The sequence below is a fragment of the Schistocerca americana genome, chromosome 4 (assembly GCF_021461395.2).
Source record: "Schistocerca americana isolate TAMUIC-IGC-003095 chromosome 4, iqSchAmer2.1, whole genome shotgun sequence".
Lineage (NCBI taxonomy): Eukaryota > Metazoa > Arthropoda > Insecta > Orthoptera > Acrididae > Schistocerca > Schistocerca americana.
In genome coordinates this window covers 416146345-416723060 of record NC_060122.1, presented here as the reverse complement: position 1 = coordinate 416723060, position 576716 = coordinate 416146345, and the positions used below count along the sequence as shown (strand labels likewise).

The window sequence follows — 576716 nt, the reverse complement described above, 5'->3', positions numbered from 1 at the left end:
GCATGAATAATAGTTTTTTTTATGTTTCTGCTAAATAATTTGTAGGAGCCAACTCCATACAGACAAGGAATCGGGCAACACTCGGCTTAGTACAAAACAGGAGAAAAACCAAGTTACTAGAATGGCTATCAGAGCTAGTGATGGATATTGCGGAATTGCGGAAGCAAAACAGGCCAAAAATTTTACCAATGTTCTCTGGAGTTGACAATGAAATGTTGTTGATGCTGAACACGAATTCTGAAACCGAATGCTGGTGATAATGCCATAGAACAGTGAAATAAAGGTGATAAGTAATTGCTTGCCAGGTTTCAAGTGCATACGCATACACTATTTCACTGGGCACGTGCACTAAAAAACAAAACACTTAATTTCGCCCGATCAGGCAAGGAAGGCCCTACCGTACCGACCGGCAGCCGTGTCATCCTCATCTCACTGGCGTCACTGGATGCCGATGTGGAGGTGCATGTGGTCAGCATACCATTCCCTCGGCCTTATGTCAGTTTAGGAGACCGGAGCCGCTACTTTTCAATCAAGTAGCTCCTCAGTTTTCTCAGAATGTCTGAATACATCCCGCTTGCCAACAATAGTCGCCAGACCCGACGGTCACCTATCCAAGTTCTAGCCCAGACCCACAGCGCTTAACTTCGGATAACTGACGGGAACCAGTGTTACCACTGCGGCAAGGCCGTTGGCTTGGGTAATCAGACTAATATGGAGGAAATAAATGTTAGAACACGGCCAGGGGGATTACAAGAACACGCGGGTCTGATCAGAGTCACAAGATTTTCCCAGAAACAGTTGCTCACTAGTTTTCAATTACGACGGCTCACATTCAGCACGTAGTAGTCGAAAGCACCGTCCTGGGAGCGACATTGGACGAGCACTCACGTAACGTACAGCGCACCGAGGGCCGAGAACTTCCGTTTAATCGGTCAAGCAACAGTTCTTCCCACAACAAGGAAGTGGCGCTGCCAGGCTCGTGTTGCCGTCCAGCTGTGTTTCCTTCCACCAGATGCCGGCCGGTGTCCTAAACGGGAAGCGGCGGACCCTCCAACCACTGAAGCGCGGCCGGCTATAGGTACACACTCACTGCCAGGCCACCAGTGTGCACACGGCGGCCGGGACAAACATACGTGCAGCAATGGTGTCAATTATCTCTGACAGCCGACAGATTCCAATCGAGTCGCATTACTGATCAATTTTATTCCATCGCCAACGATTTTCATAACGCCAACGCTGGTAAAGGGAACACATTTGATAAAGTCGTACAATTACTGAATTTTAAGGGCACCGAACATATTTCACTTGTTTCAATAAGCAATTGGAGACACAATAATTTAAATGCGCCAGCCAATAAACACTGAAATAAAACAGAAAAAATCACGTACATGAAAGGCGCCGATGAGCATTAACATCAGATATTATTTTAAGCTCCACCAAGTAAATTCACTGTTATCAGTATGAAAATAGTTTAAAAGCATCAGTGGCATTAACATCAAAAAATTATTAAAAGCACCAATAACAAGGTGGTTTAGCATCTAAAACCATTTAAAACTCCAAAGACCAGATTAAACATTATAAGATCAAAAATGTATTTGAAAGATACGAATAAGTAGAACAAATACTGTGCAGTTTCATGAATTTAAAGTTAGTAGAACCAGGCTGCCAATGATGCCGGTCAAATTCATACCAAAGAATAACGTCAAAACCTCACTCACACTGAAGATTTTGGCTACAAGCTGGTATATGCGGTACCAGTCGTTATCCTGTCGACCACGCTTTCAAATACGCGCTCCGCGTTTCATACAGCCGCCACCACGGCACGAGGGCGCTGCCACGAACGGCTATGCCACTGCCAAGGATATGCAAACATCCCCTACCGGAGCTCTTCTGGCCATAACATTCATTCACGGACCCCAGTTTCTGTGTTTGTTAGTTGACGAACCTTTACAGACTTTCATAGTGGCCAGGGCTCGACATCTGAATAGACATTATTTCGAAGACCGACAGTTCCATATACACTCCTGGAAATTGAAATAAGAACACCGTGAATTCATTGTCCCAGGAAGGGGAAACTTTATTGACACATTCCTGGGGTCAGATACATCACATGATCACACTGACAGAACCACAGGCACATAGACACAGGCAACAGAGCATGCACAATGTCGGCACTAGTACAGTGTATATCCACCTTTCGCAGCAATGCAGGCTGCTATTCTCCCATGGAGACGATCGTAGAGATGCTGGATGTAGTCCTGTGGAACGGCTTGCCGTGCCATTTCCACCTGGCGCCTCAGTTGGACCAGCGTTCGTGCTGGACGTGCAGACCGCGTGAGACGACGCTTCATCCAGTCCCAAACATGCTCAATGGGGGACAGATCCGGAGATCATGCTGGCCAGGGTAGTTGACTTACACCTTCTAGAGCACGTTGGGTGGCACGGGATACATGCGGACGTGCATTGTCCTGTTGGAACAGCAAGTTCTCTTGCCGGTCTAGGAATGGTAGAACGATGGGTTCGATGATGGTTTGGATGTACCGTGCACTATTCAGTGTCCCCTCGACGATCACCAGTGGTGTACGGATAGTGTAGGAGATCGCTCCCCACACCATGATGCCGGGTGTTGGCCCTGTGTGCCTCAGTCGTATGCAGTCCTGATTGTGGCGCTCACCTGCACGGCGCCAAACACGCATACGACCATCATTGGCACCAAGGCAGAAGCGACTCTCATCGCTGAAGTCGACACGTCTCCATTCGTCCCTCCATTCACGCCTGTCGCGACACCACTGGAGGCGGGCTGCACGATGTTGGGGCGTGCGCGGAAGACGGCCTAACGGTGTGCGGGACCGTAGCCCAGCTTCATGGAGACGGTTGCGAATGGTCCTCACCGATACCCCAGGAGCAACAGTGTCCCTAATTTGCTGGGAAGTGGCGGTGGGGTCCCCTACGGCACTGCGTAGGATCCTACGGTCTTGGCGTGCATGCGTGTGTCGCTGCGGTCCGGTCCCAGGTCGACGAGCACGTGCACCTTCCGCCGACCACTGGCGACAACATCGATGTACTGTGGAGACCTCACGCCCCACGTGTTGAGCAATTCGGCGGTACGTCCACCCGGCCTCCCGCATGCCCACTATACGCCCTCGCTCAAAGTCCGTCAACTGCACATACGGTTCACGTCCACGCTGTCGCGGCATGCTACCAGTGTTAAAGACTGCGATGGAGCCCCGTATGCCACGGCAAACTGGCTGACACTGGCGGCGGCGGTGCACAAATGCTGCGCAGCTAGCGCCATTCGACGGCCAACACCGCGGTTCCTGGTGTGTCCGCTGTGCCGTGCGTGTGATCATTGCTTGTACAGCCCTCTCGCAGTGTCCGGACAAGTATGGTGGATCTGACACACCGGTGTCAATGTGTTCTTTTTTCCATTTCCAGGAGTGTATTTGTTGTTGTACTGTCTGCCGTCGGGTTCCCCTAAGTGGCAGGCATCACCGCATAACAGCCACGCTATGAGGGAAACAAACCAACAGCCAAACAGGCGAAGACATCAGATAAACACACCGAAGATCCCAGTCGATTAATAGGAACCTTTCCTTGCAGAGGTCGCCGCGACATATCCGGCCACGGATTCCTACACCGGGTTTCTATTGGCCCCAGCTCACTATATAGGCCCGGCCGGTCGAAGGCAGACCAGTCCTCGTCCGCTGCTAATGGCAGCCGCTATAGCAGAGACTCCGAGAAGATATCACCGAAGCCGCTGTATTGCACCGCCGATCGAAGTACCAGCCGACCGAGAGGAACTACATCTCCGGGTAGATCGACGGACGTCTACATCGATTGTACAGGCAGCTATTGTATTCTAGAAGAAGTTACGTTCAACAAACTGTTGGAGAATACAACAATTGTGTCTCTATACGTTTCAACATTCAAACCTAGTGTTAGCGACTGACGCTGTAACTACAGCCACAAAGTTATGTATAATTTTTACTGGATAGATATTAGATGTAGAACAAATTAATATCAGAATTCTCTGTTCATGATCAGCATTTGTACCTCGCTCCTGTACCTACTAAAGAACACAAAGCATGCAGAAGACTTCACAATAGTATTTACATTCGACATCGGTTGCAATATGTCGTCACACTAATTTGATACAGGCAGAGTAAAAACAGTTAAGACTTAGAGTTATAAAGCAGAAAAAAGCCATGTTGCCACCAACTGAAACATTGAAATTGATGCTTCTATGCACGTTCCGCATCTCCTAAACTACCTCACTAATTTGAACCAAAGTTCGTACACATATCACTTTCCATCTGGAAATACTCGCTGTAGGGTTAAAATCCACCTGCCTAACGAAAGGGTGGGGGGGGGGGTGGATGAAAAAGAAGACTTTATTCACCCAATATTTGGGAATAATGAACTTATTGACTTGCAACAAACCTTACATATAATTCAAACTTTAAACTTTCAACGTAACTTTTTCTCGTGTGCAGTACCAAAAATTGGTTAAATGGAAATGGTTTACCGCTTATTGCGTTTTTCGCTGTTCGCGCAGTAAAACTGGGACATCAGGCATGACGTTTTAACTGATTACTTCTTTGTTATTAACTGTATTCGTGATACACTTTCGATTTTGTATTTTGTTGAGGGAGACCGAGAGATGAATACAGTAAGCAGTATGAGAAGGATGTAGGTTGCAGCAGCTGTTCCTCGGAGATGAAGTTGTTCGTACAGGACAAAGTAGCGTGGAGACCTGCATCAAACCAGTCTTCTAGCTGAAGATTGCAACAACAACAATTAATTAGTTTGACCTGCATCTCAATTCTTTGATGAAGCTCTAAGACAATTATTTAGTTAATCCAGTTCTGTTGCCTGAAGTCTATGTACGTACATCAGCCCCTCGTGTCGAGTTACATTAAGAGAAGTTTATGAAAATGATTGGCCTTATTACACGATTTATCTTCGTTCTCGGTAGTGTCTTCCTCTCTATGAGTCCGTCTGACCACATAGTTGTGAATAATGCAGAAAGTTAACCGTCATATTTCCAAGAACGTGGCTTAAAAGCATCTTGCAATGTGTCCCCAAAATACTCTACAATTGGGAAACAAATTCCATGTGGGGGTTAAGTATTATTACTATACGTCGTCGTCGTCGGCTGATACTCGTATCCGAATTTTCATTTCTCTCCTGAGATTACCTTTGTCACGGTTCAGGCGTGGAAGTGTCGTTGATGGCTTAGCAATCCAATCCTAGCGTGGAACAGGCGGCCACAGACATTACAGCTGATGGAAGGTGGAGGACGTGGCTGAGCCTGGAGGAGTTTACGTCTCTGGCGTTTGTCATTCTCCATTCTTCGACGTTCCAGCTCAAAGTTTTGAAGAGCATTTGAGGTAACTGAGCGCCAGCGACTTCGGTCTTCTGCTATTGTGGACCAGTTACTCGGATCGATGTTCAAGTTTTTCAGATTTTTCTTGTACTGATCCTTATAACGTTTGAGAGGGGCACCTCGTGGCCTTTTACCTGTGCTCACTTCGCTGTACAGCATTTGGCGTGGAAGTCTGTCATTTTTCATCCGCTGGACATGTCCGACCCATCTGAGTTGATGCCCAATCATAAGAGCTTCCATGCTATGCATTTTTGCTTTCTCTAGAACAGCCGTGTTGGATATGAAGTCATCCCATTTCAGGTTCATGATATATCTTAGCTTCTGTTGGTTGAAGCGTTCTAGTTTCTTCAGATCGCAGCGACAGAACGTCCAGGTTTCGCAACCATATAGCAGGGTGTAAATGACTACAGCTTTGTACACCATCAGTTTGGTGTACAGTGTTAGGTCTTTATTCAGGAAGACACGCTTTGTAAGACGACCAAATGCTACATGTGCAGCACGTAATCTATTCTCCACATCTTTTCCAGATGAGCAGTTGGATGACAGTATGCTTCCCAGGTAGAGGAAATGGTCCACTTGTTCCAAGAGTGTATCATAGATGGATATACTGAAGTCAGGAACGGAGGAGCCAGGAGTTGGCTGCGCCATCACCTTTGTCTTTGGAATATTGATGGAGAGACCAAATCGTTCGTACGCCCTGCTGAAGGAATCAACTGACAGCTGCAACTCTGGAGGTGAATGAGCTGTAGAGGCATTGTCATCAGCATACTGCAGCTCTGTCACACGAGTGGTACTGGTGAACCTTTTTGAATGGAGTCTGGACTGGTTGAATAATCCTCCATCAAACCTGTACTTTAGTTCTATTCCTGCATTGTTTACGGTTGTCTCGTAAAGCATAGCTGCCAGATACAATGCAAATAATGTAGGTGCAAGAACGCATCCTTGTTTAAGCCCACTTATTATTGGGAATTCACCAGTCATTTCATTCTGGCAGAGGACCTGTCCAGTCATATCAACGTGGAGAGCTTCAATCAGGTCAACAAAATGTTCAGGGCAGCCGAAGCGTTTTAAGACCATCTACATGGCTTCTCTGGGAACTGTATCAAAGGCCTTTTCTAGATCGTAGAAAACAAGTAGTAAAGGCTTTTGCTGTTCTCTGCACTTCTCCTGTAGTTGTCGTGCACAGAAGATCATGTCAATTGTCCCTCTTGAAGGTCGAAACCCATATTGAGATACAGGTAGCATAGTCTCTGAAAGTGTCTGGAGTCGATTTAAAAGGATTCTTGCAAAATTTTTTCCAGTGACAGAGAGTAGAGATATTCCCCGGTAGTTACCACAGACGCTTCTGTCGCCCTTTTTGAAGATGGTGACAATTGTGGAGTTCTTCAAGTCAGCTGGTACCTTACGGGTTTCCCACATTAATATAATAAGTGAGAAGAGTCTAGTTTTTAGAGGCAAGCCGCCACCCTCAATAAGCTCCATCGGGATGCTGTCAGGTCCAGGAGCCTTCCAAGGTTTCACACTCTTGAGTGCCTTGCAAAATTCTTGAAAAGTTGGAGGATCAGCCAGCCAGGGTTTTGGAGGGTGCTGTGGGACATTTTTGAGAAAATCTCCAGCGGCAGTAGAAGGGCTTTTTAACAGTGAGCTGAAGTGCTCTTTGCAACGATTTAAGATGTCCTGACTTTCAGTAAGAATGGTGGAGTTGTCAGCAGCTTTCAGTGCTCCTGATGAGGAGCGGATAGGTCCATACAGCTCTTTAATACCAGCGTAAAAGCCACGCAGGTTCCTTGCATCAGAAAGATTTTGGAGTTCTGTGGCTTTCTGTTGCCACCATTTGTTCTTGATTACTCGTATTTCACTTTGACATTTCTGCTTGAGTTCTTGAAAGTGTGCTTTCTTTTCTGCGCAGGATGGATCTTGAGCAAGGGATAGGTAAGCATCCCGCTTTGCATTGATGATGGCTTGGATTTCTCCGTGGTTGTCATCAAACCAGTCACTTCTTTTCCGTGCACTACAACCAACAACATTCTCAGCAGTTTCTTTGATGATGTTCTTTAATGTGGTCCATCCTTGTTCGACGTCATCTGTGATTGCTGGAGCTTTGTTAAGTTGTTCAGACAGTATGTCTTGGAAATGTGAGCGAACGTTTTTGTTGTTCGGGTTGCTTATGTTGAATTTTCTGCGTGGTGGGTTTGAAAAGTGGGATCGTGGCTTGCGATACTTTGGTACTCTCAAACGGCTGACTAAAAGTCTATGGTCCGTCCAGCACTCATCGATGTTTAGTGCTGCTTTTGTGATGAGAATGTCTTTCTTGTCACGCTGTCGCGTAATAGCGTAGTCTGTAAGATGCCAATGTTTGGAGCGTGGGTGCATCCATGTGGTCTTATAGCGGTTACGCAAACGGAATTGGGTATTGGAGATGAAAAGCTCGTGCTCAGCACATAGACCAAGAAGTAGCAACCCATTTGCATTGCAGTTTCCCACCCCTTGTTTACCCATGACATCTCTCCAAAAACGGTTGTCCCTTCCCACTCTGGCATTGAAATCACCAAGTAAAATTAATTTATCTTGAATGGGTATTTTAGAGAGAGTACTGTTCAGTTGGTGGTAGAACTGATTCTTTGTGTCTTCATCACTGTCTAAAGTAGGAGCATATGCAGAGACGAAGGTGATGAATCTGTCTGAACCAATGGGTACTCTAAGAGTCATCAGTCTTTCATTAATTGAGACAGGGGTAAGTCGAAGATCTTTCACTATTTTCGTTTTTACGGCAAATCCTGCACCATGGATGCGTGGTTCTCCTGCATCCTTTCCCTTCCAGAAGATGGTGTACCCTGAACGTACCTCACTAATGTGTCCCTCACCTGAGAGTCTTGTCTCACTCAAGGCAGCTATGTCTATATCTAGACGGGCTAGTTCTTGGGTGATAAGAGCGGTTCTTCTCTCTGGTCTGTAATTGTTCACGTCAAGGAGGGTCCTGACATTCCATGTCCCTATTGTCATAATCATTTCATTCTTCTTTTGTTTACGTCCGCAGTATAAGGAGTGACCTACTGGGTGCGGATTCCCAGCCCGGTTCAAGTGTGACTTCCGATGTTTAGCCCACATTTTCTAGGGCCTTCCCCATTCAGGGTGGGCAGCGGTCATCCTAAATAGGCCTCCCCAGTCGCAGATGCAGGACCGGATTCCCGAGTAGTCACACGGGTTCTCAGGAAGGCGACCATCACACACCTGCCGCCAGTGTGCAGGTCCAGACTAGTAGCTTCCAGCCTCACTCGGAGCCTGCTACCATCGTCCTTATCCCATCGCCATTGGTCTTTAGAGAAAATGACAGGAGAAATTGCCATTTGCGTGAATTTCTTTAAGGTGGATTACAGCTTGCGAGGAAGTGACCCACACACTATAATTCTGGAACAATTCATCACGGCACATATGTATGTGACATGTGACTTCAGGTACCAGAACTGCAACGAACTGCCGCGAGCTCAATGATGGCTGAGCGGCGCCTTTACAGCCAGTTCGTCTGGCATGACCTCTTCCGTCTCCACGATCTTTGAGAACCTGGGATATAAGATTCTTCTTCCGCTCGCTTCGCCGTTGGGTCGAAGGGTAGATAATAGATAGGAAAGTGAAAGACACCCTTGGGCCTCGGAAACCTAATACCGTTGGGGTCGAAGAAACCAAGAGTTGGCCGAGGGGGGCCGGATAGGAAAGGAAACAGGAGAAGCCTGACACAAGTAAGTGGAAGTAATGCCAGGCTTAGCTAAGGGCCCGTGTGGTTGCCACCCACATACTCCCAAGACGGAAGCCCCCTGCGGTGTATTACTATACATACTTCACAATATTAGTCCAAAATAAGCCCCAAACCGCTATATATCTGCTCGCTAAATATCTTTGGTTGGTTTGCTGATTTGGGGGAGCGGACCAAACAGCGACGTCATCGGTCCCCTAGAAGTAGGGAAAGGAATCGGCCGTGCCCTTACAAAGGGACCATCCCGTGGATTGCCTGAAGCGATGCGGGGAAATCGCGGAAAACCTATATCACGATGGCCGGAAGCGGTTTTGAACCGTCGTCCTCGCGAAGGCGAGTCCAGAGCGCAACCACTGCGTCATCTCAATCGGTGTCTAAATATGATAATTGTGGCAGAGTTGTTCATGGTTCTTAACAACTTACCTTCTTGACAAACATCGAGGTACCGTTTACACACGAAGTAATGTTTTCACAGTATCTGTTGTCTTTATTCATGGGAACGTCAAACGTACGTATAACGATGTTTGCATCATACAATATTAGGAATGCATTTAGCGCCACACCGCTCTACCGGTAGTTAACGTCTAGTTTCGGATTTTAAACTGCTGCCTCTCCTTCAAAGAGTTTGTCAAAGTTCACTTCGAGTCTATATGGCCACTGTCGTGACACTACAAAAAATCGTAACACTAGAGGGGAATTAATATCCCATATGGCAAGAAATTCGCATTCTCTTGAGATACGGAGACGGATATTTTGCTCTTATGGAGTGGATAAATTATCCTTATACACAATGCATATACGTAAGGCTACATATTATTTTTATTATCATCTCTAAGGTCCACACATTTATTTTGAAGCTGCACTTTTTCATAGCCAGGTAATTGCTTCCTATTGCGTAAAAGAAGTTTGAAATGTGTCTGTAAAGCGTCCAAACTTCCTCTGTAACGACACAAAAGGGTGACGCTCTGCAACGTCGCCCTGGGGCTCGCCAACGCATCAAACTGTAAGGTGTTAACACATGAGAAAAAAAGGAACTCAGAAAGACATATTCGAAGTACGGTCGATTAATAATGTCACGTTGGCACCACATTCTACCATGTTTCAGCCCAATGCCGCCGTGGACGTGTCACTCGTCACATCTCCTCTTACTGGCATGTCACCCGCTTCTTTTGACCTCTCTGAGATGAACGTCAGAACAATGGTGACTTGCCTACGGATCACTCACTTCTCTTGTGGGTGGCCGACGTAAGCCGTAAACCTTTCACACACACCGCCGTTCACATTTCGCAGTATAAAACGACAGTTTGCGGTGTGATGAGCAAAATACCGATCTCTTGGGATCATGTTCAAAATTGATCCAGTTGTTTTTAATTGTCCCTTGTAGTTCCACCCTGAACACGAGAGCGAAATCCGTGGCCGCGCTACACTCCCATCGATAACGTTCATAGTGGTCGGAGTTCGGCTATGTACTTAGAGAAGGGTTGAATCATCTAGAGAGAGAAACTTCCTGGCAGATTAAAACTGTGTGCCGGATCGAGACTCGAACTCGAGACCTTTGCAGAGTGAAAATCTCATTCTGGAAACATCTAGAGGTTGTCAGCAGCGTCAAAGTTCGTCAATAACATCGTCTTGTTCATCGTACTGTGGTCATTTTCAACCACGAAATGTGTTGGACTGAACTCCCCGGTGGAAGGAGAAGTTCCATCGACGCCATTTATGCCACCCTCTGTCGATTCTCAGCGGCTGTGTGTCTGAAATGTTTTCCTCGCTGCCGCACAAGAAATTCGCGTGATATTAACGCGGGGCGTCGCGTTTCTGATGGCCATGGCGTAGGCGTAGCGTGATAGTGTAAAATATGGGGTAAGAGGGGTAGTGAGGCCCTTCCCATCGTGTGACACGTCCAAGGTGGCTTTGGGCAGAACTGTGGCGAAATTTGGTGTCAATGTAACATCATTAACTCAACTCCCACCTCACATAATTTACTGAGCTCCGGCCTTTTCTTCGCAAATGACTACACGCTGCTGTTCGAAGCGTCCTCAAGCCCAAGTGCGACGTCACACGGCGCCATGCTTTTGCACTGTCACTGAGGAAGGTTGTAGGCACCTTTGAGCTGCATTTCCAACATCTTTGTCGCAGTGGCAGACAATTAAGTGCTTTCGCAAAAGTGACCCTTCAGTAGCGCTCCGTACATACACGATTTTGTACTGATTAAGCCGGCCGAAGTGGCCGAGCGGTTCTAGGCGCTACAGGGTTCTAGGCGCTACAGTCTGGTACCGCACGAGCACTACGGTCGCAGGTTCGAATCCTGCCTCGGGCATGGATGTGTGTGATGTCCTTAGGTTAGTTAGGCTTCAGTAGTTCTAAGTTCTAGGGGACTGATGACCTCAGCAGTTGGGTCCCATACTGCTCAGAGCCATTTGAACCATTTTTTTGTACTGATTAAAATTACAGCTAACACAGTTACCTTAAAAGTCCGTGCGGTATAATGCTAAGTACTGAGTTACACCATACAGACATGGACAATGTACACTGTGTCCATCTTGAGAAGCAAAGCAGGTGCTTCGAGGCTTCAACATAACCGGTTAAGTTGCCATGTCTAACGGATGCACAGCTATTTTGGGCACGAACATCCTACTTTCCACAATGAAAAGCCCAGTGAAATTCTTATGTATCCGGGCCGGTCAGTTCACGCAAAAAGAAGTGTCCAAAATCCTACCTATACTTAAGTGTGCTGGAGGCCCATGACATATCAACTACGCGAAATTGAAATTCATTGAACCCCACGGGCATGGGGTTGCGATGCTAGGATTGATTTTTCCTTAATACGTCAAGTAAAAATAGTTACCTGTCATGTACCCAGATGTGTAGATACATCAAAGTACTTTAAAGTACTTTTAAAAGACATGGTGAACTACGCCGATAAATTGACTCATCGTAGTACCTACAGGAAAACTTATTGCTCATGGACGATGCTATGCCCTACACAATGAGTTTGAATTTATTTATATGTATCTATATTGCTATTATATGTCTGGTTTGAAACCTCGAAACAAAGGCAAATATACAACTACTACAGTCGTAATTGAAACCTACAAGCAAAGGCAAATATACAACTGCTATTACAGTCGTATAAATGAGAACAAGGGAACATAAAATTACTTAATTACATAACAAAATAAATCCAATTAATGAAATCTGATTATCTCAATCAGTTTATCTTAATGAGTCCGATTAAATATCCATATTTAGTGTCAATTATTCCACTTGAATTAGCACCAGACGGTAAGTGAGGATTAAGTATGTTCACGGTGCAACTCGCTCACTACAAAAACGGGTGCGATAAAAGATTTTCTTCTACCTTACTACCAAATAATTGTAGGAAAACAATTCAAAGGAACATTTTGTACTCTATTGATTCAGCGAATCATCTCCTGGCTTTGATTGCAACTGTTACGAAAGGTTTTCGGGAACTTTGTCGTATGCTACCACCGCATCCCACAAAGTGGTGCGTTTACAAAAGACGATAGGGCCAGAGTTAAATCCGAGTTTGTCATTTTAAGCTACAGCTAAGGCCCCCACTGTTTTTGTGTTGACTCTTGAGTGTCTAAGGCAGAATCCATGATGTACTACTACTTTTTGAGTCTTCCAGCCGAAGTTCTGCAGGTTTCGTCAACTTGCGACAGACTGCAGCAGAATGTCAGCGTTCCAAAATTACGATTAATCTGGAGATGACTGCGGCAGAAGATTCATCGGGGCTTACCAGAAGTGCACTGAGGCAGTTCAGTACCCTTAAGTAATGCGAGGCGCTGGGTACTGCGTTTCAGTAAGGGTGATTGCTTTCCACGTCAATCCACGTTCCAGTCCTTACCTGCCATTCCTCACGACGACATGGTACCTCAGTTGTTACTACATATTACCCAACGTTGGTTGTTGCGAAGTGTCTGCATGACGGGTACTGCGGATTTAAAAAAAAAATTCCTAACTAGGATATATTCGATAGTTGTTGGATCAATACTAGGCTGAAGGTGACAATTTTCATCACTGCCGATGAGAAGTGCTGTTACCAATTCAAAAAACAGTCTATGGCAGCGGTTTCCCAGTTTCGTGAGACCATTATCGCTCTGTGCAATCAGGTGGTAGTTACTACCCCGTGCCCCATCATCAACATTAGTGCGTAACTAAACTGTAGAATGTAAAAGAATTTTCTTTGAACACCTTTGTTTTTAAAATTACGAGATATAAATGGTTTGTAGTTCTTGCAAATGTCTTATTGAGCTTCAAACTAATGAGTCATTGAGACATTTGGTACTACTTATTTCTAACTCCATTATGTGAAAAAGATTATAATTTCTAAGAACTTTTTTTATAGAGTGATGAAGCAATTCCCAGCGCTGCGCGACTCTCACCAACAACACCTTCTCACAAAAGAAAGCTAATTATCCAAATTGAAAGTAGACTCCTGTTCCCGGCGCAGCAGATGCTTCCTCTGTCCCACTTCTCTTCCTAGGGACACTTGCTTTATCCACACTCTGCACTCCTGTTAGAAATCAACCAAGCTGAAGTCGATGCACCATTCATAATTTGTAAAGATGTTGACTGCTGTTCTACTTACGTCCAGCCGTTTCATTCACGTATGGAGTTCGAGAAGAATGTTTGTTTCAATGTCTCTGTGCGTGCTGTAATGAACCTCATTTTGTCCTCATGATAGCTATGTCAGCGATACGTAGGGGGTTGTTGTATATTCGTAGAATTATCATATAAAGTTGGTTCTTGAAACTTCGTTAGTAGACTTTCTCGGGACAGTTTACGTCTCTCTTCAAGAGTCCACCACTTCAGTTTCTTCAGCATCTCTGTAACACTTTCCCACTGGTCAAACAAATCTACGACCATTCGTGCTGTCTTTTCCTGTATATGTTCAGTTTTTCCTGTTAGTTCTATTTTTTATGGGTCCCACACTCCTGAGCAATATTGGTAATAATAACAATAATAACAATGTTTTGGCCCTACAGCAATATCCTAACTCTTATACATTTATTGTTGTGATGTGCTGTCCATTAGTTCGATAGTCCGCAGCAGAGTATGATTTATGGTCCAATCCTGAATTTACCTACAACTAGTACAAAAAATTTTCATGGTATTTTTAAGCTAATGTGATGTTTATGACTGAGTGGTCCTGCCATGTATACCTAGAGCAGAATACAAAGCATATGTATAGTGGGCAGCGGGTAAGGTCTGTACATTCGTTTCAAAATGTAGCCTTCCCATCATTCTGTCACGTGTTAATGTCAGTACCTTCAAAAATGTAATTACTGGTAACTTTTATAATAAGCAATATGGTCTTACTAAATACTTATAGTAATAACGATCTAATAAGTTTAGTTTCGTGACCATACCATAGTTGAATCCTTGTGTTTTTACCCTCATAAAATTTAGTTTTACCCTTCCCGGGGCCACATGTGAATTCTCCAACAAAGAAGAACTTCCAGACACAGCCATTTGCAGGCAAAGTGATGTGCACGGTCCACTCGGCTAGGCAGGCTGTAGATGTTTAGGGTGCTTCGGAGCCTAAAGAAACTGTCACATTCAGAACCTTACAAAGCGACATTGAGTATGCTAAGTGCTCGAGATTCTCTACTCACTTCAGGCAAGAATACAAACTTAAGTTCAGCACACGATACAGCTAGCGCACACAACAACGTTGTGACTATTGAATTGAACGTTAAATTTAGCTGCACTGCCCTACCGCAGCAAGCCCAGATCTAACACATTCAGACTTTCACCACATTTTCAACATATGAAAGCTGGACTACGTGGCCAACATTTTTCATGCTCAGATGCTGTCAACTATACTATAGCCTCAGCTTGTTTAGGTTTTAGTGATTGCGGCGTGCAGGCTCTTCTTCGTCGTTGGAGAAGCGTTATTTGTTTTGAGAGTTCCCTTAGCAGTTTCACCGGGAGCGGCCGACAAATGGACACTTCTGCCATCACCGCCTCTCCGGCTCCCTACATCTCTCTTCTTCGCTGTCTCGCCTAACACCCGCGCCCTCGAGCTGCGGCTGGCGGTACAGGCTACAAGGGGCGGCACAAATCCGGCGAGCTGCTCGCGATGAGCGTACGTCAGGTAATTCCCGGCGAGCCGCGGCGGTGTAACTCTGCCCGCGCCGCCGCCGCCTCGGCGCGAGTTAAGTCGGGGCGCTCGGCCCCAATCGTAAAGCCTGCGCCGGCGGTCCGTGGCCCGTGCCTGCGGAAGACGAGTTGCCGCGCCCGCCGCGCTGGCAGTAAGTCGGCAGGTGATGCCCTGACCTCGTAGCCCGGCTCAGTGCTGGCATCCCAGTAAAACACGGGCGCAAGCTGTAGCCACACAGCCGGCTTATCCGGGAAACCTCACGCTGCTACCGTGTAACGCACAGCTCTCATCTCCACATACTCGAGGTGGGTACTTTGTAGCGCTCCTTTGCTAAATATCAGGCCATTTACACATTACGTAACAGGTGCGAGAGATAGGAACTTCACCACATGACCACTTTGCAGTTCACGCTTAAATGCCTGACACAGGCCATCGAAACATCTTCAGGCACCACGTCCACTGCTCCATTAGTGAAGAGCGCGTGGAACGAATGAATACTTCATTTTTTCTGTGCGAGCTCCGGTTCCCCTTACTTTACTACAATGATCGTTAATTTCCCTTATGTACCTGCTCATCAACAAAACATTTCCGCATTCAGAGGAGAATATTGCAACAGCTTTGCCGCAGTGGATGCACCGGTCCCCGTCACATCATCGAAGTTAAGCGCTGTTGCGGGTGGCCGGCACTTGGATGGGTAACCACCCGGGCCGCCACACGCTGTTGACATTTTTCGGTGTGCACTCAGCCTCGTGATGCCAATTGAGGAGCTACTCGACCGAATAGTAGCGGCTCCGATCAAAGAAAATCAGCGTCATGGCAGGAAGAGCGGTGTGCTGACCAGACGCCCCTCCAACCCGCATCCTCAGCTCAGGATGACACAGGTGTCGGAAGGTCCCCATAGGCCACTTGTGGCCTGAAGACGAAGTGCTAGTAGGAGGAGAATATTGGTGGTTGAAATTTCGTGAAAAGATCTCGCTACATCGAAAATCGCCTTTGTTTTCGTGATCCGTCTCTCATATTTCGCGATAATACAAAACGAGCTGCCGATCTTTCAACCATGCCGAGGTCCTCCCTCAATTCTGTCTCGTAAGGATAAGCACCAATGTCGCGCGCCGAGCCTCGAGAAGAGGACGGACAAGTGTAATAAAGGCAGTCCCTTCTATTTGCCCGTTACGTGTTCTAAGTGTTCTCCAAATAAAACACAGTCTTGGTTCACCTTACCCACAACATTACCTGTGGGACTGGTCCATTTAAGTTGTTCGTAAGAGTAAGCTCTAGATATTTTGCAGGATTGACAGGCATTAGATTAGTGTCATTTTTCATTTAACCGTAATTTAATGGATTCCTTTCAGTACTTATGTGGATGACCTCAGAATTTTTCATTACTTAGAATGAATTGCCACTTTCCGGGCCATACAGATATGGAGAACCTTCTATTGCATAATGAAATGACGAAAACAAAAACAATAATAAGTCCAGTCCATTACTATCGCAGTGGGAATGGTACAGCAATCGTAATAGATCCTTATAACAGAAAAAAAACAGTCTTGGTGGGCACAAGATAGGCTTATTTAATCTTCACATATAATGCGTTTCGTCTGTTCTAGGAATAATGTGACAAGCTGGTGAAACTACAAAGTGGCATAACCCTCAATTGCTATAAAAGCAATAATAAATGAATTAATTAAGAATTACAAGAGAAAATATACATAAGCTGGACTACGGAGCAGGAGGCCCAATTTGTGTTTCAGGGGGTGGTGGGTGGTATAAATTTCAACTCACCTTAACTGAGCTTACCGATAAAAATTCTTGCTAATCGTAACCGAGCCGTTGAGTGTAATTAGTAGTCCTACAGAATTTGGAGCTAACGGCTAGATAGCCGCTGCCAATGCTTCATTTCATCATCTAGAAACAACACCGAAAAAGGTAATGGCAGTAGGAAAAAGAAACCTACTAAAGCGTAAAACGGATACCTAACCAAGGCATATTCAGTAAGTAAAAAAACTCACTAGTGCAAAATACACCCATGTAATAGCTAGCCTAAATGAATGGGCAATTTCGCAAATGTATGGTCACTAATAAGAATAAAGAATCAGCTAAAACGTTTAGTAAAAATATGAAACGACACAGCTAGAAACAAAGCTAGAACGGAAAACTGGCAGTAGCGACGATAACTTATAATGACTATAACTTACCCATGTGGAAACCGGCCCATGAACACAAAAATGGTCTGTTTACAATACTGCGAGCACACGCTGTCATGCCGGCAACTATGATTGACTAAATACTCTTGCATATAGACCTATTTTAAAGCTGTCAAGGTTTCTGTGTTCGTGCTTGTGACAATTTGATGAAATATGTTAATTTACGCACATGGGAAGAAGCCCAGCACTAAAGTCATAGTAAGAAGCCTAGGAAACTTAGACACATATACAGTAGACCTTCTATCACCCCATTCGATGAGCATCAGCACAGTTTCCCGGTGGCTGAACCTGTCATTCATCTCACAAACTTGGCATTCAGTCTATCACAGTTGACGTTGATAAACAATGACTAAAAATATCAATGAACGCCATAATTAGATAATCAAGTTGCTACCTCATTCTTCACTGATATAAAATTGGCATTAGGCAAAGTCGAAATTGAAAAAGACGGAGCTACCCATATAATGGTCATAGCGAGTGAGATTATCCATTGAGCATGAAACAAAACCTCTACTCGACAAAAACACCGAATCTTGATGGATAACAAACAAGAAGTGGCAGTGGATGATGCCATTATAGTTAGCGCTGGTAAAGATAACTCGGGTGTAATTATTTATAGAAATTATTACATTAGTAAAGTCAAAAAGTTTTTTGCGGTAAATTGTATTTACCGTATTTATTCGAATCCTGCAGCAGCCTTTGACAATGGTACAAGAAATTGACACTTGCTTGTACATAATTCCGCCGCATCACGTTTACAGCTTGAAAGCCATTAACCCTCACGTCGCTGAGCTAAATGCGCAAATAAAACTCACAAAGTTGACCACCTGGCGAGGTTAATCGTCGATAGTATAGACAGCCCTGCCTACAAGACCGCTGAATTTGCTCTTAAGATTTTAAAACACAATGTCATCTTTGACGTGGATTATTCGATGCGTAATAGGAAACAGTAAGTTACTTGCCCAGTACCTCAATTCATCTGGCCATCGTCCACCAGATCTAGGAAACCTTAAAATCCTTCACGTGGCCATCAAAGGCAAGAAACTGAATTTATTGGAAAAATTTGAAATGTCTAAACTGAATTTATTGGAAAAGTTTGAAATGTCTAAGCGTATCTTCTTCAGATCTCCGAATCTAACAAAAGAACACGTACTTTCGAAGCACCAAATATTTTTGGATTTAACGATGCATATCATTAAATGATGGTCGCCACCTGTGTTACTTATGTAACACTTAGCCATCAGTTAGTTAAATTCTAGCGCGCCACCTTGTGGGCCGTTTCTCACGACGCTTCCAAGGGGCCTTGACACTTGCTTGGCAGTCTAGTTGGCAGCATGACTGCGAGTGCTCACAGTATTGTAGACAGACCATATTTGTGTTCATGGTACTGTATCATCATGGGTAAGTCATCATCGTTACAATCAGTTTTCCGGTTCAGCGTTGCTTCTGGCTTCGTTCATATTCTTACTATACATTTTAGCTGTTTCCCCATTCTTATTAGTACCCTTTCATTTGCCAAAGGTGTATTAGCCTAGCCATTATATGGGCGTATTTTACACTCGTGAGTTTCTTCTGCTCACTGAATATGCCTTTGTTTTGTACCCCTTGAACACTTTAGTAACTATCTTTTTCCTACTGTCATTACCTTTTTGGTGTTGCCTCTAGGTGATGTAATGAAGTACTGACAATGGCTACCTGGCTGCAACCTCCCAGTTCTTTGGGACTCTTCATCACTTTTCGAGCAGGAAGAATTTTTTCGGTGATGTAATGAAGCATTGGCAGTAGCTTGTTTGGTTAGCGTGACAGCGTTACGGAGATGTTTAGCAGACTCCAGTGGCAGACTGTGCAAGAGAGGCGCTCTGCATCGCGGTGTAGCTTTCTGTCCAGGTTTCGAGAGAGTGCGTTTCAGGATGAGGTATCGAATATATTGCTTCCCCCTGCTTATATCTCCCGAGGAGATCACGAGTGTAAAATTAGAGAGATTCGAGCGCGCACGGAGGCTTTCCGGCAGTCGTTCTTCCGGCGAACCATACGCGACTGGAACAGGGAAGGGAGGTAATAACAGTGGCACGTTATGTGCCGCCCGCCACACACCGTTGGGTGGCTTGCGGAGTATAAATGTAGATGTAGATATAAATGACAGGATGGTTCCTTTGAAATCAACCAACCAACAAATACCACCCTGTGCATTATGGTGTAATCGCCTTAAGTTTTCCTCTTACTATTCTTAATTTATTCATTTACTATTGCCTTTAATAGCAATTTATACTTATACCAGTTTCTATTTCCCTAGACTGTCTGATGATGCCTAGACCAGGCGGAACGCGTTACATGTGAAGATTACAAAGACAGCTATCCTGTGCAACCAAGCTTGTTTTTTCTGTTCTAAAAATTGAAATTTGTGCAGGAGCGACACCGAACACGGATTTCCTGTTTATTGCGAATGGTAGCCTTATACATTTTTTCAACCTCAGCTCCAAATTTTTTAACGTTTTTGTTTTTGTTTCCTCTTTCTCACATTTTCCTGATTATAATGGAAATTACACAAGGGCTAACTTTAAATTGTTTTCTGTATCTTTGTTTCTTGCAAAAAGTCTTGTTAAGTTCGCGAAGCTGCCCGTATCGTGGAAAAATCCATGCACATCATCGCCGGCCGGGGTGGCCGAGCGGTTCTAGGTGCCTCTGTCCGGAACCACGTGACCGCTACGGTCGCAGGTTTGAATCCTTCCTCGGGAATGGATGTATGTGATGTTCTTAGGTTAGTTAGGTTTAAGTAGTTCTAAGTTCTAGGGGACTGATGACCTCAGATGTTAAGTCCCATAGTGCTCAGAGCCATTTGAACCATTTTGCACATCATCTCCAAAGTAAAGGGGAATACCGTTGGGGATCGTAGTATCAAAAATTTTAAAATAGTGTAATAGATTAGCTGCTCAATGCAGAGACATATCAACTACGTTGCGGGTGATGGAAGACACTGAGAAGGAAGTTGAAAAGTATTGCCTCTGTTTCGCATTACGGAAAATGGCGCAGTGCCGTTCGTTCGAGTAAGTCCAAACACCGAAATCATTCTTCCCGCCAGTTGCCTAGAAATATCTAACTGCAAGACCACGGAACAAATTCACGGAGTTATACTTCGTCTGTCTGTAGTACACGTCATGCGGTATCAACATAATGTGCTGTGTAATTCGGTCGGGAATGGCAAGTGTGAGCAAGGCGAGAATTCTCTGGGCCAAGGACCAGAAATTATTCTTCTGCTCCACAAAAGAAGATATGATCGTCCGTATCCAACATCCCGCCCGCGACGCAGAGCGCAGTCAGAGAGGTGAACTTGCGGGAGATGGTGAGTTAACACGTGGAGCGTGCAGTAGTGTCAAGAAAAGAAGAGTTCACAGCAGGCCATACATGACGCCACGTGTAGTTCGGGTACTTCTGGTCTGTCGCAATGGGGATGCAGGCCAGTTGCTTCTCAGTGTAGACCGCCTTTGTCAACAACAAGCGCAGAAGAGGCAAAGATGCAGCAAGTGAGCTGCACTCCAGAGAAAATAGTTCGATGAGAGAGAATGGCGCTGGGATGACCGACAACGTCATCAGAGGAGCCAACAAAGACCGAAGCATATGCATCAAGCTCTAAGCTGATAAGGTATGTCGGGCAACGCCTGACAAATAGGGCACGAGCTCTATCCGGAACGTGGTAAAGGCCCACACCCTCTCAAGCCCGGGGGTGAGGGGCTCATAGTGGACTTTGAAGATCGTACTCTGACTAACAAACCCATCGCAGCTAATATACTGCTAGCCAGGGCGTTTGCTCCATGTGAAAGACCGGTGACGCAATATGGGTGTTGACACACCGCCTATGTTCCAGGAGGTCATTGGAGCGGAGGTGATGTTCAACGAGTCCAAAAAGGATCTGTTGCAGCAGTCGTCTTCAGTTGAAGGCCACAGCGCGCCTTGGTTCAGCCGTAAAATTCGTTCCAAAGCAACTTAAAGTACTGGTCATGTTGAACGGATGAAAACTCCACTTAAGCAGACCTGAACCGATAGACATTACTTGCGATGTACGTGCATTAAGGGAGCTGCGCAGACGCATCGCCGTAAAACGTCACCCACGTAAGTGCTACCTGGGTATCGTCGGCACCTCGGAGGCAGAGGACCAAATCATCCGCATAGGCGGTACAGAAAAACCGATGTGCACCAAGAAACATCCCCGTCAGTCGATGACGTAGGCCACATAGTAATGGTTCTTAGGTGAAGATGTGCAGCATCGAAGATGTACTGGGGCACCCGTGTCGCACCGAGCGCCTCATCAGAATCAGTTGAGTGAGCTCACCACTATACAGCACCTGCGATGTCGCTCCACGCAGGAGACGTATGACCATGTCGACAATAGTTTCTGGGTATCTCTTATGACGGAGGACATTCGTAATATAAGAATAATCGATCAGATCAGATGCCTAGCTGAAGTTCAAGGATACCAACGTTGCGGGCAAATGCTGAGCTCGGGCGAGGGTTATCAGTTTCCTGCACCAGCAAAGCGCTGCCGAATGTTGTACGCTCCACTTAGCGATGCCTGACCAGAGGAAACAATATCAAGGGCCGTCCTCATAAGTCACACTGTCAAGAGACAACATTCATAACATTCATGTCGCTACTGATAGATACGTCATGTTGTTATTCATCAGGATCAACCCCCCGTGCAGTTTGTGAATAGGGGCAATGAGGCCCTCTAGAAAGACATCGCGGACCCTCACCGTGTGGAGACATCAGTTATAGGCAAATAGCAGTCCACGTGGGAAAAGTACAATAAAATTCTAGGGGGACGCCGTCAGTGCCATGTGAGTTCCTTCTTGGTCAGCACCGAAAACTTCACCTCCAATTCCACTACTACGTTCTCCAGTATCGTCCCGAGCGTGAGCTGGGAAACTTTTCAATAATAGCGAGTGAATTAGGATGGTGAGCGTACAGCCTAATATAATGTGCATGGAAAGCTCGTCCAATGGCGCATTGGTCGTCATGTTGCCTGCCTTCGTCACCAGTGACGGTGCGAATCGGGATCCGGCACTGTCTTCACCTGTCGCCTCGAAGACCCTATGTCCGCAGCTCGTGGTCTTGCGGTAGCGTTCTCGCCTCCCACGCCCGGGTTCCCGGGTTCGATTCCCGGCGGGGTCAGGGATTTTCTCTGCCTCGTGATGACTGGGTGTTGTGTGATGTCCTTAGGTTAGTTAGGTTTAAGTAGTTCTAAGTTCTAGGGGACTGATGACCATAGATGTTAATTCCCATAGTGCTCAGAGCCATTTGAACCATTTCATGACCGCATATCGACGGTGCTACCAAAGCCATACGTATGGTTACAAGTGGGGCTTGCCACCATCGTCCCTACAAGGTGGCGGTGCGTGAGGGCTGTGATGCGATGTTCACTGTTGTACATCGTTCATGATTTTAATCAACATGGTTGGGAGTGTCAGCGATCTTATTTGTGTTAATTACTCGTGCAGAAACAATCATGAGCGCAAAATATCATTTATTTAAAACGACCTGTATCAGCATATGCACAGGGCCATCTTCAGATCGACGGCGCGACTTGCTGGAGATGACGAAATGCTGAGAAGCTGCGTATTGTCAAGGCGAAAACTGGTAGATGGTAACTAGCCTGGCGAAGGGCATGTTTTTTTGTAGCACAGCCACTGCTGCAACGAAGACAGGTAAGCAGCACGGTGGCTGTGACATGAATCCCATGTCATCTCGATAAGCTGGCGACAGTTTAGCGGCTACAGTAGGGCTAACATCTCTTCCATGACACGCCCTCTGGCGATCGAGAATGACGATGCAAACGGACGCTGCATAATGTGAAAAAGCGGCAGACCAAATCTCCGCCAGCCAGGCTCCTCCCACCAGCGAGGGCGAAATACAAAAGCGATTAAGGCGGCTGGAAGAGTATGCGTTGTAGAGTCTGAAAGCGGGGGTCACCATGAACGTGCTCCCACGCATCCACAAGATGGTGGCAATAGATGATTTAGACAAGCTCTGCACAAGGCGAATGACGCGGCAGCTGATCTTGGGGTGGCAGGTGAAATTAAAATCTTAACTGTCACCAAAGACCGGCCGCGGTGGCCGTGCGGTTCTGGCGCTGCAGTCCGGAACCGCGGGACTGCTACGGTCGCAGGTTCGAATCCTGCCTCGGGCATGGGTGTGTGTGATGTCCTTAGGTTAGTTAGCTTTACGTAGTTCTAAGTTCTAGGGGACTTATGACCTAAGATGTTGAGTCCCATAGAGCTCAGAGCCATTTGGACCATTTGTCACCAAAGTGTCATGCCGCCCAACGAGATAAAACCGCCTTCGCAATGAAGGCAAAGTATTCCCTTCGTGTCCCTGGGGCTGAAAGAACATTAGTGTTAACAATGCGGACCCCAAAGAGTGCGAAAGCCATGTCGCTCGCATCCGGAAGATATTGGACGTCGGCAACAGGGAACTCTTCACGGATGGGGAGCGCCACACTGCTACCGGATAAGACGCGTTGGAGACGAAAGCGATATAACTAAATGGATTAAGAAAACAATCAATATGCACTTCTAAGAAGGTCATGACTAAATCCTGCAAGGGAAGTGTATCGTGGAGCATCGCCAGTTCATGCGGTGAACGGATAATGTTGGCACTAATCGAAGCTAGGTGACACTGAAAGGAGTCTTCATGCGTACATTTGTGTGTGGCACCCGAATATTGTAATGATACTACCTGAAACAAAAATGAAACTATTATATCGTAAACAATGTATGTCTCTGATGGGCTCCATAAAGAATATCGCTGACTTTGCACAACCGTGGAGCCAAAAATACTGCTTCTGGTCTGAGATTGTAATGTTTGAGGCACAGCAGCGAGTGTGTGTCAGTCTGAGGGCGAAAGAGGAGGCAGCAGGCAGTTTTTGCAATGTGGCGTGTAAAGTCACCAAGTGTTAGATTATAATGTAGGATTATTCTGAAACCAATATTTGGTGTTACACAGCACGTAAAATAGCTAGTTGAAAATGATGTGTGGAATGGAATGTAAAGTGAAATGATGGAACGTAAATTTAATTGTGACAAGAAAGGATTACTGGATAGATATTACAAAGAAGCTTCATATTACTGGAAATAAAAATGTGGAAGCAGAGGTCTCCTCGCAATTAAGGTAAAGAAGTTAATTTTTTTTATTACTTTCCTTTTGGCAGCGCGTTAGGGTAAATGAGTTGGCTGACAATTGGTAACAGTGAGTTCTATGTTGAGGAACCACAGAATGTACGTAAACAGATTTTATGTATAGGCTAGTTAGATGTTTCCGTTTTGTAATGTTTGTAAGAGTTGTTAAAACAGGTATATGTTATTTAATGATTTGTCTTTATGCTTTATGGCGATGTTAGGTAATACTTGTTGTACAAATCTCACTGGTTATGACTACGTCAGCTAAGAAAGGTTTCCATTTAGTAAAAAGGATGTAATTTTTCTAAGGAAAGTAATGTCATTGGTCAGATGTTTTGAAAAGCCGAACTTAACTTCGCATACAACTTCACTATTGAAGAAGACAATGTTAGTAATTCACCGAAATCACTACCGCCTCCCTATGTTTTAGACTCCGAATTTTTCTTATATATTTACATTTACCAAACAGAAGAATTTCACGTATTTTTCAAAGTATTACGGGCAGCATTGCACACTGCTGAGTCGGTAGCTAGCATATTTTAATCTTCTTCATGGGGGAGCAAAATATAACGCAATCCACCGTTGCTGCTTTAGAGGCAAGACAATTTTATTAGTTTGTTATCTGCACAGGTACCAAAGTTATCAGTTGTGAGCAGGGCCAGAGGGTTCAGTACCTAAGGGGCTGAATGTATTTTTCAGTGACTGTATTTGCTTATTGGTACTGGGAATCGCATTGCCCAATAAGTTCGTATAAAGTTTTGCTAACAATAACACAGAGTAAGCGCACCACTTGCAGTTACAACCTGCTGCACAATAACTCCACTTTTGCGGAGTTCAAGCATTCATTTAAGCATGTCAGTAAATTCTGATGGGCGCTACAATACGTCTGTCCTGGTACTCCTGGTGTCGAGACAAGTGGTCCACCAATGGCACCCGGATGGGGCAGACCGCTCATGAGGTCGACGCTGCGGCGTTCACTGTGATGCACCTGGGCCAACAACCGTTGGAACGATCCCCCCCCCCCCCCCCACGGTATTCATAGGCTCTTTCGATTTTTCTTACCTGTCGCCCGGCCAAGTAGCAGAAGCAGCATCATTACTTCGTCCAGGAGTACGAACATCGGGTGACTGCTGGGTTTCGGCGCCTCGACGTTGCTTACCGGCGTCTTCCTGAGACGGCGCAGGCGCCGGAGAGGAAGGCGTCACAGGCTGCGGAGGATCATCAGGCTATCCGAGCTCACCTCACTGCCAGACCCAAACTTCCATGCGTCGTCAACCATGCTTCTGCAACACATATACTGTCCACATCATTTTGCAATTGATTTTGATCTTGATGATTTAGTTGACAGTAAATGATCACATCATCGGCAATCAACACAAGAGGATTGCACAAATGTTTTTCTCAACTGTTTATATACATTAAGAACAACAGAGGGATTACACAACTTCCTTGTGGAATTCACTTTTTATGCATCTGGAGGATTATTCTTGTTCAGAGTCGGAATTCGACGTCCTGAATGCTCTGTCATCGTAGTTACTTTTCAACTATTTAAACTCAACTAAAAGTGAAATGAGTGGTAGCAATGTATGGTCAGGATACCAAGATAATTCTAGCTGTCGTTTTATTGAATGAGTCAGATCTTAGATGCAAAATCTGTAGCACTGTAATAAGGATGTTTGCTACGTCAGAGTTACATGAATTAAGAAAATAAAGCACCTTTTTTTTTTCTCTGAGTACTATGTGTCTTAACATCTGAGGTCATCAGTCCCCTAGAACTTAGAACTAATTAAACCTAACTAACCTAAGGGCATCACACACATCCATGCCCGAGGCAGGATTCGAACCTGCGACCGTAGCAGTCGCGCGGTTCCGGACTGCAGCGCCTAAAGCACCTTTAGGCACATGGGTCCATAAGAGACATTCCGGAATGGATTAGCTCCGACTTCATTAAGAGAGAAGCAGATGGTTGCCCATAAGAAAGTAACGATGTGCATTCATCTACAGTCTTACTTTTAAGTAACTGTAAATGTACATTAACAAAATATTCATTATTACTGTAAAGGATTATGGCAATACACACTGGTTAAATATTTAGTAACGGGAGGTGCAATAGAAGTTTCAAAGTCTCTGACGACCTTTTGTAGCTAGTAATCTGCTCCCTGTCCTAACGGGAAGACCGTGAGTTAGTAAATTTTGAAATTGTATGAACAGTGAGCAATGTGATTCAGTAATTAACAACGCAAAGAGCTAATGACAGATGTATAGTTAACAGATGTAGGTCCCACGAAAAAAAGTTAATTTCGTATTATGTGCAGCATACGGAAAGGAATGCTGATATGTCGAAGCAGACAAGGTAGTCGTCTGTTGGCCGATTTCAGAGCTGAACACCTATGACGATGGACATGTCAGTCTGCTGAAAAAATGGGAGTGGGTAGCCCACTCTTAGAGGAGCTGAGAGACTTAACGGACGTTCCTTAGGCCGCCCAGTACTTCTACTGAGATTAGGTTCCGTAGAAGTATGGTGGTACCCACGGAGACATAGTGAAGCTTCACTTTATGTACAGAATGTCCGAGAAGGAATGGTCAATATTCAAGGATATGACGTAAAGGACCACCCGAAGAAAAAATGTGTAGTAAATACGGGTTCTAAATTGCTCACCTTGAATGCTATGGGCACTTCCCATCTTCGATACTGTGAAACAAATTTCTTCTACAGCAAGCTCTCTGTTTTCCATATGCTGAGTTGTGATAGTGGGAACCAAAACAAGAAAGAAAGGTCTTAAACATGTACTCTAGAGTGCATACCTTAAGAGTTATGAACAACTCCCCATCTTTCTTATTGTGAAACCCATGTCGTCTACTGAATAAATGCTGGTAGTTCTTAAGGTATGAGTCTTAGACCCCGTGTTTGCTGACAATTCTTTATTGTTTTGATCCATATAACCTCCGAAACTATGGAACGCAAAGAGTAAGCCGTTGAAGCGATTTTTTCACAGTATCGAAAATAAATAAAGGCTCTTAGCTCATAAGGTATGCATTTTGGAGCCAATGTTTACTAGACTGTTTTGCCTTGAATGATCGTTTCCGTCATATCCCAGAATATTGACCATTCTCCTGGTACACTCACATTTATTAAGATTTAGAGTATTTACTGTATAACTCTACCTTTTTGCTATTTGAGCTGTGTTTAAATGCACCTTGATCTTATGAGACTAAGTATAAAGTTTTTCTTAGTAAATGATCTTTTGATGCACCCAAGAGCACGCAAAACTTAGGCATGAAACTGATTCAAGTTTTCCGTCAATATTTTCCAGATGATAGAGGCTACTAGCGACCCTTGCGTGCTGTAGTTAATTTGTTTGTATTATTTAAGTCACACCAATTGTCTAGTAACAGAACACAAGAAACTCGCACTCTAGACGATGTGCAGCAGTGTAATGATGGAGGAAACGAGAATAACTGCACAACTGCCAGTGCTTACACGAATCTAACAGATAAGCTGACATCCACAGTGTTTAGTAAAACCCGAGCGTCAGAAGTGCGTAGAGCCTGCACAAACACCTGGAACGTCGATATTAAGAATCCTTTTCCCAGACGCTAACTGGTTCACTACTTGGTCTTCCTCATAGAATCGTGCAATGCAGTTGAGACTTCAGGATTAACTATTAACGCCTACGTCGATGAGAGAACGGACCGATACGTTTTGGAAAAATAGTTTTATCCTATGTCCGAAGTCTCTGGATGCACCTAACACAGAGGGACTATATTGTCTAACCGAAAGAGTTACTATCATTGCAGGGATATGATGTCTGATACTTTGCGATCATACGAGGAGGTGGACGTAATTAGTGTTTAATGTGTCGTAGACAACAAGGTCGTAAGAGAATGAGCACAAGGTCGGCTTAGGCGAAGATGGAGAAGGAAAGCGGGAGTTTCCTTTCGAAGGAACCATCACGGCATTTGCCTTCAGCGTTTTAGGCAAATCACGGAAAACCTGATTTGAACCGTGGTCCTCCCGGATGCGAAACCAGTGTGCTAACCACTGCGCTGACCCGCTCGGTACGACACTAAGTGACTAACGAAGGACTCGTGAATGAACAAGAAAACCTTCCATATCACAAACGTAGCTTCACGAAATACAGCATGTCGTCCAGTCGGTACCCAACAGCAACTACAGCACGAAGAATATTGATTCTGATAAGTTCACGTCCTAAAATCTAATAGACAGTCTAGTCTAATAGAAAGGAGTCAGAAACTGAAAAACGCATTAACACTAGAAATATGACAGACTCATAGAAATAGAATGAAAAAAAAATAGGTTGCACAAGTGCAAGAAAGAGACTAAAGGTACTTATGGTTCGACGTCCACTTCGAAATAATAAAAGAGTGTTTGTGCAGTAGTGAATAGACAGTTAAGACGTGTGAAAACGCGGTAATTGTACTACATTAAGTAAACGTAATACTATGCGCAGATTGCAATATAAGAAAGCAAACAGCTAAAAAAGCTGGCTTTAAGTGTTGGAGGTAAGTCACCGCATCGGACAGCTGCCTGCAAAGCTTCATCATGGCAGCTTTACATGACTTAAATCAAAAAGCTTCGGTGGTATGATGCTCTGACGGTAACAAAAAACCAGGCTTTTCTGCCGTTCGTTAATTCATATTCTTCTCAATGCTTTCCTGAATTTCTTTTTGCTTAAAGAAACCCCTACCACACTGTAATAATGAGGAGGCTAGAGAAGTAAATTATGCAAGTCAACCTTGGCCCACCACTTCCACAGCCACCGTTATACTGTGGTAGCACAGCGAGAGGTTATTTTTGGTGCGTTGTGAGTGATAGGTAAATTATATTTTAGAGCAATTTTTTATGTAACTGTTTAGTTGCCTTATTATTATTATTTACTGAGCTACCAGGATTCTGGTTGATGCAGCGCGGCCTGTCATGGATTCCTCTCCTGCACTAACTTCTTCATTTCAGAGTACCATTTGTACCACATGGACTCAACTATTTTCTGGATGTATTCCACTCTCTGTCTTACCCAAAAGTTTTTGCCTTTTGCAGTTCCCATTGGTACCATCGAAATAATTCCGTAAAATCTTAACGGATGTTCTGTCATCTCGTCCCTTCATCTTGAGAGTGTCTTCGATAAGATCCTTTCTCCTCCGATTCTCCGGACAACCGAGCATACATGGTCTTATCAGCTCATCTAATTTTCGACATTTTTCTGTACCTCAACATCTCAAACGTCTTGATTCTCATCTACTCCGGTTTTCCCACTGTTCATGGTTCACTACATACAATGCTGTGCTCCAATCTTACTTTCTTAGACGTTTCCTCCTCAAATTAAGACCAAATTTGTTACCAGTAAACTCCCCTCTGATAGGAATGCCCTCTTTTCCTGTGCTAGTCTGCTTTTAATGTCCTCCTTGTTTCTTCCGTCATGGATTATTTCTCTTCAAACGGAGTGGATTTCCGTACCTTCTGATGCGTAGTGCCTTATATCGCTCCTGTCTGTGTATCGGGAGAATGACTCATGCGTGCACAGTGACAGATGGTCTGAAGCGGGTTCAGTCGAGTACGTATTTCTAGTTTTCATCTGCTAGAAGTCAGTAGCGGACAGGACTAAATAGAAAGAACTACAATGTAGTTAAGAATTTTGACCACCAGAGTCCAGTAGTGGACCGAGACATTCATAAAACAGGTCAAAAGAAAGTTTTTGTGAATTGTTCTGTTTATTTATTGAAGGCCTTTTTGTTTATTTATTTTAGTAAAAGGCATCTGAGCACTATGGGACCTCACATCTAAGGTCATCAGTCCCCTAGAACTTAAAACTACTTAAACCTAACTAACCTAAGGACATCACACACATCCATGCCCGAGGCAGGATTCGAACCAGCGACCGTAGCGATCGCGCGGTTCCAGACTGAGGCGCCTAGAATCTCTCAGCCTTATATCTGTACATTTTTGTACAAGATTTTAGTAGTGCGAATGATGCGTGAATGTGGTCTAAAGTTAATATGTAGATCATTGTTCCACCTATGAACGCTGTACCAGCTAGTGTGAGAATGTTTTAAGACAGTGTGATTGCAGAAGATGGGGAACTTTGTATCATAATATGTCAAGTAAGTTTATGGTAAAAGGAAAAGTAATTCGAGTGCAAATGAAAATAGTTAATAACGTGAAGTATTAACAGAATATCAGAATGTTAAATATTTGTTTCTGGAAAAAGTACAGTTAGAAAGTGTGTTATTTGTTGTTAGGCTAGTCATGAAAAACCGCCGGGGTAGCCGTGTGTGTGTGTGTGTGTGTGTGTGTGTGTGTGTGTGTGTGTGTGTGTGTGTTTGTAACTCTTTAGCTTGAAGCTCTCTTCTGGCTCCGACGTATTTTGTGAGCCCGCCTGTTGCACAAACGTGTCGTATTTGCAAGAAGTAGAAGGGAGAGCTGTATGTCGGGTCTACACAGTGGCACAGTTGACCGTGTTAATCTGTACTGCTGTTAAATGTTTATGGGACTGATTCTGAGCAGAATATCTAAGCTCAACTATAAATTCACGTACGGTTCTCGGTGAATGAATTTGGTTCTGCCTTTCCTTTGCTTACGTACTTGAGTAACCGCCAGTTCGACATACGTCATGTATAGTAATATTTCTGATTAATTCGCAGTGCATAATTCATTAAGGCTGCGGGCCATTTTAACTGATGCTGAACTTCCTGGGATTTCTGTAGGCTAACTTTATTTGGTTCTCTGCTTTCATTTGGGTTCACTGCAACAGTAGAAATTAGTTTTTTGTCCTTAATATTTTAATTGTTGCCGAGTACAGCATACGTTTCGCAAGCAGATTGTTTTTAGTTTCTATTTTCATTATAAATATTGTAAATCCATTAATCAATTATCGGATTTTTATATTTTCCTTACAACAGCTTTTTCTTGGGGGGGGGGGGGGGGGTTGCTTTATCACCACAATTTAAACTATTTGCTACTGTCTGTTGCAGTTGCCTTCTATTGAGGATAGTGTTTCTTGTCAATAAATTCTTATTGTTGTCTAGGCTGTCCAGGTGACTGATTCAAAATTAGAACCTAAACTGAAACTTTATATTGTTAGTAAGTAAATTAAAAAAAATCTGCTCACTCACACGCACAACTGAATCCTGTCCCACCACTGCCGCTAATACCATTACAAAGTTTGTCAGCGTCACGGGATTAAAAATTTGATGGTAGAAACTTCACTCTTTCCTCCTAAACCACGAAATATGAACACGAGTTGATGAATTAAACACCACAGAGCTACTACGTTTGACTGCACAATCATCACGTGCAGCAGTATCTGATATCTTCATTGAAGATAATAGCGGCCTAACATATACAGCATATCCCTGATATGTGCAGTTGCTAGCAATGCCTACTTTGTAACCCAGTATAAATAGATGTAAAAGTGAAGTTTAAACTTGTGTCCTTTACTGTAACCAGTGCTGTTACCTCCTGTAACAGTCAATGTGTCCCCTGGATTATGTAAAATTTCACGGCTGATTTGTTCTTGTGTTTCATTTCCATCGGGAGGTTCATATTAAAAAAGACATTAAGCTCTGAATTTGAGCTGTAATCACCTCTTCTGTTCATAACTTAGGTTTATTCTTGCTTATTTCTTTTCATTGACTCACAACATACGTCTACGAACTGATGCAGTGGTAACTCATCCGTAGGTGAGCTTCAATATTTGCCCCAATCGATATGGAGCTTTGTGGCCCATTGCTGTCCAATGGATGACTTATCCATCACGTCGTGCCGTCAAATTTCGTGGTCCGCCGCAGCATTTACTATACGCCAGGCTCCCTTTGGCCTGTAAGCGCATCACTGTAAGAGCATTATGCCTCAGGCGAGTTACGGTTTCACGTAACGACTAACCACCAACACGAAGGCCGCACATTTGCCCCCGTACAAACTAGCTAACTAACTCTTACGGCAGACTTTGACGTTGACGAGGCGCAGTAATATGATACGGAGCATCAGCCACTAGCGCCGAACAGTCCACAAAGACCAGTGGTCCTCGGCAGCCGTGTATCCGTTCGTTTACAGTCCTCTCCGTTTGGCTTACGCTTGTCCTGTCGTCCCGTAACGCTGATCAATTACAGGTCACTTCATACCTTAAATGTCCTGTATGTTTCATGTCATTTCTCCGCTTACGGCAGTGGCTTCCTGTTTACGAGAGAGTATTGTGTATACTCAACTAGGGTGTTAGTCTGAATGCGAACGCTGTAAAGCAAGTGTTCCTAACGACAATTACAGAGCATCAGTGAGAATAATGAGCTGCATGTAGAGCGGTAATAAAAATTCGAGTTCTGGTGAGACAAAAAGTGGGAAAAGAAACATGATATCAGTGTCGCTTCTTACGACACATAAAACATTTAGAATTTTTTTTCTACAAATTGTTTTCATTTAATTCTTTACCCGTTTCTCTGTGTCGCTTCTTATGACACATAAAACATTTAGAATTTTTTTTCTACAAATTGTTTTCATTTAATTCTTTACCCGTTTCTCTGTGTTTCTACGCAATATATATATATTGCGTAGAAATATATATATATATATATATATATATATATATATATATATATATATGTATTGTGATTACATACCAACACCGACAACGATAGTTCAGGTATACATGCCGACGTCGCAAGCTGAAGATGAACAGATAGAGAAAGTGTATGAGGATAGTGAAAGAGTAATGCAGTCTGTAAAGGGGGACGAAAATCTAATAGTCATAGGCGACTGCAATGCAATTGTAGGGGAAGGAGTAGAAGAAAAGGTTACAGGAGAATATGAGCTTGGGACAAAGAATGAAAGAGGAGAAAGACTAATTGAGTTCTGTAACAAGTTTCAGCTGGTAATAGCGGATACCCTGTTCAAGAATCACAAGAGGAGGACGTATACTTGGAAAAGGCCGGGAGATACGGGAAGATTTCAATTAGATTACATCATGGTCAGACAGACATTCCAAAATCAGATACTGGATTGTAAGGCGTACCCAGGAGCAGATATAGACTCAGATCACTATATAGTAGTGATGAAGAGTAGGCTGAAGTTCAAGACATTAGTCAGGAAGAATCAATACGCAAAGAAGTGGGATGCGGAAGTACTAAGGTATGACGAGATACGTTTGAAGTTCTCTAACGCTATAGATACAGCAATAAGGAATAGCGCAGTAGGCAGTACAGTTGAAGAGGAATGGACATCTCTCAAAAGGGCCATCACAGAATTTGGGAAGGAAAACATAGGCACAAAGAAGGTAGCTGCGAAGAAACCATGGGTAATAGAAGAAATACTTCGGTTGATTGATGAAAGGAGGAAGTACAAACATGTTCCGGGAATATCAGGAATACAGAAATACAAGTCGCTGAGGAATGAAATAAATAGGAAGTGCAGGGAAGCTAAGACGAAATGGCTGCAGGAAAAATGTGAAGACATCGAAAAAGATATGATTGTCGGAAGGACAGACTCAGCATACGAGGTGTGGCTAGAAAAAAACCGGACTAGTACTGGTGAAACAATAAAACGAATGCAATAAGGCTGAAAGTCGCGTGGCCCGTCACGTGACTCTCGCTCCGCCTACTGCTCGAGTTTCATCTGCCTCCTGCACTCAGTCTGCCCGTGGCGTCTGTTTTAAGTAGTTGACGTTTTGTCTGTGCGTCGGAAAATGTTGAGTGTACAGAAAGAACAGCGTGTTAACATCAAATTTTGTTTCAAACTAGGAAAATCTGCAAGTGAAACGTTTGTAATGTTACAACAAGTGTACGGCGATGATTGTTTATCGCGAACACAAGTGTTTGACTGGTTTAAACGATTTAAGGATGGCCGCGAAGACACCAGTGATGACACTCGCACTGGCAGACCATTGTCAGCAAAAACTGATGCAAACATTGAAGAAATCGGTAAACTTGTTCGACAAGATCGCCGTTTAACAATCAGAGCAGTGTCTGAGTTAACAGGAGTTGACAAGGAAAGTGTTAGGCAGATTCTTCATGAAAGTTTCAACATGAACAAAGTGTGTTCAAAAATTGTTCCAAAGTGTCTCACAATTGAACAGAAGGAACGCCGAAGAATGATTTGTTCTGACATCCTGGAAAACATTGAAAGTGATCCCACCTTCTTACAAAATGTTATTACTAGCGATGAATCGTGGTTTTTTACTTACGATCCCGAAACTAAACGCCAATCGATGCATTGGAAAACTCCTCGTTCTCCACGACAGAAAAAAAGCACGAATGTCAAAATCGAAATTCACGGCAATGATGATTGTTTTTTTTGACATCAAAGGGATTGTGCACATTGATTGGGTACCAGAGGGACAAACAGTGAATCAGCATTACTACATTAGCGTCCTGGCTACCCTACGTGAGCGAGTACGGAGAAAACGGAACGATTTGTGGAGAAAAAAGTCGTGGATCCTTCACCAAGACAATGCCCCAGCTCACAGTGTGTTGTCAGTGAAGACGTTTTTGGCAAAACACAACATTCCCATCTTAGATCATCGACCCTACTCACCTGATTTGGCCCCCTGTGACTTTTTTCTTTTCCCTAAAGTCAAGTCAGCTTTGAAAGGAACTAGATTTGAGACTGTTGAAGCGGTAAAGGAATAAGCGACGGGAGTAATGTATGGACTTACCGAAAATGATCTGCAGCATTGCTATGAACAGTGGAAAATTCGTATGGAGCGGTGTAGAGACCGAGGAGGAGAGTACATTGAAGGAGATAACATGAAATTGTAAATAATTGTAAATAAATGTTTTTTCCAGCATCAGTCCGGTTTTTTTCTTGCCGCACCTCGTACACGAAAGTCAAAACAACCTTTGGATACATTAAAAGCAAAGGTGGTAACATTAAGAGTGCAACGGGAAATCCACTGTTAAACACAGAGGAGAGAGCAGACAGGTGGAAAGAATACAATGAAAGCCTCTATGAGGGTGAAGATTTGTCTGATGTGATAGAACAAGAAACAGGAGTCGATTTAGAAGAGATATGGGATCCAATATTAGAATCGGAATTTAAAAGAGCTTTGGAGGACTTACGGTCAAATAAGGCAGAAGGGATAGATAACATTCCATCAGAATTTCTAAAATCATTGGGGGAAGTGGCAACAAAACGACTATTCACGTTGGAGTGTAGAATTAATGAGTCTGGCGACATACCATCTGACTTCCGGAAAAGCATCATCCACACAATTCCGAAGACGGCAAGAACTGACATGTGCGAGAATTATCGCACAATCAGCTTAACAGTTCATGCATCGAAGCAGCTTACAAGAATGATATACAGAAGAATGGAAAAGAAAATTGAGAATGCCCTAGGTGACGATCAGTTTGGCTTTAGGAAAAGTAAAGGGACGAAAGAGGCAATTCTGACGTTACGGCTAGTAATGGAAGCAAGGCTAAAGAAAAATCAAGACACTTTCATAGGATTTGTCGACCTGGAAAAAGCGTTCGACAATATAAAATGGTGCAAGCTTTTCGAGATTCGGAAAAATGTAAGGGTAAGCTATAGGGAGAGACGGGTCATATTCAATATGTACAACAACCAAGAGGGAATAATAAGAGTGGACGATTAAGAACGAAGTGCCCGTATTAAGAAGGGTGTAAGACAAGGCTGTAGCCTTTCGCCCCCACTCTTCAATCTGTTCATCGAGGAAGCAATGATGGAAATAAAAGAAAGATTCAGGAGTGGAATTAAAATACAAGGTGAAAGGATATCAATGATGACATTACTATCCTGAGTGAAAGTAAAGAAGAATTAAATGGTCTGCTGAACGGAATGAACAGTCTAATGAGTACACAGTATGGTTTGAGAGTAAATCGGAGAAAGACGAAGGGAATGAGAAGTAGTAGAAATGAGAACAGCGAGAAACTTAACATCAGGATTTATGGTCACGAAGTCAATGAAGTTAAGGAATGCTGATACCTAGTCAGTAAAACAACCAATGACGGACGGAGCAAGGAGGACATCAAAAGCAGACTCGCTTTGGCAAAAAAGGAATTTCTGGCCAAGAGAAGTCTACTAATATCAAATACCGGCCTTAATTTGAGGAAGAAATTTCTGAGGATGTACGTCTGGAGTACAGCATTGTATGGTAATGAAACATGGACTGTGGGAAAACCGGAACAGAAGAGAATCGAAGCATTTGAGATGTGGTGCTGTAGACGAACGTTGAAGATCAGGTGGACTGATAAGGTAAGGAATGACCAGGTTCTACGCAGAATCGGAGAGGAAAGGAGTATGTGGAAAACACTGATAAGGAGGAGGGACAGGATGATAGGACATCTGCTAAGATATGACTTCCATGATACTAGAGGGAGCTGTAGAGGGCAAAACCTGTAGAGGAAGACAGAGATTGGAATACGTCAAGCAAATAATTGAGGACTTAGGTTGCAAGTGCTACTCTGAGATGAAGAGGTTAGCACAGGAAGGGAATTCGTGGCGGGCCGCATCAAACCAGTCAGTAGACTGATGACCAAAAAAAAAAAAAAAAAGTTTTGATTTGAAATGTTAAAATAAATGTAAACTAATAAAGACGATAATAATAAACTTTCGTTTCGATTCTAGTTGCTTTGCACTGAAATACAAATGTTGTTAGAAACTATTGTAATACTTTTTCGCTTTGTTAATTCTGGTTACACACTTACTACTTCTTGATTCCTCCTTGATCAGTCACATTTATTCTTTTTCTAAACTTCGTCGACTGTAAATACAATATAAAGCACCCATGGAACAAAATTTGGAAATTTGTGGTAAGTTCCTATGGGACCAAACTGCTAGGGTCATCGGTCCCTAGGCTTACGCACTACTTAATCTAACTTTAACTTACGCTAAGAACAACACACACAACCATGCCCGAGGGAGGATTCGAACCCCCGATGGGGGGAGTCGAGCGAACAGTGGCAAGGCACGCCCTAGACCGCCTGGCTACCCCGCGCGGCTCGGCTCCATGGAACAAACTTTTTTCTTGATTGTTCATCTGATGTTGGCTCAAACAAGAATCCCACATTTGATGCTGCAGTATCCAACCTTCCCCACATTCACACAGTACTATGTTGACGTTTTGCAAATTATAGATTGCAGCGATCAGTCGTCCTTTTTAGATTTTATTGTGCAGATCTAGATTTCGGCTAGAAGCTAGCCATTCTCAATGCACTATTATTTTCGCTCAATGCACGTAATTTCCTGCTGGTCGGGCTTCATCAACAGTTCATTGAATACTGGGCGAATATAATAGTGCATTGAGAATGGCTAGCTTCTAACCGAAATCTAGATCTGCACAATAAAATTTAAAGAGGACGACTGATCGCTGCAATCTATAGTTTACAATATAGCAGTCGCTGAGGGCAACAGCTTTCTGAATGGAAGGTAACCTTAATATGTTAACGGTCTTAATTCTGTCGAACTAGGACTGCGGATGGACCGTCACCGGCCTGGAAGTGTATCATGTCTCTCATTATGTTCACACATGTCTTTCGCTATGTTTTCCCCCTCATAATGGTTGAACGTTTAGCTTGGGCCAAATATAACCTTCCTCTAACTCATTGTTCATCTGTAAGTTACGTATGTAGTTTCATGTTAAAGGGTATCCAGAAGGATCTACGAGAAGAGAGTATTTGCAAACGAGCAGCTGTCATAATTGCTCGCAATCGGATGATTTTCAGAAGACACTTCTTTGTAGTGTGCAAATTATTCTGATAAGTGTCATCTCATTGAGAAATTGTATATGACGCGAAAGTGAAATCAGTGGTTGCCGTTAGTCGTTACAGTATAAAACGAAAGTGAATCTCGGTGTTCAAGAGTTTGATGAGGGAAGGTTTTAACACGTGGCGTTAATGCCATATGCTTGGAGTGTATCTTCCAAATACATTCGGGAGGACAGCTGTTCAAACCCGTGTCGGGCCCTCCTGATTTAAGTATTCTGTGATTTCCCTAAATCGCCAAAGGCAAATGTCGGGATGGTTCTTTTGAAACGGCATGGCTGATTTCCTTCCTTATCCTTCCCTAATCTGAGCTTGTGCTCCGTCTCTAATGGCCTCGTAGTCGACGGGACGCTAAACACTAATCTCCTCTTCCTTATCTTCCAAAATCGGTCGGATATTAAGCAAAAATAAATTGAAATTGGTCTTTCACCCACTACAAAGATGATCGCTCTCCTCCGTTTTGTGGAAGATGTTCTAGTGCTTCAGAAGCAGACGTGCAAAATGCCCAGACGAAAGTACTATGGATGGAACGTAGTCGGTACAAATGCCTGAAAGAGTACAAACAAATCGTCGATAGACAAATACTGCATTAAGACATGCGACTCTGCAGATTCAGCTCTTCACGTAATCTTTGTAGGATCCGATTATCAAAGAAGTTACTTTGGTGCAGTCCATGAAGGACTACTCCTCTGCGACAGCTGCTTCAGTTCGGAAAGAGAATAGTTCGAGCAGCTCCAGTAGTTATTTGTCGATGTAGCCTAATGCTTAGGACCAAAGCTCACCGTCACTGACGTACGACAGCATTTAGGTGGAATATACACTCCTGGAAATTGAAATAAGAACACCGTGAATTCATTGTCCCAGGAAGGGGAAACTATATTGACACATTCCTGGGGTCAGATACATCACATGATCACACTGACAGAACCACAGGCACATAGACACAGGCAACAGAGCATGCACAATGTCGGCACTAGTACAGTGTACATCCACCATTCGCAGCAATGCAGGCTGCTATTCTCCCATCGAGACGATCGTAGAGATGCTGGATGTAGTCCTGTGGAACGGCTTGCCATGCCATTTCCACCTGGCGCCTCAGTTGGACCAGCGTTCGTGCTGGACGTGCAGACCGCGTGAGACGACGCTTCATCCAGTCCCAAACATGCTCAATGGGGGACAGATCCGGAGATCTTGCTGGCCAGGGTAGTTGACTTACACCTTCTAGAGCACGTTGGATGGCACGGGATACATGCGGACGTGCATTGTCCTGTTGGAACAGCAAGTTCCCTTGCCGGTCTAGGAATGGTAGAACGATGGGTTCGATGACGGTTTGGATGTACCGTGCACTATTCAGTGTCCCCTCGACGATCACCAGTGGTGTACGGCCAGTGTAGGAGATCGCTCCCCACACCATGATGCCGGGTGTTGGCCCTGTGTGCCTCGGTCGTATGCAGTCCTGATTGTGGCGCTCACCTGCACGGCGCCAAACACGCATACGACCATCATTGGCACCAAGGCAGAAGCGACTCTCATCGCTGAAGGCGACACGTCTCCATTCGTCCCTCCATTCACGCCTGTCGCGACACCACTGGAGGCGGGCTGCACGATGTTGGGACGTGAGCGGAAGACGGCCTAACGGTGTGCGGGACCGTAGCCCAGCTTCATGGAGACGGTTGCGAATGGTCCTCGCCGATACCCCAGGAGCAACAGTGTCCGTAATTTGCTGGGAAGTGGCGGTGCGGACCCCTACGGCACTGCGTAGGATCCTACGGTCTTGGCGTGCATCCGTGCGTCGCTGCGGGTCGGTCCCAGGTCGACGGGCACGTGCACCTTCCGCCGACCACTGGCGACAACATCGATGTACTGTGGAAACCTCACGCCCCACGTGTTGAGCAATTCGGCGGTACGTCCACCCGGCCTCCCGCATGCCCACTATACGCCCTCGCTCAAAGTCCGTCAACTGCACATACGGTTCACGTCCACGCTGTCGCGGCATGCTACCAGTGTTAAAGACTGCGATGGAGCTCCGAATCCCACGGCAAACTGGCTGACACTGACGGCGGCGGTGCACAAATGCTGCGCAGCTAGCGCCATTCGACGGCCAACACCGCGGTTCCTGGTGTGTCCGCTGTGCCGTGCGTGTGATCATTGCTTGTACAGCCCTCTCGCAGTGTCCGGAGCAAGTATGGTCTGACACACCGGTGTCAATGTGTTCTTTTTTCCATTTCCAGGAGTGTATCAGAGTAACATTGTTTCAGCTGCTACTGCCAACCGCCGTAAGCCCGTTGGAGTGTCAGGAACTGCGCCGTGGAGTGCAGCTGTTCTTGAAAGAGAGTGGAGCGATGGTTGATTAGGGATGAGTTAGGGAAATACTTACACCAAGATTTTGGTGCTGTCCAGATAGTGTGCAGTTCAAAGCTCCCCCGAAACGCACTTACCTTAGTAGTGCACTTCGCTCCGCTGATTGCAGGTTCGGAGTCCTGGAACACCTACCTGCTTGTTGATCGTCTAAAAACGCACACATGACACGCCCTCTCCATGACGTATGTGATTAGGCTATATCACATATATCAAATATGGAAAACATATATTGCATTAGCACAATTGTAGCAGCGTTGGCTCTTGAAAATGAAGTGATTACCCATTACAAAGGACCAAAACGAATCCTACCTTTGTTAGAAAGTATTATAATCAATGGTTCGTTCAATCTCAGAAAGAATCTGAGCACTGAGAAGGATAACATATTTTGTACCATAGCGAAGTAGGGGAGATAATGCCACAGACATGATACGTGAATTGGAGTGGCAATCATTAAAACAAAGGCGTTTTTCGTTGCGACGGGATCTTCTCATGAAATTTCCATCACCAATTTTCTCCTCCGACTGCGAAAACATTCTGTTGGCACGCACCTACATAGGGAGAAATGATCGCACAAAAAAATTTAAGTGCTAATTTTTCCCGCTCACCTTTGGAGAGTGGAAAGTGATTTCTTGAAAGTGGATCATTGAACCCTCTTCCAGGCACTTTATTGTGAATAACAGAGTAATCACGTAGATTTAGATGTAGAGTTTCATAAGTAGTGGTTTGCAGGCTGAGCTGGAAATTCAAAACCACTTACCAGTGATGCAAATGTCAGTATCAGGAAAACTGGATACCGAAGTCACAAAACGTGGAATATAGAGCAGTCGAGGAAATTAATTTGATCGGATAAGTCTTTGTAATCACGGTTTCCGACTTCTTTAAGTCAGGGAAGTGAAATTTGGTGGAGTTCCGTTTATGATGTGGGCAGCCGTACGGTGGTATTCCGTGGGCCCCACGGGTACTGTGCAAGGTCGCATTACTGCCAACGATTCTGTGAACATTTTGGCTCATCAGGTCTGTCCTGTGGTACTATGTTTGTCTGAAACGAAAATGCCGTGTTCAGAGGCAAAAGGTCTTCGTTTCAACGGCTCGCTTCGTCTGAGGCTGGTGTTGTGAACACAAGGAATAACTGTCACATCTCCTCTGGCCACTACAGTCACGTCTCAGTATCCTTTGCAGTGAAAGGTGCGTGATCCTCAGCTGTCTGAACTTGTTACTAATTTACAGGAAGACTGGTATCAGATTCCTGTGAAAATCCGCAGAGTTGATATTTATTCTTTTCGAGGCGACGAGAAACTGTTTTGAACGCCGACAGCTTTCCCATACAGTACTAGACATGACAATGTGTAGTGTTTATGGTGTTTCTAAATTATTTCTACACCCTGAACTTGACAGGAGAGGCCTGCTGATATACTGCGCTGCCGTCTGTAACGCCAATCGATAGCGCTACATCAGTAGCTGGAATATTACGACGGGGGTTTGGCTGCCCTCGGGGTAATACACAATAACAAAAGAAGACGATTGTAGTATAGATTTTCTGGTGCTCTTATTTCCACCAGCCCCAGACTGTGTATTATCGTCCATGTCGTATTCTACCGAGCACTCCGACTCACACACCTCAGTCAGGTGCTCCGGTACAACGCTTCATCCTCGACATAAGAGACGGAATGTCAGTCAAGTGCTCATCACCCATGATTTCTAGTAAATCTTTGGCCAGAAAATACACTTAAAACGTAATGAATTTCTTGTAGGCACGTTGTCTGTCTCCTGGTTTTTCATCTCCTAGCACAGCGTGCCTCGTGATGACTGGGTGTTGTGTGGTGTCCTTAGGTTAGTTAGGTTTAAGTAGTTCTAAGTTCTAGGGGACTGATGACCATAGCTGTTAAGTCCCATAGTGCTCAGAGCCATTTGAACCATTTTGAACCTAGCACAGAGCTCAAAAATAATTAAAAGCACGTTATTTTCCCTGATTATCTAAACGGACGGTGTCCTCGCAAAGAAACTGTTCGATATCAGAAGCATTCGCCAGAAGTATTAATTCACCAAAGTTATTAAACGTTGAGACTAGGAACCAGGTTGCGTAAGTCAGAGATATCTGTATGCAAGTCTCTGTAGCCATAAACTCCGAAAAATGAGCTATATTGACTTCCAATGCTTTAGCTGCTTCTGTACTCTTCTGTGTATAGCTCGAGCTCACAGCAGATCGTAAAAGCAATTAACTACCCCGAATTGACCAATAAATACTCATTACTACGCCACACAACATTCTCGCACTTGGTAATTAGAGTATTAGACATCAAGTAGCCTAAAGGAAAAATGAGATGGAATGGAACTTGGGCTACAGTGCTGTTGAGTGCCATGCTACTTGATGACGTGACTTTCATAGCCGAATATCGGGACAAATATTCGTCATGGACACATTCCCAGCACTTCAAAGCTCATTATAGGTAGAGAGGTCTAACAGTCCTCATAGCAGAAAACGGCAAAAGCATTTCTTGAATTGTCGAATGTGAATGAAGTAAGAGTCCAACGTTTAGAATATGACAGCTGTATATTGCAGATATTCCAGAATTCCATTTGATGACTAAAATCGCTTCACTAGAAAAATGTTGGACGTAGTGCATTTGGTAAATCTCAGACTAAGAAACTCAGTCATTCACTGCAAGATCAAGAATGTTCTCACTCAGTTATTGTAAAGCTTTTTAAATACTCTTACCTGTTTTAGTTCTTAACACGCGTTGCAAATATTTTTCTTTTTATATATAAACTTCAGTCCTGTGATAACAGCGCCCATACTTCCCATGGTTGATCTGAACTCTTATTAGAGGTTTTGTGGGAGGATGTCATGCGAAAAAATTATTGATGCTCCTCCAATTCTGTGTCTTTTATTTTCAAGCGTAAGGATCCTGCTTCATATGCAGTGGTTAGGTAAAAGCAAAATACAAGATAATCCAGTATTTTCATGCATAATACTTCAACTTTGCACTTTCCAGATGTTTAGTTAGCATCATTATTGTAGGGACTATGAACTGATTCTGAGGCCGATAGAGAAATCTCAAATGTCAGGAACTTAAATTAGACATCAAGAAAAGTCAGAATAATCTAACTTTCAACTATATAGGGGAACAGCTATATTCCTTTTGTGATATAAAATGTGACATTAATCTCGTATTCGTTCACAAGGTTGAGGATTTGATGTACTGTATGTATCTCATGACTCCCAAGGTACAGTCACCCTATTTTCTCTATAGAGCACTGTTACAGATTTGTAAACTGACTGACCAGCATCTTTATGTGTATAGTTCTAGATTTTTAAAAATTCTGGTGTCCTTCGGAAGACTTATTGACGTAAAGAGTACTTACCTGGTTAAAACTGCTTTGACAAGTTTTTAAAGAAAACGTGATACGCCCTCAGTTCAGAAGATGGAGCATCTGCATTATGCACGGTCACGAAGTCTTCCGATGCCCTCTGTCATAAGGAGAATTTAACATTTCTCAAGGTGTTCCAGAGGCTCACACTAATAAGGAGTACGGTACTGTGCTAGCAGATGCGTCAATAGCGGAGTCATACTGACGTGTTATTTAATGAGATTCGGAAATCTTTACGAAACAAAAAAAAATTTCCAATGAGGTACTGCGTAATATATGTAACAACTAGCAGGCCGGTACAGGTCCGTGGTATTCGGAGAAAACTGCGTCGAGTTTCTAAACTGTCCAAGTAAATAACATGAGAGTAATACAAATGTTGTCGTCCATGTGTGGTGTTAGAATGTATCTAAAGAAATTGATGGGAGACGTTAGCTTTGAGTTGATCCGCAAGACGTGCTCGAGTGCTGCACCTGGTGGTGAATTGCAGACTAAAGACAGGATCGTATCTGGCACGAAACACAGTTTTTGACTGTGAAAAATGCTAGTCTCATGGTATTATTTATTGTAGATGGTATATATTGAAGAACCGAGACTTTATCACCACCACTCAATTGCGTGCTGATCCAGTTTTGAATGCAATATAGCTGCGAATCAGCGTGGTATAGAGTCGATGGTCCTTGGTACGTTTCCGGAAAAATGACACATGTTTACACACAGATCACACAATTTACGTAAATTACAAGTCGGTAGTTTGCGGGTGTAGAACTGGCGCCAGCTATCGCCCCAAGTGTGTCCCATCGCGTTCATATCAGGTGGATTTGGTGCTCAAGAAATCCTCGTAACACGCAATTGCACTCCTCGAATCACGGTAGTATGATTCTAGCCTTGCCGCTAGGATAATAACCATTCTGGAAGATGCCATTGACATCGTGGAAGGCAACATGAATGACGGAATACAGGTGATTCGCAACAGTGTTCATGTAGACCATGGATGCCATTGTGTCTTCGATTCTATTGTTAAATGATATACACCCAAACCAAAAATTAGTTCGGGACAAAAATAAACTGAAAACCCAATGAACAAATAGAAAATAAATACACTTGACAGATCCCACGGCAGACCAGGTGAAAGTGACCAACAACAAAGCTTCCTCATCCAGCTGTGGCAAGCAGCTGCTCGCCATGGAGACAGAGTGCCTGATTCATCCGCGATTTATCTACCTAATGACACGTATCCTCTGATCCACATACTTGTTTCGACAATTCCACGCACACTGCACCTGAGGAGCCTCATGATCAATAATTCGCACCGAGGGATATTTTCCGACACACTGGTGCCAACACCACCGTTGTACTCTGTCCTCATGTCTGCCATTCTGCTTTTCAGTGTGAGTAAAACTCCACGTTCTGTGTAGGGATCTGGAGGTGTAACACAGTGTAGCGTGCTCATTGTTTCAACGACCTTCATCCACATTCATAAAGGCTCACGAGGGTAGCACTATGCCGTTTCTGGGATGCCCGTTCCGTAACTATTTGTCAGTTACGTCACTGAATTTCCCCATTTGTAGCCCGTGATCCACAATAGTCTCTGGTCCAGTTATAGCACCTGTTCTAGGACTGATAGGAGGGGAGTGAGTACATAATATTTTTAATAGAAAGCCATGTCCGGAAAGGTACCTCTTTCGTGCTACAGTCTCTTGACAACATGTTTGTTAGACAGATTTTCAACAGGGTAGTCATGGTGGGGATTCCTTACGTCGGATTACCTGATGTTGTTTGACGTCTGTCCCAGCTCTCTCACCTTGTTCGAGGCCCATTCAGGTAATACATGTTTGTGTCAGAGATAATACGGTGTGTTACAGGTGGTATGGATGTATTTGTTGGTTATCCACAACACGGCAGACGGTGCTGGGAGCAACACTCATTGCACGCGCAATTGCTGATGTATTTTTTGGATGGTTCTTTTCAACGTGATGCACCAAGGCGTCTTCCAGTTCGCGTGCGTGACGTCTCATTGGAGCACCACAGTCATGTCTGCTGATGATGAAGGTACTCCTTACTTGAAGCCGTCACGCAATCTTGGTGAAAAGGGTAATCGATGGAGTCAGACGTTGTGGGTAATTATGTTATTAAAGGCGATGATCTGCTCTTTCATTATCGTGAGCTTCACCGCACGGAAGAATCATGTCGGCCCACTCTGCAAACTTATACTCACCCACGTTGTTCTAACACTAACTAACACGCGAATGAGGCTCAAACCAGTGTAGAGAGGTAGGACAGACGTCAAATGAGAGTAACCAGTCCGACATAAGTAGACCGTACAATGACTACCTTGTTACAAACAAACCTAATAGACATGTTTTCAAACGGATAAAGTACGGAAACTTTACGTTTCTAGTGAATATGTTATATACTTTCTCCTCTTTACAAGTCCTATGAATTGTAAGAGGAATTTACGAACCCTGTATAATCACGTGCCCGTAACGTCACTTGTGGCTATCCAGTCTGGCCGACAGCGGCAGTCATAACATTATGGCTCATCAGTCTACATCAGGTCACTTCAGAAAGGAACTTTAAGAAAGCAAGAAGACCGAGTTGGATCATTTTGTGTCTTCTGATTGTTTATGGTCTAAGGTAAATGATGGAGTCCCTGCGTGAGACGTCATTGTTGTCTCATTTCACATTTAGTGGTCAATATGTCCTGAATCTGATACGTTGTTTCAAGAACACAAATTTGCGCTAAAGGGCAATAACGTCCGTCTTTTTCGATCGTTATTACACGCTACTGCCATCGTACTATATCAACTGAATGAATTTTCATAACAGTCTGATGAACGTCAGTTGTGAGTGGTGTGGTAACAGAGTTTTTGAAGTAAACCATCTACTTTGTAGTGTTCTGCGCTACAGGCAGAACCTCGCGTCATCGTCACCTCTAACGAGCATTTGTGGGAATGTTAATTTTAAACGGGCCGTGACGATGAGCTTTGTGATCCCCTTCGTTTTTCCGGAAAATTTTGCTGGATGATGGAACCGGTTTTGAATATTTCTCTCTCTAGGCATCAGTAACACAGCCTGTACAATATGCGCATTTATCACCGTCATTCAAGCGGTTCAGTTACACACAAGACACTTATAAGGAAGTGTGAGGGTAGCGATGTAAATATCTTCAGTACAACCTTACCCTCACCTGTGTTACAATGCTGATGCAGTTAGGCCGGCCGTGCGGCTCTAGGCGCTGCAGTCTGGAACCGCGGGACTGCTACGGTCGCAGGTTCGAATCCTGCCTCGGGCATGGATGTCTGTGATGTCCTTAGGTTAGTTAGGTTTAATTAGTTCTAAGTTCTAGGGGACTGATGACCTAAGATGTTAAGTCCCATAGTGCTCAGAGCCATTTGAACCATTTCTTTGATGCAGCTAGGATATGACCACGTTTTGACACAAAAGCATGAGATTCAACAGACATCTCTATCGTGGCACGAGCTGCACACTATAATAGCTTTCATTTGCGGGTATACCTCTAAACTCAATATCTCTGACTCAGACATATAGTAGTAAAACCCTTAGGATGTTGAGCACCTGGCTCAAGACTACTAGAGAAATTACCTGTCAGGAGTGTCTTTACAATTTATTCTATGAAGCGTTGTTTTGTTAGTAACTTAATAGCTTAGCATTTTTTATGGAGGGAAAAAGTATCAGTTGTTTATGCATGGCGTAACATGTACAAGTGAGATATTTCTGTTGCTGACTGACGACGGTATAACGAACAACACTGCATCAATATTTACAACGGGTGCAGAGTAATAATCATAGTCGTGCGCAGAATAATAATCATAGCCATTACTAGACGGATGTTTTTAGGTTGGTGGTGCTTCCAGTAAATGTGGCAAGAACAAGCCTTTAATGCTCATTTTTCTCTGGTGTTGAAAAATGAATACGAGGATGCAAAACAGCTACCTGACGTCGACAGGCGTAGTTCACCTATTAGTGCAGTACGACCGTGCCGGAAACGTAAGATCGTGAAGTTCGTGACATGTTATTGAGAAGATTGTTCGACGCAGGAAAAAAAAGGACCAACACGTTGATGTGTGTGCGTATTACGGTATCACATGTACAAATGACCGCAATTAAAGCCCTTACACCCCGTATGTCAGTTGGATTACTGGAATTCCATAAAACCCGCCACTGGAACTGTTTGTTCTATTCATAACATACTTGCAAGCGATACCAAGAGACTACCAGAGATATATGAGCACATTTCGTTACCTCTGCCTGCCCAAGATCCTACTCATAGTTCATTCAACTGCTTTTGAGTCAAATTCAAGTGAAGCTAGTACCGTAACAGGGTAGACGACCTCTACTGGGAATATTTGGTACTTGTCACCAAGTGAAGTTTCCCAAAATCTTTGCTTGAAAATTGTAAAAAACGACAAATTTTTAATCTATTTGTGGGAGAAATTATTCCAGAAAACATTTGAAGACTACCTGAGTGCTTGAGACTGCGTTTACGTACTTGAAAGATTAAAGTTCGCTTGAGATTTGAAGTATGCTTTAGAACTGAAGAATCAGAATAACGTAATAGAAGGCTACATTAGGCTCCTAGAATGACTTTGTGTAGTCAGACATATAACTGAATGACCGAAGAATTTCACAACTTGCTTAACGTGTTTCGTAAATACTAACAGTGTTGTCAGAATACAGAAATCCAAACTGTGAACGGTTTGTTGTGAGGTATGTAACATTTATACCTTGTTATACAACATAATTAGTGGTCGTAGGGAGGTTAACAACTTGGAAAACACCTTTCGTTCACAAAAGAGGACTATTATCTCCTAAGGACTCCAACGAACGATTCACAGAATCTGTAATTAACAGTGACCTGAAAGGAAATTTCTTATTCAGCAACTGTTCGTTGTACATTAAGGAAAGCTATGAATTTTAATATGGGAAAATTAGCAAGTTATTACTTCTACTGCACAATGCTTTCGATATCGACGTCTAACATTCATGAAGAGTTACGTAATGTTAGTAGCAGTTAACCATTTTGCCAACATTCCGGATTATTTTCTTGGCTGAATGCACAGATAAAAAGGAGTGAACCACCTCGAAAAGTGATCGTTAAACTGTAACAAGCACAGAATAAAAGGGTATTGTAATACTGCCTACAGGGAACAGCTTCAGTGCGTTACGTAAGATTTCTTGCTACGATAGTTCATTGTAGTAGAGTGAAATACTGCTGCTGCAGGTGTAGGAGCGTAGTGTTCCATTAATTACATAAATGCGTTCAACAACAGCTGTAATTAGACATCTGCGCGGGTGCAGATATCCGCAGTATTATTGACTTTGAGAATAAATAGCAGCGCAGATACGGAAATCCGCTTGTTTATCTACAGATATTCACAATAATACTTACGTCCTGTTATAAAGTTTTCCGTCCAATTTTTCATTAAAAGAGAACGGTAAGTGTCATTACAAAAATTATTATTATTATTTAATTCAGTAACGCAACCTATTCAGTACTGCTTGGTGGCCCGTTAGGATAAATTCGAAGTATTGTGGAGAGCGTAGATGTGTTGTTAACACCTGATATGGCTGAAGATGGCTGCTTGCATCACTGCTGGGTATGCCTTGTATCTGCCTAATTCCTGTTTCTTGCACATTATCAGATGTAATTTGCGTAACTACCGAAAACTGACACAATGTGATATGGTTCAAATGGCTCTGAGCACTATGGGACTTAACTTCTGACGTCATTAGTCCCGTAGAACTTAAAACTACTTAAACCTAACTAACCTAAGGACATCACACACATCCATGCCCGAGGCAGGATTCGAACCTCCGACCGTAGCGGTCGCGCGGTTCCAGACCGTAGCGCCTAGAACCGCTCGGCCACCCCGGCCGGACAATGTGATATGAAGGACGTCGTAAAACACTCGATTCATTGGAACTTTCGTTTCATTATCTGAAGCCTGTTTGCGTGTCACATAGGGAATAGACTAACTTCTGTATAAAATAAGAGAAGCAATCAATATTTCGCTTAAAAATAATGCTGTGCTTATACCTCTCAGAAGTATAGCACATTAGCACAACTATACACAATAGCGAATTACCACATAACATAATAACCACCTGCTTAATAGCTTTTTTTGTCCGTCTTTCGAACGAAATGCATCACTGAGCTTGCGTATCAGGGATCTGACAGTTTGGTTCGTTGGTTTGTGGGATTGAAGGGAACAGACTGCTACGGCCATCGGTCCCTCTTTTCCAAAAACTCCAAACAACCACAAAGAATAAGAACGAACAGTGGAGATGACAAGAGACGACACAGGACAAGAAACAATCAGACAGAGACCAGACAAAAGGAATTAAAATCACACAGAATGTGACAGTGGTTAGCCGACCACAGAGACAAAAATGGAAAAGCCAACCACCTAGAAACACACTAAAAAACCCAGTCTAAAATCGTAGGGCAAAGGCCAGACTCAACACAAAAAAACGACAAACACTTAGATCAAGTGATAAAAGCCCCCTGCCCGAATAAAACGCGAAACTAAGCCTGCCATGGCAGTGTCATCTGTTAAAAGGGCAGGGAGCATCTGTCTGAGCACAGTTAAAAGGGGACAGGCCAACAAAATGTGGACCACCGTCAAAGCCGATCCGCAGCGGCGTCTTCTAGGTGTTGCCAATGCGGAGCAGACAAAGGACGCCACACATTCGTCGTCTCCTTGATAGCACGGAGTTTGTTTGATGTAGTCAGGTTGCGCCATTCAGTGTCCCAAATAGCGAAAACTTTGCGGCAGAGGACTGCTCGCAAATTGGTCACCGGGAGGCCAATGTCCAGAGATGGTTTACTGGTGGCCTGTTTGGCCAGGCGGTCAATATGTTCATTGCCCGGCATCCCAACATAGCCTGGGATCGAAATGGAGGTCACTGAGCGTCCACTCCTGTAGAGGGCATATAGAGACCCCTGTATTAACAATGTCAAAGGATGCCTAGGGAAGCACTGGTCGAGGCTTGTAAGCTGATAAGGAGTCACTACAAATGACGTAGGACTCACCGGAGCAGGAGCGGATATGTTCAAGAGCGCGATAGATGGCAACCAGCTCTGCAGTGAATACGCTGCAGTCAACCAGCAAGGAGCGTTGTTTGGTATGGTCAACGTGAGCGTAAGCAAAGCCAACAAGACCGTCGAACAGTGAGCCATCAATGTGTATGATGTCTGAGCCCCCAAACTCGCCCAGAATAGAGAGAAAATTCCGCCGGAGGAACTCTGGAGGGACTGAGCCATCTGACAGTTTGTTGGTGGGTACGTGGAGGTATGTGGCATTAGATGTTTACACACAGGTCATGTCATTGGTGTAAATAACGAGCCGCTGACTTGCGTGCGCTGTGATGGCACCCAACGGTAAACCCATAGGGGTCTATAGGATTTGCGTCAGGCGACTTAGGTCGCCGAGACATCAACGTGAGTTCAGTACGCTCCTCAGGCCACTGTAGCACGGTTCTGGCTACGAGAAAAGGACAATTATACTACCCAAAGATTACACTGACGTCAGGGAAGACATCTGGCACGAAGAGATGCAGGTGGTTCGCAGCTACCAGCAGGGCTCCAGTTACTTCCATAGGTCCCATGTGAACTCACGGGAATGTCTCCCACACCATAATACTGTGCGTATCAGCCTGCTTCAGCATTACGATGTCCATTTACCGTGACTATCAGACTCGGCAGTCATTTTTTCTAGGTGAGTTTCATCCTGTTCTTTACTCTAATCAGTCATTGAAAACTAACTTTTTTGTTTAACACATCATATTTACAGTCATATTCAATGCACAGTTACTCACCTTCCAGTGCACGGAAAGAAATAATGGTAAAGCACACCCAGTCGGTCCTTGTCGAGAAAGCATATCGCCACCTTAGCGTACCCTGAAATTGCTTTATGAATGCGAAGGTTAGTAGGACATCAATCGTTACGACGGGTCAGCGTAGCGATTGCGCTATTAAAACTGTTCTTATGGGACTCGAGTAATAAAGGCTAATAACACGGTGTTCGAGTATTTCTGTACCTCATGGATACAATACCTGCAAAATCCTGACACTTATCATGGGAGGCCCTCAGCCGAGGACGCAAAGCCCATAGCCCCTTATAATACCAGGTAATCAAAGGGAGAATCGACTACAGATGGGGCCAGTAAAGTAGATTCATTTCAACATCACTTTCGTGCCGGAGTACATGATGTGATGAACGCGTGCAGACAATTGTGCGCCGAAGGAGTGAAAACAGTATCCTTACTGATGGCTTTGTGGTAGCTTCGACGGATGTGTCGACAATTACATCCACTAAAAAGAAGAGTTTGCTAATTAAAATAGTGAGGGCAAATTGGGGAAGGTTATCCTTATTTCTCATATGAGGCTCTATGACACATGTCTAAGGATTTTATAAATAAAACCTGTGACAAATCAGGGCATTTAATGCAAAACTGCACCTTGAGAAAAAAAATTTGTACAGTAGAAACAGCTCATGTGTGTTGAGAATCAGTGGCTCTAAAGCCAGTGAGGTGCGGAAGTAGCAAATTATTAGGACGTAGAGGTCCTTGTAAGAAAGTGAAGCCAGTTGTCTGTTTCACGTGTCATAGGCCAGGCCACATGGGTAGAAGAGTAATCAGGACGCAGGGTATTCTTTGAAAAATAAGAAGCAGGGAAAGGAAAGGAAAGCATAAGATTAAACTCGTGTGATGCCGGACTGGGAAAGATATTTAAAATCGACTGTGAAAGTAAAAATGAGTTAGCGGAACTCAACTGCACAGAGAGTACAGAACGTGAGTTATAATTGCTTATAGATAATAGAGCACAGATCAGCTTGTTCAACATGATGTATCTGAGAAGCCAATGCGGGAATGGACCAGAAGAAAGTGTAAAGGTTAACGGTATTAGGAGACTGGTCATATACGGGGTGGTCCATTGATAGTGACCGGGCCGAATAACTCACGAAATAAGTACCAAACGAAAAAACTACAAAGAACGAAACTCGTCTAGCTTGATGGGGGAAACTAGAAGGCGCTATGGTAGGCCCGCTAGATGCCGCTGCCATAGGTCAAACGGATATCAATTGCGTTTCTTTAAATAGGAACCCCCATTTTTTATTACATATTCGTGCAGTACGTAAAGAAATATGAATGTTTTAGTTGGACCACTTTTCTCGCTTTGTGATAGATGGCGCTGTAATAGTCACAAACGTGTAATTGCGTGGTATCACGTAACATTCCTCCAGTGCGGACGGTATTTGCTTCGTGATACATTACCTGTGTTAAAATTGACCGTTTACCAATTGCGGAAAAGGTCGACATCGTGTTGATGTATGGCTATTGTGATCAAAATGCCCAACGGGCGTGTGCTATGTATGTTGCTCGGTATCCTGGACGACATCATCCAACTGTCTGGGCCGTTCTCCGGATAGTTACGTTATTTGAGGAAACAGGAAGTGTTCAGCCACATGTGAAACGTCAACCACGACCTGCAACAAATGATGATGCCCAAGAAGGTGGCCGTGCGGTTAAAGGCGCTGCAGTCTGGAACCGCAAGACCGCTACGGTCGCAGGTTCGAATCCTGCCTCGGGCATAGGTGTTTGTGATGTCCTTAGGCTAGTTAGGTTTAATTAGTTCTAAGTTCTAGGGGACTAATGACCTCAGCAGTTGAGTCCCATAGTGCTCAGAGCCATTTTGAACCAAGTAGGTATTTCAGCTGCTGTCGCGGCTAAACCGCACGTCAGTAGCAGACAAATGTTGAGAATGCTACATCAACATCGATTGCACCCGTACCATATTTACATGCACCTGGAATTGCATAGCGACGACTTTGAACGTCGTGTACAGTTCTGCCACTGGGCACCAGAGAAATTACGGGACGATGGTAGGTTTTTTGCACGCGTTCTATTTAGCGACGAAGCGACATTCACCAACAGCGGTAACGTAAACCGGCATAATATGCACTATTGGGCAACGGGAAATCCACGACGGCTGCGACTAGTGGAACATTAGCGACCTTGGCGGGTTAATGTATGGTGCAGCATTATGGGAGGAAGGATAATTGGACCCCATTTTATCGATGGCAATCAAAATGGTGCAATGTATGCTGATTTCCTTCGTAATGTTCTACCGATATTACTAGAAGATGTTTCACTGCGTGACAGAATGGCGATGTACTTCCAACATGATGGATGTCCGCCACATAGTTCGCGTGTGGTTGAAGCGGTATTGAATACCATATTTCATGACAGGTGGATTGGTCGACGAAGCATGGCCCGCACGTTCACCGGATCTGACATCCCTAGATATCTTTCTGTGGGGGAAGTTGAATGATATTTGTTATCGTGATCCACCGACAACGCCTGACAACATGCGTCAGCCCATTGTCAATGCATGTGCGAACATTACGGAAGGCGAACTACTCGCTGTTGGGAGGAATGTCGTTACACGTATTGCCAAATGCATTGAGGTTGACGGACACCATTTTGAGCATTTCTTGCGTTAATGTGGTATTTATAGGTAATCACACTGTAACAGCATGCGTTCTCAGAAATGATAAGTTCACAAAGGTACATGTATCACATTGGAACAACCGAAATTAAATATTCAAACATACCTACGTTCTGAATTTTTATTTAAGAAACCTACTTGTTGCCAATTATTCGTCTAAAATTGAGAGACATATGTTTGTGACTATTACAGCGTCATCTATCACAAAGCGAAAAATGTGATCGAACTAAAACATTCATATTTCTTTGCGTACTACACAAATATGTAACAAAAAAATTGTGGTTCCTATTTAAAGAAACGCAGTTGATATCCGTTTGACCTATGGCAGCGCTATCTAGCGGGTCAACCATAGCGTCATCTGGTTTCCCCATTCAAGCTAGATAACTTTTTTGTCTTTGCAGTTTTTTTGTTTGACCATTATTTCATGAGATATTTGTTCCGGTCACTATCAATGGACCGCCCTGTATGTGACGGTTATTTCAGATATGTAATAGGTCGGGAATTAAGAATAAAACATAAGTTTCATCGGGTAGAAGCTGAACTGGATATTACCTAGGCAGGTTAAATTTGTAGAAACTTCTGTACGAAGCATGGCATTGTAATTGGAGCCCGGGGGTAGGACAATTAAATTGTGTACGGGGATACAAGCACAAGGTGCAAGCACACGAGGCAGGGGCTTTGGCAGCCACAAGCAAATTTTGAGACTGCAAAAGGTGCCCAAGTAGAAGTCACAGTTCTCTTGAGTTGCTCAGAACAGCCAATAACCACAGTAAGCCGAAGAAATGGCGAAGTAAAAAAGTTATCATTGTTACAGACCTGTCACCAATGGGAAACAAGCTACAGAGCCTAAGACGGACCGGGTGGCAAAAGAAAGTTACGTCCTTGTGATGAGACGATTCTGAGGATAAAAGTTGAAGATATTAGCCTAAGAAAACGCATTGTCAAGAAACAAGAGTTGTAGTAAGACGTGTACCTACCAGAGGCGTTGGTGATTGTACGAAAATGCCCTCGTTTGACTAGAGAGCTAAACACATGAGAGGAAGCAGTTTCTATTGAGATGCCTCGCATTCGGGTGGAAGTAGTTCTGCCACTCACCGCAAATACAAAGTAGACTGTCCGCTAGGGAGACCAGGTATCTGTTTTAATTTCCTTTGCCCACTTTGTGGTTCTTTAGTGGATGCAGGAGCAAAGAAAAGATGCAGTTTGTGGACAGAGGATTCAGATACTATTTTATCTACATCTACATCTACATTTATACTCCGCAAGCCACCCAACGGTGTGTGCGGAGGGCACTTTACGTGCCACTGTTGTTACCTCCCTTTCCTGCTCAAGTCGCGTATGGTTCGCGGGAAGAACGACTATCTGAAAGCCTCCGTGCGCGCTCTAATATCTCTAATTTTACCTTCGTGATCTCCTCGGGAGGTATAAGTAGGGGGAAACAATATATTCGATACCTCATCCAGAAACGCACCCTATCGAAACCTGGACAGCAAGCTACACAGCGCTGCAGAGCGCCTCTCTTGCAGAGCCTGCCACTTGAGTTTGTTAAACATCTCCGTAACGCTATCACGGTTTAAAATAACCCTGTGACGAAACGCGCCGCTCTTCTTTGGATCTTCTCTATCTTCTCCGTCAACCCGATCTGGTACGGATCCCACACTGATGAGCAATACTCAAGTATAGGTCGAACGAGTGTTTTGTAAGCCACCTCCTTTGTTGATGGACTACATTTTCTAAGCACTCTCCCAATGAATCTCAACCTGGTAACCGCCTTACCAACAATTAAATTTATATGATCATTCCACTTCAAATCGTTTCGCACGCATACTCCCAGATATTTTACAGAAGTAACTGCTACCAGTGTTTGTTCCGCTATCATATAATCATACAATAAAGGGTCCTTCTTTCTATGCATTCGCAATACATTACATTTGTCAATGTTAACGGTCAGTTGCCACTCCCTGCACCAAGCGCCTATCCGCTGCAGATCTTCCTGCATTTCGCTACAATTTTCTAATGCTGCAACTTCTCTGTATACTACAGCATCATCCGCGAAAAGCCGCATGGAACTTCCGACACTATCTACTAGGTCATTTATATATGTTATGAAAAGCAGTGGTCCCATAACACTCCCCTGTGGCACGCCAGAGGTTACTTTAAGGTCTGTAGACGTCTCTCCATTGATAACAACATGCTGTGTTCTGTTTGCTAAAAACTCTTCAATCCAGCCACACAGCTGGTCTGATATTCCGTAGGCTCTTACTTTGTTTATCAGGCGACAGTGCGGAACTGTATCGAACGCCTTCCGGAAGTCAAGAAAAATAGCATCTACCTGGGAGCCTGTATCTAATATTTTCTGGGTCTCATGAACAAATAAAGCGAGTTGGGTCTCACACGATCGCTGTTTCCGGAATCCATGTTGATTCCTACATAGTTGATTCTGGGTTTCCAAAAAGGACATGATACTCGAGCAATAAACATGTTCTAAAATTCTACAGCAGATCGACGTCAGAGATATAGGTCTATAGTTTTTCGCATCTGATCGACGACCATTCTTGTAGACTGGGACTACCTGTGCTCTTTTCCAATCATTTGGAACCTTCCGTTCCTCTAGAGACTTGCGGTACACGGCTGTTAGAAGGGGGGCAAGTTCTTTCGCGTACTCTGTGTAGAATCGAATTGGTATCCCGTCAGGTCCAGTGGACTTTCCTCTGTTGAGTGATTCCAGTTGCTTTTCTATTCCTTGGACACTTATTTCGATGTCAGCCATTCTTTCGTTTTTGCCAGGATTTAGAGAAGGAACTGCAGTGCGGTCATCCTCTGTGAAACAGCTGTGGAAAAAGGCGTTTAGTACTTCAGCTTTACGCGTGTCATCCTCTGTTTCAATGCCATCATCATCCCGGAGTGTCTGGATATGCTGTATCGAGCCACTTACTGATTTAACGTAAGACCAGAACTTGCGAGGATTTTCTGTCAAGTCGGTACATAGAATTTTACTTTCGAATTCACCGAACGCTTCACGCATAGCCCTCCTTACGCTAGCTTTGACATCGTTTAGCTTCTGTTTGTCTGAGAGGTTGTGGCTGAGTTTAAACTTGGAGTGAAGCTCTCTTTGCTTTCGCAGTAGTTTCCTAACTCTGCTGTTGTACCACGGTGGGTTTTTCCCGTCCCTCACAGTTTTACTCGGCACGTACCTGTCTAAAACGCATTTTACGATTGCCTTGAACTTTTTCCATAAACACTCAACATTGTCAGTGTCGGAAAAGAAATTTTCGTTTTGATCTGTCAGGTAGTCTGAAATCTGCCTTCTATTACTCTTGCTAAACACATAAACCTTCCTCCCTTTTTTTATATTCCTATTAACTTCCGCATTCAGGGATGCTGCAACGGCTTTATAATCACTGATTCCCTGTTCTGCACATACAGAGTCGAAACGTTCGGGTCTGTTTGTTATCAGTAGGTCCAGGATGTTATCTCCACGAGTCGGTTCTCTGTTTAATTGCTCGAGGTAATTTTCGGATAGTGCACTCAGTATAATGTCACTCGATGCTCTGTCCCTACCACCCGTGCTAAACATCTGAGTGTCCCAGTGTATATCTGGTAAATTGAAATCTCCACCTAAGACTATAACATGCTGAGAAAATTTATGTCAAATGTATTCCAGATTTTCTTTCAGTTGTTCTGCCACTAATGCTGCTGAGTCGGGAGGTCGGTAAAAGGAGCCAATTATTAACCTAGTTCGGTTGTTGAGTGTAACCTCCACCCATAATAATTCACAGGAACTATCCACTTCTACTTCACTACAGGATAAACTACTAACAGCGACGAACACTCCACCACCGGTTGCATGCAATCTATCCTTTCTGAACACCGTCTGTACCTTTGTAAAAATTTCGGCAGCATTTATCTCTGGCTTCAGCCAGCTTTCTGTACCTATAACGATTTCAGCTTCGGTGCTTTCTATCAGCGCTTGAAGTTCCGGTACTTTACCAACGCAGCTTCGACAGGTTACAATTACAATACCGTTTGCTGCTTGGTCCCCGCATGTCCAGACTTTGCCCCGCGCCCGTTGAGGCTGTTGCCCTTTCTGTTCTTTCCCAGGGCCATCTAACCTAAAAAACCGCCCAGCCCACGCCACACAACCCCTGCTACCCGTGTAGCCGCTTGCTACGTGTAGTGGACTCCTGACCTATCCAGCGGAACCCGAAACCCCACCACCCTATGGCGCAAGTCGAGGAATCTGCAGTCCACACGGTCGCAGAACCGTCTCAGCCTCTGATTCAGACCCTCCACTCGGCTCTATACCAAAGGTCCGCAGTCAGTCCTGTCGACGATGCTGCAGATGGTGAGCTCTGCTTTCATCCCGCTAGCTGTGTCTAATACCAAATAGTTAAATTAATTCATAATTTTGCTAGCAGTAGTTGCAGCATCAGTTGCTAACAGTAGATATGAATGTTGATATATGTATACATAGATAGAAAGGTTTACAATACAGTCAGCCTTCAATACAAAGATTATTCCACAGATGACAAGCCCTGACGGCTATGACAGGCTGTAAATGTTGCTAAATGGCAAATACACAAAATGGGCTCGATGCATCGGTGTTTGAGCTGAATTAGTCGTGTCGCTGGAGTTCTAGAGAGGGAATGCTTGCATGCCATTGGCAGCGGCGTAAACGTTCGTGGCAATCGCAGTGACGGCTGTAGGAAACGCGACGGCATCACTAAAGGCGGGCGTATTTTAATGTATGGGCGACAGGACGACCGTCGATGCGGCAGTACCAATGGAAAAAGAAGAATCAGTTTATTAATGAAAAAAAAAAACGTAATAGGGATGTGTTCTGCATGTAATGATATCTTGCATTTGACACAGATAAGTTAACGACCAGTACACAGCTACAATTCGGCATCAAATAAAATTGATATGCGAAACAGAGGTATGAGTAATTTGCTCTCGCCTTTACATAATGCCAGAAGCACATAAAGAAATGTTACAACAGGAAATAAATGAGATGCTGAAGGACAATATACAAACACCGTCTGTTAGTCATGATTCTCAAACACGAAGATGCATCTGGTAAAAAAATGGTGGTATATTATTACAGAAAACTAAATGACATTATTGTTAACACTGTCTTCGCACTCCCGCGTATCGATGAAATTTTTAACGGATTGCTTGAATAAAAATATTTTTCAACGCTTAATTTGGATAAGTATAATTCGTAGTTGTTGTTGGATAAGAAGGACTGGGACTGCCAATGGGACTTCATTTTGCACACCCTACATTCCTGAAATTGAAGAATTCAGTTCTAATGGGCTTACAGGGTAAAAAATGTTGTGTACTAATCCGAACGACTCAGAAATTTTTCGTCCATCCACGGAAGAACACAGTGACCGCTCGGGCGATTGTGCTATAATTAGCAACGCAATTTCCTGTTTAAGATTGATGAACGTGAATTTTTCAGGAAAGAGATCACATACCTGTAGCACACCTTAACCGACCAGACCAAAACAAGCCAAAGGAAGTGGCGGAATAGCCAAAGCTCAGTACAAGAAAAAAGCATTAAAAAGATTTGTCTAGTTAATCGGGTATTATAGACCCTTCGTAAATGAGTCTAGTAAAGTGGAAAAACAACTACATGAGTCTCCAAAACAATTTGTATGAATGGGTTGCTAAGAAGAAGTACTTCCAGTGCTAAGAGAGAAGCTACCAATACACGTTCTAAGTAGGCTGTTTAGGTTTTTATGTTGGTAACGTCACGTAGCGCTCCGTATGAAAATCACTGACTGTGCTGTGTGAAGTCTGTGGCTGGTTGGCATTGTTGGAATAGTCGCTATTGTAGTGTTGGGCAGTTGGATGTGAACAGCGCGTAGCGTTGCGCGCTTGGGAGGTGAGCCGCCAGCATTGGTGGATGTGGGGAGTGAGATGGCGGAGTTTTAAGAGCGAATGATGTGGACGTGCTCCCTGCCGCCATTGGATAAGCAGCTGAGCAGCAAGTCGTATACTCCTAGCTCACTCATTTGTTACATAGTAATTCTTAATTTCTTTGCGTGTTTTTGGTACTTGCATTGTTTAATTCATAAATTTCGGGCGTATTATAGTATTTGAGAGTTGTAGCATCGCGTTTTAGTACCTGAATAGTGTAAATTCGCGTAGTCGTTTGTCTTCTGTTTTTGTTTTGAACGGCCAGTGTCGGTTGGTCAGTCAGTCAGTGTGCTCCCTGCCGCCGTTGGATAAGCAGCTGAGCAGCAAGTCGTATACTCCTAGCTCACTCATTTTTTACATAGTTTAATTCTTAATTTCTTTGCGTGTTTTTGGTACTTGAATTGTTTAATTCATAAATTTCGGGCGTATTATAGTATTTGAGAGTTGTAGCATCGCGTTTTAGTACCTGAATGGTGTAAATTCGCGTAGTCGTTTGTCTTCTGTTTTTGTTTTGAACGGCCAGTGTCGGTTGGTCACAGTCAGTGTGCTCCCTGCCGCCGTTGGATAAGCAGCTGCAGCAGCAAGTCGTATACTCCTAGCTCACTCATTTGTTACATAGTTTAATTCTTAATTTCTTTGCGTGTTTTTGGTACTTGCATTGTTTAATTCATAAATTTCGGGCGTATTATAGTATTTGAGAGTTGTAGCATCGCGTTTTAGTACCTGAATAGTGTAAATTCGCGTAGTCGTTTGTCTTCTGTTTTTGTTTTGAACGGCCAGTGTCGGCTGGTCACAGTCAGTGTGCTCCCTGCCACCGTTGGATAAGCAGCTGAGCAGCAAGTCGTATACTCCTAGCTCACTCATTTGTTACATAGTTTAATTCTTAAGTTCTTTGCGTGTTTTTGGTGCTTGCATTGTTTAATTCATAAATTTCGGGCGTATTATAGTATTTGAGAGTGTAGCATCGCGTTTTAGTACCTGAATAGTGTAAATTCGCGTAGTCTTCTTCCGCCTCCGAGCAGTGTCAGCAGTGCGCAAGTAGCAGCATTGCTGCATTTACTAGGCAATCTTGTATTTTAATAACCGTTTAAATTTTGTCGATTTGTTTGCGCTCTCTGTAGATTAGTTCAGACGTTCTTTGCAAAACAGTTTTTAGCATGGATAGGGACTGCAACTGCTGTGTTCGGATGCAGGCTGAGTTGGCATCCTTTCGCTCCCAGCTTCAGGCAGTGTTGGCTTCGGTCACACAGCTTGAGGCTGTTGCCAGTGGGCATCACTGTGGGGGTTCGTATGGGGGTTTGTCGGGGACGGCCAGCTCGTCCCACGCTACCCCTGATCGGACTACGACTGTGGTTGCCCGGGATACTGCCCGCATTGAGGCTGATCCCTCACCTGTGGTAGAGTGGGAGGTCGTCTCAAGGTGTGGCAGGGGGCGAAAGACATTCCGGAGGGCTGAACGGAAAGCCTCTCCAGTTTGTCTGACAAACCGGTTTCAGGCTCTGTCTCAGGCTGATACTGATTTTCGGCCTGACATGGCTGCTTGTCCTGTTCCAGAGGTTGCCCCTCAGTCTGCAAGATCCGGGCAGTCACAGAGGGTGGGCTTACTGGTAGTTGGGAGCTCCAACGTCAGGCGCGTAATGGGGCCCCTTAGGGAAATGGCAGCATGAGAGGGGAAAAAAACCAATGTGCACTCCATGTGCATACCGGGGGGAGTCATTCCAGATGTGGAAAGGGTCCTTCCGGATGCAGGTGGTCGCTCATGTCGGCACCAATGATGTTTGTCGCTATGGATCGGAGGAAATCCTCTCTGGCTTCCGGCGGCTATCTGATTTGGTGAAGACTGCCAGTCTCGCTAGCGGGATGAAAGCAGAGCTCACCATCTGCAGCATCGTCGACAGGACTGACTGCGGACCTTTGGTACAGAGCCGAGTGGAGGGTCTGAATCAGAGGCTGAGACGGTTCTGCGACCGTGTCGGCTGCAGATTCCTCGACTTGCGCCATAGGGTGGTGGGGTTTCGGGTTTCGCTGGATAGGTCAGGAGTCCACTACACGCAGCAAGCGGCTACACGGGTTGCAGGGGTTGTGTGGCGTGGGCTGGGCGGTTTTTTAGGTTAGATGGCCTTGGGCAAGTACAGAAAGGGCAACAGCCTCAACGGGTGCGGGGCAAAGTCAGGACATGGGGGGACCAAGCAGGAATCGGTATTGTAATTGTCAACTGTCGAAGCTGTGTTGGTAAGGTACCAGAACTTCAAGCGCTGATAGAAAGCACCGAAGCTGAAATCGTTATAGGTACAGAAAGCTGGCTGAAGCCAGAGATAAATGCTGCCGAAATTTTTACAAAGGTACAGACGGTGTTCAGAAAGGATAGATTGCATGCAACCGGTGGTGGAGTGTTCGTCGCTGTTAGTAGTTTATCCTGTAGTGAAGTAGAAGTGGATAGTTCTTGTGAATTATTATGGGTGGAGGTTACACTCAACAACCGAACTAGGTTAATAATTGGCTCCTTTTACCGACCTCCCGACTCAGCAGCATTAGTGGCAGAACAACTGAGAGAAAATTTAGAATACATTTCACATAAATTTTCTCAGCATGTTATAGTCTTAGGTGGAGATTTCAATTTACCAGATATAGACTGGGACACTCAGATGTTTAGGACGGGTGGTAGGGACAGAGCATCGAGTGACATTATACTGAGTGCACTATCCGAAACTTACCTCGAGCAATTAAACAGAGACCTGACTCATGGAGATAACATCTTGGACCTACTGATAACAAACAGACCCGAACTTTTCGACTCTGTATGTACAGAACAGGGAATCAGTGACAATAAGGCCGTTGCAGCATCCCTGAATATTGAAGTTAATAGGAATATAAAAAAAGGGAGGAAGTTTTATCTGTTTAGCAAGAGTAATAGAAGGCAGATTTCAGAGTACCTAACAGATCAAAACGAAAATTTCTGTTCCGACACTGACAATGTTGAGTGTTAATGGAAAAAGTTCAAGGCAATCGTAAAATGCGTTTTAGACAGGTACGTGCCGAGTAAAACTGTGAGGGACGGGAAAAACCCACCGTGGTACAACAACAAAGTTGGGAAACTACTGCGAAAGCAAAGAGAGCTCCACACCAAGTTTAAACGCAGCCAAAACCTCTCAGACAAACAGAAGCTAAACGATGTCAAAGCTAGCGTAAGGAGGGCTATGCGTGAAACGATCAGTGAATTTGAAAGTAAAATTCTATGTACCGACTTGACAGAAAATCCTAGGATGTTCTGGTCTTACGTTAAATCAGTAAGTGGCTCGAAACAGCATATCCAGACACTACGGGATGATGATGGCATTGAAACAGAGGATGACACGCGTAAAGCTGAAATACTAAACACCTTATTCCAAAGCTGTTTCACAGAGGAAGACCACACTGCAGTTCCTTCTCTAAATCCTCGCACAAACGAAAAAATGGCTGACATCGAAATAAGTGTCCAAGGAATAGAAAAGCAACTGGAATCACTCAATAGAGGAAAGTCCACTGGACCTGACGGGATACCAATTCGATTCTACACAGAGTACGCGAAAGAACTTGCCCCCCTTCTAACAGCCGTGTACCGCAAGTCTCTAGAGGAACGGAGGGTTCCAAATGATTGGAAAAGAGCACAGATAGTCACAGTCTTCAAGAAGGGTCGTCGGGCAGATGCGCAAAACTATAGACCTATATCTCTGACGTCGATCTGTTGTAGAATTTTAGAACATGTTTTTTGCTCTAGTATCATGTCGTTTTTGGAAACCCAGAATTTACTATGTAGGAATCAACATGGATTCCGGAAACAGCGATCGTGTGAGACCCAACTCGCTTTATTTGTTCATGAGACCCAGAAAATATTAGATACAGGCTCCCAGGTAGATGCTATTTTTCTTGACTTCCGGAAGGCGTTCAATACAGTTCCGCACTGTCGCCTGATAAACAAAGTAAGAGCTTACGGAATATCAGACCAGCTGTGTGGCTGGATTGAAGAGTTTTTAGCAAACAGAACACAGCATGTTGTTATCAATGGAGAGACGTCTACAGACCTTAAAGTAACCTCTGGCGTGCCACAGGGGAGTGTTATGGGACCACTGCTTTTCATAACATATATAAATGACCTAGTAGATAGTGTCGGAAGTTCCATGCGGCTTTTCGCGGATGATGCTGTAGTATACAGAGAAGTTGCAGCATTAGAAAATTGTAGCGAAATGCAGGAAGATCTGCAGCGGATAGGCGCTTGGTGCAGGGAGTGGCAACTGACCGTTAACATTGACAAATGTAATGTATTGCGAATGCATAGAAAGAAGGATCCTTTATTGTATGATTATATGATAGCGGAACAAACACTGGTAGCAGTTACTTCTGTAAAATATCTGGGAGTATGCATGCGGAACGATTTGAAGTGGAATGATCATATAAAATTAATTGTTGGTAAGGCGGGTACCAGGTTGAGATTCATTGGGAGAGTGCTTAGAAAATGTAGTCCATCAACAAAGGAGGTGGCTTACAAAACACTCGTTCGACCTATACTTGAGTATTGCTCATCAGTGTGGGATCCGTACCAGATCGGTTTGACGGAGAAGATAGAGAAGATCCAAAGAAGAGCGGCGCGTTTCGTCACCGGGTTATTTGGTAACCGTGATAGCGTTATGGAGATGTTTAATAAACTCAAGTGGCAGACTCTGTAAGAGAGGCGCTCTGCATCGCGGTGTAGCTTGCTTGCCAGTTTTCGAGAGGGTGCGTTTCTGGATGAGGTATCGAATATATTGCTTCCCCCTACTTACACCTCCCGAGGAGATCACGAATGTAAAATTAGAGACATTAGAGCGCGCACGGAGGCTTTCAGACAGTCGTTCTTCCCGCGAACCATACGCGACTGGAACAGGAAAGGGAGGTAATGACAGTGGCACGTAAAGTGCCCTCCGCCACACACCGTTGGGTGACTTGCGGAGTATAAATGTAAATGTAGACGTATCCATCAGAGACAGTAAATTTGTAAGACTGGATGTCATGAACTGATATATATATATATATATATATATATATATATATATATATATATATATATATATATATATAATGACTTTTGAACACTATTGAGGTAAATACATTGTTTGTTCTCTATCAAAATCTTTGATTTGCTAAGTATGCCTATCAGCAGTTAGTGCCTTCAGTAGTTAGAATATTTTATTTAGCTGGCAGTAATGGCCCTCGCTATATTGCATAGTTCGAGTAACGAAGTTTTTTGTGAGGTAAGTGGTTCATGAAAGTTATAGGTTATTGTTAGTCAGGGCCATTCTTTTGTAGGGATTTTTGAAAGTCAGATTGTGTTGCGCTAAGAATATTGTGTGTCAGTTTAGTGTTGATCAGAGTAAGTAAAGAGAGTAATGTCTGCCCGCATCTCGTGGTCGTGCGGTAGCGTTCTCGCTTCCCACGCCCGGGTTCCCGGGTTCGATTCCCGGCGGGGTCAGGGATTTTTCCTGCCTCGTGATGGCTGGGTGTTGTGTGCTGTCCTTAGGTTAGTTAGGTTTAAGTAGTTCTAAGTTCTAGGGGACTGATGACCATAGATGTTAAGTCCCATAGTGCTCAGAGCCATTTGAACCAGCCAGAGTAATGTCTGAGTACGTTCAGTTTTTCTCAGCTGTTTGAAAATCAAGTAAAGTAGAGGTTTATCAGCGCAGTAATTCATTAATTTTTCTAAGGGGACGTTTCAACGAATACTACAGCACCCAAATTTTTCTAAAACGTTTGTAAATAAGACAGACGCTAGCCATAACGCAATCGACTCTGGGAGGTAGGATACGACCACCCAATTTCATTTGCATCCAAAACTATGAAGAATGCAGAGCAAAATTATAGCACAATTTGGTGAGAGCTATTGGGCGTAGTGTGGGCAGTCAAACATTTCTGACATTATTTGCTTAGTCGTAAGTTTAACATTTGTGCAGATCATAAAACATTACAGTGGATAGGAAGTACGAGTAATAGCGATCCGTCCTCACATTCAATGATATTCAGATTGATATTAGAGTAGTATAATTATGAAATTGTATATAAAAGTGGCAAGAACAACTGCTTAATGGATTCCTTGTCGAGAATAAGGGAAGTATAGTCAGGTGACACCGAATGTGGGGCAAACGAAAGTGAGGAAAAGCCGGTAGTCAATGAAGACGAACAGCCGGACGCTACTGCTGAAGAAAAAATAGAAATTTCGTGGGAATTCCGTGACATCCATACGTGGTAATCCAGGAATTTTGAGAACATACGATTGAACAATGGCAACCCTGAACGTTAAAAAAAAAAAAGCAACAGCGGCGCAAATAGTGTTCGATAGGTGTGACACTGATATCGTTGGTTGTCTGACAGTAACAGGCAGTAATAGTAAATACATAATAACTTTCCAGGAAGCTCTAATCAATTTAATTATAGCACAATCGATAGGAAAGCAGGACGAGAGCACAGTGTCGGGTTTCCTAGTGGAAAGAAAAGTTCTCAGATCTGGTATATACTCGGAAATACTCAGTGACAATGCTAGTAATTTTTTAAGTGACACAGTAAAGAGAGTGTGCAGACTGTTAAGGACTGATAGGTTTCAAACCTCCTATTACCATACCCAGTCCATTGGAGCATTGGAAAGGTCACACCGAACTATAAGAGAAATCACAAGCTACGACACAGTCGCGGATTAAAACAGTGATCCCGTAAATGTAGAATAAATTTCTTATCTTTCCGCTAATCAAGCCATGAGGATATCGTCACACCCCAAACAAAAATTCAGCTTAGCATCGTCGCACTAATTTAAAATGAAGCGTCAAATGAGCCACATTGCCGTGAGTAGTATGATTCTGCCAACACTGTGGCCTAGTTTACACTACATTTGTAATTTGTGAGACGATACTAAACTAATTATTTGTATGCAGTGTGACGATGTCCTCACGGCTTAATTCAATTATGACTTAGGTTAAAACTGATTTCCATATGGTCTTTGCTCGCAGAAACCGGATTCCTAAGGACCAAAAGTTTCATAATCATTGACGGAAACAAAAGAATTTCACATATTGTAACATCAATAGGGCTCAGTCAAATTGGGACGCATAGTTTCTTTTCGTGGTACCTGTGTGCAATACCGCACTCCACAGCAGCACGAATTATACACCGCCGGCCGAAGTGGCCGAGCGGTTAAAGGCACTACAGTCTGGAACCGCACGACCGCTGCGGTCGCAGGTTCGAATCCTGCCTCGGGCGTGGATGTGTGTGATGTCCTTAGGTTAGTTAGGTTTAAGTAGTTTTAAATTCTAGGGGACTTATGACCACAGCAGTTGAGTCCCATAGTGCTCAGAGCCATTTGAACCAATTATACACCACATGAGTTGCTTTTCGATAGAGCTTTTAACATACCGGATCTATTGCATGGAGTACGTGTAGGTGTTGCCAATACTTACGAGGACCATGTATTCAAGAGAAAAGAGGAAATGAGACAAATGTACCAGTGTGCCAGGTATTATAATAAACAGTGTAAGGAGAAGAACAAAGAGTGCTATAACGTAGAACAGAATCCTAAATATGATGAACAAGTTCTCTTCTACGATAAAAGCGCTAGAATGGGCACAAGCCATGAGCTAGACACGCAGTGGTGTGGTCCATTCACTATATAAGCGACAAAGCACAAATGTAGCCATTCGTTTAAGGAGAAACAGATCAGTGGGTGGAAGGAGTTCTACTAGAACAGAACACTTTATTGAATTTAAGGTGAGGAAACTGACTGGAATGTTGCACATAATAAGCTGTACTCCAGCAGTGTACACCCTTGGACCAATATAAGTTTATCCGTGTCGTATGCATGTTGTTTGAGGTCTGCGACTGTATTATAAGATTATACTGCTGCAGTCACTTTTTACTAACGTTTTATTAGCACAACGCATTTCGGCAGCGTGCTGCCATCATCAGGTGCATTATGCAGTTACTTACACGTCAGCTGATACGTTGTGTACATTAGGTGAGCGTACCAGTCGGTTTAAGAATCGAAAATGTTTATTCTTTGATTCTTAACCCAACTGGCACACCCAGCTAATGTACATAACCTATGCCGGCCGCTGTGGGCGAACGGTTCTAGGCGCTTCAGTCCGGAAGTGCGCTGCTGCTACGGTCGCAGGTTCGAATCCTGCCTCGGGAATGGCTGTGTGTGATGTCCTTAGGTTAGTTACTTTTAATTTGTTCCAAGTCTAGGGGATTGATGACCTCAGATGTTAAGTCTCACAGCGCTCAGAGACATTTCAACCATTTTTGCATAACGTATCAGCTGATGTACAAGTAAATGTATAATGCGCCTGATGATGGAAGCACGCTGCCGAAATGCATTGTGCTAATAAAACATTAGTAAAAAGTGAGTGCAACAGTATAAAATTATTCCACATAACCCTTGGACAGTTTCGAGATTTTAGCATACTGAAGTTACCTCCGTCAACTGGTGTATACACCGCTAGTGTGGCCGAGCGGTTCTAGGCGCTTCAGTCTGGAACCGCGTGACTGCTGCGTTCGCAGTTTCGAATCCTGCCTCGGGCATGGATGTGTGTGATGTCCTTAGGTTAGTTAGGTTTAAGTAGTTCTAAGTTCTAGGGGACTGATGACCTCAGATGTTAAGTCCCACAGCGCTCAGAGACATTTCAACCATTTTTGCATAACCTAGTCCCATAGTGCTCAGAGGCTTAGAGGCATTTGAACCACTTGAACGGGCGTATATTGTGATAGTATTGGCAAAGTACAAATATACAGTGTCAGACACATTAATCTAGGAGAACTTCAGGGAAAAGCTGATGTAGGAGACAGACGGACACGTTTATCGGTAGGACAATGTAAACAAAAATTACGAGTTTGGGAATGAGCGATCAAGAATGTACAGCTGTAGAGCAAGCATTAGAAACGCACGTGAAGAAGTTTAGAAATTCCCAAAGTCTATTTCGGACAATTAATCAGGAATGAGAGACGTAAGAAATGAGGTGTCTTAAATTTTGTGGAAGGAGTTTGTAAAACATTCTTTGGGACATTAGATGAACAGGATGCCTTCCAATTCAAGTCAAAGACTAATGTAACTGAAAATGAAAAGAGGAAATTGATTCACTTTACAACAGGGCAAGTAACAGTAGCAAAAGCAACTCTGACGAGTTTAGACCATGCAATATTTACCCTTGCATTAACGAGAAAATGAATGTCAAAACATGGAAAAGCTCCGTAGGAACATTAACGAATAAATGCTAACAGCGCTTAGCTGTAATAACCACTGTTGATGAACAGTTAATATTGTTGGTATAGATACATACTGAGTTAGATGGCGAATATGAGACGGCCACACTAAACGTACCGAAAGTAGTACTTTTACCTCTTATAATTAATCCAGTGCAAATAGTTATATCCTTGTTTTTAACTCAAGTAGATATGACAAGGAGTTCCCACTCGCTGTCACGAACACAGCGGGTGCCAGTTATCAGGCATAATTAAAGCTGAGGCACTTACGCCTAGCCACATATTAAGCTATGTATGTAACGCCCCGTTCGTAAGAAATGATTTGTGTAATTTGCGTAGAATATTACCTCTCCCTTCCGAAGGAAGTCAATATTTATTCATGTACGTGCAGCCAGAGAAAGGTCATTTGTAAACTGATGAATGCAGGCGGCAATATTCAATACCGAGTAACGAACAACTTTTGTTTACGAGCAGGATCGCGTTAGCAAAATTTTTGCGGATAAGTCTGTTTTAATGTCAACGTGGGACCACGAAACTTGTTAAGCTAGGAGGTAGCAACTGGTGAGGGAAATTCCCTGGGATTGTATTAAGAAGTTTGCGAAACTAGCTGATGGATTTTCGACCCCATTACGTCAGGACCAATGGTTATTCGTTTCTCCTAAAGAGGAAGGCCTGACAATTTTGTGTAACGACAACAACCCAACAGCTATTCTGATCAAACGTACAGGGAAACTAAAATTTTTACGGAACTGTAGAAGATGTGGAAAACAGGTGTTCATACAGTCCGCACGAGTAATAAGAGTTATGTGACCAGTAAACACATGGTGCCAGCTTTAAAAATGGAGACTGATTACTGTATTGCAAATAAGGGAAAAAGGAAAATTTTTAAGTTAAGGTTACACATGCCGTTGGAAAATGTAACACAACATCTACATGATCTTCTATTAATAGTTCATAAAATAGCGAAAATATAAGAGGAAAAGCTTTCCCAGAGCAGAAAAGTTTTGTTAAATGCCATCTCGCCAGTATTCATTTTAGTCTTACACATGAGTTGTAATATTTACCATCATGTTTGTATGCTGTTTCTGCAGGTACTAAAAGTGTTTTAGAGATTGTTTTGTTTGTATGAGGAAAGGCATGGGCGATTACGCATAGCGTGTGTGAGGACCATCATACAAACCACAATTAAAGGGACGGACATGACACGTATTCGTAGTAGACGGCATCTTCTCTCAAGAAGAAAAAATATCGAAGAGCAACAAAATGAGGTAAGAGCTCGTTAGCTATGCCTGCTCAGGGCAGAGATCAAAGATAATGCAAGAGAGCTTCGGAATTCCGTTAATATATGTGTTGTTTTTATTGTCTTCAGTTCTGAGACTGGTTTGATGCAGCTCTCCATGCTACTCTATCCTGTGCAGGCTTCTTCATCTCCCAGTACTTACTGCAACCTACATCCTTCTGAATCTGCTAAGTGCATTCAACTCTAGGGCTCCCTCTACGATTTTTACCCTCCACGCTGCCCTCCAGGACTGAATTGGTGATCCCTTGATGCCTCAGAACATATCCTACCAACCGGTCCCTTCTTCTTGTCAAGTTCTGCCACAAACTCCTCTTCTCCCCAATTCTAATCAATACCTCCTCATTAGTTATGTGATCTACCCATCTAATCTTCACCATTCTTCTGTACAACCACATTTCGAAAGCTTCTATTCTCTTCTTGTCCAAACTATTTACCGTCCATGTTTCACTTCCATACATGGCTACACTCCATGCAAGTACTTTCAGAAACGACTTTCTGACACTTAAATCTATACTCGATGTTAACAAATTTCTCTTCTTCAGAAACGCTTTCCTTGCCATAGCCAGTCTACATTTTATATCTTCTCTACTTCGACCATCATCAGTTATTTTGCTCCCCAAATAGCGATACTCCTTTACTACTTCAAGTGTCTCTTTACCTAATCTAATTCCCTCAGCATCACCCGACTAAATTCTTCTACATTCCATTATTCTCGTTTTGCTTTTGTTGATGTTCATCTTATATCCTCCTTTCAAGACACTGTCCATTCCGTTCAACTGCTCTTCCAAATCCTTTGCTGTCTCTGACAGAATTAGAATGTCATCAACGAACCTCAACGTTTTTATTTCTTCTCCATGGACTTTAATACCTACTCCGAATTTTTCTTTTGTTTCCTTTACTGCTTGCTCAATATACAGATTGAATAACATTGGGGACAGGCTACAACCCTGTCTCACTTCCTTCCCAACCGCTGCTTCCCTTTCGTGCCCCTCGACCCTTATAACTGTCATCTGGTTTCTGTACAAATTGTAAGTAGCCTGTCGCTCCCTGTAGTTTACCCCTGCAACCACTAGAATTTTAAAGAGAGTATTCCAGTCAACATTGTCAAAAGCTTTCTCTATGTCTACAAATGATAGAAATGTACGTTTGTCTTTCCTTAATCTATTTTCTAAGATAAGTCTTAGGGTCAGTATTGCCTCACGTGTTGCAACATTTCTGCGGAATCCAAACTGATCTTCGCCGAGGTCGGCTTCTACCACTTTTTCCATTCGCCTGTAAAGAATTCGCGTTAGTATTTTGCAGCCGTGACTTACTAAACTGATAGTTCGGTAATTTTCACATCTGTCAACATCTGCTTTCTTTGGGATTGGAATTATTATATTCTTCTTGAAGTCTCAGGATATTTCACCTGTCTCATACATCTTGCGCACCAGGTGGTAGAGTTTCGTCAGGACTGGCTCTCCCGAGGCCGTCAGTAGTTCCAATGGAATGTTGTCTACTCCGGGGGCCTTGTTTCGACTCAGGTCTTTCAGTGCTCTGTCAAACTCTTCACGCAGTATCATATCTCCCATTTCATCTTCATCTAAATCCTCTTCCATTTCCATAATATTGTCCTCAAGTACATCGCCCTTGATTAGACCCTCTATATACTCCTTCCACCTTTCTGCTTTCCCTTCTTTGCTTAGAACTGGTTTTCCATCTGAGCTCTTGATATTCATACAAGTGGCTCTCTTATTCTCCAACGGTCTCTTTAATTTTCCTGTAGGCAGTATCTATCTTACCCCTAGCGAGATAAGCCTCCACATCCTTACATTAGTCCTCTAGCCATTTCTGCTTAGCCATTTTGCACTTCCTGTCGATCTCATTTTTCAGACGTTTGTATTCCTTTTTGCCTGCTACATTTACTGCGTTTTTATATTTTCTCCTTTCATCAATTAAATTCAATATTTTTTCTGTTACCCACGGATTTCTACTAGCCCTCGTCTTTTTACCTGGTTGATCCTCTGCTGCCTTCACTACTTCATCCCTCAGAGCTACCCATACTTCTTCTACTGTATTTCTTTCCCCCATTCCTGTCAATTGTTCCCTTATGCTCTCCCTGAAACTCTGTACAACCTCTGGTTTAGTCAGTTTATCCAGGTCCCATCTCCTTAAATTCCCACTTTTTTGCAGTTTCTTCAGTTTTAATCTACAGTTCATAACCAATAGATTATGGTCAGACTCCACATCTGCCCCTGGAAATGTCTTACAATTTAAAATCTGGTTCCTAAATCTCTATCATACCATTATATAATCTATCTGATACCTTCTAGTTTCTCCAGGATTCTTCCATGTTAATATATAACAAAATAGTATTGTGAATCACATAAGGAAAATGCAAACCAAAATCTTGCAAGGATGTGCTTACAGTAATAATAACAGTAATAATAACATCCGTTGTTCTGTAATGATGTAATTATCTACATGTAACGTGAAGAAAAATAAACAAATAACTATTGATGCCTGTATGTACATGTGCCGTGAAAAAAAGAGACGTAGCACATAATAGATAAATGTTAAGTTATATCAGAGCAACCAACAGAAAAACAGTACAGACCAAAATGGTCGGATGAGCGTAAACAAACCATTTGGGTAAGAATGAAAGCCTACTGGAAGAACAAGAAGCAGTCAAGGAAAAATTGATCCAGTTATTTCCTTCACGTCTTCCATTGCTGGGTAGATTTCGCCAGTACTATTAATATAATATCACTTTTATGAATAAGATGAGTTAACCACAACAGAAGCCAGAGTACAATTTTGTTACCTAGTGATTGTCAACAAATTTTTCTCGTGGGGGGGGGGGGGGGGGTTTGTGGGATGGGAGATGACGTAACTGATCACGTTTTGACTTTTGTACTGTTAAGCCTAAGGCTGTTGGAAAACGGCGAGAGAACTCCATGGTACGAAATTAGGAAATCTGAGACACAATGCGGAGAGCGGGCAATTATGTTAGTATTTAGGTTACCGGAGATAAACAGTAACACTAGAGCCCGGCTAATTGCAGTATCTATAAGCAGCTGTCCCAGGGGAGAAGTTTCACTTAGTAGGATTAGCTTGTAACTACTTCCACCGTCTACACGCTGTTGTAAGTCGTTACGGTAGAAGCTGGTCACAAAAAGGCACGTCTTAGCAGAAGCAGCATGCTTGATACTTGCTCCTGAGAACCACAACCTTAGTGGGTTTACAAAGGTGTCGTAGTAACTGTCGTCCGCTTCACGTCTGCTGTGCAGCGAGCTACCTTAATTTAAGTATTAACTGTATTTTTCTTGCTTGTTACTTCTTCTTCCGTGTGTTTTTGCTTTTAGGTAGCTTTAATTGTCGAGTGCTACTAATAGTATTCCATAGATTTCGTGTTTGTTTTGAATACATTCAGAGAGATTCCCTTTAGTCAACCATAGTGCCAGTAGTGCTAGTGTTTGTTTTCAATACAGTCCAGAGACAGGTAGTGCTATTTTCATTGTTTTCTACAAGAAGTGGCTAGCAACCACAGTTAAGTCAGTTTAGTCAGCCGCCTTTAGTGGATTAGCTGTCTAGTTAAAAGTTGATTAACTCTCTACAGTTAATTGATTTCTTAGGATGCATAGGATGTGTGACGGCTGTGTACGGACGCAGGAAGAGCTGGCCACTGTTCGCGAACAGCTGAACTTGTTGACGGCCGCGGTCAGCCGTCTTCAGGCTGCTGCCTCGGAGTGTAGCGGCAGTAGGGAGTCTGGTGCGTCGCATGGTACACCCCAGGTGTTACATGCTTCACCCACTGTCCCTGCTGTCGAGACATCTTCGCGGGCACCGGGCGCGGTTGGGCCACCCTCTCCCCGAGGGGAGTGGGGGGTTAAGCGGCGTTCACGGCGCACGAGGCGGAGGGTCAATGTGGAGGCTGGCCGTGTGGCATCGCCTGCTCTGCCTGTGAGTGGACATGTGGCCGCTCCTTCAGCAAGGTCCGAGCAGGCACACGGGGGGAGGGGTTTATTAGTTATTGGGAGCTCCAACGTTAGGCGGGTGATGGAGCCCCTTAGGGAAATAGCGGAAAAGTCGGGGAAGAAGGCCAGTCGTTACGTTAGAACTCTGACTGCTTGCCGGAGGGTCTCATCCGAGATGTGGAGGAGGCCCTGCCGGCGGCGATAGAGAGCACTGGGTGCACCCGACTGCAAATTGTTCCTCATGTCGGCACCAATGACTCCTGCCGTCTGGGTTCAGAGGTCATCCTCAGTTCGCAGAGGCGGTTGGCGGAATTGGTGAAGGTGGATAGCCTCGCTCGCGCGGTGGAATCAGAGCTAACTATTTGTAGTATCGTTCCCAGAACCGATCGCGGTCCACTGGTTTGGAGCCGAGTGGAAGGCTTAAATCAGAGGCTCAGACGATTCTGCGGAGATCTGGGGTGCAAATTTCTCGACCTCCGCTATCGGGTGGAGAAATGTAGGGTCCCCCTGAATAGGCCAGGCGTGCACTACACGCGGGAAGCGGCTACAAGGGTAGCGGAGTACGTGTGCAGTGCACATGTGGGTTTTTTAGGTTAGAGAATTCCCTCCCTAGGCCCGACAAGACGCCTCCTGAGACGCGGCGAGGTAGGAGTAGGCAAAATGCAACAGGGAATAACAATATTAATGTGCTAATAGTAAACTGCAGGAGCGTCTATAGAAAGGTCCCAGAGCTGCTCTCATTAATAAACGGTCACAACGCCCATATAGTACTAGGGACAGAAAGTTGGCTGAAACCAGACGTAAACAGTAATGAAATCCTAAACTCGGATTGGAATGTATACCGCAGAGACAGGCTGGACAGTGAAGGGGGAGGCGTGTTTATAGCGATAAGAAGTGCAATAGTATCGAAGAAAATTGACGGAGATCCGAAATGTGAAATAATTTGGATGAAGGTCACGGTTAAAGCAGGCCCAGACATGGTAATTGGATGTCTCTATAGGCCCACTGGCTCAGCAGCTGTTGTGGCTGAGCACCTGAAAGATAATTTGGATAATATTTCGAGTAGATTTCCCCACCATGTTATAGTTCTGGGTGGAGACTTTAATTTTCCGGATATAGACTGGGAGACTCAAACGTTCATAACGGGTGGCAGGGACAAAGAATCTAGTGAAATTTTTTTAAGTGCTTTATCTGAAAACTACCTTGAGCAGTTAAACAGAGAACCGACTCGTGGCGAAAACATATTAGACCTTCTGGTGACAAACAGACCCGAACTATTTGAAACAGTTAACGCAGAACAGGGAATCAGCGATCATAAATCGGTTACTGCATCGATGATTTCAGTCGTAAACAGAAATATTAAAAAAGGTAGGAAGATTTTTCTGTTTAGCAAAAGTGACACAAGGCAGATTACAGAGTACCTGACGGCTCAACACAAAAGTTTTGTCTCAAGTACAGATAGTGTTGAGGATCAGTGGACAAAGTTTAAAACCATCGTACAATATGCGTACGATGTGCCAAGCAAGATCGTAAGAGATGGAAACGAGCCACCGTGGTACAACAACCGAGTTAGGAAACTGCTGCGGAAGCAAAGGGAACTTCACAGCAAACATAAACATAGCCAAAGCCATGCAGACAAACAAAAATTACGCGAAGCGAAATGTAGTGTGAGGAGGGCTATGCGAGAGGCGCTCAGTGAATTCGAAAGTAAAGTTCTATGTACTGACTTGGCAGAAAATCCTAAGAAATTTTGGTCTGATGTCAAAGCGGTAGGTGGCTCAAAACAAAATGATTAGACACTCTGTGACCAAAATGGTACTGAAACAGAGGATGATAGAATAAAGGCCGAAATACTAAATGTCTTTTTCCAAAGCTGTTTCACAGAGGAAGACTGCACTGTAGTTCCTTCTCTAGATTGTTGCACAGACGACAAAATGGTAGATATCGAAATAGACGACAGAGGGATAGAGAAACAATTAAAATCGCTCAAAAGAGGAAAGGCCGCTGGACCTGATGGGATACCAGTTCGATTTTACACAGAGTACGCGAAGGAACTTGCCCCTCTTCTTGCAGCGGTGTACCGTAGGTCTCTAGAAGAGCGTAGCGTTCCAAAGGATTGGAAAAGGGCACAGGTCATCCCCGTTTTCAAGAAGGGACGTCGAACAGACGTGCAGAGCTATAGATCTATATCTCTAACGTCGATCAGTTGTAGAATTTTGGAACACGTATTATGATCGAGTATAATGACTTTTCTGGAGACTAGAAATCTACTCTGTAGGAATCAACATGGGTTTCGAAAAAGATGGTCGTGTGAAACCCAGCTCGCGCTATTCGTCCATGAGACTTAGAGAGCCATAGACACGGGTTCATAGGTAGATGCCGTGTTTCTTCACTTCCGCAAGGCGTTCGATACAGTTCCCCACAGTCGTTTAATGAACAAAGTAAGAGCATATGGACTATCAGACCAATTGTGTGATTGGATTGAAGAGTTCCTAGATAACAGAACGCAGCATGTCATTCTCAATGGAGAGAAGTCTTCCGAAGTAAGAGTGATTTCAGGTGTGCCGCAGGGGAGTGTCATACGACCGTTGCTATTCACAATATACATAAATGACCTTGTGGATGACATCGGAAGTTCACTGAGGCTTTTTGCAGATGATGCTGTGGTGTATCGAGAGGTTGCAACAAATGGAACATTGTCCTGAAATGCAGGAGGGTCTCCAGCGAATAGACGCATGGTGCAGGGAATGGCTATTGAATCTCAATGTAGCAAGTGTATTGTTCTGCGAATACATAGAAAGATAGTTCCCTTATCATTTAACTACAAAGTTGCAGGTCAGCAACTGGAGGCAGTTAATTCCATAAATTATCTGGGAGTACGCATTAGGAGTGATTTAAAATTGAATGATCATATAAAGTTGATCGTCGGTAAAGCAGATGCCAGACTGAGATTCATTGGAAGAATCCTAAGGAAATGCAATCCGAAAACAAAGGAAGTTGGTTACAGTACGCTTGTTCGCCCACTGCTTGAATACTGCTCAACAGTGTGGGACCCGTACCAGATAGGGTTGATAGAAGAGATAGAGAAGATCCAACGGAGGGCAGCGCGCTTCGTTACAGGATCATTTAGTAATCGCGAAAGCGTTGCGGAGATGATAGATAAACTCCAGTGGAGGACTCTGCAGGAGAGACGCTCAGTAGCTCGGTACGGGCTTTTGTTGAAGTTTCGAGAACATACCTTCACCGAAGAGTCAAGCAGTATATTGCTCTTTCCTACGTATATCTCGCGAAGAGACCATGAGGATAAAATCAGAGAGATTAGAGCCCACACAGAAGCATACCGACAATCCTTCTTTCTACGAACAATACGAGACTGAAATAGAATGGAGAACCAATAGAGGTACTCAGGGTACCCTCCGCCACTCACCGTCACGTGTAGATGTAGATGTAGGTTGGAGTAGTACAACAGCGGTCCCTCTCACCAGACGCTTCAGGGTGGGGACAAGCGACGTGGTGTTAGCCATAAAAGGGAGAGAGGGGACGTTTGCTTTTCAGTTGAACGCTGTTGAACCGGAAACATTCCTACCTGTAAGTTGTAGAAGGAGAAGAATCTGTGGTTGGCCAGACGCACCCTGGAACTGCTGAGCTGCTCGTCACTTTGACTGAAGCTTGCCAAGTCCCAGTTGCTGGGCCGACTACAGGAAGGCAGAAATAGTGCGCCACCACAATCCATTAAAAACCTATGTTTTTGTGATAATTGATCGAAACCCTTAGCTGCCAACTGGTGTTTTTGATATACTTCAATAGGGACAACTGAAAATGTGTGCCCTGACCGGGACTGGAAGCCGGGATCTCCTGCTTACATGGCAGACGCTCTATCCATGTGAGCCACGGAGGTCACAGAGGACAGCGCAACTGCAGTGACATCCCTTGCACGCTTCCTGTGACACCCACATTCCCAACTGTCCACAACCTACATTCGTAATGTTCCTAAAGGATATTTCCCCAATCAATCATTACTCGCGCCAACTAAGGTGGCGATTCTCTCAAGAGTTCTGGCAAAGTCTGCACATTCCCACAGAAGGAGGTCAATGGCCGGGTAGGCTTTAACTATATGAAGATACTAACTGCTCCGAAAGAACAGATACCAATGATGGCCAAGCAGCCTCTCTAGAAATAAATGTTAATTAATCGAAACCCTCAGCTGCTAACTGGTGTTGTTGATATACCTCAATGGGGACAGCTGAAAATGTCTGCCCCATTACGAATGTAGGTTGTGGACAGTTGTTTATGTGGGTCTCACGGGAAGCGCGCAAGGAATAAGTCCCTGAAGTTGCGCTATCCGCTGTGCACTCGGTGGCTCAGATGGATAGAGCGTCTGCCATGCAAGCAGGAGATCCCGGTTCGAGTCGCAGTCGGGGCACACATTTTCAGCTGTCCCCGTTGAGGTATATCAACAACACATGTTGCCAGCTGAGGGTTTCGATTATTCATCATTTCTTTCTAGTTCATTCGGAATAGTTACCATCTTCACCATATTTTTGTATTCAGACGGAATTCTCAGACCGTTGGAGTGCCAACTCCGCGCCGCTAATAGCCAGCCTCGAGTAAGCTCCGACAAGTCTGTTTTTCTCACTCGGTGTGCAGCTCTCGAAGTTCATACTTTACAAAGCTGGTAGTGGTTCCAATACCCCTTAGCTCTCACCTTACGTGCTCATACATTGATTTCTTCTGTGCAACCTGCTGCGTCCTTTGCTTTTTCTAATGCTAAGAATTAGCCTTCAGTTTAGTAGTAAGTCTGGCTTCAAATAAATTTTGTTAATAAGATCCTTCATTAGGCTTGAGTCACCTACAGCGAGCATCCTAAGGAGTCCCAAAATTCTTAGTTCTTGTATGTCCCCCGTGGTAAGGTTTAGCGTTGATGAATGCAGTCAATTTTCCCTCAGCGGAAGTTTGTCTTTCTGCATTTCCTCCTCACCGCTTGGATATTGCAGACAGACCTGTAGCCTCCTGTCGTCGCTCTGTCCTTCGTTAGAGCACGACAACCCATGTTCCGATATGGAGTGCAGTGCTCTGCCCGCCCGGGCGTTTTCTGTCTGCCAGCCGACGATGCCCGGCCGACCACCTGCGGGTCGCTTATTCGAGAATAGCGGCACCGGCGGCACTAACGCTGACTACGCCGGCGAACTGTTTAACTCGCTGGACGATGTCGTACCGTCCTGTCAGGCCTTAAAACACTACCGTCAGAAACTGAATTAATGTAAATATGTACAGTAAAAGAAGCTTCACCAGCACAAGCCTGTTTTTTCTGCATCACAATTATTCATATTTGGTGGAAAACCATTCGCCAACACCGAGTTGACTCAGAGCACATTACACCCTCTGTCCGAAGTAATTAATGAAGACGAAGATAGACAGCCATTGAAAGACACCGCTGACTTCAGAAACCTCTTAGGTCTCTTCTATTCTGTCTTCATCCTTGTTGCTTTGGAAATAACGTGTACTGTAAGTGTTTGTAAGTGAGTAAAACATCTAAAGAGGTTCCAGATGAGAATGCGATTTTCCAAGTACTACATCAGATAGTTTAGTTATAGACAAATCATTTAGAAATGCATAAGGAAACGGAGAAACCCATTACACTTCAAACTATGATTATGTTGTGGTTCTTGTGAGATATGCTTGTTGTAATTTGTATTAACTTGCGCGACTTTGTAAAACATTCTCCTGACGATAGCAGTAGCTTTGGAATTATTCTTTCATTCGTAACAGAATATAGTTACTTTACACTTACGCTATCACAAAACTTTTAAAAATCAGGCAGAACAATATGGGCGCCCTTGTTAAATTTGACCCAGCATTATACAAAATCGTTCATTTTATATAAAGTCTTGCATCACCCCGGTTCCCCGAACTCTTGGAGATAGACGTTGACTGTGGATATTGTATCACAGACACAGTCCCTTTTACTATTCAGAGAGCCGGCCCGGGTGGCCGAGCGGTTCTAGGAGCTACAGTCGGGAACCGCGTGACCGCTACGGTCGCAGGTTCGAATCCTGCCTCGGGCATGGATGTGTGTGATGTCCTTAGGTTAGTTAGGTTTAAGTAGTTCTAAGTTCAAGGGGACTGATGACCTCAGAAGTTAAGTCCCATAGTGCTCAGAGCCATTTGAACCATTTGAACTGTTCAGGGATGTCACTAAACCCGCACAAAGATGTAAAAAACCATGCATGAGCAGCGCCTATTAGACGGAGGGAGTCCAACAGCCGATCAGTTCCGGTCATTCCACCAGGAAGGAGGTACACGGCTCGTGTTGTCTGTGGTTCAGCCATGCTTAGACGGTCAATACCGTGGTTCGATCGCGTCCGCATTGTTACTTTATGCCTGGAAGGGCTCTCAACAAGTAAAGTGTCCAGGCGTCTCTGAATGAACCAAAGCGATGTTGTTCGGACATGGAGAAGGTACAGAGAGACAGTAACTGTCGATGACATGCTTCACTCAGGCCGCACAAGGGATACTACTGCAGTGGATGACTGCTACCTACGGATTATGGCTCGGAGGAACCCTGACTGCAACGCCACCATGTTGAATAATGCTTTTCGTGCAGCCACAGGAAGTTGTGTTACGACTGAAACTGTGCGTAATAGGTTGCATGATGCACAACCTCACTCCCGATGTCCATGGCGAGGTAAATGTTTTGCAACCATTACACCATGCAGCGCGGTATAGATGGGGCCAACAACATGCCGATTGGACCACTCAGGATCGGCATCACGTTCTCTTCAACGATGAGTGTCTCATATGCCTTCAACCAGACAATAGTCGGAGACATGTTTGGACGAAACCCTGTCAGTCTGAAAGCCTTAGACACACTGTCCAGCGAGTGCAGCAAGGTGGAGGTTCCCTGCTGTTTTGGGGAATCATTATGTTGGGTCGACATACGCTGCTGGAGGTTATGGAAGGCGCCGTAACGGCTGTACTATACGTGAACGCCATACTCCGAGCTATAGTGCAACCATATCTGCAGCATACTGGCGAGACATTCGTCTTCATGGACGACAATTAGCGTCCCCCTCGCGCACATCTTGTGAACGACTTGCTTTGGGATAACGACATCGCTCGACTAGAGTGGCCAGCATGTTCTCCAGACATAAATTCTATCGAACATGCCTTGGATAGTGTGAAAAGGGCTGTTTATAGACGACGGGACCCACCAAACACTCTGAGGGATCTACGCCGAATCACCACTGAGGAGTGGGACAATCTGGACCAACAGTGCCTTGATGAACTCGTGGATAGTATGCCACGACGAATACAGGCATGCATCAAGGAAAGAGAACGTGCTACTGGATATTAGAGGTATCGGTGTGTGCAGCAGTCTTTGGCACCACCTCTGAAGGCCTCACTCTATGGTGGTACAACATGCAATGTGTGGTTTTCACGAGCAGTAAAAAGGGCGGAAATGTGGTTTATTTGGGCTCTGTTCAAATTTTCTGTACAGATTCCGGAACACACGGAACCAATTTGATGCAAAACTTTTTTGATGTTTGTATACATAAAAAAATCCTCAGTGGAAAAAAATTATTTCAGGATATGGTGAAGTGACATAAAATGTTACACTACATCTCTTTAAAATAATTGTAGCATAAAGTTTTAAATGTGGCTTCAGTAGGCTGTTCCTTTTCCAGTTATCACAGTCGTTGAGACGGTAAACTTTTATGTCATAAGTCGTTTATCATTATTGAAGAATTATCAATTACAAAACAATGTGCTTTGCTATAATTTCTACATTTTCATTATTTATTTTTCGGGTGGCGCTTATGAGATCAACAATCTTAATACGTAGAACTATATCGATTGTCATGGGAAACCAATACAAGAGAAGGAACATGGGAAACATTAATAAAAACATAATGTGGTTTCGTTATTTCCTTTGAAGTTTCCTCTGTTCTGGAGATAAATAGTTTTTTTCCTGTTAAAACATGTGTATGAGTCGTCTGTGAAAACTTCTCATTCTTTTCCTGGAAACATGTACTTTAAAAATTTTTATTCAGTTCAGTAACATCTCGATAGGAACAGATACAGTTTACAATAAACTATAGACATCCATTAACGAATACCGAAACAATTAATTTGCATTTCCATTAACACTTAGTTTAGAACATACAAATAGGTAAAAGACAGGGTTATCCGTAAGAAACATTTCAGTACGTTACAAAAAAATACATACATTATCCGTTGTAAGTTTTACCTACACAAAATCGTTCACACACTGTCTATAAGAAGCCAGATTTTATCTCGTTCTCTAAATACCTTAATAGAGAGTCTGTAGATTTACGGGATCCGTTACACATAGCGATATGCTTAGCAGCTTACGGGCTGGATTCAAATTCGGAAGTAATATAGACTTTCACGCCTGTTTCTCTTTGATCTGGTCACGCATTGCTCCAAATAATTATAGTATAATCCATCCACATTTTTGTGTAAAAGCTTACTCAAGCTGAATGGAATATTTAAATAATGTGTATAAGTTAGTCATGCCCAGTTTTTTTTTCTTATCCCATTTTGAATAATTGTAATCATTCAAACATTATAAAATTTTATGAGTAGTTAAGTTACACACAAATCTCCCACAGCTGCACAACGATGAAGCGTCCTAGTCGCTAAACAGAATAACATCAATGAGTTATTGATTTACGTATCTCCAGGAATATGATTGCTCCCGGTAGTAACAAAAATCCGCCTGCTGCTTCAATCCTCCGAACATTTTTAGGTTGTACTCAGTTTCGTTTACCATGCCAAGGCTCGCAAAGTTGAAATGAAAAGTAGTAGCCGTCATATTAGATAATTTCGTGTCACCTGTCTTAAAAGTCAGTAAAAAATAATTGCCCCAGAGTCATAAAACTGAAGAGTATACCAATATAAGTAGGGATTATTCTTAACTTTTACGTAGATTAAAATTTAACTGCAGTATACCCTTACGGCTGAAAGGAAAATACCTGATTCTCATATAATTTAAAAGAACATATGACATTAACTGCAATGCTGGCCATAATAAAGCCTGGAGACATATGAAGTTTAATAATCCAATCAGGTTAGAAGAAGAAAGCATGATAACGTGTTTAAGAAGATAATGAGTACAGTTCTCTGTTCATAAGATTTCCAACACACAGTGCTCGTTTCGAAGACCTATTCGATGGCAGGAAGTCCTCGCAGAGATATTTTCATCTTTGTTTCATGAGATGTAATCAATGCAACACGAAGAAATAATTTAAGTCTATCACAATAATATTGTGGCTGTGAAGAATAAGGGAAGCAGAAGCAACAGACTGAAATATTGCGGTAACAGCTTTGAACTTATTACCTTATCTGTACCCGTATACTTACTCATTCGTCCATTTCTGTCATTGATGCAGAATATATGCAAACATTTTGATAGTTTGCGAAAATGAGTTTTTCCAACACAGTGCTGGATAACTGTAGCAAAAACTGGCGAATTCGTGCCAAGCTGTACGACCGTAGGGAAATCGAAAGGGCCCTTAGCCGGTAATCATAGATTCCTTACGTACTGAGCCACCTTTGCTCTCTTCAGTGCGTAAGTAGCACCTAACTGCATTCTTGATGCTGCGATTTGCACGTACCTTCGATAGGCATCCCTGCTGATTGTCTTCCTTTGCACTAAGAGTTTAAGTTGTAAAATTAGAGCGTCATGTGTGGAATTTCCATGCTACTCGTAACTTTACTGATGAGAAGCAACCACGACCGCATTAATTGTTGGAGTTATGGCTCCAGTGGACTTTGCAGTAAATATGTTTTCTTTGTTGCGTGCTGTGGGTAACCTAGACGCAGCTCTCCTGTTGCGTGTCCTCCGGAAGCACTTCGGTAGCCACCGTGGAGCCCCGCCTGAGAGCCACCAGGTCTCTGGGCTTCTGTGGCTGCTGCATGCCCAGCTGGATCGGTGCGCTGCGTCCCCGGTCCAGTACTTGCTGCTCCGAGAGCACTGGCTCCAGCACCTTCATCCCAGCGATGTGGGACTGGTCCTGCAACATAACGCGTGTCACTTGAGAAACCAGTGTTATATTTCTCGAAACATGTGCACTGAAACATCTACATCTACATATACCGGGTAATCAAAATGTCAGTATAAATTCGAAAACTGAATAAATCACGGAATAATGTAGATAGAGACGTACAAATTGACACACATGCTTGGAATGACATGGGGTTTTATTAGAACCGAAAAAGTACAAACTTTCAAAAAATGTCCGACAGATGGCGCTTCATTTGATTAGAACAGCAATAATCAGCATAACAAAGTAAGACAAAGCAAAGATGAAGTTCTTTACAGGAAATGCTCAATATGTCCACCATCAATCCTCAACAATAGCTGTAGTCGAGGAATAATGTTGTGAACAACACTGTAAAGCATGTCCGGAGTTATGGTGAGGCAATGGCGTTGGATATTGTCTTTCAGCATCTCTAGAGATATCGGTCGATCACGATACACTTGCGACTTCAGGTAACCCCAAAATCAATAATCGCACGGACTGAGGTCAGAGGACCTGGGAGGCCAAGCATGACGAAAGTGGCGGCTGAGCACACGAACATCATGACAAGGTCCTGCTGCAGGTAATTAAAAAACTGGGGCAACCACAGCTAAAATTGTTGTATATAATATGTTGGCAGTTCATACAGTACAACAGGTGTTTAAATACAGGTGTTAAATCTACTAAGATGTAAAACTGAGTGAAAAGACCAATACCCCGCTGTAGCTCTATTTATCTTAGTCGATTGGAGTCCCACTCAACCGGTTTCGCAACTTTTAAGTTGCATCTTCTGGTGCATATAAATACTATATCATTTGGTGTAGGGAGTACAGAATGCCGAGGGTAACGGTTAACTTGGCTAGGCAAAGTTCTCAGGCCTCTTCAGCAGGTAAAAATCAGCATAAATCATGAATGTCCAGCCTGTATTAAAATCACGGCTTTCATAAGTTTACCGACTAAAATATGTTTCCGTCGATCTACGTCAAGCAAGAGACAATGCCCCTAGCAAATGTCTGTTGCGTAACATAGGCTGACGGGAACATATTTCAATCGGTGCCCTGATGACAGTTCGTGATATGAATACAAACTGGACATTCATAGTTTATGTTGGCTTTTGTCGATTGAGAAGGCCTAAGAACTTTGCCTAGCCACCCCAACTGTTACTCTGCGGCAACTTCCTGTACCTCCAGGAGATGGCGGACAAGCATAGTGTAAGCAACGTCTTTAGTAGACCTGTTACATTTTCTAAGTGTTTTGCCAATAAATCACAGTATCTGCTTCGCCTTTAGCACAGAATTATCTACGTAATCGTTCCAATTTCATTTATTCGTGATTGTAATCGCTATATATGTAGTTGAGTTTACAGTCTTTATATTTGTGTGATTTGTCGTGTAACTGTAATTTAGCGTGTTCCTTGTAGTGCTGATGGAGATGACTTCATACTTCTTACGATTTAGTCAATTGCCACTGTTTGCTCCACTCGGATGTCTTGTACAGATATCTTGTTTAAATGTTTTTGCACTTCCTTTAGATCATGTGATGACTACGCATGACGGTAAATGACAGTCTTTTTCTTCTGACTGGTTTGATGCGGCCGGCCAGGAATTTCTCCCCTGAGCCAACCTCTTCATCTCAGAGTAGCACTTGCAACACACATCCTCAATTATCTGCTAGATGTGTTCCAATCTCTGTTTCCCTCTAGTACCATGGAAGTCAGTCCCTGAAGTCTTAACAGATGACTTATCATCCTGTCTATTTTGCTTGTCACTATTTTCCTTATATTCCGTTTCTCTCCGATTCTGCGCAGAACCTTCTCTTTCCGTACCGTATCAGTCCACCTAATTTTCTACATTCGGCTATAGTAGGACATCTCAAATGCTTCGATTCTCTTCTGTTCTGGTTTTCCCACAGTCCATGTTTCACTACCATACAATCCTGTACTCCAATCGTTGTTGTTGCTGTGGTCTTCAGTTCTGAGACTGGTTTGATGCAGCTCTCCATGCTACTCTATCCTGTGCAAGCTTCTTCATCTCCCAGTACCTACTGCAACCTACATCCTTCTGAATCTGCTCAGTGTATTCATCTCTTGGTCTCCCCCTATGATTTTTACCCTCCACGCTGCCCTCCAATACTAAATTGGTGATCCCTTGATGCCTCAGAAAATGTCCTACCAACCGATCCCTTCTTCTGGTCAAGTTGTGCCACAAACTTCTCTTCTCCCCAATCCTATTCAATACTTCATCATTAGTTATGTGATCTACCCATCTAATCTTCAGCATTCTTCTGTAGCACCACATTTCGAAAGCTTCTATTCTCTTCTTGTCCAAACTATTTACCGTCCATGTTTCACTTCCATACATGGCTACACTCCATACAAATACTTTCAGAAATAACTTCCTGACACTTAAATCTATACTCTATGTTAACAAATTTCTCTTCTTTAGAAACGCATTCCTTGCCATTGCCAGTCTACATTTTGTATCCTCTCTACTTCGTCCATCATCAGTTATTTTGCTCCCCAAATAGCAAAACTCCTTTACTACTTTAAGTGTCTCATATCCTAATCTAAAACCCTCAGCATCACCCGACTTAACTCGACTACATTCCATTATCCTCGTTTTGCTTTTGTTGATGTTCATCTTATATCCTCCCTTCAAGACACCATCCATTCCGTTCAACTGCTCTTCCAAGTCCTTTGCTGTCTCTGACAGAATTACAACGTCATCAGCGAACCTCAAGGTTTTTATTTCTTCTCCATGGATTTTAATACCTACTCCAAATTTATCTTTTGTTTCCATTACTGCTTGCTCAATATAGAGATTGAATAACATCGGGGAGAGGCTACAACCCTGTCTTACTCCCTTACGAACCACTGCTTCCCTTTCATGTCCCTCAACTCTTATAACTGCCATCTGGTTTCTGTACAAGTTGTAAATAGCCTTTCGCTCCTTGTATTTTACCCCTGCCACGTTTAGAATTTGAAAGAGAGTATTCCAGTCAACAATGTCAAAAGCTTTCTCTAAGTCTACAAGTGCTAGAAACGTAGGTTTGCCTTTCCTTAATCTTTCTTCTAAGATAAGTCGTAAGGTCAGTATTACCTCACGTGTTCCAGTATTTCTACGGAATCCAAACTGATCTTCCCCGAGGTCCGCTTCTACTAGTTTTTCCATTCGTCTGTAAAGAATTCGTGTTAGTACTTTGCAGCTGTGGCTTATTAAACTGATGGTTCGGAAATTTTCACATCTGTCAACACCTGCGTTCTTTGGGATTGGAATTATTATATTCTTCTTGAAGTCTGGGGGTATTTCTCCTGTTTCGTACATCTTGCTCACCAGACGGTAGAGTTTTGCCATGACTGGCTCTATTCGTATATTCTCAGAAACCACTTCCTGAAATTAAGGCCTATGTTTGATCATATTCCCATTTCTGCAACTTCTCATTACATTCTTCTTCCTTCGATTTACTCTCATTCCATATTCTGCACTCATTAGACTGTTATTCCATTCATCAGATCATGTAATTTTTCTTCACCTTCACTCAGGATAGCAATGTCATCAGTGAATTGCATCACTGATACTGTCTCACATTGAATCTTAATTCCAGTCCTGAACCTTTATTTTATTTCCATCATTGCTTCTTCGACGTAAAGACTGAACAGTTGGGGCGAAAGACTAAATCCCTGTCCACCCTTTTTAATCCGAGCATTTTGTTCTTGGTCATTCACTCTTATTATTCCCCCTTGGTTCTTGTAAATATTGTACGAGGATTGGAACTGTAATAGTGGCCAATTTTTATTTACAGCTCGTACAAAATATATACGTGTTTCAAAGTCTTACTCACTTCCAAAGTAGTCACCAGCATTGTGTATAACCCGTTGCCAGCTATGTGGAAATCGTAGGATACTCTTAGCAGTGCCAGTTGTGTTGACAGTTCGAGCGGCGCGGTCTATTGCCCGACGGATTTACGTCAGTTCTCAAGTGAATGCCGTAAAGTGTTTCCTTCAGTTTAAAAATCGAGTTGAACTTACGAGGGTTTAAGTCATGGGAGTGCAGTATCTGGTATGGCACTTCGCAGCCCCATCAGTCAAACAAATCAGTAACAGCTTGCACTGTACGTGCTTGAGCATTGTCCTGCAAAATGATGGTCAGGTCCTGCAGAAAGTGTCATCAGTTCTGTCTCTAAGCTGGCCGTAGGTTCTGCTCCAAAACTGAACAGCTCCTGGGTAGGCCTTACAATCTAGAATCTGATTTCGGAACCTCTGCCTGACCATGGTGTAATCTAATTGAAATCACCCTGCCATTTCCAAGTGTACCTCCCCTTCTTGTGCTTCTTGTGACAGTATCACCAGCAAAAAAGATTAAGAGGACTGCTTAAATGGTCTCCAGAATCGTTTATGTAGGTCATGAACAAGACCACATTTTACTTCCCGATGATTTTCCGTCAATTGTTACAAGCTGTGATCTTTCTGAGAGAAATCCAGTCGGACAGCTTAGACGACACTTCATAGGCACGCAACTTAATTTGAAGTCACTTCTGAGGAACGGTGTCAAAAAGACGACTGAAATCTAGAAATATGGAATCAATACGACGTCCCCTATCGTTAGCACTGATTACTTCGTGAGATCGCAGTTAGTGTGATGGGTCTGTAATTCATCGGATTACTCCTATTTCCATCATAATGTATGTATCAAAGAACACCTTCCACAAAATGATTTTAGATATTCGACAATTTTGTAACACCGGAGATGCATCAAAGCGCAGTGCACAGTACATGATACATGAAAGTTTAGGGGAACTTGTGAGGTGCCAAAAGACTTTGTGCTCAGTGTAACAGTAAAGTTTACACCCTAACTTATTTCCGAATCAGTTGTACAGCAAGATTCACTAAACCTGGTTTTTGGTATGTACATCTGCAATTACTTAGTGTAAATTATTCTAGAAATTGTTACAGATGAAAAGAAAGTAGAGGGATTATGCTGGTCGTGGATATGGGATGTTTTCAGCCATGTGGAAAACCAAGCGGCTAAGAGTTAATACAGTGCCAAAGTTGGTCGCTGCAAAATTCGAATACGGCCGCATACATACAATGCTGAATTATTAAAAACTGGTGGTAACATTGTTCTTTTTTTTCAAATTTGATGCTTCCTGAAAATTTAATGTGCACTTAATGGCTGTTTTGATTTTGGTCTGGGCATCAGGGAGTTGTCTGACAGTGAATGTCAGTTCGATCGGGGCTCAGTCAGGTTGACTTTACGAGGCTGAACAAGTCTGCGTGGGTTCTTGACTATTTAGGAGTACAGTAGTTCTTTTAGCTAAATTCAAAAGCAATTAGAACTGGTCCCGTAGAGGTTTTAGAATACGGTACAATGACTTTTCAGTGTTGAACTGGATTTGAGTTTTTGGTCAGTCCGAGAATATATAAGAGGCCGAAATACGTTTCCGTATCCGTAAAGGATATTATCGAGATACCTGAAGCTGACAGATCGCTTACATTTTAATAGATTATGCTGAAGCATGTTTTTGAATTGGCATACGTTCCTATTACGTTTCGATCTATAGCAGTGGTCCCGAAAGAAACATCTCGCAGAAGAATCGTTACTGGTGACGTGTTGGGTATTGGAGATTGAATTCCTTCGAGTCGTGGACATGACCTAGGTGCTGAGTATTGTGTTTCACTATGTGTGTTCTACCAGAGCTAGGGATTCATTAAAAAGCTCTGTCCTGAACGTGACAGAATTAATTACCTCTGATCCTAGGTTTCACAATTTACCACAAGGAACCATTAATCTGAACGACGCTCCGTACTACTCTTCAGTACTAGAAATGTTGTGTCGAGTACAAACCAGGCACTGTAATTCGCAGTAGAAGATAGTGACAGTGAGCTGCCGACGCTTGAATGATTAAAGTTTAGCTGTCTCTGTTGTACGTGAGACTCAAGTGGCACTATTTACACGGGACTCGATTACATGTACCTGACATTATTGATGAATAAAACAGACTAGAGTTAGAGCGAAAATAAAACAAAATGCAATTTCTTGTTATGTACGTGTTGATTAATCACGAAGTTGTTACGAACTGAGAAGGTGAAAGACAGAATCAATCGAGAAAAGAAAGAAATATTAGCGGAGAGTGCTTCCCCCTATAATTATTATTGAGAACATCTTTCAAATTATGAAACGGTCATACAAAGAAATTTGCATCATATTCAGGTGTGTAATTGCAGTATCCTGCCGGCCGGTGGGCCGAGCTTCAGTGTGGAACCGCACGACCGTTACGGTTGCAGGTTCGAGTCCTGCCTCGGGCATGGATGTTTGTGCTGTCCTTAGGTTAGTTAGGTTTAAGTAGTTCTAAGTTCTAGGGGACTGATGTCCTCAGATGTTAAGTCCCATAGTGCTCAGAGCCATTTGAACCATTTTGCAGTATCCTAGTAAAGAAACATGATCCCGGATAGTTCCTGTACGCTGAGCGTAGCTGCTTCCCGTGTGTACAACGCGATTTTTTAAACGTCTGTATGGCGACGCCTCTTGATAGCTCCACACTGAAAGCAAATTCATGGGATACATAAGAACGTTGTGTGTATGTCGCACACTGAAACGATAAAATTGGCACAGGACGCCATATCATGCCATGTCGAATCAGCTCAGTCAGAAGAGTGATAGCCTTCCCAGATAAACACCAGCGGTACTTAATTCTGCAAGTGTGCTGCTCTATGCAAAATGTTATTTGACAATGAATTTTGCTTCCAAGTACACCTGCGTGTTCAGAGATAAAGCACACAAGAGAACATAATTCGCTATCAGTGTAAATCGAAATGTCGAAGCAGTGGGTTCAGTCGGGCATCCAGTCATGAAGTGTAATTGTCATCAGACTCCGGAAGCTTGCATCAACGAGCATAGTTCAGCAACTATGGGGACGCTGTTCATCGGTTTACAGATCCATTCTGCGGCATCTGTTTCCATTGTTAATGCGTTCCGCGGTCATGCACACGAATACATCTGCCACTCATCACTCATACGAGCTCGGTGGAAGTGAAGTCAGAAATCATAGACGTTATTAGGTACCCAGTATGAGTATGATAGCGCACATAAGACCATAAAACCATAAAACAACGCCATATGAAGCAGCTATCTTATCTTCCAGACAGGTTACACTAGATCTTCCTCCCATTGTTAAGGTAACAACAGGAAACTGGTGGACAAATAAAATCGTCAGCAATTACTTGAAATGGACGGTTTACGTGGAAGTCTAACGTGATCCTCTACCTGTATAGGAAAAATATTTCTCCATCTTTATTATAACGGCAATCAAAAAGTTTCCGTTTGAGGCTGTTGCTGCAACGTACATGCAACGTAGCGTGATTCCGATGCTAGACACCCATCGGAGAATGAAGAATGTGTATGGAGGTGGAAGTCTGTCAAAAAGCAATGTTGTGCGGTAAATAGCACGCTGGCCGCAATTCGACACAAGAGGCGGATCGATCTCGGAGGCCAACCGCAACTGGGAGACTCAAGTGGGAGACACTCCAGGACCCGACCTATAGTTCTGATCTCTTCCCATGCGAATATTACGCCTTCGGTCCCTTAAGAAACGCCTTGAAATGCTTGCGATTCCTGTCTGCTGGAGGATACGGAGTTTTTCCAAACGAGGCAACTAGTGTTCACAATACAAAATGTAAGACTCCAGGGATATGAAATACTTATCCTTTTTCATTTCAAAGATTCTAATTGAATGTGTATCTTAGATTCAAGAGTTCTTTCCTGACTCTTCATATTCTCGACTGTTCTGACGTTGTAACAAATCTCCTACTATGTCGCCCTTATCCTTTCTTCTGTTTGAAACTAATACAGCTAATATCTCCTATATTATGGATTCACCCCATTTTCTTCTGTTTATACATTCTTCTTCCTTAAATTCCTGGCCGCGCGGGGTAGCCGCGCGGTCTAAGAGCACCTTGTCACGGTCCACGCCGCTGGCCCCGTAGGCGGTTCGAGTCCTCCCTCGGGCATGGGTGTGTGTGTCGTCCTTGCTGTAAGTTAGTTCAAGTTAGATTAAGGATAGTATAAGCCTAGGGACCGATGACCCCAGCAGTTTGGTCCCATAAGATCTCACCACAAATTTCCAAAAAATAAATCTCTGGAGGCCGTACCAGGTGTACCACAAATTTTCCATTTCTTTCACACAATATACCTCTTTCAAAGACTTTTCAATACGTCTTCATTTTCCACTATAATTGACTAGTTTACTTCCAATATTTTTTTGATAACGCTGCAGTTGGAATGCTTGAAATTATCCTAATTTCTCATTGCCGACGTTCCATGAACAGTTAAATAAGACATCTTATTTAGAGAAAGAGAGTTTTTGGCTTTACGCCAAGTTCATCGTGGGTACGTCATCATTGAAACTTCCGTTGACAGCTGGCGTGTTATAGCGGATCATTTGACTGCGTCCATGGTGTGTACGTCCAACTCATAGGAAACCCCACCTACAAAGTCGATCGGGTGCATCGATATCGTACCATGTGTACGAATACCTACATTCCATACCAAACACTCGTAACAAACTGCAGTGGAAAAAGGAAAGAAGGAACATTAGGGTGTAGCGTTTCGTCGACATCGAGGTCACTAGAAATGGAGGAGAAGCTGCTATTGTGGAAGGGAATCGGCCGGATCATTCATACGAACCATTGTGGTATTCAGGTTCAACTTTTCAGGGAAATCAGGGTATACTTAAATCTGTACGACCAGATTGCGATTATAATGGCTATCTTCTCGCATGTACGAGGACGTGCAGAAAAAGTTCCTCCGAATGTATTATTCTGTTCTCAACATCGGTTGTGGTGTTACATGTCACGCCTATTACTCGGTCGACTTTTCCGTCTCGCTGACGCAGCGTACAATCTTCTGCCGCTAGAGGACTCCGAATTGCCGCTTGTAACATGACGTGTGTAGCGTGACTATGTCGGTGTAATGCGAGATCCCCCCCCCCCCCCATGAACCATGGACCTTGCCGTTGGAAGGGAGGCTTGCGTGCCTCAGCGATACAGATAGCCGTACCGTAGGTGCAACCACAACGGAGGGGTATCTGTTGAGAGGCCAGACAAACGTGTGGTTCCTGAAGAGGGGCAGCAGCCTTTTCAGTAGTTGCAAGGGCAACAGTCTGGATGATTGACTGATCTGGCCTTGTAACAATAACCAAAACGGCCTTGCTGTTCTGGTAGTGCGAACGGCTGAAAGCAAAGGGAAACTACAGCCGTAATTTTTCCCGAGGGCATGCAGCTTTACTGTATGATTACATGATGATGGCGTCCTCTTGGGTAAAATATTCCGGAGGTAAAATAGTCCCCCATTCGGATCTCCGGGCGGGGACTACTCAAGAGGATGTCGTTATCAGGAGAAAGAAAACTGGCGTTCTACGGAACGGAGCGTGGAATGTCAGATCCCTTAATCGGGCAGGTAGGTTAGAAAATTTAAAAAGGGAAATGGATAGGTTAAAGTTAGATATAGTGGGAATTAGTGAAGTTCGGTGGCAGGAGGAACAAGACTTCTGGTCAGGTGACTACAGGGTTATAAACACAAAATCAAATAGGGGTAATGCAGGAGTAGGTTTAATAATGAATAGGAAAATAGGAATACGGGTAAGCTACTACAAACAGCATAGTGAACGCATTATTGTGGCCAAGATAGATACGAAGCCCACACCTACTACAGTAGTACAAGTTTATATGCCAACTAGCTCCGCAGATGACGAAGAAATTGAAGAAATGTATGATGAAATAAAAGAAATTATTCAGGCAGTGAAGGGAGACGAAGATTTAATAGTCATGGGTGACTGGAATTCGAGTGTAGGAAAAGGGAGAGAAGGAAACATAGTGGGTGAATATGGATTGGGGCTAAGAAATGAAAGAGGAAGCCGCCTGGTAGAATTTTGCACAGAGCACAACATAATCATAACTAACACTTGGTTTAAGAATCATGAAAGAAGGTTGTATACATGGAAGAACCCTGGAGATACTAAATGGTATCAAATAGATTATATAATGGTAAGACAGAGATTTAGGAACCAGGTTTTAAATTGTAAGACATTTCCAGGGGCAGATGTGGACTCTGACCACAATCTATTGGTTATGACCCGTAGATTAAAACTGAAGAAACTGCAAAAAGGTGGGAATTTAAGGAGATGGGATCTGGATAAACTAAAAGAACCAGAGGTTGTACTGAGATTCAGGGAGAGCATAAGGGAGCAATTGACAGGAATGGGGGAAATAAATACAGTAGAAGAAGAATGGGTTGCTTTGAGAGATGAAGTAGTGAAGGCAGCAGAGGATCAAGTAGGTAAAAATACGAGGGCTAGTAGAAATCCTTGGGCAACAGAAGAAATATTGAATTTAATTGATGAAAAGAGAAAATATAAAAATGCAGTAAGTGAAGCAGGCAAAAAGGAATACAAACGTCTCAAAAATGAGATCGACAGGAAATGCAAAATGGCTATGCAGGGATGGCTAGAGGACTAATGTAAGGATGTGGAGGCTTATCTCGCTAGATAGATACTGCCTACAGGAAAATTAAAGAGACCTTTGGAGATAAGAGAACGACTTGTATGAATATCAAGAGCTCAGATGGAAACCAAGTTCTAAGCAAAGAAGGGAAAGCAGAAAGGTGGAAGGAGTATATAGAGGGTCTATACAAGGGCGATGTACTTGAGGACAATATAATGGAAATGGAAGAGGATGTAGATGAAGATGAAATGGGAGATATGATACTGCGTGAAGAGTTTGACAGAGCACTGAAATACCTGAGTCGAAACAAGGCCCCCGGAGTAGACAATATTCCATTGGAACTACTGACGGCCGTGGGAGAGCCAGTCCTGATAAAACTCTACCATCTGGTGAGCAAGATGTATGAAAGAGGCGAAATACCCTCAGACTTCAAGAAGAATATAATAATTCCAATCCCAAAGAAAGCAGATGTTGACAGATGTGAAAATTACCGAACTATCAGTTTAATAAGTCACAGCTGCAAAATACTAACACGAATTCTTTACAGACGAATGGAAAAACTAGTAGAAGCCAACCTCGGGGAAGATCAGTTTGGTTTCCGCAGAAACACTGGAACATGTGAGGCAATACTGACCTTACGACTTATCTTAGAAGAAAGATTAAGGAAAGGCAAACCTACGTTTCTAGCATTTGTAGACTTAGAGAAAGCTTTTGACAATTTTGACTGGAATACTCTCTTTCAAATTCTAAAGGTGGCAGGGGTAAAATACAGGGAGCGAATGGCTATTTACAATTTGTACAGAAACCAGATGGCAGTTATAAGAGTCGAGGGACATGAAAGGGAAGCAGTGGTTCGGAAGGGAGTAAGACAGGGTTGTAGCCTCTCCCCGATGTTGTTCAATCTGTATATTGAGCAAGCAGTAAAGGAAACAAAAGAAACATTCGGAGTAGGTATTAAAATTCATGGAGAAGAAATAAAAACTTTGAGGTTCGCCGATGACATTGTCATTCTGTCAGAGACAGCAAAGGACTTGGAAGAGCAGTTGAATGGAATGGACAGTGTCCTGAAAGGAGGATATAAGATGAACATCAACAAAAGCAAAACAAGGATAATGGAATGTAGTCTAATTAAGTCGGGTGATGCTGAGGGAATTAGATTAGGAAATGAAGCACTTAAAGTAGTAAAGGAGTTTTGCTATTTGGGGAGCAAAATAACTGACGATGGTCGAAGTAGAGAGGATATAAAATGAAGGATGGCAATGGCAAGGAAAGCGTTTCTGAAGAAGAGAAATTTGTTAACATCCAGTATTGATTTAAGTGTCAGGAAGTCATTTCTGAAATTATTCGTATGGAGTGTAGCCATGTATGGAAGTGAAACATGGACGGTAAATAGTTTGGACAAGAAGAGAATAGAAGCTTTCGAAATGTGGTGCTACAGAAGAATGCTGAAGATTAGATGGGTAGATCACATAACTAATGATGAAGTATTGAATAGGATTGGGGAGAAGAGAAGTTTGTGGCACAACTTGACCAGAAGAAGGGATCGGTTGGTAGGACATGTTCTGAAGCATCAAGGGATCACCAATTTAGTATTGGAGGGCAGCGTGGAGGGTAAAAATCGTAGAGGGAGACCAAGAGATGAATACACTAAGCAGATTCAGAAGGATGTAGGTTGCAGTAGGTACTGGGAGATGAGAAAGCTTGCACAGGATAGAGTAGCATGGAGAGCTGCATCAAACCAGTCTCAGGACTGAAGACCACAACAACAACAACAACAATGCGAGATCGTCAAAGAACTGAAAGCACGAGTTCGAACAGTTCGTCCACACATGGGACACCCTCTTCTTCGGCATGACTGCCAGACCACACACGAGAGCTGCGACATCAGCCACAATCCGACGCCTTGGTTTCACGGTCATCGATCATCTTCCACACAGGCCCGACTTGGCCCCAAAATATTTTCATTTGTTTCCAAAGTTTATAGAATGTCTTCGGGAACCAACTTTTATACCGATGAAGTACAACAAACGGAGGTGAGGTTGTGTCTCCGTCAACAGTGACAGACATTCCACAGTGACGGTATCAACAATCGGACTCCCATTTGCAGAACTTTGTTCGTCGCCAGGATAGCTATATTGAGAAGTAAACGTGTATACACAATGCATAAAGATATAAAATATCAGTAAAGTCTGTTTTATTTAAGAATCTTTAAAGGTTTTGACGTAAAAAATTCGGCAGCATTAGTTTTAAGCACGCCCTCGTAAGTCCAGTGCGTTGCCATTCAGCCGCCTCGCTCGGTAACTGCACTGGACATACACTTATTAATAAACACTGAAAATCGAAGATAGTAGAGTCTGATAGAAGCGCGTAACTGCGGCAAACCATACATCGTTTCACTATCGGACAGCAACAATGGATGAGCATCTATTACATCCGAAATCACCTCTGCTCTGTATCGTATAGGAGTTCCACATGTGTACTTTTGTTAACGGGAAGTAGTACAGTCCGCTTGGCTCTATGACACCACTGTCATCGTCTTTCAAGAGCAGGAGCTGCACAGAATCCTCTTTCAGATGCTATTTCCCCTCCTCCCTTTACAGGCTGAGTGGCTTCATAATTTCTGCTACGGGACGTGAGCGTTAGATTTAAGGCTGTCCTATCTCTGTGAGTTTTCTGTAGCGCATGAGCGGTCGTTTACGGGGTAGCAAACCCAGTACTTATGGTGTCTCGTTGCACAATGCCACGAGACGTTGCTGCTGGTAACATCTCACGCGAATGCTCTTATGCTCTTATGCTCTTCAAAGGCACCCTTCAAATGTCCTCAATATGTTACCAGTGTCACTTGTCATGTGAACAATGTTCTGCGTAAGTTTGACTGCATTATGTCGGAGACATGTGAATTCGTTGGTGGGAAAACTGCCGGTTTCTGTATGGTGAGAGCTTCCGTAACCAAGGTAGCATAAGGATTTGATATTTGAAAAGGCACGCTATCGAAGATTTGTACCGCATACATTGGAAGCGAAGAAACATCATTCCAAAAGTCACGACGCAGAAGAAATTGATCGTTGAAAGATCGTTACAGAGGATCATTGAAGAAGACTGTGATAAGAAATAAGAAGACGACAATTGCAAGACTGAAGGTCGCACTCGCGATTCCTGCCAGCACCAAAACCTGCTCCATAGACAGGGAATTGAAGATCGAATTGGAACTGGGAAACCACTCATCTATGGTACATAAGATCGTATGAGTAAATATTGTGCTGTAGCAATAAAAACTGGACTATGCAGGAAATGGAAGAATATCATTTGGTCTAATGAGTCTTGTTTCACATTGTTTCCAATTTCTGTCCGAGTTTACATCTCAGGAGTGAAACATGGTGGAGGTTCGGTGATGATTTCGGTACCCATAATGTGGTGTTCAATGGGTGCCATGGTTACTCTGCCTGGTCGCATTACTCCTAACGATTACGTGACCATTTTAACTGATCAGGTCCATACCACGGCAAGTCGTATGTTCTATAATGGTGCGGATGTATTCCAAGAAGATAGCACCACTGTTCACACAACTCGCATGCTCGAAAGGACGTTTTGTGAGCACGAGGACAAAGTGTCGCATCTTCCTTAGCTATGAAACTTACCAAATCTAAATACTGCTGAGCCTTTGTGGTCTACTTTGTAGAGAAGGGTGCCCGATCGCTGACTGCCTCCAGCACAATTCCCTGAACTTGCCACAAATTTTCAGATCGAATAGTATAAGTTTCCCTTGAAAAACGTACATGACCGACATGCACGTATCCATTACGAAGTTCATTTCCATGTCAACGGTTTTCCTACACCTTATTCGGCATGGTAATGTGCGTATGTTTTGTATTTCCACGTTTTTGCCTACCTTTGTTACATAATGATCTATAAACATTACTCGAAGCTATAGTGTGGACAATCGTATATGAAAACTCTGTTTCCGACGTACATAAATTACTGTGAATCTATTCACTGTAATAACACACAAGAATTGTGTAAAAATCACGAACACTACACTCAGTTAACATAACAGATAACTGAAGTTCATTAAAATGCCTGTTAGCACAACATAAATAAACAGTTCCTAAGTTACTTTGTTTCGTCGGTATTGTAGGTATTGGAGGCAATGTCTTCTGTGTGACAATGCAAACCGTGTCCTCGTTAAAAAATTGTTACTTTTCTAGCAGTTTACTAAATGATTTCAGTACGGCGACTGATACAAGAGAAAAACGAAACCGTCTGTTCAGAGAGAAAAAAATCTAAACGACGGCAGACGAAGTACACATGAAATTCTAGAGACGCTTATGAAACATGAATTTCTCGTTTTTTCGTTGCTAATGGTGGTGAAAATGTAAACCGTAGTGCATTTCTCGGCAAGTATGTAAATTTACCTCACTGAAATTATTTGTTTTGTAGAACTTTTTGCGTTTGATATTTGCATTTCGGGAACTGTAACAAACTGCGCACACGCTGGCACACAACACCAAAAGCCCTAAATCACGCACCCGTGGACGGTGAAATTCCTGGTCCAAGTTTATAGAATCGAAGTTTAGTTTTAGTGTTGCGTGATTCGCGGCAGCTGCACGTACGTACGCGCTGCCATTTTCGCGCTGCCATGAATCAAGTTTAACTGCGTAGCAGCGGATAAAAACGCTCGGCGGCAGGTCGATTTGACTAGTGCCAATATATCACGTATATCCCGACTAAAAAGCCACCTCTGCGGCACAATTCACGTGTACACGTTTGCGTCAGTAATTTACTGAATCTCAGCGATTTTCGTTTGACAGCGGTTACGTGCACAATTTGACGGTATTGTCAATTCTTCTTTTGTAGTTTGCTCTCTGTTCGATTGACACGTTCAGCGAAAGTTTTCCAAGGGAACGGGAGGATGCCATAGCCATTCGAGCTCATCATCAAGGGTCATGTACAATGTAAACTGTTTTTCATTTGCTGCATATAAACATTTCTTCATATACAATTTTATAAATGTATATCTCGATATTAACATTTTGGGACATGTCTTTCCTTCAGGACGTCAACTTAAACGCCTTTCAGTCGTCTAGTTTCTGACGTTATTCTATTTGGCTACCAGTTTCGGCGAATTACTACGCCATCTTCAGGCCCCTGACCGACGAGTACGAAGATTTCACTTCGGTTCTGATCAAAACACTGGCCAGCGATACTGCTATTAGTAGATTTTTGCTTGCTATAGCGATAGCTTCAAGGTAACACCCGTATTTCTATTTCTTTCCTTCGTCTCCATATGAACTTCAGTGTGTCTGAATTTCTAAGGGACCACTCCGCGCGGATATGAGTTTTTTTACTTTTGTCATTTTTCTGTATTTATCTATTAAATTGCATCTCATCTTCCCTATAATTTATATCGTTGTTTAGTACCGCTCCCATTATATCTTCAACACCTGTAGCTGCTACTTGCACATTTTATGTCCCAACATTTCAGTATGGGTATTCTTGGAGGGCACATATTGCTGTCGTTTCTATGATACCAGTAATGTTGTTATCTTAAACCTTGGTTGTTTTGTCACATCGTTAATCAGCCTAATAGAGACGATTGTAAGCAGCGCTGGCAATTTTTGTGGTCGTAGAATGTCATTTTGCCCTAGATTTTCCTAACATTTACTGTGTCGTGCACGTCGTTCATCTATACATTTCACAACAGCTAGCCGTTTATCGTCCCGAAAATTCCAAAGAAGTCATGACAGCAAATTCTAAATCAGGCTTGCTCGTGGACGCCTCTTGCTTTTATGGCCACCTCTTCAAAATCGTCGTAAACATCCATGTGCCAGTAATCTTCATTTTGGGGTTCTCCATCCGTTTCACCTCTTTTTGTCTTATGAAGGTTAGTTTTCATTAACATTGTTCCCTTCCGTTCCCGTTCAGCAAGATAGGACTTTCGGATGCATACAGAGATACAAGCTCTACGGCAATGTTACGATGGCTGATTATATTGAAACGAGACGACTATTCCGTAAGTCTCAGATTGCCTTGGCTGCTCTTTGAATTTTCCTGCCTATTTCTATTAAGGTCTTTGTATCTATTCTGTTTCCTGCAACCTATATGACAGATAAATAAATTCATTGTTCCATATTCCGTGGCGTTTGTGGTGGCTCGTTCATGATTTCTGAGATTACTTCTGTCTCGTGAAACGAATATCAGCAAGCCCGATTGTTTCCATACATCTGTAAGCATATTCGATTTCTATGTTCCTATTTTGAAATTTTTGTGTCGTCAGGGGCGTAACATCACATTTCTACTCCGTTCTTCACTATTCTTATTCTTACGACTCTAAGACGCCGTCATTAATATCTTACTCCACTCGTGTAAGAATTTCTCTGAAGCATAACTGAGCAAGTGTAGAGTGACGCCATAGTATCAAAAATCCTGTTTGATTACGAAGCTCTCAAAAACTGTGTTTTTGGAATTTCTCACCGGTTTTTATATTAGGCACGTTGTGTGACTTGTGGCGTTTAATTGCTATTATTTATGTCTCACCAATTTTCATACGAATAGCAAACAATACATCGCAATCAAGCAAGGATATGTCTTCCGGATTCTACCTCAGTTAGCGTTAGACATCAGTTTCTAGTTTCAACCCAGGTGTTCGCTCTGCTTCGTGTTCAACAAGTCAGTTTAGATTAGAGGGGCAAGCTTGTGTGTTACTGCTAGTAATGATATGACACTGCATTTTTTACATCTGTTTATATTTCTCATGGGAAAAATTGATGACTGCTAGTTTACTCTCCGCATGTGGCTATTATTTATCCATTATGTTCAACATTTCACGAGTGTGTTTCGTCAGTTTTAATTCTGTTCATTTGATCAATTTTGTAATTGATCTCGACGATATTACATGGTGAGGCTGATAATTATTTCGTTGGAGAATCAGAAGCATTATTATTACACAAAAATACGCTTAGTATGTAAAACTTCTGCCTCTTGACATTCATAATCAGTCTGTGATCAATATTACTACACCTCTGTGCATTCATTTGCTCATGTTACTGACAGTATGTTAACAGTTAAATACGAAATTTGAAATCCGAGGGTTAAGATAATATAGGTTAATTGCAAATATTTCCTATTTAGATGTTGACACTTCAGAAACTGTCTGAACTTTAATAATAACCTAAGTCAGCGAGCTCAGACTTCATGTGCCTGTGTTAAGATGCGAATAAAAGTAAAGATACATCATTGTGCACCTAAGTCGCATTTCGCTAGCGGATTGAAGTAGAATGAGTGAAAGAAAATCGTCGCCTCTGGAAGACGATCTGATGTTGCAGAATATACGCAAGACCAGAGTAAAATTACAGAGCCACTTAGATTTCCGCCGGATTCACCATTTGGTGGGCTATGCATATTTAAAAGCGCCAATATTCCCACCTAACTTAAGCATCGAACGACAAAGACAACTTATTGCGGCAAGAACACAAGCGTTCGATTTTTAAATCGAATCGTTTCCATAGTTTTATGGGATATGTGACTGTTTCCTTTAGATACATAGTTAGTCTGTTTGTGTTGTGGCACCTCTATGGCACTGTGGGCTCAGACTGGGTTGTCTGAAATAGTTGAGAAAAGCTTTAAATACAGTGCCTGAATTTGCCTAGTAGTAAAACGTTACAGAAGAAGTGAACTAATTCGCTTGAAAAATTAAAAGGTATAAAGTTCACATAGATACGGAAGATCTGGGTTTGTTTCTTATCTTTCTGATAAATCCATATTAAGCAATACCTCGGGCCATTATCAGTCAATGAATCTGAGAAACTGAGTTTGCAAGGTGAACTTGAGTTGACTTTTTCTTATTGTGGGTGTGCAATATGGTAATATGAATAAATCATTGAATTAAATGAGATTTGGGGATATCCTCTGTGTGAAATTCGTTACACAGAGCTACCGCCTCTAGCGGCAACAATATCAAAAACTCGGCTGAAGGTCTCTCAGAAATAAGACTTAATGACAAAACGCGGGTGCTTCATTGAATACTCTACACCTTTATGCCACAGTTCATCAATGGGAGCGCTTGGATGGTGCTGATTTGGTAGTCTCTCAGCGAAATGTCTGCAATAGGCGAGAGGACTGGAAAACGTGTTGGCCAAGTCAACACTCACAGATGTTCTGCATCGAGGTGGCCCAGGACACCTCGGGCATTATCCGGTCTTGATTTACCTTCTTTAAAGATTACACACGCGGTCCTCGAAACCAGGAGCACAGCCACAGAAATTTGAAGGATGATTTCCAAATTACCTGCTGTGTGAACCAGTCACGATAGTGTTTTATACCCAATGGCACATAATGTAAGGAGCCATAAAAAGATTTCCGTTTGAGGTCGTTGCTGCAGCGTTTATACAACTTAGCGCGATTCTGACGCAGGTACAGAAGAACCGACTTGCAGGGAAGGGGCTAGTATGCATTTGAACAGTTCAGCCGTTCACGCGGTAAATGCGGAAACGTGAACTGTGGCGACGTTATTATCAAATGAGGCCAAACAGGACCAAAGTGCTGTCATTCTTTTCATGTCTGCCGAAGGACAATCACCGGTAGACATCCATCGGAGAGTGAAGAATCTATATGAGGCAGCATATCTGTCGAAAACCACCGTCGAGGAATTGTGCATCAAGTTCCGTGCTAATCGCCATTTGACACAAGACGGCGGTGGTCGATCTGATACTCCAGACTGATACAGTACAGGAGTACTCGAGCCCCCCCCCCCCCCCCCCCCGTCCTTATTGCCATGCGATTATCCTACTTTAGGTCTCTTATATAAAGCCTTGAACTGTCGACGATTTATATCGAACGAGGATGTACAGCAGGCAGTTATGGACTTTTTCACACAGCAGGACACGGTATGTCGGTGGGATTATTGCATCAATGCTCACGATTATTTAGTCTGACTGACGTTCGCTGATAAGACGAAACGTTTAGACCATTGCTCACCGCGATGTTGGTTGTCGCCTGGTGGCGTTGCGGGCCCGTGATTCGTTGGCAAAAGTACGTAAGCGGAGCAGACACTTACGGGGGTTCACAATAGCGAATATGAGGGATGAAAATGGGGAAATCCATTAGATAAGCGACACTGACAAAGGGCTGATGATTATTACGTAGAGTCTGTGAATGAGTAACTCGAAAAAGGCGAAGCTAGTCGAATGTTGACGTACTACTGTCGTGAGCATCTACAGGAAAAGTTAGGTCAGTGACACTACCACTACGCGCTAAGTGGTTGGAGGTCAACTACTATTCACAGGAAGTGGTGTTAGGAGGCATGTTTGCTGTGTAAAGTAGGATAGATGGTGACCAGTCACATCTCTGTCGCAAGAGCACCTTGATGGTGCACGCACATAAGTGTTTAGGAGGACACAGTTCATTGTACAATGTTGAGCGTGGAGGTCCGCAGCAGACAGTCGCCACGTGTAAATATGTTGACACAACGACATCGTCAGTTACGACGGCAGGGGGCGCGGAACCACCGGGCTTCAACCATTGATCGATGGAAACGTCTCTGCCCTTCGAGAGAACCACATTTTTACTACGCCAGGTCGATGGTCATCTCCACAAACGCCGTCGTCAAGGTGAACGGCGGCTCGAAATAACCAACACGTCATGGACGCTGGCTGGTGGAATTATGCTGTGCATGCAAGCTGTGGTAGTAATCGAAGACACGCTGACAGCTGCGAGCAACGTACATTATTCTGTGTCCAACACCTCTCCGACGGCGATGCCATTATTCAGTAGTAGAAATCTCCGTGTCTCGGAGCTATAACCGTGCTATAGTGGTTTGAGGAACAATGTAGTGAACTCACGTAGATGTCTCGGCGACCAAATTTGCCTCACGTAAATCCTGTGAAACCCATCTGGGTTACGATCGGTTGCCATTACGGCATAGGAAAAACAGTCGCTCGCTGTTAAGTGAACTATATGACCTGGTCGTAAACAGCAACTGCTACATACCTCCACAAAACTACCAGGAAACTGTCGGATACCTGTGACGCAGAACCTGTGACGTACGAGGTGCGGCTAGAAAAAAACCGGACAGATGCTGGAAAAAACATTTATTTGCAATTATTTACAATTTCATGTTATCTCCTTCAATGTGCTCTCCTCCTCGGTCTCTACACCGCTCCATACGAATTTTCCACTGTTCATAGCAATGCTGCAGATCATTTTCGGTAAGTCCATACATTACTTCCGTCGCTTTTTCTTTTACTGCTTCAACAGTCTCAAAACTAGTTCCTTTCAAAGCTGACTTGACTTTAGGGAAAAGAAAAAAGTCACAGGGGGCCAAATCAGGTGAGTAGGGTGGATGATCTAAGATGGGAATGTTGTGTTTTGCCAAAAACGTCTTCACTGACAACGCACTGTGAGCTGGGGCATTGTCTTGGTGAAGGATCCATGACTTTTTTCTCCACAAATCGTTCCGTTTTCTCCGTACTCGCTCACGTAGGGTAGTCAGGACGCTAATGTAGTAATGCTGATTCACTGTTCGTCCCTCTGGTACCCAATCAATGTGCACAATCCCTTTGATGTAAAAAAAAAAACGATCATCATTGCCTTGAATTTCGATTTTGACATTCGTGCTTTTTTTTGTCGTGGAGAACCAGGAGTTTTCCAATGCATCAATTTTGTAAGAAGGTGGGATCACTTTCAATGTTTTCCAGGATGTCAGAACAAATCATTCTTTGGCGTTCCTTCTGTTCAATTGTGAGACACTTTGGAACCATTTTTGAACACACTTTGTTCATGTTGAAACTTTCATGAAGAATCTGCCTAACACTTTCCTTGTCAACTCCTGTTAACTTAGACACTGCTCTGATTGTTAAACGGCGATCTTGTCGAACAAGTTTACCGATTTTTTCAATGTTTGCATCAGTTTTTGCTGACAATGGTCTGCCAGTGCGAGTGTCATCACTGGTGTCTTCGCGGCCATCTTCAAATCGTTTAAACCACTCAAACACTTGTGTTCGCGATAAACAATCATCGCCGTACACTTGTTGTAACATTACAAACGTTTCACTTGCAGATTTTCCTAGTTTGAAACAAAATTTGGTGTTAACACGCTGTTCTTTCTGTACACTCAACATTTTCCGACGCACAGACAAAACGTCAACTACTTAAAACAGACGCCACGGGCAGACTGAGTGCAGGAGGCAGATGAAACTCGAGCAGTAGACGGAGCGAGAGTCACGTGACAGGCCACGCGACTTTCAGCTTTATTGCATTCGTTTTATTGTTTCACCATTACTAGTCCGGTTTTTTTCTAGCCACACCTCGTATTTCTTTCCAAAGAGGAGAAACGTACTATTAAGAATGTGGTCACAATGTTTCGGCTAATCAATGTCTTTTCGGGGTGTACCTAAGTTAACACGTACGTTCTTTGTCTTGCCGTTAGCACAGAATATTGGTGTATTGTTACTAGCCTGGAGTTTACTCTGCTTCGCATTCAATAAGTATGTGTTGGATTTCATCTTAGAGTCATTTCAGAATGAAAGGGCTAAGTTGCTTTTTAATGGAAGTCCTGGTATGACAATGCATTTTAGCATTTGTTTATCTTTCTCGTGGGAAGGATAGACGGATATTAGCCTAGTGTCCGCATGTTGCTATTATTTCAGCATTATACGCCACATTTCAGGAGTGTGTTTCCGTAGTCGTTCAATTTCGTGTTTGATCTCGACGCTATAAAGTGGAGAGTTTGATAACCTCAGTGTGAGAGAATCACAATTACGCAAAATACCGGTTGGTATGTAAAAGTTATTTACATTTTATCACACACACACACACACACACACACACACACACACACACACACACACACATACATACATACATAAACAAAGATAAAATGTGAGCAAAATTCAATGTTGGCGCCAAACTCACTGGTGAACAAATGAACACGGACTGGGCCGGGACACACAACAACCACGATTACAGTGTGTTTTGGTGAAGTCTAAAGTGCTTCTACGACCAAGTTTATGAAAATATGTGTTATATTTCCGTGTACTTCACAACACATCACCGTGCTGAGAAAAAACAGCTTGCCACACAGAAACGTAAGTAAAAACGAATACATCCTCGACATATCACGAAAAACTACATTTCGTTTAAAGTGTAAAATGATAGTTTCATCCCGAACAAAATTTCTTATCAACTGTTTGGTTGCAGATGGCAATCTACCAGTAAGAAATAATACGCAAGTGTTCCTGCAAGACCATGCAAACCGAATGTATTAACTAACACAAACCGAAAGCCACTGATGATGGCACAGAGGTACTGATACATGTTTGGGAACTTGGAAAAAGCTATGTTTTGCGTAACTGGTGGACCTTACATCCAACTTAAGCTGCAGTTCATCAATGGTATTAATTAGGCGGTGTTGACCTGCCAGTCTCTCGGGAACCCACGGCCAGATGTTTCCAATAGAGGACAGCAGTCGTACACCTTCTGTATCGAGGTAGTTCAGGACTTTACGGACGGTACCTGGTTAGGCGTTATCTTGTCAAAAGATGACACACAGAGGTCTCTAAGGTGCGTGCGTGGACCCGGAAATGTAACGGATGCTGTGCGTATTAGTTGCCGTGTGAACCACTGATGATCGCGCTTCATAGCGAATTTCCATGCTTTTAGTGACCGGACACATGACACCGATCGATCTAAGAGTCCAGGTTCATACACTTTATCCTGATCCCCCCCCACGTTCTTATCACGCCTTCGTTCCCGTAAACACTAGACTATTCCTGCTGGACTAGGATGAGCTGCAGGCGGTTGTAGACAGCAACGCACGATGTTTCACCAAACAGTTATCTTCACCCTGGTATGTCGGTGGGATGATTACATCAATGCCCATGACGATTTTTGCCTCATTGGCATATTAATTCTAGGCTGTACTACCTTGTAACGGAAATTTTTTGAACGCTCCTTACAGTTGATACCTGACGTTGGACCTCTGTGACGAACACAGTAATTTACCGTTCACTCACCTCAGATACGTCAACTACGATCTGTACTTTCAGAAGACAACGTATTGCCAATCAGTCCTGTGTCCAGTGGTGGCGTTGGGTGCACTAATATTGGCACGCCTCTCTCTGTCTCTCTCTCTCTCTCTTTCTCTCTCTCTCTCTTTCTCTCTCTCTCTCTGTTCCCGCTTAAAGGGAAACCGCAGTTGTGGCCACCGTGCTAATAGTCTGTGGTGCTGTAGACATCGTCACATCGTCGTTGTGAAAAGTTGTGTTACTGCAAACAAGCCTCCTATCCTCACCCACTGTAGGTGAGGTGGATGTACGATTCTACACGGTCCAGCAAAAATGAGGCTGTCATCTGCAGCTTTACTCACGTAGTGCCGTTAAAATCTTTCATGGCGTTGAGTGCAGTTGCCCTCAACTCAGCGATCTCGTATTAGCACAAACTCGTGGAATACCATCAAATAACACTGAAACACAATCCGTAGACCCCACAGGAGTAGTAAATTCCCTGTTGAATTCCAGTCGGGGTTGCAAACATTTCTTCTTTTCACATGACACGCAACAGAACAGCATTAAAATGAGATACATGAAAGAATAGCGCACAGCGTAATCTTTCCTTACATGAAGAATCCAGATGACGTTACTTCTGCCTGCGTAGTATGAATGCAATGAAATTCTAATGTTCTATATATCCGTTTCTTCCATGCTGTGTTTATGAAATTCTTGTTTTTTTTTTTTTTTTTTTTGCTTGTGAGCTATGTACATTGGGAACACTAGATATTATTGACATATTATCTAGCGACCGTATATCATATTACTGATATATTATCTAGCTACTGTCCGCAGCTCGTGGTCTTGCGGTAGCAATATCGCTTCCCACGCACGTGGTCCCAGGCTCGATTCCCGGCGTGGTCAGGGATTTATCCTGCCTCGAGATGACTGGGTGTTCTTGTGTTGTCTTCATCATCATCGTTCATCCCAATTACGGTCGGAGGAAGGTAATGGCAAACCACCTCCGCTAAGACCTTGCTTAGTCGGCTCACCCGCATCGTCCCCTACGCGCCTCGGAGTATGGGACTCATCATAATCATCATCTAGCGACCACGGTAATATATAGTAAAGACATTTGAAATTAGGTAAACTGCGACATTATGTTCCTAAATAATTCGGCATACAAACATGCAGTGATGTCAGCTGTTTGCGACTCGTTAAAATTTGTGCCAGACCGGGACTCCAACGCAGATTTTCCGCTTATTGTGAGCATTTGTTTTAACCACTTCGGCTGTCCGAGCACGCTTCCAGGACATTTCCACAATCCGTAGGCTTGCACATTTCGTGATCACCGCACAGGGAGATACATATTTTGTCATCATGTCTAGCAAGGCATGGATACATCACAGTCTTCATATCTTTACAGTATAATGTCCATCAGACACGCATACATGTGTGAAGGAATATATACAGCTGTGTTAACCATTACGAATGCATTGTACTGTGAATCTAAAGACACTGTATAAACAGAAACATTGTAATCATCGATATGTAACATTAGTCACCATTGCTATTGGTTACCTTTCACCACAATATTCTTCTACTTGTGCTTGTGCCTTTGTCACGCATTAGCGAACAGACGTCATGATTAGTAACGGACCTGGCATGGTTAATCTAAGGAGTGCAAGGATGCCCTTTCTGTTGTCCTTCTGTAAACTGGGGACGTAATACGTGTACCCCAACTTGTTGCGTGTAACGTTAATCATATGAAAATGAGCGGAGTTATCTAAATGTTGGTGAATTATGTGACTGACGTGGAAGTGGGGTGCCAACCCAGTATTCACCTAGTGGGATGTGGAAAACCACGCAAAACCCTCATCGAAAGTGGGCAGCACATCGACTACCTTCCTTAATTCGCCCGACGGGTTAGATCCGGGGCCGATGAAACACATCGCCTCGCAAACGGCGCTTTAACACGCACAAACTATCCCGGGCCGCGCGGTTTTTCACCGCAATATGATTTAGTAAAGTAATCAGTTTTAACGTTTTAACTAGAGTTAATCTCTGTAGAAAATTGCTCTGGTCCACTGGCGAGCCGAAATGTTAATTTGCGATGAGTTTTACACAATCATCTAAGAAAGTAGGAGCCTGTGTCATTTCTCTGTCAAATTTAGGACAATACACAATCAATTGAAGTATGAATTCACACAGAATACCAAATTAAAACATGTGGCACACAATTATACCTTAATTAGCGCAGCTGACAGTTTCGGCGACATGAACTGTTGAAATAAAATTGATAAAATCGTGGGTTGACGGAAGCGCATCATTATAATACACTGTTATAGACAGAATGAGGCTGAAAAACAGAAGAAGAATGTCTTGAAGATTGACCACGATAGTGAATTCATAAATAAATAATCAAGATATATTGTAAAAGTAAATGTACAACCTGAGTACCGCTAAAACAGAGAAACGAGTCCCGGTACGATCAAGAGAATTGTGTGGTGTGGTAGCCCTTTATCCCCCAGCCATGGAGAAGGTTCCCGGATTTTCCTGAGGAGCGTGCTTTTGAAGATTTAAGGGGTGGGAAGTTCCGCCCTTTAGAAATTTCTAGAATAATCCAGAGTATTCGAGAGGATTCGAAAACATTCCAGAACATTCGAGAGTATTCGAGAGCATTCCACTACATTCCTGAATGTCCCACAATGATCCGCGATGTTCTGGAATGTTAAGAAATAGTCTGAAATTTTCGGGAAGATTCCAGAATGTTCGGGAACGTTACGGAACATCCCACATCATTGTGGAACATTCCAGAACACTGTCAAATGTTATGAAATGATTTGGAACACTGTGGACCGTTCGAAGCCTTTTTGGTTTGTTTTGGAGTTCACAGCTGTTGGGGCTACCCATTGGTAGAGGTATAGAAAGTAAGAGCCGTCTTAGGTTAGAAGGTAAGTTTCTTATCAGTGACAAAGAGAGGACATGAGAACTTATTGCAGTGAGTGAATAAAAACAAACAGTGAAGTGTGAGTAGCCAAAGTAATTCAGTGAATGAATGTAAATCGAAAATAAAATATGAAAAGTGTGTAAAGTGTACTTAGTGTATTTCTTAATAAAAAATTTGATTTGATTTATATATCAGGCAATACCTAAACATAAGAGAGGAGGAGATCTTACCAGTCCTGAACCCAAACGGCGAAAACAAAAACAACAGTAACGGACGAGCTAGAAGCACGTTTAATTTCCAATGAACGACACTGAGCACCGTAGGAAGCAGAGAAACCGAGGAACAACAAATGAACGTACTGAAGAAACAAGAACTGCGATACAATCATACTAGACTGAAGATTCAAGCCAGCCGTAAAAATACCACCCTACGAGAAGTGTGGTCGAGGACAAGTAGACAGTGCAGCCTAAAAAAATTAAGCATTCCACTGCGAAACGACAGAAGACTGGAACGAACACAAAAACGTCGTAATCGGAAAAATAGATAACATGTGCCGATTTCGCAACGCGAAAAAATTCAATAGAGAAACACCAGGATTCTGCTGCATGAATGGAAAAATTCGATTACCGCCACTGCTAGCACCTCCGCAGAAATTTTTACATTACTTGACCAGGGAGCCTATAGATCCAAAACACTTTCTTTAAAATACAGAAGCGTACAACCTCTGCTTCCAAATGACTTCTTTCGATGTCCCTTCCATCAACGCTAACAGATATGAAGTCGATCATGTTTGTTTGTTTTTTTCGCTTTTTCCTTTTTTTTTTAACCAAGAAAAATGTATGACATGGGATCAGTACTACCACTACCCAACGGAGGGTTCGTAGTCTTTTATTATAGTATTGTGACGCTATGACATCTACAACTTTTGTAGTCCTGTCTTCCTCAGTTGCGTGTAATATTACGGTATATTGATAATACTTACATATGGACCGTCTGACAGCAACTGAATAAAACACAACTGAAATTGTGTTTTATTCAGTTGCTGTCAGACGGTCCATATGTAAAAATTATCAATATACCTTCATATTGCGACGCAATTTTGATACTTAAATCCGTACATTTCATTGTTCTTCGGTTTCTCTGCTTCTCACACCGCTCATTCTTGTTCCTTGGGAACTAAAAGGCGCTTCGCGCTCTTCGTCTGTTTAGTTTTTCGCTCTTCTTTTTGATTGCGCCGTTTTGCTTCAGAGCTGCGAAGATCTCCTCCTCTTTTAACTTTAGGCATTGTCTAAAGTATAAATCAAGTATGCTTTTCATTAACAACTTCATTTTCGGTTTATATTCAGTCACTGTATCACTTTGACTACAGAGCGTCATATCAACTCCCCGAGAAAAGCCGGGTACCCGGGCTAGTAAATACATAAAGGAAGACTGAGAAAGGCGCGAATGTTCCTATTAATCTCGAAGTGAATCATGATTTTCCGTACTGCGTGACACATGATTCTGTTGAAAGAAGCTCCAGGTGAAACTGATTCGTGTTCAGCTGCAGTTTATTACACACCAAAGGATTTAACATCAGTTTACTCTCTGGACAGTTGCACGACATCAGATTGGCATTTACTTTACAGGAAGCTGACAATTTGCGTCCAGTAGCAGGACACGTTCAGCTTTTGTGGCGTTGCGAAACCAATTTGTGAATTAGCGCCTTTTTGCAGTATATCACAGTGAATAAAGCGTGTGCGTGACACTGTGCAGTATCTGTTGGTAATTTAGCTATACGCGCATACTGTACCATTGCAAACTCGCGAGAAAATCTTATAACCTTTCACTTTCAAGTCCAGTAACTATATATTTCAGTATTATAACAACACGTTTCTATATTACGTTCCTACCGAAATTTCGGATTAAATGTAAACAAGTGATTGCCTACGGAAATAAAAGCTTCCCAACAACGTTCTTTAAGCTGCAGTTTGATTAATGAATAACCACAGAAGGTCACGCTCCTAAATTTGTTGCCTCACATAACCAAACTTCGTACGAAATGTATGTAAGATATTTGTTGGCTCCGAAAAATTTCAGAGCAAATAAATGCAGTTTTAAATAATTTTCTGCGCACAGCAGGATTTCTTTTTAGCATTGTTCCGAAAATAGCTATTAGTCACTCGTTACCTGGAACCCTGTAAAATGAAAGTGTAACGAGTAATTGCTGTTTCCCAATATTTGACATTTAACTGTCATTGGTTGTCATTCTTTCACAATACTGAGAGGAATTTCACGAATCTAAAAGTGGCAAACAATATTCAGCTGAAAACAGTTTCATTTTGCTGCAATTATATTATTTCCAGATAATATAAGGCTGCTATAATTAATGGCCCAGTCGTTTTTAAAACTCTATACATTCCAAATATTACACCTAAAACTATGAATGACACATGAATGGAATCGTAAAACCACTAAGTTTGCATTTTTTATTCATCTAACGTTCTATGAGCGTGCCTCCAGTTACACGTTACACACACATGTGGTTGTCAAGTCCATTCCATAGCTCATATGACAACATCCTGTCGACTTGTCATCACAGAAGCATTCTCTAAGTATTTTCAGTGTTCGTGACAGTGGGGGTACGTAAACACAGTGTTTAATTTATCCAAAAAGGAAAAACTCACAACGCATTGCGTCAGTCGATCTATGGTGCTGTAAGGTGTTGGGAGGGAAGATGGGGGGGTGCTCACGGAAAAGCGTCACATTATCATCACCAATAAGCCAGTGATGCTGAACTTCGAAGATCGACACTCCAATGAGGTGATGCCTTGCTTTGTTAGAACTTCAAATTCTCAAAATCAGAAGTCAGTTGTGGAAACATCAGAACTACACATATCAGGGTAAGAGGTGTCCGTCATACAAAGACAATCGTGGCATATATAGCTTCGTCTGCAACATTGAACGGAGAGCATTAAGCTTCGGCGATTCTCGTTCAAGCGCCACAGTGTGAGTAGGATGTTCTGTGCCCTACACTCTATCATTCCGGCAATTAACCTCCCCAGATCAATTGTAATATTAATAATGTGTGTCGCTCGGTCGGGAACCATACCTGGTGGGTGCCCAGTGACCGGATACATTTTACTTGTTGCCACTTCGGTGACTTGCTTGTCGATCTATATAAATGGAAAATTGCTTTATTGCCGAATATCAGCTAGAAGGCAAAGTGCTCGTCCTTAGTTACTTTCTCCATTGTGATGCAAAATTGAAAGCGCCGTACTTAATCCTCTGGTTTTGTGGGTCGAGGGGGAGGGGGATGCGAAAAAACTTTTCCTCATCCTCTCAACCTGGCTGCACCTGACACACTTGGTGAATCATATGTAGTTGTCATTTCGCATTTTACAGTCGTGCCTTTTTAGGTCCGATGTGCACCTGACGAAGCCATTCATCTCTTCGACTGAAATAATGTAGGATACTTACAGATATCACAAATAGGGAAACCAATCATTTTCGAGTACGACCATTTCCTGAAAAGACTTTTAAAAATTAACACCTTCCAAGACATGACATGGATGGTACAACAACAAGTAATATACGATCTAGTATGATGACGTGGTGACAGACCATGTATGCCTGATCCTGTTGAGCATTCATTGAACTGCGTCGCATGCCTCAGCAAAGACACTGCGCAATGTTTCCAGACAATTGAGGAGGACAGTTATTTGCTGGGACGTTCTGTATGCTCGGTACCCCATGGGCCTAACATCATCTAATATATAACCAATCTGAATTTTTGTGAATCAGGTGAAACGCGTCATTGGTAAATTCCTGTACGTTCCTGTAACCAAGATCGACTGTTTTTTCGTTTAACTATCAGTAATTAACTCATTTCCACTCTTACTCTGTCGAAGATAGAGGTCGTTAATTCTTCAGAAGTTTCTGTGTGGTCCGAACAAGACACAGGCAGGGCAAATGCACCACAGGCGCAGAGACATGAGCTGGTGCCAGTGCCCTAGGGACTCGCCACTTGCGCGAGTTCCACGAGCGCCAATAGCGGAGCTGAGGATGAAGACACTGACTTCGATTCGGTCGATTGCCGGCCAAATCACCGAAGACCGGACGACAACTGACAGAACCCTACTCGAAAGAGAGAAGAGCAACTCTCGCCCACTTGGTTACAGATCAACGTCCAGGGCTGATTTAGACAGTGAACGTCGGTTAGTGGATTCACAGAAGTGATCAGACAGTCGTAAGTTGCATTTGCGATGTGCCGTGAATTTACCTACGATTATTTGCATTTAGCCAGTGAGGGTCTTTTTCGGGTTATATTACGAGCAGTGTTTGCAAACTTCATAACTCAAACAGTCACAAAGGCAAGTAAACCTTTTCAACTTATATGTGTGACTTGGGTACTAATTTTATGGAGTGTTGTACAGAAACTTCGGTTTCCTGTCCTGTTACCTGACCCTGGGGCATAGATGTGTAGTAGTTCAAAAGTGGTTCAAATGGCTCTGAGCACTATGGGACTTAACATATGAGCTCATCAGTCGATTTTATGGAGTGTTGTACAGAAACTTCGGTTTCCTGTCCTGTTACCTGACCCTAGGGCATAGATGTGTAGTAATTCAAAAATGGTTCAAATGGCTCTGAGCACTATAGGACTTAACATCTGAGGTCATCAGTCCCCTAGAACTTAGAATTACTTATACCTAACTAACCTAATGACATCACAAACATCCATGCCCGAGGCAGGATTCGAACCTGTGACCGTAGCAGCAACGCGATTCCGGACTGAAGCGCCTAGAACCGCTCGGCCACAACAGCAGGCTCTGTAGTAGCGGCAGGGAGAATTTGTCTTAGCGGTGTACTGCACCAGAAGCCGTTTCATAATCTCACAATCTCGGCCTTCCATAACAACGGTGGCTACTCGACCTCCACAGAAGTAGCGACGAGGCCTTTACAAAACTGGGGCCAAGAGTTTACAAATTAAGTAATTTTCAGAGTCCAGAAATACTACGTTCAATCGACATTCAAAAGCTCACACTGGTGCATTCGTAGCGCTGTATAAGTGTAGAACTGGTAGAAGGTGGTCATGTGGTTCTGCTGTGACAGTGCAGAAATGTCTATGTTGCAGTTGGTTGCTCGGGAATCAATGCAGTATGCGTAGACACATGACACAATAGCAGAAAGGAGTTATCGATTTAGACTTGCCGATTACCACAGCGCATATGACGCTGACCGATTTCTTGGCTCATCAGTGCAGAGCATTCATCTTGCCTACAAGGAGTAGTATAAAATTCACGAGCCATCCGTGTAAGACGGCGTATGAACAGTAAGAGGATTCGAATCACGCTTCATTAATCATCATTGTGTGAAATCCAGTGGGAATTGCTGCTATTAGTACACAGAGTTCCCCTTAAGCCAGTTCGTAACGCATGTTTCGAACAGAACTGGACGCGGTGGACATTTCGTGTTGGGCAATTCACCAGAGGCCATTTCTCTCAGCACTACACACAAAACAGACAGTAGCCGACTGGAGGCAAGTTTGTGTACGACTAGTAGTGATTTTGATACTTTTCTAATGAAACAAGGCTTTGAGTTCACCGGCAGTGAAATAAGATTTTTATCTATTAGAATATGATGTATGGAATTCAAGCCGGTGATGATAGCACTGCTCGCACCATTACCAATGTCCACTTACTCACGTTACTTTGAACGTGAACCAGGATGTTAAAGGCGGAAGTTGGTCAAGAATTTTTGTGGTTTTGTAGTTTTACCAGGATTGTTCACAGCGTCATTTCCCTACCTATGTTCTGTCACGATAGGACGGAGGAACACACAGGAACCGGAAGTAAATATTTGATTTTCTCTTCATTTTTGTTATAATTTATGTTCTGCGTCCCATGTTCCTATAGCAATGTTTCCTAACTACAGACGATTGCTGGATTATATGAAAATGAATGTGATTCCAAACGCATGCACGTTGGTAAACACCGGTGAAATTTTTTGGTTCAACTTTCTAACAGGAACTGAGATTGGCCGTTGAGTTAAATTTTTTTAAGAGGGATTGAGACTAGAGTGCGGCGTCAAGTTTTATACGTTGAACCCAAGGAAAATGTTGACCAGCGGAACCAGGCCTTGTATCTCCTGTCTTCTTATTGGAGTAGACGCCTGACACCACCGAAAAATTCGTATAGTCGATTGATCAGTTCGATCGCTCGACTTTTATGTCTGTCTCTGCCGCGGAGTCGAGGCAGGTTGGATATGATGCTAAGCTACTGGGTCTTGATGAGTATGACGTGCCGCTTCTGTAAATACTTGGAAGATGACTTCACATTTACGTTTTAGGAATTTGCTATAATGTTTAATGTAATTTGACGGAAGTATTATAGGGTTCTACCGAATGATAACTTTACTGTAGTTTAACAAGCTTCAAACAGGTATGAAATTGTTCTTTATCTGATCACGATTGACCTCATTTTGTGCTTCATTTCGATGCGACCCATAAGCCAGTTTTGACGACTCAAGCTTTGCTAGAAAATGGTGAATTTTTTCTTCGGTTATTCTATGTATGCTTCAATATTTCTGCGGGAGCTCATGAGCATCCATGTCGTGTTCCACACTTAACCTGCTCCTCGATGAAAAACGAAGATTAATACAATGACCAACAGTTAGCCCTAACGGAACCATAGAGTTCGGTTTCATACTTGTTCTATGTCCACTGAAGTTGAGGAGTACGCTGCATTTTATGAGTCATTTGCATACCACCATTCTGTTTCACCTCCTTTGCTCATTAACTATGTTTACAGTGTAGAAGAAAGATACTAGGTACGTCACGTGCTTTTTCTTCTAAATGTTTTACGATAGTATTGGGATACTACCTTCATTTACGCATTTCAGCGGTTGACATTTGTGGTTAACATGCAGTTTGTAGTAGACGAGAGAATTTTGCTTCCCTTTTTGGTAATATGTATGCTCTACTAAAAATGTTCGTAATTTTTGTATATCGAATATGCTTCCTTCTCTGGTTGACATTTGTGACTATTTTGTAATAATTTGTTGAATGGGTTCATTTTCCTTCTGAAGGGAACAAATTTATATCTGTCGAAACCATGTAAAAGAGTTACCCAGCCTTTAATTCTGACGCTGGAGTTGCCGTCCGCTGCTGTCCCAAATGAACTAGACTGGAGACAGATCTGGTGATCGCACAGGCCAAGGCCCCATGTCGACACTGTATAGAGCATGTTGAGTTCCAACAGCGGTATGTGGGCGAGCGTTACCTTCTTGGAAAATATCTCCAGGAATGATGTTCACGAATGACAGCATAACAGGTTTAATCAACAGATAGATGTACAAACTTACAGTCAGGGTTGGGTTGGGTTGTTTGGGGGAGAAGACCAGACAGCGAGCTGATCGGTCTCATCGGATTAGGGAAGGATGGGTAAGAACGTCGGCCGTGCCCTATCAAAGGAACCATCCCTAAATTTGCCTGGAGCGATTTAGTGAAATCACGGACCACCTAAATCAGAATGGCCGGACACGGGATCTACAGTAAGGTTGCTTCGGATAATCACGAGAGTGCTTCTATTGTCATACAAAATCGCACCCGAGACCTTTACTCCAGGAGTCTAGCAAGCAAACAGGTTGGTTGCATGGCCTCAACTGGCCTTCTTTTAATCAACACAAACCTTGAGTGGCACCGAGGCAGAACCAATTTCCATCAGAAAACACAACAGACCTCCACCCTGCCTCCCAATGAGCACTCGCTTGACACCACCGCAGTCGCAAACGGCGGTGGTTTGGGCTCAGTGGAATGCACGCTACAGGGCGTCTGGCTCGGAGATATCCTTGAAATAAGCGATAAGTTACAGTTCGCTGTGTAACTGTGGTGCCAAATGTTGCGCACATTGCTGCTGCAGGTGCGCGATGATCCAGGGCCATATGCCGGACATGATGGTCTTTCCTCTCGGAGGTGCCACGTGATCGCTCGGAGCCCGGTCTTCTTGCGACCTTACGTTCTCGTGACCACTGCTGCCAGCAATCATGTAGAATGACTAGCAAGTTTACCTGCAGTATCGTAGAAGGATCATCCATCTTCTCGTAGGGGTATTACACGCCCTCGTCCTAACTCACTGAATTGTAGCTGCTGTTGTCTTTGTCATGTTAAAGGCATTCTTGACGAGTATCAACTTAACACGTCCGCTCTCAAAGGTAAATAACGCTCACGACCGTTACAACGTATGGCTCTGAGCACTATGGGACTCAACTACTGTGGCCATCAGTCCCCTAGAACTTAGAACTAATTAAACCTAACTAACCTAAGGACATCACACACACCCATGCCCGAGGCAGGATTCGAACCTGCGACCGTAGCAGCAGCGCGGCTCCGGACTGGAGCGCCTAGAACCGCACGGCCACCGCGGCCGGCTGTTACAGCGTATATTTAAAGCAAACATAATAGCGGCACTCTGATGTGACTCGCACGAAATATAGGTAGACATCAATTTTCAGACGTAGAAACACGCGTACCAACTTTCGATAATGTCGCACAAGTCCTTCTTGGTGCTGCAATTTCTTTCCGACAGGGTATTTTATAAACAATGGGCGGCATTTACAAGTGTTGTTCTTTTATATTTCCGTGTTGCGTATACTGTGGACATTCCCACGACAACAGGCATGTCCAGAGAGCTTCAGTCGTACGTTCCTAGCATGACCAATAGTAGAGCATCATATTGCTCCTCGACAGGCCGGTAAATCACACGAACTTAGTCTCATAGAAAAATTCTGGAACTATCTGAAACAGCATCTGAAATGTAGCAACCAACATCGGTACCATATGATAGCTCTTCAGGCATGCTTGAAGAAACTTGTTGACTCTCTTCCTCTGCGTGTTGAGGTGATAAACATGGTTAGAGGCGATGATAAATCGCGTTAGAGTGATGTCGCTTGTGAGTGACCAGTTTTCTGTCCCTGTGCTAATGCAAATGAGCTTAGGTTAAGAGAGCTATTTACGCTCTAGATCACTACGTACGTCCCTTAAAAATTTAAGTTAATGTGATTATTGTTTTAGAAGAAGGGTAGTACTAACGTAAGCAATGTGCGTCTGGCCAATATGAAAAAAGTATCACAGAAGAAAATTAAAAAGAATGTAGTTTCATCCATAAAATTATGTGATGCGGACTGACAAGCAAACCGAATTAAACACAAATAAATGTATTTTTAACGTGAATCTAACTTTATATCCTGCATGTTTTTCACTTGTTCTACAATTTCAGAAATGTCGATAATGTAAAAAACTCCTTGATACCTCACAGAAATGTAGACCCGTGTCAAACGAGTCTGATGTTGTTGCTGCGTGCTGTGTGAAGAGGTAGACTGCCCCGTTTACACGGCAAATATTATGGTACAGCGTGTCACCTAACTCGGTGTTGGCCGTAGACATTCTGGCCGTCAGTGTGGTATCACGCGCCGCTGTCGACCAATCCGGAGTTTAATAGCGGAAAGGGAAGCAATACAGGGAAGTTACATCGTAAGGGCTGTGAGAAGGATGCGAAGGATTAGAAACAAAGTGGTCGTTGGAAATAAAATGTACAACCGGCAGAAAATTCGAAATAATTTTCGCTGAAATTAAATGTAAGGACGTCATCATTAAGAATGCAACAAGTATTCCACTATTATGGACGAATAATGGATGGAACTGCCACCTGACGTGATGTACAGCGGGATGCCAAATTGATAAGATAAGCAAACTTCACGAATTTGGTTAGGTGTCTATGCAACGTACTCCATGTTTTAACTCTTAACAAATTACTTAATCCCGATTATGATATCATTTTGATCGTTTTCAGATATGAGGAAAGGTATCGACCTCACGACACTTAAAAAGGCCAGAATATCGAATTTGATTTCACACACTCAACACAGTCAGTGAAATATCGCTCATGCGGAAGGAATTTCGCAGTTCACAATTCGAAATATAACCAAGAAACTGAAAAAAATTATGTCAGTCTCGAAACGCTGTGGGAAGATGAATGCGGTCGAAATTGCTTTACGTCCCCTAGAACAAATGCAGAAGTAAGACGGATGGTAGAGAAAAACCGAGGAAAACCTATACGGCTTATTAAGAACGTTTGGGAATGGTGGAGTACCTGTATCCATCCGTACTCTGCAGCGAAGTTTTAATGAAATGGGGCTGCCATGCAGCCGTCCAGCCAAGACACAGAAACTTAGCCCTGTGATGTGAATAAAAACGACGTGAAAAGGCCAAACGTACCAAAATTGGTCCATTGATTACTCGAATAAGATAAATGAACTATTAAGTGATTCTTCTCCTTCTTTTATAATAGAGACATCCAAATACTACTTATGATTTAATTTCAGGTTTGCTTCTCTCATGAACCATGTGTCGGGATTCAGCAGAATAAAACGGAATTTGTGAGACGCAAAGGCCATAAGGAATTCCACGACCATTGCGTGAATTAACGAGTCAAGAATCCTATGTCAGTAATGGTTTGGTCTTTAATAGGGAGCAGAGGAAATGGACGATGCGTCAAGATTACTATAAATCACTGCTGTAAGCTCGACTTCTTTCCCTGGTGAAGTAATGGTTTCTGGAGAGCAATTATATCAATAAGCACGATTCTGAACCATAGACAACGCAAAATCTGTGACTAAATATATGAATCAGAATGGAATTCAAGTCTTGGACAGGCCAAGAAACACCTCAGACTTCAAGCCAAGTGAAAGGGAAATTGCAAAGGAAGGTATAGCAACAAAAGAAGATCAGGCTACTGGAAAAGTTTGTCATAGCGTGGTATAGGAGACATGAACTGGAGAATATATCGAAGAAATGCTTTAAGAGTTGCCGACAAAAATTAAAGATATGATCAGCACTAAAGGAAGACATACCAAATACTAAACACTGCTAATCGTCGTGTTTTTCAGTAAAATTTTGGGTCATAAACGTTTTTACTTTAAACTAATTTGGTATGTTTACAGCAATATAATAATGGTGATACATAAAATTTAGTTCATAAAAAAAGGCAGAATAAAGTTTTATATTAAAACAGCAGTGTCCATTCAGTGAGTATATTAACTTGGCACCCCACTGTAAGATGTATCAGAGTGTGAAAAGCTTTGGAATACTTGCAGTCAAACTGGTTGCAAGACTTATTATTATTTCTTTGTAGCTTCTAAAATCGTCAGAGGAATAAGCAGATTACAATTCTTCAAGTTAATGTGTAGAGTCAGTGGATTCGTAACAATATCATTCACACAATACCGAAGAAAACGAAAGTAGATAAATGCAAGGACTGTGGGACAATCAACAAAACACGTTATGCATCCAAGCTGATGGCAAAAATAATATACAGACGAGTAGGAAAGAAATGTGTTGAATTGTGTGATGACGGTATCTTCGCTTTGGGAAATGAAAAGGCATCAGACAAGCATTTCTGATTTTGCGCTTAGCAATACTTAAGAAACATCAAGACAGTTTCATAGGCTTTGTCGTCCTAGAAAAACCGCTTGATAGTGGAAAATGGTGCAATCGTTTCGAATCACTCATGAAAATAATGAAACGTGTAACCACAAGATGTGCAATAAAAATAGAGAAATATCACAGTGGAATATACAGAAGCAAGTTATCGGACTAGGAAAGTTACGAGACAGGGACGAACTCTCCCGCATTGTGTAAACTAAATATCGCAGAAGGACTGACGGAAATACGAGAAAGGTTCAGGAGTGGATTACAATTCAGGGTGGAAGGACCCGAACGATAAAATTTACTGATGATGCTTCTGTACTCAAAAAGTGAGGCCACGACATTTGGAACGCGGATTTACTGCAAACTTCGTACGCTCGTAGTACTCCACGAGGACAACAAAAAGTGTAAGCAGTAACGCGTACTTCTCAAGCGTTATTGAGAAAATCGCAAGATAATTTCGGTCTTCAAATACGTATACCTGTGCGTGGCCCTTTCTACAACCGCCGCCAGCCGAGTGGTTGGTGTTCAAGCCCCGTAATCGCTGGGTCGCTGAATTGAGTCCCGCACGTCAGCTTTTCTTTTTTCTTCTTTTTAATTTCTAACACAGTCATTTTCTTTACTATTTACATTACAGTTGATGTAATGGGAAAAATACATGTAATCTGATGAATTTTTATTAAGTTTACAATGTCATTTGGCAGTCTACAAATTTTTATCATCACAATTAATATACTATTCATTACTACCGACTATTAAACGGCCAAACGCATAAACTGATTGTAAAAATGTATGCTTGTCCGTGATTAGAGAAATCCCTGATACCTGGAAGGAGTCCGAAACGACTTGTTACCTCCAAGTTTTGATCGGCACAGACGGCTTTCGAAAGATGTACAATTAATTGTCGCTTTCGACATTACGAATATAAGTTGCGGAATGGTATTTTTTGTAAAAATATGGAAAACACAAAGTTAAACGGCACCACCTGCATTTAATAAATGCTATATTTCCGCACACGCAAGGTCTTTGGAGGTTTTACGTGGAAAAACAAAACTCGTTAACATTTTCAAAAACCCCTCTTTCAGCCGATAATTTGGAAGCAAATCATGCATAACGCAGCATTTCCTTAAATATCGGCGCTGACCAGTGGTCACGCAGTGTCGAGTGTATTTCACCAGCGTCATCACGAGAAGGAATTTCTCGTTCTCTTTCAATTAAATACGAGCAATTTTGAAGATACGGACCAGCATACATTTTCAGTATCACTTTATGCGTTTGGTCGTTTACTAGTCGGTAGTTATGAATATTATATTATTTGTGGTAACAAAAATTTGTAGACTGCCTAATAACGTTGTAAATTTAATAAAAGTTGATTCTATTACACGTATTGTTCCAATACATCGATTGTAATATAAATAGTAAAGAAAATGACTCCGTGAGATATAAAAAAACTGAAGAGCGGGACTCGATCCAGCGACCCAGCGATTACGGGGCTTGAACGCCAACGACTCGGCTGCCGGTGGTTGTAAAAAGGGCCACGCACAGGTGTATGTATTTGACGACCGAAATTATCTTGCGATTTTCTCAATAACTCTTGAGAAGTACGCGCTAGTGCTTACACATTTTGATGTTCTCGTGGAGTACTAGGGGTGTACGAAGTTTGCAGTAAATCCGCGTTCCAAACGTTGTGGCCTCTCCTTGTCAGTGCTATTGAGGAATAATTGCTACATCTGTTGAATGGAATCAACAGTCTTATGAGAACATGCTATGCCATGGGATTGAACCGAAGAATGACGAAACTGATGAGGTGTAATAGAAACGAGGTGGCGATTAACTTAACAACAAATTTGGGTACCACGAAATGGACGGAGTGAAGAAATTCTGCTACCTTGGATGCTAGATAACTCATTACAGATAAAGGAAGATGGGCATGGAAAGCTGATCAGAACAGCAAAGAGGTCATTCCTTGCAAAAAGGAATTTCTGAGAATGGATACTTGGAGCACAGCATTCGGTGGAAGTGGAATGTGCGTTGTGAGAAAATCAGAAAAAATGTCCATGTGCGCATTAGAGATGTGGTGCTGTAGAAGACTGTTGATCGTTAGATGCACACAAGAAGTGAGCTCCACATAACTTGCAAGGGAAGGCATATATGGAAAACATTGCCCAAAAGAAGGGACGGTATAATAAGACATGTGTTAGGCATCCAGGGAATAACTTCCGTAATATTAGAGGGGGATGTAGAGGGCTAAACCTGTGGGAGCAGCACTAACATTGCTACAAATAATAGAGGTCAATCGATGTATTTGCTACATCGAGACGAAGATTTTGGCACGACAGAGGAAGTTGTGGCGCGCTTATCAATTAGAAGACTGAAAGTAAAAGAAAAAGAGATACTGTGACACGTCGGGCCGACAAATGAGAAGAATATTGATGGGCGTGAACGATTTCCAACGTATAAAGTGACTTTGTCATTTGAGTGTCTGCGAACAAGAAATATTTAACACTGCACCCTTTAGACGGACAGCCGGCCGGTGTGGCCGAGCTCATCTACGCGCTTCAGTCTGGAACCGCGCGACCGCTGCGGTCGCAGGTTTGAATCCTGCCTCGGGCATGGATGTGTGGGATGTCCTTAGGTTAGTTAGGTTTAAGTAGTTCTAAGTTCTAGGGGACTGATGACCTCAGATGTTAAGTCCCATAGTGCACAGAGCCATTTGAACTTTTAGACGGACAGAGGTGTTTCGCAATACTTGATTTCAGATTGAAGTCACATATTAGAACACTATAATTCCTGGCTGTGGCTGAGAACAACTAAACCTTCACTCAATTAGTATATTACTAGTACTGTTACTTACTATGGAGGCACAGGATATTTTCTGCAAGAGAATAGCGACCCTTTCCCAACTCGTCTGTGGCGAGAATCATAGAGCGTCGATGACAGGAATGAAAACAGAGACCATATCGTTACATTTAATATACTAATGGTATGCATAGGGAAACGTTAAGAACTGGATGTAAAATATAGGATTTCACAGTTCATGTAATAGAGTTCTAGAGGTTGCAGGGAGGACTTAGTAAATCAAGTCTTACAGAGGAACCCCTTCATCGTTTGGTTTTGCCGCTCCTTGTGTGTCCCGTGTTTGCAGTTAAAATTGTAGGATGTGAGGTACGCAAAACACCGTTTTTTCGAGTACCCAAACTTGTTTCAGCACCACTGTCCCATCATCAGTGGGTCGGTTCTATTTAATCTGTAATGTGAATTTTTTTACTAAATGATTACAAAATTACGTGGATATTTAGTTCAAACAATAGTTCGTTTCTTTTTGTTAATACCTTTACACTTGGTGTGCATGATTTTTTTCAGGACCACTTGAGAGTTATTTGTTACAGGTACTTTGTCATCTGCAACCAAACGATGAGAAAGTTTGTTAGCAGTTAACCTATCATCTAAATGTAATTTAGTTTGTCGCGATATTTCACGTGTGGATTTGTTTTTACTTACGCTTTCGTGTGGTAAGCCCTTTTATTCTCAGCATCATGGTGAGGTGTCGTGATGCACACGTAAATATAATACGTATTTTCACAAATGAGGTCGTAAAATCACTTTTCACTTCATCAAAACACAGTATCATTGTGGTTGTTGTGTGTCCCAGCCCAGTCACTGTTCATTTGTTCACCAGAGAGTTCGGCGCCAAATTAGAGTTTTGTAACGGACCGTCAGACACCGGGTAAAAATGCATGTTCGGGGATGTTCCTCTAAACGCAGTTTTAGCTATTTGCACTTATTTTAAGCAAATTTAAACGCTGAAAAATATCAAAAATTATCAAAAATGTGCGTTTTAGAAGCTATTGGGTTCGAACGAGGCAAACTGGGTGCTTCAAGAGGATAATGATTAACATTGCAACCGTTTCTGTATAGTGTGGAATCTAGACAATGTGGAGTCCAGTGTGTTGGCCTACAATGTCTCCAGATGCAAATCCTGTCGTATATGTTCGGTCGTACATTAAGACGAATCTTAATGGAAAGCCAGTATGCACTTTGAAGCAGCTGTCATATAAAATTAGGGCATCACGCAGATCGTTACTGAGAGAATATCCAGAAAGTCTCATGAAAAGCATGCCATAAATGTACCAAGCCATAACCGATAATGGTGCCGATAGGATTACGTATCAGGTAACTGTGCAATCAGTAATAACATGTGTTTCCATGTAAACATATATTTATAATACTGTCTTTTTTTCTTGCGGAACTTATTGTACATTGAAACTTAGAGTAAGGTACTGTAATGGTGTAAATAAAGTTTTGTGTTGATATCATCTGTTTTTGTTTAGTTACGCAAAAACTTTGGTTTCTTTCTGGACGACCCTCGTGTATCTAACAATTCTTGCAATTTTACAAAGCTAACAATATTTGTTTGTAATATTCACTTCTTTGTTTCCTGTTTGGTAGGTCACATTCTCGCGTAGACCGCAGCAATTTGTCGTTTCGTCTTGTGTAGTTTGTTGTCCGCTCATTCCGAATCTTCAAAAGAACCTGCTGCCAGACAAAGTTTAAAATGGTATCAAAAGAATGTGAACCAGTCAACATATTCTGGTCGGCGAAATTGATCTGGCACATTAGCCAGCGTAATTTTCAGCGTTCACGTTGAAACGGTTTGGATGCCGAATCATTATTTCGGGATGCTGTTTCTGGCAAGCTTACGTCATTAAAGATCAGGCTAGCGCTCTCCTAGGTCAAGCCAGGTTCTTCACGCGTAGGATTACTAATAAGCACGTCCGAGGTTTCGAAAGACATACAGTAAATGTACATGTCAGAGGAAAAGCATCTTTCCAAGTTTCGAGTAATGAATCGGGATTTGTTATAGTTTCACTAGGGGCAGACGTATCATAACGTAAAGACAAGTTATTCGCCCTTACCCTCGCATGGTTCAAATGGCTGAAATGGCTCTGAGCACTATGGGACTTAACTTCTGAGGTCATCAGTCCTATAGAACTTAGAACTTCCTAAAACTAACTAACCTAAGGACATCACACACATCCATGCCCGAGGCGGGATACGGATCTGCGACCGTAGCGGTCACGCGGTTCCAGACTGTAGCACCTAGAACCGCTCGGCCACCCCGGCCGGCTATCCTCGCATGCAATTAGATCGCGCGCGTGTGTAGGAAATCCAATGAGATATGCAAAGCGAGTTGCTATCGAACTTTCTCGACAAATTTGAGTAAGCTATTTCAAAAAATAGAAAGCAAATCTTCAATGAACAACCAGCCCAAACTGACGTTTACCGCGTCAGGAATAGTGAATATACTGAAATGTGAGTTTGAACTTGGTGAAGATGTTCTATCCACTGAAACGTCTGTTTTCTTTCCATCGTGTGATTTTCGTGCAGTCACCTTCTGAATACCTGGAGGGACTTATGAATTACCCAGAATTTCATTTACCAGATATGGCATTAGAGTTGCAGCACTATACGAATTTGACTTTCGAGCTGTACCATGTGTATTCAGTGTTGGTCTACGTGTGCTAAAATTTCACTGTAGACAGGTAGTTCTCCATAGTCACCTGACCAAAAGACAACGTCATCAACTACAGTTTACGTGGTTCCCCAGTGAAATTAGTCAGTAAGTCGATTAGGAACGTAGACATTCCTACTGTAAAGAGAGTTTCTGTAGTGCCAGCCGGTCTATAATGCTGCCTGTTTTGCTTGTCACAACCGCGTTCAAGTGGCCACCCTCTGATCTTTTACAACATATTTTTATATGTTATGTCGTTGATACTAGGTGAGAGAAGCCGCTCACTTGCAGAAAAGTAGCGGTATACTCTCATTGTAAATAATTACGTCGACATGATAGATGAAAACACCTTTTTTTTAGGGTTGTTTTCGTCGTGCGTTTTAAAAATACTTTAATCATTACTGGTTTCAAAACATTCTGCGCCGCTAAAAGATTTGGGTACTTCGCTAAACGACACAGAAACAAGTCCTATATTCCCATTTTATGATTTTTTTGTCAGAGAAACCCAGCAACAAAGGATTCTCTAGATACAAAATTCACAGATGACTAAATGATCGAACTTCACCCTCAAAAATAACCAAATAAATTCCACTAAACCGATAATAATAACAAATATAATAAGCGTGGCAATGTGCAGAGCAGCATCTGGTCGGTGACAATACGTGACAGAAAAACTTAACTCAATCTAATGAATGATGCTAAATTGGTGATGAACAATGTCGATACAGGAGTTTCTCTACGCCTCATTAGAAACATGTTTGAATGGCACCTTAACTGTTTTTGAAGGAGCTACGTGGGCCCTTCGAAAAGAATGGTCCGATTTGTCAAGAAATTAAAGACCACAGTCAAAATAACGTTTTTTTTTGTTTTCAGCTTGTTTTGTAATAGTTATCTGCACGTTCCAGCTTCTTTTCTACATAGTCGCTGCTCCGACTGAGACATTTGTCGCACCATTGTACCAACCCTGGACACAGAAGGCAGCCGCCTGTGCTTCCTACCAATTCTCTACGCCGTCCTGCACAGCTCGATGCCTTCATAGCCAGCCATTCATTATGAAAGTCAGAGGGAGCTGCATCACGGTTGTATGGTGAGTGATCAAACAGTTCCCTTCGATAACGCTGCAGGAGCGTCCTCATTGCCCTTGCAGTATGCGCTGGCAAAATTGTCGTGAAGAAGGAATGCATGACAGTTACGTTGTGCGGGCTGCATGAAATCAGGTAGAATCCCTCACAGGCGCTCGTACTTGGCCGGTGTCACTATTGTGTAGCACTGAAGAGAGCGACGTGACGCGATCGACAGGCTTACTAGAGACACTGCCAACACTAAGTGCAAAGCTTCATCGGATGTTCATTGTGGCTTCCATTTCGCGATCGATCAGACATTCCGAATAACCCTCTTATACGTCTGCGGCTACGATCGGTAAATAACTTATTACTTTAAAAGGCAAGTAGCAGTCAACGTTGCCCGCCAACATGTGTATACATAAATTACATTCTTCTGTAGCCCTTATCGGCAACAAATAAGAGTTTTCAGTCCTAAGTGTGATTTTACTCTCCTCCTCATGCTAGTCTGTCCTATGAAGGCCAGTTCGTCCTCTGATACATATTGCAATACAATCCGATTAAACCTGTTAGTTATGCGTACGATTTTTAGTTTCTTTCCATACTTCCTCCATAAGAAAATTCGACCTTTCCTTAATGTCTGTGATTTCCCTAAATCGTTTCAGGCAAATGCCGGGATGGTACCTTTGAAAGGGCACGGCCGATTTCCTTCCCCATCCTTCCCTAACCCGAGCTTGTGCTCCGTCTCTAATGACCTCGTTGTCGACGGGACGTTAAAAAACACTAACCTAACCTAACCTTAATGTCTCACGATTTATCGCATCAACAGGTACCTGATTTCAGTCATGTTACGGTATAACGCCTGTTTTTATAGTACTGTAGCTTACTTGATAAGAATGTAACAGTTATAAGATCGGTTTTTTGTCTGTCTAAGTGTCAGTCAGATAGTCCGACTGCTAAGACCCATTTTTCTCGGGAATCCCGATAGATAAAGTTGAAATTTACGAAAGTCTATCGGCCCTTGTAGGAGTGCTTCTAAGCCAATGCAATCAAAACGTACGGCTATTTATGAAACATACATTGATGCTTGACCTAGAATCATGAAATTTGGCAAGACGGGTTTCACGATTCCAGTGAGACGAAAAAACTCCGAAAATTTTTAATCTGTAATTGTATGACATGAAAAAATATTTTTTCATTCCTCATCTAAATATTAGTCAGTCTGTCGGTTAAAACCTCTATTTTTCTCAGGAATTACAACAGGAAGCACAAAACCAGACAAAAATTTTAATTCAAAATTTAAAAGCAAAACATTCTCGAAAGTCTTGGAATTCCCAAGACTTAGATCTTGATAGTATCAATATTGATAACAGCCAAAATTCGTCGAGACTCTCGAATCCCAGGATGAATGAACTATCTACGAGTATCCATAATGAAGCTGGTACGAAACACACGGAGAGCGCGTCCAACTAGTACTTAGCCATTTTTTTTCTCAATTCGACTACGACTACTTTGACAGTCTGTCGACCTTCCCATACACTCTTCAGCATTCTTCTGTAGCACCACATTACAGAGTGCTATATTAAATCTTGTCCATATCTCTAATGCTCCACTTAGCTCTGAAATATATCTTAAAAGTTAAGTATATGTTAGACATTTACAAGCTACTTTTTCTCAGGCACACATTTCTTCGTGTTGGAATCCGAAATTTTTACCCCCTCTGCCTAAGGCAACGTCGATTATTATAAATCCTATTGTTGTGTACATAGTTCCGCGTAGTCAGCGCGTACACAACTTTCCCAATACAGCGCGCCCCGCTAAGCACAACGGCGCAGGCGCACTACGAGATGGCGCTGCCATAAAGACGGACCAAATTCTGCTTCCGCCGATCCGTGTATTAATATGTAATGCAGCTAATGAGATTGCTGCTAACGTAGAACCTTTTCTCCTCGCGGATCACACTTGCGCAGTGATACCTGAACTCGCGAGGTATTATAACGAGTGTACAGACCTCCGATTACTCAGTCTGCGTTAGTCAGCATTAGTCTGTAGTCATGTTTCAGTTTGCGCCTAATAAGATTATCATATTCCTGTACATAGCCATGAAGATAAATTGTATAGACACTTTTGTCAAGTATCAGAGATATGTGAGAATAAAATTAACGTACCAAGGCCAAAGGAACTTCAGATTGTCAATTTTAAACAGCATCCAGAACCAAGTTAAGTAATTTTTAGGCTTTTTATTATTTTAATAAATATGTGTGAAAATTAATCAAGTTCTGTTTAAAGTTGGTCACCGTCACTCTGCTACTCTAAGCGTGCAAGTGGCATTTCTATCGTCTGACCTAACGGCAGAAAATAAACACGCCACGATAAGACCACGACACATATTGCTGACACTCGCCTACTTCGTTATAGCGACAAGTCAAATAATCTGATGGTGCGTGTACCGGAGGTCCTACAGTAAGCACACCACACCTATTGTCCTTATAGTCGGAACAAGGCCCCGGGAGAGACAACATTCCATTAGAACTACTGATAGCCTTGGGAAATCCAGCCCTGACAAAACTCTACCATCTGGTGAGCAAGATGCATGAGACAGGCGAAATACCCTCAGACTTCAAGAATGTAATAATCCCCATCCCAAAGAACGCAGGTGTTGACAGATGTGAAAATTACCGAACTGTCAGTTCAATAAGTCACAGCTGCAAAATACTAACGCGAGTTCATTACAGACGAATGGAAAAACTGGTAGAAGCCGATTTCGGGGAAGAACAGTTTGGATTCCGTAGAAATATTGGAACACGTGAGGCAATACTGACCCTGCGACTTATCTTAGAAGACAGATTAAGGAAAGGCAAACCTACGTTTCTAGCATTTGTGGACTTAGAGAAAGCTTTTGATAATGTTGACTGGAATACTCTCTTTCAAATTCTAAAGGTGGCAGAGATAAAATACAGGGAGCGTAAGGCTATTTACAAATTGTACAGAAAACAGATGGCAGTTACAGGAGTTGAGGGATATGATAGGGAAGCAGTGGTTGGGAATGGAGTGAGACAGGGTTGTAGCCCGCCCCCAATGTTATTCAATTTGTATATTGAGCAAGCAGTAAAGGAACCAAAAAAAAATAGTGAGTAGGTATTAAAATCCATGGAGAAGAAATAAAAACTTTGAGGCTCGCCGATGACACTGTAATTCTGTTAGAGACAGCGAAGGACTTGGAACAGCAGTTGAACGGAATGGACAGTGTCTTGAAAGGAAGATATAAGATGAAAATCAACATAACCAAAACGAGGATAATGGAATGTAATCGAATTAAATCGGATGATGCTGAGGGAATTATATTAGGAAATGAGACACTTAAGGTAGTAAAGGAGTTTTGCTATTTTTGGAGTAAAATAACTGATGATGGTCGATGTAGAGGGGATATAAAATGTAGACTGACAATGGCAAGGAAAGCGTTTCTGAAGAAGAGAAATTCGTTAACATCGAGTATAGATTTAAGTGTCAGGAAGTCGTTTCTAAAAAGCATTTGTATGTGGTGTAGCCATGTATGGAAGTGAAATATGGAAGATAATAGTTAATAGAAGAATAGAATAGAAGCTTTCGAAATGTGGTGCTTCAGAAGAATGCTCAAGATTAGATGGGTAGATCACATAACTAATGTGGAAATATTGAATAGAATTGGGAGAAGAGGGGTTTGTCGCACAACTTGACTAGAAGAAGGGATCGGTTGGTAGGACATATTCTGAGGCATCAAGTGACCACCAAATTGGTAGGGCAGCGTGGAGGGTAACAATCGTAGAAGGAGACCAAGAGATGAATACACTAAAAAGATTCAGAAGGATGTAGGCTGCAGTAGGTACTGCGAGATGAAGAAGCTTGCACAGGATAGAGTAGCATGGAGAGCTGCATCAAACCAGTCTCAGGACTGTCAAACGCAACCACAACAACATTGTACTTATTCCTTTAAAATGTAATTACAACTTGATATTTGCTAAGTTCGGTTTACTAGCAACCATCCTCCGGTCTTTGGAAACAAACAGAATATTTTCTTTCAGTTAACGTGAAAACCTAACATAATTTTAAAAACATGCGTTTTTGTAAATGTATTAACGCATCAGAACAGAAGGAAATTTATAATTGGTACCTAAGTGCAATGTTAACCGGAAAACTGTTACAGAGTGTATCTTGTCAGCATTGAAATTGTGGTCAAAAACCAGTTTATCCACGTCGACTCTTGTTTGCTAGTTATAACTGAAAGGTGTAAGACAAAGATGCACAGTTACAGTTTTTAGAGAAAAATAGAAATAGTTATTCACTTTATGATACCACTCCTAAAATAATTGAGACAAGTACTACGATAAAGACTATTAAAACGTATGATAACTAATGCAGACTGCCATATACATCTCGCCTAAAGATGTTTGGTCTTACATTCCGTCAGCTACATTACGGTCCAAAGAGATAACCACTTCTATAACTTCTATTGCGTCATTTCCTAACATAATATGTTCAGCATCACGTGAGCACATTACCCTTGTTATATTTTTGTTCAAACTCTTCACAAAATTTCTTTAAATCTATTCTCCGTTCGCTTTCTCCCGCTTGAAGTTTCTAGTGTATTACGAAGTTGCCAGGGAACCCGCATACTACAGAACAGGAAATACGACGACATTAGAGTATGTTTCACCACTGATCAAGGAAAATTACTGCCAAGAGATCACTGTGACAAAAACAGTAAGAACCTGGCCGACTGATATTCTTTCCTCTCTGGTGTTTTCTAATCTTACAGTTATTAAACTGATCAGTGAGAAGAACATTAGTTAATACAGGGTGTCTTTAGAAAATGTCAGGTGTTCCTAACGGGGAAAGAATTGGTCAAAACTAGACGTAAATAAATTGTAATCATACGATGGCTTGCTGATAATTAATGCCTCTGAATATTTGATGAGAAAACACTTAAAGATTTTAAAATACAATAAACGTTGCTAACGTTGTACGTCTCTATTCGTCACGTCTACATGGTTATTTCTCAAGGTAGTCACCTTGACGACGAACACATTTCTCCCAAAGAGAGACCAGTTTTTTGTCACCGTCATTGTAGAATATTTTACTTTGCTGGCAGAGCCACAGTCGTATCTCTGCTTGCTCTGCTTCAGCACTATCAAAGTAATGTCCTCCAACGTGTTCTTTATGTTCTGGAAACGGAAAAAATCGGGTGGGAACAAGTCAGGACCTTACGGAGGATGGTCGATGACAGTGAACCCAAGGCGTCTGATTGTTGCAGATATTGCAGCGCTCGTGTGTGGTTTGCCATTACTACGCCTAAGAAGGGTGTTTGGAAGAACTCTTTTAATCACTGATATCAGTGAATCCCCGCAGTACCTTGAAGATTATGGTGATACATTTATATAGCCGGCCGGTGTGGCCGAGCGTTTCTAGGCGCTTCAGTCTGGAACCGCGCGACCGCTACGGACGCAGGTTCGAATCCTGCCTCGGGCATGGGTGTGGGTGATGTCCTTAGGTTAGTTAGGTTTAAGTAGTTTTAAGTTCTAGGGGACTCAGGACCAGAGATGCTAAGTCCCGTAGTCCTCAGAGCCGTTTGATACATTTATGAACTGATTCCAAGTGAACCACACCAATATTCAAGAACGTTACAAGCATATCTTTGCCTGCTGATGGCATTGTCTTAAACTTTTCCGGCATCGGAAATCCAATGACGCTCTCATGTTTCTGGATCAAAATTATGAACTCAGCTTTTATCACTTGCCACAATGATGTTAAAGAACCCGTTACGCTCACGCTCAAAACGCGTAAGAAATTGTTGACAGATATCCAATCTCCTCTGTTCCTTGCCAAAAGACAGCATTGAGGCATCATCCATGGAGCACACAGTTCTCTGTGCCGGCGTTGCGCAATGATGGACTGCACACGCTCTCATCATAAGCCACACGTACCTGAGAGCTATGTCTATGTTATTGTACGATTTTCTCTGATGAGTTGATCAACCCGAAATAAGTTGCCGTACTCGTCAGATGCTGAGAAAAATTTTGTTCTCACTTTCGGGTTAGGGTCCTTATTTCAACTGTTATTTTTTCTGCTCTTTCAATGAGTTTAGGTTTAAAAGAGAAAAAGTTTATTTGGTTTAATAAAGTTAAAGTGGCTGAAAATATAATGAATAGAGAGTCGTCTACTACGAGCTGTCTCTCACGTTGAGATTAACACCACCATTTTCTTCATTAGGAGCAGAAACAGCCCAACGTCGATCATTGCTGATCACCATACAATCATCACGTACGCAGCTTTAGTTGTTTTGTGGATTTCAATTGGAGGCACGTTATCTGCAGCTAGATATATAGCCTGCAGTTTCTCATACACCGACATAGTTACGTTATACACCGCCATGTTGCACGGTGCAATCCGAGCCCTTTAGCGGCAGACGGTTGCCAGTTGCGTCAGCAAAGCTGGACAGTAGTCCGAGTAATATGCGTGACAATGAGTACCTCAGCGTATATGCAGAACAGAACTAAAAATATGAGGCATTGCTTTCAGCATGCCGTCGTATGTCCAGAAATCAATACTTGTTACATATGGACAAAACTGCTTTCTCATTCCCATCTGTCTGTTACATGCAAGTAGACACTGTAAATACGGAGCGATGTGGTGCAGTGGTTAGAAGACTGAACTTGCATTCAGGAGGGCGAAGGTTCAAACCTGCGTCGAGTAATCTTGATTTATTTTTCCGTGATTTCCCTACGTCGTTTTAGACAAATACCGGGACGATTTCTCTGAAGAGGCACGGTCCCTAATCCGATGGGACTGATGACCTCGCTGTTTGGCTCCCTCCCCAAAACTACCAACACTGTAGGCAATAGTCCATGAGGCTACCATTTGTCCCAACGCATCCTTCAGCCCTTCTTCGCAGTGAACCACGCATATTTTCAAATACACCAATCTGCATTCGGAATGCGTCAGATTCGTTGGTCACAGGATACTGCAAAGTACGAACATTGTCTATGGGTTGACCATGCGTCTACGCCTTTGAACCTACCCATTGCTGGAAATCATACGGACTGGGCTGCGATCCTACCAGACCTCGTCGAGAAGCCTACTGCTCCTGAAACGTTGCCGTGTGATACTGTATCACGGTCCACAGGAAATTAGGTGATAACCCATGGTGCTTAAAAAACAGCTGTTATCATTTTCCAAGGGTAAATTTCTCCAGTAGCCCTGCCAATTCGTACAAAGAAATGCAAACACTAACAAGGCCTACACAATTGTATACATTAATTTACTACTCGCATGTTAAACAGCACATACCTCGGCAAGTATTTGTTTCCGTACACATAATTATATCCCCTTCTCATAAAATTTTGACCAAAATTACCTCCTGTAAGAGTATGTACACTTGTTTCAAATGCGCTGTTTGCACTAAGGCAACACAGAATCAGTCAATTAGTTAGTTTCATGTCCCATGGTTCATTTTCCTACTCACCACCTTTTATACGTTATACCAATAGAAATTGTTCTGCGGAAAAGAAGGAGTTGTCAAGGAGGAACTTCTTTGGTTTGTTTTCTGATTCTGCTTTGCTGATGGTAAGACATCTTATGTCACTGGGTAAGTGATACATTTTTCCTAAATACAACGTTGACTTGGAGTACTGAATGTTATTTTCGCATCCGGTATTGTAGCTATGTACATCATTGTTCCCTTAATTGTAGTGTATTCCTTACAACAAATTTCTTGAGGGAATAAATATACTGCGAAGCAATAGGCAGAATGTCCAGCTCCTTAACGACATGTCTACAAGATGATTATGGGTAAGCGCCACCTATTATTTTTACAGCACGTTTTTAAACAACGAAGACTTTCTTTCTTACAGATCAGCTCTCCCAGAACATTGTTCCTTACAACGTATTCAGTTAATATACGCTAAATAATTCACTTTACTGATTTACCTCTCCCCAAAACTTTCAATGATTGCAAATGCAAATGTAGCTGAACTAACATGTTTTAGGAGTTCCAAAATATGCTTTTTCCAAATTGAAATCGTCATTAATATGAAAAACTCCGAATTTTGAAGTTTCCGACCTATTTGTCAGTACCTTGTCATGCGTTACATTTATCGCTGGTACAGTACCCCTAGATGCGCAGGATTGAATATGTTGTGGCTATTTAAAATTGATAGTGAGACCATTCGTGGGAAACCAGGCAATATTACTGTTAAGAACGTTATTTATCATTCTTCGGTTTCTGTATGTATGCTTGGATTGATCAACTTACTAGTGTCTTCTGAAAAAAGAATTAATCACGCTTGTTGCCTCTCAGATGGAAGATCATTTACATATATGAGGAAGAATGGTGGACCTATGACTGATCCCTGGAGAACCCCATATGTGATTTCTCCCCAGTCACAATTACGGTGCCAGACTATTGGTATTGAATTGGTAAATAGAACATCGTACATCCTTATGGTTAGATATGACATTATCAATCAGTTGGCTATAAAATCAAACCCATAATACTTCAATTTATGTAGGAGAATAATGAGATTCATACCATCAAATGCATTACACATGTCGCAGTATATAACAACCGGCGCTGTTTTATTATTCAGTAGTTGTAAACTTTAGTGAATGAAGATGTAAATGGCATTCTCAGCAGAGCAAAACTTTTGTGAATCTCAAACTGCGATTTTCTGAAGATTTTATTGTTCCTAAGTTGAGGTGTTATTCTAGAATATACCACATTCTCAAAAAATTTGGAAAATGATGTCAGCAGTGAAGCAGGTCGGCAGTCATTGACATCTCTCTTATCACTTTTCTTTAAGAATGTTTTAAGGAAAAATACGACTGTTTTGACAATAAAAGTTCAAATAAAAAATTAACTGGGCTAATCACTTTTTATTTTCTCTCACGACGCGCTTCATGAGTTTATACTTCCACCTTCACGTGGAAAACAGCAATATATTGTTACATGTGTACCAGCCGGATGTAGTTATTCGTATGTAGTCGTATGTTTTGGTTTCATTTTGCTACAGAAAGTATACAGGCACTGCTTATCGTCATATGGTACTAAGAAATAATTTTATAGTTGCTATAAGCATTTCTGGTCGACAATGTAAACTACCTAGAAATGATCTCTGAGGCAAATTACCATATCTTTACATTGCTACAATCCCTGGTGTGTTTATATCAGTGGTTCGTGTTTCTGTGTGAAAAATCAACTAAAAATGTTTATTTATGATGAACTGCAGGATTCTGTACACTGGAATGGAGTATAAGTAACTCCATCACCATATCACTTGTATAATCTTAGTGCCATATGACGATAACAAGTGCCTGTTATACTTTTCGTAGGGAACTAAAACTAAAACAAAGAACCAGCTGCAGCCAGATGGTACACACGTAACAAGATGTCGCTGTGTTTCACCATTTCACATTTATAATCTAAGTGCCATATGACGATAACAAGTGCCTATTACACTTTTTGTAGCAAACTGAAACCAAAACAGACAACCAGGTGTAGCCACATGGAACTCACGTAACAAGATATCGCCGTTTTTCACCTGAAGATCAGAGTATAAACTCTCGAAACGCACCGTGGGAGAAAATAAAAAGTTACTAACGCAGATAATTTTTTTTAACTTTTAAGAGGGGCTCAGGAACGCCATATTTAAGTAATTTCTGGCAGTTACAATTAAGATAAATGATAACAGTCAGCATTGTGGTCTGTCAACTACAGTTTAGCAACCCCTGCGTTGTACGGCACTCACTGCCAAGAATTTAATTACTTGTGTATTTAATTTGAGAGAGTATTACTTACATCTTTCAAGAATTACATTTATTTGCAAGAAAAACTTCCTTGTGTTAGTGATGCATTACACATTTCTAATAAGAGAGGACTCATTATACGGGAATAAATATTTACTAATCCATAGGAAATACAATCAAAACAAGATGGCGTTTTATTTTTGAGAGGAGGCATAATTTTCCTAATTTCAATGGATGGTATGTCCATGTAATTGAATTTTACGAGTTTAGCTTTTGCAGCATACTGCTCTGATTTTTCTCTTGAAATGTTTCTCTCTGGGCGTTCTGCTGTATCTAAGAAATGATTATTAAATATTTTTGTTGCTCTTAACTCATGATTTATAGCCTTAACATTCAGTTCAATAGTTATTTTATCCTGTTGTATGGCCGGTTTTACTGCCTCTCGTTTCACTACACGCCATATAGCCTTAGGCCTGGTGCAAGAATTTCTGATTTCCGACATTATTTGCTTGTTCCTTGAGTTTTTTGATAATCTTTATTAGTAATTCTGTGTAATTTTTGTAGTGTGCGCCTACTGAAGAATCTCTGCTTGTTCTTGCCAAAGATACATTTCCCTTTTTCCTTTCATGATATACTTTAATTCCTCTATTGATCCATGGATTTTTACATGGCTCTTTAGTGTCCTTTCTGATTCGTTTATGCGGGAAGTTGTTTTCTAATAATGATATGAATTTACCATGTAATACATTAAAGTCTATTTTAATATTTGGTTCCTTGCAAATTTCATCTCGTGTCATCTCTTGTAAGCTATTTATAATAACATGAAAAGTTAATTTGATAGCTAAAGGTAGAGGGACAACTACTGTGGTACAAAAACAGTGTTGCTGGTGGTGCTGCTGGATTGAAGGACAATATGTAACCGTCGCGTGAGTTGTGTGACGAGAAACGCAAAAAATGAAAGAAGAACTGCGTCTCGCCGGTATGGAAATAGAAAGCAGCTCCGCCGAAAACGACGAGCGTGAGTGCGTTGGCACAAGTTGGATTGGTCCCGTGCGGATGGCGCGGGCCCGTATACCGCGCCATCGCATCGCATAGCCGTGCCGCGCGGCCGCAATCGATACCGCCAACGGCGCGAACGACCTGCCAGCTGCTTTACGCGGCGCTACGCTGCGACGCGGCGAGATACGCGCGTCCGGCGCGTTGCGCGGAGCGGGGTGGGCGAGGCAGCCGGGCACGCACGGCGCGGGCTGCGGCTGCGGCTGCTGCGTGTGTGCTGCGACGGCAGGTGGGCGGCGACACCTGTTCCCACCAGCTCTGACACGCTCTCACCGGCAACTGACCGCGCCGCAACGCTGACGCCGGCACAGTCGACAGGGCATTGCACTGGTTGGATACAACGGTACAACGATAGTCTTTTTTCAGTTTTTACAGAAAACAATGAAAGTATGGTATTTTTAACTGTATAAATTGCGGATGGCGAAGGCCAACTGTGATTTGAACTGGTCGTTCGCGCACACTCCCTAACAAAAAATTGGAAAACCCCGAAGGGGAAGCAGAAACGAAACAAATCTTAGCAGAGACCAAGTTAAAAAGAACTTGGCGGTATGAGCTCACTTCTTTCTGTCCGCGGGAGAGCATCAGTATGTCAGGATAGATCACAGAAAAGCATGGTCCTGTTGAAAAATGGCACCACAATACCGTCGCTTGGGATGTAACACAAGACGACGCCGGATATCCATGACGTTTCGTTGTGCCGTCAGAGTTCTCTCGATCACCACTGACTGTGACCCGAAGTCATACCAGATGGCTCACCACGAAGTGACGCCTGGAATAATACAGCAGAGCCTCTCCTAAACGTTGGAAGAACGCGACTTTTTCTCAGGTTGCCGCCGCGTTACCCTAACTATGGGCATCTGGGGTAGACCGCAACGTGTATCATGGCCGAATACAATGCGACGTAATTCATCGCAGTCAAGGAACTGCAGCAATTGCACTCGTTTGTCTTATGGTGTTCACAGTAGCCTCCGCACGGTGACGATGATGTTCGGTTTGCGGGGTTCTCAACTGCGCTGTCATCAGCGCCCGTAAAAGTCCCTATTCTAACACAGTCCAATTTTTTACCCAGTCCAATCTAGTCACTGTCATAAATGATGATGATGATGACAATGAAATGATGAGGACAACACAAACACCAACTTCTACGGTAGCGAAAATACCCAACCAGGCCGAGAATCGAGCCCGAGACCCCCTGATCCTGAGACAGCAATGCTAGTCACTAGACCACGACCTGCAGACTCCTCACGGTGTTATAAACATTCGAAATCATAATCCTCTGGCCACAACTGTGGGTTTCTTGAGTGCTCTGGGAAACGGTTCATTTTCAACGTCAAAAGACGATATATTCCTTCACTTTATTACGTAAGTGAATAAAGTACAGGGTGATTCAAAAAGAATACCACAACTTTAGGAATTTAAAACTCTGCAACGACAAAAGGCAGAGCTAAGCACTATCTGTCAGCGAATTAAGGGAGCTATAAAGTTTCATTTAGTTGTACATTTGTTCGCTTGAGGCGCTGTTGACTAGGTGTCAGCGTCAGTTGATGCTAAGATGGCGACCGCTCAATAGAAAGCTTTTTGTGTTATTGAGTACGGCAGAAGTGAATCGACGACAGTTGTTCAGCGTGCATTTCGAACGAAGTATGGTGTTAAACCTCCTGTTAGGTGGTGTATTAAACGTTGGTATGAGAAGTTTACAGAGAATGGGTGTTTGTGCAAAGGGAAAAGTTCTAGAAGGCCGAGAACGAGTGATGAAAATGTAGCACGCATCCAGCAAGCATTTGTTCGCAGCCCAGGAAAATCGACTCGCAGAGCTAGCAGAGAGCTGCAAATTCCACAATCAACTGTATGGAGAGTCCTACGAAAAAGGTTAGTTATGAAACCTTATCGTCTGAAATTGGTTCAAGCACTGTCTGCAGCTGATAAGATTAAAAGAATCGATTTCTGTGATTTTATCCTTGCTCAAATGGAAACAGATGAATCTTTCGTTTCAAAGATGAAGCAACTTTCCACACTAACGGGAAAGTCGACCGTCACAATGTCTGTATATGGGGCACTGAGAATCCGCGGGAAACAACTCAGTATGAACGTGACTCGCCTAAGGTGAACGTTTTCTGTGCCATTTCAGCCAATCAAGTTTTTGGTCCCTTTTTCTTCGAAGGTGCTACTGTAACTGGACTACAGTATCTGGAGATGTTAGAGAATTGACTGTTCCCTCAGCTCGAACAAGAAGCACAACAATTCATATTTCAGCAGGATGGAGCGCCACCACATTGGCACTTACCTGTCCGTAACTACCTGAACGTCAACTACCTGAGGCGATGGATCGTCCGCCAGGCAGCCCGTGACAGAGCACTTCATCACTGGCCTCCAAGAAGCCCTGATCTTACCCCCTGCGATTTTTTCTTATGGGGGTATGTTAAGGATATGGTGTTTCAGCCACCTCTCCCAGCCACCATTGATGATTTGAAACGAGAAATAACAGCAGCTATCCAAACTGTTACGCCTGATATGCTACAGAGAGTGTGGAACGAGTTGGAGTATCGGGTTGATATTGCTCGAGTGTCTGGAGGGGGCCATATTGAACATCTCTGAACTTGTTTTTGAGTGAAAAAAAACCTTTTTAAATACTCTTTGTAATAATGTATAACAGAAGGTTATATTATGTTTCTTTCTTTAAATACACATTTTTAAAGTTGTGGTATTCTTTATAATTCACCCTGTATTTACTAAACCTTGACACGGTCGTTCGCCACAGAAGAGCACAGAATATTTACAGCAGACATTAACTGTGAAAGCTTTATTCGATACATGTGTTGTTGTGGTCTTCATTCCAGATACTGGTGTGATGTAGCTCTCCATGCTACTCTGTTCTGTGCAAGCTTCTTCATCTCCCAGTACCTACTGCAACACGCATCCTTCTGAATCTCTTTAGTGCATTCATATCGTGGTCTCCCTCTACGAATTTTACCCTCCACGCTGCCCTCCAATTCTAAATTGGTGATCCCTTGATGCCTCAGAATATGTCCTACCACCGGATCGCTTCTTCTGATCAAGTTGCGCCACAAATTTCTCTTCTTCCCACCTCTGTTCAATACCTCCTCATTAGTTATGTGATCTACCTATCTAATCTTCAGCATTCTTCTGTAACAAAAAATGGCTCTGAGCACTATGTGACTCAACTGCTGAGGTCATTAGTCCCCTAGAACTTAGAACTAGTTAAACCTAACTAACCTAAGGACATCACAAACATCCATGCCCGAGGCAGAAGTCGAACCTGCGACCGTAGCGGTCTTGCGGTTCCAGACTGCAGCGCCTTTAACCGCACGGCCACTTCGGCCGGCTCTCTTCTGTAACACCAAATTTTGAAAGCTTCTATTCTCTTCTAGTCCAAACAATTTATCGTGAATGTTTCACTTCCATAGATGGCTAAAGTCCATTCAAATACTTTCAGAAACGACTTCCTGACACTTAAATCTATACTCGATGATAACAAATATCTCTTCTTCAGAAACGCTTTCCTTGCCATTGCCAGTCTACATTTTATATCCTCTCTACTTCGACCATCCTCAGTTATTTTGCTCCCCAAATAGCAACATCCTTTTACTACTTTAAGCGTCTCATTTCCTGATCTAGTTACCTCAGCATCACCCGATTTAATTCGATTACATTCCATTATCCTCGTTTTGCTTTTGTTGATGTTCATCTTATATCGTCCTTTCAAGACAATGTCCATTCCGTTCAGCTGCTCTTTCAGGTCCTTTACTGTCTCTGACAGAATTACAATGTCTTCGGCGAACCTCAAAGTTTTTATTTCTTCTACATGGTTTTTAGTTCCTACTCGAGACTTGTCTACGAGCATGCTTGACCTCACGTTCCTATATCGTCCAACTGAGGGCACTGTCATATGTGAATGCCCCACAAATCTAGATACTGCACAATTTGCCCAGCCGACTAAATGGAGACCCACAATGAGGCCGCTTTCCGAATCTGTCACATGCCGTTAACACTGTTTCACACGATTACGCGATATCTCCGTGTTCTTCACAGTGATCACTCCATCTTACGCTTTTCACTCCCATTATACAGGGTGAATATTAATTAAATATAAACACAAATATAAATATAAAATATTAATAAAAAATAAATATTAATGAAACCGATAAATTGCAGGGACGGATATCTGAATGGAAATGGAAGAAAAAAGATCCTATGAACAAATGTCCAGAAATGTATCGCTGCCACAATAGATGACGTTGACGAATGAAAGTTCCTTTGATCACATGCCGTGTGTTTCATACGTGCTGCAGGCTGTGTGATTGACACAGCTTACTGTAGGCAACAGAATGGTCCATTATTCATTTCGGGAAGTAGCCGAGATGGCGTTTGTGTACCGCCAAGCAGATGGAAACAGTCAAGAGGCTGTACTAAAACAAGTACCTTCACAGACACCAACCACATCACACGACGTTTCAAACTCTTTTTAGGCGGTTGTGTGATAATTGGTCCTTTCAGACACAGGTGCAGGGAGGCTGAGGACAGATTAGGAGTGCCTGCCTGATTTCTACAAGATATTGAGACGAACCCTAATAAAACTTTGGACAAGTGATCCGCCAACATGGTGTAATTCGAAGTACTATCATGTTTGTCAAGCAGTACAACCGCTACAATCCTCTGAAGGCCACTTTGGACATCTGTTGTGACGCAGAAGTGATGCAGCTCTGTACAGCGTTCTGGGACGACTTGTTGTCGTTGCACGCACACCGTCAAATGCCACACATATGTTCACAGCACCTTTCTTTCCTCAATTTCCTGGAATCCGTCAATGCAATTGGTCGATTTAAATAACGTGCACCATGTATCCTCCCATGCCTTGTAACAAAACTGAAGCCGGCCGGTGTCGCCGTTCGGTTCTAGGCGCTTCAGTCTGGAACCGCGTGACCGCTAGGGCCGCTGGTTCGAATCATGCCTCGGGCATGGATGTTTGTGATGTCTTTAGGTTAGTTAGGTTTAAGTAGTACTAAGTTCTAGGGGACTGATGACCACAGATGTAGTGCTCAGAGCCATTTGAACCATTTTTTTTTAAACAAAACTGAACATGTGCACTGCTAACACCCTTTGATGACCGTTCTGGTTCAAATTCAAATGGCTCTATTCGCTATGGGACTTAACATCTGAGGTCATCAGTCCCCTAGAACTTAGAACTTCTTAAATCTAACCAACCTAAGTACGCCACACACATCCATGCCCGACGCAGGATTAGAACCTGCGACGGAAGCAAAAGCGCGGCTCCAGACTGAAATGCCTAGAACCGCTCGGACACACAGGCCGGCTCAACGGGATGCTTCACTTTTTTGCCACACAGTGTATTGGCGGTATAGTCCGTCGTACCAAATTCTAAAAGCTACTGTTTGCATGCCATAATTACATATAAAACATTCCTAGATAAAACTATTTTATTGTTTCTGAAAATATTCCCTTTAAAATTTATACTTCCCGTAAGTGTCCGAACCACTTGTGAATTTTCTTTTTTTTTTTTGTTCTGATGTTACAACTTGAAAAACATGGTTTTGGAAGGATTCTGGAGTACGTCAGGCTTTTCTGTATTTAATACTCATATTTACCTCGGCCTTCCTTGACTTTTTCTTGCTTTACGTTTATATCATTTTTAAAGGGAATCTTTAGCTGATCGTCCTATTAATGTGTTTTACAATTTTTGATCTATCTTCATGGCTGTTTTTCTAGTAATTTACATATGTTAATATCGTTCCTAATGTCATAATTCTTCATTCTGTCTGATCTATGTGGTATATCATTTCTTTGTTCCGAAAATGATTCTTTCTCCTGGCTGAATTCTGCTCTCTTTGTTCTTAACTACAGTAAGAGTCGCTTCCACACAATAAAGTAGTATCAGGCACTATGTTATTTAATCCTATCTGTTTTCGTATTTGATTTTCATGCACTTATTGATTGTTCCATGCATACTTAAGAATTTTGTTGATTTCTTCCCTGTGTCTCACACACATATATACGTTTTGTCACATCACGAGAGAAAGAAAACACTTAACTGTTCTATAAGTTCATTATCCACTACAAATTGTGGTCTTTTTGGGTCTTTTATCGCATTTCTACTTCCTGTTTCTATCTTTAGGTCATATTCGCTACATAATCTTTGGAACAAAGAAATAAATTTTTCTATATCGGTTTCTTTTTCGGTCAGAAGTGTGGTATCGTCTGCATAAAGGAGGGAGTATATATATTAGTGCTTCTACCTATCAGAATTTTCTCGTACTACATATTCCCGATATACGTAAAAAAATGTGTGCGGTGAATTACACGACGTCCTGAAGTCTTTTTTTCTAAATATATTTTACGTTAATTTACCATTAATTTCTACGATGATTATGGCGTCTCTGTAAAGGTTTCACATATCGTCGGTTAATTTACTTGAAAACTTCTTCTTAACATGGAGGTGTGCAAAACTTAATGATGAAAGTAACTTCTGCATGATGTGTCACTGTTAAGTAAAATAACTCGATGAGACTTGGACCCTACGTGAAACTTAACCGTATAAAATACTGCAAACAGCCGTAAGTTGTGGGTGGTTGCAGTATTTTCTACAGTGTGATTTACGGAAACATCTTCGGCATTCTCCAAACAAAATGGTTAGTATAATACATAAAATAAATTTTGCAGTAAAGAAAGAAAGCAGCAGAGGGAAATACGAAGTGAGACGAGCAGAAATGAGGTTTTTATACAAAGGCAATAACTACACTGAAGTCACCGTCATTCATAATGGTACGCTGTACATACAAAAGGCGGGACGTGGTTCTTAATAGGATGAGCGATCACCTCGGACGGCAATATATGCTGTGCTTCTTGCTCCCCTACTGAGCATGATGTTGGTAAGGAGTTCTTGCGGTAAGATGGTCCACCTCTCCACTTGCGTAGTCGATAACTGCTGGATACTCGTTCGTGCTTGTGGGAATGGTCCAGTTCGACTACCCAACGTATCTCACAATTGACCGATGATATTTGAGTCGGGGGAACAGGCAGGCCGGATCATGAACCAATAGCTCGTGCTTCTACGCTGTCAATGCTATCGCACATCTCAGCCATAAAAATGAAGACCTCTGAAGCCATGCACATTGGGGAGAACTGCAGTGTCATAATTACACTGACCGTTGAGATAATCATCTTACAAGATTTAGAGGTTAGAATATCACAGTAGGAATGTGACGATAGGCGCAGTAGGCAGTCGGCATTACAGTTGAAGATACAGTTCACACACGGCCTAATGAACAAAATAGAAGAGTACGAAATTGGAATTGTGATTGGATCAAAAAGTTTCTAACAAACAGAACACTGAATGTCATTCTCAAAGATGAGAAACCTTCTGACGTAAAAGCAGCTTCGGTCGTATCGCAAAGGAGGGTTATAGGTCGATAATTTTTCACAATCAACATAAATGAAATAGTAGACAATATCGGAAGTTCCGTGTGGCTTTCCGCGGATGATACTGTTGGACAGAAAGGAGTGGGAACTCCAGAAAATTGAAGACCTTGTGTGTGTATGCGTGTGTGTGTGTGTGTGTGTGTGTGTGTGTGTGTGTGTGTGTGTGTGTCTGAGAGAGAGAGAGAGAGAGAGAGAGTATGTGTGCATGTATGTGTGGAGGGGGGAGGGTGTTTGTTGGTGCTTACGGGTGCTCAACGGTGAGGTCATCAGCACCCTTACACAGGAAAAGAAACGAATGTGGATAAAAGTATTAAAATGTGATCATACACGTTAACACAACGGGATATTTTAAAAGATGCTGTACAGGAGACCAAAACACAAGTAAAAACGACAAAGGAGCTAAAAGGAATGCACAAGAAAATGTCTCTGGCTGACCACTGACAGAAAGTATGGGCGAGCCAGTCACCCTGTTAACATATTAAAACCATCTTCCTAAAATCTTGGTAAAAACAGTGAACAATTCACAAAATTTTAAATCTCTAATCACATCTGTTCGATTACTACCTAAAATAGACTGCAGAACCATCTGCAAACGTGCCGCGACCCGCTGACAGGGAAATAAAAAGCCGTTTAACAAAATATGTCGCACAGTGATCTGAACACATAGGAGAGTCCTCTCGCCGAAGCAAGAAGTGATGCGCCATACGGCTGTGGCTTATGTGAAGGCGAGTGAGGAGGATCTCGTCCCATGAACGTGGCTGGAGAGAGGTACACCACGACCTAGTTAAGGGCTCAATAACACGGAGCTTATTGTCGGTCCCTTCCAGCCACTCACCTGCCCGTCGACGCAGGACTCAGGAGCTCAACAGCGAAGTCATAGCACGCAGGCGGATGGCACATTGAAATACCTGAGGATCAAGGCAAGACAACTTGGCTGCTAGATCCTCCCACAGTTCGCAGGTGCCCTGATACCCAATAGAAAGAAGAAGACCCGCAGACGATCTACCCTTGCTGAAGGGTGTCGAAATTGGTCGTTCACATTAAAAAATGTAACGTATTACGTTTACAGACACAGAGAGGCACATTACTGTAAGATTATGCGACTTCAGAACAATCATTGGAAACAGGCCATAAAATATTGAGAAGTATGTGTAGTGAGAGATTTCAAGTGGAATGACTAATGCAACTGATTGCAGCAAGGCAGATGCTGACTGAGATTGACTGTACGAAACATCAGGAAATGTAGTCCGTCAACAAAGCAGGTAACAAACAAAACTTTGGTTTCATTAGTACTTGAATACTGATCGTCAGGACGACATCTATATGAGACGGGTTTGAAGGACGAAATTAACTCCGAACAGGAGCATTCATTACGGGTACATTTAGTAAGAACGAAACCGTCACGGAGATGATGAACAAATCCAGTTGCCCACACTGCAATAGAGGCTCTATGCATGGCGATGTGGTTTACTGTTAACGTTCTGACAGCGTACGGTCGTAGAAAAGTCAACAAATAATTTGTTTCCTTTTACGTATACCTCGCGAAAAGACCATGAAGACAAAATTAGAGAGATTCCGCCCCACACGGAGGCTTACCGGCAATCGTTCATCCAGCGAACCATTCGGAACAGAAAGAGAAAAGGGGTGAAGTGACAATGGTACACAAAGTACTTTCCTTTACACATCACAGGGAGGTTTGCGGAATGTATCTGTAGTTTGTAGATATGCGAAACGACCGATTCGAGGAATAATATTGCAAATATGTGATAATTACTTGCTGAATACACACACCGGAAATTCACCTTGATTTTTTTATTTAGTATGTTTATTCGTAATAACTTTGTGTTACCATCTTAAGCAAGAGACACTGAAATAAATTGAAAAATAATTTTGCATTTGTTTAGAAAAGAACTATTCTGGATATCTTGCGGTCACCGACTGAATTAATCCTACTTTTAGGTTATAGTTCCGTTCTTCAGACAGTGTTAATGTAAATGACACATTGTTTACAACAAGAAGAATGTAAACAGTATTTAAATACCTTTGAAAGAAAAGATTTGGCTGACTCTAATGTCTGGAACAAAACAGACGAGTAGAATTTGCAGGCACGAGGAAGTTACATGGACGAATGCTAGATTTCTCCATCCAGGTAGCATGAAGTACAGTGAAGACTACAGATTTCGGATTGGGCAAACAGATGACGCTTGCTCCGTTGGTGCGGTCGTCGTGAGAGTAATAAATATGTTAGGTCTACCTAGACATACTTTAAAATTATGCAGAATCATGACAGCATGTTGTAATCTTGAGAAATTTTCATTTCGTTTACAATGTCGACGTTAACAGTACACCGGGATGAATGTAAGCTGAAACATATACATTTTTACCGGCAAAATTATTAATTGTTGATCTCAGAACACAAGTGTAGTATGTTAAAGTCAGGTACACACACCTCTTTCATTGTTGCTGAAGATATTTTTTTAATATGTATGCCAATTGTAGTGACAATGGTTTACACAAGTAAATAATTTAGGTCTATGATGACCATCTTCAACAACCACAAAATAATAAGTTTCCGGCACAGTCAGAGGACTTTTCTATTCGGGCTAAGTTTGGGCTCCGATAATTTTGCAACGTGCTACAGCAGTTAGTGAAAACGTTATTTGAATTTCATATCTAATCGACCTGTCGGTTTGAGTGTGGATTTTTTATCGTAATTTGTAGCAGCGAATACAGTCTGGTGTTATTTCTGCTGGTTTATTTCTTTATTACATTTACGGCGTGTTTTATCCGCCACTGGGGGCACGAATGACATTATTTATTGCTGCACAACAGCTTTTGTTGATCTCCAGAGACAATAAAGAGTGCTGACTGGACAATAAATTCTATTTGCGAAAACTTAAATCACATTGTGATTTCAAACCTACCCAGAAATTTTTGGAATTCTGACCAGTTTTCGGTAGCCATTGTACACTCCAACTTTATTAATATATTTTAATTTAAGCCCCATAGCATCGCACAACGCAGGCTGTAGCTATTTGCGAACTGCGGCCAGTTACCCCTGCTTTTATACTGAACAATTGCAGCTGGTTGTCTACCGCGACAACGTGGCACTACGTCTCGTTAACTATGCTTCCATTTAGAAAAGTTAATAATCACTCTTCCAGGCCAACTAAGTCGTAATAGTGCAGACTACTACACCACTTTTGCCATGAGTGCTAAGTGAATTACTGGTTATTGCTTGGTCATTTTGTGCATTCAACTTCCATAAGCTCATGTAATGTATCCGAACTGTGTGCAAAGGATAAAATTAATTTGGAAATAATAGCCGTAATGAAACGTGAGCCATGGACTGACCATCTAGTAATTAATGTCTAGCAGGTCATGTGATTACTAAGTTAAACAGGACGCCAAATTAATTTATTATGATTTGAAGTTATAAAACATTGACAAGCATTTAATCATGAGATATAATTCAGGATCAGAAACGAAAAGCACAAAGAGTGAATTGTTGTTTCACATTAATGGTACTAGCGTCTGAGCCAGGACAGGAATGTAAGAGAGTAGAAGATGTTGTCGTCTCACGAATCTGTGAAAATATGAACTCGCGGTGCCTGTTCAGTGATTCCGTGATTACAACTAATGAATGATAAACTAAAGCAAACATACTACATCAAAGAAAGAAATGAATGTACCCTCAAACTGTATAAGAAATAAATAATCCAAACAATTATGCACCCCTACACATAACTTCTGAGTCTTTTCAACAGTTCGCCTAAGCTCGCTTATACACGCCAAACTACAACGCAGTGGCCAGGAACCTAGCATTATGTGCTACTAAGTGCTGCTGGCGGAAGTCTGCTCCTTTCGACTCCCGTGGAAGAGATCTTTCCTCTACGTCTCCCAGGGAAGAAGTCTGTATCGATTCCAACAGCGGAGAATTGAATTCCGATTGCCCTCCGAGGTAATTCTCTCTTCTGCGTCAGCACGACTGTCTGTGCGCCAATGTGATGATTTTACAATATTCTGCCCAATGGCGTGCTCTTGAAAAAAATCAACAACTTCCGTATTTGCAATCCTGATGTATTGAACGTCTCACTTCTTAAGAATTCGATATGACGTCATCACTCTTCTCTCGAGTTATCTCTCTAGACAATCCATAGGTTCTTCGTTTAGGATTTTCTGGAAATCAGTGATCAGTGCTCAGCTCGTGTTTTTTTTTTTTTTTTGTCATCAGTCTACTGACTGGTTTGATGCGGCCCGCCACGAATTCCTTTCCTGTGCTAACCTCTTCATCTCAGACTAGCACTTGCAACCTACATCCTCAATTATTTGCTTGACGTATTCCAATCTCTGTCTTCCTCTACAGCTTTTGCCCTCTACAGCTCCCTCTAGTACCATGGAAGTCATTCCCTCAAGTCTTAGCAGATGTCCTGTCATCCTGTCCCTTCTCCTTATCAGTGTTTTCCACATATTCCTTTCCTCTCCGATTCAGCGTAGAACCTCCTCATTCCTTACCTTATCAGTCCACCTAATTTTCAACATTCGTCTACAGCACCACAACTCGTGTATCGTTCCAGAATTAGCGGTAAGTGTCTAGGCCGAATCACGTAAAGACTGGGGTCGCTGTATTTCTCTCGGATCGGCAAGGTGGCTGCCGTCTTTTCTGGGAAGAGATTTCCGTCTCAAAAACAAGCAGTTTAGCTCGCCTGCGCCACCTTGCCAAGCTCTCCCTTACATAGAAACAACTAAAGATCTCTGCTGTTTTTTATTGATCTATCGGCAGGTAGTGATGCCGTGTGAAGGCTAGGTGTTGCCTATCAGATGCTCTGTGCAACACCCAGTAGGAGGATAGCGCTACGTATTAACAACATGTTCACTGACAGACCATTTCATGTAACTATAGGTAATTCCAATAGTGACCAAAAGCTCCCCTTAACTATGGCCTTCAACAAGGCATAGTCCTAATTTCGTTACTATACTCCGATGAACCAAAACATTATGACCAACGTCCACAGCGAGGTTGAATGTCCCCTGGTGGTGTTGCGCGCACGTGACGCAGTAAGGGAAGAATGAAAGCGAAAGAGAGATGAATGGCAAGATATTATTGCAAAGATACGGACCGCAAATGCGGAAATCCACTGATACCATTGGTTTCACAAATGTTACATTGTTTTGGCGCTGCGGCTGGAAAGGAAAATCTCTGAAATGGCGACGTTGGTCGCCTGCTGATTCACTACTGTCTTGAGAGGCGATGAAAGTGGTTGAATGATGGTGAAATAACGAGTAGGCCGTAAGGTATTGGAGGACCACATCTCATTACTGCACATAGATGTCGTAGGATCCCCCACTGCGTAATCTAGGATAAGCAGCTATCTGCGGCGTATCTGACGTCAGAGAAGAATGCTGGTGCAGGCACAATTGTTTCGGAGCATGACGTTCAAAGACAGTTATTGAACATGGAGCTCCACGTCACACGACCACTATGTGTTACTCTGTTGACCCAACGACATCGACAGTTATAAATTCAATGGGTACAGCATCACTGAACTTGCACCGTGAGTCGAAAGAAAACTTGTCACCTCTTGAATGAATCACATTCCAGGTCGATGGCAGGATCCTTACACGCCGTGATCCAGGTGAAAGGCTGCGAGAAACATGCACTGTGCCACAGATGCAGGCTGATGAGGACAGAATTGTGCTATGGGGTACGTTGGATTGGGGTTCCATGGGCTCTGTGATGCTAATGGAAGGCATCATCACAGCAGTGAACTACGTGAACATTACTGCGGACCACATGCATCGCTAAGTCCTTCACGTCTCCCCCTACGGCGATGAGATCTTCTAGTAGGATAGCTGTCCATGTTGCGAGATCGGAATCCTGGTATACTGTTCTGAGGGCATTATGTTGAACTCACACTGATGCCTTGGCTAGCAAATGTGCCTTATCTGTACCCACTGGAACACATATCGGACGTTAACTGCCAAGCCTATAAGCCACTATACTATAATTTGCGAGAAGTGTTTAACTTCTGCACAGACATCCGGTGTCACATTCTTCGGTCCAGGGCTTTGGAGAATCCATGCCAAACAAAATCTCTGAGCAGTGGAACAACGCACTACTAACAAGGGAACCTCCCCATCGCACCCCCCTCAGATTTAGTTATAAGTTGGCACAGTGGATAGGTCTTGAAAAACTGAACACAGATCAGTTGAGAAAACAGGAAGAAGTTGTGTGGAACTGTGAAAAAATAAGCAAAATATACAAACTGAGTAGTTCATGGAAGATAGGCAACATCAAGGACACTAGAAGCGCAGTAGCGTCGTGGTTTCGTGGTAACGTGAGTAGCTGCGGAACGGAAGGACCTTGGTTCAAATCTTCCATCAAGTGAGAAGTTTAATTTTTTATTTTCAGTATATGTGACATACTCTTATGTTTCCATCACTTTTTTTGCTAGTGATTATCACATTCACAAGAAAACGTAAATCGGGCAAGGTAGAAGAATCTTTTTACCCATTCGCCAAGTGTACAAGTTAGGTTGGTCGACAACATATTCCTGTCATGTGACGCACATGCCGTCACCAGTGTCGTATAGAATATATCAATCGTGGCTTCCCGTGGTGGAATCGGTTGACCTATGACCTTGCGATCAAATGTTTTCGGTTCCCATTGGAGAGGCACGTCCTTTCGTCTACTAATCGCATGGTTTTGCGATGCAATCGCAAAACACAGACACTAAACTTATTACAGTGAACAGAGATGTCAATGAACGAAAGGACAGATAATAACTATGCAAAAATAAAGAAAGTAGAATTTTCACTCGAGGGAAGACTTGAACCAAGGACCTCTCCTACTGCAGCTGCTCACGCTACCACGGGACCACGGCGCTCCTGAGCTGCCGGTCTCCATGATGTTGCCTATGTGGCCCATGGACTACTCGGTTTGTATATTTTGCTTATTTTTTCACAGTTCCACACAACTTCTTCCTGTTTTCTCAATTGATCTGTGTTCAGTTTGTCAAGGCCTATCCACTGTGCCAACTTATAACTAAATCTGAGGGGGGTGCGATGGGGAGGTTCCCTTGTAAGGAGGTGGCCTTAATGTTTTGGGTCGTAGGTGTACAGCTTGTATATTGCAGATAAGCCAGCCACTCAGTCCAGGAAGTTTCTACATGCTGATGACTGTGTGGAGATATATAAATAAGATACCTAAATGTAATGAGACATTTTCCTAAACGGTGACTGCAACCGAACCTTAAAAAAAACTCAATCTACTTTCTTTCATCTGAATAACATCCTAAATAAAGGGGAATAAGACATATTTTTTGGGGTGATCACATGACGCAGCATAAAATAAAGAGTACACCCGAAATAATATTCTGCAAAATATATGTGGTACAACATCGGGTTCTGATGTTTGACTATACAATCATTTGCGCTTGGCCTACCCAGCAGTAGAAGAGATTATTGCAGTCCTGTCTGGATAAACAGCAGTCACAGGAAGCTGGTAGATATGCATCTAAATCGGACAATTAGAGTTTGTTACAGGTACAGTTATGTCCATTCCTGTTTTGTAGCTATCTGCTCTGAGCCGCATTCCAACACCCCATTTGATAGAATATCATTCTGAAGGAAAATAAAGACAACGTGCAACTACCAATTCATGAGGGCATACCTGCTATCCGAATCAATGAAGTCCACTCCACTCAGAACAGCTAGTAAGCTGGTGACCATAACTTCAATCTCCACGAAGCTTGGACGCAAGAATGACATGCAACATTCCGGCAGACCTCCACAGCTTTCTCCAAGCGAATACCAAACCATGGGAAAATGACCTGCACCGGAGGACATGCAGGAAACTCATGAGGATCCTGATAAAGTTTAGGAGATACAGCTAGCTACTATACAGAAAGAGGGATAACTATCACTGTGGAGTACACCTGTTGGTTTTCGAGACAGACGTATTGTTGAGGAGTGCCCTGAGATTAGGTATCCTGGGATCTCCTCGGACTGTGCGGTAACTGCCGGCCGCTGTGACAGAGGGGTTCTCGGCGCTTCAGTCTGGAACCGCGTTACCGCTACGGTCGGACGTTCGAATCTTGCCTCGGCCATGGATGTGTGTGATGCCCTTAGGTTAGTTAGGTTTAAGTAGTTCTAAGTTCTAGGCGACTGATGACCTCAGATGTTAAGTCTCATAGTGCTCAGAGCCATTTTTCTGGTAATTGCAGCAGTTGTGGTCAGCTACACAAACAATAAGTCTGAAGTTATAAATTACGTACATATTTTATTGTTACTTCTAGAGTGATGCGTAACTGCAATATGACGAATAAAGACAGTTTGTGCGAGTTCTTGTGGCTGCTGTTGGTGGACCATCGACCTTGGACAGAAGGGCAGTTTTCCCTCACTTATGCTGATGAACAGTTATTGATTGAATTCTTCCGGCTTGGTGGGCCATCGTCATTGGATTGAAGCCGAAACAGGCAGAGCAAGAGAGGGAGAATCACTTATCAAAGTATTATTGTCGTCCCGTAGGTGCAGCTCTGTTGTCATTCCGTGTATTCCTTTCGCACTGTGGCTGCTATTACGGCTTTCTTGGCCGGCCCACTGGCGTTATAGAAATCAGTTCTCTTCATCTTCCGCTAGCACGGATTTCACACTTTGTTTTGACCATGTGTGGCTTTCGAGTTTCTTCATACGTTCTTTCACAGTCCTTCCCGGTTTACCCATGTGCACTTTGCACAGCCTAACGTCCGCCTCCGGTAGCTGAGTGGTCAGCGTGACAGACTGTCAATCGTAACGGCCCCGGGTTCGATTCCCGGCTGGGTCAGAGATTTTCTCCGCTCAGGGAATCGGTGTTGTGTTGTCCTAATCATCATCATGTCATCACCATGTACGCGCAAGTCGCCGAAGTGGCGTCAAATCGAAAAACTTGCACCAGGCGAGCGGTCTACCCGACGGGAGGCCCTCGTCACACGACATACATACTACTACTGCACAGCCTAACGTCACTTCATAGTCTCCCGCAATGTGGAGGTAATCAAGTGCGTCAGTTCTGCTTCGGAAAAAGTCACGGATTTGGTTTTGACCGGAAAATGTATTATGTGAACTAGTTTCCATATTATTCTGCTGACACGGTCAATAATTCCAGAAACGATCTGTAGCCTGAGAAGACAGTTCTTGTCCTTCTTGTTAGTATAATTAATAAGAGACGGAGAAGAAATGGAAGAAACAAACGACGAGTTCTGATACGTAAGAGAGTTTCACCTTCAAGATCGTCAAATTTCGACATGCCACGGCAGTGAATCTTCGTTCGGGTGACGCCGTTGCAGTCAATACTTGATCGGTGGGCAACATTCGGTGATGATAATCGCTCCTGTTGTAAAATGGCAATGGGCGCGCGTTCTAATTTGATCTTTCGTGTCATGGTTGCAGAGAGGGAGTATACTCAAGCTATGATGTATTGTTCACGATTGGTAGCACAACAAACACCACTGTGAATGCAGGTTTGTTATAATGCTTGTAACGTAGGTACATGTGCTTAGAAGACTATAGCTGGAATAGATTTCTGATAAAGAAATAAATACAGAACAAAATGCGAAACCAAGTTCGCAATTAAAGTGATCCAAAACAGTTCTGAGCAGTTTACGATCGCTTATAAGCATGAGTATGCGTGTAGATCACGTGGATGTCCCTGTCGTACAGTGCCGTAAGGTAAGCAAGCGTTCTGAATTGTTGTATTACTTTCATAAAAATTTCATAATGTAGGGTGATCCTCTCAACTTGTGAACATGATGCAAATTCTGGCCGACAGTACGGTACATCATAATGTGCGGCTTGAACAACTAAGTGGCGCATTTCCTGGAGCTTATAGCAGGAAGCTATCACAGGCAGGGTAAGTGGCAGTAATTCTGATTCACCGGGAAACCAGTTTGCGAGTCGCGGCCCCGCTCCCGGGAGATTCCTGCAGGCGAGCGATGAGCTGCCGAGTCTACACGAGGCTCCCGAGTTATCGAACGACGTCCCGAGGTATTAGTTTCTCCGGAGGAAATTAGTTTTATTACGAAACGAACTGAGCTCTTCCTCTACCATCAGTCGGGGAATAAAGTTTCAGTGAAGTGAGCGAGGCGGATTGGCAGGCCGCCGCCGTCGCCTTTGGTCGGCGAAGGGACGGCGGAGGCGGAGGCGGCGGCGGCGGCGGGGGCTGTATCGGCAAGTGGGGGCGCACCGATCGACCAAAGCCGCCGTCGTCATCATTCACCGCCGTCTGCGGCACAGGCGCTGGCAGTAAAGGCGGCGCTGGCTCCGTCGGGCGTCATGCCAGCAGCGGATTCTGCAGGAAACGAAATGCCGCGGGCTCCAGGCCCTAGAGAGTGATTGCTATCAGCATTGGGTGCTTTGAATTAACTGACCTTCCCTACTGACCTTTCTTAATGGCCAACTCCAGTATTATCCACTATCCTATATCCAATGAATATCCAATCAGAATTAAGTGTTTTTGTCGTCTTCTGTGGAATAGTCCAGTACAGACACGCGATTGTACTGGATATTTGTTTTAAATTGAGAGAACTTAATACAGAGGGGTCCAGAAAAATGTATCCACTGTTTAAAAGTCCATAACTGGCAAACTTATTGACAGAGTTGTCACATTTTTGGTGAAAGTTCTGCTTATGTATTCACTGTTTAAAAGTCCATAACTGGGAAAACTTATTGACAGAGTTGTCACATTTTTGGTGAAAGTTCAGCTTAAAGTCCAACTTAAAGATGTCACTGTAGGTGTTGGAAATGGTCACCATTAACATCCACACACAAACGATGCCGCCAAACTGTAGCACGAACTACTGACTGCAACGTGTTCAGTTGGATATTTGCACATGAATGTAGATGGATTCTCGAAGGTCATCCAATGTGCGTGGCTTTTGTCGTTAAACGGCGTCGTTTAGTGTTCCTTACAGGTAAAAGTCCAGAGGTGTTAGGTCTGGGGAACGTGGTGGATGCTTCACAGTACCTCTACGGCCTATCCATGTTACACCAGCACAGTTACCGGTGAGATGTACCTTCAGAAGCTTCAGAGATTCATTTTAACTGCCATCCGAGACTTGTATGGAGATGGAAGAGTTTACTTTAAACAAGATGGTGCCCCAGCCCACTGCCAAAATCGTGTTATGGCGTGTCTCGACGAAAATCAACGGAATTTTAGAACATGTTTTTTGCTCGCGTATCATGTCATTTCTGGAAACCCAGAATCTACTACGTAGGAATCAACATGGATTCCGGAAACAGCGATCATGTGAGACCCAACTCGCCTTATTTGTTCATGAGACCCAGAAAATATTAGATACAGGCTCCCAGGTAGATGCTATTTTTCTTGACTTCCGGAAGGCATTCGATACAGTTCCGCACTGTCGCCTGATAAGCAAAGTAAGAGCCTACGGAATATCAGACCAGCTGTGTGGCTGGATTGAGGAGTTTTTGGCAAACAGAACACAGCATGTTGTTATCAATGGAGAGACGTCTACAGACGTTAAAGTAACCTCTGGCGTGCCACAGGGGAGTGTTATGGGACCATTGCTTTTCACAATATATATAAATGACTTAGTAGATAGTGTCGGAAGTTCCATGCGGCTTTTCGCGGATGATGCTGTAGTATACAGAGAAGTTGCTGCATTAGAAAATTGTAGCGAAATACAGGAAGATCTGCAGCGGATAGGCACTTGGTGCAGGGAGTGGCAACTGACCCTTAACATAGACAAATGTAATGTATTGCGAATACATAGAAAGAAGGATCCTTTATTGTTTGATTATATGATAGCGGAACAAACACTGGTAGCAGTTACTTCTGTAAAATATCTAGGAGTATGCGTACGGAACGATTTGAAGTGGAATGATCATATAAAACTAATTGTTGGTAAGGCGGGTACCAGGTTGAGATTCATTGGGAGAGTGCTTAGAAAATGTAGTCCATCAACAAAGGAGGTGGCTTACAAAACACTCGTTCGACCTATACTTGAGTATTGCTCATCAGTGTGGGATCCGTACCAGGTCGGGTTGACGGAGGAGATAGAGAAGATCCAAAGAAGAGCGGCGCGTTTCGTCACTGGGTTATTTGGTAACCGTGATAGCGTTACGGAGATGTTTAATAAACTCAAGTGGCAGACTCTGCAAGAGAGGCGCTCTGCATCGCGGTGTAGCTTGCTCGCCAGGTTTCGAGAGGGTGCGTTTCTGGATGAGGTATCGAATATATTGCTTCCCCCTACTTATACTTCCCGAGGAGATCACGAATGTAAAATTAGAGAGATTAGAGCGCGCACGGAGGCTTTCAGACAGTCGTTCTTCCCGCGAACCATACGCGACTGGAACAGGAAAGGGAGGTAATGACAGTGGCACGTAAAGTGCCCTCCGCCACACACCGTTGGGTGGCTTGCGGAGTATCAATGTAGATGTAGATGTAGATGTAGAAGTAAAAAGCTAATAGGAGTACTGGAAATGGGACATCTGTCTGTGCTTCAGCTGACCACCTTCGAACCACTAGTACTGTGTGGGTCAACTTCGTATTTTCTAACTTTTATGGCATGTTCAGGTCCAACCTCCCTCCCTCTCTTCCCCCCCCCCCCCCCCCAAAATGCGTACAGGTTAGCAAAGAATTGTTTTTCATTCGTGATAAATGGAGCTGTAATCGACAAATACCAAGTCTGCCTGATTTTGAAATTAAAAGCCGACGCATCTGATTCTACATTTTAATTACGACACAAATACAAACCTTTTTGTTCTAAGGATTGATATTTTTGGTCGAAATTTAGTACCGTGCGGCAGATTTTATTGTATGATAAAATATGATTAGCCGTTTTAATATTTGGTTAGAAATCGCATTTAGCGTGATCCAGGAACAAAGACCTGTGTGTAACATTTTTCTGTTCCCTTCGGGATGCCTTATATGGCTGATTTCCCCTACCTCTCGCCAACGGGGTCGGATTGCTCTCTTGGAAAGAAGAGCTTCTTAGTCCTACCGTAACTTAAAACTCACCCAACGTTCCTGTTGCATTCACGTACAGGATTTAGCCTTTTGAAATCAGATGAGCCTATTTGAAACACACTGTAACATGATTCAATAAACTGTTTTGAGGGAAACGCTTTGAATGGTATGAAACCTTTTGCTTCATTCGCCGTCCCGTATGTACGTCTAGCCCCCTGTTATTAAGTGAGACTTGTAGGATGTAGTTGCCATTAACGACGTCACCTTAGGCGCACTATTCCATGCATTATTTGTTCCATACACTTCTCCGTTGATTATGTACTTTATAATTTAGTAGTAGTAGCAGCTTTATTCGTCCGTAGATCTCTTATTACAAGAATATAGGACATGTCAAAGTATTTACAAGTTTAGAAAATTGTAAATTTGCGGTAAGTTCTAATGGGACCAGACTGCTGAGGTCATCGGTCCCTAAGCCTACTCATTACTCAATCAAACTTAAACTAACTTACGCTAAGCCCGTGGGAGGACTCGAACTTCCGACGGCGAAAGCCGCGCGGACCGTGACAAAACGCTTCAGAACGTTCGGCTACTTCGCGCGGCACAAGTTTAGAGCAATTTAAAATAAGCTAATTCCTATATATATATATACCTTTACAGACTTCTAGTTAGAGACAATCATTAGGTTTACTCCTGGTATACAATGTTTTTTTTTTTAAAAATACCTTATTAAATAATGTAATGCCACATTGTTCACTCGCGTCTCACTATCAGTCACTGCACACACTAGACACACATTGTTTCATAACATTTCACTCACTACACACACAAACACACACACACTGGTGATCTCTGGGCCATTTTCTGTAGAAGAACTTCCCATTTGCTATCCTGAAAAACTGAATCAGCATCCCTCTATAATATGTGAGATGTTGAGCTCAGAAAGAGGAAGAGGTGTTAGCAATGTGTAATGCATAGCTTGGGTGTAAGATTTTCTAGAAAATGAAATACGAAAGAAAAAAGAAACATACTCTGAAGGTGTTATGTGGAATGTTGAATGTTTCATAATCATTATTATTATTTATTTGCATAACTTTTTTTTACCAAACCCCTACTCTGTTTTAACTAAGTAATCCTTCAATGTATAAAATGTATTGCATAATAGCTGCCTTTTTTAAAATTTTGTATTGATGAGCGTGCTGAATCAAGAGCGTATTCATAACAAATACGTCACGAAGGCAAAACATATAGGTCACAATTTTCCTGGGATACGTTGATACGGAGAACACATTATATCTTGATCATTGTAGTGCCTAGATTGGTTTTAAAGACTGACTTTATTTATTTTTTGTCTATGGAAACTGGAAAGGAAGTTTCTCCAAGTGTATTCGCATTTCTTTTGTTAGGTAACCTATGGCCACTGACAAAATTTTCTGTGTTGTGCTGAACCGGTTTGCATCTATAATGTCAAAAATGAAAATATCAGCTGCTTAAGAACCTTTCATGCCACGAAGAATTGTTCTAATGTAATCCTTCACAAACAAATATATCTTTCCAAAAGTGAGTTTTGTGTTTCGTAAAACATCAAGCACCTTACTATCTAGATTTAGCATGCTTATCTGTAAGATTAGCATGCTAAATTACTACGCATTCACTCTCCTCTGAGAAAACTGGGCGCACCCTCAAGAGGAGAAAGTACTTGACAACTGAATTACTTTCGTGTCTTCTGATGTACTTTATTGTCGTATTCAAGTGGGACAGTAGACTGAATTAGAGGAAATAATTCTCTATTTCTCGGCTAAAATACATCATTTCTCTAGTCATCTGGATTCTCATAATAGCTTTGTGCAACATGAAAATCGCAGATGTTATAAACAACCAAAATACACATCACAAAATGTTAATAACCGCTTTTATATATTTTCCAGATCATTTCTTCAACTTTCGACAGAGGTCCAGCTTCGTTGCTTTCTACGATAACATCACATAGCACTGCCGTGCCGAGCCAACACACTACGCCGACAGGAAGGAATTATTCTCCTTATGCAGGACAAACACTGGCAGGAACATTTCGCTCATAACTAATGTAAGTTAGCGAAATGGTTATAGAGATGGATAGGATAAGTACAGAGAATTGTATTTTGTAGACTGTCACATTACACCTTTGGCACACAATAATTTCATATGATATATGGCGTTGCTTGCGAAGGAGGTGGAAGAAAACCTTCGAAAGATGGAACGCCAATTAATCGCTGAGGCATCCATCATGACGGCAGGACCAACTGACATGCCATCGGCACCAGAATATAAGTCAACAAACATTGTACGTTTGACCGTGATTCTATCTCATTCGTAAGCAGTGTTGCAGATACCACAGGTCCGTAGCAGACAACACCAGTATAAACCGCAAGTGTTCCACATAATGCAGCAGGTGGGAGTTCTACAGCAAAAGAAGGTGGAAATAGAGTATTTTTGCGTAAAAGGCCACTTCAGTTTTCTGTGCAGCGAACTGGAAGACATGTTTTCAGAGGACGGGATCATTGCAGGCAGTCATGAGAACGGCAAGGTCTTGAACACAGATTTTGCTGCATCAGTGGAGCCATCACCAAGATAGCAGTGAAACAGAGAACGGAAAACCTGAACTTTTAGCGCCTTTGTGGAATCGAACTATAGTGCGCTATTTCCCGGCATTCCATCTCCTCAGTGACAGGCATATGCCTATAATTTAACCACCGACGCTTGAAAAAATCGTCACTGACTCGGAAGTACAGACAATACCTAGTGTGAATATGGAGAAGAGGAAGGTTTTAACCACATTGCAACCCACTGTGAACGATGGAAACAAGCGTTTTTCGCCCTGCTCTTGCACTTAAGCAGTGTTTGACATTCCAGACCATCCAGTGTGAAATCGGTATTACCAACAGCAGGAATAAGGATATTTAAGTATTTCCACATTTTCCTTGAGTTGGTGGCAGTTTAAATCTCTCCGTGCGCACCTATTTCTCATCACAGAGACAAATTAAATAAACTTTAGGATCTGTGGTGGTAGACTTTCCACAATCGATTATAAGAATTTTGCTAACACTTATTATCGCTATTGTGTCACTGTCAAGTGGTAGTTGACATGTCTGCTAGCAGAGTAAGGACGGGAAATGTATTATTAATGGCCCGTAATCAAGTGTATGTGATAAATCGTAAATTTTAGAGGAGATCTAATAAACAATGTACGAGCTCTCTTTGCAAATAACTTTTTTGTATCAGTAAAACTGAAAAGGTGTTCTCATACCACATAATTATTTTTCTTACCTCACCACTGTAAAAAATAAGGTGACGAATTGGAGAATAAATAATGGATTAAGAACGTTGTTGATATGATAACTAGGAACTGGATGTTTCTGGGACGCGCACGAGCTCATATCGATTCTTGCTGTTGGTTCAATGAATCTGATTTCCTTCCTAGCGATGGTCTTCGTGGCTTCTCGCTAGAGAACAGACTTGATGTGTGTCGATGGGATTTTAAACGGCACGAAGGGCTGTATGGGTGTCTTGTCTTGTTGGCTGTTCTGCACGCTGAGAGATATTGTTCGTCAAGGACGGAGGTGTGGTCACCATGTTATGGTTAATTCCCTATTTGCTGGGGAGAATGTGCCGACTATATTTGAAGTTCCATTGCTTCCCCCTGCCTTCGCGGACTTTGGTAGCGTTTCCTGAGTCGGCCACTGCCGTTTCTGGTGCGTTGGTGAGTGGATATGGTCCTGCCAGCACTCCCTGTACCCCCAGAGTCCAGCGTAGAAAGTACTGATCAGAGCCTAATTGCATTTGATTAAGTGTTGGATACGATTTACGGAAACTTCTTTTTCTTCTGATCCCTGATAAATGAGACTTGTTTTGGATTCACGTTTACAGCGTTATGCGGCTTCTGCTAGCGGCATTTACTTGGTCACGGGTTTAAAATCAGATTGGCATCCTTGGTAACCGGAGTTATGTTGAAGACAATGGAAAGTAGGTCACATTTTGACTGGTTCTAGTTTCGTAATTAGTTAATGAGCTAGAGCCATTATTTTCTTTGAAAGTCAGCCGGTGTGGCCGTGCGGTTCTAGGCGCTTAGGTCCGGAACTGCGTGACCGCTACGGTCGCAGGTTCGAATCCTGCCTCGAGCATGGATGTGTGTGATGTCCTTAGGTTAGTTAGGTTTAAGTAGTTCTAAGTTCTAGGGGATTGATGACCACAGATGTTAAGTCCCATAGTACTCAGAGCCATTTGAACCATTTTCTTTCTTTGAAACCTGCACATTTTCCTTATTTATAACCAGTCAGCAGCTTATATATTTCTAATGTCTTTCGTATGTAAGGCACTCATGTGCTTAATTTTTCCAATTTTATTGCAAACTATCATATGTTCAGATCATTTTAGAATATTTTGTGCTAAAATTGTCTGTTGTGTTTGTGGGCTAACGAGTAAGATTCCTTTGTATTGAGCACATGCACCAGTTTTGATTTAAAATCTGTATCTGTTATATAATTTTGTTGTGTATCTTGTGCGTATTTTGGAGTCTGAGATCAACCAAGGGATTGTTTGATTTGTGCCCTGAGATCAAGCCAGCAACTTTGTACTTGTTGCTTGAATTTATGCTCCCCTTTTAAATACGTGTAAATCTGTAAATTATAGTATTTTCTTTTTGCTTTGTGGTGATTTGCTTTCTATACCCTTTTGCAGTTTGATTATTTGTTTTCTTAGTGAATTTATTTTAGGAAATTCAAGCGTTTTCTTATTTCAGTGGTGATTTTATGCGTCCGTGTTAAATGTACCTTGTAACTGCCTTTTAATAACTCTAATCTGATACTGCTAATTTTGGCAATTTTTCCTTTTTCTTTTTTTTGAATTGACACTTCTTAAATGTTACCAAATTCTTTAACATTTGCTGTCAAAGAAAATTTTTTAATTATTGCTGTGAATGCCGAGAGCGTCTGAAAACCCATATTTCTTACAGTTTAAACATAAGAAAGAAATAGCAACAAAAGTACGAAATGTTGAAATGTTCAATTCACAGCACCTCCCAGATCCAGGATCCCTACAACTTCAGTTTCTAAGGGATACTAAGAAATTTTTAGCTTCATTTGCCTTTAATACTGCAGCTCTATGGTTTATTTGTGATAATCCAAAGGTAGCGTACTGGACTCGCATTCGGAAGGACGACAGTTCTTCCCCGTGTCCGGCCATCCTGATTTAGATTTTCCGGGATTTCCCTAAATCGTTCCAGGCAAATGCTTGGATGGTTCCTTTGAAAGGGCACGGCCGACCTCCTTCCCCGTCCTTTCCTACTCCGATGAGACCGATGACGTCGCTGTCTGGTCTCCTCCCCTACAACAACCCGACCCAACTGATAATCCGAGGATAGATATACAGCATAATGTTTTAACTAGTAGAACCATAGTCATTAAAAATCATTGCTCATATCTTTTAAATTTAGGAGATCTACAAGGGGGCACTGCTTGGCACAAACAACATGCACCACCGAGTAATCAGTGCTTGGAACGAATCCAGGGACTTGCACATAGTACCGAGAACACAACAATACTGAAAACGTGTTTCGTGAAAAACAGTACTTGGAACGTTCGACATTTGCACTCTTCAGTTACAGTCGAAGCGGAGATGTTGTCTTTGCAGACATTTAGTACGACTGTGGTACTTACCCGAAGGAAAATAGACCTCAGTTTATTAAGCTGTCACATGTGTTTATGTTCTTATACATTCCATGCACGACGGATGCTTTTACGAGACGTCATGAAGCTGACAGTGTCCTTAAAGTACGTCATGGCCAACTCGGCGTACGGATTTGTGAACGGACAGATGGGTGTGATCTTGCATTAGTAACATCGTAAGCCGGTCGAAGTGGCCGTGCGGTTAAAGGCGCTGCAGTCTGGAACCGCAAGACCGCTACGGTCGCAGGTTCGAATCCTGCCTCGGGCATGGATGTTTGTGACGTCATAGGTTAGTTAGGTTTAACTAGTTCTAAGTTCTAGGGGACTAATGACCTCAGCAGTTGAGTCCCATAGTGCTCAGAGCCATTTGAACCATTAACATCGTAAATGTGTGAGCACTGACAATACACTGGAGTTTACCATTAAGAAATGCTGTTAACGAAGATATTCATATCATATATCTTCCTGCATTTGAAATGAACCAATTTTTGGAAAATTATACCTGTCGAAAATTATCACCTTCACTCATCATTCGAAATGGCAACAGACAGGTTCACAATCCCCAGCTACTCGCAAAAGTAGTTTAGTATTTCAGAATTCAGCTAGCCTGTAAGTTGAAATCAGTCTCCCATTGTTTCTAACTCTATGTCACCAACTACATTTATCTATTCGGTAACGCTTCGTGAAATAATTTATCGTCATTACCACTTAATACCTCTGTTGTGTGAATTCCTAGGGGACCAAACTGCTGAGATCATCGGTTCTTAGACTTACACACTACTTAAACTAACTTATACTAGCAACAACACACACACCCATGCCCGAGGGAGGACTCGAACCTCCGGCGGTACCAGCCGCACGATCAATGGCATGACGCCTGTAACAGCGCGGCCACTCCGCGCGGCTCTTAATAACTCTGAAACAACTTAAGCATTACAAGACAGATTACGAGGGAACTGTTAGAAACTGGAGGAGACACACTTGAAGAATCATTATCAATTCTCTTAAGTAAATGTCTAACGAAGGGAAGACTCCAGAGTTATGAAAAAATCAAGAAATCATTCTTCTTATCAAAAAACATGACAACATGAACATCGAGAATTTCAGGCATATTAGTCTCTCATGTATCTGTTACAAGCTGCTTGCAGAAATAATTACGAACCGTCCGAATCAGAAATCTGACTTTTACCAGCTCGTCGAACACGCGGGGCTCAGAAACAGCTTCAGTGCAACTGACCTTACCCAGGCACCATACATTGTTGAAGATATATGTGGTGTATTGTATCCAACTTCATATGGCATTCCCAGACTTAAATAAGACGTTAGACACGATCGAAAATGGGGCACTAATGAGGTCAAGGAACAGAGCCTGAATTGATTACAGATATACGAAATTACGGGCTACATTTACGAGAATGTCGCTATACATATAAAAACAAAAATAGACTGAATCACAAGTAGGATAACTGTGAGAAGAGGCTTCAGACATGGAGACACAATCTCATGTAAGTTATTCACCATCGCTCAGGAGGTTGTGTTCAAGTGCCTATTCTGGGGACAGAATGTTAACAAAATGAAAGGAGAACATCTCAGGCACATTCGCTTTGCAGATGGTATCATCCTCTTTAGAAGTGACACAATATCTCAACACTGATTCTAGAACTCAAAGATGCAGTCCAAGCTGCACGTCCGAAAATCAAGCTTCAAAAACCTAATGTTAAAATCATATTGAGCAAGGTGTAAATTATTACATATATCTAGGCCATAAAAAACAACCAGGAGATGATAAGCAGGCAGCAGATATCACCCAGAGAATCGGCCCCATCTGGATGGCATTTGAGAAACTTGTTACATTCCCCGCCAACAGATTGTCCCCATCAATTTGAACAGGGACCTTTATGACACATGCATTCTCCAGTAACAACACAGGCGCTCGAACTAACGACACTTGAAGAAAACAGCACAAATCATCCCACGGTCTGTCGAAGTGCAACAGAGAGAGTAAAGTTACGATTGAGTCTCAGAGACATACACTGGTAGAATGAAGAGACAAGGAAGGAAATGGGTATATATAACCTTGTCGAGCGGAGAGTAGGCCTGAAATACAGTCGAGCAGAACACGCGGCCAAGAAAAACTACAAATGGACCAAAATACTGATATAGTGCGGTCCAAGGGAGTCATAGAGATGTGTCGGACGTCCTCCGGCAACATGGACAAACGACATCCAAAGACATGAGGGAAGAAACAGGACCAAGACTTTACGTCGAAGATCGACACTGAAATCTCTGGAAGAAGCATAGGTGCACAAGTGGATTTCTAGAGCTGAAGTTTCTGATATTGGGAAAATGGGAGGAGCAGTCTATATTTTGTAAGTAGGCTGTTTAGGTTTTTATATTGGGAACGCCACGTAGCGCTCTGTACGAAAATAACTGGCTGTGCTGTGTGCAGTCTGTGGCTAGTTTGCATTGTTATCTGCCATTGTAGTGTTGGGCAGCTGGATGTTAACAGCGCGTAGCGTTGCGCAGTTGGAGGTGAGCCGCCAGCAGTGGTGGATGTGGGGAGAGATATGGCGGAGTTTTGAAATTTGTAAGACTGGATGTCATGAGCTGCTATATATATTATGACTTTTGAACACTAGTAAGGTAAATACATTGTCTGTTCTCTATTAAAAGCTTTCATTTGCTAACTATGATTATCAGTAGTTAGTGCCTTCAGTAGTTTGAATCTTTTATTTAGCTGGCAGTAGTGGCGCTCACTGTATCGCAGTAGTTCGAGTAACGAAGATTTTTGTGAGGTAAGTGATTTGTGAAATGTATAGGGTAATGTTATTCAGGGCCATTCTTTGGTAGGGATTTTTGAAAGTCAGATTGCATTGCGCTAAAAATATTGTTTGTCAGTTTAAGCACAGTCATGTACAATTGTTCAAAGGGGACGTTTCAGATTCACTTCAAAAAAGTGTGAGATTTCCACGCTGCAGTGGAGTGTGCGCTGATATGAAACTTCCTGGCAGATTAAAACTGTGTACCAGACCGAGACTCGAACTCGAGATCTTTGCCTTTCGCGGGCAAGGGCTCCACCAACTGAGCTACCCAAGCACGACTCACGCCCCCTCCTCACAGCTTCACTTCTGCCAGTATCTCGTCTCCTACATTTCAAACTTTACAGAAGCTCTCCTGCGAACCTTGCAGAACTAGCACTCCCGAAAGAAAGGATATTATGAAGACATGGCTTAGTCACAGCCTGGGGGATGTTTGCAGAATGAGATTTTAACTCTGTGATCAGACACACCATTCTTAACAGGAAAAGGTTTTATTTGATTGAATTTATCTTGGACTATGAAAAAGTTATGAAGTGTGCTGCTTTCCTGTACCACCTGAGTAGGAAGATCAATAACTGATGTCAAATTGAAAGAAGCAAGTAATACTTCAAGGTCAAGCTTTCTATCTGACTCTTTCAGAAAATCTACATTGAAATCCCCACAAACAGTAATTTGCTTTCCTTTGACAGGTAGCACAACAAAGAATCAAAGACTTTCAAAAATAGTTGAAAATATTCCAATGGGGACCTATACATGGCTACAATTATAAAAGTGGCTTTATTTAGTTTAACCTTATATGCACATGCTTCTATGTGTTGCTCCATGGAAATTTTTTTAGTTTCCTAATTTTTCACACTATGACTAATTTTAACATTCATGGCAACTATTCCTCTCTCCATAGTGTCTCTACTTACATGTGCTGAAAGCTAATATCCACCTATATTCACCATACCTGTGACTATATGATGTTCAGACAGGCATAGTACACTTATTCCACCCTCAGTTTCTAAATCTTCTAAAGAAACAAGAAGCTCGTCTACTTTGTTATTTAATCCCCTGCTATTCTTATACAATATATTAATATTATTGTTATTGTGCTTTTATGTGAATCTTGTTACATACTAACATTATTTTTCACTGTACTGTTTCAGAATCTTGTGATATTTTCACATCACTAGTACGTGCCTGTCTCAACTTTTCATTATGCTTAATTTCAAGCAATGTAGGATGATTAGATACTGATCTTAGCCTAACTAGGTACTCCCATGAGATTCAGTGCCTCCCCTTAAAGATTTTTCTATCATACCAGCCCATTTACCCTTCCCTTTCCTATTCACATGCGGGCCATGTCTTGTGAAGTCCCACCTACCAATACCATCTAAAGGAACCAAACCTATGTTGACAAAGTAGCCACCTGAAGCAGCTGATCTAGCAACATATTGACCCTCCTGACATAACTGTTCAACTGGGGCCGGTCATACTGGATGGAAGCAGGAACCAAGCCAACATTTATATGGTTCATTGCAATGCTATTTTTACCAGGTCACACCCAGTATTGTAGCCCTGATCCTTATCAATACTGTTTCCCGCTCAATCCACTACTACAACATGATCCAGCTTTGTAAAACCTTTGCACAATGATCCTACAACCTCTATCACTTGCGCTTGAAAATACTTGTGACCTGGTACCTGTCACCTAATTTTTTCTGCAAAATCTGGCCCACACCTCTCCCACAGCTACTATCTAGCAACATACCTTTCCGCCCAGTTTCAACTTTTTTTTTTGCAGCTGCACAGAACCCCAGAACTGACTTTCCTACAGCAGCTCAAACACTTCTCTCTCATGGTCGTTCCATTATAAGTTTATCACTCATACTATGTCTCCATTATGGTGGAGAACATGCAGCACGTTATATAAAGGTTTGTAAAAGGAAAAACATAGAGATAAAAAGTGTCTTGTGCAAATGGGCATATTCATAGACATACCTTATTAGTGCTTTGCTGGGTAAGAACTAACAAGCCTCAGAGGAGTGCCATATGTATGGAAATGTTCATTTCAACAAGGTTTTTTATGTATGTAGTTTTTCTTTTGACATACCTGTGTATAACATGGCTATATTTACTTCACCATAATCAAGACTTGGCATGAGTGATCAATTCATAGTGGAACACTATTTATAACCAAAAAATCTTTGAAAATAAGATAATGACAGTCTCAGCTGTGGAAACTGTCTGTCAGTAGTAAACATAAATTAATACGGCCTTGATTGTAAAAGGTTTTCCAAAGATTTCTAGATCCTGAAGAAGAAGAAGACTTTTTGAAAATTAATTGAGGACAAACTGCTCACATGTCTTGGAAAACCGTCTGATACTCAAGCCAGTGTTGAAAATTGGTCTTAACAGACTCAGTTGTTGAAAACTCCACAAAATTTAGTAATAGCAGGCATTGCCTGCAGGAGAGACAACTGTTAAACCAAAGTTTTTGAAAACGGCCGTAAGCCGCACTTAGTATTTTCTTATTTCATTTTCCGGTTTCGCTCATTGAATGTACAAAAGACATCATCGGAATGTACATCTTACAGCTGACTGACAGCACTAAAGTTTGTGTTTGAAGTCGGTTGACAGCACTAAAGATTAAAATGGTTGTACTAAATACCTAAACTTATAATTAAAGTACTTTTATTGCATTTTAAAAGTAGGTTTAAGTCTATAGTATTTACAGTTTAATCTCTAGTGGTGCCAGACAACTTCAAACGTGCTGTCATACAGCTTTAAACTGTATCCTCTGATGATGTTCTTGTTCATTTGAGGAGTGAAACCGCTAAATATAAAAATAATAAGAGCGACTTGGGAATGTTTTCAAAGACTTAATTCGACAGAACACTTGCTACGGTGAAACGGAAAGTTAATTAATCTTAAAGTGGTCTCTTCACTACCACTGATTCTCAGAAAACACTCCCCAGGTTAAGGTCCCGTGTGCGCCAGGAGCATGAAGTAACCGTTGAAACAGAACACAGGAGGAAAAGGGTTTAAATATCTCATTTGCCTTCCCAAAAAGTTACTCAAATTTTCTCTCAGTGAAAGGAACAGAGTAAGTGTCACAGTTAAGGCTACCAGCAACTTCAATCCTCATTCCCTACCTGTTCCAGTAACCTTAACGTTGATTTAGTCTTCTAACAGTAGCTTTGTTCCTCGTGCCACAACAGCAGGTAATTCCTCCTTCAACTTTCTCGTAAGCACTGGATCAGCAGTATGAAATGCCAAGTACACATATTCTGCTTGATTCATAGATATTACACTGCTAAGGGAAGCCCTACACAGGTTGAACAATGGAAACGAGATTAACGCTCCGATAAGCGCTGCCGTATGTACACGAGATACTGTCTATGCGGGACGTTGTCGATTTCTCACCATTGTAGTCACACAGGCAATAATCCCTCAGTGTTGGGTCGACATTTACACGTTCTTATTTGCCGACAGCGCGAAATAATAGATTAATGCTAATGCGTTACACGCTGAATAATCCTCGATGCGCCGTACGTGCGTGATGAATTTGCAGAAAGGCAAAGCTGTTCACAAGCTGCGAGCCGGCCGCTGCGTGTTTGTGTCGGCGCCTTGCCTTTGTTTGTCAGATCGATATGGGTATTAATTAGTGGCACAAGGGGCCGGGCTGCCGTGCCGCGGACACACCGACCGCGAAACTTTGCTCTCACCTCTGTCCGACGGGCACGTGGCCACCTTTAAAGAAAACCGCAGTTTCATAAAAGCTGCGCTCAAGAAAGAATTGTTGTCTGCATTTTCAAGTGCACAATAACCTACAGAATTGTAAGCAAATACGCACACTAGGGTCTGATAATCGGTACGGTAATCACACATCTCACAGTAACTGACTATCTTTTGTGATTACGTTCTTGAGTGACGCGAGTTGTGATACTCAACCGTTTGGAAAAAAAAAAAACAAAAAAAAAACATAATGGCTCTGCTCAGTACGTACTACACCGATTAGTGATGCTGATAATACGATGAAGGCAGCAATCAGCACAGAAGCTACGTAGCTGTTCTCCCGTTTGCTTAACCATGCTCCGAAGAATGTGTAACGTGTCAAATGATATCAAAAACAGTGAAATATGATGTAAATACGAACCCCTCTGTCGCCAGTCTCAGTGTCGGTGTACTTCCGCGTCATCTTATGAGATGCTTACGTATGGAGGTATCCGACGTTTCAAACGTGTTGCACCGGCGACCTTAGAGCGTTAATTTGTTTAGTCGGGGCATGGTTGCGTCAATATGCAACATTTCCAGCACAGACGTCACATCTCTTAGATATTATTAGTTCTAATGTACCACTGGACAGTGTTACAAGATACGGAGGGAATGTGTGGCAGACTATTCGAGAGTTACTCAGTTTGCTGGTAACTGGTATCCCAGCACCAATTGCTAACAGGTTTGTATTGGTTGTGCTTTACTGAACTCATTGGCAGAAATTGTTGTAAGGCAGCTTAAAAGTAAGATACTACAGTATTTAATGTTTTTGAATTTTTTAAGCTGACATGGCATTACATCCACAAAGATGTTAATGAAAATGAAATTTGTTCTAACTGGATTCAGGATTTGGATTTATTTTGGTGTTAATCTGTAGTTAAATTGCGGAACTCTCTCTCCCTCTCTCTCTTCTCTCTCTCTCTCTCTCTCTGTCTCTCTCTCTCTGTCTCTCTCTCTCTCTCTCACACACACACACACACAAACACACACACACACACACACACACACACACACACACACACACACACACACTTACATATGTAATGTGTTTGGGAAGCGGAAAGGTTTGACAAATAAAAACAATTTACTAACAAAAAAAGAAATATATATATCTTTTGGACATAAAAATGAAGAGTGGATCAAAAGTATACATGTTCTGTGTTGCAAAACTAAAATTGTAGTACGAATACTTTAATGTGTCCTTGTTCAACCGTATGTGAATCATCTGTTTTTTGAATATTGCTTTTACAGACCACTACATTTTGTAAATCCCACATACCTAGGTAAGTCTAGCACATAATTACACCATGTTAATTGTGACGTCGTGTATTGAATCAGCTGAACGAGACAAAAAACATCCATAACTGCTACGTCCCACAAGTAAGGGAACTATTACGTTGCTGGGTCCAAGTCACACACAGTAAGATGCTAGATGACCGCCACAATATGATGAATAGAGTTCAAGTCTTGTGGAATGCGGAGTCACACGCCACCTAATGTCGTCTGATGATTCAGAGACGACTTGTCAGGAATGGTGCGGTACAATAAGTTCCCGACAGCGTGGGCAACTTGGAGTGTACTTCACACGAACGAACGGATATGTATTATTTGACATAAGATTCCAGGATCTTTGTCCGGTGAGAGACGATACCAGATCTACTTGAAACCCCATTTCGTTTCTGGTTCATATTTCTCACATCAGCCTCCTTAGCTTCCTACAAGAAAGAAGCGCCCGTGGTGATGTGTCTCTCGTGGCAGTCTTTATTTGCTACCGAAAAGAGCCAACCTGTACCTTCTCTCACTGGTCCTGGTGATTTACTCCATGCTTCATGTTTCCAATGGTTATGTTCCTTCATCCTTAATAACCCCATGCAACTTGTGACGTGCGGGAGGTAGAGTAGCCGTCGCCTACTGTGTCGGACAACGAGGAAGTGGTTCGGGATTCTATGGATACTCGCCGTTTGTTATTAACTAATAATAACTGGCTAAAACATTTTATGCACTGTGAGACTTCTGTTCGCAGTTACAGTCCTCAAAATACTTGACGATCACCTGTGTCATCAAACACTGTTACCCATGACAGTTGGTGACGAGAGGTACTCGTTGTATACCACTGGGTCGATGGCACCTGCGACCCAGATGCTGAGACGGCTACGGAGGAGAGCTACAAGCTCTGGGTAACCACGATCTGACCCGCACCTGCCCCATTCTGCATTCGACTGATGTCAGATATAATGCTCGTAACAACTATGTGTAATATATTGGTCATCCCAATACTCTTCAATTATGACAGGAATTACACCCTCTCTTGAGTAGGCTTGTACAGACTGCTAATTTCCAAATATTCGAATTCACAGGAACACCATTTACAGAAAATTTAATCCAAACTAAATTTCTTCCGAAGAGACCTCGGAAGGCTCACCATCATCGACCGACCACCGTGTCATCCTTGGACCAAAGGCTTCATTCGATGTGGACATGGAGGGACTTGGGGTGAGCACACAGCTTTCCGTTCGCTGTCAGTCTTGTGACCTGCCGATGCCACTTCTCAATCAAGTAGCTCCTCAATAAGCCTTGCTTACTAATTGAAAACATGTAAAATAGGAATTTTAACAACAGCAACAGGACTGGAAAACACACACACACACACACACACACACACACACACACACACATACACACACACACACACACACCTACACAAAAATTCATATACATATTTTGTACAATATGGTATCATTTACTTTTTCCTTCAGTGTACTTTTCATACAGTATTCTAAATAAGAACAGAATTAATATACACATTGAACATTTGTACTATGATATTTTCGTTAGTAAAATGTGTGAGGTAATCTTCAGCTACATGTACCGCACCTTCACTTATACACGGTGGAATTTCTTGGCGGTAAGAGTTGTGATTTCCAGCCACAGAGACCTACACACATTACACTCTTTATCTTACGATTGATGGAAATGGTAAAATTACCTTAAAAAACGTCCTTAGCCAACACTCAAAAAGTTTGGAAAAGTTCAGTTCCTTTCAGGAGACTCAGTTTTCCCGAAATATATTTTTAGGACCGCCACTCCAATGGTATGGAACAGCAATAAAATCCCTAGATGATGATGTTGAAGGTCACACTACTAGATCTGCATCTCGCTACATCTACGCTGGTTCTCCGTCAGCCAGAGTATTCCAGTAGCAACCCCAGAATACACCGCGATCCACGATTACTTTGTCCTTACCCAGTTTCGATTGACGAACTGTACGATGGAAGTAAGGCACTGTATCAGCTATTGTTTTAATTCCATAGTCGTTTCGAAAACTATATGCAGAAATAATAGAGAGATTAATTGACTCTTGTTGGAACGTACGCTCTGGGAATTTCAACAGCTTTCCGTGATTCACAATAGCCCTTTATCAGTGTCTCTCATTAGAGTTGGACAAGGTTTCCCATGTAATCCTCATGCTTACTGATTGAACGCGATAAAACATATATCTCTTGTTTACATCTCATCTATTGTTTGCCCTGGTAAGTACATCTCAGCGTACTACAGAATCGAACAGACGGTTTTGTAATTTATCAATCAAATACGAGTAATTTGTGCATTTCGTGGGACATAAACAGTAAGTAACATCTCTTCGGGAACGGAGAAAACTTCTTCCACATTAATCATTTTCAGTACGATAACCTTTAACTCAAGCAATAAGCTGACTCGTCTTTCGTGTTCTCGAAGGCAGTGAGAAAACATATTGTTCCGCGGACAGTGATGTCGAAGTTATGAAACGCTCCAAGTACTTAGCAGCCAATATTTATTGTATTATGGGTTTGTTTGAGAAGCAGCGTTTCACATGAATTTTCCTTGTGTTACCTTTTTACAGGGAAGCTTTCCTCTTTCGGGAACAGTACGTGAGAAAAAATATATTCCGTTCTTCGAAAACAATTGACTCCGTAGACAACGTATGTAGGAATGTACATCAGTACAACGATTTCTTTTGCGGGCGGAAATGTTGCACGGCTCTCTTCAGTCTCTGGTGCGACAAATGATAAGCTGACTTCATAACGGGATATAAGCTGCTCTGCGTAGTTTACACAGACCACTAACTCGAGTAGGATTAGCATGTGGAAGGAAATCGACCGCAATCTTTTCAGAGGAATTATGTCGGCACTTTATTTACCTTTATAGAGAATCTTAGAGAAACCTAGAATCTGATGTACCGAGGCGGATTTTAGTCTAGCACCCGTCCGGTGTATATCTTGTGGCTTAAAGACAGTGCCAAGTCAGTCTGTTCGATCACTAGATGCTTGGAAGGATATTGTTTATTTACTCACGTATGCATTTACTACACTTGGCAAGATAAGATACTGATGAAACTCCATCCAATAAGGCATGCTTAGTAAGATAAAATTAATACATTTGTCGTAAATGAGTAATACATATCATCAATAACAAATTCATAAGACCATCCGTTGTGATCGACCTTTGATAAGAGCAGGTAGGTTGGCTGGTTGGTATGGCGGATGGTCAGGTCATCGATCCCATCGGATGAGGGGAGGATGGTAAGAGAAGTCGGGTGTGCTCTTTCAAATGAACCATTTTGGCATTTGCCTGGAGAGATTTAGGAAAATTATGGGAAACCTACATCAGGATGGCCTGACGCGGGTTTGAGCTGTCGGCCTCCCGAATGAGACTCCACAGTTCTAACAACTGCTCCACCTCACTCGGTAGATAACACTGATCAGCAAAGCCGAACTACTCATGTTAGTCACAGGCAACGCTGTAACCAATATAAGCAGTCCCAAACCACTTGCAACGAGGAGTTGGCAAATACAGGATCCTAGCAGGTAAGATAAAACCCATGAGGAAACAGAAGTCAGCGGCAATACAGGACACCGCCGTTTTCCCAAAACAGACCGTGATGAACCTGTAGGACATAACCCTGCATTCTGCGCTCTGCTGTAAACCGTAGACGGCATTTCTGCTGGACATGTGCAGAACGTAGGGTTTTTTGGAGGGCATTATTGCGAGTAATCTAGTGCTGTTTGCTTATGCAAACCTTTATCGTTATATCGGTCTTTTATCTGGTCTCCATTGTGCCCTAGTTTTTGAAATTGTATTGTTGTTTCACATTGTCGCCAGGTGCCCATCCTGTCACCACAGCCTTCAATTACCTGAGGAAGGGAAGTTGTGTACGCAACCTGTCTGTGAATTGCGTGTACTTTGTTGTGTATGTGGTGTGTTGTCATTGTTGTCTATCATAATTTATATGCTTAAAGTTGGGGACTAGCCAAGCATTTGCCTAAATGAGCGTCGTAGCCTGCATCAGAATCACACTACGGCTGCCCAGCGTCAGACAAGGTCGTTAGTACGCGGCGAGAATTTTCTCCAGGTCTGACTCATTTTCCTGTTCCACGAGCTAGGGCGTAGGACGTTAAGCTATGCTAGCAGGTCTCTGTTACTGTATTAATGCGACAGATAAATAAGTATGAAGGAAGCTGAATAAATGAATTAAATTATGTGCCTGGACTTGAACGCAGGTCTCCCTCCTTACTAGACAAAAAAGCTGACTACTACACCAGCACAGCTCTTTGGTTAACAGCGCTGCACGGACTAACCAAACCGAACGACCTCCCAAACAAAAACTTTAATTCATGTCTTCAGCTTATTTTCCCCCTACATCGTCACGACTGCCAGGGTTTCTGTCATTTAAATGGAACCCCTACGTTGGATGTAATGGGGAAATCCTGTACCTCAGGTCATCGTATAGATCTTATAATTAAATTTTCTTCGAGACATTTAGGTCTCATCTTTATCTACGATAATGATGGAATCTAAATAAATAAATTATCTTAAATAAAGATGAGACTTAAATGTCTCGAGAAAAATTAAATCATATGAAAAATAAATGTGTGATTTTTAAAATAAAAAACAATAATCACGACATATTTAGTAATTATAACAATGCATGAAATACATGGTAGGTATATAATAAAAATAATAACAGTAATATTAATAATAAAAGTCATATCAGTTACAATAAAGAATCTGTCTTCTGATGATATTTTTATTATTGTGAGCAGTGTTACTTGTTTATGAATAAATAAATACATTTGTATGGGCCTGTGAGTCATAAGTATAACAACAAACATTTTTGATTGCCTTTATTCGTACTATAATGCCATATGTTCGTTTACAAGGCAATTTTGGTACTCTTAAAGTGTGTTCCTACTGAATATATCTCTACATGTAATTACATATGTGAGGTGGAGTGAGATGTAATTTGTAAAGAACATTGACTGTAATAAACACAACTATGTATCACTTTCATTAATCTCATAACCCTTATCTAAAGAAATGCAATATCAAACCATTTAATAATGTACAGATTTATAGCTTAGATTGCTTTCCGTACCTTAGTTGGTTTTTACAGATCACGGACCATACTTTCTGTCACCACATTTTCAATATATATTTCCCTTTCTTAGACGTAAGGACTGGTATACTCCCTTTACAGTGGCGATATCTACTGAATTTTCTTTATTTTGCTCTATTAGAAGTAAATATATTTACTCTCTTTAAAATACACTTCATGCATAACTACTATTGTTCAGCTATCCCAAGCATAAAACACGAGAGAACAGTATGTAAAACTACAAACCGTAGCACCGAGCTGTATTTAGAAACAGGTATAAATAAAATCAGTAGCGAAAAATATCCAGGTATACACAAAACTAGTTGCAAAAAAGTCTAAAAATTAAAGACACAGCATTCAGCTTTAATGACTTCATGTAGGCTCTTCACAGAATACATCATCAGACACTTAAGGCAACGTCTTACTCATGTAACCATTTTTCTTTCTGATAACTGTTATTAAAATGGATTTTTTGGGCCTGGCTATTGATTTTCTCCCAAAATATTTCCTTGTAAGAAGTATTTTTATCTCGTTCGTACGTTGGATTAGGTGCCAAATTAAATTGGTATTTCTGCTCTGTATCATGATAATCGATATCCTTTTCTTTTTTATCTTTTTTAATACTAGCTCATTAGATCTTGTTTCGGGTTATGACGTTTCTGTAGCTTTGGAATTTCTGCTCTGTGTCATGATAATCAATATCCTTTTCTCTTTAATCTCTTTTGGTACTATAGTTCAATTCTTTTACCATGGCGGTTCGCGCATGCCCGCCCAGACGGGGGAGATTGCTGCGTTGCCAGTTGTACGCGCCAAGAGAAGCAGCGCCATAGTATAGTTCTCAAACTTACGTTTGGGGGGGGGGGGGGGGAGCGCGCAGTTTATGACGTAAAGCCACCACGACCGCATTAACAATTTCGCTGCTACAGAGACGTGCTCCCCGCATTCCACGATGTGCGCGATTTTGTCATCATTGCACTGCTCGCCTGTGCAGACACATGGTGTTTCGACTGCTTTGACACGCTTTATCATTCGATTTCACAAAAGCTATTTGGCCCAAAAATTTGATTTTTACACATCTTCTTGACTGATACCTTCCCCCATAAATGACTTAATTCTGTTTCGATGTTCAACGTAGTTATTGTGCAGCATTAGATGTAGTAAACCATTGCACGAAATTTTGAAGAGTTAGCAAAGGTAAAAGTCCATAGCGTATACTTTCTGTATGGTCGATTTTAGTTGCCACTAGAAATTTCAAAAAATTACATTCGAACGAATAAAATTCAAGAAGTAAGACACTCCGATATTGTTTTTAAATAAAGAAAATATTAAGCACCGATCAAGGTTTGAACTCATAACCATTCGCTTAGCAGCCATACACTGTAATCATTACGCTAAAGCAGTTCGACGTTCAATGAATATGTCCCAGAGGACTTTACATTATCACGCAAAATACCAACAAACACTGTTGATATGATTATGAATTACTCACGTTTCGTAGAAGTACAATAGGAAATAAACAATTACCACTGTTCTTTATTGCGATAAAGCGGTTAGTGAGAACGATACAAAAACCTTTCCTTGCTATCACCCGAATTAGGAGGCTTATTGCTTGTTTGGTTTATTTAATTAATAGAATATGAAGCTATTGGTATAAAGAATGCTTTTCCAAACTTTCTATAAAAGAAAGTCTGCTATCAAGACATTGCTTTTGTTCAGTTACTTTACTTATGACTGAACGTTTCTAAAACTGAAGACACTTGTCCGTGCTCTGCTCTGAAGTCGACCTCTAGCAACGTCGTTCTCTGTTCTTTGGCTGACTGTGTTTTGTGACGTCAGACGCGCAGAACGAACCTAAACTCGGCCGCCGTCATAAATGACGCGCACTTTAGTTCATAAGGTCTTCTTTCGGTTTATGATGGTTCTGTGGCTCTAGTCACGCTTCACAAAATATGTAGAGGTAAATTAGTGTACGTATTAGAAAAGGCGTCCGGCCACAAAGTTAAACAAAAGTAACAAGTTGAGTACAACGGAGCACGTAACTACACGGGGTAAGTGCTAACAAGAAGATGAAGTGTACGAACTGCAAGAAGTGGAAACTTACGATCATCTTAGGGGCCAATGTGATAAAATTTTAAATGAACAGAAAGAGTGAGGAAATGTAAAATTACTCGACAAATTTGAAACAGCTCTGCGGTGAATTCCAGCAGCAGCTCACAGCTCGCCGGTATTTCACGCTAAGCCAAGACATAATGCACGCGTTCTTCAGACAATTAGCAAGCTATATCAACCCTAAGAAAGTATGAGGTTAACATGTTGATGCTTAATATTAACATATCTCATTTTACTGTAACCGGTTGGCTACAGCTCAAATGTTGTTATACTTACTTACTTGCTTTTAGCCGTAAATGTACCCTGTTAGCCACATATGGAAAACCTACGACACATGTGTGCATCATCTTTATAAATATGCAATGTACCGTTAGCACAAATTCTTTATAGCTACACTTTCCTCTAAGTTAGCAGTATATACCGTCACAAAAAATGTACGCTCAAAGAGCTAACACACACACCTAGCATGTTACTCCATCCAGTGGAACTTTACTATGTTAAGTCACTAAGTTTAATTTCAACAAATTATTGTTCTGCAGAGATTCTAATGTTGTTTCATTAGAAAATTTTGAACAGGTACCAGAAAATGCCCTAAGACCGAAATTACAAAATAATAAAGGAAAATTAATACTTCCAGGCATCAGCGGTTTATTAGATAAATTCAGCTGTGACCGAGGATCAAAGTATCATTAATGTGCTACAAACCACATATTTCTAAATATATGATTCAGACAAACTAATTGATATTATGGTGGATGATACTGATACATTTAACGTTTTATGCACAGTCGTTGTCCTAATTAAGACGACAACAATAGATAAACAGAAATACGTAAATGGACGCCACTGGTTACGGTGATAGCTAACGTTCACCCTAGAGAGAGGAGGACCGTAGGATGCTAAGCTGGGCACGTGGACACGACGTAATGTTGTTCACGTGGAGTAATCGGGACACACGATCGATGCCCAGCCTTTCGTGGGCGAGTCGAGAGCGTGAATGTAGGTTACCGTCGCGTACGTATCACCTCCGTTATCTGTATACAAAACAAGGTGACGTTTCACCGATGTGTGTATTCTCATTTGTTAGCATACGTGCCTTCTGCGGGCCTGCTGCTTCAGATTATAGCTTTCTGCTTGTATTTGTTTACTTTGTTTATGTACGTGTTTTACTCATCAAACAGTTACAGCAGAATAAGACTTTAAATCCAATAGAAATTAATAGACATGTGTCATTAACACATTAGTGTTGCTATCAATTGTAGCACGATGAATGAAAGTAAACTCAATACTTGAGCAGCAACACTTCTAAGAAAAATCCCAAAAATACGTTCAGAGGTGTCTGTTCGTTAATAACCTGACGTTACGAGATAACGACATAAAAGTGCAAAGCACCCGGTCTTACAAAGTTAAAGAACACTTTTTACATTTAAAAATTGTTTAATATTAATAAGGACCTCGTTTGACAGCAGAGTAGCTTGGAACGGCAGTGCAGCTTTGTGACTGGGGCAGCACAGCTGTCCAAGCGGCGTCATCGTCAGCCAGAGGATGTTTCGTCTGAAGATGGCCAACTACTAGAGGTCGAAACCGGTCATATTTTTAATAGATGATTATGCGATCGAGACAGTTTCTTACTATCTTTAGTTACATATTTGAACAGTAAAGTATATCCAGTGATGTACGTTTCCAGTGCCAGTGATACTGGCGATTTCTATGTCTGTAGCCCACTGGCCAGTATGGTAGCAGGGTCCAATGTCAGCTAAAACGAAACGTACTAAACTTACATTTAGAATTGCACTCATAGTAGACAATCCCTGACGCTAATAAATCGTAGTTTAGCACTGGATACTTTCATGCATCTGTTACATGGGTTCAAATAAACTAATTAAGAGAATCTCAGTAAATTGCCAAGGCTCCTTCAGCCGCGGAAACGTGGGAGAAGTGAATACATTGCAAGCTCTTATTCGTTCCAACGCCCCTTCATATGGACGGAGTTTCTGTATATAAATTTTGTCGTCTCTGTTACATCTGGAAGCGGTGTCTGAAATACAATGCCTAAGAAAAAAAAAAAAAAAAAAAAAAAAAACCTGAAGCACCCTAAATCACATGATCGGATGACAATGTAATGTCTTACGGATACATACCATCGTCCGGTACATAAACAATGAGTGGCAATTTCCTGGCTAGGCGGAATTTTGCCACCAGAGATCTATAGTGTTATTCGTAAAAAGAAACTTCAGAAAAAGTATAGCTGCGGCAGAGCATCGTGTGGCAGTGAGATCGGGATCACAGAAAACTTGGAGAAGAAGAAACTAAAGGAATGTGAATGTCAGTGCTACCAAAAATTGTAAAATATTATTTGTCCACTTAAGGTAAGATATTAAGAAGTACAGTACTACAAAGAACGATTACAGGAGATTCTTACTAGAGCAAGACACAGGATAGAGAGACATTTGTTGCAGCATACAGGAATAATCAACTTGTCATTGGAGCGAGAAGTAGAGAGGGGACTATGCTAAACGCCTGATCCATATCAAAGGATATTGTTGAGCCGATCTCATTTTGGGCCTACGAGACTTCCTTTTTCCTCTCACTCTGTATCTCAACAGTTATTTAGTAGTCCTTCTGGAATGCTCATATGCTCTTCCACCTGTTTCTGTATTTCTCTGTTATTTTGATTATCCCTTCAGATTGGGTTCTCCTCTGATTTACTTATTCCTAATTACGTTTTGGCGTGCACAGCGTATCACTGGTAAGAACAGATATCTACTAGAACATCTTAAGCGTATTATAAAGAACGTAGACTGTAAAATTTGGCTCTGGGAGAAACGATTAGCAAAAGAAAGAGAGTGTCAAACGAATCGAGATCGGCAAGCTCCGTAACAAATGTTAATGAAAGTTGTTGTATTTTGTCTTATGTTCAAATGTGTGGATAAATTATCGAAAATATGTGTTTGTCACTGTCAAAAAAGAAGGAAGACGTAGATTTTGTAGAAGTTTGATTATTACTCACGCTGCTAGCTTTCAGTGAAACTTGAAGACGAGGAAATTATTCCAGAATTCGAATCAAGCACAGCTGCCAACATGAGTAACGTAGAAGAATACATCCTCGAAGTAGTGAAGCAACTTAAATCACTTAATACAAGCAAGTCTTCTGGCTCATACTGTATACCAATTAGGTTCCTTTCAGAGTATGCTGATGCATTAGCTCCATACTTAACAATCATATACAACCGTCCGCTCGATGAAAGATCCGTACCCAAATACTGGAAACTGGCACAAGTCACACCTATATTCAAGAAAGGAGTAGGAGTAGTCCACTTAATTACAGGCCCATATCATTAACGTCGATATTCAGCAGGATTTTGGAACATATATGGTGTTCGAACATTATGAATTAACTAAAAGAAAACGGTCTATCGACACACAACCAACATGGCTTTAGAAAACATCGTTCTTGTGGAACACAACTAGCTCTTTATTCGCATGAAGTGTTGAGTGCTATTGACAAGGGATTTCAGATCGATTCCGTATTTCTGCATTTGCGGAAGGCTTTTGATACTGTACCACACCAGCGGTTTGTAGTGAAATTGCGTGCTTATGGAATATCGTCTCAGTTATACGACTGGATTTGTGATTTCCTCTCAGAGAGGTAACACAGTTCGTAGTAATTAACGGAAAGTCATCGAGTGAAACGGAAGTGATTTCTGGCGTTCCCCAAAGTAGTGTTATAGGCCCTTTTCTGTTCCTTATCTATATAAACTATTTGGGAGACAATCCGAGCAGCCGTCTTAGGTTGTTTGCAGATGAGGCTGTCGTTTATCGACTAATAAAGTCATCAGAAAATCAAAAGAAACTGCGTAACAATTTGGAAACCATATCTGAATTTTGCGAAAATTCGCAGTAGACCCTAAATAACGAAAATGTGAGGGCATCCATAAGAGTGCTAAAAGGAATCCGTTAAACTTCGGTTACACGATAAATCAGTCAAATCTAAGGGCCATAAATTCAACTAAATGCCTAGAAATTACAATTACAAATTACCTAATTTGTAAGGAACAAACAGAAAATGTTGTGGTAAAGGGTAAGCCAAGGCTGCGTTTTATTGGCAGGACACTTATAAAATGTAACAGATCAACTAAGGAGACACTACGCTTGTCCGTCCTCTTTTAGAATACTGCTACGCGGCGTGGGGTACTTACCAGATAGGACTGACGGAGTACATCGGAAAAATTGAAAGAAGGAGAGCACGTTTTGTATTGTCGGGAAATATGGGAGAGAGTGTCACTGAAATGATACAGGATTTGTGCTGGACATTATTAAAGCAAAAGCGTCTTTCGTTGTTACGGAATCTTCTCACGGAATTCCAATCACCAATCTTTTTCCAACGAATGCGGAAATATTTTGTTGACACTGACCTACATAGGGAGGAACGATCACCACGATAAAATAAGGGAAATCAGAGCTCGTACGGAAACATATAGGTGTTCGTTCTTCCCGCGCGCTATGCGATGTGGAATAATAGAGTACTGTGAAGGTGGTACGACGAACCCTCTGTGCAGACACTTATATGTTATTTGCAGAGTGTCAATGTAGATGTACATGTATACATGCACTGACAGTATTCCTAGTGTTGCCGTGTGGTTTGTGTTGGCTGAAACATCGGAGGTATGTTCATTAAACGGAGCGCTAACGGAATATGCTGAAAAAAATAATAGGTACACTTCCTTGTACCATATGAATATATGGCGTTACAGTCAGTCAGAATATGAAAGGTTTCCAGTTTTGACTTCAGTACGCTGTTTGTCGCTTGGCGATATGCATTGATTTCTTTTGTGAAGTGACCGTTCGTGTAAAGCGTTTAGAAAGTTGAAGTTCTCCCTACGAAACGCAATGGCTGTTGAGAAGAAAGACCGTCCACTGCTGGAAAAGATGTTTTATTAGGACGGCAGGAATAGCGACACTGCACGCGGAAATATGGTCGACAGAAACAGATGAGAAGAGGCCCCATGCCAATAAATTGGCAAAGGAATATGATCAACAGGTTTGAAGGAACAGCTGAGTTACGTCGTGCATTAGAGAGAGGGAGGCTGCTCATTCCCATGGCAGTAGTTTATGAAGTTAGCTGACCGTGTTGTATCTGCCTCATATTCTGTAGCAAGTGCTCGAGCTGTGTCACGGGAACTGTCTCTAACCTGGTCAACATTTCAAAACGTTTCGTCGTCCATTTTACACTGGTATCCTTAATGGATTCAGAATTGGCACCAAATGAAGTCCCAAGATAAGCTACAACGTAGCGACTTTGCCCTTAGGTTTTTGGGACACACTTCGCTGTGGGGGAGGGGGGGGGGGGCGCGAATGAATGTAAATGTCCCATAAGGAGTTCTACTCCGCCACATGTTGTGCAGAAACGGCCACTCTGCACACAGCTCATGTGACTGGATTGTGTGGTGTCACGAAGTCCTTCGTTTTCGGTCTTTTTTTTCTTCACAGAGATGACATTTCACGTGCCTTTTAGTCGTACCATCACATCTGCACGTTATAAGAACCTCCGTATATAATACATGATATCAGATTTATAAGAACGCCAGTGTGTAAACATCACTCCTTTCATGCAGGGTGGCGTGACGTCACATGTCACTTGCCACGTGGAAGATTTCCTTTGAGGAACCTTCGTTAACGGCAGCATCATCTCTAGGCAATTTCAAGATGTGTCGCTTTCCAGCTCCTCGACCTAAATCCATGTGACCTCTGGTTGTCGGGATATCTCGAAAATCGTGTCTAGCAAGGATACATCCGGTTGTCGGAATATCTCGAAGATCGTGTCTAGCAGGGATACATCCGGATACTTCCTGATCTGAAGGAAAACATATGACGATATACTGCTCTGACTACACCGAATATATTGCGAGCAACTGTCGACCATGCCGCAGGCCGGGGAGGCCGAACGGTTCTGGGCGCTGCAGTCTGGAAACGCGCGACCACTACGGTCACAGGTTCGAGCCCTGCCTCGGGCATGGATGTGTGTGATGTCCTTGGGTTGGTCAGGTTTAAGAAGTTCTAAGTTATAGGGGACTGATGACCTCAGAAGTTAAGTCCCATAGTGCTCAGAGCCATTTGTCGACCATGCCGTGTTACGAATCCACGTTGCTTAGTCAGGAGACCATATGCTTCACACATTGTGACTTCTGGTCTTATCCTAATAACGTGCCAAAACTTTCTTTATCATGTGTTTGATCGTTCCTCCCATTTTCTTGTACCCAGATTACATTCAGACTGCTTACAGCGTCATATTTATCCTTGGTGACACAGAATGGAACTATTATCTTTTTCAGCATACTCTGCAGGCGCGCTAATTTATGAAAATATCTACGATGTTTCAGCATCCTGCAATGCATGCAGCCGGCACGGCAGCAGTCACAAAACCATTAGTTTATTTACTACCACCTGGTACTTGCTGAATGAATCGTCTCCAGTATCCTTTCCTCGACCTTTCGGAACTTTTTTGTGTTTATAGTTGGCGAAAAGGTTTCACCAGCGGAAAAGATGGGAAACTGAAACACCATTAACGTAGCCTACACCATTAACGTAGCATACACCAAGGCTTCATACTTTAGTTGGCAACCAATAGCTGTACCTCAGTCTGTGATAGCTGCGATATACTTAACACCTATAATATTACAATAATTGCTGTTGTGATCTCCAGTCCAAAGATTGGTCTGATGCAGCTCTCCATGCTACTCTATCCTGTGCAAGCCTCTTCATCTCCGAGTAACTACTGCACCCAATATCCTTCTGAATCTCCTTACTGTATTCATCGCTTGGTTTCCCTTTAATATTTTACCACTCCCGCCCCCCTCCCGCCACTGCGCTTCTCTCCAGCACAAAACTGGTAATCCCTTCATGACTCAGAATGTGTCCTATCAACTTACCATATCAAGAATTACTATGATACGAAAATTAGTACAGTAAGATTTAAGACTTGAACAGGTAGCTATGATTCATTTTAAATTCTTCAGAGTGTATATGTTAGTACGCAAACAATGTTCAAGCCAAATCATATTGTTTTAGAACCAGTACTACATTTTTTCAATTTACATCAGAGTATTCGAGGATAATTTTCTGATAAGGAATGTGTTTGTCGTGTCGACTTCAGTCAAGAGCGACACTTGACTTCGGTTGGACAACAGAACAGATGATGGTAAATTGAAAAAACCGTGTTCTTAAGTGATTTTTCATGTCCTTGAAGCGAATGTCCTAAATGAACCCATTCACAGAGTCCATCACCTGAAAGGTTGTGTGAAGGAAATCCGAAAAATTTACAACAATAACAAAAAAAACTATGTCGGTAGATTTCGAATACACATTCTGAAGCTTTTGTTATCCATTGGGAAAAATTCTTAGAGGCTAATCAATATTTACAAATTCAGTGGGGCTTTTCTGCACAATTTAATCTATCATGGAGGACGTTAACGAGCTAGGCAAGTGTCTTGGTCAAGATTTGTGATTATTTCACGATCGCTACTCGTAGACCAACCTGAAGGTGGGATACCAAGAGTTTCACATTATAGTACATCATTTCATGTTTATCAATATACCACATGAAGACAGGCTACTGTTAACGCCATGGGGAGGAAGAGGAGTATCAACTGTTCAAAAAACCTTGGTTCACCTGGCCGAGGGGGTAGTATCTCGCGAGGGCCACTTGCCAGGGAGACAATATTAGATTTTCTTAAACTACTATATTACAGAAATCCAACAACCATTTAACTTCATCAACAATTTTTACGACGAATTACATAATTTTCACGAAAGTAGAGTAGACGGGATGCAGATTCAATGATTTTAGAATCACTGGTCATCTTCGTATGCAACGAGGCATCACACGTCTACGAGGATAGAAAACGCAAGCAATAGAAGTAAACTAAAACTGAACTGAGTCAGATGCTCGTATAAAGTATAATAAAAATTTATACTCTGAACCAATAGACAGGTTGAAGACTTCCCCCTACATATAGTGAGACACATGATTTTAGAACCATTCAGCTGGGCAGAATTACTTGGAAAACTGTTATTTTTACCCAGTGGTACTGTAGAGAATTCTGTTAAATCCCCTACAGAAGACTGCTAAAATGTTTGTAGCTGTCTGTGCGTTAACGATAGATTCAGTTCAAACGAATTGCAAAGCAACTCTACCGTCAACAGTTGTTTGAATACTACGAAAATTGTGCAGGAGTCGTTGTGAGTTTTCGTTATTTTAACATGTGCATTTTGAAAGCATTTCGCCACACAAATGAAGTCTACTGGAGATGAAACGTTAGTAAGGAAAAAAGTAAAAAGTATAAGTAATACTGGTACACTCACAAGGCAACGTTTTTAGCACTATTATGAGGATACGTCGTTGGAAAAAATGTTACGAGATGTCTTCAATGTAAATCAGTGTAGTGAAATTCGCGTTAAGTTAACAGTCAACCTGACTGTTTGAATGGATACTCGGAAAACAATCCCTCACGCCCCGCTTGCTTCTAGCATGGCAACCAGTCACTTCTTCCTCTTTCGTCGGATGAGAAAATAATTGCATGGCATGCCTGTCGAGAGCGCTGGAGAGGAGTATTTGTGGTAGAACTTTTCCCGAACGGCCGAAATACGGATTTCTATAGCCAAGATCTACGCCAAATACGGAAACGGTATCTTTGATTTAAGGACGTGAAGAAAATCCGTAAGGCGTCAGGTCCAGTGAATGTGGTGGCCAGTCAAGTATGGCCACGTCGTGGAAGCTACACGTCCTACACAGTTACGTGGCAACGTCTCATTCGTGTAATCTCGTGCATAATTATTGTAGAAATGTGGAGCCGAACAGTCTTGTAGGAGGACGAAACCACGGCTACCAGTTTCGTTTTGTGAGATTTGTCTCAACTGAGCTATGTGGAGACAGATGGTAACACTGACAGTTCTGTCTTGTTAGCAGAGAAAACGTTAATAGTATCGGAATCCCAGACGTGTGTGTATTGTGACGGTTGACATATTGCGAAAAATGAAAAACTGATCTCTCATTGAAGATTTATTAGCCTGAAACTTGTCATTTTCAGGATGGTTCTGCACATCAACGCAGAATTGCAGACAGCGCCGTTTGTCGTCATGGTTTATGGCTTGCAGGAGCTGCAGTTTGCACGGCTTCACTCTCAAGCGCTTAGTAAGGTTTTTCCACATTTGTGGCAGAGGTTATACTCGATGGTACACTTTGTGGGACATCACATCGCGTCCCTCAAACGCTCCATTCCCTGTTCTGGTGCGCGCTGTAGGTCCAGACGTTCTGCAGCAAAGAAAGAACAATCCTCCTTCAATTTATTCTACCACTTTACTACACAGCTGAAGTCTGCTCCCTTCTTGTGAAATTTTCCATGGAATGTCTTCACAGTCTCATTATCCATTGCGATTGGCCACGGGATAATTGTAGGACACAAAATGCTTTCGCTGTCTGATTCGCTGCCATTTTCAGCAACTAGGTTCGGTGCGTCCCTGTCAGTGGTGATCCAGACTTGGTTGCCGGCACGAATTAAAAAAAAAAGAAAAAAAGGAAAAAGTTGCTGCGAGAGATTTTCTTTCACATACATTATCATTTACTGTGTCATATTTAGCCTTTCACTCATACAGGTTTTAAAATGTTTAGTGTATTTTACAATTACGCTGTAAATTCGATTACCGTACTTCTCTTTTGTATACTACGTATCGTATATATGATTCTTCCGACATGTGTAAAGAAGAAAATAAATTCTGATTCTGCAATTATGCTTGTTAGTATTTAATCGAGTAAAACAGAGGTGATATCTGGCACTTCCCAAGGAATTATTACAGCTCCTCTGCTGTTAATAATCAGTGTTAGCCGCACTGGGTAGCCGCGCGGTCTATGGGGCGCCTTGCCAGGTTTCACGAGGCTCCACCATCGGAGGTACGACTGCTCCCTCGGGCATTGGTGAGTGTGTTGTCCTCAGCGTAAGTTAGTTGAAGTTAGATTAAATAGTGTGTAACCCTAGGGACCGATAACCTCAGCAGTTCGGTCCCATAGGAACGTACCACAAATTTCCAATTAAAAAAAATGTTAATCATGTTAAAAATTTAGCAGACAGTCTGAGCAGCCCTCTTATATTGTTTGCAGATGATGCTGTCACTTACTGTCTAGTAAATTCATCAGAAGATCAAAACAGCTACGAAATGATTTAGACACGATAACTATAACATGCGAAAAATGGTAATTGTGTCTCTGAATAAGAAAAAGTGTGAGGTCATCCACTTGAGTACGAAAACAAATCCGTTACATGTCAATTTTACGATATATCAGACAAATTTAAAGGCCGTCAGTTCAACTAAATATGCGGGAATTACAGTTACGAATAGCTTAAACTAGAATGATCAAAGAGATAAATTTTGTGGGAAGACAAAGCAAAGACAGCCTTTTTTGCACAACCACTGGAAGATGCAACATGTGTGCTAAAGAGAGTGACGCGGGTAAGATACCAAATTTGGGATGGCACTGATCAGAAAAGAGGCATTTTTAGTTGCGGTGGTATTAATTCACTTTCTCCTCTGAAGGACAAAATACGAGGGATTTCCGAAAAGTAAGCTCTGCGAAATTTTTTGTTAGAACTCTCTTAACTTTTTACATAAAACAAACGTTATTATGAATCTACATCTTCGTTCCTCATGTCTATATACTCATATTGGCAGCCATCTGTCTCTAGAACAGTGGATCCCAACATTCCTTATTCCACCTGAGTACAATCAGACATTAGCCAGTACAGCCGCCCTCCCCCCAACCTGACCTCTACTGCTCCCTTCCCTTGCATTGTGACCAATTTTAGAATCTAACTAAACAGTAGAACAAAAGAATTTTCTTCGAAAACTTCTATTTTTAAAATGATGAAAGATGTTAAAGACAAATTGTATTTAGTGTGTGTGAGTCAACGAGTGTGTGTGTGTGTGTGTGTGTGTGTGTGTGTGTGTGTGCGTGTGTGTGTGTACATTTACAGTACATCGCAAGTGCTAGCCACAACTCCTTCTCAGATAAGAAGGGCTAACTACCCATAGTGAGGGTAGACACTTGGCACAAATCATTCTTCCCCTGCATTACTCCTCTCCATTACCGTACTTGCTTGACCTGCACACTACAACCCCATTTAAAATCAAACAAGGTCAGATTGTGTACCATACTTACTAGTTTTGAGTCATTTGATTGTTGCGACCTCTTACTTCTGAACTGGCAAACACTGGACGAGTTCCGGCGATTAATGCTTTGTGTCTAACCAGTCTAATAATAATAATACTGTGTATAGCATTAATTTAGTTACTTCTGTGTCGTGCTGTCATTTTAATTCATTTATCTGTTTCCAAGCGAGTAACCAAGTACATTCTGGACGACTGCTGATAGTATATACAAAGTGGAGAGCACATTTTCTTGAGATATTTAGCATTAGTTACGTATATGTTTTACTTTTATCATTCAGCAATGTAGAGGACAAAGGCATAACGGATGTGTGTAGTGGGTGCACCATGTGAGAAACCTGTAAACGACACCGGATTAATGCTTGTAACTAAGAAAAAGTAATTGTTGATAACTTTATGCAAACAATACTAGAGTATTACAAAAGTGTGATAATAGCAGTCATCTTCAGATAATAATTTAGTTTAGTGACTGAAAGAGAACCGAATCGTTGAGGTCTTATGCCTCAGAAAATTTCATTTTACTCCTCATTGGGTAATAAAAAACGAGGTTGGGAACCTGTGCGCTCGAGCAGTGTTTAAAGTAGCCATGTCGTTACGTGAGAAACAGTGTGCTGTAATCAAGTTTCGTATTCGAAGAGTCGGTTAATACATGGAGCACCATCTCCTTCGGCATGACAATGCCACACCGCACCAGAGTGCTCCAACATCTGCATGAATCCAACGCTGTGAGTTCAACTGCCATCGATTATTCTTCAGATGGTCCCCACGTAGCTCCATCCGATTTTTCATGTGTTTGCAGATCCTAAAGATCACCTCTCTAGACTTTACTTGTATAGTGATAGAGCGGTGCAAGCAGAAGTGAGGTTCTGATTCAGTCAGCGACGTCAAACATTCTAAATCAAGACTGACGGAATCAACAAACTGGTTTCTCGTTGGAAGAAATGTGGTCGTCAGCAGGGTGACCATGTTGAGAAATGAATGAATAAAGATTTAGACTTTCAATAACTTTTACTTTACTTAAAAAGTTTTAATAGTTTTTACGTAAAAACTATGGAGAGACAACATGTCAGCATGCCCTCGTAGTTAATGATGTTAAGAAAGTAAGAGACACTAATACGTTTCCTTGAGGCACATTCGTTTACTTGTTCTACGTTAACCGTGCAGTGTATGTATTGTGTAGTGTTGTTGTTGTGGTCTTCAGTCCTGAGACTGGTTTGATGCAGTTCTCCATGCTACCCTATCCTGTGCGAGCTTCTTCATCTCCCAGTACTTACTGGAACTCACATCCTTCTGAATCTGCTTAGTGTATTCATCTCTTGGTCTCCCTCCACGATTTTTACTCTCCACGTAGCCCTACAATGCTAAATTTGTGATCCCTTGATGCCTCAAAACATGTCCTACCAACCGATCCCTTCTCTTAGTCAAGTTGTGCCACAAACTTCTCTTCTCCCCAATCCTATTCAGTACCTCCTCATTAGTTACGTGATCTACCCACCTTATCTTCAGCATTCTTCTGTAGCACCACATTTCGAAAGCTTCTATTCTCTTCTTTCCAAACTAGTTATCGTCCATGTTTCACTTCCATACATGGCTACACTCCGTACAAATACTTTCAGAAACGACTTCCTGACACTTAAATCTATGCTCGATGTTAACAAATTTCTCTTCTTCAGAAACGCTTTCCTTGCCATTGCTAGTCTACATTTTATATCTTCTATACTTCGACCATCATCAGTTATTTCGCCCCCCAAATAGCAAAACTCCTTTACTACTTTAAGTGTCTCATTTCCTAATCTAAGTCCCTCAGCATCACCCGACTTAATTCGACTACATTCCATTATCCTCGTTTTGCTTTCGTTGATGTTCATCTTATATTCTCCTTTCAAGACACTGTACATTCCGTTCAATGGTCAAATCGTAGTTCTTAGTCGACGATGTCATATAGTGTCGAAAACCTATCGGAACACTAGAAAGGCAAAAGCCAGCTATTCATCTGCATAAACTGCTTGAAAGATACCGCATATGTTTAGGACAACTTTTGTTTTACACAAATGGTTTCCCGTTAATCCGTGTTTATTCAATGAGAGGATCTGCGTTTCCCACAGGAACGTCATAATGTTTGAATTTATAATATTTACTTGGATATTGCAAGAAACGAATTTCAGTGATATAATTACGCAAATGTGTGAATCTGTCCTTTACGTAAACAGGTTTAAACAGCGTGCATTTCGTTTCGTTCCACCGAAAACTCTTTGCTACTAACGGTGGAATAATGCTTGTGACTTCAGGAATTATGTTGATCATACCACCAATTTCTTCAAGTGCTGCATGCCTGCAAATATTGCACAAAATGTTTTTTGAAGTGCAGAACAACAAATCATGTCAGTGTATCGTAAATTTTTGCTCTTTCAATGTCAACTAAATATTCAAATTTTCGTTGCGTGGGATTGTTATACCTTTTCATAGAATATCTGCAGTACCCGTCGCTCATGCGACTGCATAATACAATAAGGTGACAAAAGTCATGGGATGGAAATATCCACATACACAGAAGGCGTTAGTATCATATACACATAGTATAAAAGGGCAGTGCATTGGCGGAGCTGTCATTTGTACTCAACAAATTCATGTGAAAAGGTGTCCGACATGATTATGGTCGGACGATGTTGAGTATCTGACTCCGAAAGCAGGCATATGGGACATTACATTTAGGAAAACGTTACGAAATTCAATATTTCGAGATACACAATGTCAAGGCTGTGCCGATAAAACAAAATTTCAGGCAATACTTCTCACCGCGGACAGTGCAGAAGCCGACGACTTTCGATTAACGACCGGCGACAGCGGCATTTGCACAGCATTGTCAGTCTTGACAGAAAAGCAACACTGCCCGAAATAACTGTAGAAATCAATATGGGACTTAACGACTAACGTATCCCTTAGCACAGTGTGGCAACATTTGGCGTTAATGGGCTATGGCAGTAGAAGACAGATGCGAGTGCCTTTTCTAACGTCGTGACCTCGCCCTCAGCGCCTTTCTTGGGGTCGTGACCATATGAGTTGGAACGTAGACGACTGGATAACCATCCCAGTTTCAGATGTTAAGAGCTGATGGCAGTGTTCGAGTGTGGCGCAGATCCCACGAAGTCATGGAAACGAGGCACTGTGCAAGCTAAGTTGGCTCCGTAATGGCACGACCTGCATTTACATAGAATGGACTGGGTCCTCCTGTACGAGTCAGACAAACAATCACGGGAAATAGTTATGTTCGGCTAGTTACAGACCATTTGCAGCCAGTCACGAAAATCGCGTTCCCAAATAAGGTTGGGATTTTTATGGATGACAGTGCACCATTTCAACGTGCCACTATTGTTCGCGATAGGTTTGAAGCACATACTGAACAATTCGAGCGAATGATTTGGTCACCCGAGTTGCCCAAATGAATCCCATCGAACATTTGTGGGACTTAATCGAGTGGTCACTTCGTGCATAAACTCCTGCACCCGCAAGACATTTGCACTTATGTACAGCTATTTAGGAGGCGTGGCTCAGTATTTCTGAGGGGCCTTACGACGAATTGTTGAGTCCATGTCACGTCGATTTGCTGGACAACGCCGGGGAAACGAGGCCTGACACGATATTAGGAAGTATCCCATGAACTTTTTCTCCTCATCGTGTACTGTTGTATATGAGGCGGAACTATGGGCCTCATGGAAAAAGGGTGATCCGGCTGAGCCACGCAATTTGACTCTTAGTCTAAACACAAGGGGTGGCCATTAATGGCATACGTCGATCATGTAGGCTGACGTGAGGATCAATGAACTATACTTGACGGGATGAATATGGAACACCTTGGGTGATTAGAAAGTTAGTAGACAGAAATACCATTAAATACTTAGCTTTAATTCAGCAGAAGCGGTGAACGTCGATCTTGACTTTGTCCAATAATATTTACAAGTGCAGTTATACACTGAACTGCGAATACTTCTTTACCATTCTGATTGTTTAACACATATATATGAATTGTCAATGCATAAACTGTATGTGGCGCCTGGCTAGGTCGTAGCTACTGACTTGGCTATGCTAACTAGCGTCTCTGCAAATGAGATCTCTGAAGCTATAACAAGTGAACCACTCCTATTAATGTCGGAAGTAGAACTGGCAGTGCGCCAGCTTGCCTCGTAAGACCAGCCGAGTGGCGGAGCTCGGTCTGCTAGCGTCGACAGTGGCGACTCGCGGGTCCGATGTGTACTGACGGACCGCGGCTGATTTGAAGCCTACAACCTAGCAAGTGTGGTGCCTTGCAGTGACACCACATAAATATTGTAAATTCTCATCCCTCTATTCTCTCATTATGTCCTATGGGCTTGCGATGACTGGTCAATAAACTTGTGAAAGTCCATCATTGTGACACAGACAGAGCTGACACCACGATTCTGTCGAACTGAAAATAGCTGGAACGACCGAAAAGTGCCACACAGCAATACTCAACGAAATGTCGCTCTGTACCATGCACCTCTGGGGAGGTGCGAGCAGAGCCGAGAGAGCCCGAGACCTGTTCCCGCAAGCATCCCACATAAGTGGCCCGCGTGAAGTCTGGCACGCCGTGGTTGGCCCTGGTTTAAGATGTTTCACATGAAAAATCCGGAGGTAGTACTTTCCAGCACTCCATCGAAGTTCACAGTCACCGTGGTACAAAGGACGAAATGATCCACATAATAATACAAGAAAAAATCAACGGTCAGACAGAAAGATTAAAGTGTTCATTTTTTTTCCACACGTTGTTAGAGAATGGGACGGTAGAGAAAGAGTAAAGGTGGTTTTCAGAACCCTCTGCAAGTACTGTAAGAAATAATGTGGATGTAAGGGCTACGTACCGTCTGGCGCAGCGTCCAGAGCCTGGGCGCCTGGTAGAAGGGCCCGGTGGTGTTGCGGTCAGCAGCGGCGGCGACGCCCGGCACCAGTTGCGGGTGTCTCGGCGCCGCGTCGTTCCCAGGGGAGTCCTGCGGGGTGGCGCCGGATGCGACCACACCTGCCGGGCACGCCAGTCGTTAACACCCACTACTGGCACCCAAGAGGAGTCCCCAAACGTACTACCCAAACGATACGTTGATGAAATAGGTTTTTCAATGCTTATGCATGACTGGTATCACCGTCACAAATTCATTGAAGGACAATTCCATTCCCCTCCATAAAGCAGCATATTTCGGCTGTTAGCCACTGGCGACAGCAATGCTCTATACTGGTCCCTTTAAAATACACTCTCAGTCACATTAATCTGTCCACTGCCTACTTTAGACGTCAACGTGCGATGACCAATCAGCTCTATATAAAGATCAGAGAACAAGCGACATGGTACTGGGTCAAAAAGGGAAACAGGGATAAGATAATCGAACTAATGGGCATTCACGTGGGAAGCAAAATAGAAATCAAACTCAGGGGGAAGAGCTCTGGCAAGAACAGTGGGGCAATGAAGAAACCGGTCGCAGAACACACGAATTACTGCCCAATATCATGGTGCGACTGCAATTAAAATATTTCAAACCTTCAATAGGACTGCTGCACTTTCTTACGGGTCATGCACCCTGCCCGGCATACGCATGCCGGTTAGGGTAACGGGCTACACCAGCGTGTGACTGTGGGGCCACACCAGGCACTCCAGAACGTATGGTGTATGAGTGCCACCTCTCCGACGACGTACCGGCACAGCTACGTCATCAGTTACCCAACGATGACACGTACCACCTGCTCAGGCATGAGGACCACTTCTCAGTCTTGATCAAATTGGCAAACGAGATCTCACACAAAGTCATAAAAGAATTCCTAAGGAACGACAATTAAGATTTCACATTGCTACTGACTTGACTCAGTGCACTTATCACGTTCCGCCGAGGCGTGGACTTGTCCAGCCGCTTCACGGCTGGAATCCGCCACGTCTGCGATTAGGGGTCGGGTGCGCCTTTCTTACCGATTCAGACACTCACCGAATCCGACATTAGGTTAAATATTGGGTTAGATGTAGGATAAGCTAGGATAGCAACACTAGTATAGTACTGCAGCGATCAAAAACTCCGGGCCAGCCCGGTGCCAGGGGCATGTTCACCGAGATAGGCTCGGTGAACACGGCCAACAACGCAGGTTTATACAACGCTGGCACACCTGTAATGCTGCAGGTAAAAGTAGAATATCATAAGTAGAAATAGGTTAACAGAATCTAGACACAGTAGTAGGGCCCATAGTGTGAGCAGAAGAACTAACCATAGAATAAGCTGTAGTAGTAACATTTGAATTGTATCAATTAGGACCCACTAATTGTTTAAGGTGGTGGGTTGTTTATGTATCATATATATTGAAGAATAAATATTATTTAATTACCACTGAAAGACGGCAGGTGGCAGCACTATCATAGGAGGGAACACAGAAAACAGCTCTGATCTTACAGCCGAATCACTTCACCCGCCGTCCTAGTTAGGCGCGATCCTAAGACCACAAAAGTGTCCTTCTGCTTAGCAGTCTTTTTTATTCTGCTATTTATTAATACTCGTGAAATAATGAAATGATGGTACCCTATTGAGAGTTGCTTTAATCTGAAACGCAAATAAATAAGCTGTTTATTTTGTACAAGTTTTTAATAACAGACCATTGCCATTTTGGCGCGCAACTTCGGAACGCAGCAGCCAATAGCGGAGCACCACAATTTAGCCGGTCTTTCTCACAAAACCCGTACCAAACCAACCATCTGTCACCTGTACCTCACACCACATTACGCCATCTTACAAGAGCTGCCTTCTCAACCGTTCTAAATAGACCTTCTAGCATCCGATATGATAGATGCAAAGACAGAGATATTAAAAGGGATGCACGATAACGCTAAATGAGGGGCGTGAGCTTATTGAAAGAAAATTATAAATTCAAAAACTGAGTAATTCTGAGAAGGGAGACCAAAACAAAATACATTCTGACTTAATAAAGGAAACTGAAAACGAACATTTATACTGGTATAATGCACTTACAGAAAGCCCTCAGCAGTACTGCACAACGCATTTAATATCTAAATTTTAACTACTAATTAAAAATAATTTTAGTGATTATTATTGACTACACTGAGTCTGGTTTGTAGAGCAAAGTGCGTCAACTTACCGCGTGTTACCTCTAAGAAAAAATGGCTCTGAGCACTATGGGACTCAACTGCTGAGGTCATTAGTCCCCTAGAACTTAGAACTAGTTAAACCTAACTAACCTAAGGACATCACAAACATCCATGCCCGCGGCAGGATTCGAACCTGCGACCGTAGCGGTCTTGCGGTTCCAGACTGCAGCGCCTTTAACCGCACGGCCACTTCGGCCGGCTTACCTCTAAGACAGAGTGCAACATATGCCCACTGAATCTGATTTCATCAACGTAGTGTAACAGTATTTCGAAATAGCATAGACAGATACATAAACAACGAAGTGAAAACCAACTTGGTAAATGCATGCGTAGTCAAATACAAAAATTTGTAAACAGGCAGAATGCGGCGCTGCGAGCAGCAAGGCCTATACAGGGTGGTCCATTGTTCACAAAGGTACATGCATCACATTGGAACAACCGAAATAAAATGTTCAAAAGTACCTACGTTCTGTATTTTAATTAAAAAAAAAAACCTACCTGTTACCAACTGTTCGTCTAAAATGGTGAGCCATATGTTTGTGACTATTACAGCGCCATCTGTCACAAAGCGAAAAAAGTGGTCCAACTAAAACATTCATATTTCTTTACGTACTACACGAATATGTAATAAGAAATGGGGCTTCCTATTTTAAAAAAAAACGCAGTTGATATCCGTTTGACCTATTGCAGCGCCATCTAGCGGGCCAACGATAGCGCCATCTGGTTTCCCCCTTCAAGCTAGACAAGTTTCGTTCTTTGTAGTTTTTTCGTTTGATGCTTATTTCGCGAGATATTTGGCCCGGTCACGATCAATGGACCATCCTGTATAGAACAACAAGTGACTGGCGTAGTTGTTAGATCGCTTACTGCTTCTACAATGATAGATTATCCACATTTAAGTTTGTTTGTATTTGGCGTTATAGTCGGCGCACAAGCGATCGGACACAGTATCTCCGAAGTAGCTCTGAAGGGGAATTTTTCCGTACCACCATTTCACGAAGGTAAGGTGAATATAAGGAATCCGGTGAAACGTCAAACGTCCGAGCTCACTGCTGCCGGAAAGAGATTCTGCAAGAACGGGACCAACGACGACGTATGAGAATCGTTCTACTTGACAGAATTGCAACCCTTCCACAAATTGCTGCAGGTTTCAATGCTAGGCCATCAACAAGTGTCAGCATCAGAACCGTTCAACGAACATCATCGATATGGGCTTTCGGAGTCGAAGGCCCTTTCGTGTACGCTTGATGATTGCATGGCACAAAGCATTACTCGTCGCCTGGGCCCGTCAACACCGACATCGTACTGTTGGTGACTGGAAATATGTTGCCTGGTCGGACGAGTCTCGTTTCAAGATGTATCGAGTAAATCGACGTGTACAGGTATGGAGACAACCTGTTGAATCCATGTACCCTGTACGTCAGCGGAACATTGTTCAAGCTGGCGGAGGCTTTGTAATGGTGTGTGGCGTGTGCACCTGGAGCGATATGGGACCCTGATATGTCTATATATCCCTCCGGCAGGTGACAGGTACGTAAGCATCCTGTCTGATCACCTGCATCCATGCAAGTTCATTGTGCATTCCGACTAACTTTGGCAATTCCAGGAGGACAATGCGACACCCACACGTCCAGAACTGCTACAGAGTGGACCCGAATTATTCTTCTTAGTTTAAACACTTCCGCTGGGCACCAATCTCCCCAGAAATGAACATCTGGGATGCCTTGCAACGTCTTTTTCAGAAGAGATCTACACCCCCTCATACTCTTAGGGATTTATGGACAGACCTGCAGGATTCATGGTGTCAGTTCTCTCTAGCACTAGTCCAGACATTAGTCGAGTCCTTGCCACGTCATCTTGCGTAATTTCTGCGTTCTGGCGGGTCTCTACAAGATATTAGGAAGGCGTACGAGTTTCCTTGGCTCTTCAGTATATATAAATTATTGAGAAACATTGGACTACGAGACCCTATTTCACGAAAATGTCAATCAGCTCTTGGAACTGTCAAATTATTTGATAACCTTTTTCCCTAAAATCGTTCACCTTGCCGTTAGATTGTTGCATCATGCCTACCCAACAAATAAAATTCGTATCAGCTAAATCGTTTACAGTGTAATCAGTGACAATAAACCTGTAAGTCTCAGTAGAAGGTTTCATGTAAACACAAAATAAACTATAATAAAGTATTGTTTTGTTACAGTCCAATGTCCATTGATACTGTTAAATTCCAGTATACGATTAAGGATGGTGAGTAGGGCGTCCGTTGCGAAGCGCCAGTTTCTCGGTGGTTGTGAAATCATAAATGCATTGGTATGAAAATCGTACTCTATGTAGTAAGATCTTCTAGAGTAGTCGCTGGAGGCGCGTCGATGGCGAGCGACGAGCCCAGGCGGTAGAGACCGCTTCAGCCTAACACAAGGCAGCATATTTCGCTGTAGTCGGCGAGAGAATTGTGGGCAGGTACTCAGCCGTGTTTTGGCGCATGCATGCAGCTGCCTTTCCTCCGGCAACCAGGCGCATATGCATTGGACAGCCTCCTGCTCAGGCAGGAGGTAAGGTGTGAGACGCAACTGGCGGGAATAGTGAATCGAGGGCACATTGGAGACGACAAGGAGTCGATTGAAGACAAGGTGACTGAATAATGTCAGACACTGGCAGTAGCACATCTAGGAGCAGCCCATAGGGCAGCAGCTAGCGGAGACACAGCTAGAGGCTGGCTGACCCACATGACACCAGTGCCATAGTGTCGTTTCCAGTGTAGGCAGTAGGCAAAGACATTTACCGCTAGGTCTACGCAGAGGGTATTACTGGCAAATCTGCCCTATTTTGTAAAGATCAGGCCACAATTCTGGTCATGTGGAGGCCTAGGCGACCCACAACTTGGGCGTGGCATGAAATAATTTCAGTCACTTCTGGGAAGGGTCAGTGCTTTGCACCATGCCTGACAGCGGAATTTCGTAGCCAATATGCTGGACACCCAGGAAATGAGTTGTGGAGTCCATTGGGTTGTAGTTATTGGTTTTAGTTAAGAAAAATTACCCTTCATAGCAGCAATATGTTGTTATGTCGCATGTCAGTTTCCAGTGTTAATGTGTTGCATATGAAGCAATCGAAAAAACTGTGAAAGTTGGCAGTCTAGCGTCTAACATGTCAAGTACCCTTAGTGAGGAAACGGTGGACTTGTGACATTTGTGTCTCGTAGAAGAAGAGAACGTTTTTACCTCCATTAACAGCTCCACACATTTTTATATGTAGTTTTTTACATTCTGCGATTACACAATTCCGGAAAAAAATCTCAGTACCTAGAAGAAGTTGTAAGTTCACAAGCGTGTTCGTACATCTGAAAGATTGTGTCTTTTTAAATCTCGTGCCAGTTGCCTAAGATTGGCCCTAGTAGTGCCACCATGAGGATGGATATCGGGTTTGCTTTAAATACACGCTGTAACGCTGGTGAATATCATTTTTTTTTTTTTTTTAGATTGGATGTGTCGAGTTTATATTAACCAAGGATACCCGTAAGACGAAAAAGACGCTACTATTAATACCTCACTGAGTTCTGCAATTCTGGAGAAAGATTTGGCAGGAACGTTGCCACTGTACATGATTACTAGCAGTGGTGGTCGTGAGAGTGTGTAGTCGCAAGAAAACCGGTCTCTGGACGGCCAACTTGCACTACCGAAACGGAAGACCACTGTGTTCAGCGTAGGCTCTGGCGCATCGTATTATAATTGCAGCAGCAATATGAGCAGCAGTTGGTCTCACAGTGACACAACGAACTGTTACGCTTCGGTTACTTTAAGAATAGCTCCGAGCGAGGCAGCGTGTAGCGTGCGTTGTGCTGACCCTTGCATCTTCGGTGGCGTCAAACGGGGGCTCATCTGGGCGCAGGGTGGAGGTCTGTTGTGTTTTCTCATGAAAGCTGGATATGTCTTGGTGTCAGTGCTGCCCGTATCTTGGTTATAAGGAAGCCAGTTGAGGACTGATATCCAATCTGTCTGCGTGCTAGACAAAGTGGAGCTACTATTGGGAGTAATGGTGTGGGACGCGATATTGCATGACAGCAGGACCACTCTCGTGGTTAGCCCGTGCCGCTTGACTTCAAAACTGTTGTACTGCCGTTCATGAACAGCAATCGAGGGGGTGTTTTTCAACAGGATAACACTCGCTCACATATCACTGTAACCCAGGACGCTCTACAGCAGGGCTTCCCAACGTGTGGTCCGCGGACCCCTTAGGGGTCCGCCGACTCTTTCTAGGGGGTCTGCTGACACCTTTCACCAAGTCGTGTAAAATAATGAGTAAAAGTATTGACTAAAAATGTGAAAAACAAATTCATCACTATTTTTTTCGTGTGAAAAACGTGTACTTTTACTTCAGGTCGTATTCCGAAGTAGCCTTTGCGGTTCCTGCAAGCTACCGGCTATGGACTGACAGCTGCCATTCAGTAGATACGGAAAGACGTAAAAATAACTGGACTTTCCGAGCTGTTTACATGGGCATGAAAATCAATTGTGGAACTGGGAAAAGGCTTTATAAAAAGAAATTTCCAGAATCGATTTTGAAGTGTTTAACTGACCAGCCAAAAGCGGAACTGGGACATCGGCTTACGAAATCTGGTTTTGGAAACGCATGTAAACTGGGTGAATGTATTCCCACACATTGCACAACAGATGTCACAATAGTCCTTTAAAGGCAATTCCTTGGCCTCTTTTTTTTCGTGATGTGTTTATATCCCGAATCATAGGTCTGATTCTTTTCTTCACAGCCGCGCAGAATAGCCGCACAGTCTAAGGCGCCATATCGTCGTGGATTGCGCAGCCGTTCCCGCCGGAGGTTCGAGTCCTCCCTCGGGCATGTGTGTGCGTGTTTGTGTGTGTGTGTGTGTGTGTGTGTGAGTGTGTGTGTGTGTGTGCGTGTGTGTGTGTTGTCCTTAATGGAAGTAAAACTTAGGTTAATAGTGTGTAAGAATAGGGACTGATGACCTCAGCAGCTAAGTCCCATTGACTTTACATACATTTGAACATTTTTCCACGCACATGACTGTTACGAAATATGCATGCTCCTTACACAACAGTATCCAAACAGTGGAAGTGAACAGACCACAAGCGGCAGCTTGTCAACAGCGAACAGTTTGGACATGACGTTGATTGATCTTGTAGGAGGGCAGCTCCAACGTGTGAAATGTCAATTCCATGTAATTTTAATCAGGCTATAGTGTGATGAACAAAGGGAGTAAATCCACTAGTAAGTGTCTAGATACAGTGGGAACTCACATTGGATCGTTAGTTTCAAGTTGTTTTCATTCATCTCTAAATGAAAGACTATTAATACTTCGTTGGGCGGGGGGGGGGGGGGGGGGGGGTCATTGGGAACTTGGCACTTGCGTTAAGAAGCTATCATTGGCATGGAGTTCGCTCTGAGATTTAAAGTTACTGTGCTCTTGACTTACTAGGGGTCCCCCACGGATTTTCGCATGAAGAAGGGGTCCGCCAGCTGAAAAGGTTGGGACGCCCTGCTCTACAGGGTGTCGACGTGATACCTTGCCTCGCTCGATCGCCAAATGTCTCCAGTAGAGCATATATGGGACATCATCGGATGGCGATTCAAGCGGCATCGTAACCCGCATTAACTATCCCTGTATTGATCGACCAAATGCAACAGGCGTGGGACACCCTACAAACTGACGCCTGGACTTGTACAACACAATGGATGTCCACTTGAATGCTTGCGTTCAACATTTTGGCGGTTACACTGCTTATCAACATACCAGCATCTAGCATTTGCAATGGTTTACCTCGCGCTTACACTAACCTGTGATCTTGCAATGTTATTCAATTAAATATGTTATCTTGACAAAAGTATTGCTCAAAATTTCGTTGCTCTACATTGATTAATGTTTATGGTATTGCGTGATTGTTTCCGTCAGTTTAGGGAGCGACTGTTACCGAAGCTGTGCAGCACTGTGCGGCGGACTTGCAGTTTACCTCTGGTCGGCGGGATGAGGTCGGGGTTGGGGTCCTCGACGTCGGGGCCGGCCTTGATGGCGCCCTGGGCGGCGTCGAGCGCCTGGCGGGCGGCGGCGGCGGCCGCGTCCTGCTGCCGCTGCTTGCTGGAGCGGACGCGCTGCGAGCCCACGATGCCCGCCACCGCCAGCAGCAGCACCGTCGCCACGCTCAGCAGCACGCTCAGGATGGGCGTCAGCTCGAACGGCACCGGCACGCCTGCGGGAAGACCAGCAGCAAAGCCGTCACTCTCTGTCCTTGAACGGTGGAACAACCACAGCGTGTACCACTGTAGTGGCACGTACAGTGTGATAACTGTAAGACGGACGAGTTGTGAGGGGAGTGGGGGCAGAGGAGGAAGTAATCATTGGCTGGCGAGGGGAGAGGAGCCGTAGGGAGGGGGGACAAGGCACGCCTACCAGTTGCAGTGCTGGCACTACAAATTGCGCGTCATGCATACACGAAACCAGACGAAAGACTTGGAAGCAAAACTCGCTTTAAATGTTGTTCGTAAACGAAGCTGAAATCGTCATGTACATTGATATATATATATATATATATATATTTGTCTACTGTGCGCTTACAAACCATTCATCCGATTGCAATGAAACTTTGGTGAGTTGTTCTCCGAACGCCCGAAAAGAGTAATAGACAATGTTTCAACAGTTAGGTTACTATTGCATGCGTAGCGCAGTTGATTAGGTAAAGGCTTGTCATGCAGCGGACCCGGGTTTGATCACCACTGCTCGCAATTTTTTATTTCATTCCCCGCAATGTTAAACTATTGGTTATGAAATTTAAATGTACTTAAACAGGTCATATAGTATAACGTAACTGTCAGTCTCTGTATATACAAATGAATGTATGTAGCCGGCCGCGGTGGTCTCGCAGTTAAGGCGCTCAGTCCGGAACCGCGCGACTGCTACGGTCGCAGGTTCGAATCCTGCCTCGGGCATGGATGTGTGTGATGTCCTTAGGTTGGTTAGGTTTAAGTAGTTCTAAGTTCTAGGGGACTGATGACCACAGAATTTAAGTCTCATAGTGCTCAGCGGCATTTGAACCATTTTTTTGAATGTATGTATGTCTGCCCTCTGTGCGTTATGAATTTGGGAATATACTGTAATATGAATGTATTTCGAAATAATACAGTAACCAGTGGTGTTTCCATACAAAGCAATACGGTAGCAAGGAAAACGAAATATAAGGTAATTCGGAAGAATAGAGGGCTCCTTCAAAGTGATCGCAAACAAGATATCTGAAATGGAAACTCACCGTTTCTTGCTAGGCGTTTGTGGTAATACGCCGGGATGATTCTTGGAAAACTGTTTGAATCTTCCAATGCTACGCATGCTCTGTCCTGTGTATGTAGCAGCTCTCAGTGAAGATTTGTAAATGGGGTGAAGCAATTTTTTCTGCTCCCTTTGTCTTTCGCAGCATTCAATCACACGCAATATAATTTAGCGAGCATCGCTACGTAATACCGGTTTCCTTCTAACCGTAGGCCTACCGGTAGGGGCTGTTGGCGACTCTCGAGATGGGCCAGCAACTACCTTTACACTCATTTTGATAATGTTTAGCACAACTGCACAATAAAAACACGCAGAACAGTACAGCGCAAAACAATAACGAAGCAGACGACAATGGCTACCTTGTACAACGCAGTCAGCTACGTAATGTTGGTAGCAGTCGAAACTGCGTGCGTACCGAAGCCTCCCGACGTTTACCGACTTCTACCGATTGAGGACTATGGAGAGGTCTGACATCTAAAAGTTTACACACTGTACTGACATTACTTTGTACCGTCATACACAACATCTGGTGCACCGGCCGACCTCTGACACCAACGACTATGTACACCATGTTTTTGTAAATCCACCGTTACGACTGATGGTCTGCAGGACGTCAACCGTTAACTTACTATTTTTCACCTTTTTTCACTTTTGGTATTACTGACAACTTATTATATGATCTGCATATATTATATGTTATATCAATGTATACTATTATTTGCATTTACACGGATTAGATAGCAGTTTTCGTTTGATACTTGTTCTATGACAGTAAATGGTACATGGATCCATTCACGAATAAATGTTGTTCACCTCGAACAGTACCTTGGGGGCTCCTTCATTTACAGGCTGGTTACAATTAAACTTTCCCTATTCAACACATTATAATGTGAAAAATAATTACCGTACGAGGACCAAAATTGTTAGCGTTACTGTCAAGAACATGGGAGAAGAGAAATAATGCAGAATCAAATCAACTGAAACACTTTTAAAGTGCTGCCATGGTACATCATTCCATTACGCATCAGTACCATTAATGTCACAAAAGAGGCGCAATATGGCACCCATGACTGTCCAGAAGAGTCTGAAAGGGCACGTTTACAGTCTGCAGACCAGAACGTAGCATGCCATAGGTATGCTGGCTGCCTCGCTTGATACGCTGCCCTTCAAATCAGCACATGTGTGAATGTTCCCCTGGTAAACCCTGTCCTTCAGGTAGCCCCACAACAAGAAATCACAGGGTTTGAGATCAGGTGATCGTGCCGGCCAAGCATTTGGAAACGACCGATGGATAATTCGATAGTTTCCAAATGTGTTTCGGCGAAGCAGGTGATCTTCACGATCGATGTGTCGTGGGGTCCCATATTGCATGAAAACTATTCAGTTCAATGTCTCTCTCTCCTGGACTGCGGGTGTGACATTCTGCCAAGGCGGCCGCAGTGATCTAGTGGTTCTAAGCGCGCATTCCGGAACCGCTGGACTGCTACGGTCGCTGGTTCGAGTCCTGCCTCGGGCATGGATGTTTGTGGTCTCCTTGAGTTAGTTAGGTTTAATTAGTTCTAAGTTCTAGGCGACTAATGACCTCAGAAGTTAAGTCGCATAGTGCTCAGAGCCATTCTGCCAAATCATACCCCAGCAACGCTGGCCATTCACACTGCACCTCTTTGGTCCTTGAGTGCCAACCCGGTCAAAAACGAATGGACTAATTATGAACGTAGCCTAAAGCCACACCTTACGGTGACACGTTCGTCATACACAGGTTCTTCCTGCACAGTGACGGGAGGTGAAGATCCCCACACTCGGCAGTTCTGTGTGTTCGTCTCCTGTGGTGTAAGCTGTTGTACGATATGGATCTTGTACGGAACGAGTTCGAGAACTGTTAGAAGCACCTTCCGTAGAGTGGACCACGGCGTGTTCAACTGTCATGACACGGCACGCGCACTGCCTGATAATCGAGAATTGGCGCAGTGTTGTCTGCCATAGCAACAGCGATTTCATCAACACGTGTGGTGCAACCGGTCGTCGGCCTCTTCACAGGGCGACAACAAGTTCTCCAGCTGATTAGAACTTCTTCATCATGCTCCGCAAAGCAGGTAGAGAAAGAGAATCCTTCCACAATCCTTTCAGCCGGCGATATTCTCGAAGTGCGGTTGCATCATTATCGTTGTTTTGATGACAGAGCTTCACCAATTATGCCCTGCTCCTTTTGTCAGGCTGATGTTGGCACGTCAACAAGTGCACTGCTACTGGTCAAGTGTGTGAGTCTATGAATCACGATGCCTGATCCCCGCCCTGGTGGCCATAGTAGGAACTGGAAGGTGGCACTGTGACGCATGCAAATCATGCAACCCATATTCCTAACATTAATGCTACCGTGTTTAGTATTCGTACGGTAATTAGTTTCCGTGCTATAACGTATTCAATAGGGGAAGTTTAATTATAACCACCCGGTATTCTGTAGATGTTATGAGATACGTGACTTTCTACATTTGGTCTTATCAAACATTTGGGACACTCATTTTATTCATATGACATAAGTCTCTCCACTACAGTTTGCCCCTCAGCGTAACATTGCCGTGCCATATAGGTATACTGCAGCGTCATTCTGATAGCTTTACGTACACCGATCAGCCAGAACGTTATGACGACCTAACAAATAGCCGGTTTGCCCACCTTTGGCATGGGTAACAGTGGCATTGTGCCATGGACGCCTTGGAATGTAGCTGAGGGAATTCGCCCCACATCTGCACACACACAATTCTGACGACACGTTCAGTCAAACCCCAGATGTGTTCGGTCAATTTCAGATATGGTGAGTTGAGTGGCCAGCACACCAATTACTAATCGCCACTGTGTTCTTCGAACCGCTTGCCTTGTGACACGCCACATAATCTTGTTCAAAGGAGCCCATGCTGTCGGGAAACATGATCGTCATGAAGGAGTGTGCGTGGTCTGCAACCAGTACAAAAAAATTCCTTGGCAGACATGGTGTCTTGTTCGAGCTCCATTGGACCCATGGATGCGAACGTCAATCTTTAACACAGCACAATGGAGCCGACACCAGCTTGTCTCCGTCCCATTGCACGTGTCAACGAGCTGTAGATCACGGATTCACGCGCTTTCAAAGTTATGGTGAAGATGGCATCGAGATTTATCAAACCATGAAACGCTCTGCCATGCGCCAACGTCTAGTGCCAATAGTTATGTTCCCATTTTGGTGTTAGTTGCCGATATCGTGGCGTTAACACTGGCACATGTGTAGGTCGCCGGCTGCGAAGGGAACATCGTTAGAAGTGTTGGGTACACTGTGTGTTCAGACACACTTGTACGCTGCACAGCACCACAGTTCTCCGCCTCTCTTGTTTTACCAGGCTGCCCAGCCTACAACGTCCGCCATCTGTAATGAGGTGTGGCCGCCCAACCACACGGAGAATACAAGTGGTTACACCATGCTTTCATCACGTGTTGAAGACACCCATCACAGCACTCCTCGAACCCCCGAAAAGTCGTGGAATTTCTTAAATGCTCGTGCGAAGCCTCGCGGTCCTCACAATCTGTCTTTGGCCTAATTCAGATAGGTCCCACACCTTTCCAATTCTACACAGTGACAGCTCGCTCACTGATATACATGCTGGATGTGTGCGTGTGACTAGCAGCCGTTCCTCGCCTGGTGACGTTGCTATCGCCTGGACGGATTTATATCGATGGTAAGTTGCTGGTCGTAATGTCCCGGCTGATCAGCAGCGTCATTCGCACGCTGCTGTCCCGAGTGAAAGTGAAGAAGAACTGCAGCATGTGCAGAGTGGAAGTAATACTCCAGCCAGTACAGAAAATGGATGAAGGGTAAATGGAACAAAAACGGAAATAATGAGAAGTAGCAGAAATGTGAGCTGAACTTAACATTAGAATGGTGATTATGAAGTAGACCAACTTAAGGAATTCTGCTAGCTAGGCAGAAGAATAACCCACGGTGGATGCAGCTAGGAGGACATAAAAAGCAGCCTAGCATCAAAAATGGCATTCTTTGCCAAGAGACTGTGCTAGCATCATGCATGCTTACTTCTGAGAATCTGGGATTCATAATTGTAGTGAAGCATGGACTGTGGGAAAACCTCAACAGAAAAGAATCGAAGCATCCGAAATGTGCTGATAGAGAAGAGATTTGAAAATTTGATGCACTGGTAAGGTAAGAAATGAGGAGATCCTCCTCAAAATCGGTGAGGGAAGGAATGTATGGAAAGCACTGACAAGAAGAATGAACAAGATGATAGAGATCTATTAAGTGAGCAGGGATTAACGTCTATACTACTAGAGGCAGATGCTGAGAGTAAAACTCTAGAAGAAGACAGAGATTGGAATACATCCAATAAATAATAAATTGAGGACATAGATGTATGTGCTTGGAGATGAACTGGTTGTCACAGGAGACATATTCGTAACAGGCCGTGTCAAACAAGTCAGGAGACTGATAACTGAAAATAAAATCAAATCAAATAAATGTGAAGGGGAGCTTTCAACTGTCACGGCAGACCGTCTCGAAAACGGCTAGAAAACAGGTTTAAGATTGGCGTCGTCCTCAAGACTTCTAGGACACTACTTCCGCGATTATTTAAACGTTACAGTGAATTCGTCTAATTCTAGGTTGCCTTAAAGCCAGTGAGCTCAGGCAAATTGACGTTTTATTGAAGTCGCTTCTTCCAAAAAATCGTTTCCTTTTTAAAAGTGTCCCAACCAAAGCAGAGGTAAGCTTTTTTTCACCATGCAACGCTCTAATGTACGTAGTGTGCTATAAAGTACACTTAAAAAGCGGGTTTGCAATCCATTCCAGATGTTCTAACTTTCGTTCCACTTTTCGTTTTACCTTCGGAAATTCAGCAACTGTGGGTCTCTAATTTAAAATTTGTTCAAAATATGTCCCCTGTTGTAGGAAACTTTCTTCGCAGTAATATATAACGTCTTCGTACTTTTCATTCAATTCTATGAAAAGCTGAGCAGACTGACGATGTAATAATGCGACCAATTTACGAAAATTAACTGTTCGTACAACTAATTTCATCACGTGCTCCTTCCCTGCTAATTTAGAACCAAATGCTTCTTGATGTATAAAATAATGAATACCGTACAAATCGTCTGTCGATAGTTGTAATTTTTGCTCTTTCATCATCAACTGAAGCTTTTAATTTTTTCTGCATGTTGACATAATGGCGTTCGCAGCAAATTTGTGGTAGCTGTCAATTGTGTGACTGCGTAACAGACACTGAAAACTCTCATCCTTCTCATCTACGATTCACATTCAGTTGCAAAGTTTGCGACGATAGACTGCTCACTGCCTCTTTTTGTGCAAATAACCGCTGGACTTACGAATTTTCTTTATAGCGCGATTAAACAGCGAAGAGCAAACGTCGCTGAAATATAATTCTGTGAAACGGAAGTAAGACGTGCCGACTGCAAAATGCCATACAAATAGCCGGAGGAAACAATGTCTCATCGCACTGCTAAATGAAATGTTGCTCTTAATGACTAATTCAGAGAAGAAGCGAACAAAGCTAATAACTTATCGAAGCAGGCTAATGCTCGGAACACACGCATGTTGCACGTCGAACACGTGCTGCTGTGACTGTTGTTGGGTTTGTGCTTGACTTCATTTCTGTGCGCGCTATGCTGTGTACTTTCAAATCTTCATGTGGACCAACTGTACGAAAATGGTTCAAATGGCTTTGAGCACTATGCGAGTTAACTTCTGTGGTCATCAGTCGCCTAGAACTCAGAACTAATTAAACCTAACTAACCTAAGGACATCACACACATCCATGCCCGAGGCAGGATTCGAACCTGCGGCCGGAGCGGTCGCTGGGCTCCAGACTGCAGCGCCGAGAACTGCACGGCCACTCCGGCCGGCACCAACTGTACGACTCTTTTTTCAACTGAGATCCACCATACACTCTATGTACATACTGATGTGTCGACAGAAGTGCCGACACAGTGTGATTTGAGGGGACCGCAATGCACGCTATAAACACACGAAGGATGGCGTTAGGTCTGAAACAGGATACGTAACAAATGCTATAAAGAAAAGTACGTAGCTTTTGGAATACTTAACTCTAATCCATCTTTGTTGTATACATCGTTCTTGATGAGACATGCTTTATACGATAAGTATCAATTGCTATGTAAGGCTAATGGCGCCTTGCTAGGTCGTAGCCATGGACTTAGCTGAAGGCTATTCTATCTGCTCAGCAAATGAGCGAGGCTTCGTCAGTGTGCATCGCTAGCTACGTCGTCCGTACAACTGGGGCGAGTGCTACTCCGTCTCTCGAGGCCTGCCGTGTGGTGGCGCTCGGTCTGCGATCACTGACAGTGGCGACACGCGGGTCCGACATGTACTAATGGACCGCGGCCGATTTAAAGCTACCACCTAGCAAGTGTGGTGTCTGTCGGTGACACCACACATACTACCCATGATTCTGACATCGATGTTTCTCGCATCGACTTCCTTGTATAAGACATTCATGATTTATTAACTGCTGGGTAAAGTTACCAGCTTCCGACAAATTCGTTTATCGCTAGGGACAACTTACGGTCGTGGCTGCTATTCTTCCCCTTGAAAGGACGAGAATACAACACAAGGTTTTACGTGCTGAAAACAGTTTTTAAAATGCATTAAGACAGATGACAATATATGTTTTCATAATACAGTTTGGTATAAAATTTTTATGAGTTTTGAAGATTTTAGGTGATTATATTTACAGTTAAAATATAGTCACTGATGATAATGCTGCTGTGGTGTAGTGGTGATGCTTGCTGTGCATAAAAACGAACATGTTCGTGACATATCTTCCGGTAAACCTTCCGGGATGTAAGGTCGTGGTCCATGAAACTCTTCAGCTCAGTACGTTAGGAGCTGAAGAGTTTCATGGACCACGACCTTACATCCCGGAAGGTTTACCAGAAGATATGTCATCCGGTCGTGAAAGCCTTCATACTATGTTCGTGACAGATGTGGAATGGTGCTTATGACAGTGTGGCCTTGTCAAAACGTAGGTAGCGACTATACGTCATAGAAAGGGAGGAAGGAGGACGGAGCACAATGGAGTAAGGATGTGAGATGCAGGGTTGTGGCTTCACAATGAAAGGGGGGTGTATCTCGGGACAAATTTGATCTTTGGGTAGTGGGAGTTGGCTGAAAACTCGGTAGGAGAGAGTCGATAACGCATGGAAGTGCATGGATATTAGTGGCTCACTAGTGTAGTGGATAAAAGTTTCATGTTGGGTCTGAGTTTTGAGGTTAATTTATTGGATCTGAAGGTTATGAAGAAGAGGAAAATATGTAGAAATTAGATGAGCACGTGATGCGAGTAGGGAGGGTAGACGGATGTGGAAGGCGAGGTGAAAAGTAAAATTTCGAGGATGTGGAGTTTAGAGGTCGCGGCTGACGTTGTGGTGACCATTTATAGCCCAGAGACGGTTTCTCATAGGTCGTCGTACGTCATTATTACCTGATGTTGTCACTGCCTGTGTCCATGCCTGCACTGGTGGCGCAATGGTTCTTGCAGGCATTTCACAAGAATTCGCCATATATATATACGTCTCTTCACTGTCTTCATTGAAGTTGTTCTCGTACGTAGTAATTCCTATTGTATCTTCAAGCGTGGGTACATATTTATCTTTCATCAAACAACGTCTTTTGTTTAATTGCAATCAACGTTTTTTGTTTAGTTGCGAGACTGTTCTCAGGAACTGAGATTCTGGATTTTTTAAGTAACTTTAGGTGTTTTGCGCCACGAGCGCAGACACAGACACCATGTCTGGTAGCATGACGTAATAATGACGTACGCCCACCTGTCGCAGGATGCCTTAGGGCTATAAACGATCACAACCACAGCATCCACAGAGTCAGTTATTCCCGACGAAGACGATAGAGGGTTATTTTAAAATTCAAGATTTTATCCAGATTTGACGCGTTTCAAATAACCGAAAATATTTCATACCCACGAGTAATTTTTGTGTTAGTCAACTGAAGTGTGTATCTCCTGTTAGCCTAGTACACGACTTTAGCAACATTTCTAAATGAATCTTCATCAGCCGTTTCGATAAAAACTTTTGAGGATGCCCATTTCTTCACAAGATCCATTGTCCTGTATATTTGTCCGAGTTTCACCTTCTCCAACTCTATTCTCACCAACTTTAGAAATGCCCCTTCGTCAATTTGCTAACACTACACAGAAAAATCCATCGACTCTATGTGGTCTCATATTCAAACAATTACCCACAGACGCTGAAGATGAACTCTGGGCACTTGAAACTGATGAAGGTTAGTGACAAGTATATTATAACCACTGAAAAAGTGTATAGCTCCAAACCTCCTCACATTAGAAGGTGAAACACAAAACATAGTGCCAGAAAGAGAAGGCATATATGCAACATTTTCAGGTCCACAGCCCTCCGCATATTACTTTAAAACTATACACAATGCAAGATTCTCCGTTCATATGTACGAGTGCTTCGAGCCTCCTTGCAATAGCCATTAATGTCCTTTCCTTGTAAACCTGTCTACGTCATTCATCACTTTAAAACTATACAAAATGCGAGATTCTCTATTCATATGTACGAGTGCTCTGAGCCTTCTTGCAATAACCATTACTGTCCTTTCCTTGTAAACCTGTCTACGTCATTTCCTTCTTTTTTTCTGCTCCATTTTACCGACTATATAAATTTCATTGTCATCGACACAATGCATGATTCGGCCAAAATGCCCGATCAACTGCAACTTAACTATGTCACGGCACGATTTATCGTTGATACCTAAAAATCCCCCTCCCCCCTCCCTCCCAGCCACTCCACGACTCTGGGCTTTTGCACCTTTCCAGTGTACATCTCATAGAATACAAACATAGCTTCCAACACTGGGCACTTGAAACTGATGAAGGTTAGTGACAAGTATATTACAAACACTCAACTTTATAACAAAGCATACCAATGAAGAGGCAGTGAGGCAGGAAATACCCATGACAGACAGACTGGAATTCATGGTATATTTAGGGCTACTTATTATTATGGGGAAGGAAAACAACAGTGTCATCTGTTACAGATTTATGGTCCTACATTTCAGGAAGGTTTGTTTATGCTTCTATCATGAGCCGAACCAGATCCCAGAAGCTTACTAAAATAGTAAGATCTGATGACAGAGAGTCGCTAAGCGATCGCATAAACATGTTAAATTTGCTGCAATACACGAAGATTTTGATAAAACGAATGAATCCCTGCCAAAAAATTACTCTGTTGGGATGCACACTGTTATTGTTGAAATATTGTCGTTGTTCTGTGGCAGGTGACCCTTCAAGGTTTTCATGAAGGAAAAACCTGGTAAATACAGTATACTTATACGCATGCTCACAGACGCTAAAATCAGATGTCGTACTAGCATGGAACTTTATGCTGGGGAAAACAATGATGGTACACAACAATCAAATTCCCCTGCAGCTGTGATCAAACGCCTGGTGGTTCCTATACACAATTCATTGTGAAATGTTACCACAGACAGATATTACATTTCAATTGATTTGGCCGAATATCTATGGAGGAATCACAAACAAACTCTTGTGGGAACAGCACTAGCTAACAGGAAACATAAACCTCAAGAACTGAAACATATCTCAAGATGAGATTTATATTCTAGTAAATTTGCTTTCAATTATACGCAAATGAAATCTCATCATTTCGACGCTGAAATTGGTTCACATACAGACACTAAGAAGAAAACAGTTATAAATTTATATTGTAATGAGACTAAAGGTGAATTTGACACGATAGATGAAATGGTGAGGAAATACTCAACTAAGAGGGCTACAAGAAGGCGGCCTCTCTCTGTTTTCTGTACTCTTCTGGACATATCAGCGGTAAATATTTGTACATTACTTTTGTTGAACTTCCCAGCCTGTAACAAGAAAAAAACCTAATAAGCGACGTATTTTTCTTCAAAAACTGTGACTACAGTTCACATAACCATACATTGAGGAAAGGGCTACAAATATTGCAGGGCTGGCAAAGCCTGTACTTTCCAGTATGAAGGGTAATCTCAGACAGATAATCAAGCAGAACTTCGGTACAAAGGAAACTCATGGAGGTAAAGGTAGATGTCATTTGTGTTAGTGAAAGCCGTTCAAAAGCTCAGTCTATAACAAAGTGAACAAAGCAACAACAATCTGCAACAATTATAAGAGATAAACATGTGGTAAACAAAGCGAAAAGACTGTTCTATGCTCCAAGTTTGAAGCAGATTCCGAAGAAAATGGTGAATAATTCTTCTCACAAAACTATGTTACGTACGTAAGCTATTGTATATCACCTGAAGTTTTTGCAATATTTTCTAATTATAGTAAAGTGTACATTGATGCTACTAGAACTAATTTTTCTCAAGATAATTAGACTTTGTAAACTTGAATGACGAAGAAAGTGAAAGATATAAAATGTATTTTTGAAAACAGTTTTTAAAGGAATTGTTAAGGTTTTCGATCCTGACTATGGATCAATAGATCTTTCAGAAGTATTTTATTAATGCGATTCAAGAACAATTATTGAATTTTATACATTTTTAATTTTTTTGTGATGGGCACAAAGTAACATCCCCCCCTCCCCTTGGTAACACGCATTACGAAAAAGGGCTTGGTATTTCGAGGGTTAATATGCATAGTGTTCTGCGTGATTGTTCTAACGGATCCTATCCCGATATTATATTATTTTTCTTACCATTTCGATGTTTTTGGAGAGTGTTTAGCCTTTTTTCCCTGTCGCTACGCGTGTTAGCAGTGCTCGTAGCTTGAGTGTTTTCACCGAAACTTTGAGCTAAGTTATAGCAGAACACTGCGTTACGGTTTCTTGTAACCACCACTTCACAACCACTCTTACCACAACAAATGCGAGACATTTTCATTAACTAAGAGATTGTAAGCAATGTTAATGTTACCATAGGCTGAATTTGTGTACTTTAGTATTTATTTTATGGTTTCTTAGTTTCGGTCTGCACTATTCGCTGTGTGGTAGCGACGTACGGTTGCTTCTTCAAGTATGAAATCAAAGTTCTCGAATTTTTTCGAATTTTCATCTCTACTACTAATGCTATTGTTAGAAGTTATTTAGGACGTAGGCCTCGAGCTAAAGCAAACAGCCTTAACCCAGGAGTAATACCGCTTCCCGTCAGATCACCGTAGTTAAGCATTGTTTGGCTTGACTAACACAACAATGGATGACCATTCAGATCTGCCGACACTGTTGGCAAGCGGGGTGCACTCAGCCGTCGTCAGGCCATTTGATGAGATATGTGACTGAATTGTGGCTGCTCTGGTCACGAAAACTGACGATGACCGTGAGAGCGGTGAGCCGACCACATGTCTGCATATCCCCGACCAGTGACGCCTGTCGGCTGAGGATGACACGGCAGTCGGTCGGTACCATAGGGGCTTTCGAGGCCTGGTTCCACGAGCTAAAAAACGTCACTAATATTTTGTCAGATTGTTAGCATGCCTCAGGATATTACTCTAAAGCGGCTGCACGTTGTGTCTTGTCAATAATAAAAAACTTTGACTTTGCAAACATCGCAGGTCTTGTGAGAATAGTAGTAACACAGAACTTCTAATAAATGGTACTGGTATACTCGTAACTCATAAACCCAGTAGCACATGACAGATACAGTCATGATTACTTAATAAATAAATTATATTTCTCTGTTCATGCCAGCTTATTTACAATGTTAAATCAAAATATCTCTGCATTTGTATATTTGTATGAAATATTCGTTGGATGTGACCGTTGGTAAATCACACAGCTAGCCACACTGCTTAATTTCAGAAATGGACTCTAGTGGTAGTAACTAACTACATTTTTACTCATAGATTGACAATACATAGATGTAAAGTTACATATTTAATAAATAAAATCTTGTTTTATATGTATCGTTAGATGATGCATGTTTCTAAAAAAACTTTCATACATGAAATCTGATTTACATTGTTCTCCAACACTGCGTTTCCTATTATACGATTTCTAAATCGGTCATCCTTCGCTTGCAGCGAAAGCTAGCAATAATTTCAAATGCTATTCTGTTTCTCTATAAATGTCGACTGTGTAATTTTCCTCTGTTATATATATACCGCATGCCATAATCTACTAATACCGCATGTACAATGTTGATGATAAATTACCTTTGTTAATTCTAATACTATACAAACGTTGACTCTGTTGCATTATTTTCAATTGATGTCTCCATTAGCAACGCCATCTGGTGCTACCACTCAGCACTTATCATCTCTATTGCACTCTAGGTCTAGTCGTCACTTGTCACTTACACTGTTGCAGCCAACATTGTACTAAACAAACAAACGATATTATGCTGCATGTATTTACCTACTGTAACATTATATTGCCTCAAGCCTGTAACCTCAGCATATTTTCTTTTACGGATTTGTAGGTGGCAGTTTACATTGCCGAAACTAGTAATCCAGTAATGTGTTAACTCAGCGATCTTGACAGATAAATAAAAACTTTTCATAAGAAGACTCCTGTACAAATTTGTAAATTTCCTCCTGTACTGACTGATCATGTTAGGCAACCATGACTATATAACGTCAAGAGAGAGTTTTTGGAACCAGATTTTAAACTGTAGGAGATTACCGGGCACAAACGTATATTCTAATCACATTTTCTTGGTTATGAATTTGAGACTGGAGCTTCCGAAACTGCAAAAACGTAGGACACAAAGGAGATGTGGCCTGGATAAGTTGAAAGAAACAGAGGTTGTTAACGACGTTCAGAGGGAGCATTAGCCAATGATTGAATGAAACAGGGGAAGAGAGTACTGTATAAGATGAGTGGGTAGCTTTTGAGAAATGAAACAGTGAAAGGAGCGAAGGATGAAATAGGAAGAAAGACAATGCCTAGTGGAGTATACAGAGGGTCTGTATAAGGAAAATGATCTTGAAGCCAATATTATAGAAAGGGAAGTGGACGTAGATGAAAATGAGATGGAAGATATGCAACTGCGAGAAGAATTTGACAGTGCATTGAAATATATAAGTCGAAACAAGATCCTAGGAGTAGACGACATTGCGTCAGAACTATCGAAATGTTTTTGAGAGCCAGCCCTGACATGACTATTCCACCCGGTGTGCAAGATGCATGACGTAGGCGAAACAACACCCTCAGACTTCAAGAAGAATGTAAGAATTCCAATTCCAATGAGAGAAGATGCTGACATATGGGAATATTACCAACCGGTATAGTCAGTCATGGTCGCAAAGTACTTGGACGACATATTTTCATTAGAATGGAAAAAATGGTCAAAACCGACGTAGGAGACAATCAGTTTGGATTCCGGAGGAAAGTAATGCCACACGAGGCAACACTGACCCTATTAATTCTATCTGAGGAAAGGTTCAGGAAAGGCAAATCTATGTTTATAAGATTTGTACACTTTGATAAACGTTTTGACGGAGGCGACAGGAATACACTCTTTGAAATTCTGAGGGTAGCAGGAGAGCGAAAGGATATTTACACCTTGTACAGGAAGCAGATGACAGTTACAAAAGCCTATGGGCATGACAAGGAAACAATGACTGAGAAGGGACTGAGACAGGTTTGTAACCTGTCCCCGATGTTGTTCATTCTGCACATTGAGTAAGCTGTAGAGGAAACCAAGGGAAAAGTTAGAGAAGGAATTAGCGTTCAGGGAGAACAAATAAATACTTCAAGGTTTGCCAATGACAATGTAATTTTGTCAGAGACAGTAATAGGCTTGGACGATTAATTGTACGGACTGGACTGTTCCTTGAAAGGAGGATGTAAGACGAACACGAAAAAAGCAATAAGTGTATTTAATGGTTGTCGAATTAAATCAAGCGATGCTGAGAGAACCAGATTAAGAAATGAGACACTATAACTAGTGGATATATGTAGATACCTTGGAAGTACAATGAATGTGACAGCTGAAGCACGGAGGATAAACGTAGACTGGCAATGGCATGAAAAGCATTTCTGAAGAACAGAAATTTATTAATACTGAATACAGTTTTAAGTGTTAGGAAGCCTTTTTTGAAGGTGTTTATGTGGAGTGTAGCCTTGTATGGAAGTGATACGTGGATGACAAACAGTCCATACACGAAGAGACTAGACGATATTGAAATCTGGTGCTACAGAAGAGCGTCGAAGACTAGTTGCGTAGATCATGTAACTAACAGGGGAGTAGGGTACAGAATTGAGATGAAAAGAAATTTGTGGTACAGCTTGACTTAAAGAAGGGATCGGATGACAGTGCACGTTCTGAGACATCAAGGGATCATAATATTAGTACTGGAGGGAAATTTGGGATTTAAAAATTATAGAGGGAGAGCGAGACATGAATAAAAACAGCAGATTACAATGAGTGTAGCTTGCAGTAGTTATTCAGAGACGAAGAGGCTAGCACAGGATAGATTTACGTGGAGACTGCATGGATTCAAGCTTCGGACTGAAGATCGCAACAGAACAAAGTACCTCCATTTCGTATCCCTTCATCAATGAAGACTGCGTCATCCACTTCTTAACACCTTACCCCAAATATAAACTGTTCTCCCAAAGCTCCCACAGAGCTCACACCACACTTAATCGCACATCCAGTTATCCACATCTGCCATAAGGAGCTGATAATTCACAACGAGTGAACAGTCAAGTATTTCGTGAACTGTACTGGTTGTTCTCAACTATACTTTAGTAGAAATCTCCACCATTGCTTATTTTGGGAAATTCTGTTCACCTTTGCCATCAGTTCTGCAACCTTCACCCATTTGAACCCACTTACCGTTTAAAACATTGGTCTTCTTCTAGAATTTTATCCGTTCACATTCCCACAGCCATATTTGGTACCTATTTCATGTTTCCTCAGGATTTGTCCTATGCCCTAATTCCTTCTTGTAGTTTCAATTTGCGATAAATACATCTCTTCCACATACTGTTCAGTACTATTTCATTGATTATTCTATCCAACCACGCAATATTTTGGACCCTTTCGTAACATTACAATACAACACATCTTTTTGGCCTGGTGGTCTAGCGGTAATGGGGAACCAGAAAACCAGGGCGTGGCTAGATCGAACCTTGATCGTATCACGGATATTTCAGATTGCATTATAATCTACTTTTACCCTCAACGGCGTGAGGAGTCAATAGAAATGACACGGAGTTCGGATTTTACATTGAAATATAGGCGCCCTTTCCCTGAATGGATAACTAGAATAGGTTAGGGACACGCAAGTCGCCCGAGCGACGTCCAAATGAAAAACTTGCAACAGGCTATTGGGAACACAATACATCTCTTCGTCTCTGTGCAGCCTTATCTTAGACGTTACTACCATGTAAGGCTGTACTAAAGACCAGTACTTCGCAAAACACTACTTAATTACTGTATAATTTCAAGGTTAGCTTAATTCTCTTTTTCTGAAGGATGTTTGTTACTATTGCCAATCTACATTTCATATTCTATTCAATACGGCCATCCTCAGTTATTTTACCGTTGAAGCACCAAAACTAGTCGACTGCTTCTCATGTAATACCTCCAGCAACACTTGACTTAATTCGTCTTCTCCCTTTCACCCTTCTTCCACTTTTGTTGAAGTTCTTATAACCTCTTTTCTAGACACTATAATGGCGTCAAGTGATCTAGATCCTTTAGTAGAATGACATCAGAATTTTTTTTAGTATTTCTTCTTTGTCTCTGAATTTTAATTTCTTTTCGAAATATCTTCTTGTTTGCCCTTAGCATTGTCTACTCATACAAAAAAAAAAAAAAAAAAAAACTTGGAGATAATCTATAATCTTACGTCATCCATTCTCAACTAATGCTACGTTAACACGTATTTTAACTCGTAAGACTGAAGTCTAATTCCTGAACGTTCCTTCAATACCTGTTCTGTTATCTATACCGCGTAACTTCAAAATTTCAACTACTGTATTTTACTTAATATTATCAACAGCTTCTTGTAAATCTAGAAACGGTAGACACGTAAGTCTGTCGTTATATATAAAAAAATTTAGTTCAAACTAGTTAACATATTTTACTACCGTAAATATTTCCGTAAATTGTAACAATTCGTGTAGGCTAAAGAGCACCGTAATTGCAGCTGACTGATCCGCCACTTCATAGCGAATGCAAATATCAGTAATGGAAATAAAATGTAGCCCTCTCATTTCCCTTTTAATCAACTTGTTAATGAACAGTGTCCATTTGAAACACACACATAATTACAACCAATTTCATTAGAGAATTTATATTATCCGCGTGAATCCAGAAGGTCTCTCCCTTATTAGAAGACAGTGGATGCGAATCACGTTTTACTGTTGTGCTGTTGCTGTGCACATGGTAATTTTTTAAAATACACTGCCTGGTAAAATAAGTGAAGAACACAGCAGCTGTGGTCGATGTCAATGTAATTCCATACATGCACACACCATCGGCATCTATGAGTATTATTTGAGTGGCAGTCCCCTGTGGCAGGTACAGTGGCCAACAGAGAGCTTTACAACTGTTCTTGTTTAGTGTTGTTACCAGCCTTGGTAGGGTATATATGGGATGTTGATGATGTAGAAATGTAGAAAGTAACTATTCGATTTACATTTGAAGATAGAGTGAACGTTGATAAAAATACATTTATTGCTTTTGTAGAATTAGAAAAAAACTTTCGACAAAAATGATTAGAAGACACTCTTGGAGTCAGTTGGTTAGTTACATGTTCCATAGTTCATTTGAACGATTCCTTTATAGAAATGATATGGAAGGAGTCAGTTTACAAGTATACAAGATTGGTGTTAACACTAATGAACACATAGGCAAGTGATCATAATGTTTTGCCGCTATGTATTGCACTTCTCTCTGAGATACTAACAGCTTTAATAATGGGGAATATACGTCCATACTTACAACGTTTCTCAAAGTTGTAGATACAGATATCCCTATTCCTCTGTAATTGTGATGAATTATATCTGATGGATTTCATTACTGAAACAATTTATTGTGACAGTGTGGTTAAAAACTCCAAATCCTTGAAGAGGTGCCTACATGACACCACACACAGTTCTTACAGTTGGTCTTTGTCTCATCAATACTTTCTATTTAGGTGATGAGTTACCCAATAAAATTATTCCATGAGACATTACTGGATTGAATTACAGAAAGTAGATCAGGAGATCGATTCGTTTGTTTCTTAGACTAGCAGTTGCACAAAGAGCAAAGGTAGCTGTTCATCACTGTCTAGAAGCACTAATTTGTACTCCCAAAGATCTGGAGCATTATACACAGTATTTTTGCTCCTGTTCTTGTGCTGTATCATTTACTTGTACGACTGAATCTGTTGTACAGAACTGAATATAGTATGCTTTTTCAAAATGTAGGGGCTGTCAAGTGTCTGAGAACCACTTCATAGTTATTTGTAAAACATCATTAACAGTCTCTTCTTTCACTTTCTCTCTAATGGCATTTATTACAACACTAGTATCATCCACAAAAATTACCAATTCTGCTTGTTGAACGTTAAGTGGATGGTCATTTATATATAGAAGGAATAGGAGCAGACTCAGTATTGAACCCTGTAGGATTGTATTTGTGATTGCTCACCACTCATTATAATTTTCTATCTTCACAACATCACAGCTGACTTGTTCAGCACAGCTTTCTTCTATTTTGTTGGCTAAGTGTGTTTCAAACCAATTGTGTCTAACGACAACAGTTCCATGAAACTTAAGTTATTCTAAGACTGTGGCATGATTACACAATCAATCACCTTGGAAAGAACGGAAAAATTACTCACTGGTGACATTTTGTTATTTAAGGCTTGTAATATTTAGTGGATGATTGTGGCAGTATCATTCTCAGCTGAGTTGTTCTTCTGCAATCAGATCTGTGATATGCAACGTAAGTTGTTTTTACTTAAATGTGAGACTTCATTTGAGTACATTACTTAACTGAATATTTTGAAAAGAAGATAGCAGTAAGAATATTGGACACTATTTGCTTAAGTCTTTATTGTCATCTGTCCAATATAGAATAGGCTTAACATTTTGCATATTTTAACATGCCTGGAAAAATTCCACATACCTGTGAAACATTACATGTATTTCGAACCATTACATATATTATTAAGATCATTACCTATTAAGTAAGAACAGATTTTCAGAACTATATTTGAAATTCTATCAAAAACATGTGAGTCATTGTTTTTTTAGAATATATATATATATATATATATATATATATATATATATATATATAAAATTATGTAGAGCCTATGTTTGTTAGAGCATCGTGTTAAGTTTTGAAATGAATCATTCAAGAGCTTCTCAACATGTTCCCTTATAATGGTTTCGCTTTATATACCGTACATACATTTATTTACCAATACATCAAAAATCTATGTACTATGTCCATCTGAATGTGCATTAGAGCGTCCAGTAAAAAGATAGGATAAATCTGTCAAGAATTTTTAATGTTTTGGTAACAAAGTTGTACAATGACTTGTCTTTATGTAACAGCATAGATACAGTTTTTAGTGGCGGGACACCTCTTACGTATACTATTTCCTGTCTCCTGTGTCCCACCCAGAAGAATAACCTATGCTTTGTTAGACAACAATCAAGTAAAAATAAACTCACTTTATAACAGCTAAATCACCAAAATTAAGAGACCTGTAGTCACCCACAGTTGGGAAGCAGAAGATAAGAATACAAAGTTACATAGTACCCTTCACATTATTCTCTCTGTTCAGAGATCAACAGCAACGGAAAATAAGCGTTTGTAAAATGAATTAAATATTGGAAGAGAGATAAAAGACTTCTATATTTCTCTGTCATACTGTACCATCCAGAGACGACAAGAAATTTCGAAGGTCATTTCAACAGAAAGATTAGTATCCTGAAAAGGGATTATAAAATGAATGTCAACAAAAGGAAAACAAGAATAGCGTGGTGCAGTCGAATTTAATCAACTCATCTCAATGGAACTAGAAAATTAAAAACAACAACTATGAGATGAATTTTACCATTTGGGAGGAGTGATAAATAAAATACCAACGTTGTTCACAAAGAGAATGTAAATTGCTCATTCAAAGGTAACTAAAATTTCTCTGATAATAGGAAATGCCTTCGTTACAAATTTTCTTGTTAGGAATTCTTATCTGAAGGATTTTTTGTAGTATAGTCTTACCTCGAAGTGAAATATGGACAGTGAAACTTTTGAAATTCGAATACACAGAAAAAAGGCTGTATATTGATAGGTAAAACGAGCACATAAAGAGGGTGTACTGAATCGGAGGTATAAGAGCATTACGGCAGTACTTGATTAACAGAAGGACTATGTTGATACAACACACCTTGACGCTGCTAGGAATTGTTAATTTTGAAGTAGAGGGAAGGATGAAGAATACAGATCAAAGAGGGAGGCCAAGAATTTATTACATTATCATGTACAAAACGATATTGGTTGCACCAGCTGTGTTAAGAAGAAAATAATTACACAAAAAAGCTAAGTTGGAGTGTTGTATGAAGCTGATTTTGGGACTAGACTAAAACATTATATGTATTTGTTGTCAATGCTAGTGTAAACATGGTCTTCTGAACTTTCTTAGAATTATTTTTCATGTCATGGATACAACCTTGTGTAAATTCTCGAAGAGTTAGTGAAAATTATGTATGTTGTGCTCTATAGAACATTTACATGATAAAATGCCAGTACAGTCACACGTGGATTGCTAAAGGATAGGAAAGGCAATTGAAATATATTCAGGTCCTTGTGATTGCGCAAATACTAATAAATTGTATTTCTCTGTTTTCAAAATGAACATTTAACGTTTATTTGTATCAGAAGTTGTGTTACAGAACATCATCGAAACACTGCTTCCAAACAGGAAAACAATAACGACGCAGTAAAGGTGGCCTAAACGCTTTCTCGACAGTCAGGTTATTCGAGCAAGCACTTTAAATGCATATTCGTCGATCAGAGTAATTTCATCTATGATTGAAAACTCCTCAGTCCTACCATCGCTTCAGATATTGCAAAAGATGCCTTGCGAGGAGGTGAAGGGTTTTACAAGTGATAAAGGCGCTCGCACGGAACGTTTGTTTTCATAAAGCCTCATGAATAGAGATAGGTATTCGTTTCTTTTCCACAAAAGTTATGAACTGTGTGAAATTGCTTTTTTGTGTTTCTCAGTAAGAGGTATTTCTATTAAGAGTGAGCCCGCGCCTGACCTTCTATGAATGGAGTAACTTAGTGATCCATGAGGCAATTCCTTCGCAGTATCTCTTACCAGGTTTGAACAAACTACACATGTGTTGTTAATTCTGATGCACTGATAGATTCTTGTTCAGTGTATGACTGTATTACGTACATTCTCCATTACAGGTATTCAGTTATTGTTATTTATCGTTACGTCCGTCGTCCCGAAATAAAACCGATGAAAAGAGGTTGTTTCTTTCATGAATGGTTATAGCTACTATTCTCCACACTCTAGTTGAAAGGTTTGTTTGCTCTGTGAGAGAGGTTACACTGCATCTCTCTGTCGTAAATATACTTGTGAGACTACTTTCCTAACAACTTTAGCTACCAGTAGTAATCTGAAACTCTGTCCTACCCAACTGTCATAGCAGAAAACAATGGACATGCCACATTAACTGTACTATTAATCGTTCAGACAGAGTGAATGTCAGTTTATGTGCCATCAATGGCCTCGACATTATAAATGGATTGCAGCTACTGACTGGTGCCCTGTCAAAATAAAAGAGAAAGATGATGAAGATCACCAATGTCGAATTGTGTAATTTTGAGTAACGGTAAATTTGGAGTGTAAAGTGTCAGAAGTTTCTTGACAGGGAAGTGTGTTGTGTAGGAAAATCGAGAATTCAGATTCACCGCAAACTGAACTTAGTAGTTTCACGCTTGCATTGGCACTACATAAAACATTACTATGGTGTGATTGCAGCACTGAAGTCAGGTTTTGAACGCTTTCCCCGCGTAAGCTATCAGGTGCTTATGACGATTTCTGTTTGTAAATAACAGGAAGATAAAGCACTGTAGACTTGAACAACAAAGAGACACGACGTTAAGTTTTATAATTTGGACTCGAATAAATCATAATCACACTTTCTGACTCAATAGATGCTATGACAAGCTGAATGAGAGTTTGTAATGGGAGTTAGCAATTTTGTTGTCTACATTACTGTCCAAAGTGCATAGGACGGCGTATCTGAAACTGTTCAAACTGAACATCTAAGGTGTTAAACTACAAAAATGAATCGAAATATATTTAAGTCACAAAGTTCTGTATCAGTGGTACACAGAAGTCTGAAAGCCACTATTCACAGAGAAATTTTAAGATACATAGTACACACTTCAGAGAATCTTCATCACGGAGACAACGTCAGCTTAATAGAAAGCAATTTCATGGAGAGATTTTTTGGAGAGTGTTACAGATCATAAAAGTATGGTGCCAGTCATTTAAATGATATTAATGTTGTGTAGACATACATAAAAAACTTCTCATTGATATTATATCTCGCAATGCGATTCACAGCTAAGAGCTTCATTAAGGAATCATTTTATATGGTTTAGGTGAGCTAGAAAGGAAAACATGTCGCATGTATATTTAATCAGGTGTAAATTGCCAGTTAGACTATATCCAGCACTAAGTTATAATATTTTGTTAAATATGATTTACACCTAAGAGAAAATATAATGAAGATATCCTCCTTTAAGCATTATTTGATAAGAAAGTTTTCTAATTACAGGAAGACCATTTACAAGCAACAGTGATTCCAAAACTGTTGTGTGTTGGACAGTGTCCACATGATATAGCATGAGCGCTGCCGGTCAATACTGATAAATTATAAGTTCAATTTTCCATCAGTATGTGCTTTACTAACTAGGTTCAGAATCAATAGTGAACGTGCAGTCGTATTGAACGAGTGGAGTGAAACAAAACATGCGTTTCCTGTGGGTGCTGTAACAAATAAGGACTGAGAGTGTATTTCGGTAACACCGAAGAAACGATGCTACAGTGACGTAGATAGGAGGAGGATGTTTCTTTATTTATGTTATTACACACCATTATTACACACCACAAAGAATCGATGCCGTTGGCGGTTGCCTCGTCATTAATTTACACCGATGCCTGACAACGTCGACTAGGATGTAGCATCACGCGCTTTACTCTTTAACGCGGGCCATATGTTTTAATCCTAATACGAAATTTTTCTTTCCTTTCATCAGAATGGATTGACATTGGTGACTCTTGCTTGCCTGAGGAGACTGATATTCGAAGATTCCATAATAAATGAACTCGTAATTGGCTTTCTCTCTGACAGGAGAGCAATATGTACAATGAATGGAATTAAGTAGGCGTATTCTGTAGATCAGTCATTTGTGTACACATAAATAGCTCATGGAAATTCGATTTCAAATGGAGACCTACAGACAAACTCATTGATACATGAAATATCTCGTGTTACCGTATACATAATATATATGCCTTTTGTGGAGGTTTTATGGACATAAATAAATCGATAATCACTAACGAAAGTGTAGGAGTAATTAATATTGTCCCATATCTTTTGTGGAAAATGAAAAGAAGGAAAATTATCACTAAGATGTCATCGTCGACGAGATATTAACTAAATTAGATTAAGTTCTGATTTGATAAGGATGTCAAAGGGAGAACAAGAAGAACAGAAATCTTTATGAGTGGAAGGAACTTTGATAACACTACTCCCGAATGCGACAAAACGCTCGACAACCACTTCCTTGCTACGGCCTGGTCTTGTAGGTTTTTCTTTAGAGTAACCAAATATGTGAAGTCAAAAATCTTAGCTATAATAAGTGGATCGCTGAGAACGTGAGGATACAAAGAATATAATTACATCACAGTTATGTCGCAAGGAAACACTTTCAGCGTTTTACGCATCTACCGTAGTAGCCGTCTCTGAAAAGAGTTCTTCGCTGCGATGTAACGCATTTCAGTGACGATACGAAGTATCCAAAACCATGCATTATAAACTCATTATTGATTGATATTCAGTGCCATTATTAATGAGATGAAATGATTGGAAAGTAAATGTTATCTTGCAATCTACTCCCACCGTATTTAAGATTTAATAACGTAGGAGATATTGGGCAACATGTGTAAGATAGTAAATAGTTTCTTCATTCATCTGCGAGAGTGGCAGCTGTAATAGTGACGTATCTGCTCCCTCATTTCATGTCACTAATGTCTTTTGAAACATTTTAGTACTGAACCATAAAAACATTGAATGAAGAAAACGGTTCATTGGGAAATAAGTTAGAAGTAGGGTTACTAGTGTGGTGTCACCGCACCTGCTAGGTGGTAGCCTTTAAATCGGCCGCGGTCCGTTAGTATACGTCGGACCCGCGTGTCGCCACTATCAGTGATTGCAGACCGAGCGCCGCCACACGGCAGGTCTAGTCTAGAGAGACTCCCTAGCACTCGCCCTGTTGTATAGCCGACTTTGCTAGCGATGGTTCACTGTCTACATACACTCTCATTTGCAGAGACGACAGTTTAGCATAGCCTTCAGCTACGTCATTTGCTACGGCATAGCAAGGCGCCGTATTCAGTTACTATGAATGTATTCTGAACAAATAATATTGCGAATCGTGTACCGTCAAGAGCGACGTTCATCATTAATGGATTAAAGTTAAGTATTAAACTAATTACGTCCGCTTTCTGAATTCTAATTCCTTGTCATGTTCCAGACCTCACGTCAGTATAGTTCTTCCCTCCTCACGCCAGCCTGCGTGAGCTAAAACGCGTGCATTTCGGCCTCCTCTAGTAACACGGTGTTGGCTCTTCTCCCAACACAACAACTAGAATACGATATTATTAACTAAAAACTGTGAAAGTAAAATCGAATCAAAAAAATGGGAAAATCAATAGTGGGATCGCATTAAAATACTTTGACACTAGAATGTTTTAGGAAAGTGATATACTGTCGGCAATAAAATTCGGTTAAAACTTAAAGCGCCAAAATTCAGAAGAATACTGTTTCAACATTTGGCATTGTTAGTTTACTTTTACTTCATCCTTAATCAAAGACGGATAGGAAATGTTATCGTGGAAACGAGGCAGCCCGAAAGTATTGCGTGTATGTGGAGCTCCACAAGTCATAAATATGTAAAGACATTCATATTTATCTAGCAACAAAAGCTGCTGGTAACTGCTGATAAAATAGACTTTTGCATGCTACCAGGTTAGATCGAAACGATTATTCACTGTCCAGTCATATTAATGGCACCACTTATTAAAAGCTTCAGTAACCACCTTTTGCAGAGCACACGAACAGGAAGATAGGCAATGACATACCGGTATGTATCGACAGAGGTGTGGAGCCATGCCAATTCCAGTGCTATGGCCAGCTGCGCTAGGTTTCTCGGTTGAACATCCAAAGCGCTGTCAGCCCGATCGAGGTCGTCCCGCAGACTGTCACTTGGTTTTAAATCCGGGAGGTTTGACGGCCTGGAGATACGGTAAACTCATTCAGGTGCTCTTCGGATCACGCACTTACATTGCGGTTAGTGTGACACATGACACTGTCGTGCTTGCAGATGGCATCGTGCCGAGGGAAAAACAAACTGTGTATAGGGGTGGAGGTGCTTCTCGAGAACAGACGCATACTTGTGCCTTCAGGAATAATGAGATCACTCAGGAAATGCCTCGACAACATTCCTCATATCATAAAACTTCCTCCTCCGGCCTGGACCCATCCAACAATTGTTGTAGGGCCTTTGTTTCCAGACGTTTCATACCATACACGAACACGGCCACAGTTCCGATGGAGCATAAAATATGACTCAATTGAAAAGGTCACTTTTCGCCAGGCTCAGTAGGCGACCAGTTGCGATGTTGATGTGCAAATTACAGCAGTCAGCATGGGTGCAAAAGGCACCCGCCGGTGAGGCTCATATGTAGCAACGATCGTTGAACCGTCGCTGATGAGACACTGTCGGTAGTCTCTCGGTTCATCTGGGCAGTCAACCGCTCAACTGGTTCACGAAAATTCGTCTGTATATATGTCAACAGCCGTTGTTTACCCCGGTAGTCTACGACCCGTTGTGCTCGTTGGTGGTTTTGGATAGCGCCATTTTGCCATGCACGGTATACTTTTAGCACGGTGGCAGGTTAACAGTTTACAAACTTTTCCGTTTGGGAAATGGCTCCACCCTTGATGCGAAAGCCAATGATTATGTCTTTTTAGAGGCCAAATATATCGCTTCGTTTTCTTTTATGACAACGGCTGCAATGTTGTCCGCATCACCCCTCTCCTACACACGACTCGCCTTATGTACCCTCCACAGCGATGACGCTTTCACTGGCTGTTGTATTTTGATGTCGACCACAGACAGTGCTCACATTAATGTGACTGGAACGTGCAATTGGGATATAGAAGCACTACAGCAGCCTAAATTATAAATAGTATCATTCTTTCTGTGGCCCCAACAAAAATAAAAGGAAAAATGTTCTTAAATACTCTGTGTCACAGCGGTCAAAGGTAAAATGTATTAGTATTGCTATATATTCCTATTAGGCGATCCGTAATCATGTACCCTGCTGAAGAGTAAACACAAATCATGTGGCTAATTCTTCAGCACGTAAAGTGCACTCACCTTAGCAGCAAGCAACATGAATACAGTGTACTAAGAATTTTTCATTGTATTAATGCGTTTTACTTTTTATTGTGACAGAGATTCGACCGAACTTCGGGATCAACCCGATAGAAACCTGATGAGGTTGCACCAGCATGTCTGGAACGCCGAGTGAGAGACGAGAATACAAGCAACTAGGAAACAGGTAACAGCAGACGGCACCAGAGATAAATACAGCTCAACGAGTATTCTGGAGAGAGACAACCTGATACATAGCGAAAACTGAGACCAAGAACCAACGGTGAGTAGCTACATCACGACGATGGTGAAGCGAATACAATACTGAGTCCCGTGTCACTGCAGGGTGAAACTTATAGGGCGGCTGGAACTCTGATTAACCGACAGATTCGTTGCTAGCGCTCGTGGATATAACAGCTCCACCTGATTCCCAACGTCCAGTTACATGCTCTCCACTGGGCTTTAAAGGTCGCCGAAGTGGCAACGACGCTTTCAACGGCGATGCAAGACTTTTTATGTATTTTAATTGGTGCCGACGCTGCTATGAATGCGACTCCCTACACGATGCTTTAATAACTCATCGGGTAAAATATTATTCTCTCCCATGAAAGGGCACACCAGTTTCTTTGGAGGGCTGGAATTAGTGTAGCACTGGTAGCTTTTGCTCGTGTGCCCCTCCATCGGGTAAAATATTATTCTCTCCCATGAAAGGGCACACCAGTTTCTTTGGAGGGCTGGAATTAGTGTAGCACTGGTAGCTTTTGCTCGTGTGCCCCTCCAGCGGCGTTATGTGCCAGTGGGTTTTTATCGGATCAGTGCACAAACATGGATCGACGTGGAGATATAACTGAATTCCAGAAATAATATTTCGTGTTTTGGTGTCACCATGGCCAAATTTTTAGGGAATCAGTGCGGACTCTCCCATGTCCCAGTAACTAATGGCGTAGTCCTCGGTGTCATCTACATCTTCATCTGAATCTTGATAATTACCCTGCGATTCACACTTAAGTGCCTCGCAGAGTGTTCATCGAACCATGTTCAAGTTATTTCTCTACAAGTCCGCCCTCGAACGGCGCAAGTAAATCTTTCTATGCGAACTTTAATTTCTCTTGTTTTATCATGACGATTATTTCTCCTTACGTAGGTGGGCGCCAACACAATATTTTCGCAAACGTGACTTTGCCACGACGGAAAACGCCTTTTTCTTAATGCCGCTCCAATTCACGTATCATGTCTGTAGCAATCTCTCCCCTATTTTGCGATACTACAAAACGAGCTACGCTTCTTTGAACTTTTTCGATTTCCTCCGTCCGTCTTATCTGATGCGGATCCCACGCTGTACAGCAATACTCCAGAAGAGGACGAACAGGTGCAAGCAGTTTCTCCAGTAAACCTTCCGCACTTTCTAAGTGATCTGCCAATAAATTGCATTTAGTTGAGTTTACAGCCCTTAGATTTTTGTGATTTATCGTGTAACCAAAATTTAACGGATTGTAGATGACCTCACACTTTACAGTATTTAGAGTCAACTGCCCCTTTCAGCGCCATACAGATATCTAGTCTAAATCATTTTGCAGTTGTTTTTAATCACCTGATGGCTTCACAAGATGGAATGGCAGCCTCATCCACAAACAATCTATGAGGGCTGCTCAAATTTTATCTTACCTCGTTTACGTTGATCAGGAACTGCAGGGGGCCTGTAGCGCACCCTGGGCGAATGCCAGATAATATTTCTGTTTCACTCGATGGTTTTCCGTCAGTTACTACGAAGTGTGTCCTTTCTGACAGGAATTCATGAATTCCATAAGCAAGCAATCTGATTAGAAGTCGCTTGTGAGGAACGGTGTCAAAAGTCGTCTGGAAATCTAAAAATATGGAATTCATTTGATACCCTCTGTCGTTCACTAGCCCGTGAAGACAAAGAAATAGTTGTGTTTCACAAGATCGATAGTTTCTGAATCCATGCAGACTGTTTGTCAATAAATCGTTTTCTTCGAAGTAATTCACAATTTTCGAACACAAAATATGTTACAAAATCCTGCTACAAATCGACGTTAGCGATATGGGTCTGTACTTCAGTGAATTACTCATATTTCCTTCCTTGGGTGTTGGTGTAAAAAATGCAACTTTCCCGTCTTCAGGTTCGGTTAGTTGGACGAGCGAACGTTTGTACGTGGTAGCTGTACATGGAGATCTTGTATTACCATTTATTACGCCATAAGATCAGTGCGTCCAAAAAGGTACTAACCAACAGAAGTTAGAGGGGACGATCATTTTTTATCAGTGACAATCGATTTCAAACTCTACAGAGGTTTCAACTGTCAGTAATGGTGATCCATATCAGACAGTGTCTAAATGAACACTGCGAAGGAAACGACAGGTTGCGGACATTCGTAGCCTGTTATCTCGCAGAAGTCATTTCCTCAAAGCGGCACTTATAGCTGCGTGTCTATATCGGACAGTATCTAACTAAAAACTGTACAGTAGCTTAATGAACGTGTATAATGTGGTCCGACGAATTATGATTGCGGTGTTCGACTACCAAAAATATTCAAACGGAGTTCGAGCCCTGGTGACAAGGCGGGGCAGCAGGTAAGCGTTATTCCGCATGGGTGCGCTGCTTACGACCGCCACAGCGACACCACCCGCTTCAGGGCCATATAAATATTTCACCCACCCCATTCAAACTAATGCCATTGCCTATTTCTCCGATTCTCCCACGTTCAACAAATCCCTTTAACTCCTGGAAAGACGTGCATTCCACTTGCATATCGACGTTTGAGACTGGAAAAAGTCCTTGGAACCGTACAGTTTCATTTGATGAAAGCTCCTACGCCTCGGCTCAGGCACGATCCCCTGTGTCGTTCTATGCTGTGGCTCTATTCCAATACAGTTGGAGAGCCTCTGCAACGCTGTTGCAGTTTGGGGGAAATATTTAACTGGGCTGAGGCGTGAATGGTTATTTGGACAGAGAAGGCAGGCGTGGTAAGGTAGTCCATGAAGTTATGCAAAGCCAGTGTGCCAGGGTAGGATAGTGATTAACGCATCTGTCTAGTGAGCAGGAGGCACGGGTTCGTATCCCGATCTTGATATAAATTTTCATTCGTCCCTTCGGTCTGCATATAAGAATCGTACTTTAATGAGTGGTGTACTGTTGCACGGTGATAACAGCCGGAAATGCACGTGCATTTTTCATTCTAAGCAAATAGAAATTCATATCTGTGATACTTGTGACCGTACCTTAAATTGACTATTCGCGATACAGTGTTTATTTCAATGGATGTACAGCTACATGCAGAAATACGACTTTTTTTTTTAATTTTTTGATAAATTCCTATGGGACCAAACTGCTAAGGTTTACACATTACTTAACCTAATTCAAACTAACTTGCGCTAAGGAGGACAAACACACCCATGCCCGAGGGAGGACTGAAACTTCAGAATGGGGGAGCCGTGCGAACCGTGGCAAGGAGCCTCAGAACGCGCGGCTACCCCCCGCGGGGAATACGTCTTCAATTAAGATATTCTTTACCTCTACGGAGTTCGCACCATTAGAAACAAATCTGGCCATGAATGACTATATACGGAAGTGGACAGAAATAGGGAAACAACAAACACTGTCATACGGTGTAGGAAACACGCTGGCATTCGATACAGCTTTCAATCACCTCGAAATGCATAAATATAAGTACTGCATGGTTTTCATGGGAATGTTACGCAATTATTTCTCCTAAATAGTGTCAAGTTCGGATAAAGGATGGTGGAGGTGGTTTGTGATCATGCACATTTCTCTCCAAAGGAGAACCACATAGGTTCAATGATACTGAGATTTGGTGACTGCGGTGGTTTGTGGAGATTCAACTATCTGTCTTCACGTTCACTTAACCAGTCTGAGATCATTCGAGCTGTATGAATAGGCACAATATCTTGTTGGAACGCAGCAACGCCACTGGGGAACAAACACTGTACCATCGGATCGACCTGATCAGCCAAAGTGGTCACATAACCCTTGGCAGCATGGGGAGTTTGCAGAGTAACGATGGGGACCATGGAATATCACGATTTGCCTGCGTACTTCATCACCGAAACTCCGCGATTTTTCAGTCTTGGGACGTAAGCTAGGCCGGAAGTTGAAACATTGTACAACAAAACTCATCTTAGCACATGACTTTTCTTCTTTGTTCGATATTCGCGATTTCATGGCGTTGGCACCACATTTTCCTGTTACAGCATTTACGTAATTGATGAGTGGTCTTCCAGTTCCACCTTGCCCTGCAGTTCCTCGCTTATGGAGCTCCCTTCGTGTTGTTTTGGCGCTGATAGAGTTCGCAAACGTGACATTGAGTTCTCGAGTGATTTTTGCACCTGTCGTCCGCTTATTTTTCATCACATTCCTGTTCAATGAGCGTCTAGCACGATCACTCAGCACATACCGTCATCCACGTTGTGACTTAGTAGATGATGTTTTTCCGCTTTTTCTGCATGCGATGTAAGTCTTCAGTATGGTGTCTGGCTAAACACCAAAATTTTCGGCTATCTCCGTTACGAAAGCAGTCACCAAACGTGCGCCAATAATTTGCTCACGTTTGAATTCACTTAGCTCGGACACAATTCACTCATAAGACCATAAAACACTGTTCTGCTGCTACTGACATTTACAACGTACTGCGGACACTGCGCTGGTGCCATTCATGGTCATGTACAACAAAGCAACCCGCACGCTAGCTAGAATCTATATTTATGTTCAAGCACGCATTTCTCGCAGTTATGGCATATTTCTGTCAAACCCCTGTACAAACAGTACTGAAGTCCTTAAGAATCCCATTTGATTTTCTATTAATCTTCGCCATTCGTTTTATTTTATACAGGGTGCTACAAAAAGGTACGGCCAAACCTTCAGGAAACATTCCTCACACACAAAGAAAGAAAATATGTTATGTGGACATGTTAGAGCTCATTTTATTACTTCTCTTCAAATCACATTAATCATGGAATGGAAACACACAGCAACAGAACGTACCAGCGTGACTTCAAACACTTTGTTACAGGAAATGTTCAAAATGTCCTCCGTTAGCGAGGATACATGCATCCACCCTCCGTCGCATGGAATCCCTGATGCGCTGATGCTGCCCTGGAGAATGGCGTACTGTATCACAGCCGTCCACAATACGAGCACCAAGAGTCTCTACATTTGGTACCGGGGTTGCGTAGACAAGAGCTTTCAAATGCCCCCTTAAATGAAAGTCAAGAGGGTTGAGGTCAGGAGAGCGTGGAGGCCATGGAATTGGTCCGCCTCTACCAATCAATCGGTCACCGATTCTGTTGTTGAGAAGCGTACGAACACTTCGACTGAAATGTGCAGGAGCTCCATCGTGCATGAACCACATGTTGTGTCGTACTTGTAAAGGCACATGTTCCAGCAGCACAGGTTGGGTATCCCGAAAGAAATCATGGCGGTGAATCGAGGACGAAACTAAAATGAGCTCTACATGGAAATTAAGCGTTTCCAGACACATGTCCACATAACATATTTTCTTTCCTTGTGTGTGAGGAATGTTTCCTGATAGTTTGGCCGTACCTTTTTGTAACACCCTGTATAAATGTTTCGAATACCATGGAATTAGACTAAAAACAATTTTGTTCATGTTGTGTCCAGCGGCGGAGTCTGAGAATTTATTAATCTACTGACTTCATTTTTCAAAACAAAAACAAAAAAGTGGTTGAAATGGCTCTGAGCACTATAGGACTAAACTTATGGGGTCATCAGTACCCTAGACCTTAGAACTACTTAAACCTAACTAACCTAAGGACATCACACACTTCCATGCCCGACGCAGGATTCGAATCTGCGACCGTAGCGGTCGCACGGTTCCAGACTGTAGCACCTATAACCGCTCGGCCACTCTGGCCGGCTTCACTTCAGAGTCAATTTCACTGCCTATCATACTGCAACGTAGTCCGAGACATCAACCTCTTACACTGTACAGTGTTTTAATAGACTGCTGCCGGCCGAAGTGGCCGTGCAGTTAAAGGCGCTGCAGTCTGGAACCACAAGACCGCTACGGTCGCAGGTTCGAATCCTGCCTCGGGCATGGACGTTTGTGATGTCCTTAGGTTAGTTAGGTTTAACTAGTTCTAAGTTCTAGGGGATTAATGACCTCAGCAGTTGAGTCCCATAGTGCTCAGAGCCATTTGAACCATTTTGAATAGACTGCCTCAGTACAAAACTCTTCTGTTAGGGGCACTTTCTGTAGTTCAAAAGATACAAATATTCTGAGGTAGTCGCTAGTTTGAACCTTTGTGCAGCTACATGGAATTTAATTTAATGAATTGGGACAAAAGGATTACAGAGGAAATGTGATAGGAAAGAGACAAATGGTTCAAATGGCTCTGAGCACTATGCGACTTAAATTCTGAGGTCATCAGTCGCCTAGAACTTAGAACTAATTAAACCTAACTAACCTAAGGACATCACACACATCTATGCCCGAGGCAGGATTCGAACCTGCGACCGTAGCGGTCACGCGGTTCCAGACTGAAGCGCCTAGAACCGCACGGGCACAATGGCCGGCGGAAAGAGACAGGAAGGATATAATTACTTCCTGCCGGAGTTCTTTGTGCGGCTGCACGTCATTATTTCCTTGCAGTCTCTTTCGTCTAGAAACAGGTCTATTGGGAGTTTGTTATTTGCGTTACTGGAATTTTTACCTACTTTGAATGTCTGAGACGCTAAGCGAAAATTTTGAATAGCTTATTATTTGCACGCAGTATTGGGTGAGAGTACCTGTGTCACTGGAAGATGTGCCTGTTTTGCCATCGCTGCTTGGCAGCGAGGAGCGAAAGAGTTCAATTGTTAGAGCAATAGTGGCAATGTAGGGGTAAATTTAAGTGAACCTGTTTTTAAATAAAATGATTTGTGTCTGAATATTGCGAAACAGAGAAGAAAGAATCGATTAATGTTTTAAAATGAAATGACATGTAATGATTTAGGAAAGCATATGAAGTTGAAAGAAGGTAATATTTTTTATATGCTTGTATTTCAGTCGCGCATGGCTTGGAACCATTGTTGACTGAGACATCCATATTACGGAGATTTAGATTTTTCATTAAGGAATGAGTAAATTTGACTGTATTGTTTTTTACATGTTTATTGATTATTCGTCTAACATTTGTGAGAGTAGGAGTTTGGTATCAATGTTGCCTTTTACCAGTATCAATGAGTGTTGTAAGACGAATTTCGTACAAGTAAAATTATGTCAGATAACTTAAAAACTGTTTGTTAAAGAAGTATTACACCTAAGAGCATTGTCCACATCCTCAATCCAAATCGATTTTATTTGAAGAGTGTCTCACTGAGTGATGCGTATAAAATAGTTTACTTGTTGCCTGGAGCATTGCACTAAGCTCTTAGCAACTGTAGTTAGAGATATGTAGCTGGCGCACAGAGAGCAGCAAGCAAGTGTTTCCGAGCCATTACATAACGAGGTAAGATATTTCCATTTCAGGATCAATTTGCTACGAAAATCAGGAACGCATAGGGACCATTTCATGAACAACATTATGTAATATCTCTTCATATTCGATGAATTATTCTGATACAATTCTACCCTTGAATGACGTTTACTAATTTTCTATCTTCATACTCGCAGAATCCATGCGCAAAGTAGTTTCATACAATAGCTATGCCATGAGCGCATAATTATTCTTTGTAGTACACACTCTCGTGGTTGTGAGATTGTCTTCGTGCCGATTAGCCTGAGCTTGGTTTGAAGAATTGTAATCTGATTATTGAGATTTATGACAGAAGATAATTGAGACGAAACTGTAGGATTAAAAGGGAAATATATATATATATATACACTCCTGGAAATTGAAATAAGAACACCGTGAATTCATTGTCCCAGGAAGGGGAAACTTTATTGACACATTCCTGGGGTCAGATACATCACATGATCACACTGACAGAACCACAGGCACATAGACACAGGCAACAGAGCATGCACAATGTAGGCACTAGTACAGTGCATATCCACCTTTCGCAGCAATGCAGGCTGCTATTCTCCCATGGAGACGATCGTAGAGATGCTGGATGTAGTCCTGTGGAACGGCTTGCCATGCCATTTCCACCTGGCGCCTCAGTTCGACCAGCGTTCGTGCTGGACGTGCAGACCGCGTGAGACGACGCTTCATCCAGTCCCAAACATGCTCAATGGGGGACAGATCCGGAGATCTTGCTGGCCAGGGTAGTTGACTTACACCTTCTAGAGCACGTTGGGTGGCACGGGATACATGCGGACGTGCATTGTCCTGTTGGAACAGCAAGTTCCCTTGCCGGTCTAGGAATGGTAGAACGATGGGTTCGATGACGGTTTGGATGTAGCGTGCACTATTCAGTGTCCCCTCGACGATCACCAGTGGTGTACGGCCAGTGTAGGAGATCGCTCCCCACACCATGATGCCGGGTGTTGGCCCTGTGTGCCTCGGTCGTATGCAGTCCTGATTGTGGCGCTCACCTGCACGGCGCCAAACACGCATACGACCATCATTGGCACCAAGGCAGAAGCGACTCTCATCGCTGAAGACGACACGTCTCCATTCGTCCTTCCATTCATGCCTGTCGCGACACCACTGGAGGCGGGCTGCACGATGTTGGGGCGTGAGCGGAAGACGGCCTAACGGTGTGCGGGACCGTAGCCCAGCTTCATGGAGACGGTTGCGAATGGTCCTCGCCGATACCCCAGGAGCAACAGTGTCCCTAATTTGCTGGGAAGTGGCGGTGCGGTCCCCTACGGCACTGCGTAGGATCCTACGGTCTTGGCGTGCATCCGTGCGTCGCTGCGGTCCGGTCCCAGGTCGACGGGCACGTGCACCTTCCGCCGACCACTGGCGACAACATCGATATACTGTGGAGACCTCACGCCCCACGTGTTGAGCAATTCGGCGGTACGTCCACCCGGCCTCCCGCATGCCCACTATACGCCCTCGCTCAAAGTCCGTCAACTGCAAATACGGTTCACGTCCACGCTGTCGCGGCATGCTACCAGTGTTAAAGACTGCGATGGAGCTCCGTATGCCACGGCAAACTGGCAGACACTGACGGCGGCGGTGCACAAATGCTGCGCAGCTAGCGCCATTCGACGGCTAACACCGCGGTTCCTGGTGTGTCCGCTGTGCCGTGCGTGTGATCATTGCTTGTATAGCCCTCTCGCAGTGTCCGGAGCAAGTATGGTGGGTCTGACACACCGGTGTCAATGTGTTCTTTTTTCCATTTCCAGGAGTGTATATACAGCTCCTTTATACAAAAGGTGTGTATTTGACAATTGAGAATTAATGATATTTATCGATATATTGCATAGTTGTTAATCAGAAGGGAACTTCCCAAAGACTGGATACGAACCCGCATTTAATAATCCAAGAGCTCCATCACTTCTTCGGAAGGTTAAACTTCATCAAAGCCAAATATCCGCTTGATCTGAGGTTTCCCGACTGATTATACAACGCTCCCAAAAATTACGAGGCATTTTATTTGTACAGATTAGCAGACTGCCGTAAAGCACGAGCCTCCAGAGAAGAAGAATCATCGCCTGATTTCATTCTAACAAGTAAAATTTCTGAATCATTTTGAGTGAATGAGCTATGACTGTGTTTCATATTGTGAATGACTGATTGCTCGAACGAATTAAGAACTACATACATAGGAGGAAAATTACAATTATTAGGCAGATCATTAACGCACAGGGAAACTTCGTATAATTCAACAGATTAACAATAAAGTTACGGATTTAATAAGTTTGCAAATTTTTAGAAAGATTATAAAACAGAGCCAAATTCATTTTGTATTCTCGCAGGCAAATGTATTTGTTTTCTCTCGGAGACGAACAAAGTCACCCAAAGCTAATCAACAGCAAAATTAAAACCAGCCAACGAAGCCAGTATGTGTTCAAAATCAAATATTCATTTCTATTCCCTTCGCGCCAAAATATTCATGTATATGCCTCAGCTGCTTCAACAGACACCCCTCATACCTGTAGTGAGTGGGACGGCCGCGGTGGCCAGCGGTTCTAGGGGCTTCAGTCCGGAACCGCGAGACTGCTACTGTCGCAGGTTCGAATCCTGCCTCGGGCATGGGTGTGTGTGATGTCCTTAGGTTAGTTAGGTTTAAGCAGTTCTAAGTTCTAGGGGACTGATGACCTCAGATGTTAAGTCCCATAGTACTCAGAGCCATTGGAACCATTTTCTAGTGCGTGAAATTTGAAACAAACACCAACTCTTTGGACACATGCAAGGAATAAACAGCATGAGCTGCCGGGCACTGTCGCCAGGTCGCACCTGTTCGGAGCTCCGCAGCCTTGAGCGTGTAGGCGTCCAGCGCGACGGACATGGAGCGGCCGCGGCTGTTGAAGGCGGTGACGGTGAGGCGCAGCGCCTGGCCAGCCCGCAGGCCCGCCACGCCAAAGGATGGCCAGCGGGAGGTGACATTGGACAGCAGCCGGCCGGTGGACACCTCCTCCACCAGCAGCTCGAACCGCTGCGGCCGGCCGCCGTCGAAGCCCTCCAGGCACTCCAGCTGCAGCGACGTCGACGTCTGGTTCACCAGCGTGCAGTTGCTCGCTGGGTCCGGCTTACCTGTCACAAGTGACTCAGCATTAGATGCGGAATAACACAGCACCACTCCATTGCCGCAATCACTGCCATGTGAGACTTAGGTTGTTGCTGTGATTGTTCCTTTTTACTTGTTTATAGCTCTTTGGCTCAATGCGCCTACTACTGTGATTCTCAGAAACAAATCGATTTGTTAACTGGACCTATTCGGAGGAAGAAGGGAGCATACTGACGGTGATTTCAATTTGACAACAAGTCCATTGGACTGACTTGCAAACAGTCACTGCAACTGATTCATGTACACTGACCACTCATTAGTTAATGTGCTACAGACTTCTACAGGAATGCATGTTTCCTAAAAGAAGCTAGAAACTGAAAGACATCAACTAGTTGCCACATACGTTCTATTAGAGAACAATTAAAATCAAACCCGAGGAAAAGTAGTCATGCTCTCTTTAATTTGTAAGAACAACTAAGAAAATACTGTATGTGTGGTGTGTGTGTCCAAGACAGAGAGAGAGTTTACACCTGATTTGTCATACGATAAACGAAAAAAATGCACTATGAAACAACAAAAATAAGGAACACACATTTACAGCAATATATCACTTATGAAGGAACGAAAATAAGTACCACCGAAACTCCAAAATATAACTCCGACAACGATTACTTTACATACATAATCCTCAATATTCATTTCATATCCATTACTTTAAAAAAATGATTTCGTAATATCTCTTAAATAAGCTGTCAAAAGTCTATTTCATATGGCAACGAAAAAGTACTAAATATATTTTCCCGTAAAGGAAATTTCTCATAGTCACAGGTTTTCAGGCACTCAGTTGTTGCTTTTGACGACTGATTGGAATGTGGCATGCGTTGGCCTGAGAGGATAAAACAGAAAGAATGCATAATGCATTGTACGATGTGAGGTGTTAATAGTAACGTTCCTTAAAATGTTGACGACAATATTCTAACACTACGAACATGTCTAGAATTTGTTTTTACATTCAACACATGACTGAGTATCAGAGTATTTTAAATAAACGATACTATAACGTAAACAAGCAGGCCAATTTGGACAGCATGTAGTCTCATACGAGTCGATTAAACATGAGAAGAATATAGAAATGGGGTTCGCAGAAGCTGCATGCAACACAAGACCTTTCTGAATACATAATGCTGATTAACGAAAGAGGGTACTTCGACACCAGCGGTGGTTATTTATTTTGATGAAGATTATCTAGAGCAGGAGACGTTAAATGAAAAAGTCCTTGCCCTTGAAGAATCTGTTAACAAAATGTGCATGGGCATCACAAGAGGTAATTTCAGAGACCAAGGCCCTCTCTTTGTTGTTCCTTTCTAGTGGAGTAAGAGCGAACATACCAAGAAATCTGCATTAAGCACTCGGCTGCAAAGAGCACGTAAGTGCAGATTTTTTAAAATAAAGTAATTAATTAATAAAAAGACATATGAGGGTCTGTTGTTTCTAGGGATCATAATGAAATCTTTTTTAAAACATAATGTATTTTATACCGATAATATCATGTATGTAATATATTTAAAACTTAATTATGTGAAATGTGACATTTGTCGTCAAGCTGTAATATATACTCTGTTTCCTCTACGAAAAGCTGATACCTGCCAGTCGAAGTATGCAGTTCCTCAATTAAGGAAGCTGGAAAAGCGTAGTGGCACTAAGAACGTAATTCAACAGACTGCACATCGAAACGCATTGTGGGGACTATGAATACAGATTTCCAACAAAGGGATACGCACTTTACACAGCATTATTCGTCTACGTCACCGTCTACGTCTATGTCTACGTCACTACTGTGCTATCCAAAACAAAGTGCCTGGCAGACGGTTCAATGTACCACCTTCAAGTTGTCTCTCTACCGTTCCACTACCGACCGGCGCGCGGGAAAAACGAGAACTTCAATTTTTCTGTGCGAGCCCTGATCTCTCACATTTTATCGTTATGATCATTTCTCCCTATTTATGTGGGTGCCAAGATATTGTTTTCACAATCGGAGGAGAAAACTGGTGATTGAAATTTCATGAGAAGATCCCGTCGGAACGAGAAATGCCTTTGTTTTAATGACTGCCACTCCAATTCACGTATCATGTCTGTGGCACTATCTACCCTACTTCAAGATAATACAAAACGAGTTGCCCTTCTCTACACTTTTTCGATGTCATCCGTCTGTCCCGTCTGATGCAGATCCCACACCGCACAGCAATACTCCAGAATAGGTCGGACAAGCGTGGTGTAAGCAGTCTCTTTAATAGACCTGTAGCACCTTCTAAGTGTTCTGCCAATGAATCGCAGTCTTTGGTTTGCTCTCCCAGCGACATTATCTATGTGATCCTTGCAATTTAGGTTATTTCTAATTGTAATTCCTTAGTATTTAGTTGAATTTACAGTCTTTAAAAAAATGGTTCAAATGGCTCTGAGCACTATGGGACTTAACATCTGTGGTCATCAGTCCCCTAGAACTTAGAACTACTTAAACCTAACTAACCTAAGAACATCACACACATCCATGCCCGAGGCAGGATTCGAACCTGCGACCGTAGCAGTCCCGCGGTTCTGGACAGAGCGCCTAGAACCGCTAGACCACCGCGCCCGGCTACAGTCTTTAAATTTGTGTGACTTATCGCGTAATCAAATTTTAGCGGATTTCTTTTAGTACTCATGTGAATAATTTCACAGTTATCTTTATTCAGGGTCAATTGCCACTTTTCGTACCATACAGATATCATATCTAAATCATTTTGCATTTCGTTTGGGTCATCTGTTGACTTTAAAAGACGGTAAATGACAGCATCATCGTCAAACAATCTAAGACGGCTACTGAGATTGTCTCCTATGTCGCTAATATAGATGAGGAACAATATAGGTCTTATAACACTTCCCTTGGGAACGCCGGATATTATTTCTGTTTTACTCGATGACTTTCCGTCTGTCACTACGAACTGTGACTTTGGGACAGGAAATCACGAATCCAGTCGCACAACTGAGGCCATATTCCACAGGCACGCAGTTTGGTTGGAAGACGCTTGTGAGGAACAGTGACGAAAGCCTGTTGAAAGTTCGTGAAACGTTTCGAGAAATAGATATCGGTAAATGCCAAGAACAACGTAACGAATAATGCAGTATGTTACAGACAGACTCTGAAAGCATTCTGATTATTTTTGTATAAATGATCTAAGTGGCCGTTGTTCGTCACATATCACACATCTAATCGAAGTTCCGTTCTGATCATATCCGTCCCAGTACATCAGGAGTGACGGTCAGCAACAGCTGCTGCGATGCTGCGATGCGGTGTCGCTGATCTTCGAGGGTCTGTGGCAGAGGAGTAAAATAAACGCTATCCTTGATGTAACTCACAAAAAAGAGGACGACAACTTAACGTCGCTGACATGGTCCATTGGCTGCCTGTTGTGACACACCCGGTCGGTGTGAACTTTCAGTATATAGCAAGTAATCAACCTCGTGGAACCTTTCCCCACAGAAAATAATCCGTGGACGTCAGATCCGGTGAGCGTGCTTCGACGACCTATCCATCTGTCATGAAATATGCTATTCAAACCGCTTCGCAGCGCGGCAGCGCGGGATTAGCCGTGCGGTCTGAGGCGCTGCAGTCATGGACTCTGTGGCTGGTCCCGGCGGAGGTTCGAGTCCTCCCTCGGGCATGTGTGTGTGTGTTTGTACTTAGGATAATTTAGGTTAAGTGGTGTGTAAGCTTAGGGACTGATGACCTTAGCAGTTAAGTCCCATAAGATTTCACACACATTTGAACATAACGCTTCAACCGCACGCGAGCTATGTCCCGGACATCCATCATGTTGGAAGTACATCGCCATTCTGTCATGCAGTGAAACATCTTGTAGTAACATTGATAGAACGTTAGCTAGGAAATCAGCATACATTGCACCATTTACATTACCATCGATTAAATGGGGGAAAGTTGAAGGATATTTGCTATTGTGATCCACCGACAACGCCTGACAACATGCTTCAGCGCATTGTCAATGCATGTGCGAACATTACAAAGGCGAACTACTCGCTGTTGACAGGGATGTCTTTACACGTATTGCCGAATGCATTTATTGCATTTATAGCATTAATGTGGTATTTACAGGTAATCATGTTGTAACAGCATGCGTTCTCAGAAATGATAAGTTCACAAAGGTAAATGTATCACATTGGAACAACCGAAATAAAATGTTCAAACGTACCTACGTTCTGTATTTTAATTTAAAAAACTTACCTGTTACCAACTGTTCGTCTAAAATTGTGAGCCATATGTTTGTGATTATTACAGCGCCATCTATCACAAAGTAAAAAAAGTGATCCATTTAAAACATTCATATTTCTTTACGTACTACACGAATATATCATAGAAATGGGGGTTCCGGGTTCCTATTTAAAAAAACGCAGCTGATATCAGTTTGACCTTTGGCAGCGCCATCTAGCGGGCCAACCATAGCGCCATCTGGTTTCCCCCTTCAAGCAAGACAAGTTTCGTTCTTTGTAGTTTTTTTGTTTGACGCTTATTTCGTGGGATATTTGGCCCGTTCACTACAGTGGACCACAATGTATATGATATTGTAATGGCTGTATTGTTCAGAAATACGGTGCGAAGCTCCTTCGGACATGCATTAAGACGGATGTCTGGACTGCCATTATTAACATGTAGAAAAGCCACGTCCTTAATAACTATGCTTAAAGTCTTCCTTTTAATTTCAATCTGTATTCGTTGTACGAAAGTAGTCCTCAAACGTACCACGATAGTCATACGCTAAGAAATATGCAATAGGAGCATCATATTGAGAGTAATTGCATATTGGAATAAATGGCTTGCAAAAGAAGTCAGAAAATGTAATACATCTTCGAGCGAAAAAAAAGCCACTCATAAAGCTAGTAACTGTGGAGAGAACATGTCACATACATTCCTCGTAGAATATTTTTTACCGGAGGAATGCAGCTATTGAACTGTCATTCTCTGACGTCATCGCGGGGCTTCCCTGTGCTGCGCAGCATTCCCTCCTAATAATATTTGCCGATATCGCTGAAGTTCCGTCCCTCGAGCTAGATTAAACTGCCTGGCACGAGCCCCCGGCTCTGGCTGACAGTTCCATTACAGGTGGCTGGTTAATGCATACTACTGCTCCCCACGGCCACCGACGACCCCTACTGTTCCAAGTCGTGTCGCCCTCTTTGGCTCACTTTTCATGCGGTGATCAGCGCTGGCATTATGATTAGCTCTCTGTCGATAGGCTGAGCGCGTTTGGGTTACGTAAGATGACTCGTGAAGCGATGCGTAACAGGTATTGCTTATGCGTACGAACAAACTCCACCTGTGTAGACCTGAGTAATGATTGAAATACAGTGATTTTAGCAACAGGCGGACTGCCGTATGAACAACATAGTAATAAGCATACCTGGCGAAGAGAAAGACCTGAAAGATTTGACAGCAAGTAAATCACCAGGTCCGGATGGAATCCCAGTTCGATTTTAAAAGAGTACTCTACAGCATTGGTCCCTTACGTAGTTGCATTTATCGTGAATCTTTCGCGCAGCACAAAGTCCCAGGCGACTCGAAAAAGTACAGGTGACTATGATATTGAAGAAAGATAAAAAGACGGACCCGAAAATTACAGACCAATATCCCTAACTTCTATCTGCTGCAGAATCTTTGAACATATTCTCAGTTCGAATATAATAAACTTCCTTGACATTGAGAATCTGATGTCCACGAATCATCATGGTTTTAGAAAGCATAGCTCGTGCGAAACTCAGCTTGCATTTTTGTCACACGGTATACTGCAAACTATAGATGAAGGGCAACAGGCAGATTAAATGTTTCTAGATTTCCGGAAAAAATTTGACACGGTGCCCCATGCAGGCTCTTAACGAAAGTTCGAGCACAACGAATAAGATCACAGATCTGCGAGTGGCTCGAAGACTTCTTAACTAACAGAACCCAGTATGTTGTCCTACAAAGGCGAGCGTTCATCAAAGACAAGGGCATCGTAAGGAATGACCCAGGGAAGTTGGACAGGGCGGCTGTTGTTCTCTATATACATAAATGATTTGGCGGACAGGGTAAGCAGTATTCTACTCTTGATTGCTGATGACGCCGTGGTTTACCGTAAGGTGTCGAATTTGAGTAACTGTTGGAAGATACAACACGACGTAGACAATTTTTCAAGTTGGTGTGACGAATCGCAGGTAGCCCTAAATGTGTAAAAATGTGAGTTAATGCGGATTAGTAGGAAGATGAAACCTGTAATGTTCGGATACAATATTCCTAGTGTCCTGTTTGACACATTCAAATCGTTTGAATATCTGGGCATAGCTTTGCAAAGAGATATGAGGTGGAACAAGCTTTTGAGAACTGTGGTAAGGATTGCAAATGGTCTACTTCTGTTCATTGGGAGAAATTTAGGCATGAGTGGTTCATCTGTAAGCAGAACGCATACAGGACGCTGGTGTGCCCTATTCTTGAGTACTGGTCGGGTGTTTGGGATACGTAGCACATTGGATTGATGGAAAGCATCGAAGCGATTCAGAGGTGGGCTAGATTTGTTAGCGGTAGGTTCGAACAACACTTAAGTGTTATGAAGTTGCTTCGGTATCTCAAATGAGAATCCCAGGAGGGAAGGCGACGTTCTTTTCGGGAAACACCGATGAGAAAATTTAGAGAAGTGGCATTTCTAGGTGACTGCCAAACGATTCTACTGCCGCCAACATACACTGCCCGGAGGGTCTACGAAGATAAGATACGAGAGATGAGAGCTCATACGGAGGCATAAAGACAGTAGTTTTCCCCTCGCTCTCTTTGAGAGTGGAGCGGGACATGTATTGACAAGTAGTGGTACAGGGTACCCTCCGCCCTGCACCGTATGATGGCTTGCGGAGTGCCTATGTAGATGTACATCTAGATGTAGATGTAAATGATTTTGCTTACAATGCGGACTGTAAACGCATAAAACCTTAGTGAATACTGTTCTTTCCACAGGCAGTGAACGATTTGTGATTAAACCACATTGGTGTGCAAAAATTAATGACGAAAGTAACTCTTGCATGCTGTGTCGTTGCGAAGAAGCGTAGCTCTATGAAACTTGGACCGTACATAGGAAGAGCAGCTACAGCATAGTACAGAAGATACTTGATTAAACACAGTAATTATACTGAAATGACGGCGATTTATGATTTTTCCCAAGACATTACAAAAGGCAAGTCATTATTTTTCGTAGGGGACGTGTTCGCGACATACGGTTATGTATGCTCTGCAACGTCCTCCCGTGCTAATCCGGAAATTGGTAAGGAGTTCCTATGGAAGGAAATTCCACTCCTCCACCAGCGCGGTTGACAACTGCTGTATAGCTGTTGGCGCATGTGGACGTACTGCAGCAGGTCTGTCAAACCGATTCTACATGTGCTAGATGAGATTTAAATTGGATCAATGGACAGGCCAGTACACTTCCTGACTGTCTTCTCTTCCCAAGAGCTGATCCACCTGCACTGTTCGATGTGGTCGCACATAAACAACCTTAAAACTGATGTCCGGGCCCAACGTACCAAATAAATGTGGAAGGACTACAGAATCTGATTAATATTGACTAGTGAGTTTACCGTGTTTAGGGAGTAGTATTAGATTAATACCTTCAGCTGCTGACGGGCGTTGATATACACTACTGGCCATTAAAACTGCTACACCAAGAAGAATGCAGATGATAAACGGGTATTAATTGGACAAAAATATTATACTAGAACTGACATGTGATTACATTTTCACGCAATTTGGGTGCATAGATCCTGAGAAATCAGTACCCAGAACAACCACCTCTGGCCGTAATAACGGCCTTGATACGCCTAGGCATGAGTAAAACAGAGCTTGGATGGCGTGTACAGGTACAGCTGCCCATGCAGCTTCAACACGATACCGTAGTTCATCAAGAGTAGTGATTGGCGTATTGTGATGAGCCAGTTGCTCGGCCACCATTGACCAGACGTTTTCAATTGGTGAGAGATCTGTAGAATGTTCTGGGCAGGGCAGCAGTCGAACATTTTCTATATCCAGAAAGGCCGGTACACGACCTTCAACATGCGGTCGTGCATTATCCTGCTGAAAAGTAGGGTTTCGCAGGGATCGAAAGAAGGGTAGAGTCACGGGTCGTAACACATCTGATACGTAACGTCCACTGTTCAAAGTGCCGTCAATGCGAACAAGAGTTGACCGAGACGTGAAACCAATGGCACCCCATACCATCAAGCCGGGTCATACGCCGGTATGGCGATGACGAATGCACGCTTCCAATGTGCGTTCACCGTGATGTCGCCAAAAACGGTTGCGACGTGGATTCGTCCGAAAGAATGACGTTTTGCCATTCGTGCACCCAGATTTGTCGTTGAGTACACCATCGCTGGCGCTCCTGTCTGAGATGCAGCGTCAAGGATAACCGCAGCCATGGTCTCCGAGCTGGTAGTACATGCTACTGCAAACGTCGTCGAACTGTTCGTGCAAATGGTTGTTGTCTTGCAAACGTCCCCATCTGTTGACTCAGGGATCGAGACGTGGCTGCACGATCCGTTATAGCCATGCGAATAAGATGCCTGTCATCTCGACTGCTAGTGATACGAGGTCGCTGGGACCCAGCACGGCGTTCCGAATTACCCTCCTGAACCCAACTATTCCATGTTCTGCTAACAGTCATTGGATCTCGACCTACGTGAGGAGCAATGTCGCGATACGATAAAGCGCAATCGCGATAGGCTACAATCCTACCTTTATCAAAGTCGGAAACGTGATGGTACGCATTTCTCCTCCTTACACGAGGCATCACAACAACGTTTCACCAGGCAACGGCGGTCAACTGCTGTTTGTGTATGAGAAATCGGTTGGAAACTTTCCTCATGTCAGCACGTTGTAGGTGTCGCCGCCGGCACTAACCTTGTGTGAATGCTCGGAAAAGCTAATCATTTGCATATCACATCTTCTTCTTCCTGTCGGTTAAATTTCGCGACTGTAGCACGTCATCTTCGTGGCGTAGCAATTTTAATGGCCAGTAGTGTATATCAACATGGACAGGTGAAAATGTGTGCCCGGACCGGGACTCTAAACCGGGATCTTCTGCATACATGGCAAAAGCTCTATCCAGCTGAGCCACCGAGGGCATAGAGGATATGGCGACTGCAGGGACTATCTCGCGTGCGAACATGTCCGAAGGAACAGACACCATATCCATATAAGTATATAGTGTTAAGAGACAGTTCCAAGAGCATGGGAACTGGACCGACGAGAAGTGGGGTCGCGTACACTCCTCATATGAGTTAAGATTGAGTGTGCGTAGTTATTCTGGGCGTAATCTCATAAGACGAGAGTTGGTAACACGTAACGCACCCAGTAACATTGCCATATTCGATCGTCTGGTGGCCCAGGTGTTGTTATGGTGGGAAGGCATAACTCTGCATGGGTGTACTAACTTCTGAATCCTTGAACACGCCACAATCTCTGCGCAACATTATCCTGAAACTGTATTCCCCATGTGCATTCGGCAGTAACTTCATTTTTATGGATGGTCGCACTATCGTGTAGTACGGTCCAGTGGAGCAGCTATAGAAACGGTATGATATTCGGAATACGGACTGGCCTTCCCGTTCACTCAACTTGAATAACATTTAGCACGTGTGGGATACTTTGGAGACTCCCACTGCAGCACATCCAAATGCACCAACCTCTATCCAGCAATTGGCAACAGCGGTGGTGCAGAAATGGAACTCCTAAACCAACCTTGTGGTCAGCATAGTAGCAAGTTGCAGAGCTTGCTCTGCCGTTCCGATTTTTGTAACGTCGACGAAACCGCCATACATCGCGGTGACTTCAGTGTAATTGTTTCTTTGAATAACGTGTCATTCCTCATAGCATATTTCTTTTAGTTACTTGTATGCTATACTGTATCAATTCTTTGCATGTATAATCGAAGTTTCAGTGACCTATCTTACTTGAAAGCGACACAGTATGAGAAAGTTACTTTCGTCCTGAAGTTTTGAGCTCCAGTATGTTAGTAAACGGCACGTCTCATCGAAGACTACGGTCGTTAAGAGATTACACTCCCGGTAACGTGAAGCACGCTGCTTACTCTGTGGACAACTGAGAGAGTCCTCAACATGTTTTTCCAGCTACGTCAGAATAAGCACATTTAGGCTGTTTCAAAAAATTATACATATCCTTCCGGAGTTTTTCACCAAACGGGTTAATACTAAACAGAGTACGTAAATTAGTATCTGTTACACATACGAACAGAATCTACATAAACTACCGCACGTTGCACTGCACTGCTACGCTGGAAATTGACTACTATTCATTTTCTATGGAGGTTGTAGCGTTCTTCGGGAAAGGACACATCAAGCGCTGCTCGCTCTCCACTCTACAGACAAACGGCACAAAAGTTTTGAATCCAAAAATGTACTGTGGATGATCATCAGCTACAAGTGGACAGGATGCCACAGTGAGTTTGCCATAGGGAAAGGGAAACAAATTCTCAAATCATATAAACTTACGTTTCCTGTTACGTGTTGTTAATGTTCGTGTTGGATGCGCCGTCTTCCACTACAACGTCTATTCGACAGAAGCAGTGTTAGATGAGGACAGATCCGTAATGGAACTATTAGACTGACAGAGAATTTTCTTCTGCCTTACAGGTATCGTGCAAATTACACATTGTTGCCGAATAATTGCATCCTTTCACGCCTCATACTTTTCTCATTGGACATGGGTATTACAGTGCCACAAAACTTAGTGGGCATTGATGATTTAATTCCAGATGGAGTCCCTGTTTTGATATTTGTTGCATTTCGAAGCAACAGATCTTATTCAAATGATAGCTTACAGCCCACAAACCACTTACTAGCATACATGAAACGTAATCGCATTTGCAAATACAAACAACCATTAACTTTGTAATGGAATGACGATAGTGAAAATTTTTGTCGGGCCGCTACTCAAACCGGGATTTCTCGCTTTAAGCGAGCGGTCGCCTAAGCCACCTTGGCTATCACGTGCGACAACTCACGGCCACACCCAGACTTTATTATGTCATTGTTCCTGCGTAACAACATGAACTCGTACACGTTATATAAATATTCCTGTACATGAAAGGGAAGTCGGTGCCTGATATCGGTGGATATATAAGATATTGTAGTGCCTGTGTTGTTAAAGACAACGATAGAAACTTCCTCTGAACATGTATACATGTCCCAAGGAACAGGTACTGCAGCGACTACTACCGTTACGATTTACATGAAATGTAGTCACAGCTGCGAATACGGACAACTATGAGTTGTATAAGGAAATATAGGCAAAGAAAATTTGTGCCGGACCGGGATCGAACACGAATTTTCCGCTTTACGTAAGCAATCACCTTAACCGGGTTCATTATCCACGCAGGACAAACGGCATGTCGTCGTTCCCACATTACAGAGAGCGTGTACAAGTACAGGTCGTATTTCACAACGGTTGTAGTCGCCGCAATGCATGCATGTCCTAACGAACATTGAATCGTCCTTCTTAACATCACAGGCAGAAAGATAGCTCATTTAATAACAATCTTTTAGTGTTTTGGGAACTGTACAGGGACTCGTGGTGTCATCTGCCTCAGGAAATACACAAGCAACTCAGAATATATGCTAAGAGGAAGTGTCGTAGAGCTTCCAGCAGAGGGTGTAATAATGCACTAAATATCTAAGTCTGTACGTATCTGGAGATCACCGCATTCATTCCTGTGGAAGTCATCTGTTGGATTTTTTCGATTAATTTGTCCACGGATACGTTAACTCTATTCACCTTAGTCCTGTTTCCGCATACTCGTCATAACGTTACTGAACATGAACTGGGACAAAAAGAAGTCTTTTTATTAGGCTGGATAAATTTACTACGTTAGATGAGTTTTCACCAATCACCTAGGAAAAGGTGTTCAAAAAATGGTTCAAATGGCTCTCAGCACTATGGGACTTAACTTCTGAGGTCATCAATCCCCTAGAACTTAGAACTACTTAAACCTAACTAGCCTAAGGACATCACACACATCCATGCCCGAGGCAGGATTCGAACCTGCGACCGTAGGGGTCGCTCGGTTAAAGACTGTAGCGCCTAGAACCGCTCGGCCATCCCGGACGGCGAAAAGGTGTTCTAAAACTGTTTACTAGGCGTTCGATAGTAACACAGTAGCTAATTCTACCAGAATCTAGTAAACTGTGGATATTTATAAAACTTCATGGACATTAATGTAGTCCAGAAAAATAGCAAATATAATAGGAAATGGAATTTTCTCCTTTTATAATTAAATTTACATGTAAGAATATTTTTTGTAGATATCCAGCCTCTAAATATTGAAACCCCATTATTTTTTGCCAAATAACTTGAAGTACCTAAATAGATTCTAACTAACTTTTAGTAACTACAAATATAGCTCCGTATTCTGGGGGTGAAATGAAGAAGACGTGACATCTACCAGCTACTCTGAAGGGCATAATAATTTAAGAATTACTGGATTGCCATTTACTTGCACACGAAGTTTCGACGTAAATAACGTTGTCCTTTCAGTATTTTACAAACTGCTTTCCTCCTCTGTCTTCCACATTACCTGAGTCAGACAAAAGCAAAACTACGAAAAGACTATCGGTTGTTTATACCCGATCGTCAGTAATAATACAGAAAACCTCCAGTTTCTATCATACAACGTAAAGGAGAAAGAAACCTAATATTTTTAGAAATTAATATTAACGTTCACTAAACTGTATGGACCACTAATTGTGTGTTCGTTATTTTGCGAGTTCATATGAATGCCTACTATTCCTTTGTTTAAAAAATTATGTGACAGAAGAGATTAATGTAACAGAGGGCAACAGCACATAGGTAAAAGAACTGTTTGTATGAGAGAGAAACAGTTGGGTGAAGACAGATAATGCATTTGACGAAAGGCTGTTGTACTTCGATTATTAGCGTTATGTGTACCCAGGCTATTTACGGTGCGAGTCGTAAGTGAATGTAAAACACATGGGGAGATCTGATTTGTCGGTATGAGATCAGAGATACGGGAATTTCAGTGTTCTGGCGAAGGTACTAGTAGAAATAAAATTAGTGCAAGTTTAAAGTATGTGCCGCACTTACGGCAGTTGACAGGCATATTTGACAGACATAGTTCGGAGATGCAGATCTTGCATTTGTTATCAACTGCTCCTCCGCTGAACCGCAGATGTTATTCGTACGTTAATTTCGGTTTATAAAATTATTTATACGCGCCTAACAGTGTCAGCAACGATATGAGGTCGAGAATATCTTGCTGTATGTGGACAGTTGGCTAATACGAGAAACGATGTTCGTGTCTCATCTTCTGTATATGAAAAGAAAAGCCGGCCGCGGTGGTCTAGCGGTTCTCGACGCGCAGTCCGGAACCGCGCGACTGCTGCGGTCGCAGGTTAGAATCCTGCCTCGGGCATGGATGTGTGTGATGTCCTTAGGTTAGTTAGGTTTAAGTAGTTCTAAGTTCTAGGGGACTGATGACCACAGTAGTTAAGTCCCATAGTGCTTAGAGCCATTTTTTTGAAAAGAAAATTTAACTGATGAACAAATAAAATTCCAGACCGTAACAGATCAAGCTACGATTTTTTACATACTACAAAAACAGACCACGTAAAATACTGAAAAATTACAGATGAATACTTTGAGTATACGTTATTATACATCCTTGGTGACCCACAGCGTCGGTCTGCCTTCACACCTCTAAAACGCCATATTCCTCGCCATCGATGCTGCCCATTGATAAGTTCCAAGCTACCGCCCCCACAGCAACGATTCGCGTCACCACGCCTATCTTCCCTTCCATATTTGAATTTGAACTGCTAGGCAACGTACGCAGATAGCTATTTTGTGTTCTTACTTCCATTTCTCTTAGTTGTTTACAAATGTTCGTAATTATTTTTGCCGATGTCAAGTAATTACTACTGCGTCCTACTTACTTTATATATCCATTGCCGGCCGCGGTGGTCTAGCGGTTCTGGCGCTGCAGTCCGGAACCGCGGGACTGCTACGGTCGCAGGTTCGAATCCTGCCTCGGGCATGGGTGTGTGTGATGTCCTTAGGTTAGTTAGGTTTAAGTAGTTCTAAGTTCTAGGGGACTTATGACCTAAGATGTTGAGTCCCATAGTGCTCAGAGCCATATATCCATTAATACTGTGTTTTATTTATATCTAGATAGACGTTTCATGTTTTATATTTGTTACCATCGAATGTTAAGCCGTATTGGCTCTCAATGGTGTCATGCAGCAGGCAAGGGGTGGAGCTTCCTCACTATAGCGCGTAGCTTTTTGATGCTATTTAGCAGTGACCAGTGAAGTCCTGTGACACTAACCAATGCTATAGCAGTCGCTTCTGTTCGCCATCTCATGGTACAAAATCTTTTTATTTTATTAAGCTTGTCTATCCATATTTGTTATGTAGACGAAGTGCGTAATTTTGACCCCTGTTGTCCTCTAAAGAACAGTAGTGTTTAACGTTTCACAGATGTGGCGTTAAGGTGATTTTCGACGAAATCGAAACCGGTTACCGTTTTAATGTTTAATTATTACTTTCTAATAAATCCTTGGGACCAAGACTGGTATATACAAATGTTGCAACAAGCGTAAGCCTTGTCGTCATCATACCTGCTGGCACAATATGGAAGACACAAGGGGCGACCTGGATGCCGACAGCGTTCGAGGCCCAGCAGAGCAGGGTGCCGTAGTCGCTCTGCGACAGGGGGATGAGTTGCAGCGACTGTCCGGCGCCGGAGTCGGGCGGCGGCGGCGCTGCGATCGCGGGGTCGAGCCCGGGCAGGTACGAGCTGTTGCCTAGCGACCAGCGGAACGAGTCGGCCGTTGGCAGCGCGTCCACGCTGCAATTGACGGTGGCGCGCTCGCCCAGACCCACCGCTATCGTCACCGGCCGCTGCTCGCCCTCGTGACACACCGGCTTATCTGCGAACATAGGAGAACGTGCTGACCTGTTGCTGTTAGCAAATTCTTTCAGCCCGCCGCTAGCAAATAATCCTCGAGTGGCCGGTCGCAGAAGGCCAATGATGTTTATGGCATTCGGTGCCCAACATGTTGTCTACCATGTTACCACAATACTGGCTGCGAATGGCAATAGGAGGACGTGAGGTATCCAATGAGGAGCTCAGCGCAAGGCTACAGAACGTAGTTGAATTGCTTAGTCGACCAGTAACTCACAACAGTGCTACAGTGCTAGTGGTGTTGAAACAAAGCAGAACAATTACAACGATAAACAAAGCGAGCATTGCATTGTATCTGAAACAACAGTTGCCGCAGTCGACATTTCGTCAGGAAGAAATTCAAGGAATTTCGCAGAGTGAGAAACAAGCGGCAGATGAACTGTTAGGGACTTTCTACTGTGAGAGAAGTGAACATGAGGAGTACAATGTTAACGCTACGTGCTTAACAAGTGAAAGTAACACAGAAACAGATATCCAGCCATGTAGTTCATCATCCTTGTACGACAGAGAGTCATAAATCTCGTCTCCAGTGGAAATGGAAATGAGCGTTTGGCGTCATTGGCCGGGAGGCCCCTTACGGCGCAGGTCCGATCGCCTTGGTGCAGGTCTTATTACATTCGACGCCACATTGGGCGACCTGCTCGTCGGATGGGGATGAAAAGATGATGATGACAATACCAGGTCCCTGAGCGGAGAAAATCCCCAACCTAGGCGGGAATCGAACCCGGGCCCCTTAGGACGGGAGTCCGTCACGCTGACCATTTAGCTACCTGGGCGGACCCGTCTACACTGAAACGTAGTAAGTGAGAACGGTGGTCCAAGAAGCGGGCACAAAGCATAACTACGTACGTGGAAGAACATCCGCAACATAGGGATAATGCTGTTATGAACAGATTTCGAATACGACCGCAGCAATATGATCGTGTAGTGTATACGAGAAGCTACGGATATACAAGGTAGGTCAAAGGGCACATGCACAAGGATTGGTGTTTGAACGTTTCAAGGATACTCGGTACAGTTTACAGCATGTTCATAATAGTGACCTGCTACGTTTTACACATCAAATTTCGTGAAACGTGGATTACAATGATTTCGAGGGAACAGTGGACTCTCGCATAACTTCAAGTAGTCTACAGAGCTGATAGATCTAAGATAACGAAATACCAAACAAAGCGTCAACTTGACGATGCACAGCAAACTGCGGAATCGGCCCAAAAATTTGTATATGAGGTAAACAAACATCCCGTCCTTTGGTAGGAAACTTTTTTTCAGTCCGACCATTCGGGATTTGATGAGTGAAAGGAAACCTGCAAATTAGAGATACCAAGAGGGTTTTATCAAGATCAACTAACATCGATGTGTTAAAGCATTCGGATACAATAATGGGACTGTTAATCTGTATGGTAAATTGAACGGGAAAGTTGTGCTGTGAGATTTTTAGGTGCTCCGCCCCTTGCGAATTTTTCTCGTGAGCAAGAGTGTGAAAATCAGCGTAAGAAAACTACAGCTATGCTATGAGCCTTGCTTTTGGCCAATAGCTTGTCAAAAAAACTAGTTTAAATATCATCCCTTGTCTTCGTATAAAATTCATACTCTTTTAGAGCAAACTAACTCTCGTGAATAGAGTGCGACACTGCATTCATAATGCTTGGAACCACTGGACAAATTCAGCCTCTGGGAGTTGGTTGTTCGTCGGCCGCAGTGGCCGAGCAGTTCTAGGCGCTTCATTCCGGACCCGCGCTGCTGTTACGGTCGCAGGTTCGAATCCTGCCTCGGGCATGGATGTGTGTGAAGTCCTTAGGTTATTTAAAATCAAGTAGTTCTGACTCTAGGGGATTGATGACATCAGATGTTAAGTCCCATAGTGCTTAGAGCCATTTGAACCATTTTTGTTTGTTTTTCGCTGCTTATAAAACATATAATCGCACTATCTAGAGGTCTCGCATTTGGTTGCATGCCCTCACATTCCCTCACTTCCCATCAGCGCGTTACGCCAGTATGATTCTGTATGCATTCTTTAAGAGTCGATAAACAGTTCAACGTCTAGCGCGGTTTGTACCTCCCAAGGAGTGCTCCTTTGGTCTTGATGGTGCGAACCTTTACGATCACTGTGGCGTGCCATTTTTCATTCGATGTGCATGGCGCACTTTCGTTACATGTTTTAAACAATTCTTAAATAACGTTGATGTCCAATTTTTTGAAGTGTAGTACATGTCATGGAAGGTTGATCTCTGCACTTTCTGGACACGTCATTAGTAGCTAAGACTTTTCCTGTCATAATTGTTAACACAGTACTTTCAAATGAGCCTTACTGGAGACTGAACTTGCGACCTCATGCTCAAGGTTTTTTACGTAGGTACTCGTATTATTAATCTTTTCGTTTTGCAATATAAGAGGTGATTGAAAAGTTTTCTTCTGAAGGCCGTACAGTCCAGAATCGGTATGCCAACCAGGCAAAATCATCGTGAGCACTGAGGCAATTATCCCACCGATGCCCTAGTTTGAAGATACCCGTTGGGTAAAATACCAAATCTTGCTGCGTGGAGAAATTCGTAACTGCCTCCTGTACATCCTCGTCCGTGAGGAATCATCGACTCTACAAGGTAGTTTTTAAGAGACCGAAGAGTGATAATCTCATTGGGAGAGACAGAGACTATGGCGCGTGTGCTTGAGTGACTCCCAATTGAGTTGGTGCAATTTCTCCGTTATCGTATTTGCGATATGGAGACGTGCAGTATCATGAAGGAGCAGCACCCCTTGTTGCAGTTTTCCCGAACATTTCGTCTTAATTGCATGCCGTAATTTCTTCAGCGTTGCGGAGTACTGTTATCTAGTGACTGAGGGACCAGGGAGCATGATATTAATAACTAGTGGGCCTCGGTAATCAAAGAACAGTTCGTTCATCAGGTTTCCAGCAGATGGTTGGCTCTTGACCTTCTTGGGATAAGGGAACGATGGATGAAGCCTCTTCATCGTCGACGCTTTCGACGTCTTTTCGTAGTGCTGGAAACGCCTATCGTCCTGTTTGAATGCAGCTGGTAATAACATCTCCGTAGCTCAGGTTACGGCATTTACCGCACTTATGCCGGAAAGACACAAATCCCACACTAATCCATTGCCTATAGGTCGGTGCTTATATACTCGCATTATAGTCGCGCTACGTTGAATATATGCAGGAATAATGCCCTGCAATGAAAAGTTTCTAATCGTCCACCATATTTACGATCTCTCAAATGCTACTCTCATCGACTACTGGCTGACGCAAAAGAATACATTTCAGAGTATTGCCTGGATAAGTTGTTGCGTACTGTCCGATCCGTCTACTATGACCAACAGCATCACACCGAAGATGCAACACACACGAAATACCAAAATTGACATCAATACTCGTAGACATTCACTGGAAATTTTAATAATAAGTATAGAAACCAATGGGACAACGCAGGAAAATGTCGTTGTGGGTGGAGTGAAACTGAAATCTAACTAAGGACCTCAGAATCACTCTAATTGTAAATCATGGGAAACGCAAGAGAGATATGAGCTGGATACGGGGGAAAATAACGAAAATATTGAAACGTGGAATCGACAAATTGAGATGACAAACTACGAGGGTGATTCAAAACAAAACAGTAAACTATTTTTTGCAAAACATATTTTCACGTACAGATACAAACAAGATGTCATTTTTCAGCATAACTACCCTCCTTCTCTGTACACTACTCATACTCCTGCGCCAGCTTTCCAATTCCATCCTAATAAAATGTTTTCCGTTGTGCTCGCAACAAAAGTGCACCACCTTTTTAACCTCATCATCACTTTCAAATAATTGTCCTCTGAGAGCGTCCTTAAGGATACCAAATACATGGTTATCCGAAGGAATCAGATCAGCGGTGTATGGGGGATGCAATACGACCCGAAGCCTCAATCTCCGAATGACGGCAAGTGTAGCAGCGGCCTTTATCTGGGCTCCCATTGTCGTGAAGGAAAAGAACGCCTCTAGACAGAAGACTTCTGTGACGGCTCCGTATTGCTGGCTTTAGCTCATTCTCCAACAGGTTACAGTACTACGCACTGTTCACTATTTCAGTCCCTCGATAATACTGCACCAAAATTGGCCCATTCGTATCCCAGAAGAAGATGAAAAGGACCTTTCGAGCACAGGGCTGAAACCTGAATTACTTCTTGTCTAGCGAACACGCGTGCCGCCATTCTGAAGTTTCCCTTTCGCTGGTCTATCGTGATGCACCTAGATCTCGCCTTCTGTGGCGATACGTGTCAAAGTCGTGTCGTTCAGCGTTATATCACGCCAGAAATGATGCCCGAAAACTCATCATCTGGTGTTCACCAGGGAGTATGCTAGAGACACATCATGCACACAAGAAACGGTACTTCAGAATCTCACTAATAATAGTATGAACGGGTCAAATATTTATGCTCAGTTCCGTATCTAAAGCCCTACAGAAATAAACCGATTCTCACGAATCATGGAGTCAGGGCATTCCACATCCTCGTCACTAACGGCCTTGCTGGGACGACCAGAGCGTTGCTGATCTGTGACTGACGTACAGTCATGCTCAAAAGTATCCGAACGACCTGATTTGTATTTCGCCTGATTCGCATGCAACCCACATAAAGCAGCTGCGTAGCAGGTCCTCTAATCGCTCCTCGGTACAGTCGTTTGACTATTCAAAACGGTTCCAACAAGTCACTACTAGAAAACACTGCTCTGTATCGCAATAACTCAAGGTGTGAAGTTATACCACGATACTACAAATATCAGGGAACAACTTATCACAGATAAGGTGTTCCCTGATATTACCTGAAATGTTACCACCCTCATTATTACGTCAGATAGTGTAATGCACGTACTAAGTTCGTCGTATTCATGGTTTCCTCTTCAAAGTAACATACCGTACTTGATTTTAGACAGTAACAGTTAGCAATTATCAACTTTAAATTACATAACGTAACATTTTTAACGGACAGGAATTCGTACCCAGCATCTATTGTCCCTGGTAACGAACTAGGAGAGATGTTAAATAATGCTTCTTCACAAGTAACTTACTTGAAATGCCTTGAGGTGAAACTTTAGGTTAGACAGGGATTCGAACCCAGAACCTAATCAGATCGTTATTGAAGCACAATCAACTGAGCATATTGGATTTTCTCGGCAGTAGCTAGATGTTTTAACTGAAATGACAAGAGGAAACATTAATTTTTTCCTTGCCAGGACTCCAACCCTACACCTTTGCTGTTATATTCTAGAGAAAATGAACGTTAAATATGGGTTTATAACACCAGCAGCGACATGTGAGCATGTTTGAACTAGAAATAATACGACGAAGAGTTCAGTGCTGACTGGGAATCGAACCCCACACATATTGTTGTTGACTACACACAAAGAGACGTCAGCTACCGAATTTTTCTCCACCAGCATCCTTGAACTTACAGTGATCTAGCAAATAGTTCTGTGTCACACTGGGAGTCAAAAACGTCAGATATCGTTAGTGTTGACAATGAATGAAAATACATTAAAATTCAAAATTATTCTCCACCAGCATATAGGTTTTCTCATGCTAGAGTTTGATAATTAGTGCTGGGCCATGATTCCAACCCATTCACGAGCAATATGTGGAGATGTTGAAGAATCTGCAGTTTTGAACAAACAACAAATTGTAGTCGAGCTGTATTGTCTCGAAGGGATCAAATTCTGCATTAAGGGAGGTCTGAGTTGCATTCCCAGTTCAGAACCAATTTTATCGACATACAGAAGCTCAAATAAAATATAGAATAAGTGTCCTGTGACGCTACATAGAGTTTGTTTCGTCACTGGAAATAAATAACTAGAATAATAAAGGTTACTGGTGATAGAGTGTCTACATGTCGCCACACCTGACGTTATTGTGGTTCATCCTAATGTCTGCTTGGTAGAGAAGGAATATCTTGATTTATGTGAATTACATACAAAAATGTCATTATACATTCTTCACTTCTCGTAGCCAGAAGAGTATAGAATCTGTCTTTCCCTATCAAAAACCATCAGCAGAAGCTGGAATCGAACCCAGACCATAAGCATACGAACCTATTATCAATCCAACAGTTCACCGAATCCTTTGCTCTGAACACCGTTGCACCGCACTGGATCAGAATTCTGACACACAGGCTCCCTGTAGTGGTTTGCAGCATGTTCAGTACATTCATTTACTTGGTTGACCGAACCGCCATGAACTAGCTGCCTCAGTTACCCAGTGCAAACATTCGACTCTATTCTGTAATCACTGAAATTAAATTACGTAACTGCCACCAACACAGAACTGCCATCAGTGTAGGATGCAGAAATTTAAATAGGAAATGTTCCTTCCCACTTGGGCTACTCTACTGCGCTATCTGTTTGTTGAAAACGTCATGCAGTGCAAAAGGAAAGCTCTAACTGTCTGTCTCTCAGAAGTCTATATCCGGTCATATGCATTATCTTTCAGCACTTCGGAATGCGGAAGTTGTGGAGAAATTGTTATTGACTTCTGTAGGTGCCGTAAGTATTTGCCAGCTTGTAGCTTAATGGGAAGTGTTGCACACCATAGGTAAAGTGGGGCGAGTTCGAGTACGTTCATTGCTACAGTTTTTTAAAACGCAGTTTTGATTTCTGCTGAAGTTATCAACCTAATGGAACTTTGAACATAATTCCCTTCACTTCTCAATCCAAAATAGTCGCATGTGGAAAGAGGGCTAACTTTTGCGACATTTTGTTCTTTTCAGGTTTAATAGACGGCCAGGCAGCAGATGCATCTTGAAACTTTTGTATTATGTATGGGGAGAGCGCATCGTGCCAAATTACGTCAGAAAAGTATTTTCTACATTAGCTGTCGTGTGGTAGGTGCATTTTATTCTTCTTCAAACAGTGTTTGACAGCTTTAACGCAGAACAAGTTTCTACATGCATAAACTGCATGTGCATTGTCGGACTGTTCTAGATAATACCAGAGAATTCGCATATATTGTTGATGATTAATTTCTCTCTGATGTTTACTATTGTTTTAACAGCACTAAAAGAAACCTTACGAAATAGTGCACTGAACTATAAAAAATGAAATAAAACTACCCATGATTACTTTACAACGAAAGTTTGTTTTAATAATTATAATAAAAGTGACTATCTGTACACAAGCGTGTCTCTATTGGCACGAATTACTCACTTAGCTTTGTATTGAGTCTGTGTATTGGTATGCTGTATCATACCCAAGAGATATGCAAATGTGGCATTTCATAAATAAAGTTATTTATTCCTAGTAACCAAAATTGTTTGTCAGCAGCGGAAAGAGGCGTTACCTGTAGTGCAGCGTTGTAAGTTTTTCACCATAGCACTCTGAGCCGCTATTATTTTCTTGCGATTTCCTTATCGATGTTTGATCTGACTGCTTGCAGCTCTTTCACAGAAGGGATAAAAATGTTACTTCCAGCGAGACTGGAACCGCGAACCGTAACACACGCATAGTACGTAATCACAGAGCTAGGAAAGTAGAAGAAGTATTTTGTCTTCATCTTACGAGGCCAATAGAGGCTAGAACTCGTAAACAGTAATTTAAAGGACAAGATTAGTTGCGATTTCCACGTGCGACGACTTTCCTGTGCTGAAAACCGTTAATTTACAATAATTTATTAGACTTAAAGCGATAATAACTCAAATTATTCAATGGAAATGACAGGGAAAATCAAGTGAACTTTGAGGCTTAATTCCTTGCACACGAGGAAGTAACTCATCGATCACAGAGTTGCGTTGGTCAGACATCCCTGGGTAGTGACAACGATATTCATACGCTACTTTGGCGTTTCAGGAACATGATCGTACTCGTCAGTTCGCGATATCTGCGTGATGCATTGGCATCGCTTGGCTTCAGTCAGGCATTCGACCATGTCCATCACACTTTTTTGAAGACGGTCCTCCAATACATGATTTTTCCGTCTCATATAGTAACTGTGGTAACTCGCCTCTTGAGCGGCGCGACTCCAAGAATAGTTTTCAACGGACGCCTCGCCGCGCCTCTAAAGCTCGATCGCTCTGTCGGATAGGAGCGCCCACTTTCCACAATACTCTCAGGGGTTTATAGTCACACTGACGTATGTCTTAAATGCTTGAGTTGGGATGAAGGCACAAGAAATTTTGCAACAGAAGAAACACTACCACTACAACCACTAAATTCACATTGTTAATAGTTGTGAGCCGGCCGGAGTGGCGAAGCGGTTCTGGGCGCTTCAGTCTGGAATCGAGCGACCGCTATGGTCGCGGGTTCGAATCCTGCCTCAGGCATGGGTGCCTAGATGTTTCGAACAAAACCATCAGCAGGGAAGGTTACGCTGACTCTCTTTTGGGACGAATTACATGCATTACATGCCTAGAGGGACCACTGTCACCACTGTATTATACAAAGATCTCCTAAAAATTCATCTGCGGCCTGCAATCAAATCAAAGCGACGTGGATTGCTGCGAGCAGGTGTCCTTTTGCAACATGGCAATGCAAGGCCCCACACTGCCAGTATAACAGTTGCAACAATCACAGACCTGCATTTTGAGTGTCTTCCTCATCCACCATACTCACCACACCTTGGCGCAAGTGATTTCCATATGTTGGACCACTCAAAGACGCAATGGGTGGAAAGAAGTTCCGTTCTCTTGAAGAGGTACACCACACGGTGCATGAGTGGTTGCGCGGACTACCAAAAGAATTTTTTTCTACAGGAATTTATGCACTTTGAAAGAGCTGGAGGTCTTGCATTGAGCGTGGGGGAGATTATGTTGAAAAGTGATACAGCTTTGTACCACTTCTGCACAATAAATAATATTTTAAAAAAATATTTAAGGTTTTCATTTGACTCACCCTCGTAGTACGGGCCGCGGTCGGTAACTGCAACCCCTGGCAAGTGTGGTATCGAAATAACACAGGAATTGGACAGAAGTTGACTGGAAGTGTGTAGTGCGGCCGACGGGTTACGACTTTTTCCCTTTTACATATGTGGTGTTCACTGAGTGGTTTTCAATGCTCTTCTCTTCTCCTACGTTGGACTGAGCAACTGACACAGTTATCAGAGAGAATTCACGTAATCATGAAATATAGTCGCAAACTGTGAGTACATTACCACAAAAGTTGCGTGATTTACTGCTAAGAAATAATAATTTCTGTTCGACCGTGTCTCGAACACTGATTTCCCTCTCTTCACAATCGGTCGTTTTAACAGCTTCGGCTATCGGAGCACCCTTCCAGGACCGACCCAAAACTCGGCATGTCCAAGTATCAGCTTCTCATAGTGACCGCACAGCTATATGGTTCCTGCACAGGGAGATAAATGTTTATTTTTCTCGTCAGCCTGCCTTGGCTGTGCGTCAGTGAAAAATACTAATAAAAAGGTGTTAGCATGTGGACGTAATGTGCTGTTCCAGTCTCTCCTGTACCTAAGGTCCATCACCGTTCCCTTTGGATCCCTACGTAATTCGGTGCTCTCCGATACACACAATCGAACAGCGGAGGAGTGGTACTCAAGCGTCAACTTTAGGTTACAATATCGCCGTATATAATTAATATTTTACAATGCAACAAACGGCACTGATTACGTATTTGTCTATATGTTCGGATGTGCTAACAAAACTAACGGGGTTTCATTTAAAAAACGTAGGTTTGTGTGCATTTTTTTATGGTTTGTATTAACCAATTACAGTAGCCCCTCTCCTCACGTTCGGTCTGCGGAATCGATTCGTCAGTATTTGATGTGGTTTACGAAATATATCCAGCGGTAATGTTAGGTGACTCACCCTGTATACTTATTAAATAGTAGTGATATGTATGCAGGCTCAAGAGCTTGAAAATACCTTTTAGCACGCTCTGAGCAACATTAACGCAATATCAACGCACGTGTTCAACCGACGTCATGAGCATCACACAAAAAAATCGTGAAGTACAACCTTTGTTCATTGACCTTTCCTTCAACTTACTTTACCAAAATATAATGATGTGTAATAAGGTCCTGAATCTAAAATACTGAATACGACATTCATTGGGGTAAGTGACATCTGCAACTGAGACTAAAATTTTTGGGTTAAGTTTAAGTGAGAAATTTAAAACATATATGGAATCAGGTACGAGAACTCATTAAAAACAATAAATACTTTTTTCGAATTTTAGAATGTAAGATAACTGACTAGATTACAACCTTTTCAATTGGTAGGCATTAAGTTCCCCCGCAACTAGTATTGCGGGGGTTAAGGGATGCTCACGCCAACTATTATGGAAAACTCGTTTAACTGGTTTGGAAGATGATGGGTTGCTTTGATGTCGTTCTTTCAGCAAGTCATAAATTAATTATGTAGTTGCATAACAGATTTTATGATCCTAGAAAAACATGTCAGGCCTGTTTGGATACTGCAGAGTAGAATCCTCTGAAGAGTATTTTCTTCTCATCTTATGAAAACAAAAATATTTTGACTCGCAGGGCATGCTTTCTTACGATAAATTGCTTTAAACTAGGAGGATGCCTTCTACGGAAGACTTCTTTCCCCTACTTTCTTGGATGTGTGCTTTTACTGTCCAAAGGACCAGGCACAGGTTTTTTTTTTAAAACTGGTGGATGCCATCATGTCCCCACGAGTAGGTACGGATAAAAATTCAGTTTAAACAGATACCCGGTTTTCTGTGTAAATCTTGAATGACTGTAGTGTCAGGTTCGCTAGTGATTGCTATGGATGTCTGTTCCGCCTCCAAAGTGATCCCTCCACCAATCCCCCCCCCCTCACCGCCCCCCACCCTCCCATACCGTCGCCCCCCCTCCCCTCCTCCCCCCATCGTCTCAAGTCGCCACGTAGCGTACTTCGAGGTGGAAGTTTACCTTTTCTATTATGCTGGACGAACTGTGCGGTTCCGACGGTTAAGTCAAGATCCACACTCCTTGCAACACACAACTTTCCAACCTCGGAACGCATGGTGGTCTCTGAAACAGGCACTAAGCGTACTGTTACAAAAGGCTGGTGACGCGTACTAGTTCACAGCTCAGGACCTGAGCTATTCCCCTTTCGGTACAGCGCAGGAGGCCTACGTGGCTTACGCAAAACTACGGACATAGTGAACGCTGGGAACCTCTCCTCCCAGCACCACTCTAAAACGTATGCGTCTCCGCTGCGAGTGCTTTTAATTTACAGGATATCCATCACTGAGTAGTATTATTGGGTTAATAGTCTACTCCACGTAGATTTGACAACTTCAAGCCTTGGGGCTATACCTTGAATGTACTTCTCCTTCATCTACATTTACGTGACTACTCTACAATTCACAATTAAGTGCCTGGCAGAGGGTTCATCGAAACGCTTTCCCTGTGCAGTTCCGCTCTTGAAGAGCCACTTAAAACTTTCCCCGCGAGCTCTGAATTCTCTTATTTTATTACTATGATTAATTCTCCCTATTTATGTGGCCTTCAGATGAATATTTTCACATTCGATGCAGAAAGACGGCGATGGAAAATATCTCGCTGCAACGCAATCGGTCTTTGTCTTAACTCCCTTAACACGATATGGACTGTTTGTTTCCCCGTCTGAAGAACTGATTTCTTTTTCTGTGTTTAATGCAATATCTCAACCCGACGTACGTCTCAAGATCCAACTTTTTTACATTAGGAAAAAAAAGTCCTACTGCAGTGAGCTGAATCAATAAAGACGAAGTTGTGTTTAGTAGTGAACTGTGGTGTTTATTAATAGCTATTCTAGTAAGAGAGTACACCCGAATTAATTATTAAAACTTGCACTTGCAGAATGCTTCACCACAAGCAATGATAGGCTGTCTCGATTGAAAACAAGCGAATGGTAGGCAGTTTGTCGGCATGTAATGGTTGTGAGAGAGAAGGTACGTACAGGGCTGGACATAAAAATAGAAACACAGCGATAAATGCATGCTTGGACATAAATGCAGGTGCTAGCCAAACCTGCAGTTTGAGCTGTTGTACTGGACCATGAACGGCCCCTGTACAATGTCCTTAGTTTGTTTCAAGTGTCCAGTAGCTGTCGCAACAGTATTCTGTATAGTGATGCGTGTACTATGTCGCAGCTAACTGAATTCGAAAGTGAGCAGGTTGTTGGCGCTCATATGGCGGGGTCTTCCATGACTAAGGTACCCGAAGTCCTTGATATTTTAAGAACCACCTGCTAGGAAACAAGCACTGTGGCTGCATGGCAAGAGTGGCCACCGAATGACGTTCGTACTTGCCCGTCATCTGGCCAAGTGAAATGAAAGATTTATATAACATCACAATACTTTGTCACGTTATGTAAAATCATATAAATTTGCATATTTACAGTTTCAGCATGACCCACTGATTAGTTTCCACAAAAAAAAAAAGCCTTCTGCGAACTGAAAAGCGCAAATTATTATAGAAAGAATGTTGTTATTTTGAATTTAATTTTTATTTTATTTTAGAACATACTGCAGATGATGAAACTACCTCTTTTATTTTTTAAGTTATTAAGTAAAAACTGACTTTCGTATCAAAATTCTAAAATCATGATTGATGAACTAGCTTTTAGAAGTAAGGCAGAATGATATAATTACAGTACTACGCACTTTAGAAGTAAAATGTGGTTGTACCAGTTTACAAGGTAACTATAAAACCTTACAGGGATACAGATGGTAAAATAGAGTATCTGATATTTACTATTGTACATACATATATTATAGTATAGCTCACATAAACACTGGGAGAGTTGGTAGTCGTGAACTAACAACGTTATGTGAAATCTTGTATTCAGAAATGGTTCATTTGAGCACTGCTGCAAAAGTTTAAGGCGTTCTAAGTACACGTGTCCTATTTGCTGACAGGAGAAAAGGTCCACCAAGTGGTATATGGCAATGATTACATCGTCGTCATTCACTCGTGATGTAATTATCCACCATACGAGATGTGGCTTACTTCGGCCTGCCACCGCGTACGCTGAGCCTCGGGCAGCATTGAGGACGACTGACTTGGGTGTTTATCGATCGCATCCATATTTCGCATTTTTATGCAAAGGTAAAGAGGTGAACTTTCGTGGATTGATATTTTAGTGGAAATCCTGTGTTTTAATTTTCTAGTCTCGCATGTAGTATTTTAGAAAACGACGTAGTAAGTGACGTAGCTTAGTCACCATCTTTAAGGTGAGCAATTAGGCAATACTTGAAACTTGGAGGAGAGGTCGTCCAAGAACTGTATCGATTGCTGATTATAGTAGCAAAACTTTAGCTTATTTCAAACATATCACTTTGTGCTTGTGAACGTTTCTGAATATGACGATTCGTTAAGACAATAGACCTTCATTTATCGCCTTCTCGAGACCTTCTGGTTACAAATAGTGAATCTGAACATTTTGTTGCGGTTCCGCAAGCTGGATTGTGGATTTGTTGAGTGGAGAGATAATGGGCGGCAGGCTTCACGCCACCCGCACGAACTACTTTCAGGCTCTTGTAAATGGCCGTGGCATTTAAAATCGTACAAAAGCTTACTAAGTACAGCAAAAACAAACGTTACCTCACGAAACATTTTTTAACCTTCTACCGCACACGTCGTATCGACAATTTAAACCACATATGGGAAAATGGGAAAACACCATCCGCCAACTCACAAAGCGGCCGTACGTGTGTGTTCCGTAATCGTGATACAAGGCCACTCTGAAGGATTGTGACGAAAAATACGGGGACGACAGCCGCAAAAGACACCGCAGAACTGAATGTCGCACTTGCAAACCCTCTCACCGCAACAGTAACACGAAGGACACTCCGCAAGGAGTGAATTGCACGGAGAGCTCGAATTCCAAAACTTCTCATCAGTGACGCAAATGCCCGTAAAAGGAAGTCGTGGTACCAAAGCCATCAAACCTGGAGTACGGAGCAATAGAATTTGGTCGGAAGAGACTTGTTTCAAACTGTTTCTAGGCGAGTTTACCTCCAAAGAGTAAAACGTGAGCGGGTGGGGGGGGGGGGGGGGGGGGGAGGAGGAGGAGACGTGTTAGGTGGTAATGATTTGATCATATTTACATATTAAATGAAGTTCCTGTATGATTTCACAATTACTGCGAATATGTTGTCAATAAAGCTGCTTACATCGCTTATGAACATTTCTTTCTCTATTATGACGTTTCACCTACAGCCATCATGAGATATCAGAAAGCTTAGAACGCCTAAAACAAGGCTTTGTGTCAGTGGATTACACCTAGCTCTTAGTACTGACACAGAACCGTGTAAGTTCTAAGTTTTTTTAATATTTGATGAAGGCAACAGCACAGATAATCTCTCCTTATTCTCGGGACGTATGACGAGCGACCGGCAGGTTGGTATCTCACCAATGTCCAGAGCCTTCATGTGGTTAAAATGGCTCTAGGCACTATGGGACTTAATATCTTAGGTCATAGTTCCCCTAGACTTAGAACTACTTAAACCTAACTAACCTAAGGACATCACACCCATCCATGCCCGAGGCAGGATTGGATCCTACGACCGTAGCAGCAGCGCGGTTCTGGACGGAAGCGCCTAGAATCTCTCGGCCACAGCGGCCGGCTGTCCAGAGCGTCTCCACACACTTCTATGTGAGTTGTTCTCATAGTGTAGATGATATCGCATGGGACGGCTCAGCATTCAGCTCGGGTTGGATCCTTATTACCATCCAATATTCAGTTTTTGTATCGCTTTCTTGTTTGGTTTTAAAAACCAAACGAAGCACACATTTGCCGACATAGTCTCCGGCATTCAACTTTACATTGCGCTCGCAACAGCCTGACTGGCTAACTTCAATGCCAGTTAACTCATAATTGGGGCGCCGTAATGATTTTTTTTGGTAACAAGTATCTCTCAGCACAGCCTACCCTGCTATACCTTTACAAGATTTTGAGACTGTTTCTGACCACACGCTATTTAGCAGTGTCACGACAGTGTTGGTTGAAATACCCGTCCTACATCCATATTTGCACCAGTAGTCTTCGCATTTCTTAAAAGGAAAGTGCATTCTTTCGTTTTCGCTCAGGAATGTAACTCCACCTGTTTCACGCCGTGGTCATTGACGCAGTACAGACGTGTCATTTACTCCAACTGAACTCACGTGGCAACTCCCTGTCTGTCGGCGTTTCTGAATATCCTGACGCTATTCGTGCATTTTCTGGAAAGTGGAGCTGGTAGAGCACTTACTTCGGCATGCGATAAAATATCTGAAGCCAATGAATGTTCGTAAAACAACTCAGAAATTCTGTTATCTGATAAATTATACGGTTAGCATTACGTAACGACGTCCCGTCACGAGAGGAACAGAGAAAAGAAAGTAGGGAAGTGACTCACCGTTCCCGGAAACGCACGATGGCTTTTGCGAACTCCGTCGCTACTCTTTGCGCTTCTTGTAGGTCAGAAAAATTCATGGATAGAACTAACGTAACGTTCAGATACAGGTAGTGTGACTTAACTACTTACAATCAGCACTGTAAACCAAATAGATGAGATACTCAATATGCAGAATGCTAACAGATCTGTTATAAGCCATTTACATAACTTGCAGCAACAAGAAACAACTAGGAACTGAATCATTTATTAAATGGTAAATACAAACTTACTGATAAATGTAGTGAATCAACAGGTAGAATCGTACCACAGAGACAAAATGGTTCAAATGGCTCTGAGCACTGTGGGACTTAACATCTGAGGTCATCAGTCCCCTAGAACTCAGAACAACTTAAACCTAACTAACCTAAGGACATCGCACACATCCATGCCCGAGGCAGGATTCGAAGACGAAACTCACGGTCGAAAGTAAGGAAAATATTACAGGAGTAAACTTAGTCATAGATCAAAGAACTATAGAGAGGGTAAATTAATATGGATACCTTGAAATAATAATAAATGAAAATTGGGATACCTCGCTTTCTCATCGAGAAAGCAAAAAGTGTGTTTCGGAAAATGCTCTCTTCAAAACTCGTAACCTAACTCTAAGAAAAAAAGTCAGACTTTTGTACATCGTGTCCTGCTATATGGGGTAGTGACATGTACCTCAAATAAAAATATGGACAAGAAGATCGAGGCCTTTGAATTGTGGCTCTATACGTGGATCCAGAGAATACCTAGGACCCAAAGAGTGTCAAACGAAATTTTTTTGAAAAGAATGAACATATCACCTAAATTAATCAAGATAGTAAAATGGCGAAAGTTGCGATATCTAGGACATAATATGCGTAACAAAAATACATATGATTTGCTACAAAAAGTACTTAAAGGGAAAATTTACAGCAGAAGACGTTCTGGAAGGAAACGAATTTCTAGGTTTGACAGCCTTAGATGCTGGTTAAACGTGTCTGCAACAGAACTATTACCCAAAGACTGGAAAGATGCACAGATCACACCAATATTCAAGAAAGGTAGTAGGAGTAATCCACTTAATTACAAGCCCACATCATTAACGTCGATATGTAACAGGATTTTGGAACATATATAGTGTTCGGGCGTTGTGAACTACCTCGAAGAAAACGGTCTATTGACACACAGTCAAATGGGGTTAGAAAACATCGTTCTTGTGAAACACAGCTAGCTCTTTATTCGCATGAAATGTTAAGTGCTATTGACAAGGGATTTTACGAGGGTCGGTCAAAAAGTAATGCCTCCCATTTTTTTTCTACTTAAAGAAATTAAGTTAAGTGAAAAATTTGAATTTGGCGCCATTCCTCAAACCTTCTTCTGCAATCCACTGCAGGTGGCAGCACAGCAGAAGTTTGTAAGATGGCCGACATCGATGTTCGTTTGAGACAGCGTTGTGTGATTGAATTCTTGAATGCAGAAGGTGAAACGCCCATACGCATTCATGAAAGACTGAAGAAGGTGTATGGTGTTGTGACAGTGGATGTCAGCACTGTTAGACGATGGGTTCGTCGTTGTAAGGAAGCTGAAGGGCAAACACCGTTGACTGACGAAAAGCGGAGCGGCAGGCCGGTGAGTGCAGTGACTCCACACAACATTCAGCAAGTTGATGACATCATTCGTGGTGACCGTCGGGTGACTGCAGATGAAGTGTGTCGCATTATTTCTCTTAGTAAAGGCAGTGTGATCACGATTATTAAACAATTGGGGTACTCAAAAGTTTGTGCACGGTGGGTTCCAAGAATGTTAACCGATCAGAATAAAGAGGCAAGGAAAACAATAGCCTCCCAACACTTGCAGCGCTTCCGTTTGGAGGGAGATGAGTTTCTGAAAAACATTGTGACCGGGGACGAAACATGGGTGCATTTTTTTGAACCCGAATCAAAGAGGCAGTCAATGGAGTGGCGTCACACAAGCTCGCCGAGGAAGAAAAAATTCAAAACTGTGCGATCGGCAGGGAAAGTTATGGCAACAGTTTTCTGGGATACAGAGGGTGTGATTCTGGTTGATTTTTTGGAGCAGGGATGCACAATAAATTCTGTTCAATACGTCACAACCCTCAACAAACTTAAAGCACGTCTTCAGCGAGTTCGCCCAACAAAATCAATGGCAGATGTTCTTCTTTTGCATGACAATGCAAGACCACACACCAGTCGTCACACCTCTGACGAGATTGTCAAAATTGGATGGGAAGTTTTGCCTCATCCCCCATACAGCCCTGACCTGGCACCATCAGACTTCCATCTGTTCGGGCCACTAAAAGAAGCTCATCGTGGGATTCATTTTGAAGATGAGGAGGCCGTCAAAACATCCGTGCGTCAATGGCTTAGGAAGCAGAGCTGTGATTTTTGCCGTGCTGGGATACATGCCCTTGTTCAAAGATGGACCAAAACTGTAGAGATGGGCGGAGATTACATTGAAAAATGACAAAATGATCCTCAATGTTGTGGTTTTCAACCTATGTAATTGCATTTAAATTTCCTGACAATTAAACGTAGAAAAAAAATAGGAGGCATTACTTTTTGACTGACCCTCGTATATCGGTTCCGTATTTCGTAGGGCTTTTGACACTGTACCACACAAGCGGCTTTTAGTGAAATTGCGTGCTTATGGAATATCGTCTAAGTTACTTGACTCGGTTTCTGATTTCCTGTCACAGAGGTCACAGTTCGTAGTAATTGACGGAAAGTCATTGAGTAAAACAGAAGTGATTTCTGTCGTTCCCCAAGATTGTGTTATAGGCCCTGTGCTGTTCCTTATCTATATAAACGATTTGGGAGACTATCTGAGCAGAGTTCTTAGGATATTTGCAGATTATTCTGTCGTTTATCGATTAGTAAGGTCATCAGAATATCAAAACATCTTGCAAAGCGATTTAGAGAAGATATCTAAATGTTTCAAAAATTGGCAGTTGAACCTAAATAACGAAAAGTATTAGATCATCCACATGAACGCCAAAAGGAATTAGTTAAAGTTTGGTTACGCGATAAATCAGTCAAACCTAAAGGCCGTAAATTCAACTAAATACTTAAACCTGAATTGGAAGGAACACATACAAAATGTTGTGGGGAAGGCTAACCAAAGGCTACATTTTATTGGCAGGACTCTTACAAAATTTAATACATCTACTAAGAAGACTGCCTACACTACGCTTGTCCGTCCTCTTTTAGAAAATTGCTGCGCGGTGTGGGATCCTTACGAGATAGGACTGACGGATTACATCGAAAAAGTTCAAAGAAGGGCAGCACCTTTTGTATTATCGCGAAATTTGGGGAGAGTGTCACTGAAATGATACAGCATTTGGGTTGGACATCATTAAAAGAAAGACGTTTTTCGTTGCGACGGAATCTTCTCACGAAATTCTGATCACAAACTTTCTGCTCCGAATGCTAAAATATTTCGTTGACACCGACCTACACAGGGAGAAACGATCACCACGATAAAATAAGGGAAATCAGAAATCGCGCGGAAAGATACAGATGTTCGTTCTTTCCGCGCGCTGTACGATATTGGAATAATAGAGAACTGTGAAGATGTTTCGTCGATGAACCCTCTGCCAGACACTTAAGTGTCATTTGCAGAGAATCCATGTTGATTTAGATGTATATTCCGTATTGCAACCAACGAGAGAAGAATAGCCATCGTGAACGCCATCGTCTGAACCGGATATGCACCGAAAGAAGAATAACTAGGTCTCATCAGTAATTTCAAAGATTTCGTCTTCCTTTTCAATTTTTCTTTGGCTTTTCACAGTGTGAATTTTGTAAATACAATGTACCCAATATTTTTACAAACAATGGAATTCTTCCATCTTGTCACTGCCTGTTTCCTTATGTTCTTCATTTTCTTATGTTTATTTACCTGTTCAACATAGGCTGTTGAGCTCTTATTCTCAAAAATTATTTAAAAGCATTCTCGGTTTAGCCTGTTGTTAGCCATTCAGCAAAACTGCAAAGAGAAAATCAACCATCTTCTCACGCCACTTCATTTTCTTATGTGTTTCGGTGTACAATGACACAGCATCCGAAATTATGAATTTCTACTGTCAGAGGACATAATATCTGCCGTACAGTTATCCTTTTCAGTATAAAATTATTCAAAACACAATTTATTACAAGTCATTTACTCATGCTTACGCACCATAATTTCATTAGTGTACTACAATATTTTAAGAGAAGAGGGAAAAGAAAATTCTCGTTTAAAGTCACAATAGTAAAGACGGCATTGGAGAGAGAGAGCACAAAGCCAGACTGTACAGATACGAGGCAAGAAAATCTGAGGTCATTCCATTTCCAATAGAACTATCTCGGCATATCCCTATATGATTCTACATCTACATCTGCATCTACATGTATACTCCGCAAGCCACCCAACGGTGTGTGGCGGAGGTCACTTTACGTGCCACTGTCATTACCTCCCTTTTCTGTTCCAGTCGCGTATTGTTCGCGGGAAGAACGACTGTCGGAAAGCCTCCGTGCGCGCTCGAATCTCTCTAATTTAATTTATGGACAATATAAATCTGTATGCCAGGATGTGGGCAAACGTCGCCGAACTGTTCGTGCAGATGGTTGTTGTCTTGCAAACGTCCCCATCTCTTGAATCAGGGATCGAGACGTGGCTGCACGATCTTTTACAGCCATGCGGATAAGATGCCTGTCATATCGACTGCTAGTGATACGAGGCCGGTGGGATCCAGCACGGCGTTCGGTATTACCCTCCTGAACCCACCGATTCCATATTCTGCTAACAGTCATTGCATCTCGATCAACGCGAGCAGTAATGTCGCGATACGATATACAGCAATCGCGTTAGGCTACAATCCGACCTTTATCAAAGTCGGAAACGTGATGTACGCTTTTCTCCTCCTTACACGAGGCATCACAACAGCGTTTCACAGGGCAACGGCGGTCAACTGATATTTGTGTATGAAAAATCGGTTGGAACCTTTCCTCATGTCAGCACGTTGTAGGTGTCGCTACCGGTGCCAACCTTGTGTGAATTCTCTGAAAAGCTAATCATTTGCATATCACAGCATCTTCTTCCTGTTGGTTAAATTTCGCGTCTGTAGCACGTCACCTTCGTGGCGTAGCAATTTTAATGGCCAGGAGTGTATATATAAATTTAATTAGACCCTATAAAGCGGATTGCAGGACATATTTTAGCTGTAATTGTGAAGAATGAAAGGTGAATGAATAATTATAGTACCTGTACCTACTGTTTCCATTGACGCAATAGAACACTTTATTTTATCCTTCCCGTCTGGTGCTTCTTCTCATTATCATCTACTTGATGCAGACTTTTTCGTTTCTTATCTGGGTCATATAGTTCTTTAAAATCAACTTCATATATTGGGAAAACTTCCCCTCGAAATTTGTGCACAGTACTCAGAAATTGTGAGTGTGGAGTGTAGCCATGTATGGAAGTGATACGTGGACGATAAATAGTTTAGACAAGAAGAGAATAGAAGCTTTCGAAATGTGGTGCTACAGAAGAATGCTGAAGATTAGATGGGTAGATCACATAACTAATGAGGAGGTATTGAATAGAATTGGGGAGAAGAGGAGTTTGTGGCACAACTTGACGAGAAGAAGGGACCGGTTGGTAGGACATGTTCTGAGGCATCAAGGGATCACCAATTTAGCATTGGAGGGCAGCGTGGAGGGTAAAAATCGTAGAGGTAGTCCAAGAGATGAATACACTAAGCAGATTCAGAAGGATGTAGGTTGCAGTACGTATTGGGAGATGAGGAAACTTGCACAGGATAGGGTAGCATGGAGAGCTGCATCAAATCAGTCTCAGGACTGAAGACCACAACAACAACATCTCAGAAATTACCCCAGTTACTCTGTTGGTAAGAGGCAGTATTATTCAAAAAGTTTGTTTTGCTTCCTTACCGTAGTGTGTGATCTGGTTTCACAGTTCTCGCTTAATATCCGCACTAGTTTGCAGGAGGCGAAGTACAAAATAAGACAAGCCAGATCGCTTGACATACACGTATAATAAGATGCCAGGGGCAATAAACTGTCACAAGCATGTCAGCAGACAGAAGACCGGTGTGGAAGGGGACCGTATTCGCAGGAGACGTCTGCTGCCCCAGGGGAGGCACGGCAAGACACGCACGGCGCAGTCCTCACGCCTCTCAGGGAACGCAGCAGTACCACGGACGTGGCGGCACAGACAAGTAATCTCGTGGCAGGTAATCCGCAGGAAGCTATTGTTTAATATCAGCCGTGTGGACGTGTCGTGGGGCGGGGGGAGGTGATGGCGCCTGTCAGCCTCCTCCCCTACCTGAGTAACGACGCCTTCAGCTGGCGCCGTCGTAAAGAAGAAAAGTTTTGATTGGATGGGAAATTACAGGCAGCGCCTCTGTGGCTTTGCGGGAGGGCTCTGCTCGGAGATTTCTTTCCACTTTACGCGTTCGGGTTCTACGATTGTGGTGCTTAATCCTATCTACGTCTCGTGATTTCAACCGCTGTTACTAACAGGTAATCAAATATAAGGGAATGAACCATTAATTTGTACAGAATGTTATTATTTAAAAAAAATTAAAATCGTGGATGTGTTGTGCAGAGTGAAACCTGACTTCAGATTGAAACATTCTCCTCGTATGTACAAACATACCGGATGATCAAAAAGTCAGTATAAATTTGAAAACTGAATAAATCACGAAATAATGTAGATAGAGAGGTACAAATTGACACACATGCTTGGAATGACATGGGGTTTCACTAGAACAAAAAAAAATACAAAAGTACAAAAACGTCCGACAGATGGCGCTTCATCTGATCAGAATAGCAATAATTAGCATAACAAAGTAAGAGAAAGCAAAGATGATGTTCTTTACAGGAAATGCTAAATATGTCCACCATCATTCCTCAGCAATAGCTGTAGTCGAGGAATAATGTTGTGAACAGCATGTCCGGAGTTATGGTGGCATTGGCGTCGGATGTTGTCTTCCAGCATTCCTAGAGATGTCGGTCGATCACGATACACTTGCGACTTCAAGTAACCCCAAAGCCAATAATCGAACGGACTGACGTCTGGGGACCTGTAAGGACAAGCATGACGAAAGTGGCGACTGACCACACGATCTTCACCAATCGACGCGCGCAAGAGATCTTTCACGCGTCTGGCAATACTTTTTTTTGTTCTAATAAAACCCCATGTCATTCTAAGCACGTGTGCCAATTTTTACCTCTCCGTCTACAATATTCCGTGGTTTATTAAGTTTTCAAATTTATACTGACTTTTTGTACACTCGGTATTTCAAACACAATCTTTTCAATTAAATTCCTAATTACTGACATTAAATTTCAACCACGACCCATGGTTGGGTATTTGAAACATGCGTGACAGGGAACCGGAAAATTTTCCTGGTAATGATGGGCGTGTAACACGTTAGTATGAGCCCAGATGGAAACGTTGGATAGGCCTCACAGATCACCTGACCTCAATGTTCCGGTTTTTTCTGTCGGGGTTCAACCCATATGTGATGTGATTAGAACTCATGTCGGTACTGTTTCTGAACTGCAGCGGTGAATTGTACAGTCTTTTCAAGATCCACAAAATGATCTATAAAGTGGTTCAAATGGCTCTGAGCACCATGGGACTTAACTTCCGAGGTGATCAGTCACCTAGAACTTAGAACTACTTAAACCTAACTAACCTAAGGACATCACACACATCCATAACCGAGGGAGGATTCGAACCTGCGACCGTAGTGGTTGCGTGGTTCCAGACTGAAGCACAAAATGATCTCTGGATGTTTCCAGTAACTCGTAACTAAATAGAGTAACGAGTGCATTGGTCCATCCAGATGCAAGGACGACGCCGGTAACACGTCTTTCAGCTCGTAGGAGTTCACAGTTCATTAAAACATGTGCCATGCTGAAGTAGTATTGTATTGCTCGCTAATGTAGGCTAAGAGTCATATTTGAGCCCAGTAAACGAAATGTTTACATTTCACTTTGATTTGTACTGTCTAGAAAAAAGTTTCAAATTGAAGTAGGAGCAGCTCGTAAGTATATATTCGCAATTGTCTCCCAAATGGCACTTCCGGTGACCAATGTATAATGGAACGTTTATTCTTCTGTCATCTTATTATTTCACTGGTATTAATACTACGGTATCACTTACCATACATCCTGCGTAAGTAGCAATCAAATGTTGCGGTAAATGACTTCAGTATGGAATTGATCGCTTTGAGATCCAATACAGATTTTCACTAATTCTACTTCTTTGCACATTTACGAAATAAACAGAAAAACGAAGTTTTACCTGCCACACAGATTCCACAGAAAGGAAAATAGTGACTGCAGAAAACTAATAGCTTCAGTTTGATTGGAGGAATAGCGTGGTTTCCATTCTCGTCTAAATAATAATAATGGCATCTTGGATATTCGGGAATCCAGCCGGATGTTCGCGTCTTTCTCGCACGATATTTCAACACGCTGTCTTCTTCAGGTGCTGGGCGTCGACGGCAGTCGGAACATCCGCGACTCGAGGGGTCCGTTGAAGCCGAGTCTGGCGGGCGCAGACCACAGATGAAACACTCGACTCGGCGCGGACCGATTAGGGAACGCCCAGCTCCTCCCCGGCATAAATACTGGACTCGATCGACCCAGGACCAGTCTCAGGTAGCACCTGAAGAAGACAGCGAGGCACGCTGTTGAAATATCGTGCGAGAACGACGCGAACATCCGGCTGGATTCACGAATATCCAAGATGTCAACAGATCGTGGGGAAAGCATGAAGAATTACAATAATAATGGCGTTTGGCCTAGGACCTACTGAAAGACTTTCAATTGGACGCCGCTTCAGTGCCTTCTGTGTCTCTGAGCCAACAGAACTCAGTGCAGCCAGACAGCCTCCCGTCCAAGTGCTAAGAATTTCAGCTTCAATAAATGGGTGGGAACTGTCGTTTCCAACTTCACAAGATCCTTAGCTTCATCCAAGTTACAGCTTGCGATTGAATCAAAAGAGCAGAAACAATTATTTACGAATTGCAAAAAAAAAAAAGTGTATGGCTGCGAGCCGTGTGGCTCGATCAGCGATATTCCAGCCGCCGGTATGGGTCATCTTTCCGGTGGTGTGAGCAGAGCGCGCGGTGGCGCCACCTACCGGGCCGATCGGGGAGCGTGGAGTAAGCTCTAGCAAGTAGCGAGGATTTTGTTTTGAACGCCTACCAGTAACGTCGTTTGCCAAGTCTGGCAGGCAGTACAGGTGTCGTGCGAGGCAGCAGGAACAGCACATCTAAAAGGGGGTGTTTACCCGGGTGTCGGCGCCGTAGGAAACTTGGCCGGCGTGGAAGCAGTCACGTTACTGCGAAGTCGTTGGTGTATTTCGCTTGCTACATGTCTCCTGGCACGGGGATCTGCGGCGGCTGGCTTCGTCGAACGAGCAAGAGGGTAAGGGCCTTGCTTGTTCTGTAAATTGTGTCCAGAATTGACTACTGGGTTCTGTGCTGTTTACTTAATTTTCTTGTCAGACCGTTGCTACTCCTATTGAGTCTGTATTTGTTGTGTTTAATTTCAACTTGCTTAGTTATGCAATATTCTAGTGGGTGCTGTAGGAGATGTGGTGATCAACGTTTACTAGGGCCTGGAGTGCTGATACATTCTGTTTGTAGATCGCTACTGACCGTGTTTAACCGTCATTGAAAACAGTTTGTCTGGTCCTTGTCTAACTACCGCCTGGTTATTGTACACTCCTGGAAATTGAAATAAGAACACCGTGAATTCATTGTCCCAGGAAGGGGAAACTTTATTGACACATTCCTGGGGTCAGATACATCACATGATCACACTGACAGAACCACAGGCACATAGACACAGGCAACAGAGCATGCACAATGTCTGCACTAGTACAGTGTATATCTACCTTTCGCAGCAATGCAGGCTGCTATTCTCCCATGGAGACGATCGTAGAGATGCTGGATGTAGTCCTGTGGAACGGCTTGCCATGCCATTTCCACCTGGCGCCTCAGTTGGACCAGCGTTCGTGCTGGACGTGCAGACCGCGTGAGACGACGCTTCATCCAGTCCCAAACATGCTCAATGGGGGACAGATCCGGAGATCTTGCTGGCCAGGGTAGTTGACTTACACCTTCTAGAGCACGTTGGGTGGCACGGGATACATGCGGACGTGCATTGTCCTGTTGGAACAGCAAGTTCCCTTGCCGGTCTAGGAATGGTAGAACGATGGGTTCGACGACGGTTTGGATGTACCGTGCACTATTCAGTGTCCCCTCGACGATCACCTGTGGTGTACGGCCAGTGTAGGAGATCGCTCCCCACACCATGATGCCGGGTGTTGGCCCTGTGTGCCTCGGTCGTATGCAGTCCTGATTGTGGCGCTCACCTGCACGGCGCCAAACACGCATACGACCATCATTGGCACCAAGGCAGAAGCGACTCTCATCGCTGAAGACGACACGTCTCCATTCGTCCCTCCATTCACGCCTGTCGCGACACCACTGGAGGCGGGCTGCGCGATGTTGGGGCGTGAGCGGAAGACGGCCTAACGGTGTGCGGGACCGTAGCCCAGCTTCATGGAGACGGTTTCGAATGGTCCTCGCCGATACCCCAGGAGCAACAGTGTCCCTAATTTGCTGGGAAGTGGTGGTGCGGTCCCCTACGGCACTGCGTAGGATCCTACGGTCTTGGCGTGCATCCGTGCGTCGCTGCGGTCCGGTCCCAGATCGACGGGCACGTCGATGTACAGTGGAGACCTCACGCCCCACGTGTTGAGCAATTCGGCGGTACGTCCATCCGGCCTCCCGCATGCCCACTATACGCCCTCGCTCAAAGTCCGTCAACTGCACATACGGTTCACGTCCACGCTGTCGCGGCATGCTACCAGTGTTAAAGACTGCGATGGAGCTCCGTATGCCACGGCAAACTGGCTGACACTGACGGCGGCGGTGCACAAATGCTGCGCAGCTAGCGCCATTCGACGGCCAACACCGCGGCTCCTGGTGTGTCCGCTGTGCCGTGCGTGTGATCATTGCTTGTACAGCCCTCTCGCAGTGTCCGGAGCAAGTATGGTGGGTCTGACACACCGGTGTCAATGTGTTCTTTTTTCCATTTCCAGGAGTGTATTTACAAGTATATCACACAACGGAGTTAAGCTGGCCTATTGCTATATATATATACACATGGATAAAATTTGTCCTGTATATATTTTGCTGCGAATTGCAATAACATTACTGTTACGTTTCTATCTGAAGTGATAGTCTGCCTGAGACACACGTGTCTAATTATAAATGAGTAGTTTAATAAATTCTTACAAGTTACTGAGAGGCCAGTTGTCACTAGGTGTTTAAATAGTTTGAAACTGATTGTACTAATGAAAGAACAAGAATTTCTGCAACGACAGTATGTGGATATGCTAATTCTGATTTAATCACAAATTTAAGTGAGGCTATTTGCTGTAAGTCGCCTTGTGTTTTGCGCCGGGAGGAGGGGGGTGAGGGGGTGGAGGGTGGAGGGCGGTGTCGGTATACCGTTAGCCTGCACGCAGTTACTTGTATTTGATTTCGTTTTATTGGGGCTTTTGCTTCGGCTGGGCGTATCTCTAGTTCGCTCGAGGCTTAATGTATAATTGGCTTTACGCACATAAGATAATGAACATCAGCTAAGCAGTACAAATCTACTAATAGGTTCATTAATTCTACAGAAAATTTGCTGTAAACAATTTTTGTTTTTTTGGTTGCTTAAGGCCGATGTCAGTCTGTTGTAGACACCCACTAGTTCTGGGATTTTTCGTGCCTAGTCGTGAGCATTGCTGCTCCCGTTTGGGGGTCCCTGCCGAGCCTGTACTGGAAACAGCTGAATGGACGGGCGTCCGCTTCTGGGCGTAGTTTAGTGAATCCCACGAGGTTTCTTGGTCACATGAAAGTTTATATTTTATATCCTAAAATGTAGGGTGCCTGCCATTTAAGCAACGTGGTTGTGTGTCATGGCATCTGATTGTTGTTTCCTATACTCTGAATTACTTTGGTAATTGCAATCACTGCAGTAACGAAAGACTATAATTCCTCGTTAACTTTTAGCAAATTGTTCTTCTGGGTGATCATAGCTTTTGAGTAAAGAATTTTTAACTTATTTCACTAAATGTATAGTAGGTCATAAGTGCTGTGGTTTATGAATGTTTAAATTTTGAAGTAACTTGCTCTCACCTATATGGTAATTTTAAAAATTTGTTGATGGTTTTATTGTTATTTGTCTTGTTTAAATGTGCCAAATAAATGTTCAGTGTAACTGTCGATGATGACTGCCTGATGTGTCACTTGGACCAGTCTTACGACCCCACAGCCTATTGTGCTGAGATTGTGTCGTTGTGTAAAAGTTTAATTTCATGCCGTGCTGACACAATAGCTGTTTTAATATAATAAATCACGTTACTTTAGCAATTATTGTTCGGACTTCAGTCAGAACATAGATTCGATTTAACTGTCAAAAGTTAATCTATCCTGTTCAAGTCTCTTTTCTGTGCATAGCCGCTGCAGCATACATTCAAGCTGTGGTCTTATTTACAAATTTTACTCTCTGCACCGCCCTCCCTTACCAAATTAACGATACCTGGATAACTCAGATGTGTCCTACCAATTGGCAGTACTGGAAAAAAGGGGATATGAGCACCAAGTGGTTTTTCTAACGCAGGGCCAACACTGCACTCCCTTCTAGGCCAGTTGGGTGGGGCGAAAATGATCGGAGAGTAAAAAATGGGCCATGATGTGTTGTTCTGTTGGCTGGAGCTACGAAGAGTGTCTGCATCGCTGCCAAATTTTTCCAAGCTGGCAGATCCAGTTTGGCTGACACTATGACAACATAATCAAAGAAGGCTGACCCAGTCCGCCAGAAAAGTAAAAATGACGCTATATAGGATACAGTTCAATGTGAGTATAAAACAGTGGGAAGTTGAAAAATATCCAAACTTAGGAACGTTTCTGACATGTATGTAACAGTATGATGTCAAAAACCAGGCTGCAGACATCTTCAGCACAGTGCATATGTAATTTTTCCTCCTATCTATGTAATTATGTAGTTATGTAGTTCTCAATTCGTTAGCGCAATCAGTCATTCATAACAGGAAACAGTCATAAGTCGGTCACTCCAAATGATTCAGAAACTTTACTTGTTAGAATGAAATCAGGCGATGATTCTTCTTCTCTGCAGGCTCGTGCTTTGGGACAGTCTGATAATCTGTACAAATAAAATGCCTCGTAATTTTGGGAGCGTTGTATGTTCAGTCGGGAAACATCAGATCAAGCGGATATTTGGCTTTTGTAATATCTCTTTATAATCGATGAATTATTCAGATACAATTCTACCCTTGAATGACGTTTACTAACTTTCTATCTTCATACTCGCAGAATCCATGCGAAAAGTAGTTCATACAATAGCTATGCCATGAGCGCATAAGTATTCTTTGTAGTACTCTCTCTGGTGGTTGTTAGAAAAAAAGAAAGAGAGCTTCGGAGATTGTCTTCGTGCCGATTAGCCTGTGCTTGGTTTGGAAGAACTGTAATCTGATTATTGAGATTTATTACAGAAGATAACTGATATGAACTGTACGATTAAATGGAAATATATATAGATGGCTCCTTCAAGTAAATGGTGTGTATTTTAAATTTGAGAATTAATGATATTTATCGATATATTGCGTAGTTGTTAATCAGAAGGGACTTCCGAAAGACTGGATACGAACCTGCACTTAATAATCCAAGAGCTCCATTGCTTCTTCGGAAGGTTAAACTTCATCAAAGCCAAATATCCGCTTGATCTGAGGTTTCCCGACTGATTATACAACGCTCCCAAAATTACGAGGCATTTTATTTGTGCAGATTAGCAGTCTGCCGCAAAGCACGAGCCTGCAGAGAAGAAGAATCATCGCCTGATTTCATTCTAACAAGTAAAATTTCAGAAACATTTTGAGTGACTGAGCTATGACTGTATTTCCTATCATGAATGATTGATTGCTCGAACGAATTGAGAGCTACATAATCACGTAGATAGGAGGAAAAATTACAGTGGCGACCGTGACAGGACTCTCTTGGATTGTTATATAATATATGTATTTTTTTGTTTCATGAAAACCAACGAGAACGAGAGGTAACTAATCTGAAGAGAGATTCGGTGCCCATAGTAAAAGATTGCTGATACCAAGAAACGATGTCAACTATTGGACAACACCGAGACTACAGAACAAGGCCAGAGAAATCTATTTTTTTTTCCTGTAGTTAAAATAGTTTGAAATCAATTTAGAAAGAACTTTTTCCAGATAGTAGTTAGATTGTAGAACTGTATATTGTGTGATTTTCGTATCTGAGCAGTGAACTTTATACCATCTGTGAAGTAATTAGAAAGTTAAGTGTGTCTACGACAGTAAATTTGAAACTGTATTTAGTGACTGGAACCTGATATTGACAGTTATTTAATGGTATTGACGAGAGTGGAATTTAAAATGTCATTGAATCAGCAACGAGACGTGCAACAGCCTTCAGCTGTTTGCACAGAAGCAGAGGCCACGGATAGTAATTCTGAGACTGTTGTGGCTAGCGGTAGCAATATAAATAATCCCGCTGGTTCAGAAAACATTCATACAACAGCTGATCAGACTGTTGTTGACACATTAATTGTTATTATGCAACAGTTGTCTCTATTAGCCGAAGGCCAAGCAGAGGTAAAACGAGACTTATCCGTTATACAAAATGAATTCAAAAATCAACTAGCCGAAAATCAAACAGAATTACAAAATCAGTTAAGAGCAACCTTTACCGAATTAGATCAGAGATTAAATACCCAGACACAGGAAATAAAAGAACAGGCAGAAAAGACCGAACAGAATCTTATTGCTCGAATTGAGCAGGTCCGCCGACAATGCCAAGAAAACAATAGTAAATTAAAAGCGGAACTAACCGAATATGTATCCGTCAAAATTGACACGATACAAAAACAAGTAGAACTGTTTCCTCAAGTAATACAAGCTCAAGAGGACATACAGTGTTCCGTATCTATGATACCAGAAATAACAGAATCCCTAGATAATTTAAAGAAGCAATTTGACGAAGTGAAGGAAAAACAGGAGACAGTGGAACATAGAATGAATGTACTTGCGGGAAAGTTTTCAGAAATGACATTAGAGCGGCAAAATTCTCCTTCGGAAACGATAGAAGAAACTGTGAAAGTAGCTTTACTGTCAATTTCAGAGAGTTCCGAGGATAATTTTTTTAACAAAGGGTTAAAGGAAGTTCGAGAACAACTTGGCGAAGAATTCTCGCGTTGGAAAGAAAATATCGAAAGATCACTAAATCTCTCGCAGCAGGATTTAGAAACAGCGAGAAGTAGGAAACAAAACTCTCAATCTGCGCGTGACATTCCGTCCACGTCAAGATCCGATGTAGATAGAACTGGAACATCACAAGTTAGATTGGATATAACGGAGAGCCACAGGGAAAAGTACGAACAGGATGATTTTTGGAATCGTAGTACCGTTGAGGAGAAGATGATTAAACAGAGACAATTTCAAATCTTTAACCCTGACAAAAAGAATGTTCATCCTGTAGTCTTTATTCGAAGTTTCAGAGGTCTATTTCCACGATCTTGGACAGAATGGCAAAAGATTAGTTTTGTATCTGGATATATACAAGGAACAGGAGCATTGTGGGCATCCGAACAAACATTTTCTTGTAAATGTTACAAAGAATTTGAGCAGGCTTTTCTAGCAAAATATTGGTCTGCTGGAATACAAGAAAGACTTAAGCAGGAAGTATTATATCCTGAGCCTTTCTCATTTTCTAGAGGATCTCTAAAGAGATATTTTGAGAAATACATTAATAAATCTTTGTATTGGGATGTACCGATTCCTTTGCCTGATATACTTAGAATACTCAAGTCCAGACTACCCACCAGTATAAGGAATCAGCTGTTATATATAAATGATAAGGATATAGACTCATTTATGACTACGCTTGATCATATTGATATAATTGAGGAGGACAATAAAAGGGCCAGAGAAATGTCATATCAAAGAGGAGTAACAGAAGCGAATCCGAGCTGCAACTCGAATGGGAATGGCAGTAATGGTAGCAGTAACAATAATCATAACCAACTACACTCTCCGAGGAGACTTAGAAATGGACAAAATGCAAACAATAATTATTACCATAATGAAAACTTTAGTAATGGTGCAGCGAGGGGCTATTTTAGGAACAGTAGGAATTTTAAGCGATATGATCCAATGTATGGCAACACAGGACAGTTCTACCAACACCAGCAGAACAACAACAATAATTACACAAATCAAGCAAGACAATGTAGACCGAATGCACCACAACAACCAATAATCACTGAAGTAGCTGAAGAGATAAATACCAATCGGACCAATAATCAGTCAAACTAAACATGACCGCATCGTGCCCCGGAGGAGCGGTCAGGGGATCTGTTAGGGGCGAAACAGTAAAATTACAAATGTTAAGATATAATGATGGTGAGCTGTTGACTGAAGAGTTAACAAAGGATTTAATAACGTGTCATAATGACAGATCGAGTGTTCCGGTATCGGAAGTATGTGTTGAAATAGAGGAAGTTCCAACGAATGTGATATTGGACACCGCCGCTTCCGCCAATGTCATCTCAGGCGCTCTTTTTCTGAGAATTATTAGGAAGAAGAAGGTACCAATTTTGCCAGTACAGAACTGCAAAATCATCGGAGCTGTTGGAGCACGCTCTCCCAATGTCAAAATACAAACACAATTAGAGATGAAAATGGGAAATGTAGCAATAAAATGCACGTTCCTTGTAGTGGAGAAGTTATTAGTGGACTGTATTCTTGGTATTGGGAGTATGCAGGAATACGATTGTCAGATAGATTTTTTGGAAGGAATAGTTAAATTTAGATTAAATGGAGAAGAGATAGCACTGGATTTAAATAGAAAGGAAACGATGCACGAGAAATATTGTCGCGGTGCCATAATTCAATTAATTGACACTACAAACGGTCGTTGGACGGAGCTTTCAAAGGATTTGATACAACAGGAGGACTTTAACCAAACAACAATGATAAAAGCTAGTGAATCAAATCAGCTTACCGGAGAACAAAGGCAGCAGCTTCATCATTTGTTAGAGGCATATGAAGAGATTTTTGATGAGAAACCAGGAATTATTAAAGGGTATATTTGTCACCTACAAGTGAAGCCACATCAGACTTACTGTTACACGCACTATCCGATCCCCTGGCGTTTAAAACAATCTGTTCAAATGGAGATAAATAGAATGTTAGAATGGAACTTGATTGAGCCATCAACTAGTCCATATTGTTCTCTGCTCTTAGTCGTTCCAAAACCTGGAGGCAACGTAAGATTAGTTCTGGATGCGAGAGAGATTAATAAACTAATAGTACCTGTAATATGAAGACCAGAATTTAAAATTGGAGGAAAAGATTCGACTCGCACTTGTCAATTTAACTAAAAAGGCAATACAACGGAAATTGACATATGATAAACGGATTCACCGGATTCAGACGTTTCATCTTGGAGAAAAGGTTTTATTGAGGCGACACATCCATTCCTCGAAACTGATGAAGAACATAAAGAAATGGAATCTTATTTATACCGGACCATATGTTACTGTAAATATACCAAATCCTGGATCATACTTGTTGGCATATCCCGAATCGAAAAGGATAAAGGGATTATTCCCACATAATGATATTAAGAAATTTAGTGAAGGATCGTAGATCTGTGATACCAAATATGGAGAAGAATTTAGTGTGGAATTTGACTATGAGTCGAATGTGTATATAAATATCAAGAAGTTTATGCTGTCTAGAGGTTAAGAGACAGTGAGACTAATCCTGTGCTAGGTTAAGAGACAGTGAGATTACTCCTGTGATAGGTTAAGGGACAGTGAGATTACTCCTGTGATAGTTTAGCAAAAATTTTTAAGATAGGTGGAAGAAATCGTTAATTACTAGTGTTTGTAAGTGTGGACTATGAGCAGAAGCCACAGTGATATACAATGAAAGTGCATCTACATTTCCTCAAGACACGGCACTTATGTGAGAATTGCGTGTGAAACTTGAACAGTGCGGGATATGTAGGTAAATACGCTGTGTGTATGATGTGCGCTGTTCGCGCAAGAAAACAAATGAACTGTGAAATGAAGCAACAGTCGATAATGTCACTGTTGCAAACAATTGAAGAAACTCTCTGGTTGCGCGAGAGAAAATTATTATAATTTTTAGATTTTTCATTATGCCTTCTTTACCAGGAGAATTAATTTAAGAATTTTAACTAACATTTTAAGAATAGCAGTTTGTGTGTTTCATATTATGGACATAATTGTTGAAATATATTTCCATAAATGTTCATGAGAGGATGAAGAAGATTCTACGAGTGGATGATTTGTTAAATGAACATACGTCATCATTAATGATATTTATTTGCAAGTGGATCTATAAATCAATTAATTATAAGAATAATGAAAATTTTTCAAATTATTCCTTTTGTGGAGTCAGTGTCATATGCCAATGTTTAAAATTTTTCATCAGGTGTAAACTTAATTTTATCCATAATTTCTTAATTGAAAGCAAACCTCGGACAGATTCAATGCTCTACTTCCACCTGCACTATAACAAAATGAAGATTTGATTAAAATTTTTTTTGAGAGGAATACATTCGATATGAGCTACAACAAAATTTAAATGCCCACAGTCTATTTGGCAATGTTTTGGACAATCAGCAGTTGTAATACAAAACAACTTTGGTATTGAGGACTAAAAAAAAAAAAAAAAAAAAATATATTCGCGATTGTCAGGACTGATGGATATTCCAGTCTAGTACAGATGGAAGAATATAAGAATCCACTCCGATTTTGAGTTCAACGATGAAATATGGACTTCGTTGCCTTATTCACTCTCTTCCAGGGATTTATTCAGTCAGAACCTTTTCTTATTCCATTTTAAACCTGTTTCATGTTCACGTCCCTGACCATCTGTTCCTGAGATCATCTTCCTGTTTCTACGGCACATTACCAGCTTCTATCCTGTACCATAAGCCATCGCCTGTCCTCCGTGCAGCGTCCACCAAACGCTGTACGTCGCCTACCCGGTGTCTGTACCCAGTGTTCCTGTTCCATCGACTTCACAACGAGATCGCCGGCTACATCGTCGAAAGAAGAATTTTGAAAATTTTTTTTGAGCAATACTGTAAAATTTTTTTTTTGGCTATGAGGCACTTTTCCTTCGATCTAATCTATAGAGCTTCTATATATTTCAAAATTACTGGATTTAGGCTTTCCTATCTTCTTTAATACCTGAGCTGGGGTCTAATCTTCCGGGTTTTCCAGGGTTTCCCTGTGAAGGCCAGTTCCCAAATGGGTAGACCTTTTTTTGTAATTACACCAATCTACATCTTCCCTGGCTATGTACTCGGGATGCGGGTATACCCCGGTACATGTAAAAGCTACAGCTCAGGTATTCTCGTAACTTATTGTCTTAACATGTTACCCATACTCTCTATAGTAAAATTCGACTAATACAAAATATTCCTCTTTTGAATAAACAACACAACAAATTTTTTCTGTTAGCTCGCAAAGTGTATTATCATTAACTTTGCTCGCTGCGAGGGGCAATTGTAATATCTCTTTATAATCGATGAATTATTCAGATACAATTCTACCCTTGAATGACGTTTACTAACTTTCTATCTTCATACTCGCAGAATCCATGCGAAAAGTAGTTCATACAATAGCTATGCCATGAGCGCATAAGTATTCTTTGTAGTACTCTCTCTGGTGGTTGTTAGAAAAAAAGAAAGAGAGCTTCGGAGATTGTCTTCGTGCCGATTAGCCTGTGCTTGGTTTGGAAGAACTGTAATCTGATTATTGAGATTTATTACAGAAGATAACTGATATGAACTGTACGATTAAATGGAAATATATATAGATGGCTCCTTCAAGTAAATGGTGTGTATTTTAAATTTGAGAATTAATGATATTTATCGATATATTGCGTAGTTGTTAATCAGAAGGGACTTCCGAAAGACTGGATACGAACCTGCACTTAATAATCCAAGAGCTCCATTGCTTCTTCGGAAGGTTAAACTTCATCAAAGCCAAATATCCGCTTGATCTGAGGTTTCCCGACTGATTATACAACGCTCCCAAAATTACGAGGCATTTTATTTGTGCAGATTAGCAGTCTGCCGCAAAGCACGAGCCTGCAGAGAAGAAGAATCATCGCCTGATTTCATTCCAACAAGTAAATTTTCAGAAACATTTTGAGTGACTGAGCTATGACTGTATTTCCTATCATGAATGATTGATTGCTCGAACGAATTGAGAGCTACATAATCACGTAGATAGGAGGAAAAATTACAGTCTGATAATCTGTACAAATAAAATGCCTCGTAATTTTGGGAGCGTTGTATGTTCAGTCGGGAAACATCAGATCAAGCGGATATTTGGCTTTGATGAAGTTTAACCTTCCGAAGAAGTAATGGAGCTCTTGGATTATTAAATGCAGGTTCGTATCCAGTCTTTCGGAAGTTCCCTTCTGATTAACAACTACGCAATATATTGATGAATGTCATTAATTCTCCAATGTCAAATAATGTAAATTGTTACACACCTTTTGTATGAAGGAGAAATATATATATCCCTTTTAATCGTACAATTTTGTATCAGTTATCTTTTGTCATAAATCTCAATATTCAGATTACAATTCTTCAAACAATGCTCAGGCTAATCGGCACGAAGACAATCCCGGAAGCTTTTTTCTGACAGCCACCAGAGAGAGTACTACAAAGAATAATTACGCGCTCATGGCATAGCTATTGTATGAAACTACTTTGCGCATGGATTCTGCGAGTATGAAGATAGAAAATTAGTAAACGTCATTCAAACGTAGAATTGCATCAGAATAATTCATGGAATATAAAGAGATATTACACATAAAACGCAGAATAGTTTGCCTGTTGAAACCGTTACTGATGTATTTTTTTGCACGGTATGTTTATTTAAAATATGGAGGAACATTTTGGTGCCATCTCTTTAAACAAAGAGCTCCCTTATAGCATAACATTTACACTGTGGAGGTGATGGGGCTAATATGTCTGCTAGATCAAATATGGCTAGCACTATTTTTATGCCGCCATTATCTTTATCGCTATTACTTACGATGCAGTATGGCTGCCAGAAATTTACACTGTGGAGGTGTTTGGCCTAATATGTCTGCCAGATCAAATATGGCTAGCTCTACATTTATGCCAGCATTATCTTTATCGCTATTACTTACGATGCAGCATGGCTGCCAGAAATTTATCCGAAGTAGCTCTATCTTAATTAGTACACTTTATGACCCGCCATAACACTGTCAACCATAGCTGACCAAGGTAAGTCCAACACTATGACATTAAAGTGGAAATGTAAAAATGGAGGGCCGTGAAGTCTGCTACCAGAACACGCGCAGTGTCACCACGAGCGATGCCACATCTGCCGTGTGCTGACAGCCTTGCAGACAACACTCAGTCCCTTCCGCATCACACTGCCATGGAGGCCGGCCACACTCCACACCTAAGATGCTGTATTTGCTACCATGCGTGAAGGCTACACGTCAGAGGTCTTGATTCACAGCAGCCTGCACGCACCCAATAATATTGCATGCGTTTCTAAATGTTTCAAATGGCTCTAAGCACTATGGGACTTAACATCTGAGGTCATCAGTCCCCTAGACTTAGAACTACTTAAACCTAACTAACCTAAGGACACCACACACATCCATGCCCGAGGCAGGACTCGAACCTGCGGCCCTATCAGCAGCGCGGTTCCGGACTGAAGTGCCTAGAACTCTCGGCCACAGCGGACGGTGCATGCATTTCTCTCGACATTTATTCTCAGAGTTGAATTCGCATGTTATAATGAGTTTCAATGATCACACAGTATCAACAGCATCAATGTTGTCTCGTATTTTGATGCTCAGATGCACACTGAGGGTTTTCCGCTGTAATAATTTTATAGTTTTTACTGTACCTACTGGCTGACTCTGGTGGTGAGTTGACAAATCGAATCACATGCGTAACACAGATTTTTGCTGCTCCATTAATAGAATATCCTGTCATCAGTCGTGCACCGTATAGTAACTTCTGTTTCCTTTTCCAGGCGATGCGGCTAAATGGCTGAGACTTGCGTGCCGCATTAGGGTTTTTTGTAGTGTGTAATAGCATCAGTTGACCCCTATCACTGTTCCATTCCCGATTTGCATGTGGAAAGAACGATTATCGATAAACTTCCAATTCAGATATAATTTCTCACAGCGCTCATCTCACGAGACGTATGTAGGAGGAAGTAATATGTTGTCTAGAACGTAATCTCTTGGAATTTTTCCATCAGCAATTCTCTCCGTGACACTGCCTCATTAGAGGCGTATTTGTTTAACATCTCCTTAAAGATCGAGTGCATAGCACTGCACCTTGAATCCTCTAAGCCCTTTCCATCACTGTAATCTGAAAAGGACTTTCGCTTGTGACGAGAAACACTCAAAAATCGGTCTTATAACCGTTTTATGGGCCATTTCTATTGTAGATGGACTACATTCCCTTAACATTCCCCTGAGCATGGCATAGGCTTTTACAAAAAGATGAATTACATAATAATTTTACTTTAGATCAGTCTGAGTGATCACTTGTAGTTATTTTAAAGTTGTTACCGTTGTATTCGCTTTTACCAATAGTGTAATCGATCATTCATGGATCGTTCCACTTATTTATTTCCAAGCGTTAAACTTGTTTATGTTCTGAGGTAAAATGCAAGTCCATACCCGAATTGTTGATCCCTGCATTTTGCAAGTAATTTAGTTAGTCTGACCTTCATAATGGACGAACCTAGCAACTGTACACCACTGGTGATGGCCATCCCCCAGATGGAACATTGTTCTCATAGTTCTGCTGTATGTCGACAAACGTCAATTTTAGCTAGACGATGAAACAGAAAATCCAGCCTTCCGATTTGTCCACTGAAGCGCCAAAGAAACTGCTAAGGCACGCGTAGTCGAATACAGAGATATGTAAACAGGCCGAATACGGCGTTGCGGTTCGCAACGCCTGTGTAAGACAAGCGTCTGGCGCAGCTGTCGGTTCGTTTACTGTTGCTAAAATGGCAGGTTATCAAGATTTAAGTGCGTTTGAATCTGGTGTTATATTCGGCGCACGAGCGATGGGACACGGCATCTCCGAGGTAGCGATGAAGTGAGGATTTTCCCGTAAGTGCATTTCACGAGTGTACCGTGAATATCAGGAATCTGGTAAAACATCAAATCCAACACATCACTGCGACTGGAAAAAGATCTTGTAAGAACGGGACAAACGATGACTGCTCAGAATCGTTCAACGCGACAGAAGTGCTACCCTTCCTTAAATTGCTGCTTATTTCCGTGCTTGGGCATCAACGAAACATCGTCGATATGGGCTTCCAGATACGAAAGCCCACTCGTGTACCTTTGCTGACTGCATGACACAAAACATAAAGCGTCGCCTCAGCCCGTCACAATCGACATTGGACCATTGATGAATGGAAACATGTTGCGCGGTCGGACGAGCCTCGTTCAAAATTGTATCGATCGTATGGACATGTACGAGCACACAGACATTCTCATGTGTCCATGGAGCCTGCATGTCCGCAGGGACCTGTTCAAGGTGATGGAGGGTCTGTAATGGTGTGGGGCACGTGCAGTTAGTGATAAGTGGCCCATGATACGTGTATATACGTCTCTGACAGGTGACACATACGTAATCATACGTTGGGCCATAGACACGGGTTCACAGGTAGATGCCGTGTTTCTTGACTTCCTCCAGGCGTCCGATACAGATCCCCACAGTCGTTTGATGAACAAAGTAAGAGCATATGGACTATCAGACCCATTGTGTGATTGGATTGAAGAGTTCCTAGATAACAGAACGCAGCATTTCATTCTCAATGGAGAGAAGTCTTCCGAAGTAAGAGTGATTTCAGGTGTGCCGCAGGGGAGTGCCATAGGACCGTTGCTATTCACAATGTACATAAATGATCTTGTGGATAACATCGGAAGTTCACTGAGGGTTTTTGCTGATGATTCTGTGGTACATCGAGAGGTTGTGACAATGTACTGAAATGAAGGAGGATCTGCAACGAATTGACGCATGGTGCAGGGAATGGCAATTGAATCTCAATGTAGACATGTGTAATGTGCTGCGAATACATTGAACGAAAGATCCTTTCTCATTTAGCTACAGTATAGCAGGTCAGCAAGTGGAAGCAATTAATTCCATAAATTATCTGGGAGTGTGCAGTAGGAGTGATTTAAAATGGTCGTCGGTAAAGCAGATGCCAGACAGATTCACTGGAAGAATCCTAGGGAAGTGCAATCCGGAAACAAAGGAAGTGGGTTACAATACACTTTTTCGCCCACTGCTTGAATACTGCTCACCAGTGTGAGATCCATGCCAGATAGGGTTGTTGGAAGAGATAGAGAAGAATCAACGGAGAGCAGCGCGCTTCATTAAAGGATCATTTAGTAATCGGGAAAGCGTTACGGAGATTATGAACTCCAGTGGAAGACTCTGCAGGAGAGACGCTCAGTAGCTCGGTACGGGCTTTTGTCAAAGTTTCGAGAACATACCTTCACCGAGGAGTCAAGCAGTACATTGCTCCCTCCTACGTATATCTCGCGAAATGACCATGAGGATAAAATCAGAGAGATTAGAGCCCACACAGAAGCATACCGACAATCCTTCTTTCCACGAACAATACGAGACTGGAATAAAAGGGAGAACCGATAGAGGTACTCAAGGTACCCTCCGGCACACACCGTCAGGTGGCTTGCGAAGTATGCATGTAGATGTAGATGTAGATCATCCTGTCTGATCACGTGCATCCATTCACGTCCATTATGATTTCCGATGGACTTGGGTAATTCAAGCAGGACAATGTGACACCCTGCTGGATTCATTGTGTCAATTCCCTCCATCACTACCTCAGACATTATTCGAGTCTATGCCACGTCGTGTCAAGCACTTGTACATGATCGCAGGGACGCTACACGATATTAGGCAGATGTACCAGCTTCTTTGGATCTTCAGTGTTGCACCGTTTCACGATATGCTAAACCAATTCCACGTTTCCCGAAAGCTAATATCAGCTGCAGTTTTCTACTGATGAATCGTAACTGAACGACGTAGTCCAACTATTTGGCAAAGTCGTAAATATCATTCTGCGAAGAGCATCATATACACGACATACAACGTTACAGATCAACCATACAGCGTACATTCCTGTTAGTATACGTTTCCTTGGACACCTAAATGACATTAACAAGTTACACCTAACACAGATTACGTGGTACACTAAATGTGAATCTTTCAACGAGAAAATTGTTAAATTATAACCTAGCCTAGACCTCAAGATACGCTACAGATCAGTCTGTGACCATAGAAAGCATTTCTGCTCTCAGATTCGTTGGCAATTCACAACCAACCTCACGTAGACCTCGAGCTACGCTACAGATCAGTGTGTCACCACAGCAGTCTTTTCCGCTGTCAGATTCGTTGGTTTCGATAACTCGCAAACTAACTGTTGCATTCCAACCTAACCTAGACCTCAGGTTATGTTATAGATCAGTGCGTCACCACAGACACCTTTTCCACTGTACGATTCGTTGCGTTTGCCAATGTACGTCTAAATCCTCACATTCTATCCTAACATTGGCCTCCGCCTAGACCTATTATCCTGACATTAAACTGTTGTACTGACCCGCGATGTAATCACTCACTCGGAAATTCGGAACTTTTTCAGTATTTCCTAAAAATAAATCTCTCTTTCACTTCGCTGCCTTTTCGACATTAATCCAATTGCAATCTACATATTCGGTACCACCACCGTCAAACATTTGCCAACGTAAGCGCACAATGCAAGAACCACCACACACAGCAAGTCACTGTTAGACAAAACTAGAGTAGAAATGAAAATTACGCTAATACGATTCAGACCAATACTTACCAAAGCAGAGTAGTATCTCCAATAGTTTGGCGTTCAGGAAATCAAAGCTATCTATGAAGTATTTAAAAAACCGTTCGTAATAACTTAAAAACCAAACATGAAAGAAAATTATCGAAAAATGCGCATCAACTCCAAAACAAAAATTTAACACTCTTTCTCTGGCACATTCACCCATCTCACCCCTTCCAAAAGAACCTCAAACAAGCACCGATTTTGTGGAACATTCTTCCCCAGACATACTCATATAAATGCTTCTGCAGTATTGAAATTTCCATTTTCCCTCCCTCGATAATACTTTTTATTGCGCTCCAGTACCCTTCAAATGTGTTTGCGCATGCCCCTATATTTTCTCACTAAATTCAACGGAATGATTTACACCCAAATTCATGTATCCTATTTCATCTAATCCCTTATATTATAATGTCAGATGGGACCGCTGTAGCTGACATTATAACTGACACATCTGCTAAATAACTTTTTACTAGAACACAGTACAAGCTGTCCTATCTTCAATTACCTAAAAAATCATGTCTGGAGAAGAGTGATTCCCTAAAAGAACTGCCCTCCCCCCCCCCCACACCATAGCCAAAGTCCAACATCATCATACGCTCAAATTTTTTTTTTTTCAAATTGCGATCATCAGTTTCTATAATAACCCCCAGCCCACCAATTTTGCCTCTTCTCATAATAAAATCCGAACAAACTTCCCTGCAAAACAAAAGTAAGTCTGCAATAGTTTAATGACCTGTTTCTGTCCCATTAGCAGACAGTCAAATAGACCTAAAAAAAAAAAAAACTTATTTAAAGGGTGACTTAATTTCTCAAACCACGTCCCTCTACGAATATACCGCCACACACGGTCTTTTGCAATGTGCCACATATACATATCGCTCGTGAGTTTCTTCTAAATCTTGCACAATGTTATTTCGTTGCCACAGACACTACACTTAAATAGCAAGCAATTAAATTACACTGTCTAGGAAAATTAATGACGTTAATTCAAGTCATTAGCTAATTTCGCAATAGTAAAACGAACCTGAGGAATATTTTCTTCCCCATTGACACCATTTTCCACATCGAAATCGGGAACAGACCTTGGCCCCACATTTGGCTCCACGTTTCGCGATGCTACAAATACTTGAAAAGCAGTTTCAAATCCCACTCAAAAATTAACAAATTACTTCCTCTATAAACAAACGAGATTACTCTCGATTACTTGTACGGGTACACTGAAATTCAATTCATAATACGCACCAAAACGTAGCGTCACAGCAGCCATTACGTCTCAAGTCAATCCGACGGCTAGTATTGAACATTCCTCTAGAACCATTTAGTTGTGCACTCACAGCACACATAGTAAGCTTCGATATAGATTTCTGTTACTGATGAAGTAAATATATCATTCCTACTCCCTCTAAACTCCCGCATTTAGTATTTTTCTGGTGACTGATTCTAGCTTTGGTTGTAGTTTGCTTCGAACGTAGTGAACTATGATAGTCAGATGCGTTGCTGTAATTAATATACAGATGGGTACCACTGACCCCATTATACCACAAAAAATTTTATTGTGTCCGTCCTTTTTTACATAGTGATGTCGTAGCGAGCTGTAGCGTAATTTACAGCGTGAGAAGCTGAATGTCAAATCTTACGTGAAGTCATTCCTTTAGTACAGTTTTCACGTCACGCAGATTACGTCATTGAGTGTATGGAAGGTCTGGTCAGGACAACTTATTGTAGTATTACGAAAGTGAACTACATTGTTCGAAGTTGTTTTTCGCCTACGTATTGCAGTTCTATTAGAGGCTGTTCATACAGCGTATCTCCTACGAGTCAGTGGTATATAATCTGTGGTGCAGTACACAGAACGTCAACACCTGCAATAAAATGGTTCAAATGGCTATGAGCACTATGGGACTTAACATCTGTGGTCATCAGTCCCCTAGGACTTAGAACTACTTAAACCTAACTAACCTAAAGACATCACACACATCCATGCCCGAGGCAGGATTCGAACCTGCGACCGTAGCGGTCACGCGGTTCCAGACTGAAGCGTCTAAAAAACACCTACAATACCTTAAGTCAGTAGAGAACATACTTCTTTTACCCAGTACTTCCGTTACTATGTCTACTGCTTCCCTTTCACGCACTTACACCCTTATTAATATAGACTGATTTCTGTACAAGCAGTAAATAACATTTCATTCCCTGCATTTTATCCCTGTTTCCTTCAACATTGCAAAGAATGTTTTCCAGTCAATATAGTCAAAAGGTTACTCTAACTCTCCAAATATAAACGTAGCTGTTTGTCTGTACTGTTGTCGGCTGTCCAGTCGGGTGCTATAGTTCCTATAGTGTCACGAAAACAACTGCACCGGCTGGACGTCTGACAACAGTTCAGTTATTCTCTGGGAAAGCCGAAGGTCACACAATGTAGGGTTTTCTTTTTCTGCCGGTCGGAGTGGCCGAGCGTTACTAGGCGCTTCAGGCTGGAACCGCGCGACCGCTACGGTCGCAGGTTAGAATCCTGCCTGGGGCATGGATGTGTGTGACGTCCTTAGGTTATTTAGGTTTAAGTAGTTCTAATTTCTAGGGAACTGATGACCTCAGATGTTAAGTTCCATAGTGCTCAGAGTCATGTTTTTCTCAGTCTAATCTCTAAGTTGACTCTTCCGATCAGTAACGTCTGAAGAGTACCTACATTTCCCCCAGAACGGAAACCGATTGTGGAGAGTTCCGCGAGTAAACGTGTTTTGTATTAGTCTCTAAATAATTCATGCCATTATCTTGAAACGGAAACTTATCATAACTTTTACAACTGTCACCGCATGCCTTCTTTGGAATTGGAAATCTTACTTTCTCCTTGCAGTGTGAGGATATTTCTTGTCTGTCTCGTATACTTTCCATAACAAGTGGAATCATTTAACAATGTCTGGCTCTCCTAATGATATTAACAATTCTGAGGCCGGCCGGTGAGGCCGAGCGGCTCTAGGCGCTTCAGTCTGGAACCGCGCGACCGCTACGGTCGCAGGTTCGAGTCCTGTCTCGGGCATGGATGTGTGTCATGTCCTTAGGTTAGTTATGTTTAAGTAGTTCTAAGTTCTAGGGGACAGATGACCGCAGATGTTAAGTCCCATTTGAACAATTCTGAGGAAATGTTCTATACTCCACTTCCTTGTTTAGTTTTAGATCTTCCGATACTCTATCAAATTCTTCTCACAGTATCATATTTCTCATCAGATATTCATCAGCTTTCTCTTTCCTACCTGTATTAATGCTTTCAGATTCGTTTCCGTTATTCAGCCATTTCATACATTCCTTCCGCCACCCTACATTCCACTCTTTGCTTAGTTCTGTATTGCCACCTGACCTCTTACCGTTAATATCTGTGCTTCTTTTTTCTCTAAGTGATGGACGAAAATGTGCTCTCTGAGGTTGTTAAACATTATAGTTTGATATCTTTGAATAGTGAAGCTACGGTTTGTGTCACTACAAACAGGAACTGTCCATCTAATTTTAGACTGTAGGGAAGAGTTACGCTCTGAGAGCCCAAAACGGATACAATGCTGGTGCTTAGTAGTTAGATATTAATTTTTATTTGTTTGCTGCCTACTTTAGATATACAAAGCAGGAAAAATCACTATACCTGGAAAGACGACGTCGATTTACATATGATGAAGGTTTATGCCATTTGGGGGATAGCAAATGTATTGATAATTGTTTCAGTGTTGTCCAGCAACAGTGCAGTGGGGTACCTACCAGAGCGCCATCAGTGTCTCTCCTCTAACAGGGAATGCTCACAGTCCGGACGCTCACTGTGGTGCTAAAGTGTGAAGTATGCAGGCAACCATGCCACGTAGATGCACTCGTGCTTCCTACAGCCACCTGAGCGAATTTGAAAGGGTTCAAACTATGGCCCTCCGAGAGACGGGATGGTCCTTTCGGAGGATTCCCACGTAATTTTGACGTGCTGCGTCAACTGTGCAATGATTTTGATATCAGTGGTAATGTTAGGATTCTCACACCTGTAGATGTGGTTGTCGACGTCCAAGCAGCACAGACGTTCACGAGGATCGTCGTATTTTAAAGGCAGCAGTGGCAGAAAGTCAGCTACCTCAGCCAGATAAGAGGGAGTGTGAACCCAGATGTGTCAACATTAACTATCGAGAACCGGTTATTAGCAGTGGGACTACGGACGCCGACACCTCTAGCCCGTCTTCCATTCACGCCACAGCATCGATGTGCACGGCTCGAGTTGTCCCGGCAGACGACCACTTGGAAGATAGAACGGCACGCCGTAGTCTTCAGCAAAGAAATGAGACTCTGCCTGCACGCAAGTGATGGTTGCTTGGGCGTACGACGCAGCTCTTGTCAGCGCTGACTCGCAGAGTTCATTCATCCAAAACACATGGCCAAGCTTAGGCCTCATCATCTGGGGTGCGATAGGCTACTAGTGTCGTTCACCTTTGAAGCTCCTGGATGGGACGCAACCAGCGCTCGGTAGGTGCAGAATGTTGTTTGACCCGTTCTTTTGGAATCCTTGCAGCAGGGTGGTGATGTTTTGTCCAAAGGGGATAATGCTCGCCGCCGGCCGCGGTGGTCTAGTGGTTCTAGGCGCGCAGTCCGGAACCGCGGGACTGCTACGGTCGCAGGTTCGAATCCTGCCTCGGGCATGGATGTGTGTGATGTCCTTAGGTTGGTTAGGTTTAAGTAGTTCTAAGTTCTAGGGGACTGATGACCGCAGAAGTTAAGTCCCATAGTGCTCAGAGCCGTTTTTTTTATAATGCTCGCCCACACTCTCAACTCAGCCTGCTCTGCCAGATGAGCACCAACTTCTCCGGTCGGCAGATCTCTGAACGTTTCTTCAATCGAGCACGTGTGGGATATGAGGAGACGAGAAATAACTAGTGCGAATCGTAAACTAACAAGTCTCTCAGACTACGTGGACAAATCGAGCAGGCATGGCATAACTTATCCCAAGACAGTATTTGTATTCTGCACGATCTACAGGATGCCAGAGTCAGCGCCTGCATTTCCGCCTGTGGACGTTACACCAAGTACGAATAGAGGTGTTACAGCCTGAGTCGATACCTGGTACCTCAGAACTGCTTGTGCTATTGATCTGCAATTGTAATCGCATCATGTACACAATAAGCACTGCTGCAACAATAAATCTTCAATCAACTGGATTCCTCTAAACCCCATCAGAACCGGCCTTGGAAGGCCCAACGGTAACGACCGGCCGCCGTGTTATCCTCAGCCCACAGGCGTCACTCGATGCGGATATGGTGGGGCATGTGGTCATCACACCGCTCTCCCAGATGTGTGTCGGTTTACGAGACCGGAGCCGCTACTTCCCAATGAGATAATTCCTCAGTTTGCCTCACAGGGGCTGAGTGCACCCCGCTTACGAACAGCGCTCGGTAGATCGGATGGTCACCTATCCAAGTGCTATCACGGCCCGACACCAATTAACTTCGGTCATCTGACGGGAACCGGTGTTACCACTGCGGCAAGGCCATTGGAATTCCTCTAAACGAGTGTACTAATATTTTCCGACAGTATATTTTCACTGAGTTTATAACAGTAACGTTTTAAACATTTTTGAGGACCGCATCTACATCTACATCCATACTCCGCAAGAGACCTGACGGTGTGTGGCGGAGGGTACTTTGAGTACCTCTATCGGTTCTCCCTTCTATTCCAGTCTCGTATTGTTTGTGGAAAGGATTGTCGGTATGCTTCTGTGTGGGCTCTAATCTCTCTGATTTTATCCCAATGGTCTCTTCGCGAGATATACGTAGGAGGGAGCAATATACTGCTTGACTCTTCGGTGAAGGTATGTTCTCGAAACTTTAACAAAAGCCCGTACCGAGCTACTGAGCGTCTCTAGTTCAGAGTCTTCCAATGGAGTTTATCTATCATCTCCGTAACGCTTTCGCGATTAGTAAATGATCCTGTAACGAAGCGCGCTCCTCTCCGTTGGATCTTCTCTATCTCTTCTATCAACCCTAACTGGTACGGATCCCACACTGTTGAGCAGTATTCAGTGGGCGAACAAGTGTACTGTAACCTACTTCCTTGGTTTTCGGATTGCATTTCCTTAGGATTCTTCCAATGAATCTCAGTCTGGCATCTGCTTTACCGACGATCAACTTTATATGATCATTCCATTTTAAATCACTCCTAATATGTAGTCCCAGATAATTTATGGAATTTACTGCTTCCATTTGCTGACCTGCTATTTTGTAGCTAAATGATAAGGGAATCTTTCTATGTATTCACAGCACATTACACTTGTCTACATTGAGATTCAATTGCCATTCCCTGCACCATGCGTCAATTCGCTGCAGATCCTCCTGCATTTCAGTACAATTTTCCATTGTTACAACCTCTAGATACACCACAGCATCATCTGCAAAAAGCCTCAGTGAACTTTCGATGTCATCCACAAGGTCATTTATGTATATTGTGAATAGCAACGGTCCTATGTCACTCCCCTGCGGCACACCTGAAATCACTCTTACTTCGGAAGACTGCTCTCCATCGAGAATGACATGCTGCGTACTGTTATCTAGGAACTCTTCAATCCAAACACACAATTGGTCTGATAGTCCACATGCTCTTACTTTGTTCATTAAACGACTGTGGGGAACTGTATCGAACGCCTTGCGGAAGTCAAGATACACGGCATCTACCTGTGAACCCGTCTCTATGGCTCTCTGAGTCTCGTGGACGAATAGCGCGAGCTGGGTTTCAGACGACCGTCTTTTTCGAAACCGATGCTGATTCCTACAGGGTAGATTTCTAGTCTCCAGAAAAGTCATTATACTCTAACATAATACTTGTTCCAAAATTCTACAACTGATAGACGTTAGAGATATTGGTCTATAGTTCTGCACATCTGTTCGACGTCCCTTCTTGAAAACGGTGATGACCTGTGCCCTTTTCGAATCCTTTGGAATGCTACGCTCTTCTAAAGACCTACGGTACACCGCTGCAAGAAGGGGGGCAAGTTCCTTCGCGTTCTCTGTGTAAAATCGAACTGGTATCCCATCAGGTCCAGCGGCCTTTCCTCTTTTGAGCGATTTTAATTGTTTCTCTATCCCTCTGTCGTCTATTTCGATATCTACCATTTTGTCATCTGTGCGACAATCTAGAGAAGGAACTACAGTGCAGTCTTCCTCTGTGAAACAGCTTTGGAAAAAGACATTTAGTATTTCGGCCTTTAGTCTGCCATTCTCTGTTTCAGTACCATTTTGGTCATAGAGTGTCTGGACATTTTGTTTTGATCCACCTACCGCTTTGTCATAAGACTAAAATTTCTTGGGATTTTCACCAAGTCAGTACATACAACTTTACTTTCGAATTCATTGAACGCCTCTCGCATAGCCCTCCTCACACTACATTTCGCTTCGCGTAATTTTTGTTTGTCTGCAAGGCTTTGGCTATGGCTGTGTTTGCTGTGAAGATCCCTTTGCTTCCGCAGCAGTTTCCTAACTCGGTTGTTGTAAACGATTACAATGAAGTATTTCAGTATAGTAATAGAAACAGCAACAACAATAATAATATTGATTAAGTAATTATGATAAATTTGTCGTATGTGTCAGTATCATTATAAGTTGAAAAGAAATGCGTATACGTATGGGCTAAAATTAGGGAAAATGAAAGATTATTGTGCACTGGGCTAGGAGTTCGAGGTTAGAGAAGTGGAAATTGCATACAGTTGTGATGATGGCAAAGTTTCCTGGAGCAGCGTAAGTGTGCAAATCTCAGAGGAGGTTTCAACCCAACAAATAGATGTAAGACATAAAATCACACAGTAGGCTAGCGTCCCTTGTAATAAACACACGTAGAATTGTAGTGCGGCTGGAAAGGTGGCACAGAAATGCATACAACAGGTGAAGAATAACTTTATTGATCAATAAGTATACATGACACATTTCACAATTATTTTTATCTTCAGAAATCTGTAGCTTCAGGACATGCTTCGATGTATACGCGTGACTTGTTTCGGTTTTGATGAAAAGACGTTAATATTTAGATCTATCCTCATTTAAATTTAATGACAATGATTTAAACTAGCACTTGCTATAGTTAGGAATGACACAATCACATAACATTTCTTCTTGAGCGGTCCTAAGGTCAAACATTTTTGGAACATTGTTATTGGAATAACAATGATCTTCATAATAATATAACTCATATCATTAAACAAAGTCGTGATTGCTTTTAAGTTGTTAATGTTATTTTCAGATGACCGGTTTCTATTTTCTGAGAGCTCATCTTCAGATCCTACATTCCGTGATGACCACAGGAACAGTTGGCGTGGAGCAGGTCCATTTGTACACGCATAGAGAACACACATGGACCTGCTCCACGCCAGAGTTTCTTAAGCTCGTCAACGGATATAAGATCTGAAGATAATATCTCAGAAGACAGAAACTGGTCATCTGGAAATAAAAATAAACAACTTAAACGAGATCAGGAATGTGTGTATTTGTGTAAGTTGTAATAGGCCTATCATAAATATAGTTGTTTTTCCTGTAACAATGTTCCAAAAACTTTTGAACTTACCGTTGTGTTCAACAAGAAATGTTTAAGTGCTGGTATTATTGGTAATGTTATTTCTGATTAAGTCAAGTGCCATTACAAATCATTGTCGTTACATTCAATAAGGCTAGATCTAAATTTAAATTTCTGTTCATCAAAATCAAACTACAACTTGTTTATAAACCTAAGCATGTCGTCGAGGCCACAGATTTCTGAAGATGGAAGTAATTCCGGAATGCGTCATGCATATTCTGTGATCAATAAATCATTGAAAGGAGGACTACTGTCTCAATCATATCATTCATTTCCATGCGATGTAATAGAGCCACAGAAAACCTAGATGTATGATTCTATTCTTCTCGATGCGATATTCAGGGTATCCCAAAAATAAAAACCCGATTATAAATTGAATTATTTACACTACTGGAAATTGAAATAAGGACACCGTGAATTCATTGTCCCAGGAAGGGGAAACTTTATTCACACATTCCTGGGGTCAGATACATCACATGAATACACTGACAGAACCACAGGCACATAGACACAGGCAACAGAGCATGCACAATGTCGGCACTAGTACAGTGTATATCCACCTTTCGCAGCAATGCAGGCTGCTATTCTCCCATGGAGACGATCGTAGAGATGCTGGATGTAGTCCTGTGGAACGGCTTGCCATGCCATTTCCACCTGGCGCCTCAGTTGGACCAGCGTTCGTGCTGGACGTGCAGACCGCGTGAGACGACGCTTCATCCACTCCCAAACATGCTCAATGGGGGACAGATCCGGAGATCTTGCTGGCCAGGGTAGTTGACTTACACCTTCTAGAGCACGTTGGGTGGCACGGGATACATGCGAACGTGTATTGTCCTGTTGGAACAGCAAGTTCCCTTGCCGGTCTAGGAATGGTAGAACGATGGGTTCGATGACGGTTTGGATGTACCGTGCACTATTCAGTGTCCCCTCGACGATCACCAGTGGTGTACGGCCAGTGTAGGAAATCGCTCCCCACACCATGATGCCGGGTGTTGGCCCTGTGTGCCTCGGTCGTATGCAGTCCTGATTGTGGCGCTCACCTGCACGGCGCCAAACACGCATACGACCATCATTGGCACCAAGGCAGAAGCGACTCTCATCGCTGAAGACGACACGTCTCCATTCGTCCCTCCATTCACGCCTGTCGCGACACCACTGGAGGCGGGCTGCAAGATGTAGGGGCGTGAGCGGAAGACGGCCTAACGGTGTGCGGGACCGTAGCCCAGCTTCATGGAGACGGTTGCGAATGGTCCTCGCCGATACCCCAGGAGCAACAGTGTCCCTAATTTGCTGAGAAGTGGCGGTGCGGTCCCCTACGGCACTGCGTAGGATCCTACGGTCTTGGCGTGCATCCGTGCGTCGCTGCGGTCCGGTCCCAGGTCGACGGGCACGTGCACCTTCCGCCGACCACTGGCGACAACATCGATGTACTGTGGAGACCTCACGCCCCACGAGTTGAGCAATTCGGCGGTACGTCCACCCGGCCTCCCGCATGCCCACTATACGCCCTCGCTCAAAGTCCGTCAACTGCACATACGGTTCACGTCCACGCTGTCGCGGCATGCTACCAGTGTTAAAGACTGCGATGGAGCTCCGTATGCCACGGCAAACTGGCTGACACTGACGGCGGCGGTGCACAAATGCTGCGCAGCTAGCGCCATTCGACGGCCAACACCGCGGTTCCTGGTGTGTCCGCTGTGCCGTGCGTGTGATCATTGCTTGTACAGCCCTCTCGCAGTGTCCGGAGCAAGTATGGTGGGTCTGACACACCGGTGTCAATGTGTTCTTTTTTCCATTTCCAGGAGTGTATTATTGGACACAGCCTCTGGCGCTCATCAAATGCAACAGGTACAGAGCCACTAAGTGCAGCAACATTTTCCTGTTGATGCGTCAGCATGAAATCCGCTTCTCTGTTTGCTCACGGAAAACAGCCCCTACCGGAGATACACTGGACGCGTGAGAGAGCTTGTTACATACCCTACAATTTACGGGCTTTCCAAACAGAATTATCGCCCCCGCGACCAGACGTAGCACGGACAATGCTAAGCAATAAAGAGTGAATGTTCTGTACCGGTACCAACCTAATGAATCGCTGTATGCATTTTTGTATGGCTTCAGTGATAAAGTTTTGCTGTGTTCTCCAGTTTTTATGTGGGTAAAAGGCACATTCTTGTTCGCCATATTGGTAGCAGCATTCAGGTTCTGCAAGAGAGGCGCTCTTAATCGCGGTGTAGCTGGTTCGCCAGGTTTCGAGAGGGTGCGTTTCTGGATGAGGTATCGAATACATTGCTTCCTCCTACTTATACCTCCCGAGGAGATCACGAATGTAAAATTTGAGAGATTCGAACGCGCACGGAGGCTTTCCGACAGTCGTTCTTCCCGCGAAACATACGCGACTGGAACAGAAAAGGGAGGTAATGAAAGTGGCATGTAAAGTGCCCTCCGAACACACCATTGGGTGGCTTGCGGAGTATAAATGTAGATGTAGGTGTAGCCTTTGTCTTGTCCGGACTGACATCCAATCGCTGTGCTTGGTTCTAGGCGCTGTGTTATTCAGACTATAGAGCAACCCATTTAATGAGCAGCTCTCTACTAACTACTTTCTGTTATGTATTTTGTGTGCTCATTTTTTTTTTGTATTTAACATTAGTCTCGTCATTTTGAATTCGCTAGCTTCCTAGATGTGGAAGTCTTACTTCTGTTTCTTACTGCAGTATTGCAGTAAACCGCAAGTATCACAGTGTTTAGCGTGATTTGTACTTTACTCAGTATAAAAAAAAATGCTCTGTGGTATTTTGTTGTCAATTATTCACTTGACTAGGTCAGATAAACATTTTGCACTCAGAATCTTGGCAAATTTTTTAAAATCTCAACTCATACAATTTACCTACGGTTAGGCGAGCCTTAAGTGATGAATACAACCAGCTGTATACTTTGGATGTTACTGCTGTGTGATAAGTTACCGGTTTGCGCAGACGTCAGGCATTAGACACAATATGAGAATTGGAGACCTGATAACAAGTGAGTTGTACTCTCATGTTTTATAGCAGGATGCATTTGTGTGCAAGCCGATTGGCCCTTATTCCGGTTCATTTCAGTGTCTGCTATTTTGCAAGTTTTTAATTCATAGTGTCACGCGATCTACACTCCTGGAAATGGAAAAAAGAACACATTGACACCGGTGTGTCAGACCCACCATACTTGCTCCGGACACTGCGAGAGGGCTGTACAAGCAATGATCACACGCACGGCACAGCGGACACACCAGGAACCGCGGTGTTGGCCGTCGAATGGCGATAGCTGCGCAGCATTTGTGCACCGCCGCCGTCAGTGTCAGCCAGTTTGCCGTGGCATACAGAGCTCCATCGCAGTCTTTAACACTGGTAGCATGCCGCGACAGCGTGGACGTGAACCGTATGTGCAGTTGACGGACTTTGAGCGAGGGCGTATAGTGGGCATGCGGGAGGCCGGGTGGACGTACCGCCGAATTGCTCAACACGTGGGGCGTGAGGTCTCCACAGTACATCGATGTTGTCGCCAGTGGTCGGCGGAAGGTGCACGTGCCCGTCGACCTGGGACCGGACCGCAGCGACGCACGGATGCACGCCAAGACCGTAGGATCCTACGCAGTGCCGTAGGGGACCGCACCGCCACTTCCCAGCAAATTAGGGACACTGTTGCTCCTGGGGTATCGGCGAGGACCATTCGCAACCGTCTCCATGAAGCTGGGCTACGGTCCCGCACACCGTTAGGCCGTCTTCCGCTCACGCCCCAACATCGTGCAGCCCGCCTCCAGTGGTGTCGCGACAGGCGTGAATGGAGGGACGAATGGAGACGTGTCGTCTTCAGCGATGAGAGTCGCTTCTGCCTTGGTGCCAATGATGGTCGTATGCGTGTTTGGCGCCGTGCAGGTGAGCGCCACAATCAGGACTGCATACGACCGAGGCACACAGGGCCAACACCCGGCATCATGGTGTGGGGAGCGATCTCCTACACTGGCCGTACACCACTGGTGATCGTCGAGGGGACACTGAATAGTGCACGGTACATCCAAACCGTCATCGAACCCATCGTTCTACCATTCCTAGACCGGCAAAGGAACTTGCTGTTCCAACAGGACAATGCACGTCCGCATGTATCCCGTGCCACCCAACGTGCTCTAGAAGGTGTAAGTCAACTACCCTGGCCAGCAAGATCTCCGGATCTGTCCCCCATTGAGCATGTTTGGGACTGGATGAAGCGTCGTCTCGCGCGGTCTGCACGTCCAGCACGAACGCTGGTCCAACTGAGGCGCCAGGTGGAAATGGCATGGCAAGCCGTTCCACAGGACTACATCCAGCATCTCTACGATCGTCTCCACGGGAGAATAGCAGCCTGCTTTGCTGCGAAAGGTGGATATACACTGTACTAGTGCCGACATTGTGCATGCTCTGTTGCCTGTGTCTATGTGCCTGTGGTTCTGTCATTGTGATCATGTGATGTATCTGACCCCAGGAATGTGTCAATAAAGTTTCCCCTTCCTGGGACAATGAATACACGGTGTTCTTATTTCAATTTCCAGGAGTGTATAATAATACATTTCCATACGTTCCGTTTGATTTCCGTATGCACTTATTCACAGCTAATTATATGTGTCCTTTCATTAGCGATATATTCGCATAAATTGCTTTAGTTAGTGTCAATTGTTTGTTTTTTTTCATAACAAAACTCTTCCCGGGAACTAACCAGTGAAATTTCATAGCAGGCTTTTTATCAAGGTAAATTTAGAAATAAATAGATAATTTTCAGTATGTTGAATTCGCAAATGTGACCAGAAAGCTCATTATGTTACATTTTCATCATACGTATAACGAAACCACAGATCTAATCATTTCATACTTGCAGAACAGTTAGTGGTAACGTATATGTAGTAAAGAATTGCAAATTTATTAACACGGCGTCAGTAAAAACGAAGTAAAACTTAATGCTGGTGCCCATAGCGTCATTGGTGTGTATACTGTGGCACAGACCTACTGATAACGCTACATGGATATATGTTTACGACATGCGATGTGTATCTGACGTTAATGAGCGCTAAAAAAGAACGTAAACATGCGGGACGTGTATGGAAGAATGAGTATAAATGCTTACAGCTTATATGTATATATATTGAAGAGCCAAAGAAACTGGTACACCTGCTGGTCCCCCCAGCACTCAGAAGGGCCGCAACACGACGTGGCATTGACTCGACTGACTCTGAGCAGTATGGGACTTAACATCTGTGGTCATCAGTCCCCTAGAACTTAGAACTAGTTAAACCTAACTAACCTGAGGACATCACATACAACCATGCCCGAGGCAGGATTCGAACCTGCGACCGTAGCGGTCACGCGGTTGCAGACTGAAGCGCCTAGAAGCGCACGGCCACACATTGACTCGACTAATGTCTGAATTTGTTCTGGAGGGAATTGACACCATTAATCCTGCATGGTTGTCAATAAATCCGTGAAATTTCGACGGCGTCGTTATCTCTTCCGTACGGCACGTTGCAGAGAATCCCAGATATACTCAATAGTGTTCATGTCTGGGGAGTTTGGTGTCAAGTGGGAATGTTTAAAATCAGTGTGTTCCTAGAGCCATTCAGTAGCAATTCAGGACTTGTGGGGTGTCGCATTGTCCTGCCGGAATTGCTGAAGTCCGTCGGAACGCACAATGGACATGAATCGATGCAGGTGTCCAGAAAGGTGCAGAAGTACGTGTCACTTATCAGAGTGGTATCTAGATGTATCTGGCGCCCATATCACTCCAAATGCGCATCCCTCCGCCGGCTCGAACCATCGTCCACTGGCATGCAACGTCCATGGGTTCATGAAGTTGTCTTCTTAACCGTACATGTCCATCCGCTCGATAGAATTTGAAACGGGATTCGTCCGACAAGCAACAAGTTACCAGTCACGAACAGTCCAATGTCGGAGCTGACGGGCTTAGGCGAGACGTAAGGTTTTCTGGCGTGCAGTCATCACGGGTACACGAGTGGGCCTGCTCCTCCGAAAGTCCATATCGATGATGTTTCGTTGAATGCTTGCCACATTGATACTTGTTAATGGCCCCAACACTGAATTCTGCAGTATTTTGTGGAAGGGTTGCACTTCTGTCACGTAGAACGATTCTCTTTAATCGTCGTTGGTTTGGTCCTTGGAGAATCTTTTCTCGGCCGCAGCAATGTCGGAGATCTGATGTTTTTCCAGAGTCCTGATATTCACGGTATACTCGTGTACGGGAAAATCCCCGCTTCATCGCTAACTCGGAGATGCTACGTCCAGTCGCTCATGCGCCGACTATAACACCACGTTCAAACTCACTTAAATCTTGATAAGCTGCCATTGTAGCAACAGTAACCAGTCTAACAACAGCGCCAGACACTTCTTGTCTTACATGGGCGTTGCCGACCACAGCACCGTATTCTGCCTGTTTGTATACACATGCCTATATGCCTATACAAGTTTCTTTGGCGCTTTAATATTATATAGTTGTATTAACTACGCACTTACGTCAAAAGATGTACCAATTACATCTAATTTTACTGAGACGCTTGAGTGAAATCAGGGTTGGAGATAACGCACGGAAGCACTTTTGTCTTATTGGTGTTACTGGTCATACCATTCAGGCCATTCAAGCGTGTGTGTGTGTGTGTGTGTGTGTGTGTGTGTGTGTGTGTGTTGAGGCGGGGGGGGGGGGGGGGGCGGGGGGGCGGCTGGAGATGCACGATGCCCTGGGAACTCTTGTTTTAAACGGTGTGGTCTCATCGTGATTCACAGTTCTAATTAGAAAATATCACGAGACTCGATGTCAAATCGCGAAAGTGACATCGCGAGACTTAAGCCATGATGTGTTTAGCCTTCTCAGTTAGCAAAAAAAAAATATTTATTATAGATCGCTACTTGCTATTTTGCGTAAGCAATATAATATTACTATATGTTTCGATATATAACCTCATCATTAGGCGACCCTTGGTAAGAAGGAAAATTCACAATAATACAAATTATGTGAAGTAATGGTTTTCTGTTTTAGCATTTGCTTTGGCCTTCTGTATTTACCATAAATGTCTGCTTCATGGTACGTATTTACAGGGTCTCTCTACTCCAAAGAGGAACTGATTATAATGTCCAACCTTATGTAATCGTTCTTCGCAAGTCAGGGAACACTGGAAAAAACTAATTCGGATCTCCAAAAATGGATACAAGTTGAGAAATTTAAATTTCTGATAAACAGAACATTTCACTGCAACTTGCATCGACAGTAGCGCTTGTTAGCACGATACTTCTGGGACTGGGGAAGACACGCCAGCCGCGGATCGAAATTGTCCAGATCTCTGTGACGCCGAGCGTGGGTGTGGTTTCCAAGTAGTTTCCCACATCCGACTAAGTTAATGATCCGCCTCAGTTACGATTCGCAAACCAAAATTTAGAGAATCTTGGCGCACTGTCACATGGATAACACTGGACGCAGAGAGTTGTTGTTCACAAATTTCGGTCCAGTTGGGGTAAAAGGGAGGCGGCAGGAGAGTTATCCGGCCCCATTAACAGTACAAAATCTTTCAGTTAACATCCCTGCCTCGTACAGATGCGGGATAAGGGCAGGGAAAAAAAATAGCTCTGCAGCACAGTATATGCCAGATAATGACATTATTATAAAGATGATCCAGGAAAGCTGCAATGAAATTATCAGTCTTTATTTCACAATCTCATATTCACCTAGACCTGGATACTAATATGTAGTCAATCAAATAGACAAGGCGTGTTACATGCTTAAATTATGCCATCAAAATTGGATTCGTAGGTTATTCGAAAATGTCAGTCAAAGCCGAGACATATCGGTCCTGAAATGAAGATTCGTATCTACATTTCCGCTATTCTGCACATTCTTTACAATGATGTTTGAACATGTAACATCCACGAATGTACTATTATTGAATAAAACGTTTTCTATGATTACTTCAAGGGAAATTTTAAGTGAAAAAAAAATGGTTCAAATGGCTCTGAGCACTATGGGACTTAACATCTATGGTCATCAGTCCCCTAGAACTTAGAACTACTCAAACCTAACTAACCTAAGGACATCACACAACACCCAATATTAAGTGAACTGTAATTTTTCTGTTGCTGGTGTCTTTAAAAGTAAACAATTACCTTGCCCAAAACTTTGCTCGGATCAAACTGGAGACAGGTGCTACATAACAATCCAGTGATGTGTGAGAGATAGATGTACCGTAGTTTTCAAGCCAAAAATCACCGTTTGAGCAATACTGTTGACCACAGTGAAGCATTTCACCAGCTAGACAAATCATACCGATACTGTGAGAAGAGCTGAAATTCATTCAAGGGCACTAAAAATAGGCAGCAAAATTTACCAATAATAAATGACACCTGACTCTTTACAAGAGACTGTCAGCCGGCTTGGGTGGCCGAGCGGTTCTAGGCGGTACAGTCTGGAACCGCGCGACCGCTCCGGTCGCAGGTTCGAATCCTGCCTCGGGCATGGATGTGTGCGATGTCCTTAGGTTAGTTAGGTTTAATTAGTTCTAAGTTCTAGGGTACTGATGTCCTTAGAAGTTAAGTCCCATAGTGCTCAGGACCATTTCAACCATTTTTTGAAGAGACTGTCACGTAGGCCGTATAACAAAATGTAAGAAACTACATACGTCAGAGAACATACAAAGTCGTCGGTGGCTTGAAAATCTAGTTATAAGTTACATCACATACTCATATTATTAAGAGTGGTAATATAATTGGTGTAGTCTCTTCAGAAACAATTTTACGCCTAAGAAGAAGAATGTTATCCACACTAAACAATGTGTAACCATACATGAACTAAAAGCTGTTTGTGACAGTACATTCCACAAACAAATTCTTTACCAGTATGAACCTCTGTTCTGAAGGACTAGGTGAACGGAAATCTGCAGCAGTTTGCCGATGACACTGCGATGTTAGGGAAGGTATCGACGTTGAGCGACTGGAGGAGGATACAAGATGACTTAGACAGTATTTCTCATTAATGTGATGGATGGCAGCTCATTCAAAATATGTAAATACGGAAGTTAATGCAGATATGTAGGAATAAGAATCCAGTAATTTTCGATCACGGCCTTAATAGTGTCCTGCTTGACGCATTCACGTCGATTAAATATACAGCCTTAACGTTCCAAAGCGATGTCAAATGGAACGAGCACTTAAGGACAGTGGAGGGGAAGGTGAATGGTGGACTTCGCTTTCTTTTAGGAAGGTTAGGTCCTCCACAAAGGAAACCGCTGACACTAGTGTGCTCCTTTCTTGAGTACTGATCGAGTGTTCGGGATCCCTGCCAGGTCAGATCAAAGAAAGACATTGAGGCAATTGAGAGGAGTGCAGCTACAATTATTACAATTAGGTTCGATCAACATGTGAGTATTACGGAGATAGTATGTGGACTCTAATGGATACCCCTAGGATAAAGACAACATTGTTTTAGCAAAACACAAATGAGAAAATTTAGAGAACAGACATTTGAAGCTCATTACAGAATAATTACACTGCCGCCAACGTGAATTTGTCGTAAGGAGAACGAAGATAAGATACGAGAAAGTAGGGCTGGTATGCACACATATAGACATTCGTTTTTCCCTCGCTCTATTTGCGAGTGTAACAGAAATGGAAATCACTGGTAGTGGTAGAACATATATCCGTCATGTACCATACCGTCTCTAGTGGAAGAGGAATGTAAATGTGGATGTAGAACTAAGAACCGGGGTATTCAAATGTATCTCTGATTCTGTGGTGTTCAGGTGTTGTGTAAATAGTTCCGCGTAGCTAGCGCATACACAACTATCCCATTAAAACGCGCCCCGCTAAGCACAACAGAGAAAAGAGCACAGGTAGTCCCAGTCTTCAAGAAGGGTCGTCGAGCAGATGCGCAAAACTATCGACCTATATCTCGGACGTCGATCAGTTGTAGAATTTTAGAACATGTTTTTTGCTCGAGTATCATGTCGTTTTTGGAAACCCAGAATCTACTATGTAGGAATTAACATGGATTCCGGAAACAGCGATCGTGTGAGACCCAACTCGCTTTATTTGTTCATGAGACCAAAAAAATATTAGATACAGGCTCCCAGGTCGATGCTATTTTTCTTGACATCCGGAAGGCGTTCGATACAGTTCCGCACTGTCGCCTGATAAACAAAGTAAGAGCCTACGGAATATCAGACCAGCTGTGTGGCTGGATTGAAGAGTTTTTAGCAAACAGAACACAGCATGTTGTTATCAATGGAGAGACGTCTAAAGACGTTAAAGTAACCTCTGGAGTGCCACAGGGGAGTGTTATGGGACCATTGCTTTTCACAATATATATAAATGACCTAATAGATCGTGTCGGAGGTTCCATGCGGCTTTTCGCGGATGATGCTGTAGTATACAGAGAAGTTGCAGCATTAGAAAATTGTAGCGAAATGCAGGAAGATCTGCAGCGGATAGGCACTTGGTGCTGGGAGTGGCAACTGTCCCTTAACATAGACAAATGTAATGTATTGCGAATACATAGAAAGATGGATCCTTTATTGTATGATTATATGATAGCGGAACAAACACTGGTAGCAGTTACTTCTGTAAAATATCTGGGAGTATGCGTGCGGAACGATTTGAAGTGGAATGATCATATAAAATTAATTGTTGGTAAGGCGGGTACCAGGTTGAGATTCATTGGGAGAGTGCTTAGAAAATGTAGTCCATCAACAAAGGAGGTGGCTTACAAAACACTCGTTCGGCCTATACTTGAGTATTGCTCATCAGTGTGGGATCCGTACCAGATCGGTTTGACGGAGGAGATAGAGAAGATCCATAGAAGAGCGGCGCGTTTCGTCACAGGGTTATTTGATAACCGTGATAGCGTTATGGAGATGTTTAATAAACTCAACTGGCAGACTCTGCAAGAGAGGCGCTCTGCATCGCGCTGTAGATTGCTCACCAGGTTTCGGGAGGGTGCGTTTGTGGATGAAGTATCGAATATATTGCTTGCCCCTACTTATATCTCCCGAGGAGATCACGAATGTAAAATTAGAGAGATTAGGGCGCGCACGGAGGCTTTCAGACAGTCGTTCTTCCCGCGAACCACACGCGACTGGAACAGGAAAGGGAGGTAATGACAGTGGCAGGTAAAGTGCCCTCCGCCACACACTGTTGGGTGGCTTGTGGAGTATAAATGTAGATGTAGATGTAGGCGCAGCGCTCGTCCGTCTCCGCACTACGAGATGGCGCTGGCATAGAGTCGGACCAAATTCTGCTTCCGCCGATCCGCGTATTAATACACTCCTGGAAATTGAAATAAGAACACCGTGAATTCATTGTCCCAGGAAAGGGAAACTTTATTGACACATTCCTGGGGTCAGATACATCACATGATCACACTGACAGAACCACAGGCACATAGACACAGGCAACAGAGCATGCACAATGTCGGCACTAGTACAGTGTATATCCACTTTTCGCAGCAATGCAGGCTGCTATTCTCCCGTGGAGACGATCGTAGAGATGCTGGATGTAGTCCTGTGGAACGGCTTGCCATGCCATTTCCACCTGGCGCCTCAGTTGGACCAGCGTTCGTGCTGGACGTGCAGACCGCGTGAGACGACGCTTCATCCACTCCCAAACATGCTCAATGGGGGACAGATCCGGAGACCTTGCTGGCCAGGGTAGTTGACTTACACCTTCTAGAGCACATTGGGTGGCACGGGATACATGCGGACGTGCATTGTCCTGTTGGAACAGCAGGTTCCCTTGCCGGTCTAGGAATGGCAGAACGATGGGTTCGATGACGGTTTGGATGTACCGTGCACTATTCAGTGTCCCCTCGACGATCACCAGTGGTGTACGGCCAGTGTAGGAGATCGCTCCCCACACCATGATGCCCCGTGTTGGCCCTGTGTGCCTCGGTCGTATGCAGTCCTGATTGTGGCGCTCACCTGCACGGCGCCATCACGCATACGACCATCATTGGCACCAAGGCAGAAGCGACTCTCATCGCTGAAGACGACACGTCTCCATTCGTCCCTCCATTCACGCCTGTCGCGACACCACTGGAGGCGGGCTGCAAGATGTTGGGGCGTGAGCGGAAGATGGCCTAACGGTGTGCGGGACCGTAGCCCAGCTTCATGGAGACGGTTGCGAATGGTCCTCGCCGATACCCCAGGAGCAACAGTGTCCCTAATTTGCTGGGAAGTGGCGGTGCGGTCCCCTACGGCACTGCGTAGGATCCTACGGTCTTGGCGTGCATCCGTGCGTCGCTGCGATCCGGTCCCAGGTCGACGGGCACGTGCACCTTCCGCCGACCACTGGCGACAACATCGATGTACTGTGGAGACCTCACGCCCCACGTGTTGAGCAATTCGGTGGTACGTCCACCCGACCTCCCGCATGCCCACTATACGCCCTCGCTCAAAGTCCGTCAACTGCACATACGGTTCACGTCCACACTGTCGCGGCAAGCTACCAGTGTTAAAGACTGCGATGGAGCTCCGTATGCCACGGCAAACTGGCTGACACTGACGGCGGCGGTGCACAAATGCTGCGCAGCTAGCGCCATTCGACGGCCAACACCGCGGTTCCTGGTGTGTCCGCTGTGCCGTGCATGTGATCATTGCTAGTACAGCCCTCTCGCAGTGTCCGGGGCAAGTATGGTGGGTCTGACACACCGGTGTCAATGTGTTCTCTTTTCCATTTCCAGGAGTGTATGTAACGCAGCCAATGAAATTGCTGCTAATGTAAAACCTTTTCTCTTCACGGATCACACTCGCGCAGTGATACCTGAATGCGCAAGGTATGATAACGAGTGTACAGACCTCCGATTAGTCAGAATGCATTTGTCTGCACCAGTCTGTACCAGTCTATAGTCAAATTTCAGTCTGCACTTAATAAGATTACCATATTCCTGTACATAGCCATGAAGATAAATGTATAGACACTTTTGTCAAGTATCAGAGATATATGTGAGGATAAGATTAACGTACCAATACCACAGGAATTTCTGATTGTCAGTTGTAAATAGCATCCAGAACCAAGTTAAGTAATTTTTATGCTTGTTATTATTTTAATAAATGCATGTGAAAATTAATCAAGTTCTGTTTAAAGTGGGACTCCATCAATCTACTACTCTAAGCATGCAAGTGGTATTTCTATCGTCTGACCTAGCGGCAGAAGGCAAACACGCCACGATTAGTCCACGAGACATATTGCTAACACTCGCCTACATTGTTAGAGCAACAAGTCAAATAATCTGATGGTGTGTGTACTGAGGGTCTTACAGTACGCACACCACATCAGAAAAATATATTCTGGGTTGTTTTCTAAACGGATCCAAGTCTTATTGCTGTACCTAACATAAACATCTATTTGATGCAAACAGTCATAATCATTTTTAAAAACGTAAAACACCGCAGAAATTCCTTAGAGTTAACATCGTCCATACTGTTCACCTGGAGACAAATAAGTGTAATATTTGTAATGCTTCTTGGAACAAACATGTAAAACCAATGTCTGAAACTAACGTATTTTATTTGCCACAGCAGTATGTGTGTTCATCCATCCTCGGCACCTAGTGTGATAATAATGCAACAAAACAATAAAAGACAGGAGCCCCACATGTATTCTAGCAAGCACAAAAGCACACCCAGACTTCATTTTTTTGACTGGAAACGCTGGGAGTTTAAACAAAGTAGATCCAAACATCAGTACCAATGAAGATTTATGTACCAATTAAGATTTATGAGAGATTTCCATTGATTACCAGGGAACTGTAAAATACTAAGATGAATTCTTTACATATGAATGGAAAAACTGTTAGAAATCGACCTTGGGGAAGATCAGTTTGGATTCCGTAGAAATGTTGGAACACGTCAGGCAATACTAATCCTACGACTTACGTTAGAAAATACGAAGGGTGTCCAGAAAGTAACTTCCGATCGGTCGCTAAATGGAAACGACTATGAAAATCCGATAAAGTTTTGCACAGATTTTTTGGGAAGTGTCTCTAGTATGACTGTAGATAGCATCACGTCGCTCTTTTCATTTCCGAGGTCACAGTGGGCGCGTAAAGATGTCTAGAAATTAATATCTCCCGCTGAGTACGAGTGCCTGGTGAGGAATTTCGCCTGAAGCTATGCAGCCAACATTACATAACTGTTGTGCGGTTTCTTCTTCAAGACAATTCTCAGCCGCATTCTGAAGGGGCAATGAAGATGCTCCTGCATCGTTTTCAATTGGAAATGTTTGATTACCCACAATACAGCCCGTAATTGACTCCCTCTGGGTTTCTTCTCTGTTCACATGAACTGCTGGCTATGAAGACGACATTTTGGCACAGAAAACGAGCTGTAGGCCAGCGTAGAGAATTGGCGGGAAGCACTGGCGGCTGTCTTCTATGATGAGGGTATTGGAAAGTTCGTACAACGCTACGACACATGTCTGAGTCAGAATGGCGACTACGTAGAGAAGCAGCTGGAAGGTGTAGCTAACTGTTACAAATAAAACATTTCTGATTTTCACTATGGCTTCGGTTTCACAATAAATCGGAACTTACTTTCTGGACAGGCCTCGTACATTAAGGAAAGGCGAACCTAAGTTTCTAGCATTTGTAGACGTAGAGAAAGGTTTTGACAATGTTGACTGGAATACTCTCTTTCAAATTCTGAAAGTGGCAGGGGTAAAATGTAGGGAGCGAAAGGCTATTTACAGTTTGTGCAGTAACGAGACGGTAGTTCAAGAGTCGAGGGGCATGAAAGGGAAGCAGTGGTTGGGAAGGGAATGAGACGGGGTTGTAGCCTCTCCCCAATGTTATTCAATCTGTATATTGAGCAAGCAGTAAAGTAAACAAAAGAAAAATTAGTAGTAGGAATTAAAATGCATGGAGAAGAAATAAAAACTTTGAGGTTCGCCGACGACATTGTAAATCTGTCAGACAGCAAAGGACCTGGAAGAGCAGCTGAACGGAATGGACAGAGTCATGAAAGGAGAATATAAGATGAACATCAACAAGAGCAAAACGAGAATAATGTAATGTAGTCGAATTAAATCGGGTGATGCTGCGGGCATTAGATTAGGAAACGAGACGCTTAAAGTAGTAAATGAGTTTTGGTATTTGGGGAGCAAAGTAACTGATGATGGTCGAAGTAGAGAGGATATAAAACGTAGACGAGCAATGGCAAAGAAAGCATTTCTGAAGAAGAGAAATTTCTTAACATTGAGTATAGATTTAAGTGTCAAGAAGTCGTTTCTGAAAGTATTGGTATGGAGTGTAGCGATGTATGGAAATTTGGACGATAAATAGTGTGGACAAGAGGAGCATAGAAGCTTTCGAAATGTGGTGCTACAGAAGAATGCTGAAGATTAGATGGGTAGATCACATAACTAATGAGGAGGTACTGAACAGAAGGGAACTTTGTGGCACAACTTGACTAGAAGAAGGGCAAATTCTGAGGCATCAAGGAATCACCAATTTAGTATTGGAGAGTAGCGTGGAGGGTAAAAATCGTAGAGGTAGACCAAGAGATGAATACAATAAACAGAATCAGATGGATGTAGGTTGCAATAGGTAGTGAGAGATGAAGAAGCTTGCACAGGATAGAGTAGCATGGAGAGCTCATCGAACCTGTGTCTGGACTGAAGACCACAACAACAGCAACATCATCAGGGCAGTGCCATTACTAGAAGTTCTCTCACAAATATTCCCGAGCAAGAACGCTTGTGCTCTAATATTCCCAGTCTACAGATATATTTGGCCGAAAGGAACGAAGTTCTATAACAGTCAGTGTCACTCATGTGAGTACCAATTGTAAGATGAAAAATTAAGAAACCCGGCCTCTGGGTGTAGCTGAGGGTTTCCTGAGTGGTAGTATGAAGCAAGCTTGAATGTTTCACTCACACTTGACGGCGAGGTTGACGACGTTGCTGCGGCCGTCGCCCTCGACGTTGGACGCGATGCAGGAGTAGCTGCCAGCCTGCTTGCGGGTCACCGACTGCAGCGCCAGGTGGCTGCTGCTGACAATCACGCCCGCTGACGTGTTGTGCAGTATCACCTCGCCCTGTTGGAGAAAAGGTGACCGCTTACTTGCTGTCTGCCATTGTGTCTCGCTTTCACTGACGTAATGCGTGCACAAGTAGAATGCCACGATGGATATTGTATCGCTTTATTAATGCTTGGATGCTTGGCTGGACTCACAAAAGTGGGGTCTACAGGACCCTCATCTCACAACAGACAAAAATATTATTTATTGAAGAGTTTGGTGACAAAACGAGTAAGGAAGGATTTATTATAATGCTGTGACTTTTATTCTAACGCACGAACTATAATCTTATGAAATGTGTTGTAATTTTTGTTAGATTAAGCAACAAACCTACAATTTTACAGGGGCTTTTGCAGAAGTTCTGTTTAGGAAAATTACCCGGTTCATTATAATTAATTTTTTAGGATAAATTTCAGTGATCAGTTGCAAACACGTTTTATTATGCCTTACCGGTTCCGACAATTAAATTTGTCGTCTTCAGAAGGCTACTAAATTGGGGATATTATAAAACTTTAGACCTTGCCTATACATTTACGTGAAGTATAATAAGTATATTTTAGTTTAGAATGATAAAAATGTCTTTGGCAGTATGCTTTGTGCATTTTCTGATTATTTGGTAACTTTTTCTCTCTGATCTATCTCAGCACACATAACTACTTCTTTTGGTGATGCTCTAGTACTCGCTTTTTTGTGAGTAACGTCACATCTATGCCTTGTGAAACATTCCTCTGGAGGCATGGGTTGCTGAGTCATTTCTCCATATGAGTACATAATATTTGTTGTAAAAATGTCCTGGACGAAAGATATCATTTTATCAGATCTACCTTTGTGATATTTGGGATGTTGCTGTGAAAATGGGTCCTATATCTATTACGTTTGTCCGTAACTCTAAGGGCTAACATCTTGGCTGTTTCTTGCATTTGTATGATATTGGATTCTGAACAAGAGAATAAACTCCCGATTTAAATTTGTTATTGAACTATGGTTCCTTTTTAGGCCCTTTCTCTTTTGTGGCACCGTGGTGCAGAGAACTTACCAGTACGACACTTTGGCTCTTTTTAACCACGCAATCTATATTTGCCTAACTGTGTTTGAAAGCATGTGATAAGGACCTGACATCTGTTTATAGGGAAGGACTCATTTCTGATGGAATTTCCATGTTGTTCTCTTTCAAAGTTACCATATCTGTAAACTTTCCCTGCAAAAGTTCTTCAAATAATGTTATTCCTGTAAAAATCCTATTTATAACAGTAACTGTTGAGGGTTCTCCCAAATTTGCTTTTTTTTACAGCAGAAGCCAAACTGATTTATTTTGTCCGATCAGGGTCCAAAAAAAGCATTCACCTCCTCAGCTGTAATATATTGCCTTTGTGTTCTTCATACTACGAATGTGTCTGCGTTTATAATTTATACAACGCACGAACTTCTCGAATATAAAATTGTCCCATGAAATTCTTGAAGCAACATCTATAATACCTGTTAATCGTTCACTTTGAATGTTTATGTTATTTTGTACTAGACATCTAGATCGTGGAGACGGTATGTGGCGCCACTCACTTCCATAACGACCAAAACTGAAATCAACGTTGTAATTAGTCTTCGCTTCGAATGCTGCAAGTTGCAGATTTATTATCCTAGGCTCCATGAGTGTCTAAATCACAGTCTAAGAGAATTTTATCTTCAAGCCTTTCACGAACCGTTAACTAAAATTGAGGCCACCTGTGATGACTTCAGATGTTCTTTTTGTTTGAAACAGATGTAATGTAATATGTGCTGTAAGCAAAGGGTAAAAGTATCGTTCATAGTCATTCAGTTCATGAAATTAAACTTATGCTCACCTGAAACTGTTGTGGGCTGAAAGAATTCGCTTATGTCAAAAAAGAATCTTCTGCTGCAGCCTCTTCAGCACTTCTGAGTTTCCAACAATGAGTAAATACTTGCCGAACCATTGATTGTTATCAGTAATCTTGCCAAGATAATGTTGTGTTCAGGCCAAAGATAAATAAATCATTTGAAAGATGGCTTGTTCGCTAATGGGTCTTAAGGAGTGCTCCCACGCATTAGATGTGTGCATTAAAAAATTACTAAAGAAAAATAGATGATTTGATTTGCACCAAATAATGTTTTCTTTAAAAAAAGCCATTGTTTCCAAGGATTACACAGATTTTAAACCAAAATGAACAATTTTTAAGCGATTTTATTGATAAAGTGGAAGGTTGCCGGGTCCAAAAGACCTCTTTGATGCATCCTGGGGTTAACGTATTAATGAAGACTCTGTAGACGTACTGAATGCTTCAAATCTTTGTTTCTATAGGATCGAAAAAGTTTTTCTTACGAATGCGATGTACATGTTGTAACACGAGATGTTGTTTCAAGGAATTAGTTGTAAAGGTAAAGCGCCAAACTTGAACTGCGCATGCAGCTATTATGGGATGGATTCACGGCTCTCGCCTCACGGAACCTACGTTTTCCGCCGTTCAACGTCTCGCTTTCGCAAAGCGGAGTGCGGAACACGTGTGCGATTTTTAGCAAGTCCCTGAAGTCAGTGGCACTGGCCGGTGGAAAGCCTAAATTGCCTGTAATCACTTGCGCACGTCCAGCCCAAACCATAGTGTGTAGAGAAAGACACGAGTTATCATATGAAAGAGCGATTTATTACTCATCACATGATATAAAGATATCATCTGAGTGTTTTGTATAAAAGTAGTTAAAGAGTAAAATATATGTACTTATAACTTAAGCACTTTATAACTTTTAATGTAATCATGTCACAAAGGAAGTGGAGAGTTCAAACTGTTGCTTCCGAAGAGGCGTGTCGACTGCGATTATCCTACGATCGATAACTCTGAGAAGATGAAAGATTTGATTTAACTGGAAATCGATTAATTTCAGCATTTTATATATGAAGACAAATACACTGATAGCATGGTAGTATGTATTGGCAGTAACAACACTCGTGGTTGTCTGGTTCTCGCAGCCTGGTGGTCGGTCTGTCTGGTCTGAGGTCTGTAGGTCGATATGAGCGGTGGTTCAGCTGCGACTTCCGTGTCTGAAAATATTTCTCGTTCCATGTGGACTCTGACAAATTTTGTGCAGTTTTCGACTTAGTATCTGGGAGAGTCGCAAGACTTACAATTACTCAGGATCAGTTACGACTCTGACAATTTTGCGGTGTGGCGGAGCAGTTAGCGGAAAACGTTATTTGAATTTAATATCTAATTGACAACTTGTCGTAATTCGTAGCTTCGAACATAGTCTGTTATTCTTCCGGCTAGGTTATTAATTTATTAAATTTATGGTCTGTTGTTATCCACCGTTTGGTGCACGAATCACATTATTTGTTGCCGTGGTACTGGTAGGTTGATCACCAGAGACAATAATATTTATTGACTGGGCAATAAATGTGATTTGTGAAAACTTAAATCACGTGTAGTTACCTTAGAGATTTAAAACCTGCATATATGTTTCTACGTATCAATTCGAATTCCTACCAATTGCCAGTAACCATCCCACAGTTTTATTGTAAATCAGACTGATGCATTTCACGTAATAAGATCTTCCCCTAGACGAGCAAAAGCGGAGACGTCAGGCCCTCAGTGTGTTCTATCTGCCTAACAATTATCTCCTCCGCGTCGAATTTCTTTTGCATTCTTAATGCATTTATTTACACGAACTTTGTTTTAATTATATTATATGCTTAATTTGTCTTTCCAAAAGCCATTTCCATTTCTCCACTTTTGTTCTGCATCCGTTTCCCTTTATCTTTGTCATTTCTTCTTTTGGTTTACTTATTATCTTCTTGAATAGTTTTGTATCGCCTTCATTCGAAGATGAATTGAATTACTTCTCCCATTATCCAAAATTTCATCCCAGTTACCTTTGTTCTTCCAATATTTATCTGCCAGTTCTGAATTATTACCTTTCATAGAGAGTTCCATTCCTTTCTGCTGAGATAAATGCTGTGGTATTCATTGTCACAATAATAACAGCTTCATATCACTTCAAATAAACAGTAGTAACAGGCCTACTCCGCATTTCTGTGTCACATCCACAGACATTGATTTTTCTGACGATTTACTTAGACAGTATTCAAGTTCTACTACGACGCTACAAATTATACTGCCTCAACTGTAACGAAACCAACTACTCTGGAATACTTTCATTATTTACGGGTCACTCAAGTGGTAACATCTTCACAGGATTAGAAATCCGATTAGTATGTTGTGAAATGAGATATAATTCTGTAATAAGTACGATACCTGTCAATACCAAGACATTTATGTAACTGAATACAACAAATATGTGGTAGTTATGCTGCCTACCTCAGCCTCTTCTACAAATCTCCGGTTCAAATAAAAATTAGAATAACCGTTTCCGATCAGTATCAACGTATTACTAAGTGCGTAATGCTTTGTCACTACTCACCTAACAAGAGGTGTTATTTGTCGAAAGTGGGCTTGTAAAAGAACAAATCTTTTCAGCGGATGGAGAAGCGTTGTGAGATACGCTGGCGTATTAAAACCGTATGCTGGACTGGAACTTGAACTCAGAAACTAATCTTTCACGAACACTGCGCTTACCGACTACGTTATCCATGGAGATTCACGACCCACACTCAGAGTCTTGTATCTACCTTTATTTTGTACCAACATTGATACTATTTTACCAATAACGTCTACTGAGATGTGTGAGAGTACACAGTCAAGTTCAATAGATAACATTTTCTTCAGCGTGGCAGGAAAGAAATTGTGAAGTGAATATAACACTGTAAAAACCAATACATTGCCAAATAATACTACATGAAAATATAATACCGTAGTGCTAGACACGATTACTTAATTTACGCGCCTTGTATCATCACAACAGTATTCAGTATTTCAGTAATATAGGAGGCGTTTGAAAAAAGGGTCTTCACACTTTGTGTCTTAATATTTTTCTAACGCTGGAGCAAGTATTTAAAAAGGGAAATGGATAGGTTAGAGATAGATATAGTGTGAATTAGTGAAGTACGGTGGCAGGAGGAACAAGACTTTTGGTCAGGTGAATACGGGGTTATAAATACAAAATCAAATAGGCGTCATGCGGGTTTAATAATAAATAAAAAAATGCGGGTAAGCTACTACTAACAGCATAGTGAAAGGATTGTTGTGGCCTTATAGACACGAAGCCTACGCCTACTACAGTAGTAAAAGTTTGAATGCCAAATAGCTCTGCAGAACGCGAAGAAGTTGATGAAATGTATGATGAGATAAAAAAATTATTCAGATAGTGAAGGGACACGAAAATTTAATAGTCATGGGTGACTGGAATACGATAAAAGGAAAAGGAAGAGATGGAAACATAGTAGGTGAATATGGATTGGCGGTAAGAAATGAAAGAGGAAGCCGACTGGTAGAATTTTACACAGAGCTTAACTTAATCACAGCTAACACTTGGTTCAAGAATCATGAGAGAAAGTTGTACACATGGAAGAAGCCTGGAGATACTAGAAGGTATCAGATAGATTACATAATGATAAAACAGAGATTTAGGAACCAGGTTTTAAACTGTCAGACGTTTCCAGGGGCAGATGTGGACTCAGACCACAATCTATTGGTTATGAACTGTAGATTAAAACTGAAGAAACTGCAACAAGGTGGGAATTTAATGAGATGGGACCTGGATAAACTGACTAAACCAGAAGTTGTACAGAGTTTCAGGGAGAGCATAAGGAAACGATTGACAGGAATTGGGGAAAGAAATACAGTAGAAGAACAATGGGCAGCTTTGAGGGTTGCTGTAGTGAAGGCAGCAGAGGATAAAGTAAGTAAGAAGAAGAGGGCCAGTAGAAATCCTTAGGTGACAGAAGAAATATAGAATTTAATTGATGAATGGAGAAAAAATAAAAATTCAGTATATGAAGCAGGCGAAAAGGAATACAAACGTCTCAAAAATGAGATCGACAGGAAGTGCAAAATGGCTTAGCAGGGATGGCTAGAGGACAAACGTAAGGATTTAGTGGCTTATCTCACTAGGGATAAGATAGATACTGCCGACAGGAAAATTAAAGAGACCTTTGGAGAAAAGAGTACCACTTGTATGAATATCAAGAGCTCAGATGAAAACCCAGTTCTAAGCAAAGAAGGGACGGACGAAAGTTGGAAGGAGTATATAGTCTATACAAGGGCGATGTACTTGAGGACAGTATTATGGAAATGGAAGAGGATGTAGATGATGAAATGGGAAATGTGAAACTGCGTGAAGAATTTGACAGGGCACTGAAAGACCTAATTCGAAACTAGGGCCCGGGAGTAGATTATTTTCCATTAGAACTACTGACAGCCTTGGGAGAGCCAGTCCTGGCAAAACTCTACTACCTGGAGAGAAAGATGTATGAGACAGGTGAAATACCCTCAGACTTCAAGAAGAATATACTATTTCCAATCCCAGAGAAAGCATGTGATGACAGATGTGAAAATTACCCAACTATCAGCTTAATAACTCATGGCTGCAAAATACTAACGCGAAATCCTTACAGACGAATGGAAAAACTAGTAGAAGCCGACCTCGGAGAAGATCAGTTTCGATTCCATAGAAATAACGGAACACGTGGGGCAGTACTGACCCTACGACTTATCCTAGAAGATAGATTAAGGAAAGGCAAACCTACGTTTCTAGCATTTTTAGACTTAGAGAAAGCCTTTGACAATGCTGACTCGAATACTCTCTCTCAAATTCTGAAGGTGACAGGGGTAAAACGCAGGGAGCGAAAGGCTATTTACAATTTGCACAGAAACCAGATGGCAGTTTTTTAAGAGTCGAGGGACATGAAAGCGAAGAAGTCGTTGGGAAGGGAGTGAGTCAAGGTTATAGCCTCTCCCCGATGTTATTCAATGTGTATATTGAGCAAGCATTAAAGGAAACAAAAGAAATATTCAGAGTAGTTATTAAATTCCATGGAGAAGAAATAAAAACTTTGATGTTAGCCAATGAGATTGTAATTCTGTCAGAGACAGCAAAGGACTTGGAAGACCAGTTGAACGGAATGGAGAGAGTCTTGAGAGGAGGATATAAGATGAACATCAACAAAAGCCAAACGAGGATAATGCAATGTTGTCGAATTAAGTCGGGTCGATAGTGAGGGAGTTAGATTAGGAAATGAGACACTTGAAGTAGTAAAGGAGTTTTGCTATTTGGTGAGCAAGATAACTGATGATGGTCGAAGTAGAGAGGATATATGTAGACTGGAAATGGCAAGGAAAGTGTTTTTAAAGGAGAGACATTTGCTAACATCGAGTATAGATTTAAGTGTAAGAAATTCGTTTATGAAAGTATTTGTATGGATTGTAGCCATGTGTGGAAGTGAAAAATGGACGAAAAATAGTTTGGACAAGAAGAGAATAGAAGCTTTCGAAAAGTGGTGCTACAGAAGAATGCTGAGGATTAGATGGGTAGATCACATAACTAATGAGGTATTGAACAGAATTGGGGAGAAGAGAAATTTGTGGCACAACTTGACTAGAAGAAGGGACCGGTAGGTAGGACATGTTCTCAGACATCAAGGGATCACCAATTTAATTTTGGAGGGCAGCGTAGAGGGGAACAAAGAGATGAATACACTAAACAGATTCTGAAGGATGTAGGTTGCAGCAGGTACTGGGAGATGAAAAAGCTGGCACAGGATAGAGTAGCATGGAGAGCTGCATGAAATCAGTCTCAGGACTGAAGACCACAACAACAACAACAACAACATACACCAATAGGTGTACGTCAAAATGTATAAAGGAAGCTGCAAAGGTGGGTATAGCTATATAGGGAAAGAAGCGTAACAAGAATGAGAAAGCTCGGTAAAAAATAAAAAAGTAATCAGTGCCACATCGCACCAGGTATCAATTTTCAAGTTAGTTTTAAAGGAACAAAACAATGAGAAACTTCATCCATTATCATCAGTTCATGCTGTTATCTGGCTCAGTAGCGGACTCAGTGGTTCAGGTAGTACATCTGCACCATGTATTTGTCATCCTTATGGAGCTACTGGTGGAAGATGTTAAAACTGACTGTAAAGTGATAGAAAATTCAGTGGTAGAAGGCTACAAAAGTGTAGTAACTCACTAGCTAGCGATATGATGGTACACGTACGGTTATGTGTTGATGTGGAAAACATTTGTTAATCAGATTCTTCGAACAAGGGTGGATACCGTATCAGTGTGTAGATTTTTATATTTCGGATGAATATTTGAGCATTTCCGGTCCATATTTCCTCTCTATAGGCCTAATATACAGTACGGAAATTCATTCTGTTGAATATGATTTTTATTTTATAGAAGATATTCATCTGCGTCTCTCTGGCCCTTTTGATAACAATGATTTACACGTTATAATTGGATTTCGTAATTTTTCCTCATTTTGATGGTAAAGAGTAAACATCAGTATTGAACATATTATTCGCAGTCATATCGATTAGGAAAGTGTATTTTACAAAGAAATCAGGCTCATCATAGCCATCAAAAGTCCTTCTGTTAACGCCGTATTTCAGAAAAATGGTTAGTATCCTCAGAGAAACGGAGACTTTCTCTAGAAAGAGAGTACTAGGTATCGAAAAGTTTGTAATGCGAATTTTCTAGCGATATTCTCATTTTGTATGGAATATTCTCATAAGCATATTGGTAGTTTGACATCTCCGCATTGTGGAGGTAATGAATTTCCATTTATTAATAAACAATGCCAACTGAAAGTTTGTATGGAATTTTCTATATGGATATTACAGCTAATTGTTTGTTGCATGTAAAAACAAACATTCATTGAAATGATTTTGGCGAGCATCAACCTTTTGCATTAAAAGATCTTAGAACGTTGATTTGAGCTAGACATATGCTCTGCTGCAATTTCAAAATAATAGCAACGTGTGTGATTAGGCTGAAAGCGGAATTGAGATGAAGCTCCTAGTTTTCCTTAGTGGTCTGCAAATGAGGTCTAAGCCAACTTATCACCCTCACGATTCCTTGTTGATTGTGAGACTGATCAGTGGTGCGAGGACAAAATACGCCAACTTTAGCATCAACGTAGCATCGATGGTGGCAACTGGTTGTAATTGTTGTTGCTCTTGGTAGGACCACCTTCATTATTGTAAGCCTGGGCCACTCACGTCAGTTCAATTTTAGGTGAAAAATATATGCATATTTCATTTTTAAATTCTTATCAGTTAGTTATATTTTCCCCAATATCACAGTATCATTCCTTCATGCTTCGTTATTAATCCCTTATTTGGCACATACAGAAATATTGTGAACAAAAGATACTGCGTTATTTAAACTAGACGTATATTGTCATGTCGACACACTGATATACCGTTTTTTCAAAATACGGTATGTTGCCTTTTTGTATCGTTGCTCACAAATGATACACCGGTGCTACGATCTAAATATTACAATGTTGTTCCTGTAGCAGAATAAATTTTCACGTTTTGCACTACTTCATGTAAAAGTCTCAAAAAGTTCATTTTTCATGTAAAATACCGAACAGTTCCATATTTTCCAACACTTATAGTCGAATACCCCTGAAGGCCAAGCTCAAATTTTCCCTGCGGCCCTAGTCTGGTCAGTGCGCCAACCTGTAGTATCGTACGTAATTCACTGGCACTGGAGCTGAAGTTTCCTTCAAAGTCAGGCTTCCTCTTCTCAAAAACGATCAGACCATTTGGAAAGTTGCAAGTAAGTATTTGTCAACACGTTTCTCCAATAACCTATTTGCAAGACTTCCTCTTACCGTTTATAAGTAGCTTAGTCTACACAGGAAAAACGGCAGTAATATTCGAAAGAAGCAACCGCACAGGCACCTGATACTCACGTAACCTCACACGATGTCTGCTAAAGATGCACATTATTTAGAAACTTCAGCAGAGTTCAAAAAACTATGTCAGAGCTTAAATGTTGCTCGCAAAAATTAAGGTCCATCCAAGGATGAAACTGGATACATGTTGCACAAAACAGCATGCAATTTGATGTTGCTTGGTTGGAACATGGCACAAGTAAAGGGATAATAAACCGTTGACACTGTCAAATTATCTCTACGTTCCATATCTATCACTTTATCAGGCCTTTCGCTAGTAAAAATTTCATTTTAAACTATTTCCTATGGTGAATCGCACTAAAGCTTTTTGTTTAATTGGTTTTCATTCACCACAGTTAGTAGATTTGTCTGTATATGAATGAATAAATACGTTGCTTAATTTTGTGCTTCCAAAGCGACTGTATTAAACTGCGTTCTTAACATAATGGGTGGGGGGGGGGGGAGTCTAAGATCTCTGTGTGTTCCTACTTGCTGTCATTTCATCTCTTTGACTCTTAAATATGTGTCTAGGGGTTTTGTCAGACTTTTTCACGAAAATTATTTTTATTTTCTTGTACTGAATTTGATACCGTCGTTGACAGTTAATCACGGTTGCGTTTGCTCCCGTTGCCTTCATTAAATAGTGGCTTCTACATCGTGGCGCCAGCGGCGCGGGGGGGGGGGAGGAGATGGATGGAGGGACAGCGTTTAATTTATCACCAACTGCAGTTATTTACCTAAACATCTTTTGAGCAAAGATTTTCAGTTCAGGCCCAAGAATGTAGGTTATCGGAACCGGATGACTTCGATATACCGAGCGAGGTGGCGCAGTGGTTAGACACTGGACTCGCATTCGGAAGGACGACGGTTCAATCCCGCGTCTGGCCATCCTGATTTAGGTTTTCCGTGATGTCCCTAAATCACTCCAGGCAAATGCCGGGATGGTTCCTCTGAAAGGGCACGGCCGACTTCCTTCCCCATCCTTCCCTAATCCGATGAGACCGATGACCACGCTGTCTGGTCTCCTTCCCCAAACCAACCAACCAACCAACTTCGATATATTTTTCAAATTTAATAATGTGATGAACAGTTCCAGACATTTTGGCGTTATATTAGTGTCATTCCACATTTATAAAGGCGTGATGTAAATTTGATAGAATTGTTTGTATTCAACAGTTTTCTGTAGGTTACAGCGTTTAATATCATACCACGTTATCTTACCAGTAACCATATGTTTCGTTCCCGGAAGCTGTAGCGTATTTTTTACACTTATCATATTGCTTTTGACAGTGTTATTTTGTCACTGTTAAGAGTGATTGTCGTTGTGCATATCGAACATCTCTCCGGCGTAGGTATATCTGAACAAATATTTAAGTGTTTCACGTTCAAATTGGTCTGATGCGTTAGAATCAGCCTTTAAGGCACATTTTTCTTCTTAGGAAGGATCACTTTAAGGCCGGCTTATATTTTACTTTCGACAACGATACATCCATACATTCAGCGCAGGTCCAAGTAATGACAGAACAGGTGATTTCGCTCCACTCGCTTTCTGTGTCTATCTACGCTACAAAAGTTCAGTGTTCGTACTAATTTAACATAAAGTACTCTGCCTGGTAACCATTTTTATGGTGACCTTATGTTACTCCCTACCATAGGGGCATTTTTAATAATATCTGTAAGACATTTATAACGCCACCGTCAAGCATGAATAAATTAAGTCAGCCCCGTAAACACACACACACACACACACACACACACACACACACACATACACATACTAGTACCGTTCCGCTGCGTGGACGTTGTTACTTTAACTGCACACTATTTCAAGTTATCTTCCATGAGTAACATGACTAGCGTCTGATTCCACCGTGCGGTATCGTCGTTGATTACTGGTAATCATCTCCACAATTACGACCACGAACGAAGTCCTTGATTTCGATACAACACATAGAAGCAGCGATCGACTGTAATTTAGCATCCCTACGAGCTAGTTGTCCACCATTTTCCTTATAAGGTAAATGACTAGCACATATTGTTTGCTGTAGAACTGCATTCCATTAAATATTATTCTCTATGAAGTTATTGGTTTTTTTGTCAGCCAGATACAGAATAAGCTGCGCAGAATTTAAGAGTTACTCGAGAATCTTAGCTCTGAGGTAAATACTTGTTACTTATCGTATTATTTTGTGTGCTATGTTGTTTTAAATGAAGCAGCTTCCCTGAAAGAATATAAAAACATATTAGCACATATCTTTTACATCCTTCCTTACTGGAGGATATATGGACATGTGATTTCCAATCGACACTCACGAGCAATGCGTTTGAAGTAAATCGTGTGAGAAAGACAGATGCTCCAAATGGAGTTCAGCCAATTGAGGAATGTCACTGCAACGACAAATTTTACAGGAAACTGAGGACTCTGGTTAGGAATTTGCTTCTGTACTGAGAGCTAGCCGTGAAAGTGCAAAAGTCATAGAAAACTTCCGATTACAATATCCACATAAGGAATGCTGCTCTCAAATAGCGCTTTTTCAAATTCATGTTGACTATCATGCACACGAAGAAAGTGGAAAACTTTGTTGTAGTGAATTAAATGTGAAATAAGAACTTCCGAAAGATCTGCCTCTGAACCGTTGACAACTTTTTTACGGGTATTTATGGAAAATACTGATTTCCTACAATCTAATTACCTCGAACTAAGTTCTAAATAGTACGTAATTAATGTGTAAGTCCTTAAGAATGTTCTAAAATTTTGCTACCCACTTAGCCTCTAAAACACTTTAAAACAATGAGAGTTTGTTAAATTTTGTTTCTACGAGACGGACATTATAAGTGCCATTAAGCTGAAAAAAAGAAAATGAAGATAGTGGTAGGTCCACGTATGGACAGACGTATAAACTTTAAAAGATATCATTTCATTCGGAGCAGTGTTTAAAACTTCATCTGACACAATATCTCCGTGTTCCAAGTGGACACCACACTAAAATGTGAATCAGAACCGGGTGCCATCCTCATATGCTGACGGTTAAAAACATCACGAACTTCTACGCCTGGGAGACCCACGCAGGTTTTAAGCCCCCTACTTGTCTAATAGCAAAATTTTACTCTTGCTTTAGTTGTTACGTCAGTATTCTGTGTCCTGTGTTTCTCTGTTTACACGTTAAACACGTACTTCATCCACAAATCAAATGTGCTCCTTCAGACGAGGTCGTTTCTGTACATAGTACTACGATCCTAGATATTTTGCTGTACTTCATAATTCAAAGGATATATTTGTTAAAATTTAGGAGTTTAATCGAATGGAGCGATTAATACCATGTCTCATTCATCTGTCACGTTTGGCGTTTATGCGATTTGTGTGTGGGCAATCTTGGTGCATTTACTTAGTGTTTCAAGATTTATCTGAGAAAAGTAACGGCATCTAATGTAACACTGTAACAAGTCGCAATTTAGCTGCAATATTTCCTCCAGCGTAATTTACAAAAACAGCTACTTTTAGCTCCAACCAAAACGGATAAACTAATGCCACCTAATGTGTTTCAGGGTATCTATTTTTTTCTACAGCAGAGACTTCTGCACCCTCCTAGAGATAATTTTAGATTAGTTGTTGTGGTGCTTTGTGTATTCTTCCAAATAACGAATAAATTCCATCCCACTGAATATAAAATTTATTCTATGCCACTTCCTATGAAAAAAGTAACAGACATGCTTTGCTGTTAAAGGTTTCCGGCACGGTTCTGTTGTGCAATGATGCAACTAAATAAATGCATTCGGTGAAAGCACAATATGGATCCTGTTCTATGGCACTCAAGTCCAAAAGTATTCTTTTCATGTGAGAACGTAGGAGGGAGGGGACCACATACTGCGACATTAACGTAACCAGGGCAGTAAAAAATGCGACGCTGTAAAATCTGTCGTGATTGTAGTGACAGTTTCAGCACATTTATAAATATGTCAACGCCAATCAATGACAGCATAGATACTCTGATGGATGTGTGCTGTATGACCTAGTTCCACACATTGGTGTGTTTACCCGTTCCTACATCAATCGGTCGCAGTCTGAGACGTCAACCCGTAACATTTCACTAGAGAACATGGCTTTCTTGCATCAAGACACTCTTTTATCATCTATATATAGCTTTTAAGAGTTGATTATTCCATTTCAGTTCTTTCCAACGTGGAAGTAAGTATTTCCTGAGGGATAAAATGAAATATTATGAGGGGTAAAAACAAAAGCGTCGACGTTGTTCCGGTCACAAAACAAAATTATTTTTAATGGTAATTACTGATATCACTATTTAAAGCGATTAACAGCGATTACATTAGTTACAATAATTGCATTTCTTTCCAAGTACATGCACTTGCATTAGTGCGTGACTCAATTTGACAGAGGTTACAGCTTGTAAAAAGAAAGTCTCAACAACGCCCACGACACACGTACTATTTACTTTGTACCATGCATCTATGACGGCAAAACTGATATGTACACGTCATATATGTTTGTATATCTCAGGTAAATGCGTACTACGAGTTGTAGGTGCTCCCCGCAATGGAATCGGCTTCATTACTCTCTGCCACTGAGAAAAAAACTAGCTGATAGCACATCACAACAGTAACTATGTAATGGCTACTACATATTATTATTTCTTTCCTTTCTCAGACGTTATGTCTGGTTAAAACTGGAAAGGGACGCGGACCTCTTAACTGTGTATGTTACATTGCATTTAGGAACTTTCGGGTAATTGAACACGTATCAATAATTACAGATTCCTGTAGTTGTATATATACGTTGGGATGTAGCTGTATTGCGTTGATATACTGGTGGATATTGTGTGGTATGACTCCTGTAGTTGATAGTATAATTGGTAAATGTCTACATTATCCTGATGCCACATGTCCTTGAATTCCTCAGCCAGTTGGATGTATTTTTCAATTTTTTCTCCTGTGCTCTTCTGTATATTTGTTGTTTTGGGTATGGATATGTCGATTAGTTGTGTTAATTTCTTCTCTTTATTGGTGAGTATGATGTCAGGTTTGTTATGTGGTGTTGTTTAATCTGTTATAATGGTTCTGTTCCAGTATATTTTATATTCATCATTCTCCAGTACATTTTGTGGTGCATACTTGTATGTGGGAACGTGTTGTTTTATTAGCTTATGTTGTATGACAATTTGTTGATGTATTATTTTTACTACATTGTCATGTCTTCTGGGTTATTTTGTATTTGCTAGTATTGTACATCTGCTTCTAATGTGATCTACTGTTTCTATTTGTTGTTTGCAAAGTCTGCATTTATCTGTTGTGGTATTGGGATCTTTAATAATAAGCTTGCTATAATATCTAGTGTTTATTGTTTGATCCTGTATTGCAATCATGAATCCTTACGTCTCACTGTATATATTGCCTTTTCTTAGCAATGTGCTGGATGCATCTTGATCGATGTGTGGCTGTGTTAGTTGATACGGGTGCTTGCCATGTAGTGTTTTCTTTTTCCAGTTTACTTTCTTTGTATCTGTTGATGTTATGTGATCTAAAGGGTTGTAGAAGTGCATATGAAATTCCAATGGTGTAGCCGATGTATTTATATGAGTGATTGCCTTGTGTATTTTGCTACTTTCTCCTCGTTCTATAAAGAATTTTCTTAGATTGTCTACCTGTACATAATGCAGGTTTTTTATGTCGATAAATCCCCTTCCTCCTTCCTTTCTGCTTAATGTGAATCTTTCTGTTGCTGAATGTATGTGATGTATTCTATATTTGTGGCATTGTGATTGTGTAAGTGTATTGAGTGCTTCTAGTTCTGTGTTACTCCATTTCACTACTCCAAATGAATAGGTCAATATTGGTATAGCGTAAGTATTTATAGATTTTGTCTTGTTTCTATCTGTAAATTCTGTTTTTCCAGGGGCTTTCCAATTGTGCGTAGAATTAATTGCTCGGGTGACTTCATGTTGCAAAATTATTACCTCAGGCCTTTGTGGTATCATTTTTTATGTCTCTCTTTCTGCTTGCATCCACCGTGCATGCTTGTTATGTTGTACTTGGTTTGACCATATGTCGCTCCAGAAGTGTTCCTCGTCTGTTATGTTTGGTGAATTGTCTATTTTAATGTGTGTGTAGTCTATTGTCAGGTAAAATTTATTTTGGTTTGTATTGAATGTTTGGTTTTGTTTTCTTCTATTTTTTCTTTTTTTGTATCTTCTAAGTCGTTTGGCCAATGCTTGTAATTTCTGCTTCTTTTCATCTACTCGCTCTGTCGCTTCTTGTTGTGAGATTTTACCTAACATTTTTAGTTTTTTGTCTGCTATTTCATTTCTTATAAATTGTGTTAGCTGTCTGATGTCTTTTCTAAGTTTTTCTATTCTGATCTGTAGCCTACGTTGCCATGCTGGTTTGGCGGGTTTCTTCTGTGTGTTGGTTGGTTACGATCTCTGCCTACTGTGTATATTTAGTGTAGTGAGTGCTCCTACATAAATCAGTAGTTGTAACTCTCCCATAGTTGTATTTTCATTTATTTTGTTGTGTATGATTGTGTTGATAGTTGTTACTGTGGTTTCGACTTGTGAATTATTTGGTGGTCTAAGCAAGAATGGTCTAATGTCTGTATTTGTGTCTTTGTATTCTATATATGCCAGCTGAAATTTTTCTTCTATATCTAACATGTGTGTCACTCCATGTTCTGTTTGCTCTTGTTCTGGTGGCTGTCTTAAGATTTTGTTTTCCTCTGATTGTTTAATTGATGCGTGTTGTTCTTTGTTATTATTATTATCATTATTATTATTATTGTTATCATTATTATTATTGTTATAGGTGGTAGTGTTCAGACACAGAGAATTCGCAACGTGGAGGTCTCCAATTTCAGTCAGTTCAGAAGAAATGAGCCCGGCAGCCAAGTGACTTGCAAACAGTAAGTATAGGGCACACATTTCAATTCTGTTGATTTTAAACAGAGATGCTGGGAATGAGTGCTACTAGTGCCGCTATAGAGGAGTGTGGTCTAGAGGAAGCATGATCTGCAACACGTAATATGGTATAGTAATAGAAGAAAGATAAATACCTCATCAGCGTTACAAGTAGCACTCACAACACCCCAAGAACTGCCTTATCTACATCTACAACTATATATAAACTCCGCTTGCCACCAAGCGGTGTGTGGCGGAGGGTGCAATTCGCGTCAATGTCATAAACCTCCCCCCCCCCCCCCCTCTCTTCCACTCGCGGATCGCGCAAGCGAAAAACGACTCTCTGAATGCCTCAGTAAGAGCTCTAATTGCCCTTATCTTTGAGTGGTGATCATTGCGCGATTTAAAAGTTGGTGGTAAATATATGATCTACATCCTCGGCGAAGATCTGATTTTGGAATTTAGTGAGCAGCCCCTTCCGTCAGCGTGTCGTCTACCTGCTAGTGTATCCCACTTCAAAGTGCCTCAGTTTTTTAACGCTCTCGCGGTGGCTAAAGGTACCAGTCACGAATCTTGACGCTTTTATTTGGACCTTCACAATCTCTTGAATTAGACGCAACTGGTAAGGGTCCCATTCTGATGGACAATAAGACAGGACGAACTAACGCATTGTAAGCAATTTCCTTTGTTGAAGGACTGTATGGTTTCAGCATTCTACCAATAAACCGCAATCTAGAGTTAGCCTTGCCCGTTAGATTGTATAATCTGATCATGCCATTTGACATTTCGAATACTCACACTCAGATACTTGACGGATGGTACCGCTTCCAAAGACTGGGCATTTATCTTGTACTCGTACATTAATGGGGATTTTCGCCTTGTTACACGCAGTAGGTTACACTTACTAATATTGAGAGATAGCTGCCAGTCATTACACCACCCATCTATTTTCTGCAAATCCGCATTGATTTGTTCACAACTTTCGTGTGATACTACTTTCCTGTGGACTACAGCATCATCGGCAAATAGTCTGTTGTGTTGGCAGAAGAGCCAACATCGTGTTACTAGGGGAGGCCGAAACGCACGCGTTGTAGCTCACGCAGGCTGGCGTGAGGAGGGAAGAACTATACTGACCTGAGGTCAGGAACATGACAGGGAATTAGAATTCAGAAAGCGGACGTAATTAGTTTGATACGTAACTTTAATCCATTAATGATGAACGTCGCTCTTGACGGTACATGGTTCACAATATTATCTGTTCAGAAGACATATAGTAACTGAATATGGCACCTTGCTAGGTCGTAGCAAATGACGTAGCTGAAGGCTATGCTAAACTGTCGTCTCTGCAAATGAGAGCGTATGCAGACAGTGAACCATCGCTAGCAAAGTCGGCTGTACAACTGGGCGAGTGCTATGGAGTCTCTCTAGACTAGACCTGCCGTGTCGCGGCGCTCGGCCTGCAATCACTGATGGTGGCGACACGCCGGTCCGACGTATACTAACGGACCGCGGTCGATTTAAAGGCTACCACCTAGCAAGTGTGGTGTCTGGTGGTGATACCACACAGTCTAATGCTACTTATCAGTCTATAAGAAAAGGCTGTTAGAAATAAGACGTACCAGTGGTCCATTACTCATTAGTTCGTAGTTTAATAAACCAATACAAAAAATAAATTTCTTTTATTTTTCGTCATTTTGGAAATAAGTGTTGAACGAAAATACTCCTGAATTCTGATGTTTAGTCAGGCACTAATGTCGATGACGGTGGTGAGAGAGGTTAGGGATCCTAGCTAATACCTAATTACTCTCAGACTTATTTGTCGCAGAAAGGTTGGTAACCACTGCGCTGTTTTCTGAAGATAAAAATTCTCTGCTTCTTAGATATTTGATTACTATCAGTAAAAATGAAAGTGCTCACAAAATTTTTTACGGAAACATGTCCTTCTGGTTACTACCCTTTTGGAATTTTGCAGCTTCTGGTGCAGTTTAGTCTTGTGAACAGTGAGCACCGAACACAGTATTTAGTTATCCCAGATATGGTGCCCTGATTTGTAGCAGTACTGAGCTGTGCTATGTGGTTGTACAGCACATGAGTTTACCAATTAGGATAAAATGCAGGTAGCAGACTGTTCGGTAAGTAATCTCAGTCGGACTATGAATAAAATTTAGAGAAAATATTAAAAACAGCTCTGCACTACTCTCTCCCTAGTCATCACTCAGATTTAACCATTTATCATATTCCTTACCGGTTTGAAATACTCCCTCTTCAGAGAAGTTGGATAGCTAATGGTTTCGAAAAACAGCTAAAGCACAGAACAGCCGGTGTTCTGATTGTTCGGTTACTATTCATGTTAAATACTCAGATAGTTGAGATACGGTGAAACGACAGTTTCCCCCAAATTTTTTCTTACATATCTTCCTTACATACTTCTTTGACAACTGCACGTAGATGGCTACTTTTCTCATTGTCAGTAACATTAACATTCGCCTTTCTTCTCTTAAACAAATGACACCAGTGACGGACCTAACTTCACTGCGAAGCGAGGGCACTGCCAGCCGTGTAAAGCGGTCTGTCTCTCACCATGATCCTGATGCATGAGTGGAATTCTCAATGCGCGCCAATAAACTGTGCAACGGCGCACGTCTTCGTTAGTCGTCTATTGTTCATGTGAGGATGACTAGCCGGCGCCAGTTCGAAATGCCCTGGAGTGTAGTTAACATTTACCGGCTGCAAGCCCAAAATTTCTTTTAAGACCTTCACTCAGCACATCCTGTCCGTTGGCCGTATAAATTTCCCGTCAAATGTTAACTGCTTTCAGATTTTTTGGTACTTAATATAGCATTAAAACATACTTCTAATTTGATTAGATTTCCAATTGAAATGCGTAGTTTGAGTGGTCACTGTAGGTGAGACCGAAGCGATATAACTATCCAACTACCTCAGTTCTAAACAGCTACTGCGATTTGCCATCTAAAATAACAACGAGAGTTACTTTCCGGACAGCCTTCATGAAACTTCTCGTATAAAAAAACCTCTGTCGTTATTTAATCCATAATAAGAGGAAACTGTCAATAACTGCACCACAATTTCTTATCTTTAAAAAAATAACAAAAAACTGTTTACAAAGCATGTAATAGTTACCGTACAAGGCTATGTACTATTTACATTTTATTCTTACGACGTATAATTGAAAATCATCACGAAACACGTTATTTTGAAAAACCTTACAGTTAACGACTTTGTAAATATACTTGCGAAAATCGGATCCCTGGCGAAAATAATCAAAATAACATCTAACAAAAATGGTAGCACATCAGAGAAAACGTAATATAATTTGAAACTACAGATGATCTAGCATCGTCCAGAAGGTTATAAACTCTCTTCGTGTTTTCTTACCTAAATACAAAAGGCATGTTATAGGATGTTCCTGCTGGCTTACGTTCTGACAGTTCGCTATTGCCGTATTTAAAGAAAAGATTAACCTATTTTTTACCAGCAGTCTCTTTCTAAAAGGAAGTTCGGTGTTACTTATCTCTGCCAGTTGCTGCTTCCTAACGTTTACTACTTTTTGGACGACGTCATAACTGTTGATTTTGGAATATTAAATCGCTTACTGATCGTTTTCCAAACTCGTTCTGATTCTGAGCTGTATCAATAGCTTTAGTCATTTTAGACGTAGGCTACTTTATCTTGTCAGCCTTTACCATTATCATCCTGAAACCTGCAAGAGAAAAGGAGTGAGAACTAATACAAGAAAACTATAAAGATAAAAATTTAAGGGGTCCGTTTGAAGCAACTAAGAGGGGACCAGTTTACGCCAGTATAGCCTACTTTATGTTAGCTCAATTATTTTTAAGTAAAAAGTTAGACGAAACGGTTTCAACATTGAAAATTAACTGTAAACCTTACTTTACAAGAACATATACAGGTTGAAAAGCCTACGTGCCACCACCAAGAGCAAATATTGAGAATTGCAGCAAAATGTTAAAACTTTCTCTAGTATAAAAAATATTTGATGGTGAACTAATAAGTGGCAAGTGCTGTTGATGACTTACTTACTCTGACGGAAGTAGTAGGAGTCTAACCTACCTTGGCCCCACCAGATTACAAGATGATTAAGAGACAGGAAAACAAGGGATCAAGTTTAGGGCACTTTCCTCCATTATTTATTTACATTCATTATCATTCACTCCATACTGTGTGTGTTCTACATAATATATAGTACTGCGGTTTTTATTTAAAGTAAATTTTTATACTAAGAAGTGACGGTAGAATCAGTTCAATTTTTCGTCCCTAGCTTCAGCCTTGCTCCATGATCAGAAGGCAGTGAGGTGTCTTTCATTAATTTCTTCATTTTTATCTTCTAGTGTAGAAAAATGTAAGTGATTTTGCGCTTTACAAAGTATTTTACACTATTATCAAAGACTGATCTTCCTAATTTCTTGAGGAAAAGATGTTCCTTATGTACAAATATTAACACGTTTCGCATACAGAATATTAGCTAACTCAATTGGGTTCAAAACTAACTGTAGAACATGTGCTTTAAGAGGAAACAGAAAAATTGTCACTGGTGCAAGTGACAACAGCACAATATCATATAGGCTGTAAGTATTATTCAATACTTGACTACACTGATTTCAGCTGAGATCAATCAAACCAGTTAATTGGCGTAATTTCAGATGTGAAAACATGCATCTGCCACGCATTCTTCCTTCTGGTATGTATTTCATCATGTCACACGTCTAAGAAACTGACATCCATATTGCAATATATAACAACTTCTCTTTCAGTAAGCAGTGTTTATAGACATCTAAGGTAATAGCTTTTGCAAACCACCAGTGCTGAAAGATAAACGCCTGAACATTTGGACGAGAAATCTTCGCTACCGTCTAACAATAGGCTTTGGCCTGAAATTAAAGAATTTATTCCAGGGTAGTTTGCCTGGTTGCGATCTTCTTCACAGTTGATGTTCCCCGGATATGTTTAACGACTGAAAATCATAATAAAAACCTGCATCAGTCTAATAAATTACTTCGTTTCCCTAGTGCGACGAAAATACAACATGTACACACTTTCTGTTTAGTATTGTTGATGCGCTAGCCGTAAGAATTCTCTATGAGAATCTGAGCTTTAAGTGATTTCCGCCATTATCATCGCCAGAAAAGCAACTAACCACCGATGAAGTAAATTACACGGCTGTAAGTTATTTTAATTATTTTTTTTCAGTTCTATTCTCATTCCCTTTTCACAATCTTCGCCATACAACCATCCCTCATGTACATATTTTCAGAAAATACATGCTGAAAATCAAAAAATTGATTAAGGTACCCAACAGGTCATATAACAGCAATGGATACGTACATTCGAGCTTTACGATATTAAAACAATAATTATTGCTAACGTATGACATGTCATCGTAACTACAACCATCAAAACTTCTATTTCATTGATATTACGTTATTTTCTGTCAGTGCATGAAAGCTGAGCTCTGTTGTTGATTGGTTATACATGGCGCACTGCGTCAGTGTTCTCACTGTATCGCTGTGTATCTGCCTCCATAAGATTTCCAGTACTCAGCATAGGTATTGTCACGCAAGCACCGATTACAAACACTGAACCACGCATCTCAATAAATAATGAATATTACAATCAGCCATGTCAATGTATGAATATTTACTGGAAACAGAATAACAGGTAATGTTTTGGTTAGAAAACTAAACCACAATATGAGAAAAGTCAACTTTGTTAACCAGAACATCGAAAAAACACAACGCTGATAAGTTCACAAACATTTTATTTCAAATGGGTTCCCTCTCCAAATATCTACTTCAAGAAGATAAAAGGAAAAACGACACTTGACCGCCGAGAAAACTGCGGAGAACATTGCTAACATATTTATGAAGTTCTAAATTTCTCGGTGCTAATTGAAAGTTGTTCACCATAATTTCCCCTAAAAATCAATCTAGAGTCAAGAGTCCGAAACACAGAGGAAACAGAGAGAGAAATTAAGAAACATTAAGAGAAGATGAAAGCGGTGAAGAATTCTTAAAATCAGATGGCCTATAGGCCATAAAAAGTGGCACTGATAGTACTAAATAGATTGTGACTGGAGAAATGTGATGTTAGACTTACTATATAATACGATGACATCAAGTAAGTTAATAATTACATTTGGATTTTCCTTCTTCCTGTTCCATACAAAATTATATCGAAGTGTCTCCTCGACGGAGGACAACGACAACTTGAACGTAAAATGGAACGAATGTGAATCACATTTCAGATAAAATAATTGCTGTACTCCGCTTAAGCTTTAGCTCTGAATCTAATTCTCAAGCATAAAAAAATTGCAGTACGAATGAAGTTCATATCTACGTGAGTTTTAAAGAAATATTATGATTAGTGGACTGTAAATCTCTCTTTCCAATTCTGAAAAACCGCTGCAATTATTAGTGAAACAAGAAATGGTACAACATTTAAGAAAAGAATCGGAGAAAAAATTTCGGATCGTTAAAACTGAAGTGAAGCAAGGGGATGGACTCTCTCAGTTACTTTTCAACCGTGTTCTCACAAAAAGCAATCGAAGAGTGATGAAAATTAAAAGCGAAGACCAATATTGGCGACATAATCCAATCGTAATGAACAAGAATTATGACAGACTGCTTAGCATTTGCAGACGACCTTATGATTCTATTGCAGGACATTCAAAGGACACAATTTCTAACAAAAAAACAAGAAGTACAAACAGTAAGTCTCCAAATATAGCTCGGGAGGTAAAATATAAGTCTAGGAACATCATGGCAATCAAATTTCTAAAAACTTTACACGCAAAAACGAGAGTTTATGAGTACAAATATTGAATCGAAACAACTCAGGAATATGACACGCAAAAATTGAATTACGAAATGCGTCGTCACGAAATTAAAAATGCTTTCAGGTTTATAAAAGACATCTGTAACAAAGAAATATTTCAAAATATAATGAACTGAGTCACTACAACACAGCTGCCAAACAAGAATGTCTTTCTGACTCTGAAACACTCATTTGAAGACGATTTAGAGATATTGGAAAAATACTCAAGGAAGAACGAATAACAATGAGCGTAATGTTGGGTCTTAATTATACAGGAGGTGTAATGTACAGACTGAGCGCACAAAGAAAAACTGAAAATATATTAACATTTATTAGGATATGAAACAGCGCAAGTGGAAGATCTATGATCATACTAAAAGAATGGAGCCAACGAGATTATCTAGACTGACGATCGGATTATATGAAAGTCTAACCAAAGCTGAAAGTGAAATAAAAGCCAATCCACGACAAAGTAGGTAGAACATAACTTGAGATATCAGACAGAAGAAATTTTAGGCACAATATTCACGACTGATCAGTTGCCCTGGCAGAAACACGAAGGATGGCCGGTACGACTTGAGCAGAAAGAACCGATTATGGGAAAATTAAAATAATACCGTACAAAAAAGGCTGTATCAAGTCTTTGAAAATGCCTTCTGTTTTACATGTTATCTAGTAGTGTCGAAAATATTTCACTCGTTACAGTAACAAAGAATGTAATCAATACGGGGGCAAATTTAAGTGGGATACTGTATATTTTACTTAAATGTACACAAAATTAAACATGATCACCTTACACCTATTTCTTAAAGGCTTGTAAGCTTACACATTAAATTAAAGAATTAATATCGTAGCTAATAATAAGTGTAGTTAAGATAGCCTGAATGACGAACAAGATTTGCCAGATTCCCCAGTTAAATTAGCTATCTAGAAAGCGAAAGCAACACCTTAACACCTGACTATGCGTTAAGTTTACACTCCTGCCAAGTAGAAGTCATCCGATTGCGAAAGCATATATACTCCAAAGCAGTGTGAAAATGTCCTGAAAAGTGAAGAAAATTATGTATGTTTAAAAATAAGTGTTGTACCCGTGCGGCTGCAATACCACTTAGAAACAAAGTTCAACGTCTGTCAAAAGCTACAAAAAGCTACGTTGGCTCACAAGCACTGTCCACACGCAACGACTGACTGACCTCCCAAGAACGACAGACGGCAAAAGGCCACGAAGCGTAAATGTACTGGGTTGGGCTACTCTTCACTCAGGCCACTTTCTGACGTATTATAGGAGGTTACAGAGCTATTTCAAAGGGTATTGCTGGGTGCTGGCTCTGGGACTAGGTGAAACATACTGTAATTCATAGCCTTGAGTATTATTTGCCGATTTTGATCCAAAATCTAATTTTGTACTTACTGCGACAGTATGCGCGAGTTTTGTGTAACAGGTAACCACACTGATGTCAACGTAAATATTCAACCACAGAACAACTCTCGTTCTATGTGTCTTAGTGTCCAAATCCACTACTGTTAAAATAAATGAATACTTACATATACATTACTTTTAGCTGAAATAAACATAGTATGCAGTTGCTAACATTCCTGATCATGTTAATGTAAGAACGTAAACAATTCAGCAGTTCATATGAAATTTTGTTATTATTGCTTTTTAAATATAAAGTTCATGGTTATACAAACAGCTGCAGTTCATTGCAAATATTATAACTATTTAATTCCTGGGAATTCATGTTAATGAGTCTCTATTGATGTATTTGCTCATAAACTGTTTGTAATATATGGTAATACAAGAACAGGTATTACATATCAGCTCAATTGAAGTTTGTTCTTGTGGCAATCTATTTACTTATTTTATTTTGGAGTTTCATGTTAACTCCGGTTTTGATTAAAGTATTTGCCCATACATCAACTTTAACACCCACAATGAAAAAGAAATAACATCTCTGAGCAACGCATGTGTACGTCATTTCTTTCTGTGAAGAGTTTTGTAACAAGTACCCGTTGAACAACACTTGTTGGATCCTGGCAAAATTTCGTTATTACGTTGTATGTCCATACACATTCTATAAAATGAGTCATTAGGTACTAGCGCTCCATGACAATGGAGGTAGGTTGATGGACGTTAACAACAAAAGCCGCCCATACTGTCGTAGTGAGTACAAAATTATATATTGGATCGAAATCGCCGCATAAAGAACACTCATGGCGATAATTTAAAGCATGTTACATCTTCTCTCCACAGTCCCAGCACCCAGCAAATTGCTATGTATCCTCTTGTACACCGACTGAAGATGAGCGTGAAAAGGTTTGGGTACTGCTTCATGGCGTTAATAACTATTTCAAAAAAGTGACGTTGCAGTTTTTAGTATTTCCATTAACTAAACAGTCACGGATTCTTAAACATCCGTAATGAACTAGCTAAATTCTATAGGACATATATTAAATACTAATGAAACTGTAGACGGATGAAGTGGATGACCTCTGCGGTGTCAGAATTGATTTGCTGTTGTGGGTTGTTTTCAGGATGGTGACCAAGGGTAGCTCAACAAAATGTCACCATTACTGATACGTTTTATTGATGAACGAACCATAAAACTCTTTGCGACACTCTGTGATGGCAATGCTCCCAGGGCGCGTGCTGAAGACAACGAGTGTGGAAGCGCTAAGAATTTCGAATAGTCTGCTCTACTTTACGTTGTCAGTTTCTTAGATGGCCGTAAACGATTTCAATCTCAAGTCCGATTTAAGAGATGTACTTATTCTCCTCAATGTTTCTGACCCTGACATCTACATCTACATGCATACTCCGCAAACCACCTAACGGTGTGTAGCGGAGGGTACTTTGAGTACCTCTATCGGTTCTCCCTTCTATTCCAGTCTCGTATCGTTCGTGGAAAGAAAGATTGCCATTATGCCTCTGTGTGTGCTCTAATCCCTCTGATTTTATCCTCATGGTCTCTTCAGCAATATACTGCTTGACTCCTCGGTGAATGTATGTTCTCGATACTTCAACAAAAGCCCGTACCGAGCTACTGAGCGTCTCTCCTGCTGAGTCTTCCACTGGAGTTTGTCTATCTTCTCCGTAACGCTTTCGCGATTACTAAATGAACCTGTAACGAAGCGCGCCGCTCTACGTTGGATCTTCTCTATCTCTTCTATCAATCCTATCTGGTACGAATCTCACACTGGTGAGCAATATTCAGCAGCGGGCGAACAAATAAACTGTAACCTACTTCCTTTTTTTTCGGATTGCATTTCCTTATGGTTCATCCAATGAATCTGTCTGGCATCTGCTTTACCGACGATCAACTTTATATGATCATTCCATTTTAAATCACTCCTAATGCCAACTCCCAGATAATTTATGGAATTAACTGCTTCCAGTTGCTTACCTGCTATTTTGTAGCTAAATGATAAGGGATCTTTCTTTCTATGTATTCGCAGCACATTACACTTGTCTACACTGAGATTCAATTGCCATTCCCTGCACCATGCGTCAATTCGCTGCAGATCCTCCTGCATTTCAGTACAATTTTCCATTGTAACAACCTCTCGATATGCCACAGCATCATCCGAAAAGTGCCTCAGTGAACTTCCGACGTTATCCACAACGTCATTTATGTGTACTGTGAACAGAAACGGTCCTACGACACTCCCCTGCGGCACACCTGAAGTCACTCTTACTTCGGAAGACTTCTCTCCATTGAGAATGACATGCTGCGTTCTGTTATCTAGGAACTCTTCAGTCTAATTATACAATTCGTATGATAGTCCATATGCTCTTACTTTGTTCATTACACGACGGTGAGGAACTGTACCGAACACCTTGCGGAAGTCAAGAAACACGGCATCTACCAGGGAGCTCTCTTAGTCTCGTGGACGAATAGCGCGAGCTGCGTTTCACACGATCGTCTTTTTCGAAACCCTTACTGATTCCTACAGAGTAGATTTCTAGTCTCCAGAAAAGTCATTATACTCGAACATAATACGTGTTCCAAAATTCTACAACTGATCGACGTTAGAGATATAGGTCTACAGTTCTGCACATCTGTTCGACGTCCCTTATTGAAAACGGGGATGACCTGTGCCCTTTTCCAATCCTTTGGAACGCTACGCTCTTCTAGAGACCTACGGTACACCGCTGCAAGAAGGGGGGCTAGTTCCTTCGCGTTCTCTGTGTAAAATCGAACTGGTATCCCATCAGGTCCAGCGGCCTTTCCTCTTTTGAGCGATTTTAATTGTTTCTCTATCCCTCTGTCGTCTATTTCGATATCTACCATTTCGTCATCTGTGCGACAATCTAGAGAAGGAACTACAGTGCAGTCTTCCTCTGGAAAAAGACATTTAGTATTTCGGCCTTTAGTCTGTCATCCTCTGTTTAAGTACCATTTTGGTCACAGAGTGTCTGGACATTTTGTTTTGATCCACCTACTTCTTTGACATAAGACCAAAATTTCTTAGGATTTTCTGCCTAGTCAGTACATAGAACTTTACTTTCGAATTCATTGAACGCCTCTCGCATGGCCCTCCTCACATTACATTTCGCTTCGCGTAATTTTTGTTTGTCTGCAAGGATTTGGCTATGTTTATGTTTGCTGTGAAGTTCCCTTTGCTTCCGCAGCAGTTTCCTGACTCGGTTGTTGTACCACGGTAACACTTATCCATTTCTTACGATCTTGCTTGGCATCTAATGCATATTGTACGATGGTTTTGAACTTTGTCCCTGATATTCAACACTATTTGTTCTTGAGACAAAACTTTTGTGTTGAGCCGTCAAGAACTCTGAAATCTGCTTTTCGTCACTTTTGTTAAACATAAAAATCTTCCGACCTTTTTTAATATTTCTGTTTACGGCTGAAATCATCATGCAGTAACCGCTGTACGATCGCTGATTGCCTGTTGTACATTAACTGTTTCAAATAGTTCGGGCCTGTTTGTCACCAGAGGGTCTAATATGTTATCGCCACGAGTCGGTTCTCTGTTTAACTGCTCAAGGTAGTTTTCAGATAACGCACTTAAAAAATTTGACTGAATTCATTGTCACTGCCTCCCGTTATATACGTTTGAGTCTCCCAGTCTATATCAGGAGAATTAAAATCCCCACCCAGAACATGGTCCGGAAGCCTACCCCAAACATTTTCCAAATTTTCCTTCAGGTGCTCTGCCACAACAGCTGCTGAGCCAGGAGGCCTATAGAGACATCCAAATACCATCTTCAATAAAATTCTTCAGGGTATCAGACCGCATCGTCATAATTTAAAATGCGCCAACGTTTCGGCCAGCGTTGCAGCTAGCCTTCATCAGGGCCTTACGTTAACTGCTAAATGAACACACTTGGTTCCTTAAATAGCTGCACGAGAAAACCGTGTCGTTACTTGATTGGCTGTAAAAGGAGGAGGAGGAGGGGTGAAAGGTATGCTTTATTGGTTTGTCCTTTATTTTCTGTCATTGGCTGAAATAGCTGTTTTCTATTGGTCTTTATATTAATCCACCCCATTGGAGGAGACGGACGAATAGCGAACAGGTGATGGCTGTGACGTCACACTGTTTCCATGCTGTCCAGAAGCCGGCTGCGGCGTGCCATTGCTTTGTGTGCTCGCGACCACTACTGGGGCTCTCCGCGTGTCTGCATGGGCCGCCACGGCTCTGCCGCCGCTCCGTAACCCTGCTATTGCAGGCAGCCAAGACCTCGGAAGCTTGTACCCGTCCTCTCTATTCATGTTGGCGGGTCTTTTGGCTATTTCTATCGCCTCTCTAATCTGTCTTTTGGAAGTGAGAGGCTGTTTCGCCAGGACGCGGGCTTCTTGAAAAAATATTGGTTTCCCGCACTCGTCTCGGTGTTCCGCCACTGCTGACTTGGTGTGTTGTTTCAGGCGGATATATCTTTCATGTTCCGAGAGCCTTGTGCTAATCAGATGTCCCGTCTCACCTATGTAGACTAATCCACACGCACAACCAATTTCATACACGCCAGCTGTGTGTAATTTGTCAACTGCATCCTTGGTAGAACCGAGCATGTCTGATATTTTGTTTCTGCTTCGGAAAATTGGTTTGATGTCGGCTTTTCGTAGAATTTTGCCAATACGTTCGGTGACCCCTTGTACATATGGTAACACAGCAATGCTCTGTGCCTCCTTCTCCTCTTCCCTATTAGTCTTCTCCCTTGTCGACATGGTGCTATCTATCATCTGCTTCCCATAGCCATTAGTTCCGAAGATGGACCTGAGGCGTTCAAGTTCTGTCTTCAGATGTTCTTCGTCGCTTATCCTGTACGCTCTCTTCGTTAGCGTGTGCAGGGCGGACTACTTATGCGTGGGGTGATGGTGGGAGGAGGCGTGAAGGTACCTGTCCGTATTAGTTGGTTTCCTGTACACTTTGTGGCCAAGTTTACCATCAGGTTTTCGATAAACTTCCACGTCGAGAAAAGGCAGGACCCCATTCTTCTCTTTTTCCATTGTAAACTGAATTTTCCTATGCTGTTGGTTAAGGTGCTTGTGGAAGTTCTGTGACTCCTCTTCTCCGTGGGGCCAGATGACGAAAGTATCATCGACATAGCGAAGCCAACAATTTGGACGTAATGGTGCGGACTGGAGAGCTGTTTCCTCAAATGCCTCCATGAAAATTTCTGCTGCGATAGGCGATAGGGGTGAGCCCATAGCTACACCGTCAGTTTGTTCATAAAATTGACCTCTCCACTTGAAATAGGTGGTCGTCAGACAGTGGCGCACAAGCTCACATACATCAGGTGCCACCCGTTCTTCTAGGATGTTCACAGTATCTGACACTGGGACATTCGTGAATAGGGATTTGACGTCGAAACTAACCATCAGATCTTGGTCCGTAACACGCATTTCCTTTAGGAGAGACACGAAGTGAGTGGAATCCTTAACGTAGGACTCGGTTTGATGCACTAGGTGTCGGAGCCTGGGTGCCAGTTCTTTCGCTAGGTAGTAGGTCGGCGAATTTATACTGTTTACTATGGGCCTTAAGAGGAAGTCGGTTTTGTGTACCTTCGGTACACCATATATCCTTGGTGCCTGTGTCACTTGCGGGATGAATCTTCTGACCTTGTCGAAGTTGATTCTAGAGTGCTTGAGCAGTGCCTGCGTCGTTTTGGTTACCTTGGCCGTCGGATCTCCCTGAAGTTTCTTGTAGATAGGTTCTGCGAGAATATCTTCCATTCGTTTGTTGTAATGAGTTGTGTCCAAGACTACAGTGGCGTTGCCCTTATCTGCCTGTACCACTACTAAGTAGGGGTTGTCCCTGAGTTCCTTGATGGCATGGTATTCCTCTGCGTTGATGTTTTGCTTCGGTGGCTTTGCTTTATTCAGAACTCTGACCGTCTCCTGCCGGATCTTCTCCGCCTCGGCCTGTGGCAGAAATAGCCAAAAGACCCGCCAACATGAATAGAGAGGACGGGTACAAGCTTCCGAGGTCTTGGCTGCCTGCAATAGCAGGGTTACGGAGCGGCGGCAGAGCCGTGGCGGCCCATGCCGACACGCGGAGAGCCGCAGTAGTGGTCGCGAGCACACAGAGCAATAGCACGTCGCAGTCGGCTTCTGGACAGCATGGAAACAGTGTGACGTCACAGCCATCACCTGTTCGCTATTCGTCCGTCTCCTCCAATGGGGTGGATTAATATAAAGACCAATAGAAAACAGCTATTTCAGCCAATGACAGATAATAACGGAAACACCAATAAAGCGTACCTTTCACCCCTCCTCCTCCTCCTTTTACAGCCAATCAAGTAACGACACGGTTTTCTCGTGCAGCTATTTAAGGAACCAAGTGTGTTCATTTAGCAGTTAACGTAAGGCCCTGATGAAGGCTAGCTGCAACGCTGGCCGAAACGTTGGCGCATTTTAAATTATGACGATGCGGTCTGATACCCTGAAGATTTTTATTGAAGAAGACAACGGCCGCGGAAGCCTACGCTTACATTTATCCAAATACCATGTTTGAGCCTGCTTTAGCCGCGATCTTCACTCAAATTATTTCGCATTTCTGATCTCCGTCAATTTCCTTCGATACTATTGCACTTTTTATAGCTATAAAGACGCCTCCCCCTTCACTGTCCAGCTTGTCTCTGCGGTACACATTCCAATCCGGGTTTTTGCATTTTCCGGAGGAATCTGACTTTATTCTGCGTTTCCGATAGTCATTTTGTGCGAGCACGGCCATGTATTATTTTTGTTGATTTAACTTGTTTAGTCAGACGGTGATTTTCTAAGAATTTCCAGCGGCCATCAGGCTGCGTAGCCGTTTCACAACACACAGCAGCACGCCGGTAGCGGCGAGTACCCCGCGGAGCTGACGCGCCCGGTGTGTGGCCTAGCCGTGAGGCTGTGTGGCAGGCAGCCGGCAATTACCAGCGGCAGGGACAGGGAGGGGCGCGGCGGCCAGCGAACCGTGGCGAGGGAGCCGGGCGCCGGCTGCTAATGGCGCGAAAAACACTTGGCAGCCGCTGCCGGCGCTCCCAGGGGGAAGGGCGGCGGGAGGGACAGAGGTGCGGAATGCAATGCACTAAGCTCCGGCCAGTCTACTCTTTCTGCAAGCGAGTCAACGTATTACTGTTCACGGTAATAACTCTAAGAAAGGACGTAACACTGTACACTATAACGGCGGAAAGGGTGAAATAAACCCCGTCATACGGTTTTCTTCAATATCAGATCCAATTTTTTTGCTATGTTCGTAAAGTATTGTGACTCTCGTAGTTTTTGCTCCTCCTCACTACACTACTGGCCATTAAAATTGCTACACCAAGAAGAAATTCCGATAAGCGGGTATTCATTGGAAACATATGTTACTCTAGAACTGACATGTGATTACATTTTCACGCAGTTTCGGTGCATAGATCCTGAGAAATCAGTACCCAGAACAAACACCTCTGGCCGCAATAACGGTCTTGATACGCCTAGGCAATGAGTCAAACACAGCTTGGATGGCGTGTACAGGTACAGCTACCCATGCAGCTTCAACATGATACCACAGTTCATCAAGAGTAGTGACTGCCGTATTGTGACGAGCCGGTTGCTCGCCCTCCATTGACCAGACGTTTTCAGTTGGTGCGAGATCTGGAGAATGTGCTGGCCATGGCAGCAGTCGAACATTTTCTGTATCCAGAAAGGCCCGTACAGGACCTGCAATATGCGGTCGTGCATTATCCTGTTGAAACGTAGAGCTTCGAATGGATCGAATAAATGGTAGAGCCACGGATCGTAGCACATCTGAAATGTAACGTCCACTGTTCAAAGTGGCGTCAATGCGAACAAGAGGTGAGAGAGACGTGTAACCAATGGCACCCCATACTATCACGTCGATTGACAAATACACGCTTCCAATGTGCGTTCGCTGCGATGTCGCCTAACACGGATGCAACCATCATGATGCTGTAAACAGAACCTGGATTCATCCGAAAAAATGACGTTTTGCCATTCGTGCACCCAGGTTCGTCGTTGAGTACACCATCGCAGGCGCTTCTGTCTGTGATACACCTTTAAGGGTAGCAGCAACCATGGTCTCCGAGCTGATAGTCCATGCTGCTGCAAACGTCGTCGAACTGTTCGTGCAGGTGGTTGTTGTCTTGCAAACGTCCCCATCTGATGACTCAGGGATAGAGACGTGGCTTCGCGATCCATTACAGCCATGCAGATAAGATGCCTGTCATCTCGACTGCTAGTGATACGAGGACGTTGGTATCCAGCACGGCGTTCCGTATTACCCTCCTGAACCCACCGATACCATATTCTGCTAACAGTCATTAGATCTCGAACAACGTGAGGAGCAATGTCGCGGTACGATAAACCGCAAACGCGATAGGCTACAATCCGACCTTTATCAAAGTCGGAAACGTGATGGTACGCATTTCTCCACCTTACACGAGGCATCACAACAACGTTACACCAGGCAACGCCGGTCAACTGCGGTTTGTGTATGAGAAATCGGTTGGAAACTTTCCGCACGTCAGCACGTTGTAGCGCCAACCTTGAGTGAATGATCTGAAAAGCTAATCATTTGCGTATCACAGTATCTTCTTCCTGTCGGTTACATTTTGCGTCATTAGCATGTCATCTTCGTGGTGCAGCAATTTTGATGGCCAGTAGTGTACAATGTGTTAGGTTTTAGAAATATTTATATTTTCTCACAGATTTTTTCGGCTTAGCTAGTATGACAGAAGGGGTCAATTTGGCGCAGCTGTAATAATTCTTCTGAGTATTAGTAATTACTCTAGCAGTGAGGCCACAGCTATCAGCTATCATTCCGGTACTATTCTTTGCCCGTGAAAGACGCTTTCGAACATACTAACATGGACTTTTTGATGAACCAGAAACTGACTTCACTGATGAAGCTGAGGATTTTTACCAGAGACAAATGAAGACACCGTGAAAGAACAGGGATTAGCGGAAGAGGATTTAGAAGCAGGTCTAAGTGAACTCTCTACCACTGTAGGTCCAGTAGAATGCCTCTAAAAAGATGGTCGCTACTAATGGAACCAAGAGGGAGATTGCTAGTTTTTTTATCTTCTGGAAGATTGTCGGCTGTGAATTTCCTAAAAGAGGTCTCACTACTCACGCTTGCCAATCAGTAACCGACTTTGTCGTAAGTGCTTTCCGACTTATGCTTGACGAGACACTGCAACATCTCATGAAGAGATACACAGAATCAAATACTCAAAAACTATTAAAAATGAAGACTGGACCGTGTCACTTGAGAAACAGGAAAAAATGACCAGGTACCAGTTTCTCCTATTATGTATGCTCAGGGTATCAGCTGTACGATAGGCATGTGTGAGTGGTCTTTGCTCGCATTTTTGGAGGCCTCCTTCGATCGGAAACTTTATGCCAAGGGACGGTTTGAACGAGCTTGAGATTTCTCCTTTTTAATGAGAAATCAACCCTTGTTGAACGGCTGCCAACCCACACATTCGCTCTTGTATCTTATCTTGTAGCAAACTTCATGGTAGGCAATATTCGCCCTCTTTGCTCTGGAGATAATATAATCACAGACCAGCAGCTATTACCAATCAAAATAAAATGCAGATTTACTTAAGTCATGTGTATCAAAGTCGTAAAATATGGTCTCAAATTCCGTATTGTCGCGATGTAATTAGAAAGTGTGTTTATACTGCTGTCTCATACCTCTGAAAAAAGGTCACAAGTAGAGAGAAGAAACCACTCGGAAAATATATTGTTCTACGTCTAAAGGAGCCATTTTCGAAACAAGATAGAAGCGTGATGGCGGACTACTTCTTCAAATCTCTTCAACTTGCTAAGAAGTTCAAAGAAAAGAAAACTTCGTTAGTCGGAACAGTGAACAACATCGGTCGTTAAAAGTCTGTTGAGATGAAGAAGCCAAATGCTGAAATACACTCCACCGTGATTCTGCTCCAGGCTGACAATGCAGACTACACGATTACCATACACTAAGAAAAGAAGAATGAAGATGTCATTCTTCTCTGTACACTGCGTGCTGAAGCAACAGTAAGCAAATAAGAAAAGAATAAACCTGAAAGTACAACATTCTACATGCAATAAAGTAGGCATGAGTTATAAACATACTGAAAATGTTGAATGTAGAAGGTGGCCCATGCACGTCTTCTGCTACATTTTGGACATGGCGGTAATAAATACATGGGTTATCAACAAAATGGTAACAAATAAGGAAATTGGAAGGAAGTTATTCATAATTCAGGTGGCTCATTAACTCAAGTGAACGAAACAGCAGAACGAACAACAAACGAAAGAAAAGGTTACGGAACCAAAGTGATCTAGAAGGAGGAAGAAGTGCCACATCAGTCTCATCAAAGGGAACAAGCCCAGTGCAACAGAGCTTGTACAGAAAAGGTGTACATACAACAGAAATCACCTGTGCTAAGTGTATCTAGGAGATTCAAATACCTTGAGAAATAGTATGTGAAAGCAATGTAGAATAAATGCGAGTATAATATAGATAATGTTTCTAGAAAGTTTTACGAATACTTCATATGTGAAGCCTACAGTCTAGGAAACCTGTTAGCATGTGCAACATTAAATCAGTTATATATTTTTGTTGAAGTGAGTGCTTAATGTATTAATTATCACGTTAAGCATTTATTGTAATAATTTACTAAAATTTAGAGATTTACACACCCAAAATGAAGTATTTGTATAATTTATATCTCAAATGATTGTGTGTGGGGTCAAAACGACCTCTTTCCGCCGTGTTAGGATATCTGGAAATCCTCCTTTCTTGTGTTAAGAGAGCGATACCCGTTCACGAAATTGTACTGACTACTTAAATTTTGTAATGATGCAACAATTTTTGAGGTGTAAATTGAAATAGTGTAGTGAGCGAGGAGCCTAAAATGCTAACATACCAGACCAGAAAAGCGTTCGAAATCGTGTGGAAAAGACTTTACATAAAAGATTGTACTTCGCTTTCTGTTTTTCCAACTGCAGCTGCATGTAAGGAAAGAGGTGAAACTTTAACAACTGGAAACTGATAAAGTTTCAGCTGACATTTGATAGTTGTTGACAATTCGAACTGAATGAAGGGAAACAAGGAAAAAATTAATGTTTGAGAACTGGCAAACTTTCCTTTGAAGTTTCGAACCACTAGATAGCGTCGACCTTCTTTCAATATAATTTATAATGACACAGCATGAAATCCCAATCTTACTAGAACTTATGAACATGGTTTCAATTAACACATGTTTCAAAGAAAACAAAAGTACGTCAGTAGTCAACAAATGTTTTGAGACGTGGAAGCCCAGGAAATGAAAGGAGTTAATGCGTAGTCTTATTACACAAGCTTAGCAAAATCAAGGAAAGCGGATATGACACAGGCTAGTTGCATAAAAGAATGACAAACTAAATTCAAAAAACAACACCCTCAATGATTTCACGAAAACAAAAATCAATTAAATGAATCTAGAGTACAAATTGAATCGCACAAATGCAGTAAGACTACTTATAAATCAAAAACTCGGCTCAAACCTGCTACACAAAAATGGCTGTGCCACGGATAGACAAAAACTTTGAGGCAGGTAATTCACTGGTAAATCCTTCGGATAAAATCGGATTAACCCCTCCCTAAAACACAAAATATAATGGTCTCTATAACATAGAGGTTAGCTTCAAGTATTTGTATAGTCCGCACAATACTAAGCTCAAAAACAAGTCCAACGGTCGTCGATGCCTACGATTCAGTAAATTAGTTTTGCTTGTAAATTATGTAGCCTTGAATAGCTAAATACACTCCTGGAAATGGAAAAAAGAACATTGACACCGGTGTGTCAGACCCACCATACTTGCTCCGGACACTGCGAGAGGGCTGTACAAGCAATGATCACACGCACGGCACAGCGAACACACCAGGAACCGCGGTGTTGGCCGTCAAATGGCGCTAGCTGCGCAGCATTTGTGCACCGCCGCCGTCAGTGTCAGCCAGTTTGCCGTGGCATACGGAGCTCCATCGCAGTCTTTAACACTGGTAGCATGCCGCGACAGCGTGGACGTGAACCGTATGTGCAGTTGACGGACTTTGAGCGAGGGCGTATAGTGGGCATGCGGGAAACCGGGTGGGCGTACCGCCGAATTGCTCAACACGTGGGGCGTGAGGTCTCCACAGTACATCGATGTTGTCGCCAGTGGTCGGCGGAAGGTGCACGTGCCCGTCCACCTGGGACCGGACCGCAGCGACGCACGGATGCACGCCAAGACCGTAGGATCCTACGCAGTGCCGTAGGGGACCGCACCGCCACTTCCCAGCAAATTAGGGACACTGTTGCTCCTGGGGTATCGGCGAGGACCATTCGCAACCGTCTCCATGTAGCTGGGCTACGGTCCCGCACACCGTTAGGCCGTCTTCCGCTCACGCCCCAACATCGTGCAGCCCACCTCCAGTGGTGTCGCGACAGGCGTGAATGGAGGGACGAATGGAGACGTGTCGTCTTCAGCGATGAGAGTCGCTTCTGCCTTGGTGCCAATGATGGTCGTATGCGTGTTTGGCGCCGTGCAGGTGAGCGCCACAATCAGGACTGTATACGACCGAGGCACACAGGGCCAACACCCGGCATCATGGTGTGGGGAGCGATCTCCTGCACTGGCCGTACACCACTGGTGATCGTCGAGGGGACAATGAATAGTGCACGGTACATCCAAACCGTCATCGAACCCATCGTTCTACCATTCCTAGACCGGTAAGGGAACTTGCTGTTCCAACAGGACAATGCACGTCCGCATGTATCCCGTGACACCCAACGTGCTCTAGAAGGTGTAAGTCAACTACCCTGGCCAGCAAGATCTCCGGATCTGTCCCCCATTGAGCATGTTTGGGACTGGATGAAGCGTCGTCTCACGCGGTCTGCACGTCCAGCACGAACGCTGGTCCAATTGAGGCGCCAGGTGGAAATGGCATGGCAAGCCGTTCCACAGGACTACATCCAGCATCTCTACGATCGTCTCCATGGGAGAATAGCAGCCTGCATTGCTGCGAAAGGTGGATATACACTGTACTAGTGCCGACATTGTGCATGCTCTGTTGCCTGTGTCTATGTGCCTGGGGTTCTGTCAGTGTGATCATGTGATGTATCTGACCCCAGGAATGTGTCAATAAAGTTTCCCCTTCCCGGGGACAATGAATTCACGGTGTTCTTATTTCAATTTCCAGGAGTGTATGTTCCATGGCCTCCATCTACCAAATCCGACAGGTTGGCTTCTTTGTTCTATAAAGGGAAAGAATAGCTCAAACCACCCCGAAATACCATTCAATTACAGCTGTTGTTCACAGCGTCCATGTCCACTCGACTGACAACATTTATCCTTTGGCGGCAAACCTACAGCTATGTTGTTCAAAGGACTGTAGACGAGATGATGCTAAACACTAGGTCGGCGCGGCAATTTGTGCGCAAGCCCCGGCGAGACGCGGAGCAGGTCATTTCTTAGCTGGAGGCAAAAATGTTACACCGCACTTTCGATGATTACGTATCGAAATAGCTCACGTGCCACAAACCTAATGTTCACACTACAATGCCAACAAAAAACATTTAACAAATGCGGATGTGGATAATAGAGTTGTTCTTTACACTCTTGGCATGTGTTGTGATCATCCTGTAGAGAAAAAGAAAGATAACATATTCTTATGAAATATTCCCTTCGTAAGTTGGTCTGTAATTTACACTCAAAAATTTTAAATAATGGCTCACTTTGCTCATATGACACGGCTGTTTTCTTGTGGTGTGACGAGTTACCTTCACTGCTATTGTTTGTTGTACCTTTACCTAATAAACTTATAAAGGTTGCTTAGAACTCGGCATCACGATCAGCTTTACTGTGCGGCAGGAACAAGATGGTATCAAAAAAAAAGAAAAGTGTTGCTCTCGATTTAACTACCGATATGCCAGGCCTTGTGTTGTCAGCCCCTTACAATATCCTCTGCACATCCGTCGAATCTCTGATGTTTAACGACGAGATAAATATCACAATGAGAAAGACGGTGACAATACGATGTTAAAAACGGCGGTATAAATGCCAATTTAAATAATTACAAAGATATTGCTGGAACACCGATTCATAAATATTCTTAATTTTTATATATTTTCTATTTAACAACATTGTCATGACATTAGTGGAAAAATGTGAGTTCGCTCGCTTTTCGACTGTTGGCCATGGAAGAATATTTTCGTTTCTACGAAACCATTTTCCATTTTTTCTCTAAGTATGCTGTACTTTCAGATCACTGTTTGATATAACATAGTGGCCCGTTTCGTCTGTATGTTGTGATATACATGACTTGTTAAATTTATCTGACCTGTAATAGGCAATGTGTTGTTGAAAATTGATTTTATAGTTTCTGCCATTTGACCAGTGTAGTGTTTGTTGCAAAAACTGCATGCTACTTTATAAACTACTGATTTGATGCGCTCCTCAGCTAGTTGTGCGATGCCATAGACCAGTTTCTTCATCAAGATGTTTGTGGTGCCACTAGTAACACTGATATCTTGCAACGTAGCAACCACTTTACGTAATACTGTGCCACCCATAAGGTGACGTAAATTGTTTTATTTGCTTCATTGAGCAGACAAGCGTGAACGAGAGCATTCCGATGGCACTGACCAGGCAAACGTCAGAACGAACTGTGTCTAAGGCTGTCAGCCACATATAGCGGGAAGGACGAAGTAGTAGGGAGTACCTAGTGCACGGGAAAGTGAAATGCTTCTAGTAGCTTCTACAACATATCCAGCTTAGAAATACCTATCCAGCAGCAATAAAGTGCGCGGGATTGATGTTTCTGCGGGGCATCCCAGGACGACATTTGTGTGAGATTTTGCGAGTTATTGTCATCGAGATAAAATATTCTCGATCATTCTTAGTCACTCTCGTTAAGAAAAATACAATTTAATAAGTATGTAAAGAAAGTCCTCAGAGTGTTTGGGACAGCAGTTTAGTAGCGATAAGTTATTCCGCTGTTGATACACACCAGTAAGCGTGTACGCGAAGAAGTGACGTTGATTGTGTGGTAGAAACTTTCGTTAAAGTGTGAAAAACTTCAGAATAACGATAGAACCGCATACCGCAGTCTAGATCCTGTCTTAGCGTCATGGGTAAGTGATCTCATGAATGATTCGCCTCTGGTGTGAATTTCCGATATGTCTTCAAAGGTACAGCATGTAAGATGGCCGACTGGTCGAGTGCGAGTAACATAGTGGCAATTCATTCTTTCACGTCTGTATGTGCAAGACAGCGAATGAAAGTGTACTTTCATTACTAAAAAAACCACGTGGCAGTGCAAAATTAACTGTTTTAGATTACTATGAGTGAAACCGGTATGTAAATTCTATGTGCTCACAGTATAGACGTAATGTTCTAAAGGTGGCTTACGTATATCAAATTTATTTAAGTAGTAGAACCTGATTCCTAGTGAAGAATATTTGCCGACCTCTGTGACCAAGGGGTTCTAGGCGCCTTAGTCAGGAACCGCGCGACCGCTACGGTCGCAGGTTCGAATCCTGCCTCAAGCATTGATGTGTGTTATGTCCTTAGGTTAGTTGGGTATAAGTATTTCTACGTTCTAGGCGACTGATGACCTCAGATGTGAAGTCCCATAGTGCTCAGAGCCATTTGAACCATTTGAAGAATAATATGATCATTAATGGTGGACGTGTCATCATACGGCGCCGAAGCAAAAATGTTAGTCTGGTACTCTGACATTCGTGTGCTCTCAGATTCAACAATAGGTGCTAAGTACTACTGTAATAGCAATCCCTTGCAGCTATGGTAAATGTGCTTTGTAAAAGGACAATGGACTTCTTAATTACGTTTCAGTTATCAGGGTAGATCCTTTTTCTCATTTACAACGATTGTTTTCAGTTCCCAACTTACTTTATTTATTTGTTTCTTCCCACAAGAGATCGCAGTGAGTACGTGGAGAATCGAAGGCCAGGACTGTCTTTGAGGGAAACATGCCTTTGTGAAGTATAAAGGTCTTGGTCATTGGTGCTCGAGACACTTAAACATTAGGTGGCCGTTTGCCCGCTGTTCGCCCTAATCGATGTAATTTGCTTGGCAGCCCCGCTCTTAAGTGACTGACCACTGGCATCGATACATATGAACAACAACCTAATTTACTTTCAGTCATTTTACGGCGTTTGGGTTAGTCAAATTGGTAGTCAAAATGGGAGAAAACCAATAACAGAATTACCACACTTGGGACCACTATTGACGAGCCTAGCGATTTGAAGATATACTTCTCTTTACCGTATGTAGGGCCAATAACCTACAGATTGCAACGTCTCCTTAAAAATAAATATGGCTGCAACGTAGTTTTCTCTACCAACAACTCTCTCAAAAATAATCTTATCCATAATATAAAACCAAGACGGTCACCTCTGCAAACCTCAGACGTTTATAAAATCACCTGTGACACTTGCACAGCTTATTATATAGGACAGACTGGACGAGCATTTTCGATTAGATATAAAGAGCATCTATTAGGGAAAAAAGGTATGAACGTACACAATTTGTCATTCGCTGACCACCTTCTTATCACAGGACACAAACCTAAAGATGTTCATGATATTAGTATCTTACATACGGAAAAGAAAGGCTTCAGACTTGATATTCTTGAACAGTTGGAAATTTCCAAACATTTTTTCCGTAACGACCATTAAATCCTCAATGAGCAATTACAATTACGTGATAAAAATTTCTTTGATGGTGTAAAGCCCTTGCTTAAAATCACTTAACGCGGAATATTGCTATTATGCTTCCCGTTTCCCGTACTGTAGCCTTAAATATTGTTCTCTCTCTCTCTCTCTCTCTCTCTCTCTCTCTCTCTGTTCTACAGTATAATATTTTGTTCAACTTTCGATCTGTTACATACTATCTGACATAATGTAATCAGCACATTACGTGCACTCCTGTTCCAATGCTTCTGACAGCTGTTGTCACTGTAAATTACAAGCATTCAATACTAGATGGCGCGATACAAGGTGCCGACTTGCTAACATCGACGGCGCGCGCGCCTATCAGTCTGATGCTGCTTACAGTGCCGGCCGCATACGCGACCTTAGCGGCGGGTCTTAATCAAGTTGTGCATTCCTAGGAATATTTAATAACGTATAAATATATTTTTATCTTTAACGTGAGCACTGTTACTCTAAACCATTTCATAACTATTTACTCTATGTAAGTACGCTTTCTTTGTCTACTGTACCGTAGCAGTTAGCTATGATGTAATTTTGTTACATATGTTTAATTTAATAATTTTTATATTATTCCAAAACTCTGTTATAGGTAATGCAAAATTTTTTTACTTCTGATGAAGGCTGCCTTAGAGCAGTTGAAACCTAGGTAAAGTTGAAAATTTTTGCCTGTGCAACCGAAGAGCTGTATATTCAAGTAATATTATAAATTTCGTCTACGGTTGCTGCATTATCGGCCATGTTCAAAATTGTGATATGCATATGTTACTAATAATGGCACATAATGCGAGTGTTGGTACAATCTGATTTCTGTACACATTTAGTGCAGTGATCTGACAGTTGTAAATAAGTTTTGTAAAATCATTGTTCCATGATGCATAGCTACATATGGTCTAGAATTATCTCTACACCGCAGTGCCTTGAACGTTTACATGTTTTGTGACGGACTTTGTTTTACCGCTTAAATGTAATTATGCTTAAAATGTTTTTGATTCCTTACACGTCCATGAAGATGTTTTTACTCGGGATCTGTTTATGGTACATTAGCATATCTCTTTTACTTTGTAAAGATTCACTCTGTACTCTTGTTTTCTGACATACTCTATATCCTGGACGAGCTCCTTACTATGTGGGAAATGTACATCAAATCTAACCTAATGTGAGAGGAAGCAGGGCGTAGGCACCCTGTGGGGTGAATGTGTGTTACCTATAATCAAGTGATCTCCTCCGTGCGAGAGGTGTAGACCCAGAAAAATCGAAGTCCCTGATTCGCTTATGAAGTTTCCATCTCCACTTTCTTGTTGAAGACCACTCTATCAGTTTGTCGGGGGCGGCAGTTAACAGCACAGCTGATTATTAGGCATTGCTAATTTGGCGATACCTCGTCGTCCAAGCGCCGGCGAATACGAAAGGACGCCTCGCGTCCCCGGGAACCGTCAGCGAACGTTTGCTCTCCGACAAAAATTGTTCCCCGTGACGTGATCTATGACCAATAGCCCTTTGACCCAAAGACTTTGAAATATCATGTATTTTACTGTATGACGCTCACACTTTACTGAAAATTTTGTGATTCACAGTGTTTTACTGTTTTTGCATCTGTTTACAATAAAAATTAGTAGCACGCCAGATATGAAAATAGGAATTTTCACCAAGTAGAATCAAAGCTGATGTTACCACTGTTACATTAAACCAAGGTTCAACATTTTCTCTAACACGGCTGAAATAAATTTAGCATCATACTCTCGCTATTCACGAAACACAGCCTCCTGTGAAATACAAGTAAGAGTAAACATTAAAGTTTTTGAGCAGTTCAGTAAAGGCGCAATGTGTCTCCAGTCGTGTACTGCGTTTAAGTCTGTCAACAATAAGTTTAATTGAAACCTTATTGTGCTGATTATGGCTTTATTTCAGGAAACTTTGACAGTAAGGGATGTTGCATGCCATATGGCGTACAGCGCGACCTCATTCGAGCACTTAATCGCTAACATGATACACGAAATGTTGAAAATCTGCCTTGTATTGCAAGCTTGCAGTCAGTCGCAGCAACAGCTGCCGATGGACGCTGCTGATCACGGCTTGCATGAGAATATGACAGTAATGAGAGATGCCTTTTTAAAGGCAAATGGGAGAGCTCTGTTGACTAAGACAGTACGCAACCTTTTCCACATGATAAATCTGGCTTCTAGGTGTCCATTACAACTAACATTATAAAATACCCACCATATCGCGGTGAGCGAAGATGCTTGGAAATGAAACATTTGCAATGGTTCCTGGATTACTGCCAAAGTGTTCATTAAGCCGGCGTGATCATCTTCGGCGAAGTGAGTGGACTCCGCCAGCCACCATTATACATGTCAAGCATGGAGTCCCACGACGTCATCAAAAAGGTGGTTCACAAATACCTTACACGAGGATCGAGTATTGATGACGGAAACCTCTCACTCCCATATGTGGACGGTAATTCCTGGACTGCACCATACGGGGTGCAGTATGGGAACACGGTGCTCTAACATAGTGCCCAGAACTGCAATCATCCTTAAAGCGATTGGCTCAACTGCTGGAGTGACGGTTCCCAATCGACTGCCTGCCCACAGGTGAAGACTCCAGGAGCTAAGACTAAAGACAACAGCATGGCCTATGGTATCAGCTGACATCAGTCACACTGGCGATACTAGTGCCAGTGGAAATATGTAGTGTGCCATCACTGCAACCCTCCTCACAGACAGGCTGACCTCAGGAGAGGGCTGTGACAGGTCTAGAAAACAACTTCACTGCCAAGTTGTGGACATAATGTCAAGGAGGACCCAAGCAGGACACAATGTGATTTGTTGAGCAACGGGGAAGTTCCGACAGGTGTCGGAGGTCTACGTAGTGTAAGTAGGCTGTTTAGGTTTTTTTATTGGTAACGCCGCCTCTGTATGAAAGTCACTGGCTGTGCTGTGTGCAGTCTGTGGCTGCTTTGCATTGTTGTAATACTCGCCATTGTAGTGCTGGGCAGCTGGGCTGTTAACAGCGCGTAGCGTTGCGCAGTTGGAGGTGAGCCGCCAGCAGTGGTGGATGTGGGGAGAGAGATGGCGGAGTTTTGTAATTTGTCATGAACCGCTATATTTATTATGACTATTAAGGTAAATACATTGTAAGTAATTATATCCATTGCTATGTTATTTTATTTTGCTCTTCAAATTGTGCTTTTCTGTGTTATCGTGTGAAATATTGTGACAATTATGGCGTGTGAAAAACGTAATACTAGGCTCCAAAGTAAACTGAGAAATGACAGTGAAGACGAAAGCAGTGTGTTAGCGCCACCGAGTAATGAATTAACTGATGTTCAAAGTAATAATTTCGTAATTGTGCATAGGGAAATGGAGAGGGCTGCAAACAATGGTGTAGACAGTGAAACAGCTAGTGAACAGGGAAGCATTATCGATCGAACGGTCGGCAACAGCTTGCCTCAGGAATCCGAAATGGCAGGACACAATTTCGCAAATACTGTAGATTCAGGTTTTGGGTCATCACCGTTTTCTCAAATAAGTCAAGACACATTTTCTGCTTGTCAAAATGTGAATGTTGCCGGTGCAAATGCACTGCCGAAAAGCGTAGAGAAACAGATTCCAGACACTAATACATTATTATTGCAATTAATGCAACAAATGGAACAAAATCAGAGACAAATGGGACAAAATCTTAAAAAGGTAGACACAATGGAACAAAATCTTCAAAAGTTAGACACAATGGAACAACACCGGAGACAAACACAGCAACAGTTATATACAATGGAACAAAATCTTCAAAAGTTAGACATCACACTTGAACAAACACGTGAAGATTTAACTACTGAGTTACATAACATCGAATCGAAATGTCAAAAAGTCTGTAATGACGTAAAAACACAAATTTGTGAGCATTTCCAACCTATTTTTTCGCGTCATGAAAATGCATTACAGAATCACGAAGCAGCCATAAAAGAACTGCAAACTATTGTTCATGAAAATCACAACACCTTGCAAGCTAAAATTGACTCAGTTGCATCTACCGATTCGGTTACGCAACTTGCAAAAACTCAGGAAAACTTAAAGGACACAGTAGATTCGATTTCAACACAAATGGACACTCTGAAACTTGGTTCAGAAAAACACACTGGGGAAATGTGTTCACTATCGGAGAAAGTAGCCGAACTTTCGGATCAGGTCACTAACTTATCTACAAAGGTAGAAGATGATCTGAATGACACAAGACCTGTAGCCTTCACTGACACAGAAGAGTATGAACAAATTAGAAAATTCAAACAGAATCAAAATCAAATCAATACACAGTACAAAAGAGAAATCCGGGAAGTACAAGATCAGCTGACACAGGTACAACAAGAATTACGTATTTCAGAGGACACTCGCGCCCCAATACGGGAAGAGGGACATAGAAATACGAAACAGCCACAAAATAATAACACAGGGCATTCCGGAAGTTATGAAAGAAATTGGCAATGTGCACCGAATTTTGAAATGGAACCGCCGAAACGACGTAACAATGACCGATATGCGACTCGCCGACATGATGACTTTGACAATAAGCTGTTCATTACTACACGTAAATTCAAAACATTTAAGAATTCTGCCAACGACATTCATCCACAAGCGTGGCTCCATCAATTCTCTCATTGTTTTCCTCCCAACTGGTCATTAGAGCACAGATTAGAATTTATGTCTGGCTACTTAGAGAATGAACCAGCTGTAAGAATGCGATCGGTCATTCACGATTGCCACAGTGAAGGAGAGTTTTACCATGCCTTCCTCTCAGCATATTGGTCTCAAGCCACACAAGACCGAGTAAAACATGGCATCATAATGATGAAACATTTCGAACAATCTGAATTTTCCAGTCTTGTGAAATATTTTGAAGACATGTTGCACAAGAATCAGTACCTGTCAAACCCATACAGCCCCTCAGAACTCATCCGCATTTGCTTAACCAAATTGCCTGAACATTTACGACATATTATTTTGGCAGGACGTTGCAAAGACGAGATTGAAGCTTTTCAGGGACTCTTACAAGAATTAGAAATTGACACAGACAGTCGCATGATGCGAAAACAGGAAAACAATCACTACAGGTCACATCCGTCACAATTCCGTGACGACAGAAACAGTAACTGGACACGACAAGGCTATTCTTACAACGCAAATCGTGACCAAAACTGACACCACCCATATGACAACCACTGGCAGAGTAATAATAGTTACAGAGAAAGATCGCATTTCCGTAGTAATGAATATGACAGAGATTACCTTAGAAACAGACAATATGGCAACCAGAACTATTATTATCACGGGAGACAGAATAACTTCAGACGCAGCAGTTCAGCGCGCAGTTACGATTCAGGGAGAAATTTTCCACCACATGACCGAAAAGAAAGAAATTATGAAATCTACCGACATGACGACAGACGAGATATTCATAACGACAGACCTGAACTGCATCAGAACTGGCGGGATTCAAACAGAGCAGGGCACTTTCGACAACGTGAATTTGTAGAAGCTAGGTCTCCTAATCCCAATATCGGCGCGCGCCAACAAAGAGACAGACAATGACTCGCACAGCAGGCAGCCGCGTGCGCCAGCTGGCTCAGAGAAAAATTACATAGACGCTAACCTTGAGAAAAATTCCAATTTTCTTTACCGACGTATATCACATGATAATTGCGTTAAAGTTGAAACTCTGTGTACTAGGAAGAGCAAAGGGTTACACGACATTTCACATGTAAAACCATTTATTGAGAGATAATCTGCTTTTTAACTTTGTCCTTGCCATAAAACTTTTCCCTTTACATTACTAATATGCTTTGTCAGACTTAGAATGTGTTACCATGCAACAATGTTTGAAGTTAAATTTCCAGTCAAGAACCAAGAGAACTTACTTAAGCAGAATTTACGAATGCATTGTTATAGTGAACAGACGACACAGTGTTGTATTTGTACATTCTTGCTTGTTAGTTGCACGTTTACGTAACGACTATAAGGCTCACATACTTAGAACATTTACCAGTACTGCTAATGAGATTTTAATGCAACATTTTGGTTTACTTGCAAATACATTATGGATTCAAGGTGCTTTCTGAGAGATACTAGGTGACACAGTGGTTAGTTTATTTGACAGCTACACGACTATATCACGACGCTACTAATGTGTGACACAATTTACCTTGTTGCTTTTGCGGTGTATCTGCTTTATATCTGCACAGTTTTTCTGAATTCTTCTGGAAAGTAAATCATGTTTTAGTAGTAACTTTTGTGGTATAGCTACAATGAGACTGCCTTTTCTGTAGCACAACAATACGTTACAGCATAGTACTTTCTTCATCATGGCAATAAGCGTAATAACTAAGATATCTATACGCAAAGCATTTCTCTTTTGTTTATCATAAGGTAAGTACATTGACTTCTGCAGAACTTAGCTTTCGGAGGACGACAACTACGACACTTCCACAGAGATTATCTTACAACAAGACGCACAGTTTAGCGCTACGGTACACGTATTTGAGTGATTAATTTTGTACTTAAAACATTTATTTTTAAAGGTTTTTGAATTACAAAGAAAGTTTTCCGTGATACATTTTATTCCATTGCAATAATCTGTAACACCTAAGGGTATAATTACAGTAATCCTCAGGGGGGTACACGCCTACTTTGTGTACCATGTGTTTGGCAAGCACAAGGAGCCCTAGCTAATATGGTATTTGCTTATACAACTTTACACATCGGTACCATATTTCTCTAACACATAAATTACACAGCTATCTGATTATTTAACAGAGAAACAAACATTATTTTATTACATCAGTGACAGATGTTTACGCAATTTCACAGTTGGATAACTTCACACTTATGAAACTGTATTTTGTCTATACTTTGTAAACCGTTCATATTTTTTCGGAACCATTGTGATACTATGAGAGCTTTGAATGATGTATTTGGTATGGGATCATGATTTTTGAAGTGCGTTTGAGGCAGATGACACTTTTGACATGAGCAGAGAAATTTTTTATAGGTTTTGAAATTATTTGAGGAAGCTACGACGATTTTGAGAGTTGACTGAGGTGTTATGATATTATTACGATGACTATGTGTATTATGGTGTTGCGGTATGTTTATGATCAATATGCTGATGCCATATGAGTTATTTGAGTGTGCTACATATCTGTTATGTATGAAATATTGAAGTGTCAACGAATAAGGTAAGGAATAATGAGTAGTGGTTAGGGACTGTGGTTTGTGAAAAAGGTCGTTGGAAACCAAGAATCGTACTTTAAGAGTTATGAAATGTGTGTAAATGCGTGAATGTATCACAATGCCGACGAAAACTTTTTGAACACTGTTTTATTCGTAGGATTTTGTTTCTACACATTTGCAACACAAACTCTCGACCTGTGAAATATTTTTATATGAGACTGTCACTGTAGCGAAAACTGCTGTCGTAAACATTTCGGTAAGAAAGGTAAGTGACCGTGACGTAATTCGTTGTGAGCGGCCAGGTGTTCCAGCCGCCTTGAGAAAAAACCATTAGGTGGTAGGAAAAAAAAAGGGAGGCCATTATCCTCGCTATTGACGTTCCCTTGTAGAAAGCATTGGAAAAACGACACGGTCGAACTTGATAACATATGATTACACTGTGGAGCTCTTAATTTATGATTTACTGAAATGCCTAATGAAATGATGAGAAATATTTTTATGTCTATACACCTGATTATGACTACTGTCTCTCTAGTTGAGAGATTTTTCTACTAACTTATGAAATGCCTAATGACTACTGAATGATGTTCTTATGCTTTACTTTGTACATAGTAGCTTATTTCATTTGATATCTAGTTTCTAGCTGCACTGCAGCGTTGGTTAAAATAAGATTTTATAGATGTACTAATACAAATATTTTCTGTCTACAGATCGAGTAAATAATAACTTTTTTAAAAAAAAAAGAGGGAGCACAAAAAGACATTCACCTTCACAGGAACTGCATTCATAATTTTCTTTTCAAGTACTTGGTAACTTTTTGGTAGAATAACTTCTTGTGGTGCACCACTTTAATTAGATAGACATTAAGATGTGAATATACGCTCCTGGAAATTGAAATAAGAACACCGTGAATTCATTGTCCCAGGAAGGGGAAACTTTATTGACACATTCCTGGGGTCAGATACATCACATGATCACACTGACAGAACCACAGGCACATAGACACAGGCAACAGAGCATGCACAATGTCGGCACTAGTGCAGTGTATATCCACCTTTCACAGCAATGCAGGCTGCTATTCTCCCATGGAGACGATCGTAGAGATGCTGGATGTAGTCCTGTGGAACGGCTTGCCGTGCCATTTCCACCTGGCGCCTCAGTTGGACCAGCGTTCGTGCTGGACGTGCAGACCGCGTGAGACGACGCTTCATCCAGTCCCAAACATGCTCAATGGGGGACAGATCCGGAGATCTTGATGGCCAGGGTAGTTGACGTACACCTTCTAGAGCACGTTGGGTGGCACGGGATACATGCGGACGTGCATTGTCCTGTTGGAACAGCAAGTTCCCTTGCCGGTCTAGGAATGGTAGAACGATGGGTTCGATGACGGTTTGGATGTACCGTGCACTATTCATTGTCCCCTCGACGATCACCAGTGGTGTACGGCCAGTGTAGGAGATCGCTCCCCACACCATGATGCTGGGTGTTGGCCCTGTGTGCCTTGGTTGTATGCAGTCCTGATTGTGGCGCTCACCTGCACGGCGCCAAACTCGCACACGACCATCATTGGCGCCAAGGCAGAAGCGACTCTCATCGCTGAAGACGACACGTCTCCATTCGTCCCTCCATTCACGCCTGTCGCGACACCACTGGAGGCGGGTTGCACGATGTTGGGGCGTGAGCGGAAGACGGCCTAACGGTGTGCGGGACCGTAGCCCAGCTTCATGGAGACGGTTGCGAATGGTCCTCGCCGATACCCCAGGAGCAACAGTGTCCCTAATTTGCTGGGAAGTGGCGGTGCGGTCCCCTACGGCACTGCGTAGGATCCTACGGTCTTGGCGTGCATCCGTGCGTCGCTGCGGTCCGGTCCCAGGTCGACGGGCACGTGCACCTTCCGCCGACCCCTGGCGACAACATCGATGTACTGTGGAGACCTCACGCCCCACGTGTTGAGCAATTCGGCGGTACGTCCACCCGGCCTCCCGCATGCCCACTATACGCCCTCGCTCAAAGTCCGTCAACTGCACATACGGTTCACGTCCACGCTGTCGCGGCATGCTACCAGTGTTAAAGACTGCGATGGAGCTCCGTATGCCACGGCAAACTGGCTGACACTGACGGCGGCGGTGCACAAATGCTGCGCAGCTAGCGCCATTTGACGGCCAACACCGCGGTTCCTGGTGTGTCCGCTGTGCCGTGCATGTGATCATTGCTTGTACAGCCCTCTCGCAGTGTCAGGAGCAAGTATGGTGGGTCTGACACACTGGTGTCAATGTGTTTTTTTTTCTATTTCCAAGAGTGTACATTTCCCTTGTCTGCATTGTTGTCTTTAGTGTACTATTTTTTCTGCTTGAGCTATGTCATATTGAGGTATTTCATTTTCTGCTGCTGTTTGCCAGGCATAGTGCTACTGAATTTTAATTTGTGTTACTCTGCTAAGCCAGTTTACTACCGATTTATTTTTCTTGTTTGTTGCTCATTGGCTCATATTAGTTGTAATATTGCAATTGCTCTGCTAATTTATGCTCCTTGCTTTGGCATTTGTATTTTTGTCATTGCTGTTTGTGGTAATTGTTTTGTGCTGTTGCATTGCCTTGTCCTTTAGTTCAGCATCTGAGCTCATTAGATTTAAGTTAGCTTAAGAGGGGGTAGACTATATAAGAGAACGAGTTGCGATGAATTGGAAGAAACGCATTGAGAAGATATAAGAAACAGATTTGGCAAAAATGAGAATTGTGCACTGAGAAATAATTATTTTGAAAGAAATATGAATAGAATACAGGAAGCAGGTATAGATAGGACATTTTGGGAATAATGATGAATGAAGGGAGATCTCCAAGAAGTAAAGAAAGTTTTGTTTGCAAAATACTGCAGTAAAACAAACCCTGTTCTTTCCTTTTGTATTATTATGCTATGTGTTTGTGTACAATGTGTATTTGTGTACTTCCTGTTTTTATGTGTTTATCTGATAAGACTTATGTTGTAGAATTTTTCTGGTACTAAGCTACATTCACTATGATGAGGAATACTGTTATCCTCAAATATAATTTGCGTTTATAATACGTTATTTACTTTGTAAAGATGTTTAGACATTATTTATTCTGTTCTGTTTTAATGCTCATGTGTAAAGTTGATGTTTCGAAAGTTATTCGATCTTTTATGTATGTACTTATGTCATAATTCCTGTAACACTGATGTATATGGTATTTCAGTACAAATGTTATCTGTACTGTTACGTTCTTTAATGATGTATTTTGTACCTTTGTAATTGTATTTTCATGTTGTAAATTTATAATTGTATAGACACCAGTTCTTCAAATTAAGTTACATTTCACTGCACACGTTTCTGTTGGTCGTAGTATATGGACAATATGTGAGAAGTAGGGACTGTTAGTGTTTGCATGTGTGTTAATAATTCAGCAAGGGACTGGATAACAGCATTGCTGGTTCTAAGGACAATTCCAAACACTTTGTGAGTGCACAAGTGGTGGCTTATGGACTTGCTATATTCTCTGCAAGACTCTTCTACAAGGACTACAGTGGGTCTACACCTTTGCTGACTCACCAGTACCATTATTTCTACAAGGACTGCAGTGGGTCTGCACCTCTGGTGGCCCACCAATACCGTAATCTCTACCAGGACTACAGTTGGTCTGCTCTGTGATGACCTACCTACCAATATTCTTCAAAACGTCGAATGACTCTGCTGTGGGTTTGCTATGTTGTGGCCCATTACCTGTCAGCATGTCGAGAGTCAGCACTGTCTTTCCGATGGAAGGACACTACTTCTTCAAGACTGCATGGAAATCCACTACTTCTGTGTGCATTCTCTTTTACTGTTCAGACTTTGAAAAAAAAAAGAAAAACACTGTAATTTGACTGTGATGAATCAGGACTGTCTTTATAGACTGTGAGAAAATTTTAGCTTTTGACCAACATTGTATCAATAAGTGTGTGCATTTGATACCTTTGTTATTGTAATTATGAAAAATTTTATCAAATCATTATCGGCCACTGCCCAAAACAATTTGTAAAATTTTTTGTGGGGAGCATGGGGGCTATGTAAGTAGGCTGTTTAGGTTTTTTTATTGGTAACGCCACCTCTGTATGAAAATCACTGGCTGTGCTGTGTGCAGTCTGTGGCTGCTTTGAATTGTTGTAATACTCGCCATTGTAGTGTTGGGCAGCTGGGCTGTTAACAGCGCGTAGCGTTGCGCAGTTGGAGGTGAGCCGCCAACAGTGGTGGATGTGGGGAGAGAGATGGCGGAGTTTTGTAATTTGTCATGAACCGCTATATATATTATGACTATTAAGGTAAATACATTGTTTGTTCTCTATTTATATCTTTCATTTGCTAACTATCTCTATCAGTAGTTAGTGCCTTCTGTAGTTTGAATCTTTTATTTAGCTGGCAGTAGTGGTGCCTGCTATATTGCAGTAGTTCGATTAACCAAGATTTTTGCGAGGTAAGTGATTTGTGAAACGTATAGGATAATGTTAGTCAGGGCCATTCTTTTGTAGGGATTATTGAAAGTCAGATTGCGTTGCGCTAACAAAATATTGTGTGTCAGTTTAAGCAGAGTCCTGTATAAATTGTTCAAAGGGGACGTTTCAGTAGCTTTCAAAACAGCGCCTGTAACAGAGGTGAGTCCCACACAGAGAGCTGTCTGAGTTTCTTCTTGAGGAAAAACAGTACATCAAAGGCATTCATAGGCGGTTGTAGAATGTCTATGGAGTCCTGGTAATGAGCAAAAGCACGTTGAGTCGTTGGGCCAAACATCTGTCATGGTCGCGACAAGGTCACGCAGACCAGTCAGACCTGCCACGTGCTGGTGTGATGCACACAGTAGCGATCTCTGCGATGTTGGTAAGTGCAGATACTCTCATCCGAAGTGATGGACCGATCACAATCAAACTTCTCGCCGCTCAGCTGTACGTCACTGTTAGTAGTGCTGACACACTCGTGCGTCGGTAGGCTACTCAAAGGTATGCGACAGCTGGTTCCTCGCCGCCTAACAGAAGACCATAAAGGGCAACAAAGAGTCATATGTGCAGAATTGCTTGCGCGTTATGAGGCTGAATGTGATAATTTTTTGTCGAACATCGTTACAGGAGATGAAATATCGGTTTTCACTCCGAAGAAGAAACAAAACGGCAATCCATGAAGTGGCTCCGCACCACTTCTGAAGCAGAGTCACAACCACAGCCGGTACAGTAATGGAGACGGTCTTCGGGACCCTGAAAGGATTATTGTATTTGAAGCCCTCCCTCACGGTGTAACGATCAACTCTAAAGTGTATTGTGCTACCGTCAGGAAACTGAAGAAACGACTTCAGCATGTTCTTTGGCAAAAAAAAATTTAATTTTAACGAACTTCACCTTGTCAGTTACGATGCAAGGTATCGCGCAAGTCTGCACAGCCAACAGATAATCACAGATCTTCGTTGGACTGTTCTTTCTCAACCACCCTACAACCCGGATCTCGCATTTTCCGACCTCTACCCGTTTGACCCAATGAAGGATGCACTCCTGGAAAGCAGCACATGGAAGACTTGGAACTTACTGCCTCCGGCATAGTATGGTAGACTACTACAATGAGACCTCGCTGGTGTTGCTATTAAAGTGGTGTAAGGCCGTCGCATTGATCGCAGATTATGTTGAAAAATAGTGATTTGTAGCCAAAAGAGTGGCGAATAATACAGTGTATTACAATCCTGAATAACACCAACCTGCTTTCAGAAGAAAACCGTCTTGCGTTACTTATTTAACGCCCTCGTACTGTATATTACTTACTAGAGGAAGTCATCAGACACGGACAAGTTACTTGGCTCTTGTTTGGAAAGTCGCCGTGAATGTATGTGTCGAGTAAGCTGTCCGACCGGTTTAGGAGGGAGGTGTTTCATCATCATATGAGGGACTTCAAACGCTTATTTTCCCAAAAAAGCAAGAAATACACTCTTACGACTGCTCTTTAGATATCTATAAACACAGGTCAACTAAAGCAGCTCTGTAATAGCGGCTTAAAGCAGAGAACTAGTGTTCATCACTCTAGCGCATTCTGCAGTTTCTTCCTTTGTATATTTACCAAATCGAAAATGGTAGAGCCCGCATCTCGTGGTCGTGCGGTAGCGTTCTCGCTTCCCACGCCCGGGTTCCCGGGTTCGATTCCTGGCGGGGTCAGGGATTTTCTCTGCCTCGTGATGGCTGGGTGTTGTGTGCTGTCCTTCGGTTAGTTAGGTTTAAGTAGTTCTAAGTTCTAGGGGACTTATGACCACAGCAGTTGAGTCCCATAGTGCTCAGAGCCATTTGAACCATTTTGAAATTGGTAGAAAAAATGGGAGGGTTTATAAGGTAACCCAAAAGGAATAGTAAGAAGGTAGAGGAATTTCTCAAACGACTTGCAGTAGTAAAGAATAAAAATTTTAAGCCTCCTTGAATGAAAACAATTCCGAGTAAGACTGCTGCAAATTCGTCACAAGGTACTACGGAGAGCCTACCTTGCATTGCTTGCTTATAGCGAGGCACGTTAAAAACTTTATTTGGAGGTTTCAGGATTGCTGTGTGCTTATGGAAAAATCAGTATGCATGGCTAAACCCCGGGGAAACAATACCGATTCATTACATAATTCATGATCTACGTTCAGCAATGACTCATAACATAATTTACAGCTCATGGTCAACTTTAGGCACCGACTTTTCAGCGGATTTATCATAAGTGTGGTACACATTAAAATTTGTTCTCGGAAAAAAATATATTTTTTATGTTAACCAGGTCTGTTTACCGCCAAATCTTCGGAAGGAACGATGTAGTTTCGCGAAGATTGCATCATCAGATGTTCTTGATGAAGCGAGTGTATTTGCGCTATATGTTTATATAATTATCTTCCATGTTTTTGTTAGAAGCAAATGGAGCACATGTAACACAGCAAATAAAGGAGCCTCGGTAGGGTAACAAGGATTAAAATTTTAGATATTTACTATTTCTACTTGTCTGAGAAATTTATTAGTCCATCTTGTTATTATTCCCTACTGATTTCGTTACTAACCCCTGCAAATTTCGGTACAGATAGAAATAAAAAATAAAAAGAAAGAACATAGTCTGTTAGGGAATCGAGCACATCCTCTCCAGCCACATGCCTTGGCCGTTACGCCAGCGGAGCTTTCTTTGAACAGCGTTTACTTTAATGGTACATATGTGGCTGAACCTTGAATTTACTTTCAAAACTTTTCTTAAGAATTTACTTTATTTACTAGCGATTCATCAAGAACATTAACAGATTTAATCACACTATGTGAGCGTGGAAGTAGTTGCCAATGGTTAACTGATGAAAGAAATTAATTTTTTTTTTTTACAAACTGAAATTTTACTCCTAAAAGACGTTTTTTAAACAGATTTAAAATCATAATCAGAAAGTACCCTGTAAATATCACGTTACAATTTATTCAGAGGCAGAAATAACAATTTTTTTCGATAGTATCGGCTTTTGGGCTGAGAACCTTGTTGTTCCCTTTTAACACGGCCATAGTCACGACCGCTCACAACAACCTCTGACAGTCTACACTGGTGCAAATCTTCAACACACCAGATTACTTTCAACTACAAATTTTATCAACTCACACAAACACATAAACAATGCACCCCATAAGAGGGATGGAGATGGTACAACAACTTGTTTTTAAAAGAACTGTTATGGTGGAAGGGTGGCAACTTTACATACAAAAATGACCATTTAAATAAAATCCATGAAATGCAGTTTTACATAAAATGTACCAACATGCTCTACATTACACGTATACCACCTCGCCAGATGATTGGCAAGATAAAAACATATTTCAGGAATTCGTTCTTTACACCTTAAGCAATAAATTCATTAACACCGAATCCGACAAACATCACGAGGCAGGTATTAACATATGGCAGATTGATGGGGGGATTACTGAACAACCCGAACCGCAGATTGCTCTAACCCACCCTAACTCCACAAGGGAAAACGTGTAGGGAAGCAGCATACTCACACCTTATAAAATTCACATCAGTCGTTCCATTGTGAGCCAGCCTAGTCCGCTGTAACTAGCTCTGACGTAAATAACCTGAAACGTTTCTTGCGTGTCAGGAGTAATACTAAATCAATATGTGTTGAATATCAGTTCAATAACTTTAACCATTTTCGAAATTTGGATGTTTTCTGTAAAAATCATTGGCGCAACAGAAAAGAGCTAGAAACTTAAAAACTTATATTTAGATTTCTTCTGTATAATAATTTAGTAGAAACAGTATTCTGCATCTCACAAATTAAAATTTTAGTAGAAATTCGTGATTTTCTGGATTTTGTCTTAAAAATTAAGGAAGCAAGATAGATTAAGTGGGAGAATAAATAAGGCTAGGATGTTTAAATTTAAGTAGAAAGGAGATCCGCTATAATCATAAAGATGTGAGAAGTTTCAACTCAATAACTATAAAACAATAGCGATAGCGTATCTCCAAATGGCAAGTTCAGAGCCCGTCTACTGTGTGTAGTGTAATTAAATTAATTCTCTCGCCCAAAATATTTTACTTAGACACGTCAGACTTTTATTGTGATCACTTACCTGTGTGCTGATTGCACAGTTGAATTGAAAGCTTCATCGGCCATCAGCAAAGGAAGCAAGGATTTATTCCATAACTTGAAGTGGTGCATTACTAGCCCAGCGGCTAGACGGGAGATACGATTTGATCAGGCGTTCCCTTAGACGTTCGCACCGCGGCTTTATATATAAGAACGCTGCGCGAGAGAGAAAGGGCCCAGTTCTCTCCAGACTCTGATTAGCGCACCACCTATGCCGGGAGTCGCGTCGCGTCGGTATCATTGCTATAAACAGCCTCGGATGCTGTAATAAGTACTCGGGATATGCGTAACCATGAAATTGTTTTAGAGTGAAGTGTTAATTCTGGGATGACTTTAATGATCTATCTTCAGTTTGCGTATGTCGTATTTTCACGTGCCGCCGCGGAACAGACATTCTACCATTATTTAGCGTGGCGTTTGATGAACATTATCATCAAATTATGGCGAGCATTCACTTAAACATTTAATTTGGACAGTTACAGTTGCATCAGCGCATTAAACTCTGAACTGCTCTGGTAGTTGGATGGTGTGGATTCTTTTAGATCTGTGACTTTCAGAATATAGTGAACGTTTTAGAGAGAATGGTTTTTGAATATGAATCCCAGACAATCTCCTAATTCCTCAGATGAAGTGGGCACCAGGAATTCTAATTACAGGCTTCACGTTTTGATAATCACTTTCTTGTTGCTAATATTGTAGTTAGAGAGCCAGTGTTGAGAACATCAAACAACAGCATTAAATAAATAGTGGGAACAATATATGTACAATTATTCCACCCACCGCCCCCACAAACGGACCACCCAATCCATAATTAACCGCCTTCCCGTGGGTGGGCAAACGGAGAAGAATGGTGGGACAACCCCAAAACAAAGCTGCTGGTGACCTCACCAAGAAAACAAGTAGAATTTAACAAGTAAATGAAACAATATACCTCCAGTCACTTAACTTCCAATAAACTGCGATTTCTGGCGAAGACCTGGCGCAGCACCCCCAACGCTCTCCCAAACCGTCCGCTGCCAGCCACTTCAACGGACGCAGGAAGGAGCACCGATCTCCCGTCTCACGGCGTCGCAGCTCGCCCCGGCCAGCCTGATGTCGTGGTTTGACTCCTGTTGCTCTCTTGTCGACCAAGAAGCCACTACCCCTTTCTCTACGGCGCAGCCCACTGGACTCACGTGGTGACTTCACATGCGCTGACGCTCAAGACGGACCAGTCATCTCATGTCTCAGTGCGCGACCGACCAACCGACCGATCCAACCACCAATGACCGTTGCCCAAGCAACTCGATCAGACTAGCGGCCTAACGCGCAGACTGAGATGCAGGAACACAGTCCCGACCGGGCGACCACTAGCTGAGGTCTGTTACTGGCGGAGTGGCAAGACTCTCATTTTCTGTCTTTAAAGTTTGATCCAAACGACAGCCATACTAGCACTCCGACGACAGATAGACATTCACTGCCGCACAAATGAGAACGAGAGACAGACCAGCAACTGGTGACACGAGACAGACCCAGCCTCACTCGGACTGACCAAGTGCCAACGTGAGAGCGCCCCTTAAATGCACGTGAACAGCAACCTTTCCCCTTTCCCACGAGAGGGGGACACCAAAGCAGCGATAGCCACAGCGGCGCCACCGCTAGAAACCAAGGGCGACTGCTTCACAGAACGCGCTGCGGCGCGCTTTTCAAAACAGCCATTTTTACCACGGTTCAGTGACAGTCCGTCAGTTTCTTTCCTTGACATTTAGGAAACCGCGTGTTTGGGGACCGCACAATGAGGATAAAACGCTCAGTTTTCAATTACTCATCGATCCCGTCAGTTTTGAGCAGGTTAAAGGTCACGAACTTCGGGGGTAGTTTAATCAGAATTGCGGAAGTCTTGAGCCAAAACACACTAGAGCCTCTCATTTTAAGTTGTGCGCAAGCGACCTGCCAAAAATGAGCCGAATCGCTTGACCGTGTCTCAGGCCTTGTCCTTGTCAACGCCAGGTTCGATTTTACACACGCAGAATTTTGAACAGACTGCAATTACATTAGTTCTTATGGAACAATGTTCACATTTCAGTTCCATATGGATTGCTCTGTCATTCATTGCTCCCCTTAAGTCGAAGCCCATTCACGTTCACAGATATGCAGTTGGTACAAATTTTTTCAACACTACATATTTAGAAGGATTCAGTACTGCCTTGTCCGACAGACCATGCATCCTTTTCTTGAATGGTCCAACAATACTTAATTTTTCTTTAATGAAACAACTGACTGTAAGGAGTTTGTTGTGAGCATATGTGCACTCGGGCTGCATGCTTTCCGCTTTTTTAATTCTTCACTTTAAAAAAAACAAGTTCATATGTGTGTGAAATCTTATGGGACTTCACTGCTAAGGTCATCAGTCCCTAAGCTTACACACTATTTAACCTAAATTATCGTAAGGACAAAGGCACACACACACACACACACACACACACACACACACGCCCGAGGAAGGACTCAAACTTCCGCCGGGACCAGCCTCACAGTCCGTGACTCCTCGGCTAATCCCGCGCGGCTCTTCTTTTTCATGTGAACTTAAATTTTTTTGTCAGTTGTTGACTGTGAGAGTATCTGCCTACGAATACATACTGTAAGTGAACAAGTATTCTGTATTTAGTACAAATTCTCTAAACTCTGATTCCAATAAAGCACTATGATGGTTCTGTCTTTCAGCGGATACGGAATTTGCGTAGTCCTTCACAGTGTTTTAGAATTTAGACAAATCTGTTCCTTAGCCTAAATTACCGAATAATAGCACAGCGCTCTCAATCAGGACATCCAGCTTCACTAAAGGAGTGCATTCGTACTGTTCAACAGCAAAAAAAGGATCTCTCTACAAACTCTTTCTCCGTTAACATTTTGGACTATACTTCCATTAAACATACAGTGTTCTTCCAAGAAATTACTACGCATTAAGGTGCTTCAGGCTTATAATTTTCGCTCGTCACCAAGATGAGAAAAGCACACTTGGGTTGCTGTTTTCAGTAACATTTGCACCATCTTTGGCACAGAGTACATACGTAAGTCAGAAATGTTGCTAATGTTTATGCCTTATCCCTCTGGAAGCAGAAATCTGCTCTAGTAAATGTGATCCTCAAGGAATAACAATTAAGTTATTTCTGTTTATGTACCATCATACTTCAGAAACACCGATTGTTTAGCTATGTGGCGTATTTCCTCATGTACGTAAACATGCTTCTCATGCGACTCCATCTCCGTTACACATGGCTATTACCGTGGTCTTGCTAATAAAGTAATCTGATTGATGGTATGCGTGAAGGTGCTACCAAGTCAGGATTGGCTTCAGTGACTGGAACTGGACGATTCAGACGTCTACACATCGCATGAAGAGCTTCTAGCAAGAGAATCTCGCTCCCTATACAGAGGCGATACGAAATTCAGTTCGTCGTACTTTAATGTTGTTGATTAAACATCATACCTTTTTCAAAAAGTTGTATCCCTTAAATTCCATTTATGAACTATTGATATAGTGTAGTATAGTCCCCTTATTTATTTTCTAAACTGTTTGCATCTTTTTATGGAGTATGGTTTTATTTATGTATGAGGCAGCTCATCAACAGCTTATGAATTCACACATAAAATTTCGTTACTCATTCTTAACGTAAAGCGTCCTGCTAATGCTGCTAATGTACAAGACATGTGTACTAATACCCTTTGTGAATCTACTTCAAAGAGTGAACTGATAAACTGGCAAACCAGTATTATCATATTTAATAACCCCTTCGCCAAATTTCATTGCCTATTGAACGGAGGTTCCATCGCAGACTGTTTCGTGCATCCCTCCTTCGTCATTTATTCTGGAATGGACTTGAAACAACAGGAAACGAAACAGATAGCGATCTGAGGGATAAGTAATATAGAAATGCCCAACCAGCCATAAACTGTTTCTGCGGCACCAGATAGAATAAAAATTTACCTTTAGCGTGTAAGTAGGCTGTTTAAGTTTTTATATTAGTAACGCCACGTAAAGCTCTGTATGAAAATCACTGGCTGTGCTGTGTGCAGTCTGTGGCTGCTTTGCATTGTTGTTCGCCATTGTAGTGTTGGGCAGCTGCATGTTACAGCGCGTAGCGTCGCGCAGTTGGAGGTGAGCCGCCAGCAGTGGTGGATGTGGGGAGAGAAATGGCGGAGTTTTGAAATTTGTAAGACTGGATGTCATGAACTGCTATGTATATTATGATTTTTCAACACTATTAAGGTAAATACATTGTTTGTTTTCTATTAAAATCTTTCATTTGCTAACTATGCCTTTCAGTAGTTAGTGCCTTCCGTAGTTTGAATCTTTTATTTAGCTGGCAGTAGTGGCGCTCGCTGTATTGCAGTAATTCGAGTAACGAAGATTTTTTTGAGGTAAGTGATTTGTGAAACGTATAGGTTAATGTTAGTCAGGGCCATTCTTTTGTAGGGATTTTTGGAAGTCAGATTGCGTTGCGCCTAAAAAATATTGTGTCAGTAATTTTTCTTAGGGGACGTTTCGTATGTCGACCCTTAGCCGAGGTTACCTCACTGGAATCTTCAGATTTTTTCCTTGTAGTTTGTGTAATTAGTGTAGCTTTTGTTTATTGGTAGTGCGTAATTGTAGAGAGAATTTCCTTTGTAGTTTTAGTTTTTCATTCTTGTACAGTAAAACATTTCTGGCATGCATGTAGATTTGCACCAAGTATTTCGCAGCTGCGCTTGCAATTAACGAGATATCATTTTTAATGCTATGTTAATGTGTTTTCTTATTGTGCTCTTCAAATTGTGCTTTTCTGTGTTGTCGTGTGAAATATTGTGACGATGATGGCGTGTGAAAAACGTAATACTAGGCTCCAAAGTAAACTGAGAAATGACAGTGAAGACGAAGCAGTGTGTTAGCGCCACCGTGTAATGAATTAACTAATGTTCAAAGTAGTAATTTGATAACTGTGCATAGGGAAATGGAGCGGGCGGCAACCAATGGTGTAGACAGTGAAACAGTTAGTGAACAGGGAAGAATTATCGATCGATCGGTCGCAACAGCCCGCCTCAGAAATCGGGAATGACAGGACACAATTTTGCAACTACCGCAGATTCAGGTTTTGGGTCCTCACCGTTGTCTCAAATAAGTCAAGACACATTTTCTGCTTGTAAAAATGTGAAAGTTGCCGGTGCAACTTCACTGCCGAAAAGCACTGAGGAACATGTTTCAGACACCAGTGCATTGTTATTACAGTTAATGCAACAAATGGGACAAAGCTACAAAAGTTAGACACAATGGAACATAATCTTTGGAAGTTAGACACCACACTTGAACAAACACGTGAAGATTTAACTACTGAGTTACTTAAAATCGAATCGAAATGTCAAAAAGTCTGTAATGACGTAAAAACACAAATTTGTGAGCATTTCCAACCTATTTTTTCGCGTCATGAAAATGCATTACAGAATCACAAAGCAGCCATAAAGGAACTGCAAACTATAGTTCATGAAAATCACGACACCTTGCAAGCTAAAATTGACTCAGTTGCATCTACCGATTCGGTTACACAACTTGCAAAAACTCAGGAAAACTTAAAGGACACAGTAGATACTCTGAAAATTGGTTCACAAAGACACATGGAGGAAATTAATTCATAATCAGAGAAAGTAGTTGAACTTTCGGATCAGCTAAATAATTTATCTACAAAGGTAGATAATAATGTGAATGACACAAAACCGGTACTCTTTAATGACACAGAGTGTGAACAAATTAGGAAATTCAAACAAAAACAGAATCAAATTAATACGCAACACCAAAGAGAAATCCGGGAAGTACAAGATCTGTTGACACAGGTAATACAGGAATTACATAATTTAGAGGCCACTTGCGCTCGAATACTAGAAGAGGGACCTAGAAATACGGAACAGCCACAAAATAATAACTCAGGGCACTTCGGAAATTATGAAAGAAATTGGCAAGGTACACCGAATTTTGAGATGGAACCGCCGAAACGACGTAACAATGACCGACATGCGACTCGCCGACATGATGATTTTGACTATAAGCTGTTCGTTACTACACGTAAATTCAAAACATTTAAGAATTCTGGCAACGACATTCATCCACAACCATGGCTCCATCAATTCTCTCATTGTTTTCCTCCCAACTGGTCATTAGAGCACAGATTAGAGTTTATGTGTGGCTATTTAGAGAATGAACCAGCTGTAAGAATGCGATCGGTCATTCACGATTGCCACCGTGAAGGAGAATTTTATCATGCCTTCCTCTCAGTATACTGATCTCAAGCTACACAAGACCGAGTAAAACATAGCATCATAATGATGAAACATTTCGAACAATCTGAATTTTCCAGTCTTGTGAAATGTTTTGAAGACATGTTGCACGAGAATCAGCACCTGTCAAACTCATACAGTCCCTCAGAACTCATCCGCATTTGCTTAATCAAATTGCCTGAACATTTACAACATATTATTTTGGCAGGACGTTGCAAAGACGAGATTGAAGCTTTTCAGGGACTCTTACAAGAATTAGAAATTGACACTGACAACCGCGGGACGCGAAAACAGGGACACAACAATCACAGGTCACATCTGTCGCAATTCCGCGATGAAAGAAATAATAACTGGACACGGCAAGGCTATTCTCACAACACAAATCGTGACCACAAGAGACACCACCCGTATGACAACTGTTGGCAGAGTTGTAATAGTCACAGGGAAAGATCACCTCTCCGTGGTAGTGACTATCACAGAGACAATCAGAGAAACAGGCAATATGGGAACCAAAATAATTATCATCAAGGGAGACAGAATAATGTTAGACGCAACGGTCCAGTGCGTAGTTACGATTCAGGGAGAAATTCTCCAGTACTTAAACGACAAGAAAGAAACTACAGGAACTACAGGAACTACCGACATGACGACAGACGATATAATCGTAACGACAGACTTGAATTGCATCATAACTGGCGAGATTCAAACAGAGCAGGGCACTCTCGACAAGGTGAATTTGTAGAAGTTAGGTCTCCTAATCCCAATAACGATGCGCGCCAACAAAGACACAGACAATGACTCGCACCGCAGGCAGCCACGTGTGCCGGCTGGCTCAGAGAAAAATAGCATAGACGCTAACCTTAAGAAAAATTCCAGTACTCTTTACCGACGTATACCACATGATAATTGCGATGAAGTTGAAACTCTGCATACTATAAAGGGTAAGGGATTGCACCACATTCCACATATAAAACAGTTTGTTGAAAGATAATCCGCTTTTTAACTTTGTCTTTGCCATAAAACTTTTCACTTCACATTTCTAGTATGCTTTGTCAGACTTAAGAAACTGTTACCATGCAACAATGTTTGAAGTTAAATATCCAGTCAAGAACCTGGGCAACTTATTTAGACAAATTACGAATGCATTGTTATAGTGAACAGACGACACAGTGTTATACATTCTTGCAACAAGTTGCACGATTACGTAACGACTATCAGGCTTACATACTTAGACATAATACTGCTAATGAGATTTTATTGCAACATTTTGGTTTACTTGAAAAGATACTCTTTATTTGAAGTACATTCGGTGAGATTAAAGATGACTTAGCATTTGGTTTCTTTGATAGCTTCACGATTATATCACGACGCTATTAATATGTGAGTCAATTTACGTTTTTGCTTTTGCGGTGTATCTGTTTTATATCTGCACAGTTTTTCTGTATTATTCGTGAAAGTAATACATGTTTTAGTAGTAACTTTCGTGGTATAGCTACAATGAGACAGCCTTTTCCTTAGCACAACAATACGTCTCATTATAGTACTTTCTTGATTACAGTAAGGTACGTAATAACTACGATACATATACGCAAAGCATTTCACTTTCGTTTATGATGAGGTAAGTACATTGAATTCAGCAGAACTTTGCTTACAGAGGACGATAACTACGACACTTCCACAGAATTATCTTACAGCAAGACGCACATTTAGCACTACAGGACACGCATTTGAGTGATTAATTTTGTATTTAAACCATTTATTTTTCAAGATTTTTGAATTACAAAGAAAGTTTTCTGTGATACATTTCATTCCATTGCTGCAATCTGTAACACCTGAGAGTATAATTCCATTAATCCTCAGGGGGGTACACGCTTACTTTGTGTACCATGTGTTTGGCAAGCACAAGGAGCCGTAGCTAATATGGTATTTGCTTATCCAACTTTACACATCGGTACAATATTTCTCTAACACAGAATTACACAGCTATCTGATTATTTAACTGAGAAACAAACTTTTTTTTTACTACGTCAGTGACAGCTATTTACCCAATTGCACTGTTGGATAACTTCACACTCATGAAATTGTATTTTGTCTGTACTGTGTGAACCCTTCATATTTTTCGGAACCATTGTGATACTATGAGAGCTCTAAATGATGTATTTGGTATGGCATCATGATTTTAAAGTACGTTTGAGGTAGATGACACTACTGAAATGAGCAGAGAATTTTTTTTTAGGTTTTGAAATTATTGGAGGAAGCTACAACGATTTTGAGAATTCACTGAGATATTATGATATAATTATGATGACGACGTGTATTATGCTGTTAGGTATGTTTACGATCAATAAGATGATGATACAGTATATGAGGAGTTTGATTATGCTATGTATTTGATATGATGAAATATTGAGGAAGTGTCGACAAATATCTATATGTATAATAAGGTAAGGAATAATGAGTAGTGGTTAGGGACTCTGCTTTGTGGAATAGGATGTTGGAAACCAAGAATCGTATTTTAGAATTATGAAATGTATGTAAATGCGTGAATGTATCACAATGCCGACGAAAACATTTTGAACACTGTCATATTCATAGGATTTTGTTTCTACACATTTGTAACGCAAATTCTCAACCTGTGGAATTTGTTTAATATGAGACTGCCACTGTAGCGGAAACTGCTGTCGTAAATATTTCGGTAAGAAAGGTAAGTGACCTTGACGTAATGCGTTTTGGGCACCCAGCTGACAAAAGAAAGCCATTAGGTGGAGAAAACAAGAGGCCATTATCCTCACTATTGACATTCCTTTGTAGAAAAACTGGCAAATACGACACGCTCATTACTTGGAAAGATACTTACATCTGCACACCTGATTATGGCAAGCATCTTTCTACGAGAGTTGAGAGAATTTCTACTAACTGATGAAATGTCACATGACTATTGAATGATATTTTTATGCTTTACTTTTCATAGTTGCTTATTTCATTTGATATCTAGTTTCCAGCTGTGTTGCAGCATTGGTTTTATAGAATAAAATAAAATACATTTGCTAATGTGAACACTTTCTGTCAACAGATCTATTAAATAATAATTTTGTGATCCACATTCTTCAAAAAAGGAGCACTTGGATAGGAAAGAACAATAAGAAGGGACTAGTAACAGTAACTGCATACATAATTTTCTTTTCAAGTACATGGTAATATTTTTTTTACAATAAGTTGTTCGGGTGTACTACTTTAATTACATAGACACTAAGATGTGACATAGGTATTAGACATGGCCATCTTTAGTGTACTATTTTTTCTGCTTAAGCTATGTCATGTTTAGATATAAATTATTACATTTACTGCTGCTTGCTTTTCCAATTTGCATTTTTTTGTCATTGCTGTTTGTGTTAATTGTTTTGTGCTGCTGCATTGTCTCGTTCCTTAGTTTAGCATCTGAGCTCCGTAGATTTAAGTTAGCTTAAGAAAGGGTAGGATATATGAGTGAACGAGTTGTGATGAATTGGAAGAAATACATTGAGAAGCTGTAAGAAAATGGTTTGGCCAAAAAAATATTTTGTAAGAGGATATGAAGAAAAAAGTAGGGTTTAGGGACAACAGGTTTAGGTAGGATTTTCTTGGAAATAAATGATGAGGTAAGATAATGGATAATAAATAATGAGGTAAGAAATATGTGAACATATAAATACAGAAAGCATGCTTGGATAGGATTTTTTTGGTGGAAACAAATGTTGAAGTAAGACGAAAGATCTATGGCATGAAGTTTTGGGTTGGACTACAGTACCAAATGTTACACTGATAACCGACCCTATCCCTTCCTTTTGTGTTATACCTCTATGTGTTTGTGTACCCTTGTGTATTTGTGTTCTTCCTGTCTTTATGTGTTTAGTTAATAAGATTTATGTAGTAGAATTTTTCTAGTACTAAGCTACATTCACTATGATGAAGAATAATGTTATCCTAAAATATAATTAGCATTTATAATATGTTATTTTTTTATAAAGATGTTAAGACATTATTGATTCGGTTTTGTTTTAATGCTCATGTGTGAAGTTGATGTCTGGAAAGCTATTCTGACCTTTTATGTATGTACTTATGTCATAATTCCTGTAACACTGATGAGCATGTTTATTTCTATTCTTTTGTAAAGCCTGTTTTACTAGAAATTATCTGTATTGTTATGTTCTTTAATGATGTATTCTGTATCTTTGTGATTGTATTCTTATGTTACAAAATTGTAATGGACACCAGTTCATCAGATTAAGTAATTTGTAAGTTACATTTCACTGCACACGTTTCTGTTGGTTGTAGTATATGGACAATATGTGAGAAGTAGGGACTGATAGTGTCTGCACGTGTGTTAATAATTCACCAAGGGACTGGTTAACAGCATTGTAGGTTCGAAGGACAATTCCAAAAACTTTGTGAGTGCACAAGTGGTGGCTTATGGTCTTGCTATATTCTCTGCAAGACTCTTCGATGGTGATTGTGCACCTGCACAGTCGCAACAGATGGCTGCTGGCCGTCTCTACATGGACTACAGTGGGTCTGCATCTTTCATGGCCCACCAATACCATTATTTCTACAAGGACTGCAGTGGGTCTGCGCCTCTGGTGGCCCACCAATACTGTAATCACTACCAGGAGTACAGTGGTTCTACTCTGTGATGACCTGCCTACCAATATTCTTCAAAACTTCGAATGACTCTGCAGTGGGTTCGCTCTGTTGTGGCCCATTACCTGTCTGCATGTCAAGAGTGAGCACTGTCTTTCCTGTGGAAGGACAACACTACTTCTTCAAGACTGCATGGAAATCCACTACTTCCGTGTGCATTTTCTTTTACTGCTCAGACATTGAGAATAACACTGCTATTTTACTGTGATGAATGATCAGGTCTGTCTTTATGGACTGTGAGAAAATTTTAGCTTTTGACCAACATTGTATCAATAAGTGTGTGCATTTGATTTCTTTGTAATTGTAAATAAGAAAAAATTTTTCAAATCTGTATTGGCCACTGCCCAAAACTATTTGTAAAATTTTGTGTGGGGAGCATGGGGGCTATGTAAGTAGGCTGTTTCAGTTTTTATATTGGTAACGCCACGTAACGCTCTGTATGAAAATCACTGGCTGTGTTGTGTGCAGTCTGTGGCTGCTTTGCATTGTTGTTCGCCATTGTAGAGTTGGGCAACTGCATGCTAACAGCGCGTAGTGTTGCGCAGTTGGAGGTGAGCCGCCAGCAGTGGTAGATGTGGGGAGAGAAATGGCGGAGTTTTGAAATTTGTAAGACTGGATGTCATGAACTGCTATGTATATTATGACTTTTCAACACTATTAAGGTAAATACATTGTTTGTTTTCTATTAAAATCTTTCATTTGCTAACTATGCCTATCAGTAGTTAGTGCCTTCCGTAGTTTGAATCTTTTATTTAGCTGGCAGTAGTGGCGCTCGCTGTATTGCAGTAATTCGAGTAACGAAGATTTTTTTGAGGTAAGTGATTTGTGAAACGTATAGGTTAATGTTAGTCAGGGCCATTCTTTTGTAGGGATTTTTGGAAGTCAGATTGCGTTGCGCCTAAAAAATATTGTGTGTCAGTAATTTTTCTAAGGGGACGTTTCATAAGCGACAAACCGCAACAAGGTTGGTTTAAGAACTGAATTAAATACAAGAGCGTTCTACATAACTACGTAATGCAACGGAATAACGTTTTTCTTAATGTACAAATAGGGATCGATGAATTTTCATGTAGAAGGAACAATACAATAAAAACCGTCATAGGAAAGCGTTATAATTATTACAGCTGCAATATGTTGTTAGGATTCCGGAAATCAGTGCGACATATTATTAGTTAAACAGCGTGGAGTGCTGTTAAAATCACAACCATCTTCCGTAACATAATCGATGCCTATCATTGGTTCCAGAATGTTGTCATTGGTTAAATAAAAACGCTTACACCGCAAACGGCGTGCAGTGAGCACTGATTAGTGATCACTCGTGCTTGATCGTAAGGGTTACTCTTATATTCAGAACGAATGATGCCCCTACCGCGTCCGGCGCGGGCCTAGAGTCTACGGGTTTTGGTGATGGGTACCTAAATTATACCCAAGGTACTTTATTTTTGGTATCTCGTGGACAATTCGCAGCCATTCAATAATAATGAGAAAATGTGACATCCTGAAATTTTGTATTATATGCAGGGTGATTTCCTGATGATTATACACACTTACGGCGATGATGGAAAATGGCAAATCTATCAATTGGAAGAAGGGACCCTCGTCTGGAAAACAACGAGTCGAAAGTTAGAAGATAAATTTGTTCTGATACTTGTGACAGTGGATTACTGGTACCGGTACTGTTACTGCTAAGTTTGTAGGGAAATTAGCTTTCAGAAGTGGTACTGTGGACCAAAACTAGAAAACATGTCTGGCTCACATAAGCTCTACAATGTATATCTTAAGAGCTATGAGCACATTTTCATCTTAGAAATTATGAAACACATCTCTTCTACTGCAGACTCTTTGATTTACATATTTTGGAGAAGGTATTATGGATCAAAACGGGAAAAAACATGACCAGTATATATAAGCTCTAATACGCTTACTGTTGGAGCTATTGACACTGATGGTGAAGGAGAGACTTGTCTGACAGTAGCGAAGAGGAACAAATGTTCATAGTTCTGAACGCATGAATTTTAGAGCCTACGTTTACTAGACATTTATTTCTTTTCTTTTGGTCCATACTGTCCCCTCCAAAAATACGGAAATGGAAGGGCAAAGAGGAGAGAAAATGTGTGTTACAATATAGAATATGAAAAGTGCTTATAGCTCTTGAGACATGCATTTTACTGGCCATGTGAACCGTGTGCCCTTTCGGTACCTAATCGAATGCGCACTGTAGCTTCTCTGCTGGTCGTCAAGCAACGTTCTACTTGGCGCCCCTTCTGTAGACACGTGCGCGGTCGTGAGCGTTAGTTTATCTCCTCTCTGGATCACCTTGACTGGGCGTAGCTGCAGGAAGGCCATCGAGCAGTGCGCGTCTGGCAGTTGTGGGCCCTGACGGCTGCAAGCACCTGCCGGAATTGGGTCGTATTCTGAGCGGAACTATGGGGCGCCAAATTTACTTGGCTAGGAAACACGGCGCCCAAATTGTAGGACTGCCTTGGTTACACCCTACTGTTTGTTATTCGCCGATTTCCAGGCAGAGCGTAGCGGCGGAAGCATCTGGCCTTGTGCGGTGAACATATTATTCTGCGCTGTAGGGTGCTTGTACTCTGTGCTCCAGTCAACCAAATAGCTCAGACGTGTTTGGCTATATAGCTATCGATAAACACGTCTCAGCAATTTCGTAAACTGGAGCACAGAGTGCAGGCATAGAGGAAGCACGAGGTGCAAGTGATTTCGATTTGACATTACGGTTATTTGCGCCTGTGGCCTTTGCGCCTTGTGCACTGTGGATAATTCACGGAGATCGTGAACTGTGCCAATAACAGGTATTAGGTGTGTAGAGAAGTCCATTATTCTTTTATGTATTGAGCCCGCTGTGGTATACTGATTCTAATTGTACTTATACATGGTCCACTCATAATAATGCGACTTCCGCCTGCATTGGGCGTCAACGTGCTATAGCCACCCACAGACGGCAGGTGGCAGCACTAGCAGTGGAGGGTATATTAAGTATGTCGGGACAGTGGGAAGGCGAGTGAGGGGGCAACGAGGCTTACAGTGCATTTGCTGTTTTAATGTGTAAACGGAGCGATTTATCTGAAGTCCAAAAGGGCATGGTCGTTGGCTTTCGCGGCAAGTGTGGAAGTGTTTCCGAAGAAGCTAAGTATCTAAACAGTTCGCGTACACCGTCGTTACAGTATACAATGCATGGCAAAATGGTGCTACCCAAAACTAGCGCCGATGCAACTGTGTTGCACCATGGGCCATATATGACATGTAACAACAACAGTTGCGAAGATGTTAACATCTGGACAGACTTGCAGCTGTAGAGCAACTAACCACGCAGATAAAGCAATGACCAACTGACAGTGTCTCCTCAGCGATCTCCTCAAAGACTGGTCAGCGAACGTTGCTGCGAAAGAGCATCCTCAACAGGCGCCTGGTACATGCACCAAAGCATATTGCTTTTCAACAGCGACGAATCGTGGAATTTGCAAACCTGTACCGCAGAAGGGCGTCAGCCAAGTGGCTACAGGTCCTTGCAGATGAATCGTGTTTTATGCTACATCAGTCTGTTGGCAGTTTTCGTGTATGGAGTGAAACATCTGGAAGCAAATATAAAAGAAGTGTAGTGGTCGTGGGAATTTTTGTGTGGAATTTCTTGGGTGGCCTCGTCATCCTGGAAAGCACAGTAGACCAACATAAGTATGGATCTATCCTTGGGGACCATTTAAATCCCCATATGTGGTTGGGTTTCACCCTACACAGTGACATCTACCATCCAGACAGTGTAGCGTGAGTCGACCCATGTGACCGAGCGGTTCTAGGGAGTCCGGAACCGCGATGCTGCTGCGGCCGCAGGTTGGAATCATGCCTCGGGCGTGGACGTGTGTGATGTCCTTCGGTTAGTTGGGTTCAAGTAGTTCTAAGTCTAGGTGACTGATAACCTCAGATGTTAAGTCCCATAGTGCTTAGAGCCATTTTTTGGGTGCAGCGTGTCATACTGCTTGCAATGTAGGTGTATGGTTGGAAGTATTCGACAACGAGCTTACCGTACTCCTCTGGCCACCAAACTCCCCCGATTTAAACCCAAACGAGAATTTGTGGGACCATTTGGATTGGGCTATTTGTGCCATGGAACCTCAACCGAGAAAATTACGCCGCTGTCTACGGCACTGGAGTCGAATCGGTTGCACACCTCTGTTGGTATCTTCCAGAACTTATGGACTCTCTGGCTGCACGTAGCACGCGGAAAAATTGGTTATTCAAGCTTTTAACATTTAATGTGACTGTACAGTGTGTATCCTTTCGTTGAATTTCCAAGAGCAAAAGTGGTTTACTGTAGTAATAGCCTTATCTTTTCTGTCACAAGTATTCTGTTAGTGAGGTGCAGCTGGGTGTTTTTTTGGAATTACTGACGTATCAGTTGTTGTTGCCCATTTGCTCAGCACTGGTCTCACTAATTGGTACCGTGTGCAGTTCGGGTTCAGATTAGCTGTACTTGCTTACCTCTTGTCATTGAGATTATTTGGGCGTTTGTGTGGCCGTTCTGGCTCAAGTTAATGATTGGTGTCCACCTATACATATTTTCATCATTGATCACTTCCCTTACTGTGTGACTTTCCTGTTTCCAGTTATTCATTAGTACCCCTTGTCTTCTTATTGAAATCAGTTTGACAATGTGTCATGGATTTACTTACACACCTTCTGATATTTTCCCAATGTTCCTACAACGTTTTGTAACTCTGCCTCACTATATGGTCTGAGCCAGTGGCTAAACGACCATTTGTGTTAACTTTATTCATAGCAAATATAAAGATGTTTTGATACCGAGCTGCTGGAGAGAAATACATTATTCTTGTCTATATTGAGCCCGCTGTGGTGTACCAATTGTAATTGTATTTATACACGGTCCATTCATAATAACCAACTGATGTCAAGGTGCACAATTTAAAAAAAAATTTGTATTTTCTGCCTGTTTGTATGTCCGAAATATCTCCTACTTGCTAGTTGTGTGCTAAAACAATAAAATATGCATCTGATATTTATGAATGCCTCCTGTGGTACTGATATCTGACCATTTACAGAGCATCATGGTGCTCAGAGCTCCTCGATAACTATCATGTTTGACCAAGTTTACCTGACTTTTCTCTTGATTTGGTCCATACTACCACCTCTGAAAGTTGCCTGCTCTACAGTATTCCACTGCCAAATATATCAGAACGATTTTAACTTGTAACTTTCAATTCCCTCCACCATACCCACTGCCACTTCCCCAGCTTCCACCACCTCCTCTGGGCTGGTCCCACATACACAACCTACACACACTTTGTAAACTACATAGCTAAATGAAAATGGACCACACTCCCTCACCTGAAAGTGATACATTTACTCTTTTCCATTATCCCCGAAAATTTGTAACGTCAAGGAATCACCCTGTGTTATGATCGATTTCGTTAATTGACAAGTGTACCTATATAAACACAATGGAGCAAAGGCTTATTACTTCTAGTCCCACCTTACAATGTACCGCTGTCAAATATGTAGGTATATAATACCGACGAAAGGCGTGACTAGCTGTGTTGGTGCCGTATTCGCAGTTTGCGAGTACTTTCACGATGGCTGATGGAAGTCCATTTAGGTTTCGTAGCCTCGACTCTCTGTAGACGTGGAATAAATATATCAGTTGCAGTACCATCAGAGATGATGACTATCTAGAACCATTTTCCTTAAGTGATACATTAATACATTTGTTATGCATCAGCAAGGGAGCACCAAGTGAACTAGCGCCTGGTTTTTTTTTTCCATTAATCTGCTGACTGGTTTGATGCGTACCGCCACGAATTCCTTTCCTGTGCTAACCTCTTCATCTCACAGTAGCACTTCCAACCTACGTCCTCAATTATTTGCTTAACGTATTCCAATCTCTGTCTTCCTCTACAGTTTTTGCCCTCTACAGCTTCCTCTAGTACCATGGAAGTCATTCCCTTATGTCTTAGCGCCTCGTATGTAGGAGAAATCCTTGTCTGGGTATTTAGATTTAGGTTCGCCTTCAATCATCTAATGCAAATTCTGGCATGGATCCCTTGGAAGCGATACAGTCGGGTTTGTTTCATAGCTTTGCCTCAACTCAACTCAGTTACTTCACTGTTGACGAGAAAATAATCCGTGATCCCCTGTACTTTTACCAAGCAGGTACAATATAGCCAGTTGCTGTAACAGAGCGTAGGCATTTTGATTTCTACGTGTATCAATTAGGAATGCTATCAAGGCAAAGAAGGTATATCGTTTTTTTACTATCAAGAAAGAAATTTAAAATATTTTTGGCCAGTATTTCAGTACAAACGCGCTCTGAGGCGAGTATGTAAGATATAGGTCGGAAAGATTGTTCGCGAGAGATTATGTGCAGACATAAGAAACTCGCACGAAAGCACGCCAAGCGTATCACTAAAGGATAAGAACCGTTGGACACAGTTTTTCGTTTAGTAAAATTGTGTTCACCTTATTTCTCCTTTGAAATTATTTAACGCTTATGAGGAAAACTTCTTTTTCTGAGATATAAAGTAATAGATACTGTTACGCGGCGGTCTCTTAAATCTTTGAGGCAGGGTGATTCAGCTGCCCCTATCGCTATCGTTTTATGAAACCTGCAATATTATACCTTGCCTTCATAAACCACGCGCCACATTTTCATATTCTCTCCCTCGCTGCGCTCAAACTATTAGTCCTACAGAAATAAAGGAGCAGGAGTATTTGATGTACCTTAATTTTTTATTGGTATTTGTTTTCGTTGGAGGACACGCGTTTAGAGTTACTCAAGAAAAACGTACAGGAAAAGTGAGCTTCAAACGGACATCCACCTCACACTCATCTCTCAAGTCAGGATTTCTAGTAGGTTGCTTGCAGCACTCCCTCCTAACACTACACAAAAATTTCCGACTACACTAACTATTTCCTATATTCGATCTATTTTTGGTCTTTATTGATGGGCTATTACGCCACCAGCGTAGTTGGCTACTTAGTTAACAATATTAATTTAAACGTGACCTTGAGGGTAACGAACGAGAAACAGTTTTGCTAAACGTGAAACTTCGTTATAGAAGACTATCAGCTGTTTATTTTTATTCTCAGTGCTACCGTCTCCGATTAGTAAATCAATATCAAGGCAAAGCAAAGCGTAGCTAGACTTTCAGTACAATATACTGTTACGGTTTCCTGCGGCTTGATAGCGATCTATCAATCGAAACCGGTGGCATAGAGAGTATAACTAAACAGCTGATGATCCTCCACAAAAAAGTTTCAAAATTACACGAAAGCTGCAAAGCCCTGCCTCATCACAAATCTAGAGAGTTTTCTAAACGTCAGACTAAAACTATTTACGTTGAAAATTCGATCCAAACGTAACCCTAACAAGCACGATAGTTTCGTAATCAGACGGCCTAAGGAATACCACGGTGAAATTGTTTATTTTACGTTGTTAAACATCACAAATTTGTTGGGCAAAATTTACACAAACGCCAATTTTATAATTTTCAACTGTTCGAATGCGTCGGTGGCGTATTAACACCAGTGAGTGAAGAGTAAAAATTGCCTTCTTTGGAAAGCTATTCGTGCAGTCCCAACTAGTTGTACAGTGGAAGGAGTGAGTAGCATGGAAAATCACTAGAAATCCAGACTGCTGGGGGTTTAGTGTGTCAGTAGGGGTGAGTTTGAAGGTTACTTTTGAACGTTTTTCTCGGATAGCTAGAAAACAATAGTCTCTACCGTAAACGTATCCTGGTATAAAACTCATTGCATTAAATTTCTTACAAAAAGGTCCTGTTTGATTTTCCTGTTGGGCTAACAGTATGCGCATGACGGTAAAGAGAATATGACAATCTCACGCTTCTTTTATGAAGGCCAGTCATAACAGTGTGGGTTGCATTAGTCCACGGCAGTCCTGCATATTGACAGGAAGGGGAACTATAAATTGAAATCACGAGGGTTGCCAAGAAAGTAATCCACCACATTTTTTTCTCTGCCGAAAACAATGCTACGAATCCAAACGTTACGTATGTATTATTTGAAGTCTCCTGTGTGTGCACGCCAAGTTTTCGTCACTTGCGACAGATAGAGTAGTTGCATGACGGTTTCAAATGGCGTCTGTAGGTAATGTACGTTACAAGCAACGTGCCTTCATTGAATTTCTCACTGCAAAGAAGGAAACTGTTGGGAATATTCACAAACGCCTGTGCAAAGTCTAAGGAGTATCTGCTGTCGACAGAAGTCCCTGGGCACGGAGGGTGAGATCATCAGAAGGCGCTACGGCGGAGCTCCACGATTTGCAGAGGTAGGGGTGACCGTCCGCGGCTGTCACACCTGAGCTGACGCTTACAACTCTGCAGTTGACACTGCAACTGTCACTCAACAAAGGAAGAGTGGATATTCAAAAGTGTGTGCAAGATGGGTCCTTCAATTAGTTCACTGTCGACGAGAAAATAATCCGTGATCCCCTGCACTTTTACCAAACACGTAACGTTCTGAACCTGAGGGGGAGGGCTTTTTGTCCAGGATTGTGACAGGTTTTGAAACCTGCGTTCACCACTTTGAACCAGAAATAAAACGACAGTGGAAGAAATGGCGCCATTCCCATTCCTCATAGAAGAAAAAATTCGAAACAACTGCTTCCGCCGGTAAGGTCATGATGACCATGTTCTGGGACTGTGAAGCTATGATTCTCATTGATGTGATGCCACGATACGGTACTATTAATGCAGAAGCATATGTCAAGACATTATCAAAACTGAAGAATCGCTTCCGCTGACATCGGCGCCACAGCAACCCAGGAGATGTGTTGCTGCAAGACAATAACACTCGGCCCCACACAAGTGTGAAGGCTGCTGAAAACATTCAAAACAGGGATGGACTCCTCCCTGGAGCCCTGATCTAGCCCCCTCTGGCTTCCACTTGTTTGGGCCATTAAAGGATGGCATTCGTGGAAGACATTTTGGGGACGATGAGGAGGTGAAGCACTGGATCAGAACATTCAAATGCCTGTGAATTCCTAAGGCACCAAACTGCTGAGGCCACCGATCCCTAGTGTTACACAATACTTAAACTAGTAACTTACACATATACATCTACGCCCGAGGGAGGACTGGAACCTCTGGCGGGGGTGGGGGGGTGGGGTGGTGGGGGTGGGGGGGGGGTGGGGGTCTCAGTACGTGACACGGTGCCCCAGACTACGCTGCCAAATCGCGCGGCAGCAGTGGCTCGGCACCAAGATAACGATAGGTACCGACTGAGTATACACGCTCTTGTTTAGCGCTGGAGGAAGGGCATAGAACGGAATGGAGATTACGTGGAAGAACATAGTGTGTAGATAATATACCATTCTTTCGTGTGTATGTTTCTCACTGTGTTCAGAAAATAATTGTTGAAGGAAAAAAATACGGTGCATTACTTTCTCAGAAACCCTCGAATTAGCCGAATGTTTTTATCGAAAACTGGGTACATCAACTGCTTTATGAAGAGATATCTGAATCAGATGTGAATTAACATTCTTTCGTCGTTATCTTTCCGAATGGCTCCTTCGTGGAACCTCAGATGGAAATAATTGCCCTAAAAGTTGTAGTACGGCTTTATAGACACGAGTACTAGACGAAAAATAATATCTGATCGGTCACAAAATGGGCACAACAGTGAAAATCAAATGTTTGATTTGCAACGTTCAGTTACAAGTTTCCGTTCTATTCTACATAGTCGCCGCCCCAAGATTGGCATTTGTTGTAATCTGGTACCAACTTCGAAAGCTTCATCGAATTTCCAATGTGATTTCTATTTTGCGACTGATCGGACATTAATTTCCGAATAAACCTCGCACAATTAATCACACTGAGTCAGTCCACTAAGAAATAAAGCTAACATAAGGTCAATACATAAACGACGATCAGAGAGTTTCCTTTCGAAAATCGCGCAGTCCATAATCTATATGCCAGTTAGACTAAATTGCAGTGAGCTACGAGACAATCATCCCACCGACGGACCTAGCTGAAGATAACGCTTTTGGTGAAACACCATATTTTGCTGTTTGAAGAAATCCGTTAAATACCTGCTGACACATCCTCGTCCGACAGGAATCGTCGACTCCCCAAGTATTTTTTAAAGGACCGAGGGCATGACAGATACATGGGGCGAGATTAGGACTACAGGGTGGTACTCGAGTGTCTCCCGCCTGAGTTCGCGTAACTTCCGCGTTACATCTGTATGTGGGGACGCAGCGCGGAACTTGGCGCACCACTGCACAACGGTGGTTTTCGACAGATGTGCTGCCCCACACACGTCCTCCATCCTCCGATGGATCTGGCTACCGACGTATTTCCTTTGGCAATCACGGAAACAATAACAGCATGATGGTCCTGTTTCGATGCAGGTGGTAATTACGACGAAATAGTTTACGTTTCCGTATGTACTGCATAAACGTTTGAGACGCGAATGACACAGCAGCTGTCTCAGACAGAAACTTTTTGATCGCCCTAAATATAATCTAGGAAGCAACTGAATTTACTAGCCGAAATTAAGAAATCGGCAGCATCACAAGAGTGCGGGCTTAAAAGTTATCCCCCAACAGAAAGTAGTTTCGGATTATCATTGAAATAAAACAAAATTTTGAAATTCGGGGTAAGGTCTTACGCACTATTTAAAGTACCTTACGCTTAGGTCGACACAGACACCCACGCCCGTGGGAGGACTCGAACCTCCAACGGCGGGAGCCGCACGGACCGTGACAAGACGCCTTAGAGCGGGCTTATACCCCGCGCAGCAAGTAAAACATAGAAAAAATGTATGAATTTACATTTTCTGTCCAACAAGGACGTGAAAAAGGAAGGTCAAAGTTTATTCATTTCTCATAGTTCTTGGGAACCAGAGTTATAATGTACTAACAGAGAAACACAATAATAATACCTGGAATCAAGTTCATATTAAATCGCTATGCGACGTTACTTCTAGAAATTTAAACGAAGTGACTGTGTCAAGCAAGACACTCATAATGCTGTACGCGAGCATTACGGGTTTGTGTTCGTTACTTCATCCGCAAACCTAGAAATATGGAATCACCAGTTGCCCTTCATGCTTAACTAGCAGTACAGGGTGTACATAAAGTCCAAAACACTTTCAGTTATTTATTGCACAAAAACTTAACGTAGTACAGATGTCATACATATTGCATTTCGAAGAGAAACTCTAAATTTTTTTTTTTTTGCAAACATTCGATATGCGAACCATGAGTGACCTGGAAGACGTCAATGCGGCAATCGAATTCTTGCCATACCCGTCCCAGCATGGCATCGTCGACTGTGGCAGTCGTTTCCCGTATTCTCTCCCGAAGCTCTGCTACATAACGTGGTAGAGGCGGTAAATACATCAGATCTTTAATGTGTCCCCACAGAAAAAAAGTCACACGGAGTGATATCTGGTGATCAGGAAGGTCATTTCATGAAACATCTGTCCCCTTCTGTAGTACAGCTGATCCAACGATGCTGCAGATCCGTGTTCAGGTACCCACGAACTTCACGATGTAAATGGGGCTGAGCCCCATCTTGCTGAAAGATGAACGGAGGGTCCGATTGCATTTGAGGCATCAACCATTGCTGCAACATGTCCAAGTAGGAATAACCAGTGACAGTGCTTTCGGCGAAAAAGAATGGCCCGTACAGTTTTCGACGTGACTAGGCACAAAAAACATTTACCTTTGAGGAACCACGCTAAAATTCAAAGCATTCGTGAGGATGTATTGTACCCGAGATTCGACAACTATGCCTCTTCACATTCCCATTACTGTGAAAAGTAGCTTAATTGATAAAAATTAAGCGATCAACAATGCCATCCCCATCCTCATTCAATTGTTACAACTGCGAATAAAACTCAAAACCCTTGTGTTTGTCGTCTTCATTGAGTTTCACCATTAACTGCAATTCGAATGGTTTCGTAGACAGCTTCTGTCACAAGACTTTCCACACAGTCGTTGGAGCCATTTCGAGTTCGCGGGATGCACGATGCACTCACACTGGGATGTGAGCTAGTGGTAAATGAGCTTCCTTGTTGGCGGCTTCTTACTGTACTTCGTTCTAAACATCCGTTGAACAGCTGTAGCACGAACAGCTGCAGCACACTTGTTTTTGTCGAACTCCAACACACAGAAAGCTCCCTCCGCAGCTGAACACGCCATGTTTGCGACTAGCGCTGACTATCGGCAAATTACCAAACGACGCTCAGGCGGTATAGTTGGAAGAAAACTTTCAGGGTTTCTCTTCAAAATGACAAATGTATCATATCTGTACAATGTTTGATTCTAATGAAATAAATAATAGAAAGTGTTCTCGGACTTTATGTACATCCTGTGTGTCAGCTGAGCTTCGCACGAGTGATGCTTTCTAAAACCATGCTGATTCGTGGAGATAATTCTCAGTCGAATTGAGAATATGTTCAGTGATTCTCTAGCAAGCCGTTGTTAGGGATGTTGGTCTGTAATTTTTAGCGTCCATTCTTTTGCCCTTCTTACTCACAGGTGTCACCAGCTCTTTCCACCAGTCGCTTGTGACTTTGCGCTGGGCGATAGATGAGCGATAAATGCAGGGTAAATAAGGGGCCAATGCTTTAGTGTACTCTCTGGGAAACCGTACTGTTATCCCATCCGGACGTGGTGACTTACTTGTTTCTAACTCTTTGAGTTCCTTCTCAGCATGAGGAATGCATATTACTATGTTGTGCATTGGGAGTCCGTTAGATGGTGTCCCGACGGTATGTTTGTATGATTCTCCTGCGCGAACGATTTCTTGAAATTTAAAACTTAGGCTTTCGTTTTGCTATCTTCAGCAGCCATACCTTACTGGATGGAGGCCTTAGACCCACTTAGCGATTCTGCAAAGGACCAGAATTTTCTCGATTCTCTGTCGAATCTTTGGCTAAGGTACGACGGTGGTAGTAGTCGTATGCTTCCCGCATAGATCTTTCCATGAACGCACGAATCTCTGGTAAACTTTACTTGTTTTCATTTGGTCGGCTTGTTACTATGCAAGTACATTTTTGAAGTGCTCAACGAAGTTGCACTAGTGGTACCGAGTGTGTTCCACAACTGAAGAGGCGGGATGGGGTGGGGTCTTAGAGGGACGCTTTGCCGCCGTTTTCTTTTCGCACGTGTCACATCCCTTCTCGTTCCCCACCCTCTCCTACGACTGATCACGCCACAGGAGGGTAGGAAATAGGACTGACAAAGGGCGTGTACGCTTTGCTGCTTCTGATCACGTCCGCATTTTCTCGATACTTTTGAACGGTAACTAGGGGATCCACTCGGCATGCCACAGGATAAATTGTCGCCACACTCCAAACGTGTCAGATAACGTTCAGTAATGGTGGAACCACATGATCTCCTTATAGAAGGTTTGAATCATACGGGTGGTGTCAGCAATACCAAAGGTGGTCATGAACGTCTTTCTGTTACACATCGCACTGTGAACTATCGTTTTTTGCTACAAACGTTCATTAATAAATGCTCTTAAGGAAGAAGTGGTTCCATTGACGCCATTTGTGCCACCCCCTAAAGCTAATTCGTGTAATTTTCAGAGGCGGAGTGTCTGAAATGTTTTCCTCAGAAGACCTCTTGATTTCAATGCAGGGCGTAGCCGGTCTGCCATCCATTGCAGAGGCTTCAAGGGAATGAGTGAGATGTGGATAAGAAAGGGTGTGGCCACCTTCCAATTGCGTCATACGGTCACGCTGATGTTGGACAGAATTCTGGTAAAATCCGGTACAAATGTGACAGTATTAACTCACTCTACACCTCACATGATTTGAGTTCTGGCCATTTTCTCGTATGTGTGGGTACTTTGCAGTTAGAAGCGTTCTCGAGCCAGGTGGTGACGTCTCCAAGTGACCTTGCTTTAGAAACATTACAAACGAAGTTTGGAAGCACCTTGGAGCCAAATTTCACACTTTAAGTCGCAATGGGAGAAAGTTATGGGGTTGGGACGCTTTAATTCTTTTATGTAGTGTAGATCGGAGCACATAAAAACTCGCAGTGAAATTCATTTCTCGCCTCTCAGGACGCCAATTAAATAGTAAAGGAAATCGTTAATATTAAAACAATGTATCCTATACACTGGCTTGCGGAATGTGGCCTATATGTGGAAGTGTATATTACTCCGATAAATGAAGCAAATTGTAAAACACTTGCTTGAGAAGAGCTAGACAGGGCGCACGGGGTGTTCAAGAAACATGCCTTTGATTTTCAGTAAGAATGAGTAAGAATCTCAATAACCAGTGTCAGATCTTAAAATGAAAACTAAATTTTCCTGTGCATATATCGTTCTTGTGCTATTTGTGATACTGTGATCGTAGTAGTTGTTTTTATGCCATTTCTCTTTAGTTTGTAGGTTTCTTTGCCATCAAGCATGTTGATGGCGATTATTATGTGTAAGAAGAGAAATTTTCATCAAAGCTATCCGGCAGGGGAAATCACTGAAATCCAACAGGTACTTTTATGGGCTTCCGGACGTGTGGTGGCGGAAGATCATCTCAGGAATCGGTATGACAACACTATTAATTTCTGGTATTTGATCGTTAATTTATCCAAATTCCAGGTACCTGATTCGAGTAAACTATGAAAAGGTTAAGTATCTACGGTGCTCAACCCAAAGTTACTTATTAGTTAGAATAATTGGCGTGTAGACAACAGGCGTAATTTACATTAATGTGTGAGTCAGATGTTGCAATAAATAACGTGGGTGGTCCAGTACGATGTGACAGATACATTTATTTTATTCTGATGAATTTAGAATAGACACAAAGGGCGGAAAATTACAAGATTGTCCCATTATAAATTCAATTATGCCCGGTGGAATTTATTTTGCTTGTGATACCAAACAGCTTCGTTTGTTTCGTGAAGTTTGTTTCACTAACGAGTCGTTGGATTTTCATTGAATGCCTCCAGTTTAGAAGGCAAATATCCGCTGTTTAAATAGCGCTGTTTATTTCGCGCCGTTAAACAGCGTTTGCTATTACCATCGCCTCATGAATAATTTTCGCTGTATAAATTTTCTCTCACTTATTTACATTAGTCATTTCGGTTCGCTTCGTTAGTAACACGGTCTTAATGGATGGGCGGCCTGATTCTAATATCTTCTATAGACAATTTAGAATGCAACTACAATATCGTCTAGTGGATTAAGAGCTAATTAACTGAATCCAATTTATGAAACTGTATGATCAGTATGTTTCAAATGGCACATGAATCGGAACTTTGTGGAGGCTAATTTACTTTTAAAGGTGCAAGCGGGCCCACGTTCGATTCCCGGCCGGGTTGGAGATTTTCTCCGCTCGTGGGCTGTGTGTTGTGTTGTCCTCATCATTTGATGCTCATCACCGGCGAGCAAGTCACCCAATGTGGCGTCGAATGAAATAATTCTTGCACTTGGCGGTCGAAATTCCCCGAGTAGGGGCCTCCCGGCCAACGATTCCATACGCACATTTAAGTTTTTACTTTTAAAGAAAAGTATCCTGGTGCTATAGGGAATCCATTTTGTGTAAAACGTCACATTATTTCAACGAAAGAGTTAGTAGTTATTTTCTTCTGATACTTATGTATTTCGAGATATATTTTCAGAACTAAAGAAAGAAACTGACGTATTTTTCACATTTCATTAAATCAATAGCCCATTCACTTATATATTTACGTCCTGGGAACATAACTTAACTCCGTCCGAACAGATCTCGGAAGACCGTTATGGCATGGATCGACCGCTGTGTCATCCTCAGCCTATAGGCGTCACTGAATGAGGATATGGAGAGGCGTGAGGTTAGCTCGGCCCTCTACTAGCTATTGTCCGTTTCAGTGACTACGTCTGAATCAAGTAGCTCTTCAATTTGCATCACGAGGGCTAAGTGCATTCCGCTTGCCAACAGAGCTTGGCAGACCGGACAGTCACCCATCCAAGTGCTAACCAAGGCTGAAAGCGCTTAACTTCGGTTATCTGAAGCGAACCTGTGTTACCATTGTCGTCAGGCCGTTTGCCCTTCCTGGGAATCCCTCTGTTGAATTTAGAAGGTACTGATAAAGTACCGCACTCTAAGAAGCTTTTAAAGGTAAATTCCAAATTAAACTAAAGTTTACTTACCACGTTAAAGAGGTCTATTGCGAACAGCATGAGGCAGGAATAAGTTAATTGTGTACATGTGTTTTAATGGATTTAAGACATTCAACGGAGATGATGTTAACCCTTTCGATAAAGTAGTTCGGGATAAATATCATAAAGAGAAATTAAATTCTGCTTTTTAAAAATTTAATAGCAGTTAAAATAGAAATGCTTCCTCCGATTCTCTCTCACATTCACCTACATATACTTACCCAACCAGTAAAAATTTTATCTAGTAGCTTTGTCAATGTTTAAATGTGTTATGCATGTCCTAAACGAAGTACTCCACAAAATGAAAGGCAAAACCCAAGATCACGTGGATGGCTGAAGACTTACACAAAAACCACGATGAGAGAGCAGCCCTAGTAACACATTAAGACTTTCTCCCTGACAGAATAGGAAGCAAGCAAGACTATTCACACAATCTTACAAGTCGTACACTATTCGCCACATTGTCCGCTAAATTAGAGGACTGATACGTTGGTAGGTTAGTCTCTACCCATTTGTCGATGGACTAACCTCTACCCCCTTGTCTGAATATAAAATACATTAATTTTCAAATATGGTGTAAAGCAATCTATTTGACATAAGTATCAAACATCGGAGCCCGCCCTGCCATAAGAAGAAACCGAGCCTCATCGAACTCTGCTCTGTTGGAAGGGTAATGAGTAGAGGTGTATGGTTAAATTAAACTTTCACTGCTTGAGACGGTCCCCATTAAAAAGCGAGTAATCATAGGGCACTAAAACTTCATGCAAACGTTTTTAAGCACACGCTGAAGAGAAGTAACGAATAAACCATTGGAAGGAACACATTTTAATCCCCACATGAGAGGGTTCATATCTGGTGATTTTGGTGGTTACACAGTTTGGAACAGTGAGGCTGTGATTTGGTTTCCTCTAGATCTGTTACGGAGTATCTGAGTCACTTTATGGATAATGTGAGGCGGAGCTCCACTGCGTATCAGAACTGTTGAGTCCAAAGCGCCTCTATCCCACAGAGCAGGGATCTGCTCATGTCGGCGAAGCAGATCACAGTAACCTGTGGCCTTCACACTGCGTCTCCTTGGCCCTTGGTCGAGTTCCTCAAAGAAATATTAACAAATTATGAACTGTGCCGTGAGGCCACACACTCAATGACGCGTTCACTATGCATGGAAACTACTTGAATATATGTTGGCGATGACGATTCCCAAATGCTAAAATTGTGAGCGTTTCCTGTCCAAGTGCGCGGAATGTGTGGTTCATCACGCCACAAAACTTTGCTAGGCCACAAGTCTTCAGCTTCAACTCTTGCGAGAAACGTAACTGTAAAGTCTTCTTGAGTGTCAGTGTGACGTGGGAAAAGTCAGTGAGCAATGTGAAGTTTGTATTACAGTATTTCAAAATTGGTTGCATTAATTTTCGAATGGTGGAGCAGGCGTGATTTCAACGCTGGGTGTCCCAGTTCTGACACCCACCGCAGAGGCGTCGAGAGAAGGAATGAAGTGTGTTTAAGGGGCGGAGGATGTGACGACCTTCCGATCGTGTGATATGTCTGCAATGACGCTGAGCGGAATTGTGGTGATATTTGGGGCCGGTATTAACCCACCTTACACTTAACATGAACGTCTTGCCATTTTTCCCATGTACGACATTCTGTAGAGTGAAGCAAGCCCGACGATGGCGTTATTATAAGCCATGCTTTTGCACTGCACCTTGAGCCAGATTCCGGTGTTCTAAAAATATGACAGTTTAGTTCTCCTGCCTCGTGGATTTTGCCTAACTTTTACAATTCCTACTCTACATAAATGATTCTGACAGTGTAGTACTCGCACTTCGAGTTCAGGATCTCTTAATCTCGCCAGTAGAATGTCGCTGAGTTGCCAATTATTCATAGGATTCTAAGTTATCCGAGAACTTGTATTATGCTTCCGTATGGATCTGTCAGGATCCTAGAACCTCATCTCTGATATCATGGATGTCTGATGTCATGCTTACTCGATAAGAACGACACAAACCAGAACAGTATTCTAGAAACGACCGTAATAGCAATTTTTACTTATTTATTTATTCATCTATTTATTTAGCCCGTGTCGGGATTTGCCAATTACCTCCATTGTAATTGGAGAAAGCTCGCTGGCTCTGCGGCCAGAGGAGTCGGAGGGTAGTAAGGAAATAAAATATTTACCGTGAAAAAATAATTGGACTGGTCCTCCAGGATGGGGGTTAAGCACTGGGATAACAACCCGTCTCGGAAAAGTAACTTGCGATACGTCAAGAAAATGTCTGGGAGAAAAATAGAAACAAGGTATATGGAAAACGGCTTAGGAACAAGGACTTACGATTTGGAACATTAGACATTAGTACTTTGACAACACTTGGGGCTCTCAATATTCTGTCAGAAGAACTCGAAAGATATGAAAAGGATCTTGTAGCACTGCAAGAAGTTACATATCCAGGAACAGGAAAAGCGGAAACGGACAGGCACATTCTATATTACAGTGGATCAGAAGATGGAAAGTTCCAGAAGGGTGTAGGTTTTATAGTCAGCAAAACCTTAGCAGATGCAATAATTGATTTTCAACCGATTGATAGTAGAATAGCTGCCATGAGACTAAAAGGTAGATTCACAAATATATCAATAGTTACGCTATATGCTCCGACCGAGGAAGCGTAGGACGAAAAGGAAGACTTTTTTATTAAATTCTCGTTGGGGTAATTTGTAAGACACCAATGTATCTAGAGTTGGAAGGGAAATCATATGGAAAGGAACAGCTGGGATGGTAGACTACAAGAAGAAAGTAATGAAAAGGGACTCAGGCTGCTAAGCTGTGCAAGTGCAGCCAACCTAAGGGTTATGAGTACATACTCTCCTCGGAAGGACATTCACAAGGTAACTTGGGTATCACCAGATGGAAGAACAAAAAAACAAATAGAACATGTCCTGTTAGATCAAAGACCCAAGTCAGCATAATGAATGTGAAAACCATAAGGGGAGCCGAGGCAGGCACGGATCATTAGTCATAGAAGAGATACGCCTAAAAGTAACCATAGAGAAGTCAAGGGGGGAAGCATAAAAGACCATAACATTGACATTCACAGATTGAAGGATAACGGCAAAGCATAGGAGTTTGTCATTAAGCTGCAAAACAAATTTGATGTTCTAGCAATGGAAGAAAACCTTGACATCGAAGACCAGGCTCCCTCCGACGGAGGTTCGAGTCCTCCTTTGTGTGTTTCCTTAGTGTAAATTAATTCAAGTTAGATTAGGTAGTGCGTAAGTCTAGGGACCGATGACCTCAGCAGTTTGGTCCCATAGTCCTTACCACAAGTTTCCAACTGAAGACCACTGGGGAAGGATAAAAACAAACGTGAAAAAAGCGGCACTAGAAGTACGCGGATAAAGAAATTAAAGAATAATCAGTGGTTTTCAGAAGAATGTGAGCAAAAAGTGAAAGAAAAGGAGGAGTGAAGGAGAAACACCTACGAGAGGATTCCAACAAATGTAAAGAAGCAGATGAAAATGTTAATAGAGAAGCTAAAAATCTTCTCAGAAGGAAAAAGAGAGAACATGAGGATAGTTTATTCAATATAACAGTGGAGGATGAAAGTGCAGGGACTGCAAGAGACTTTTACAGATCAGTAAGATTTTTCAGAGAAAGGTATATACCACAGGTGTATGGCATTAAAGATAAAGGTGGCAATACAAATCTGCAAATACCTAAATGTGTAGAAATTTCAAAAGAATATCTTGATCAGCTTCTAAGCGTAGAAGATAGAACTGCAGAAATGTAGGAACAAGATGATTGTCAGAGTGTAGATCCCTTCGTGGAACCTCCGATAGTGAAAGAGACAATAGACACAATCAAGATATTAAAAGGCAACAAAGCTCCTAGGAGAGATGGAATAACAGCTGAATTGTGTAAGTAAGGAGCAATAAAAATTCCCAAACAAAGACCTAAACATCGAGAATGAATAAAGAATGCACACGAGTGGACAGAAGCGATAACAGTAACAGTTCATATAAAGTGCGACAAACAACAATTCAGGAAATATAGAGGCATTTTATTAACTACCACCGCCTATGAAATGTTCTCCAAGATCCTCGAGAAAAAATTAGAACCATATTAAAAAGAGGTAATAAATGATAAACAAGCAGATTTATGAAGAATCTTTCAGCTATTGACCAGGTATTCACACTGAAAGAAGCCATATCCAAATATTGGGAGTGTAACAGAATAATGGCTATACCATTTGTTGGTTTTAAGAAAGCCTATGACAGTATATCCAGCCGGCCGCGGTGGTCTAGCGGTTCTAGGCGTTCAGTCCGGAGCCGCGGGACTGCTACGGTCGCAGGTTCCAATCCTGCCTCGAGCATGGGTGTGTGTGATGTTCTTAGGTTAGTTAGGTTTAAGTAGTTCTAAGTTCTATGGGACTGATGACCACAGATGTTAAGTCCCATAGTGCTCAGAGCCATTTGAACCATTTTGACAGTATATCCAGAGAGAAGTTGTAAGAGAAAATACGGAGTTATGGAATATCGAAGAAGATCATAAATCTTGTGAAAGTCACTGAGAGGCTCGAAAGGGATAGTGAAAATGGATGGAGAATAATCGAAGGAGTTCGGCTTACAAACAGGAGTCAGGCAAGGACATGTAATCTCGCCCCTCGTGTTCAACATTGTGATACAGGGAGCGCTGGACGCAGCAAGTGAAGAAGGAGAGGGAATTAAAATAAGAACAAAAATAAATGTAGTAATGAGAAAGCAAAATTCATGACGTCAGAAAGAAATTACAGAACAAAAAGATGGGGAATTCTATAGGTCGATAACCACATGTTAGAATACGAGGGTAGGAACTTTAATAGTGGCAACTACTTATTTACAGCGCGTACAAAATATATACGTGTTTCAAAGTTTTACTGATCTTTAAAGCAGTCAACAGCACTGTGTATAACCCGTTGCCAGCTATGTGGAGGTCGTAGGATATTCTTATCAGTGCCAGTTGTGTTGACAGTTCGAGCAGCGTGGTCTATTGCCCGACGAATTGGTAGCAGCTCTGAAGCGAATACCCTGAAGCGTTTCCTTCAGTTTAGAAATCGAGTTGAATTCACGAGGGCTTAAGTCAGGGGAGTGCGGTAGGTGGTATAGCACTTAGCTGCCCCATGAGTCAAATAAATCAGTATAGCTTGCACTGTACGTGCTTGAGCGTTGTGCTGCAAAATGATGGTCAGGTTCTTCAGAAAGTGTCTGCACTTCTGTCTCTATGCTGTTCATTTTTAGAGCACAACCTACGACGAAATGATTCATTTGGCTTATGGGCGTGCATTACGAGCAACAATAAATATCCCCCAGGATTCACGGTGTGTAATGAAGATAGGTAATATATAGTATTGAACAGAACCTGTATCAGTTGTTCGGACTATCGACTAGTGATGGTTTTGTCTGATGACAGTCGCGCTTATGTGAAGTTGGCAAGGCAGAATTTGAGATGTTGTGATCCATACGATGTTTTAGAGTATGATGGACTGATATGGTAAGGAATGAAGAGATTCTCCGCGGAACTGCCGAGGTGGCGGGCCGCTTAAAACCTGTCCTGTAATGTCTTGTGGACTGTCAAGTCCACGGTAAAGTACACCAGAACAGCCAACTGGGCTCAATGGTGACGACCTAGTTATGTACTTGGGTTTGTACTAGAGTAATAGTTGTGGACTCTAACCCCATCACCGGATGCAGGACTCACGTTCCGTTGACGAGACTAATTCAACGCGTGTAATGGAGACTGGCTGTTTGTGTCTTGCCAGAGACAAAATAATGTTACCCACGAGAATAATTTATTTTTCACAGTTGTGCAAAGAATTTTCGAAGAGTCTGTATCTGTTTTCGTTATTGTTTTGTTTCTCTTTTACAGTAGCGGTTCTTTCTTTTTTAATTTCATAACGTTTATTCCATCCTTCCCTGCTCGGACACGTTCGCAGATGTGGAGATGATAAAAACCAATTTATTTATGCAGATTGCTGATTTTCGTTTCCGGACATTTCTCCGACAAAAATAAGAGGGACATTACGACCTGGAAACCTTCACGGAAGGATTTCGTCGTAAATGTTGGGTGAATATAGGGACGACATTTCCTTCAATTTCGAAGGCTATGCGTCATATAGAACAAAGACAAAAAGAAGGTGGAGATAGTAATAAATTTTTCGTGGCAGACTTGCATTTGACAACACGTAACTCCTGTAGTTTTCATCGGTTATAAAATTGTTTCTGTCATCTGTAACTCTAGACACGCTATTTTAGCACACTCACTTAATGGCAGATATCTTACATTCCATTTTTCTACGGTGGCGGCCTTATACATGTTTGGACTGTAGTACCTTCAGGGGTTACTTGTGCTTTCTTTTCCGAGACCTATGTGTCACGAATTTTCCGAATTTCGGCAGTTCTGAAGAAGGGTTCACTGTGAAGAATTTTCAGTAGAGTAGGACGGGTTTACTCTCCACCGTATTTTCTACCTTTGTCAGAGGTAGAAAGTGTATGTTCTTTGAAAAATTTGTTACGAAGTGTTAACCTATATTGTGCCGTGTTACGTGAACTTCGTTCCAATCTTGTCAAATCAGATCATTCATTACACATTTGTTCAAAATTTAAGGAATTTTCATCAGTCATAGAAACTTTGTCGAAAAGCGATATTAGATCGTTGTGCAACACTGTAATAGGTGGCACATGAATAGGTATACACGGCAGATTAGATAATTTGTCATAGGCTGTGTGGCAATGCAAAAGCGGACGTGATCGTAACACTTTGCCGTTCAAGACGTATTTCCACAACGGCGGTATGATAAAATATTGACAGTATTATTATATGTCCTAGTACTCCGTCAGCTAAACAGACAATGAAATTCGGTTTCCACGAAAAACCGCATTCCATTAATGAACAAGTTATATCTCATAGCCTTCAACGACATGTCTAACGGAGAGAATGCCAATGGTTGTACTTAATAATTCAGCCTCCATAGCCATGGCTAATCTTGTGACTGGAGGGAAATTATGGGTTTCCCCAAGTCTAAAAATTATTGTTTCTCGTATACGTAAACTACCTGCCGTCAAATATACAACAAGTAGAATTAATTATTTCTTCGAATGACACTAGTACTGCAATTAATCCAAACGTACATATAGCAACAGAAGAATAGGTAAATGATATTCTTAAAAGTATTATATAGTGGCTTTTTGCAAATGGTCTTACTCTCAATTTAAAAAGTCACCAGGGAATTCAGTTCTGCACACAAAGTTGTTCTACACCATTGATACGTACAACACACGTTGAAGACAGTCAGAGGCTGCTGCACTATAGGTTTAAAGGAGAACGAGCAAATGACGCCAGGCGGAAGTCGGTAACTATCCGTGCATCAAGCATACAACTACCACCGTCATACCTTAGCAAAAGATCCGGCAGAGATCCTCAGAAAAATCTGGTTCTATGTACTGTCGCTAAGACGATCTCAGGATTCCATCCAGTCACTTACTGGCCAGTCTGGTAAGGTAGTTGAAGATATCAAAACGAAAGCCGATGTTTAAAGCTTGACTTTTAAGAAATATTTCACGCAGGAGAATGATTCAGACATATCGTCATCTGACCATCCAGTACACTCTGGTAAGGACGCCATAATAACAACCATCCCTACTGTAGAGTTGAAACCAAATGAGTCACTCATTCTAGGTGGAATCCAAATTCGATGTTTCAAAGAGTACTCTACAGCATAGGACCTTTACCTAATTTCCGTATATCGCGAATCTCTCGCTCAGTACCAAGTCCGAAACAAGTGGACAAAAACACAGGTGACTACTGTACATAATAAGGGCAATTGAACGGACCCACAAAATTACAGAGCAATACCCGTAACATTGCTTTGCTGCAGAATTCTTGAACACATGGTCATTTCGAGCATACAAAAAATTTTCTTGAGACCGACAAGCTTATGCCCACGAATCAACATGGCTTTAGAAATCATCGCTCTGGCGAAACTCAGCTTGCCCTTTTCAAACTTGATATGCTGCGAACTATGGATGAAAGATAACAGGTAGCTTCCGTTTTTCTAGATTTTAAGAAAGCATTTGACACGTTGAACCATTGCTGGCTATTAAAGAAGGTACTATCATGTGGAATAGATTCACAGGTATGTGAGTGGCTCGAAGACTTCCTAAGTTATTGGACACAGTACGGTGACCTCTGCGGCAAGTATTCATCAGAGACAAGTTTGTTAGGAATGCATCAGGAAAGTGTGGCTGGACCGCTGTTGTCGTCTATATGCATAAATGATTTGGCGGACAGGGTGGCAGCAACCTATAGTTGTTCGCTGATAGTGATGTAGCGTACGGTAAGGTGTCTAAGTTTAGTGACTGTAGGAGGATACAAGATGACTTACACAAAATTTCTATTTTGTGTAATAAATGACAGCTAGCACTAAATGTACGAAAATTTAAATTAATGCGGATGAGTAGCATAAACAAACCTGTAATATTCGGATATAGCAAGAGTGGTACGTCCTGCTTGATACAGTCACGTCGTTTTAATATCTGGGAGTAACGTTACAAAGCGACATAGAATGGAACGACCAAGTAAGGATTGTGGTAGGGAAAGCAATTGGTCGACTTCTGTTTATTGGCAGAAATCTAGAAAAGTATGGTCCCCTGTAGAGGGGACTGAACATAGGACGCCACTGCAATCTATTCTTAAGTTCTGCACGAGTGTTCCGAATCCGTTCCAGCCCGATTTAAGGAAGATATCCAAGCAATTCAGAGGTGGACTTCTAGATTTGTTACAGGTACGTTCAAACAACGCCCAAATATTGCGGAAATACTTCGGGAACTCAAACGGGAATCCACTGAAGCAAGGCGACCTTCCTTTCACAGAACGCTATTGAGAAAATTTAGAGAATCGGCATTTGAAACTCAGTGTAGAACAATTCTACTGCCTGCAACAGACTTGACTGTAAGGACCACGAAATTCGGATACGAGAAACTAGAGCTCATGCAGAGGTACATAGACAGCCGTTTTTCCCTCGCTCTATTAGCGAGTGGAACTGTAAAGGAAATGACTACTAGTAGTGGTACGGGATACCCTTCGCCACGTACCGCATGGTGGGTTGCAAAGCATCTATATAAAAGTATATGAAGACATAACAAGTAGAGGGGAATCATCCAAATGTTCGGATTTTCAAACTGATGAGATATTAAACAGGAGAAAACGCATAGAGGTACTCCTAAGGAACAGTTCTGCCAAATTAGCGCTCTGAATCACTGAAAAACCTGGGGGTAGACAAATGTGTAGGTTGTTCATTCAGTAATGTCAAATGGAACAATGTTCTGGAGCAACTCATCTTTAACACAAATATCCTTTATTGCTCAAAACTGGGCTGTAGCAATAGTATTTCATCGTGCTCATCTATGATCATCTAGTAGGTATCTGGTTAGTTGTTCGGAATTTTGACTACTGAGTCTGACTTTATTGAGTTCCTCCTGCCGTTCCGTTTATATAATCCACTGCAGTTCATACGGAACAATAATGTATGTAATTACAACATCAGAAGAATAATATAAAATAAATGACACTGAGCGGTACCCGAGCGGTTCTAGTCATTTCAGTCCGGAACCGTGTGACTGCTACGGTCGCAGGTTCGAATCCTGCCTCGGGCATGGATATGTGTGATGTCCTTAGGTTAGTTAGGTTTATGTAGTTCTAAGTTCTAGGTTACTGAGTGCCTCCGATGTTAAGTCCCATAGTGTTCAGAGCCATTTGAACCATTTTAAATGACACTAGCAAAGTTAAGTTTGAAAACAAACTGAAAAATTTCCTCCTTGACGATTCATTCCGATACACAGAAGAATTTCTATTTTTGTGAGTTCAAAAATATGGTGACTAGGAGTTACATAGCGAAATTTGAATTTCAAAAAGTAAAAGGTCAGAGTGTAGGCATTTTTACATATGAATGTGGAATCTGAATGTAAAAATTCTTGTTCCACACCATTACTTTTAATCATATAAAGGTCCATTGAACATGAAACTAACTGAAAAATTCGACACGTCAGGCTAAACACATTCACCGAGCCACAAGGTGTCTCTTTGTGATGGAATATGTGTGGTGAGTCGTTCAGCACACAGAAAGACACAAGTCTGTCGAGAGATATTTCAGGCGTCAAGGTGATTCCTTTCCGCGGAAGTTGATGGTCTTGTGGATCGTTTACGGGTTTTCAGCGCACGTTCCTGGCACTGTGTTGTATCAGCTGGTCGGTCATGCAAGAGCGCTCACTTGGATGTTTCCTTCCTTCCGGGATCTTCTCCTCTACCTTGAAGTGACGCTACGGCCGACACTCAAATACCAGCCCACTTCTCACGAGTTTGGATGACATCTAATGCGCCAGTATTGCATTCACGCCTATTTCACCAAAATGTATTTGATATGCCACCTTGCATCTTTGTTTCCTAATCACTGGTGTACTGATTGCCAAACATAGAAATATTACGCTCAGATCAACAACACCCGAGACGTCAGTACACATTGACTGCTGTAGGCTGTGTAACAGATCGATTTCTTGATTTATCTTCACGTACTAGTCTCCTTAAACATTTCATTTGATAAATATTTTTGATAACCGGTCAGGCTTTGTTTTGTGGCTGCACATGAAAATATATTAAAACGTGTAATAAGTGTTGTCTACTGTCACAGTGACTTGCAGTATACTTGTATCTCTGTTTCACAGTTACAGTTCAGTTCTGAGTGTGTCCTCATGAAATATTATATTTTGATGAAGTCGAAGATCTCTTAACTTAAGGAGGTCACCGCAGGACGGTCTATACAACACAAAAAGGGTACATGCTTTTGTTATTATCTTGTAAATGGTTTCAGTGTTGCTGAACAAGATAGCGTGTTAATGCTATTACAAGTAAGACGGCGAGATCTCTGGACGCTGAGTACTGCACACGAAAGAAAATATATTTTGGGGCGTAGTTTGTAGCAATTTAGGTGGAAGTAAAGTATCTGTAGTTTTTTCTTAAGGGAGGTAGGACGTCAAACGGGCCGACTTGGAGCAGGAGAGGCACCACAGGACATTATAATTTCCACTGTCTATACTTTTACAAGTAAATTCGAAAAACTTTGTCAGCATGACCAGGAAGGATTCAGGATTCACACTCGTAGCAGCGGAAGTTCAGAAACATAACAAAATAATTTTTTTTTACACGTGAAATTTCATCAATTTGTCACTTACTATTGGCTGTATTTGTTGCCATAGGTACACTTTTCTTCATAAGTAAGAGACACTTTTCGATGAATTTTGCACAGCATACAAACCATACTTACAGGTGTCTGAAACTCTAGAATATATTTAATTTATGAAAAAATGAATGAGCTGTTACGTTTTAAACTTTATGTTTAGGAAAAAATCAAATTTTGTAGTTAATTATCTCAATTTTTACCACAGTTTTTAATAGATTTGGAAAATTCTAGAGTTTCATAACCCTGTAAGTATGGTTTGTATGCTGAGCAAAGTTAATCAAAGAATCTCCCTTACTTGTGAAGAAAAATGCACCTATAGCAACAAGTGCAGCCAACACGAAGTGAAAAAAATGATGAAATTTCATATCTAGAAAAAATAATTTTGTTATGTTTTTGCACTTCCACTGTTATGAGTGTGAATCATGAATTCTTCCTGGTCATGTTGACGAAGTTTTATGAATTTATTTGTAAAAGTATAGACAGTAGAAAATAAAATGTCCTGTGGTGCCTCTCGTGCTCAAAGTCGGCCTGTTTGACGTCCTACCCCCCTTAAGGGGCAGGTTAGTGAGCAAAGGGGGAATGTTTTAAATATTGTCAGTTGCATAAATAGCGTAGCTCAAGATGTGAGAGTTGTAAACGCTCAGCCATCTTTTAACAGGTCTTATCGTTTTGGTTTATGAGCCACAGCTTTTGGTCTCATACTGTTTCCTGAATTGAATTTTCTGTTGCAAATTAAATAAGGCGTGTTAATTATTTATAAACAGTATAGGTACACATATCTCAAAATAAAAAACAAAGCAAAAGTTTGATTTTTTCTGGACGGTCTTTACGCTATTATTTTTAAAGCAGGTCTTTAAAAAGATGTTGCTGTCATAAATTATTGCGCAAAAAACTGTTTAATAATATTTGTGAACCGGTTCAGTAATTACATCATAGCTTTTCTTTAAAAATCTTTATCTCTCAAATGTAAATTATAAAAGTAGTCTTCCTTTTTAGTGAAGTATGTTTTATATCTAACATGCATAACACAAACGCATCTAGCCCCGTATTCATCTCGTTCCCGGTGTTGTCCAACCACTCGTTTCATTTGGAGACTTCTTGTTCTTACTCCAGTTTATATGGTGGCTTTCAACACTGATTTCTTTGCTTCCGTCTCCTGCTGTCAATGGCCATTAAACCTCTTAGCGTATTAAATACACCTAATATTCCTATCAATTCCATAACCTTACATCTTGACACTACACCATCACTGAATCATAGCAAAGCATCAAGCACATCTGTTTTCGAAGTATTTAATACTACCAGAACTATTTTTGGTATGTTTTCCCATATATAGCTGTTTAGTGGTTAAGACTCTGATTTGGGTTTAGAGTCCTAGCACGTAAATACTTTTCTAATAATCTTGTGTCACTAAGTTCCCTACATTTAAGTTTTAGAAACTCCGTTATACCAAACGGCAAGGAATTCTTATGGAGAGAAAAAAATTGTGTTTTTAACAGGGCTTTCTGCGTTACATAGGGGCGTCGCCATGTGTGCAGCCACTTTCAAATTCTCCATTTTTTGGAGCTATCTTCGGTGCAATTTCCTCGAAGTAAATATTCTGTAGTTTTGAATTTTGTATGACAAAAAGTAAAAAAAAATGGAAGTTTTGATACTTCTTCATGTACCAGTCCTCTTACACATCTCATTAGATAAACATTTTTAACGCCTAGTAAGGATTTGTTTTATAACTGCACATGAAAATATAATAAAACACGTAATACGCTGCACGTTATCAGTATCAGAAAACATTTTCTGAAATTTCTGTTACTCTCGAATAGCTATCCTTTACAAATTCTTTCTTTACTTCCGAGTCGCGTCCTTATGACGTTGTAGGATTCAAGCTGTTCAGGATGTATTTATTTTATTGAAACAGTCGATGATAAAATATATAAATCAAGTCATTCGGCTTGGGTGGATGCCATATACCGAACATATCGAATCGTTACGAAAGTGCACCTTATGGCACAGAAACAGGTATTAGCGACAAAAGCTTTATCTCAGTTACAAAATTTGAACACTATAAGCACTACTGGCACATAGAACTTGATTCTTTCAGGAACCCCAGTCTCTAAAGAAAAACTCACTCGTGATATTTGATCTGTCTGTAATATTCATTCAGAGAAATTTAAAAAATATTGAAATCCCTTTTCTTTTTTTCAGTAGTTTTCACCACTAGTTAAAAGACGAATGTCTCGCTCTTCGTTTCTGGAATAAAAGTTGGAAGTAACTCTCACCTGGAGAGGGAGTCATTGACCCAGAAAAAGGAGGGTCAGTTTGACACCTATTAACCATTTACCGATGTTAAACGCTGAAAATTTAAAAAAAGGAAAAAGAAAAGAGCGCCGACAGGCACTTCATTATAAGGTGGGAGCTGCGTGTATGACGGATTACGGCGCACGTTGGTGCGACGTTTTCGGTCAGAGGCTAGCCCGGTGGGTTATCAATCTTCTCCTTGCAGACGTGCAGACGGAGCGTAAGGAAGCAAAAAGGATCCCTGACGGCCCTTTTATATAGAAGTTCGATGAGTCTCCATTTGTCTTGTTTCTGATGTTCTTGTACAGAAGTCCATAGCTGCCTGTAATAATCAGTGCCTTTTATACATTAATTACTGCGATACCGTTCCTTGTTTGACGTCTACGCAGCGGTGGCGTGATATGATTTACATTCGTTCGTGATACCACAAAGACTTGTGAAAAGGCTATTGGGTTCACGATTAAATGTGATTAACATTGTCAGTTATTTCCGCGAAGCTGCTTTTATAGCAAAAAACTGATCATAAGCGGAAGTATGACAGAAACTACTCACATTACAAGCGCCCCACAACCTCTATGGTTCTCTCATGTCTTGTGTGTGCAGACATTTATTTATTTATTTATTTATTTTGCTCGTTTTCAGTTGCCAGTAACTATAGGTAGATAATAAGATGGCTAGGAAGTTGTCCTTGGAGCTAAAAGGGCGGATTTTAAATCGTAATTTCGAAAGTCAAAACTCGAAAGAAGTACATAGAGGATGTCGGGAGGAGATTGATACTGAACCACTTTCACTTGTAAAATAACGAAATTGAACGACAAATTTGAGAGGGAAGTAAGACTGTGTGGCCTGGAGGAGGGCGATGTGGCCGAAGGGCACAAGTAGCTGACGACGACAGAGAGGTGGATGCAGTGGTACAAGCTTACACAAGGTTTCCTGAAAAGTCTGTATAACAAGCTGCGTGCAAATCAGCTCCAAGCAAATCAAGTGTTCACCGCATTTTAAAGCAAGAAGAACGTGTGTGTGAAATCTTATGGGACTTAACCGCTAAGGTCATTAGTCCGTAAGCCTACACACTACTTAACCTAAATTATCCTAAGGACAAACACACACACCCATGCCCGAGGGAGGACTCGAACCTCCTCCGGGACCAGCCGCACAGTCAATGACTGCAGCGCCTTAGGCCGTTCGGCTATTCCCGCGCGGCTTTAAAGCAAGAAATTTGGATATCTTATATTCACACGTTGCTTCGCTCGATGAATGAGAACGATCTGTATAGGCCCCTCGAATTTTGCGAATTGATTTGCGACACTGAACAATTGACTGGTCTCGTTTGGTCTGATGATATAAGGTTTAAATGGATTGGAACTGCAAGGAATAATCCACATGTAATGCAAGAACGAACTCTTAACATTCCTGGGTTATCAATATGGTGTTCTACGTCTGGTACAGGACTTGTAGTGCCATTCTTTGAACGAACAGTAAGTACCGTACCAACGATTTCTACCAGCTGTTACCAACTGCACCGAGATCGAGATTGTTTTTTGTCAAAAAGACAGTGCGTTGTCACATTATCATCATGATGTGCGGCAATTCCTGGATGAATGATATGTTGAAGGGTTGTTAGGCTGACACGAGGGTGTTCAATTCCAGTCAGATCTCCCAGTTTAACGGAGTTTGACTTTTTCTGTTGGGAACTCTGAAGGGATCTTCTACCCAACAAAGCCACGTATGCTTGACGACTGCCTGTGAATCCATTCCAAACTACCTATACGTAACACATATGCGCCGATCTGTTCCGCAATGTTGCAGACACTATATTCTTCCCAATGGAGGACATGTGAATATCTTTAATAGTAAAACATCATCTGTAGTACTGTGACCATCTAAGTGACTTTAAAATTTTGTGAAGTTTGTTCGTGATAGTAAAGTTCAAACAGTGTAAACCCCTTTATGGGAAACTTTGAATTGTCAGTGCTTTACTTACAAGCAGATAAAAATGATGGAAACGTTTGCATATCCAGTGAATCTAAATGTTCTCAGCTGATACTAAGTGCTTACGTATAAACAAGTCACTGTCTTAAGTTGATTGTTACATTTTGCATCTGTACATGATATACAGCTGTCGTCGTAAAACTAAATATATTAGCTCCTCATTAAGATACGTCTGTCACCTTATGATGCGTACCTGAGTAGGTTATAAAAAGTAGGAGAAAAGTTTAACGGGCGGAAGGTGGACTTAAATACTACAGAAAGGTTACAGAAGGCTGTTAAGACGAAGCAATTGATGCAAGGTAAGGCCAAGAATGGTGTGTTTTACTTTAGTTAGACCTTTATAAAGCTATATACTTACATTATTTGTCCAAACAACCTTGTAGGCTGCTGGATTAGCCCTCATCTTGCATTCAAAGTAGACGTCGCTGCCTTCCTTGATGTTCTCAGCTGCCAGGTTCGGTCCCAGATGGAGCTGCACCATTGGCATGACTGGAAAAGGAAAGAAGAGTCACTTCACGAAGCTAGGGAAAAATCTATTTATCGATGAGAAACTACACCGTAAAAGTAAGCTCGCTTTTGTTAACTGCACAAAGATATTTGAGAAAATTTTGTAGCGATATTTTTCCTGTTTATTGAACTGCCACATATAAATTAATGCCGTGTGGGTAATACAAGGATATGTCTCTTTGCCAGGAATATCCCGTTATAAGAGGTCTACATCTACATGACTCCTCAGCAAATCATATTTAAGTGCCACGCAGAGGGTTCATCGAACCATCTTCACCATTCTCTAGATTTTGCTATTGACTTTCGTTCGAACAGTTAACGGATTACCATTAAACAATAAACAGTGACAGAGTCGCTAGCCAGTCATGGGGAAAAATGTATTATATATATAAATATTAACATTTTAAGGATCCATATAAGTCTGGATGTCAAAGATACAAGGTTCGATCATATCCCCCTAGACGCTTCAGAGGAAACAGACTATGCAGCACACTGAAAAACGTACAAAACAAGTCGATGATATCCGAGGTTGAACAAATTTGAAAATTTATTGTAAGCACAGCTGAGAGCAATGTTAGTATAGAAACGACGTTTGTGCTGCAAAATTAAGCAAAATAATGACACTGCCCGTCATAAGGATTAAACATCGAAAGTGGAGGAACAAACGAAATGAAACCACAAACTTTGAGAGGGTGTGTTTTGTTATTTTATCTCAGAGATCACATAATCACGTCACGTTTACAAAAATCTCGGCGATATGAGCCACTGAGCATAATTACCATAACGACGTTGTACACCCTCTGGCTTAGATGAATGTACTGATTTGGTTGGGAAGCCGTTGTTTCATCTCCTGGGGAAAGCTAACCCACAACTGTTGTAATTTCTTGGTAAAATACTAGACGCTGGCATTGGGACAGACTTGACATCAGAGCCGGTCTCACAAATTATCTGCGGAGGCGATATCTTGGGATATGGCCGGCCACAGAAGTACCCCAGCACTACCCAGACAGTTCATAGAATCGGGTGTAACTAACAGACGAGCAGTACCCTGTTGAATAGTGACACTACGTTACTGCCACGTGAGTGGAAACGCATTAGGAGCTTGGTGCCATCAGATTACCCTCAGTCACTATCAGCAGTGACCAGAAATCATAAGTGATTGTTCCATACACCACGATGCGAGGAGTAAGACCGATGAGCCTCTCCTATGGATGATCTGCCCGTCTCCACAGGGTGCCTCCATACTCTCCGATGACGATCACCTGCGGTAGGTCAGAGCTGTGATTCATCACAGAACACCATGAGATGCCATTCATAAGCAGTCCATGTTTCGTGGTCATGGCACCAACCCAAACGGCGTTTTTTGTGGTGCAGTGTCAACGGCAGTCTACGCTTGGTGTGGTAACTGACTAATTTGGTTGCTGATAATCTGTGACCAACGGTGTGAAATGGCACAGAATAACGAGGTGTCCATGCGTCGTCGACTGGAACCTTGACGGCGAGGATGCCTACTCTCACAATCCCGTGCAGTCCAACATCGGGCTCCTGTCACGTCATTCTGGATATTGCAGGGTTCGACCAGCCCACCAAATAGAGACCCATAAAGATGCCACTTTCACCTTGTTGATGTACTGTTTCACACAAATATGTGGCATCCCCGTGTCCCCCATAGTCATCAGTAGTCATCTGATGCTGTTCACATACCTTAGATACCGTAACAGGCCGATCTCAGCAGAATCGGCAATTAAAGGGATACATGGAAACATTGAGAGGACGACAGGAATTGTGTTACGAGATCAGGGAATTACCTCCGTGGTACTAGAGTGAGGTCGACGACGCATGGACACCTCATTATTCTGTGCCATTTCACACCGTTGGTCACAGATTATCAGCAGCCAAATTAGTCAGTTACCACACCAAGCGTAGGCTAAAGGAGAACAACACTAGTGCAAACTTCCTGGCAGATTAAAATTGTGTGGCGGACCGGGAATCGAACCTGGGTCGTGGGTCGTGCTCGGGCAGCTCAGCTGTTGAGTGCTTGTCGGCAATTAGCAAAAGTCTTAGATTTCAGTCTCGGTCCTCAACATAATTCCACTCTACCAGGATGTTTCATAACAGCGGATATCCCGCTGCAGAGTGAACATTTCATCCCAGAAACACTAGTCCACTGTGGAGGCATTCTACCTGTCACAGAAAATTGCAGGTCTAATCACTTGGCTACCTGCCGATGATGTATACGTTTACAAAGTTACATTGACATCCGACGACGACTTGTGGGATCTTTACTTGTTTGTCAGCAGTATGCCTTAATTACGTTAAAATATTTCAGATTAAAACCGCAGTTTACGTTAGCGATGACTAAACAGACAATAATTTTAGGGGCTATCTACAAACAAATATAATGGACTTCAACATCAATTGGAAAAATGTATCCTGTCATAGCCGGCCGGAGTGGCGGAGCGGTTCTAGGCACTCCAGTATGGAACCGTGCGACCGCTATGGTCGCGGGTTCGAATCCTGCCTCGGAAATGGATGTGTGTGACGTCCTTAGGTTAGTTATGTTTAAGTAGTTCTATGTTATAGAGGACTGATGACCTCAGCAGTTAAGTCCCACAGTGCTCAGAGCCATTTGAACCATTTTTATCCTGTTATATTCAACATTTTTTGCGAGTCACGCACTCGACTATTTAAGCATTCCAGAACACCTCAACGCAATCTGTCAGGTAACTCAAATAGTCATAACATTTTCCTCGTCGTTCCAGGAATTGACCCATTCATGAAATCGAACAGCCACGCAGTACAGGAGTCAGAATCTGAATCGATGGAGATAGGTAGCGTTTCTCTGTTACAATGCTCATTAATTATACAAGGAGGGAAGTGTTTGAGAACAGAAGGGTACAAATGATTGTCTGGTCATCCATAATTAGGTTTCTGTGATTTCTCTAAACAGATTAGGTGGAGGAAATGATAACTGCTTTGAAAAGGACACGACTGATATCATCTCTCTCCTACATGAGATTTACTTCATCTCAACACAACAGCAACGTATATTCCACAAACGCAGAAGGAGTTGTGCATGTATAAGATTTAGCATAACGAACAGTGTTGCTGCTGTGTCCGGTAACGTCTGTGATTGGGAAAACTATACACTGGTTTTATAATACGTTGTAGTTCTTGATAAAACGTGTTGTAGTTTTGGTCTTCAGTTTGATGATTTGATTTCGCTCTCCAAACTACTCTACCCCGTGCTAACGTCTTCGTCTCGGAATAACTACTACTGCGTACATCTATTTCAACCTGCTCACTGTATTTGTCCCTTCCTCTATAAGTTTTAGCTTCTACACATCCTTCCAGTACGTTGGTGTCTCATGGTGTGTCATATCAACTCACCCCTTCTTTTAGTGAAGTTGATATACAATTTTTATTCTCCCTAATTCAATTTACCACCTAGTTATTACTTACGTAATCTACCCATCTAAGTTCGGCATTTTTCCTAGCACCACATTTAAGAAGCTTCAATTCCCTTCTTCAGTTGTCGTCCATGTGTACAACGGGTTTGCATTCTCTGCTTCAACGATCATCAGTTAGTCTGCTACTCAGATAGCAAACCTCGGCAACTACTTACAGAATCTAATTTTTATCAAATTCTCTTAGAATCGGATGATTAAATTTGACTCTATTTCATAACCCTTGTTTCGATTTTGTTGATTTTCCTCTTACACTCTACTCTCAAAACACTATGCACTCCGTTCAACAGATCTTCAATGCCCTTTACCGCCTCTACCTATTACGATGTAATCGATAGGTATGAAAATTTTATGGCTTCTCGCAGAACCTCAATCCCTTCCACAAATTGTGCTTTAGTTTCCTTTGCTGCTTGCTCATTGAAGGGATAGAACAACGCTGTAACTGCCGTCCGGTTTCTGTGCAAGTTGTATACTATCTTACGCACCTGTATACTACACTTCCACCTCCAGAATTTCAAAGAGTGTAGCCTAATCAATACCGTCAAAATTATTCTTCACATCTACAAATTCTATAAAAGTAGGTTTTTCTTTCTTCTATCTGAGGTTAGGCAGTACAGAGAGACTGCCTTGAGAGTTCGTACAATTGTCCAGAATGCAAACTGATCTCCCATGAGGCCAGTTTCTATCAATGTTTCCAGTCTTCCGAAAATAATTCGTGTCAATATTTTGTAACCGTGACTAACGAAACTGATAGTTCGGGAATATTTCACAGCTGTCAACACATCTGTTTGTATAGTCATCAGTCTTCTCACTGTTCTGATGCAGCCAGCCACGAGTTCCTCCCCTTTGTCAAACTCTACATTTCACAGTAGCAATTGTAGCCTACATCTTCAACTCTTTGCTGTATGCATTCCAATCTCTGTTTTTCTATGCAGTCTTTACCCTCTAAAACTGCCTCTAATACTATGGAAGTATCCCCTGACGTTTTAACAGATGTCCTATCATACTGTCCCTTCTTATTTTCAGTGTTTTCTATATATGGCTTTCCTCGCTGATTTTGCGCAGAACCTCCTCATTCCTTACCTATTAGTCAACCTAATTTTCAATATCTGTCTGAAATACCACATTTCAAATATATCGATTCTCTTCTATTCCGATTTTCCCACAATCTATGTTTCACTAGCATACATGTTGTGCTCCAAACATACATACTCATTAATATCTTCCTCAAATTAATGTTACTTTCATGCTTAGTTAGTGGAATTTCTTAACTTCTTTTACTTAGTGGTACATCGTCTTGATCTTAAGTTTCTCGTTGTTCTCATTTAAGCTGCTTCTCCTTCAATATTTCTTTGATTTCCCCTCAATCCATATTCTACACTCATTAGGCTATTGATTCCATTCAGTGGATCCAGTATTTCTTCTTCACTTTCACACAGTATAGCAATGTCATCAGCGAATTATGTCATCGATATCCTGTCATCCCGAATTTTAATTCCACTCTTGAATCTTCCTTTTCTTTCCGTCATTGCTTCTTAGATGTGTAGAATGAGCAGTAGGGGCGAAAGGCTGCTTCTGTATTTTCACACCAATTATAATGCGAGTGCTTCCTTCTTGGTCTTCCAGTCTTAGTGTTCCCTCTCGGTTCTTGTACATACTGTACGTTACCCGTCTTTTTTCATAGCTTAACGTTCTTTTTCTTTAAACATAGAACGTCTTGCACTACATTACATTGTTGAATGCTATTTCCATATAGACAAACCTATGAATGAGTTTTGATTTTCCATTTGTCTTGCTTCCATTGTCCACACCAACGTCAGAACTGCATCTCTGATGTCTTTATCTTTCCTAAAGATAATAATCTTCAACTAACATTTCCTGAGTTTTTATTTTCCATTCTCCTATGTATTATTCTTGTCAGCGACTAGAATGCATGAGCTGTTAATCTGGTTGTGTATTAATTCTCGCACTTGTCGGCTCTTGTCATCCTCTGAATTTTGCCGGCTGCTGTGGCAGATCGGTTCTAGGAGCTTCAGTCCGGAACCGCGCTGCTGCTACGATCGCAGGTTCGAATCCTGCCTCGGGCATGGATGTGTGTGATGTCATTAGGTTAGTTAGGTTCAAGTGGTTCTAAGTCTAGGGCACTGATGACTTCATATGATAAGCCCCATAGTGTTTAGAGCCCGTTGAACCATTTTATCCTCCGAATTTTGTGATTGATGTTTCTTCCGAAAGTCTAATGGTATCTCGCCAATCCCTTACATTCTGCACACCAAATTGAATAGTCATTTTGTTGCGACTTCCCCCCCCCCCTCCCCCCCAGTGATTTTACAAATTTTGGTGGAATGTTACCTACGTCTTCTACCCTAGATGATCCTAGTTCGTCCAAAGCTCTTCTACACTCTTATTATAATACTGGATTTCCTACTCCTTTTGTGTCGACTCCTTTTTCTCCTTCTATCTCCTTCAGTATAGTCTTTCTACCTATCCCTCTCTATTCCTCACTAAACAGTGAATTTCTATTACACTATTAACGTTCCCGTCCTCTCCTCTAATTTCACCGAAAACTGCTTCTACTTCCTTGTATACAGAGTCAGTCCTCCCGACGAATTTTTTTTTTTTTTTTTTTTTTTTTTTTTACTGTAGATTTTTCCACATTTCTCATGCACCCATTTCGTCTTTGCTTTCCTGCACTTCCCGTTTATTGCTTTCCTAAGTAACATGTATTTCTCTGAACATTATTGTACTTTCTTCTTTCACTGATCAGCTGAAGTCTTTCTTCTGTTACCCAACTTCCTACAGTGAAATTACGTTTACTCCTTACAGGTAAATTGTTGTCTTCCATAACTGAATGAATAATTTATTTCATCTCATCCTACATTCTTTCAATCTCTTCATCATCTACGGAGCTAGTTACCTTACAAACTTGTTCTACTCTGGCATATGCTGTTTTCGCGTCTATTTTGGCTGTTCATAACGGGTTATTTGCATCACTGTTTTTTATCTCATTATTAGACCCACTCATGCTTTAACCCTGGTAGAACCTGTATTTGTAAACCTGTAACTTGGCCGTATGTTCTGTTCGTCCTTCCACCGAACTTCACTATCTCCAGTAATATCTGATTTCAATCTGTGCATTTCCCTTTAGGTACCCAAATCTAAAAACCTTCCCATCTAGAAACACTGTTTGAATTTGCAACTCCACTGTAGATACAGAAGCCAAAATATACTTTAAAATACACTTTCATAGTTGTCTTCCGTAGCACATTACCTGCAAGTAATCTGAAGTGAATATTTACCATTGTCACTCTATAAATACTTATCTCGCTAACGCACCACACTGCATGACCATTTGTTCCTGATGATCTAGAGAGTTGCCTTAAGGGAACGGATTACACGAGAAGCCTAGGTATATCCTGTCATAATAAAATCTTACTCATCCATTGCAGTGCAGAGAGATTAAACCAGAGCTAGTGTCACACCGGAATTTGATGTATATTAATAAAGATATTAAGGGAGGTATAAAACATTCCACGGCAATGTAATGCAAGAAAACATTCCAATTCAGTCAGGAAACTTCCGGCACCCAAGTCCCACCGCATGATTTGATTGTCTGATTAGAAAATGTACCTTTGCCGAATGACGACAATTGACATATATTAAATTTGGGGGATGCCACACACCAAACATTGAGGCGTATATCCTTTCGTGATAATCCATAATCAAGAAAGCATTTTTGCATTGTAAGTCCAAAAAGCCATTCAATTCAAAGTAATCTGGTTTGTTTGGCCTTCTATACGTTAAAGGCCAGTAATAATAACAGTAATGGTGGTGGTAGTAGTAGTAGTAGTAGTAGTAGTAGTAGTAGTGGTCGCAGCACTACTAGGAGGAGGATGAGGAGCCGCATCCTTCCCTTTCAAGTATCTCCAATGATGTTAGATCCACTTTTTCGTAGACAATTAAGTAGCGCTGAAAAACAAACGCAGAAGCTTCCATTGGTATTGAAATTTGCCTGTACTCCCAGCCGTGTTCAACCAACGTGTAATTCAATTTACGATTTCTTTCGCAAAGGTAAGCGAAAACACGTCCGTTAAGTTTATTAAAAGTATTCTCTCCATAAATATGATAAAACTATCGTTAGTTAATTTAGACCAAATAAGCCACTTATTCTTAAACCACTACCACAGAAGTCGATACAGTCATCCCTATTGTAAAGGAAAAGTACAGCATTCCCGGAAGACGTGCGTACTGTTATTAACCTTCTAGCGTTCGGGAATAAAATTTCCGCCACAGTTAGGTACAGCGTTGCGGTGAGTACTTGATAACATACAACTTCATTACTTACCTGAACAGTCACAGACGAATGAAATAGTTTTTATTGGAAAAAGAAGCGTTGATGAAGGCTTCTAATAGTCTCAGCCAGATGATTATTCAATTAATTTCTTTGTGTGTGTGTGTGTGTGTGTGTGTGTGTGTGTGTGTGTGTATTTGTATTTCAGACAAGTTTGTAGCTGCCCAACAACAATTATTCTATAGCGCCAAACGTTTCACGCCACAAAAACACTTGCATTATACTCCGTCAGTTATCTTTTCGCTATATATTCTAAACTCAGTCTTCGCCTACAATTTTTACATTTTTCACTTGCCTTTAGTGTCTCGGAAGTTATTAGTCGATGCCTTTATTTATGCCTGCGATATTGTCCCTTTTTGTTGCGAACGTTTTTCATATGTCCTTTGTTCGCTGATTCTGCGGTAACCTCCTCACTCCCTATCAGCCCATCAAATTTTTGGCATCCTTCTGTAGCACCACACATCCCACGCTGAAGTTCTCGGCTTTGTCAATTTTCCCTTAGTCCACGATTTACCACTATACAATGCTGTGCTCCTAATGCAAATTCTCTAAACTTCTTCTTCAAACTAAGGTCGATGTTTATTACTAGTAGACTTCCGTTATCCAGGAATACTTCCCCAGTTCTAGTCTGCTATCTGTGTCTTCCTTGCCTCGTCTGTCATTTATCATTTCACTTCTTTCACATGATCAGAAGGCGACAAGTATAGAGTGTCTACACATATCTCAGTTTATGCTAAGGAGATTCACTTTTATGTTACGTACATTGTCCTACCGGAAGAAGCATGTTACCTTGGTAACTCTCACGTCCTCTAAAGCAGTTTTTATGCATTTGGTCGAGAACACTTTCGTTTCTCTTTTACGATATGCAACGTATAAAATGAGATTTGTCATTTCGACATCGAAACCAATATCCGGTGGCATTCCTGGTGGATGAATAAAATTTTTCTTTTGCCAGGAGGAACAAATATCGATTATTGCCATTAAGACAATAATGGCTTTTACATGCTGAACCACCCGTTTCTTCTAAATCAAGGACTTTGATGAACTTTCATTAAATTTGGATAACTTCATGTTGGTGGTAAATCACTCAATACAAATAGTTTTATGACTCGCTGGTATCCAGTTGACCAAAATTATCGAAAGAGAAGGAAAGCCTAAAAGCAAACGTATTTCGCAGATCAAGATCACATTTTCCTTGTGTTAATGTTCAACTTTTGCAATCATAACAAAAATGTCATGGATTATCAACGGATTCACTGTTCCGGGTTCAGACATTGTAATCCTTCCCTCCTAGAAAATCATGGTGTTGTCGTTCACTAAGATGATTCTAGTCACTTTGAAACCGATATTACATCCTGTATACCACTACTGGCACTGTTAACGCACCGAGGAGTCCGTTTGCTTAAGCTGTGTACCAGCTAACCGCAATTACTTTGGTGAAAACGGAATTCGACTCAGCTGAAGGCAATGGTGCAACACCACGTAAGTACCGAGGTAAACTCCTCTACAAGCATAAATATATAATAAAATCAAAGTGTTAGAGATTAAGAGTTTTGTGGGAAGTCAAGTAGATGGTACGAGAAATGAAGACGATCTCAGCAGAATCGGCAATTAAAGGGATACATGGAAACATTGAGAGGACGACAGGAATTGTGTTACGAGATCAGGGAATTACCTCCGTGGTACTAGAGTGAGGTGGAGGTGGGAAAAAATGTAGGGGAAGACAGATATTGGAATATATCTAAGAAATAGCTGTGGACGTCGGATATAAATATTTTTAATAATAACGATAATAACAACAATAATAATTGTTTCTTGTAGCTCAGTGCCCCCCCCCCCCCCTACATCACTTCAGCGACTTGCGCGTCTTAAACGACCCAAGTAATCCTACCGGGGAATGGGGACCTGCAGTTAAAAATGGTATATTCAGATCACTGAAATGTGAAAGCTAGATTAAAGACGAAAAATGTCCGTGGTTCAACCGGGATTTGATTATCCGACCTGTCGGTTTCCATTCACGCGCTTTACCGCCTTCTTTCTACTCTCCTTCTATCTGTTCCTTTTTCCTTTCTCTTCACTAATCACCGAGCGAGGTGGCGCAGGAACAAATGGTCATGCAGTGGACTCGCAATCGGGAGGACGACCGTTGAATTCGGCGCCGGGCCATCCTGATTTAGGTTTTCCGTGATTTCCCTAAATCTCTCCAGGTAAATCCCGTGATGGTTCCTTTGAAAGGGCACGGCCAACTTCCTTTCCCATCCTTTCCTAATTCGATGAGACCGATGACCTCGCAGTCTAGTCTCCTTCCCCAAGCAACCCAACCCTCTTCACTAATTGAGTGTGCCGGCCGGTGTGGCCGTGCGGTTAAAGGCGCTTCAGTCTGGAACCGCGTGACCGCTACGGTCGCAGGTTCGAATCCTGCCTCGGGCATGGATGTGTGTGATGTCCTTAGGTTTAATTAGTTCTAAGTTCTGGGCGACTGATGACCTCAGAAGTTAAGTCGCATAGTGCTCAGAGCCACTAATTGAGTGCGGATGTCGCACAATATCTCTCAAATTCCAGTTAAGAAAACTTCAGCCACTTTTTCAATTGCAGAGGATGGGCAATCTCCCGAAAGAAGAAGCTCAGCTACGGTGCCGGTACTAGTAGAACACCAGGATTAGTGTGATACGAACAAGTTAGCACAGGGAAGTAAAGTGCTGGTAGCATCAAACCAGCCAGGAGACTGATTCCACCTCCAGGTAAAAGCACTGCAGTGGCCAGCAGCTGCACCAGTGCGGGTACTCACAGTAGACGTCGAGTCGCCACGAGTCCTCCTCGACGCCGCCCCGGACGTGGCTGTTCTCCGCGCGGCACGTGACCACTCGGTCGTGGTCACTGGCGCCCGCCGTCAGGCGTAGCGTAGACACTGTCTCGTTCAAGTCCGGAGACACCTGAGGGCACACAAACACAGCGTATCTGTCAACAAGTTTCAGTAGTTAGCTTCATCATACACGCAGCCTAGCAGACGAAGAAAATGAAATTTGGTACGACTGGTGGGAGCGGCTTAATCCTTTACTCACGCGGAGTGGTCCCTCAGACAGCGCAAAAGTTTTCGAACTCGCTCTCCAGAGTCGGTTCTGGCAAGTGCTACTATACTCTCTCTACCTTTCTTAATTTCCCAACCCTACAATGTTCAGTTGTTAGTTGCATTACCAGCTTGTTTGTTTGTCGACACATATTGTTGACACTTATTGGGATCTCCTCGTAAACTACGTAATTTCTTCAGCATAATACGCAGTGTGTCCGCAGGTACGTGTCAGTTTCAACGATCCCAAGTTTGACGTAATTGGGGGAAGAAGTGTGTAATATAGATCAAGGCACAGAAGAAGTGGGCGACGGTTTTTCAATAGCCAGCGATCACTGTTAGGCTAACAGAGGATCATTTAGAAGAACTACTTCAGGACAGCTATAATAAAGACCTTTCTGTTTCTCCAAAAAATTAAGTGTTAGTGAAAATCAAAGCGTTATGAGTGGTGATAAAGAGAAATGTAGGTCCCAGCATTGAATTTCAACCTTGCGGGCTTTCTTTTTGTCTCTGTCGAGGGCGATTGCTATGTGCGCCGGCCGTTGTGGCCGAGTGGTTCTAGGCGCTTCAGTCTAAAACCGCGCGGCCGCTACGGTCGCAGGTTCGAATCCTGCCTCGGGCATGGATGTGTATGATGTCCTTAAGTTAGGTTTAAGTAGTTCTAAGGGACTGATGACCTTTGATGTTATTATGTCCCATAGTACTCTGAGCCATTTGAAGCATTTGAATTGATATGTGCAAGTTTAAGTCTTACAATCTATTTTTTTGTGATAATTTATGTGCTACTAGAATATATAAATTTTTGAGGATGTACAATTCAGTTCTATCATTTGCTTATGTGCACTGATTAAAAAACTCAGTTGTGATTTTGCGTGATAAAAAGTAGAGTACGGCAGGCTTTACTTATTACAGTAACATAAACAAGGAGTATTAAAGGAACACAAGTAAATAGAACAAAAATGTTACACAACTTAAATTAAAAGTTTCAAATCATTTGAATCATAAACTTGGTTTAAATATAGTGTCCTATAGACTCTACCTTGTAGTACATATTGCAGAAAAGTCACCTCGTAAGTTAAAGTTTAAGTAAGATTCTGGCCCCTTTTGGACCCAATATTACACCCAGTGTACCACTGCCGACAGTGTTAAGACGCTTAGGAATGCGTCTAGTTAACCAACAAGCAGCAAATAAGGAAGTGCAGTGTCTGCGTTATTAAGAAGTACCATACAATTTTCCTTTGGAAATGCATCATGTCTTAAGGAACATTTCATAGTACTTCATTAACAACACAGGCACATATATATCCTATTTATCCGACGGTCCCAGGCAGCGACTTTAAAATAAATTATCTTCCCGCGGGGTGACCGCTCACATAAGAAGGAAAATACACGTTCGAGTCACGGTCCGGTACAATGTCGTCATTCCATTATACAGCTGACATTTGTCTGTAGTCGCAACGGCCATTGCATTTCATCTAAACCGTAGTTACTTTGCTAAAATCAGAGTCCGACTCAGCTGAATGCATTGGTGTAATAAAGAGGTAAACAACTATTACGTAATTCCGAGTATAACACCTAAATTTGCGCACAAATTAAGGAAAAAGTGTACTCATTCCCCAGCCTTCACAATGACCAACGGAAACCCGTTTGATCTTCACGAAACGAAGATTTATTACATTTATTTAATTTCTTAAAAATTGCACTTGTCTCTTTTATCCACCAAACGGTCTAGCTTTATGAATATGATGGCAAACGAATAACTTAGAACTAGCAGCACTTTACAGGCTACTGAATATAATGAGAAGCCTGAAAACCGAACAAAGGATTTGGTAGAACAATTTCAATAACTGACGTCGTATAAGGTCGTCTTTATATATGACAAATGGTTTCGAGAGATATAACCGTCGTCTTCTGGGCTTCAAAGAACTTTTGTTGCAAAATTTGTTCATTGTGAGTAAGAAACTCTTGACATGTTGCCATTAATAGGATCAAATGTAGCATATTTTATCCAGTATAATGATAACATGGCATGAAGTTCTGACTCACAATGAACTGTTTTGTAACAAAAATTACAGTTATATCAGTCGAAAGTGCCTGTAAAAAATAGACAAATTTATGTGATCTTGGCTATTGATAACTTTTTAACAAATAATACGTAGATCGCTCCTCCTAATTTCATTACACGAGAAAATTCAATAAAAAATAGATTTCTAATAAAAGTCTTAGCTCTGGAAGATAAATGAGAAGTTAATTCTTCTTCTGTTCATGATTTACTGGATTTAGCATCCATAAGAGTTCTAATACAGACTAACTAGGTATAAAATTCCATGTTGAGGTTGGCACATACTTCTTAGCAAGCTTCATGATGTCTTTATATACATGACAGAGGTACTTTATAACGATTTTCCTCATGAAATATCAATGTAGATGAGACTTTGTGAAATACGAAATTATGGTAGATAAGTTGTGATAATGCGAACTACATGCTTGTGGTTAGTGGAATATTTAAAGTATCTGTACTTTGAAACAGTAAACATATAATCGTCGGCACTCTTAATGTTAAAGTTTTTCTTTTAGGAGAGTCGATAATTCTGTACATTACATACACGGAGATGAGCCTCCAAAAATACCTGCGTTATGTTCTACTTCTCCCTTATGCCAGAATCTGACTACAGATTTTTGCAATGACAAAGCAAATCACAGACATATCTGGTTCTTGTCCCAAAAAGCTGATGTTAACAACTCCATTCCATAGGTTATTCTGATTGGGTCCCATTGGTAAGTGTCATTATTTCACCATACGCAATGATTGAAAACCTGATTTTCGGGAGAAAGCGGGCATACTTGGTCATAGAACCAATACCTCCAGTATACGTCCTTTCGGCGCCAGCATCAGGTACAACAAAGCCAATGTTAAGAAATGCAATTGTGTTGCCCGGAACAGAAGAGGATTAAACTGGAGCGATTCTGGTCACTATGTCTCGCAAGATTGCGCAGCTGCGCGTAGGACTCCAGTTGGTATCACTTTAACTATTACTAACTTATTCATTTCCAGTTAGGATTAGTTTTGACGTGACGTTAAACCCGAATATTACATCCTTCGATTCTTCCTTAGGAATGTGGCATACCTACTGAGTAGTGGGAAGAAACTTATCAAAGAAACTCCAAGCCCAAATGAATAAAGAGGGCCTGCAGATCTACTTGGAGGAAACTACATAAAAAGCCAGGTCAGAAATGACTAGCTGTAGACAAGGGGAAAATCGAGGTAGCCAGAAAAGTTCAGGTATCTAAGAGGGAACCAGACACTGCTAAGGTCGGTGATTTCGCACTTTATATCAACAAGAAGAGAATGGTGGACCAGCTGACAAAGTTGTTTCCAACAAATGATGTCTGTCACAGACAGGGTTGTGCAGTTGTTTCATTGGAGACTTAGTACTTGTATAGAGCTTTGTCATCAGTTGAAATTGGCTGAGCGAGATGGTAATACTCAAAGAAAACAAGATCACAAGCATGATCTTACCTCTAACAAGAATGGAAAGTTTAAAAGCTAAAAGTTTGCCAAATTGTACTTTTCTGTGAAAAAGCAACTGACAGAAGGTTTCTTGCCTTGGTAAAAAATTACTTATGAGCCTGCATAGAGCAACGAACCCCATTTGGACTTAATCTATATCTAAATATAAACGTCTTGTATATGCGCGTACTGACAGACTTTTCACCATAACCACCCACTCCCACACACTTGTGGTTGTGGTGCTCCATAGCGCTTGGCCTCAAGCCGCTAGTAACGGAGTTTGGTCCCGGTGCATGGCAATGGGCGACTGTGGCGAGCAAAAATCCGCGAATTATGGAGAAATAAATACTCTTAGGAAGAGCTACATAATGTGACTTACGAAATTTACCGTATATGTGAAAAGGCGTCTGTTGTCTCCGTCATCCGTTATAATAAAATGCTTGCGGGGCTTCATCGTCCAGACTCTAATAACTACCATGTAATATCAAAATAGATCAGATTTAGTATGTCTGCACGTTTTCGTGAATCATGCTTTACCGACGATCAATAGAGAAACAAAGAGAAAAATGTAAATGCATTCAAAAATTAAAATATTCGTAACGAACAAATGAAGAATCGAACGGTACACTGCAGTGATTTGGACAAACATTTCGCTTGTTCTTCGGGAGTATAATTTAGCGCGTTTTCGTCAATCACTTCGTTTACTTTTCCTTTGCATTATTTTTCGTGAGTAAAATCCTTGGCACTGCGGAGTTACCCACGATTAAATAACACTGTGTAATGTAATGTTAGAGCAACCAGGGATGGAACAGGCTGATGATTGGAAAGTTTATTCTGTAATATGGTAAAGGTTTAAATTCATAGAGAATAGAGCTTTTTATAAGAGCACTAAGTGTTCCACATCGCCATTTATATTGAGATATCTGCGAACCACAATAATCCACTTCCACGCTCCACAGTACCTATGAAACACGTTGAGAACTATCACCATTACGTTTCACAATGAATGAAACAATAAAAACATTTTCAAATATACGCTAAAGGTCGTAGTACATACATTATTTAACTTTCTCTAAGAGTATTTATTGCACCATATTCCGCAAGTGTTTGCCCTCGAAACTCAGCCACTCTCAAGCACTGTGACCAAACTATCTTACCAACAGGAAAACTGTGTTCATAATATCCTTAATGAGATACGAATCTGTATGGATCTCATATCTAGAATAGTACTCATACGTTCTACCGTGCCATATATTCTGAGTCGGGCAACGTCGGGTTTCTCAGTTGGTTTCTACATAAAACCCCCTGTGTCCCTGCATAACTGTGCAACAATAGTTCATTATAAATGAAGACAACCAGAAAAGTGATATTTTACAAGAAAGGCGAAAACTGAAAGACATAGAGTGGAGAGGTAAAGGAAGCTCGCGCAAGACGAATGCGTGCGTACTGAGTGAGAGTTATAGATGAAAGAAAGTAACGATTGTAGTAAAGCAGTCCACGGCTGGCAAAAGCGAAAGAAAAAGAGTGAGAAAATATTCTGATTAACTTACTGCAGGAGATAACTAAAGAAAATCAACCATAAATATTGAATGAAATGTAATCTAAGACATTAAATATTATTAAGAAATTATGCACACTTAAGCATCAACAGTCAAACGTATGGAAGTTCTTTGAATCATAAGGAAAGAAGACATTACGCTGGCATGATTGTAGTGATAAAAACAAGTCTACATGGATGTTTATGAGACCAAAAATGCGTTTTTGAGATACGAAGCGCAACAGGAAGGGGTCTCAAAATGAAAGTGCCCTCAGTATGATGTTATTGAGTCAGTAACAAGATACCGCCATTCAGAGTTACAACTATGAGAGGTACACAGAGCTTAAGACCTAAGAAAACCGAATCATGTTAGACATTTAATAATATAATTGACAGACAGAGAGGCACTTTGTTGGATAATAAAGAAACAAAGCTATTAGTGGAGAAGAAACTTTAGAACCATTTGAAGGGAATGACTTCGTCAGAGAGAAAATTGTTGCCACAAGAGAGTAAAGGAGTAATAATTATTTGTCGCACTCATATTCACGATCACATAATGGACCCCTTACAACATAGTCCTAAGGTACAATAGAAGCTGCTCCATTTGGTACAGATCATCAGACATATGTAGTAGAGTCTTTCTTGGATTAAGACCTGAAGGCCTACGCTTGCTGAGTTTACGTTGTATTTGTCACTTGCTCATGTTTTATTTCCTAGATTGAAGAAAAATTTGGTGTCATTTAGTCTATAATTCCTGTTTCGTTGTTTCGCAGAACGGTAACCAGCTTTCGAAAATTCACCACCTCCTTCACTTTTTTGGTCTGACATCGATTAAAATTTGAACCGACTAACATCTCCATTATATGGAACATTCTCAACAGATGTTGACAGCACTGCAGTTAGTTAATTTTTCCTTATCTTTAGTCGCATGGTACAAATCGTCGGAACGGTAACATGTTCCCCATGCAGCTTTCCCCTTGCGTTGATATTTTACCACGCAAATATCACTTCTTCGAAAAACTAATTAAATATCTATGACTGCAACCTTTTCCACGACTATAATACGTTCTTTAATGGGCTGCTCACTGTGCTAGATTATACTTTGTAGTACTACTATTTGCCTCGTGTTCCCTCCCACTGATCTCAGACTTTCGAACACTTCATTACTAAACATTGCAGCAATAACGTCAATATCTAAGCTATATCTAAAAAAAGAAAATATTTTTAATTTCAATTCATGTGCAGTCCTCATTGTATCTTCATTTTCTGTACTTTTGTTGGCGGTACTTACTGTACTCGAAAGACGCGTATGATGACTGTTGACAAAATTACAGTTTTGAAACTGACTGTGTATGAAGTGAGATTGAAAATAAATTTAGAAATTTTTTTTAATACAGACAATATTACTGCAAAGTATCAAACAGATGGAATACTATATACGGATGTTGTAAATTCGTATAGGCCACATTAATTAAATGAGTATAATGACTACTGAAAATACATCTTCTGTTTCCGAATTTCATTTAATTCTTTTCCAGGGTATTTAATACTGGAACTTCTTAATTCTTTCGTTTGTCACTCTTTTGCTTTATTGCCTAGAGTGCTGAATATCTATGACCTTTTATGAAGTAAGGTAATTAGCGATTACTTAATTTTGCATTTTGTGGGGAAATCTTAACAGAGAAATATGAAGATTCACCTAAAAACTAGGACGGATTAGTTCTGACTGCTCTGCCACAGCCGCTATAACAAACGAATTTTTCGCGCAGCTTCATGCTTGTCGTTGGATTGTGTTTGGTCAACAATCACAAAACTCTCTTTCATCTCACTGCCTGATGATTTTGCAGGTTTCCACCCGGGGAGGAGATGGAGAGCAGGTTGAATCGTGTCTGACCGTGTGTGCAACTACTGCGCAGCCAGTTCTTTGTTTCATGAAATACGGTTTTAGTAGTGCATTCTAACTTTGTGAATAGTGCTTGCAATATAGAAATTTATTATGGTCAAACGTCTACGAAGATATTATAAACGCGTTAAATGAGATTTTGCATCATGAATCTGAGGGCGAGCTGCTGGAGACTTGATCCGAGGAAAAATTACCACCACTTGTAGTTCAATGTTTTTCAACAGAAGATGATGTTATTCCTCAGGATGTTCTGCTGAATACTGATGAGGGAGGTATGCATGTTTGTGTGTGTTTTTTGTAATAATTATTGTTCATGTATGTGCAGCATGGACACAGATTTCCGTTTTAACGCTTATGTTTATACATTGTTGCTTTTCTGAGTTTTTACATCTCTTGCATTACATTTATGAAGTTGTTTTTGTTCTTATGCTCTACAATATATTGCTTACCAGCAAGCGTTGGAACACTAATTACTAGTATTACAGGAACAGCTGCCTAAAAGGCTAAGTAAACTCGTGTCCGTGGGTACCGTTAACAACGAAGTGGCCAAGGTTGTGGACTACTTCAGTTTATTTCAGGTAGAGATTTGTAGCACCAGATGGAACGACCTGGAAAATGAGAGTTATAAGTGGCTGTTCAGTTGCCATATATGGACAAAAGAAAGTTTTCAAAGACCATGCAGGACCATCTCCGCAGGCAAAATGAAACGTGAGTGAGACTTGCTACAGTGCCTGGCATTTTAAAATAATGGACAAACTTTCGGAAGATGATTGGACTATTAACACTGAAGAACTGGATACTTTCGCAGCTATACTGTACGTCCGTAGAGCTGTAGGAGCGAAGAGCTTAGAACTAGACACATTGTGGTTAAATAAGTGGGGAAATAATTTGGTGAAGTCAACAATGGCTCCTTACAGATTGAGAGAGATAATGCGTTACCTCAGATTTAATACTAGATTCACAAGATCAGAACAACTGAAAGACCACAAGTTTGCATTGTTACCAGAAATCTGGTATGAGATCGTTGCAAGTGCACAATGTAGCTACTTACCGGGTCCATATATAACAATAGATGAACAGCATTTCCTTCAAAGTACTGTAGCAGATTCACACAGTTCATGGCCTCAAAATCGGACTGATATGAGCAGAAGTATTGGGAGACAGTAGATAAAGATTTCAAATATATTGTGAATGCTTTCACCTCCAGGAAAGAGTGACACTAGGCCGAGTCACAAGCGTCTTAGCGATTTTGTTGCGAAAAATTTGATACAACCTTACCTCAATAAAGGAAGAAATGTCACATGTGACAATTTTTTCATTTTCTTGGCTCTGTCTGGAGCCTTGAAAGCAAATCCTAGAAGTCTAGTGGGCACTGTAAACCGATCTCGAACGCAAATAGCAGCCTATATCAAGAAGACAAAAAAGTCATACGTATATCATAGTACAGTTCAAGAAGAATAATGCTATACTGACAGTTTACCACTGAGACCGCAACAACAATGTGCTGATTCTCAGTACTAAGTATACCTATGCCAAAATTGAAGATGGTTTGCAAAAGAAGCCAAATACAGTAACATTTTATAAATATGAAGTGTATGTGATAGACCAAATGACTCACAAATACTCTGCCGAAGCAGCATCGAAACGGCGGTTGTTCACACATTTCAGAACTTGCAGGATTTGGCTGGGATAAATGTTGCAACACGACGTGGCATGGCCTCACTATTGTCTGAAGTAGAGCTGGAAGTGGCGAGGGGATGAGGGATGTGGGGGAGGAATTGACATCATGAGTCCCGCACGGCTGTCCATAAATCAGTAAGAGTTCGAGGGGGTGGAGATCTCTTCTGAACAGCATTTTGCAAGGCGTCCGGGATATGCTCAATAATGTTCATGTCTGGGAAGTTTCGTGGCCAGCGGTTGTTTTTAAACTCAGAAGAGTATTCCTCGACACACACTATAGCAATTGTGGACGTCTGGGGTGTCACACTGTTCTACTGGAATTTCTCAAGTTTGTCGGAATGCACGATAGACATGAAAGGAAGCAGGCGATCAGACAGGACGCTTACATACGTGTAAAGTGTCAGAGTCCTATCTAGACGTATCAGATGTCCCATATCACTCCAACTGCAAACGCCCAGTACCATTACAGAACCTCCACCAGCTTGAAAAACCCCCTGCTGACATGTATGGCCCATGGTTTCATGACGTTGTCCCCATACCCTACTCGTCAATCCGCTCGATATAATTTGAAACGATACTCTTGAGATCTGGCAACATGTATCCAGTCATCAACAGTCCAATGTTGACGGACCGAGGCGAGGCATATAGCTTTGTCTCTAGCAGTCATCAAAGGCACACGAGAGAGCTTTCGGCTCCAACAGTCCGTATCGATGATGTTTCGCTGAATGGTTCGCCTGCTGACATTTGTAGATTGTCCAACATTGAAATCTGCAGCAAACTGCGGAAGGGTTGCACTTCTGTGACGTTGAACGATTCTCTTGAGTCGTCATTGGCTCGGCCCTTGAAGAATCTTTTCCCGGCCACAGTGATGTCGGAGATCTGATGTTTTACCGGACTCCTGATATTCACTTTACACTCGTGAATTGATCGTAAGGGAAAAGCACTTCATGGCTACCACGGTGATGCTGAGTCCCATCACTCGTGCGCCGACTGTAACACCACGTTCAAGATCATTTAAATCTTGATAATCTGCCATTATAGCAGCAGTAACCGATCGATCAACTGCGTCAGTTACTTGTCGTCTTATATAGGCGTAGCCGACCGCAGCGCCGTATTCTTCCTGTTTACATGTCTCTGTATTTTATTACGTATGCCTATAACAGTTTCTTTGGTGCTTCAGTTCATTTGTGCTCGTTATGTGATGGCAACCAATAAAGGCACCCAGCAAATTTGTGTAAGGTTTCTAAAATAATAAATGATAATTTGTCAGAAACTATTTTTGTTGATTTCATAATAAAATTTTCAGCAGTGCAAAGAACGGATTCATTAGTAGTGACAATAACCCACTGACACAAAATAACTAAAGGGAAAGATACACGGGCCATCAGTGTGGTTCTAGGTATGTCCAAATATCAGCGGTTCTAATATTTAAGAATTATACTGTGAAATATTTTGTGCTATTACTCCCATATCATTCACAGAAAGTTTATAATTTTAAACCCAACATTTTATAATTTAGACATTACAGGTGTAATTACAGAAAGGGAGCAAAAGTATTTGTAACAAATACTTTACAAACCCACATTAGATAATACACTTGGTCCAGTCCCGATAATGTGTCCACTGTCTACGTCAGCGTCAAAGTGCAATAACCGCCCACTGACCGCAGGTGGAAGCTCTAGTACTGATGGATGAGAGGTGGGGGGTGGGGAGGGGGGGGGGGGGTTGAAAGATGTCAGAGGGACACAGAAAACAATACAGTCGTTGCTGTTATGTTGAAACACAGTAATTTATCTAATGTCTAAAGAGCTCGATTATTGGCTGTCGAGACAAGAGTCGAAGCATTTCTCAAGTTGATCAGTTTGTAAACCGTTCATGTGAAGCCGTGGTAAAAGTAAACCGTGCATGGCATAATGGCACTACCCAAAACTGGTGCCTAGGCAACTGATGTGCACCGCAGCCACAGATGACAAAAATGACAGACATGCAATTGTTGAGCAGCTCACTGTTGAAGTGAGGGGCTATCAACAGTGCTTTTTGAACGATAGTTCAGCGAACGTTACTGCATATGAGTCTCCGCAACAGGCACCTATTTCATGCACTCATGCTGACTTTTATTCATTCGCGATAAGGGCTCGAATATGCATGCCAGTACCGTGACGGATTGTTGATTTAGTGGTGACAATCGGCATTTTCAGATGAAACGTCTAAAAGCTTATACCCTCCAAGTATTTTCGAAAATGTAGAGGCAGTTATGGCTCTGAGCACTATGGGAATTAACTTCTGAGGTCATCGGTCCCTTGAACTTGGAACTACTTAAACCTAACTAACCTAAGGACATCACACACATCCATGCCGGAGGCAGGATTCGAACCTGCGACCGTTGCAGTCGCGAGGTTCCATACCGAAGCGCCTAGAACCCCTGGGCACACGGGCTGGCAGGCAGTTATGATCTGGGGATGTTTCGCGATTTTCCTCAGATGATCTCGTCATTACGGATGCGAGTATGCATGTGTTGCTGAGGAGCATGTACACTCCTACATGTAATTTGGTTTACCTTGAGATCTGCCAGCAGGATAATTCAACATGACCCACAGCTTGCACCGCACATGAGTGGCTGGTAGAGCACAAGGATGATTTTATCCTACTGGCTTGGCCACCGAGCTCCAAGGATTTAAACGCAAAGAACTTACGGGACCACCTCAGTCGCGCTGCTTGTGCCAAGGATTTTCAACCAAGAAATCCAGCGCAGCTGGCCGTGACATCCCGGGTCGATATGGCTCCACATTTCTGTTGGTACCTTCTAGAAATTCAATAACTATCTTCCTGCACCTCTGACAGTCATATGGATTGCAAAAGATGGTAATTATGGCTTTTAACAGATGATCACGTTAATGCGACTAGAGAGTGTACAACATATTTATTTCTCCAGTTACGATAATAAACCATTTCTAAATTATATAGAATCATTTTCGAAGAAAATCCCTGAGTTAATATAATTTTCTGTAAAAGTTTTAATTTTATATGCCTGGTGAAGGGGCAGCTGTAAGTGGGAAGCATCCATGTCACTCTTAACCTGTATCTCAGTTACGTGTCGCAAATTGTGGCTCATTGACTTGAGAGGACTTGGGCTCAGAAATAAATGCTATGGTGGTTTGTAATTGTTATTTCCAAAATTGTATCGCAACTAATATAAAATAAGGTTGTATTGACCGATGAGACTGGAAAAACTGAATGACATTGTTATGTGAAATGCATATTAGTGCCAGTGAGTATACGTAGTTAATTATCTTAACTTGCAATTTTGTTTGGATTTGCGTGGGTTGTTTAAGTATGGAGCCATAAGAAACCACACTGCCGTGACTTGGCTCCCCTCAGGGAAGCAGCACAGCTTCATGGCTGGATATATGGACAATCCCAGAGGGAATTCTCAGAAGAAAATGTTGGTCAAAGTCACTCATTTGAGAAAACTTTCCATTTGAGCTACACAACTGGGCACTGAGTACCCAATAGGCAATGTAGATACGATCTCTTGTGGCGTAAGTCTTCAAGCAGCGACTGTCCTCATAACTGGAATGTGGAGGGGAGAAATGCTGTTTTTAGATGGCAAAACCGTAGAGGAACACAGGCATTGGAATGCGTAGAGCAAAGACTGAGGATGTAGGCTGCATGCAGTTGCCTGAAGATGAAAAGGTTTGCAAAATAGAGGAATTAATTGCAGGCAAAATAAAAATAAAAGTTAGGCCCAGGAAACACACTACTGTGGATAAAATGTAGAACGCTGTGTTCCTTTGGGACTTACAAGATGCCGCTGATAACATCCAGAAAACGGAGTTCGAGGTCTCAGGTTCAGACCGGTTCGTACTCATAGGATACTCTTGAAAACTGGGTCCACAAAAGAAATGTTTTGCAATTTAAGAACTACCGAGATTGGCTAGTTTAAATAGACTGGGAGTTAGAGAGAAAAACTTGACTATGCTGCTGAGGTCCTACCTCAATGGTTACAGAAAGAAACAGAGTGAGTCTGAGATGACTTTTTTCAGCACCAGATGGTAGAAAGTGTGTTACCGTTTAACCATCTGCAGAAATCTCAAGTAATGGGATGATCGTCTTTTAAAGAATCGCTTTTCGCCCGGCGTTTGGAATATCTGCAGCCCAGACAAGCCAAGCAACTTAAGGGATGCAAAATGCAGCAGTACGAGTTGAGCTGTTAAGAATCTGTCGACACAAATTGATTGTTAATTCGGCATTCAACTCTTTGACTTCTTCATCTCTGGGAGCTTTCAGTGTCAGACTTCTCCTCCACTGGTTTGCGATGCCGCCAGCATCCGTCTCCGATCAGAGCTGGACGTAGAAAGATATCCCGCTGACTCGAACTTACCCACGGTCACAGATCGTTGATGCCCACCAATGGCTGATTCTGCAGCCGCTTCAGCCTCCACCGACACATGGGCATGGTGAGACCGAGCCACGATATTGAGATTGTCAGTAGGGACAGGAAAGTCATTTTTATACAATAAATAATCCCTACTTTGACTAAGAAGTCTTACTTTCAGATTCGAATGAACAATTCGCTTCGAACTCAAGTCACAGATGGATTGCATTCCTTTCCCTATTACTATCTGTGTTTTATACTAACATCAGGACAATGACTGTATAACTTCGTGACCATAGTCGTTTCATTTTTAAACATGATTATTAGAATTCTATTCCATACCTTTCAGTCAGATGTCTCAAGGCTTTCCTTTAGAATAATTATAACTTGTCAGACGATTTATGAGCCACTTCAACGTAATAAACAGAATTAATTGTGATTATTGTTCCATTTAGTTGTCATTGAATTCATTATTCTGGTGGCTGTCGAAGTAATTAATGTCAGATAACAGGGCCAATGAGCATTTTTTCAGATCAGACAGTCCTACATCCCCAATCATAGTTAGCCGTCTACTGGGGTACTGAAGATGGTTTTACACATGGCTCTGCTTGCTACTTCCATTGCTACTCTGATCATACGATATATGTCTATTTTTCTTGAATATAAAAGCGACTAGTTTCGAAAAATTTCCCTGCCAAGTTATACTTTTCCATAAATATTTTAACAGATTAATGGTAGAGGGTGTCTTTTTTGTCAAATGACATGCGAGCTGCTTGTTAGTAACTAATAAACAAATGGTTTCGTGAAGCAAATTCCTTATTTGTATCGAAGCTCTTTCTCGTTTTTTGGCTTTGAGTCTATGGCTAACTCTTCCGCAAACGCGTACAGGGAAGTAAATGATGTCAGGTAAGTAGCACATAAGAATATTTCGTGAATATAAAACTGACATTTGAACTACACAATAAAAACCAATACTGACAATCAGAAGTGACTGTTCAAAGCAGAAATAAGAATTTCATAGTGCATAATGGTGCGTGATGTGTGTCCATTTGCTCGGACAGGCTGTAAATGACATCAGACAAAATGGAAAATTGAACATCTCTCTATCCTATTTCATTCAGGAGAAAACAGAGTATCCGTAGATTAACTTAGAACTCATCCAACACATCTAGATTCACGAGGATAAAGATATTTCTTGTAGTGTTCCGACAAGATGTCATAGCAAACCTGGGTTGTGGTTTCGTCGGACGTACTTCAGCAAGCTGCCCTTCAGCTGCAGAGTTGGCGGTATTGTGGTTGGTTTCGGAGAGTTCTCTAATAATCTCTTTGCTGTCTAGATTACGTTGTAACTATAAATCGAAACTACTTTTCAGGCTAGTTGCATTTCAGGCACCATGTACAATGTGAAGTTACATAGAAAGTTAGGAAACCGTTAATATTTTGTAGTACTGCTTTTAGTACGTTGTTAACACAGCGCTGCACGAAACGAACGTGTAACTACTTTATATAATTCACTGACCAAAAGCGAGGTACCACGTAACGTCAGCATAGATGTTTCATTCACAAAGCAGCTGACGTCATCTCACCACTGCTGACGTAGTTTAGTCTGATGACAGAACTTCACAGAAAAGCCTATGGGCTCTTGAACTGTGGTGCCTCAAAAGGAAACGCAGTATCATTCATTGAAGTTGTACAGCTTTGCACCTTTTATTGAACATTCAAAATTTATTTTATGATGATGCGTAGCATAGACTTTTACCATCCGAAATGTATCACATCATTCAGAAAAAAAGAGAAAACAAGAAATATTACTGTGGGAATACACATGTGATGCCTCAGAGAGGAATTTCAGTATTCAGCAGATTTTTAACACTCTACGCCTCTCACTACCTCATAATCGAAATATAACGAATAGCTGCAGCAGGTGAGGTAACAGGGCACCACTTGTGAGGTCATTAACTTACCCTGCAATGTTACACATCTTTTGATTCGTGTAATGGATTAAAAATTTCATGAGCCAGCAGAGTCAATAGAAATTACAAGTTAGAACTAAAAAATTTCATTAAAATATGTGGGTAAGCTATCCACATTATTTAAAGAACAGAGTGCATCTACACGTGATATAAAATCTTATAATTACCTCCATACGATCACGTCCGGTTCCAAATGCACAAAAATGGTGATATGTGAAGAATTTCAAGGCGAAGGCGGTATAGGTCACTGTCTGATACAGTGGAAACAGGGCAGGGTGATAGAAAGATGAAAGTAAAGACACCCATTTTGGCTTGGGTGCCGACACGCAATAGCTTAGAAGAAGATGACGGTCAGGTCTTCAACCCCGTACATCAGGCTACTACAGCGGCATGAAAGCAAGTGCGTTGATAGTGTAGTGTCTAAGAGTACAGATTCAAAATTTAGCGTCCCGTGTTCTAATTCAGTCTTACGAATTTTTTTTCTTTTGTGCCAGGGAAGTATATAACATCAGTTTCCTGACTAACTGTCAGAGTCTAGTGGAGAGCAATCTCTAGTAGCTGTAGATGTAGGAAGTATGCAGCAGACCTCAGTAGTTACTGTGCCTAGAACAGTTGCAAAGTCGAAGAGGAAGAAGAAGGTTCTGCTGTTAGGTAGTTCTCATGGCAGAGGTGTAGGCCAGCAGTTGCAGGAAGTGCTGGGGAGTGAGTACCAGGTCACCAGCATTGTGAAGCCTAATGCAGGGTTGGCTCAGGTGACTGTTAACATAGAGGGGTTATGTAGGGATTTTACTAAAGAGGATCAGGTAGTGATTGTGTGTGGGGCAGGTAATAGTATTGAAAGGGATGGGGAGTATAACATAGATGGTGACCTGGAAAAGATAGCCACTCAGACTGGCAACACGAATGAGCATTTCGAGGAACTGTTTCATCGTCACGATCGGCCTCATCTTAATACAGCCGTCAGGCGTAATAACATGAGACTTGGGGGTGCGCTGATGACAGAAAGCATGGGTCATATTTCAGTGGTGTCAGTGGAGTCTATCAGCAGGCCGGGTTTCACTAGACATGGCCTGCACATCAACAGGTATGGGAGGGGGAGGTTGGCAAAGCTTATAGGTGACAGCATAGGTGGGGTTGGTGGGATCACTCATGGGAAAATTCCTGCAGTAGTGGGTGTTAGAGCTGCACCTTTTTTAGACTGAAGTCAGCTGATAGGTATTCCTGCTTAAGGGAAGTCTCTCTGACAAGGGAATCACTTTTGACAAAGCTTAGGTACCCAAGTAATGAGGGAATTAGTATATTTCATCAAAATATACAAGCTATTAGAGATGAAGTTAGTAAACTGCTTATAGATGTTGACTCTGAAATTATTGGTATATCTGAACACTTCTTAAATAAGGAGATAATTCAGAGGCTTCCTTTACCAGGATACAGGTTGGCTGGCAGCTTTTCGAGGAGCTCTTTGCGGTGTGGGGGAGTAGCCATGTATGTGAAAAACGGCATCCCATTTGAGTCAATTGATGTTTCAAAGTACTGCACTGAAAAGGTGTTTGAATATTGTGCAGGTGTGGTTAAATTTAACGGAGCTAAACTTCTAACTGTTGTTTTTTATAGATCCCCAGACTCCGATTTCACAACATTTTTTCTAAAGCTAGAGGAGGTTCTTGGTTCACTTTATAGGAAATACCAAAAGTTACTTATATGTGGTGACTTCAATATTAATTGCATAAGTGATTGTGCAAGGAAGAGGATGCTGGTAGACCTCTTTAATTCATATAATCTTATGCAAACCGTATTCTTTCCAACGTGAGTGCAAGGGAACAGTAGAAGAACTACAGACAACATATTTGTTCATTCCTCATTACTAGAAGGGCATTCTGTTAGCAAAAAGGTGAATGGCTTTCAGATCATGATGCACAAATTTTAACTTTAAAAGATTTTTGTGCTGCAACACGTGTTAAATATAGTCATCAGCTGTTCAGGAAAGCTGATCCAGTTGCTGTAGAGACCTTTGTAAACCTTATAAAGGAACAAGAGTGGCAAGATGTTTACAGCGCTGATACAGTAGACGATAAATATAATGCTTTTCTCAAGACTTTTCCCATGCTCTTTGAAAGTTGCTTTCCGTTAGAACGTTTAAAACAGGGTACTAGCACAAACAGGCAGCCTGGGTGGCTGACTAGAGGGATAAGAATATCTTGTAGAACAAAGTGGCAATTATATCAAAACGTTATAAACAGTCAAAATCAAAATTCATCAGCCCATTACAAACAGTATTGTAAGGTGCTTAAAAATGTTATTAGGAAGGCAAAAAGTATGTGGTATGCAGATAGAATAGCTAAGTCTCAGGATAATATTAAAACCATATGGTCAGTCGTAAAGGAAGTTGCTGGTCTGCAGAGACAGGTCGAGGATATAGAATCAGTGCGTAGTGGGAATGTCCGTGTTACTGATATGTCGCATATATGTACAGTATTTAATAATCACTTTCTGAATATAGCAGGTGAACTAAATAGAAACCTAGTCCTAACAGGGAATCATATAGCGCTCTTAGAAAAAAGTGTTCCGAGACTGTTACCTGAAATGCTCCTCCATGATACTGACAAGAGGCAGATTGAGTTAATAATTAAATCACTAGAGACCAAGAACTCCCATGGATATGACGGGGTATCTAGCAGAATACTGAAGTATTGTTCTATGTATGTTAGCCCAGTTCTCAGTCATATCTGTAACATTTCCTTTAGGAGTGGTCGGTTTCCTGACCGATTAAAGTACTCGGTAGTGAAGCCACTTTATAAAAAGGGAGACATTGATGATGTTGACAATTTTAGACCTATTTCTATGCCATCGATGTTTGCTAAAGTTATCGAGAAGGTTGTATATACAAGGTTACTGGAGCGTTTAAATTCACATAATTTGCTGTCAAATGTTCAGTTTGGTTTTAGAAATGGTTTAACAACTGAAAATGCTATATTCTCTTTTCTCTGTGAGGTTTTGGACGGATTAAATAAAAGGTTGCGAACGCTAGGTGTTTTCTTTCATTTAACAAAGGCTTTTGACTGTGTTGACCACAAAATATTACTGCAGAAGTTGGACCATTATGGAGTAAGGGGAGTAGCTTACAATTGGTTCGCCTCTTACTTTAAGAACGGAAAGCAGAGGGTAATTCTCCGCAATATTGAGAGTGGTTGTGATGTTCAGTCCCAATGGGGCACTGTTAAGTGGGGCGTTCCCCAAGGGTCGGTGCTGGGGAGACTGCTGTTTCTTATTTATATATATGATATGCCTTCTAGTATTACAGGTGATTCAAAAATATTTCTGTTTGCTGATGACACCAGCTTGATAGTGAAGGATCTTGTGTGTAATATTGAATGAGTAACAAATAATGTAGTTCATGAAATAAGTTCGTGGCTTGTGGAAAATAATTTGCTGCTGAATCACAGTAAGACTCAGTTTTTACAGTTTCTAACCCACAATTCAACAAGAACCGATATTTTGATCGGACAGAATAGGCATATTATAAGCGAGACGGAACAGTTCAAGTTCCTAGGCGTTCCGATAGATAGTAAGCTGTTGTGGAAAGCCCATGTCCACGATCTTGTTCAGAAGCTAAATGCTGCTTTATTTACCATTAGAACAGTATTTGAAATAAGTGACACTTCAACACGAAAAGTAGTCTACTTCGCATATTTTCATACGCTTATGTCGCATAGTATTATTTTTTGGGGTAATTGTTCTGATTCAAAAGGGTATTTTTTGCTCAAAAACGGGCTGTTCGAGATATATGTGGTGTAAGTTCGAGAACCGCTTGTCGACCCCTATTCAAAAATCTGGGAATTCTGACATTGCCCTCACAGTATATATTTTCTTTAATGTAGTTTGTTGTTAGCAATATTAGACTATTTCCAAGAGTTAGCAGCTTTCACTCAGTTAATACTAGGCAGAAATCAAATCTGCATGTAGAATGCACTTCCTTGACTCTTGTGCAGAAAGGAGTGCAGTATTCTGCTGCATCCATTTTCAATAAGCTACCACAAGAACTCAAAAATCATAGCAGTGGCCCAAACTCTTTTAAGTCTAAGCTGAAGAGTTTCCTCATGGCTCACTCCTTCTAGTCTGTCGAGGAGTTCCTGGAAGAGCTAAAAAATTAAGCAAATTCCAGTGCTACATTGTTGATTTTCTTCATTTAAACTTACGACTTGTCACCTGAATATGCTTTTTTGTATTTCATTTTATCTGTTTCTAATATCGTATTATAATTTCATGTATTGACTCGTTCCATGACCATGGAGACTTCTCCTTAATTTGGTCCCACGGAACAATAAATAAATAAATAAATAAACGGAATTAATGGGCAAAGAAACGAGGAATTCAAATCTTATTATGAACAAAATCATAATCTCAGTTGACGTGCATTAACATGTTTGAGAACACTTCGACATACAGCTTTCATTTGTCTCCAAGAAGTTAGTGACAACTTTGGTCCTCGAGTCCACAAAGATGTAGACCAACTAATGGAACGACGTTAGAAAGTGCGCGCAAAGTTATAAAATATGGAAAGCTCACTAAAGAAACTTATATCAATTGCAGGACCAAGTTTAGTGACGTTACGTAAAACTAGAGCTGTTTCAGCACATTATTGCCTCGTCGGGTAGTCAAAAATGTTTGTTGATGAAATCGGAATAGCAAGGTTTTCAATAAAAGTTATTCGGGCAAAGAGTATGCTATTATAGAAGCCCTGCGAAGCATATCTTTACTGACAGGTGAGTAATTACATTCGTGGATTGCAGACGTGGCCTACTCTCATCCAAAGCAAAGAGAAATCACAAGGAGAAGCAATTCAGTTATTCACCTTGACCCATAATCAAGTGCAGGCTCCAGCTTTCCGGAAAATGCTTCGATTAAAGCGAAATTATTGCCACTTCTCGATGTTGTTTCCCCCGTAGTACCCACACACAAAAATATTACTGTTATATTGTGCCTTCTCACGTTGTTCGTAGTGATCCGAAGTTTCGCACTTTCAATGTTTTTAAGAATGCACTGGTTTTCCAAAATCTAAAAAGTAAACTGCAAAGCAAATATAGAGATATTATGAATTTTATGTTTTTCATTTTCAGTTACTGTTAATTAAATAAGATTATAAGAGATTTTCAACAACATATGAATTCCTTTTCGCCTTTCAATAGTTTCATTGCATTTTACAGTGTCACGAAGAATATTGATGTGGCATACTTCCATAACCCCAAAACAAAAACGAAACATAAGATTGAGGTTAAATACGGGGCGCGAAATTTCCAAACAATTCTCTTAATGACTTCGCTAATACACTATCTGATCAAAAGTATCCGGACACCTGGGTGAAAAGACTTACGAATTCGTGGCGCGCTCAAACGGTAATGTTGGAATTCAATACTGGGTTGGCCCACCCTTACCCTTGATGGCAGCTTCCGCTCTCGCAGGCATCCGTCCAATCAGATGCTGGAAGGTTTCTTGGGGAATGGCAGCCCATTCTTCACAGAGTGCTGCACTGACGCGAGGTATCGGTGCCGGTCGGTGATGCCTGGCTCGAAGTCGGCGTTCCGAAACATCTCAAGGAGTGCCACAGGATTTAGTCTAGGGCTCTATGCAGGCCAGTCCATTACAGGGATGTTATTTTCGTGTAACCATTTCGCCCCAGGCCGTGCATTATGAACAGGTGCTCGATCGTGTTGAAAGAGGCAGTCGGCATCCCCAAATTGCTCTTCAACAGTCGGAAGCAAGAAGGTGCTTAAAACATCAGTGTAGATCTGTGCTGTAATAGTGCCACGCAAACAACAACGGGTGCAAGCCCCCTCCATGAAAAACACGGCAACACCCCAACACCACCGCATCTGAATTTTGCTGTTGGCACTACACACGCCGGCAGATGACGTTCACCGGGGATTCGCCATACCCACACACTGTCATCGGATCGCCACATTGTGTACCGTGATTCGTCATTCCACATAACGTTTTTCCACTGCACAATGTTTACGCTCCTTACATCAAGCGAGGCGTCGTTTGGCATTTACCGGCGTGACGGGCGGCTTCTGAGGAACCACTCGACCATGAAATCCAAGTTTTCTCACCTCCCACCTAACTGTCATGGTACACGCAATAGGTCCTGATGCAGTTTGGAATTCCTGTGTGATGGTGTGTATAGATGTTTGCCTATTACACATTACGACGCTCTTCAACTGTTGGCGGTCTCTGACATTTAACAGAGCAGGTCGGCATGTACGCTTTTATGCTATACATGTCCCTTCATGTTTCCACTTCACTAGCACATTGGAAAAAGATGACCTATGGATGTTTGGGAGTGTGAAAATCTCGCGTATAGACGTATGATACAAGTGACACCCAATCACTTGACCACACTAGATTCCGAGAGATCCGCGGAGCGTCCCATTCAGCTCTCTCACGCTGCCTAATGACTACTGAGGTCGCTCGTAAGGAGTACCTGGCAGTATGTGGCAGCACAATGCACCTAACATGAAAAACGTATGTTTTTGGGGTTGTCCGGATACATTTGATCACATATCGTTGCTCATTTGTTGTGTCGATTCGCGAATAGGCCGCTGACGACCGGCCGGTTGAAGGCCGGTATTCTTTATAGGCCACAGCTGTTGCTATCAACAGCACTCTACTTTCTTTGTCGTCGTGGAGCCAGCATGGTTCCTCGCTCCACTTCCGTAACTGCGGTGGAGTCTAAAGATGACTGACCACGGGGTACGACTCTTTTCTCTCTGGCGGGAGTCAGACGGTGGATGGCATGGTGGCCCCAAGTGCCGCTAGGAACTCGGCATCGGCAGCAGCAGGCTTGAATGGGAGGTAGGCGGAGCTGTAGCAACACGTCCATGAAGGACTTACTGCTGGCAGCAGGTGCAGCCCAGTCCCGAAACAAGGTGGTGGCCAGCCGTTCTCCATGTCTGATGTAGCTCTGGCGTTGTGGTGGGTGTTGCTGGTTTCCAGCTACTAGAAGTGATCCCCGCTTCAAAATCCAGACTTACTTACATGGCTGTGCCGTGCATCTTTTTCACTGAAACCCAGCACTTTGTCTGATCACCCATAACAGGATACTTGGTATAGTAACATCACCCCGCTTGCTACACGGTGGCCACAGTGCGATAGAGTTTACTGCTGCACTCGGCTGTAGCGACTTCAGTGGTGTACAGTGAGAGCTCAGAGGAGAAAAAGGTGGAAGTCTTTTGTATTTTCTGATGAAAGCTGTCTCGATGCCAGTGGTGGTCGTCTGTTGGTTAGAAGGAGGCTACCTGAAGGCCTGAAACTAAGCTTTCTCAGCGCTAGACACACTAGATCTACACCTGGAGTTATCATCTAGGGTACGATTCAGTATGACAATACATTGTTATCCCACGCACTCTGAATGCAAATTTGTATGTCAGTCTTGTGATTCAACCTGTTGTGCTGCCATTCATGATCGGTATTTCACGGGTGTTTTCTAATAGGATAATGCTTGCCCCAAACCAAAAGCAACAGGCATAGAAGTCCATCCCAGAAACTGACATCCGGCACCTGTACAACACAATGCATGCCTACACTGAACGTTCCTGCAGTTCACTGGTTGTTAATGTATCAGCATTCCACATTTGCAATGGTTATCTTCCGTTAACTGGCGTCTTACAATATTAATCACTTACATATGTCACTTACACAAATGTATTCCCAAAATTTTATTACTCAACTTAATTATTCTTTTGTGTTGCTATTATTTTCCGTCAGCGCAGTTTCATTTGATTAAAGCACGTATGCCTGGGATTCAGGCACAACCTACCGTTGCGTTTGATGTTGAGGTGCTATTCTAACACAGTTAAAGGGGAACATCAAGTGAGCTGATGCGTGAATGGGAATTAGGACACAAGGACTGTGCGGCTAGTCCCGGTGGAGGTTCGAGTCCTCCTTCGGGCATGGGTGTGAGTGTTTGTCCTTAGGATAATTTAGGTTAAATAGTGTGTAAGCCTAGGAACCGATGACCTTAGCAATTAAGTCCCATAAGATTTCATATACATTTGAACATTTGACACAAGGTGTATTAGTGTAGTTCGTGCAGTTGTGGAAAGCCACTGTGCTAGGATAGCGTAGTGCTTAGTGCAGGTGCCTAGTGAGCATGAGACGTGAGTTCAAATTCTAGCTTTGATACAAACTTTCTTTCTTCGATTCACTCAGCAGATATACATCATAGATGTTTCAGATCCTCTGGAACAATACACTTCTATTTCAATTTTTTAATAACCGTCTGGGGTAGTCAAGCTTACGTGAATCTTTTGTGAGACATATGAACAACTCTGTCATCCCCTTTCCTCTCGCCAGTACAGACTTGTTCCAAATCAAAGGCAGCTGTTCAGATGTTGTAGATCATCATGCGGCGGACGAGGAGAGGTAGCGCGAAGACTCCTCTATACTAGACGTCGTGCCAATGCCCTCGACTGAATTTCAGACCTCGGTTTCCCCTCGAATAATGGTTTCCTATCATAGTTACATGTAAGTTAGGCAAATCACCACCGTGGATAATGAAACGTACGAATACACCAATACGAATATCGAAAATGTCGTAAGTTGCGAACATTACGACTGAGATCAGTAGCAAGCAACAATTGAAACTTTATATTCTTAATGCTCTTCTGCACTTGTTGATTAAGGCAAAACGCTTGTCTTGGCTTCACATACAGAGCTGTGCAAATATTTTTCTAGCTCTTTCAGGATCTCTTCATCCTTATCGCTTACAAAACCTTAACTGTTTTGGCATTCTATCTTCATTAATTCTGTTAATATGTTCCTTTCATCTTCTTCTGTAATACAGCGGTGAGGAAAACTTTAGAACGAAAGTAATTTGCGCCTGATGTGTCCTGCCTAGTAACATAGCTGGATGAAACTTGGATCATACACAGAAATGGTCGCCGGCTGGATGTGGACGTGCTGGAACACGTCTCCCCAACGCATCCCTCACGTGTAAGATGGCGTTTAAGTTGGCGAAACAGGTAAGCCAGTCTATTCGGCGGATGTACCCTCGACCTGAGAGCTGCTCGATGTGGTCGTGCATAATATAGTTTGTTCCAAAATGAATGTATGGTTTTTAGGGTTTAGTAGCATTTATTAGATTCAACTTACAATTATGAATAGCACGTCAGATAAAAAGAGCAACTCTTGAAGTTTCTGTTACGAGTCTTTAGTGTGAGCGCCACACGTCACACGTTGAGTCGATAGCCGAATCATTCCCAAACCTTGCTCATTGGATGTGCATGCAGTAATTTTTTGCAAAAATTCTATTTCTAAAGTCAGATGGTAGGGAAAGCACGTACCGTGTTCGGTTATGAACCCCCACAGATAAAAATATCAAGACTTCAGATCGTGTGTGAACCTGGAGGTCATGCAAAACAAGCTCTGTCGTCTGTCGTCTGTCGTCTGTCGTCCGGCAACTTGCAGCCAGTCCAGCGGTCGGGTACAAAGTCTGTTAACCAGTTACGGACTGACTTATGCCAGTGAGCTGGTGCACCAAATTGTTGCCAAATAAAGTTCTGTCGTTCAACTTCTTTCAATTGAGGAGAAAGCATAGTTCTAGCGCATGAAGGTAAGGAATACCAGTTCCAGTTGTAAAATAAAGATTCATAAACCTTTAGCCGGTATATGGCACAAAAAATATTGATTTTAGGTGAGTCGTTGCAGCTGTACCATCTCGTGGGGATTTGTTGGCCCACACATGCGCACATTACATGTCTTCACATTTTCGCTTAGGTGAAACGTCCACTCATCACTGAAGACGACACGACCAGAAAATCTTCATCCTCAAGCAGCCATATATCTTTTGCAAAGTTGGCACGTAAACCGTATTCTGTAGACTTTAGAGGTTTTTGCAACTGCAAACGATAAGACCAAATGTCTCCTTAAATATCTCCACACAAACTTCACGACTACCATTCCGAACTGATTTCTTAAGACTAAGCGTGAAAAATAGGCACTCGTTCAACACATTCTTCATTCGCTCTTAGTCGTTCCACACTGTTTTCTTTGCACTCTGGTATATAGAAACAAAACTGTTTGACTTAGAGATTCATTTGATTTATTATTTTAAATTGTAAGTTGAACGTAAAAAATGCTACAAACCGTTAAAAGACATATATTCATGTTGAAACACCCAGTAATGAAGTCAGGGCCGACTGCACCACTGAAGAGAAGCACATAGAGGAATTCAGTCCCACTTTAGCGCTGGCCGGACAGTGTACCATGTTCAAAGATTTGAGGTCAGTACGCCCATGGAACAGTATAACACCCCACATCTTAAGGCCTGGACCTCCAAAAGATCATTCCCGAGAGTCGGCACGGGTGCACGACATGTTACACCTCTCGCCATGTGACGGTTCGTCCATCATTTAATGTGAGAGGAATATTTCTAACAAGTTTATTGCATCTGTATGCCCCCAGATAGCCGGACTCAAGAGTACACCACTTTCAGCATTCCGGCAGGCCTCACACGACTCGAAATCAATCTGGTAAATGTTATCATACCTTCTCATGGATAACGATAGACGCAAGAAGGTGGGGTGCACAAATTTCAAAATTCAGATTAACATGCAAGTCCCGTTAAGGTACGGTCTAAGGACCTGTGAGAAGAAGAAAAGTTGTGTATTGTTCCTCTGACGTTGGCTGTATGGTTGTAGGAAGAGCAATAGCTAATAATTATGTGGATAGATTGCTAAGCAGATATTTGTGCTAGAAGCTGTGTGGGTTGCCTGATATTTCAAAATGACTGTGTAATATTCTAACATATGTGGCACCTTCATGATAAAAGGAAGCATAAGAAGGTAGATAAATGCAAATCGTAATTATTTTGCGTATTTTTGAACAACTTAGGTAAATCCAGCCGAGTGTCGTCTTCGACAGCGATCAATATAACAATAGGTAAATTTTCTGTCGTTTTCAGGAAACAAATTCATCGAGAGAGCACTGTTCAAGGAAACTTAAGATCTCGTAATGTGTGGATATATACCAAACGACAACACGCACACATCGAAAACACTCGCGCCACTGGATGATTATGGATGACCAACGTCAGAAGCTCTCAATAGAGAATATTTATTTCCAGTAGTTCAGTTGATGAGGAAGGAGAGAGAAGCATTCCAAGAAATACTTCATCAGTATGCTCCATCTCAATATGCAATGTCACTTGCTACTAAAACCCTCTCAATACCTGGAAGAGCATGTCAGGATCTGTGTTATTATAGTCCATAAGATGACCAGTACTAAGGCAGTGTTCTCCTCCAACAGCACAAATGCTCAGAGGTTGTAAGCCTGTGTGAGGCTTATGCTCAGTACAATCTGTGACATACAGGCTGGAAAAAAATGCCACACTTGAAGTTAGGAACGCGATGCTTCTGGTCCAAGCAAAATTTTATCTATCAAAATCAGATCGGGTGCATTTTGGAAACACGTGTGGAAACGAGAAGCTGGCACCATTCTCACATAAAGGCATCTGAATGTACAGAGGAACGTGTGTCTCCCCGTACTACCACACCGACAGCTCACTGAGTAGACAGCTGGTACATCAAACCCACGTCTATCGTGGACCTTGGGTTGGAATCCTCGTCAGGTTCCGCCTTTATTCGTTAGACATCGTTCCCTAGTGCTCGTCGTTTATAAGTAGGACTCATTTTGTCTCACGACAGTAGCCGATCAGATGACAGTGGGCGCCATATAACTTAATGCATGGGTCTGCTAACAGCGCTGCGCACAGCCGCAAGTCCAGTCAGTTTCATGTAGGGCGCCTGTCCGGTGATTACTATGATTTTGGTGCTGGATGCATTCGATACCCAAGCTGCCGCTGCTGCTCGCGCGTATGTTGCACGGTACACAAAAAGGCGCCATCCTGGTAAGAATGTTTCTCATCGGCTGGAGCAACACCTTTGGAAAACCGTTATCTTTGTCCACAAGTAATGAACAGAGCTCGTCCAAAGGACTAGACATACTTAAAAAAACAGACGACGCGATTCTTGAAACCGTTCACAAGTGACCTCGGTGAAGTAGCCGTGATAGTGCAGTTCCAGATATCTCAACAACCTGTTGTTTAAGTGTTGCACGATGAAGAGCTGCATCCATATAATTACTCGTTAACTGAACACTAGCTGCCAAAAGACCGCATTCGAAGAGTACTGTTTTTTAAGTGGCTTTTGCAACAAGTAGAAGATAACCAACATTTTATAAATAATGTGATATGCACTGGCGACCCTAGCTTCGCTCGTGAATATTTTTTAAACCACCACGACAGTCATTACTGGTCGGAACACAACCCACATGTCACCCGTCAACGTGGCCTCCAAAAGCGCTTTGGCGTATAAACTAGTGGGCTGGAATCGTTGGAGGAGTGTTTCTGGGCACACAGCTTTTGACTGACAAAATGAAAGCGCCCCTGTACCGTTCCTTCCTTTGCAGTACTTTGCCTGACGCATTAGAAAACGTTCCACTTAGTCTTTGGGGAATGCTATGGTTATAGCGTGATGGTGCAAAGTCTTACTCTGGAATGAATTTGCATACTCTTTCAGGGAAATGGATTGGTCGTAGAGGTCCGATGTCCTCTTCTTTTCCCTGGTCTGTAGCCTGTTCAGCAGACCTTAGCCCGTTAGGTTCTTATTTGTAGGGACACTTAAAGAAACGATCTTACAGCACACCGCCCCTTGATGTACGTGCTTTGCCTTCTTGTTTAATTAAACTGGCAGTAACAGAGAGAAATACGCAAGATGCCGCATTGTGGAAGTATCAATTGGATACGCTTTGACGCTTTAACTGATAAAAAAAACTTTCGCGAGTCTGCATATTGCTCCTTATGGCATTGCCTCGTATTACTGAGCTAATAGCTCCGGCATAGTGCTTGGTTCATGACACCTTGACCACAGTGGACGCAGTTACAGCGTTGCCAGGGCCTCGTTTATTAAGTAGCATTTCTATTAATCCTAATGGCGGGACTTGGACTTTCTACAGTCACTTTTGAACTGAGATGAAGAATCGCATGTTGACCGCCCAGTGTGGCACTTTTCCTTCCTTCACAGGAAGAACTTCAGCCGATGCAGCCTCATGCATGTTAGGGATTGGTTAAAACTTCGCATGGAGATCCGAGTGATCACCAGTTGTCGATATTGTAAGTTCTGACGAACAGGTTGTCTTTTTAACTACTCCTTAAGCTGCCGAGTGGAGAACCATGTCGTGTGACGACTACGGCTCTTTCGCTCGTGAGTAGTACAACAGCAACTGAGATGGATATTTTGCGTTATCTCAGACGTATCCTGATACTTTTGCCTCTTCCGCGGACAAAGGCAATGCTACAGTTGTTTTGAACAAGAATAGTTATGTTCAAAAGATACAAGGTTTACTGACTGACCCCGACAGAAAGCGCTGATTAACGATCTTCTAATAAAAATTCCTTGCCGCAGAAGACTATAAAAAGCCAATTCTTTTTCTGCTATAACCCCGCCCCTCCCCACCCCCAACTCCCCCGATAGATTATATGGCTTTTCGGGAGCCCATAAGCAAAGGGCTTCTTTTATGCCTGTTGTTAATAACATTGGTGCTCCAGTATAACGTTTAGCTAAATACTTTCCTACTATATTGATGTCACTAGTAAATCGGAGCGTGCAACACATTAAGATTTCGGCGGATGTATTAGTCGACTACAGGGGTAGTGTTTGAATGATAAATGTAACTGGCGTGGTCTCCCTCTCTTTTCGCGTCCTCTGCCTGGTTCGTTATGGTTATTTAAGGTTAAGTTTGGTGTTGAATTAACGGAACTATTGTGAATTGTGTTGACTTAAACATACTTTTTATTCAGTGATCAGTTCTATGGAGAGGCAGAAGGTGTGATAATGAACCTTTCGTCGCCACAGTCTTTTTACGGATTATTTCCAGTAATATGGCCTGGAGACACCAGCAATGAAACCTGCATGTTTTCTTTTTCGTAATATATAGAGAGTACTTTTGTTATTGGTATCATAGAAGTGAGATTTCAAACGGGATTTCAGAAAAACTTAAGTCGATCAATCCGAATACCAGTTTCATGATGGAGATGAAATAGGATAACTGTCTCCCTTCCCTGGTGTCTTGATGAGGAGGTACGTTGAGATACACCCGTAGTAGCAAGACAAATCAAACTTATTTGTATTTTCAGAGTTATGGTAGTCAGCATTTCGCTCACCATAAATTTCTTACCTTGTTTCAGAAGGCCTACGTCACTTCAGACCCTGAAATTGTGTCAGGTTCATCAGCCCACCTCAAAGCCACATTTACCCAGAACGGTCATAGTAAGAGATAGATCAGACACTTGTTCATGTGAAATGTGCTTTTCGGTCATCTCATAAGATTTGAACTCTTTTAGGATCTGTAAAAGGTGATCTTTGTTTGGGGACGGTGGATTTTTACCATATTCCTTGGGGTGTGGCATGTCATACATTGGTCTGAACATCAGGACCAAACGGGACGCGTGTAATGTGTGTGTGTGTTACACACTCTTACAACTGCTGAGCAGATCTACGGTAGCAGAGACCAGTATTGGTAACAGGCATCCTTCGGAAGATGAAGACACGGAAATCGTTGCATCCATTTTTTTCTTACTGCGATGTTTATAAGGAAACACCTCAAATTAAATTAGGAAGTAGCCTTCAGTATAAATGGAAACAGTATATATATATATATATATATATATATATATATATATATATATATATATATATGTGTGTGTGTGTGTGTGTGTGTGTGTGTGTGTGTGTATGTTGTCCTTCGGGATACACCCTGCATACCGAGCTTTTAAATTTACTCCTACAGCGTTCTTTCGTTGCAGTTGTGCCTTGAAAAAGACAGGTGTGCACCAGTAGTAATACTGGCCGTTGTCTAAGACCTCATCTAACTTCATTCCCATAAGTTGTTTGAACACCCTGAGAGAAACTCAAATTTTATTTGCTTATATATCATAGCGCCAAATTCAGTAACTGACACATATTTTAAGTTGTGTAATTCTGACCCAAAAAAGCATCAACGTATGCTTGAAGCTGTTTGTGTCAGACTACCATAACACAAGTTAAGTACTACCTCAGAATGCGTCATATGTTTGAGCTCATAAAGAGACTGAAGCTGAATAGTAGAATACCACTGTTACTAAAATAGTAAAACAATTATGAAATTCTACAAGCCTTATACTAAAGCGGGCTGCAGAATGAAGATGAAATTGTTTGTCTTTCTGTCTTTTTTTCTTGAGTGTTGGGTTTCAGGTTGAAGTGAAGATCCGAGCAATCTCTACTTCTAAACAAATTTCGCTGTTTGCCCATAATGGTTTGTCATCGTGTACATACACAAGAATTCAAGCCACATTATTTTATTTTAAATTAAGAATTTTTGCAGCCAAAATCAAGTGCTGACATATTTTTATTTCAATGACCCGTTTCGAAAGAACCTAGCTGCAGTCTCCGGATTTTTAACCTAATGCGAGAAAAACATTAGTATGGCAATCTGCGTAACTGTACAATCGACGTACAGGTGTAAAAACAAAACAACCAAATACAATAATTTTACATACCTTCTTGAAATAATATTATATGCTTGACTCATACAATCGTAACGACAGCACATTCCACTTACAAAATAAAGGCTCCAAATTGGCTTATAAAATACATAAAACACAATTAATAAGTCTATAGCGTCAACAGTGAGCTCCAGAGTGGAGGCGAGCTCGTCCATGGAGTCATATAGCTATGGTCCATCAGGAAAGACTGTGTGGGGATGCAGCGGAAGCGTCGTCGGGCGTTTACACGCTTGGTCAACAGGTGGAATCTGTCAGCCGCCACATCGATTGTTAAATATTCTTAGAAATACAATACTGTACTTCCTAGAAAACTGACATAGAAATGTGTATTATATAATGGGAAAACTATTTAACGGGTTAGACGAAAACGCCCACGTGTATTTAAATAGTATCCCAACATAGAACACTTGTCTGTCGGTTCACCTGAGTCACAAATTATACCGTACAGTGATACATTTATAGCTTATTCATTCTTGTAGATGAATTTCGTTGTTGAAGGTACGAATACATACAAATCTAGCTCATGCACATAGAGTATCTTTCACTAACTATACCGACGACGTTGTTGTGCAGACATATTAAGTGTAATGCCAGTAACAGTACGCTAAGGAGGTACTTGCAGACTGGACTACCTTAGGTTTACAGCAATAACATCAAATATTCTCGGGAAAGTAGTTTCGACGGTATAAAAAAAAGAGAAAAAAATATAATCTGCTCCAAACTAACGAACTGCTAGTATGGAGCACCTACAGATAGGATACTACCGATATAAGAGGCCTCTTCCTGTGAACTATGGCTTATCAAATATGATACGAATGTACTTCACAGCTAGTGTGAAAGGTAGGGTGGAATTTTCATTCATCAGTTTCATAAGCACTGTAAACCACAATTATTTAAGATTAACAGTTGTAGGGCCAGCGACTTTGGGTTGTAGGAGGCGCCAACATACAGATGCATTTATTAACAGAATATAAGAAGAACGATCTTAGCTGATATTAGAAAAGGTATCTGGACATTTTCACCCAATATCAGATCGTACCCAGCAACATGTACTGTAGATTATTTTACCCGCTTGTCATACCTGACATAAAATAACGAGTTGGACATGTCAGCTTGTACAATGTGCATTATATATCATCTGAACGGCAAACTGGCAAGGCATTTAACTTGACATAATGTAGGGTTAACTGTTATTCGCTGAGGAAAATATATTGACGGAATAATACTTTTCACCTGATGACATGATGAAAATGTATTCAGTGCAGACTCAGAGGAATAGACAGTGCACCAGAATGATAGGGAAAACTGAGCCAAACAAAAAGCCGCGGTTGGATGGTGTCACATAATATCGCAGGCTGTGGAAAGTCATATGAATGTACATTACGTCAACAAATGAGATGATTATATTTCCGAAGTTCTATGAAAATGATGCAATGTTTATACAGAGTTGACTTCTCACACTTTCGCTGCGCTGTTGATAACCAGAACGGTCATATGTATATTGGGCGAAAACATGAAAAAATCTCGAGAAATACACGTTTGGACGTGAATGAAGAAGCTAGCGATGCCTACAGGTTACGTTGTTGTACCTGAGTACGAACGACACTTGTGCAGTGTCCTCAATACGTTACAAGTTTTAGTTGTGGTCAGAACAGTGATCCATCTGGTTATTAGTGCATTATATCGGAGCCAAGCGTATCAGAACCAGGGCAAATTGTTGGCGTTCGTAGAGAGCCGAAATATTTGGTGTTTCAGGAGGCAGAAGTATCGAAGATTTATACCTCACAGAGAAAAAGTGGAAAAACGTAATCCAGTAAGTCGCAACGAGGGCGAAAGTTTGTGTTGTGTAATGGTGACAGACGGTGTTGAAGAGGACTGTGACGCAAAATAGGAGGAAGATAGTTGGAAAAGTCACTGCAGATATCAATGTCGCCTTCGAGAACCCAGTTAGCACCATGAGAACATGAAGGGGTCTCCATGAACGCGGAATTTCAGGAAGAGTTCGAATTCCAAAACTACTTACAAGTGATGCCAATGCTCTTAGCAGTAAATGCCGACCCGAAGACACAAATCCTGGACTATGGACCAAAGGAAAAGTCGTTTTGTGGGATGATTCTTGTTTTACACAGTTTCTAAGTTCTTGCCAAGTTTACCTCCTAAGTGTGAAACATGGTGATGATTAGGGCTGCCATATAGTGGTATTCCATGAGCCCCATAATGTGCAAAGTCGCATTACTGGCATGGTTGATGTGACCTTTTCAGCGGTTCTGATCAATCCCACGTTACAATGTTTGTTCTCTAATGGTGACATAGCGTTCCAAGAGTCAGGCCCCTTTGATCGCACAGTTCACTCAGTCGACTGGTTTTGTGAACACGAGGAGAGTTATAGCATCGTTCCTGTCCCTCACAGTCACCAGATCTCAATTCTATTGACCCTTGTGTTCTACTTTGAAGAGAGAACTGCGTGATTGCTACCGATCTCTATTTGTTAACGTAACTTGCCTCTTTTTGCAGGATGATGGTATAAAACTCCCTTGACAACCGTGCAGGACTGTATTTACGCGTTTCAAGACGAATGGAAGATGTTTTGAATGCCAACGAGTTTTCTATGCCATGTAAGGTATGATAATGTCCCTCTACTTTTCGGTTGTTTTTTTTTTTCATAAGGGACGGCATTATAAGGTCTGAGACTGTTGATCAATACAATAAAAGAGTTTCTACGTGCCGGCCACTGTGGACGAACGGTTCTAGGAACTTCCGTCCGGAGCCACGCGACCGCTACGGTCGCAGGTTCGAGTCCTGCCTCGGGCATCGATGTGTGTGATGTCCTTAGGTTAGTTAGGTTTAAGTAGTTCTAAGCTCTATGGGACTAATCCCCTCAGATGTTAAGTCCCATAGTGCTCAGAGGCATTTGCAGTTTCTGCGTCAGTCACAAGTTTCTTTGTCACTACGAGTTCCGATAACTTATACCATCATATTCATGTGGAGAACTGTTTATTTACATGGCTGGATAGTGAAGAGCATAGACGTCTTCTTACAGTCGCACAACAATGGCAGCGTAGGTGACTTTGCGTCTTTTGCTAACGATAAAAAGGTTTCATTTAGAATAGGCACTTTAGAGGTTAAAACATGAATTTCAGACAGTGAATTGTACTTATAAAGACGACAGAGTTTGTAAAAGGACTGCGCACTGCTGCCTGATGTATGTCCTCTCCATTGCACATTTCAATTACCCTGTCGTTTCAAAGACGTTGTACATCTTAGAAATGTGTTTGTTTAAATTCGATACAGAGATACAATGTAAAATCGACTCTACAATTTTTTTTTCTTTTTTAAATATAGAAATGCGCTACACCAGCATCACAATTCAGATATTATATTAGGCAGCTAAATATACACATTTGATGTGAAGGGATTGCAACATTCCATACGAAAATAATCTTTAAATAGTTATGCACGTGAATATGTATTCCTTTAAAAAAAAATTAAAAAAATAAAAAAATAAAAAAAAGACGGGCTGCTCTTGAATACAGGTATCTGCACACTTCAATTATTATATTAACTTCTTGCGTATAAAAATATTAAAACAGATCATACATATATATTGAAATTTGAACCTATAGAGGGATGAATGGGTGTGATTACTTTAACAGCTGTGCATTGAAACTGTAAACACTAATAGACAATTCAGGAAAAAATTAACAAAGGAATGAACAAAATAACCGTCAAGATGGAAGAACGAACATGAACAACATGTATCCCCTCCCTCGGTAAAATCTCCCAAGAAATTGCGAATATCTTCAAACGACAACAGTAAGAATTGCGTTCAAAAGAAACAATAAAATATGCCGAAGACTTCCTCATAACTTAAAAAGCAGTCAAGATAAATATTCATCCTCTTGCCTATATGAAATCATATGCGGTAAGTGACCAGCTCAGTACATAAGTCAAACAGGCTGTAAATTCCACACCTGATTCACATAACACATCAATGCTTTTCGAATGCACCACACAAATCTCCAATAGCCCCCTATATAAATGATTCTGGCCGTTCAGTTGACAGTACTGAATGCAACCTTGACATACTACATGTACTGAACGAGGGGTACAGAATCTCTCTTTGAGGAATTAGATGTATGTATACGCACAGAAAAAATAACTTAGGAAACATCTACTCATTGACAAAGCTGAAACAGGTTCAACCAAGTTCTTCAAAAATTTTGAAAAATAATTAAATAATCATTATCTTAATCAAAAGTTTCAATAAAAAGCAATTAATGTAATCACTCCCACTGATACCTCAATGAGTTCAACTTATAATACAATTGTACGATCTATTATAATCTTTTGATATGTAAGAAATTAATATTGTAATTGAGGAGAACACATACCCATATTCAAGGGCAGCACATTAATATTTTTTATATAACAAGGAAAACATATTTATGCACATACCTATTCAATGATTTATTTTGTATGAAATGCTGCAGTACATTCACATCAAATATGTATGGACAGAAATAATACCTGAGTTGCGCACATATCAGTATTCTGGTGCAGCCCATTCACATATATTTAAAAAAGAAAAACTTATTTTTGTAGAGATCATTTAATCTTGTATCTCTGTCTTTTTGTAAACAAACACATCAGTAACATGCACAACTTCTGTGAAATGACAGTGTTAACTTAACGTGCTGTGCAGAGAACAGACCACAGGCAACAGTACGTAGAACTTTTATAGCTCTGCTGTCCCTGTAAGTACAATTCCCTCACATAAATTAATGTTTTAAACCTGTTAAGTGCGTTCCCGAATTCAACAGTTTTTATCATTAGGAAAAGACGCAAAATAACCTACACTGCCCTTGGTCAGAGACTATAAGGAGTCGTCTGTGCTCTTCACCGACACCAGCAATGTAAATAAGCAATTCTCCACCTGAAGATGATGGTGTGAAACATCGAAACGCATAGTGGCAAAATAACGCAGTTAGTGACGCAGAAAATCTTTTATTTGCACTGTAATGTGTTGCATTTCTCGTATTTCCACACTTTTTTCGGTACCCTATAAGTAACAATTTTACAGGAGTCCTGCTGGGATAACTAACTGCTTACCTTTACCACTGGATCAAAAGACTGCTTTAATGCTAACGAAAATTTCAATATAGTAGCGAAGACGCTGATCTCACACTGGATACGAGAGGCAATGAGCAGTCAGAAAAATTTTGCTTGTAATTAGTTTCTACCCCGTTTGAGGATTTTCACCTTACCTGGACCTAAGGTCTGTCAGGACTATTTTTCTTGTAATTAGTTTTTATCGCGTCTGAGGATTTCTTCTTGCCCGAGCCAGAGGTCTATCATTATCCCTACTTTTGTTGTATTTACTGGTCGACGGAACACAGACTCAGCTTTACCACAAAATAATCACAATAAAGTAAACAGGAAAGTTAAAGATGGATGTCCTGTAGACGACGTGGTAACGAAAGGTAACATAAAACGGTTATATTGATTCAGAACCCCTGAAGGAAGATCCGTACGTACTTCAAAGGACTTGCCGAAACATCGGACTGAGCTTAGTGTCAAGTACTGGATCTAGGAACACACAACCGACATCTATAATAACATTGTACACTGGAAATAGACTGCGCGCCACAGGAGATACTGATTTTTTACCACCTTTGAAAGGTAACATTAGTGTGGAAAGATTGAAGGGCAACACGGACACATGATTATGGTTGTGTTTCGTGCGAAGTGTGTGCTACTTCCAATTAATTTTTGATCTGCGTAGCAAACACATTATTGGTATGGTGCTTCGCTATCGCGGAATTAACTCCATAAGCGCCTTGGACCCAATATTCTTCACAATGACTTTCTGCACATTATGAAAAGATATGGAGAAACCACTAGTTAATTCTACTGAACATTTTAAAACGACAGTTATAGCTAATGGTGCTAGGATCACTGATAAATAATTTATGTGACTGGAACTTTTGGTGAGAATATGTCAGAAAGCATATAATTGTGATTCAACTTCTGTAAGCACTAAACGTGAGGAGAACGAAACGCATGAATATCACTTCGTGGATATCTATTAAAAGTGTCCTCTTAAATGTTGATAATAATTCATAGAATGTGCTGCAACCACATTTTTACGAATGAATATTGACCGTCAAGAAGATCACAATACACAAACACAAGAGTGCTGACGTATAGAGCGTCCTTGTTTCGTCAAGATCGGATTAATTTCTCCATACGTCTTTTACTTTTGAAATCTAAGTAACCATTTTTTGTACAAGCGCATTGTTAAGAAGACGTTAATACGAATAGCTCTCTCCGTTGAATTGCTATCTCCATCACCCCTTGATATATCATGCCTGCAGATCCTGTAATCCTGTCCCGCGGTTATGCCACGTAGCCTTGAGAAGATGTGGAGATAGTGGCTCAGATGCAAGTTCCTATCAGCGTTCAGAAACTTAATGACGAAGACTTCCAATGAAAAAGCGATGTGTCCAAATTTAAAACACCTTTTCTTACTCCTTGAATATTGAAAATTTATCAACTTCAAATAATGTGACCGACAGCTGATCACAAAACTTTTGTATCAAGACTGCTCATTTTTTTTCTGTTTGAGTAGCCATGTCGACTAATTATTAATTTTCTTGTGGAAAACAAGAAAGAAGGTTTTGGCATAAGTTTCTATGACTCACAACGTATATAAGCTCTACTACCATTACTACCCCACTGTAAGCTATTCATTAAGTGAACCACATTGTGGGATCATTGGTTACGCTTTTAAATTTGTGGTAATTTAAAGTGCTTGTATTTATTAAATTTTTGTGCTGTTTTAATTTCCATTGATCTGTAGAGTTACATAAACACTTTTCCCTATCATACATGAGCCCATACATCTGTACAACTATAATCTGTTAGCAATTACTTTCAACAGAATCCCTGCATTTAAGCTGTAATCTCTGAAATCAGAGCAGTTCCAATGATACAGGCACATACTTTTAAATTTTGAAAATAAATTGGCACAAAATGATTAGTAAATGTCCATTTCACCTTTTCTGTGGTAGTCTAGTCTCTGTCATCTTTGCAAACGCCACAGATTCCTTGACGGTGTTCTGCATACAGACTACAAGAATAGATCATACACTTTGATGAGAGATGTCAAGACAACAGGATGCATAGAAACGTTAACAGCACTTCAGGAATACCCATCATCTTTGGAGCGACTGAGCATTATGAGTTGACACACCGCCAACAGTGAAACGATGAACTGCAATGCTGCCAACTTACAATCCAAGAAGGCAGCCATTTACCACTGACAAGTGCTAGTGTTTTGTGTGTGATGGCTACATGCTAGAGGCAATTCTGTTATCAAAACCCTTCAACATATGACATCATTAAGATGGTGGTAGATGAGAAATTTGACCATTGAAGATGGAATGGGTGCTAAATGGTCAATGTACAAATAAAAGTGTATATGTAAATTTATCTTTTACCACCCAATTCAACTTTAACAACATTATATGTAGGTAAATTTAAAAACTGCAAGTTGGTGTTGGTGGTTAATTTAAAGTTGAAGGATAGTGATCAATTTAAAATTGGAAGCTGCTCATAAATTTAAATATTGAAAGAATGCATGAGGCATTAAATTTCAAGAATACAAAATGCCAATGTCAGGAAAAACAGATATTTCAAGATGTGGACAATAGAATATTTAAATAATGGAAGTTGGAAGATGGCATTAATATCAAAAATACACGATGGTGTACAATTGTAAATTAAAAATTGCTAGATGGCAATTGGTACTAAACAGAAAAATTCAAGCTGGTAGTAACTGTAACCATTGCAAGGTGACACAAAGCAGTTAAATCAAAAAGTGCTAGATAGCAATTGTGGGTAATATAAAAATTCCAATATGGCGAAGATCAGAAATTTAAACAATGCACAATATACTCGTGGGAAGAATTATTTGACCATGCATTACAAATGAAATACACAATCACAGTACTTAAAAATGGAAGATGGCAATTTGTGGGAATATTTAACCACCTATCAAAATGAAAGATTAGCTCACAGTGCATTGATTTTCCCAATCAGCATGTGTTGTCCTCCATGTTCGAAAGTACCCTATTGTACAACAGTATTTCCATTACCTTCTTCTTTGCATGAATTGGGCATTATGGTCAAAAGTATTTGATAGTTTTCTGGAAATTCCACAAGAACATGCTGACAAACACACACACACACACACACACACACACACACACACACACACACACACACACACACACAGTGTTTATATAATGAACTTACAGCTGTAACAGCACATGCAAACATCCGAAGTTCGATTATTTTGTCCACAGACGCCATGTTAAAAATGGAGTTGGCAGTTCACACAAGCCATTTAAAGAAATGGAGGGAATAGATCACCATATAAAAAATAAAAGACACTAAATAGATTCTTTTTAAAAATGAAATTGGTTCCTGTCTAAGAAGAACTAATTTGTGTTTCACATAGAACATTAAAAATCAATTTCCAAACAATTTGGGTGTTCATAAATTAGTGTCATAATCAAAAGTATCCAAGTTACATGAATTTGTGTAAATAAGCATTATGTTCGAAAGTTTTCTGAAAAATATCAAATGTGTATTGGGATGCAAAGGATTTGAAGCGTCAAAATTTTTAAAATGATCCAAATTTTTCATCATGATCAAAAGTGTCTAAACACTCTGAATTTTCATGCATTAATATAATGTTCAGAAATATTCAAAACATCTGAACTCTCATATGTCTCACAAGTATCAAAATATTGTGATTTCATATAAACTGGTGTCATGATCAAAAGTATATGAACGATCTGAATTCTGAGTCTCATTTCAAAGTACCTGAACACTATGAATTTCGAGTAATTTGTCATTATATTCCAAGGTATCAGTAAAATGTATGCAATATTTTAATAGTGCTTCACTGTTTATATTGCTACTCATGTTACTTCTGCAGTTCAATATTACAACTTGTGCCTGATAAAATAATGATTTATGTTACTATAAACCATTTTGAAATTTTTTAAAATTCAATTACATAGCTCTTGATTATCATCACTGCACTTCACTTCTATGAGCTGAGTATGACACTGCCTCTGATTCTGTTGACCAGGCATCAGTAAGTCTGAACTTTCTGACTGAGCGTTTGACTTGTTGTGACAAGTCTTGTCTTTATGACTTGCAATGGTTTTCACTGGTGTGTCAATGAATATGACACACATGCTGATTATTTCGGACTGGTATTTGCCAGAATTGTGAACTCGATGACAGTGTGTCTTTCAATGTTTGAACAAGTCCCATCCTATCCGAGCTTTTCTGGGAAAAGAACACATCAATATTTATCCATTTGGCAAAATTTTGTGCGGTTGGTGGTGGCAAAAGTATCGACTTGCCAAGTGATAAGATATGAAAGAAAGCAAGGAAGGTATTAGCAGAAATAAATCAATTGATGTTGCAGTCATCTTTGTTTCACTGAGAGATTTTGCTCATCAGAATACTGTGGCACATCCACGTTGTATTATGCTAGTGAGTAAAAGGACGTTCAGTAACCCAAGTTAGAACTAATAGATGAGGCATCTACAAAACATGTTAAAATAAATGATTATAGTCTACAAAGGGTTTGTGTGGTCTTTATCTTTTAAAAGTCGAACATGACAGCCAGTCATGATGGGTTTGAATTACATAATGTACTCTAGTTTTAACATCAGAATTCCACACAAACAGCCAGTAGCAATTCGTGGTTAACTCTTTAACAGCAGACAGTTCCATACCATTTACACTGTACATTAGCATCCTGATACAGTCCCAAGTGAACATGTTTTAGCAAAGATACTGATAAATTAGCTAATAAGATCATCTTTTCTGTAGAAAAACGTGATATTTATATACAAATGGACTGTTAGATTTATTATTCACAAGGAAACGTTTGGTACCACATCACCTCACATTCTCTTAACATGGCTTTATATGCTTTGCTGGAAGATATTGCTAGTTTCATGATTCTTATGTTTAATACATTTTGTATAAATTTACCAAGTACAGTATCATTCAAAAGTCTAACAAAAGTTTTTACTTTTTGGGTAGAGATGATAAGCATTTCATACTAGATGATGAACTGAGCAATACAGCACAAGGTCATGGCTGTGTGAGCAACAGCTGATTTAATAGTAGCCTATTGTAATGGTAGTACCAAGACTACGTGTTAAGCACACTTTTACACTATAATTCTTTTATGTGCTAAATTTCTCTCATTCGTTAAACGATGTTCTGATGTGATGTGTGCATATATACATTATTCAGTTCAATTGTTGTACAGTGTCTACGGTCAATCAACAAAAGCTAGCACAAGGTGATTAACCTTTCATACTTCCAGATTTGCGTGCATACCTTGGTTTGTGGTCACTACTATCTCAAAAAAATTATGAAAGATTTTAGCATACACATATGATGACACCAAATGAGATTTCTTTTGTAAGAGAAATTTCATGAATGTGTGAAAATGATAAAATCATTTAATTTGGTATGCAACTGATTCAGTGTACAAAACATAAAAACATATAATACATCACTTTTATTTACTTCATCTCAAAGTTTCTTCCATTTAATATGTTGGCCATTAATCTGACATAATGCTGACCATTCTGTAACATGTGGGCCATCCTCTATAAAATAATACCCATGGCAACTAAAATTTCTCGTTGAAAGAGTAATGTTTAAATGTAATGAAATTTACTGAAAATGCTACAGTGTTTGACTCAAACCGTTTTGTGATCATTTGTGTATTGTTACATAATTCTGTTAGGTAATCAGGTACCTGAACCTTCCTGGCAGAATAGATCTGTGCGCTAGATTGGGACTTGAACCTAGGAGATTTGCCTTTCATGGGCAAGTGCTCTATCAACTGAAATACCCAAGCATGGCTCACGATCCATTCTGCTTGAGTTAGAGATCTTCTGTGATGTTTGGAAGGTAAGAGATGAGGTACTGGCGGAAGTAAAACTCGGAGGTCTTTTGATTAGTTGTGCTTGGGCAGCTCAATCAGTAGAGCACTTGCTTGGAAAAGGCAAAGGCCCCAGGTTTGATTACTGGTCGACTAAACTGTTTTAATCTGCTAGGTTGTTTCATCTTAGTGCGTACTCCACTGCAGAACTGAATAATTAATTCAAGAAAAATTCCTCAGGCTGGCGCTAAGTCTCTGCAACAGCCGTTCTTCCAGTAGTGTTAGCCCTACAAGTTACTCAAGAGGAATTTTGAGAAGTTTCTAATGTAGGAGCACAAGATCAGTCGGAAGTCATGATTGGGTACCTCAGTCAGTAGAGCACTTCCCTACAAAAGGTATAGGTATGGGGTTCGAGTCACTATCGGACACAAAGTTTTAATCTGCAGGAGGTTTCGTATCAGGTCACACTACTCTACAGACTGAAAAATTAATTCATGAGTCAGATCTTGAACATGGCACCAATTCATATGAAGCTTATGTGACTTTTACGGAAATACTGTAGTATAATTGGAGGCATTTGACTATGGTGGGCGGCAGAGTGTTTGCCCGTTACCTTGTAGGCAAAAAAATTATAGTACTGTACTTGTCTGTTTCATTTTTATTGATTGCTGAGATTCTTTTTATCTTTCTACCAGCGTATTTTGCTTATTTAGGCATTGATATCAGCTGTTACATTTTCAACAGAGACCAGAAAAATTTTTTCCAGCAGCACAATCATGGGTTTTCTATATTTACTGCCCTCCACCATTTTGCAGTTCTTAAATGGACACCATCTTGCATATTTAAATCTGCTACAAACTTCCATTTTGCAAATTTTACATTCTCCAACATTGTCATTCCGTAGTTTTTAAATTTGTGTTCGCTTCCATTTGCATCTAGCAATTTTTAAATTTACTACAATCTTGTGTTCGAAAGTCCATGAGTTCCGCAGAGCCTAATATGAAAAACATATGTTTTGGGGGGTTTCCGGATACTTTTGATCACATCGTGTATCTCGCAATTCCCATTTCCCAACAGCACTACAGGTGATTTTTTAATTCCTCACCCACTACCATCACGAATTTTATAATTTCCCACAAACTGTCGTCCTGGTTGGATGTTTGCGGGCTCAGGGGAGATGTTTGTTACTCTGAGATTTATTACAACCTGACTTTCAAGGCGTCTAAACCAAATGCTTTAATATGATTGAAAATAATTTTGATTGTTGCTGCTATTTATCGGCGCCAGTGATTAGTCACTTCAGAGCAGGGGTACCAAGTAGGGAGTTCTCGACCTACTCGTTGTTATCTATTTTGGGAAAAACAAATAAATAAACTAATTTTGCAAATGAAATGGTTCGTTGTAAATAACAAAACGGATCTACCATGGTCGCTGGACTATAACGGTGAGGCGCATCGTCCTCTAATAAAGCACAAGTGACACCTGCAACGGACTGCTACTACAGTTCTATTTGGCACCTATTGTTGAATCCGGGGGCACACGATGGACATAGTTTCAGGCTAACGTCTTCTCTTCTGCGCCATGTGATGACACAACCAACGTTTGTGTTCGTATTATTCTTCACTACGAATCAGGTCCTACTACTTAGATAAATTAGATATCCGTTAGCCCATTCTAGAACAACAGGTATAAACTGGAAACACATAGAATTTGGATACCATTTTCACTCAGAGTAATCGTAAATAGTTAATTTTGCACTGCCTCGCGGGTTCCTTAATAATGAAACCACAATATTGCACTTGCTCGCCTACACGTTCAAACACGAAATAATGGACTGGGATTCTGCAATAAGCACCGTACCTACTGGCCCTGTAACATGCTGTACATGTGAAGACATAACGGCAATTCACACTAGTACCTGCCATTGCATGAAATCACATACCCATGACGATGAGACAGCGTCCTGATCACGGTACGCGGTTCTGTCGTTGTTGTAAGGTTTGTCGCTTTTTAAAGGAACTTTGTACCACACAGTCAGTCATTTCCTCGCGTACGCATTTCCTGGTCGATTTTCATAGCGGAATAACCAGTCGCTACTCAGCTGCTGTTCCAGACACTCGGAGCAGTTCCATTAACTTTCGGGTGTGCAGCCGCAAGAAATCTCCTTCTTCTAATATTTCGGCCGTATAACGTTCAGCCATCTTCAGAGTGAGCTGCAAGACTGCCACTCCAGTGCTCGCTTCGTCCCTTTATACTCGTGTACCGCGCGACTGCGCATGCGGCCACAAATGCAAAAGAGCCAGAGACGTTGGTCGGCGGCAGAGACGTGTATTATTCCCGAGTTGTATCTATGACTCCGCAGTGGATTTGTGAGGGCATATCGATGTATCATTGTGAGCTGCACTGTGACGACGTCTTTGTGAGTTTATTACAGCAAGTGCCGGATTCCATGATTTATCAAGATTGTAACCACTATCTCTATTATTAAATTCGTCGTAAAGCGTATTTCAATTGCCTCCTTCACTATCGAGTCCCAAAAGGATGATGTAGTGGCCAAAATTTCGATGTTGTCATACAACATACTGTTACCATTATCAATACAGTGCTCTGCCACTGCCGACTTGTTAGGTTGTAAAAGCCTTGTGTAGTTCCGGTATTCTGTACATCTTTCTTAAACAGTACGAGTTGTTTGTCCGATGTAAGAAAGACCACATTCACATGGAATTTTGTAAACTCCAGATTTTCGGAGCAGCAAATCATCTTTGACGGAGCCCACGAGTGCAGCTGTCTTGGGTGGAGGACGAAAAATCACTTTTACTTTGTGTGTGCCGAGAATCTGTCCTATTTTTGATGAGAGGCTACCCACATATGGCAGGAAGGCCAGCGACCAACGTCTCTGGCGCATTTTCATCTGTGGCCGCATGCCCAGTCGCGCGGTACAACAGTATAAAGGGACGAAGCGAGCACTGGAGCGGCAGTCTTGCAGCTCACTCTGAAGATGGCTGAACGTTATACAGCCGAAATATTAGAGGAAGAAGGAGATTTCTTGCGGCTGCACACCCGAAACTTAATGGAACAGTCTTTGCGCAGCCAAAACCTGAAGATTGACACTCGGAGCAGTATCTGGAAGCCGGCCGAAGTGGCCGTGCGGTTAAAGGCGCTGCAGTCTGGAACCGCAAGACCGCTACGGTCGCAGGTTCGAATCCTGCCTCGGGCATGGATGTTTGTGATGTCCTTAGGTTAGTTAGGTTTAACTAGTTCTAAGTTCTAGGGTACTAATGACCTCAGCAGTTGAGTCACATAGTGCTCAGAGCCATTTGAACAAGTATCTGGAAAGCTTTTGTACTGCTCAAGTGTTTAGTGACAGCATAAACTGAACGTTTTAGCGGAGCGGTCAGTTAAGAATTTAGCCGCAGTGATGGCCCAAAAGGAATTCTCTGCATCGAGCGCGCCAACCCCTAAGGTGGTACACCCTCCACCGTAATTAAACGTCCTCGTCGATGAGCTATTAGGCAGTCACTCGATTTCGAAACTAAATGACAAAATATGACATGTAAGAGAGGAAATCGCCTTCTCAAGCACTACCCTCAATAACCTTCTTTAGATAGTTATTAAATTCTAGCTTTCTTAGCCTGAGGGATTAAGAATAATTGGGAGAAATTTGTCTCAATGACGAAAGTCGCAATATCGCAAGCCAAAGTCGTGTGGAGATTCTCCGAAGAAATATTAATCCTGCACGCTTCCTTGCTAAGGGAGAGACATTCTTACGCTGGGTTTGTCCCAGAAGCTACTAAAAGCTTTTTACTTTTCCGTACACTTGCTACTCCCCAATACTCCCGGCTACGTCAATAGGTGTGCCTGCCCGCTGTATGTGACTCAGACACTTCTACACAGACCGTTCTGACGTACACCTGCCAAATGTCACCGGAGTACACTCGTTTACATTTGTTTGGACAATAAAGCAAACAAAAAAACTCATGTCGTCTTATAGGTGACGTGAGTTGTTTCAGTTTAATTAGGTGTGAAGCACTTACGCTTTTGTTATTATAAATATTGTACTTGAAGTTTTCAAATGAAACTGAAAATTAAAAGTAGAGGGGGTATGTATACACGGGGCGTTCAAAAAGAAACTAGTGGGAGCCATAATTACAGAAACCAGTACATGTATGTTAGAAGAATTGCCTCTGGTTGTTGAGACACTTGCCCCACTGAGACACAAGGCGGTAAATGGCTGCATTTTAAAGGGGACCAAAATGGCTACATCACAGGGAGAGAGGTCCGGACAGTATGGACGTTGGCCGAGAACCTCCCATTTGAATTTATATAGGATGCCACGACTGTGTTGGGGCCGGCCGAAGTGGCCGTGCGGTTAAAGGCGCTGCAGTCTGGAACCGCAAGACCGCTACGGTCGCAGGTTCGAATCCTGCCTCGGGCATGGATGTTTGTGATGTCCTTAGGTTAGTTAGGTTTAAGTAGTTCTAAGTTCTAGGGGACTAATGACCTCTGCAGTTGAGTCCCATAGTGCTCAGAGCCATTTTTGACTGTGTTGGCCGTATGAGGCTTTGCATTGTCGTGGAGCAGAATGACCCCACGGGTGAGATTGCCTGGTCGTTTTGATTTGATCGCTTGGTGAAGAGTGGTCAAGGTTTGCGAGTACCGCTGGGCATTCACTGTTGTCCCATGCTGCGGGAAGTGACTCAGAAGGGGGCCATCTTGGTCAAAGAAGAATGACAGCATAAACCTTCCTTCGCCAGTGTTGATGGCCTTGGCTTTTTTTCGTGGTGGTGACCCTGGCTGCTTCCACTGGAGACTTTAGCATTTTGATTCTGGTTCGAAGTGATGACATCACGACTTATCTCCTGTCACCACTGGTGACAGGAAGACATTCTCATCCCGAGCGTAGCGCTGCAGCTGTGCAAGACAGTGGGCCGTTAGATATGCTCCCTTGTTGAAGACTGTGGGGCACCCACTGGGCACACACTTCACGCATGTGCAGTCGTTCCTTCATGATGGTGTGAACCCTTCCGACGCTCAATGCGACCACGGCGGCTAACGCTTTCACAGTCACTCGGCAGTCCTGGGTAATGAGTGCATCCACGAGCTGGACGATGTCATCGGTAATGCTGTGTGGTGCTCCAGACAGTGCATAATTGGCTAACGACTTCCGTCCTCCCTTAAGCGCTTGTGCCACGCCTTGACCCTTTCAAGGGACCCACAGTGTTCTCCATATTCTTGTGACATTCGTCGATGAATGTCCGTTCCTCCTACTCCTTCCGCTGTCAGAAAATGAACAACACCTCTTTGCTCGTCTTTTGACGCCTCCATGTCACTATTTGCATTGTGACTGACTGCGTTGGACGATTGATGCGCGCTGCTGCTAGCTCTGTATTGTCACGTGACGTGCACGCGTGCCCTCTAGCGATGGGCTGTGGACTTCCAAGCTCTGGTCGGAACCACACCTCGTTACATACGCCACGATATTACACTCCTGTCAGAGGTTTGCGCTTTCCAGACTCCGGCTCGTTTCTTTTTGAAGGCCCCTTATATACAGTTCAACGTAATGTAGTTGCTACGTTACATGATGATGCGATCTGCTTCAGGTCACGTATAACATTATTGCCCTTGAATGTGAGAACCTGCACTACCATATGCACCTTCAAAGATCAAGTGGCTTTGACTATGACAACATTGGTATCTCATAATTGTTTATTGCAGTTAAGAGCAAAATGTGGCAGTATACCAGTAGCTACACTACTCGCATAAATGGGAGCTATAGAAGTGTCAGTAAAACAAGCAATTTTGACATACGTTACAGATCTCTGTATAGCCTTCCTATTAAACTAAAATTTCTCTGTGAATTTCGGATACACTCTCTGATCAACATTCTACGCAGCTGTAGTTCAATGGGCAGCGAGTCTGGCTGCTGTGCTGAGGACCGGCGTTCGATTTTCGGTACTGCCACGGATTTTTCTTTACTGGGAGGATTTGCGCAGTGTGCACTCAGCTTCGTTATGCCAGCTGGGGAGCTGCGTGAGTGAGAAGTAGCTCCTCCAGATTCAGGAAAGATGACACCGGCCATACCGCATCGGAATGTCGCCACTGGCAGTGAACGACACGCTTGTCTGTCGGGCAGTCCCTACTGCCTCCTATTGGTCAGTGTGCAGAGCTTTGCTTTTCTTATCTGATCTAAATTATTTATACACCCTTACGTAGTACGGAATTCATCTCTTGATGTCACCCGAGGTGGAACCGCAGGTTTTAAAAGGGGGTGGGGGGGTGCTGTGTTGACAGTAGACAAATACAACGAGCTGATGAGAAGAACTCAGTGACTTCGAATGTGGACTAGTGATTCAGTGTCACCGAGAGGTGAGAGATCCATTCAAAACATTTCAACACTTCTAACGCTGCCCGATCCAAAAAGTAAGTTGTGCAATTGGGAAGCAACTGCACGCAAGATACGAAGTTACGTAGTCAACACTAGGCGAGCCTTCAGGTGATGTAAAGAGTTTCCCGTGGCAAACAGATAGAAGAGTTTGGGTATGTTGAATTGGGGAGACAGGTGCCTGCGTTCATGTGTAGTGATAACGGTGAAGCCCGGATCTGCTGGTTTTACAGATTTTTTTTATACATATAGTTAGGGTACGGGTCCCTTATCTCACTTAAGATACCGGTAAATGCCCAAAGATATGAACAAATTTCACAGCTTCGTTTACTACGCGCAGAAGAGGAAGGTGGTTGTACCAGCAACACAATGGAACCAGTCATAAAGGAGCGTCTGTGGGGCAATGGTCTGGCGGACAATAATATTCCTGAAAAGGATAGGCGTAGCCAGAGTTCCGATCTCAACAGTACTCATTTGATGTGAGTTTGAACGTTGCCGTTACTTTATACCGAAAGGACTACCTTCTTCGCGTTCGGCTCTTGACGAAGGCGAGGCTGCCATTGCTCCACAGACCGTAGGGCGCCTCGTCGGAAATTTTGCCAGAGACGTTTATTTGTCTCAAAGGTGTAGCTGGACACACACGATATGAGTGTCCACTAATAGGTATCTAAATATTTTTGACAAGATAAGTGTACTTACTGGCTTATTTTGTTTCACCTGGTATGGTTATAAGCCATGGGAACGTCGGAACTGCCTGTCTGATTCTTTTACCTTTCCTAAAATCTAACTGAACGTAATCTAAAGATGTTGTTTTACATTCTTCTGCACATTATTCTTCTCAGCAACTTTTATGCATGAAATTTTTAGGTGATTCCACGCATTCACTTCCTTTTGCTATCTTCGGGGTTGTGGGTATGATGCTTTTACCCAAGTCTGATGGTATGTTACCATGCATATACATTCAACAAATCGATCTATGACAACGATTTTAGAAACTCCGAAGAAATGTTATGTAAGATTTTCGCCTTATTTGATCACAAGTTTTCCAAAGCTCTGTTAAAGCATGACTCAAATACTGAATGCCCGGTGTCTTCCATATTGATTCCCAATTCTTCCATTAAGTCATCAGAGCGTTCCTTCCCCTAGTAGAAGCCATCAATTTACTTTTTCCACATATCTGCTCTCTCCACTGCATTTAACAGTGCAATTCATCTTGCTCTTTTACTGTTGACTGCTTTGCTTTTAATTTTACCTAAGACTGCTTCAACTTTCGGTTTCCATTTATTTTGCATTTTTTCTGCAGCGACGTCACCTTGGCTTCGCTGAATTTCCTACGTATTTCATTCCTAAGTGACGTATGTTGGTGTATTCATGTCTTTTCCTGAATGTTTTCGTACTTCCTTCCTCTGTCAGTGAACTGAAGTGCCTCTTCTGTTTTGTAAGGTTTAAGCACAGTCAGTTTCCTCATACCTATATTTACCTGTCCTATTTGCATGACTGCCTCTTGAGAGAATGCTATTTTGCTTCAGCTGGTTTTCATTAGCGGAGGACCTACAGCTGTAGAACAATTCAAACTCACATCACCATTCCTCAGCAGTTCAGTATCGTACTCCATTCCACTATGATTCTTTCGGAATATTGTGCTAAATTTCAGCCCACGTTCCTAAATAGTTTTCTTACAAGAAGTCCTTAGGGGACAGACTCTTTTCAGGTTTCTAGATTCTTACAGAATCTCAAGGTTATTCGCTGATCGGACATCAAATTTCAAAAATAATCACCCATGATTGCTGTTAAGTACAAGGTATTTGTAACGCGGCTACAAAATCTTTTTTAGCTGGATACGTAGATTAGAAACTCTGTGATATTATAGTGAAACCAGTATATTATTATTTTTGATTACTAATTGTAAAAAATGCCATTTTCCCTGCAAATTAAAATTGTGTGCTAAACGGTGAAACATCAAATAGAAAAATAAAACAATGATCTATATCTAAGGATAGATCAGTATGATTGACCAACACAATTTTTCTTCATTGAACGAAAGTCATTTCCTATGCCTGTATCATATTTTATTTCTGTCGTATGACCTGTAACTAAAGAATTACATGTTACTTTTATTAAAGATTGTGATTAAGCGTTTGTAAAATAATATTACTGAGCAGTGCACACGCCAGTTACCATTGGCACACATCAAACATGGACAGATGCGACATTGTTTCACGTGTCTTTGGCCGTTTCCTACGAGCGAGACCACGCTGTCACGCGATGTCGGTTGAATGACTACAGTTTCTCGGTCCTGTTGGTAAGCTGCCTTCAACGTGACGTGTTTCCCCGGCTGTGCACAGATTAGGGCAGAGAAAGCGATGGCCTGGCCTCGTGTTCATTGCTGCCAGCCAGTGACGTTGATTCGACCATCACAGCACCTTACATCCTTGAGGGTCTAACCGCAGCGTAGAAATTTCTTTTTCTTTCTCAAAGCAGTGAATATCTGGGTCTATTCCTCAAGGTGATTTGCTTTCCGGCTTCTTAGTACCGTGAATCTTGTAGCTTGTCCCCATTTAAATTGTTAAATGTTTTCGTGCTATACTTACTGGAGCCACGCATTGTGAGTCGTTGTGTGGCTGAGCAGGAATTTAAATGTTGGGTTAATCGCACCGACTCATGAGGTATCACGATTTATGTGAGTCTAATGTTTTGATGCTTGCGTATAGGACGTGTTTATGTTGTAATACCCATTAGTAGTACATTGTGTAGGGTATTATGTCCTAATACACCCATCGCCAAGTAGTGCATAGAACGCAGATTTCTCCTTTCGGATTTGGTTTGTATTCGCCTACTCCGTTTAATACTTCTGCAGAGCCGTTGTTATGACCTGTACCAGGTATGTCGATTGCTGGTGCTTATTTATTAAAATGGAACTAGTACAATCTGCTTCATTTGGTTTTCACCTTGTTATAGGCTCTTTGCTTTAAGTGACACTTAGGCCTATGTCAGTGCCATGAGCATTAACGATGTTTATTATGATGCAGACATTATTTAGTATTGGATTTAGTAGTGGATTGTACATGTATGATGTCGTATCCTGGTTGTGTGCACTTATTCCTGTTCACTATGACGAACAACGTTTATGTGATTGAAGGCATTAGATAATCAGATGTACTGCTTCATTGATTTGTGTAGCTGGCCAGCTTATTTTATTACAATTTGGTGAGTGCTTGCTTTACTTTATCCACTTTGATTAAGTACGTATTTTTGTTATAGAATGGCCATGTTTATCTGTTCTGTTTTGTATCTGGTGTAAGCCTTTTGGTGCTCCCATTTGTAATATTTGAAACCCGCTCGCCGTTAAAACTGTAGCTTTAAAAGATCACTGGTTGATTAACTAGAAGCTCTTGTGGGCAAGTACCACGTAGTTACTTTATTAAACTATTACTAAATGTTTTTGCTTTACCGTAACAAATTCGGGTATCATTGTTTCACGAATTTTTTTATTCATGGCCTTTTTTCATTTTAAAGCATTGTATTTATCATTAAAAAAATTCATTCGGATTGGACTGTACTGGTTTAAAGGAATTGTATTTGGATATCCTCATGGTTAACTGCGATAACTGTACCTGAGTTATCTAAAATTCTAAATTTTGCAAATGTTTAATATAAGGAACTAAGCGTAACATGTTGGAAGCTTTTCGTTTTAACCTTGTCTTCCACGGTATTTGTGATGCCTTGTACACTGCAGCTCAGGCCAAAAGTGCAAATCAGAAAAATGATAATTACTTATGGCATTTGACACAGTTAGTTCTTGAATGATGTGTGCCTCACCTCTCTTCTTTAAGTTATCCATTTGAAGGTTAATTAGTTTGTCGAAATCTATTGTCATTTCCAGGCTTGCGCTCAAGTGGATTTTCAATGGTTAAGAGCATGCCAATATGGTTTTCTTCTCAGTACTTGACTTTAAGCAATTATTACTAGCGCTATCGACCTATACTTGAAGGTTTTTTTTTCTTATCACTTTATTGACCCAGCTAGGTCAATGAAATTATACGAATGCGTGGTGTCTGTTCTTCCCGTGGCATGTCCCGATGCAGCTGTCAGCTGTGGTCGTCTCCATATACTCTTCTTTCTTCCCCTCTCCACCTTCAATTTACGTATAATGTACACTGAAGCTCCAAAGAAACTGGTACAGGCATGCGTATTCAAATACAGATATATGTAAACAGGCAGAATACGGCGCTGCGCACGACAACGGCTGCGTAAACCAACAAGTGTCTGGCGCAGTTGTCAGATTGGTTACTATTGCTACAGAGGCCGGTTATCAACGTTTAGGTGAGTTTGAACGCGGTGTTATAGTCGGCGCACGAGCGGTGCGACACAGATTCCCCGAGGTAGCGACGAAGTGTTCATTTTCCCGTACGACCATTTCGTGAGTGTACCGCGAATATCGGTAATCTGGTAAGACATCAAATTTCCGATGTCTCTGCGGCCGCAAAAAGATCCTTTAAGAACGGGAGCAACAACGAATGAAGAGAATCGCTCATCGTGACAGAAGTGCAATCCTTCAGGCAAATTTCTGTCGATTTCAATTATGGGCCTTCACCAAGTGTCAGCATGCGAATCATTCAACGAAACATCATCGATATGGGCTTTCGGAGCCTAAGGCCTACTTGTGTACCCTTGATGACTGCACGACACAAAGCTTTACGCCTCGCCTGGCCCGTCGTCACCGACATTGAACTATTTATAACTGGAAACATGTTGCCTGGTGGAACGAGTGTGATTTCAAATTGTACCGGATTGACACAACCTCATGAAACCATGGACCCTTCATGTCAATATTGGGCTGTTCAAGCTGGTGGAAGCATTTTAATGGTTTGGGGCCTTTGCAGCTGGTGTGATGTGGGGACCCTGATACGTCTAGATACGTCTCTGACAGATGACACGAAATTAAGCATCCAGTCTGATAACCTCCATCCGTCCATGTCCGTGGTGCATTCCGCCGGACTTTGGCAATTCTTGCAGGACAGTGCGACACCCCACATGTCCAGAACTGCTACAGAGTAGCTCCAGGTAAACTCTTCTGTGTTTAACACTTCCGTTAGCCCCAAAACTTCCCAGTGATTAACATTATTGAGCATATCTTGGGTGCCTTGCACCGTGCCGTTCAGAAGAGATTTCCATCCCCTCCGACTTTTACAGCCATGAAGCCATGAAGGATTCATGTTGTCAGTTCCCTCCAGGAGTACTTATTAAGGTGTCTTGATAAACCCTATGAAAATGAGAAAATCTGTGGTCGGCTGTAAGAGGGAGTGGACGGTGAAAAGGGGGTGGGGGCATGATCGGAGCCAGGTAGTAAGATCCGCTTGTAAGTCTGTATCTGCTCTTGGGTAAGTTAAAATTCAGTACCTGATTTCACAATCTCTCCCTGACCATTCTGTAATCCACGTGAAATTTTCTCGTGTTTCTAGGCCTTTCCCAAGCATACGTCCTCCTCTTACGACTTTTGAACAGTGCATTCGTTATCAGTAGGTGAAATTTTATGCATTAATTATTGGCATTGAGAGAACTTGGTAGCACGTATCTCCGAGTAAGCGACCGCCTGTCGTGGGACAGCAGCTGCGCTCGGCGCTCGCACACGGCGTTCGCGGCCGCAAACACTTGCCGCACACCTGTGGGCGGCGCGCAGGCGCGGCTGAGACGACGCCACGGCGCGCGACACGGAGCCAGCCGTGCTGCGGCGCTGTGGCGGGCAGGTCACGGCGCAAACGCAGTGTCAACAGCGGGGGCGGCCCGCCAGATGTCGCTGCGTGAGCTCATTAGCGGCGCTGACGGCTGCACAGTGGCGGAGTGCTCTCTCCGCGGGAATTCTGCTGCCGCCGCCAAAGCTTTCTGGCTCAGCAAATGTTCCTGGCCGACTCCTCGTCGAGTAAACTTTAGTGAACGAGGTGGTAAAGAGCTAAGGCGCGCCGCCGGCGCTAACTGCCGCTTGATTCGTTGTAACGTACACCTGACTGATGCCGTCGTTTACTTCTGTTCTCCCTTTATGTAATACAGTTTTCCAAAATGCTTCCTAACTAATCATTGTGAATACGATCACATAGACTAAGGAATACTATGGAATGCAGCAGAGAGACGCAGTTAAGTACGGTTCTTGTAAAGCCGTACGTTTTCCTTTCTGGCGAGGAGAACCTGGCAAGTGGCGTAACCCAATTTCCTAGAAACATTGATCAGTGGAAGAGGGCTCAAAATTAGCGAATATGTGTCTCACCTTATCCTTAGATACTCGACTACTTCTAAGAAAAAGTTTTCGCCTTACGTACATGGCTTTTAGCACGCTGAAATTTCTAATGAAGCAATGACACAGACTGGAGCATTACAGCTGCTCAATTCAGCTCCCCGTGTTCGATACCCGATTCTTTTTAATTTTATTTCCTTTTACTTCATTTATCTACTCATGTTCGTAGAAAGTTACTACACAAATGTTTCATATCAAATCAGGGAATATAAGGGCGCTATAAAAACCGCAAAAGTAAGACAGTAAGTGTCACACATTTATTATATAGTATTTGAGTGTTCGGTATTTTCAGGGGTTAGAATCTTTTTAAATTCTCGTACTCCTATATTTCGTTCTCATATAAATTCTTATACTAATTTTTGCATTTTATTCTTATCTTTATTCTTCAGGACTGTTTGGTGCATCACCTTGGATGATACCCTTCGTAGAAACATTTGAAATGTAGACATTCTGAATACAATGATCATTACGCGAAGGTGGGTTTACTACAGTACTAAACATTTCTTCGTACGAATCACCCTTGAGAAAGGAACGCCGTTAACATTGTTGCAGATTTCGCGGATTAGCAATAATTTCGTGACAAACCGCGCATTACGAATCATTTTTTCCCGAACATTGGTGCGTATAAATCTAGTTACTTTACAGGAATTTGACAGAAAATAATTTCAAATCATTTTTGTCATTGTTGTTTTTATTATTTCTTTATTTATTTATCGGTTGGTTTGTGGGGGTTAAAGAGACCAGACTGCGACGGTCATCGGTCCCTATTTATTAATTCAACAGACAGACGTTTAGTAGATGAATAAGGTCAATGTCTTTTCAAAATACCGTTGAAAATATTACTGCAGTTATATTTTACGGATGTAGGTGATGAAAACAAACACAAAAATTAAAATATTAATAGGAATTCGAACACAGGTTGCAAAACTCTGAATTCGCACTGCTACCAACTGTGACCTCGCTTCAGTCGAACTTATCATGTACTAAATGTACATAGAGTTCATCGGAAACTTTTACTGTTGTTTTCTCCGAAACGGTGCAGTATTTACAGATAAGCCGAGACACGTGTTTGCTTATTCTGGCTCCTCTTAAACTGCCAAAATTTCTGGGAATTGGTTTATGCTACTACTGTGTTCTCCCGGTGGGTAGCGTGTAAACCATGGTACTCAATATACCTATTGGGTACTTCCTCATACGTATCGCGACCTCCTCACACGCAATTCGTACAGAAAACGGATGAAGAGCTTTCTTGGAAGAATCACGTTCAAGATCTTGTACAGAAACTGTATGCCCCGATCTGTACAATAGTAATTACGCCCTCTGTCTCTGAAATACGAACACTAGTTCGCTTAGCTTCCTTTCACATTTTTGTCCATAGTTAGGGGTAACTCAGAGCACTTCGTTAACTTCGTGTAAGCTTTTGTTCAGCTGTCTTGGAATTCCAGCGGCATTTGTATAATATTTCTTTAAGCTATGTGCACAAATTTATGCACCGTACAGTAGATCTGATCCTCGACAGACTTCAAGCAGAAATTGAAGAAAATCGTCCAAATTATAAGCTATCTAGGTTGCAGTTTATTTTTTTACTAACAATGCCTATCTCTTTCTTGGAGCATTTTCATGTTATCTTAAAATTTTCCTTTTACAACTGTATGGCGTTCGGATTTTACAGATCTTACATAAGCTTTATCCATAATGACAGGATGACGCAGTATGAGATCCTGAGAAAAATTATTTTATTATATCCACAAAAGGCTACTGCAGTTAATCTCGTGTACTGAAAACTAACAAAACAATAAAACAATAACTACCAATATATAGACTGGCATGAACAAACAAGTTAAAGTGAAATGCATTTTGGAGACGACCAAGCAGATGGTTAATGATATTGTAAAACTCCCATTTAGCAAAAGAACGGCTAGTTTCAGCGCAGAAAGGGATAAGGCCAGAACAATACATTATTCCTTTCAACCTAAATAATAATAGTAAGTGGCTGCATGTCATTAGCAGGACTGTGATGCGACCCAGCAAGAAAAAATAAAAATATGTTCACCTCTAGTGAGACGGTGATTTGCGGAAGCCATACTTGTCAACGCAGACACGACACGTTGGGGAGATCCCCATTACAGAAAAGCATTTAGAGACCTAAAATTTTCCATCTCTCTCTGTCTCGTCTTGCGGCGAACCACACAAGTGTGTGGAAATAAGTGAGGGCATTGATAGCTTTGCTTTCTGCGAAGTGAGGACTATACGCTTCACGTATCTTGGCGACGGATAGCAAAGTGGCAGTTAATTATTCCTCCGGGAATTTTTGTGGGTAAAGAAATTGTGCACGTCGCTCCAACGCATAGCGAGTGTGTAGTGGCCATTATGTCGACTAGCGAAAAATTAACGTTCTGCGGAATGCAAGAAGGTTGCGACTGAGTGAATTCACTCAAGGCCAGTGTAGGAAATTAGCGTTTCAGATCCAGCACGGAGACAACGCCGTTGCAGATGCAGCTGCGTAAAGTACCATCTCGCAATAGGCCACAGTAAACGTTGAGTCTAGATTTTGCTCACTCCAACTTGCATACACTTTGACCTGACTATCAAAAGCTAGGATACTAACCTATCCTCACATTGAGTACATGAGAGTTTTTTCATCGGTTCAAAAAGTAAATTTATTCCCCACAAACTCAATGCATTGACCAGCTATGAAAAAGAAGATTTAAATGAGCTCATGAGGTTTTTAACACTCATTCTTTCCTGTTTTAAAAAAGTTTCAGGTGTAGAGATAACGATTTTAATAATCGTCATTTCAATATATGCAAAACTGATATATTTTGTTTGTCAAAAGTAATTGAAGGTGATTGTGGTTTGTCATTTAACCCCTGAAAGCAACGGTTGATGAATGATAGGTAGAATAAAAAAGGGAATAACTGTGTTGTCTTTCTAGAATAGACCCCAAACTCTGACTTTTATTAATTCATGCGTTATAGGTATGTGACAGCAGCATTTCTAATGATTTTTTGTTACGATCCGCACCTGATATTATCTGCCTTACAGTGCCAGGGGCATATTCATTAAGAATGTCTGTTTGACATCCTGGGTTTGAGAAGACAGTTCAGATGTTTTGTCCATTTTCGGCGCTAAGTGGAAAGCTAAGTTTGCACACATTAGTACACTCACCGTGCAGATACGAAGGTCGGATGTACAACACAACGTTTTATAAAATTTGTAAAAGGTCGCTGAGACTGAACCGCGCGATAGGTCATATAAACCTGCAAAGACGTACCAATAGTTTTTTTTTTTTTTTTAATTTTGCAAAACGAAAATTGTAAGATAACACGAAGAGGCCACAAGAAGGCGATACACGTTGAAATAACAGAATAAATTGCAAATGGTGTACCAGACGGCCTGAGTGGGACATATTTTACAAAATTTACTCTTATCCATTAGGTTTCCGTTGTGCAGATGCACAAGTGCCATAGACGCTGGTCGGCGGTGAATTGTATGCTTACAAGGGAACTTCCCCATCGCACCCCCCTCAGATTTAGTTAGAAGTTGGCACAGTGGATAGGCCTTGAAAAACTGAACACAGATCAATCGAGAAAACAGGAAGAAGTTGTGTGGAACCGTGAAAAGAATTAGTAAGTTATACAAACTGAGTAGTCCATGCGCAAGATAAGTAACATCCAGGAGAATATGAGCCCAGGAATGCCGTGGTCCCGTGGTTAGCGTGAGTAGCTACAGAACACACACACACACACACACACACACACACACACACAGACACACACACACGCACGCACACACATACACACACACACATATTCCGTCCCGAAAGGGTAACGGGGAGGAACGGGAAAAGCACCGGTCACTCCTTAAATTAACTCTTCCAAGCCCATTCTTATTAGGCAACGGCCTTGCCGCAGTGGTAATACCGGTTCCCGTCACATCACCGAAGTTAATCGCTGCTGGGCTGGGCTAGCACTTGGATGGGTGACCATCCGGCCTGCCGAGCGCTGTTGGCAAGCGGGGTGCACTCAGCCCTTGCGAGGCAAACTGAGGAACTACTTGATTGAGAAGTAGCGGCTTCGGTCTCGTAAACTGACATATGGCCGCGAGAGCGGTGTGCTGACCACATGCCCCTCCATATCTACATCCAGTGACACCTGTGGGCTGAGGATGATACGGCGGACGGTTACTACCGTTGGACCTTCCAAGGCATGATCTGACGGAGTTTAGTGTAAGTCCATTCTTAACCATGTCGACCCTGCGCCGATGCGATGAAAAGGTACAAGAACAAGACCAAGAAGAAAAAGGAGAAGATGATAATGATACTTCATTCGCCTTTTTACTTTATTGGTCTTCGATTCATGGTCTCGGTGGTGTCACCGCCAGACACCACACTTGCTAGGTGGTAGCTTAAATCGGCCGCGGTCCATTTAGTACATGTCGGACCCGCGTGTCGCCACTGTGTGATCGCAGACCTAGCGACACCACAAGGCAGGTCCCGATATACGATAGAGCACTCGCCCCAGTTGTACGGACGACATTGCTAGCGACAATACGGACGAAGCCTTCCTCTCATTTGCCGAGAGTCAGTTAGAATAGCCTTCTGCTAAGTCCATGGCTACGACCTAGCATGGCGCCAATTGTAACAGTGCATGTATCTTACGAGTCTCATTTGTATAGCCAAGAGAGATGTATCACAAGGAATAAATAAAGTTAAGTATATTCCAAAGCTACGTATTTTCTTGATAGCAGTCATAACGTATCTTGTTCCAGACTTGACGCCAGTCGGCGTGTGTGTACGCGTGCCTTTCTTTCGGCTACTTCAGTGTGGCGTAACAGTCTTGTTACGTCACAACAGTCTCATTATTTCATTTGTTACTTTCAGTGGGTCCTGTGGGGCAGCTGAGAGGTCACTAGTTACCAAACAAGTTTCCCCCATCCCCACCCCTATGTCTAACGTAAAGACCGACAAGAGAAGGTATTAACTTCGCATTTCTTTAAATTCTAATGTCTGTAGCTCATCGGGAATTGCTAAATTTGTACCTAGCATACAAACAGAACTAAAAAGCGGCCTAATAAAAATGTACTAAATAGGCAATAGAAAAGTTACACCATATTATGGAGAAACAAATTTACTAAATGCGTCACGTAAAATTTACTGCAAAATTCATAATCGATTAGTGCAAAATACAGCTAATGCTAATATTTTAGAAGAGTAATCAAGCTTCAGGAAGGGATACTCGTATGGTGATAACTATTTATTATTCACGTATGGGTCCAGTAGGACCGCGCGAGGTACAACCATCGGTGTCATGTTTGTTGGTTGGCCTTCCTTTGTGTCCAAATGTATTTCTTCCTTTCACAATAATGTCTGTTTCTTTCATCAGACCAAGGTGTTCCAGTCCCTTTTCTAATTTCCCTCTGACAAACTTTCCAAGCAGATATTTTTTGCCTGAAGGTAACCTCTGCTTGAGTTTTACCGGCTACTTTAAGATCCTCCTCAATCGCAGCGATCCATTTAATTGGCTCAGTTTTGGCTTTATTTCAGTTTTCGTAGAATTCTACTATTTGTCTTTTCAAACTAGTCGGTGCCATTCATTTAATGTGCCTATAAAATTTAAGTCTTCGTTTTCTCATGTCACTATGTATGTCTGTGTATTCTTCTATTTCCATATTACTTCTCAGCCTATAAGTTTCTCCATCAGTAATTTTGGGGCCTAATAATCTTTCTTTCTTTTTAATTTCTTCAATAGCCCTCTTTCAATTTAAAAGTAAAGGTTCTGCTCCATTAAGACATTCAGGTTAAATTACAGTGCTGTAATACCTAAGTTTTCAGAATTTAGAAAGTGACTTTTTTCATGAATATTTTGTGTTGAACTGAATGCAGTTGCCATTTTTTGACATCGATCTTCGTTTGCAGCTTTTCCAGACTGTTTCTTGTACAATTTTCCCCAAGTATTTACCCATTTTATTTTACCATATCTTGTGTTCAAAAACTTTGGTGCTTGTTTGTTGCATGTCATATATTCCGATTTTTCGAATGCCATTTGTAGTCCTACTTTCTCCACAACTTCATTGACAATTACAATTTGTTTTCGAGCTGAGGCAACATCCCTAGTTAAAATTGACAGATCATCTGCAAAGGCCAGGCAGTCTAATATTACATCTACCTAACTTGATTGATTGATCTATATTTTGACTCGACTTTTGCTCTCGCCATTCTGTAATCACCTTTTCCAAAACACAATTAAACAGTAATGGGGAGAATCCATCTCCGTGTCAAACACTAGTCTTTCAGTGAAATGCTTCAGAAATTTCTCCGATGAATTTAACTTCAGAGCTAGTGTCAGTTAACGTTTCCTTAATCAGTGATAGAGTTATATTTCCTAGCCCCTGCTCCTTTAAAATTTGGTAAAGAGATTCATGATCAACTGAGTTTTAGGTCTTTTTAAAATCCACAAATGTACATACAATATTCTTAGCAGAAATCCTTTGGTGCCTAAGGAGTAGTTTTTAAATTAAGAATTTGTTCCTGACAGGAACTGTTTGTTGTAAGGTTTTCTTGATAGTCACCAATGTTAGGTTCTAACTTTTCTTGGGCTCGGCCAAGTAGACAATGCTAGAGATTTTTGCATGTGACCAGGAGAAGAGAGATTCCTCAGCAATTATTAACATCGGATCTATCCCCTATTTTTATGCAATGGATGTATTAGGGCAGTTTCCCAGTCCTCTCAGTTTGCCAGATATATCTTATTAGTTGAGTTATGTCTTTTATTTTGTTACGGCCAATTGATTTTAAATTATACCGTTTCCTGCAGATGCTTTATTGTTATTAAGTCTCTTAATTTGCTTAATTATTTCGATCTGGTCAGGTTCATTTCTTGGGCTCGGCCAAGTAGACAATGCTAGAGAATTTTGCATGTGACCGGGAGAAGAGAGATTCCTCAGCAATTATTAACATCGGATCTGTACCCTATTTTTATGCAATGGCTGTATTAGGGCAGTTTTCCAGTCCTCTCAGTTTGCCAGATATATCTTATTAGTTGAGTTATGTCTTTTATTGTGTTACGGCCAATTGATTTTGGTGGTTCTGCAATTATTTCGGTCTGGTCAGGTTCTTTAGAATTACGTTTGGTGTTATTAGTTTTCTGTGGTTGGAATTTATTCCATGGTTCTCGGCAGTTTAATAGTTTTTCAAAATTGTTCGCCAGTACCTATCAGTTTTCTTGGTAGTACAGAGTCAAACAGCCATTTTCATTTTTGAAGCAAAGACTTTGAGGTTGGTAGCAGTTATTTTTGTTTTGAATGTTTTATAAAAGCTTCTTGTGTTGTTCTTTCGGAAGTCATTTTGATTTCTACAAATTGGGCATTCTTGTAGTTTCTTTTAGTATGTCGCATTAATTTCGATGTTTCTTTTCTTACAGTCAGAAAGGTGTTGTACGTATTTTCAGTTTTGTCACTATTCCAGTTTCTGAATGCCTCCTGCCTAGACTTAACTGCTGTTCCACAATCCGCTTTCTACCAGAGGTGTTTTTGTTTCTTTCTTAGCGGAATTAAATTTTGTGCCGTGTGATGAACTTTTCTTTTAGGTTTTCCCAGTTGTTGGATAGGTTTTTGTCAGGTTCGCTTATTAGTGTTGGGGTTATTTTAATAGTATCAAATTTTGGGATACCATTTTTGCTTTGAAGAGTTCTTGTGGTTGAAGTTTTACTTTTACTCGCATTAGATAACGATTAGAATCTATATTAGCCCCTTTCCTAACTTGGACATTTAAAATTCCTTTGATGTTGGGGTATGAAACTGCTACAGGATAAATCTGAAATTTTCCAATAAATGTATTGGGTGCCAGCCAAGCTTTTGTTTAGAATGTTTCTTTCTGAAATGTGTTGACATGATTTTAAGGTTAAAATTTTTGCGCGTTTCTAAAAGTCTTTTGCCGTTTTGGTTTGTCCATTTATGCGCAGGAAATCCACTCACCGTTTTCTTATTTTTTTTCTGTACCTAATTCAGCATTAAAATCATCCATTAAAATTTTAACACCGTTTGAGGGAAGTTTCGAGATGATGCTTTCTAACGTTTAACAAGCTTCTTTAGCTTGTTTAGCTTGTTTAGGTTTTTACGGTAACCTCATTGACTGGCATATGGGAATTAATCAAAGCGTATGCCTCATAAGCGCATTTAAGAGAAATTGTCATTAGTCTATTATTAATGGGATTTATCTCCGTTTGAAATTAAAATATTTTTCGAGACTGCAAAAGCGACTTCCAGGTGTGGTGTATTATTAAGTTTTCTTTAATCTGTTGTACTTAAAAAAAAAACGAAATCCTCGGTATTATTGTCCGCGTCATTCGTTTTGTTGAAGAGCCAAAATTTGTATCTTCTGTTCTTTTAATGTACCTCCCAATTTATGAAGTTTTCATGGTTGCGATAGCATTTGTATGTTAAGTGCTGCAAAATAGTATTTGTTTTGGTTTTAAGATGGCCAGAGGACTGCGACCCCTACTATTGAATCATACAGCATTTTAACCCTAGGACTCACTCTTCTAAAATTTCTCTAGTACTCCATCTGGGGTCATACATGACTCCAATCAATATACACTCCTGGAAATTGAAATAAGAACACCGTGAATTCATTGTCCCAGGAAGGGGAAACTTTATTGACACATTCCTGGGGTTAGATACATCACATGATCACACTGACAGAACCACAGGCACATAGACACAGGCAACAGAGCATGCACAATGTCGGCACTAGTACAGTGTATATCCACCTTTCGCAGCAATGCAGGCTGCTATTCTCCCATGGAGACGATCGTAGAGATGCTGGATGTAGTCCTGTGGAACGGCTTGCCATGCCATTTCCACCTGGCGCCTCAGTTGGACCAGCGTTCGTGCTGGACGTGCAGACCGCGTGAGACGACGCTTCATCCAGTCCCAAACATGCTCAATGGGGGACAGATCCGGAGATCTTGCTGGCCAGGGTAGTTGACTTACACCTTCTAGAGCACGTTGGGTGGCACGGGATACATGCGGACGTGCATTGTCCTGTTGGAACAGCAAGTTCCCTTGCCGGTCTAGGAATGGTAGAACGATGGGTTCGATGACGGTTTGGATGTACCGTGCACTATTCAGTGTCCCCTCGACGATCACCAGTGGTGTACGGCCAGTGTAGGAGATCGCTCCCCACACCATGATGCCGGGTGTTGGCCCTGTGTGCCTCGGTCGTATGCAGTCCTGATTGTGGCGCTCACCTGCACGGCGCCAAACACGCATACGACCATCATTGGCACCAAGGCAGAAGCGACTCTCATCACTGAAGACGACTCGTCTCCATTCGTCCCTCCATTCACGCCTGTCGCGACACCACTGGAGGCGGGCTGCACGATGTTGGGGCGTGAGCGGAAGACGGCCTAACGGGAGCGTAGCCCAGCTTCATGGAGACGGTTGCGAATGGTCCTCGCCGATACCCCAGGAGCAACAGTGTCCCTAATTTGCTGGGAAGTGGCGGTGCGGTCCCCTACGGCACTGCGTAGGATCCTACGGTCTTGGCGTGCATCCGTGCGTCGCTGCGGTCCGGTCCCAGGTCGACGGGCACGTGCACCTTCCGCCGACCACTGGCGACAACATCGATGTACTGTGGAGACCTCACGCCCCACGTGTTGAGCAATTCGGCGGTACGTCCACCCGGCCTCCAGATGCCCACTATACGCCCTCGCTCAAAGTCCGTCAACTGCACATACGGTTCACGTCCACGCTGTCGCGGCATGCTACCAGTGTTAAAGACTGGGATGGAGCTCCGTATGCCACGGCAAACTGGCTGACACTGACGGCGGCGGTGCACAAATGTTGCGCAGCTAGCGCCATTCGACGGGCAACACCGCGGTTCCTGGTGTGTCCGCTGTGCCGTGCGTGTGATCATTGCTTGTACAGCCCTCTCGCAGTGTCCGGAGCAAGTATGGTGGGTCTGACACACCGGTGTCAATGTGTTCTTTTTTCCATTTCCAGGAGTGTATAATTGACTGTGTGTACTAATCATTCAGAGAACAACGTACTGTCGTTTAATACTGTTTGTTTATATTTTATTTATGATTTAGACACATTTCACAGCTTTTTTAACAGGTATGTACATAGTAGAATTAAATTACATATGACAGAGTAATTACATATTAGATGTTACAATATTACTCTAAGTCATAATCTGTTTCACTCATAAATGTTTCACAATGGCCTCAAATTTACAGAAAATGTGATGAACAACTCAGCAGGAAACATAATTCTAACCGGAATCCATACCATAGTCATCTGCACATATTTTGCAAGTAGTAACTATTTCAGAATGTTCCTTGGAAACAAATTTGTTTCACTTTTTGCATTTTGAACTGTATTTTGTGTCCTTTGATCTGGGGCAAATGGAGCATCTGCCTCGTTTTCTCTTCTGATTGTCGGGTATTAGGTCTGCATGTCCATTGTCTAACAGATCATCAAACCCACACCGTCTGATACTGCTAATAATATCCATGTTCCTTGCTTGTGGTAAACTCAAACGACGTTCCACTTGGGGCTTTGCCATTTCTTTGGCCAACTTCATTAGAAAAAGACGTCTCTCTGTTTTTTCAACAGCAACACAGAAGAGTCTGTAGGCACTGAGTGCAGCTAGATCGACAAGATCATAAAATACTGCTAACGGCCAACGTTTTGTACCCTTCTTCAAAGAATAGTAAGAGCTCATTTGATCTAGCGTATCAGCACCTGATTTTGTTGAGTTGTAATACAACACTACTTCTGGTTTTCGTTTCAAGTTGTTTTCTTTGGGCACTTCAAATGATTGATGTTGTGTTGACAGGAGTAGCACAGCCTTATATCTTTTTGGAACATACGAAACTGATAGGGTTTTACCACTGTATGCAAATCTGGTAGTGCATTCTTCCCTAGTTTTCGAAGGCAAAAACCCTTTTGGGACTTCTTTTCTTGTAGAACGTAGAGTACCCACAAGTGTCAACTTCATTTTCAACAATTCTTGGCCAAGGTCATAGGTCGTGAAAAAATTGTCAGTGGTAATATTCCTACCACTGCCAGCCAGATGACGCACTAAATCTAAGACCACTCTCTTGCCTTGATTCACTTCTCTCACATCACCACTCCTTCCAGTGTACATTTGAAGATTTGTCAGATAACCATGTTAACAGTCTACTGGGCACCATATCTTGATGCCATACTTTCCTGGCTTTGAAGGAATGTAGACCTTGAAACTGCACCGACCTCTGTACACGCAAATATGTTCATCAACAGTAATGTTGCTGGAAGGTATAAATGATGTTTGACATTGCACGGCAAACTAATGAAATATTTATTGTACAGCTTCAGCCTTATTTCCAGTCCTCTCTTTTCTTTCAAGTCTTGTGATGCGGTCGTCAAAACGAAGTGAACGCAGAATGTCCTGATATCGCCGCCTCGACATAGTAGCACGGAATAGAGGAGTGCCATATTCAGAGTCCCAAAATTCGTCAATAGTTTTCCCCCGGCTCCTCTGTATGCCATACAGAATGAGCAAGCCTAAAAATGAAAGAAGCTCGCATATGTCTGTATCACTCCAGTTAACTAGTTTTCCAGACACTTTCAGTTCATTTCCTCGTTGATTTTTGAACTGAACTATTATATCCAGCAATTCATTAGTAATAAACTGTCTCAAACAGTCAACAGCTGAGCTAACACTAACTGTACTAGGAATACCTGCTGAAAATCGTTGTATGTTGCGGATTGGAAATCTACGAATTGATGGTTCTTTATACTCCATGCAATATCCCGACCCCTGCTTACCAGTACTGCACTTTCATCTTCTCCACTGTCATAATTTTCAGCAAGAATATCAATTTCTTCTAATTCATGTAAACAAATTTCATCACTTTGGTCTACCTGCGTCTCTGTTCCATCATCTTCGGCGTCACTACCTTCTGAATCACTACTGCTACGAAATAACTCTTCCATAGCTTGTTCTACACTATAGCCAGGAGCAAAACGTATTCCATCCATGCTGAAATTACACTGCAACAACAATCGTACAACAAACGTAGAAACGAACTTCCAGTTTGAGGTTAGTTCCGAGTAACACCTGAATAACACCTGAATTCAGTGTTACCAACTCAAAATACCTAAGAAAGAGATTAGTAGTTGATAATCTATACATTCTATGAATGTTACATATAATCCATCTGTGGTCATAATTGACCCCAACAGTAGTTTTTGTTAATTATTGATTTAAACGTTGCGTCAAGCGCTCTAAAAATTTTTGTGAGAGAACTACAATACTGTGTGGTAAAAGTCATAAAATTCTGGATTTTTACAAGAAATAGAAATATTATTTTATCCATAGTAAAGATGATTGGGGTCACCTATGACCCCAGAGTGAGTCCTAGGGTTAACCTGGCCACCCCAGAATCCGAAAGGCCAGTTGCGCCCGTAATACTGGCAGTGGATTGACCACCTGGGGTAATATTATGATTATTAAAATGCTCCATGATGATTGTACCGGGAATCAGGTGGGGTTGATTAAACTCGTTGAATGAACTCGGAGTATTAAGACTGCAAGGGTTAGTTCCAGATTATAAATTTCAGCCGCACCACTGGTGAACATACACTGACAATTTTGCCGCTTGGTACAAGACAGACGCAAAGTGGATTTTGTTTTATTTTGTATTGGTCCGGGACTGGTTACTCTGTTTTCGTAGCCGGCCGAAGTGGCCGTGCGGTTAAAGGCGCTGCAGTCTGGAACCGCAAGACCGCTACGGTCGCAGGTTCGAATCCTGCCTCGGGCATGGCTGTTTGTGATGTCCTTAGGTTAGTTAGGTTTAACTAGTTCTAAGTTCTAGGGGACTAATGACCTCAGCAGTTAAGTCCCATAGTGCTCAGAGCCATTTCTGTTTTCGTAGCTGTCCACGATATCTGTTGGAACGTTTACTATCCGCCACCAGTGATCCAACCAATGCTCTAGGCAAGGTCAGCGTCTTTGACTTTTAGCTACGTAGTCTTGAAGCATGGAGTGTGGCGATAATATATTTATAATAAAACAAGTTGGAAAACATTGGGAAATTGGATCAGAGATATTTAGCATGAATCGAATGATAAGGCAGAAAAATATTGTGGAAGATATTAAGATTAAAATTTGTTTTGTAAACACTTTATTAATACCATAAAGAACCTATTTGTAAACACGAAAATAATTGCATAGCTGGAAAATAAAAATACTACATCCTCGAGAGTAAGGTTGTTTCATTCGCAAGTGACGTGACAGGTAGTTATCATTGTAGCAGTATGTGATAGCAGATTCTTACCAAATGAAAGTCACGTGTCACAGTAAAGGGCGTCCAAACAGTAACGTCAGTGTACAGAGCACAGCCGTCTGTCAGCGACACAGGTGTGAATTTTTTTAGGCAAACGATCATACATGTGTCGAATGCTATCATGCTCAAGAGGGGCTTCCGAGACTACCTGCCCCATTTTATTCAGGAGTTTCTAAAAGACTGAATTTTCGGTATTCTAGACCGTCTTTAATCGTGGAGCATCGAGAACGGCTTCCACTTCTCCAGTGAGGAAACCCACTGTCAGAATTTCAAGCGCGTAAGAAGTTTCCTCCGCCAACATTACATCTCGCTCCTGTTGCTCTTCCGTTTGTGGAAACGACGAAATTCTTGCGGCTCATGCTCGATAGGAAACTCTGTTGGTCCTCGCACATATATCTGGCAGCTCTCTGTGCCCGATCACTAAATATCCTACGCGTTTCAAAGGGTATTTGATGGGGAGCAGATTGGTATATCCTCCTTCGCTTTTACCAGTCTGCTGTCCGATCACAAATTGACTATGGGTGCCTCGTTTACTCGTCTGCAGGACCGTCTATTTTAAGCCGTCTCAACGTAATTTAACATCGAGGTATACGTTTGGCCACTGGAGCTTTCTACGCTATTCTACCTAAAAGCCTCTACGCAGACGCTCCCGATCTATCGCTATCATACCGGCGTGTTGTTCTCAGCAGATACGCGTGCCGTCTTTCCTCTGGACCCAACCATCTATTCTATGCGTCCATTTTTGATAACTCCCTTGATAGCCAACATGGGCTTAGCGTTACTTCTTTATGCCTCCCGGAATTTGCTTTCGGAGGCTTAACCTTACGTTATCTGCCACGTGCCCGATGAATGAGAGGTCTTCACAGCCTTGGTTTCGTGCAGAGGCCCGCGTTCATCTTGGACTTAGTTCGCTTCCCAGGGACACTACTCTGGATTTGACCTATCGCTGTACGTTTTTCGAACTTTGCACGCAACCTGGAGACAGCCCCTTCGCCTACACTGATGGCTCTAAAACTGATGTGGTGTCGGATGCTCGTTTGTCTGTGGCAAAAAACATTTTAGACACCGGCCTCTCGACCAGTGCTCGAATTTTCCTGCAGAGGTTTCCACCCTCTCTCAGGCCATCCAGTGCATACAGCAAGACAAAGGCTTCGCAATTGTTTATTATTTTCCGGTTCACTTATCTGATCTCCTTATCCTACGTGTACTAGACACAAGCTACAGCCTAGTACAACAAATCGTCGAATGCCTCCATTCGCTCGCTGGTGATGGAGCCAATGTGATGTTAATGTGGGTCCCTGGTCACGTAGGAGTTTCAGGAAATGAAGCTGCTTATGAGATTGCTGAGGCTGCAGTCGACTACCTAGACCATTTAGCTATGTTGTCCCTTCAGATGATCTGTGTGTTTCTACACTAAGGTAAACCGTGTCCCTCTAGCATAAACACTGTTTTTCTCTATATGGCAATAACGTAATGGAAATTGAACACCTCTCGACGGCTTGGACGACTTCCTCTCGATCCGAGGGCAGATACTTTTAGCTCGGCTGCGTATTGAGCACTATCGTTTAAGTCACCGTCATTTGTTAAGTGGAGATTCTGTACCACTCAGTGCTCACAGCAACCAACCATTCAGTGACAGCAGTTACGGACTGTGCGGCTGGTCCCGGCGGAGGTTCGAGTCCTCCCTCGGGCATGGGTGTGTGTGTTTGTCCTTAGGACAATTTAGGTTAAATAGTGTGTAAGCTTAGTGACTGATGACCTTAGCAGCTAAGTCCCATAAGATTTCACACACATTTGAACATTTTTGAACATTCAGTGACACCATGCCGTTTTCTGACGCAATGCCTATTTTATAATCGTTTACGTTTTAATATATGCTGGCCATCTGAATTAGATGTTTCAGCAGATGCAGCACGAGCAGTAAATCGCGTTTTACTTTTTATTCGTCGTAGTAAAATGGCGAAGGCAATATCATTTTCAACAGTTTGAGCATCCGCCTCAGAGGGGAAGTGATCGTTTGTAGCTATCCTTCTACTCCAGACGACTGGACTCTGAGTATTATCGACTTCATCCGGTAATTGACCATTTCAAGTTACGACACGGGCCCTTATGACATCAGCCCTAAAGCGACAACAACCGGCGTCCTGCTATCGATTTCCTCATGTATCTGGCGCTTTTTCTTGCTATCCGGCAATGGTTCAAGTAGGCCCTTGAGTACGATAAAGTTCCCGCTTCATCATGGCCAATACGTGTTTAGTTTGCGAGAGTTGTAGTGGTCCTAGCTAGGGAGGTTTCTCTCCACCACAAACAGCAGGTTGCATTGCTCAGCCGTATGTGAACGTGCATTCTCCTACTGAAAATTCGCATCAGCTTGATCTTAACAGTAGGGCAGTAGGACTTGGATAACCATTTTTTTATTCATTTGCTTTATTTCACCTCTAAGGGATATGGGAGGCTCTAGGAAAGCATAGGCCTTCTCAGACAATAATTTTGTTTAGGACGATTAGGTGTTATTTCATGTTACAGGATTTTTAATTGCATATAGACGGATAGTTGAGAGGAAGATGTTGCTCATTAAGTTTCCTTAATTTGAAATCCTGGCGTTAGCCTTGCTACTGAGGGAAAACCCTATCGGTCGAAAAACCTCCCTGGTGGGGTTGGTTGCCTGTTATTCGGCTTATATATCTTCATATTATCTCTGTTGTTTGGGAGTGTAATATTCAAATCTTGGAATTTCGTTGATGGAGGGAATTTTCGTCTAATTCTGTAGAAGTTGAACAACTTGAAAATCTTGTTGAAGTGAAGAATGATTTCTTCTTTTATATGAGTAGACTGAACTAATTCTTCTCACTGAGCTATTCTTTCCGTATCAGGCTGCTACATCATCCCAAATTCTTGGTCTGTTGGCAGTTTCAATGAATTCTACGTTCTCCAGAGGATTCTGTTGGAGTGAGTTCCATACGGCTTCGAGAATAATGTAGGGGGGAAATGTATGCTTGAATTTCGGAAAATTAAACGTTATAGAATGTTGCTGCAAGAGTTATTTTGTAAATCCATTGTTAAGTAGGCCGTATCTGGTGACTAGTTCTTTTATTCTGTCTAGGATATTCTTGGTTTTAAGTGTTTTGTGAAGGGAGTTTGTTGGAAAGCTATTCGTTTGGTTAGATGACATAATCCATGCTTGAGATCCATAGTGAGAATTGGTCAGACAGATATTTTGTATGTAACAAGGGACACTGGTTGCTCCACTCCTCATGTTCGGCATTTCGTGAGACGTACTAAGCTAGGTCGGCTTTAGCTTGTGTCACCTTTGCAGTCGTGTTTTTATGCCAATTTAAAGAGTTCATCTAGATAAATTCCAAAATGTTTAACGTTTGGTTGAGGAGTAGTTTCATGTCCTCAAAGTCGAATGTAGAGTTTGTGGTGATCCTGTTGTTGGCGATTATCAAAATTTCTATGTCTGAATAGGATACGTAGACTTTTAATACGATTATGTCGGATTCTCCATTTACCAGGCTAAGATTCAAGTTTGCTAATGTAGCTAATAGCTTGTTCACTGACTGCATGGCGTGGTGTAATCCGCTTACAGAACTATGTCTTCATTTCACAACCTAATCTTCGAATTTAAGATATTTATGATACATAACAATGGGGACTTAACACCATCCCGATGGACTTCCGCTTCGATTTGCAGCACGATGATTCTTGACACCCTACTCGTACTACTACTTTTCTGTTTCCGGTGAGTTTAGCTATTAGTAGTACAATAATAGTAAGTTGAGAAACGTAGCGGTCACTTGTTGCTTTTTCCTGTAGAAACACCAAATGTGACCACGAGCTGTAGCTGATGGCTTCCCACAGCATGCAGACTGGGTTAGGACCTGTGAAAACGTGGACAGACGCATCTCGGAATTGGCCACCCACCAGATCTAAGCAGTACATGATACATGTCCATCACTCGCATGCAGACAGATCCTAGTCTCATCAAAAACAGAAAGTCTTTCGATCCTCTAGCTGACTCTTTTGTGGCACTGGAGTAGCCATATTTGGTAGTGTCTTGATATCAGTGGTTGCAGAGCCACGGTCCTCGGTGACATAGTAAGTGGACCTTGTGCTTAGTTGATCTTGAAGTGTGTCAGAACTATCTGGACGTCCGGAACATTATGTATGGTTGTGGAAATGTTCAGCAGACAAAGCAGCGACACACCAGCGATACGTGGTGCACATCATATGCAGCAATCCATCGATACGGTCATCAAGCTTCCCGCAATCCCAAATTGAGACCCCCATTGAGATCGCTGAAGTTGTCCACTGGGGGTATGTACTCGTCAATGGGGCATGGTTGCATTCAAGAGTGAATTCTGCGATCTCTGTTCATCTCTAAACTCAGCACCGGTACTGCCAGCTGAATCGAAACGAAGGCTGCGCAGGCACACCAACTGAGCTCCACCTGATCTATAATGACCGTGACAAATGCATCACCATCTCTACAGCCTCTCAGCAGCACTTACTATGCCTATAACCTAGTAGTCCTTGAGTGCATTCTATTTTTTTTCCGGCCATGTATAAAGTCAGGCTTGAAAATGTCGGATGAAATTTTAGTAAGCCAAAGTGTTAGACAGGAGTGTAGCTTATCAGTCACTTTATTCAATTTATATACTATTATAAAGTAATCTAGCAAACCATCTTATACTTTATTAAGTGCTGATAATCGCGTACCTACACAGGAAACAGAAAATAATTTTCAAGGAGAAATATACATATTAAGCCAAAATACACACTTCAAACAATGTTTTGCATCATCTCGGTTACGATAGTTCTGGAACCTGTACTGAAAACTGGAAGAGAGAGCAACATGAACATCATTCCCCCAATTTTTATTGCTCATGAAAACCACACATTGCGTGTTGTACCACCACACAACGAGATCCGCAGAGGTGGCGGTCCTGATTGCTTACACACCGGTACCTCTAATACGCAGTAGCACGTCCTCTTTCATTGATACATACCTGTATTCATCGTGGCGTAAGATCCAAAAGTTGATCAAGGCACTGTTGGTCCAGGTTGTCCCACTCCTCAACGGCGATTCGGCGTGGATCCCTTAGAGTGACTGGTGGGTCACTTCATCCATAAACAGCCCTTTTCAGTCTACCGCAAGGGTGTTCGATAGGGTTCATGTCTGGAGAACATGCTGGCCGCTTTAGTCAAGCGATGTCGTTATCCAGAGGGAACTCATTCACAAGATGTGCACGATGTGGATGAGAATTGTCGTCCATGAAGATGAACGCCTCACCAATATGCTACCGATATGGTTGCAAATTCGGCCGGAGGATGACATTCACGTATCCTACAGCCGTTACAGCGCCTTCCATGACCACCAGCGGCGTACGTCGGCCTCACATAATGCCACCCCAAACCAGCAGAGAACCTCCACCTTGCTGCACTCACTGTATAGTGTGTTTAAGGGGTTCAGCTTGACCGCGTTTCCTCCTATTACGTCTCCGACGATTGTCTAGTTGAAGGCATATGGGACACTCACTGGTAAAGAGAGCGTGATGAAAATCCTGGCCGGTCCTTTCGGCATGTTGTTCAGCCCATCTGTACCGCGCTACATGGTGTCGTGGTTGCAAAGATGGACCTCACCATGGACGTCGAGAGTGAAGCTGTGCATCATGCAGTCTATGGAGCACAGTTTGAGTCGTAACACGACGTCCTGTGGCTGCACGAAATGCACTATCCAACATGGTGGCCTATGGATCACAGGGTCCTTGGTATGATTCCGGACTGGGTTGGGGATTTTCTCTGCCTGGGGACTGGACGTTTGTGTTGTCTTCATCATTTCATCATAATCATCACTCGCGTCTGTGGCTCGACTGGACTGTGTACAAAAATTGGGCTGTGTAGAAACTGGGACATAGTATTGGTGCTGATGACCCCGCAGTTGAGCGCCCCACAAACCAAACTTCATCATCAACATGGTGACATTGCTGTCAGCGTTCCTTCGAGCCATAATCCGTAGGTAGCGGTCATCCACTGCAGCAGTAGCCCTTGGGTGGCCTGAGCGAGGCATATCGTGGGCAGTTCCTGAATCTCTGTATCTCCTCCACGTCCGGCCAACATCGCTTTGGTTCACTCCTAGACGTCTGAACACTTCCTTTGTTGAGAGTCCTTCCTGGCACAAAATAACAACGCGGACGCGATAGAACTGCGGTATTGACCGTGTAGGCATGGTTGAAGTACAGCCGTGTACCTCCTTCCTTGCGGAATGACTGGAACTGATCGGCTGTCATACCCCCTCCGTCTAATAGGCGCTGTTCATGCATGGTTGTTTACATCAGGGGGCGGGATTAGTGACATCTTTGAACAGTCAAAGGGACTCTCTGTGATACAATATTCACAGTTAATATGTTCAGGAGTTCTGGGACCCAGGGTGATGCAAAGCTTTTCTTGATGTGTGTACTACCGACTACAAATTTACTCTTTCATCGAATACGATAAAGATAATTGTGTCCGAAGGGAAAAATCCAGTTGCCTAGAAATACTAAAAACTGAAATGAAGTTGTACCAAATGCATCAAAAAATTTTTTAGGATGCGATATTAGTTTCAACTATGAGACAAACATTGAGAAGACGGTTAATGAATTATGTTAGGAATTGTAAGAAAATGGATAACATAAGGAGTCAGAGAATAAGAAAGGATTAATATTCTTTTCGGCTAATGAGAAGATAGAATAGCATTAAATCGATCATATTGATAGAATGATACAAAATATATTACAGCAGAAGATAAGTAGACCATCTGCTGATAGGAAAGGAGAAACAGGATAGATAGAGACAGGAAATGGTGACTATAGACCCTGATCCGTGGAATATCTGTTTGGTATCATTCTTCGTTGTCCGCCTCAACAGCAGTGTGGTCAGCGTGACGGATTGCCGTGCTACGATCGATTCCCGGCTGGGTCGGGGATTTTCTCCACTTAGGGACTGGGTGTTCTGTTGTATTCATCAACATTTCATCCCGATCGGGCGCGCAGGTCCCCAGAGTGGCGTCCAATGTAATAAGACCTGCACCAAGACAGCTGGACCTGCCCGATAAGGGGCCTCCCAGTCAATGTCGCCAAACGCCCATTTCCATTTTCATTCGTCGTTACAGCATTACTGAAGTTTTTACCATCCGTCATGTTTCTTGCCATATCAAATCTGACTCTATATCAACGTTGACAGATTTCTTCTTATGGTGGAATGAGTAGAAATACTCTGGTTCAGGCACATTAGTATGAGTACCTATCAAAAGCCTGTATAACCACCATGTGCAGTGCGAACTGCTGCATAAAGTGCGGGAAGACAGTGAATAAGGTTCTGGGGATTACCAACAGAAATGTGGAGCCGTGCCAACGCCAGTGCCGTTTGGTTTCTCGGTTTAGGATTCATGGCGCAAACAGCCCTATCCAGGTGATTCCACGGACTCCCGATTTTCATCCAGTGTGTCTGCTAAGTCTGCTAACCAGTAGAGTACCGTACACTGATCCTGGTATTGTTTGAACCACGAGTGTACACAGAGCCCGGTGTGACACGTTGCTTGGCTTGATGAAAAATGCCATCGGGCTGAGGATAAACAAACTGAATGTAGCGGTGAACACGGTACCCAAAGATAGGTGCAATCTTTGTTGGTCCATTGTGCCTTCCAGAATGACAGTATCACCCAAGGATTGTGACTAAAACATTTTATAGGTCATAACAGTCCTATCTCCAGACCGGACCCTTATCTGGAAAGCCCACCTGTTGCCACTCAGTGAACATCGTGTTGCGGTATTGGCAGACAATTTTCACCTTTTGTCCCTGATGAATAGCAGTCATCATGGATGCGTGAACCAGAAGCCTGCTGTGGATGCCCCTATGCACCAATTTTCGCTGAACAGGCGTTGAGGAGACAAGGGTGGTAGACCCTTGGTTCCTCTGGACTGTCAGTGGCACACCAGATTCGCTTCTATTCGCCTGTACAGATCTTCGCAGTCGTCGTTCACCTCTGAAATCTTTGATCGATGGTGCACATTTTTTTTCTTTATTGTGATTTAATTCCCCTGCCCGATATGGGCAGGCGAGGGCTGTTAGCGGCATGATGCGGCGCTCTTCAGCCGAGTGACATGACAGCTAATACAAGAAGGAAATTTTACATATAAAGGCATAAAAAAGGGGGATATGAAACAGTGTAATGGGAGATAATGGAGGTAAAATTACACTGACATTGAGACGTCCATGGGGGACAATTAAAAAAGTCGACATAAAATTAAAAAACACAGTTGGCGATTCGTAGAACACAAAAAAGACACTGAAGTCACATGCACAGGTTAAAAGTTGGCCATGGTATTAAGAACACTCCAGAACAACTCTCTTTACACCCAGGGAGGGGGAGTAGGAGGGGAAAGCCACTCAGGAGAAGGGAGGGGGAGGAGAGGGAGCCCCAAGGAGGAGGAAGGAGAAGGTGGGGGTCAGAGTTGGTAGGAAGGGAAGATGTCAGGGCTAATATCATCATCTGGGAAGGGTAGATGTTGGATGTTGCGTTGGCAGAGGAGGCAAAGAGTGTGTAGATGGAGAGAGTATGAGACACAGTGGTAAAGGCGCGGCAATGGGCTGGGGGTGGAGAGGAAAGGAGACACCACGGGATGAGGGGGATCGAGGCGGCGGACAATATATAGGTTGTGTTCAACGATAAGGAGAAGGTGGGAGAAGGAGATGAGGTCGTGGAAGATGCGCTTTGGGTATGGAAGGCGAATGCACAAGGCGAGGCAGAATGCATGGCGTTTGAGGATGTGGAGGGGTTTATAGAACCTAGGAGAGGCGGAAATCCAAGCAACTCTGGCACAAAAAAGGCTGGGGTAGATCAAGGGTTTGTAGGTGTGAAGGATGGTGGAAGGATGCAGACCCCAGTTCCAAGCTGACAGGTGTTTCAGGAGGCAGACTCTGTTGTGAGCTTTGTATTGGATGGTAAGGAGATGGGGAGTCCAGGTGAGGTGGTCTTCGAGGGTGAGGCCAAGGTATTTGAGGGTTGGAGTGAAGTGGATAGGACGGCCATAAATGTTGAGGTAGAATTCATGGAGACGGAAAGAGCGGTTGGTGTGGCCTATGATGATATCCTGGGTCTTGGAGGGGTGGATACAGAGGAACCACTGGTTGCACCAAGCGGTGAATTGGTCAAGCTGGATTTGGAGGGTAGGCTCAGACCGTTGAAGGATAGGATAAATGGCTAGGAAGGCGGTATCATCAGATAATTGGAGGAGATCGGTTTTGGACAGTCCAATTTTGCTATTCAAGTGATATTTTAACCAAGGCGGCATGAGAAGAGTTAAAAGACTCATTCGTTTCCGAAATTCTTCCACTCTTGGCCCAATTCCTTGTCACAAAGCTCTTTTGAAGGTCAGATAAATCGCTGCGTTTCTGCATTACGACCACGACTGCAATGTTGATTGCGTCCCCTCTACACATTTTACGTACCCTCTAATGCTAGTGATGCCACCTTCCGTCTGTGTATGGTTACTGCACATTGATGTCGAACATAGGCGGTCATCACGTTAATGTGACTGTACTGTGTATTGATAACCTGTATACAGAGGAAATAAATAATATCTCAGATAAACTTAGTTTTAGTCTCCTGACTTATTATACATCAGCCAAATGTATTTTAAATATTTTTTCTGTTTTCGTGTATAAGGCAGAAATAAACAGTACGGTAGAGCCTTGATGGATTTCGATTTCATATTGTAAGGAGTGCTGTAATACCGTAATTGCTACAAACGTTACCAACAATAATTAATGAGCTTGTCGGACGCGAAATGCTATGTTCTTGTTATCCACAACATGCGTTTCACTGTTCGTTGAAGTGGTTAAGCAGCCATGAAATGAGAATGCAATATTTTAACGTAGTACTTTAGTTCCTTCACAGATAATTTCTCAGTTGTGCAAGTAGAGGGAGAAAAAGATTGGCTGTGTACGACACGTGTAACTGAATACGTACACCGCACTGATAAGTGGTGCACTTTCGTGACATTTGCCATAAATCACTTTGAAAATAACGAGATAGTGCACAATCTAGGCGTTTTATGTGGTTCTTTCGTGCAAGAAGGTCACTATTCTTCAGAGAAAAAGACTGCTGCTAGAGTACCGAGGTAGATACTAACGTCGTGGTATATTACTCCACAGATCACTAGGAAATACTCACCAGAATACAATGTCTTTTAGATTTCCTCAACAAAATGGGGCGAAGTGCAGATTGTTTTGAATATATTGAGTTTTACTAAATTTTATGAAAATCAAGTGTTTCAAATAACTTACTGTAATACAGCTCGCTGTATTCCCGTAAGCTATTCGAACATTTAGTACCGCGGGATAAGACCCGTTTCCTGAAGTTTCGCAAATGATGTAGTATCCTGTCGAAGGAGAACAGACCACCAGTTCCTGAATGGGCCTGTAACATGAAGAGAGAAATTTCATTTTTCTCCACTGTGATTAGAAAATATAGTGGAAACATATTCCGAGTTGCATGTAATGAAATATTTATCACCGATCACCAGGTCGAATCTGAGTCCAGCCAGCCTTTCTGATTAACTCCGATTAAAAGTGAGCCTCCCTCTCACGTCAGGATTTCTTGGCAGCAGATACTAGTATCCCGTTCAGTATTACAGGACAAGGTCGGAGTGGAGATGATAAGCCGTTGCCTTCGTTCGACCTGCTGCGAGAAGATATATTAGTACCTTAGTTATGTTGGTACCTGTGTCGTGCGCATGCTAATGCCGAATGTTTTTGTCGCGCAGTGATTGTGGTATCACTGTTGATGAAAGGAATGGAGAGTGTGAAACCCGAGGGCACCACACAGCTTACTCTTCTCAAACAATACCAAGGTGAACGCTTAACTCAGAATCAAATAAAAAGACTCTCAACTGCGTTCTCAGATTTTCTTTCTTTAGCAACCGGAATAGACCCTTCGCTTAATTTATCTTCAGGCTTCTACCCGCCATTATGGCTGCTGGGGCCGGCGAAAAGTCTGAAGGAGATCTGAAGGAAGGGCCGAAACCTGTTGCTAACGAATAAAAATCTGAAAACGTGATCGAGACTGTTTTTATTTGATTTTCTGCGTTTTATACCGGTCGATGCTTTGCTCCAATTACATTATGCTTTCTAAAATATTAAATTACGTAACTTAAACTCCTCATCTGACGGATGGACCACCCTTAATATTGTCACAAGCCTTCACTTCACGAATCATTGCGGCATTTTGAGAATCAGTTTACGGTATTATCATAAACTGTGACGTATCTGACTTCACCACCTATCAAACCTTTTCTGCCAATCTCTGTCGCTGAAAGTAAATTTAGCTACCAGAATGCTATCAACTTTCTGTAACTGGAGCTCCATTCTATAAGCATGCATTAGTGACCTCGGTCACGGTGTTGGGTATTTGAATGAAAGTCTGTACTGTTTCGATGTTGAAAAAAATTAGTTTGTGTATCCAAATGAATATTATCACCGACGCCAGGACATTAGAGAAATTTGGAAATTTGTGGTAAGATCCTATGGGACCAAACTGCTGAGGTCATCGGTCCATAAGCTGACTCACTACTTCACTAAACTAACACACACCCATGTCATAGAGAGGACTCGAATCTTCGACGGGGGTAGCTGCGCAAGCCGTAACAGGTGCCTGACACCGTGCGGCTACCGTGCGCGGCGACTAGAGAATATTATTTTCCTTGGTCCAGAACAGGTCATAAGAAAATGTTATTTGTCTAATGCTGTACACATTCCTGTCATCAGGATATTATTTCCTCATCGTTTTTTATTACATTCAACAATCACTGGTTCACACGCGGTTTTCACCTCTGAGTAACAAACCTCCATTTAAGAACAAAGACTGAGCGTAAGGAGTATCAGATGTGATCCAAGTAGTTTTACGTAATCGGGTACGAATGAAATGTGGGTGAGAGATAGTAAAAAGACTCAAGGCTCTGTTTGTTGAAGATGTGAACCTACACACTTTCGTAGTTTACCCCGTTTAGGAGGCTGATTGCATATTTAATTGTATCCACCAATGAACAGTACGCAAGGGTTTGAGGGACGGATTATCGCCTTATTACATCACGCGATAGTTTAGACGATTAGTAATACAGAGTGCCATTGACTTGGTATTTCTGGATTTCTGAACAATGAAAATATCCAATGGGCTTTCACCAACGAAGTCAGTTTGCAACACCTATACTTGAAGTTACGTCTCAACACGCTGGAGATCAGATACATTTGTCAGCCCTACAACACGGCGTGCCGGAAACTACGACTGCAGCCCTCTCCAGTCTCTTTACAATGAGTGATAAAACAATATCCTACCGATAATTCGGATCGTAAATCCGGATCATCCCTAAAATTACGAATCAAATGATATAAATCGACGGTTGGTAAGATCGATGTCAAAAGACGTTGACATTAACTTATCAAATAAGGGTTCTAAACTAATATCCCCTGACAAACAAAGACCAGCATGGGCTTGCGTAAAGATATAAAAAAATGGCTCAAATGGCTCTGAGCACTATGGGACTCAACTGCTGAGGTCATTAGTCCCCTAGAACTTAGAACTAGTTAAACCTAACTAACCTAAGGACATCACAAACATCCATGCAAGAGGCAGGATTCGAACCTGCGACCGTAGCGGTCTTGCGGTTCCAGACTGCAGCGCCTTTAACCGCACGGCCACTTCGGCCGGCCGTAAAGATATAACTATGGGCTTATGGGCCAGAGAAATTTTCCGGTCCTCGGTTCAATTATGCAAATAATTGTGTAAATGGCGAATTTCTTCAAAGGCTTGCGGACTAGTAGTTCAAAATTCATTCTACGGCTACTTCGCTTTGGAGAGACACTAGGCTGTCCTATCCTTCTCAAAACTGCCAACTTTTGAACTATGTGGCCTGGGTTCGTTGACTGGAGCTAATCGTAACTGCCAACCAGTTTAAGTTGGCCATGGAGTCTCCTTTCTGTTGGGGGAGGCCGTATGTGGTTCAGAGTTCGAATTGACGAATGTGTTGGGAGACGCGCTCAGCACCCCAGTCGGTCGCATTTGCTAGACGGAACACTTCATGATCAGAGGTAGCGCTGAGCTGCCGCCATTTTTGGGGTTTGGTACAGGTTTCCAGCAGTTGGTAGCCGTAACGAACCATGCTTCTCAAGCCACTTCTGACTATGAACAGTAATACGATACGTATTTCCGGTCGTGTCGACTTAGTGATGCTTCAGCAGACATCAAGATCCTTGGGTGTGATGAAGTTTTTCATGCTTTTGCGATAACTTGCCTGGACTTCAATCAACACATATCTCTTGGCTATTAGTTATATCCATCATAAGTCTTATTTCGCATTCATTATCTCAACAAAGGCACTGGAGAAATTACTCATTTGCCTCTTGAAAGCAATCTAACTTCAATTAATTTGTCTTCAACTGCAGTGAGATGTTTTCTATGCCAGTTACGAGCTAATTCCATGATTGGAATAACCGCTATTCGAATTACGACAGGTTACCTCGCATTTTGAGTGGTTAAGGATGAACATATTAAATTTTCAGATCCTGGATTTTAATTACATACACTACGGATGTGATCAACATATTGTCTACTATGCTACTGTGCGAGAGGGACACAACTACACATGTACGGTCTGTTAAGTAAGAGCGTAGTTGGCATAGGACAAAGGTTGTACTCGATGTCACCTTATTTCTTTCACAGCCCAATAGATGGAACCTCTTTCCTTCATGCAGTGTTGATAAAGCTTTAGTTTACTTTGAACTCTTCACAGGGAGACACAAGAAGAGGCATGAGTGCATGGAATTTTCAAAGTCGTCTACGTTTTGAACCAATTTGTAGCGTGTTACCCACTTTTGTAAAAATAATTTTGATTTCCCCATATATTTAGACGTTGTGGCATGACCCATTTTCGGATTTTTGGGGTTTTTACAGGAAGACGTCCTCAAATTGTGACGCGTAGTTGCACTTGTATCTCTTCTTTTGTATCTTAGTGAAGAATTCAAAATAAACTAATGCTTTATGGACGTTGAATGAAGGGCTAATTTTTCCTCTATTGGGCTTTAAACAAACTAAGGCGATATCCTTTTCCATGTATGTGTAATGCCGACGAAGCTCTTACTTACCAGGTTATACGTGAAGTGTACGTGTTCACCAGCAACGCCCAAGTAAACGTTCAGGCTGTTCCAGTCCAACCATGTCACCATGTTGTAGACTTGGTTACAGTGTGGTTGTTGGAAGGTAAACGAAAGAGAAAAGAAACAGCGGTGATATTCACTAGATTGTCTTCTTCTGATTTCCTATTAGCTGGAATGACATTCTTACCCGCTAATTCACTGTTGTCTCGACCTCTTCTAGCAGGAGTTTCATTTAACTAAATTGAAGTTCATGAGAGATAACAGGGGAATGCAGCAGACCAAGAGTCACAACTAGTAAAAACTGTATTATGTTCCATCCACTGGGCTGTTAAAGAACTACGACGACGTCTTGTACCACCTGCGTGTTACGCCGACCACGTCCTTACTCCACAGACGGTACATGTCCCTAAAGCTCTGTCCAATCACTTGGCTTGTTATGTAGTTGCGTCCCTCTTGCACGGTCACACAGTATACTATACGGTAATTACATCCTTATGGTCTGTTATGAAGATCCAGGATTTTCTGAATCTGCTGAATGATCCCTTATTTTTTCTTATTTTTCATGAATTTCACAATAATTTTATTGCTAAACAGTGATGCGAGCCAATACAAATTGTCACAGTCGCAGTGCAATGCTTTCACACTATTTATTGTGAATAAAAACTAACTGTTGCACTCAGAGCACACATCTACTCAGAGTGAGCTCATCGTTCGAAACGACGCAGTGAACTTCGTTTCAAGATATAGTATAGTCTCAGTTCTTAGCATGGAGCCAATCAGAGGTCAGGAAATGCAGCGGTTCCTTATAAGCGCGTGCTGTAAACAGTTAAGAGGAGACGAGAGTATAGTCGTTCAAGTGATCACGCACAGATTCATCACACGATAACGACATACCAAGCGTTGCCGAGCTGGGTTTAAGCCATATTGTACCACATTATGTTTCCTGCGAGAGCCAATTAGCAATAAATGTTACAAGTTTTAGTTCTAGTTCGCAGGCTAAAAACAGAACTGCTACCACACTGATGTATTACAGAACTGGGAACGAAGAATGCAATTCAGGGGCGCCTTGTAATTTCGATTGTCATTAGAAACTATTTCTACACTGTTGAAAGTTGAAAAATTTTAATCGATTATTTAAAAATGTAGTTATTCAGTTCCGCTGTGTACTTACCTCCAGAGGAGGGCTGTATGTGTAACTGAATGAAACACATGGTGTCTAGAAGCATAGGTTACGAGGGTTTCCTGAAATAGCTAGAAGTCCAGACTATTTCCGGTGTCCAGTAAATCAAAAAGATTAAAATAAATTATCACATCCACAGTGAAGTATTAGTGCGAAGGATTTTGTCTGCATTTCGTCGCCGCGCGGGATTAGCCGAGTGGTCTGGGGCGCTGCAGTCATGGACTGTGCGGCTAGTCCCGGCGGCGGTTCGAGTCCTCCCTCGGGCATGGGTGTGTGTGTTTGTCCTTAGGATAATTTACGTTAAGTAGTGTGTAAGCTTAGGGACTGATGACCTCAGCGGTTAAGTCCCATAAGATTTCACACACGTTTGAACACATTTTAGCATTTCGTCCGATGCGAACGGAATGTTTTGGTATTTCTGTTCGATTCTCTTTTATTCGAACGGTTGCTCTTAAATGTCGTAAGAATACATCAATAGAATCACGGCACCTGTTGCTGAATATAAGCCTGCTATATACCAAAGATACTAGACATCTGCCTTTTCGTAAAACAAACAAAAGGCAAAAAAAATATTGCTGTTAAATAGATATTTCCTTTTTAATGCTCATCCTCTGTATTGATTCCACCCGATTGTATAACAGTGATATATATGCGAACGTATGCTTTGATTTAACAGATATGTTTCTCGTATTAAATGTGCAGGATAATGGTGAAAGGCGGCAGATTTTCTGCCCTATCCCATGAAGATTCCCTTAGATTCCAGAAACTAGAAACTGTTGTCATCAATACAACCGTCAATGGGGAGTGGGGTAAATGAGTGAGATACAGTAACATCTCTGTTCACTAAATTCTCGTCATTATCTTGAATTACAAGCCACACTGCTTTTAGAACGAGAGTATAAGGTACTGTTGTGTGCGAACTATTCTAAGAATGCTTCCGTTGGAAACAGCTTCATGCTGGTCGTTGATCCGATTTTTCCGAAAACTCCTCTATACCACCAGAGATATTACCTACAAATTTCATTGTATGTGGAGGAGGCCTATATTTTTGAATGGTAAGTGGCAAACATGTGTATGGTAACTGAATTCTCGGCGCAACATCAATTACTGGAATACTGTTGAAACTGCTTCTCCTACTTACTGTAGAATCATGTACTTGCTATATGATTCATTGACATAACTGGTAATAATTGTCTCGCTAACTGCATGGCAGTTGTTAAAGAGTGTTTAAAATAAAACTATTGCACTTATCAAAATTTTGATTACAGGAAGAATTGTTTCTGCTACGATTCTATGGAGTGTGTTTTCCGCGTCACAAATGCTATCGACAACACTACTCTTGTTCGTGAGAGCATAGCCCTAATTGTCAATTTTTCGCCCTATACGCTTTATACATTAAACATAATATAATACTGTTGATAGTGTTGTAATGAATCGTCTTCAGAAAGCTTTTAGAGACTTTCAGAGTCCTATGAAGTTACGATTACGAGACTCTATGAAAGTACAGGTGACAAACACGCGCTTTAGGTATTCTTCCAAAACCAGAAGTTTTATAACCAATGAACTCCCAATACATGGGAGCGCTTACACTCTGAAAATGAATGATAATGCATCTATCAAGCATGTCAGTCCACTACAAACACGTTAGTCACAATTCGCTCACTGCCAATTAGTGCAGAAGTTCTAGTATAATCTAACGGTAGTATGCTGAAAGTCATCATTGCCAGCGGCTGTAAATGGCAACCGATATATCGCCAGGACAGGAAACGGTTAAGAGGCTTATATTGTAAAATAACCTATTTTGCGTAGGAATTGAAAAACCTCTCTGCAAGTGACTGTAGTTATCTCTGGCGAATACCAGAATAGTTCCTCCAACAAATCATCGTCCAGTTTTGCAACTGAGCTAGTACGCTATTTTTCGTTGCATATCTTAAACGCATTCAACTCTAAGCGTCCCCTTGACGATGTAAACAATGTGCTGTAATAAGCTGCTTAACATTTGGTAAATTCTTTCACTTGGAGATAAATAAATCATTTAAATTGTTCATAGCAGAGTACGTTCAGAATATTATCGACAAATTACACTCGAAATAATACGCAGTTTGCCTTGGAAGTGATGCTTCAACTGAAAATAAGAACTTCCTCAGAATAAGCTCAGCAAATTAGCAAAACGTAGCCTAATTCAAAATTTCCTTTAATGATCGCCGATATGCCGCGGATTAAACAATGTTATTTATACTGAGAAATTCAGCTATATTGGATTCTCAACAACAGACAGTCTAGAATGATATTGGAACCATGCACCAGTAATTTAGTGTATCATTCATCAATATATCAAACGACTCTGTTAAGATTCCACAAAATACTGTCTTTAAACTGAATGTTTTTAAATGAGTGCTATTGTTGTGGGTTTCCGTTCTTAGATTGCTTCCGTGCTCCATGCTAGTCTATTCAGTGCAACCATCTTCACTTCTGCATAACTACTACAAACTACATTTAACTGTAGCTGCGTACTATAGACAGTGTTAACGCACGTCACCAAGTTAACGATTTCAGGATACTTCATCATGTGTCGCATCAGCCAGTACCTTCTTCAAACTGTGACGGTGAGTATTACCACACACGAAACTAGTACTCTCTGAGTAACTGAAGTTCAGAAATGACAGCATTAATGTGGTTGTTTGCAAATAGTGCTACAGCAAAACGTAAATCATTACTAGGAAAGCAACAAACGCTTTCGGCCGTAGACGTAGAAAAACTATTTCTTCAAGTGATATTTTGGCCATCTTTCGTGTGAGTTCGCAGACTGCAGCTATAGCACATACATTATGTTAAACTCTACAGCGGCGTCAGTGTCTTACTGCATTAGAATATTCAGTGTCGGAACAAAATACTACACCTGCCAGAACGACGTCGATTTTAGCCTGATGACGGCATGCGCCACCTGTGGGATGGTAGATGTACTGATAATTGTTTCAGCGTCGTCCTCCAACAGATAGCGTAGTGGCATAACTACGAGACCGCCATCTATGTTTACCCCTAGAGCCAGGAGGCTCAGTGCAGTGCCAACGTGTGAAGCAAGCCGGTGACCATGCCACAGAGATGCACTAGACTTTCCTACGGCCAACTGACTGAGTTCGAAAACGGTCAACCTGTCGCTATCTGAGTGGCGGGACGGTCCTTACTCAGAAGTGTCACACAAGTTGGACCTGCTAGGTCAGATCTACAACGATGCTGGTATCAATGGTTTCGTGAACATTCTGACACCTATTAGAAGGGGTTCTGGATGTTCACACTGCACAGACACCCGCCAAAGCTGTTACATTGTAAGGGCTCCAGTGGAAGACCGTACAAGATAAGAGGGCTTGTGAGTCCAGACGCGTCAGCATGAAATGTTGCAAACCAGTTATTATCAATGGGACTAGGGGAAAGCACACAGCTAGAGCCATTATTCCACCCACGCCATAGCTACGACGTGCACAGTTCGACTGGTGCCGTAAAAGGATCACTTGGATAATTAAATGACGTGCCGTGGTCTTCAACTGTAAGCAGATTATGCCTGGACGTAAATGATGGTCGTCTGCGAATACGCCCTAGACCTGATGAGCGCCGTCTTGTAGAGTGCAAGCGTCGTAGACACACAGGCCCCATACCAAGTCTCATGGTCTGGGGCGCGATTGTTCTACTGTAGGCTTCCTGCAACAGACGCTAACCAGAGCTCGGAACGCGTAAAGTGTTGTTATACCCACTATATTGCCTTTCAGCCGCGCAGGGTAGCCGTGCGGTCTGGGGCGTCTTGTCACGGTTGGCGCGGCTCCCCCTGTCGTAGGTTTGAGTCCTCCCTCGGACATGCGTGTGTGTGTTGTCCGTAGCATAAGTTAGTTTAAGTTAGATTAAGTAGTACATAAGCCTAGTGACCGATGACCTCAGTAGTTTGGTCCCATAGTCCTTGCCACAAATTTGAAAATTTTTTCCGTTCCAGGAACAGGAAGGTGATGTGTTACTCCAACAGGACAATGCTCGCCATCACACTACGTGTGAAACTCACGCTCAAAGACGTGCAACAACTTCCCACGCCAATACACTCTCCGGACTTGCCTCTAATCGAGGTTGTGTAGGATATGATGGGATGGGAAGTGACTCGTGTAACTCGGCTACCAACAGTTCTTACAGAACTGCGTGAACTAGTAGAGCAGGCGCGGCATAACATATTGCAGTACGGTATTCACCATCTGTACGGTCAACCAGATGCCAGAATCAGCACCTGCAGTGCTACCTGTGAAGACTATATTGCGTACTAACAATTGTGTTTCAGCATGGGTCTGTACCTGGTACCTCAGAACCGTTTGTGCTATTAAACTGCAATTATCTTGCGTACTCCTTATGCACTGCTGCAACAATAAATTATGAGTGAATTGGAAACCTCTGAATGGTTATATTATTTTTTCGGTGATGCGTATGTGATGGATATACAGTTCGGCAGCAAAATACTGAATGATTAGAAGCTCGGTTGATGTTGGTATATCAATGCAGAGAAGTTATTTTAGTGCAGCTCATATTGATGCATCGATATCCTAATATGTGTCCAGTGTATAACCAGAAATTCTTCGGCCCTTATGTACGCCGTGGACTGAAGTGTAGTAATTCAGCCCTCGTACTTGAAATAACGAACGGGAATATCTGTAGCTTAAATCTGTCACGAATCTTAGAATATGCCCGAAAGTTATACGGCCGAAATATCAGTTCATGGAAAGGAACTCCTATGCCTGGACGTTTGAAAACAAAAGGACGAGCGTTGAGGGGTTTATCAAATACCTTTTCATTCTTCACACTATATCAGATTACCAAGAATGATTACAATAAAATTTCTTCACGCTCCCATATTTAAATTGCTTAGGTCATTTTACAAATGTCTTAGCGGTCACGGATGAAATCGTTTGTATTTTATTTTCCGGGGGCGCCCCGTAAGGTGAACTGCGAAGATAGAGGGCTCTCCGAAGAACAGGAGACCGTGAAAGACGACTTGTCCACGCCAGCGTGCGTCTTTCGCTCGCCTGCCCCGGCGGTTCAAAGTTTCGCAAAGACAGCGCCGCCGGAGTTCTGGCGGCGTACGCAGGCGGGCAGAAAGGCACCGGCCTCGACCCTAAGTGTGGGGGCGGGCCTCCAGGGGCGGCTGCAGAGCGAGTCACACAGAGTATGCACTACTCGTGTTTCTCGGGGAACGTCGAGGGAGACCATCGCATACATCATTTTGCAAAATTGAAATGAGGTGCAGAAGAAAGCTGTAACTTTATCCTCGTAAATGGTCTCTGTACACATTAATAAGGCAAAAATATTATATGACCTGAACTTATTTCTCATCATGTTTCGAAAAATCAACCATCGACAAAGTTAAAACTCGTATATTGTTCACTGAATTCTTTAGATACCTAAGTTTGTCTTACGCAGTAGTTTCCCACGTTGTGATTTCTGGCAGGAAGTTACTCTTGTTTAACAGTCATTCTATCAACAACTGAATCTGAACGTATTACAGTAATTTTAAGTCTCTGTAACTTTGGTGATTATTGATCATTATTCTGAACGTTACTGCGTTACGTTATAGAATCCCTGAGAATATATGAACGATCCGTAGCATCTTCTTGCGGTGAATGACGAGATGACTAAAAATTGACTTCACAGGAGTGCCCCAAGGTCGCTTCACTGTTTCAAGTGTGGGGAACTGTTGCCCTTGTTGCCATTATGGTGGAGTGTTCATGGTCGTCATGCCACAGTTGATGCAGAAACCATTAGGAAATGTCATATCAAGCTAACGAGTTGTGCGTAAACCACGAGGAGGATCTTCAGATAATAAAGCGGTGGTGGCGGAAATCTTCACCCGCAGTCCTGGAAAATCAGCCCGACAGGCAGTTCGTGAGAGTGGAATCAGCAGGCTCACGGTGCGTGTTGTGTTAAAGAAGAACCTGATCTGAGAACTCCACTGTATTCAGGAATTATCGTTAGAGGATCGTGACAGGCGGATGGAATATGAGTAAATTATGCTGTCACGGCATAACGAGTCGCCGGATTTGTTCAGAAACGTTATTTGGAGTGAAGAGATAGTGTATCAAGATGGGGAATTCGTCAAGTGACATAACGGATATCATTTGGCAAAAATAAGTAGAGCAGCGACAACTGAAAAATCACGAAGTCGATCAGAATTTACAGTCTGGTGCGGTATAATCGCGGATTGTCTCATTTGTCCATTCATATTGCGAGACACCATGAAAACGGACTCGTATCGCCAGACGATGAAAAATTATGTGTGGACACTGATATCACAATGAGGCAATATTGTCGATATCCAGTTTTTAGCAAGACTGAGCACCACCTCATTTTACCAGCATCGTTCTTGACTCGGTGGACGAGCACTTTCCATGACGTTGGTTAGGACGGCGAGGGCCCCACGAATCGACTCCGAGAAGTCCCGACCTCACTCCTTGTGAGTTTTTCTTCTCAGCTAGGGCCAAAGGACTGTTGTACCGATCAAATCCACTCTCTGGCCTAATTGGAGGAGAGGATATCACAGTTGTCCTGTCATTATTCTACAGAAATGAATTGGTGACATTTCTAAACGTTTACGTCTTTTGGTCGGTCACGCAGGAGCGTATGTAGAACTGTAGTGTACAACACATGTTCTAATGGACCTGAGAACCGACAACAACTTGTTACGTGTGATAATACTCGTTCATAATTTATAAAACAATTTCGGAACATTTGCCTTCACATTTACGTATTTTTTGTTAATACATTACTTTCCTTGCATAGTCATCCATTGTATCTACGTACTTACTCACTACCACGCATCTTACGGTGTTATACACTTGACTTACTCATTACTTTAGTTAGGAAAGAAAACAGGAAACATGTTACTAAAATAAAAAAATCAGTTAACGAAGTTAAAGCGAACAACGGAAATGTGAATCTGCAAGTCCCGCTCAGCAGTCTAAAGCTTCAAATTAACTGCAGCGTTTTACTTATAATAATGTTGTCCGTTGTCAGACAGCGGACTGTCTACAAAAGGTTGTTATTAGCAGGACGTTTTATGTACTAATGTGGAAGTTAATACTTATACCGAATATTGTACAAGTGATGTAAGTAATTTGAAAGTAATGGAAGTGATTCTCACATTCGTAACTGGTGTATGCTCATTTCCTTAGTTAATTACATAGACTCTCGATATGCATTTAGCTGAGTAACCTGTTAATTCATACGGATACATTATGCTCATTCAATATCAGAAGAAGATATCAAGATACCTTGCTCGATTAGGCAACAAAAAATAAATAAACACCCACAATGCAAAGCCATTATATGTGGTTAATGTGATTTTATCACAAAATAAAGAAAATGCATGAACACAAAATGAAATGAACCACTGAAGTAGAGGTAGCACGAGGGTTACCGAGAGCTCCCCCAGCTAGTGGGGAATGGAATATTTTGTTGCATAACGCAATTTAAATGTCGAACCTGCCGTGGAATTGCCGGTTCAATCGAGAATGGGAAACGTCCAGGTATCGGCGACTTCTATCGCGTCCATATCGTATCAGTTGTGCTTAATATAACCCTTAAGTGTGGTTCAGGCATGTTACCTTGCATGTGACACGCAGCTAATAGAGGAAATCCTTTTATGAACGCGTCTGGAAACGAAGTCCCACTCTTCTTTACAGAGCGTAGGGGAACGATGCGGGAGACCCGCACCGCCGTACTAGGCAAGGTGCTAATAGAGGTGGTTTGCCGTTGCCTTCCTCCGACCGTATTGGGGATGAATGATGATGATGATGATGATGAAAACGACAAATCAACACCCAGTCGTCTCGAGGCAGGTGAAGAACCCTAACCCCGCAGGAATCGAACCCGGGACCGCATGCTGGGGAAGCGAGAACGCTACCGCGAGACCAGGAGCGGCGGAATGATACAGAAATGGGTCGTTCGCGAACTAAAGAGTCCAAAGGAACGGTTCACCAACATGAACGGAAGAAGCGAGGAACGAATTCTAAGGAACGATCTTTCATAGTTCACTTCGGTCGCGGCTTTCTACTTATAGTTCCCGGGAACGGGAAACGGTCGGTCTCGTCCTTCTTCGCGTGGCCACTCGTCGCAGTTCCATTGCCGACTTCTCCTCGTCAGTTCAGTATCGAGTTGCTCGTTTCATTCGCTGCGCTCGCCCATTCTAGATCTGTTTCAGACCTTTTTTGGGCTTCCGGTTCTTTTCGTATTCTATTCAGCTTCCACGACCGGTAATTAAAATGTATTTTATAATTACGTAAATTCCATAAAAATTACGTTGTATGTAATATATACATCTTTCCAGGTAACAAAAGGGCATATCAGCTTACTTCATTATTTCTACAAACAGCAGAAGAGTTACTTATATAAAAAGCAAGTTCATTTGTTATTAGACATGCAAAGAAAGTCGGTACGGCACACACGAGTGGCCATTTTCCGTCTATTTTCGGTCTAAGGTAAAAGCATCTTCATTGTTATGGAAGGCACACCGACGTAGAAACGAATGAAGCCTGCACTCCATAATCGAGTGTCTGGTGTCATATTTTGTAAAGAGAACATGATATCTTCTACTATATTATTTCAATGATACAGGAGGCGCACAAAATATCTGCCCCGAGTACTAGACTGCTCATTGTCGAGCACCAATCGTGATCTGTTGTTCCGAAGTTGTTGCTTGCATTAGCTTATTTGTTATTTCTAACTGCCTAATTATTATATGTTTAACCATTCTAATAGGCGCGCTCAACAAATGTGTGAAATTACGATCAGTCTGTACTCACAGCCGGTTTTCTGTGCGTTACGTTATATTATTTCACCGCAATCAGCTATGTCGTGTCACAGTTGAAGTTTTAATGAGGTGTTGCAGAATTAGTTCCACGAGTGGGTATGAAATGTATAATGATTGAAATTCCTGTGTTCCAGGTGGGAGCAAATGGTCGTTTCGCCATCCTTCAACCCTTTTTCGGTGAACGAGTAAAATAAACGATTCGCAAAAAAAATACCGATTACCAGTGAACTCGTTCCCAAGTGTGAACGACTTTTTCATCTCTAGACTTAAAGCCAGTAAATGATCATTCTTATTCCGTCTAGCGTTTTATTGTTTTGTAATATTACGATGTGTGCATGGGAGAGATCAAATGGCTCTGAGCACTATGGGACATAACTTCTGAGGTCATCAGTCCTCTAGAACTTAGAACTACTTAAACCCAACTAACCTAAAGACATCACACACACCCATGCCAGAGGTAGGATTCGATCCTGCGACCGTAGCGGTCTCGCGGTTCGAGACTGTAGCGCCTAGAACCGCTCGGCCTCTCCGGGCGGCTGGCAGGGATCTATGTAATTTATAATTATCATGCAGTTTTTAACCTATCTGGGAGGTCACATGATGTGTACAAGCACAGTATACGTCACGGAAGCATTGCAAGCTTGAATACCGGTCTAGCAAGTAATAGCTTATGATGCGACGCTCATGAGTACAAGATGTCCTCAACCAAATACATGCGTGTCGAGGGACAGTCAGAAAAAATTATTTTCGGAAATAACCCTTTGGTTAGGAGACTGAATGATAACTTGTATTGTATGTTAACCGAGGACTCAGAAACGACGGAGACGCTCAGTCCCCGCCGCAGCCGCAGTGGTCCACAACTCCACGACGACCACCGCAATCCACTTCACCGCTCGACACCGAACTCAGGGCTATTGTACAGTTCGGACCCCGTTGGACACCCCCCCCCCTCCCCCCCAGGAACGTCTAACACCAGACGAGTGTAACCCCTATGTTTGCTTGGTAGAGTAAGGTTGGTGTGCGCGTACGTGTTGAACTTGTTTGCGCAGCAAATTGCCGACATAGTATACCTGAAGCGGAATAAGGGGATCAAGCCCACATTCGCCGAGGCAGATGGGAAACCGTATAAAAACCATAGAGAGTCTGGCCGGCTCACCGGACATCGATACGAGTCCTCCGGGCGGATTCGTGCCGGGGACCAGGCGCTCCTTCCCACACCGGAAATCCGTGCGTTAGGTCGCTCGGCTAACCGGGCGGGCTGATTCTTGACTTACAGCTGGCTTTTCAATATTTCGCTCGCTAATAGCGTGTAGGTAGCGTGATTGTCGATATACCTTCTTGTTAGCTCTAATTTCTCCAATGTTTTCAGTGGTCATTTCGCAAGAACTTTGCGGGATGAAGTATTGTTAGACTCTTCCTGGAAAACACTCTCTCGATATTTGAATAGTCAATCACTCCGTAATCCAAAACTTCTGTGTTATAGCGTCAGCCACTGGGAGTAGTTGAACGTCTCTCTTACGCTCCCTAGCCGACTACACGATCCTGTGACGAAACACGCCGCTCTTCGTTGGATTCTCTCTATCTCACCTATCAATTCTACCTGGTAAGGGTCCCACATTGATGAACAAGAGCAATAATTCAAGAATCGGTCGAACAAGCGCCTTTTAAGCCATTTCTTTTGTGGATGAGTTTACATGTTCTTGTTACTCTTTCCTGCAAATCTCTGTGACGTCTATTTTTACTAATGACTGTTTACTGTGGTGATTGCCCTTATGGTCGCTCTCAAAATGTTCAAATGGCTCTGAGCACTATGGGACTTAACATCTGAGGGTCTCAGTCCCCTAGACTTAGAACTACTTAAACCTAACTAACCTAAGGACGTGACACACATCCATGCCCGTGGCAGGATTCGAACCTGCAACCGTAGCAGCAGCTCGGTTCCGGACTGAAGCGCCTAGAACCGCTCGGCCACAACGGCCGCCTATGATCGCTCTGGATAGTTACTCCTTCATATTCCAGCAATCTGTCGTTAATAGTGTAGTTGTACAGTAGTGGATTTCTTTTCCTATACATGCGCAATATGTCACATTTATTTACGTCCAGGGTTAACTGCCAGAGCCTGCATTTAATTCTGCAAATCTATGCCATCGCTACTTTCTTATCGACAACGACATCATCTGAAAACAGACTTAAAGAGCTTCCGTCTCTTTCTGCTATATATTTTATACGCGTTGTACACGTTAACGGTTCAAAAACACTTCCTTGGGGTACTCTGAGAATTACCTTTAAAAATGTAGATTTTATTGGCGCTAAGGCATACTTGTTGAGTTCTACCTGCAAGGAAGTTCTGAACTCTGGTCCCATACTTGGTAAGCTGCATTTTTTCGCTAGACACCAGTGCGAGACGTTGTCAGATGACTTCCTGAAGTGAAGGAACACGGCACCATCATGAGAGAAGTTGTCTACAGCACTATATATTTAATAAAGCGGCAGAGCGAGCTGAGTTTCGCAAGATCTCTGCTTGCGGAAACACTGTTTACTTTTATAGAGAAGACCTTTGTTCTCCAAAAGTGTCGTTATTCTTGAGCATAAAACATATTCCTAATTCTACAAAAAACTGACGTCAACGATGTAAGCCTATAATTATTTGCATCTGCTCTATTACCTTTCTTGACAACGGGAATGGCCTAAGCAGGCGCTAGGTAACCTTCGTTGCTCCAGCGAACTGCGATAAATTGCTGCTACATGGGGAGCAAATTATTTCGTATAATCTTTGTAGAATCTTACAGATACTGAAGTCTTTCCACTACTAAGAGATTGTGTTTTCTATTCCGCTACAGGTTATCTCAGTATCTGCTATTCCCATATTCATAATGATGGAATTCAGTATTTCGGCCTGCTCTCTGTTATCTTCCTTTTAGGTATCTGTATGGTCACTGAGTGACAGAATGAGAAGATTACACTTGCTGTACAAATCCATTCCACCTCAAGAAACTAAAACTGCAGTTTTACGTGATAGTGAACAACTGCTTGCAATAAGGGGTGTTCGATCTGAGGCTCGAGATGATCTAGGTGAATATCATAATCCTAGAGAAGCACACAAAATGTTGAAGGAAATATACTGGGTGATCAAAAAGTCAGTATAAATTTGAAAATTGAATAATTCACGGAATAAGTAGATATAGAAGTACAAATTGACACACATGCTTGGAATGACATGGAGTTTTATTAGAACCAAAAAAATACAAAAGTTCAAAAATGTCCGACAGATGGTACTTCATCTGATCAGAATAGCAATAATTAGCATAACAAAGTAAGACAAAGCAAAGATGATGTTCTTTACAGGAAATGCTCAATATGTCCACCATCGTTCCTCAACAATAGCTGTAATCAAGGAATAATGTTGTGAACAGCGCTGTAAAGCATGTCCGGAGTTATAGTGAGGCATTGGCGTCGGATGTTGTCTTTCAGCATCCCTAGAGATGTCGGTCGATAACAATACACCTGCGACTTCAGGTAACCCCCAAGCCAATAATCGCACGGACTGAGGTCTGAGGACCTGGGAGGCCAAGCATGACGAAAGTGGCGGCTGAGCACACGATCATCACTAAACGATGCGCGCAGGAGATCTTTCACGTGTCTAGCAATGTGGGGTGGAGCGCCACCATCCTGCATAAACATCGTACGTTCCAGCAGGTGTTTATCAGCCAGGCTGGGGATGATGCGATTCTGTAACATATCGGCTTACCTCTCACCCGTCACGGTAGCAGTTACTGACGTTTTGCTGCCCAGCGCCATTTCTCGGACATTTTGTGAACTTTGTTTTTTCTTTTTTTTTTTGTCCTAATAAAACCCCATGACATTCCAATCATGTGTGTCAATTTTTACCTCTCTACCTACATTATTCCATGGTTTATTAAGTTTTCAAATATATACTGACTTTTTGATCATCCGGTATATGTGAGACAACCTACAGGTTTAAGTTGTGGACAAAACACAATGTAATTCATTATTTGTGGTTTCTACTCAAACTACAGTGATCACCAGCTGGGCCTACCTTGTGCGTGAGGGCATCGATGCCGGCGTTGTCGATCCACCATGTGATGTTGGCTGGCGGCCGCGATCCCGCACTGCGGCACTGGATGTCGTGCGGGCGGCCCGCCGACAAGGGAATGCGCTCGCCCATGATGCTGGCCCACAGCGGTCTCACTGCAACAGGAGCGATTTGCCGTCACCTGTCTGTCTGTCTTACACTGACATAGATTGAGAGCTACGTCTCTGAATGGAAGTAAAGGTGTGGCACCCATATTGACTTAGTCTGGAGTGCGACTTGTAAGTGAACGGTTGTCATTTATATCTGCAGTTTTGTTTTAATAAATTTTCTTTAACTTCAACGGAATTCATGCCATTAATTGTTACTTTTGCACTCTTAAATGTCATATAATCCTATACTGCATGTCATTCGTTATACGCTAGTTGTATCATACGTTTGACTCCTTCAGTTATTACGCCCAATAAAAATTGCTACCAGAAACAGAAGGGGGCAGAAAAAGATAGCGTCCCGTTCTGCCAGATTATTTTTTTATATTTCAAACCATATACTTTCTTTATTTTTTCCCACTGGCTTTCCAGCTGCTGCGATCTTACGTTAGAAAAACTGATGGACAGCAAAGGGATGTTAAATTAATGGAAAAGGTAATTATAGCCATTTTGCCTTGTAAACAGGATTCTTAAAAACTTAGGATCTCAACATTCCTAGTCAACATTGGGAAAATACGTTCGTAAAGCTAAGGATAATGATGGCAACAGAGTTGACAAATAAAATGGAAAACTTGAAACGTATTCACTGCAGAACAAGAAGACGAGTTGGTAGCCTACCTTAAATCAATTGAATGCCGTCCCTTTGGTATAACGATGAGACATTTCAGGTCATTCGCCTATCAACGAGCAGAATTAAATGGGTTACACCACGTCTTCGATAAAGAAACTTCTCCACCTGCGCAGGACTGCGTTCAAGGACTTATTGCTAGTTTTACTACGTTATCTACTCGCATTCCAAAAAATGTCACTCAATAAAGTAACAGTTTCACAGTTTGTTGTTGTAGTTGTTTTTTGGGGAAAGAGACCAGACAGCGAGGTCATCGGTCTCATCGGATTAGGGAAGGAAGAGGAAGGAAGTCGGCCGTGCCCTTTCAAAGGAACCATCCCGGCATTTGCCTGGAGTGATTTAGGGAAATCACGGAAAACCTAAATCAGGATGGCCGGACGCGGGATTGAACCGTCGTCCTCCCGAATGCGAGTCCAGTGTGCTACCCACGTTTCACAGTTTAACTCTCTCCTTAATAACATCTTTGATAAATGCAAGCTGACTGGCTTGTTGGATGATCCTAAAAGTCATTCGAAAATAACAGCACTTGAGGGAAAACGTAGTAGAAGCAGCAACGTCTTCTGAAAGGGGAGAAACAATTACAGCAGTCTCCTGCATGTCTGCATCTGAAACAAACAAGTTAGGATCGCTTATCTTCCCAAGGATGAGGAAAAAAAATAAAAGTTCGAGATTGGATTGCCTCTAGAGAGCTGGTCTAGATCACAGATGAATTACTTCTAGAATGGTTTAGAATTTTTTGAAGTATCCTAATACCTCAAAAAAATCACCTGTCCTTCTTGTTGTCGAATTTACATTCGAGTCACACAAACTAGCTTCAACTGCTTGATCTTCCAAGAGAAAGTGGTCTAGTCTCTCTTTGTTTATCGCCACACAATTTACGTAATTACATCCCTCGGACGAAAGGTTTCTCAATATGCAAATCATTTAAGACACTGGACAGGGTAGGCTTCAACTGTACTTAGCTTCCCGAACGGAGAAGAAAGTGTTCCTGGCAATTTTATGGAAGTATGGCACTATATTAACTGGAACTAAACTGACCTGTGATGAAAACTGAGGCGAGGAGGAGGACAACGAGATTTGTTAAAGATCAAGATGTCTCATGTCACATTTCAAGCCTCGGTTTCTCTATAGCCACAGTAAGCTTTCGAGATGCTTTCATAGGTTAAATATCAGTCAAGTAATTTATGAAATATCAGATGACCAGGAGCGATTACTGCACGTAGATATAGCGTTTCAACATTCTAGGACTATTCTGCGAACTATTCTGCGAATGTTTGTTTTACATACAAATTCAAACGAAATACCTGTGTGCAGTAATCGCTCCTGGATATCTGATGACGGATAAATTCCGGAACGCTTCATACGGACAGTTAAGTTGATGTTTAACTTTTACCATTGGTGCTCCGTTAGCCTGAACATACAATTATTGATTCTTTTAATTTCAAGTTCGACGTCGAATAACAAATGACATGGAAATATTTTTCATGTGAATCAATTTTTCATGTGATAAAGTTATAATTGTACAGTTTTCGGATTTCGCCTTCGGTTTTGTTGTGAAACCTTTCTAATTACCAAATTTGTTGATTCTAGTCTAATAGGAAGTACCCCGTAGATTCTGACGACTCAGTTTACCACTACCAAAATATCTACATCTACATCTACATCTACATCCATACTCCGCAAGCCACCTGACGGTGTGTGGCGGAGGGTACCTTGAGTACCTCTATCGGTTCTCCCTTCTATTCCAGTCTCGTATTGTTCGTGGAAAGAAGGATTGTCGGTATGCCTCTGTGTGGGCTCTAATCTCTCTGATTTTATCCTCATGGTCTCTTCGCGACATATACGTAGGAGGGAGCAATATACTGCTTGACTCTTCGGTGAAGGTATGTTCTCGAAACTTCAACAAAAGCCCGTACCGAGCTACTGAGCGCTCTCCTGCAGAGTCTTCCACTGGAGTTTATCTATCATCTCCGTAACGCTTTCGCGATTACTAAAAGATCCTGTAACGAAGCGCGCTGCTCTCCGTTGGATCTTCTCTATATCCTCTATCAACCCTATCTGGTACGGATCCCACACTGCTGAGTAGTATTCAAGCAGTGGGCGAACAAGCGTACTGTAACCTACTTCCTTTGTTTTCGGTTTACATTTCCTTAGGATTCTTCCAATGAGTCTCAGTCTGGCATCTGCTTTACCGACGATCAACATTATATGATCATTCCATTTTAAATCACTCCTAATGCGTACTCCCAGATAATTTTTGGTATTAACTGCCCAGTTGCTGACCTGCTATTTTGTAGCTAAATGATAAAGGATCTATCTTTCTGTGCATTCGCAGCACATTACACTTGTCTACATTGAGATTCAATTGCCATTCCCTGCACCATGCGTCAATTCACTGCAGATCGTCCTGCATTTCAGTACAATTTTCCATTGTTACAACCTCTCGATACACCACAGCATCATCCGCAAAAAGCCTTAGTGAACTTCCGATGTCATCCACAAGGTCATTTATGTATATTGTGAATAGCAGCGGTCCTATGACACTCCCCTGCGGCACACCTGAATTCACTCTTACTTCGGAAGACTTCTCTCGATTGAGAATGACATGCTGCGTCCTGTTATCTAGGAACTCCTCAATCCAATCACACAATTGGTCTGATAGTCCATATGCTCTTACTTTGTTCATTAAACGACTGTGGGGAACTGTATCGAACGCCTTGCGGAAGTCAAGAAACACGGCATCTACCTGTGAACCTGTGTCTATGGCCCTCTGAGTCTCGTGGACGAATAGCGCGAGCTGGGTTTCACATGACCGTCTTTTTCGAAACCCATGCTGATTCCTACAGAGTAGATTTATAGTCTCCAGAAAAGTCATTATACTCGAACACAATACGTGTTCCAAAATTCTACAACTGATCGACGTTAGAGATATAGGTCTATAGTTCTGCACATCTGCTCGACGTCCCTTCTTGAAAACGGGGATGACCTGTGCCCTTTTCCAATCCTTTGGAACGCTACGCTCTTCTGGAGACCTACGGTACACCGCTGCAAGAAGGGGGGCAAGTTCCTTCGCGTACTCTGTGTAAAATTGAACTGGTATCCCATCAGGTCCAGAGGCCTTTCCTCTTTTGAGCGATTTTAATTGTTTCTCTATGTGACCTAATTGGCCGTAGCTTCTGGTTGCATCGACTCAGACGCTTACATTTACTACACCACTGAGAACCTATAGTCTTTCGTGTGTGACGTAAAATTCTACATGATAAGTCTACTCGTTCCTGACAAAAATAGGCCTCAATAGACGGACGAATAGACACAGAGTCAGATAAGAAATGACGAGAAGATATTTTTTCCCGTGGTGATTGTTACGGATCTACAGTTTTCCAATTTTATCCTGTCTTTGTACTGTCAAACTTTCCTCTTTACGAAATTTCCTGATTCTAGGCCAACGGGAAGTAAACTATACATTTTGAGGAGTAAATTTTCGAGTGTCAAAAAATGTGTCGTAAATATCCGTACCTTTGGACTGCATTGACTTAGAAGGTTACATAGTTTTATAACGCAAGTGGACCTTAGTATGTGACATAAATTTCAACATGATATGTCCACCCATTCTTGACAAAAGGGTTTTAACAGTCAGACAGACAGCCGGACACAAAGCGATCCTGATAGGGTTCCGATTTTAGCAGCTAAAGCACGGAACCGTAAAAAGTATGTAAACTGTTTATTGTTTGAAAAGTAATCACTACAGGCTTTAAAATATTTTTTCACGTGTGAAACAAGACTATCATTCATACAATGAAGGCTTTCACGACCGGATGGTACTGTTGTTGATAATTCTTCCGGGTTATATGGCCGTGGTCCATGGTCGGCAGGACTCTGAGGATGTCCAACGTAGTATTGGACGAAACGTTAGGAATAGAAGTATTCCATGGACCACGGCCATATAATCCAGAAGAATTATCAACAAAACTATCATTGCCTTCAAGGAGAAATGGTTGTAGTTGTCTGTGGAACAATAGTTGTATCCAGGTTTGCACCTCTTTGTCCACAGCAAATCGACGGCGACGATTATCTTTCTCCAGGACTCCAGTATTATGAAAACAGCATGATGAGAGATCTGGGCGGTATGGAGGATATATTATCGCTTCCCGGAGAAACTCCGGTAGCGTACTCGAAACACCCTTGGGCAGGTTTACATGGCCGTCGAACTGCTCAGAAGAGGTCCACACCTGGATAACATCATGGTCCCGTAAGACACCGCAAACATTTTCTCGTGATAGAACTGACCGGCTTGCCTCACGGTGAGGTAAATATATAAACAGTTATGGCGAATGATTTGGGAATAATAAACAGTTAGCTTTCTTTTTCTTCCCATTTGCCACTTCTCATTGTACTGACTCAAATTATCTTACCGCTATGTCACGGATAGGATGAAAGCCCATCAAACTAAATTCATACTTCCTGCCCGTGTCATTAACAAACACCACACTAGTCACAAGAGGAGGGAATCGAATTAAACATATTTAACCCATTTCCAAGATTGTATTTAATAGTTCACACATATGGATGTATTTGCATTGTTTGACTTTTTTGTGGCACGACGCCTGCATGACCCCCATATTTTACAACCTGTTCTTCAATTAACACATTACATGATATAATATGCACACGCCAGACAGCTGTGTAATATGGGAATATTTGTAACTGCGTCATACTAAGACATCTACCTTCATGAGATTGCAGCGTGTGAATGTATTTACAGATTTATGGGCATCAATGTGCTTCCACTCATTTTCTTGAAGTTTTAATGTCCGCGGTTTCCCTTTACTTTACTTTCTAACATTCTACTTACCTATCTTTTCAAAAGTTTTGTAACAAGAGGTACAAATTAATTTGAATGATATGTTCCATATGTCATGTGTCAAAGATTTATTTGCTAGAAGCTACTGACCAGGAATACGTATTGCGAAGATTGATCTGCCCGGGATTTGTAATTTATTGATAAGTAAAATATACATGGAAACTTTGCAGTTTTAGTGAACACCATTAGGCACTGCAGCCAGTTTTGAAGTCACTGCCGTTAAACTGTTAAATGAAGTGCTTTAGCCTGTAGCAATCGCATTTCACTGCTATGGTTGATCCATGTCGCACAAGTGGCTTGCGGATTGTGTGTTAGTGTTGTTGAAATGTTAGATGCACGTATTGGATAATTTTCCGTTTTGCTTCGTTGGAGGATTTTATTCGTAACGCTTTTTACTACTTGAAATCATTTATAATGTTAGCAAAAACCGGTTTCGTTGGCTAGACAATATGAGAAAGTCTTCAGTGTACAGTCACCCGCTGCCCTGACAGTTTGTCATATTCGAGTCTAAATAATTTCACGAGTAAACGTATTGCCTATTGGTTTCTGTCTCGTGTTTAGGCCAGCGTTTGTTTGTCGATTTTCCTGGCGATCGCCTAATATTGTCATACGTTCACCCTCCATTGATGATGTAAGATTGCTACAACAGCAGAAGTGACTGATTAGTTTCTAGAACAAAGACTTACACATGAAGCGTATTAGAGTTACATGTCTGCTTACATTGGGTATCATTGGACTCGCGTTTGAGGGGCATCTCCAACTGAAGGCGGAATAGTATTTAGCGGTGCTTTATCACTCTTCTGTTTGATAAAGTTCCACACAAGTAATGTTTAAGTCATCCTCGAAATCTCTTTCCAATATTTCTGAAATATGGTCCATTATTCCACTTAGGGAGAAGTCGGTCTATAGGCTTATAAAAGCCAAAAAAAAAAGTTAGTTACGTACGTAATTAAAAAGCCATATTATCCGGTATAAATTGGTTGAAGCAGCACCTCGAGACACATAGACTGATCAGAAACAGCTTGAGAGGCTTGTAATTTTTAAGAAAAAATTCTTTGCGTTCCGAGATATTTAGCTTCTAAATTAATCAGGTCGCTGGATACGCAAATTCAAGTGGCATGACAGATACACTTAGTGTCAGCTGTTCTCAAAGCAAAGGTTATAACGCAAGAGACTGCTCAGCATGTGGCTCGGGATCGATCCTTACCGTTTCATGTCCTATTTTCGTATCGCTCTTCTTTCAATTTCAGGAAAATGAATGAAGAACACGTTTTGTGGCGCCGTATGTCATTCCGCTTGAATTTTCGCGGGCAATGGCTGAATAGTTGATTGGATAACTTCGTTGCTTACTACCCGGTTTGTTTTCTAACATTTACTTCTGAACATAACATACTCTGCAGCAGCCCTACAACCTTCTCCGACTGTCTGATCTCACTGTAATATGTCTTCATCAAGGCGGTGGTCTAGCGGTTCTAACGCGCTCAGTCCGGAACCGCACGACTGCTACGGTCGCAGGTTCGAATCCTGCCTCGGGAATGGATGTGTGTGATGTCCTTAGGTTAGTTAGGTTTAAGTAGTTCTAAGTCCTAGGGGACTGATGACCTCAGATGTTAAGTCCCATAGTGCTCAGAGCCATTTGAACCATTTGAACACGTTTGGATACTCGTATAAGCCCACGTACACGCTAAACTATTGAGACGTCACTGCGGAAACTGCTCAGCGTAAGCTTCGTTGCGCTGCTCTTCCACTGCACTTAGTCAAACCACACACGAAGCGCACATCGGTCAGCTCTTCGACAGTTCGTGTTTGTCAACACCTTTAACGTAGAATAATCCTGAGACAGAACAGTGCATCACTCAGTGCAAGACTGAGAACAAGATGTTCTTCGTTAGATGAACTGTTAGAAAACTGGGGATAAAAAACTTTATGAAAATATTTCGTTGCATTAAAACATTTTTAAAGCTACGTCATGAAAACTGATATTTGACTTCTCTGTTAGAAATAAAGATATATGTGTTAGGGGACGAACGTTTCTATGGAAATATCACCACAAGAACTCTCGGGAATTCCATGTTGCGGTCTTTTTTGCTGTTGTGAAAATATTTTCACAGTAAGAAAGGTAACTGCTGTAACAAATTGGGTAAATCATAATCTCTATCTACAGAAGAAACTGATCTCATTGATCCACTGACTCATCATCGCCCAAGCCAGCCAGGCAGACTATTCTCCGAATGCAGCTACGAGAATAGATTTATAGTCAGAAGTTCATTTGCAGATGACTATTCTTCTATAGTCTTATTGAGCGTGAAAAGCTGAGAAAGTATTGCAAATTTGTGAACTAAACCAAAGAAAGCTATTTAACAATCTGCTTGGTCCGAACAGCGTAGAAAAAGAAACAGCTTCTTATTACTGTTTCAGTAGGCCTAATATATGTTTATAAATGTTTTTTTGTTGTAATTACTACGCAAGTGGGAGAAACAGCGGGTGGTAAAATATTTACATTAGGGCGTATTGTAACGGGCGACCGGAGATCAAGTGCCCTTTACACCATAATACTCAAAAAATATCCCTAAATAACCTACGAAATACTGCTGGCAAAATTCGAGTTCTACATCTACATCCATACTTCGCAAGCCACCTGACGGTGTGTGGCGGAGGGTACCTTGAGTGCCTCTATCGGTTCTCCCGTCTATTCCAGTCTCGTGTTGTTCGTGGAAAGAAGGATTGTCAGAATGCCTCTGTGTGAGCTCTAATCTCTCTGATTTTATCCTCATGGTCTTTTCGCTAGACATACGTAGGAGGGAGCAATATACTGCATGACTCCTCGGTGAACAAAAGCCCCCACCGAGCTACTCAGCGTCTCTCCTGCAGATACTTCCACTGGAGTTTATCTATCACCTCCGTGACGCATTCACGATTATTAAATGATCCTGTAACGAAGCGCGCTGCTCTCCGTTGGATCTTCTCTATCTCTTCCATCAACCCTATCTGGTACGGAACCCACACTGCTGAGCAGTATTCAAGCAGTGGGCGAACAAGAGTACTGTAACCTACTTCCTTGGTTTTCGGATTGCATTTCCTTAGGATTCTTCCAATGAATCTCAGTCTCAATGGCTCTGAGCACCATGCGACTTATCTATGGTCATCAGTCCCAACTTAGAACTACTTAAACCTAACTAACCTACACATCCATGCTCGAGGCAGGATTCGAACCTGCGACCGTAGCAGTCGCGCGGTTCCGGACTGAGCGCCTAGAACCGCAAGACCACCGCGGCCGGCAATCTCAGTCTGGCATCTGCTTTACCGACGATCAACTTTATATGATCATTCCATTTTAAATCACTCCTAATGCGGACTCCCAGATAATTTATGGAATTAACTGCTTCCAGTTGCTGACCTGCTACTTTGTAGTTAAATGATAAGGGAACTACCTTTCTATGTATTCGCAGCACATTACACTTGTCTACATTGAGATTCAATTGCCATTCCCTGCACCATGCGTCAATTCGCAGCAGATCCTCCTGCATTTCAGTACAATTTTCCATTATTACAACCTCTCGATATACCACAGCATCATCTGCAAAAAGCCTCAGTGACCTTCCGATGTCATCCACAAGGTCATTGATATATTTTGTGAATAGGAACGGTCCTACGATACTCCCCTGCGGCACACCTGAAATCACTCTTACGTCGGAAGACTTCTCTCCATTGAGAATGAAATGCTGCGATCTGTTATTTAGGAACTCTTCAATCCAATCACACAATTGGTCTGGTAGTCCATATGCTCTTACTTTGTTCATTAAACGACTGTGGGGAACCGTACCGAACGCCGTGCGGAAGTGTCTATGGCCCTTTGAGTCTCGTGGACGAATAGCGCGAGCTGGGTTTCACACAACCGTCTTTTTCGAAACCCATGCTGATACCTAGTCTCCAGAAAAGTCATTATACTCGAACATAATACGTGTTCCAAAATTCTACAACTGATCGACGTTAGAAATATGGGTCTATAGTTCTGCACATCTGTTCGACGTCCCTTCTTGAAAACGAGGGTGACCTGTGCCCTTTTCCAATCCTTTGGAACGCTACGCTCTTCTAGAGACCTATGGTACACTGCTGCAAGAAGGGGGGCAGATATCGAGAAAATCTTATCCTGTTTTCTGTTCAAATAATTGTGGCGACCACATTACAATCAGGGTTTTGAAAATAACGTGAACTACGTGTCAGCACAGGATACTCGTTCACTCTTATTTGGTTGGCGAACATCATTCAAATATGTGGTCTAGTGGCCAACATTCGGTTCTAATAATACAACGCGCTTATGCATCAGTCACAAAATGGACTCCGCAACAGCTTTGATCCGCTATTAAATAGAAGCAATGCTGCTCCTAGTGGTAAAATTACATGTACGATTAAATTGATTCAGTAATAAATTTCCAGCGTTTGCAATGCTTCTTCGGAAACTGCTGCGCACAGTAATTATGTTACTGAGTGTCACGTAATTTCAGTACTGCCGCAGTTAATATCGCACCAATTTCAGCTGGGAAGTATCTTACAAATCTGGAGGGTGTTCAGCAACAGCGGCGTACCCAGCAGTTTTGGCGAAACGTGATTGCGTTTTCTGAAGCTGTAATTCGATCAACTGACAAAAGCTGATTGGTAGCATTTATCAATAATATGCTGGCCTAACAGCGAAACGTAATATACCTTAGCGCAATACTAGAGACCAACAAACAAACTGACGTACAATTTAATGATAGGTATGCAGGCGTCACACACGCCAAGTTAAGCACATTTCGATTCCAGTATTATTCTGCTTTATAACAGTACACAACTGCTTCTTTTTAAACATCGTACAGTAATGTGTCACTTTTTATTTTTATGGCACAAATGTTTCTTCGTACGAAACTTCGTTACTTTTCCTCAAGGTTACTAGAATTCTTACACACAGGCATCTGTGAAACAGATGTTTGTCAAATATCTACGTATTAACTATATGAAATCATGGGAGTAAAATTACATTTAATACAGTGGTTTCTGTGCTGTTGTTGCTACCGGTGAGTGGGCCTCCATCTGGAAGTTTACGGTACTATCCAAGGAATCAAATGGTTCAAATGGCTCTAAGCACTATGGGACTTAACATCTGAGGTCATCAGTCCCCTAGACTTACAACTACTTAAACCTAACTAACCTAAGGACATCACACACATCAATGCCCGAGGCAGGATTCGAACCTGCGAATGTAGCAGCAGCGCGGTTCCGGACTGATGCGCCGAGAACCGCTCGGCCACACCGGCCGGCTCCAAGGAAGCTTGCGTCGCCGTGGTAAGAGGCAGTGTCATGCTCTTTCATTAGACTTACGAAGGTTTCAACATGTTTTGTACCAAAGAAAATTTCATGTCATTGGAAAGTCACGAACAGACATGGATATGAGACAGTTAACCTTTATCTGACGAGCACAACGTTCATTATTTGGACAGATATCCGTGAAAGACTCTGATACCCACAATGAGTGGTTTAGTGAGAAAACTATTATACTATCATGCGAAAAATACATCATTTTAATTGAAAATCCTATTATTTTTGATTAGTTTTACATATGCTGTACCTTTTGTACACCTCGTCATTGTTCGTCTAGCTGAAAACAGCTTACATGTATATTTAACGAGTGAAAAGTAAGTTGAGATGAGAGATTTAGTGCCCCTCGCCCTATCCACATTTAATGTTAGGCAAGGGAGCAAATTTCAGGATATGGTAACAGACAGGTGATGGAACTAGAAAGTACCTCCCAACATATTTTCGGAAATGGAGATAGCGTGTGTATCTGCAATACAGCAATGATATGCCTGAGTAACCTTCCAAATAACGTCGACAGTGTTCCGGTTCATTACAGAGTAATAGTGTAATGTGATTTATTCGGTTTGTTACCCCAGTAACCTCTACTTGTGTGGAAATATCTTCACAACACTGAAAAAGCATATAATGTGGAATGACTCCTACTGCTGTGTTTCACTGTTAACGTCCAAGTAACACTGTCGGAGAAATGAACGCGGTAAAGCACTGAATAATAATGAATACTAGTTTGAGGGTAAATGTAACGAGGTCATTAATGTTGTCAGCAGCAAACAACACGAGTGACTGAAACAAGTTTGTTTCCGAACGACTCAAGGAGCGTATTTTCACTGTATGTTCATATATTTTAAGTGGAGTATTGTTACAAAGATAAAATATGGGGCAGAAAACGAAATGAAATGCTATTTCTGGAGTTTGAGCCGACGGATACTACGCATCACTTTTATAACTGCAATCAGGAAATGTCTCTACATGAAGTGATATTTTATCGGTAGCCCTTGTGAAACATTAAAAAAAAAATCAAATGTTGAGAGGTGGTAGTGTGGATCAAAACACGACATAAAAATCCAGTGAACTTGCGGTCTAATATGCATAGCTTAAGAGCTATAACCGCTTGTTCATCTTTGCTACAGTGAACCACATCTACGGCAGGCTCTTTGGTGTTGCTATAGACTTACAGAATGCACTAAAGAAACGAAGAACACATTTCCGGTTACTGTGAAACAGTAGAGCTTTATTGTGCTTGCATTTACATACGACCTGCATTTGTGAGTCATCACTAAAGGAAGTGCTCAACACGGTGTCCATTCGTAGTAAGGGACCGTTCTGTTAATGAAGCTTGCGTACACCAAAGATTCACGTATCCCCACAACCTAAATTCGAGTAGATTAAGATTGAGGAACGAGCTGGCTAACGCACTTCACCTTGCCATTCAGTCTGTTGCACACTAAATGTCCGTGTGAGGTCTTGGACATTTCGGTGGAAATCGAATACTGCTGAATCACGCGTGAATCATATTTCTAGCCCTTATTGGAATGTTTGAAAGGAACTAGAGAGACATTGAAGCAGTCAACCTGTTTGGTTGCTTGTAATATCCTTTCAGTCTGTCACCAATAATTCCCACCCTTACATCAACTGAACATCGGCACTGATCTTCCAACTGCATGTGGTTTTGCATTATCGCACGGATGTTGTTTCTGAAAATTGACATTCTCATCTCAAATTATATCAGCCTCGTCTGTTAACAGTATCCTGTAGTGAGAAGTAAGTTTCCACCCACACCCCTGCCACAGCTTTTGGCAGATTTGCATTCTGGTGGCCTGATTTTGTGAACGAACTGCTTGAATACGCTGTTGATCCAGAATCGCTTACACTACGGGATGAAAAATCGAGATAGTAGTAGTGCTGAAACTCTACGTTGTCTAGTTCCAGGATATTTCTCCAATTGCTGTAATAATCCTCCACAACAGGAGTACGAAAGGTGAGTGGTCTGCTACGATCCGTCGTCGTTGAAGCTGCGGAGCCAGAGGCTTCTAATCATTGGAAAAGGTTGTTGAATACTTGTGCTGCTGGTGCTTCGCGTTTTGGATATTTTTCAAAGTACAGGACGCAAGCCCGCCGTTTGATTCCATTTATCAGACCGTAACAGAAGACCATTTCTACCATTTCGCTTCTAGTACAATAGGCTTCCATTATACTGGTGAGAGCAAATACAAAGCTGCAATGTAACAGTTTTTCATAGCCTTTTCAAAACAAAAAGTGGTTCCGTTAACACTAAAGTACGGGTCACACTTATCCAGAACTGTGTATACGGTTGGCAGTAAAATTACTAATAAGCCAAGTCGGCTTCTATCGATACTGCACGTGGTTACGCTCTTTGACAGTTATCCAGCAACGGCTTCGTGTGCGATGTCATAGAGGGCGTGCGCGGCGAGATATGAGCCGTTTGCAGGCGTGGCTAATTCTTGGCCTTTTTCAGACGTACTGTGCTCCAGTGGTGGAGTCTCTTGTCTGGCCGTCGAGCAGGAATTTTCCCGCTGGTAACAAGAGCACGGTCTGGGCTCCCAGCGGACAATCTGGGCTGGCGATTTCACAGAGCAGTGCGTGAACGAATGCACGACATCGCAATCGCCGCTTATGAAATGTACGGACAGGACGCGAAGCGAGCCGACGTACATCAAGCGAAGGATCGTACGGTCACTGGTCAAGACCAAATGAAAATTGCAGCACCAGTTGCCACTTGGGACAGCCGCTGATGAATCCAAATAAGACTACACTTGGTGCGCACCTTTCAGAACACTGCCAGTTGCTAGGTATTTGGACTGCGGAAGTGCCTGAAACGTATAGTTCAATCTGTTCGGTGCTGGTATGGGATTTGCACTCTCCAGCGGAGTGTGCGCTGATATGAAACTTCCTGGCAGATTAAAACTGTGTGCCGGAGCGAGACTCGAACTCGGGACCTTTGCATTTCGCGGCCAAGTGCTCTACCAACTGAGCTACCCAAGCACGACTCACGCCCCGTCCTCACAGCTTTACTTCCGCCAGTACCTCGTCTCCTACCTTCCAAACTTTATAGACCACTTGCCCACGAAAGGCAAAGGTCCCGAGTTCGAGTCTCGGTCCGGCACATAGTTTTATTTGACAGTAAGTTTCCTGTTCAGTGGTATTTAACGGACTTTACTCCCATCTGAGCTGCAGCTGATTTTGCTAACACCGTCCGAAAGCCTTGAAATGTGTGCATTATTTGCTATTCCATGATAATGACTTTCTCTCATTAATTTGTTTTTGACATTTCTGGTCGGATTTAAACGTCTTTTGCATTAACGCTTAAAGCCAAGATAGTATTAATATTTCTTTACTCCCAGCAACCGGTCTCGTCTCACGTTGCCGTCATCTTCAGGTCTTCAAAGTTTTTGTTAAGAAACGTGTTCATTGTGAGTTGGAAGCTCACGCCAATTCGGCATGTTTGTGCATAAAGTATAGCAACTTATAGAAAGGTTTGTCAGTAGTAAAAACATTTATAATGAAACTGCATCTTGTGCACTCGGAAATGTCTGTCTGATTTATGTAACGCTCACAGAATGTTGTCACGTCACAAAAATCACATATGCAATGTGTGGCTTCTGTGGCGTATCCATCAAATGCTGAATCACAAAGGACGAATTGATACCTGACCATGTCAGATCGCTGTTTGACAGTTTATCTAATGAGTTATCAGTCGTAATTGACTTGAAGATGCTGTCTAATGAAGACTTACAATAAATAATTTCGGTGACAGATGGAATATTCTGATCTCTGTAGAAGAACAGTACATATGTTAAGGTTGAACTTGTTTTGTCACATTCTGGTATCCTCAATTTTTTAGTGTTGAATAGAGCTTGGACAGATGCGAGCATATCTGTCCACCAATTAATAATAAGCATTCAAGTGAAAAAATCTGTGTACACAATTTTAATAGTAATTTAAAAATTGAGTACTCTCACCATTTTTAAGAGCTTGCAGTCTTCAACTTCCCGATTTCACCCTCACAGCAAAAGCAAGTGTAGTTTTCTCCAGGGCAGCTCATTAGAGAAACTGCGGGCTTCCTCCATACCGATATAAAGCGAGATACCTTTTTTTTCGTAAAACTAACCATAATCGTGAGATATGGTTCTAGGAAGTAACCCCTTCTTATCTCTCTCGCCAATGTAAATCCCTTTTGTGTAGTGTGACTAACGAATCCAACGATAATCATCCTCTAATAGCGGGTGTATCGGATTTTTCAAAATTATTAAATCATTTTTCTCTCACGAAGCAGCCAACAACTTTTCTACCCCAGTCAGTAAACGTAAGTTACACAGAAGGAGATTTTACATTGCGCCCCACTTCAGTCTTTTTTAGTATTTGTACAACTGAAAGTGTAAACTTAACTACTCCATTGCTCAGCGAAGCAAAACCTATTCTATTTGCAGCGTTTTTGATGTCCGTGATCAGTATTCAGATATCTGAAAAATATATGTTTCACGCCTGTTTGTATGCCCACTTCGTTTATATGTTATAAACACCTACGTAGTGAGGTGATTTAGCTGCATGCTTGACCTCAGGTACAAGCATTTTAATGGTCCGGCCTGAGTTAAGTGCTGCCAGAACCCTGCTGTGGGATGCTGGTACATGTTAACAAATGAATTTCATTATTATTTCAGTTATGAATCGACGTCTGCATAATGTAGTGAGACGGCCAATAACAACAGCATCAGAAAATAGTTGTAAATATTGATCTAAGATACGTCGACATTACAGTCTATTGTATTAGTCCACAAAATGACGGCGAATATTAACGCAAGCTACTTTGACATTACGGTGTGTGTATAATTTAATAGTAAACTCGCACGCTTGCATAACTGAAGGATACAGATTTTGAATAGATACGGAAGATACTGAATAAACAGAGACATTGTAACCGTAAGTGGCGTACCCATTTCTGGGTGTGTTAAGCTGACGATATAATACTTGTCTGCATGTCTACGAATCATGAATTTTGCGAGCATAATGGCTGAGATACATGGAAGTTTGTATTAATCAAGAGGCGTCCTTGGATAGCCAGAGTAGCTAAGGCGACCGCTCCTGGTATGCGGGAAGTGTTGGTAGGGCCAAAATTTTCATGCGTCACAAACAGCCGACTTCAGTGCATAGTTGCAGAATATTAAATTATTTCGTAATATTTCTACAGCTCTAATCATCAGTGAGAATGTCTCTTCGTTCAGTCATGGATGCATGTCTCAGGGGTGTTGTATTGTGGAGACACAGACACTGAATAAAATTAGGCATTATAATCGTCAACTGACTCATGTTAATGCCTGGATTCTCTTTAGTACAATGCAGAATATATCAAAATATATGGACATGGCTTCTCCAGATGCAGGCTATGGAATGATGTTTTTCTCTCTTCGCACGGAAGCACAATTCTGTACTCACCGGGCACTCCTAAAAGGCGTGTGTCTGCATGTATCAGATACCACAGGTGCCAAGCACATGTGTGTGATAGCTACCCAGACTGATGTGTGACTGGGACTGTGAGAGTCAACACAACACAGGTTATCCTGGAAGGCATCTTGTAATATCAAAGGCACCTTCAAGCTCGGTATCGGGAGTCCCAACACATGTGAGTGGCGGTTGTGATATTCGGTAAATGCTGATGGATGTCTTTCAACTGCCCTCTTCCTGCAGCTGCAGTACTGTACACCAGTGCAAATAAGGAGAACATCAACCTACAACACATCTTATCATTCATTTTGACACATTCTGCATATTGTTCGAAACTATTCGTACACTCATCTGAGTTCTTAGTGGCGACTACACTGCTCAGTCTCAGTAGCGACATGCAAACGCTGTGATTAATTTGTATGTCGTGTTGTTTTACTGCCACCACTGCCGCTGAACACAAATCACCTAATTTTATATGATCACTGAATATTAGGATACTGAATCATGTGACACTTGCAATGCATGTCACGGACCTAGCACAGTGCATGCAGCAAGCCGGAATTCTCTACAGAAACGTACAAACAGATATTCTATATACTGGCAACGAAGAAATAACATTTGCCAGTGCCTACAGGATAACACAGCAGATCACAAGCATCACAAACATCAAACGTAAATGTGACAGTACTCGAAAGAACGCAGGAACTCTGTCTTCCCTTTGCTACCTGTGTATACGTCTAGGGCACATGTACTCAAGTGAACAGACGCTTGCTTTAAGCATAGAAGAGTTTAGGAAGTATGTTTGTTGTAAACATCCATTATAACACAATTTGTCTATCGGTAACACACTGCCGGAAAAAATTAATACACCCTTTTAAAGTTTTCCAATTCACTCAAGATTTATTGTGGCAGCAGTGCATATGGAGTAAAAGAATTGAATATGTTACGAATATGTTACAAATCAACTTCAGAAGTAGCGGCCTTGTGGTACCAAGCATCGACCCATGCTGAAACACCAATAATAGTTCGTAGCGTAGTCTCCACGGGTGGAAATGCAGGTGCTGACTTTGGTATCCAGCGAATCTTACAGATTTTTCAGATGGGCGAACATTATCCTGCTGGAACAATACATCACGTTCCTTTTACAGGAAAACAAAAAGAACGGGTGTAACATCATTCTGCAGGTACAGAGCGCTTGTTAGGGTCCCCTCTAGAAACACCAAAGGTGATCGAGAGCTGTCGCTTGTCGTAACCCTGACTGAAAGGGATGGGGACATTGCTTCTAGGACGAATGCACTCTACCAAACAGCGCTCGTCAAGTCTACGTCGTACTTGGAAACAACTATCATTTGCGTGCAGGCAGAATGTGCTTTCACCTCTGAAGACCACGGTGCGTCATTTCATCTTCCATGTGATCCTTTGACGGCACCAGTCGAGCCGTGCACGTAAATGGTGTGGCGTGAGTGGATGATGGGATAAAGGTGTGTGTACCCGTAGTAATTATGCTAATAATCAGTTCGCAATCATTCGTCTTGGGGCGTCCGGTCTCAAAAGCCCTGTTATCTGTGTTGTCGTAGAAGTACTATCTGCCATTGATGCCCTTACAGAAAACGATGCCGGCTGCGTCTGTGCTGCTCACAAGTCCTATTATCGGTCCTTCCGTGGCTGTACGATCTGCATTTGCTGCCCTTACAGTACGATGATCCTGACGTCTGTGCACCATGGATGTCCAGAACCTCGTCTACGGATGTTAGAATGTTCACCAGTGCTGCACAACTGACACAGCACGTCCGACTTGTGCGGCAGTTCTCCGAAAGGACCATCTCACCATTCGGAAGGCAATACTTTGCACACATTGAAAGTCGCTCGGTTCAATGGAGGAAGCATGAGTGCGTCTCCTTGACGTGGCTGCCTACTTGCTTTACACGCTTCCTCCAAACTGAGCCTTCATGCTGTGAGCATTCCCTATTAAATTGGAGATACATATTGCGCGATGGTAGCTACGCCACTAAGCTGTCTCTTGGCAGAGAACTCTGAAACTATTATCATTACATTACGTCCACTATCCCCCCGGGTGGCATAAGCAGGCATCGCATCATATTCGACGTCGGTTTTTGAGGCATACTCTACATGTACATCTACATCCACATCCACAAGGATACTCTGCAAATCACATGCGCCGGGTAGAGATCTCATAGAACCATCTTCACAATAAATCTTTAATATTCCAATCTCGCCCAGCATGCAGAAAAAACCAACACCTATATAATTCGGTGGTAGCTCTAATTTTCCTTATTTCATTTTGATGATCATTTCTCCCTCTGTTGGTAGGCGTCAACAAAATATTTTCGCATTCTCAGAAGAAAACTGGTGATTGGAATTTCGTGACAACATTCCGCCGCAACGAAAAACGCTTTTGTTTTTAAAGTTTCCCACCCCAAATCCTGTATCATTTCTGGGACACTCTCTCAACTATTTTGCGACAGTACAAAATGTGCTTCCCTTCTTTGAACTTTCTCGCTCTACTCCATCAGTTCTATCTGGTAAAATTCCCACACTGTGGCGCGGTATTCTAAAAGGGGACGGGTAAGCATGGTTTAGGCAGTCTGTCACATTTTCTAAGTGTCCGGCCAATAAAACGCAGTCTTTGTTTTGCCTTCCCCACAACATTTTCTACGAGTTTTTTCCAGTTTAAACTGTTCGTGACTGTAATTCCAAGGTATTTAGTCGAATTTACGGCCTTTAGATTAGACTGGTTTATCGTGTAACCAAAGCTTAATTGATTCGTTTTTACTCTCGTGTGAATGACCTCACAGTTTTCATTATTTAGATTCAAATTCCAATTTTCTCACCATTCAGATATCTTTTCTAAGACGTTTTGCAAATTTGTTTTGATCTTCTGATGACCTTACTAGCCGATAAAAGACAGCGTCATCTGCAAACAACCTAAGACGGCTCTTCAGATCGTCTCCTGAATCGTTTATTTGGATCACGAACAGCAAAGGGACTGTAACACTACCTTGGGGAACGCCAGAAATCACATCTGTTTTACTCGATGACTTTCAGTCAATTGCTACGAACTGTGACCTCTCTGGCAGGAAAGCACGAATCCAGTCACATAACTGAGACGATATTCGATAAGTACACACTTTCATTATAAGCCACTTGTGTGGTACAGTGTCGAAAGCCTTCTGGAAATCTAGAAATACGGAATCAATCTGAAATAGCACTCAACACTTCGTGTGATTAAAGAGTTAGATGTGTTTCACAAGGACGATGTTTCCTAAATCCGTGTTGACATCGTGTCAGCAGACGGTTTTTTTTTTTTTTTTTTTTTTCGATGTGATTCATAATTTTCGAATACAATGTGTGTTCCTAAATCTTGCTGCATATCGACGTTAATGATATGGGCCTGTAATTTAGTCTATTAGTCCTACTGCCTTTCTTGAATATTGGTGTGACCTGCGAAAGTTTCCAGTCCTTGGGTATGGATCTTTCGTCGAGTGAACGGTCGGTTGTATATGATTGTTAGGTACGTAGCTATTGTGTCAGTGTACTCTGAAAGGAGGCTAACTGGTATACAGTCTGGACTGGAAGACTTGCTTTTGTTGAGTGATTTAAGCTGCTTCAGTATTCCGAGGATATCTACATCTACGTTGCTGATTTTGATTCGAATTCCGGAGTATTTACTTCGTCTTCTTTGGTGAAGAAATTTCGGAAGGCTGTGTTTAGTAACTGTGCTTTGAAAGCACTGTTACTGATAATATTTCCATTCCTGTCGCACAGAGAAGGCAATGATTGTCTCTTGTCGGTAGTGTACTTCACGTACGACCAAAATCTCTTTCGATTTTCTGCCAGGTTCCGAGACAAAGCTTCGTTGTGGAAATTATTATAAGCATCTCGCATTGAAGTTCGCGCTAAATTTCGAACTAATGTAAAAGATCACCAATCTTGGATTTTTTTCAGCAATGTATGGAGGCAACTATTTGATGCTATGAATCGAACAGATGTAGTCGGATACCTATGGCGTAACAGGGGGGGGGGGGGGGTGGTAGTAGTAGTATCTCCACTTGTGGTAAACAATTCTATACGTTCTGCCTCAGTGCATTATGGGACTTGATTGAAAAGAAAAGGTGCCGCATGCTACTCCATTGTTATGCACTGATATTTATCTACATACAAACAGATGATATCACATGTGGTTAGTAATTTTTCATTTCAAAATAATTAGCTCTGCAGCGGAAGGCAAACTTCTAAGAGAGAGCTCACTGTGTGAGCTTAGTGTTAACAGTTAGGGCGACGATGTAAAAACACTGCCATCTGGAGACTTTGCTTCCTGCATATTATGCCGTTTTTGTCCCTGAAGCGTTTCCTACCGTTCGAACACAGTACAGGTTCCTAAATCTTACAATAATCTCTCCAGTTCTTAGGTAAGGTTTAAGACAGCGATAAGGCTGAACCCGTTGCAGCACAGTCAACCACTGTAACACTTCTGTGTTATGCCTCTGATGGAGCCTGTGTTATCAATTGCTCCATACGTCGTCATGTTATAACGAACTTGCAGTACAGGACCATAAATTAAAGTGAGCGCATGCTGTGGTGGAGCATAAAGTCCATGTGGCGCTGTCAACTCGTAGATAAAGACATCTAGCGTTATACCTTACAATAAGGCAGTTAGGATTGACTGTTTAACGTGGATGATACCCAACTGCATGATAAAATTATATGATAAATGTGTATGTCAAATCACAAGCCCACGAGTGATCAAAGTTAGCGATAGATACATGTTTAACCCTGTGGCTGAACACATAACTCTTTTAAAAGCTAATAAATCGTGTCAGCCAACGAATAACGTACGAAACAGCTGTTATGTGCCGTTTAACAACGTTCTGTAGTTTGTCTGCAGAGGTACACGTAGACCACACAGCCAATCCCGGTTATGATTAACTATGTTCTGTCAGCGTACAGCTTTCATAAACTATCCTGACTGCAACAGTGTGACACAGAAGTACAACATTGTAGGTATACTTCCGAATAATGTCAAATTAGTACCGATACTCACAACTAATGTTATTCCAGTCATTCCACTTTTCCGTTGTATGTTATTTCACATTTCACCATGTCGACAAGTCCTAACATGCTGAGGTTTTCGAAAGTACCGGGTGATCAAAAAGTCAGTATAAATTGGAAAACTTAATAAACCACGAAATAATGTAGATAGAGAGGTAAAAATTGACACACATGCTCGGAATGGCATGGGATTTTATTAGAACAGAAAAAAAACAAAGACGTTTGAAAGATCTCTTGCGCGCGTCAGCCGCCACTTTCGCCATGCTTGGCCTCCCAGGTCCCCAGACCTCAGTCCGTGCGATTATTGGCTTTGGGGTTACCTGAAGTCGCAAGTGTATCGTGATCGACCGACATCCTTAGGGATGCTGAAAGACAACATCCGACGCCAATGCCTCACCATAACTCCGGACATGCTTTACAGTGCTGTTCACAACGTTATTCATCGGCTACAGCTATTGTTGAGAGATGATAGTGGACATATTGAGCATTTCCTGTAAAGAACATCATCTTGGCTTTGTCTTACTTTGTTATTCTAATTATTGTTATTCTGATCAGATGAAGCGCCATCTGTCGGACATTTTTTGAGCTTTTGTATTTTTTTGGTTCTAATAAAACCCCATGTCATTCCAAGCATGTGTGTCAATTTGTACCTCTCTATCTACATTATTCCGTGATTTATTCAGTTTTCAAGTTTATACTGACTTTTTGATCACCCGGTATATAGTCAACTCGCAGTCACAGACTTGGCAGAGATTTATGTGTGCGCTTCTCAAAGCAGGCTGAGAAATGCAATAAAATGTGAGGTCAGCCGAATATTTGCTATAGGTGCACGCAGAAGGCAGTGCAAAATGTGTTTCCTCTGACTAAACGTTTCGGTCTCGCATCTAGAGGTGATTTCTTATAACGTAAACCCCCCCCCCCCCCCAAATCCTCTCACCACACAGTACAGACCTAGAATGGAGAGCCTGAACGCCTACAGGTATTGTCTGGGAATAACAGCGCATGAATGCGAAATAATTCGGATCTTAAGATTACTTTAGGGTACAGGCTAGTTTTTGACACTGGGATCAGCTCTTGCTCGAGAGCTTTTCGGATGAAGACCCACACTTTACGTAATGCAGCTAATTATTTACATTGCACACTTTGTTTCAGCAAGAAGGGATGCATTTAAACAGCAGACGTATACCCACATATTGGCATAATTTGCATTTCGCTCTCTTGTGTATCTTTCCAATTTTACCAATTTCCAAATCTAGTGTCCTACCAATATGTCCACTGTACTGCCAGTTTCTGGATTTGCTGCCATTCGGTTAACATTCTCCTGACTAAGATAAGAAGTCATTATATTACTCTGTCGAGGAATCTTAGAGACCTCTAATGGAGAACAATAGTGCACGATTGATAAAGAACACAGGTACCATTGTCCACTAAATTAATTATCGGCTGTCACATGTCATGAAACGAGTGTGAACCAAATATGAGATGCTGCCATTACACCAATGTGATGTATGTGTGATGACATTAGTAATGAAACATGTATTTTCAAATATGACGTGATAAGAAACAGTCTATCAATTCACTGACCTAATTTTAAAACAGGAAAGACACGTCTGTACAAGCCTAAACTTAAACCAAGGTTTTTTTTTCCTTTTTTAAATGTGAACTCCACATTAAAGCCGTAGCCTACCCGACGAAGCGATCATGAAGAAAGCCTAATCTCAGGAAGACTGATGAATCAGAAGCAATGTTCTCAGTGAAACAATTTTTAGAAAGGAGGGCTTATCTTTACTAGAACATGCTACATATTCGCCACAATACGCTCCATGTGGCTTTTACCTTTCTTCAAACTGGAGCTGCGTAGATAGGTACCAGCTTTTCAGTCTCTGGAAAAGGTGAAAGCCAAAATCACACAGCTGTTTCAAAGAACGGCTGCGGACGAGCTTTAACGCTGCTTTGAATCCCGGAAGGTAGATGCGTAATGGGAACAGAGAGAAAGAAAGATAGCACGTCAAAGCTGCACTAAGTTAATTATAAGAATTTTACAGCTAACTGCATTTAATGCATCAGTTTGACTGCATGATTTCCACAGCTGGTATATGAAGCACAGGTGCTATGTCAGCAGATCACACTCTTCGTAGTTCAGTACGCTGCCCTCCCATTGCTATGAGCAAACTAGGTCAGCCGAAACATTATCGACGTGTATAGGTGTCCACGTGCATTCGGCGGCTGGGGGAACCGCAATACCCGACGTGCTTTGTAACTAACTGCATGATTCGACCAACCAACCTCAAGCATACCTAACACGAGGCCCCCTTTGATACTGTGTCGGATACCGGGACTGTAGTATATTCATGGCATGTTCTGTGTGTTGCCCCGCTGTGTTCACTAATTTTATGACTCATTCCACATGCATCATCGCATCGTGTTCATTCTAACCCACGCATGGCTCATAAATAGAGATTCTGAGGCATATTTGCATCAAAGTGGTATATTAAAGAATTTTGATTTTTTTTATTAGATCGTCTTATGAACATTTTTAAAATTACAATGGAGAAGTAACACAGCCAGCCGGCTGCAAACACTTGTTTAATAAATTTTCCTAGGTGTCGATATCTCTAAGGATGTCTTCGTCAGAATGAAAATTTATAAGCCCTATAAAGTAACACACAGAAAAATAAGATTCACAGAAACATTAACCAATATGATAAAGTCATTACACTGAAAGGTTACTTACGTAAAGTTGCACTGGGAGATGGCAGTAGCCAAAGTTTAAAGCAGAGATGCTCAAGCGAAAAATTGAAAACTAAATATTTTCTAGCCTTTGGTACGTACATCTTGCAAGGAACAACATCAGAATGAGCGGCCCAGTGGCTAACATTGCTGCTACGAAAACAATACCCAAATACTACAGCCCGTCGGGCGTGGACAGTGACATATGCCCATTTAAGACATTGTAACAGAATTAATCGAATTAAACAACAGTTAACTACAAAAAAGAAATTTCAAGGGTGAGAGTTTAATGTATTTTTGAAAATAAGAAGCAGCCAAGAAAATGAAGTACTACCAAGAGCCATTTATTAGGCTTTAGTGCAATGCTTATTACGTAAAGTACAGAGTATTTTAAAGTATGTACACTGCTGCATAGTCTAAAACGATTTTCATGAAGGAAACTTTAGTAGTACACATCTATATCCGATTTGAAGAAAATATGTTTTGGAACCAGAGGCAGGTAAACGTAGTAAAAAGTAAAGGAATCAAAAATGGGCAACTAGTGAATTAAAGCTATTGAAATAAAAAGTACGTAATTGTAACTGTTCGTTGACGATGAGGCCATCGTTCTTAGGAATATGCGTGAAAATCCCCAGCTCTTTTAGCAGGTCGACCCTTGACCTTTGTTTTCTCTAAGTAAAATGGAAATTGCTTCAACTGAGGATTTGAGATTGTAAACAAGATTTTACTGTGAGTTACTGTAAGTGAAAAAGGCAACTTTATATCCTTATTTTTTAACTAGAAGATGACGAGTTCTGTAAGAAATAGGGCCTATAAATGGAATAGATAAACATTTTTATAACCGCTAATTTCAGAAAGAGTACTGAAGCCTGAAGTATTGACTGAAGTATTGACTATAGCGTCGGTTTTATCTCTGAAGATGTTTTCAACTAAAGAGTTTTTATTAAATTCATCCCATCATTAAGCTTCTCTGATAACAAGGTACAGCAACTGCACGATGAAGGGCAGAACGGAAAAATGCTTTTTTTTATGGGAGTGAGTATGCACCAAAGTAGCTGGCACCATCTGATCTATATTAGTGGTTTTTCGAAAAATACCGAAGGAAAGTCTGTTGTCAAAGCCAGTACTACGATCCAAGTACGGAAGCTGACGATTATTATTTTGTAATTCACAAGTGAAGCTGATTTTGCCATGAAAACAACAAAAAATTACAGGCAGATGCTCAATACCTTTCTGATAAAGATATCCTTAGGTGTCGGAACATAGGTAAATGTAGTGAACTATTATTTGCAACTTGTTAGCTGTGTTATTTCTCCATTGAAACTGTTATATGATTTTAGAAAGTCAGTCAAGTTCAAAACTGTATGTTTTTAGAACTGTTAAATTATGTTTTATGTACTTCCAGAAGGCTGAAATAGCTGAACTTGAGAGACACGTACCTACCTAGACACGAAGTTGAAGTTCCGCTACTTACAACGGAGGGAAATCAAGGGAATGGCTGCACCTTCACTCTCGAATCTCTTTGTATCTTGTATTACACTTTGTTGAATCTATCGATGTTTAATATTAATGTTCCTATAGTGTTGAAGATAAAGTTTTGTATGTTATACGGGCAATTCTATTGAGTGTAGTATAGGCTATCTGAGTATGCAATTATCTCCCCAGAGAATACAACGTGTTACCACCTGGAGGGAATTTTAAAACAGTTACATTACATATCTGAAGTGGGGTATCAAAAGCAGTAAGAGCAAAAGCAAGAGGCTCCATTATGATAAAGAAACCATGGAAAAAAAGAATCACTAATTGGACATTCATCAATCAACCTATTGTAACTGTTGAAATGGCATTATTTGCTAGGGAAGTTGTGAGTATTGGCGTATATGCACCCACGAACGGCACAAAATATGTAAGGAAAGTGAGCCACCCTCAGGGATACTACCGAAAGAATCCCAAAAAGAAAGGAACTGATTATCATGGGAGACATGAATGGAAGAGTAGGAATTAGAGAATCGTGTAGAATAGCAGGAAAACATGGAGAGGATGTGTATAATGACAATTGGAACGACTGATTGCAATTTGTGAACAATTTGATTTACCATCACTATCTTGTAAAAATGAAATATTATTGGCCATGGAAGAATGCAAGTAATGATACAATTTACATAAATAAAACGAACCAGACTGAGAAAGATGAAAACATACCTTTTAATATTGACAGCCTACAAGACGAACACTCTTGGCAGCCAGGATGGAAAGGAAACTGGTTGAATCATTTGAAGGACGTACAGAGGAAATGTGTGACTATATGAAAACTAATGTGAAAATCATTTCAACAGAGGTGTTGGATAAAAAAGATAGCAACCACAAACGTGCAGCAGAGTGGTGGTCAGAGGAAGTAGAAGTCCTCGTTAGAGAAAAAAGAAATCGTTCCTTCAGTGGTTGGTTATTAAATGAGGACAGAGAAGAATATCTAGAAGAAGGAACAGTGGAAGAAAATTGGCATGAAGATGATGAGATCCAGATTTTCTAAAGTATACAGGCGTTGAGAACAGGAAAGTATGGGAAATCACCTGGACTAGGGAATATCAATCTGGAGTGTCTGAAATATGGTGGTGACAAAATTGTGAAACTGATAACACAGCTCTTCCCAAAATGATACACGGAGATTTAATATCCAACGAGAAGAAGCTAGATTACATTGATACCATATTTAAGAAATTGATCGCAAAATTTGTTTAAACCATCGAGGAACTTGTGTTACAAACACATTAATGAGAGCTTTTGCGAAACGAATTAAAACATATTTTCACATTACGACAGATTTTGGTAATAAACTTTCACAGAAATTTAGAACAAGCAAAGGCCTTTTATAGGGCTGTCCCATGTCACCATCATTATTTAAAACCTATGTAGATATTAGCCTTAGAACATAGTCTCGTAAATGTAATAGTATGGGATTAGAAATAAGAGATGGAGTTTGCCTACATAATTTATTATTTGCTGATGATCAAGTAGCCGTAGTACAAGATGGGGAGCATGCGAACTATATGTGCAATCAACGAGCAGTAGCATATAAAACTTGGGATTTGAAGATTAATTACCAAAAAACACAATATTTGATTAATGACTCAGGTGAGCTATACATTGAAGAGAAGAAAATCAAAGAGATAAACCCTTTCTGATACTTGGGAACCATTTTAAAAATCCACGGAAAATCAGAGTCAGAAATCAATAAAAGAATTAGTAGCGGACGTAAGGTCCTTGGGATGTTTAACTCAGTCTTATGGAGCAGGAATGTAATGAGCAGAACTAAAAAATTGATACACAAATCTATATTAGATAGTGTGGTTCTGTACGGAATGGAGACCTGGACAATTAACTTGAAGCACATTTAAAAATTACTAGCTCTAGAGAGGGACTTCTGGAGAAGATCGGCAAAACTCTCCAGGAAAGAGGAGATAAGGAACACCGAAATAATAAGGAGAATGGAAATAAAAGAAAGAATATATGACGTAATGAATAGGAAGAAATTAGAGTGGTACGGGCATGTACGACGAATGGAGGGAGCCAAAATACCAAAATTTATATTGGAGGGGAGAAGAAGAAGTGGACGTGGCTCCAAAATGTACTGCATACAATGAGGAGAATGGGCGCACAGGAGGAGGATACACAAGGTCGACACACCTGGAGAAATATTTTGAAAATATAGTTTAAGAACGTTCTTCGCATGGTAATATCCGAGTAAATTGTTATGTTGGAGATGAGCCTCTGTAATGAGGAAAAACTCAAAACAATAATAAAAATAACATTACGGATGGATGCGAAACACGTGTCGTCAATTCCTCTTGATGAAGCGCGTTATTTGCAAACACCTTTTTCTAGTCAGTTGAGGTGCTGTTTGATGATCTTCGGAATGTGCGCATTGAGTATAAACGCCAAAACACTCAGAAGTACTCTAGTAACACTGTGGTAATGTATATTCGCATACTTCACTAGTACTGATACCACAACTGAATGCACTCTAAAAATTGCTTAAGTGATATCATGGATTATCACGTAAACGAAAGGTTAAATTCTTGACCCCGATTTATCTTACTCTATGCATCTTTTGTGACATCTTACAATACTACCACTGCTTCCAACTATTTTTTCACGCCCAGACTGTAAAGTAGCGCTGTGGTTAGGATTCTATGCTTAACAGTTTGCCGTACCACAGGGCATAACAAACACGCATGGCCAAACTATTGGGGAACAAGGAAGAAAATATGTTATAGGACCTGGGTCGAGAAACGCTTTAATTTATGTTGGATCTGAATTTTTACAACTCCTCAACACCTTGATTACGAGAAACAAGCAGCAACCCGCCGTCGCACTGAATCTCTGATTCCTCCTCCACTTGAACTGTTCTCGTCCTTTCAACAGGTCACAAGCAGTAGGCGTAAGTGCTCCATGCTCCCTAAGACAGCTATCAATTCCTTAAAACGTCCTTCTTCATAAGGGAAGTCCCCTCCGGATACAAACGTTACGATCTGCTAATCCGTACAGCAAAAGATTGTCTGCACCCGAGTTAACTTATACTGTACTGGGAACCAAGTCCGTGAGCAACACCACACAGAAAGTGCTACGTGTTGGCACAATCCCTGTTGAGCACTAAACGGTTGACGATGTTTTCTTCACAAACGGTGAAGCGTTCGTGCTTGTTCGTGATGTTAGTAGAGCAATGAAGCTATTCGTATGTCAACACAAGCAATAAAGTGTTCCACATGCCAACATTACCATCGTACAATTGGAACAACGGACACCGCCACTGAACCTGAAAGTTAGAACTTACCGTACAGTCTAAGAAAACGTAACCAAGGGGGTATTCTGAACATGTCATGTAAGAAAACATTTCATGTACTATTTGTACCTTCTGTTTCTGTTTGTTTCCCATGACAAATGTAATTATGAAGAGAAGCATAAAATATGCTTTTACATGGAAACAGTGTTTCCCGATATATACCCATGTAACACATCTTATTCCTCAGTGTGTGAGGAATGTTTTCTGCGTGTCCCACCACCTTTTTGTTACAGGTGCATATCTTGCTTTGTGTAACAGCGAGACGAAAGCAACAACACGGTACAGGAAGTAGAGCGATGAATACTAAGTCATTGCAACATTCAAACCAACGTTCAGTCTGGTGAATATTTTCACTCCAGTATTTGCAGGGCACGAGCGCGTTCACGAAATGGTTTATTTAATGGTATGTTGTTGATGAAGTACAAAGCGTTCATGAATCCATATTAATGAACATTTTTGGTGGTTCACTTCAAGACCTTTGCTCCGTGCAAATATAATCTCTGTGCGGTTATCCTTCGCTTTTTGTGATCACTTGGAGCAGCACGTGTGAGGCGGGCGGTAACGTTCCCAAACATCGCACCACATGAAACACAAACACAGATCGCGAGTGCTCTTCCGCATCAGCAGACTCGGTGAACAGAACGTATCACTCACTGATATTGCTCTGGGATTTATGGTCCCGCGTCGCAGGCGGCGCTGTTGCTCGTTTCGCTCTCGCAGATACTGTCGAAATATATCTGACAGATGAGAATGCGCACGCATACATGCCTCTTCCTTTGTAAAGAAAACAATACTAACTACACTTCGCGCGAGTAGTTCCAGAAGAGTGCTTCCGGGGAGAATATCCACTTCGAAAATTTTATACCGACGTAAAAAACATAAACAATTTGTCGAAACGCACTAAAATGAATGAAAACAGTCGTTAGAGGTTTCGGGACTACTGGAAAATTTGATTTACTAATGGCAGTGGACTAGATGTTGTCTCTGTACGATACTACAGAACATTGCATTGCTGTCGGTATTCCTTTTATTTCTATAGTCTTTTAGTGTTGTTTAGTTTTCAAAGTTGTTGTTAATGGACACTTTTGTAAAATGTTTCTCCAGGTGTCACAAGTATTACACACTCTATGAAAGAAAAACGACGCACCACGAAGCAGTCATCGGAAGGGGACGGAAATCGACGGATGTGATGTACGTGTACAGAAAGAAATGATTAAAACTATAGAAAAACTGGATGATTTATTCAAGAGTGAAAGAGCTTCACAAATTTAGAAAGTCAGCAACGCATTGGTCCACCGCTGGTCCTTATGTAAGCAGTCATCCGACTTGGCATTTATTGACAGATTATTGTATACCTCCTGAAGGATATGATGCCACATTCTGCCCAGTCGGAGCGTCAGATCGTCAAAACTGGATGGCCCTGCCCATAGTGCTTCAAACATTCTCAATGGGCTATTTTCCTCCGTTAAAAATATGGTTCAGATTGTTGTTGTTCTGATTGATTATAACATTCAATCTTCACACAAAATATTTGTTATTTTTATATAATCAAAGCTAAAAATTCGTTAAATATCAAGATTTGGTCACGTGATCTAAAACGCTCTGTTATTGGCTGAAGACCTGGTGACGTTACAGACTAGGAATAAGACAAAGCTATATGTGTGTTATTGGATATTTAGCCGTAGCTACGAGGTTTTTACGTACTTTTTCCGCAAACAGTTTAGCTGCATAGTGATGGAAAACGCAGTTACAGCTTTTAGTAACAATTGTAAGAAATTTTGTGAACGCTGATACTGGTAAACTTGTCCAAGTTGATGCGATTATGCTCCACCCATTTAGCGCAGCGATACGGGCAACAACGGATACTCGTCTTCCTACTCCCTGAGCCATCCTTAAACTCACTCCAAACAAAGCAATTGTATAACTTTTTCAAATGGGTCCGTATACTACGGAATAACTTGACCGTCGACTATCATTCATGAGCTACGGCCCAAAGCACAATAAAATTGTTCTTGGCAAATCTTAGTGCTGATTTGCTCTCTAGAAGACACACAGTATAAATACAACAGTAAGCAGGCGCTCGGGGCCACAACGGATAGCGGATCTGACTGTGGGAAAAGGAGTCACATGTTCGATTCCTCGAAGAGTCATATACTTTCAAAAATTTTTAGCGAAACACGGAAAGTTAGCAACAACTGATTACAGCAGTTGTTAGTTACATATAGCTTCACATTAATCTTCGTGTGAGAAGTGGACGACAGGGGATAAAAGCATTTATTTTGCGAACAAACAGTCCACTTTTTTGGAAAGCATTGCTAGTAGCGAAGATATCACCATACATCCACAGTACACCGAAATGTTGACGGTGAGATTTTCTATACGGAGAGATATAAAGCATGTACAACGTGCAGGTAACACAAACGTAAATGCTCTGACGTTTGTGAGTGTATTCTGACGTCAGTGTCTGAAGCAGACTTACTTCATCTTTATGTAAGATGATGAAACATGATAAGTTTAAACAATAAGGATCCTAGGTGGACAGTACCAAGTTAAAAAAAAAGAATCAACGTCTCTAGTAGAGTAAACAGTGAGTGGTCATATTAATTAGAAAATATTTTTGGGCGTGGCAGGAGTGAACAGCGACTGCAAATGTAAGCGCATTTATATAGCAGAACAAACACAATAATATACTGCTTCTAGTTGGTGAGGTGAAGTTTTGTACATGTGATTTGGTTTTCATATGAAAAGACTATTGAGTCGATTTCCAATGAAGTTAAACTACTTTTTCGGGTTGGATTCGAACCTGAGATCTCCTGACATAATCATTGTCACTTCGATGGTCTACTGCTGTAACAACTTAGCTACCGAGTTATTTATGTGAAGTTGGATAAAACAACAATTTTCCGTAAGAGCCTAATTACATTGTATAACGCTATCCTTTCTTGTAACAGTGGGAAAGAAGATCTCGGAGATAGATTGATATTACTTAACAGTGCAAAACATTTTTAATTACGTTAGTGAACTTGTGCATCGACATGGTGTCAATTTACCGGTACAGTGCAACCACATTTTACCCGTCTCCTCAGTGTGTGTAACACTCAAAAACAAATTTTAGGCGTTTTTGTAGATGTATTTCTATAGTAGACGTATTTAAGGCATTTTAAAAGAAAGAGTCAAACACACCATCTCTAACCCACACTCTGGAAAATAAATTCCAAAACAAGTCATCCCTGTGATTTAGCAATATGACTGGAGGAGCACCGAGGCTACAAGTGACCTCACAAGCATCACAAGGCATTTTAAAAGAAAGAGTCAAACACACCATCTCTAACCCATACTCCGGAAAATAAATTCCAAAACAAGTCATCCCTGTGATTTAGCAATATGACCGGAGGAGCACCGAGGCTACAAGTGACGTCACAAGCATCACAAGGCATTTTAAAAGAAAGAGTCATACACACCATCTCTAACCCATACTCCGGAAAATAAATTCCAAAACAAGTCATCCCTGTGATTTAGCAATATGACCGGAGGAGCACCGAGGCTACAAGTGACGTCACAAGCATCACAAGGCATTTTAAAAGAAAGAGTCATACACACCATCTCTAACCCATACTCCGGAAAATAAATTCCAAAACAAGTCATCCCTGTGATTTAGCAATATGACCGGAGGAGCACCGATGCTACAAGTGACGTCACAAGCATCACAAGGCATTTTAAAAGAAAGAGTCAAACACACCATCTCTAACCCATACTCCGGAAAATAAATTCCTAAACAAGTCATCCCTGTGATTTAGCAATATGACTGGAGGAGCACCGAGGCTACAAGTGACGTCACAAGCTTCCCATGATTTGAAAGGAGCGTTTTAGTGGCCTTTTAAATTATTTGAATTGCATTTCCATTTTCATAAAAGGGTACTGACATTCAAGGGAAAAAAAGGATGTTAGCAACATCAAATGACATAATTAATCATTTAAGACATTTTAAAAGAAAGAGTCAAACACTCTATTGACATTTTGTATGTCCATCCTTTTGACAGGAGGTCTCTGGGACGACGGTCGTTTACTATCGAGGCAAAATAAAACACCTACAGCGGTCCTTACGATTTGCTTTATTTTGTTGCTATCAGTTTCATCGCTTTAGTGAGTCATCTTCTGGCTGTTTTTGATGCGGTACAGGTTGATATGTGCCCCATACGCAACACACCCGTTGCCAGCATTGCTGGATACACATATAATGTGTCAGCACTCCAACCATCAATTGCCAGTTACTGGTCGCGCCAGACTGGCGCGTGAGATTTATCTTTATAAAGTTGGCAGCACTGGTTGCCGCGCTAGATGGAGGTGGGTGACATTGAACGCGGCGCCGCCTGTCGCTGCGCGGCCTGTGATTGGTGCGCTCGAAGCGCGCGCGATTCAAAGCAGAGCCAGGCAGGCACACCTAAGACGGCTTGCCATGAAGGGCAAGAGAATGGGGCAAATAATATCGTTCGCATACCGCTGTCCTGTAAGGGTGCGTCGGGTGACAACGAAGGGCAACTACTATGAAATGAAATGGAAGCCGAGACCATCGCTCCTTCATGGCCGGCCGTACGGCGCACGACAGTCACATCGGTGCCCCACCATTCTCCGGCGCCTCTCCAGGAACGTCTTCGCTGGTCATCGCGGTTCATTTCAAAACAGGATTCATCACCGAAGACAATTCTAGTCTTTTCAATGAGATTACAGGCCGTAGCTGAATCGTTTTGGATGACATTCGTGACACTATTGACACTATTACAGCGCAGTGCTACGTCCACGATATTCTACCCCACACGTTTCATCACACATCGTGCCACGCCACCCTGGGCTTACGGCCGGCCAGTGTGGCCGAGTGGTTCTAGGCGCTTCAGTCTGGAACCGCGCTACCGCTACGGTTGCAGGTTCGAATCCTGCCTCGGGCATGGATGTGTGTGATGTCCTTAGGTTAGTTAGGTTTAAGTAGTTCTAAGTTCTAGGGGACTGATGACCTCAGATGTTAAGTCCCATAGTGCTCAGAGCCATCTGAACCTGGGCTTACGTTTCACTAAGGCAATGTCCGGCCGCACGCTTGTCTGAATATAAAATACGATCTACTTAACTGTGGTACATCGTGATCTGCATACCATAAGCCCCATACTCTGGATGGTTTCTCCCCAGGGCGAGAAGGGATACATAAGAGTGCTGTGTCCAGTGCGAAGACGAATGAGAAGACCAACATCTAGTCTGTGCGACTGGAAGGAGTTACGCCATAGCCGAGTTGTCGAATTAACCAGACGTGTATGTGATTTCCATCCATTAGTCATCCATTTATGCGTGACTCTGTACCTCAAGAACTGGGTGGTAGGACACAGGTGAAGGGAACACTGAACGAACTGAGAGTCATGATTTGCTACACCCTTGGCTGCTACATCCAACACTTTGTTTTCATTTAGACCTATGCGTCCTGCCATGCGAGCAGAAAGTATGGCCTGCCTCTATACTTTGTAAGCGGATATTCTAGACTAATTAATCAGCTGGGTACAAATCTTGTAGAGACTGGAGGGCTTCAAAAATGGCCCCAAGCACTATGGGACTTAATATATGAGATCATCAGTCCCCTGAAACTTAGAACTACTTAAACCTAACCAACCTAAGTACTTCACACACATCCATGCCAGAGGCAGGATTCGAACCTGCTACCGTAGCGGTCAAGCGGTGCCAGACTGAAGCGCCTAGAACCGCTCGGGTACATCGGCCGGAGACTGGAGGGCGTTCAGGCACTACGAATTTAGCATGCACACTCATTACTCTGGAAGCAACATTCACGAACATCTGTTGAAATGTGTATTATTGTGGGGAGGCGTCAGTTTCAGCACCTCCTCTGACGCACCTTCATTTAGCAGCCATAGGTGCATTACATATTCAAATTTCCTTTACATCCCGTTTTGTCCATATTTCTATAACACTATTCCTGGGGCCCAATGTGATTCAGACATACTGTACTTTACTTCCATGGCTGTTATCGCTGTAATCTAAGACACCATGACAGCTTTGGACTGCTCTGGACGTTAATGTGGGTCACTTACATCCTTTCAGGCTTAAAGTCTTCCCCGGCAGCGAAGGCATATTCCAACTGGATGTCACGTCCACGTCACTTGGCCGGAATGACATTAAAGGGGATGATCAAGAAGTTTCCATTTGGATGCACTTTTGCAGCGTATATCCAACGTAGCGCTACTCCGACACGTATATGTAAGCACCGGTGTTTAAACAAGGGGTTGGTATGGCATTCGTGTCTTTCCGACATATGTGCGGTAAATACGGAATCGCCAATTATGTGATTTGCTTATAACGGGAAACAAGTCGACACTTTCTGTCGACATTGGGCGTTGCATGAAATACGTGATCAGAAGGACCTATTTGGGTTAACTCCAACTACACATTGGAAAAACAAAACTGGAAATAACTGCTAAAACAGCAAAGAAATTGCGACTGACGATTCCTAGGAGAGAAACCGGCATAATGCATCAAGGAGCATTATAGTTAATTCGCGTTAACGTGTTGATCACCTGATTCACCTAATGTGAAACGGATGGAAGACATGTGCGATAATATCGAGCTGCTGCACAGCGCCCAGAAACCTCCAACGCGTAATTTAGGGGAGTGGCGAGATGTGGTCCCAAGTAGATCCGGAAAACTTTCATCGACTTGTGGAGACCGTTTCACGCAGATTTGCATCTCTACTGCATCTCAAAGGCGGACCAACATACTATGAAGTTGTAATTTTAGGGATCCGTTATAATGAGACATAATTATCCAAGTAAAAGCATGGTTGAACTTCGTAGCTTGACATGGCACTTACGAATGCATTTATGCCGCATGCATCGCACTGTCAGTGAAAGAGAAGAATGTACTTGTGCTGTGAGACGTTCTCAAAGCTGGTCGAGCGAGAGGTACTCACGGTATAGGTCCAGGCGCACTGTGGCCTCGACGGGCGGCGCTAGCGGCGAGTTGCTGGCGCGGCAGGTGAGCGTCGCGTGCAGGTCGGCCCTGGAGAGCGCCGCCACGACCAGCAGGCTGCGCACCGACCAGGGCCCGCCCTCGGCGTCGGGCCGCGTCTCCGCCGCCTCCAGCACGCGGCCGTCCCGCAGCCAGCGCACAGTGGCCGGCGGCCGGCCTGCACACGCAAGAGGGCGCCGGTCACACACACGCAACTGTACTTGCCACAACACCGTAGGGTTACTGTCACCCACACAAACTAGCCAGGAGACACGAACCACCAAGGGTGCACACCGACTATATGTAGGGCGTCTAATAATGACTGCAACACCATATTTTAATCACTCCCGTCATGCATTACCGCTGCTCAGTCGCTGGTGGAATAGTTTTCCTAGTGTTTTACTGGCCCTTTTAATACATAATGCTAGGAGAAATACCGCATGAGACTAATAAGGGGAGATGGTGATAAGGGATAGTATGGGAGTTGAGGTGAGGCACAGTACCTGGGAGGTTCATCGCCGATCAACTCCTGAAATCCTACATAATACGGCGGATGGGAATTCTTGGAAATGTCTGCGCCACCGGCACGCGATCCGCCAATCAGAGACTGTAGGCATCAGGTCTCTTGACGTTTCTTTCTTTTCTGAAAGCAGATTGGTGTTATTCTGCATTCAAATACACCATACTGTTCCCCAGTATGTTGGGTTGAAACCCCTATTTTCCTATATAATCCTCATTCAGTGCGACGGCGTCCCGCCACGTTGCTGTGAGCCTCTGTATACCCGCGTGCTACCACTCTACTGGTCGAATATGCTTATTTGGATATGGTGTCTGATCTGTCGGGCATGTCCGAAACAATAGACACCATATCCGTACAAGTACATAGTTCTGGCAATACCGGACCTGACCTCCTTCTTCTGTGCGGATGCACACATATTCCCCGAACTCTTACGGGACTTTGTAAGAATGTCTTCCACGATTAATGAGTGTGTTGTGCTGGGACACTACGAATATAGTGTGTGGACACGCAAGGTGAGAATGTGGGTCTCGCGGGAGGCGTGCGCGAGATAGTCCCTGCAGTCGCACTAACCTCTGTGCTCTCGGTGTCTCAGATTGATTGAGCGTCTGCCATAAAAGCAGGAGGTCCCGGGTTAGAGTCACGGTCGGGACACACATTTTCACTTGTCCCCGTTGATATATACCAACGCCCGTCAGAAGCTGAAGGTTGAGCCGTGGTAAAAATTGCTGTTTTGAAGGGCGCGCCGCAGCGCGTAGTGCGAATGCTGTGGCCCTCCGTTTCTGGCGGTGGCGCCGGTGTAGCAATCGCAGCTTTGGTGGGAAAGGGGAAGGTTGCCTGTTCACGTGCATCTAAGGGCCGCTATGAGCTCGGGGGTTGGTCAGTCTGGGTAAGTCTGGAGTCAGTCTGGGGTCAGTGTCTCGTCCCCAGCTTGCTAGTCTGTCTCTCGTCGGCATTTGTGAGGCAGTCAGTGTCTGTCAGTCGTTCGGAGGGATAGTATGTCTGTCGTTTGGATCAAACTTTAAAGCTGGCAAAATGAGAGTCTTTCCACTCCGCCAGTAAGAGAACTCAGCGAGTGGTCACCCGGTTGGGGCTTAGATCCTGCATCTGAGTCTGCACGTTAGGCCGCCAGTCTGCTCGACTTTGCTCAGGCAATGGTCATTGGCGGTTGTATCGATCGGTTGGTCGGTCGCGCACTGAGACACAAGATGACTTGTCCGTGTTGAGCGTCGGCGCATCTGAGGCCGCCACGTGAGTCCAGTGGGCAGCGCCGTATAGCGAGGGGTAGTGGCTTCGCGGTCGAGACGAGAGCAAACGGAGTCAATCCACGACATCGGTCTGGCCGGTGCGAGCTGCGACGCCGTGAGATGGGAGATCGGCGCGGCTACCTGCGTCCATTGAAGCTTCTGGCAGCGGACGGTTCGGGAGAGCGATTTGGGGGTGCTGCGCCAGGTCTTCTCGATAAATCGCAGTTTATTAGAAGTGATTGGTGATATGGTGTGTGATTTGCTCTTGTTAAATCCTACTTGTTTTCTCGGTCTGTCTCTCGTCCCCAGCTTGCTCGTCTGTCAGGCAGTTAGTGTCTGTCTGTCGTTCGGAGTTGGCTCTGTCATGTTTGTCGGATTTGCTGTGTTAACGAATTTTTGCTTGGAGTGTAACGGCCTAATAATTGATATATGTTTTGATCTTGCCTATCATCTTGAGAGGCGGTATCTGTGTACTGTAGAGCATCTTAACTTGTTTGGCCTACCTAGTAGAATTTTATGTAAGATTGCATTTTATGGGCTTTTATTTAAATGATCATTTTAGTATAGTGATGGTATGGGGTGCCATTGGTTACACGTCTCGATAACATCTTGTTCGCTTTGACGGCACTTTGAACGGTGGACGTTGCATTTCATATGTGTTACGATCCGTGGCTCTGCCCTTCATTCGATCCCTGCGAAACCCTACATTTCAGCAGGATAACGCACAACCGCGTGTTGCAGGTCCTGTACGGGCCTTTCTGGATACAGAAAATGTTCGACTGCTGCCTGAACATACTCCAGATCTCTCACCAATTGAAAACGTCTGGCCAATGGTGACCGAGCAACTGGCTCGTCAGAATACTCCAGTCACTACTCTTGATGAATTGTCGTATCGTGTTGAAGCTGCATGGGCAGCTGTACCTGTACACGCCATCCAAGCTCTGTTTGACTCAATGCCCAAGCGTATCGCAGCCGTTATTACGGCCAGAGGTTGTTGTTCTAGGTACTGATTTTTTGGATCTATGCAGCCAAATTGCGTGCAAATGTAATCATATGTCAGTTCTAGTATAATATATTTGTCCAATGAATACACGTTTATCATTTGCATTTCTTCTTGGTGTAGCAATTTTAATGGCCCGGAGTGTAATAGCCCTCATTGCTTTACTGAGTGCAGTCGATGTCAAAAAGGCGTTCAACATAGGCAGCCTTGAATACCTCAAGTCCGTCTTGAACGATCATGGATTTGAGAAGAACTTTGCGATTTCAGTCTTTAATTCGCTGACAAATTCTTCTTGAAATCGTCAACGGAGAAGCAGCATGTACATTTCCGAACAAGTGCTCGCAAGGGTTAGTTTTCACACACGGCCAACTGATTCGGCTCATATTTGGCAGATGACGTGTGGACAACATAAAATGAAAGACTCAAAGAGATCTTAGCTCAACACACCACCGTTTTTGAGAGAAAAAGCCCTCAAGTTCGTAATGCCTAAGCGACTCAAAATTGGCATATTCCAGATACAACCGAAAACTTATCACCTTTCATCATCAAATGCGAGTATCCGATGCACAAACGTATATTTTCCTAGAAATCGAGAAAAATATATTACGACTATTCTTGACGTACCCGTAAGGTATACACTGAAGACGGAAGAACCGCGGAGCAGAGAACCCTTGTTCGATTCCCAGCTGTATTGAGCAGTTTCGTTTCTATTTTTCTCATTTTAATTTTTTTTCGATATGAAACTCGCAGTTATAGGATAGTTAATGATGGAAGTAAGTCAATAAGGAATAATAACGAAGGAGACAAAAAATTCCATATCGACCTAGATAAGTAAGGAATTAAACTCTTAAGCTTTGTTCCACGAAAACAATTCCGAGTAAGACTGCTGCGTAGACGAGACTTCTATGCATGATATCACGTAAGCGGGGGGGGGGGGGGGGGGAGGGGGAAGGAACTCTTATCGATATTGGCAGTACACACCAAGAAACGTGTTCGTGCACGATGTAAATTCCATCACAGCGACTGGAAAATTACTGCATAAAGTATTCCTGTACATATGTGGAATTAACAATTACTTTGGTCTTCAGCATACAGATCAATCTTATAGCCAACTCAAAAACATATTTGCGTCATCTGTCCACATCCGGGGAAACGATAAATTCTATTTACAGATTGTATCTTGAGAACAGTGTAATCCCATATGTAGCTGACATTTGATTCTTGGAATGGACAGACTGATATTGTTCTGTATAACAGCGTGCTTATAAGCGACGAGTCTCAACCGACTTGCGTGTTAAAAATAATACCACCAAACTGAACAATTTAGCACCAGCTATGTTGATCCGTGGTAAATATTGCTGTTTTGAAGGGCGCGCCGTAGAGCGTTGTGTGAAGCAGTCGCCCTCCGTTTCTGGCGGTGGCGCCGCTGTGTCAATCGCAGCACTGGTGTCTCCCTCTGGTGGGAAAGGGGAAAGGTTGCCTGTTCACGTGAATTTAAGGGGCGCTATGAGCTCGGGGGTTGGTCAGTCGGAGTGAGGCTAGGTCAGTCACCAGTTGCTAGTTTGTCTCTCGTTCGCATTTGTGCGGCAGTTAGTTTCTGTCTCTCGTTGAAGTGCTAGTATGTCTGTTGTTTGGATCAAACTTTAAAACCGGCAAATGAGGGTCTTGCCACTCCACCAGTAACAGAACTCAGCTAGTGGTCGCCCGGTCGGGGCTGAGTTCCTGCATCTGAGTCTGCGCTTTAGGCCGCCAGTCTGCTCGAGTTGCTCGGACAAAAGTCATTGGCGGTTGGATCGATCGGTTGGTCGGTCGTGCACTGAGACACAAGATGAGTTGTCCGCATTGAGCGTCGGCGCATCTGAGGCCGCCACTTGAGTCCAGTGGGCCGCGCCGTATAGCGAGGGGTAGTAGCTTCGCGGTCGAGACGAGAGCACCTGGAGTCAACCCACGACATCGGGTTGGCCGGTGCGAGCTGCGACGCCGTGAGACGGGAGATGGGCGCGCCTTCCTGCGTCCGTTGAAGCGGCTGGCAGCGGATGGGTCGGGAGAGCGTTTTGGGGGTGCTGCGTCAGGTCTTCGCCAGACTTCGCAGTATATTTAGAAGTTAAGTGATTCGTGATATGTTGTTCCATTTACGTGTTGAATTCTACTTGTTTTCTTGGTCAGTCTCTCGTCCCCAGCTTACTCGTCTGTCTCCCGTCCGCATTTGTTTGGCAGTTGGTGTCTGTCCGTCTGTCTGCCGTACGTTAATAGCTGCCTCTGTCATGTGTGTCGGATTCGGTGTTAACGAATTTATTTCTTGAAGTGTAACGGCCGAATTCCTGAAATATGTTTTTAACTTGCCTATCATCTTGAGAGGCGGCATATGTGTAATGTAGAGCATATTTGTATATTTTATGTAAGACTGCATTTCATGGGTTTTTTATTTAAATGGTTATTTTAGTATATAAAGTTGCCACCCTTCCACCGTAAGAGGTTTTTTTTTTTTTTTTTTAAATCAAGTTGCAACTTCGGTGGCAAGTTAATTTTTTTTTAATGTGAGTGTTTTGTACCATTTCCATCCCTCCTACGGGGTGCATAGTTTATGTGTTTGTGTGAGTTGTTAAACTTTTTAGTTTAAAGTAATCTGGTGTGTTGCAGATTGGCACCAGTGTAATGATTCAGAGGTTGTTGTGAGTGGTCGTGACTACGGCGGTGTTAAAAGGGAGCGGCAATGTTCTCAGCCCGAAAGCTCATACTGTCAAGAAAAAAAAAAGTTATATCTGCCTCTGAATAAATTGTAACTTGATATTTAGAGGATGTTTCTGATTATAATTTTTAAATCTTTATTTTTTTTTAAAATAAAGTGTTTTTAGGAATAAAATATCCATTTGGTGAAAGAAATTTGTTTTAATCAGTTACCCACTGGCAACTACTTCCACGCTCACATAGTGTGATTGAATGTGTTAATGTTCTTCATGAACAGCTAATAAATAAAGAAATTCCTTAAGAAAAGATTTTGAAACTAAATCCACGGTTCATATGTGAAGTTAATTTTTTCCTCGAAGTAAAAAATTTTATTTCGAGGGTTCAAAATTGCAACCTTCTTCCGGAACCCAGGGAGTAATTGCACAACCGCATGCAAACAGTAACGATTAACAGCATAATTCACGATCGACTTCCAGAACCGATTACTTTCAGCAGTGTTATCGTATGTGCGCTGTTTATCATAATTGATTCTCGAAAAAGAAATATTTTTTAAATGTAAAGCAGGTTTGTTTTCGCCGAATCTTCGGAAGAAATGATGTAGCTGCACGAAGATTGCGTTCACTCTATGCCTATGTGGTGCCAGTGTATTCGCTTGGAATATTTATATGACGAGTATTATCAGTCTGGCTGTTACAAGGAAACTTACGATGTGTACCAGTGAGAGTGAAACAGCTATTGTAAAGAGACCAAGATTGGAGTTTTAATTCTGAGCTAAGGTAAGGCGCTTTAGAAATACATTTCACGTAATAGGCGGTACGTCCACCTTTGGCACGGATAACAGCGGCGACGCGTCGTGGCATGGAAGCTATGACGCCATGGTGGGCTTCTGGAGGGAATTGGCACAATATCTGCGCACACGAGTCACCTAAGTCCCGTAAATAACTGGAAGGGGGCCGATGAACTCTGACGCAATGTTCAATTACATCCAAGATGTGTTCGATCGGTTTCAGATCTGGCGAGCTATGGGGCTTGCACGTCAATTGGAATTAGTTACTGTTTCTCGAGCTACTCCTTCGCACTCCTAGCCTTCTGACATGGCACATTATCCTTTTGAAAAATGCCCCTGCACTCTAGAAATATAATGGTGATGAAGGCGTGTAGGTGCTCTTAAGCAGTGTACGATACTCCCTGGCTGTCATGGTGCCGTGCATAATGGAGCCACCAACAGCTTGTCTCTGTCCGCAGTACAGGCGTCAAGGAGCTGTTGGCCTGGAAGATGACGTATTCGTGCCCTCTCATCATCATGATGAAGAAGGTATCGTGTTGCATCAGACTACGCACTGTGCCAACGTCCAGTACCGAGATCAAATGTCCATTTCGGTTTTGGTGTAACATCGGGGCACGCATGGATCGTCGGCAGCGGAGTACACTTGTACTCTGCCAGCATAAAAGTCTGGTTAGTTCCGCCACAGTTCGCCGCCTGCCCTCTTTTACCAGTCTGGCCAGCCTACAACGTCCGACATCTGCAATGAGGAGTGGCCGCCCAAACCCACGAGGTCTGGACGTGGTTTCATCTTGATATCGGCACGTGCTGAAGGCACTCACCACAGAATTCCTCGAGCACCTGACAAGTCGTGCAGTTTCCGGGTCATCATAATCCCCCTGCGGCCAAATTCAGATAGACCACGCGCCTTCCCCATTCAACGCACGGACAGGGCGCTCACTCATACCACATGCATCGTGCGTGTGTCTCACTAACAGTCATTTCTCGCCAGGTGACGCTGTTATCACGTGGACGGGTTTATATCGATAGTAGGTCGGTGGTCACAATGTCCCGATTGATCAATGTATATGTGCTACCTTGTTACTTTTCATTGGTGATTTACTCGTCTTACTAACCCTACAAATACCACCAATTTCGAAACGCAAAAGTTCCCTATTCCCTAGCTTAACTTTGTTTCGTTTTCTGTTCCAACTGCCCATAACTGACATACATGGAGTAGACAAGAGTGGCTCCAAGTTCAATGTAAGTTGCGCCGCCGGCGAAAGAATTTCGTCGAAGATTTCCAGAACGATTTCCGCGTAAATGGTCACCAACTTGTTAAGCAATTTATCGCATTTACCAGAAGTTTCTCCCAACTGTGTCGGAAATTCGTGACAACTTAGAGCTGGCAAGAGTGAAGTAAACATTGCTGCAGTGCAGGAGAATATACTACGGATTCCATCAAAACGGGCGAGACGATGCAATCACAAGACGGGGATTCCCAGATAACAATGGTCTTGGCATGCGAATACGTCATCTAGAAAACGTTCGAGATTTTACAGCGCTGCAGTAGAAAGATGTCACGGATGCCACCGGGTACTATTAGGCAGATGATTTTCAGTGACGAAGCTACCCTTCATACCAGAGGTCTTGTTAATCATCATTACACGCTTTTCTGATGTACTGAAAATCCCCGTGTCTTTCGTGAGCGTGCTTTTCGGAAGGTAAGTGTATGGTGTGCCGTGATCGCTGCTGGTAAACTTGGCCTATTTTTCTTTATAGCCCCAACAGTGAATGCACATGACTTATGGAAAAACCTGGAAGTGTTTGCCATTGGTAACATGCCCCAACAACATAGAGTACTTCTAACATGATGGCACACTGCCCCAGCTGACTGTTCCATTCGTGCTTATCTTGTCCAAACGTCGTAAACCGCTGGACTGGTCGCGACGAACCGTCGTTACGGCCTTGCAAAACTACGTGTCTCACGCCCTGTGACTTCGGGTTATGAGCTACAGCAAAAGAGCTCATATATATAGTACAAAAGTGAGAGATCTCGAAGAACTCTGTGACAGAGTGAAAGGTGTGATGTCAAACATTTCTCAGAAATGTGTGTTCTGGCACTAAACTGTGCAGTTGATTGTTGGTTTGTGTGTGTTAATCGTGCTGGTGTTCAGGTGGAGACTCCATGTATTG

The 576716-nt window shown here is 42.1% G+C and overlaps 1 protein-coding gene across 1 annotated transcript; it reads right to left on the bottom strand.

The window, feature by feature from the left end:
* Positions 1 to 205909: 205909 nt before the first annotated feature.
* On the bottom strand, positions 205910 to 502592 carry LOC124613518 (nephrin-like). The gene is made up of 8 exons (XM_047142228.1): positions 502380 to 502592; positions 436055 to 436199; positions 425300 to 425430; positions 355392 to 355640; positions 324556 to 324715; positions 258281 to 258592; positions 243292 to 243588; positions 205910 to 206208 (listed from the first exon to the last, which is right to left on the bottom strand). The coding sequence occupies exons 1-8, from the start codon at positions 502590 to 502592 to the stop codon at positions 205910 to 205912; spliced, it is 1806 nt and encodes a 601-aa protein (XP_046998184.1).
* Between the last annotated feature and the right edge of the window lie 74124 nt (positions 502593 to 576716).

Coding starts and splice junctions, on each gene's coding strand:
- LOC124613518 (XM_047142228.1), bottom strand. CDS start 502,592: ATGGATGGAATACGTTTTGCTCCTGGCTATAGTGTAGAACAAGCTATG. Junction 436,200..502,379: donor AAGATGAAAGTGCAGTACTG/GTAAGCAGGGGT, acceptor GTGTGCCCTCAG/GTGTCTCCGGACTTGAACGA. Junction 425,431..436,054: donor GTGGCGACTCGACGTCTACT/GTGAGTACCCGC, acceptor TTCCTTTTCCAG/TCATGCCAATGGTGCAGCTC.